The following is a 491,646-nucleotide window of genomic DNA, read 5'->3' as shown; positions in this document are numbered from 1 at the left end:
CCCCATTCAGCCATTCATTGACCATTCACACGTGCAAATGCATTTGATCAGAAACTCAAGATCCTGCCAGAATATTAAAAGAAAATGGCATTTCGCTGCCTTGTAAAGATCAAGTTTGGTGAACTCTGACCTGTGAGTTCATATACAATGTCTGACCAAAAGAAGATTGATAAGCCGTGATGTAACCTTTTCAGTTGGTCGAAATGCTAATAATAATAAAGAACATAATTTCACCATAAACCAATCTCCTAGCAAGATTTCTGACAGAGGAGTTAAAAGAATTATCAGAAGAGTGGTCCTAGAACTTCAGAAAGAATTGACATGTAAGATTGTTTCAAAGAAAACGATAAGTAACGCTCACCATGCAAGACTCCATTGCTGAAGAAAAAACATGCACAACATTTAGACAAGCCTGTGAATTACTGGGAGAATAAAGTCTGGTCAGATGAGACCAAAATTGAACTCTTTGTATGCCATAATACACACCATGTTTGGAGGTCAAACGGCTCTGCACATCACCCCAAAGCACCAAACTAACAGTAGAGTTTGGAGGTGGGAACATCATGGTGTTGGGCTGTTTTTAACATACGGCACTGGCAAACTTTATATATTTGAAGGAAGGATGAATTGACAAATGTACAGAGATAATCTTCATAAAAATCTGCTGCTATCTACCAGAATGATGAAGATGAAACGAGAGAGGACATTTCAGCAAGACAATGATCCCAAACACAAAGCCAAGGAAACTCTCAATTGGTTTCAGATAAAGAGGATAAAGCTGCTAGAATGGCCCAGCCAATCACCTGAAATCCAATAGAAAATCTATGGACAGAACTAAAGAGCAGAGTTCATAGAAGATGCCCATGGAACCTTCAAGATGTGAAGACTGTTTGTATGGAAGATTGGGCCAAAATCACACCTGAGCAATGCATGTGACTCATTTCTCCATACAGAAAGCGCCTTGAAGCTGTCATTACAATGTGTTCGTGTTCAATATTTATTTTATCCGCTGTATATATCGAATTTAATTTTTAGCTTAATTTGGTGATGTTTTTAAATGCTTTAATTGAAGCATAAACAACGTTTTTATACAACATGGTAAAATGTGACAAAACTGATTCTTATGTATTACAACTGCCAAAGTGCATGTCTACTTTGCAGTACCCACAGAAAAGTAGTGGACATTCATTCCTCTTTGAATTTCCTTTATTTCAAAAGATTTAAAATTAAATCCTCTGTTCTCATTAATGATACCAATTCTTTCATTTCGAGATCACTGGTCAGTATTTGAGCTCTCATTTACTTCACTTTCCATTTAAAAGGTATTTATGACTTATCCCAGTAAAATGAAAGACTAGGCGAAGCACAGTGCAAAGAGAACATGCAATCAGCCCAGGCTTAGCTCCCCAAAGCCAGAGATTGTTAAAGAAATAGCATTTATATGCTGTCAAGGTTCTGAACAGTCAATAACAATGGAGGTTGAAACCGCATGAGTTACATAAACAAAATTTTAAGCTGTGTGCACTCAAGGACAACTTTCATAAAACCATTTAGGCAATATCAATATTTCCATTTAAGCAATTTCAGACATGATGAGTACAGGAAGAAAAAGTCCAATGAGGGACTTAGAAAAAGTGTTGCTTAATGATTTTATTATGTTCGTAAAAAACTTTCCGAAACCTGTAGGAATACGGCGGGAGTGTATCGAGCACAGAAATATGTAATACGTCCAACTCGTTTTTTGATAAGTTGACCATGTTAAGCATTAGAAGACAACACGTTTCAAAGTGTGCTTTTCCCATTTCCTGAATAACAGCAAATTTGGACATACAAAGGTTTTGGAACAACATTGACGATAAGACACAGGTGTGGTCTCTGTTGACTTCAGCTAGTCACTAAACATCAAGTAACCACTTAGCAGTACGTTATATTTACGCATTTGCCAGACACTTTTATCCAAAGCAACTTACTGTGCATTGACCGTATACACTGTTAAACCCTACAAATTACGGTAACTCAAACCATTTGAGAATCGATTTCAGTTTTAAGTAAATCGGTTTCCTGAAATGGTTTCGGTAACTGTAACTTGTTGGGTTTTAAGTCATGTAGAAAATCAACACTGCTAATGCAATGTTCTACTACTTGCGCTATAGTATGAGCTGTAACCTGACAACTACCCTAAATTTGTGCAACTTTAACTAAAATTATAACAATGCTAAAGTTGAGTTGTTTGGGGATATTGTGATTCAGGATTTAGGTTTCAAGGAAGCAACATACTGCATTTACAATGTGCCTTCTGTGCTTCACTTCACCTCACATCATGTCTCAATCTCAGCTATACGCATACCTTTTCACAGGATTCCTGCCAGGAGCAATTTGTAATAATTTGGTGACACAACCCATCTTTCTAACAAAGACCCTTGCTTTATTAAGTGGACCGTAATATCTGAGGACCAATTTGTGATCCATTTTAACATATTTTCATATGAATCAGTGGAAAGGGAGTCTGAAATTATTTTCATTTTGTTAATTCTAACAAATGAATGTGTTTGATTTCTTTTTTTAGGGAAGCGATAGCATTGACGGATCGCTGTAAACACACAGCTGATTTACCTTCTCAAGCTGAGATATGGAGAACACCGAGAATAAAGTGAGTGAGCCCAACAAAGCTTAAAATAATAATTAAAATTCAGTATAAACCATCATAATATAAAGAACTGTTAATATTTCAGTGGCGTAAGCACAATATTGAAATTAATGTTATTAACTCAAGGTCTCCACCATCTCGCCACAGAAACAGACGGTAAAGAACCGGTCCAAGTCCACAGATGAAGTACAGCTAGCCAAAAAGGTAATAGTGTTCATTGACTGTAACAGATGGAATATACTCTAAGACCCGTAGCAACCATCACTTCCAAAAATGAAAATTCTGTCATCATTTTTTACTCGTGTCTTTTCAAACCTGTATGACTTTCTTTTTCTGCAGATATTTTGAAGAATGTTGGTAACCGAACAATGGTGGTACCCATTGACTTGATTTTGTGTCCATACTAGAAGTGAATGGGTACCGCCGTTGTTTGGTTACCAACATACTTTGAAACATCTCCTCTTGCGTTCTTGTGTAAATGATGACAGAATAAAAATGAACTATCACCTAGTAACTATCACCTTAAGACAACATATTTAATACATATATCAAATTAATTGAATACCCGTTGAAAGATCTATCATCTATCTATTGTCATTTCAACAAAATACATTTGAGTTAAGCAGAGGAATATTTTTCCCCACGAATACGGGTTCATAATTTGAATTTTGCCCCATTCCTTTTCAGATCCTTTCTATGCCCTTGTCTGACCAAAGCAATCCGTCTTCTCTGTGTGCTTATATTAACATCTCTTGTGCTTCGATAGGACTGAGTTTGAAATGCGATTCACTTCATAAAACATTTCAACAGCTGTCCAGCACCATCTAGTGATGTGGTCAAAAATGTGTCAAGGTGTCTGTGTTCACAAAGCCTCATAATGGAAGTGTCTCGTGTCTGCCCTTCTGCAACAGGCCTTTCACACCCCACAGAAATCTCTTCCAGCGAAACCAGAAAATGAGAAGCTAGAGGTAAACACAAAATAATGAATTATGGGCAGCTTTTAAAGAATGCTTTGAACAAATGCGATCAAAGAATATAGGATATTTCAAAGCCGGCTATTTTCATGTTTTTTTAATGCTGTTTCATGTCTTATTATTATTTAATGATTCGTATATTCTATAGGAGACTGCTGAACTGAATACTTCATCGGCGGAGGTCAAATGATTGTTGGACGGAAACTTGGGGGCTTTGAGATTTAGACAGATCAACAGGGATTATTGGTAAAAACAATAGGATGACTCCGTGTGTCTGTTTATACCATTGTGACTTTTTAACCGTAAAGTTTAACCATATAGTTGGCATGATAAGTCCTTTGGAAGACAACCAACAATAAACACGTGTAGCTTCTTAACTTGTATGATTCTGTTAATGCATTAAAACATAAACAAATGAAGAGCTGGATATCACAATGATTGTGTCTGTATTGCATATGTTAAAATCATTATGTATAATGTAACATGTTTAACATATATTTTCTCTTCCATTCCATTTCTAAGCACCTAATCAGCTTTGTGTTTCTAGCGTTAGTTCTTGGCTACTAAAAGACAGATGCTGAGTGTTCACACCATGAGCTTTAATTGACTTATTTGACACTCGATTCTGGGGCTCAGATCATTACTTCTAAACCTCCATTGTCTTTTCACCACAGTCTTGGAATTGATTGATGCTGAAGGGCAGCTACCTACAGCTTCAGCCCGGCCCCTGAGGTTGGAAAATTTCAGTCGCAGGAAATAATTTGCACAGGGTGACACCTCACACGAGGAAATGAATCAATACTGTCAACCCATTGTTAGTGGGTGGGTATATTTGCCAGCTGGCCAAGTTATGAATTAAGGGAATGTTTCACTCGAAATGCTATTTTTATTGAGTTCACACTGTTGAAGCTGTATGATTATTGTGGATTTCTGACTTAGTGGCAAATAAATTAATAAACAACATCTGGAGGGCATAAATCAGTTACATAAAGATTAAGCATACGCATTAAACCAATAATTACTGTTAGTTTGGTAAAAAAAATCCAAAGCAAATAAATAAAATAAAATGATTTAATGAATAATCATGTTTTGTCTTGTCTAACATAAACATTTTTAGACATAATGAGAAGCAGCTATTAGAAGTAGACCTATATTTGCATTTTTTTGTGTATTTGTTTTGTGGCTAAAACAATAAAATGCAAACACTGTAAAAATGCACGTTTAAAATATCACCAAAAATATTATGTTAACTTACATTTTTTAATCATTTAACTGATTTTTTAAAAATTGGAACATACATTAAAAATTCAAATTTCAACAGGTAATTTATCTAAAATGTATATTATTCAAGTGTATTTAATGTAAAATTTAATATTTAATTAACAAATAATATTTTTAATATACACTTAATATTTTGGGTGAATTCTAATAGCAAGATGTGAGTCATTCAGGTTTACTTTCTTTTTTTACTTACATTTTCACAATTTTAACAGTATATTTCATTGATTTCACAGCTTTAAGTTGGCTTGCCTAAATTATTTAATGTAAAACAAATGGAAATGATCATATAATGTGCATATAATAATGTGGCTAGTCAATATCACAAAAATAAACAGTATTTACTTAAAATTGTTAAAAAGGATTTCTCTAAAATTTACAAATATTATTTGAGCTTATTTAATGAAAACAAATTTATCACACTTTTTCACATAAATATTAATGTCAAGGATATCATCAGGATGACAGGGCTCCTATGAGGTCATCTTATTCCTGGGGGTCTCTCATTACAGCACGTTCGCTATATGACAGGGAATCCAGCACATATATCCATTAGATTGTGTGGTTTGAATGAAGAGAGTTATAATGTTTTGATTATGAGAATGGTCACCTTGGTGCATCAATCTATAAATCTACTGATCAGAATCGATATGAAAGACAAATCCCAAAAGAGATGTCTTTCATCTCAATTGTCTCTTCAACATAGCAATGAGAGCCAGAAGCAATCTTTTGCTTCTTAGATTTATTATCATGAGAAACAGATGACAGACCTTTCATTATTGTATCTAAGTGTTCATATTTGTTGAGACACCAAAGTCTGGGATCAAAAGTCAAATATTTCATATAAACTAAAGCTTTTGTCATCTAACTTTCTAGAACCAAATGATTTGATATTGTGATATTCATTTTATTGGATTATAATCTAGTGTTTCAATCCAATTGCCTCATTTGTATGTACTGTATACTGTATCATTATTTCTCCAAAGGATTTTTTATTTTTGCATTTTGCACACTTCATGTATGTACTTTAAAATAAAAAAAAAGTTTTAAACACTATTAATAAAGCTCTTGGAGAAATCTTACCACTGGGTGTCCCGCTGTCCATTTCCTGACCCTTCGGATTCAAGGCATTAAGATCTTAAACAGTGTATATCAAAGTAATCTGTCACGGCTAAGTATTCTGTGTACTTGAAATCATCTGAGGCTTGTGGGCAATTTGAGTAAATAAACAACAATTTGGTTTAATTTAAAACTGGAACGGAAGAAAGAACGTCTCAGTGCTAATGTTCAGGAAACTTTATAGCTCTTATAAATTACGTGGGTTATCGAGTTCAGCTCGTGATTATCTGGATGAGACCCACACACACAGTCTGTTTGTTATGAGGCTCTAAATTAAATGGCATTAAAATGCATCAGAGTTGTAATAAAGCGAAAACGAGACATTAAATAAAACAATTTCCTCCAATAGCGTTTATATGCAGCAGGCATGCATGATGGGAATTTAAGAACACTATCTGAGTTTCGCTGAAGAGAAAATGGCTCTCGGAGGTACGGAGGTGAGATTAAGGCTTATTTATATTGAAGCTAATTAGAAATTGTATGTTATTCACGAGTCACAGAGCCAAAAGCATCTTTAAAGACCTAATAGATATCAAATCAAAGGGAATCTATTATTGAAATGTATTTGGGTCTCGAAAACAAAGATCTCGCTTCGGTCCTTAAATTGATTGGCGAGTTGTTCTTTTCCCTTTCACCATATAATTTCATTACTTTATAATGTGACTGTATAAAGGAATACATATTGATATCCATAATGATTTTCATCTGAATGCATATGGTTAACATATTGTATGAGAAACAATGCAGACTCAAGTATTAAAGGGATACTTCACCTATAAAATCATATTTCTGTCATCATTTACCACCCCCTGTTGTTCAAAACCTGTATACATTTCTTTGTTCTGTTGTTTTTTGGATGGAGTACCTTTAAGAAAGAAGATAGACATGTTCAACTGGCAACAGCACCAGTGTCTTAATGTTCTACATCGTGCCTTTATAAGGTCTATTGTCCTCCATATTTGTTTTCCCCCTGAAGTGTTTGATAATGAGAGCAGGGGGGGCAGGTCCACAGGTCCCGCTGAATTGGGTTATTTAAGGTTAATTCACAGAGACCAACAGACTCATTCATTCTATATACTGTAAAAATGTTTGTGTTTGTTGGATAAGTGTTTTTATACTGCTGCCGTGTTTTTTTTTGGTTTTGTTTCATAGGCTGTTGGGTTTTGTTATACAGACCTGGCAACCCTGCACGCTAGTTTCTGCAAAGTCATTACTACAACTAGCGACAGATTTGTTGTCACGCGGTCCGATCGAACCGTGAGTGCGTTCAGATGATTCTGAATTATGTAACATAAATATAGCTGTTATACAAATGACTGTTAATTTCTTTCTTGAAGCTTTCATTCTTTTCTTATTTAGACAGTTGTTGAAGCAAAATAATAAAATGTTGTTGTGTACTGTTGTACAATAAATGTACAGAATTTTGAGTATGCATTTGTCATTTCTATATAAATATATTAATAACTATCTGACGTTGTAACTATGGTATGATTACGTAATCTGATGACCACACATTCGTAAACCACACAACATAATCTAGTAACGTTGTGACAACCGGAAAAGTGAAGTCTGGAGACTTTGTGACGTTGTCAGTAACTAACCGTGATGTGAACCTGTCCTGGTTGGTACATGATGTGGGGAGACTGTTCACTATCCTGATCCAAGGTTGTTGCACTTCATCGTCCATTGTGATCAGTTTAGTTTCTTCTGGGTGTAAAGCCAACATAACCTCATATCCAGGACATTCTTCACAAACAGCCAATTGTTGATATTACAGCCATGGTGAGCGTACTCTGCTTTTAATATCCACAAGTTAACATGTCTTTTGCATTTTGACAGCGGCACATCACATGTCAAAAATGTCAGTTCAACAGTCAAAACTCAAAACTCTCAAAATCAAATTTCAAGAGTAGAGAGAATGAAATGGGCTGAGATGAACTGATGAGGCTTTGATCGACTTAAGGTCGACTGGTCTTTTTGTGCAACAATTTTAAATAACATGTTTTTCTTTAATTCTGTCTGCCTTCAGCCTTGAAATGCATCGCATTTTTCTTTAGCAAAAAATGCCTGATTCAGACAATGTGGTGCACGATTTTTCTCAGTTTGCCTCGGCAGGCTGGTTACTTTATCCACATCTACTAGACGTCTGCCTGGACTAATGGCAGTCATTTATTCTATATTAGTACAGCCTGTTATAGATACTGCCACTGAGTCAGATGCCTGTTTGAATGACTGCTGCACATTCAACATTAACAACAATAACACACACCATTCAGACTGTGTAAGGGAACAAGATGTTTTTAAGGTCTGAATAAGCTTTTGAGTCATGCTACTGTATATAATGACTTGAAACCAATTAGATGCTTATTTTTAATTACCTTTCTGGTTTTCTGTGTGATGAAATCAGGGCGTAATTTCCACTGGGGACAAGGGGGGCACTTTTCACTTTTGGAGGACCCCTCCACTTTTCAAAATCCTGTTCGCCCCCCCACTTTCAAATGAGTTTTTTATGATTTTTAACCACACAACGTCATTTCCACTGAGAAGTCTGCCTGTGTCGATATGGGCGTCACCTGCACACTGTAAAAATAGCTCACTGAAAGTTTCAATCATGTGGACGGCTGCAAGTGATTTTCTCCATATGAATTCACTATGACAAACTCAAAGTACATATGTTTAACAACACGACCTGAACAACGACCAGGTAAGCCCAAATTTCTTGCTATCATTTTAATACTTTTGCCTCAAATGCAAAACACCATTATGTGGACGTATTTTATGTTTATTCAGCGGCGTGATGAAAATAGAAATATGATGAGAAATGTCTTCGCAAAGGTGGTGTATGCTGTCGTCGCCCTGTTTCCGTGTGAAGATAAGGAGCAGAGACTGCCAACAGCAAGTTGTGTTGAAGGTAAAACTTCAGACTGTCGTGCTTACCAGGAAAGATTGAGAAATTGCCCCAGAACGGTTGGATTTAGTACATTCTTCAAAATATCTCATATTGTGTTCAATGGAACAAAAAATATACAATCATTTTTTTGTAGTGAACTGAAAAATGCAAACATTCTTCCAAATATCTTTCTTCAAGTTTGCTGTTCTTCAAGAAATGAAACAAACACTGTACTTTTAAAGAGATTACATACTGTTGTCAAAGTTGACAAGGATTTTTTAAAATGTTTCGGTGATATTTGCAAAACCCAGTGACAAACATAAAGGGTGGTTAATAATAATACATTTTGGCAAAATAAATTAATCTCGAAATATCGAGATACAAGGTTTCAGAAGGAGAACAGAGATATGTGAGATGTCTGACTCATTTTCTTAGGAGAAATATCCAGGATGAAAATACTTCCAAGAAGTTTCATTTGCTGTCTGTTCACTCTCATTAGTTTTTAGGAGATATATCTCAAAAAAGTAAGCAAAAGACTTCCGTAAACACGCCTGTTCAGTCCTAGGATGGTGTCCATAGCCCGGGCAGTTCGGTATTGACTTTAGCTATCACTCCTCTAATAGGTTCCTCTCTAGAAGTATTTAACACGATGACCAGGTTGAACCCAAGCATGAGAATGTTTGAAGCAGCTTCCGTTTCTCCTGTATAATATACGTGTGCACCCAGCTGACCCAAGACATTCATTACACCCATGAGCGCCTCTGAGAAATACAATAATATTTGCATTTAGACACGGCAGTTTGAGCGAAGGTTATTCTTTAGCCCTCACAGGGTTAACTGTCGACTTCAACTCATTCGTATTAACTGTGAACTCTATGAGCTTTGTGCTTTGAGAATCAGCAGCCCGCTCTGACTCACCAATAATGTGCGAGGTTCGCCTTAACACGGTTGCTCAAGAGCTCGATTTTTGAGTGAAATGACAGGATGCAGATATGAGATTGTGCCTCATTAGGATCGAGGGAGAATAAAAAATGGAGGAAGTGATAAGCAGTGAGAGGAGATGCTCAGCTGATGTTCTCAGCCCATTCTAATCCATCTGGAAGAGGGATGGTTTTACATGGCTCCTGGATTTATAGTAATTAGCCACACAGTGATTGAAGTCTTTAGTGAGGCATAACCGCTGGATTATGGGTCTGCCTCGTCTTAATTACACCGCCCGGGACATCAGTAATCCCAGTGAGTTTTAGAGCCCCACACAGCAGTATTTGCACAACCTACATTTTTCAAACATTATGGCTTTTTTTAAGGCAAACGCATTCTGTGTGGTCATACATAGTCATTCGATTTGCTCCTACGAGGTGAGCAAGGTGTCTACAATAAGACAAAAGTGAGATTGCCTCATGACAAGTTGTGTGCATTGAACGGTTTAACCCCTGACACTCGTCTCCAGCAATCTTAGCCAGTCCCGGAGATAAGAAAGCTGCTGCATTTCAGGTAGTCTCGCATAGCCAGACCTTTAAAGTGACAGCAGAAGGTCTGGAGGTTTATAATAGCTTTCATAGGCCAAAGACCACACAAGAAGCCATCTGACTGACATGTAAAGCAACTCCTGAAGTGTTGCCGTGTCTGTGAACCTTATGCATCAGACATGAAGACAAAACCTTATGACTCTTTCTTTTGTGGAACACTAAATAAAATATTTCGAGAAATGTCTCATTAGTCTTGTGTCCATACAATGGAAGTCAATGGGGGACAATGTTGTTTGGTTACCAACGTCCTTTAAAATCTTATGTTGTGCTCTACAGAGAGAAAGTCATACAGGTTTGGACTAACAAGGGTGAGTAAATGATGGCAGAATTTTCTATTGGAGGATTGTTATAAGCAAACATGAAACTGATGACACATCTCTCTGCAGTCAAGTGCCTTGTCTGAATTTTAAGTAGCCATTTTGTGTACCTGGATTGCAGTAGATCTGCTTCCACAATTTAGCACTCAGAACCGGTCTGCCAGCTGGGGAATTGCGCTATGTAAAGTGTATTCAGATGTGATTTAGGACGTGTTTGCACCTTTATCTCATTTGCATAATTCCTTTAATAAATCCTAACGGTTTTCAGGTTCAATCCCTACTGATGCTCTTCGCAGTGTCTTAGTGCTCTTACCATCTCATCTTCAATGTTCTCAACATATTTCTTGGGTACCAATTTCCTTCCATCCATCTTTGCATGATGTGATTCCTGGGTGAACAGACAACTACCGGTTTGCCGTTCTGTACTTGATTCTGTGTTTCCTTCTCCTGTCATTGTCATTCATTGTCTTTGCTCTTTCCATGGCCAGCTCGCAGGTTCTGGTGGGTGTCTGTGGACCATTTTTGTTTTCCTCCTTTGTACTGCAGTAGTCAATGCACTTCGAAGCCTCATCTCTCTCCTCTCTCCACAGAAGACCACCTTCCTCCAATGCTTTCACACACGCCAACGAATAAACAACTCAGAGACATCATTGTGCTTCAGGGACCCCGGGGTCATAGCCGTATATCTCCCGAGCATCTCCCACAGTTGACAAGGCGTGTAGCCAGGACAAATAAAGCACTATGGGACATAATAACCCAGATCCAATTTATGAGTATGATTTTAAGACCGAGGGTGTTTGTGGCTCGCTAAATGGCCCGAGCAGCTGAATATACAGTAGACTTTTTATATGGTTCTTAAAATGTCTTCTAGTCAGTACAATGAATTATATTCTCATATGATGTAGAATTAAGCTTTCATACACTTGGCACTTTCTGAAGCTATAGCTACCTGACAACATCCACAGAAATTCATTTATTTCAAGTTATTAGATATGAACACTCAGACCATTTTTACAGATGTTTTATTCTCAGTGAGAGTATATGAACATAGCTGCAGTAATTGCATGTCATAGATTCAGGGACAGTAGAAGATCTTCAGTCAAGCCGAGTCCGGCTAGATAGGCACTTCAGTAGCCCCTGTGGCTTTCACTGACAAGTTCATTTTAAAATGCACTGATTCAGTCCTCAGACACAAGGAAATGCCATAAAAAATGATTTTTGATATTAACACGCTTTTTAGATTGGAACGATCACGATTTGCATGCCATTGAACTGATTCTGCTATATAAAAAGGTAATGTATAAAAAGAAGAGATTTTTGTTCTGTGGCCATGAATAAAATAGGTGTACCTATTTGAAGGTAGGTACATTGTCATGATCCTATCCTCCTTGTCAGGAGTTTTCTGGTTCTGTGGACAGGGTCGTGACACTACCATGTCTTCTGTGCTTGTTGTGTTTTGTGTGGAAGCACATGGCCTTTGTTGTCACTTTGCGCCATGTGCTCTCCTGTCGCACGTCTTGGCCCGCCCCCTTGTTAACCGCAGTCTTCCAATTAGGGCTTCATTCCCTTTGCCTGCCCAGTGTTAATATCCCTTGTAATTTTCCCCTTTTTATGGCCCTTTTGTCTTCTGTCCTATGCTGGATCATTTTTTTCTTGTTCCTTTATCCTAGTCCGCCTTGTCCCTGCCTTGTCCCCAAAGATGTGAGTTGTGTTTACTTTCAGATTATTTCTTGTTTTGCCACCTCGTGGGAAGCGTTTATTTAAGTGTTCATTATCTACCCTTCATTCTTGTTTATTTTCTGTTTGCCCCCTCGTGGGCTTTTTATTTAAATAAAGTAATTTGCAACTGCTGTCTGCATACGGGTTTTCACTCTAAGTTCCTGATATAAACAGTGCGACGGTTTAAAAATGCTTGTGAAATGCAAATTAGGCAAACCTTTAACCTTCAATTGAATTGATACTGTATATATGAATCAATGACCCACATGGCACTTCACGGATAGCTTATTATCAGACCTGAAGGTGCAATTATTTTATGTACATTATTATACAGTCGAACTCTACGGATACAGACCTTTTTCAGGTGACCTTGAGTATGGGACTGCAAGTTGATGTGAAGTTAGAAGACTGCCGACGCAAATAAATTGAGGGAAAAAGGCTTTTGTTATCTATGCTGGCCCGTGGAACAAAAGTTTCAATATGTGTCAGACTGGTGTACCTGGTGTAGTTTTCTCTTAGGCTGATTAAGTGTTTCTGCTACAGTTTTTATTGTTATGCATATCAAAAGTTAAACAAAAAGCTTGAATTATTGCAGAGGATTGTCTTCATCTCTTAAAGAGACAACCTTATGCAATATCTTATGAAAATATATGCACTGTGGAAAATGTGCATCGAAAGATGATGCCATAGAAGAAGAAAAAGGTTCCGCAAAGAAAACAATTTACTCAAAGGATCTTATAAGAACCTTTTGTCTACTTTTTGTAGTCTATCGAAGTCCTTTTTTTGTGAAACAAAAAGTTCTTCAGATGTTATGTCTTGATGGAACCATTTTGTCAAAAATGGTCCTTATATGGTATTGTGAAGCAAAAGATTATTGGTATGTCATCTCTGTCGATTTTCATTAGAATATTTATGGGAATATGTAAAGCCTAATATGTACACATCAAATGTCTGTTGCTGTGTTCTTTTTCTTTGCAAAGCCAGGGCCAAAGATGTTTTTTCACTTTGTGGACAACATTATTTCCTAAACCGAAAATGTGCCTTTTATAGACTTTGAGGAAATATGGTCAAATATGTACCAAAGCTGTAACTGTACCCTTTAGAAATATCCTTATATGTACCATTTAGGTTTATCTGGTACCAATATGTGCGAACGCGATCCCCATCTACTGTCTTTCGGTATCTGTTGTGTTTTCAGATTCAAATCTGCCGCCAAGTTACGTCCGCCTCAATATAGTGAAATATCGTTGTCTTTCATCTGCGTCATAGCATCAGCGTTCGTAAGGCTGCGTCATTGTGTCCTCCAGAGGTATCATCCTCTAAAGCATGAGGTATACAGAGGATTATCAACTTAGAATTAAATGAGACGTCCTTCGTAGGACATTACTGGCAGAAAAGGAAACAGGAAGTACCACGTTGCTATAACAACACGTTGCACTTGCACACCTGTCAAATTAATTAAAATTACTTCTACATGGTTACGTCTTCCCTAAACAATGTAATAAAAATTGCCTTATGGTTTTAAAATGTTTAAAAATCATTAAACACTTGTGAACCTATCTACTACATCTGCGTGCTAAGATTAAAAAACGTGAAACAAATTTGTTAACTGTTAGCATTTAAACACTACATATTTGATTGAAGGTGCAGCTGCTGCCGTTTATTCAAATAACAGACGTTTGCCGATGCAAATAATTGTGGGTTATCTCTAGCAACGAAGGATACACCTCATGTTTCCTCCAATTTCTCGTGAAAGTAGGTTGCATTAGAAGGGTGCATACCGAGTGTCCTACCTGCTTTTATGAAACAAGACGAAACAGGCTTCAAATGAGACCTCTGTAGGACGCAGCCTTCCGAAATGAGACACATTTAAAAAATGACCGCCGGTGTGTGAAATGTTTACGTCAGCATTGACAGTGAAAAGGCTCTTGTGTGTCTTGGTTACATCATTACGCTAGCTTATGTTATGACACTGCAATGGCCGTCCGCTCCGATTGCTGACTTCGAGTGTTTCTGTGTTTGGGAAGTGAGTAGTTTTAGGTTAAGGGTAGGAGTGGGGTTAGGTGCTGACGGTACATTTTTGTGGCACTGCAAAAAGTGTACAGAGGTACCAGGTTGAAACATGCAGAATCCTTGATTTGTGTCTGCCTCGTATGGCACCTCATTCAGCAAAACGCATTTGATGCTGTAGGAAAACAGCGTTCTAAAAAAGATGGTTTAGATGATGCCTTCCAAAATATGCTGTTGTGTCTGACCCCTACTGAGAATCATTTTGTAGAGTGATTTGAGAAAATGGAACGGCTGGCATGATTTAAGACACCCATATAGGAAAACCGTTTATAATGAAATCAGAATTCAGTATTCATGCTGAACAGAAGAATTTTTCCATGGAACACAGGTTATGTCAAGATCAGCATGTTAAGGTTGCAAGCTTAAATAGTTTACAGCTAGTTATTAGAATAGTAAGGGTTTGAGTCTATATAATTTTCTTAAAAGTAATAGTTGTTGTTTAGTGAAGATTAACTTCACCCAAAATAAACATTCTGTCATCATTTCCTCACCTTCCAGTTGTTGGAAATCTGTACAAATGTCGTTGTTCTGATGAACACAGAGAAAGATATTTGGAAGAATGCTTATAACTGAACAGATCTTCTCCCCCATTGACTCCCGTAAAAGGAAAAATTACTTTATCATTTTTGTTGTTATGTTGAACACAAAATAAGACATTTTGAAGAATGTAGGACAGCAAACAGTTCTGGGGCACTTTTGACTACCATTGTAATTTTTTCCTACTATGGTAGTCAAGAACTGTCTGCGCATTCTTCCAAATATATTTCTTCTATGTTCATCAGAACAAAGACATTTATAAAGATTTGAAACAACTCGAAAGTGAGTAAATGATGACTGAATTTTCCTTTAAAGGAAAATGAAAATTCTGTCATCATTGAAGCATCTTCATGTCATTTGGTTCCAGTTTACCACATTTACGGTACATTGAATTTACATTTAGGCATTGAAACTGCTGAACTTTTTAATTCATATAACCGCTTCTTCAGAACACAACAGAGAACAAAGGAAAGTGTTCAACCGGTAAAAGGTTGAATAAATGATTACAGAAGTTTCACTTTATAAGTGAACTATTTCTTTGAAAATGTGGTGGTGCAATTAATCTGAAACATCTTGCAGTTTTTCAGAGCCGTCTTTGGAAAAAGCAGTTCATTTTGAGTGTGACAGGATCAGGCAGGTTGCATACAGTTGCCAATGAGGAGTTAATTTGCTCTGACCTTGCCATGCACACATGGATCTGCACCTCCAGGGCAGGTTCTCCGGGCCAGACGGCGTGGGAGAAAGTGTAGTAAATGCATTAGTGATCAAGCTGCACATCCTTTAATTAATATGAAGCCTTGGCAGTGCTGCAGTGGTTTCTTCTCTCATTCAAGAGTTTAGAGTCAGAAAATCACCGGCTGTCACTTTTATCAGATCTCTGTAATGGCCATTTCAAAACTTTTAACCTTTCCTGCTGAGAGGATACATTTGATAAACGTTCATTTTGTCATTAATAACTATAGGAAGGGGAATGTAATACAGAGTTCCCTTTCTGTCGGTCTCTCGACGTTGTGTCGAAGCCGACAGATGGGGTTCGCCCTTGAGAACCAATCATCTCTGACTATTTTGAAAAGGCCAATGAAATTGGCGAATGAAATTTGCATGCAAGGCTCCGCCCCCGGATATCCGGGTATAAAAGGGGAGCCGGCGTGCTCATTCATTCACCTTTTGTTCTTCGGAGCCTTCGCATCTGATGACATTCTTCGAATTGCCGATTTCTACGACGCGGTGCAGCGGAGATTCCCCTGGGCGTCCTGGCAGTTCCTGAGGTATTTTTCTAAAAGAGCAATTTCCTCAGCGTGGCATTGCCCGCTGATCTCTTGGGTGCAGTACACTCATCGAGGACGGGGACGGACACGGTGGTTGCCGCAAGTGTTCGGGGGTCCGATCACTGTGGCAGCCTCGTGGATTCGTCCTGCCCGCACGGCGCGCGGATGGCTATTCAGACGTTGCGTCACTGCGCGCGGATGGCTAGTCAGACGTTGCGTCACTGCGGGCGGACGGCTATTCAGACGTTGCGTCACGTTGGCTACGTTCTGTCAAGAGCAAGCCACCACCTCGTTTGCTTCCCGTTCTGTGACCGCAGCGGCTACGGCCCTGCCGTCAGCGGCGGCGAGCAGCGAGGGTGATGTGGGGATTATCGTGAGCGTTAATCCGTCAGCCGGTCGGCTCGCGGACCGCTCGCGCCCCGTCTCGCTTGTTTAGCAGGTCCCCAAGGATGGTCCTAAGCCATCTTATTCCTCAGCCACGCGCTCGGACACGAGCCGTGGAGATGAGGTGTCTCTTGCAACATCGGAGCGCGACCTGCTGGCATCAGACTCTGGCGATTCCCTGAAGCTCCCTCCCTCGGGAGGTCGAGCACAGGTGAGAGCAGACGTCAAGATGTCAGCCATGCTCGCTCGGACCGCCGTGAGCGTCGGGTTGCGGTGCAGCCCTGGTGCTCGCGGCTGGGTACTCGCACATTGGGCCCGGCTCAAGTGCCAAGTTTTACCGAGCTGCATAAGGAGTTCAGTAAGACCTGGAGCGTCCCTTTCGGCGCGCTTCCGTCTAGCTGACTCTATCGCCCTCTCTTCCCTCGGGGCGGGGAGGCAGCTAGGGACTATGTCAATGCACCCTGGGTGGAGCATGCAGTCGCGGGTATCCGCAGACGGCGGCCACCTGGGGGGCTTGACCTAGACTCACCGTCCAGGGCATGTAAGGTCTCAACATCTGGTGTTGAGGCTGGCAGTGCCGTGGACCAAGCTGCCTCCACTCTTACGCATGGCCTTCCTGCAGGCCAGGGCGCTAAAGAGAGCCCCACGGGGTAAGACCGACCCAAGTAGTGCCGCCGCCGACTGGCCCTCCGGGGACCGCGGTGGCAGCGCAGGCTGGGTCGGACGATGTCCACATCAGTGGCCCGGAAGGATGCCTCGGACCCAATCTTGCGCAGGGGGGCGATGTCGAGAAAGGCCACTTTCCCGACTCCCCTCTCGCAAGGTCGGCTGATTGGTGGCGCTGTCAAGGACTGCTCCAGCAGCCTTTTGACAGTGTAGAAACAGACCGGCCTGCTGTGACCCGGCCGCCTTTCGGCCGTCGAGGTCTCGCACGTGGTCTGCCCCCAGCAGCCCTGGCCTTCTCCAGCGTCGACTCCGGTTCTGGTGCCCCCGCAGGTGGCCCCCCGGAGGAAGACGTCGAGAGAAGGACCACCTAGAGAGATTGAACCATCGGGCCCGACCCAGCCTGGGTTGCTGGATGGTCGGACTGGGGCGGTCCCTGCCGCGTCCCAAACACCTTCTGGGCCCCTTCGGGGGCCTAGTGCCCGCCTTCTCACAAGGAGAGGTCTCTCTCTGGGTCCCACTTGCAGCCGCTCTCACCCTCTGAAAGATGGTGTTCGGCAACTCGACGTTGCGTCGTGGCGGCACGCAATGACGAGTATAAAGCAGCCCTCAGCACTCTCGCTTCGACGGTGCGTCGAGCTGCGCCATCGCCTGGCAGGTGATTTAGCGGAGCCGTTCCCCCCGGGGAGAACAGCACTGCTAGTCATTGAACCAACCCCCGCGGGTTGATGAAGTAGATCGCAGCCCCCCCTGTGAGGTCTCTGGGTGCTTGGTTAGCATTTCAAACCATCACGGTGGCTGGGAGTGTGGTCCGTCTCGGCATTCGATCCAGCTCGCCAGACCTCCGCCGGACTTCAGGCATCCTCTTACCTCAGCAGAGGCAGGGATGTTCCTGTGCTCCAGGCCGGGGCTGCCACCCCTCTGGCGAAGGCGATCGAACCGTCCCCTCGGCCGAGATGTCCAGTGGCTTCGACAGCCGCACTTCATCATCCCCAAAACCAGGGGTCGCTGCATACCTTGAGCAGCACCTTGCAAGGGTGCCGTTCGGGAGGCGCAGAAGCGCGTCCTGGTGTCTGTCAGACGCCAGGAGTGGTTCATGACAACTGACCGCATACTCTCATGTACAGTTTCCCTCGGCACTGTCGAGGGGCTGGCATGTCAGTAACGGGTCAGCCGGGAAAAAGAGAGCAGCTCTCCCTGGCGCGGAGCTCCCCCTTTTCCTGGTAGAGAACTCAACACTGTCTCCATGACGGCGTGCTCGCTCACGAGCACGCACAGTCAGTGCTGAGCTGCTTGAACTTTCAGGCAGCAGCCAGCGGTCCCCTGAAATCAGTTTCAGAGGCTCCTGGGCATGGTGTCCTCGGGGGTGGCCTGTCCCCCTCGGGTTGACGCACATGGGACCGCGACAGCACTGACTACAGAGATGAGTTCCCTGGAGAGTGTGGCGCACTGGCAGTAGGCGTATCGTCATTACGCCTGCTGCCGTCGCATCCTAACCCCGAGCAGGTCTTGAGGCCGGTCGTGGAACGACAGACGCCTCCCTACGGGGTGCGGGTGCGGTGTGCAATGGGCGCGCAGTGTCGGGTCGCTGGACGGGCCCCCGCCTGCGTTGGCAGATCACTGCCTTCAAGTTGCTAGCTGTCCTGCTTGCACTGATGAGGCTCCGGCCTCTCGTGCAGAGCCAGCATACTGGCCCGGACAGCACGACCGGCGTAGCGTACTAAACCTCAGGGTGGCACTCGCTCGCTGCAGTCATCGCAACTCGCCCAAAACGCCTCCTCCCGTGGAGACAGCAGGTGGCAAAGCCCCTGCAGGTCACATGCCCACCGGGTGTCCTGAACCAGACAGCCAAGCGCTCTCTCGTCAGTTGACACCCTGTGGGAAGTGATGACTCCACCCCTGCGGGCTGGCCTGGGTGTGGTTTGGGCGGGCACAGGGGGACCTGTCGCCTCCCTGAACACCACCCAGTACCGCTGGGCATTCCTTGGACGAGGACCCCCTCGACACGGAGGCCCTAGCGCGCAGCCTCCAGTGGAGACAGCAGGTGGCAAAGCCCCTGCAGGTCACATGACCACCGGGTGTCCTGAACCAGACAGCCAAGCGCTCTCTCGTCAGTTGACGCCTCGTGGGAAGTGACGACTCCACCCCTGGTGGAGACAGCAGGTGGCAAGGCCCCTGCAGGTCACACGCCACCGGGTGTCCTGAACCAGACAGCCAAGCGCTCTCTCGTCAGTTGACACCTCGTGCGAAGTGACGACTCCACCACTGCGGCCGGCTTGGGTGTGGTTTGGGCGGGCACAGGTGGACCTGTTGCCTCCCTGAACACCCCCCAGTGCCGCTGGGCACTCCCTGGTCGAGGCTCCCCCCTCGACACGGAGGCCCTAGCGCGCAGCTGGCCGCGGGACAAGCGGAACTACGCTTCCCCCCAGTGAGCTTCATTGCGCAGGTCCTGTGCAAGGTCTGGGAAGGGAGTATCAAGTGCTGCTAGTTGCGCCTTACGGGCCCAACTACACTTGGTCCTCGGAGCTAATACTCCTGACGACAACTCCCCCTGGCCAAATCCCCTGGCGAAGGGCCTACTCGCAGGGGATGGACACGTTGTGGCGTTCGAGCCGGACCTCTGGGTCTGGCTCCTGGATGGGACGAGGAGTTCCTGGATGACCTACCCCCCTCAGTGGTGGAGACTGTCACTCAGGCAAGGGCCATGCCCACAAGGCTGGATGCCTTTAAGTGGCGCCCCTTCTCGTCCTGGTGCTCTTCTCGAGGAGAAGACCCGCGGAATTGCTCGCTCAGGAACGTGCTGTCCTATTGCAGGAGAGGCTGGGGAGTAATCTCCCCTTCCACATTGGAACGTGGGTACCCGCTGTCGCGGTTATCACGTACCAGTTGCTGGTGAGCCTCTGGGGCGGCATGACCTGATTATTAGGTTCCTCTAGGGCGCGAGGGGCTAAGGCCTCGTCCGCGCCCCGTACCCTCTTGGGACCTTAAGGTGGACCTGTGGGTCCCCTTTTTTCGGGCCCTGCCGAGAGCCCCTTCCTCGTTCTGCGAGGGGGGTTGGCTCTCCTGCTGGGGCTCGAGTCCATCCAGAGGGTGAGGCACCTGCAAGCATTCCGTGTCCACCGATTGCCAAATTTCAGGCCCGGTGACTCTCACGTGATCCTGAGACCCCGGCCGACTTACGTGCCCAAAGTTCCGCCGCCCCCCTTTGGGACTAGGTGGTGAACTTGCAGGCGCTCCCACACCGGGAGAAAGACCCAACCTGTACGTGGGGTGTCCAGTAAGCGCATTGCGCCTCTACTCGAACCACACTGAGGGCTTCAAGGCCCTGAGCAGCTCTTGTCTGTTATGGAGGTCAGCAACGGGAGTGCTGTATCCGAGGAGAGTTGTAGCGCTGGGTCGCACACGCCGTCACTACGGCGTGCCGATCCTAGCCCGTGCCCATTTGAGTGACTGTACACTCCGCTCGGGGTGTGACCTCCTCGTGGGCATCAGCTTAGTGCGCCTCTCTGGCAGACATCTGTAGAGCTGCGGGTTGGGCTACGCTATACCTCGCAGAGGCTTGCAACCTCCGTGGGGAGTCGGCAGCTCGAGTCTTGCCAGCAGGTGAGACCAGCAGTCGTGGGGCGTACGCCTGCGCATAGCGCCATTCCCCTTCTGAGGTGGACCAGTGCGCTATGGGCTGCCTCCCTTCTTTCCCCAAGGGTGAAGAATAGGCAGTCCGTCCATCCATCAATAGCACTCAGGGCGGCGGGCTCGGCGGAGCAGCCCTGCCGCCTATGGCCGGGTATCAAGCTGAGTTATTACATATAGCTCTAACCGGACCTAGTGCCCCACACGTAGTAACCCCCCACTAGGGTGGTTCCGTCTGAGATGTCGTCATGAGATGGTTCCCCGCGTGGCAACCCATGACCTCCCCAGGTGGACATCCACCTTGCGGCATTCCGCACATACCTCCCATGAGTTCTCCCCTATTTGGTGAGACCATGTTGGTGTCTCCACTGTATTCCCCCCTAGGGTGGGAAGTGGTCTCCGTAGCGCACGTCCTCATTGAAGGAACAGCGCTTACCCAGTAGCCCTACGACTGGATGGCCCTCGCCAATGGGGCCGTCTGAGTTGGCAGAGGGCAGGGGCTACTCATCTTTGCCAAAAGCTCTGGGAGCCCCTGCCTGCCCACTGGAAGGTTACAAATTTCGCGATAGCGCTCACGTGTGGCTCGCCCAGGCCGGTCAACGTCGCTTCGCTAGAGATTGTGACGCGGCTAGTGCCGTGGCGTTTTCCATAGGAACCCCATCTGTCGGCTTCGACACAACGTCGAGAGACCGACAGAAAGGGAACGTCTCGGTTACGTATGTAACCTCTGTTCCCTGATGGAGGGAACAAGACGTTGTGTCCTTCTTGCCACGACAATAGCCGTCCGCTGCAGCAGTCACGAGATGCTCTCAGGCTCCTCAGCACAAAAGGTGAATGAATGAGCACGCCGGCTCCCCTTTTATACCCGGATATCCGGGGGCGGAGCCTTGCATGCAAATTTCATTCGCCAATTTCATTGGCCTTTTCAAAATAGTCAGAGATGATTGGTTCTCAAGGGCGAACCCCATCTGTCGGCTTCGACACAACGTCTTGTTCCCTCCATCAGGGAACAGAGGTTACATACGTAACCGAGACGATTTCGTTTTAATACAATTCTGCATATAAAAAAGCTGCATTAATGTGCAATGTGCATTCACAGGTTTGTCTTTATTATAAAAGTTTTGTCACAGTCAACAACTCTCAACTTGAATTATATTCTTCTTTGTCAATCATTTAATGGCCCTGAAGCAAACACTTTCAAATTTTAATAACCAAACCTATTGGCAAAACTGAAGTATGTGGTAAATAAATCATCTTTGTCGCAAAATGTCTTCTAAAAACACTTTTTTCATGGACAAAAATATACAATAGCTCTCCCCAAAATGATTGATATGGCAAACAAGTCAATGATTTGCCAGCAGGCAGTCGATATATTAAGCAGTTAAATAAGTTGCCTGAGATACACTTTACATTGACTTTCTTTCGAAACGAACAGCCACTGGTCTCCCGTTTGGGAAGTCTCCCGCTGGGGATCGAGCGCTGCATTTACTGGTATCGAAAGAGACTCATTCCATCAGGACTTACAGTCAGAGCGATATGTACTTGATATCTGCGGACCTGCTCTTCGTTGATCTTGCTATAAACAACATTCTGTGGTCTGGTCCACTTGCTCTTTTTGCTAAGTTCTAGTGCAGTGATGTTTACCATAGGATTGGAAATGTTTTTTACAGATTTATGTAATAGTCTACTAAAACTATTAAAACAAGGCAATAAACATGATTGAAAAGCGTAAAATAAGTAAAAATGAGGAATTTTGCCTTAATAAACTGAAATTTGCATAAGTTGAGGCACTAAACGTATACTGAAAATGAATAAAAAGAAACTCAAACTGAGATGAATAGATCACATGTGTAGCAATATAGAAAAAAAATAAATGACAAAAAACAAAGCAGATTTGCTAAAAATGAAAAAATGTACAAGAAAAAATAAAAGGCAAAGAAATACAAAAAAGTAAACAAAGCTATAATAACTGTGATTATGATCTTAAGTAATCAATAGCATAAAGGGTCCAGTCAGTGAAATCTTGCAACGAACAGCTCACTCCACCCCTTCCCCTCCCTTTGGAAACACTAAGATGGCTGACAGAACATGGCGAATTACATGCAAAGGGACATGCGGTGTATATAGATAGAAATAGTTCATTCTAAGGTAATAAAAAGTTAATTCTTCAATGTGCAATCTCTTTATACACCTCTGAAGGCCTACCTATGTGTATAACAGTGCATTTTTATCAGTAGACTACCCAAAAAATGACACAATGGACATTTAATATTAATAAGTGAAGTAATTTTGCAATTATACTTGATGGGTATATGGCACACAGAAGTGGTCCTGCCTTTCTGAATTTTGTGGTGTTACTGTAAGGGGTGGCAGACTAGGGGAGAGTACAGAGAGATTTTGTCCATGTGCTATGAGATACATTCCTGCTTCTTAACAATACTGTCTTTATAACAGAATCACCTACACAGCTACAGTAAACGGGCTGCACTCCTAGTCACCTCCCCCTCACTTTTATGTAAAGTGCAGTGCATGTTTCAGCCACCTACACTGAGCACCTTCGCAGCAGGCGCATCGAGATACCCGCGGCACCTTGCATTACACAACGTTATATCTTCGTAGTTTGCAGGTTTATTCCATTTCATTGATGTTCTCAATATTAAATTATATTGCACTATTTAATTTCTGAGCTGGAATAAAAAGAGAATTTCCATCCCATGGCATCTGTTTACTGATTTACAGAAGCGCTTCTATGAAACGCTGATCTCCATTTGCTCTCAGAGCAATACCCAAATTTCACAACCGTGTGCGAAAGTGAAGTCATATCTGTGTCGTTTAGAATGATGGGTTATAATGTGCATCTGTGCAAACTTCATTTCAGGCTGGTTAAGTACAAGACACATAATAACCCTGTTTTCATCCTACACAGGGAACTCTGCCACCGGCGATACTAAACATCTGACCTGCTCGCACATACGCATTTCACCCACACCTGGGGTTATTGAGACACACTTTATTGTAGCTAAAATGTCACATTGTTATGCATGTGTTCATTTGAATTTCATAAGATGCCCCAGTGACTGATATTGTTGAGAATTTTGAAAGGTATTTGCAAATGCCAGCAAGATCATGAACTGCATCTTCAGAACATCTCTGAATGGCAGTTGCAGTTTTGATGTGCTAACTAATTAGCCGGCTATTTATTTACTGTTCTGAATCCCACTCCCTGAGGTTCTCATAGTCAAGCATTGAATATTTATAAGTTTCAAAATGTCAACTCTTAAGGTATTTATTGTAGCTTTACGATTTGCATTTTTTGATAGACGTTATCAACATATTTTGATGGACTTTAAAGGGATTCTGTACCCAAAAATTCTGTAATTGCTTACTCAACCTCAAGTTGTTACAAACCTGTATCAATTTCTTTGTTCTGATGAACACAGAGAAAAATATTTGGAATGTTGCCAACTGAGATTCGGGGCACCATTGACTAAAATGGTTGTAAAGAGTGCCCCAGAAATCTCAGTTGCTAACATTCTTCCAAATATCTTTCCGGTTTGTCTTTTTAAGTGTAACAGTCCGATGGCTGATGATTCATAGAACGCAGACAGCTAAATAAAAAAGACACCTCTATCTGCACAATGGGGCATTATTGCATCGGCTCAGAATTAATTCTAGAAGTTCTTGTCCTCGGGGTGAAATAAGACACACTGCAGACACCGTCATGAAAGATTAAGCAATCACAGCTGCACCCAACCCGCTGAAGGTTTACAACACATGATGTAATAAAGAATAAAGTTTGTTTCTGTCTGCTTGAAGAATAAACAAAGCCACATAAAACTGGAAAAATATATTTGTTGCACGCTGTCAAGCACATTTGTGTGTCTTGTAATCCACCTGCACCTGGTCTATTGAGCTTCTATCTTTCAGTCATTGTAGACTGCAATGAAAAACCCACAGTTTACCAGATGAGCACTTTTTACAGTAAATAGTGTAGTTGTAAACAAAATATGTTTCATGTCTTACCTATTAGTATACAGCATGTGGGTACACGGGTATTTTTCTATTTTTTATATTCGAAGGAATGGCGCAAAAATGAATTTAGACAGGCAGAGCCCTAAAGCTTTATAAAATAGGTACTTGTCACTTTGGGAATTTCATTCGAGAAATTTAAACATCTAGGAATCAATGTATATGGACACAGACAGGCTGTGTGTGTGAACCCCAGGGGACGGCCGAAGAAATGCCTGTTAAAGCATGCAGTTCAAACATCTCATGTAGCATGCAGGGATGATTCACATGAGAGTCACAATTGTGTTGCGTTTTAAGATCCTTCCGAAAAAATCTATGGCAGCATGACAGTATTAAAGTGGCCCTCACTCACACAGTTTCCGCATATCTCATGTTAATCTTGAGTACATGCAGAATAGTATCGTACCCTTCAAACATCCGTAGAGTCTTTGGTTTGATCACATTTATAAAAGACAGATACAGCTGTACGATTATTTCCAAATACATGCGACGTGTGTGGGGGGAGGGGGGCGGAACTAAAGCATGTGCGCACACATTGCCAACAAAACACAGACATCAGTTTCAATCACCGCATGCGGTTCATGTCCGGCATCTTTTAGCGCCGGGACCGCCCCTCCATCTATCAGTTTCAAACGATCTCCACATCCAGCGTTACATCCACCGTTTATATAACATTCATCACCCAAATGCAGCAAACAAACAACACAGTTGAACTTACTAAACTACTTATATTTTACATAAAACATCTCATTTTTGCGCACAGTTTTTAAAGTTTTTTATGTACATTTACTTTCAAAAAGCGTGTGCAAAAACTTGACAAGAAAAACAGTGTGCAAAAATGTAAGTAGAATCCACTAGTTGTTTTTTCAGTGCACCCTCGGAACAGGAAGTGATGAAAAATCTAGTTACGTTTTTCCATCTTCAGAAAGTGCTACAAAACTTTGAGGCAAAGGCTCAAAGGTGATTGATGAAATAAGACGTTTTGTAATAAAATAAAGGACAGCGTTGCGTTGGCAAGAAGTCCTTTAAATTAAATCTTCATAACATTAAATACACTTAAAATCTGTATCAATAAAACACAGATAGGCCTACTGACGAGCTATGGCAACACAAACCGTCAGAACTTGGTTGACATTTAATCAAACTTCTTTATGTGGCTCTATCAATGTAATATTGGCTGATTGACTTGCCTTAAAACAGACAGATGTCTTTAAATGAAAGCCTGACAAATAAGATTGTGAGCCAATTAGCTGAGATACTAATGAGATATTGGGTTTGGCCCATCTATAGTAAGAAATGTCCCTGGTGCATCTATCATATGTGTGTGGTTTTTTCTACGGGTGATTGGGTTGCTTATGAGAAGCTATACTAAACATGAACTTCCCGACCAGCCTCCCACTCATTTCTCACAGGAAGAGCTCCAGAGGTCGGTTTTTCCATGGAGTGCCTTTCTCGAGTGTTAGAGAAATCAGCACACGGTCCATCAAAGGCTTTGTTAATTTACAGTCTGAAATTGAAGCAACGCACATGATGAGCAGAAATTGAAGTTTCAGGTAGTTGCGTTTTTAAAATGTGCTATCGCTTCTCATTACAGCGCTGTGATCTTTTGTACTATTGATGATTGTGACAGTTAAATCACAGTGTATAACAGTAACTGGCAGCTAAATGACTGGTTTAAGAGCATCAGGTGACATACGCTATCCAGAGGAGGCAGGTCGGTTGTTTTAAAGTAAACTTTCGGAAAAGAATCTTTGACTCACGTTTAAAAGTTTTTTGAGGATCTTGTTCAAACAAATGAAAAGCTAATGATTCATACTTAACTGACAAGTTTGAAAAAATCTCAGACATCGTGGAGTTGAAGGTCTACAGGTTGCATTCTGCATGTTAACGCTTCACCTTGATAAACATGTCATGTTCATAAACAGCACATCATGTTCTGAGCAGAGTTTCTCAGCTTGAACTAATGTGTTTCTCTAGCTGATGTGTTACTCCGTGAAGCGTAAAGCGGGCTGAAGGTGCAAATGAGCATCAGCCACGTACATACTTGAAGTCAAAGGTTTACATCGCCCCTTTGCAGAATCTGGAAAATGCTGAACATTTGGGGACATTTGGGGGAATTTCGAAAATGAAGATTAATTCAGTCCTGCCCTGAACAACGAAAGAAATGTTAACATGAAGTTCACACCAAAGAATAATTACAGAATTAAAAAAATAGCCCAGGTCAAAAGTTTACGTCTCCCTGATTATTAATACAATAAGATGTTACCTGGACAGTCAATGACAGTTCATAGTTGTTAAAGTGTTTCTTGTTTGTCCCGAGTCATTACACTGTCCACTGATCTTCAGAAACATTATTCAGGTCCTCAAGATTCTTTACTTTTTAAGCCTTTCTGGATATTTTACTCAAGTCCAGCAGTAACTGTATGATGTTGGGATTCATCTGTTTACATTGAGGAAAATCAAGAGACTCACTCACAACTGTTAAAATAGATAGAAGCATTCAGTGGTACTCATGAAGTCAACAGGATTCATTTAAAGTCAGGTGGGTGTAAACCTGATAAGCATACAGTATATGTATTTTAATAGCTTCTTAAAGACATTAATGAATGAAAAATATATATGTTAACAAAACAATAACGATTTACACCCAAAAACAATTGGACCCCATTGACTTCCATTTTTGTGACATTTCTCAAAATATCTTCTCTCTATTTCTTTTACAAATCGCTTAACAGTTTGTGATATTCATATGCATGCACCTCCACAGACCAGACTTAAGATAGATATAGCTTCAGCTGTTCCTTTTTCATTCTAAGACATAAAGTCCTCCAGGGAGACCAGTCTAAGTCTCTTTAGGCACAAACCCACCTGCTCTTTAACTGTGTAAGATCACTTGCAGCACTGCATGTTCTCATAGACGGCAACATAAAAAACACGCCTGCGTGACATGTACGCAATATTAAGAATCCTGGATTTTCATGGCCTTTCGTGTTTTCCATTTACGAGATCTAATTTTTCATCAAAGAGACCCGAAAATCCTGATGAACTGTCAATTCTTGATTACACTCGACAGGCAGAATAACACTTGAATTGCCCTCCTCCTGACACTGATAATTAGAAAGAGAGAGGAATGACAGACACCGTGTAAATAAAGTACTCATGTTGTGAAGTTTGTTGAGGGCCGCCTTGACTGTCCGCTGCAGCCGTGATGAGCTTTAATGTTCTGGATTTCAGTGCTCAAATCTTCTCTATTTTAATCCCCAGATTTCTCAGTCCTCCTGCTTGAACTAAAGGATGAATGCTTCTGTGTTTTTATGGGTTGTTGTTCTGGTCGTTTTGGAGTAATATGAAGGTTAGACCGAATATAATCTCAGATGATGATGCAGTCTCGATCCCTGCCTGACGTTTCCTCCGAATCTCAGAGATCAGTGATGTATGATATGTCAAATCCGGACACAGACTTTTGAATTTGGTCTGCAAGGAAACGCCCAACACCTTGGCAACTACATATCAATGTGCTAAAAACAGTCAACATCTTAGCAACTGCATAGCAACAGCATGGCAACCAGCTGCTTTTTGCTTGGGCAAGCACCACTCACATTTCTCCTGTATATATATTGGTTTTTAAAGCATACTACACAGCTGTCTGTGTAAATATCCTTTTCGTGTAGATTAACCTTTTGGCTCTTTGCAGTTCTCTGGTGTCTTTAAGATGTCACTCGGGCCAACAGATCTTTAAACGTCATAAGTTGAATTCCCCAGTGCCAAGATCCATCTTAACATTGATGGAATGTGCTGTGCAAGAAGAAGCGTCCACATATTTTAGTGATGCTGGCCTCCAGCAAAAGTTCGGCTCCCAGGGGTCAATAAACATACATTTGGGAGCTGTGATTTCTCTTATCTACTGCCTGGAGTTACACATAGTCACGCTATATTCAGGATGTACTGTAAACTGAAAGGTCAGATCATATGCCAGAGTTTACAGAAACAAACCATGATATTCATTTCTGAAGTTCTTGCGTCTCTGCGTTATTGAAAATAATTGTTTAATCATTTGTTGAAATATTTTTTCAGACAGCATTTAAGAGAAGTTAAAGTCCACTTGCATCATCTTTGAGTTTTTTGAGAGGCCTCTTTTGGAATTGAACCATGGCTATTGATTTGCTTCCAGTCTTTGTTGACTTGAAGGATGTCTTCACAATCCCCCAAGGACTGAATGAATGAATAATATAATAAACACCATAGCAGGTAATTGGAATGTACTGGAAAATTCACTTTGATCATCTTGTTTTCTTGAAATGAAGATCAGGAAAAACATTAAGTGAAATTATTTTCAGTTTTTCTGAATTTTTTATTTATAAGTACGTTCTAAACTAAAAATATTATATTTGTTTCATACTGTACCGACATGTCACCCAAATTCCAAATGGTGTTTTACAGAAAATTGAAACAGGACAAACTGGTCAAATTAACCGATATTGAACACCGAAATGAACAAATCTGTAAACGACAAAATACTCAGGGATGGATTATGACTTCAAAGTCACATGTCTGCATGGGTGTAGCTAGCCCTTTTTTAGGGGTTGCTTCAGCACCCCTCAAAAAGAAGCTCAGCACCCTAAAACTTGGAGTAAGAAATTAGTTTTTATTCTAAAAGGAATCTGGATTTTGGAGTTAGTTTAATCAATGTTGATTTTCAATAGACACATTTTTTGTTTTTGTGTGAAAAGAGGGTGGGTGGTGGCAGTGGGGCTCATTGGGTGCTCAGCACCCCTAAAGCTCTGACCCTAAAATCGCCCCTGCATGTCTGTAAACATCAAATCATTAAGCAAAAGATTCAGAAAATGCAATTGAAATGTGCATTCAATTCATGAATTTGTACATTAAATTATTTAGTCAAATGTACAAGTAATGTAAAAGTTACATAAAAACATAATGCTGCCATGATTTGCTGATCGTTTCATTTTTTTACAGGGTATCCACAGAGGTCTTAAGCTTTGGTACCCATATATTAAACATAGATAAACATTTGTTTTCTTTGTTGTTTGGTTTTCTGTACAATATTTCATTGGTTTCACAGCTTGAAAATGTACTCAAAATTGTTTTTCAGAGATTTTCACAGGTCATTCCTGAGGTTTGTTTCTGTTGAAATTCAACACACACTGGAATAGAATTGACACAACACATTCAGAAATGCTGATCAAAGTCAAAACTGTGATCTCTTTATTTCTACCAGAAAGACCCAGGAAGCCAGAATGCTTGACAATGAACATTTATTGGACAACTGATCAGCGACAAGGTGGGAATATGGTAAAATATATAGTTCTTTGGCGAGTCCTTAGCTCGCATCCAGAGGGCCAAGAAGTCCTGCACTTCCTGCCTAAAGATGGGCGCAGCCAACCCCCCTGGGGTTAAGGGACAGTACCCATCCTGGTGGCGGTCGGGAGGATGGGAGTGAATATTGGCTGCTTCAACTGCGAATGCAAACAAAGGATAAGCGGTGATCTTATATACTAAGTGTTAGAGGATGTTCGGTTAGGCGATGATTGGTTAGGTCTACACGTAGTAAGTTATGTAAGATTGAGTCTTCCCTGCAGAACTTTCGCTGAAGATTACATTTTTATTCAAAATAAACAAAAAATATATGGAAAAAGGCAAAAAGGCAAAGCTTTATCATTCGCAATAAGTCTTCTGTCAATTGAGTAAAATCCTGATGTATGTGAAGGCAACTGCTCTCTGATTTGAAAGTGAGCCGAGACGTGAAACCCAGCAGTTTCCATGGTCACCACCAAAGACATATCCATCAGGAACACAGTCTAATCCATCCTGTCTAAACGCATGGCACGTTTTCTCAGCGCTGAACCACTTGGTTGATTTAAAAGTCTCATAGAGACTTGGATAGAGGGGGGGGGGGCTATGGGGGACTCATTTCGGCCCCTCCTATCCAGCAACATATTCAAATCTCCCACTATGTGCTTAGCAACACCCAAGACCCGCCAATGTCTTTTCACTTTTTGGAACCTGTTATACTTTAATATACTGTACATCATGATATACTTACGAAATAATTCAGTCTTTGGTTACATTTACATGTGCACCAACAATGCAATTATTTCCAGGACATAATCGCAGTAACAAAGTTTCATAAGTCTGATCATTTGCTATAATACCCAGCACAAACGACGATCTCAGATACATTAGGTGTGTGCTACTGGCTATCATTTTAATATATTCGTGTCAAATGCAAAACACTGTTATGTGGACGTAATTATATGATGAATGAATATAGAAATATGATGAATATAGAAATATGATGAAAAATGTTGCCGTAATGTTGGTGTACGCTGTCATCGCATCGAACACAAAAGAAGAAATTTTGAAGAAAGTTGGTAACCAGACAATAGCTGTCATGATTCTGCCCCTAGACCAGAAAACCAAGACAAGATTAGGCAGAATCATGACAATAGCAGTACCCATTTACTTCTATTGTATGGACAAAACATTCTGTATGGACCAACATTCTTCAAGCTTATGAACAAAGTAAATGGGTTAAACATCCCAATGGTGAGATTAATCAAAATCTTTGATGAGAAAAATAGACTCCCGGTGTATAAAGGCGTGTTAAGTATCTGTCAGGATACATGGTAAGAGATAGTTCTAACCTTGATTCAACAACCTTGACATTTGTGGAGAATAGTTATTGTAAAGAGCTCACATGAATTATCTGTAGCTGCTGCCTGTGAGGTGTGTCTTAGCTTGAGATCAGTAGCGGCGTCAACCACTACGCATACTACGCAAATGCATAGGGCCCCGCAAGTTTGGGGGGTGTGTCATGCTGGAGAAAAGGTTAGGCTGCAATAGAATAAAGTGACAGGGGAATATCAACATGTGATTTTTAAGACGTCTTACAATTACTGTGTTTGATATTGTGAATAAAATTTTGTGCGAAAATTATATGATAATGAGACGCTGGCTCCGTATAGCATTAAAAGCAAACTGCATGGAATGTTTCATAGTCAAATGAGTCATGATAGAAAAAAAGATGATTTGAAACCAATGCCTTGAACTCTGATTTCTCTGGAAACAGACAGGTTGCTTCTAGGATCAGTTCAAATACCATCTAGCAAATAATGTCAATCTGTTAACATTATCTGTTTCTAAAGCACATCAATAGCTTGTAGATTTGTGTTTTGCTTGAAATTACATTAATGGGATTAATGAAATCGTTGTAATTGCGACTAATCTAATCGTTGTTATTGCCTAGTTTAAGTCAGTCTTTAGTTAGTTAGATCACAGCGTCTATCTTCTGTTTTTTTTAGGGCGGAAAATATTTCTTAAATATTTTCAGCAATTACATTTTTATAAGTGGAATGTGAATTCCCCATAGTCTAGAAAGCAAGCACTGAAATCTTGAGTGTTCTTTATTCAAATTTATTTCTATAATATGTACTTGATTTGTGTTCATACGATTTAGTTTAAATAATTATTTATAACTCAGATTATATACAATTTTTAACCATCAAAATTTGCCCCACATTTTTTGGGTAGTGATCCTGGCACAGATGCAAAGTCCCGAAGCGTGCATATCACATATGTGATTCCAAAACAAATCATGTTTATTCTTATACCAAACTGTACACAATTTTGTGTGCTGTTATGCAGTTCAAAGTAAAATAAGTTCAGGTTTATATGTATCACTAATTCCATATACTCATTACTGTTGTGCATTTCAAAGAAAACATGTAAGTATGCATGTGTGGGGGGCTCAGGTCTTGACTTTGCTAAGGGCCCCCAAAATGGTTAACACCCCCCTGCTTTAGTTCACATGAAGTTGACTCTTTGTATCAAGTCATTTGTTTGATGTGTTCTCGCCTGATGAGTGTTTCAGTGTATGTCATTGAATCTTTGATTTTATAATCCTCCAGATGCCATAAATCATTAACTGACCAGACTAAGCAATCAATGTCATGATATAGACACATTTACTCTTCCATGATCAATATTGCAGCATTGGTTTACATCGTGCTTTGACTGACAAATCAGTTTGTGTTGAGAAAGATCATGTAGGCATTTATTTCTGATTCCGAGGTTGCTGGAAATGCTTTCGTGATGTTGTATGATCTGCAGATCTATTATCTTGGTTACAACAAAGACTAATTGTTAATATTTAATTAAAAACAACATACTTGGGTTCTGATAGCATCATCTATATTTGCCAACAAGTTATTGACAACAAACCAATCTGCTAAGGCATTATCATTGCCATCTGCTTTCTCCCTGAGATTTAAAAATCATTAACACTCAATACAAGACAGGTCTGCAAAAAGCTCACCAATTCTGTGCTCTTGAAACAAAGCCGCTTCCTTAAAGTGTCAAACAATTCCCCAAAACATAGTGTTCCCTATAAAAAGCTACACTCGATGCTGCGTTTCAAACGCTATGGGAGAACGTCTTTGTTCGACCGGTTGTGAAGCACGTGTGTCAAACACGTCAAAAATTATTTTGGCTTTAAATAACCTCGGCAGGTAATTTGGTTAATTACACCAGCACCTGCAGGTTATAAATACGCGTGGCGCGAACGCGTCTTCAGAAATGTGTGCCTCCGTGTCAGAGGTACCTGGACGAACTGGACAGACATGATTTCTGTTTTGAGTGTTTGGAGGTTGATCATGCCACCCTGGGACTGGAGGGACAGTGCGAATTCTGTGATGTGTTCGACATTCGAGTTCTCCGTGCTCGGCGTTCTTTCTTTAAGAGCGACCGAGCTGTCTCTCCCCCGAGCTGGGGTTCGCGGTTCAATCTAGCCGAGGCACAGGAGACGGAAGCCGTTTCTCTGGTGCACCCGCCGAGCTGCGACGTCCTCGTGTCCGCTTCCGAAGCGTGCCCCGGCACTTCTTCGGATCAGGCGGAGGACGAGGCATCTCTTGTTTCTGCGGGTTTGGAGAGCGCCGCCTCGGGGCGTTCCTCTCGCGACGCAAAAGCGTTAGATGAGCTGCTCGGGGCAGTGACGAATGCAGTCGACCGTCTAAAGCTCGACTGGCCGCAGGAACAAGAGAATCCCAAACACTCAAAATTAGACGACAGATATCTGTCGGGTGGCCAAGGGGAGGAGCCCAAAAGTTGGGCTCTCCCATTTTTTGAGGATCTCCACGCCGAGATTTCTCGGTCATTCCTCCCGTGTTTTCATGCCGTCAACGTCGATTTATTCGACTATTGTCGGCGCGAGACCACGAGGGTACACGATGGTGCCCCGTGTGGAAGAGACACTGGCAAGTTATCTCTCCCCTGGGACATCGTCATCCTTGAAAAAGCCTTCTCTCCCTACCAAGCCTTGCAGGGTTACATCTGCGCTGGTGGGGAAGGCTTTTCAGGCAGCCGGTCAGGCTGGTGCTGCCCTGCACACCATGGCGGTTCTGCAGGCATACAAGGCTGACCTGCTGCATGACGTGAGCACTGACGGGGTGATAGATGAAACGGCGTTCTCAGAACTACGCCGGGCCACAGATTTGTCTCTCCGTGCGACCAAGCAGACGGCCTGTGCCATCGGCCGTTCTATGGCTGCGTTTGGTAACCACGGAGAGACACCTGTGGTTGAACCTCACGGCATCAGGGACCGGGACTGTGCGTTCCTCCTTGATGCCCCGATCTCGCCTTCTGGACTGTTTGGTGATGCGGTTAATACCGTAGTCACCAGGTTCTGGGAGTCGAGACGCCACGAGGAGGCTTTCGTGAGGTATATCCCCGGTTGTGCTCAAGCGTCTGGAGTGTCGGCCACCCACTCCGGACCAGTTCTCCAGTCCCGGCCAGGCACACAGTCTCGGGTGGGTCCGGTCTACCTGAGATGTGAGATCGTCAGGCAGAGTGTGGCGAATCGCGCCCCCCCTCAAAGAGGCAGGGAGCGGCCCACCGTGCCCCTCAAGCCACCTCAGGGAGGCCGGACCTGAGGCAGTCCATCTCCTCTAAAAAGAAGAGATCCTGAGATGAGTGTGCCCGGGACTGTGGGGGTGTGACCCCCCAGGGAGGGGTGCTCAAAATTCCAAGAGAAATTAGAGGCTCCCCTTCGGCACCCTCACAGGGCCGCTTTGCAATCTCTGCCGTCACCGGCGTTTCGGGGATTGGCGGTCTCAAAAATGCGAAATGTTCGATCGTCTCCTGCCATGATTCAGGATGCCGAATGTCTGGCATCCCCCCAACTAGAGGAGGTGTCAACACTGATACCCCTTTCAGAGAAGCTGGCAGCGTGGAAACTACTGCCAGGTATCTCTCCATGGGTAGAAAGAACTATTGCCAAAGGCTACAGAATTCAATTTGCATATCGCCCTCCGCGTTTCAACGGAGTGGTCTCCACTTCCGTCCAACCGGAGCGAGCACACCTTTTGACACAAGAATTACAAGCTCTGCTGTACTAAGGGGGCATAGACCGTAGAATGATAGGCTATTACAGCCGGTATTTTCTAGTTCCCAAGAAGGATGGGGGGTTGCGTCCAATTCTAGATCTTCGCGGAATGAACCGCTACCTAAAGACACACAAGTTCAAAATGTTGACAATCAAGATGATTGTGTCTCAAATTCAGTGTCACGACTGGTTCGTGACGATCGATCTCAAAGACGCATACTTTCACATAGAGATCTTGCCACAACACAGGAAATTCCTGAGGTTCGCTTTCGGGGGTGAAGCTTACCAGTATCGGGTTCTTCCATTCGGCCTAGCCTTGTCACCCCGCACATACACAGAGTACATGGATGCAGCTCTGGCTCTTCTGCGACTCCAGGGCATCCGCATTTTGAATTACATAGATGACTGGCTGATTTTAGCTCAGTCTGGGATGCATCGGTATGTCGTCCTAGTTCATCTCGAGACTCAACGTCAAAAAGAGTGTTCTTTCCCCTACACAGAATACAACGTATCTTGGGGTTATATGGGACTCGATCGCAATGCAGGCACAACTGTCACCTGCACGTATCGAATCCATTCAGAGCACCCTGAGGAGCATCAGGTTAGGCCAGAGAGTGACAAATCATCACTTTCAAAGAGTTCTAGGTCTCATGGCGGCGGCTTCCACAGTAATACATCTGGGCCTCCTGCATATGAGACCGTTTCAGTTGTAGCTCAGAGCCAGGGGGTTTCATCCAAGGGCCAACCTCCAGAGGCATATAAGGGTGACTCGCCAGGGGCTTCGCACCCTTTCTATGTGGTTCAGGCCTCAGTTTCTGACTCTAGGTCCCACTCTCGGTCCGTGTTGTCGTCGCAGGATGTTAACGACAGATGCTTCCCTCACGGGTTGGGGTGCGGTCTTAGATGGCCGTCCAGCCCAAGGGATCTGGAGAGGTCATCTTCTCGATTGGCACATCAATTGCCTCGAAATGATGGCTGTATTTCTGCCCCTGAAATACTCCCTCCGGTAGTTACAAGGCTACCATGTCCTAGTGCGGGTGGACAACACTTCAGTAGTCTCGTACATAAATCACCAGGGTGGGCTGCGGACGCGCCACCTGAACATATTGGCCCAGCAGATCCTGCCCTGGGCAGAGGGAAAATTCCTGACCCTCAGAGCGATTCACATCCCGGGGCATATGAATGTGGGAACAGACTTGCTGTCCAGACAAGCTGTGAAGAACGGAGAATGGAAACTCCACCCCGAGATAGTCAGACAAATCTGGGAAAGATTTTACGAAGCAGAGGTGGACCTCTTTGCTACACAGGAGACAGCACAATGTCCCCTCTACTTCTCTCTGAGTCATCCAGCTCCCCTGGGTCTGGACGCTATGGCCCATGCATGGCCCAGACTGCGTCTTTACGCATATCCTCCGATAGCTCTGCTCCCGGGAGTCCTAGCGAAGGTCCGTCAACAGGAGTATCGCCTCTTATTGATAGCTCCCCGTTGGCCTACCAGAATTTGGTTTTCGGACCTAATATCCCTCCTCGACGACACGCCATGGGCGATCCCAGTCAGGAGAGATCTTTTGTCTCAGGCACAGGGGACAGTGTTTCATCCCCATCCCGAGCTGTGGAACCTCCATTTCTGGCCCCTGAAGGGCACCAGCTGAGAGGTTCAGGGCTTCCGCCCGATGTAATAGAGACTATTTTAAGTGCTAGGGCTCCCTCCACTAGAAGGAGCTACGCCCTTAGATGGAGCGTTTTTGAAAGATGGTGCATGGTACACCATGTCACAAACTGTCCTCAGGGACAAGCCCCGGTACTCTCAGGGTTTATGTGGCCGCTATTTCGGCTTGCCATGCCCTGATTGATGGGGTTTCTGTGGGAAAACACCCTTTAGTCGCCCGCTTTATTTGTGGAGCGAGGCGGCTAATGCCTCCTTCTAGACAGACTATTCCGTCATGGGACTTAGCAATAGTGCTCGAGGGTCTGGTTAGCGCCCCTTTTGAACCTATGGAGTCAGCACCTATCAGGCTTCTGACCTTTAAGATGTTTTTTCTAATGGCAATCACATCTCTTAAGAGAATTGGAGATTTGCAGGCGCTCTTGACCTCTCCGTCCTGCTTAATCTTTGCCCCTGGGATGGTCAAAGCTATTCTGCATCCTCACCCGAGTTATCTCCCTAAAGTTCCGTTCTCCACTGTGCATCCGGTTGTTCACGACGTCGGAGCAGGAACGATTACACCTACTGTGTCCAGTACGTGCTCTTCAGAATTACATCCACTGCACTAGCCAGTGGCGTAAATCAGAGCAGCTTTTTATATGTTATGGGAGCCGCAACAACGGGGCGGCTGCCACCAGGCAAAATATGTCACATTGGGTAAGGGATGCTATTGCTCTGGCCTATGAGGCGCGCGGTCAAACTTCACCTCTGGGTATCAGAGCTCATTCAACAAGAGGGGTTTCATTTTCTATGGCTTTAGCAAGAGGTGTCCCCTTGCAGCAAGTGTGTGATGCGGCGGGCTGGTCCTCTCCGCACACATTTGTCAGATTTTATAGTCTGGATGTCCACGCTACTCCAGGCTGACAAGTCCTGGAGTCTACATCCCAGATTCACGTCTGATGCCTTCTTTTGGCTTGTGCACACATACCACACAACCTTGGGGGGTCCAGACACCAGTGCGGCGACGTTGGTATTCTCGTTCCCATAGCGTTTGAAATGCAGCATCGAGTGTAGCTTTTGATAGGGAACGTCTCGGGTTACTTGGCTGTAACCCTGTTCCCTGAAAAAGCGGGAACGAGATACTGCGCCTCAATGCCGCACTGTAGGCGTGCCGGACGTCCTTTCAGACAAAATTTAAACATGAAGACGAGTTCGCGCCACGCGTATTTATAACCTGCAGTTGCTGGTGTAATTAACCAAATTACCTGCCGAGGTTATTTAAAGTAACCCGAAACGTTGTCCATCTCTTCAAATATACAGAGGATGAAAGAAGAAAGAGTAGGAAACCTGCACTCCTTAACCCACGCAAAATGAACCGAGCAGTTCATTCTAAATGTGTTTAGAGAATATAAATGATCCTCATTTAGAGTAATTTACATTTAGATTCACCTAATTTGTTGAAAATAATCTACATTTGTCTAAATTAGGATTTAAAGCAGTGTTTATGATACATTTTATATCAGAGAGAGCTGGTAGGAAATACGAACAAACTATTTCTGTAATACCACAACTTTATCTCCTAAACAAACACAAGTTCCAATTGAGAGCAAACAGAGACATAAACTAAAGTATGGATCTTCATTTTTTTCAAATTCAGCTCATTTCAGAGGGAAATTCCCCCGCAACGCCATCATGAATGGGCGGAAATCAAATGGATGGAGGGGGACCCCCGGAACTTGATCGTGGAGTGGGGGACCGCCACATTTTTTAGGTGGGCATGACCAAAAAAGAACCACTGGCTGTAGAAGAGCAATAAGCTCAGATTTACTGTTTGTGATTCAGAATTACCTTCTCTCAGACCTCTTGTGTCTCTTAATGAAAGCCTTTCCAAGCTAAACTAAACTCCTCGTAGTGAGCTTCCAATTGCTGCAGATCAGTACATCATACCGCCACTCACATCTATATACTAATGACTCCTATTTGTATTCCATACTCATAGGTTAGTAAACACAGGATTACAGGTCTCAAATCCCTCTACTACTGGAGAGCTCAGTATATAAGATGTTCTTCCTAAGCTGTTCTTTTTTATAAGTGCACACACACACAGACACACAAATACTGTATGCTCCAACACATGCATGCACACATGATAGATTTTCAGAATATAGACTTTGGTTAATCTTAGACTGACTTCTTATGATAAGTGTTCTGCCTCAGTTTCTGTTCTTACCACTCTGCCTTGTTGTAAATATTGAGTGGTTGTTTTAGGGACATTCTACCAGAAGCTTTCATCTACCGTGACAGGGCCTGACACTTTAACTCGTCCTCCTAAAAAAAAACATACAAAACAAGCTTAAAATCAAACTATTCAATGACAGAACTCACCTTTGATCAGTGTCAGCTTCACCTCAGTCAAATGATGTAATTTTGCAAAGTCAACCCCAAGGCATATTGCACACATTTTATGATGAGTTTTATGTAAACGCGATAGGACTGACCAAAACATGGGGACATTTTATTATTTATAGTATTTATGTATATTTTCATGTTTTTAATCAATTGATATGACAACTTAAACTTGCTTTTGATAGTTTACTTTTCTAAATATTCTTTTATAGCATTACATAACAATGAGAGCTGTCGACAAGGACAGGATTTGTGATTTTCAAAAGTGTTTTTAAAAAAGAAAAAATAGCTGAGAACCCAATGAATGACATATTCATTTACAGGACAATTCACAGAAATCAAACATCAGTCAGTTTTACCAATTTTTTGGATGAAAGATTTTTTGGATCACGACTTCTACTCAGGCGGTACTTTTGGTTGCTCTGGATCTGGAGTGCCAGGATTTGGATCTATTGGAGGAATGCGGATGACTCTGGATAAGCAGCGTTCTTGGCAGGCAGGACCCCATTGGATGATTTGCCCCTCTCTCCAGAAGATGTGAGGGTTGTGGTCATGTAACCAGGGATGACCGAGAATGATAGAGTGATGACGTGATTGGATGACATAGAAACTGATGTTCTCGGTGTGTAATGATCCGACAAGCAGTTTGATTTGTTCTGTGGTGCTGTGAATTTTCCCCTCCCCAAGAGGTCGACCATCTAGCGCCTCCACTGTCAAGAAAGGACAAGGTTTTAATTCCAGGTTGCATTGTCCAGCGAATTCTTGAGATATGAAGTTCCCCGCGGCTCCTGAGTCTATCAGAGCAGTGGTGCTGATAACTGTATTGTGAATCATTAGGCGTACAGGTAATGTGAAACTGGATGTGGTTGTGTGGGCTTTAGTGCGGACACTCACCGAGCGGGTTTCAGCAGAAGGATGAGCTGGACAGGTGAATTTCATGTGTCCAGGCTGCCCACAGTACATGCAGAGATGGTTCCGCCTCCGACGTTCTCGTTCCTCTGGGGTTAGGCGAGTGAAGCTGACCTGCATGGGCTCGTGCAGGGTGGGCGTGTCCTGAAGATAATGCGTGGAAGTACGCCCCGAGCGTCGAGAACAGATTAAATTGTCTACCTGGATGGCTAGATCGATGTATCCGTTAAGATCTCTTCCCTCATCACGGCAGGCTAATTCGGATTGGAGCTCCGCGGTGAGTCCCTTTCGAAAGAGGGTTTTCAGGGTATCCTCCACCCAGTTGGTCCGTGCTGCTAGCGTGCGAAACGTGAGTTGTGTTTCCTCCCTGTGACAGCTTGAGTAATTGTTCTCCTGCGTTTCCGCCCTCCGTGGGGTGTTCGAAGACGTGACGGAATTGTTAAATAAACTCCCTAAACGTGGCGAATGACAACCCCTCTGGTCTCCAAACCGCTGTAGCCCAATCTAATGCTCGACCCGAGAGTAATGAGCAGACGAATGCTATGCGACTCGCGTCAGTGGTATAGAGTGATGGTTGTTGATCGACAAAGAGAGTGCACTGCAATAAGAATCCCTTGCATTTCGTTGGGTTACCATCAAACTTCTCAGGAAATGCCAGTCGTGGATTTATTGATGGAGTTGCAGCGAGTGGGACAGGCTGAGGTGCTGCTGGTGTTGCTGGTGGTGGCATGGCGGAGGTGCTGGCAGCATTCCCAATTGCCGTCCGGAGATCGTGTAACCCCTGTACAAGTTTTTCGTTCAGTCACGTCAGATGGCTTAATTGACGGTGATGCAGGTCCAGACGTGAAGCTTGGGAAGAGAGTTCCGTAGACAATTGTACGACTGCTGCTGGATTGGTAGTTGGCGAAGTATTCTGTAATGAAATGTCGGACAGAGCAGGATCCATTTGCAGCTTTATTTGGAACAATCAAACAGGCAAGGTAAATCGGGAACAGACAGAACAACGGAGATAATCCCAGAGCCGAAGTGAGTCACAGGCAGGGGTCGAGACAGGCAGAGAGCAATTGGTGGTCGGTATAACAATCCGGGTCGAGGCAGGTAGCAGAAGAATCAGAAGTCGATGTACACAATCCAAGGTCGATAACAGAATAGCAAACTTAATGAATAAACCGCTCAGAAACTGTACGCCGGGGCAATGCAATACTTCGCGAAGATCTGAAGGTAAGCGGGGTTTACATGGATGGATGTAGATTAGCTGCAGGTGTGTATGCAATCAGTCCCAGGTGAATGGCATGATGGGATGTTGAGTTTGAATCGGTTAATATACTGGTGAGTTTGTCCTACAGTGATGGAGAGGAGGTGGAGAGGAAGCCTGCTCTGTAACATACATAAAGAGCGGGCCAACCTGTACATGCATTGAATTCGCCGCCATGTTTTGTGCAGCAGCCCTAAATGGACAGACAACTCTTCAATGAGTGTTTCCTCTTCCTCTCCCTTGTGGTATGATGGTGAAACGGATTGCAGATGTTCCTTACGGATCCTGCTCTATGGTTCAGAACGCATGTGACCCGCGGATTAACTACATTTATTCATCATTGAGTAAAAGAGTAAATCTCACTCTCTCTCAAGTTTTAGCGCCAACCCGTTCTCGCACTCTCTCCAGTATCTGGACGAGAACAATATTAAAATGGTTCCAGATAAACAATGACGCAAAGCTGCTCCGTCACATAGCTAATATTACAACAACATATATTGGTTCTAACAAACAGAAAACCCAATGATACATACTGATCCGCATCAAATAAACCTCCTTGGTGGTGATTTTTAGACGATCTTTCTCTCCAACGTGTCTCTGCTGGAAACAATATCCATAGACATCTATGAGTTAGATTTATGCCTAAATGAGTATCTCTGCTAAAAGCCTTAGTTCGACGGGGGTCTCTGCTGGAAAGTCTTTGTAATATTAACGCAGGTCCTAGCTCCTGCCTGACTTCATCCTTCTTTTGAAACTTATATTTGTTGTGAGAGATTCAATGCAAATCTATAATACAACGCTAGTGGCCGCTGTAAATCAAAAACTTTGCCTTGAACAGAGTCAGAAACTAAACAATAAAAGTTGCGTCATACGCCCATTTAAACTAGTAAAGCTCTTCTCCTATACCATTACATAACAACTTTCATTAATGTGTCTGGGATGTACCGTTCTCATTCACGTGGGTAACTTTATATAAATATGGAAAAGAGCAGAACAGAACTGTTTTTTGAATTAAAGGACACCGTAAGCTGATCACATTTAGACTCAAAACAACTTCAGAAACTGCAGATATTTACTCGCCGTTCTGGGTCTTTCCTCAGACTGTGGCTCTGCAAATTAGACGTCTCCTACTTTCCAGCAATAGTCTTCAAAAGCATTGTTCTTTGATCTGCATTTGATCTGAAGCATTTCCCCCCCTTAAATAACAGTGAGGGGGTGAGTGGTGAAAATGAATTGAACACACTTGCATTTAACAAGCGTAGTTAAGAGTATGTGTTCTGAGCTCTCGTGTTGAGCGGGACACAAATGAGGGTTTTGGCATGGGCACGTCCTCCCTGTTAGTGCCATCTGAGTTATAGAAAACATTTTCCTTGACAGACCCGGGGCTTGTACCATGAAGCCGGTTTAGGGGATTAGCCAGATAAGTTTAAGATAAGTTTGTACCAAACCTGAGTTTTAGGCACCATGAAGGAAGCTTGGTTTTAATCAGTGTTCATCACCACGGTAACACAGATCGGTTCTCTTCATCATGTGCTTCTCCCTATTTAATGATAATAACTATTATAATATTCAACACACTTTGCACACGGACACATATAAAGTATACGCATACATCATATTATAGTGTAGTTTTAACTTAGTACACCAATAAATATATTTTGTATTTATTTGTGCATTAATTCAATCAGCAGTGTTTCTAAAACACTTATCTCTTGCTGGGACAACATTTTGCCAACCCAAATTGAATCCTGTAACCAGCTACGTTCATGGTACAGGGGCCTGGTTTATTTTTGTTTGTTGTTTATTTTACCTCCAACCGCTTGAAAAGTCATTGACAACTCAACAACTGTTGACAAGACCAGAACATTTTATTTTATTTTAAAAGCTAACTAGGTCTGTTATTACATAATAATTTATTAATGTTGACTGAGAAAAAATATTATTTATTAGACTTTTGATTTGTGTTCCGTAAAAACAAGCCCTTTGCCCTCAGTTGGGGTATTAACAGCATTTACCAGCAGGGGCCAACCTGTCAAACCTTGAGCGCCTGGATCACACACATTATAAATGTTCATTTATGTGTCATTTACTTTCAATTAACAGTAACTGAGGGCAGCGTTTCGTTAATCAAGCTAGGTTTCCATCAATTTTTCTGGACGTGCTTGGTAAATCATTTTATTAGTTTTAAATCAAAGCTGTCCGTCAACCAGAATTATTCTCATATACTATAGTTAACACATGCATGCACTCAGTTCTTAAACAAAGAGAATTATGTAAATGCTGGGTGCTCCAGTTTGTGTGGATGATACTTGTAGCAGAATATTTGTGCATATAAAAACACACAGAACGCTTTCCTCATCTGTCTGCACTCCTCTTCACAACAATACGGGTTTTGGTTATTCAGCATGTCATGTAATATAAGCAGAGAAACCTATATTGAAATCAATGTAGTTTTAGAAGGCAAGGCAAGGCAAGTTTATTTGTATAGCACATTTCATACACAATGGCAATTCAAAGTGCTTTACATAGAAGAAATTAAAAATATCCATTTGATAAAACAGTTAAGAAATAAGAAAAATAAAAGTAACCAGTTAAGAATAAAAAAATAAAATAACATAGTTTAGAATAAAATAAGAAAAATTAACCAGTTAATAAAATAAAATAAAATATAGTTTAGATTAGATAATCAATAAAATAAAGTACAGCACAAACAGTCGGACGGTCAGAGGCACAGTGGCACATTAATCAAATGCAAAGTTAAACAGATGTGTTTTGAGTCTGGATTTGAATGTGACTACTGTGGGAGCACATCTGATCTCTTCTGGAAGCTGGTTCCAGCTGCGGCTCGCACAATAGCTAAATGCAGACTCTCCTTGCTTGGAGAGAACCCTTGGTATTTCTAGCTGATGCGATCCTAATGACCTGAGTGTTCTTTTGGGTCTGTATTCAATGAGCATATCTGCAATGTATTGAGGTCCTAGGCCATTGAACGATTTATATACCAGTAATAAAACTTTAAAATCTATCCTATATGTAACTGGTAGCCAGTGTAAAGACCTGAGGACTGGTGTGATATGATCATATTTTCTGGTTCTGCTCAGAATCCTTGCCGCAGCGTTCTGTATGAGCTGCATCTGTCTTATGGTCTTTTTGGGGAGGCCAGTAAAGAGCCCATTACAATAATCCACCCTGCTGGTGATGAAAGCATGCACTAGTTTCTCTAAGTCTTGACTAGAAACAAAGCATCTAATTCTTGCAATATTTTTCAGATGATAGTATGCTGATTTAGTTATTGCTTTGACATGACTACTGAAGCTAAGGTCTGACTCTAGAGACACACCGAGATTCCTGACTTGATTTTTTGTTGTTTGACCTTTAGAGTGAAGGTACGCGTTCACCTTGAGAACTTCATCTTTATTTCCAAACGCAATGACTTCAGTTTTGTCTTTGTTTAACTGAAGAAAGTTTTGGCACATCCAACTATTTATTTCATCAATGCATTTGAGCAAGGAGTCAATGGGGCTGTAATCGTTAGGCGATAGGGCTAAGTATATCTGTGTGTCGTCTGCATAGCTGTGGTAAGCAATTTGGTTATTTCTCATTATTTGGCTCATTGGGAGCATGTACAGGTTGAATAGGAGAGGCGCAAGAATTGAGCCTTGGGGGACTCCGCATGTCATGGATGTCCACTCAGACTTATGGTCACCTATACTCACATAATAACCTCTTGCTTCTAGGTATGACCTGAACCATTTTAAGACTATCCCAGAAAGCCCCACCCAGTTTTCCAGCCTGTCTATAAGTATGTTGTGATCGACCGTGTCAAATGCAGCACTGAGGTCGAGTAGGACCAGCACGGATAATTTGCCTGAATCAGTACTTAAGCGAATGTCGTTTACTATCTTAATGAGTGCTGTCTCTGTGCTGTGATGTGGGCGGAACCCAGATTGAAAATTGTCAAAGTATCCGTTTGAGCTTAAGAATTTGTTCAGCTGGTTGAAGACAACTTTTTCAATGATCTTACCTATGAAGGGAAGATTTGAGATCGGTCTATAGTTGTTTAATATGGTCTTATCCAGATTGCTCTTTTTCAGGAGGGGTTTGACAACAGCAGTTTTCAGGGAGTTTGGGAAACTTCCAGAGAGAAGTGAGGCATTTACCACATCTAGGAGATCTGCTTCTAAACAGTTTAACACACTTTTGAAAAAAGATGTGGGAAGTGCGTCAAGGGCGCAGGTTGATGTTTTAAGGTGTTGAACGGTTTCTTCCAAATTTTTGCCATCAATTTCTTCAAAATCAGACATTGTAACTACTTTCTCAGGTTGTGGTGTGATCTGCCTGACCCCAGCGCTACTCAAGAATGTGCTGATCACCTTTCTAATATTATTGATTTTATCAGAGAAGAAAGAAGCAAACTCACTGCACTTGCTGTCTGAGAGCATTTCACTGGGAATCTGGCTTGGGGGGTTTGTCAGTCTGTCTACAGTAGCAAAAAGAGTCCGGGTGTTGTTTAAGTTGCTATTTATAATATTTGAGAAGAAAGTCTGCCTAGCTTTGCCTAGTTCCATATTGAAATCATGGATGGTGTCTTTGTAGATGTTATAATGGACTACAAGTTTTGTCTTCCGCCACAAGCGCTCTGCTTTTCTGCATTGTCTTTTCATATTTTGCACCGCTGTTGAGTTTCTCCAAGGTGCTTTTTGTCTACCACTCTTCCTGATTTTCACAGGGGCAATATCATCAATTACACTTTTAACCTTCGAGTTAAAAGAATCAAGGAGAGAATCAACAGATTTCAACAGAATCAACAGAAAAACATTAGAGTTATATATTTCTAGGTTGCATATTTGTATATTACAGTTGCTCTACATTTTACAGTAAATATTTACAAATTGTTAAATAAAACATGGTGAATTCCATGTAAGGGGACCCGCGGTGTATGCAGATAGAAATATCTCATTCTAAGGTTATAAAAACATAACACTTCATTTTGTAAGGTCTTAAAACACCTCTGACGACATAGTTATGTATATTATATTGCATTTCTGTCAATAGATCTTTCTTAATCTCACACACTGCAACTTTAATAGCCTTACCTTAAAAAGATCATTTACTGAAATCTGTTTAAATATTATGTGTAAAATTGTTAAATGCTTACACATAGCACTTCCACATTCTTGCAATGTACCTCTTATTTCCTATAATGTTGTGATGGTGAGTCACTGTGTGTGTGTGTGTGTGTGAATGTCCTCCAGAGAAGAGTTGTGCTAGATTGAAAATCTCATGTCAGAGAGATATATAATCATTCAACTACTGACCCCATCAAATAGCCACACGCGGCTCTGACCTCCCATTGTGCTCAGTGTAAATTTTGAATCTTATTTGTTGCCGGGGATTTCTCGCTGTCATCAGATATTTGGGGATGTTAAGCTTTAGTTAAGAACTAAATCGGCTCTAAGGTATCAGTGAAATTTCCTGAATTCGCTACTGACCAGATTTGTCCTAAAACATTGCTTGGAATTGTTCTTTTATCCTGACATTATTTGATTTATATTGAAGCATTTAGCAGGTGCTTTTATCCCAAACAGCAACAAACTGATTCTCTTTAAAGGTCCAGCTGTTTCTACAGTAGCCCTAAACAGACAAACTGCTCTCTCTGTAAAATAACTTGCTCACTCATCTTCAAATCTATTTGCTTTTACTCAGTTAAGTTCTTTAAAATTGTGTTTAGTTGACATAACAAAAATGTTTGGCCCAACAACTTTTTTCAGGTTACCTGGACTTCGTAAACTTGCTTAGCCTGCACTAAAAATTTACTTAATTCAACTTAAAGTAGCTTATTTTATTGACTAGCAAATTTAGCTAAATAAATAGCAACACACTTTTCAATAAAATGAAAATATTGTCAAGTGATGCCTTTAAAATAAAACAAATGTAATGGACAAAAACCATCAGACATTTTGTTATACAACAGGAAAAATAAGTAAATTTCTTTGTGCCCAATAAGATGACATGGAAAATATATTAACATGAAAATACTGTAACTGTAAATACACATAACACACCTAACACATTTACATTCGTGCATTTGCCAGACGCTTTTATCCAAAATGACTTACAGTGCATTTAGTCTATAGCCTTCTTGTAAGTATCTGTGTTCCCTGGAATCGAACCCGCAAACTCTACCAATTGACACAGCAACACATTTAACCTCTCTTAGAAGACAAGCACAGCACTAACCTTTAGGGTACTTTAACAACACATTTTTTGGAGTACTTTGGGACCGCAGTTATCAGCTCCTATGTTCGTGAACTGCCTCTGGGTGACATTATAAGAGTTTTTCAGCATAAAATAAATCAGCATAGCTTATGATAAGTGGATATATCCCATCAAGTTGACAAATTAGGCTTTAGCTAACGTAATTTATTGTAATTATATGGCGAGATTTTGCACCACTTCCGGCGTAGCTGTATCACTTCTAGCAACAACCCGGCTCCCAACGCTGTGCTGATGCAGCATGCCATAAACGATAGTTGCTCATGGGCAAGACGCGGCAAAAGACGCGCGCAAACAGCCAAACACGTCAGTCTAGCGTGTTTACATTGAAAAGCGACTGTTAGCTCTGTGGAATAGTAAAACGAGTTCTTTGTGAATTGCTGGGTCGGGCACTGTAGTTCACAGCATGCACATACTGTGTGCAGTAATCCAGTACTTCAGTACCTAGTTAGCGCCTCGCTGGTTCCCTTGGCCGAAAGCATATGCATTTTCCCCTTTGGTAACACTTTACATTAAGGTAACAGTTATGAAGCATTTATACACGTGTTTATTAATTAACAAATGCCTTATAAAGCATTTATAACTACATGAATAAAAAGGGTGATTCTAACGAAATACCTGCCAAATAGTAAGCAGGTATAAGAAAAACAACAAAACACCCTACAGTGTCCAGTCTGACAACATCTAGATAATAATGAATCTGCTTTCGAGTCAAATAAATAATGAATAAATACATGTATAAGCATTTATAAGATGTGATTTTAAAATGGCTCACTATTTGGCAGGTATTTAGTTAGAATCCCTCTTTTTATTCATGCATTCCTGCTTCACAATGCATTTGTAAATTACTTATTTATCATTAATGAACACATTCATAAATGTTACCGGACATTTAGAGGTGGCAAATAAGGCAAAACAAATAACATGTTTAATTCACAGATAGTGAAAGTTATAGGCTATTAAATAATGTGTAAAACACTGTACTGTACACAAAGATGCTGGTTTCAATAATATTTGGTTAAGCACAGCACAAGATTTTAATGTAAACATAAAAAGTTATTGAGAAAAGCAGCTGCAAACACACAGCTTAAGTGTTTAATTGTTAAGGAACACTTTACATCTTCTTACTGCAAAACACTTAAAATTTCCATTGTATGAATGCCAGAGGGCACAATAAAACATAAAGGTCTTGATCTATGGAAATATACCTTGTTTAAAACTGTATCTAAACTTGAGTGCTTTTTCAGGTCATCTGTATTACACATTCTTCACTACAGATATTTATTTGTATCTTATGCAAGTTGGCTCTTCTGAATAATGTCACCTTAACATCTTGGGTAGTATATGTTCTTATAGAAGATAACAAAGAGAGCAGAGGTTGTGTTGTTTTCTAAAGCCTTCCAAGGGTCTTTTCAGAACACAAACGTGGATTTATGGGTACTCATCACGAACAGTTCAAGGTTTTATTGAAGATGTGATGTCCTGCAAGACAAATATATTATTCATGTTGTTTATGAGATTTGTAGATGCTGAGAGGCAATACTGCCTTGCACATCCAATATGCATAATGAAAACCTGGAGGAAGTTCTGCTGTTACCATTGTTTTTTTCTGTTTCCAAACAGGGCCTTCAGCAGTCTGTTTAACCTTAACTTGTTTGCTTCTACAGCCAGATTTCACAATAATTTAAAACTATTTTACGAATGAAATTGTCTTCACTCACTAGATTTTTTCTCATTAGATTGCCTTCTATGGCAGGAACCTGACTGAAAAGCATGTAGTGATTATAATTTCTTTGAAAGCATATTTGCAATGCTGACCAAAACGTTTAAATCAGTTTTTGTGTTTGAAGTACGCCTTAAAGAATCAGCTCAATAGTTTTTGGAACAGAGCGTCTCCTTTTTCTGTCTTTGTCTGTCCTATGTCACGTGCTGACTCTCGTTTCCTGTCTTTGAACATGTCTGGCATTCATTTTGGTTTTGATCTTCTACCTTTTCACTTTCGTTATGTCCCACTTGCCTGTCGTGAATTTGTCTGTGCCAGCTGTTGCCCACAAATATAATTTAAATGCTAATGACAGTATAATGACATCCTGAGTCACCCAATGTTGGTTTTTAAATGCCTGTAAGTGTCGTCATACAAAAATGTAATAGACAGTAAAAGACTTGCGGCTGTGGTTGCCAGAAATCATTCGTAAAAAATACATTTAAATGTCCTTTGGTTTTGACAGTAAAAATAGGTAGATATGGTGGGAGAAATGTCATGTGAAAAATATGGAAAAATGTTTATCAGTTTACGGCACACTTAATGGGATAGTTCACCCAAATATAAAAGTTCTGTCATGAATTACAATATGTCAATCTTCTAAATATCCAAGACTTTGACTACAAGATATTAAACACTGATAAGTCTTTAACTTTTTTGAAAAACCCTTAAAATAATCATGTTTTAAATAATACTCTCCTATAATGCAGTCTGGGAGTTGGAAATCCTTCTCGACCAAATGTGTTGAATGATAATGTTTCAATTAAATAAATTGAACAAGGAGCGAAAACTTTTTTTTTTGTTTTAGTCAAAGCTGCAAGTTAATCAAAAATAATCATTATACTTTACTCAAAAAGTAAAAATGTTTTTCGGGAACTTTTCAGGAATGAAACCAGAAGAGAAGAAACATTATTTTGCTGTAGGCTTTAGGAGATTTTAGATGCCTTGGAACATTGCAGATTATTCAACATTTTCATCTAATTCATTTCCCAGTGATGGCTCTAAAGCAAATAGACTTTATAAGCTTCCCCACTTGGAACGCCATATTGACAGGAAGAATATGAGACGCTGGTGCTTAGCTGTGTTATCTGACTTGAAGTTTGGCAAATGTTGTATTCAATAATTGAATCTGTGAGCGGTAATAAACATCACTTAAGTGGTTAAAGGTAATTTCAACACGTGTGTTATTTCCTCCTGTAAAAACCTGATAGGAGACTATTTTATTTCTTGACATCTCAAGGAGCTCTCGAGTCAAATTGTTAACCTCTCTCACAAAACACAGCTGACACCTGTCAGAGGTAAACTCATGCTTGCCTCAAACAGACAATCACATAAATGAATATGTAAGCAGGTAAAGTGTGTTTCTTTGAACCCCTGTGGTTGCATTTCAACCATCAAGAACTATTGATGCCGGTGATTGCCTGTAGAGAAGCCTGAGGTGAACTGCCTATAGCCTTTAAGTGACAGATACCTGATCAGATGGTCTTCTCTACACAGCGGCTCTCATTTGAAATCCATCTGCTGAAATGTCAAGCTGCATTCATTTAATAGAGTTCTGAATGAAAGATTGGATGAGGTCTACTCATTCTGAATCCTGTCAATCACAGCCAGTAATGGAAAATTTGCACTTAAAATAAAATGGAGTTATATAGCACTATAAGTGGTCCTTTGCTGATAATCATAGGGGAACCACTTTTAGTGCTGTTTAGCACCAGATCTTCATGCTTCGGTGGTTCTTGAGAGGTTCTTCGGGATAACGAAGGTCTTATATAGCACCGTTTCCTGCAAGATTCTGTTAAGCCCCTTTATAGTTCTTCAGCGGTTCTATAAAGCACCTCAGTCATCCCAAAGAACCGCTGAAGAACCACTGAAGCACCAAAATAGAGTTCCATTCAGCACTAAAAGTGGTTCCCCTATGATTACGAGCCAAGAACCACATTTAGTACTATATAGAGTGCTTTTGAGTGTGGTTTATTGGTCTTGATCTACCAATCTGGGTAAGATCAGTTGGTTTTGCTGTCTGGCCAGTTAAAATTTCCATCAAACTAGTCCAACCTAACCAGACAGAGAGACCAGCAAGCCAGTTTAGGCAAGCTTTTTTCATTTAGAATAAAATGACTATTTCACTGGCAATTATTGTATTCCGTGAGGAAACTCTATTTACTTTCGGGTTTAAGGTATAAGAAACAACATTCAAATGTCACGAATAGGCAATTGTTTTAATCATTTGTAAATATAATGTCATATATGTTATTAAAAGACTTATTTATATTTAATTTGTCAAAAAACCTGTCAAAATGATTTGCTGCATGCGGGTTACCGTGTATTATTCGTTTTTAGAGGTTGTTATCTGGGAATAACGAACCGGCAAATTTCGCGACTGACCAATCAGAATCAAGCATTCCAACGTCAGTGTAATAAGTTATTTTATTTTATGATATGTTATGTTATGTTATGTTATGTTATGTTATGTTATGTTATGTTATGTTATGTATTCAATGTTCAATGTCATAAATTAGCTTACATTTGATTAATGGTCTTTACTGCATAATCTTAAATATTTCATACTCATTTTCCATAACATTCTTTTTACATTTACATTTACATTTAGTCATTAAGCAGACTGGCCAAAAGCCAGATTTTTAAATCATGTTTGAAATCCCATGTGTTCTTTTTTGCAGGTTTAAATAACTTTGCAATCCTTCAATGTGGTGTTAAAGGAGGTGTTTTGGACCCAGCTGACATGTCCTCAAACAGCACCATTTTCACGGATCATTTCAGTCATGTGATGCACCAAAAAAGCACCTGCCCCGCCTTATTTCTCCTCTACTAACTAACTCAAATAAGAAAAGCTGTTTTGCTTTGAGGTTTCATACATTCCTATTCCTTAACTATTTGTCAGTGTATACAATGCTGCTCCTCATCAGATAGGCGTGTGTTGTATCTGTTGCACGCCCCCGGCCTTCCCTGATCTAACCCCACTGTCTTTCTCTCATGTGATTTTCTTTTCTCTCCTCCTGACAGTCATAAATAAACAAGAAAAGTGGATGTGTTATTAGTCATTTCAACAGTCATATTGATTTTGATGGAAAGTGCTACCTTATTGCATGGGCCTGAGTGCTCGATCGCGTTCCTTGAGATCTACCTGCACGCAGAATCTACACCCAACCCTAACAAGCTAAGCTTATTAAAGAGTTCACTTTGCACTTTGTTAGAATGTTGTTGGAACCCATCTTTCCAAGTGTAGATCTACATAAACCTTTCAAAAGTGACAAAGCATCGGTTTACTTAAACAGCAAATGTGTCCAGCGTAACATCACTGTATGTTGCTGAACACTATTTGGGCTTCTGTGTGTGGTGCATGAATGGCAGGCAGAATTGTCTATTTTGTTTTATTCTCTTTGAAGTGTGTCTCTGTCCATTGGATAGGATACAACACCTGGCTGAGGTTTAACAGAAGTGCATTAAACACAGAACCTACACAAGTAAAACATTAAAAGCACAATGGTAAATTAATTATATAATAAAACTATAATTGATATGCTATGGATTTTTCCTTAGAGACGTTTTTTTCCTAAAATTTTGTTAAAGTTTATTTTATGTCAAATGTGCAGTTTATTTAATCCGTAGATGACAACAGACAATATTTATGCACAGATTCATGAATTTTTCATTATGATTCCTGAATTTTCCAAAACAGCCATTTCTCGAAATGACTGCAATTCACGTGTTCCTGTGAAAACTGAAGACTAACTACATCAATGCCTTGAAGCACTTCATAGAAAAGTTACTTGAGTAACAAACTCTATATAGTGTTCTGGCTCCAGACTCCTTTGACTTGTGTGAGATGTTAACAATGTGAAGAGGCATTACAACAGTTTAGCTAAGATTAAAATGATGTGGAGAGATCATTGAATAGATATGCTGGCATGAACAAATAAATTGCATTTAAATTATGATAATGGAATATAGACAGTTATTCACAGTGTGTGCAACCTACAGTGGGACCTTAAAATGTATTAGCTGAAATTGGGAAGTGTTGTATGCAATATATATTATATGTTTAACAGCTTTCGCTTTCTGGTTTTGGTTCAGGACCAGCAACAAACGACGCTTCTCTCTTTCTAGTGCTATACAAAATTTATAGAATTATTTTTTTATTTAAAATTCAAATAATTTGTGCTCATTCGAAAACACAAACACTGGTCCTGAAAATTAAATGTTATTAAACGTCTCACACGTATGCCCTTATACAATGAAATAAAGTGTCAGTGACGGACTTTATCCAATTTTGCACTAATCAAACATAGTCATCTTCCATTAATAAACTTGTAAATTGGACCGGCACATGTGATCTTGAAATGATTTTTTACATTTGTTCTACCTGTGCACAACACTCCATGTAAACAAATAGCGAGTAAAACACTCATATTTTAATGCTATTTACAGAGACGCACGAGCACTTTTTTTCCGTTTTGGGTGCGCGCACAAAGTCAGACGCAGGTAAACATAACGTTCACATGTACGCACGCCAGCACACATATGTACAGTACATTTACGAGCGTGCATGGCTATGGCACAAAATCTTTTTAAACGCTTTCCTAAAGTCTCTGTTGAAAATCGTATAAATTATAGGGTTCACTGAGCTGTTGCAGTAGCCAATCCAGAAAAACAGATTGAACAGAGAATCCGGCACTGTGCAACTTTCCCGGCATATGGCATGAAGGCTGTACGTGAAGAAAAAGGGGAACCAGCAGAGCACGAACAACCCCATGACCACGGCCAGCACGAAGGTGAAGCGCTTCTCGCGCATCTGTGCCAGTTTCGACTTGGATAAGGACAGCTTGCGCGCACTCGGATCCTGATCGAGGTCAGAGGTGCGGCTACATGCCCATGACAGGCGTCCGTTTTGCCTTGGGCACGGTTGTGCCCCGTCCACTTTCCTGCTTTTGGTGAAGCGAGAGTTCCTCTGTTTGTTGGATATGCTGCTCTCCTCCAGATCGATGTCATCCAGCTCGCCTTTGCGCTCTCGGCTGCCAGAGCTGTCGCTGCTGGGGCTCTCCACCTCCGACTTGCCTTTACGCACGAAGCATGTCTCCGACTGCGATGGCTGTCGCTCCAGTCCGTTCTTAGCCACAAAAACGGTGGCTGCGCGCTGTTTAGCCACCCTGTAGATTTTACAATACACCAAAATCATGATGAGACAAGGCGCAAAAAACGAGACCATGCATGATGAGAGGATGTACCACGTCTCGTTGTTCAGCAAACACTCCATCTCGTCGTGTTTGGTCATGATGAGTGGTGGGAAAGAGATCACAGCCGATATAACCCACACCACCGTAATCATGCTTTTTATTCTCCGTGGGGTCCTCTTCAGGTTGTAACTGACCGCTTTGGTCACCGACCAGTACCTGTCCAAACTTATGGCGCAGAGATGGACAATAGATGACGTGCAGAATAGCACGTCCAGGGCCAGGTAAAAGGCACACCAGGTGCTGCCAAAGTACCAGTATCCCATAACTTCATTGGCTAAAGAGAACGGGATGACCAAAGTGGCCACCAAAATATCAGCAGATGCCAAAGAGACCAAAAAGAGGTTCTGTGGCGCACGGAGCGCACGGCTGGTAAAAACGGCGACCACTACTAATACATTTCCGACGATGGTCACAAGGATGATTACGGTGACCATGAGAATAATCAACACCGCCGCGTATTGCGAATGTGGCGGGGGTTTCGATGCGTTCGTGTCATTAGTATCCGCAGATGAGTTCCGCGAGAAATAAGGGATTGTTGTTAAATCCATTCTGGATGCGTTTGATGTTGGTTCTCCATTTCCAAGTGTATTCTCATCCAAGACGCGTTTCGACTTTAAACTTGCCTGCGATCTAAAGCGCTGCGCAATCCGGCGGAGAGTCCAAACCAAACGTATCATACCAAAGGTGATGTTCTAACTTTTAAAGCTGCCGGATGATTTCGCTGACTGCGCTCTTGATGGCGCAGTAAAGCACCTCAAGCCATATTTTGTTACTGAAAGAGGCGCGCTGGAGAGAGAGGATGTCTGGTGCATACGGGGGTTGAATCTTTGGCGCGCTCCCGTGTGTCGCACTGAACGAGTATGTGGGAGATACTGAGCGATTTGTGCCTTCGTCTCTCCCTCTCTCACTTTGCACGGCGGGGGTGTCAAATTAGCACATTATTTTGATACTTGATTTAATAACAGTGTAACCAATTTTGAAAAATCCACAATCAATCTCATGTTATAACTTTCATTTATAATGAAATTTAATCAAGAAATGCAATTCACAGTAAACAAGATAATATGGTTTACATAAATTATGGAGCATACTTGCTCCCTGTGGTTATTTGGATGCATTGTAACTCGTTCCTTTGGCAACAAATATATTCGTTTTTTTGTAAAAATGTCAATATATTAAGCCAAATAGTTTAACAAGGTAACAATAATCAACAGTATTAAGGATATTTTCTTACCATTTAACAACAGGTAAATAAGTCGATTCAAAGGACCAAATAGTTCATGCCAACGGTTGACTAGGAAACAAATCTCGATACATTTCTTTATAAAATTCATTTTATACATTTTAAAAGACAATTGTTTTCAATTGTGGTAGTCAATGATGGCAAAGAACTGTTTGATTACAGGCATACTTCTACTTAAGTAATTAAGTCCTAAAATTAAAGCTTCAGAGAGCGGTATAGGGAACTTAAAAGAAATGTACACTAAGAAATTCTGCAGAAATTACTGTATTTCTGGCAGCAGTTTGCCAGTAACCTTCTAGATTTACATTTATATCATTTACTGGCAACTGTTCGTTCAAAGGTAAATGATCATTAAACACTAAAAAGTCTTTATCCTTACAGAAAAAAAACTAAACAACAGCCTCATGCAAAGAATTCTGGGAACCAAATTGAGAAAAAAGTAGAAATAGGTAAATGTGGATTTCTGGTTTCTAAAATGCTTTGCATGAGGCTGTTATTTTATCGTTTTGTTTCTGTAAAGATAAAGACTTGTTAATGTTTAATGTTCTTTTCTCTTTGAAAAAAACTGTCGCCAATAAACTTGATAAATATTAATCTACAGTAAGTTACTGGCAACTAGCTGCATAACTACAGCAAAAAATGTTTACAGTGTACTGTAGAGGGAAACCGGGGCTAGTTATCACACTTTTAAATTTCATGATTCTGCCTTGGGTCATGTTTTTGGTAGTCTGTCATGACAGACCCATATGTTTATTGTGGAGAGAGACATGGCATTGTTGGTTTTGGCATGCCGTGCACTCTCTCCCGTCTAGTCCCCGTCCCCGTCCCCACTCCCGTCCTGTCGTTTCTTTACTATTGTTTGTAATGAGTTGATGCCACGCACCTGTTCCCCTTCTGATTTCTTCCCTATTTAATGCCCTCGTGTTTTCTGTCTTGTTAAATTGTATATGCTTGCTCATGGCTGTGCTTCTGGATCCTAAGCAAAGCCATTGTATCCTGCTTTGTGTATTTCCCTGATCTCTGTTGTTTTAACCATTGTGGGTTTTTGCTTTGTGTCTGTGTCATTAAAGTCTTTTGTTTACATCCACACCGTCTGTGCCTGGGTTCTCTCTACTGCTAACCCTGACATTTAAAAGTCTTCACTACAAAAGTGACTCAAACCTGCATATTGCCTAAAAATGATAATTGAACAAGTTTTTCTTTCACATGGTCTAAGTTGTTACAGTAGAACGTGCCAGACTGTTACTGAAAATGTAATGTTTTTCCTATAACATCTTTGAGTCTAAAGGCTTATATTCCCAGTTGACCTGTAAGTCACAATCGGCATTCTTCAGATAATGACTCTTAATGCTGCAGATTCAGTCAACACCGAGGCATAATGTCAAAACGACTCGGAAAGTGCTTGCACACCAGGATGCTAAATGGACAACTTGCATAAAGCCGGTTGTTAAGGTAAAGTATTGCTATGTAAATATATTTTGAGTTCACTAGTTTGGGGTCAGATTTTTTGAGGGAGAGAATGAGAAAAAGCTTTTAAAGTGTTATTTTGGGGAGCTTACAGCATCGTGTCTCATCGTGAAGAAATCTCTTTAAGCGAGTTACCGATATGCCTCTTCAATCTGAGGGAGCACGTGTTCCAGCACATTTGAGCCACTTGTGATTGTCAATGCAAAACATTTCCTGTGCCTTTTATTAATCCATTGCACGCTAATTCAAAGTTTTTTGCAGATCATTTAAAAAATAAAATGTAATTTGTTGTGCGAGAGAAACTATCAGTTTGTATGCTATTGAAAATGATGCATGTACTCTTGGTTGGGTTAGACACTGATGGTCTATATTCTGCATTACTCAAGACTGGCGTTTGTCAGCATCAGAGACTGACTCACTAGGTGTTTGGTTGCCATTCTCTCTTTATATGTGCTCTATAGGGGACATGTTCTGGCTTGGAAGTGCTAATTGATGCGATTACAAATTCAGTTCAGCCCTCTTCATTGAAATTCATAGAATAGGTGAATATTATGAAAATAATGTCAGAGCCACAGAACAAAAACACTGGATGAAGGATGCTGATTAACTTGGTCTTCAGAAATTGAGTGTGTGCGATAAGCTTTTCATTTGTTCACGGGAGTGCCGTACCACGTTTTCACAGATCCCTGTGGTAACTTGCACAGAGCTCTTATTATGGAATACGTCCAGCTCCTCAATGTTTCAGCACTTCATGAACTCTGTGATATTGAACTCCCTCAGTGTCTGTAATGGCTTTGTAGTTTTCTGGCATCGCAGCTGTTCTGCTCTATGACATGTTTCTGTATGGCTGGCGGAAAACATAAGGCAATAATCTGTTTTACAAAACATCCTGGGACCGGTTTCCAAACCAAACTATATTGGTTTGTTCTGCATTTTGCCCTTCAGCTAATGAGCTTCTCTATTACAAGCTTTAAAGGAAGAATGTATCAAATATTTAGGGCTTTCATCGAACCGTAATTAAGCTGTTCATTCGTACGTGTAATGGCCTGAACCTAAAAAGGGCTTTTAAGGTTGATCATCAACAATTTCATACTGTCGCTAAAGGAAACTTGACTTAAAATAATGTTTATAAAAAGAAAAACTTGAAAACGGTACGATTACTGAAGTGTGTGTTTGTCACACTCTTTTTAAGAGGTGAAACAGTGTTTGGATGTTTACGTAATGGCTAAAGGATTTAAATGGATAGTTCACCCAAAAATGCATTTTCAAATGTCTTCACCATCATGTCATTTTAAACCTGTATGACTTTCTTCTACATGCCACAAAAGAAGATATTTTGAAGAAGGTTAGTAACCAAACAACATTGTCCCTCATTGACTTCCACTGTATAGACACAAATCTATACATTTGTGTTCCACAGAAGAATGAGTCATATTAAGGTTTTGAACCACAGGAGGGTGAAAACTGATGACAAACGGAACTGACCCTTTACACCATGTGATGGAAAAGCATGTAATCCCATGGCAGAAGTCCGCCATGCCTCTAAAATGCATTAAATTGGTTAGTATGTGTACACGGGCACTGGTAAGGACCCTGGCTCACTTATTTTCCTGTGACGTGACTGCTTAAGCGTTTTTGTTGCATGTCATTTCATGCTTTATTGCCAGTTGAAATAGCTGGTAAATGTATTTGGTTATTTATGCTGTTTCCGGCAAAAAAATGCTTTCATCAGGAGATTTGATTTAAGTATAACTTATTTGATGCTTCTCCTAAAACAGAAACTAGCTTAGGAGAACTAGAAACGACACAAAAGTACATTATCAATATGGAGACATCTTCAATAATGTACTGACTGGTTATAACAGATCTCCACTAAAACGTCTGCAATGCAGAACACATAAAAATTTGCTCTGCATTGCAAATCAATTGATATGAAAGGGATCTCATTTTTCTTTCTTTTGCATGCAAAGAGTTGCTGTAAATGTGATAATAACATTTCTCTTATTGCTAGAGAAACACTCACTGAAGGTGAGAATGTGGAGGTGTGAGTGTGAGAATTAAACAGGGAGTCACAACAATAGAAAACGCTGTTTACCCTGCATTATTAAACAAGAGGATGTCATAGATCAGAACATGACCTATGGTTCCCCTGTGACTTATTCCCTGGCCACTGTATCTTGCAGGGATACCCCAGGGCCATTTCTGTGTGTGAGTCACATCCATAACCAGTTTCTTTGTTCGCTGTAAAGTTGAACAGACTGAGGTCTTTCATAAATGAACAGGATGCATAGAGAGCTGAATGATGGAGATAATCCCTTATAAATTGTAGTAAGAAACAAGAGGAAAAAAAGGTGAGGCTCTTTGTTGCAAGATGTCTATTCCGACAGATGCGGCGAACATAAAATAATTATTTTGTAAAGGGAAATTAGATGTTCTTAATTTTTTAGAGTTTTCTCCACTGCACTTTAAAAATGTGAACATTTTGTTTAATAAAATCTGTAATATTCTGTATATTACAGAGTTAAAGCCTAATGTATTGTGTGTTGTGTATTGTGTATCTTGTTTTTTTTTTCATTTAATTTTGTGTTAATTCATCTGTGTAGGTTTAAACCACATCTGTGTAGGTTTAATGTTAATAGATCTCTAAGAGATGGAGTAACAGTATTAAATAAAAAATTGAACAATGCAAAAGAAAGTTCAGTTCACAGACCCAAAAATAAGGTTGTTTTTTACGGTGTCCGCTAAGCTAGCAAAGGAAATAACCCCCCAAAAAACCCACAAATATATGCACTCCTTAACTACAAATAAACATGAGAAAACGGGTTTACAAATAGAAACAAGCGGGCACCCACCTCCCCAGGGCTTTCATTTGTAACATATAAGGCATCCTGTTCACAACAGGCTACAACCAGCCCTTACAATGGCCCATTTAAAAGGCTCTACAACACAAACTCTACAACAAAAGACTAATAAGCAACAACCACGCTTAGGAAGACAAGCCCTCTCCATGTGGACTTACAGCAGGTTGTGGCTCTCTGCAAACCAGCTACAGGTGGTGTGGTGTGGTGTGGTGTGGTGTGTTATGTTAAGAACAATTTGTGCATCATTTTATAATAAATATGGTCTTTTCTTCCTGACATGCAACAATACGTTTTTACACATTATTGAATTGATATTAAGAACAAAAGTCACACGTGCCTTTCATCAGCCTGCGCATTAATGAATTATATGTGTGAGAATGGTTCTTCAGGCTCCAATAAACCAATTACAAACGAGAGATGCTTAATCCCATCCCATTCAAACACAGAGGAGCCTCTGTACACAATAAGTATTCATCAGTTTATTCCCTTTATTATCTTTATTGAGGAACATTGTTTGTTGATATTGCATTTCCTATGAGTTTGAACACAGAGCAAAATAACAAAAATATATTGCTGGTTGCATAAAATCAACACAAACATCTGCTTAATGTTGGCACGTGTATTTATACAAGCCTCCGTTAGCCCATATATCACTCTACGCTTTCCAGCTGTCAGCCATGGATTGCATGAATATGAATCAAGGGTGAAATTAAAAATATGCTTGTTGGAGGACTTGGTGGATATTTGCCCGGCAAAGAGAGATGGCAGCTACGTGCCAAAACATCTCAGTACTCATTTCACTAGCGGCGCTGCAAGCACACGATCAAAAAATCCTGCTTTTCTCCAACTCAACCTTTGCTTTGACCTTCTGTGCCTATTCATTATAGATAGAAAACCACCACCTCGCCCCTCTGCCACAACACTGGGATAATGATCAAGCGTTTGATTTATATAACCCGAGGCATTCTGTATCTTAAAAGACCTAATAACGCTGACACTTACACGCTATTGAAAACCTTTCAATGGCTTTTGGCAGGGACGTCTCAATCATAGTCATATTTAAATGAATCGCACAGTTCAAAGCACAAAGTCCTTACGTTGGAGATCTTTCCACAGCACATCTGCACTGTCAGCGGAAGGAGAGAGATTATAGACAAACATAAAATGATGCATAATTCAAGCTCAGATAAATTAAAGAGGCAAAAGCATCTGTCGAATTTCACTGGTGTTCTGCTAAAATGAGGATGCTACTAAAAGAGAAGCTTTAGAATGTAAGTGCTAATGGGATTAGTATTTAGACGGGCATATATGAATGATAGATAGATAAATAAATATTAACAACATTAATTTACTTAATAGAATAGTGAGTTAATTTACAGAACTGATATTAGATGTGATATTGCTTGGAGTTTTGATCATTTGGTAATGTTTTGGTGTTGTTATTTTGTCTAATAAGTTGTGTTTTTGATTTAATGTTTTGGTGCACTTTCCCAACCATTTTTTAATTCCTTGCATCTTCAGTATCTTCAGTCTCCAGTATGCTATTCATTTCTTTGTTATAGCAAATGTTCTCGCCCACTACATTGCAAAATTCCAACACCACAGTTACAGATGAATGAGTCAGAGAATTGGCTTTAAACGTGTTAAATCAAGGTGGGGAAGATCTATTTTATCTGTTTTCCTTAGATTTGTATTCACTTCGTGATATTTAAATTTCTGAATCTGCATTTAGCATTAAAACATTACATTATTAAATAGAGATATCTTCTTAACCCAACCTCTATGTTGTTTTGTAGGTTTTGTAGATGTCAGAACTGATATTATATTTAGCCCTCAGTGTGTCTGTGGCGGGATAATCTCTTAACATTGTTGTCACTAAATTTGAACATCCTGCGTTTACTTATTATTTTAGATACTGTTCACTTTATTTAAACAATTCATTTTGTTTTTACACCATTGTGGGGTTATGTTCTAACACAATTGCATTGTGTCAAACAGGCTAAAAACAGAAATATTTTGGCTAAACTAAATGTTTACATTTTAAATTAACATTTTTCAATCCAAATAAAATGTTATTGCATTGCATATTTGATGCTTGTTCCATTTACTTAAATAACTTGAATATTTCAGTAGAGGTAACATATTTCTGTCGTGTGGAACCACTTTCCATCATTTTTCAGTGATGGTTTATTTAAAAATAGGTTTTATTCATTTTCACTATCAGCGGAGAGTTTAAATTAGATATATGACTTCATGAGCATATGCATTTGGCAGACACTTTAATCCAAAGTGACACACAATGCAGCCAATGTTTGAGTTATTGTAATCCGTCTCATTCCAGTGAGTGAGACTTAAATTCCTCAAGTTTCTTTTGTTACATCTTTAAAAAGGAGTATAAGGATGTAAATTAATAAGTAGACTACTTTAGGAGAATTAGCTACACAATTAAAAATGCATTGTCTTCACCACAACGAGCTCTGAACTGTCTTCCATGCTAAATTGCATTGGACGAAAACAAGCCTCCTGCTTCGGAAACTTTTGTCAGATTTGTGGAATAATTATTTTGTGATGACGATTTACAAATGACGTCATAATATGTTTGGGTTTTGTCATAATTGTAAATATATTGGATAAAGTTAACAAATATGAAACCACACATGATCGTTATTATAAATCTGCTGAAACTCGACAATTGTGCGCCAGCGGTACAAGTTCATTTAATGTCTTTAACAGGTCTTTATTGCCCTCTGGTGTTCATCATTTTGCACTGCAGTTATTAAAAAACAGGTATTTTAGACAGTTCAGATGTTTCTGCATTGTTGTTCGAAAAATTTAAGGACAGACTGTTTTTTCATCAGGCACGTCAGTAATATAGAGTAGGCTAGGCTACAAAATAATGGATTTTGCACGAGTTGTTTAGAAGATGTGATCCATCTATATTAGACCTACTTTTAGCACATCATAATTCAACAATCATATAAAAATCACGTTTATTAGAAACATATTTTATCTTGATGGCGTTTTTAAACGTATTGAGTCCCAGTATTTTAACAATTATACAAAATAAATAAATACATACATTCTAAATAAAATCCTCAGAGGATGTAAATATATAAAAATGAATACTAAAATAGTTGAGCATAATTAAATAAAATAACGGACATATACAATAACTTTTAAGGCGTTTTGAGAAGAATACGACTTCTCTCTAGATTCGTAATAGCATGTGTTTTTTTCTACCTAATAAAAGTTTGTGACAGAACACCTGGAGAAGCGGACGTCTGTGAAATACAATCCTAGTTTTATTATCTTCGTCAACATCCACACAATTGACCTATTTCTGTGACTCCCATTTTTGGCCTGCCTCGCTGGCGTAAACACTGGAGGCGTCGATCTGACGTGCGCACCAATCAAATTGCTCGTTTCATAGACGGCCAATGAGGAACGCGCTTCTTATCGCGCCCTGAAATTCTCACGGCCGCCATGATGCTTGTTTGCCTTCAGTGAGAAAGCGGATCAGAAACAAAGGAAACGCGCATTCGTCTTTGTGAATTGGTATGAGCTTACAGGTAAAACTAACACGTGTTATGGACGTTTGACACATTATTTGATTGCACTTAAAGCAATAAATACTTTTTCTTTCAGATGTATTTGCTACGTAGTTGGTTTAGTTTCTAAACGCACAATCGCTTGTTAGCACACGAGCTAATGTGGTCAGTCTGAACCGAGAGGAATTGATCTGTACGTAAGGTAACGTTAAAGCTTAAATGTATTTTAGCATCGCGAGTATTGTGTGGACGCGATAATGAATCGTGGACAACATGCATCAACTGGTCTTGAACGTTGAGGTCTTTATGGTTGATTATGTAAGTAGCCTGCTGTGTCAGTCTATTTTATATTAGGTTATAATTATAATAGATATATATCGCTTTCGGGCGTTTTGAGCCGTTAATGTTACACGCATTTCCTCGCAAAGTTAATTTCCAAGTGACTTCTGTAGCATCGCGGGGGTTCAGTTCAAGCTAATTCGCTCCATTAGTTAGACCGCAGATCTGCGACGAGCGCATCTTACGATCTAAAGTCGTTTAACTTCGTAATGACTTAATTGGAGGGTCGGGACACCCGGAGGTTGCAGTGAAGTTATCCGGAAGATTGTTGAGAAAGTGATGCATGCACTGAAAGCTAACGAACGCTAGCCCCGTTAGCTTCGTAACGTGGCTCTGGGACGTAAACACGAGGTTTTGTCTGGGTTGAATTGCACCGCGATGATGAAAGTGCAAAAAATGACCCACATGTGGCCTGCTGGTTAATTAATGGTGCAGTTGTGTTATGAAAATAAAAGCACACCGCGCATGGCTGCACCTTTGTTTCTAAGAATTGTAATGTTTGTCTCTTTGGCAAGCGCTTCAGGTCATACTAGTTTAACCAGCCCTTATTTTCTTTTATTGCATTAACTGACTAGTTTGTAGTCTTCGCAGAGATGCATAAAACGTTGCAAGGTGCAAGTGCAGAACGATGTGCACTTTCAATGCCTGTGTTAAGTTTACGAAGCGATTTATTGTGTGTTGCGTACTTTAATGCTCGTGGTTTGAATTGTCGTCTTTTGTAGGGTTTAAGTTCATGCGAGTTTCTCCGTTTGTCATAGAAAAATCCTGTAACTGATCCTTCAGCTTCTTTCTCACTGAGAGATGATCTCTTTTCCTGCCCCGTGCTCTTTTACGAAAAATGCGCGTGCTTGTCCTTTGTGACATCACTATGCCTCCTACCTTTTTGCACATTTACACTAGTTTTATATTTTAGACTACTGGCACAGACCTAACCCAGTCATGCGAAGACGAGCCACACATGGAAAGTGAATGTCATAAAGTAGTTTTGCATTGATATTGTTTTTTTCCCCCCCAGTGTTACAGGGATGCCCAAGGAAAAATATGATCCGCCAGACCCAAGGCGGATGTATACGATAATGTCTAGTGAGGAGTTGGCCAACGGGAAGAAGTCATATTGGGCAGAGCTGGAGATTGTTGGTAATGTTGGGGTTTTGGGGGGATTTTAAAGTCCGTGTTTAATAGTGACATTGGTCTGATTTAGTAAATGATTGTCATGTCATCTATGCTAAACTATAATGTTAGCTTACGTGCACAGAGCTATTTAGACTTTATTATATGCTACTGTTTACATTTGTCTTGGCTAATGTGTTTCTGTTCTCATGTTTACAGGGAGGGTGAGAAGTTTAAGTACAGCATTATGGTCCCTCACCCACCTCACTGCTCTTCATATCAGTGATAATTCGCTCTCGCGTATCCCGCCCGACATTGCCAAACTACACAACTTAGTGTACCTGGACCTCTCGTCCAATAAGATCAGGAGCCTGCCCGCCGAACTAGGCAACATGGTATCTCTCAGGTGAGAAGCTAATGCTTGGTTTAAACTGCAAAGCCTAAATCGGCCTTAAAGATAGCGGTTGATGTAAGGTGGATGGATGAGGTTGTTGCGGTAACTAGCTTGCAGTTATTTTTAGCTCCATACTGTAGTAGAGCAGTTCTCTTTATTGGGTCTTCACCTTTTCATAGTGAGTTTTTGTCCCCAGGCCCGGTTTCCTGAAAACAGTGCTGTTTTAATACGAGGGTGACACATTGGTCTGCTCTGAATCAATGTAATTTGTTATAGGTTGAAATATGTTAGGACCTCTTTGCAAGTGTGATTACTTCTCCTCTGCTTGGTTATAAATCATGTTTTGAGAGGAGCTGTAATGCTACTGTATTAAGTTTCTTTGAAAGTAGCTGGGATTGCATCCAATGTTGAAAGTGCACCAGGCTATAATGGGTTTTGTGCGCTATGGTGGCGCACCAGGTTTGATGTTGGCTCTTTTGTACCGTTAGGCTTATCATGCAACATTTGATCTCCTTAGAAAGCACCTTTAATGCTGTTGCCTTGTTCTCCTGTCTAAAAAAATAATGACGGTGTGTGAATTTGCCTTTCTATTTCACAGGGAACTGCTTTTAAATAACAACCAGTTACGAGTTCTGCCTTTTGAGCTTGGAAAACTCTTTCAGTTACAAACGTTGGGTTTGAAAGGTACCACTTCCCTTTGTTACCCATTAAACTTAATAAGATCTGTTATGTGCAGGCCCAAGTTAAATTTGTTTTTAAGTCTTTTGAGTTTGTGGAAAAAAATGTAAACATGCTTATAAACAAACGAAAATTGTGGAACAACGTAATTTGTAAATGATGCCGTTCATAATGAAAAGCTGGCGCATTTGTTAATGTGTTCCGTAGGAAATCCTCTTGCACAAGAAATCATGAGCCTCTACCAAGAGCCTGATGGGACGCGCCGGCTCCTCAACTACCTGCTGGACAATCTCCCAGGTACCAAACGCGGTGAGTCCGCTCGTGCAGCTGGACCGCTCGTACGCCCGCCCTCGCGCAGCTGCACCGCTCGTGCGCCAAGCACTAGGCTTGTTGCGATAGTTTGTTATCGTTGACTTATTGTCCATCCGCCCATCGATTACATCAATTGTCCATCGACCCCACAATCATTTAAAATTATTATAGTAATGAATCACTTAGTTGAGTTAAAGACCAGATTGTGCATCCAAACTCTGCTGCTGCATTTTCGCCATCAGCAAAGATCAGCAGCAGGAGTTTTTATCTATAATCTGAGGAGAGTGAAGTTCTTTTTTTCGTTTCATATTTTCCCTTTTTAGTTTCATATTTATTTGTTGCAAAATGTGTGCCGTGATTACTCATTTTGCTACTTATCTAACGTAATTGTTTTTTTTATTGTTGTATCTTATAAATGTTTTGATTTGTGTGCTGAGATTATTAGTTTTGTACAGTCTGTTTAATATAAGCAAATGTCATTGTACTTATAGTTTTGTGTTATTATTTAGAAAGATATGGAACCCACCATTAATTCAAGCAGTTACCGTTCCCAAGATGCCGCTATTTTAAAACAAAGGAAAATGCAGCATGCGCACGCAGCCTCTTCGACCACCTCACAGCAAACCCCTCACCCGCGGTATCACCAGTATAACCGGTGTTTTTACACGTCGATTAACCGCTGGGAAAATTTCATCACCTCAAAATCCCTACCAAGCACCCAAAAAATTATATTCTCGTTCGAGCTCTTAAGAGCAGATACATTTCATGCATTCGGTTGAGTCATGGCATTGTTTTGTCTGATTGAACACTTTTCTCAGTGAATTACTGTGGAGATAATTGCAATGTTCTTGCATTTCCTTACCGTTCAGTAATTGCTTGGTTTTTATAGAAATATTCCCTCGCAGAGTGTGTGATTTCCTCCTTCATGCCCATTTCTCTACAGTATCTGCAGAACCGCCACCACCTCGCTCGTGGATAGCACTGCAGGAGCAGGATAGGACACACCCAGCGGGTAAGAAACTTTTTATGAACTCCAGTTTGGCTTATGCAAACCATACACTGTTTTACTACCTTTTGCTATGGATTTCTTGGAAAAGCATTTAGGTTTTTACTATTATAATATTAATGTGAGGAATATCCTCCAAGCATAGCGTAGAGACAAGTCATTTGACATTCCCTTAAGTTTGTTAGTGTTTTAAGAGAATCTCACTGAAATCTTTTCACGCTGCAGCTCTGTTCTCTGTAATGTGTTACAACGTGCTGTGTGATAAGTACGCCACGCGTCAGCTCTACGGCTATTGTCCTTCCTGGGCCCTCAACTGGGACTACAGGAAGAAGTCCATCATGCAGGAGATCCTTAACTGCAGCGCTGACATCATCAGTTTACAGGTCTGTCAGTCACTCTTGTATGAACAACTAACTTGTTTCCCTTTTAGATAAATGTTCATTTATTGCCGAAATTGCATACGTTAATATCTCTGAAAACCAGACCCATTTATTACATTCCATTGCCATATGTCATTCCAAATGCAATATTAAACAAATATATAAGTAACTTAAATAAAATGCTATGCATCAGTCCTGTGCATCATAATAATGGTCCGTGGGGAAGCTCGGTGTTTACTGTAGTTGAATGGATTAAACCCCGGTTCTTTTTTGTATTTGAATGAATTGGTTACTCGAGGAATCATTCCAGCCCAAGACGGGGTGCTTATGAAAATTCCCAGTTTACTCGCCCTTTATTTCCTTTTCTTTTTTTACCCCTTTAGTAACTTTTGTTCCGATGACTCGCATTACTACAAACCATGCGTCTTTTTGGATAAACCTTAGCTTTGAAGATTTCATTCAGTTTGAAAATGTCAGTAGGACTGAAACGATTAGTCGATATTATCAATAATGTAGACAGTAAAACATTTCGCAAAAACTACAAATTATTTCACATGTATTTTAAGGGCCTTCAAAAACGTTGTTTTACCTGTGAGACGCTGTTAAAATACAGAATGTTCAGAGAGTAGAATCGGAACGGGTCTGAATTTGCAAGTCAAAATTGTGATGACATCACATATATATGAATTGGCATGTCACATTCAGCCACAGTTCCACAAAAATCCGATAGTGGAAACACTTATGTTAATTTGATGGTTTGAAGCTTGTAACATCTAGTCAAGATACACAATGGCATTTGAAATTTGATGTGCTGCCTCTTTTAGTGCTTACATCTGCTCGTTTATAAAAAATCTTAATAACCGTAAAATATCAATAATTGTCTCACAATTGTATCATCAAAAAGTGTTTTGTAAAAATGTCCTATGGTGTGACGGCAAATCATTTGAAATGAATAAACGATGAAGATAAATCTCTCAAGCTTATAGAAATATGAGTACTGTGGGCTGAAAAATTATATATTAATACTTCAGAATATATTAACTATTAGTTTTCACACTATAGGACACATGGTACGCTTTGTTTGTCAACTGCCCAAGTACTTAAATGTGGCATTAAACCGAGGTCTTGACTCTCTGTGGTCATTTAAAGTAGGGGTGTAACCCTGGCATCCTGGCCAAATTTGCCTCTATATATCATCATGGCATCCTTATCATCCCCATATGTTCTAATTGGCTTTGTAACTCTGTCTTTACCTATAAGCGGGTGTGTGGTGGGCGTTCTGGTGCAATATTGCTGCTGTCACATCATTTAGGTGGATGCTGCACATTGGTGGTGGTTAACGAAATTCCCCATTTGATGTTAAGCACTGAGTACCCAGAAAAGCGCCATATAAATGTAATGAATGATTAATTATTGAGTTAAGTCATTAAGTAGACATTTTTATCCAAACGACTTACAAATGAGGTAAACAAACGAAGTAATTAGAACGACATAAGACGGAAGATGTTTTCAGATGATTCTTAAAGATGGCTACAGAATCTGCTGATCTTCTAGTAGAGCGGGGAGATCTGTCCACAAATGTGGAACCGATCCAGAGAAGGCACATGGGAGCGTTTTTTCCTTTTTGGGGTGGCACTACAAGACGTGTTTGTTTGCAGAGCGTAGGGATCTGGTGGGTACATGCGTTTGGTTGTGCGAGCTGGGAGTCCAGCCAGTAGGGCATTTCAATAGCCCTGACACATGAGCTTGCGTAGCTTGCTCGTACAGGAAAGGTCTACTTTTCCTAATGTCGTTGAGTTTGAATCTACTGAACCAGGTGGTGCTGACAACATGACCTTTAATTATAACCACCAGTCGCACGATCACTGGCTGATCAGGTCATACAATCATGAAAAAAACACTATCTGTATCTTTTTTGCATACCTGACAAGAGCTGGTTTGTTTTTGACTGCTTTTGGTTAGTCATTTGTTGTGCATGGTGTGACTATTCATAACCAGTTTGTTATATTTATGTCCAACAGGAAGTGGAAACAGAGCAGTACTACAACTACTTCCTGGTAGAGCTGAAAGAACAAGGTTACGAAGGATTCTTCAGCCCAAAGTCTCGAGCCAGAACGATGTCTGAGTGTGACCGCAAGCATGTTGACGGCTGTGCCGTCTTCTACAAAACAGAGAAGTGAGTCCTGCTGGTTGCCTGTGTCACACTGCAAGCCTTCGTGTTCCCCTAAAGCAGATGTCGGGAACCCGTGGCTCCCTGTCGTCTTAAGGCTTTATGTCTGGTCTTAAGATGCATTTTGGCCCACACCTGTTTACATTTGCCGCTGCTGTATTTTGACATCATCGGTCCTGATTTCTTCAAGAAATGTCTGAAAAAGCATACATATTTACCCAGCCAGACATCCTGTCTGTGTAAATGTATTTGCTTTTTCAGATGCTTCATTCAAATACACAAAATAAGTGCATGCAATGTACATATGAGCGCGACCGGAGATGACAGAAAAAACATACAGATGTCAGTGATTTTATTTCTGCTATGACATATGGGAGACAGATGTGTTGTGTGGAATAGTGTGAAAACATACTACTTGGTATGTTTTTTGCCTTTAAACCAAACTTGTAGGTCTTTAGCTGGCATAGTTTAAATCCTGTCTGGCTAACGCGCTTGTCATGTTAACACATGATGTACATATGTGGTCTCTTGTGTCTGTTCATCAAATGCTGCAAAAGATCAAAGTTCACAGAACAAAGCTGAATTCTAACTAAAGCAGCGTGTGCAACACCACAAAACTATCCTTTTGTAGCAGTCTCACTTATTGCCAGGGACAAAATTGTATAAATGGCAAACATCTAAATACAATTCAAATTTTCACCTAGTATAGCAACTGGGTAACTACTACCTAACATGCTGTTATAGTTATTTAAAGTTTACATATATTTTGCAGCTCCAGGCAAAACATTTTTAGTGGGAGAGGGCCCGGAATGGCCCGTTTGGTCACAAAGGTTGCCGACCCGTGACCTAAAGCAATCCAGGCTTTCTTTTAGTATGGGACACAATGAACATGATGCTTAAGTTAAATACTTGTCTGACTTTACTGTTTTTGTTGAACAGGTTCAGTCTTGTACAGAAGCACACAGTGGAGTTCAATCAGCTGGCCATGGCAAATTCAGAGGGCTCAGAGGCCATGTTAAACAGGGTGATGACCAAGGACAACATCGGTGTTGCTGTACTACTAGAGCTGCGGAAAGAGATGATTGAGCAGTGTGGTCCGTTTCCTATTTTCTACATGCCTTAAAAACAGACAAAAACATCATCTTTTGTTTTTCTCTTGTTTCATCTCGCTGTGAGCAATAGCTAAGGGGTCTCTTTCTCATCCTCAGCTGGGAAGCCCCTGCATGGAATTGAGAAACAGCTCCTTCTGGTGGCCAACGCCCATATGCACTGGGACCCAGAGTACTCTGATGTGAAGCTAGTGCAGACCATGATGTTTCTGTCTGAGGTGAAGAACATTGTGGACAAGGCCACCCGCAGTCTAAAGCTCTCTTCTGTTTCCGGAGAAACCAACGCCATCCCTCTTGTCCTCTGTGCTGATCTTAACTCTCTACCTGACTCGGGTATGTATCTGTCAGGAAATTCTGTCATTTTTTTCCTTTTAGCTCTCTTGCTGATGGAGGTTTATTTGTGCGCAGGTGTGGTGGAGTACCTGAGCACGGGTGGTGTCGATAGCACACACAAGGACTTCAGGGATCTGCGATACATCGACAGTTTGACCAACTTCAACTGTAATGGCAAGAACGGCACCTCCAGCAGCAGGATCACACACGGCTTCAAGTTGAAAAGTGCCTATGAGGACGGCCTGATGCCTTACACCAACTACACCTTTGACTTTAGGGTTAGTCGTCATGTTTGTGTTTCTATTTTATAGTTGCGTATAACCTGCCGTGATTGTAATGGTTTATCTTGTTTGCAGGGCATCATCGATTACATCTTCTACTCTCAACCTTTGCTAAACGTGTTGGGAGTGCTGGGTCCCCTTGACCTTCACTGGCTCCATGAGAACAATGTCACTGGCTGCCCCCATCCCCACATTCCTTCCGATCACTTCTCCCTGTTTGCACAAATGGAGCTACTCCTGCCCTTCCTGCCTGTTGTGAACGGCATTCATCTGCCCGGCCGCAGGTAGTTCTCCGAGCCAGCAGGGGAAGCTCCAGCCTGCACCTCCTTATGTTCTCACAGAGGAGTAAGAATGGCAGGGGCTGTTTTTGTATAGATCTGAATCCGGTATGAGGAGATGATGGGGTATGGCAAACTTTTATTCCCATGGATTTTAACTGAAACAGAGATGTCAGTCTTATCTATACCACCACCCACCCACCCACTTTAGTTTTTGGTTTGGTAATGTTTTCTCTGTTTCCGGGCACAAAGTTTCAACTTCTGTACTTTTTTCAGACTGTGTAAAACCCCTAAGCGCCCTGAGCAATCATGTAAGTTTTACCTTAAGACAAAAGTCAAAGCTTTTTTATAACTACAAGGCAATATCTTCGAAACATATGCAGGGAGTCCAGAATCAAGTATCATGCATAATTTGGATCATGTAATTACGAGGCCGGTTTAGAGCGAGCAGCTTGCCGAAACGAAACCAATTTCACCAGCTTAGGTCAGATTCAATCTCCAGGAGCAAGCCTGTACGTAAGGGCTTTTGTGTAAAGAGAGCTGGCCGAACTCTCACATTTTAACTCTGTGGTGCTGTGGCCTCTCCATGCGCGTTTTGCTTGATCTCTAGCTGTAACACAAAGGCCACTGTCACATCTAACAGGCCTTGTATCATTTCTAAAGGATCTGCTCATAGAAAATCATGTGCAAGTGATGCTTTCTTTACATGCCAATGAGCCCCTTTTGTGATCCAGTGTGCAGCTGAGAGAGGGAGAGGGATCCGGGCTTAAGAAAAGCGAAATGATCTGGAACAGGCAGCTGTGTTTTTATCATATTTCAATGATTGTAGCCATCGCCCCGGAATGTGAGGTTTGGCTGGAGGTCATGTTAAGATGAAGGGTGCAGGCACGGGAAGTACATCCTACATACGGATGAATAAATTAACCCCTTGTTGTGGCCAGTTGAAGAGATTTAGTTTTTCCCACTCCCCGTATGTATTATTTTCCGCTTCATGATTGTATACAAGCAACAAAAGTCTTGATCTACTGCATTTGTTTTTTTTTTACACAAGAGTTGAATTTGGATGAAAAATGATTGTACTGTAAATGAAAGCGAAATTTCTATCAGTTCATTCTAATGAACATTCGACAACCAGCGTGTGTAATATAATTTTTCAGGTTTCTGCTGTGTAAAGTTGAACTAGTTTAATTTTCCTTATTTTCTTTTTTCCGCTGAGGCAGATATGTTGTGATGTGGTCCTGTTACCTGCTTTGGTAATCAAAACCGCATAACGTTGTGCCTCACCGATTCGTTTCTCGAAGCGCACTGCCATTTCTATCAGTGAACCTGAACAGCCTCAATCTCTCATTTCCATTTTTCATTTGTTGAAATTCTCGAAACCATGTTTCTTCTGATCCAAGTGTCTCAGACAAGTGTTTGTTTTCCTTCAGCCGCTCTTGTAAGGCTAGTTTGTTTAACCCGGACATTTTGAGAAATCCCATCATCATGCCATAGTCTTGTAGTTCTTTCCAATCCCAACACAGACTTCCTCTTGACTCAGGCAATTCACTTACCATACATTTCGCTTCAGTGTTTCATTTCTGCTTGTCCACGGTTATCTCCTCGTGTTGTGCCATTCTCCCACAAGGCCAAGTGTAAAGCTCCATTTACTACTGTAAAACACTCTCTAACCTGTTGAAGAAAAACACGGTGGTGCGTTTCTCCGTTTGCTCGCCGTAAACGCAAGTGTCTCATTTTAAATTTGTCTACAGCCGCATCCCTTTGACACGTCATTTAATGTGCGTTTGAAAAGCCAATTTGTTTCTGAGTTTTTCCCCTGCCTCTTGTCATGTTTTAAAAATCAAACAGATCGACAAGCACTTATTGTAGATCACTGGTGCAGCTACTCATTGCTTTTTTTTAAACGAAAACACGCTTTTGCCGTGAGGCAGAGGTCAATTTTAATGACTTTTATCAAGCAAGAGTATCTAGGTGAACTGTGGTGGACCATCTTATAGTTCTCCTTTCGATGTCCCTTTTAATTCCTCACATTATCTGAGTCTATGAAATTTAGTTTATTTCTTCTGGTTGTTTTTAAATGAAAGCAACTTGTCTGGTTCTATTGAATTGCTGATGGTGTTGTAGTAAAAAGATTTTTGTAAAGTGTGAATAAATAATGTATCACGTTTCCTTTCTTTGACCTGAATTGTGTTGATGTGTGTATTATGATTGATATCTAATAGTTTTTGTCATTTTCGTTTTGCTTTTTTTGTATTACTCAAAACCAAATTTTTTGTAAAAAAATGTTGGCACTGAATTATAGATTTATATTGTTGCTAACCTTCACGTCAAGATACTTTTAAGAAAAAAATACGTACATGAAATCCGTCACAGAGAAATAAAGAGCTGTCATTTTGTCACCAAACTGAATCTCTTTGACCCGACGCTTTGTGGAATTTCACTTGGTCTGAAAAACCAGTTAGTGGTTGTAAATGTGTTTGGGTTGTGGAACTCCTAGAAACATCTTTCTGCTGTGTTTCCTACTTTCTTGGTGTTTTCTTTCTCTCCAGAAGAAAGGTTTAGGGTAGGATGAGACAAACGAATCACCTCTTCTAGTGTGTTTATTTGCCTTGTGTTCTGTGTTTCAGCATCAGTGCTCTCTTAAAACCCAGTCACTTAATGAATTGTGCATGTTTAGATGTTGTTGCCATGTTGTTTAGAAGTTAGATCATTTGGTTTGACAACGGTTTCAGATGGAGCAAAAATAGCATTGTGTGATGACGTCAGCATATTCAAAACTTGGCAATAATGACTTTTACAGCTTTATTTTTTTCCTCCCCATTTCAGATCAACCAGGCTCAGATGTTTCTGGCTTCTTTAATTTCCCGTTTCATAGTTGACTTTTCTCTGTCAGTAGGGCTAAAAGTACAATGGTCAGGATTGTGGTTGAATCAGCCGAGAGTCAATAAGTATTTAGGTGTGTCACTAAAATGCACTGGACCAACTCTTGTTTACCATTTATTGAATACCAGCATAACACTTGCACAATGTTTTAAAAAGAATGTTGCATATGTAAGGAAAACGTATAAAGATATTTAAAAAATCTAATAATGGCAGCTGTTTTTAATTCAATTTTAAGTGTTGGGGATTAAAGCCTAATGGTAAACAAGGCGTTTTGGATTTCACTGTTCTCTTGGTTCTCTGAGTAGTGATGTGTTTATAACAGGGTCAGCTTGTCTCCTTTACACCTGTATTTTTTCCTACTCATGGTTAAATAAATTCTATATCTGTTTCAACCTTGGAGTTTTGTGTTTATTGTATTTATTCAAGTGCTGTTTTAATTTTTCTCCAGACTGCTGTGAAGTGTTTTAGCCAGTAGATGGGGTGCGTGTTTCACATAGTCTACTGTGAATATTTTCTTTCCTCAATTATTGTAAACCCATCTTTTGTTTTCTGTCTGCTAGCTTGGCCAGAATTCTTCACAGATGTCAAAACGCTCGAGTGTGTGTCATGTACTGTCTAAACATGACCATGTGAGAGTTGTCAAAATTTTTCTAGTTTTTTGATCCCTTGCAGAATATTATGTGCATTAAATCGCCTACAGAATCGTCAGACGGTCTGTATATTTAAACGGGCATTCCCTCGGTTCCATTGTGATTTAATGCAATTACCATGGAGACAAACCCTCCTGCAAGGAAGGTTTGTCATCGCAGGAAACTGTAGCAGTCGGTCTAGGGTAGCAATGCGGCAAACATCTGCAGCATCAAGATGAATAAATCATGTCAGTCATAATTTGTTTAAATTGTCAATAAGAGATCCAAGTGCTTCGAATGATGTATCACTGAGAACCTGAGATGCATAACTATATCCATACACACAATATGGAAAATATCAAGGCGTATCTGATGTTGGCCATGTTAATCTATCGCCGTTGATCGTGTTGATATTAGATGATATTCAGTGACGTTTTTTTATTGAGGCATGTACAAGTCTAGGTACTAGCAAGAAGAGAGGCTGAGGTGAGATCGAAGACGAGTTTGCATTCATTATTTTGCTAGTAAATGCATTTTTTGTCTATGTACCACCATTGCATCAATAAACTTTGTTTTACCAAACCAGACAATATCCAATATAAAGTGATTGGTATTCCTAACACAATTGATACAGTGGAAGGAAAAACGATTTATCCATAAAAATGTCACTTTATGAATCACTATAAAGCATTTGGACTCGCAGTATATTAAAGCACACCGGCCGTAATAGACCGTTAGATCTCAATATAATTTTGCCTCGAAGCCGAAGTTTTTTTGCAGGTTGAGTTTCACCTTGGAATGACTTCATTAGTTTCGAAGTTTCTAGAATCTCAAAGTTTGTATGCTTTGTTATAATGACCCAAAATAACAAGCCCACCTGAGACGGACATTTATTTGAGGCTGGTCGCTTGAAAATGGTTTGACTGTAACTTTAACAGCTTTGCAAATTAATAGATAAACATGTTTATTAGAAGAGTCGGTCCCATACTTTTCTCCAAATATTATGCCTATATTTGGTGCTGTGCATAAGGTCCATGTAGAAACAGTGAAGGTTATGATTTCAGGACCATCTGGCCTTGTCTGACAGAATCAGAGTTTGCAGGATTGTTAGCCCAGAGTTGGTCCTAATGGGAAGCACGTGGGGCTCCCGAGTCCTGACTAAAGATGGAAAAAACTCCTTGCGGCCACAGCAGTTCTCTCAGTTGGATTAAGACATAAACTGTGTTTTTTAATTATGACATCTTTACATAATATAACTTTATTGTTAGATTTACAGTTTTTTCTCAAAAAGACATGTGATGCATTGCCTGGGGTTGGAAAATAAATTAAAACGGTTAAACTCTTGTGTAATATTATAAATAGTTTAAAAGAAGTCTATTGATGCGAGTTGATTATGTTCTGTGTAATATAGATGCTAAGGTTAAACTTTTTGCTTTGGCCTCTGGTGATTTCATAGATAAACAAATGGAGCGTCCTGAGGTTGAGTTTATCTTGCAGTAGTGGATTCAATTAATTTGGAAATTTCATATTTTAAAGGTGCAGTGTGTAGATTTTCGGAGGATCTATTGTCAGAAATGCAATATAATATACACAACTATGTCTTAAGAAGTGTTAAGACCTTACATTATGAAGCGTTATGTTTTATTACCTTAGAATGAGATATTTCTATTGTACATACTGCGGGTCCCCTTACATGGAATTCGCCATTTTGTTTCTACAGTAGCCTTAAACGGACAAACTGCTCTACAGAGCGCATTTCATAAATATGTTATCTCCTCTGGTAAAGATACGAGAATGTGACGACATCTTAGTTCTGTGTCAGCCACCGTAGTGCGCCGAAAGGGAGGGGTGCAGTGGGCCGTCAGTTACAATTCGCAACCTCACCACTAGATGCTGCTAAATTTCATACGCCAAACCTTTAACAACACACTGTAAAAAATATATAAAAAAGGTTAATATTCCAGCAGCTTGAGTGCCAGCATAAAACCTAAAACATGCATTTCTTGCAACGTAAAATTACTTTAACTTAACCGTTTTTTTACAGATTTTCTTTTTTGTAATTCTGTTAAATTACAATTTTACATTGCAGTTTATTTCTGTAATTTAACATTTTTAACGCATTTACTAAATCTGTTCCATTGCTGTACAATTTGTACAACTGTACAAAAGTCATTTCAGATGTTGCTTATTGTACATGTGCTATCATTTTACACATGATTCTTCTGCGGTACATTCAATTGTTTCAAGCAACAAATTCCTATGAGTGGATTCCAGTTTAAAAGGATAATTGACTAAGTCTATTAACTACAGACAAAGACGTGTTCGTGAAAGTCGACGTCTCCGATGCCGATTACGGGGAATAATATTTTCTGTGGCAATGCAAATATCACTGCTGTGAATGCAGAGAGTCACAGATGGGTCTTGACTACAGTCACCTCCGAGCAGATGACTTGATGTAAATGTGTGTGGACAGCTACCAAATGCACCCTCTACACTTCCCTGGGTTGTGTTCCACTTACATCCCCACCTGTTTTTCATCTTTCACTGAAAGCAAAAAAGTTAATTTCTCAGAGAAATCCCTTCACCCTTTACCTTACAAACCCGATTGATTACTTGTCACCCGGCGAGTTGCTTCCTTACTTTTGTCACTTCAAATTCTCACCGTCATCCATCTAAAACTCACAAGGACCGCAGCTATGGCAAAGAGTTATTTAAGCGAATCCACCGAAATTGAGTTGTTGATGAAGCCGTGTTCTGTGTTGAGAGATTTAGAGGACTGCAGGGAGAGGCGTTTGTCTCTGCCACAGTGTCGGCGGGACATCAAGGACACTGATGTTTGTTAGCGGGGGAGCGAGGCTCAGCTGGAGGTGCAGGTAGGATGAGGAGATGCAGGGTGACAGCAGTTCCAGGTAGCTGCTGCTGAATGTGTGGAGAAACGCTGAGCTCAGCGGTCTGAAGTGAAGTTAACAGAACAGGCAGCTTGCAAAAGTGCAGGGTGAGGAGGCGCAAGCAAACACGGCTGAGCAGATGGGAATTTCGTATTGTTTACCAGAATCTGCTTATGGGGAACGTGCTTGGCTTTCAAAAGAGCTCTTTCTATTTCAGCTCAAAACGTGAAATATGGGAAATTCAGTGCGTGTTTTTTTTGCATCTCTATTTTTTTTACTGTAAAACAAAAAAAGAAGCTCTAACTTACTTATAGAAACGTATCCTTGGATCCTACAAATAGTTTGTCCCGAACTTCTACATAAGATGTCTGTGATTCTCAAGCAACTTTGCAAAGTGTCTGACCATCTGGAGAAATAAAGGCAGGGGATTTAACGTTATTGCCCATATAAGGCTTTCAAAGTTTGGCCTTGAAGTGTTCACGCCACAAGAATGAAGTCAAATGGGTCACTCTTTCACCCTTAATTTAGATGCAATGATAAAAACATACATTTTCAATCGAATCTTTATGAGGATTATAAAGGGAAAATACAGTTGCTAGTGCAGAAAAGAAAAATTCAACTTAAATACTTCAGTTCAAAAGCTGCCTCAAAGTTTTAAGTTAAAATCAAATTGACTTTACAGGTCATATTAAACTGATATAGAAAATAGTTTATCTAATTTTACCTCATTTTATAAATGCTAAATTTTTTAAAGGGACAGTTCACCCAAAACTGAAAATTATTTCATCATTTACTCACCGTCTTGTAGAAGCGAATAGAAGTCACAATATTTGTTTTGTGTTCTGCAAAAGAAAGAAAGTCATATAGGTTTGAAATTACAATGAAATTGTCATTTTTGGGAGAACCATGCATTTAAGTCATTTTAATATAATCAAAATTCAAATTGGAATTATTTATTCACTTTAAAGGTCCAGTATGTCATTTTTGGGATGGTCTATTGATAGAAATGCAATATAATATACAAAAGAGGTGTATAAAGAGTTTTCTATTACCTTAGAATGAGCTATTTCTATCTACATACACCGCGGGTCCCCTTCCATGTAACTTGCCATGTTCTGTCAGCCATCGTTGTGTTTCTAAAGGGGTATAGTGTGTGGTTGGTTGCAACCTTTCTGCTAGATTTCACTGACTGGACCTTTAAAATATAAGTCTGCTTTTGAAAAAGATGTTTTAAGTTGAAATAAGTGAATTTTTCACAGAGTGGGGGAAATATAAATGTCGTATTGTGAAAAAAGTTTCTCAATCGACATGCTTCGTTTGTTTGAGCATCTCTTGTAGCTGAAAAAAGCAACACTGGCTTAACCAATGGTGTGAGTCGTGGGGTAGGACTAGAGTTTAAAGTCTTTTCTGCGGTTGGAACAGAAACACAGAAAAATCACTTAACAGATTTAATATTCCAACAAAGTATGGAAATAAGCAATCTCTGAACTTTCTGTGGGTTTGAATGGGCTCTCAGAAAACATTTCTCTGATTTAATGCATCATTTAGGGCAGGGGTTCAACAATCCTCTCCCTTCTCCACTCACAAAACCTCAAAATTAATTTCTGCTTAATATTAACCGGAGAAACATTTAATAACTATAAAAATGGCAAAATACTCAGAAATATCCTGTTATTTATTTGTGTTTTTATGTATTTCAATGCCAACTTTTGCTAATTTTAAAATATTGGTCATCTTGGGGGCCCCTTTGAAGTCAGCTGTCCCCCCTGTTGAAAACCACTGATTTATGCCTTTGGTTTGTATCTTTTATTGGCAATTCTTTTTTAAATAAAATGATGCTTTTTGTCACCAACATCACAGCGCCTATCACCAGATTTACTGATCTGGTCAAATACAGCACCAGCAGTTAAAAACATAGGGTTCCCAAAACAGGAGATTTCAATTCTTGCAATATTTTTTGGAACAATTCCCTGCATTCTATTTCTTTCCTTTCCAACATGTTTATCCCTTTGATCATGGAATTAAAAGCAGAAGCCAGTAACAGAGGCTGCTTCTGGTTAAACAGATTAATTTGTTTTCCGTGAACATTCCGTTCACATATTCAGATGTTATTGAGTAAAGGCTTCTCTTTAACCTTCTCCGTGTCTTTAGACTTTCCTCATCGGTGTGCAAAAGCACATCTAGTGTTTTTGGCAACACCCCCCTGTTTTCTAATCTCCTACCCCGTCTCTCCTCAGCTGTGATTGCCCGTCGAGAAGAAGAGCTTCAGAGGAGGATGTGTTTGCTGCAGGAGACACCTTGTCTATGAAACACTCTCTAATGAGGAGTGTCGGTGTCACTGTGTGGAACCGCCTTGACAGTCTCTCAGGACGATTTCTAGAGACAGATCCTGCCGGTTACTGTCACAATATTTCAGGCTGCCCGCTCGGGTTTCACCTGCAGTTCTGCATTGGTGACTATTTAGTTGATTCTGAGTCAATGAGAGAGAAGAAGATCATCCAGAAGGCCTTGTGGTCCTGTTGGACCACAGTGTGCACTGCTGATCTGGCATATGGCTGCTCAGTGGGTTTATTGCGTGCTACAGCAGGGAGCTGTCCTCATCTTCCTCCGTTAAACAACATAACCTTCACCATAAAGCTATGTAGATACAGTAACGCTTGTAAGAATGATGTATCTACACACTCCTTAAAGGCATTCCTCAAAAAATCCCTCCCCATTCTTCATAGTCAGCTTGGCCCTGATCTCAAATCCTGACGACACAGATGAAACAGATTCAGTTTTATTGGCACGTCCACTTCTGTTTGTCGAAAATGAGGAAATGTATGTCCAAACAGGGTTAAAGGAGCATACACAGAACTTTCATTACAGAGCCGGTGAGCTCCCTTTACTGGTCCTCTGTTATTTTTCTGGTCTTGTAAATATCACATGTAAATCATGCTGCCAAGAGATGAAGCATTTCTTGAGTCTTTAAGCTCTCGAACCATAAAGGATTTTCTTCTCGTGGGTTGAAACACGGTATGAAATCATCATTCCTTCAACGAAATGAAAGCAAACGGGGTTAACCCTCAGGCGGATTGTGATATGTGTGTGGTGATGGCCGTTTTTGGTCTGTTTATTTGATTTGTGTTTCATATACAAACATGCCCTTAAAATATTTGACATACGCGGACACTGGTGCTGAGGTGTAAAATATGTTAATAAAACATGTAACTAAGGTCTGAATGTCCTATTTCAATCACACAAAAATGAAGAAACCACTTTAAAATTACTTTCTGGTTTTCTGAATTAACTATTTATAGATATGTGTTTAAGTAAAATATTCATTTTTGGTTCATTCTGTGAACATTTCTCCCATATTCTAGTTTTTTATTTGCATTTATTTGCAAGAGGGACAAACTGGTAAAAATACGATGTTAGCAGATCTTGAATACTGCAAAGAAAACAAGTTCATGTTTAAACAGCACAATACTAATGTTTTACATTTATTTTCGGATAATGTCACAAATGAATATCATGGAATAAGCCTGATTTTTGTTCTTTCACGTGGCCGCTGGGTGACTTTCCTGAGGTTTGATTCTGTTACAATTCAACAGACACTGACTGGAATTGCCAGAATACGTTTAGAAATGCAGCATTGTAAAAAAATCTGACATTTGTCTGGCAGCTGGGTCGCCGTAAAATCAAATTTTTCCTTTTTTCTTGTAAATTTGCGAACTTTACTGTAATTTTCTTTTTTTTACCGTATTTTTCAAAAAACATATTTTTTTTACATTATATGGAGATTAACCGGAGTCCTATTTTTCCAGATTTACAGGTGAAACTGCTTAAAATGATTATTTAACTGATATTCAGACAGACACACAAATTCTCATCGATTTCATGCAAAGATGCGTTCGTGTACATGCCTTTGATTGTGTGTGCATGTGTTTATGCGATCCCCGTGTCTGTTCAGTGACGTGTGAGTTTACACGGAAGGAGTGTCAGGAGGAGAGGGGAGAGAAGGAGCAGAGCAACAAATGTGAAACACACGTCCTGGCGGGACACGCCGACTCCGCCGTGGTTCGTTTGAGGGCCAACAATTCCGACTCACTTTTACAGCCACTAACCAGTAACAAGTCCCTTCAGAGCTCTTGGTTTTATCTGTGCACTTCCACATTAAAACCAGAGAGCGGGGTAAGCTCTTCCATACACACCTGGCTTTTTGATGTGTCCTCTTCCGTTTGGATTTACAGCTGCGTACCGAACATCCATATGGGTGATTGAATCAGATCCATATGCCGGCTTTGGCTGTTTGCACCGGAGCGGAATAGAAATCCTTTCTGTGTGAAACACACGTTATGACATGTTGTGAAACATGTGGTGCGACTTACGATGTAAAGGAAGTGTCCTTACTTACCAAGGGTAATTGTGTTTGGGTTTTCTGTAGGGGTAAAGTCTAGATGCTATGTGTATCTGTCGGTTTATATATCTAAAGGTTGTGTGTAGCTGCAGTATGCTTGTATTGGTTTTTCCCTTCCGGCTCTATTACATGAAGTTTGCTGAGTCATCTTTTTGTCCACAGTGGGCAGTAAATGGGTAGGAATAGCAAGTCTATTGTTTCCTGACAATATTTAAGGTGTTGTGATGAAACATTCTATTGTTCACTAATTTAGCATTAAAAAAGTGGGCTCTTAACTGTAGGTGGTCTAAATGAATATGTATTCGGTGTAAATATATCTGTGTTAGCTATGCACTACCCCTGGTGTTATAGGAAAGATATTTATTCAACATTATAGAGGTACTGCGATCCTTAAAAATGCGAAAATATTCATTTTTCGCAGATTGCCTCTGAGGGTGTTATTTAGACAAGGATTAATATACATGACCATCTGCTTTCAGAATCACTCTTTTGCAACTTCTTTCACTTCAGCGAACCAAAACTCAAGTAGCCTTTCCTCATCTGACCCCCTCGTGCAAGCACACACCACAAAACTCTGACCTTCCCCATGAATGTAGTTAATCGTTTACAGATTAAAGTGGGCTACAATAAAAAAATATTTTAAAATGTAGTTATGCCTAGTAATACTGTATATACACTTGCTAGTTTACATCAAGAATGCCAGGGAAAGGCGGTATGACGATCGCTCTATGCAGAATGTGATGGCATGACCCATCTGGCTAAGCAATGGAGCAGGAATTTCGAGTTTCGATTAAACCACCGTCTGCCGTAACCGCACCGACAACCTCATTCTTTTTCCTCAGTCGGGGAAGGATGAGAAATGGACAGAGTCCCAGATGTCCTCGTGCCTTACCTAGCAGAAAGTCTCTCCTCTGCCCTGCACTTAAAAACTCCCACGATCTGAGGTCTCTGTGCAATTATGTCATAAAAGGAACCACAGCTGACTTAAACTAACTGAGCCTCTAGCATCACAGCAGAGAGGGTTTCATGGATGATGCTTGTTTGCTTCTGTCACTCTTATATGATCTATAATGCTTCACGTATAGGTAAACAGTTTTCCATGCATAAAGAAATATAGTCACATAATATACAGTAATAAGATAAGAAGTGTACACTGTATGCAAAACTTTAAAGAAATTTATTTTTCAACCATAACATTTTCATGCTTTTTTGTAAATTTGATGTTTTTTACCGTATTTCAACTGTAAAAAAAAAATTTCAATATTTTTGGGCAGCGGGGGCGAGGCACCAGAAAAATGCAGTAAAATAACAGTAGTTAGAAAAAAAGTACATCTTTTTCTATAAATTGACGTTTTAATAGAATTCAATTTTATTTATATAACACTTTTCACAATGTGCATTGTTCCAAAGCAGCTTTACAGGGGAAAATAAGAAAAAACGGAAAACACAGTACATGGTGTTTATGTGATGGGTTGTAGTGTGATAGAAGCTCTGTTAGGTAGGTAGGGGCTAAACCCTTTAAGGCTTTATACGTGATTAAAAGAACTTTAAAGTCAATCGGATACTTAATGGGTAGCCAGTGAAGGGTTGATAAAATTGGGGTTATGTGATGGTATTTTCTGGACCCGGTTAGAACTCTGGCAGCTGCTTTCTGAACTAACTGTAGTTTGTTTATTGATGATGCAGGACAACCACTAAGTAGCGCATTACAGTAGTCAAGTCTTGAGGTCATAAATGCATGAATAAGCTTCTCTGCATCAGCAACACATAGAATATTTCAAAATTTGGCAACATTTCATAGGTGGAAAAAGGCTGTTTTTGTGACATTTGAGATGTAATAACACGTAAGTTTTGTAGAAATTAAGAAAACAGCTGAAACAGTGATTAGTTTTGGTTCTCGGTTGTGGTTGGTTGCGGTGTTCTAAGCTGTTGTAAAACTTTCATTAGAATACGGTCAGTTCTGGTCCTTGATTCTGATTGGTTGATCCGAGTTCTAAGCCGTTATAAAATACCCCCATTTATTATTATCACTTTATTTACAATATTTTATGAATCCTTGCTACGCATATTGAATAACCCTTTTATAAAAGCAATAAGTCCCGTGAAGCTGTGGGTTACAAGTGCATTTTATAACAGCTAAGGGGGTTTTAGGCACTCCGCGTCGTGCCACAGCGCCCTAAGCTGATATTAAATGCACTGTAACCCACTGTTTCTGGGGCTTATTGCTTTAAAAACATACAGCTGACCACATTGCATAAGTATCACCACTGTATGTTGCTACGTCTGTGTTTGCCAACCGCATTGTTGTTTCTGTGGAATTACATTGTTTTATGAGTAAACCTCGCAGATAGTAAGGTGGGACGGATAGAATGCGTATTTGCCGTGCTGTCCCAGGGCGAGGGCTCCGAGCTATGTGATTCTCCCCGAACTCGGAGCACCTGCCCCTTGATCAGTAAGCTTCAAGAAGCATTGGTTTAGAGTGATTTTATAACAGCCTGGATTTTAAAGAGAAGCTGAAGTGCAGGGTGATGTCATAAAAAGGGTTAATTCGTACTGCCGGAAGCGTGAGTGTTTTAAAGTCTTACTTTTAAATGTGAAATTTGTTAGTGTTTTGGACCACACTGCTTTTGCAATATCCTTAGACTAGCATATGCATCTAGACATTTGTATTGTAAAGTTAACATTGACCCAAGCTTTCGAAACCAAAATAACTATTAAAAAAAAAACAGCTTTGTGTAAAAAGTGCATTGAAAATCAAGTCTGTGAACATTTTGTAAAGATTAGTGAATTAATATTTCAGCAAACTACTCCGTTTATTTTAAAGCAAACACGACGTGGTGCACTATTTGGGGTATCTCAGTAATCCAAGAAGGAAAACCACAAGCCACATTTACAACAGTTCTCAATGTGAGCATCAAGTTGTTTGCCTAAAATCTCAACCCCACTGTACATAAAAGCTCTCTGCCTCAAAGAAGCTCGCTGGTTGATGGGTCCTTGCATGTTGCCCGTCAGTGCACAACACACACTGGAATACACAGAAGGCCTAACATTGTACTTTTATAGCCTTCGCCCCACTGAGACTAAAGGTGCTGACAGATAGATGGCGCATGATCCATTTCCTACCGCGCCACAGAGATGCATTAGAAATTCTTTTTCCAAGAACCCAGCATCCAATCTCGCCAGGTGATTTATTTCAATAATCCACTAACTTCATAACAGAGCAGGATGCTTCTTCAACTGCTGTGTGCTCTTCTTTGCAGAATATAATGTATGATATTAAAATGGTGGTGTTTACTTGGCAAAATCGAAAATAGTCTGTAACATCATGGATAGGAATGATGATAAATTACTCTGACATCACTAGCACATGACTCTTTTTCACTCTATTTCTTATTAATCTTATTAATACATTTTCAAAACAGTTATAGGCAGGCATTTTACGGTTTAACATAATTTGAACTCGTATTGTGCTTACAGTGGTTTTATTATAGGCTATTGAAATATATAAAGTTAAATTATACAGCAAAACAACCATGTTTTGATCATTATTTAGCCTTGTACCAAAGTTTTTACTACAAAGATAATGGTTCCTGCAGTGAGATGATATATGGTTGCTATGGTCTTATCCTAGAAATACAAATAAAAGTTAAAATATTGTTCAATGTTACTGTAGTTAAACCATGGTTTATTTTCTTAATGGAAAATAGTATTTCTATATCTTGAAATTTGCCTAAACTTTGAACACAGATTATGCACTGGTCAGTGAAACGCTTGGCACTGTGCGCGTTCTGGTGAGTCTTCAGTTGCGTCTTTGCGTCATTTTGTTGCGGTTCTGTTGCAATGTTTCCGGAAGTGCAGCAGTTTAGTGCATCTGTCTAAAAGCAGTACTTCTTTGAATCAAAGTGGATAATGTGGTAGCTACTGTTCATGGGTCTTTGTGGGTTTTGAGGTAAGACCAAGAACTTTATCACTGCCAAATCAGAATAGGCCTATGCATTTAAAACTTTCCTGCATGGTATAAAGGATCCCAGGCTAAACATAAAGGGTGTGTTTTATAATGTGTTTGAATGTAGTTCAGTATTATAGAGAATCTGCAGGCGTTAATCTGCTCTCTTTTTGGTCATATAAAATGATCACAATTACCATAGTCTACACAGAGAGGCGCGGTTTTACATATGCAGCAAACTAATAAACTCATGCAATATTTTACATATTATTTCAACGTTTTTTGATAATAATATTATGTCTTTATGCAACTCAAGATCTTACAGGATTTTGGGGCAAATACTTTATTCCGGCTCTAAAAAGTGACTTATACCAGATTTCCCCCCTTTCACACCAGTACAGTAACATCACAAAATGTTAACAATTCAGGTGGTGGTGGTGGTGGGGGGGAAATAAAGGGGTGGTGGGGGGGGGGGGGGGGGGTTGAGAATGAGAGCATATCTTCCACCGTGCACTTTGCAGTCAGACTGAAGGGGCGGGAGGGGGCAGCGCTCGCCGAGTCGGTGCTGCTTATCTGAGATCTCAAAGTCTGCCTCGCGTCCGTGCGCGCTCCCCTCTCCGCGGACCTGCCATGGATGTCGCTCCTGGATGTCTATTCTTTATCATTTTCCTTTACTGTCAGCATGCGGAATCTCTTTACATCGCCGACCGTATAGGTACGTGGAGATGCGCTTATTGTCGGTGCTGATCACGGTTAGGCTACTTTACGCCGGAGATAGCGATCCGTGCAGAGACCCGCCGCTGTGAAGCTGCCACTCGCTTGTCTTTGCAACTTACACTCGTGTAGAAAAAAGACGAAAGAGTTTAAAAGATGTCAGGGTCACTAGCTTGTTCCACGAATTTGAGAGAGACTGCGTAACTTTTTTTTACAGCATCTGAACTTAAACGTCTGCAACTTTTGTTACAGCTGAAAGAACGTCATTGCACAATGTTTGTTTAATGCATCTTAAACCCATCATACGTGATTTAATGTTACATTGCGGAAAAATGCACGCGAGCCAATAATTGTCTCTTGCTTGAAATAACTGTCCTAAATGTAGCTCTATTATGTTCTTATGTTTCTGATGGGTGCACAGAATAGCATGCATAATACTTTAATCCAGCTATACAACACTTCATGCAAGCTGCAGTCTGTTTTCTAATAAAGTGAAGGACACTTGCACGAGATGCATAAAACGGAAGAGCAAGCAAAAACTGCTCTCTCATCAGAACGAAAGGAATGCATGACATAATGTTATTTTCATATGTTGTCATATACTTCCCTGTTTTGAATAAACACCGGACACAAAGTTTTATTTAAGTAAACACTCAAATTCTTTTTTGTTTCGGCTGCTTGACTGTGCCTGTAACTATTGCAGAAAGATTCTGACTCTTGGTGAATGCTTTAAAATCTATTGGCTTTCTTTGTGTGTGTTTGTGTGCGCACAAATGAATGTGTGTAACTGTGTTTGTACCCCCGGCAGATTCCCTGCAGCATGTCCTGAGGGAGTATGGGCAAGTGAAGCCAGTGAGCGTGGATGCAGACGGACGCTTCCTCTCCCACGCCGTCTCTGCCAGCCGGCTGAGTGGGCAGTGGTCCCATCGGCGCAGGAGGAGGCAGGCCAACCAGCATGGAGAGACCAATGAGTCTGAGACGATCTCAGAGCAGGACCACCTGAGGCACGAGGAGACGCTCTTTTATAACGTTACTGTATTCGGACAGGAGCTTCACCTTCGCCTCAGGCTAAACTCCAGGCTCGTGGCCCCAGGAGCCAAAGTGGAGTGGCTGGAGGATGATAACCAAACGCACTCTGAACCCTTGTTGCCCAGTGACTGTATATATGTGGGTCATGTAACCAACATGCAGGACACATCGGTGGCTATCAGCAATTGTGATGGCCTGGTAAGTTTTATGATTCATTACGGGGTCACATTTTCTAAAAACTCGGCCCTTCTAGACTTCTCAAGGTGTGCAGTGATGTGTTAAGCATTGCCATATGAGGCAATTATGTGTTCAAAGTCGTCATGAAATATATTTGTAGTAATAGTTTAGGGAGGTGTACAGTATATCGTCATCATCAGTGTTGAGCAGGTTATTTAGCATCTTAAGAATGGCTCTTCTATTGGATTTCTGCCAGAGGATGTTCCTGCAGGGTTCCTGTGTGTGCTTGCCATCTGATTGGCATGGTTAATGCTTTTGAAAAGAGGCTGCCGGTCACAACTTATTGACAGCACCAGAAACTCTGCGAGTGATGTGGTGTACATTTTGTTTCCATACCTCACAACATCACTTTATTGAGGGACCATGCCAAGTATTCTCCAGCATCAAACAGTTCTCCCCGCAAATCGGCCTCGAAGAAGCTATTCGACCTTGGACGTGGTCCATGAATTAGACATCGACATAGATATTATTCATGTTCTTGTATCTTGGATGAAATTGAAGGAATTCTCCTGCTCTTTGGTGGTTTGAATGCGGTAGAGATGAGTTGATGTGTGATTCTTTATTCAAGCGCAGTTGCAGGAGTTTTTAAAATCTAGCACGGTAATGGCTGTCTCCTGCTTGAAAACACAAAATAATCCCAGGTTTAATTTTGACACAGGCTCCGTCGTAAATGGCACAAGTCCACATCAAGATACGAATTTATGAGCTGTGATATTTCCCCAATGCTCCGGTTTGCCAAGCCCGCTCTGGTGTGAACTTCCCAACAATTATACCACCGTTTTAATGCTTTACGTCGCCAAAGCCGAACCTTAGAGTAGATCATTTGTTCTCAATGCTAGGCCTCAGCTGATTGTCGGGGGGGTTCAATATTACAACTATTTTAAAACAAAATGAGCATTGAATTAATATTTGGGCATTTTTTACAATTAATCATTTTTTCCTGTTAAAAACATTTTATTTGTAGAAATCTTGAGTTTTTGTGAATGGGAGGGGGGCCTTTGAATGTTGTTAACTTCAATTTGCGGCCTTGAAGTCATAAAGGTTGAGAACCTCTGGTTTAGGTAAACATGGCCATGGACCTGAGTTAGCTCAGCCCTAATGTTTTTTTCCTGTAAATGTTATGAGGTTGCCGACTTTCACTTTAGCTACAACAGCTACATACAGTTCACGTAAAAAAATTAACATGTGATAAAAAAATATGGACTAAATGGAATTTAAGTAAAATGGATGACTAAAGCTTTGCTTTGTAGCTATGAGAAAACAAGTCAGAGCCTGGTCTGCATTATATTCTGGTCTAACCGAAGGCGAAATAGCTCATAAATTAAATTGAGGTTTAAAGTGAAAATCTGGAAGATCATTTTATCATCTGCCTATCACAACATACGAATGATATTGCCTCCTGTGGCAATTCTTACTGCATCCCATCACAACTCCACATTAATATCCAGCTAATAAGGAATGATGTGAAATACATTGCAGGAATTTGACCTGACCAAATTTGTACCCAAATAAACATAAAAGAAGACAGCATCGCCTTGCTCAACTACAAAGATGTGTGCACAACACATTATTCAGTTTAAACAGTGAAAAAAGTTGGCCAGTTATTTACATTGTTTATGTTTATGCAATCGTCAGATGCTTTTATTCAAAGTGACTTACGGAACATTCAACAAATACATTTCTCTTTGCACTGCTGACGCAATGCCTTAAACCTTAAGTATAGTTCATTTTTTACAATTACGCACAGAATTGGATGCACAGCCTTGCAAAGTATTGCAACAGAAGTGCAGTACCTCCCCTGGCCTGCAGGGATTCCGTAATGAACTGTTAAGCATGTCTTATGGTTTGACAAATGATACAAACACGTGTATCACCGTCTGGACTTCTAACTGCAAAAAAAAAGGATGCTCATGTTTGACCATGCATAAATAGTACAAACCGTAACAAAAGCCGCTGGCCGCGCATACTATTGCGATAACAACATTTGCATCCCACGCACTTTATGCTGACCCTTGCGCATGTGTAAAAAAGTCAAGCATACTTTGGACTTTAACATTTAAACTGTAGAATGTGTACCCTGTATTGTATAAGCAGTTTCGCTAGTAAAAAGTGTAGTTAAGTTAGTAGTCTTAAATGATCTTAACCGCAACGTCGCACATGAACTCTTCAAATGCTATAAAAGAAGTGTAGCGAAGGCAAGGGCGTCGATTTGGGTAGGGAACATTAAATTGTCCCTAATAATAATTTCGACCGAACAATTAATCTATAGTTATATATAACACTGATGTCCGCCTGATGTACTTATTTTATAAAACATTTATTTATCCAGTTATCATTAAATTGAAATTAAAAATCTTTTACAACCGCGTGATTAGTTCTGATGTGTGAGGGTTATGTTTTAGGCAATATAAAATGTATATCATGAACCTTATATAAATATAAAATAAACCAAAGTAAGCCACTTAAACATTTTCTTAATTGTTTTTTTTATGGCATTTGTAATGATAATAAGCTATAGGTATCGAAGCCATAAATGTGTTCACATGGAATGCATTAATGCGTTATTTTGTCAGGTCAGGTGACAGACGCAGGCCTGTCATGTTTTGGAGGTGGCAGGGCCACAAGTGAGGTCAAACAATGACATGGTAGTAGTATGTTAGTTGTGAAATTAGGTACTGTGACAAATGTTAGGTTGACAATTTACAGTATAGTTTCTTAATGTGTGTTTAAAATAAGAGCTTTGAAGAGCATTGACCCTTCGCAAAACCCCATCCCCCTTCGTTCCTGTTACTCCTACAAGCTTTCAGTATCAGCCATTCACTCCCGAGTGAAGAATTTCTGGAAAAATGACAAGCTGATTTAAAAAAGAAAGGTCTGCAATATGCATTCGAGGGATACATTGAGGATTTGAGATAACTAACAATAATTAAACCTATAATTGCATCCACACCAGCAGATGATAACATTACGTTCATTCTAAACTTGCCCAATACAGTAGGCTACTAAAGTTACTCACACAAATGGATGTGTAGCTAACCTAAATGTGGTGTATTAAGTGCTTATATTTGCTCAGAAATTTGTAGTAATGACAATTTTAGAGAGAGAGTTACTTTTAACTGTTATTAATACATTAATGATTCCTACAATATGGTGTCTCTTATCTGTACTGTTATAGTTGTGATGTGAACTCTGCTATTCTCCTCAGAATGATTTTTAAGTTATAACTTAGTTATGTCACGAAATGGTTTTGGACAGAACCCAGATGCAGGCAGACGAAGGTATAACAAAAAAACTTCCCGCAATGGGGAAAACATGAACCAAAAAACACTAACAAAACAAACACCTTCCACGAGGGGAAAAAACAAGGTCTATATAAAAGAGAAATAATAAGTCTACAAACTGGACCAGGAACAACATGTACTCCAAAGACAAGACATCCGTGTTGAGCATGAACATTAGACAATGCACCGACACTGAACAGAGGGAAACTAAGACTATATAAAGGGAGACACTAACGAGGAGTGTTTACATGGGGGGAGTGGTGACAGCTGATGGGAATAAAACCCTAATTAAAGTGAAACACCAAACAGACGATGGGAATGAAACCCTTAAGAAATTACAGGAGATAGGAGGGTGGGGCTGAGAGACATAACAGGAAGACACGTGGCATCAAGTAACAACATAAAGCCACATGTCTCCACACATAACACAACAGAAACCCGAAAGACGTGGCAATGTCATGACTCTGCCCAGGGAGCTTGAAAGCTCGAGACAGGAAGGACAGAGTCCTAACAAGTTATCATAAAGCTGGCATATATCTTTCTGACTATTACAAAAATGTATTTATCAACAAAGCAACCAAGGTTTGTCTGTCGCAAAAAAGGGAATTCAGTCACAGGGGTGGGCACATAATATCAGAGTTATGATTGGTCAGATCGCTTGTCAGTCAAACTGCTTGCGAAGGGTAAATTGCGTCATTTTATTAGGTGGCCTAGGTGGAGAGCATTATATCAAGGTTGGTTATAGAGGTCTATTAAGCACTTTCTATAAAAAGCAGCTAGCCGGTGTATTTCTAAGGAAACAGATCCTGCTGTAGACAGCAACAGACAGTGTTACAATGAGAGTGACAATAATGAAAAACAGCGTAGAAAGCTATTTCAAATTCAACTATATTATGTTATGTTATATTATTATATTGTTAAAATAAGTCAAGTAAATGGCGCTAAACTTTAGTGACCAATTTTATGCCCCCACCAATGTCAAAATCAAACTTACGCCCTTGGGCAAAGGAAAAAAGGGGACATCACATAAGCTTTTAACATTCAGATAAGGACTTGATTTATTTATGTTCACCTTCTATTGCCATAAGGCTTCACATCAACGGATACAGTATGCTAGCCATCCACTGTCTGTACTTGTAACTTTGTGGTGTTCCTCACGCGGAGGGTGTTACATTTCTGCGCCTGGAGAACGTGGAGTTCAGAGCATGTCTGGGCAGCATCGTAAAACCCTTTAGAGTGACCTCACAAGCAGGGCTGCACCGAAACTAAAATTCTTGTCTGAAACCAAACAAAAATGTGTAAAGAAATTGTAAAAAAGCACTAGAACATGGCATTTCGCATTTTGTCTATTTATTTAGCCAATTTATTCACTATTGCATAAACTCCGCCCACAAAAGCTGACTGTTCTCTAAGGTGCATTCGTGGTCGGGATGCAAAGAACACATTTTGTTTAGTAGGTGTGCACCCTACTGTGTGCACCCGACCACTGTATGATGTTAAAGGATGCCGTGAGCGGCGGGGCTACTGTCAGATCGCCTGCTCCAGTCTGAAGTACTCAAGTTACCGGTAAAGACGCTTTCATTCAGAAATTTACTCCGGCGCAGCAATTTCTTTCTTTAACACTTTGAAATGTTTCACACACTGCTGACACATTTTCTGCATTAATAAAGTGATTCGCGTCTCTCTCTCTCTCTCTCTCTCTCTCTCTCTCTTTCTCTGCACTGGTTGCTGCTTGATCATATCACACGTCATGTTCGTAAAAATGATTCGACCATTATACACTTATTCGAATTTTCGGCAACCAAAAATATTCGGCAGAAAAAATCAAAAAAGCATGTTCGGTGTTCGGCCAGTGTGCCGAACATTCGGTGCATCCCTACTCACAAGTACAAGCCTCTGCTCATCCACTCAGCTGACTCCTGCACTGTAGGCGGAGAGGAGGGGAGACAGTAGCCCAGCAGTGAACACATCCAGCACCACAGGAGAGAACGGCCCGGCTTTTAGTTGATGTAGAGTGGATTTCTGGATTATTGCGTTTGACCCGCAAGGTTGTCGCTCTGGAGGTGGAATCTGAAGGGAAAACAGTCACCTTTTTAGATTGCTTATGAAAGAGTAAAAAGGATTTAATGTTGCATTTTGTAGCGCTTTCCATTAAGCTTTTGAAACGCAGTCTAAATCCAAACACCTGCTCATCGCTGTGTAGTTGTGTTATTGTAAGACTACTTTATGCGCAAAGGGCGGCGCATGCAATCCTCGGCCAATGTCGAGTTGTTTATAGGCTATACTTTTAATAACATGTCCAAAGTATGTGACTGTGCAGCCCGTTGATGCAGACTTCATATTCAATTCCATGAATATTTCATGTCTGAACCACCCCCCCCACACACACACCTGCATACACCTATTTCTTATATAATAAAATTATATATATCTTATAAAATATTGAACTGATATAAATTTTATATAAAATTTGAGGGGAGGTCAGAAATCGTATCTGAAGAGGTCATTGTGTCTTACTGTGTGCGTTCATAGGTTACCTCTATTACAATGTTGATACAGTCTTTTGGTAGGAATACAAGGTATATAAAGGTTTACGAAACTTTATCACTTTATAAAAATGTATGTTTTATTATAAAACTTTTTGTTTTTGGAAGGTCATTTACAAAAATACGTTCCTTACATACTTTAATGTCATTACAAAACAGTCAGAGGGTCTGTATGCATGTTGTCTGACTATCCATTATGCATCTGAAACAATCAAGTTTGCCATTATATATATATATATATATATATATATATATTGTATTTAGGACATACATACGTTGTAAAATTTTGATGTTGCAAAGATTCGTTAATGTAGACCGTTTAGTGATAATGTTGATTCTATTCACAAACTTGGCAAAATATTCAACGATCATCTCTTAGAAAGGCTGATACCTTTGTAATTGTATCTTTAATTGCATTATTACGTAATTGCAAAGACCTATTGCAAGTCTGTAATTGGTACCAAACTTAGCTTTTGGCACGAATAGGCTATCAATGATTTCATTATCTCTTTGTATTAGCCCCATTTTACACAGACTCAGCCAAAACCACAAAGAGTACGGCTGCGTGTGAAAGGCTGGATGAATGCTTGTCAGTAGACAGAATGTTGCTCAAACATTGGATTCAGGCGGACTTTTCCAAACAGACTGATCTTGTCACAAACAGTCTTAGCTTCCCTTCCATGGCTCCAGAGTATTGTTTGAAAAACAAAAACACGGATTCACAGTATTAACTGTACTGGGATGTCATCCAACAAATTGGTTATTGATAACTTATTCACATTGACAGAGGAACACACTTTTTAGCAAAATCTGTTGTCATTATATAAAACAACCCTATAGATTTTTCTGTTCCTATGCTGTTGTAGCTCAAATTTGAACAAGGAGAATGGACAGCCTTATTTTCTGTGAGTAGTTTAGGTTTTAGGTTAATGCTCATTGTTGCAGAGGCAGTCGGGATGCTCAGGTGCGAGGCATGAGGTCTAAACCCCTGCTAGGTGTGAAGTGAGTGGGACGAACACCCCAGACATTTGCCTCAGTTCTCCAGCAGGGGCACAAGCTGTAGCTGCATCCAAGCTAGTTTCTAACAGGAAGCCTGACATTTTTAGGATACTCAATTTAAATGGGATTCAATGCACTTTAATATGTGTTGCTGTTGCAAATGGGTATGTCCTATAGATCAGTAGACATATGGCGTTTTTCCATTGCATAGTACAGCGCGGTACAGTTCACTTTTGGGGGGTTTTGCGCAGGGTACAGTAGCTAGTACCTGATACATAGATAGATAGGTGAAACCTCAAGAGATGTAGTTTTATTAAATGTGACCCTGCTTGTGTAAACAAGGCTAAAGTCTAAACATCTAAATGTGAGATCAGGAGCATCAAAGTTTGACATGTCCTTACAGTCAACATTATATTGATGTGTTATATTATACGTTCTATACATGTTTCTTAACTGGTGGGTCGTGACCCAAAAGTGGGTCGCAAGACCGTTCTAAGTGGGAGGCGATGTGTTAACAACATCAGCAACAACACAATTCAATCTAAATGTTTTCCTGATGTGAGACTTTTAATTTGATAGATTTGCGTGAAAAGCAGGCCCTGTACTAGGCATGCTGGACTGCTGGGAATTTTTTTTAAACGTATTTCAGAGCATGTTGGGTGTAACCTGTTCGTTTCAAATTCCAGTCTCCAAAAGAACCCATTTCATAGATTCTGAATTGTGCCCCACCCTGATGACTATAGCACCATTATTAGTCCGGCACACGAGGGAATACAGAAACATCTGGAAATCTGAGAGAGAACGAAAGTCACTTTTATGTTAACAATCCTCCATTTTCACATTAGTCAGATTGGTGCTTCCTGATTCAAGTCACCCACACATGCACAAATACGCTTGTGTTACTCTCTATAGTCAGCCTCTGTTCTGATACAACCCTGCCTCTCTTTTGTATCAGGACACTTTCACCTTTAAGGAAACCCAGTGTACATTACACTGATTCGGGATCAGACCAATAGCCTTTAATCTTGCGAACGCGCTCTTTTGATGTCAGGTTTGTTCAGGGTGGCTTTGGAAGACGCCACAAGAGCTGCGACTATTGCAGAAGCTCTGCACGCAGTGTGTCTCTAGTGAATTGAAAAACTCTCCAAATGAGGGACCAGTAGCAGTTTTTCGGGACCGTCTGTCAGATTTAAGCATCAGGGCCTTGGTGGCACCTTGCTGTGTGTGTGTGTGTGTGTGTGTGTGTGTGTGTGTGTGTCATCATAGCGTGGCGGAGGATGAAAGGGGAGAGCTAGGCAGGTAGGGTGGTTCCAGAAATCTCCTGGCACCTGTCGCCTGGGAATCTTTCGGAGTGCTTTGATGATGTCATTAACATTCCACCAGCGAGGTCTCCAAAATGTAAAGCAATGAAGAAAAAAATTCATACTTTGAACAAAATGCCACGGAGCTCAGCTCGGTGTGTTGAAGTAAGAAAGGTTCAGAGTCACAAATGAAATCACAGTAGAGCATTCGCCAACTGTTCTTTCAATGTCTCATCTTCCAGATGGAAGATGACTCTCGTTTCTGGAACGCCTCTGAGCTTTTATTGTGGACCTCAACTTAAGAGTCTTGTGATGTGGCAGCTGTGAAAGAGAGTGAATAAGAGAGTGGTCTGGGCTGCATCAGAGAGTCTCCTGATACCTTAAACACAACTTTCTCCTTCCTGACCGATAGACACACACACATTCAGAGAGGACTGTGCAGGAAATCATAAGTCAGATAAGAAGCACCCCTAAGGCTGTACTTAACTGAACTCTTGAAGCAAAATTCCTGAAAGTATTGAGTGACATTCATATGTTTGTTGTTGTTGTTGTTGTTCTTGGAGACAAAGAAGCATTTGGACAGCATTCTGAAAAAAATGTCTTTCTTGTTTTTGCTTTTAGTTCTGTTTCTTGCTCTCTCCAGCCTCAGTTGTGCTGATAGTGGGATATAATGCTCTGTTGCAATGATATAGTCCCTAAAAAGCCTGTGAACTTGAGAATTGAAGTTTATTAAAATAGTTGGTGATGGTGGAAAAGTGCTCATATTGTCATTTAGGCCGACCAAGGAACTCTAGGCCAAAGAGGACACTTGAAAAACAAACATGCCATGCTGAATAATTTCCTTATCGTTAATGTGACATCATAATTCAATCACATCTCAATGGACGTGTGAGGATTCAACCATGGAAGTGTTGGAGAGAGGTGTGAGTATCAGTTTCCTTGTGTTTAAGGAGGAGAGAGGAACAAGACAATGAATTCTTGGCACCTGGTGATGTGGCGAAGAGCTTGTAACATGAGATCATGGGTTTCGGATACCAATAAAGACCTAAATCCTCCAGAGTCCCATTGATAGAAAAGGTTTCCAGTGAGAGCTGAAGAGTTTTGTGGAAATATGCATATTTTCATCTTAAATAGGTCATTAGCGCTTTAATATGGGAAGAACTTTTTGTGCTTAATGGGATAGCTCATACAATAAAATGAGAGTTGTTTTTTTAAACCTGTGTGACTTTCTTCAGCAGAACACAAATGAAGATATTTTGAAGAATGTTGTCAACCAAACCACATTGGCCCCCATCGACTTCCATTGTATGGACACAAATCACTGAGATATTTGTCATAATATCATATTTTTTTCACAGACGTAAGACTTATATATATTAGGGTGAGAAAATGACAGAATATTTATTTTTCGGTGAACCATCCCTTGAAGTGACAGAAAATCACAATTCTGAGACTTAAATTATTAAGGTTTGTCCAGACTTCAAGTTTCTACTGTGAATGTGTGAGTTCTGTCTTGATTCAAATAATGTGCATTGCAAAACCACAACCTCATCGTTGCTTTATTACAAACATTCCCTCTAAGCTCTTTTTTTAGAATTGTAGAATTTTATGTTTTTTCTTGATCTGTCATCAAAACCTTCAAAAATGCAAGAGGTTAAGCATTCTTTCACTACTCTGAGAGCTTCCTATTCCCAGTCAGATATTGAGAAAAGAGGACATCTGTATGAAATCCAGGCCAGCCATTGGACGCTCTTTGGCAGAGCAGTAGCTTTGGCTCAGGGAGCTTGTTTCTCTTTGCCCAGCTCAGGAGATAAATGATCAGAAGGAACAGGCACAGCCATGCCTCTCTCTGTTGGATAGCTCTTATAATGACTTTTCCACTCGTCCGAGTGTCAGTTCAGACATGCTCAGGTTTCTTGGAATCAACGCCCGCCTTAAATCAGGACTCAATAATCCTTGAGTAATCTGACCTGAATCGTTGGACAAGCACAATCTGTCACTTCGGTAACACAAACTGGAGTGGCAAAAATTCACATTCAAAGTGTGTGTGTATTTATGATGGCTTAAATAATGTATGATCCTTAGAATAGGCAGCTTGGTGCTATTCATCCACCTGATTGGCTAACTTCTGCACAGTGGTGCACATTGTCGATCATGACGTTTCTAAATACAATACATCAAAGCTTATAATGGTTTGGACGCTTTGCATGTACATTACACTGTATCTCAAAATCTTTTGTTCAGGCAATTGTAATATACAAAGTTATAATAGTGCACAGAGCAAAGGTGTGTCTATAATTTTTGTGTGCTTTACAGTAGACCGTGGGGTCGGTGCACAATAACGATTTATTTCACGGTAACAATCTCCCATTTTATACCTCAATTTTCTAAGATTGACTTAATATTTTTTTATTACAGTTCATTTGAATGCTCACCATAGTTATACGATATCAAGTTAAGTACTTATTTATCTTCTGGCTATATCATATGTTTACTCTAGGAAGATAGACAACAAGTATAACACTGAAGTATGAATATATGCACAAACAATGAGAGTACAGTATTTGGCTGGTGTTATAAACTGGTGTTTATGGGGGCTGTACTGTAGGTCTTCATCGCTCTTTACTCTGTATTAGATGTGCATTTTTAGTGTGTTGCAACTCTTTAAGCTTGTTTACTCTTGTGCTTGTCTTTGCACTGTGAGTCTCTGGTGACTCCACACGCGTCTCCCAAAACGGGGGTTTAGGACGCATAACGTCAAAGCGCTCAAGCTGTGAGCATCATCGTGCATTTCAGCGCAAGTTTGGCCTTGGCTCGCCTAAAGTTGAACTTTATTAAAACTATGAACAGCTTTACAACACAATCTGACTTCTGAACTAGTGAAATCCGCTGCGGCAGAGGAAACTGGAAGCACAGGCCACTGCAGGCTTCTGGACGAGCGGAGTCTGCTGGCAACTGGAAACGGGCTGCTGCGTAAAGGGTTGCTGCTGAGTTGGTTAAGAGCGAAGATGTTCGGTTGACATCAGAGAGATTAGGACCAGCTTAAATTAGATTATTCGGGAGATGAGGGTCTGATGGGCTTCTCTCTTCAATGTGTGAGTGGTCCGACCGGACGTAGCTTTTGAATGCCTCTGATGTCCAGGGGCCGAGAGCTTGGATTTGCGGCAGGGACCTTTTTGGGCGGCTGTGGTTGCTGCGTCAATGCGAGGGATGCCAGATTGGATCAACACAGACGTTTTTTGGAACCAGAAACGAGTGGCTGGAGCATTAGAGTTGTCCACGAAGAGTGGATCAGATGAACTTGTGGTCTTCTGAAATGCAGGTTGGCTTGGAGGGTTTGATAGGGTTGAATTGGTGAATGAAGATTAAATATGTAGATGAAGTGGCCTGTTTTGATCTTTATTTATTGTTTGATGAAGTAGGAGATTGTTTATAGGATCTGAAATAGTTTTGGGTTAAAGCTGGATGAGGGGCTGATTTCCGAACATCTAAGGAAACCAAAGAAGGCCAGGATGAACATTGCATCCAGCAATCGTGCGGTATGGGTGGAGTGATAGCCTCTGCGGAGAATGGAGATGCATTTGCTGAATATCTTTAGGGTTAATGGTTGTCTGGAGTCTGTGGCGGGTGGGTTGGGCTCTTTGGAAGCCCTCGATGAGCATGGACGTTTGCGAGCTGGGTGAGACAAAAATGAGTTTGTGGAAAACTGAATACAACTTAGATAGCCTTTAATTGAACTTGCTTGGAGGTGCCAGCAGCCTAAATTACTGCAAATATCTGCGTCCCGATGCTGCTAGAGACGGGAGGTGGGGAGGTCTCCCACTGGAAGACTGAGACGATCATAGGATATGACTCAAACAGTGCTGGTGATTTTTGTGACTCAAATAGCTGGGGGGCCAGGTAGATGCAACCTGCGGCCTTGGTAAAATCCCCCGAAACCGACAGAGGGAGCAGCGTCTGTGAATAGTTGAATATATGGTGAGAGAAGTCTGTTTGTTATGATATAAAGATAGGCTGTTCCGTTCTTCAAGGAAGGTTATCCATAAACTGGGCTTGCTGCAGCGTGAGTCTGGGCCTGCGCCGCTAGCAAAGGCAACCTTGCGCTGGGGTCTGGAGCTCGGCGGTGGACGGGGCCTAGCGGCGGTTGAATCTATTGATAGGAGAGCTTGCTTGAGCTGATAGATGCTGTGATCAGCCAAGCTGATTGTCTGCTCCTCCCAAACTTTGTTAATTAAACATCATTATGTTATCAGTCGGGAGTGAGAACAAGTTGAGTTTGACTGATCTTGGTCTTAAATACATACAGTCATTCATAAATATGCTCAAAAACCTTAGATGTGCCTTGGCTTTGCTTAAAATGAAAAGTGTAAAAACATTGCTAATGTTCTGTATGAATGAAAACACAAAGCAAAGCAGATTCTCTTTGTGATTCTTAGTGAAGCAAAGCCTCTTTAAATACAAGGTTAATATCCCATTTTCCTACAGCATAACCAGGTCATGTTTGGAGCTTGTCCAGATTCGATCTTGAATGAAACCTAAACCTTTGCCGCCCCTCGTACTCCCAGCCTTGTGTTAAATAACAGTCATCAGGAACTATGGAAAAACTGCTCTCATCCGGAAATTCAAAGAGCCTAAAATGTACACAGCTGGTCTACCATGTGCTGTATTCCACAAATGACAGACAACCTTTTTGGCTGCTACTCATCCAAAGCAAAGAATACCTGCAGAAGGAAGATTGTAATCTGTTACAAATTCCTATGTTAACATTCCTATTTATGTCAATGGCAGACCTTTTCATCCCTTAAAGTATCTGCCCAACAACCCGCAGGAATAAAACAAATTCTTTGCCAATAATATCCCAAAAGAGATCATCCTGCACTGAAAGACTGTGCTAAGGTTTTTTTGCAGTGATGCATGGAAGATGTCATGTGGTGCCCCTTTTGGTTCTCCAAAGAACCATTCACATCAAGGTTCATATGCACTGTAAAAAGATGTATTTTGTTCCACAAGATCGCTGTATTTGTTGAGAATGTGATATCGCCATTAGATTTACTGAAACAAAATGTTTTTGCGACCACAAATACTCTCTCTGTTTGGTTTTCCTCTTCGTGTGTGTCTGACCGTCCAACACATTAGCACTCAGTCTCGACTTGATCTCTGTTCGTTTTCAACTTGAATTGAATCTGTCAGCTTGGAGACAAGCGTAAGCGCTGTGTCTTATATCATAATGACAAAGCAGCGTTTCTTTTCCACCGTGACGCCTCAATTCAAATGGGAGCTTACAAATTGACGCTGATCGTTTTTCTCCCAGGTGTGAATTGTGTGTAAATGAAACCTATCCAGTAAGAGAGTAATTTGATAGGTGCTGGAAGATTGAAATTGAAATTGCTCCATGATGAAGCATCTTGGCCATCGACTCCTGTTACATCCGACATCCCGAAAAGTACGCTAGAGCTGAACCGGCCACCTGGAGCCAAGAAAACTGGAGGCAGTAGAATGAACTGAATTGCAATAATAGCTGTTGAAAAACCAATATCAGCAATCGCACACACAGAGAGCAGTAACGTACTAATGGCAGCAGTGCTAGTAACTTATCTACTAACTTAATATTTCAGGCGCCTGAGGGGAGCCAAGTTGTTTTCACAATAGTGTAGCTTTTCTAGTAACAAGCTGTGTCTGCCAGCGAGGAATGGTGAACACTATGTAGCTGTTTTGAGGTTATATTGTCTACAAGTAGACTGAGGCAGCGAAACATGCTCACACAGGTTGTCTTCTCTAACACGGAGCATTGGTAATTCTGGTTCTTTCTTAGTTGGTTTGTTTCATTTGAATAAACAATAAAAAGATCAACATTTTTAGTAATTATACAGAGGGAGGGAGTTATGGATTTTTAGTAAGGGCTGTAAACGCATCTTGAATAGGGGGCCAATCCAATCCTTTTTGCTAGGCTTGAAAACATTTGACACAGCGGGGTTAGTTGTAACCAAGTTGTAAGGTTTTACTGTTCAACGATAATGAAATGAAAGCTATTTAAATTCTATGAATTAAAATGCTGGCCATTAGGGGGATCTTGTATGTACTGATATATATTGAAGTTGGCTGGTTTACTCACATTCATACACACATTGGGCCTCCTTCATGTGTATATCATTCGTAAAGTTCTTCTGACGTAAAAACATTGCTGGTTATCGCATTATTATATTGATTGATAATCAAAAAAGATACTTGTAACATGTTACTGCCATGGATATTCCTATGCATAGCAACTAGCCTGTTTCCGGAAAAATGCGCAGTGCATTCAAAGCGTTCTCAAGCGTTATCAAGCGTTATAGCACATTCCACGGCAATCCTAGATATGTAATTTGCGCAGCTGTAATTTAAAGGCGGGGATTATGCGAGTTATGATTGAACGTGCATGCACGCCTTATTTACGAATGATTGGAATTATTTAACATAAACAAATTTTACTATCAAAACTGATGAATCCGGAGTAGAGTTTTGGCAAGGTAAATCTTTCGCGCAAATCATTCATATATTTCCTTATATACTGAACAGTATTTAAGAAAGTTTCATGAATGAGATCCATTATGTTTCTGTTTTTTAACTCTCTTGATTTTCAGTACATAGATAGTTCAGTCCAGGTAAATGCCCTGACATAAATCGAAGGGTGCATATGGTTTCGACTGGTTCTGTTGCTGATGTTGTGTGTTTCCTTTTGCAAATACCCCAACAGACCAGAACGATTTTCTATGAACTTTTTATTCATTACTATAAGATCCTAAAATTATTACTGCTTTGCTTTTGTGAGCCAAAAGATAGCCATGGTTTTTCCATGAGGAAAGAAAAGCTTTGATTTTGAAGATGGGTTCCATTTCAGATTACAGGACTTGGATATGCCCCAAAGGACTCCAAATGGAAAGAATTATTCACTTGAAAGCCACACTCGTTCGATTGTCGAGTAAAATCCCATTTGTCTTATTCCTCACAAGATTCATAGCATAAAGAATTTTGCCATGGCATCATTAACTATTGTCAAAAGTTGAATTATTAGTTCTCTTTTTAGTACTTTTCAAGTGTGATTTATTTGAATTTAACTACTGTGCTAAAATAAAATATAAAGATGTTTCTGCAGATCACGTGGAGCTACTTATTTAAAGTGGAATCTTCATTTAGCATTTGAAAGATGATAAACCAGAATGAGAATTATAATTATTTAAGATGTGTAAAAATTTGTTTGGCCCAAAATAAAAAGTTGATGTTTTGTAACATACAAATAAATATTTTACTAAAATACATCTTGGTAATATCGTTTCACATACTCGCACAGTAAGTGGGTATATCGCACGCAATTTAAAACGTTTTTAAGTTACTTAATGTGGACTTTTTGAAATCTAAAATAATATATATTTTTTAAACATTTTAAAAGTAGCTTTCCATAGTACTGTTTAGTTGTGTTTTAATTCAGTGGCTTTCCTTAGCAAATATATCAAACCATTTGCGACTAAATACAAATTCTACACAGTGACAATGTGCATGAAACCCTTAGAAATTCCAGTATGACTTGTGAGAAGTCTGTTATGTCATAATTTTCTTCTTCACCTCTCACTTTTTCCCGAATTGTTGAATGTCTGGTAGACCTATTCAGGACATTAGGAAAGGAAAAGATTCTTAAACCTATCCTGTGACACAGTCGTTGCCTACTGCGTTTGAGATAATACAGACTGTTTTTTGGATGCTTCTTTGGAGAGCACAATGTTATGTGTTTTGCTTAGCTTTATTGTCAGCACATTCACTCTGGCTTGCATTCCTCTGTGTCTACGTGCAACGACAGCCCTTCATGCAGTGGTGTCGGTTTATGCATTGCGTGGGCATTTCCTTCGTAATGAACCCCCGGGGGAAGCGGGCGGCAGTGAGGGAGGCGGATGGGATTGCTCTCTGTGTAATATTTCCTGGGAGACCGAGCTAAACGACCAGCTCAGCGGCCCCGGCCGGGCTCTGCGGTCTGCTGGGCTTTGGTTTTGTGATGACTGTAGCTCCGGCACAACTTTAATGGCCGTACTTGATGTTCACATTTGATATTCCCGCACATCAGGGAAAGGGGGCTAACCTTGCTATCGATCTGCACTCTTGTTCGGGGCTGTCTAATTTGCTATGGACGCACAGGGAAAGGACCAGGAAAAGCCAGTGAGTCATTGGGAGCGTTGGGTGTCCCTTCCGTGCTCTTTAATCGAATCGACCTGTGTGTCTAAGGCCCTGGAAAATCTCTCTCTCTCTTTTCTCTGTTATTATGCACACAGTGCCCCAGGCACAAGGCGCAACCTGTCACTCAAACCAAATGAATCTCACATATGCTGCAAGAACTGAACAAGAGCTGTCAAGTATATCTGTCAGTGCATTTGTTCACCCTGGCAAAGAGATTCTCATTGATCTTGGCAAACGGTTGGAATTTCCCTCTTTGGACTTGCACACCCATGGTTTTGTAAATTGCATAAACAAAAAGATCTCATGTTCACTCTGTAATAAAATCTGTGACTGCACAGAAATATTAGCGTGTGTTTATTATTATTTTTATCATGGCTTCCGGTGACACAGGGTTTCTGGACTTGTGGTGGCCTGGATGCTGAATTGGAGGTAGAAAGAGAACGAATCGATCCGGAGATCAGGTTGCCCCAGGGTTCCTTCCAAAGCTGATGAAAACATGATATAGCAGGCCTACAGAAATAGCCCTTAAAGCCGATTCACTTAATGGACTTGATGTGCAAGCTCTGTCTCTAAAAAGAAATGTACACGTTTCCTCTTTTTACTGACTTTCTGTGTCGTTCTTTTCTTCTCTTTCTCTCCCTCTCAACCCGCCCACCTGCTTTCAGGCGGGGATGATCCGAGCAGGTCAAGAGGAGTTTTTTATCGAGCCGCTGGAGAGAGGAAGAGACATGACAGGAGAAGAGGAAGGAGGGCCCGGACGACATCACATCGTCTACCGCTCCTCTGACATCAAGAGGCCGCCTGTCAATCTACCAGCCGACTTTCACCCCAAAGGTCAGATCCGCTCAACCTTCCTCTTCATGACATCACAATGGAATGCATGCCGATGACTAGGGAAAATGTAGAGAAAGTGCATTTTTACTGCGGATAACAATGTGTTTGCTGAAAATGTGTTTGTTTTTTATTTATTTGAAGAATTTATTTTTCTATTATTTTAATTGTCAGCTGGACATTTTTGGAGGGGCACAAGACAAATCTGGGGGGGCAATGACCCGCCCTGTTTGGAGTACAAACTGAAGCTCAAAAAACTACAGACGTGTGCAAAGTAAAACATGAATATATGAAATATTACCACAAGAGAGGATTGTTGAGCTTTTTGGTTCTTCTATGCATTTTTTTGTATATTAGTATAATGCCCTCATTCCCTGATATTCTGTGGTTTGCCCTGTAAATACCTCACAATTTTTATCAGTTTTGTATAAAATATACAATACACCTCATATTGTGGTATAATCTCACCTGAGGGGCCATAAAAAGTAAATATTGTACACATATGTCACTCCAAGACACTTCTCAGGCATTGTTATATGTTTCCCATTTGGGTTTTCGCTGTTACACATGCAAATATTATACAATATGGGTTTGAAACAACACTGGAATGAGAAACCAAACTATTTTCTTTAAAGGGGTCATATGGCTTCAATACGTGTTTTTCTGTGTCTTTCGTTTTTTATAAGTTGCCAATGCATGTATTAGACTCATAGAATTGCAAAAATGTAATTCTATCTAAAAGCGAACGCTCACCCAGACCTGCCCCGTGTAACCACACCCCCACAAATCTACGTCAGTTCGTGGTATGATTTGACTAAGACCGCCCAAATGTAAACACTATAAAGGTGTTGCTTATAAAAAAATAAGCAAGTTTCTGAGAGAGACGGGACAATGAGGAGATACAAACATCCAAAATACAGCGTTTTTACCTTAAATCATATATACACATTGCATGACATCTAATACAAACGATAATATTTGTTTTAGCAGTGTCATATGACCCCTTTAACTTACAGAATTCCTCAGAATCAGGATATGAGGACATAGTGAGCAAAGTTCTCTAGGGATGAGTCATTGTTCTTGTTGTCCAGTACCTCCACCGACTCTGTCAGCGTCCTGTGTGGGACGTGTGAGAATAGACGCAGCACAGCGACCAGATGAAGTCATAAACATCTGTAAAAAGCATTCACATGTCACTTTGGGTTTTAGCGGTAGAGTTCAGCCGGGGGATACGGGGAGTCTCGACATGCGCCACAGTCCCTTTTCATTTCTCTTTGCTGAGATGGTTGTTTAGTAGGACTGCAGGAATCTCTTGACTGCAGTACCTTTCGACAAAACTCTCCCTTGGTAATTTAAGTCAAATAAAAATAGAGAAATCTGCGATCTTTACGTCCTGTTTCCATTTAAAAAATTCAGATGTGAATTTGGCCTGGCTGAGGAAAGCAATACATCTGTCAGTCATGTTCCTGAGACGTCAGAAAAAAGGAAAATGTAATTCTTCAGATGTTCTTTTTTCCGTGGAAGGGTTACACATGTGGCAGTAGGCATGAGATTGTTTTCAAGTGTGGATTTGCCCAGGCAGGTGCTGAAGCTAACAGAACAGTATTTGATGTAGGCCTATGTGAAGCTCTAGTCTTGATCAAGGCTATTTGTGTCCGTGTGTGCTTTTGTGTGTGTGCACAAGTATTAGACCGCCTGGAAGTGTTGTTCACAGTGAATTCCAGCAGAGGCATGCTGGACTCAGACATTCCGTGTCTACGTGGCAAAGTCTGATGAGAGTTTAAGCTTCTCTTGGCAGCGGCAGAACGCGCAACATTCAGAGTTACTGTAAAAGTGGCGGGGGGAGAAATAAAGAGAGAACGGTGAGCAAGTTTTTCCTTTCGAACACAGCCGGCGAAATTGAGTTTCATAATCAGAGCTGCTGGAAAAACTTCTTGGCTTTGTTTACATAATTCGATCATAGTTTATATGGTTTAGATAACTGTGTTAGAGGAGTAGCTTACTCTTGAAACTTGAAACTCGTTGCGGTACTGTGGATATTGTTGCCTCTTGTATGATAAATTGCTTGTGATGTTCCTCATTTGTAAGTCGCTTTGGATAAAAGCGTCTGTCAGAGGGACTGAATATAAATGTAAATGAGTGTTTTTTGGATTTGCCATGCACATTGAAGGGTGAATAAATAATGACAGAATTTTCTTTTTTGGTGAACCATTCCTTTAAGCTCTCCCTATAAGTGGTTGTATAGGATTTTGGTCCGTGCCAAACATCTAAATGACCTCAGTGGCTCTGGAGGCTCTCATTCTGAAGAACTTTCATTCACAAGTGAAAATTAACTTACTGGATCATCAAATGACATCGTGTTGCTGTAAACCGAGAAGGATGATTTCACAACACTGAATCAACATTACTCTGTGCTTTCTCAGCTAACATTTTCTTCAATGCCCTGATGGATGAACATGTCCTCCGCTGTGGACCATTGCAACCTGAAGACCACTGTCTGTCCGAACAAATGGAGGACATGCTCATTAGTAGGGGTAATGTATAGTCAGGCGGTTGGTCTTGCAAAATATCACCCTTTATCTAGAAGGAATCCATTTTGTGATAATGACCGGCTGACTGTGCATTGTCCAGTTTATTAAGGCCAGTTGTCACGTAACTTAAGTGACTATTTGGGCTCAAACTTAGAACCCAAAGATAGTATTTCTATTTATTTGAATGATGTGAAACATACAAGCAGTAGAATAGTGGTTATTTTTTGGGTCTGACATCAGAAAATGATCAGTCTACGCACAAGTTTTCTGTTTAAATGTTTTTTTTATGCTTCATGGAGGTGACATTCTCAGTCAAAACTTTAAATATAAATTCTCAAATAAATGATTTATTGCCAATATATTGAATCATCTATTTATATATTACAAAATCCCTGATGATATGTTATATGATTTCTGTGAATTAAATTGCACAAACAAGAAGCAATAATAGCCAACAAATGGAGAGTGGATAGCTCTTCGTAGAACATAAAAGAGTTACCATAATTACATTTTTATTAGGAAGATCTACTGTTATGGATGTGACAATTCACTTACCTGATTATGGAAAACTTGTTTTCGAACTGCACACGATATGTCAAACTAAGTAATTCGTCTATGTTTTGTTGGCAATGGTCGTGTACGTGCATAATGTAAAAAACATGAACGAAGTAATGCGATGATGTATAGTGTTCCATCCCACCTGCCTCCCTCCAGCAGAAATAACTGTACATCTGTATCTCTCTTTTATAAATTTGATCAAACTAAATACTCGAAGGTACGATGTATACAATACGACTATATAGGTACTAAAGATAAATATAAGATCGCCCAATACTGCGTGTGTTACCCGATCTTTAAGGAAATCCTATCGTTGTTATTTATAGTCTGGTTATTTAAACCAAATATTGATCGGCATGGTGAAAACCTTTGGAACTTGGAAAAGCATGAAGTTAATTTCAAACGGCTGAATAGTGAGATTGACCAATCAGAATCAAGTATACCACACTGTAAAAACACCAACTAATAAAACTTTGGAAGAGCAAACATATCTCAGTTGAACTAAATTTCTTGGTTGGACTTAGTTGAGACTGTGTTATATTAAGCATGCAAAAATATGTTTAAAAAACATTAAATGAAGATTTATTTTCTAATTAAGTCAACATTCAGAGTTGAACGGACAAATAAACCCAAATCCAGCCAATATATGATAATATAGCATTACTGAAGCAAAAGAGAAGTGGTTCCCACAACAATTTAATATAACTATTTTTTTTAAGGTTTTGTTGTGTTTGGAAGTGAGAATTAGCAAGCATTTCGAGGGAAGGAGCTCAAACAAGTCAAAGGTACATAGTCTTTCACCTTGTTTAATTCATAAAACATTTCATCTGAGCACAAAACTAGTTGAGCAAACATACTTTTTAATGTTTGAGCCAACTAAAAAAAACAACTCAAGTAACACTTTGGAGACAGAAATTGAGTGAACGTAACTGTGGAACTAGTTACTAAATAATAATTAGTTGAAACAAAAATTTGTACAGTGCAAGGAGCCAATAGAAATTAAACAACAAGTCTACAACCCTACATTTAATTGGAGATGACCGTATACACCAAAGTATCCCAAATATACCCTTACGCAGGCAGATCCCTTTCGGAAGGTCATGTGGGGTTGTGTGTGTGGGGTTGTATGTGTGTGTCCATGGCTGTAAAATAAGTTCAGACCGCATGTGTTTTTCATTTAACATTTTTCCCATCCCTGAAACGACAGCATTCCGGTTGTGTTCCATTGACTAATGGCTGTTGGCCTGCTCTTGTGTTGAGGAGGAGCATTCAGCTTCCTCTGCTGGAAATATCTCCATTCGTGCTGGGCCACCTTTGTATGGACTTAGAACTGACACGTTAAGAGAATCCTTTAAGAAAGAGCCCAGCAGCCTTTTGTCTGGAGCGGTCATGAAGACTGATCTCTCTGTGCCTTCGAGCGAGGGCTCAGATGTCCACTTCTGTGAAAGATCTGTGCTGTAGTAGCGGAGAGATCACAGGGTTTGTTTGACTACTTTTATATCTTGTAGAGCGTCTGATAGATGGTTGTGAAAATATTGCTGCCTGACATAGAAAAGACCTCAGATTCATGGTTCTGTCCCCTGTGTTCAGAGGAATCTTTAAAACATTGGCGATGTGTGATTTCATTCAGTGATTTAGATGAGACTGGGGTCTTTGAACTGTAAATTTCACAACATTGACCTCCTTTGACTTCAGTTGTACAGTATAGACACAAAACATTGAGACATTTCTCAAAATATCTTTGTTTCACAGAAGAAAAGAGTCATATATATAGGTTGTAAATGACATGAGGATGAAGGATTACAGAATTTGTATTTTTAGGTGAACTGTCTCTTTAAAGGAATTGTTCACTTTCAACATACAAATTCAAGATCATTTACAACAGGGGTGAGTAAATTATCATGAAAATGTATGTTGAAAGTTAAAATTTCCTTTAAGGTGGGGCTCATACCGGTCACTGATACTATCATAGCTGCAGTGATGGTTTCTAGTTTCCAAAAGCACAAACATCATATGAAGGTACTACAGCGCCAAGCATGTAGCTCAATTTATGGTGTTCGATAAAGGTTATAAACAAAAAGACTCTTGTGGAAAAATAATACCACATTCACAGACATTCCTGTCCGTGTGAGATTAGATTTCTCAGAAATTGCCTGGGTTAGATGGAAAACTTAATTTGCTCTCCTCTTAAATTTCTCTAAGAAACACAGAAGTGTTTGATTCAGGTGGGATTAAAAAATATGTAGTATGATTGTATGACTGTTAGATCTAATGGACGAAATAAACACATGCAGTTTACATATGAACGAGACCGGAGATGACAGAAATACTAACTGAATGGTGAGAAAACATTGTGCTTTATATGGATTTTTTTTGTCTTTAAACCAACCTTTTAGGTCTTTTGCCGGTAAAGTGTAAATCATGTCTGACTAGCGCGTGGAGACTAGGCGGTATTTTGATGATATTTTGATGATATTTTGATGACGTATGATCGTCTACACCACATACACAATCTGGTCAAATGCGTTTTCGACTGCTTCTGGAAGTGGTAGAAAGTTGACAACCTTAAAAGGTTTCACACCCCGTTTACACCCGTATTTAGCGACATGCATATCAGGTGTAGGCTACACAGGCCCCAAGAGTTCAGGGGGCAATAAGATTTCAACTGGGGCCAGTGCCCCTCTGGCCCATCCCAGAGATCCGCCAGTGGTCTGGATATTTTATTAATCAACTTGTGTAAAAGAATGGTCAACTTTTTATTTATATTCATGCATTTCGGCTCATAATTCTTGCAGTGATTGATCCTATTGCTTACCTGGTAGAATATGGCACTAAGTCAAATTGGAGAAAAAGTTTTATTTTCTTCTGCAGAACACAAAAGAAGATATTTTTAAGAATGGTGGTAACCAAACAACAACCACCCCCATTGACTTCAGTTGGATGGACACAAAACAACTGAGACATTCATCAAAATATCAGATTCTGGTATATAAATTATTTTGTGTTGCACAGAAAGAGAAGTCATACACAGGTTTTGAACGATATGCAGGTGGATAAATGAAGACAAATTTGTATGTTTAGGCAAACTCTATTATGTATTTTTTGGGGGTTCATTTTTTGGCATTGACCCAAACATCAACTAATAACTGGTACATCAGCCTTTTTGTGTACATGAGAAGCCAATGTACGTTGGCTTATAGTTGGCCAGTATTGCTTGTCTAAGCAGATGGACGTTCAAATATGCTGCAAAGCAACATGGTTCTTCAGTGGAGTAATAGATTTCTCTTGGCCTAAATAAACTGCAATGAGGACCAGACTTATGCCTCAGGTCACTAATGTTGTAGTGCAAAACTAGAGAATGGTTTCATTCATGTACACTTTAGCATTCAATTGTTTTCCTCATGTAGCACAGCTTTTATACTCCTCGCTGTTTGTCTGTTTGTCAGGGGTTGCCCAGAAACAGATACATCTGCCAGCAATGACGCAACTCCAAGCTATACATTTGAAAATGTAATTTGCCTCAGTCAAAACCAGCTTAAACTAGTATAGACCATCAATCCACAGCAGTGATTTCAAAGGAAAAACTTTTATTTTATCCCCGTAGCACGATTCTCTCTTTTTCCTGAATGCAAATTTCCCGTTAAGCCAGGCATGTCAGAACTGACAACCCGAACGCTCATCGATCCGAGGAAGTATGATAATTGGCAACAGTTACAGACTGCCCGGCCTTCATCAATATTCTGTACATCAGCATCGTTTCTGCAGAGCGCTTTTGAAGGAACATAGACATAGGTCAGGGCAAGGAAGAAACCAAGTATTCATGATTTGGGGGGAGGCCCTACCATAAAAAAAATTTAAAGGGGGGATTCATGTCTTTTGTGCTTATTTCTGGCTTTCTATTTTTAGCCAATCAAATGCGTGTCAAGTGACATGACTCGCTCGCAGTGATAGTGTAGAGTCATGCTGCACTGCACAATACATGCCCATCTGTTTAAGTTGCTTACATCAAAAGCTTTTGCAAACACATTATGGTGGAAAACTTGAATGTGGCATATTAGGCATATTATTCTAGTATCAAGTTCGTATTGTTCAGATGTATTCTTCGGAGAAAAAAACAAACATTTGTTGAGCAAAAACCGTATCCAAGTAACACAATTGCACAGCACAGGGCTGCTATTGCTTAAAAGTAATTTAAAGACATTTCTTAACCTTTGTCCATGACACTGGCCTTTTGTGTTGATGTCCTGGTAATTGCTTTCATACTTGGTGGCATTCCAACAGACGCACATTTACAGGTCACCCTTACATGCTAGATCTTGTTGTCCTGAGTCTAATTAACCTCTATACTGAAACTCCACAGTCTGAGTCACAGGGTACGAGGTTGCCAATTTGTTTAAACTGTAATGGGCTTTTAAGTACGCTGATGATTCAGAAATAGGAAAGCAGATGTCTGTTGCACAATCAAAGCCTACAAGTTTTTCGTATGGTGATTTGTCATGTTAAACAGGCATATAAACATTTTCAGATGGTTGTACCGTATATTTTGATATAAGCGTTCATGCAGTACCGGGTGCTGTGTGTATCTGTTTTGGTTGCATATGTCAGCTGATAACTAAAAGTTGATCAAAATGTGTTATTTAGATGTACACTCTTTTGCCTCTGCAAGAACTATTTTAATAGACTGTGTTAAATAATTACACCCCAAAAAACCTGTCATTTATTCAAAACCTGTATATGGCTCTTTCTTCTATGCAACACGAAAGAAGATAGTTTGAAAAATGTCTCTGTGGTTTTGTAGAAGTCCGTGCGGGCAAGAGCTGTTTGGTTGCCAACATTCATTCATTTTTGGGTGAACTATTCAACCTGGTCTGGAAACACGTAACTGTGCAAAATGTGTTCCCTGATAAGTAACTACTCCGTGAACTAATCCTCATCTACGTTTTAAGAGATTATTTGTGAGCTTTATATGTGCAATGATGTCTGAACGTCCCCACCACAGGAAGTAGTCACTTTTCTCACTTTTCTTAATCACAATGCTTTGAATAATTGCACTTTTCGAATAAACAGCATACGTAGCAACTTCCTGTTACGTATTGTGTTTTATATTGTATAATATACAAACTGTTAGGTGTAGGGGCGGGTCGGGCTATGGCTGGAATACACTCGACATCATACACTTGCAGACTTTTTGAAGCTTCCGATAGAAACACACTAACTGATCAAATCCGCAGACTGGCACAGACTTTCTGCAACAAGTCCAGACTGAAAATCTGGGCAAAATCTGAGCAAAAGTCATTTAGTGTATTTTAGCCTTTACGTGCTGATATTTTCGTGTAAATTTGTGCGTATGAAATAATAAATGTACATAAAATATGACATCTAAATAAATTCTAAATCATTAGACACCGATATAATACAGTATAATGTGGTGTTGTTAACTTTACTGTTGGAAATTGTTACCGGCTTGCAAAATGTACCTGATGGTACGTCTTTTGTGGCACAATTGACTGCACATTAACAATGCGTATTGATCTGAAAATCCCAATCTCTGATCACCCAAAATCTTTACTTGTTTTATGCAAATAGCTGTTCTTTAACTGAACACAGAGCTGTTGGTTCTGTAGAGAGATGGAGCCAGAAGCAGAATGGTTAAGAATGTAATTGGAGGTTTGTTCTCAAGTAGAGACGACTCGGGATCCATCTTAATGACTGTTGTTCTTTCGATGAAGGCACTTAACCTCGGGTTATTCCTCCAGGGGTACCAGCTCTGCAGTTATGTGTACTAAAGTAAGTACACGCTAAATGACAGGTCACTGCTGCTGCTGCTGTAGAGTGAAACAGAGATGGCAATTCGCCTCAGAAAATATTCCAATTTAATTTCCCCAAATGGCATTAAAAATGAAATATAAGGTGTTCTTGTTTTTTCATGAGGCAATTAATTACTCATTTCATTTGTTTGCAAATCAGATGATAATACAAATGAGATAATACAAAACACAAATGTTTACTTTGGTTATTAAATATCAAATAATCTAATCTGTAGTCTATTGCATCTTTATTTAAAGGGATAGTTCACCCAAAATGTACACAGGCTATCGGTGCATCCCTTCACTTTATTGTCCTTAGTAAGGAAATTGGCATTGGACATCAATAGCTAAAACGTTGTGTTTTGACTCCAACCGTATACATACATAAGAAACATACTGTACACATGATAAGACATACTTATACAAATAGATGCTCCATGTTCAGCAGTCCTAAGTTCCTATATCTGTTTAGTTTGTAACGTATCTTCTTTCAGAGGAGTTATTTAAAATCCTATCGGCCTCGTTCGATGTACATAGCTCGTACAGAGCTTGGATACTAGTCATTCAGTCCAATAATCTTTGAAGCAGTTCGATCAATGCAGTATCTTTGATTTGGATTTTACCAAGAGATTTTATTATACTTGACAGACAGATGAAAAAGAAAAATACTCTTCTCTCAACAGGTAGTGGTCTAGCTTTTGTTGAAACTAGTAACTTAGCACCTATTGTACTATTGCTCTTTGTGTGACATCTTGTGAGAAATGACAGGCTCTGATTAAGTCTCTGGTAATATCCTGTTGTTAACAGTTTTAAATTCATTAACATTTTAACAGTTTTGTGTCTTAAAAGATAAACAGTATACATCGAATGCTTAAACAACAACAACAAAACATTTGAGCTATAGAACATTTTGATTTAGTTAAAAATATTTCATACACATATACAATCATTTAAGTATTAACCAATTTTTCATCATAGTACATACTTAATACTGTGTACTATACAATACACATTCAATTCAATTCAGTTTTATATATAAAGAGCTTTTCACAATGATTCTTTGTTGCCAAGCATCTTTACAGGGTGAAAGACAAAAATAAACTAAAGTTAGTGTTAGTATTAGTATTAAAATGACAAGAGTCCATGAGTGTTGACGGAGATCGCCTGGGCTGGAACTGGGATGATCAGTTAAATTCACAGGATCTCGCAAGAGGATGGCACATGAAGTCTACAGGTTTCCACCTGATACACATCATAGACTAACATTACAAAATCTAACAAAAGCACAGAAGGCACACAATAAACAATAATTATTCAAATTCAAACCTAACTAAGTTGTATAAATAAATACAAATTCTAAAAACATGCAATTAATCCTAAAGGCATGTTTTTTCCAGACGCTCATTGAGGAAAATGTCCATATCACCCTCAAATTCACAGCGAAACACGAAAGGCTCTTTGGTCTCATCATTCGTTTATTCCTGTGAAAGCCGCAGCAGGGCCTTTTTCGGGTCTTCCTTATTCTACGTCAGATTATCCAAAAACAATCGATTAACAACACATAGACAACTTTTTACCGTGTGTGCTTTCTCCACCATAACGTTCTCACTACTTTCGCGCACTTACTTCCACTCTCTGAGCTTGTGACCCATTTCCGGCATAAGACTGCTGGCATGGCGCTGCTGCCTTGATGTGGCTGCAGTGACGTTTGGTTCTGTTGTTCTGCAGTAGGTCGCTATTGAAGATATCTGCTTATGATAATAATAATTAAAAACATTAATTTATGAATAGTATGTACTCAGTTACAAAGGATCTTGCGACTCGAGTAGTTCACATTGCATACTTTTTTACTTTTACTTGAGTAACTTTTAAAATAGTCACTTTACTCTTACTTGAGTAACAATTTCTCTAGTTACTTGTACTTTTTCTTGAGTAAAGATGTCGGCTACTCTTTCCCTCTTTTGACCGGCTGAATACTGTTTAAAACAGGCATGACATTTTTATGATACTCTTTCATTTTTTATTTCATTTTGTGTGTTGCCTTCAGGTTCCCCTCTGGGCGGTCTAGCTGGAATGAAGGATTTACACCACAGTGTTATGACGAAAGCAAGTAACGCAAGAGCCCGCAGAGAGACGTATGAAGATGACATCTTTAAAATTGAGGTTCTGTTGGGGGTCGACTGCTCTGTGGTGATGTTTCATGGTCGAGAGCACATCCAGAAGTACCTGCTGACCCTCATGAACATTGTAAGTTTATCTGGCCCCATTGTAACTTCTTTTTTATTACTGAACCATTTGGGTGCTTGATTGAGAACTTTCTTTTTATTCCTGACAACTTCAAAATTCCATCCACGTCCTCGACAAGGTTTCCTACCCGAAAGATTGATATACTCGAGATCCCAGACAAGCCCAGATTCGCGATGAACTTGAACTTTAACCAGTTATCAACTCTTCCAATGTTTTTTTTTGAGTGTTTCGCAATGTTCTGTCCATGCCTGTAATTCTCTCATACACATTCATGTTCTTTTCGCCTGATGGTTGTGTTGCTAAGCAGAAGAGAAGCTCAGATGGAAGACCTTGCTGCATTATTAATTTAGTCATAATGATTTTCTGGCATTTTGGCCTCCGTCAATTAGCTACCTGCCTGCTACGTGCAAGAATCTGCACTAATAAATAACCCACCGGGTCCTGCAGAGGGCCAGAGAGACAGAGAGAGAGAGAGACAGAGAGAGAGAGAGAGAGAGAGAGAGAGAGAGAAAGAGAAAGAAAGAGAGAGAGAGAGAGAGAGAGAGAGAGAGAAAGAGAGAGAAAGAGAGAGAGAGAGAGAGAGAGAGAGAGAGAGAGAGAGAGAGAGAGAGAGAAAGAGAAAGAAAGAGAGAGAGAGAGAGAGAGAGAGAGAGAGAGAGAGAGAGAGAGAGAGAAGAGAGAGAAAGAGAGAAAGCGAGAGACCGGTGCTAATGAGAGACTTACTGCTAAAGTGATTAGTACTGTTTTGTGTGTGTGTGTGTGTGTGTGTGCGTGAACAAGATCATGGATAAACAGAATAAATAAACATGGTAATGAGAGAGTGTGTTGAGCATTGCTGATAATAGTCAATTATGTGGCAAGTTAATGAGCTGTTATTCGCCAGTGGTTGAGAACGTCCTGTGTGTGAAGGACCTGGTACAGATGCAGGCCTCAGCAACAATAACTATGAACTGTTATATAAACCAGAGAAAATATATTTCATATTGCTCTACTGAGGGCTATATGGCTGCGTCCTTCTGAAACCTTGAAACTCCTTATTTCGTGATTTTTATTTATGACATTTTCTTTTGCCATAAATCATAAAAGTGCATGTCAACTTTGACAACACAGCATTTTAAAAAGTGCTATGTTTTTCCATTTCCTGAAAAGCATCAAAGTTGAACACCCAAGGTTTCGGGAAGGTGAAGATATAATGATTTATAATAACGTTTTTCCTAATGAGTCCAAACACGGCCCAAACTTAACTTCCTGTAGACAGCCACAAAGAATCGATAACTGTTGAGTAGTTTTCAGTGAATTCAATACCACTGATATACAATAACATATTCATATAAATTCAATCTAAAACATGAATGTTATAAATGGCTTCAAAGCAACAACATAAACAAAGTGTTTCTGCGCATGCACTGCGCAACGGTACGTTCAGTATACATCGAATAAAGTGCCTGTAGATTTTTTCGGACATCAAGTTAAAGAAACCAAGAACCGTTATTTGGCTAAACTTGCCTCTCCTATATTTTCAATTTAGACTGTGATACCAAGCTCAACCGCTAGATGTCAACTTGCCATACAGTTTCTTTAAATGCGACAAAGTTACAAGACCTTGTTGACCTACATGAATTGTTTATTTAATACAATTAACATACATCCAAATTCATCATATGCTTTATTAAATATAATTAATTTAAAATAATTATGTAAATCAATATTAATATAGATTAAAAGCGGGGTGTCCGATTTGTCTTAGCCGTTGTTGATGTTCAAATCACCAAAACAAACACACCCACCCCCCATTTTTCGCTTTCTTCAGCGCTCGGCTCGACTTATGTCTGTGAACCTTACTGCTGATTGGCTACAAGGTTGTTTTGGTACTCGGCTCGACTTTGTCTAAACAGGCTTAATTCGGAAATCGGACACCTCGCCTTTAAGTTAAATATGATGAGTTATATTATTGGCCACTAGCCAGACTGATAACCAAACACAGACCAGAAGTGAACTTCCGTCCAGCACTGTGCGTCCAATGAAACCTTCTATAGCAAGTTATTATTTAATAGATGGATTTATCCATATCAATTTATAACAGATTACCGTATTTTTACAGTTTTATGTAAACAATCACCCTAAAGCAACCTGAAGTTATCTGCACAAACATACTTACTACAGTATATTGGACTTTTCATTGACATTTATTTTCACTAACACAACATGTTGTTTTAAATATATATATATATATATATATATATATATATATATGTATATATATATTCAAAATTGTATTCATACACACATTGTGGAAAAAAGACAAAGATGAGAATTTCTCTTACAATGTGTGTTCTGTTTAATCACACTCAGATTAATAAACAGCCTCTATTCGAGCTGTCATCCATCTGTCAGGGTATGTGTGTGTATCAGGGCTTCATTAGTCTTTCTTCACACACCCTGGACATCCAGCGAGACTCTCAGTTCCACCTTACAGATTTCTTCCCAAGATGCCCTGGGGGATTGTGTAATTGAGTGGAGAGATGAAGTCATGTGCGGATATGATAAAAACGATGCTTTGGTCTGCAATATCATAGCGGATTTTCTTACTGTACATTCTTGCAATGACTATTTATTTCACTAGAATCAGTTCTTCCCATAACTTCCAACCCATCAGTCATTTTCTGAATTTTAACCCTTTAAATACAAGTTTGTTTACATGATGACCCTGTTGTAAAAGCTATTTTTATTAGTCTTGGATATGTTATTAATCAACAACAACCTGCATGTTTTTTTTAGCAATGTAAGATTACAAACTCAAAAGTTATGCTGAAAATTCAGAACCATATCCATGTCCATTCACGTCCAACAGGCATAAAAATATTATATATCCATATTTTTTCACACTTTCAATGACTTCAAAGTACTTTTACTACAAACATTTCTTATCAAAATATTATTAATATTATTTAACTTAATAAATAAACAACTGACAGTATTAATGGGTCCATTTTTTGTACTCTCAGTTAACGGTTAAACAGTCAATATGAGCATCCCTACTTGCTAGCCTTTTCATGTCAGACTCAGCCAGCCAAGTTCTTATGTTGAACCATACCGTAATAGTGTTACCTACCTACTTTCTAATGTTACACCTTTGTTGCGTAAATGTAGAGTTTTCCCAGCATTCTCTAACCTTAGATACATTTTAAACACGGTGTTGGGAGAGATCCCACATTTCTTTAAACTTTCTTAAAAGGTGTACTTAATAGAAACTTTAGAAATAACGCTACACAAGGAAGCATCGTATTTTAAATAAGTTTTACTGTTTGGCCTTGGGTTTAGGATTCCTAAACAACTTTTCATTGAGTAAATTAACGTTAGGCTCCATTAACAGATTATTAATTCCAGAAGAGAGATCGGTTCCCAACATAACCGTTACATAAATCAAAAGAGGCTTTGGAAAGAAATTACAACAAGGTGAACAAAACTGCCCCTTAATTAACTATTTAGATTTCATGTTTACATTTTAGATTTACATTTAGGCATATGGCAGACGCTTTCATCCAAAGCGACTTTCATTGCATTATCCTATACATTTATACATAGGTATCTGCAATCCCTGGGATCGAACCCACAACTCTGTGCTCTTACCACTGAGCTTCTCAGCTTGTTTTGTAGCGTGTAAAACATTTTCATCTATTCTAATATCTGAAAGTAATAATCGAAACAAGATGACAACATCAAGGGCAATAATCAGCATCAATGATTTTGTTTTCACTTTGCACTCCTATGGAATGAGTTTATGTTTTATATTTATAATATGTGACTTACTGCTCTAATCCACCTCAGTTTAAAGACCCTTCTGGTGCTGTGTAAATTAAACGAGTTATCAGGGTTTACTATGTTTTCAACATTTTCATCATTTTATATTTTAAAATCTGTTTCACTTTCATACATTTGGAATTGTCTAATACATGACCAGAATTGTCACTTGTAACTGTTTCAGCAATTCTAGGATTTATTTATGATAATTCAATGTCAGGTCAGGGTTACATACTTATTTTCTAACATGGTCTCTGGACCCCCTTAAGCAGCCTTGGAAAACCCCTGGCCACACCATATATAAAACTCTAGGTCCGCCACTGCTCAGTAAGCTATAAGGAGTTGGGTTTGTGATTTGCTGAAAACTGTCATGTATTTCTTTCAAACTGAATACATTCACACAAAAACATTCAGTACACACATACAAACCAAACTTTGACATCTATACAAACACATAAACACAGTGATAACTTATAGCTGTGTCTTTTGTTTGGTTTGCCCGCCAAGCTGTATAATAGAGCAGAAACAGAAAAACTGAAAAGCTCCAAAACATTTTTAGAAAATAGTATAAGCAAAATATTACACATTTGAAAATGTTGAATTGTCTTGAAACGTATTCATTTTTTGTCATTTTGAACCCTTTGCCAACATAATCATGTAATGTATGATTTATGCTTGCATTGCAAACAGTTAAAAATGTGTAGTTTCAATGAGGACATTTTGTCCAATGTAACCAGTGTAACAATCGTGTGTATGGAACCTAGTTTTAAAAAAGCTTAAAAATATTAGAAGTCCAACCTAAATAAAAATACATTCATTTTGCTAAATGTATGAAACAACAAAGACAAACAAAGCCAAATTGAAATGGACAAAAATGTATATGTAAAAATAAATTTTTGGCAGACATGATGAAGAGTTGAGGGTTAACCAGGAAACGGGTTTGAAGGTCACTGTAGGGTTTAAGCACTGTGTTCTGTAAAGAGAGTAAACTTTGTGAGTTGTTAAACTCTTTAAGTGTTTTAAAATCGCATTTGGCTCTGTGACAGTTTTTCTATGCCTGTGCTATTGCCCAGATGAATCACACACCCATTCATCACACCAGACCCTTTGAAGAAACCCTACAATTGATTTTTTCAGTTTGTTTATTGTTTGTTTTTCTTATAAATTGTTCCACAGGTGAATGAGATTTATCAGGACAGTTCTCTGGGTGCCCATATCAATGTTGTGCTGGTTAGAATCATGATGCTGTGTTCACAAAAGGTAAGACTGCATTTCTCATGCGTTCAACAGACTTCTGAAACTTTGAAGGATGATTTAACAGCACTTCTAAGTACAAAAATGTCTCCGATATGATATTTGACTTCAGTAGCTGTCCAACAGCAGTCCAAGGCACAGTCTAAACACTACAGCTGAACAAATAGCTTTAAATTAAGATGTCTTTCGGCATCTGGGCACAGTTGTGCAAAAGCAAAGCTTTGCTCTGAAAAACACATTGGCAGCTTTTACAGTGCCAAGAAAAATGTTGTTGTGACACACTTGCAAATGCATGAATGTCGTCACATAAGACGAAATATCAAAACAAGTGGAGGATGTTTTGAAGAAAGAGAGAACATGCATGCTAAAAGAAAGTTAGTCGAAAGGAAAAGCAAAAATAGGTCATTAAAGTAAAACAAAGGAAACATTTGTTTGTCAATGCAACTTAGTTTGATAGTTTTGTGTATTATGTGTATCATGCATTTTAGGTGTGACTTAAAGGGATAACATAAAAAGAAAATTCTGTCATTTATTCCTCCTCATGTCATGTATGAGTTTCTTTTTACTCCAGAACACAAAAGAAGATATTTTAAAGAACGTTGGTAACCGAACAACATCGGCCCCCTTTGACAACACAAAACCATTGAGACATTTCTTAAAATATCATCTTTAGTGTTTCACAGAAAATAGAAAGTCATACAAATATACAAATGACATGAAGATGAATACATTTTTATTTTTGTGTGATCTATCCCTTTAAGTGTCCAAATTTGTATGATTTCTAATTGTTGCAGGCATCTCTTTGATCATGTTGTACAGCAATAACATGTAGTTTCTGTTTTTATGGTCAGTCCATGGGTTTGATTGAGCTGGGTAACGCCTCCCAGAGTCTGGAGAACGTCTGCCGCTGGGCTTTCCTCCAGCAGAAGGAAGACAAAAATGATGCGGAATACCACGATCACGCCATCTTTCTCACCAGACAAGAGTTTGGGCCCACTGGCATGCAGGGTAATAATGGTGCTTCTGAAATATAATAGACTTTCATGACACTACAAATAGGGCTTTTCACATTGGGCTTAACCATTTTCAACTCAAATTTAAACCCCATGTTAACTATGCAGCGCTACACATAATGTTGGAATTGCATACGGTATAAAGTGATTTATGTGCTTTCAATATGAACGAAGCTTAAGTTTACAGTTGTTTTTTGTCTTAGCATGGTCTGGTCCCCAACTGTTTCGTGATTATGCAAATACTTCTAAATTGTATCTTTGTAGGTTATGCTCCTGTGACAGGAATGTGTCACCCTGTAAGAAGCTGCACTTTGAACCACGAAGACGGCTTCTCCTCTGCTTTCGTGGTGGCCCACGAGACAGGACATGTGTGAGAACTCGATCAGAACTTTCACCACAACACTACAAACCGCCGGAGAATCTGCTTTAAATTATGCGTAGCCTATAGCCTGACAACTTTCAGTTTTATAGTAGTTTAAAAAGACGCATTATTTACCCAATTCTTTTTACAATCTATGTTTTGAAATGTACAGTATAAATTATATAAATGATAATTATATATATCTGTTCAGTCTGGGGATGGAACATGATGGCCAGGCGAATGAATGTGGAGATGAGGTGCCCATGGGCAGTATTATGGCTCCTCTGGTTCAAGCAGCCTTTCATCGCTTTCACTGGTCCAGATGCAGTCAACAGGAACTCAGGAGATACCTCAGGTGAGCACCGTCTGTTCCTGTCACAGAGAGATCATACAACTGGTAGATTATCTGGATTCATCATTCACCATTTGGATCAGAGCTATGTTAAAGGTCCAATGTGTAATTTTTTGGAGGATCTATTGACTGAAATGCAACATACATAACTATGTCTTCAGAGGTTTATAAAGACCATACGTAATGAAGCGTTATATTTTTATTATCTTAGAATGAGCAATTCCTATCTAGATACACCGCGGGTCCCCTTACATGGAATTCACCATATTGTTTCTACAGTAGCCCTAAACGGACAAACTGCTCTACAGAGTGCATTTCGTAAATACGTTATCTCCTTCGGCAAAGAAGCAGTAACAATATCTATATTCTGTATCAGCCACGGTGTACTTCAAAAGGGAGGGTTGGAGTGAGATGTTTTTTTGCAATACGCAACCTTACCACTAGATGCTGTTAAATTTCGTACACTGGACCTTTAATTCAATATTTTATCAAAGCTTTTACAGATGTGTGTCGCATGAATAGTGTTCACCCTTTGACGATGAAGTGTAACGGTTTCTGGGATCAGCACCAATGTATTGTAGATGGTTTAAAGAATGAGACCATTACAAGTTTGTTAAAACGGCTGTAAACAACATTGAACTTGTGTTTAAATGAGTAATATTTTTGGACTTTTAATAAAAAAGAAAAACAAAGTGTGTTTTTTCTAACCCTGTGGTACGTGTATGGTTTTCTATAAAGCTGAAAAAAGATATTTCCCAGGACTTGGTTTTATATTTGTTTCGTGCTACACTTTACAGCTAACTACTGTAAATTTATATCATAGCAATAACTTTTTGGTCTTTTGGAAGAATCCAATGTCTAGACCAATCAAGATCTTAACCCTTTCTCAGATACTCCTAATGGTTTGGATGGTTTTCTCACTGCTTTATATGAACATAATCCTGTTAAATATAATTTTGCTCTTCCTCTTGATTTTACAGTACATATGATTGTCTGCGTGATGACCCGTTTGATCACGAGTGGCCGACTCTACCCCAGCTGCCTGGTCTTCACTACTCTATGAATGAACAGTGTCGATTTGACTTTGGCATGGGCTACATGATGTGCACTGCGGTGAGTGTAAGGGAGACTTAATGACTTATCTTGATGACATCATCATAATACATGACCTCTCAATCTCACTAAAGCACATTACCGTCCAAGTAAACACTTGACAGCTGCTACTGTCTCATGTGTTCATGTGGTCCGGCCTGCTTGTAGTTGGCTTTTGCTTTCACAGACTACGTGTATGAATGCGAGCATGCGTGTTTCTTTTAGTACAGCACCTACGACCCATGCAAGCAGCTGTGGTGCAGCCACCCCGAGAACCCTTTCTTCTGCAAGACCAAGAAGGGCCCTCCTATAGATGGGACCAAGTGTGCAACAGGGAAGGTTAGAACTTCAGAACTTGATTTGTTTCTTAAATTTGATGGAACCCCTAAAAAAAGAATTTCTGATGAAATCTACCGTTCTCTCTAGCACTGTTTCAAGGGTCACTGTATTAAGTTGACACCAGACATTCTCAGGCAGGACGGCCACTGGGGTCAGTGGACCAAGTTTGGTTCTTGTTCTCGCACCTGTGGCGGTGGGGTTCGATTCCGCACTCGTGAGTGTAACAACCCGATGTGAGTGTCTTTTTTAATCAGAGCTTTGCAATTCTTCGCTTTCTCCTCGAACCAGCCTGATATCCGCTATTTCGCAGACCAGCCAATGGGGGGCGCACTTGTTACGGAAACAACTACGAGTTCCAGCTGTGCAGCATTGACGAGTGCGAAAAGGACCTGGCTGACTTCAGAGAGGAGCAGTGCATCATGTGGAACCCCCACTTTGAGCATGAGGGCACCAAACACCATTGGCTGCCTTTCGAACATCCTGATCGTGAGTCACAGGGGATTTGTTTATTTGTTATTTTCGATCTTAAAGCTATTTATGTATTGTTTGGTATTTAATAAATGAACAACTGTTAATCAGTAATGGAGGTGTTCCCAATGAAGAATTGTATTTTATGGTGGAGAAACAGAAGTTTATCTGTAGTTGGCATACATGCATGTTGGCGGAGACGAGTAAATGAATATGAATGCCTCCTGATGTCCGCCATATGTCTTGGACCGTTTTATTTTAATTCAGAGGAATGTCCTTTTAAAATATTATCCACAGTCAACTTATTTTCCATGCATTGAGATGGAACTGAAAAATATCTCCTGCTTGTTTACAATATCAATTTATGTGGCATATGCAACATAATTTGCATTCAGGTGTCTGGATGCTGCAATCCTTTCTCCGCTTTGTAATATCTTTTGAGTTGCATGGCACGCCATAAAAACCTTTTCTTGCATAACGTAAATGAAAGGTTAGTTTCTGTCACCAAGACGACAAACAGATGTCTGGAAAAACTGGGTTTTTGGTTTGTGTTACTTTCACTTAAAATTCTGCAATTACATCAATTACAGTGACTTTACCAATAGGACTGTAGATATGGTTGCTGTTTAATTGAAGAGTTCCTCTAAGCTTCTTTCAAACTCTTGCCAAAGGTTTAACCCAGTGGTTCTCAGGAAGATGGGTTTGGGCCAAGCATTGGACAACGGTGGTTGGAAGAAACATATGGAAATGTGATTAAGAACCAATGGCATCTCCAGTTATCCGCTGGGGCCAGATAGCTTTTACATTAGAGGGAATGCAGTTAGCCAGCTAATAACCGTTCCAGCCTCACTTTCTACTGCTGAGAGAAAGAAAACAGCATAAACAACATTTCAGCAGAAATTATTTTATTACATTTTACTTTTTATTATGATTTGATTTGCAAACACGTTTGTACAGGAAGAGTCTAGCAAGGTTGTTAAAGTTTACTAAATAAACTATAAAAACATTTCTGTTAAAAAAGATATCAGCTTTAATATTATTTAACTATTATAAACTTGTAATATTAATAAGCCTTAAAATAGTTATAATTTAAATATTATACAGTTAAGATAAAATAAAAATCATATTTACATGTCGGTTGTGTAAAAACATGTAAATTTTATTATAAATAAATGTTATTTAAAAAAAATCTGCCCCCTCCATCTGCCCAAATATGAATATAAATAAATATAAAAACTAAAGCTGAAAATAAAATATGCAAAAATATAATACAAAAGTGATGCTAATTTATAATACTTAATTTAAACTCTATTTCTTTTTAAAACACTTTTAGAGAGTGTTTTATTTTTTTGGCGCTTCTCTGTTAAAGTTAAAATTCTGTGCTAATCTGTTGCATAGAACTGAATGAAGAATAATATGTTAAGTATTATCTTACAATATTTGCAATTGAAAACTAGTTAAAAAAATCTTTTAATTTAAAATAATTCTGGGTTTTGGACCCCTGAAGCATCTTTACGTTCTGTACATAACAAGCTTTCAATTTTAGATTCTGTTATGCATGCATACCTACCACCACGATCCTGTCAAACCCAACTGGAACACCACACAAGACTTTTCCGCTCTCTCTGTGTTGTGTTTTTTGGACAGCTGAGGAGAGATGCCAGCTGTACTGTCAGTCAAAGGAGACCGGAGACGTGGTGTTCATGAAGAGAATGGTGCACGACGGCACGCGTTGCTCCTACAAAGACCCTTACAGCGTGTGTGTGCGGGGAGAATGTGAGGTAAAGGTCATTCAGACACACACACACAGAGCATCCGTCACTGACGTTCATTCTCCAAAATGTCATAGAATGAATAATATCGGACCTAATCGCACAAACCTTACTTTATTTCTGTTTATTAAGGTTGCCAGCTCAAGTAGAATCCTGTAATGCGTTTGGTTTGTTTTTGTGTTCTGTTTGTGGTGGAATATAAGAAAGGAATGTCCTGCTGCCGTTGCGGCTGAAGCAGATTGATAAAGTACATTCTTAGATGTCTGTGTTTTGCTAATGGGATATAAAGATGGAGTGCATGCCAAGACGCATTGCTTTATAATCCGTGAGGGATCTGAACGTCTGGAGAAGAACTTTTCATTCGTATTGGCGTGTAAAGAACGACGGGATTTGTGATTGTTTTCACAAAGTAGTCTGCTGAAGAGAGCTTTTGCGTGTAAATACACAGCACATATCACAAATGTCTTTCACTTATAACTGGCATTTATTGTCTAAATTACGCTAAGACATGACAGAACGAATTGGCGATTAAAAGATTAAACATGGATTTAAACCATTATATTGGATTTATGTATGAAGGAATGAGGTAACGATGTCTTCTGACTATATCCATTTAATAAAAGAACGCATCCAGAACATTTGCAAATGTACAAATTGTTTTGGTTAATCCAGAATCGAAAGTTAAATCTGACCGAGGATTAAAGTTAAAACATGACATTGAATAAAGTAGTAGATAAACTTTGGCTAAAGTTTGCTTTGTGTTGTCACACCCAAATTCCTTCAAAACACGGTGAAGTTAAAAGTTCACGATAAAGTACATTTCTGTGAATCTCACATGGCTGATCTATGTTTTTTTGTATTCCTGGTTCTGTTAACTCTGCACTCTGCACAGAAAGTGGGCTGTGACAATGTGATCGCGTCTGAGCTAGAGGACGATAGGTGTGGGGTGTGTGGGGGAGACAATTCAACCTGCACGATCGTGAAGGGCAACTTCACCCGCAGCACAAGAAAACCAGGTGAGCCAACTCAATGTCCTTTCAGAGGCAAACGTCTGTTTTTCAGAATTCTGTCATTATTTACTCACCTTCGAAATGTTGTTCTGATGAACATAGAGAAAGATATTTGGAAGAATGGCTATAACCAACAGTTCTTGGCCACCGTTCCGTACCATTGAAGGAAAAATTGCTTTAGCATTTTTTTGTTCTGTTGATGACAGAAGAAGATATTTTGAAGAATGTAGGAACAGTTCTGGTGTACTTTTGTATACCATCGTAATTTTTTCTACTATGGTAGTCAGGGTCCAAGAACTGTTTGGTTACAAGCATATGTTTCTCTGTGTTCAACCCAACTAAGAAATTGATACATGTTGGAAACAACTGGATGGGTGATTTTTGGGTGAACTGTCCCTTTAAAAATTCTAGTTGGACATGATCAGCGAAATGTGGAAAGCTCAGTGGAAACCTCATTTGACTGTGCAATCCTTGAGAAGAAATGTATATTTGAGGCCAGGATAAAGAATCTTAAAGGGAGAGTTCACCCGAAAATGAAAAGTATACCATCTTTACTTTGACCTTACTTTAAATATGTCAACACCTTCATGTCCTTTCTTCTGCAAAACACATTTTGAAGAATGTTGACAACAAAAAACAGTAGATAACATTGATAATCATTGGATTTGACAAAAAAAGTCAAGTGGTACGAACAGTTTTTTGGTTACCAACATTCTTCAAAATATCTTCTTTTGTGTTCTGCAGAGGACAATAAATCATACAGGTTTGATATGACAGGAACAAATGATGACAACATTCCTGATTCAGATTTTGCTTTAACCAGGGCTTTTGTAAATATGTTAACTTTTAATTCATTAAATATGCTCTGAACTCATTGTTTTTTATTATGTCATGTCATTTCATGCAATTTATATAGTGTGTGAAACCTACAGTTTTGATACCTTCATTCATTAGTGTTTAGGTATCTTATAATGTAAATGGCTTATTGGCAGCTTTTGGGATGTGTCTCCTTATAGGTTTTCTGAAGATCCTGGAGATTCCCAGAGGGGCACGCCACATTATTATTCGTGAATTCAAAGGAACCCCACACATTCTAGGTAGGAGCATCAGCAGATGTCTGTTTGATTAATAACTAGACACTGGCACTCATAACTCAAGTGTCTGACCTCCCACTGTATATTATTGATGGAGAGATTTAGACTTCTGGCTCTGAGAATATTACAAGCTCCAGCGCAGCGGCCGCGAAGCACCTTTGCCGGTTGGAAGTAATGCGTTCCAATACTGTGATTTATAGTCAGAATAAACGAATAGAAAGTCAGACGGATAGAGATTGATCTATGTTTTTTCTCACGAGATTCCTCTGTATGAATTACACAACATAGAGATTGTTGATAAAGTTGACTTGTCTTCTGACAGCGGTGAAGAACCAAGCCACGGATCATCTGTTTTTGAACGACGAGGGTGACTTTCCAGAGTCACGTACGGTGATCGAGAAAGGCGTGGCGTGGGAATACACTAACAATGATGATATGGAGACGCTCCAGACGACTGGACCGCTCAAATATGGAGTTCTCATTATGGTGAGAATGAACGTAAAAGAAAGATGTCCGATTCATTCGTCAGTGAAGGTTAAAAACACGGCTTTCCAAAGGCTCCCAAAACATAACACGCTGCTTTAATGTCACACATCTACTGCAGGTTCAGTCTCAAAGTATTTCTAAGGTCACACTTTCATACAAATACATCCTGCCGGAGGACCCGCTTTCATCCATGGAGAACACGCTGCCTCAAGACGACACGCTTTACTTCGAGTGGGCATTGAGGAAATGGTCACACTGTTCCAAGCCGTGTGGTGGAGGTACACAGAAATAATACACAGTCATGAGCTTTGATTCAAACTTCAGTGCAGAGAGACACAACAGCTCGACATTGTTTGTCTGGTTTGTAGGGAAGCAGTATACACGATTTGGCTGCCGGCGGAAGTCGGATGGCAAAATGGTCCACCGCACGCTCTGCTCCAACATACCCAAACCTCGCGCCATCAGCCGAGCCTGCAACCAGAAGGAGTGCTCGGAACCAATGTAAGTTTGTTGGGTTTACAAAGTGTTTATCACTATATGTGCGACTGGTAGAAATCATTTTTGTGTATCTGTATTTGTTGTGTTTTGTACGTCAGCTGGGTCACGGGCGAATGGGAGGAGTGCAGTAAATCGTGCGGTAAAACTGGTACTCAAACACGACCTGTGCGCTGTGTCAGAGCTGAACTGGACGGTTCGTACAAAGCCATCAATGCCAAATACTGTAATGATGATCGGCCCGAGGGACGCCTGCCGTGTAATCGTCATCTGTGCCCTGCGCAGTGGAGAACCGGACCCTGGTCTCAGGTGAGGGTGTGGGTGAGAAACGTCAACGCCCGAGCTGTGGATCTCTCCCCAAATTTGAGTTGTCACTGTCAAATAAAGCACAAAAGGGATTTATGTTGAGGATGACATTAAAGGGATTATGAGGAATCACATTTTTCGTGCTCTCCTGAGATAAAAGAAACAGAACTCAATACTTCAGAACTCAATACTTCCTCCACAGTCCAAGAAGAGCGTTTATTAAAAACTTGTTGCAGAAAAAGACTCATACTCAATTTCCACATCCATCTGTTGTACAGATGAGTGTTTACATGTTAATGATGCGATCAGAAACTTGGAAACTCCGAAACTAAACTTTATGAGAAAGCCTAGCACATAGCATTATTGTTAAACACCAAAAGAAGGATCTATAAAGAAAATCTGTCATACCTTGTAACTAGTTTATTTTCAACAATATCAGTGTTGTGAAAAATGAGTTTCTCACATAGTGCTTTTGTCTTGCTTTCCATTCCAAGAATCTAGAAACTGAGAATCAAAATGAAGATATTATGTCTTTCTTTCAGAAAAATTGTGTTTATGCATAAAATAAGCAATGTGTGATTTTAAGCAGTGCCAGCCACCATAGTGCTTCAAAAGGTAGGGGTGGAGTGAGCCGTTGGCTGCAATTCATAACCTCACCACTAGATGTATTTACATTTTTGGACCTTTAAAACAAAAAGAATATGCTAAGACAAATGTTGTGACACATTTTATATTGTAATCCAGGCTTTGCCTAGAGTCTGTTATTGAGGCTGTTATATAAGGGATAGTGTTACACAAGAGATAAAGGGGTGGATAAATAATTTAGATGCCAAATAATGAAAAATGTAAGAATTTCATATGCTACAATAATGAGTTCTGGACACATATATAGTATATTATGTACACTTTAAAAAATGCTAGTTTGTATTAACCCATGGTTGGGTAAAATATAGACAAACCCAACCGTTGGTTTAAAGTAATAATTTTACTGCATTAAAACAAAACCTTCATATGTTTGTAGACATTTTGGAAACATGCTAAGTTCATATATTGGTTTGTCAATGTTACATACGGCTCCTTTAAATAAATCTAGAAAATGTCCATATTTGACTCAACCATGGGCTGAAACAACCATACGTTTATTTAACAGTTGGGACATACAGTAATTCACCCAACTACAGTCTATTGGAGATTTTCATGATGCCCTTTAAGAACCATTTTTGGCTGCATGGTTCCCTAAAGAACCATAAACGTTGACAAAACTTTTAGGTTGCACAAAAAGATTCTTTGCAGTGAAATGTAATTAGACTATAAAAGTCTTTAGAGTAAATAGTTCTTAGAGAAACCAAAAATGAGGTCAAGTACTTTTGTAGCACCCTTTTATAAGAGTGTAGGGTTGAACTCAGCATTTTAAGAGTGTATATATGAAGATTTTGGTTCCAAAGGAGTTAAATGTGTCTACATTTTTTTAATAAATCATGTTTTTTATTGTGCATTCCAATTAATATCAATCAAACTGCAGTTGGTTTGTTTTGATTTAAGCCATAATACAAAAAGATACAGCCAACTAACACAATAATAACATGATAACGTAATGAAAAACAGGATTTTTGAAACATTTTAAAAATGGAATTAGCTCAAACTCTTCATATGCATGTTTATATGTTTTGTATGCGTGTATAGTGCTCTGTGACTTGTGGTAATGGGACTCAGGAACGGCAGGTTATGTGCAGCACCCCTGACAATGCCATCGGCATCTGTACGGACAACAAACCTGAGAACATCAGAACCTGTCTGCTGACCCCATGTGCAAGTGAGTAACCTCATAGTTATACACATAGTAAAAATAAAGGTGATGTGTGTAATGCACTTTCACAAAAAAATGCCCAAAATAAGGCAGATGAACAAAAAGTAATCCTGTATCTGCAATAAAAAGTGAGAAAGTACTTAACGGTTACACACTTCAGCTTTATCTTCCTTAATCCAAACCAATGATTTTGCTGAACCATCTCAACCGTTTTTCTCTCGACCTTCAGATGACCGAGGGAACTTCCTCATCCAGTGGCTCTCCAGAGCAGACCCTGAGTTCCCCGCACCCAAGATCTCCTCAAGTAAACGGCCGTTCTCCAGTCAGGAGCCTTCTGTGTGCTGCATGGCCACTCTGACCTGGACTCTGCCTCTCTCTCTTACACTCTGGCTCTGTTACACTTTGCCCTGACCTTTTACCCTCTCCGTCTGCTCCTACTTCTCACTTCTCCTTCTGAGGGAATTCTGCGGGCTCTTTCTTTGCTCTGCCCTTGTCTGCTCTCCACGTGGTCTCTGCAGGGCTGAGGGGTAAACACTGCCTCTGAAAAAATGTGTCGAAAGAGGGCAGTAGATGCTCGAGCGGAGGGGGTCTTGTTTTAAAACGCAGTGATGGTTAGGCTGTGTCGGGTAATATGGATATGACTGTTGTTAAGACTTCCAGGGAGAATCATTCAAACAAGGAAACGGAATAGGGTTCTCTGTTTATCGGAGGTGTTTTGCTATCACTAGTGACTGAAATGTTCCAGTCAGTTTGATTTTAATAATATGCATATACACTTGAGCATAAAGACTGTATACCTATAAAAAGATAAAGTTATAATCCCAACTTGTTTTGACTGTTAAATGTAATGTATTTTTGTACATATTTTCTTGAGTAGTGGTTTAAGAGCGGATACAGATCAAAATACAAAAAGCAGCTTTCATTCTTTAAAGGTGCATTCAGTTATTTGTTTATCTGATCACAAAAGCAATTGTAAAAATGCACAATTTGCAGTCAGCCCTTGTTTTATTTTATTAAGAAAGGGTCTAATAACAGGGGTTTCTGAGACGATGTGAGTGGTATTGATTGGTCATGTGATCTCAAAGTGGCCGCCACCATGAGACGACCCTTTCTATGTAATATAATTCAGCTTTTATTAAACTTGTGTGAGTTAAATGGTTTTCAACTGTATTTAAAAATACTATTTATTACTTTAGGTATAAAACTTTCTCGGTGAGAAAAATATTACCAAGTGCACCTTTAATCTTTTAACCCCAAAAAAGGGTTTCTGTAGTGATGCTGAGGAAAACTGGTAGCCTGCATTTTCACATCCCATGAGCTATTTTACAATATATTTTATTTTAGATATTGGTTGCGTGTTGATGTTTGACATTGAAGTGAAAACTTTTTGCCTTAATTTAGGTTGAAGAGATGTGACATTGGTATCACTAAGTCTGCATGGCCACCAAACAGAGGCAGCTATCAGAGAGAAACTTGTGGATGTTTACAGTCAAGTCAGATAGCTGCTTGTCCTCAGATGTTTATATCGTGGTCTCTCACATCTGTATTATGATTGTAAGTGTGTAAAAAGACAAAGCTTTAGCAATGCAGACGATATGTCTAAAAGGACTTTTATAAACTATACAACAAATGCGTCTATGTATATATATATATATATATATATATATATATATAATATATATATATATATAATTATGTTGACATACTTAGTAACCTTAATAACGTATTAAATGACTGTTATCTCTTACACCCGTATCAAAAATATTGTATTTGTATATGTATCTTGACCTTACAGGCCAGATTTCCTTGCCTGATTTGAGAGACTTCTATTATGAAAGCGCTCAGAGTATTTAAAGTCCCTGTGAACTGGAAGTTGCGATCAAATTACTTCCGTATTTTGACGCATGTCAGAGTGAAATTGTATTTCTAATGAGAAAAATTGTGGCCGTGGCTTTGACTTTCTCTGCTATTTCATTGGATGAATAGAAACAGACGTTACATTTTGAACTGGAATTGGCAGCAGACTGATATGGATTTGAGATGGATTATCATTACAGGAAAGAAGTGCGTTTTCAGAATTTTAACTAAAGATTATTAGGGCATACTAAATTTAAAAAGAGAATGACCCACATTTATAAACTATTTACAATAAACGCTGCAATATTTCATGAAAGAACAGGCATCGTAATTTTTAATTTCACTGGGACTTTAATGTTAATATGATATTTTAAAGGATTATAAAGTTTATTCATGTCTGCGTACTGTATGTGTGTGCGTGTGATGTATTGCTGTTTAGTAATGATTCTTCATCCAAGTGAAAGGAATAAACAGGGTCCAGGTTAAACATCAGACACACAAGACAAGGTTTGCAATAAAGAAGCACGGTAGCATTTGCCAAAACTGTTCTGGATTAGATTGGATTCAATTTATTGTCATTACACACATACAAGTACAGTGCAACGAAATTCTGCCAATTCACATCAGAATTTTTCACATTACAAATGAGAAGACTAACTTAGGTTAAACCTGATATTAATGACATTTAAAGCCTCGCGGTGTTGGAAGGCAGCGTTTGCTCCTGTACACTGCTAAATGCTGTCCCCTGCAGATCATACTTGACATTACACTTTCATTCCAGTGTGTAGCATCTCATTTTGCTATCTGAGATTACGTCGTGTTGTTGTCATCAAGGATGTGCCATTATCATTTTTGACAGTTATATTCATCAGAATTGTGTACAATTTAAATGGATTTGACGGTTTCAAGAGATGTTTAACCAAAGTGTTTTCTAAACTGTGAATGGTGTGACATTTCAAAGCAGTTTACATTGTAATGAGAAACGTTTTATGTGTTGTACACGCACTATAGAGTATTTGACAGAAAGTCTCTGTGTAACTAATGTGGTTTCTTGTCAGCTGTGTTTATGGGAATAAAGGGTCAAGTAATATATTGGACATTTAAACTCTCTGTACTTGTGCTGTGTAATTGTATGCAACAGATATAAAATGACTTGTTTCGCTACAGCTCACTAACTTTATTTACATTTTCCTTGTCTTCATTTTTTTCCATTACTAATTATTTTCCTATGGCTATATTATCTTGTCACAAGTCATGATAAATATTTTTACAAAAAGGTTAAGCTATTTCAACTTGTTCTTATAAGCAACTTATTACAAGTCAATATTTAAAGCTCCTGTGTTTGTAGTTTTTTGGAGGATCTATTGACAGAAATGCAATAATATAATATGCATAGCTATGTGTTCAGATGTGTAAAAAGACCTTACATGATGAAGCGTTATGTTTTTATTATCTTAGAATGAGATATTTCTATCTACAAACACCACGGGTCCCCCTACATGGAATTCACCATGTTGTTTCTACAGTAGCCCTAAACGGACAAACTACTGCTAAACTCTCTACCTTGTTCCACCTTTTAAATGATACTTAAAACTAAACAAACTTATATTGTATGTCTCTTAATTTGTTTTACAGGGTTACGTTGCAAAGGTGACAAATCCATGTTTTGTCGGATGGAGGTTCTCAGTAAATATTGCTCCAATCCCGGCTACAGGCAGATGTGCTGCAAGTCCTGCAAAGAAGGCAACTACACTGCTGAATTCAACCTTACCAGACCCTGGACCTTCACCACTGTTGCTCCTCCCATAACTTCCATTCCTGCTCACACCACAACGAAGCCCAAAACCCCTTTAACTATAACACCATCAGTAAGCAGATGGAGACCCAGCACCGACCCTACACCTTGGACCTACGTGACCACTTTGCCCCCCTCCACCCACAAGAGCCCTTTTGCCTCTACGGACAATCGCCTTCCCAGCACGGCCCACTATGAAGAAGATATCAGCTTCCCCTTCAGCGAGGAGGTAACATGGGGTGAAACTTCAACAGGACATATAATGGAGTACATCTCTCCATATACAAAGCCATGGCCAACCACTCCCCAATACACAAGTTTTCAAGATGACCTCGACACGACTCGAATGACTGCGACAAGCCCTCCTACTATAATAAGACTCCATAAATCAAATGACAAGAAGGAGAATAACTCCATTGACGTTTCCTACAGTGTTATCAATCCAAATGAAGTCTCACTCAACCCCTACATACCCAGAAAGCGAATGCCGTTCCGCGAGAAAACACAAAATAAAAGAATCCAAGAGCTCCTCGCGGAGAAGAGGAAAGACTTTCTCCTTCACAGACTGAAAAGAAAACCAGGAGACTGAGAAATAACTTCTTGTGTTTGCTTATCCCTGTTGATCCTGTGGTGTTTTATTAGTACTTTTTTTCGAAGAGATTTCAAAGCCGCTACACTCACTCTTGGCATTTACGTTATTATTCAGGAAATTGCAGCAGATCTCAGTCTTTCGTGCAGTATCTGTCGAGGCGTTTCAACACATGCGATCTGGAAAGAAAAACACGTGTAGTGGATGCTTAAGTGAAAATGAGACCGTCGCAGGGATTTTCCATGTCTGAAAACAGATGGAATGAACACAGGAGAGTATTTGAATTTGTCAGCTTCAGTCTGCAGGAGTGAAGGATATTTTTAATGTACCCGAATGAAAGTTGGTTGCACGTGTCCCTGTTTTATTAATGAAGAGGCCCAAAAATCATGGTTTGTATTTGGACAACCATTTTACCATAATTCTCTCATTTACTGCAATTCTCTACAATACAGATTTTATAAAGCTGCCCACTTACAAGAATCCTGTATAACACTGTTTATTTATGTTGAGCCATATGTTGGAAAACTTTGTTTTCATTCCACTTAGGAGCTGTTCACACAAGACACACTCACTCCTGTGTTTAGAAACATTTGCCCTGACAAACACAGAATGTTACCCTAACATTAGTATTTGCTTTCCATTTGCATACTTTTTGGGGAAAAAAAGTTTAATGTTTTATTTATGCAACCAATAAATAACGTTCCCAGAACGTTGCAAGAATGGTTATTCATAGGCAACCTAAAAAGAATGTTCCTTAGAAATTATTTATAAGTTTGAAATTATGCTAATAAAAACGAACCTTCCCAGAACATTGTGGGAACCAAATATTTTAGCTGCATAGGCATATTGCTTTAGACAGCAGGTGTCTTAAACACAGATATTTGGTTTGCAACCAAAAAAGTACCTTCACAGAACGTTCTAGAAATCAAAAATCCAGTTGGGACAACAGTAGCCCTTCTGAAAGTATGAACCAGACGGGGCATTTGGGACACAACAAATATAAGTAAATATTTGCAAATATGCAAAAATGATGTTTAAAGCCTGTGTTATTCGGAATCAGGATAAAAACGTTTGCAAAGCACGCCTCTGTACGTTTCTGAAGGAAAGGATGTGTCCTGTGTGAACGGCTCTTAAGATCATTATATGTAATTCCACAAAACACATATTCTTTTTCCACAATGTCTATTTCTTGATTAAGTTCATTCATCTAGTTTAAGATTTCCATTCATCTATTCAGTCTATTGATAACTGTTGTAAATATGTACGAGAATTTTATTTTTTGTATTTATTATTGATGTGACGTACCTTTTTCCAAAGGGATTATCTGTCCCGCTTTTTTTGTGCATGCGGCATTAGTGAGAATACTGCACATATTATGAAGCACGTCATCGACCAATACTATGATTTATTCACCACACCGTCTGAGCACTGCAGTGGGCGTCTATTCTTCAATAAATAAGGTTGCAATGAAGAAAAAGTTCTGGTTCATTTCAGAAGTGTCATATTTTATGTGGGTTTAGTTGTCAACATATGACCATGAGATGGCGCTGCCTCCCTGTTGTCTGTTTGTGTCGTCCTCCCTGTCGTCTGTTTGATTCGTCCTCCCTGTCGTCCTCACTGTCGTCTGTTTTGTCGTCCTCACTATTGTCTGTTTGTGCCGTACTCCCTGTCGTCTGTTTGATTCGTCCTCCCTGTCGTCCTCACTGTCGTCTGTTTGTGTCATCCTCACTATTGTCTGTTTGTGTCATACTCCCTGTCGTCTGTTTGATTTGTCCTCCCTGTCGTCCTCATTGTCGTCTGTTTGTGTCATCCTCACTATTGTCTGTTTGTGTCGTCCTCACTGTCGTCTGTTTGTGTCATCCTCACTATTGTCTGTTTGTGTCGTCCTCATTGTCGTCTGTTTGTGTCATCCTCACTATTGTCTGTTTGTGTCGTCCTCACTGTCGTCTGTTTGCGTCGTCCTCACTATTGTCTGTTTGTGTCATACTCCCTGTCGTCTGTTTGATTCGTCCTCCCTGTCGTCCTCATTGTCGTCTGTTTGTGTCGTCCTCACTATTGTCTGTTTGTGTCGTACTCCCTGTCGTCTGTTTGATTCGTCCTCCCTGTCGTCCTCACTGTCGTCTGTTTGTGTCATCCTCACTATTGTCTGTTTGTGTCGTACTCCCTGTCGTCTGTTTGATTCATCCTCCCTGTCGTCCTCACTGTCGTCTGTTTGTGTCGTCCTCCCTGTCGTCCTCACTGTCCGCTGTTTGTGTCGTCCGTTTGATTCATCCTCCCTGTCGTCTGTTTGATTCGTCCTCCCCGTCGTCCTCACTGTCGTCTGTTTGGGTCGTCCTCACTATTGTCTGTTCGTGTCGTCCTCACTATTGTCTGTTTGTGTCGTCCTCCCTGTCGTCTGTTTGATTCGTCCTCCCTGTCGTCCTCACTGTCATCTGTTTGTGTCGTCCTCCCTGTCGTCTGTATATGTCATCCTCATTGTCGTCTGTTTGTGTCCTCCTCCCTGTCGTCTGTATATGTCATCCTCATTGTCGTCTGTTTGTGTCGTCCTCCCTGTCGTCTGTATATGTCATCCTCACTGTCGTCTGTTTGTGTCATCCTCCCTGTCGTCTGTATATTTCGTCCTCACTGTCGTCTGTTTGTGTCCTCCTCCCTGTCGTCTGTATATGTCATCCTCATTGTCGTCTGTTTGTGTCGTCCTCACTATTGTCTGTTTGTGTCGTACTCCCTGTCGTCTGTTTATGTTGTCCTCACTTTTGTCTGTTTGGCGTCCTCACAATCAATACTTGCAAAGGGAAATAACAAGCCCCCGAATGTTAAAGTTAAAAATGCAATAAAACAATAATTCATTATTTGTTAATAACGTTAAGTGAGAAGATATCGCTTTTAAATTATGTCGCCAGATGTTCCTATCATATGGATATAGACTTTATATTATTTCACATGTTCTTGTTAAAGGAAACCAAGCTATTTGAAAGTTGAAAGTACGGCTGTAGAGGAATTCCCTCGTCTGCTCAGTAGACTCTGAGACAGACAGATGACTGTGAAGCGATTTGATTTGTTGATTTGCTCCTTTAAGCCCCATATGTTTATAAGGTTACTGTTAAGCTGGGCACATGCATATATTGTATTTGACAACAGCGATGAAATAGTAATAATTGGATTCCGTATAGACGGCAGATGGCAGCATGGTGACAAGATTTTACTACAAGCAGAGACTCCCTCTATCTTTCAAGGCCTTACAGCTCCTGTTTGTCAAAATGAATCTTGTCATCAGACTAGAACCAAATGAAGGCCTCACAGAAATAGCTTAGCCTACTGTTTTGCGATTGTGCAGTCAACATGACAAAAATGTTGTTTCAATGTAACGTTAGTGTCAGTGTTGCACTGCCTAAATCCTGAAAAACATATTGGCTATTAGCCTATAGATCCTAAAGTACCTCTGCGACCAGCGCGTGTTTGGTGGGCGGGTAGTCTAAATAACTATAAATCAAATATAGTTGAGATGAGCCACAACAAGGATAAGCCTTAAAATAGTTGTATATACCTTTGGGTTAAATATATAGCATTCTACCAAAAGGTTTTAGGGATAAAGCTTTTGTTACCAATCTATTGCTGGTTGTTTTTATATTTGTTGAATTAAAGCTATACAGACACTCCTATGTGACTCACCAATAGTTACAGCTAGAAAGCACACATGGATCCTCCCCAAATAAATACTGATCCATTGACAGTCTAGCAGGAGGCAAAGGTACCAGTACACCGCACTTTGAATATTGCAGTTACATAATATTTATATTATGAATAAGGTAGAATGCTGAAGTATAACAGAATATGCAGTCACGCACTTGAGTGCTATGCCATTTTACAACCATGGCAGTTTATACTGTAATACTGTCTTTAAAGACTACACTACTAATATGTAGTAAGTGTCCTTGTGATGTGAGGAAAAACAAACACATGTTGAGGTCATGTTTATAATGTCAATTTCCTCTCTAAATAACCTTATATGAATAAATGCTGTGGTATCTTGGCAACCACTAAATAAACTGAAATAATTAAAGTGAATGTCTGTACCAGTGCAGTTGTGTTTTAGCATTCCCTTTTAATAAATGGAAATGTTTCCTTAAAGGGGTTTAACCAAATGTCATGTTACTCTCGATTCGAGATTCAAACAAACCTCTAAGGTTGTGTTGTTTTTCCAGTCCCAAGTTTAGCCTCCATGTCGCTGCTGTTTTAGACCAAGGTTGTCTGATTCTGGCATATCAAACTGACCCAGAACCTCATGTACTGTATGCGAAGAACAGGTTTTGTTGAATATTTTTCAGGCTAGATTTACTTTTAGTGTCAGTCTCTAGTTCTAAAGCTATTGAACTTCGACATTGTCCAGAATAAAACAGGTTTGTTGACCCTGAACACGTTGATCTAGGGTACATTGTTACACTATATGAGCTAAATTGTCACAATGTAATACAACATCATCACAAATTTAGCCAGTAAGTAGTTATGAAACAGCAAAAATTGTAACATACAAAAATATGGATGTATTTTTGGCTACCAGAAAATATAGCAGCAAAAATCTGATTAAACTGAAATTTTTGTTGACAAAATTAACAAAATTAAAATGATGCCTAAAAACACATAAAACACTGGGATGCATCTGTGTAATTGAACTATTACACAGTATACGAACTGTAGCAAGTTAATAAAGCTTATATATATGTTTTTAAAACATACATTTGACAACAATAATTTTCTGTCACGCTTTTTGCTACCTTACAGTATAAGCATTTACAACAAAAAATCTGTTCATGTCCTCAAATGAATATTTCAAGTTTATATTCCTCCCCACAGAGAACATACTGAAACTTTAATGGTCACTCACTGCACGTCTTACTCTGGTAAAGTTTTTTCACTAAATAATTCAAAAGAGAAGTGAACAAAACCGAAACCTTTAGGACCTGTTCTAACTGTCTTCAACAACACACGCTTCTACATGCTGAGGTTTTATACGACCCTAAATGTTACTAACAATCCTGAGTTTATTGGGTAAATTACTCTCTGTGTTTTGAGAAGTAACATGCTGTTGCATAATTTTACTGTTTGTGTATACACACTGGCTTTCAGGTGTTGCGAGTAAATCACTTTACCTTCTCTTTAACAATGTGTGCAATACAATCAAAGGATAACATTGGGATATTTTGTACTGTATGTTAACAAGATCAAATTAGAGAATGAACTGGACCTACCTCTAAATGTCTAGAGAATGACTGTTAAAAATGTTGTTTAAAGGAAAAAAATAAATGTCTCACTGAGGCTCGGCGCCGCAGCCGCTCTAATTTTCACATGAATGGAATGAATCATGGTCAGCTGCAGATTAACAGAGAGATTGAATGATTCTGCGGGATCGTTTGAGACTAAATATTGTGTACGTAGGAAATTGACATTTGAACAATATTTACAGCATTCTGCTTATGACTATTTTTATCTGAGAAAATATAACAACACGCGTATTTACAAAACAGTGTATGTGACAGTTTCATGTCTCCTGCATATTGGCTGGACTAATGAGATTTACAGTGTCCAAAACCGAACATTAACCTTTTTTTGACGATAAATAAGGTTGCAGAGGTAGCAATGGTACCCAGAAGCTGGTACAATTATAGATACATATATTTGTTGACGTGTGTATCTCTGTAGATTTTATGGTTCTAAAAGCGATATTTCGTAGGCAACAAAAAATTTCCCATGTTTTTTAATCGATGTTTTTTTTTAAGACAAATATCCATATTTATAGCACTATTAACATTAATGTCTAGTCTTCTGCGCGTGAATGAAAGGCTTGTTTTTCCAGCAAATGATGGTGACGAATGCTCCTGCACATCGAAGATGGTATCCTATTAAAACAAAACTCTGACTGCATAATTCTTCAAGAAGAAAGTCATATTCAGTCATTTTGTTTTGCCTCTGAAATATCCCTTTAAGGCAACCAGCGCAGGTGAAATTCCATCCTTCCATCCATTTTCTACCGCTTATCCGGGGCCGGGTCGCGGGGGCAGCAGTCTAAGCAGAGATGCCCAGACATCCCTCACCCTAGACACTTCCTCCAGCTCTTCCGGGGGGACACCGAGGCGTTCCCAGGCCAGCCGGGAGACATAGTCCCACCAGCGTGTCCTAGGTCTTCCCCGGGGTCTCCTCCCGGTCGGACGGGCCCGGAGCACCTTCCTGGGAAGGCGTCCAGTAGGCATCCGTAACAGATGCCCAAGCCACCTCAGCTGACCCCTCTCGATGTGGAGGAGCAGCGGCTCTACTCCGAGCTCCTCCCGGGTGGCCGAGCTTCTCACCCTATCTCTAAGGGATCGCCCAGCCACCCTGCGGAGGAAGCTCATTTCAGCCGCCTGTATCCGGGATCTTGTCCTTTCGGTCATGACCCAAAGCTCATGACCATAGGTGAGAGTAGGAACGTAGATTGACCGGTAAATTGAGAGCTTCGCCTTGCGGCTCAGCTCTTTCTTCACCACGACGGACCGGTACATCGACCGCATTACTGCAGAAACTGCACCGATCCGTCTGTCAATCTTCCGTTCCATCCTTCCCTCACTCGTGAACAAGACCCCGAGATACTTAAACTCCTCCACTTGAGGAAGGAACTCTCCACCAACCTGGAGTGAGCAAGCCACCCTTTTCCGATATCAAGGTTCCGACTAGAGATAGTCGGGATCACCTCTACGCATGGCTTGGGCTCTGGAACCACACTCCTCGAGAGAGGATGGACACTGAAGGTGAAATTGAAAATTAAAACATTTGTTCATTTAAATCAAATCAAATATCGACCTAAAGCTAAAGTTTACTAAAATATGAAAGGCTTAAATTAAATAATTTGAGGCACTTAAATTATAATCTGTAAATAAATAAAACTAAAACTGAAAAGGTGTAAAGGTTTCAAATGCATTTTGAGGCCACAAAAAAAGACAGATACATAAAATAAAGTATGACACATTTTGAAATGTTTCTTATTTAAGCACGATGTACATGCTGGGGCCGGATGATAAAGGTCATTTTTTCACAGAAACATCACACAGTGGGTTGCTATCCTGTGCATGTTAAATAAGTTACATGTGATAAAGTAAACGTGCAGAGTTAATCATCAACCAGAGTTTACAGTATCACAGTGTCCTGTATATCCTGGAGCAATAGAGAGTACCTGCATCACGTTTATTAACCACACAAAGCATCTTCAAATTTCATTTTATAAACTCTAGCTCATTTAACATGCCAAAAATTGTATAAAAAATATAGAAGCCTACAGGTCAAAGCTTAGTATAGATGGCTTCAAAGCAACAACATAAAAAAGCATTACTGCACATGCCTGCGGATTATTTTTGATGACAAGCTAAATAAATAACAAGTAAATTACATAGCAAGTTAAAAGTATGTCTAGCCAGTAACAGAAGAACCGTTAGTTGGCTAAGCTTAAAATTTAAATGACTCATTCAACAAATTGTTTATTGAATTAAATTATTATACATTAAAATATTAATATTAGTGATGCACCGATATGTACATTTTGGTCAATAAAGATAACCAATCATTCTTTAACATTGGAAGCCGATAACCGATATACAGTATCTAAATATTTGCATAAAATTCCCTGAGACTGAAACAAAAGGCAAAAAGTGGACAACTGCTTTTATTTGAAAACAGCCCTTAAAACCCGTTTGGTAAGGCAAGTTTTATCTGATTTTGATTATTTTTAATTAACATGTGAGGTCATTGTAGGATTTGTTTTGCTCATAAGACACTGTTATGATCAAAATAAACACAGGTGACCATAAAACCATGTAGCATCAGAGACTAATGTTTGCTGTTGTGTAAAAGTGTGTTATGATGGCGAAACAAGCACTAATTATTGCAAAAGGGATATTTAGAAACATCTAAACATTTTCTGTTCAGAACCGTCTTCCATTTCACAAAAAATCTACTTTGTACAGAAATCCTTAACTTTACATTAATCTTGGTAAACCAAAGATTTCAATGTTACTCTTCTGTAGGTTGCTTTGAATTAAGGCATAATATCATTTTTTTAATGTACTGTAAATAATAAACATCAGTCAGTCTCTATTTGAAGCATGAAAATCCAGACAATCAGAGATGTGTTCTTCAATTCAAATCAGTTGAGGGTGTGAATCTAATTCATCTCTGAGAGTTCGTGTCGGCTCAAGATGACAACATGAGATTATATCAGCTCAATGTGACTGTTCATTGAGGGCAATGCAGTTTGCCCTGTCACAGTCTTTATTATAAAGCTCTGAATTTCTGCTGTATATTCTCAGAATTCAGTCTCCATTTCTTCTCTCATTTCATTTGGTTTGGATCGACCTACTTAACACAGCAGATTGAATTCCCTCTGTATTGTGTTACTGTCTATAGTTTTGTGTCTCATTTATGGATTTATCTTTTCTGAACTCTGCAGCACTCTTTTTCTTTTCTGTCCTTAGTGTCTTTCCTCCCTAAATCTGGATTTGGGTCAATTAACACAGACGATGCATTTAAACCATAAGATTAAACATTACACTGATATTAATGGTAATGTTTTCATGGTTCAAAAAAGTATGAAATGCACAACAGAGACCTGTATTCGCAGTATCAAATATTATTTATATTTTCAATCATAAATAATATAATAATAAACTAAAATAATTGAAACAGGATTGTATTGGATTCAGCAGGTCCAGTCTGTAAATGTGCTGGTCTCTTCTTCAAAACAAACCTCCTCCCTCCCTGCCGGCCCCTCCCCTTTTACTCTCTCTCTTTTCTCCCACCCTTTCTTGTCATACAACACATTTTTAGAGTGAACATGACGGTGGCTTAAAGAGAAGAATCTAACTTTCAAGAAGTTTACGTTGAGGATCTCACCCGCTAAACGCATGGAGCAAGAGTTCACCCCATAATTTCCGGATTTGCTGAAAATATACCAACAATACAGGTAAAGAATTAGCATTTCTTGTATATATTCAAGGACAAAGTTTGGAATGACAGAACATGATATAAATACAAAGACAGATTGGTGTGAGAAAGACCTCTAGAGATTACATATAGTGTTTTAAACATAAATGTGTGTATCATATATGGGCAGTCAGTGGTGTTGTTTATTACACGGGCATCAAGTGCAGTGTCCCTTCACAACATCACACAGTAATAACAAACAACAGGTGAGGTCATTGATTGAGGTTTTAAAGGGACAGTTCACCAAAAATGATTGAAAAGGTGTTTCTGTTTGTCACTAAGCGGCATCTATGTCAGGTTGACATTTGCAAGTTCACTCAGCTCATCGTGGGTGAAAATCGTTTGGGTATGAATGTCAAAAAATCTCTCGAAAAACACTGGCGATAAGTGCGTGCGATTATCTTCCCGGCGAGAACAAGGGAAAGTAAATGAAGACAGGATATTTTTTTGGGGTGAATAGTTCCTTTAAGTTCTTGAGTGGACATTTAACATAAACATTTAACAAAACTTCTATGTTTCTTTTTTCCATCCAATGAAAGATAATGTTCCCACAAATGTATTAAATCATTGAATGTATTCACGCCACTTGTATATACGACAAAAGGTGTTTGTGAATCATGCCTTTATCGTATCGCCTGAAAAAACACGTTTTTGCTAAATTGTGTTTTTGGGCGTATTTTCAATGCGCTCTTTCAATTTGAACATTTTGAAGGGTAATGGAAATGCAGCTACTGAGAAAGCAATGGAGAATATTGAGTTACAAGGATTGTTAACAAAACATTTTACCCTCATGTCATTCCAAGCCTGTTTCCCTTTCCTCTGCAGAACACAAATGATGATGTTAGAATGTTGATAACCAAACAATATAAGACCTTATTTTCAATGTATGGACACAAAACCACTAAGACATTTCTCAAATGATCTTCTTTTGTTTACACAGATGAAAAAGTCATATACTGGGTTTGAACCACATATGGGTGAATATATGATGACAGAATTTGTATTTTTTGGTTGAACTATACCTTTAAACAATAAATTATAGAACTTAGTATCAGGATTAAAACTGTACAGTATTTTGACTCTGTACTGAAAAAATTAATGCACTGTATGTTGTTTTAGATAAAAGTGTCTGCCAAATGCATTAATGTAAACATAAACATCCAGTTTAAACTGTCTAAACAAATGTAAACACAGGCATGCCAGTGTCACCCCTAAATCACATCTTTCTAAAAGGTCATTGTATCTGTCTTATAAATACATTTTTCTTTTATCTTCACTTTTCTACTTATACATCTCTCGCTCTCTCTCTCTTTATCTCTCCCTCGTCTTTCCTTCCTACCATCTGTAAAATCCATTTTACAAATGATTCTCTACAGTCACCGAGACGGGCATGAAGGTGCTATTTTTAGCGCTGACCAAGGGAGGGGAGAGGGGAGAGAGTGAGACGCACGAGAGAGAGGGCGAGCAAGCAAACAGGAGTGAGATAGAGGAGGGGAGAAAATCATTATTTTTTGTGTGTAAAAGCAGTTGGAGGCTGTGAGCAGAGGCAGGGAGCGGAGGCAGCATCGGGAAAGAGGACAGGAGGCAGAAGAGAACATCAGAAACACCGGGCGGACGGAGACCCTGCTCAGGTGAGAGAAGAAAATATGATTTATTTGAACCTGGGGTCTTACGTATACGCAAAATCTGATGTGCTTTTGTGAGTTGTTGCTTGAATGAAGCATGTTATTTTCTTGATATTTATTTTAAAAGTGGAACAGATTATTATTTTTTAGGTTCACATCCGCCGATGCCAACCTGCAGCAGTGATACATTAAATATTGATACTGCGGTCACAAAAGGGATTCTCTTGTTTTTTAGAAACTGCGTAGGTGCATCAAGGTGCGATGAAAATGCTTTGCTGGTTTAAGCGGCAACATTTAGTTTGAATGGACGGTTGAGAATGGGTGTGGGGTTGTTTACATTGGTCTGCCACAATAAAGAGGGGTGTACAAATGATTTGGGCATGGGGTGGCAGGGTGTGTGGGGAGGAGCTCGTGTGTGTGTTTGTGTGTGCACTCAGCAATTGCTATGAAATCTGAAAACAGCCTGGGATGTGATGGGAAGAGGCGTTGCCATGGAGACTGGCTCTGCACATATTCCTGTAACCAATTGGTACCATTAGAAGCATTGATTTCTGGCGTTTACAGTATAGAGTATAAATAAGAAATGATGGGGCCGTAATAACTTCTAAAACAAATCTGTTTAATAATGAATGAAACTATGACAAGGGTCATTTGTTTCTTTTGAAGGCCATCACAAGATGTATGAGAAGTATTTGAGTTTATGTGTATGCAGGTGACTCTGACTCTGATATTGATATTTTAGGTTTTATTTAGGAATCAACATGTTTCTCATTGAATTCTTAAAATAGAAACAAATGAGATAATTGTCAATATGCTATCTTCCAAAATCTGAAGATATTTGTATATTTTAGTAGGGAAAATATAATAGAGCCAACTTTATTTTGCAAAATTCATATTTTTTACCACTAATTTTAGGCAGAAGATAGCTAACAGTATAGTTATGAATGTAGATAGCATAGTCCGGTAAAACTGAATATACTTTGTAACATTGTGGATATTTATTAATTTTACAGAGACTCCAAAAGCTCTATTCAATCTCACATCTGTTCACTGAAACTAAAAACATCTCATTTGTGATTTTCTCTTTTGTTTTGACATGCCTGTATAATGACCCACTTTCTCCACTTTTGCAGTCATGCGTCCCAGGTCCAGATTACTGGCTAAACGGGGCCTTCCCACCATCAGGGAGGGCTATGAGGAACTGGTGCAAGACCTAAACCAGACCAACAGTCAGCACACTACCACACAGGACTACTTCCTCTCCATCTGCCATCTGGCCCGGCCCACCTTCCCTCTCCATGAGCCCGACTATGACATCCTCTCCATCGGCCCCATGAACTCCCCAAAGCCCTGCCTACGACTGCACCGCCTGCGTCAGCATCTGCAACCACCACAGGCCCACACCTCAACAAGCGATGACTGTGCAGTTCATCAAGCCCAGAAAGAGAAAGAAATCAGATGTGCTCCATCAGAACCCATTCAGCCTCCGGTTTCTGACGAGGACAACGTATGCAGAAGTGACGGCCCAGGCACCACTGATCCACTCGAGTACCTCTACAGCCACACAGGAGCATTAGCTTCCTCCACCACAAGGGGCAGCATACCCCCATGCCGTCCACGTTGTGACACCTTCCCATGCTTCTCCTCGGCACCTGAAACCCAGCGTAAGAGCAGCTGCCCAGAGCTCTGCCTGGCCGAGGCGGTCACTGTGGCCACGGTGACTGCAGCGACGGTCACTACGGCGACAGTCCTACAGCGGTCACCGCTTAACAGAAAGAAGCTGGAGGATGGTAGCCTGGCCGGACGTAGTGGCGTTCCCAACAAGCTCGACGGCACCCCTGCTGGTTGGAGAGGGAAGAGCAGCCGCTGCATGGACAAACAGACCATAGTGTCCCACTGGATCGCCGAGTGCCGCAGTGCATGGAAGGAGGCCCGCATTCGTGCGTGCATGCTCCCCGCCATTGCCGAGAAGTAATCTACTCCCGCAAATATCCTTTTCTGGTGAAGCTGAACAGGACAAGGAAACATCACGTAGAGAATTATTGTGAAATATTACTTTGCACTTCAGGTTTATATGCATATAAATGTTTATGTATTTCTAAACCCGTGACCCAATAGATGGTGCCGTGTTGATACCACACCATTGAGTTACAATGAATGTCAGTGATAAGACTGAGTCAGTCCAGTGATGTCCAGCTGTGATCAATAAATGCATTGATTGTTGGACGCCTTTGACACAGTTTAGTCAGACTCAAAAAGGAAAGATGATGTGTCATTCCAGTTGCAGTTCTTATAAAGAATGCTCAATCCAATATAATTAAGAGGCTAACTGTCCAATGGTGAAGCAATGCATTGTAATTACAGGTTTACCGCATCCCCTGAACAACATTTATTATATTTGGGAATCTTTTTTAAAGGTTTCGTAAGTTTCTCCTACTCTTCACCACAGACATCTTTAGATCATTTAGTTTAAAGGTTATTAGATGCAGAAATGAACATATTGGCCAAAGAAAGCAACCTATAACCAAGGACTGGTCCCAAATCTTTATTTTGCGCTATAATGATTCACTGCCATGGCAATATTATACAGATAATGTTGAAAAAGCCTTTATATTCATGTTATCTAGTTTCACAAACATAGCATGGTCTGACAGTTTAAAGCACATATAATAACAGCATTAGAAGGGAAGGACAAACATACATACATGGGTTGCGTTTCACAAAAGCATCGTAACCTTAAGTTGATCTTAAAACCATTGTCACTAATGGAGCTACCATCTGCTTAGGCTTACGATGCTTTAAGGAAACGCAGCCATGCTGACATGTCCTGCATAGGAATTACATCAGTTCAAAACAGACAGAAAAAAAACCTAATTTTGATATTAGGATTTGACAACATGGATCTACACTGTTATCACCGTTTGACTGTTTGTCTGTATACACTCAAAAATCCTGTTTCTCTGCATTGGTTTGGTGTTTCAGTATTTTTAGATATTTTACTGTCAAAAGAAGAAGTAGTAAGGATGCATGTGACTTTATAAATTATTTTGTATTCATACATAAAAAATATTTAAATGATTATTACGATGGATGTAATGATCTAAGAGCAAGCACTATATGAGTAATGAAAATCTGTTGTTTGTACATTTTCAACAGCCTTGTACTTTTCCCCACTTTTTTAAATAATTAAAATGTCTGTGTTTTAAGGGTGTTTTTTGGATGTGGTACTTCATTTCTGTGTATCTATTTTATTGTGAAAGTTCTCTATGTTTTACTACATAATTTTACTGTTTACTATTCATAGTAAAATCACAGTAATCACAGATTTGCCATAGTTCACCATAGTTTAACCATGATATTTGTAGTAAGACTTTGTATGTTGTTAACAGTGACACTTTTACTTTAATAAAACCACAGTTAAAGGGGAAGATAGTTTAAAACGGGTCAATGAGACCTGTAAACCTTTTCTAATAACTATTTGGCAATAGCAAAATGTCAGATATAATATAAAGGATTCTTATTAAAAATGGTAAAACAAAAATTGAATGTGCAAATAGATTCATGCAAGGTGGATTTACTGCACCTTGCGTACGCTTATAAGATCGTGTTCATTTGCTAAGCTCACTAATTGTAATAGTTTAAATCGCTTACTTATTTTAAAATGTTGCCCACCTTTAGGACCTCCGCGGTAACAAACCATCTCCAGGCAATCTAGCTGAAATATGAAAGCGTCTTTCACTGCCCCCTGTGGCTATATCAAGTACTGCGGCCGTCGAAAATATCGCGAGAATGAGCGGCAGCTGCAGCCCCGGTTGCGTCCGCTGGCGCTGTATTGTCAAAAGCACCGGGAATGGGACGCAATGGCAGATGCTAAGCTTAGCACTTTTCAAGCTTTTGCGATGTGTAATGTAGCCTTTCCGTTACAAATTCCCTTTATGCCACCGCTGGACTGTTAGCTGCTGTAGAGAAGGCTCGAGAACGCTTCGGCAGGTAAAACGATGGTTTTTGGGCACACGAGAGCACATCTCTCAAACCGGTTTCAGGTCGCCCAAACTGGATCGAACAACTAACGTTAGTCTCCGCACATCATTTATCACATACGCGCTACATTTCGGAAGCTATCCGCTCGAGGGGGTCTTCTCGGTTGTTAACATGGCCGTTATAATGTTTGACGAGAATTTGTAGCGGTAATATTGGACGCTGTAGTGTGTTAGCGGTTTACGTACGTAGCGCACAGCGGTACTCAAATATCGCTATAACCGCTATAACGTGTCGTTATTTCGTGAACCTTGCACAAGACCGGGTGCGGTTGTTTTTGTGCTTTGTGGCATGTTATAACCAGCTTTGTGTATATATATTTCTTTTATTTAGTCAGATAAGTTGCATTGTTAATATTTAGTCACTGCATTGGCGACGTGACGTGTTTTTAATGGTTATCATTAGTGTTCCAAAGTGGATAATAGACCGCGTTTCCAGTCTGATGCTTTATTTTATAATCACGTATTGCATTGCTTGCCTATGATGGCTCTTCTGGTTCCTCTCCAGCAGTCTCTTTTATCAGTCCTTCGCAATGATCTGTGTACATACTTCACTTTGTAAACGTGTGCAAGATCAGCCTGTGCACTAGCAGTGGTGCATCTGCTCCTGGTAAGTGATGTTGATTCGTATCTTATGGAGGCACAAACGCTTTTAGAGAACATTGTTTAGGCGTGATGGGTTTAGGCATTGAAATCTGATCTCTTTGTTCAGACATTAGGCAGTGTCTGATATCTGGATCTGTTGCTATAGTAATGATGCTGCAACCAAGAGACTTTGTTATACAACTAAATGCAGCTGGGGTCACCAAGCAGAACTATAACAAATGCTTTGCTGCTGACAGTGCGAGTAGAAATGTCTGTTTACAGTTGGAGTACTAGATTTGTCGTTTCTTTAAAAGATTAGTTTATTCAGAAATAAAAGTCCCGTCATCATTTGCTCACCCTTATATCATTGAAAACCTTACAAGTGAGGGTGAGTAAATGATGACAGTGATAAATGAGTTGTGTTTTTGGAGTCCATTACAGCACCTTGTGATGAATATACTTGTATATGGTTATGTTGTGTTTACCGCATGGACCAGAAATGTAGGGGATCTAGACACTTGTTCACTAGGAATGATACGTTGTGACTGTTTACTCGACACAGGTCGGTTGAACATTGTACCGGGAGGTTGCATCATTTTCTCTGTATAATGATTAATCTGAGACCGTTGCATGATTTGTTCCCCCCCATAGATTTGATCCTGTCTCCAATCATATTGGGTTTATCCAGCTCTTCACATTTCATATAACAAACACCTTATTCTGTAAAGATGGTGTCCAGACCGGGAGATTTTCCAGGTAATGAGAAAGCGACTATGTTTCTATAACACTTTTCCAACTCACTTTTTAAGTTTTTAAACTTGTGAAGGTATAATAGTAAGTCATAAACACACCTACTGTTGCATAGTTATTCAACATATTTGAAGTCATTTCTGTCATCATTTACTTTCCCTCTTGTCGTGTCAAACCTGTATGAGTTTCTTTCTTCCGCAGAACGCAAAAGAAGATATTTAGAAAAATGTTGTTGACCGAACAGTGATGGAAGCCATTCACTTGCATTGGTTTTGTGTCCCTACTATAGAGGTCAATGGCTGCCACTGCTGTTCGGTTATCAACATTCTTCAAAATATCTTCTTTTGTCTTCTGCAGAAGAAAGAAAGTCATACAGGTTTGAAATGACAGGAGGGTGAGTAAATGATGACAAGTCCAAAAGTCTGTTTGAGGTGGCTTTTAATGCAGATGTTGTTTACACTATGCTGTGTTCTGTTATTTCAGCCCTGGAAGCGGGTTCAGGTGTCAGTGATGGTCTCCTCGGAGGCATGTCCATTCCCATCGGGATGACACGCCGAGCCATCAGCTATGACGACAACCTTGAGCGGCCCATGTCTCCACCTCCAACTGACATTAATATTAGCAACCTCTGGAAGCGACCGGTTATTCCTGAGAGGAAGTTTGCACGGCTAGCTGAGGTGTTTTTTCCTTCGTTTATCTGATTTGCTTTTTTCTTCTGCAGTCTCTAACTGAAATGAGCCCTTTGACTGCCCAGTCTGTCAATGTCTGATTCTGAACCAACAGTGCTTTTGTATAAAGGCATTGCCTGTTTCATAGAGACTTATTAACAACAATAGTTTTTGCTTCAATTAAACTTTCTTAAGAATTCAGATTTCGATACTCTTTTCATGAACAGCCAGACCATACAGGATTATGGGATATCATAAACCGTGAAGGATATGTTTACGCTGACCAGTTAAAGGCATCTTAGTACACAGAATTTGACCAAACAGTTGATGCTGGCTGCTGCTTTGAATGTTTTACCAGTTTCGTGTCATAGTAAATACATTTTAAATAATGGTAAACACATTTGGTTTTTCAATGTTTGATAACGTTTAACTCATTTTTATCTTAGTCAAGTACAGTCCAATGCCACTGCCTTGTGATTTAGTAGGCAAATGCTAAGGTGTCTTCTGTTTATCTGTAGGAGGACGAATTGGATGGAGGAGCAAAGCAAAGTGTAACTTTAGAATCCTCCAAACCTCCAAACCCTGTGGTTAAAGCTAAAGCCTCTTCTGTCATGAACTCCCTCATCATCAGTAAAGAACTTTATGAAATTTATTTGACACTGTTGTTTGGTGTTTCTAAAAAAAATTATAATAATCTTGACCTGTTTGTGTTACAGAACAGACCCAGGAGAGCATGCACAACTTTGAGAAGCAGGCAGGACTGACTGATACAGGCTACACTCCACACAAAGGCCTGACTGCTGAAGATACCCGCTTCCATCGTCTGGCAGAGTCCATGCATGTAGGCAGAGACCATCATTACATCACATTTGAATGGCAATAAACAGATTGTGGACATCCGCAAAATGTTTTTCTCTCTCCCAAACACTCCCAGTATAAAGTTTTTGACATCTACAAACAGTCAAATAAAAGAACACCACATATTACTTTCGATATTTTTTAAACATGTTTTTGCAAATAATCCGTCATGTTACATATTGCCATTTGGACACCAAGTCAACCACTGTGACCCATCCTTACTAGAATTAAAATCTCAAAATAAAGTTGCCCACTTTAGATTTTAGATAATGTCTTTCAGACAGAACCATCAGTGCTGAACTCACTTTAGTCATTTAGGATTTGACACATTCACGTTATGCATCCCAATTGTTGCTGGCTGCATGGCGATACAAAGAAGTTATCAGATTGAAAACTGCATGTGTCAACCAGACTGCAAGCTTTCTCACTGCCTTACTTTCTAAAAGAAGAAATTCATGAAACGTATCTAGTCATTCGTAATGTATATATTCCATAACTTTGCAAATAACCTACGGACGGACACATTTGATTTTAAATATTTACATTATTTCATATTTACATGTACATAACATGTTGTTGAAATTATAGTCATTTAAATGATCTACATTTGTGTACAGTATCAGTAAAGGCAAAAAGTCCATTCATGATTGTTGTTCAAAACATAAATTCTATGTTTTCTGATATTGTAGAAACTAAAAATGCAAAATGTGGAGACCAAGGAAGAGAAACAGCCGTCTTCTGGTCAGTCAACACCTGCAGGGACCCCGCAGTCATCACCTAAACAGAAACGAAGGTGAAAATAAATGATTCAAGAGCAATACATATGTTTATGCAGAAGCTTGACAATGACGTTTGTGTGCCCTGGAGATGGCATCATTGATATCATTTTGATTCTGTTGTGTGTTTTGGACAGAGGCTGGTTCAGCAGTCAGGGCTCCACTACGTCCATCACAGGCTCTGAGATGAGCACCAGCTCCAGTATAGATCTGACAACAGGAGAGGGAGCCGTAGAGCGCTGGGGCGTTTTTGGACCGCGCCCTCAAACCAGAGAGACAGATCCAGCCCCATCAGGTAAACCAAACAGTGTACCTACAGATTAAAAATAATCCAATGACCCACAGTTCTGTTCATATTATTTATTGAAACACTCTCTGTAGGACTGAATCATTAAGAAACATTATTTAAGTTGATAATTCTATTGCATATTCTTCCACCAAATTAAATAAAAAAATCTAAATGTTTATCATTGAGCTTTCTAAAATGCTGTTGTTTTCTGAAATAAATTAAAAGCCAGAAGAGGCTGTGTGTTATGATAATTGTGAATATTTACCTCGGCTAACTGAGCACTGCTTACCCATGACAAAATAATGTCATTAGGAGGCATGAAGCACTTGAGCTCACTATTCCATTTTACGTCATTGTTAGGACTAGCCAGCTTCTCATGTTTATCCAAGACCTTTTATCTATATTTACCGGCCACTGCGGAGATCAGACCAGTTCTGTTGACAGAAACAAGGTCCAGTGCAGTCAAACAATATGAAGCTCTCCAAATGTTGCATTCAGATGTTTTTATCATCTGATGTTGCTTGCGCCCTAGCTTTTCTAAACACACTAAGGCTGAACGTCACTCCTGTGCATTCCACAGGGGGATTCGCTCTGCAGTCTTATAAGGGAGCCCAGAAACCAACCCCGATGGAAGTGATGAAGGCTCAGGCCACGCGCTTGGCCGAAGACACTGGTGGCTTCAAAGCGCCCCCCAGGATGGAGATCCCCACCGTGGAGGGGAAGAGACCAATGACCCGACCTCACAAACTCAAGCACCGTGATATGAACGTGCTTACGCCCTCAGGATTCTGAGAACCACTTCCTGAAAAAACCCTCAGATCGTACACATCGTGAACCTGTAGCTGGTCTACCCTTGTGTTCCCCTGTGCTGTCTTGCTGTTCGGTCGCCTGCAGTACTAATAGCTTTTCCCCATCACGGAGAACGTGCCCCCACGTTCCTCACAACACCACTTTGCTAGTGTCTAATGTAAATGTTAGCTTTAACAGATGTTAAGTGTGAATGATCACTTTTGCTCGTGCCATTGTCTGTGTTGTCATCTTTGTTTTGTGTTTTAATTTGGTACTACTTTTGAATGGACGGTTAACACCTAAATTTAAAGATGTCTGATCAACTCACCTTCATCTGATCGGAATGACATCTGTTACTATTCAGTTTCGGTTTTCGTTTAGGGAAAAAGGCAAACCCTAAACGTTTGTCACTCTTCAGGTATCTTCTTTTATGTTAATGGAAGGACGTCATGGGTTTGGAATAATGTGGGGTGATTTAAGGATATCAGAATTTCTTTTGCTTGTGAAATATCTCTTTAATTTAGAACGTGTGTTTGTGTGTGTCTTGATGTTTTTGGATATACTGTGGTGTGTATATTCATTAGCTTTCATGTGAACACTGACTGATCAAATACACTGAACACTGACTGTCCATTGTGGTTTTATTTGCTGGCTTTTATGGAGGGTGTGTATTTCACATAGCCGCAACTTTATATAATAACCTGAAAATTAGGTTTTTGTTCGCTTGGTTGACATACTGTATGACATAATGGTTTTCTTTTTGTATAACATCAGTACACAACAGGTTCAACTTAATTCTGTAAGTCTTTACTGTTGTGTAATGGTCTGTGACATTTAAAGCATCGTTCTGATGCGGCTGTGACAAAGAAGGTCTAACAAATGATAAGGGTACTAAAATGACAGAAGGCTAAGAAGGTTTTTTGGGGCGAAATTGTATTGAAGTTAGCATCTGCTGGATTTTTGTTACAAGTTAAATGTTTTCTTTGAATTTCTCAAAAGATCGAATGTAGTAGCTTTGATCTTGTTGGAACTGAACATTAATAAATAATAAATTAGTCTTTTCTCTCCCTTTAGTACTTTTTCTTTTTCACTAATTGTATTGTATACTCTAAAATGAATAAATATTTAATATAATAATAACTTGAATTAAAATATTATATTGTAAAGGAACATATCAACTAATGTGTATAGATCTATCTGCCTACAATTTTTAAGAGCTTTTATATATTTATTATTTAAAATGATCTAATATTATTGAAATATTAGAAAGTCAGAACTATGGAAAAAATTGTGTTAATCTGTTCCCAAAAAATCCTATAAATCCCTCTTTTCATTCCTTTGTTGTGTATTATTGTGGGCTCCAGAACACTTCTATTTCCCATCTGTTCATGTGACACTGATCCCTCGCCTTGTAGTATATTAATCTTCCACACAGAGGCAGTGGCTTCCCAACATGTTTATCAGGTATGATGACTCGACCCGCGCTTGACGCATCACAGTTGTAGAATGTTGGTGGGTTTCGTGGGTGCTGTTAGAGGAAACTACCCTTGGCCTAAACATGGTATCATCCTACAGGAGAAACAAAATCAAAACCAAATTCTTTACAGTTTCAAAATCCTGTACATAAACAATAGCACACAACAGTAATGTTAGTCCCTAAATTCGCTCCATCTCCTCACAGCCAATGCTGCCATGGTAAACATGCTTTCCTGGAAATCCATCCCCCGGCCACCCTCCACCCAACAGCGCCCTCTCTATGTCTCACACACACACACCTTCCAGAGAACCTCTGTGACGTTGTACTTTTGCATGCTGTCATTTCCTACGCTTGGCGTTCCCGTCGGGATGTCTGGATTTAATATGTAGCCTGGTGGTCCACCCAGCTCTGAGAGCGTGAGGGGCTCTGTTGCATGTGAATCATTGTGATAGAGTTATGAGATCACAGTCTGGCCGCAACATGCAGACATGGGTTTAGGGCTCATGGATGAGAAGGTTGTGTTGTTTTAAGTTTGTCTGTAGGGAAAGTGCCTTGCTCTCTCAGTCTCAAATCATGATTTAGATCATATATATATATATATTTAAATGGATTAACTTTTTATGCCATTTTACATTATTTTATCTGCATTTTTCCAGATAAGATCAGGAAAGATTCTTTTCTTAGAAGGAAGTAGATGTTTTTTTTTAAGGGGCTTTCCTTAAGCTTGATTTTGTCTTGTTGTTTATTTAACTTGCCAGTCACATATTTTGAATGTTTTGGCTGTATTCTCATTTTCGCATTAATAAAACCATATTTAGTGAACCTGATCGACTTGAGGGAACATGGTAATAATAGTCACGATTGCTAATAAGCACTTGATGCATTGTATAATTAGTAATGACTTGCAGTTTAAAGTGAGAGTAATTTGAATTAATGAGAGGATCTTGTATTTTAAAGTAAATCACTCGAGGTGCATTCCAGTGTCACATGGCGGATGCTTTGAAATGCACCCCTGCCAGATGATGCACCCCCTTCGATTACACGGCTGTACGATTGGTTAATTTAACCCCTCCCCACACCAAATCCTAACCATAATTGGGAGGTGGGGTGCATAATCTGGCAGGGGTGCATTTCTCGGCCTAACACCGGCTCCACTGATCTTGATGAAATCGCGTGCACTGCTTCAGTCATGTAATGATCAAAGCAAGTTTTTGACCAGTGAACTATTAAATCTGTGGTCCTGAGTTCGGTTAATACATTGGGTGTGGAAGATTCATAGCAATTGAAACATTGCTCACTATGAAAGTCATGCAATAACAAGGAAATGTTGATCTAGCTGGTGCAGTATTTTGTTTTTGAATAATGACAAATTTTTGTCTGGTTAAAAGCAGAAAATCGAAGTATACTTGGTAATTCTTTTCACTCATAGACTTAAAACTTCAGTTGGTTGTTTCATTGTATTGCTTGTTCCAAAATACTGTAACAAATTAACAATAGATAGTATCGCAAAGCATCTGAGACAAAATGTTTAAAACATGAAACACGTTTATCATAAAACACAGTTATCTATGGGCTGAAATCTAAAACACTGAATTGTAAAAATATTCTATTGGTGTACTAGAGCAAGAATGCCTTTCTGACATCTAAAATAGTCATTGGCAAAAGCTAAATGTGGTTACGGTCAAATTTATTTTTATTTCAGGTTTATCACAGCAGAAAAACAAACATATTTGTAATTGACAACTTATACAGCTGCCCTTCATTTTTACAGAATTATTTAACAGTTGTTTTATGATCTTGAGTCAATATGTCAGTCAGTTAATCAATTGTTTGCTTATGTTTGTTACTAATAATCTAAAATATGAATTATTATGACTAAATTAAGTTATTCTCAAAACAGAAGAATAAATCTGAAAAATAAACTTTTGTAAGAGCATGAAGGCAAATTTTGAATCATATATTATATTATCATTGTTATATTGTTCATATATTGTTTATGAGCAATAAACTACTGAGCTGGTATGAATGATATCGGGTTTATTGATAAAGGTTATTATAAACAGTTTGAATGTAAATGACTGTTTTATGTCTTACTGAACTGGTGCCAACATACAAGACACTAAATGAAGATATGTGATTACAAAATATTATAACAATAATCTGGGTACTGAAACACAACACATTGCAACACGTAGCATTGCACTTTGACTCTAAAAGTTTTATTGAGGGTGTGACTGTTCATCTTCCATACCACCCTTTCAGTGGTCACCAGCTGCCCACTCATGACAGCGGGCAGCCCTGACAGCATACACGCTAATAAGCTATTTACTGCATTTCGTGGGACATGGTCATCGCTTAAGACAAATTACTAAATTTTTTCCTGTTATTATGTTGTCACGTGTTTTAAAAGTGTTTTTCATGTAACAGACTGAGTTTAAGTTTTTAATGTAACACTTGCAGTCCACTGCCACCCCAACCTATTTTCATTTTTACTTTTATTTGTATTAACCACAGGAATCTGACATACAACTCACAATTATGAAGTGTGGACCTTATGTTTTGATGTGTAAGAGAAATGCTCTGTTATTATTTACATCTGTTTTTCATTTATTATGTAGCAAACTATATAAGACATTTCAAAATGTATATTTATAAAATTATAATATTCTTCAAAATCAGCAATTGATAAAAACGTATGTAGTAAAACAATTTTTGCTGACGTTTATATAGGGAGTTGGTCTTACCTAACTGGTTCCACTTACCCTTCCTGTTCCATTTTTAACATGTCAGTCATTTTCTGCAATCAGGACTGATGCTGGGGGAATGGGTTTGCCCACATTCCAATTCATCCCAAAGGTGTTCAGAGGAATTAAGGTATGGACTTCTGTACAGGCTTCTTACAGCACCACTATAATATTTCTTTATAAAGCGGCTGTGTACCTTTGTACACATAGCTCTCTCCCCAAACTATTGCCTCATTGTAAGAAGCACACATTTATTTGTCACACAAATAAATCTGAATTATTGTGCTTCCTACATTACAAGTTCTCTTCGCTGGAAATAACTGACTTACTCACACCTGTTCATCAAACAGGATTTCTACATATTTTTGGCTATACATACATTTACGGGACATGGGCTAGTTCAACAACAGTTCAACAAATCTGTTAAACAAAGTATTTAAACATTTAGAGACTTATTTCATATTTTTTTTAGCATTGTGATTTAATGATAGAGAGAAAGAGAGAGAGGATGAGAGAGCGAGAGAGAGAGAGAGAGAGAGAGGTCACACGTCCCTGGCACTCTGGTGGGGTAATACATTGGTTCCACAAATCCTCACAATAGCCCCCCAAAGGGCAGACCACACAGGGTCCATGTCTTCTTTAGCTTAACATGACACAGATGCTTACACAAAAGACCTGTTTCACACTGTCTGTAACACTATGTAATGGTACTTTGGCAAAATCAATGTTAAAACAACTCTGTAATTGACTGTCTATGTAAAATATTATGTTATCAAACGTAGAAAGTTATTAATAAATAATTTTTAAAAGATTCATGGTTAATATCAAAGTTTTCAAGTGTAAATTCAAGCAGGAGGAAGCAGGAAAGTTGCCAGTTATAAATCCAGTTATACATGGACTTGGTTAGAAACAGTTAATTATTACACAAAATTATAGTTATTTAATATATTTAAGTAAACATTAGATATTTTGTTTTGTAAATTCAATCATTCTTTACACATCATGTTTTACAGAAGTAAAGTAGTGATGAACATAAGCGATTCAACGAAACGACACGTATAAAAAAGGCTTCTGTTTAAAGAACTTCGTTGAGATAAAACAACTTTTCTGGTTGCCAAATTGTATATTACAGTAGCCTATCTTTAAAAAGATATTTTATAGTATTTCTCCATTTCTCTCATTCTCTTAAACACACTTTTTTTTTATCAATGTTAGGAAAAGAGTATATAGGCTGTATATTGTTTTGTCTTCTAAAACAAATCACTGTTAGCCATCTCAGAAATATCCCCAAAAGTGTATTTATTTATTTTGAAAAAGTCTGAATAAGTGGTACTTTATAATAATAATAATAATAATAATCCTTATTGACAAACATTTAAACTATGGGGGTTGTCCTCATTTGCATAGGTGTGTGTTTGTTCACGCGTGTCGTGTGTTCAGACCAGGAAACGGAACTGCATTCGAGCATGCACACTAGTATATCGTTGTTTCCTTAATCCCTTATTATAGGCTATACATTGGCTAACTCAGTAACGTAGTGTGTCTATAAAGCCGCAAACTGTTAATTCACCATTATGTCCCTCCATTAAAGACATGTAAATAAACAATGCTATTTATGGCACACAATAATCATTCATCCATAACGAAGCTGTTAAACGGGTTCATGGAAACATCAATCATTGGTATCAACCTGGATCACCCACACTTCATGTCAGTCAGTCAGCGCGAGCGGAGGGCGGGACCTTCGTTGCCATAGTAGCCAGAGGTGGAGCAGAGTCTAAGTTATAAGGCGGCTGTTTGTAATTCCTCCTCCAAGTCTTTGGATCATATCGCGCCGCTTCGCTTCACCAGCAGACCCTCAAAACTACATTTTGCTTCAGAGAAGAGACTCGAACGATGTGCGGTACGTTCACACTGTTTGTTATTACTTTATTACTACACGGTGTATGGAATCAACGTAACTGAATATGACTCGCCGTAACAGCGTAGCCTGCGTTCGCTTACGCTTCTGTGATTGTCACCGCTAAACTGTCACGCACTTATATATGAAGTCCGTTTAAAGACGACAAAACTTTCATGTCGTACTTTTCGAGCGTTCATTCGCATCATCATTTGGGATGTGTGACAGCTCAGGTGACAGATCCGGTTTGGAGAGCGACAGCGGGTGTGTCTCAAAAGTGAGCTGCCTACATAGACATCATTTCTGGAGTTGGCGTAAATGTACGCACGTCACCGTAGTGCCTAATTACGTTGTCTACGTAGGTTGCTCGGTAGGTTTCGTCGTAGTTGTCATGCACTAATGATGCGCCGCTCGACGGTTTCAGACACCTCCAACGTACATTCTGGCTTTACCACTTTCACCCGGCGACGTGGCTGATCTCGAATGAGACCTTTAAAAATGTGTACATGTTTTTCGGTTTATACTGTACGTGTTGTATAAAATATAAGTCTTTATTTGTATGCACAGTGTGGCTGTAAAGATTTATATAGGTTTTTAGTTAATTACCCTAAGTACAGTAATTGATCGCCCACTTAATATTGGTTTAAAGGGACTTTGTCTTAAAGGCATAGTGCACCCCAAAATAAGAATGATATTATTTATTCAACATCATGTTTTACAAAATCAGTTTTGGGCTCTTTCTTTGGTGTAACACAAATCTCTATTTTGACATTTTAAGAAATCTGTCAGTGGTTTTGTGTCCATGTAATGGAAGTCCACGTTACCAACATTGTTGAAAAGATCTTTTGTGTTCTTCAGAAGAAAATCAGACAGGTTTAGGATGACATGAAGGTGAATAAATGATGAAAGAATTTTATTTTTGGGGTGATTTTGTGTGATTTATCTCTAATGCCGTATTTTCTTCAAATGTTTTGGATACAATTTCATGACCATTTTACGACATTAACAGTTATAGTTTTTCTTGGGTCTTTTTAAATGTCATAACAATTGTCTTCACGCTACTGTTTTTAAGCAATTTTTGTGAAATGTCCCTACGTTCTTTGTATCATGCAGGAATTTTTGCATACCTGAATTACAGAGTGCCACGGTCAAGGAGGGATATCTTTCAGACCCTCGTAAAGGGACTTCAAAGGCTGGAGTACCGGGGTTATGACTCCGCAGGTAACGTGCCACTCCCACCTCTGTGAGGCTAATGTCAATGTAATCCGCAGGTAACGGATACGACTGGCGACGTGAACAGCGACCTCGTTTCTTGTTTTTTGGCAGCACGAGCAGCTCGTCCGAGTGTCAGTTCTTCTACTGCTTCTAGCAGTCAGTCGACACTTGTGTGAAAGGGATTATTGTGGGATTCATTTTGTTAAATCCTCAGCTCGCCTTTTATGCATTTCTCCGAGATTTTCTAATAGGGATTAAGAGATTAAAATGTGTTTTGCTTAGTTCATTAGTTACAGTGAAGATTCATTATGAATGCCCTGGTATGTCTTTCTGGCAGTGGTTTGGGGAGGGGGTCTTCTCAGTTCAGGCATCATAATCTGTTCGAAAGGTTTAAATCAGACATAAAATACATTTCTGAAGACACGTTTCCCATTAAACTCCTTGGGGATGAGTTGGAATATGGACTGTGACCTCGACATCATCACTCAGCATCGGTAATCTCCCAACTGATGCTCTCAAGCTTGAATAGGAGCAACTCCTGACATACACATGCTGTATAGAGAAACTCCTTCACAGAACAAAGCCGTTTGCAGGAAGCTGTGGTTTTAAAATGAAATGTATAATTAATGGGTGTATACTGTATGTTGATGTGTGTGAAAAAGTCCCAGTGTCTTATTTGCTTGGTGACATTTTTTTGTTTTGGGGCAGGTATTGCAGTAGATGGCACAGGGAAAGATCACGCAGCAAGCATCTGCCTATTTAAGAAAAAAGGGAAGGTGAAAGCCCTTGACGAAGAGATCTACAGTATGTTTTATCTCTTCTCGCTTCTTTTATTTTGTACGAGATGTTTCTATCTAAATTAATCTTCCCTGCATTTTTGCATCTCTAGAGAATGAATCCATTGATCTTGACGCACAACTGGACACACACTTTGGCATTGCACACACCCGCTGGGCCACACACGGGGAGCCCAGTGCTGTCAACAGTCACCCTCACCGATCGGACAAGAACAACGGTAAAAGACAACACAGATTCCGTTAACACACTGAATGCAGCGCTACGACCGTCATCTGGTTTCTCTCTGCCCATAAGGAAATCAGCTGTGGTCAGTTCATGAGTTTTAAAACTCATCCAGAAAACACAGGACTGGGCAGTTAACACAGGCTTTAAAACCATTAGGTTTGGATTGGTATTGAAAAGCTTTCAAACGCGTCAGTGCTGTAAATGATGCCTTACAAGTGAAAGTTCACCTCTGAAAATAAAAACTTAAGCAGGCAGTAAAAACTGAATGAATCTGAGATCAGGTTTTGCTTATAGACACTAAATAAAATCAACAATTCAGGGATTTACAGGAGACCGGTGGGTAGTTTAACTAGGAAAATGCTTTTGTTGTCCATTCCATTGATTTACAAATTATAGTGCCAGTACAGCAATTTGAGTGAAAACATTTTATTTGTTAGTATTTGTTTAACCTGCTGCTTTAAATTTCCACAAGTTTGTGTAAAACTTGATGAGCCGAGTTATCCCAGCATGGTTTGAGAATGTAGTGCAGAGGACGCATGGTCAGTTTTTCTGATTTTGTCCTTAACATGTTCACTGAAATTCGTTTTTTATAACAGAAAATGCAGAATCGTGGATATTGTTCTACATTTACATCCAAACTCTATTTGAAAATGATACAATATGTGATCATTGTTTGTTCTCAGCATGGTCCCGTACTTTTAGACCTTAATCTACAAAGTAAAGCTTAGACACACTTACTGTCCTTTTATTATAGTTTTAGTATAGGTATAGGTATAGTTATAAACTGAAACTTAAATTGAACGCAAATGTTAGCACTGAAGAATTATGATATAATTCTCATAAAACATAATCTCAAATCTCACATTTTGAAAAGTAGTAACTTTTCATTAGATCACAGCTCTTCACAGTCTCGCCATTCGCTCATAAGGCCAATTATATATACTGTGTAAAAGTCATATTTATCTTTATTAAACAAACTTATACTGTTATGTAATAATTAGCTCATTCGAAATATTTGGGTGTGTCTAAATATTTGAGATTTTTTTCAATCAAGACTTAAGTTCTATGACATACCAACACCAAACGAAGATTTTAAAGGTACAACCGTTGCCATGCCCATTTCACAGAAAGCATGACGTTCGGTGCTTGGCTTACAAAAACCACATATAGCCAGTTATGCTAGTTAGTAGTCTTTGTAGAGAAATGCAGCCCAACCAGCTACTTTACAATGTAGGCTACTCTTTTAGATACTCAACAAAATAGTTGACATAGAGAGATGAAACATGTTTGACTTTGATATGTAATGTATGCTTTCAGCTTTAAACCTTTTTGAATAATTTAAATTGCGTTCTAAGTATTGTTGATGTTATAACTCAAGTGGCCATTCATTAGTAAATGTATTCATATTTTCTCTACATTTTGCCTCTAGAGTTTGTTGTCATCCACAATGGGATCATCACAAATTACAAAGAGCTAAAGAAGTTTCTGGTGAGTGATATTTTAAAGCATTTATAATGTATTGAAAGTGTAATTAATACCGTGTACGGAGGGCTTTTGTGTGCACATGAAGACCAAATGTCGCAAGCTTTGTCTAGTGATGTCACAACATACGTGATAATCATTTGTCAGGGGCGTGGACTTAACATAAAGCATTAACATGATTTGTGCTTCAAGGCACAGTTCACTCCAAAATGAAATTCTATCTTTATTTACTCGCCCTCAAATCTGTATACATTTCTTTGTTCTGATTAACACAAAGAAACATATGTGGAGAAATGCTTGTAACCTAACAGTTCTAGGCCACCATTCACTACCATAGTAGGAAAAAAACGCTTTATAGGCCTATATTTCTTTGTTCTGTTGAACACACAAGAAGATATTTTGAATAATGTAGGAAAGCAAACAGTTCTGGGGCACTTTTGACTTCCATTGTCATTTGTCCTACTATGGTAGTTAATGGCGGCCAAGAACTGTTTGGTTTCCCACAGGCTCCCAAATATCTGTCTCTGTGGTCATCAGAACAAAGTCATTTATACATATTAAAACAGAGTCGATACGAAAGGCCCTTGCACAATGAGAAAATAAATACCACCTCAAGTTGTGTCAATCACATTTACACACTGTATACATTTAAGGTGTATGACATTTACGGTGTACGCCTCCGATATTTTTGTCTGTCATAAAATAAATCAGACTGGGTTTGATTTTCTGCGTTTTTCTCAGCCGTAGCAAGTTTTCTGAGAGGCATTAGACAATTCAGAGACGCTGAAAAACGAGCATCATATACGAAAGAACGCATGCGAATATTTTGGGTGAACTGTTCTTTTAACATACACTACTATTTGTAATAAAGTTCGTAGAAGGGAAGGAAGGAGGCGGGAACCGGCGAACATTCAAACAATAAAACTTTAATTAAATAAACAATAAACACGGAAGTAACTGACCGACAGCCACCTCACGGTCGACTGCCGGCCATAAAACAAACACAAACTAAACACAGTTTCGGGCCCGGTCCTCTCTCGTCAACAATCCTGCCGAACATCCTTTTAAGCTCCCAATCTCCTCCGTGATAAGATGCGGGACCGGTGCGCGCACAGCTGCTTCCACTTATCACTCACGCCACCGGCCCCGCGTCACGGCTCTCGTCCCGCCTTCCTCACCACACTATTATTTTCAAAAATATTTTTCCTTCCGAGAGTTTGTGTAAACCGATATTAGTTTGCCTGTGGTGATTTTAGATTTTCTTCGCTTTTTTTTATATTTCCTCAATCCCAACTCGGTTTAATAACTTCAGACATGCGTTCAGGTAAAATTCTGTCATCATTAAAGGTCTTTGCCCAAACAGTCTGAAATTTTCGCATGCGTTCTTTTGTATATTTTCGTACGTTTTTCGGTGAAAGTAAGACGATTATAGATAGTAGCTGTGTGAATAAGAAGAAAAGTAATCGTTCTTATTTCAGTTATGCATGCTGTGTTTCTTGGAAGCAGCATCACACTACAGTAGATGCGTAGAATTCCATTTCACAATGTCTCAACAATTAGACATTGACAATTTCATCATTTTTCTTTTCTTTCCACTATGGAAAACATGTTTTGCTCTGCTTGCGTCTGTAACCATAGCTTTTCCCTCCCAACCCATTGATAGGTTTCCAAAGGATACGATTTTGAGTCGGAAACAGACACGGAGGTCATTCCCAAGTTGATCAAGTATCTCTATGACAACCGCGAGAACGATTCCATGTCCTTCTCCACCCTGGTGGACCGCGTCATTCTGCAGCTGGTAAGCATCAGGAGTGTGTACGTGCGTGTGTTTGGGGTGAGGGGGTGGTCTTAGTCACATGCCTCTTGGAGCCCCTTGCTCATATTGTAAAAGTTAAAGGCCATTTGTTACTCATTTACAGGCCCCTTAAAGACACAGAGAGAAGTTCAGAAGCAGCACTATGATGTTGTTTCGTCTTCATGATATTTGCCAAATAAGTTCTCAGTTCTCGATGATGCGTTAGAGAAAGAATGACGTACAGTGGGCCGAGTCACAAATCGAAATCAATTGTGGAGCAGATCGCATATTGCTTTTAGAGAAAAATGTGGGAAGGTACTTTACTGTAAATACCACAGATGGATACGTGTTATATAAAACTAACACAGCGTTTTAGAAGTTCTGAGTAAGATGCTTAACCTAAAAAATGAATACTAAATAAAATATAAATTTAAAAAATAAACTGTATCAACCTGACTACTAACTGAAGTCAATTTTAGAAGTAAATCCTTTTATTCACCCTCTTGTCATTTCAAACCTGTATGACTTTCTTTCCACTGCAGAACACAAAAGAAGATATTTTGAAAAAGGTTGATGACCAAACAGCTTTGTCCCCCGTTGACTTCCATTGTACCGACACAAAACCCCTCAGACATTTCTCAAAATATGTTCATTTGTGTTCCACAAAATAAAGAAAATTATATTTAGGTTTTCAACAAAGGTATCAAAAAATGTATAGACAGAATTTTTATTTTGTTGGACTATCCATTTAAGATAATAAACGAAGAAAGATTTAGGTTGGCAGCGTCTTATCTGCAAGATCCTCCACACATTTTTTGCGCAGTCAAAGTTTGGGAGTTATAAAATTAAACATTTATCAACACTGAAAGGCTAAACACGCTCTCCCTCATCTCCATGTTATTAATAATAACAAGGTTTTCAAATGAGGACAGGTGGACCTTGTTTTATGAGTCATTATTAGCACCTTTGGACAACTCGCAGTAACCTCTGCTGGGAAACAGAAGTTTACCTTTATCAAACGTGTTGTATAACCAAGGGCTGTGCCCTTACAATAATACTAACAGGAATTTAGTGTTTATCATGAGTTTACAAAACGGCAGATCTTTCTATCAGTATTATGGCTGTATGACTGTAAGGTACACGGGTATGTTTTATGGCTTCTTCTGTATATTGATTATATTACCTAAACTGCTTCGGTCTTAGCAGCGAAAGGCTGGGAGATAAAACGGTGATAATGTAAAAGACGGTTGTAGCTTAGGACGGCTGTAGCAACCTACATGTATAAAGGCACGTCATTGAGTCGCCCTACTTTTGAAGGGATATGAGAGGAAAGTCCAGGAGTGAGGAAAGTCTTGAGGATAATTGAAAACAGACTGAGGCTTGGGCATTATGTGCGTTTAACAACGCAAAGACGTACACGCTTGAAAATAAGGATTGCCAAATGTTTACAAGCATGATTTCATTAGAAACATTTGCCTAAAACGGTGCTATTGGTACATAATACAATTCAATAAAGAAAAGAATAGTGCAAAAATAGTCTTAGTGAAAAATATCATGATTTCTTTTCTTGTCATGTTTTTGATTATCTTTTCACGCCAGAACTGCCAAAAAGTAGAACTTGAGCCATCCACTTTTATTTGTGTTTGATGGTAACAAACGTTGTCTGTGTTTACAGGGCAGTAAGATAAAAATGTCCAGCAAGAGTGTTTGCCTTATGTGTGTGTGCTGATGTGTGTTCTTTCGTCTGGGCAGCGATTCAGGAGAAGCTCAATGAGGAGGCAGGGGCAAATATTAGTTCCCTCAGCACATAGAAAGGGCCCCTATTCCCCTCAGCTTAAGCCTCACTGTGGGGCTCTGTTCCTCTCAGCTCCCTGGTGCCCCCCCACCTCTCTGGGCCTCTGCTCCAGGCCTGATCCTGAGCTGCTCGTGGCTGTGGAGGAGGGCCCACGGAGAAACACGAGACCTTAAAGATGCTGTAAGAGATGTAACTTTTGCCAGACGTTCAGCCGTTTTGTCTTAAACCCCACCCCCTACGAGATGTCATCGTACCGTTGAGAGTTTTAGTCATCGGTGATGGAGCGAGAGAGCCTCATCACATCACATGAGCCTTGATAACATTTTGTTCAACAAACTACCAACTGACAGCTTAAGAATAAAGAATTCACCGAAGTGTCACACTACTTTACTTTCACGTACAGGCTGTGAACTTGCAAAATGATTGACAGGCAGAAAAGCACATCCATGTCTTCTTATGTAATTGCTTAAAAAAGGTTCGGCATCTGTACGAGGTTTCAATTTTGATCTTTAGCTGTTCATAGGAATTGTGTAAGAACTTGTTTTCTCATTTATTCTTTTTTCTTCAGGAAGGGGCTTTCGCTCTGGTTTTCAAAAGCATCCATTTCCCAGGAGAGGCCGTTGCCACAAGGTCAGTAAGAACTACGGTTCCTGTGAAGTGTAAAAATCTCAGGTTTCCTCGTTCCTTTCTACTTTAATGTTCTCACTTACCCTTGCTCCTGCTTTCTTCTGACATAAACTTCCTGGATCGCTGCATTATGTTGTTCCTTGGCAATGAACAGGAGCCCGAAGGTGACCGTCCCCTGTCTGTGTTCAATCACCAGAAGAGATTTATAGCTTTTCTTCCCATTTTCCACACCTTGAGATAAAGTACTAGGTTTTAACCTCAAAACCTGTTCATGACCAAGCAGTAAGAAACAAATAAAGGTGTATGTGAAGGTATATTCAGCCGTTCTCTTGTCCTGAATATTTAACTTTGAGTTGAGTGAAAGCCAAGGCAATGTTAATTATTCCCATCTGCCCCGTCTGTGATTGTGAACGAATGTGATGTTGGCTTTGGTCAATTCTGTCCCGCTGTGGGGAAAACATTTAAAGAGAGGCCATGTTGCAAGACCTTTCAGTGTAAGGCAGAGTAAAATTTGCTTGTGTTGCTTTAGCACCACCTGAGAGATTTTCTTCAGGGTTATTTGTGTAGGGTTCTGTAGCTTTTAAAGGGATAGCTTACCTTAAACACTTTAATTCATCATTTATTCGCCCTCATTGTATTCCAAACCTGCATGAGTTTCTTTCTTCTGAAGAACAAAAAAGAAGATATTTTAAAGAATGATGTCAACCGAAAAACATCGGCTCCCATTGACTTCCAATGCATGGACACAAAACAAAACTTCTCAAAATACCTTCTTTTGTGTTCATCCACAAATGAAAGAGTCATAAATAGGTTTTAAACTACATGAGGGTGATGCATAGACTTTTTATGGGGGTGTACTGTCCCCTTTAAGGCAAGCTATTACTGCTCATACTTAGGGTTAGGGATTGGAACAAACCCATAACCACCATTACACTCCGATGCGTAACTCATTCTGCACTGTTTCAAATATTTATATGCTACAGACATAAATGAAACTTTAAATCATGTGGCTTGTTACGGGCCCAGTGACGGACGAAATGGGTTAAAGAGTCCACTTTAAATTGCAGATGGGATGTGAGTCACATTTAGGGGCTCATTTTGTCTAGTAAAAACCCCCTAGCAACTACCTGGAACACCCTAACAACCACTTAGCAATACCTATTCAACCACTCACAGAACCTAACACCATGACAAATGCTCAGATTTTCACAAAATCTAGTTTTTCTATTAGTTTTGGCCCTTTCAAAAAAGGGTGTTTCTCTCTTGTCCCATGATGATTTTTCAATCATATTTACAATGGATTAACTTGGATATTTGCCACGTTCCTCCTAGTGCGTTTAGTCTTTCCGTAAACTCGCCTTCATTTGATTATCATTTGACTACAAGTGACACTAAAAAACAATTCAATAGCGCTCCGTCATTTCGTCTTTTAGTCAGTCCAAAATCTACCTCATGGGGTGGTGCATGTTTAGCTCGCTGCACACACTGAAATCCAACAGCCCAACCAGTTCAAACAAAGCAAGTGCTGAGAAGCACATCCAGCGTGATCTGCGTTTTGGCACAACAGCATTAGGGACTGTGGGCTGTCCGGGAAAGATAGCTAGTGCATTCAAAGGACAGGTCTGAAATCAAGCAGATGGGAGGGTCGGATCTAAACAAGGATATGGGAATGAAAGAGAAAGATGGGTGTGTCGGGTGCACAGGTGTCTTGTTTACAGTAGGGTTACACCAATGGTAGAGCGAGAGAACCAGATTACAACTGGGACAAAGTCCTGCAGGTATTCTGTTGTTCTCAAAGAAAGTCAGTTTCTGTTAAACACTTTGTTTAATGTGTCCGTTTCTCTGATCTCCAGCTTTGTTTATAAATACAAACACCAAATGTATCTTCTGTCTCTCCCTCTTTGAAACAGGAGGGGCAGCCCGCTGTTAATCGGTGTGCGCAGTCAGTATGAGTTTTCCACAGAGCAGATCCCTGTTCAGTACAACTGCAGTAAGTCCGCTTCACCCTGACCTCTACATTTTCCTAAAGTGATAGTTCACCTAAAACTCTGTTATCATATACTCACCCTATTGTCGTGTCAAACCTGAATGGCTTTCTTTCTTCCGCAGAACACAAAAGAAGATATTTTGAAGAGGGTTGTGAACTTGACCCCATTCAACCCCAATGATTTTGTGTCCATACAATAGGAGTGAATGGGGGCCAGTGTTGTTCAATGACCAACTTTCTTCAAAATATCTTCTTTTGTGTTCTACAGAAGAATGAAAGTCATAAAGGTTTGAAATGACAAGCGGGTGAGTAAACGATGAGAGAATTTTTAGTTCTCGGTGAACTTTAACTTTATCACTTTAAAGAACCTCTATGAATTAGAGGTGAAAGAGAAAGTCCATAGGGCATAATTTTTACATTGTTTACTAGGGCTGCACGATATGAGGAAAAGCTGCGATGTGCGATAACAGTGTTTAACATTGCGATGACGATATGACTTACGATCAATTTTCAAATGTGAATGTTAACTATACTGTTCCCATGTCTTAGTGCTTTAATAGGTTCTTTGCGAACCTAAACATTGAATAGCCTAGTCCCACTGAATAAAGAAATCTAATAGATCATTTTTGACATGCGTTTGTTGAACAAATCACACATAAATGAGACGTGTTTCCTCTTGAAGTTGCCACCACTGTTCGGGATGTTTTACACAGTACCTGTGTTTGTAACGCGTCATCTCTCCTAAATCCAAAATAATTCCATATAGCTGAAGTGCTGTTCTTTTTCACCACAAGGTCTTCGTCAGCCACCACATTTACCTCACTCTTCCCTCCTTCCTCCGCCATCGTATAACGGCTCACGGTCGCAACTACATTGACAGACACCTCACAAATCAATCTGAGCGTAGCTACCACTTCCGGGGGCTTCACCTGATTGGCCAAATAGCATGAACGCGCCAACCATGTCTTCAGGGCTAAACGTGATAGGTCAAACGTTTATTACATGCGCTTAGGTCATGTAATAAACTGTTTTCCCTTATTCATCGTGTCAGGCTGTCTGTTGCGATGTGTTCATTGCACGAGTTCATATCGCGATGACGATGAAAATTCGATGTATCGTTCAGCCCTATTATTTACTGTCATTCAGGCTGCCATAATGGCTGCGCCTGGCGCCAGTGTAACATTGTCATAAAGCTTTATGGTTCAGTAATATAGCTGATAACTTTATTTAGTTATTGTAACAGGTTCTTGACTGTAATAGTCATAATGCTCTAATCTGTTTATGTGAATAAAGCAATGTCAAAGGGGTTATGTCGGGGGTAAATAAGGTTTCTAATGTGACACAATACCCTGTTATCCTTGCTATGAGGTTATCAGTCATGACTGTACTTTATTGATCCACTTCTTTGCACTCCTAAAATAAAATTAGGATTAAAAGTGTTTATTTTTGTATTCAAAGATAACTTTTTAAGCGACAGCTATACACAATAGCAAATAATGGATTAAAGATCCGATGTGTAATTCTTTGGAGGATCTATTGACAGAAATGCAATATAAAATACATTACTATGTCTTCAGAGGTGTATAAAGACCTTACATAATGGAGCGTTATGTTTTTATTATCTTAGAATGAGATATTCCTTTCTACATACACTGTGGGTCTCCTTACATGGAATTCACCATGTTGTTTCTACAGTAGCCCTAAACGGACAAACTGCTCTACAGAGCATGTTTTATAAATACATTAGCTCCTTCAGCAAAGAAACAAACACATGCCAACATCTTTGTCCTGTGTCAGCCACCACAGTGCTTCAAAAGGGGGGTGGAGGAGAGCCATTGGTTGCAATTCCTAATCTCACCACTAGATTCCATGCATTGGACCTTAAGGTGTAATTTTTCATTTATGTTTTCTGTAGGTGATTCTAAGAACGATACAGTGAAGGAGGAAAACTTCCGCAACCGCCAGGGCAGCCTCAATGCCTTACACTCAGTCCACGATGGAATGGCTATGGAGTTTTACTTCGCCTCTGATGCTAGGTAACACACACAAAGGGCTCCCTTGTAAAATAGATTTGATTATCTCAATGGGACATCTCCTGGTAAAAGGATAAAGGATAAATCAAATTAAAAAAACAAACATGTTTGTTTTTAAACATTGCAGGGACTTTTATTCTGTACAAACAGTATTTTCTATCCCCTAAACCAAACATTTTTTGCACTTTCACTTTTTCATATAAGCATAATTTAGTGTTTAACAATAAGTTTACATCATGTAGACTGTTTGCCCTCTATAAGGAGTCTAAAACAAACATGTTTTTACATAATAACCTTGATTTTTATCAGTTTTCATTTGTCTTGTCACGGTGTCAGTCTTTCACATAGCAGTTGGATAACTTTGTCACTGCTGAGGTTTGGCCACAAGAAATGCCTACTTAAATGTCTTAGTTTTTACCACCGATGTGTATCCTGGTAAATCAAGTAGTTCCACTTAATTTCTATTCCATTCCTCTACAGTTAAAACCCCCAAATCATGGTTACTGTACTAAATCCATGGTTTTACCAATAGTAATCAATGCACCATCAAAAGCATGGTTGTGGTTTCTACACTTTTACCACAAAAAATAACTTTTAGTTTTGTTGTAAAGGCACTTAGGTCAGATACCCTTACACACTCCTTGATTTTCATTGCTCGCTCAAACGGATAGTCCCGCCCCACTAATGCTGTTGCATTTACAGTATGTCAAATTTAAACAAACAAAGCAATGTTTTCAAAGTACCGCAGAGCCACACTGTTTACATTTACTTAGAAACTCAACTGACAAACTGGCCTCTCCATTGAGCAGGAAAAGGATACATTATTTAAACAGCAACAAACTTATTTGATCAAATTGAGCACATATGAACTGCTGGCCCCCTGCTGGCCACAAAACCGTATTACATCATTTTCATCTTCAAACAGTCTATTGAGAAGTTAACCAAATCAGTCTTTATACGTAATACTTGTTGAGCTTTGCTTTTGTTTTCTTTTTTTCAGTGCCATTATCGAGCACACCAACAAGGTGATCTACCTAGAGGATGATGATGTAGCTGTGGTGATGGAGGGGAAGTTGTATGTGCACCGGGTTAAGCGCAAATCAGGGGATGATCCAGTCCGTGTCATTCAGACCCTTCAGATGGAGCTCCAGCAGATCATGAAAGGTACCACGTCTCTATTGGCGTTTTTCCACTGCATGGTACGGTCACCTGAGGTTTGGGCTGACTCGGCTCGGTACAGCTCGTTTCACTTCGGCTCAGTCTGCTTTTGTACCGCTTCAAAGCGGGTGGGATTATAAACAACCTGCCACTACAATGAGACTCATTTCAACGCGATGAGAAATACTAACAGTCTTTTTAAATCAACAGGTAACTACAAGGCTTTCATGCAGAAGGAGATCTTTGAGCAGCCTGAATCGGTTGTCAATACCATGAGAGGGAGAATCTGTTTTGACACTAACGCAGGTACAGCACAACCCTCCGCTTACCAAAACATCACATCCTTGCTGTAGTGATGATAGTGAGAATGTGAATTCTAAACATGAGTACTTTTTGCACAGTTGTTCTCGGTGGCCTGTCAGACCATCTGAAGGAGATCAAAAGATGCAGACGATTGATCATGATTGGCTGCGGAACCAGTTACCATGCAGGAGTGGCAGTAAGTTTCCTTACTAAACATGAGATCCTTTTATTGTTTGCTATATGGTTATTGCGGAGCAAGTTTTATCTTCTTTATCTTTTTCTGTAGACACGTCAGATCCTTGAAGAGTTGACTGAACTTCCTGTAATGGTAGAGCTTGCCAGTGACTTCCTGGATCGCATTACTCCTGTGTTCAGGGACGATGTGTGTTTTTTCATCAGTCAGTCAGGTAAAGTGCAAATTACCGTCATTGTCATGTTTCGTTTTCTGGAAGTTGATAATGATGACCTTTGTGCTACATATTACACAACAGTACATAAGGTCGTATCATCTCCTGCTTCATGCCCACAGGCAGTAAAATTAGATCTCTTTAATATCTGGATTGCGCCCCCTAGATGAAATTGAGAGCAAATGGAGCCTTTTGCGTGAGGTCTGCTTCTCAGATGTGCATTCCTCTTTGCTCTAAACTCTTACAGTGTGACATAGATAGTAGTAATAGAACAATTTATATAAATAAATGTATACACGGTCAATAACAAGCAATTGAGCAATAACATTTTCATCTGAGTGCATTTGGCATGTGATGCAGGTTATGATACCATTGACACGACATTGGTGTTGATAAAGCTATCTGATTATGATCAGGTGAAACGGCGGACACTCTGATGGCACTACGGTACTGTAAGCAGCGCGGGGCATTGACTGTTGGCATCACCAACACTGTGGGCAGCTCCATCTGCAGGGAGACAGACTGCGGAGTTCACATTAACGCTGGGCCTGAGGTCGGAGTGGCCAGCACTAAGGTACTTAACAGAGTCAAACACAACTCACATTAGCCTTTTGAAGAATTTGTGCAATGAGTTTTTGCATTGCAATTGTCTTAATGTAGTCCACCAAATACCCTGCTGAAAACAAAACAGAGACCAGTTTTTGCATGCCGTTCAAGACTGTTGTCTGATGGATAGTGTTGGTTTGGTGTTGGTATAACTGGTTAACCAACATAATCTTTTGGATGTCCAATGTTAAACCTTTGGATTAGGCTTAAACTGATACTTCGCCCAAATATGAAGATTCTGTCATCATTTATTCACATAATACATATACCTGGACAGATCTTGCCCCCCATTGACTATCATAGTAGAATACAATGATACAATGGTAGCAGCATTTTGGGGACCACCATCTAAATCACATGCTGGGCACCACATTAGACAAAATGTGTGGAATATTTGCCTTTGTGTTGATTTTGGGGTTTAAATAAAAAAACAGTCAGATGTATTAAACATAGCTGAAAATACTGCACTCTTATGGGTAGATTTGACATCATCAAATGGATTATATCGATGACGAGTATATTATAATAAATAAACAGACACAGAACAAGGAACCTAACAAGGCAGAGATCTTTGCCAAAATACAAATGCTTCACTACCTCATTCATTTTTCAGTTATGTACAGGAGTTAATGTTTGGCGCTATATACTGCATGTATCTAATATCTGTGTTATGGTTGTCCCCAGGCCTACACCAGTCAGTTTGTGTCTCTCATCATGTTTGGCTTGATGATGAGTGAAGACAGGCTTTCACTGCAGCAAAGAAGACTGGAAATCATCGATGGCCTCAAGAAACTGCCAGGTGTGTGTCACATGTGTAGTGACCTATTTATATTTAACTGCGCCTTGATATTAACTTTGACACTGTGTTTTATGTAGAGCTGATCAAGGAAGTTCTGGCTCTTGATGACAAGATAAAGGCCATAGCTGATGAGCTCGACCATCAGAGATCTCTACTGGTCATGGGTCGGGGCTACAATTACGCCACCTGCCTAGAGGGGGCGCTGGTGAGTAGAACATAATATGTGGTTGCTTGTGCAGCTCAAGGCATTCGTATTGAATTACATTTGCAAATTGTTCAAGTAAATTGTGTCGTTGATTGTGCATGACATAACACTCATTTCTTGATCTGTGTGTGTGTAACAAAGAAAATCAAAGAGATCACATACATGCACTCAGAAGGGATTATGGCTGGGGAGTTGAAGCACGGCCCACTGGCGCTGATCGACAAAGACATGCCGGTTATTATGATCATCATGAAAGACAGCTGCTACCAAAAGTGCCACAATGCCTTACAACAAGTTACAGCCAGACATGTAATAATTCTCAGACTCTTATATAATATGATAATAAAAATTATAATAATATGATGGTTAACATCTTGTGTCTATGTCTTAGGGCCGACCAATAATCCTCTGTTGCCAGAACGACCCAGAGATCAGTAAAATGGCATATAAGACCATTGAACTCCCTCATACGGTGGACTGTCTGCAGGGCATCCTCAGTGTCATTCCCCTGCAGCTCATTTCCTTCCATCTGGCTGTTCTCAGAGGATATGATGTACGTTTACGTCAGCTTACAATAAAGAAACACACATTTAAGGAGACCTCCTATTAGCTGACTCAAAAGCTATTTTTTATATGTATCCCTCTGTGGCTTGCCATAAAAATGTATGATTGCGCATGGCCACGGTGATTCAAGTGTGGGAGAACCCAAGGAAAATCCAGGGTTACACAGTCAGGATAATGCCTGTGGTATGTGCTGAGGGATGTTTTGGATTAGATCCGAGGAAATTTAAGAATGCCAAGGCCTTGAAATCTCACTCCATAGACTGAAAGCCATAATATCAAGCATAAGTTTTGTCAGCGAACGTTGACCACTTGGCTAGTAGGATGCTGCTACAAGATAAAATCATAACCTGTTATTACAAAACAATGCTATTTTTTCATTATAATTATTTATGTTTTTATTTAGGTGGACTGCCCAAGGAACCTGGCCAAATCTGTGACTGTGGAGTAGCTCCTCGCAGAAAATGTGAAGTGGTGAATGCAGAAGAGGAGAATACCAATCACCAAAGTGCAATTACAAGTGTGGATGTTTACGTGTGTCTGCATCAGTGTGAATGTGGGATTATGGGTATTTATGAATTATGACCAAAAACCCTACAGAACAAGTTGGGGATGCTCCGCTCCATTGTGGTTCCTAATGCTTTTTACTCCATAGTGCCTAATGCAATTTAAGGGAACCCCTAACTGTGCCTTAAACCCTGGTACATGAGCTCTAAACTGAGCCTGAAGCATCGTAAATAAGTCAAATGTTTACCTCTTACAAACCAGTGTGCAATACTTAAATCTGCACAATGAATCTGTGTATCGAAGAAACGTGCCTTAAATCACAGTGACCAAAGATGTTTTATGGAGTGTGGGTAAAGGAGTGAGAGATGTGTGAATGTTTTATGTATAGTTAAAAAGAGGGCTGATTACAGCCGAATATAACTCGTAAACTTTGAAGGATACATTTATTACAATTGCAAATTAGTTTGTACTACAGATAAATAACACAACTGAAGCAAACAAGTGTTAATTACATTAACTCACATTCAATCACTTCAGAGAAAAACAAATCACCAAATTTCTGGGTTCCACTGGAAGATTTACTGTACTGTTTGAGTTTACATTGACTGTGAAGGACTCATTGTGGTAACGATCATTGTTTTTAAACATGCTTTTTCATTTTTTATGAATGATTTTAGTGATTTTTCACAATTTATATATGATATGCCGAGATGAGATGTCAAACAAACCATAACTTATTTTTTATGGTTTTGCTGGGTTTAAGTCTCTGAATGATATCTTGTTGGTTTAAAACTAAAACCATAATTTTCCATGTAAGCCTTTTATATACAGTACATCCATTTTAAATCAGTTTTATTTTTTTTAAGTGATGGGCGATGGGTTTTTAGCATGCTTAACCTAAGAGCAGCTATGACATACTTCATATTTCTTAATGTTGATCAATACCGAATGAAATAAATAAAGCAATAATGTAGAACCAGCATACGTGTCGGTTTCTTTATCCATTTCGTACAGATTGTTTCTTTTATTTATTTATTTCTTCGTCCCTAAAGCTGGCAGGCGGCATAAAAAACAGAGTGGAATAGATTGTGTTCTGCTAAGGAACGTTTGACAAAGTTTTATTTGATGAGGGGCTTTCCCATCATTCCTTTGGTGTTTCTATAAAGAGCAATTTATAAAAACTATGAATAAATGCTATTGGAAAAAAAGTGTTGTTTTAAAAAAACATTTATGTTTAACTATAAAAATCGTATGAGTTTTCACCCCTTCTGTTTAAAGCAGATTGTACCCGAAGCCACAGGAGGATTAAAACATGCAAGAAGGAGCAATACAGAACAGAAAAAGCTGTTACCAATAATAATGGGCAACTTTAATCTAGTTCCTTATTTAATAATTTTATATGACTTATTATTTGCATTTTCTGTTATTGATGTAACACCAGTGACAATAATCACCAGTGACAAATTCCCACAAAAGGCTCATTTCCAAAATGATGCCTGAGTCACCTCAAAACTAGCGTTTAACTATTTGTATAAATAAATCATTATTTTGGTTTGCATTTTTATGCATTTATTACTGTATAATTGGTTAACTTAATTAAAACAATTAGGGCGGTTACATTACTGACAAAACTAGCTGTCTTTGATCCCCACAATTCCTGTCACCAATGCAAAGAAACGAAATTTCCTAAATATGAAATCAGCATCTTGATTATTCGGATCACACTCAACATTGTTGAAACTACTATAAAAATTCTCTGGTTTTTTTTGCTTAATAAACCCCCAACCTGTAAACGTGAGTCCAACTCAGTACAAGTCCAACCTGTTTTGTGTTAAGCCTATAATGAGGTGCTACACTCTTCCGAGGTAATAACATGGTTTCAACACTGATGTGTTCATCTTTCTGTCAGGTCCAACCCACTGTTTGGCGAATTTCTGTTTCTGAGAGAAGACCGGAGAGATGTCGGGGACCCATGTTGGGATGCCAAATTCTAAGAAAAATCACTTATAGAGATTCAAGGTTATCTTCAAAAAGTCAATTTTTGCAAGAAGGAGCAATACGGAAGAGAAAAGCTCATCCTGGTTGCTCAGAGGGCGCTTCCCTGAGCAGATCCTTTATCCACAAGACTTTCATGTAAGATATATTTCTATGATTGGTTAGAGACTCTTATATAAGCAGAATAATTCCGAAATGTTTATGTTAAAATGGTCAGTATACAGTCCCTCAAAGAAGCTTCATCAATCCTCTTGTATCCTGTTATGAGGATATTTCTACTCTTACAGATGTGTTGACCTTTTGAATTGCATATTCTGTTCCCACTATAAATCCCTAAAACAATAAGCAACAATTAATACCAAAATTTCCAACAACAGTTCATGTTTCTTCTTATATGTTTGAATAAAGCTACATTCTTTTTAAGAAAATTGTGACAAAATCACTGTAGTCAAGGCCGTAGCCAGCTATGAGGTCACGGAGATCTGGGCTTCTGTAATTTTTTCGTATTAAAAAATATAATGAGAAGCTCTGAATGAATAATCAGCAGTTACACGTATATAATTAAGTCTGTTTACAAAGTTGTTTATTGTCCATGGTGTAAAAGATGGATTCATTCCACTTGATTCGGAAGGCTGGCGGCATCATCTGATTGAAAGAGTTGTGTGTGAGTGAGTGCCTGTAGTCTCCGCACTGCATAGGCGTAATGAAACACTTACATATCCGTTTTCACGTAATGACACACTTTAGGAAGTTGATATAGTGGATCGTTGCATATGGGGACATATTTGATTTTATTTTGGCCATATTTGTCATGATTCTGCCGCATCATGTCATGTTTCTCTTGGTTTAGTGGCAGGATCATGGCAGAGTCTCATGTCTTGTGTCGAGAGAGGCGGTTATGGCCCTTATGGCCTTCCATACACTCTCTCTCTGTCCGTGTCTCACCGCCTGCGATCACGACAGAATGAACCAGCCATCACAGGACCCAGCAGACAGAGGGATCGTTGCGGCAGCATTCGAGGCTTCCTTCCAGGGTCGAGACTGCCAGGCTCCCCTCCAGGGTTGAAGCCGCCGGAATCCTGCGTCCACAACAGATCCCCAGCTGGGCATTCCAGGTCGGTGCAGCCGGGCGTTCCAGGTCGGTGCAGCCGGGAGTTCCAGCCCGGTGCATGCATCCGTTCCAGCCCGGTGCATGCGTCCGTGTCCTGCCGGCTATCCAGTCCGTGTCCTGCCGGCTATCCAGTCCGTGTCCCACCGGCTATCCAGTCCATGTCCTGCCTTTGTTTGGACTTCCCCCTTGTTTGGACTCTTGTGTGCCCCTCCCTTGGACTCTTGTGGTTCCCTGTTTTTGTTATATTGCCTTGTTTTTGTCAGTGTCACAGTCACAGTCTGTCTTGTCTTGTTTGTGCTGCTCCTTAAGGAGGGGCTTCTGTCATGATTCTGATGCATCATGTCATGTTTCTCTTGGTTTAGTGGCAGGATCATGACAGAGTCTTATGTCTTGTGTGAAGAGAGGCAGTTATGGCCCCTATGGCCTTCCATACTCTCTTCCGGTCTCATCTCTGTTCCCATCCTCTCGTTACCTCGTTATTGAATCATGCCCTACACCTGTTCCCCTTATTAAATGCCCTTGTGTCTTCTGTCTTGTGCTGGTTCATTGTGGTTGTGTGGTGAGTTCTTGTGTCTTGTAGTCTAGTCTAGTCTAGTCTAGTCTAGTTTAGTTAATGTTTAAAGATTATTTTAGTCCAGTTCTGTCTTGTCATCACATTTCCATGTTTTGTTCTGTTACCCCCTCGTGGGTTTTGTTTTGTCTTTTATATTAAAGTCTTCTGTTAACCCCTTACCCACTGTCTGCACCTGTGTCCTCTGTCCGTGTCTCACCACCCGCGATCACGACAATGTTTTTCATATCAAATCATTTCCCAAAGAAATAATGTTGGACAGAGAAAATGCTGGGTGGCTAGAAGTGCTATAGGGAAGGTGTGTTGGACTTCAACACGACATCAAGTAGGATGCTATAAAATCACACTACTCTGTGTTCTTTCGTATTGCTCTCATGGTGCTTTGATGTATGAACCCAAACAGATCTCTTTAAAACGGTAAATTTCACAGGGCACCATTAAAGCTAGAACCACCACTGACTCCCTTAAAGTTGCAAAGTAAAGTTACAATCTTTATTTATTTTTTAATTCACATGTTTCTTTGGTTTTTCAAATCAACACATTTCTGTGAACTTGTTTCAGTCTGGCAGTCCCTAAGGACACCAGTTTATCTAGTGCCACTGTCAAGGTTATTCTGCCATCTGGCGGTTAACGTAGGTACTTTCTTTACATTGGTTTAGCTGTTTCTTTGAGAGATATGATTTGTTAAATGCTGCAATAATAAGTACTCGTTTGATTAATTAATAGACATAATTAAATTGAATAATGTTGTTTGTTATCATTGTATTTATTACTTTGTTTCTTTATGAATGAATACATAACTTTTTTCTGCATTTCCATAGTCTTAATAGCATTTTAATTTCTGAATTCGTTAACAATTCTTGCCATATTGCCTCTTTTACACAGCTGCAAAGATCATCGGTGCCCCTCTCCCCTCCCTCCTAGACATCTTCCTTACACGATGCTCCAGCAAAACCAACAGCATCGTGAAGGACCCCACCCACCCCTCCCAAAGTCTCTTCCAGCTCCTACCATCAGGATGACGTTAACGGAGTATCAGAGCCCGCTCTGCCAGACTTCTCAACAGCTTTTTCCCCCAAGCTGTAAGAGCCCTGAACTCAAATCATCCTGCCCTTCTTTGATCCCCCATACAACCATCCCCTACCTCCCGTAATAAGGACCACCACATCCCCCCCCCCTCTAATTGCACCAGACACTTTTTACACACTGCTGTGTGTACAAATCTCACAAAAGACTCAGCATCATTTGTATGAAAACATAGTAATTTATTGTCAAACTACCATAGTTTTGTATGCCTGTATTAGTTATTTATGCCTGTATATATGTAGCACCTTGGTCCTGTGAGGCACGACATTTCGTTCCACTGTATGTCCCCACATGTAGCGGAATGACAATAAAGTCGAACTTGAACTTGTATTATATCTTCTGTTTCATGAAAATAGTATATAGAATCATTTGAGCTGCAATCATTGCAAAATCTGCAATACTTTGTTTTAAAAAAGAGCCCTCAAAAGCGACTGGCATTTACATTTTTCCTACTATGGTAGTCAATAATGTCCCAGAAATGTAAGTCGCTAACATTTTTCCAAATATCATTCTTTGTGTTCAGCAGAGCAAAGAAACGTACACATGCAGGTTTGGAGCAACTTGAGGGGGATGACTCATAAGACAATTTCATTTTTAGGTGGAGTATCCATTTAAGAGTGCTGTACAACCCCTGCAGTGTCGACTGTTCTACCTAATATATGACAAATACAAATGTAGAGGCACGTTTTGAGGGTACTGCTGCCTTTGTGACAAAGCAGCAGCCCAACAGCAGCACAACTTTTCAGTAACCACTCGACCACTCTCTGGGTCCTGTCATGCACATCGAACAATGCGTTGTTGGTTTTTCAGCTTTAGTTCGTGATTTAAGAGTATTAGAACATCTAACTTTATTTCAAAAGTACATAACCACTAAAGGAAAACTACGTTATTAAAAATGGTGCTTGCTTCAGTCTCTCTTTCCTCTCCACAGTGAGCTGTTTACAAATCTAATTCAACTGTGATTTAATGATCAGCATTTAAAAGCACCACTGAAAGACGTTTCCGGCAGGCTACAGATCTAACTGTGTTCTATCATTTAGCATTCAACACAGAGGAACCTGTGCTTCACTGCCGAGGTCATTCTTTTTTAAGGTTAACATCTGCCTTACAGATGATGTTCATGGAACCAGTGGAAACAGAACTGCACTTATTAGCAATCGCTTAAGGATTCACAGAATATGTTGCTATTTAACACCAAACCTGTGTCCATGTGAATGCTTAGGGTACTGTGCACGCACTGCCCATTGTAGACCGGCGTCCATTTCGGTTAGGATCCTCGACACCTTTTACGTATACAGTGATTCAGCTTGTCTGGATTTAAGACACAACCGATGCCAATTATTGTGCCATCCTACGCAGAACACTTTGATCCGTCCGCAACTTCTCCGCCCGCATCAAAAAAAAGTTACGAGTGCGCCATTACGTCATCCCCTACCCAGTGCGAGCGCGAGCGCTCCGTCGAAACGTACTGTCCCGTCAACCTCCGCCCCTGCAGTTATGCCACCGTCAGACGTGCGATACTGTGACTTTCACAGTCAAACTTCTTAAAAAAAGAGGACGTTTGTCTCATTATCATCATCTCGCCGTTTAACGTAAATGCGATAAGCACTTCCGCGAGGATCGGTTCGCTGGCGTATGGGAGTGAACCGGGGAGTGCGAGGAGAGCAAGAGGAGGTAAGCACACAGCTAGCACCAATTCGTCCGCCTTAACCAGTGTCAGCGTGCGACTCTCTAACCGTATAACGTGCATGTTATCGTTTTAATGACGAACCGCAGGACGGCGCGTGTTTGTGGGAGGATGGTGTTTGCGAGAGGCAGTTTGCCGAGAGGTTGACGTGGAGTTAGCAGCTCGCGACACATCTGCAGCCAGTTCCGGCCTCGAGCCGGATCAGGCCGAAACGAGAAGGACTCACATATTTGACTAAACACGAGTAACTAAAGCTGACATGTGTTAGCAGGACACCACAAACGAAGCGTGTTTGGGTCGGCTGTCTTTGAACTAGCTAGCCCGCTGCCGATGGAGTGCGTGTCACGCTACTGCACTGTGGGAATTGTTTTATTGGCTCGTTGAAACAACGCTGGACGTTGTCTTGGTTTGATCAGTATATACGACACAGTACCTGGAGTCTGTAAAGAGCAACAGGTGTCTGTGATAAAATGCATCACGTGTTTTGTGGTGTCTTCTGTTTTCCCAGGAAAGCATCAGGGATGTTAATATTAGCTTTGTTTGTGTACATTTTTAGTCATTTAGCTATTATATGTATGTATGCAGAAGGGTTTGAGGAAATAACAAGAACGCAGAGGAATCGGCATCTTTCTTTGTTGCTCTTAAAAGGATAGTTCAGCCAAAAATGAAAATTCTGTCATCATTTATTCACTCTCGCCTCTTTTCGTTTCGTTTCATTGCATTGTTTCTTCTGCAGACAGTGACGATCCAAGTCGTCTGGGGCCCTAAGCAAACTTGTGAGGGGCCCTCAAACTTATTGCGACAAAATGTGGTATAAACATAACTGTACACTATAAGAAGTAAATAATAATAAATTATAAATAATAATAATAATAAATCGATAGACACGCATGAATGAACACTGAACGACCAAAACACATTAAACTGATGGTAGGAACAATTAAGTATAACATTACATTTACAGTTTGATTGACATGTAAATAGTTCTTATCCCAAAGTGACGCATGTAGGCTCTGCCATGCACTGATGTACGAGTATGTACCAATAAATGAATTCATTATTAAAAAGGAAATTTCCGAATGATTCCTCTAAAGTTGAATTCCTCTAGTTATATAATACAGGGTCATGTTTGCAATAGTGTTTTTGATTCGGTAGTCAAGGGGGCCCCCTGGTGGTGCAGGGGACACTACGCAACTTGTGTAGTCTGCGTATAGGAAGGATCGGCTCTGTCTGACTCTGCAGAACACAAAATATATTTTAGGGATGGGCATTTTTTTATTTCATATTTGAGCCTATAAAAACGTATATTCAAATATTAGTCTTTGATTTCACATCAAGCTTATAATTATCATTAGAAATTCATAACGCAATAACATTATATCTTTTATAGGGTTTTTAATGTTGAAAAATACAATGATATAATACAAAATGAAAACAGACATTTGTTAAATATTTAATACTATGTTGGTATGTTTATACCTAATTTAAGTAATTTTAACGAATCATGTGGCTCACCAGTTTTGAAAATGTTTTATATGGTGATGTGAGCCGAGCATAAAATGCGATCTGGCTATTCGGTGTGTAAACTTAAAATATTTAAACATATAAACACATACAAATTATTTTTATATTTTCAGTATATTATAAAATCATCACAGAAGAAGCGTTAAATAAGACGTGACAACTCTAAGGTCTTCTGTAGCGGTAACTTAACCTTGTAGCATTTTTGATATTCAAAGAGTTATTGCAGATCGAATATTCAAACATTCGTGCACATCCCTATAAGAATGTTGGTAATGATGAGTAGTAAAGAAATAAATGTTGACAGAGCTAAATGGGCTCCTACAATTCCCTTTGGAAATCTTACAAGTCACCCAATTTACCAATTTCTTGTAGGCTACTAACCACTGCTGAACACTACTTGTTCTAGCTCAGTTTAAAGTTTGGGCATGCAACCTAGACAATATACCTTAGTAACAAAAGATAAATTCAACATTTTTGTTCACAGTAGCATACACATATTAACCATAACATTGGGTGTTAATATTATTTTATCCAATGTAAAATAAATACGAGCAATGTAAATGATCACTTTCATGTTTATATTTGATAAGAAAGTAAATAGAAAGTTGTTATTTAACTAGGGATATTGATTCACTGATTTGTGTTATGCTTTTACTTTGTAGCTGCATTATTGAAAGTATATGGTACACTGCAGTTTTTCTTTATACAGTAAAAACATTCCTTCTGATCAAGAATTTCAACACAGCATAGTTTCAGTCTGGTTTAAATTGAGCCAAGAGTGTGTTTTTTCCCACATATTTAAGAGACAGGGGCTGTGTTAACATGTCTCCCTAAATCTTTCCCTAATTCCCAATTTCCACATTTATTGTGAAATAACATAGTAGAATGAAGAAATGCTTGCCTGAAACGTCTCTCAGACGGAGATAAAATTCAGCCGAATGGTCCTGTTATCAGCACTGTGTTAAAACAGGCCAGGCCGTTTTGACTGTGATTTAGCACAGCATGGCCTAGCAGCAGGACTGTTATTCAGGCTGGGTACAAGCTGACTCATTTGCTATAGTCAGAGCAGCACGGATCTGGTGTGAGGAAGGATGGAGAAATGGAGAAGTGTTGGAGCATCATCTTTATCCCGTCCGGCAGCATCACAAAGATAAGAAGAATGGCCTCTATGCATCATCCGAGATTCTGCCTGTGAGTCATTTTTGAGAGTCCATTTAAGTCCTATCAGGGACAAGTTGAGTAAGTTCTGTAGGGTCGGTGTGTCTGTAGTGGCTCACATTAAAAGGAAGTGTGTTAGATATAGGCTTACAGTATTACATTGTGAAAACGTTGTTGTTGTCATAGCTGCATTTCTGTGTGATCTGCATGCAGGAACGGTCTTAACTCTGGACTGACCAAAATGTGCAACTTTTACCTGTAGTGCTTTTGAGTGGTCATTGCGTTTTCCCTGATTTATTCACTGAAATTACAACGAATACTGTGGCTTATTGCCCTTTTCATTGCTTATTCTTGTTAGGATTTAATAAATCTTTTTTCATTTGCTGTTAGATTAAGACATTCAAGGAGCCCTAATGTTTTTATTTGATACGAACAGTAATTCAGTCAGTTACTTGTCATTTAACAGAATGAGTTTTGGCCTTCTGGAGCACACAGTAGTGTTAATATATATTTCTATAATCTAATTGACGGTTCGACTTTGTATGGATGTGACTGTGTTAATGTGGTTACCTGTTTTAACCATTTAAAAGATATAAGTAAGTCAAATCTACTTTTGACTGGGTTATTAAGAATTTAAATAGATAATATACAACACCAAGATTTAAACATGTATCATGTGACCACGTTTTATGCCAAACACTGATGCTTCTGGCCTACTGTATTGGATTATTGGGCCCTCTTTAAAGAGATAATGCTGTCCTCATGGAATTAGATCAGTTTAGGGTAAGACACCATCTTGTTTTAGCCTGTTGGACCGAAAGTTGCAGTGCTTTAGCTTTTTTTTTTTTTTTACTGGTGAGTCACCAAAGGATGTTGCTTTGCATCTTTGATGAAAGTTGCAAATCACCGGAGGGATGTTTTTCTTTTGTAAAATAACAGGAAGAGGGTAAACCTGTTTACATGCTTGTATTGACTTTTACGAACACATTTGATATCTCCATTGAAGTATCCTATTAGAAAGTTTATTTAATGTCTGCTGTGATTGGAGTCTGTGCTACTGCTCAGTGTTTGGCCGAAGAGAGATGAAACGCATGAAAGGGATACAGAAGATTAAAAACACACCTTCAATTTGTTAGATGATGAAATGAAAAAATAACAGGTGACAGTGTTTCCCACAGGATTTGGGAGACAATGGGAGGTGGCTGGATGACATCATTGGCAAACAAGCATGTTTATGACATCATCGTGTCATATTTGCATTAAGACTAGACACTTCAGATCTGTTTGCTTTCTCTCCTATTCTCTGAACTGTCATTTACTTCATTTGAACACAGTTAGTTGAATGCCCTAAACATGTTCTGTTTCTGTTGACTGTTCGTGAGGAAAGCGAGACCTGTGCTTGTGTTTATTTATGTATTTATTCATTTAAACCAATTTAGATTTACACCAACAGGATCTGATCCTAACCCATATCATTATCCCTGTGCTCCGTCTCTGACCGTGTGTTATATCTGATTCTCCTTGGATGAGTCATCGGCAGTGTCACCCCCACGCACCGTGCAGTTAACACAGGGGAGGGAGCTCAGCATGTAGTCATCGGTTGAGCATCTCGCGTTGACCTGCACTTTCTTTTTCAGGTCTGATTCATCTAGAGACACTCGGTGGGAGGAGCCATGACTGAGGGGGAGGGGCAGTTCTACAGTGTGCAGGTGGGCGATTCCACCTTTACGGTGCTCAAGAGGTACCAGCAGCTCCGTGCCATCGGATCTGGTGCTCAGGGTATCGTCTGGTGAGTAAAACTATCAGTCACACAACCGTCACAAAGAAGCCAAGCTGTAATGATGTCATCATTAAACATCCCATTAGGCATTGCCTGTCTGCATTTGTCATGGCTGTAGCAGATGTGTGTCTCATTAGAGAGTAAGATCTCTGGTTTACAGCTGTGCTAATGAGTCATGTCTAAACTGTTTACCCTGATGGACACTAAACACTGTTTGCTCTGCTACCTTAATGACAGAAAAAAATACTTAAATAGTACTGAAGATCACATTTTGAAATAAAGAAATGTGCTTTTCTTAAATCTGCAGTCCACTTGAAAATCCGGTACATAAAAACTAGACGATTAGTCGCATTTAGAATAAAAGTTTGTCTGTGTACTGTGCATATTTATTTTGTATTTATAAACATATACATATACACACATACATGCATATATTTAAGAATATATTAAACATTATATATATATAATGTTATATTTATATATACAGTAATTTAATTTATTGGTAAATATAAATAATAACCTCGAAATATTTCCTAAATATGTTTATGTTTTTAGGTTTGTACATACAAAATAAATATGCACCATACACAGACATATATTATGTAAACACAAACTTTTATTCTGCATGCGATTAATAGGGATAAAAACCTAATAAAAACGAAAAAAATGATGATCTATAATTTGAGCTGTTAGGTATGAATGTATTGGAATGTCAGTTTGACATCTTCAATTTATGTAAAGATAAGTGTGCAAAGTAACCTGTAATTTTATGTTTTAAACAGAGATGGTGATAGAGAGGCAAAATTTACATGTGAATGTATTAAAGCCTATTTGTAGGACCAATAATAGTGAATTGTAACATTTTAAAACGTTAATTGCTCTATATGCACAGACAACTAAAAACTATATTTTTAATTGTTAAATGTAAGACATTGCCCTGATTGTTTAAGCATTCCCACCAATCCAAGTAACATTATCTTAAACAGCCTTTTGGGGATTTTGGGAATGTGGGGTATGTGTACTCCAACGACAAACTGGGATGTGTTCTGGATGTTTTTAGCTGTTGGTTTGCATTGTAATTTCTGTTACTTTAAGAAACCGTCAGTAATGTAATTATACAAAACAAAAATTATATTTTCCTTTTAAATGTATCTTTTCTTTTGAATTTTGGCAAGTCTTGTGACATTCACTCAATTGCACTTTGTTTATGCATATTGCATGATAAAATAATTGATTTGAGAAAGATTTGTTTTTGGCAACCAGAGTGAAATGAATCTGATGTTCACAACATTCACTGTGTCCTATATCTTTCAAGTTCGGCTTTGGACAATGCACTTGGCATCCCAGTTGCCGTGAAGAAACTGAGCCGGCCGTTTCAGAACCAGACCCATGCGAAACGAGCCTACAGAGAGCTGGTTCTGCTGAAGTGTGTAAATCACAAGAACGTATGTTCACTTTGCTTTGTGTTTCTCTACCCAGACTTACACTTCAGTTGCTTTTGTGCGTATTTAGTTTCTTAGTAAATGAATCTTGTCTCTCTCTTTCAGATTATCCATTTGCTGAATGTCTTCACCCCTCAAAAGTCACTGGAAGAATTCCAGGATTTGTATGTTTTGAGTGTTTATACATTTTTATTATTAGCTTATATTTGAAGCTTAGTTTTATGGTCACGGGTCGCTGGTGCATTGGCCCTCTGTGTGGTTATTAAAATGCATCGTTCAGCCGATGCTGAGACCACAATACTGTCCTATTCCTTCACGTTATAATTATAACTTGCGGATCGAATTTATGTTATTAAATCATAATTAATTACGGCTCCTGTCAAAATCTTGCTCTGAGTATTGATCTTGAGACATGCAGTTCAGTATAACGTATGCAAGGAAATGCCGTAGATCTTTTGTGGTGAAAATGAGCTCAGCAAATCTGACATATCTGTCATTTTATTTAGGTACTTGGTGATGGAGCTGATGGATGCTAGCCTTTGTCAGGTCATCCATATGGACCTGGACCATGAGAGGATGTCCTATCTGCTCTACCAGATTCTGTGTGGCATTCGACATCTACACTCTGCTGGTATTATTCACAGAGTGAGTTGTTTTCCGGGGCCGTGAAATTATCATAACCATCATGGAGTAAAAGATCATCATCTTAGAGAAAACATTTATTTCACCCATGCATTTAAAAATACTAAGCGGACAGCGTATTTTATCTCTTGAGGAGTTCAAAGAAAAGGTCAATGTAGAATCGTGTGATCCCCCTTTTTTTCAAAGGAGCCAATGAGCAAAGAGCACATCCAGCGTGACGCTTCGCCAACTGTGTTTCTATGAGTCAATTGACATTAGTATAAATGACATTCAGACACTACATTTTTGAGCATCGCAACATCACTGTGTTATGTACTACAAAGTAACCTTCAAAGTCTGTGGTTCTCTTTGAGCAGTGACCGCATGTCTCCTCTCTTTCCCCTCAGGACCTGAAACCCAGTAATATAGTAGTGAAGTCCGATTGCACTTTAAAGATCTTAGACTTTGGTCTGGCCAGAACCGCCTGCACTAACTTCATGATGACCCCCTATGTAGTGACCAGATACTACAGAGCACCAGAGGTCATCCTGGGCATGAAGTACAAAGAGAATGGTAATGTTTTTATTTAATCGTTCATTTTTTGCCCAGTCCTATTTAACATACTGTATATGCATAATAAAATCAATTGTAATGTGTGTGCATATGATGTGTATAGCTAAATTAACTTTCATTCAGTTTACTGCTCTAATATAAATGTATATAAAGACATGAAATATTATATGAAGTGAATTTGTGTTTTGGCAGTGGATATCTGGTCGGTGGGCTGCATCATGGGTGAGATGGTCAAAGGGAGCGTCATATTTCAGGGTACTGATCGTATCCTTCCTGTTCACCTGCAATTCCATTGTGACCATTAGGGCAGTGGTCGTCAACAGGCAAAACTGGCCTGCCAGCAATAATATCTGTCCCGAGCCAGCAGCATATTTAGATTATTTTGCTCGCAGCTGGTTCTGAAATAGATCCATCACAATCAATCCTTTAGTGAATTTGCCTTCAAAATAAAAGTATGAGAACGTTTTTGCAGCAGAGGTTTATTTTGAAATGAATTGAGAGCTTTTAATTTGAAAAGTTCTAAAAGATATTCTGTCGGCCTGTCGATCGCTAGACACACTTCTAAATTAGCCACCACGAAATATGGGATATGAAAAAAACTAACAGTGAAGCATTGAAACGTTATGTTATAATGTGGGGAGTCGGCACCAATACGTGAACGATAACAAAGCTAATTAATTTTTTGAAGGAGCCATGCTTTGCTTGTGGTGCCGTCTAATATTATATTCTTTGCAAACAGCGACAACTTTGTTGCAAATAAGGCACACTGGCTTTGCATTCACAAAACTATTATATGAATTCCATGAATCATTTCTAAATCCTTTCTCTAATACTGTGAGCTCCTGAACTCATCTCAGACATTGACCAGTGGAATAAGGTGATTGAAATACTAGGAACTCCTTCTCTAGAGTTTATGAATCGTTTGATGGAGACTGTCAGGAACTATGTGATGAACAAACCTCAATTTCCCGGAGTCAGTTTTAATGAACTGTTTCCCGACTGGGCGTTTCCTTCAGAGACAGAGCATGACAAGATCAAGAGTAAGACATGTTTCTGACATCCTTAGTTTTCTTTCTTGATGCATGCATGCTCTTAGTAGTGCATAAAATGTTTATTTACAATATATACAAACATATATACAAAATTTTTTCTGCCTTGTCTGCCATCTTGCATTTATTTTTCACTTAGCCTGTGGCAATGCTAAACATACGTGATGCTGTCTTTGATCAAAACGAAGTATTTTTGACATGCTGCATGTTGTTTGGTATTTTGTTTATCCACACACAGCTAGTCAAGCACGGGACCTGCTGTCCAAGATGCTGGTGATCGACCCTGAGAGCCGCATCTCCGTACAGGAGGCCCTCGATCACCCCTACATCCACGTGTGGTACGACCCAGCCGAGGCTGATGCGGTCAGTGCGCCTGTTTCCTGTCACCTTGTCTAGACTCTCCTGTTAAAACCGTTTTACAGGGCATGTTTACAATGCTGGAGAGATGCTGTCTCTAGAGTCTTGCATTTGTAATGATTGATGCTTGTGTTCAGCCTCCTCCACAGATATCAGACAAGCAGTTAGAAGAGAGAGAGCACAGCATTGAGCAATGGAAAGGTACTGAAGAGGCTACTATTTCCCAACCTAACTACTTGTTATCGTTTAAAATGAAATCAATGCATCAAACAAAGCAAAGCAATTCATAATTGATCGTTTTTGAGGAAGGCCCTTACTGTTGGCAATTTAAAAAAAGAAAAGCAAGATTGCTTGAAATGATGTCTTGCATGATTGCAGGTAATATTAAGGGGACAGATGTTTACATTGTAGAGGGCGTTTGAGTGGACAAAAAATGTCTTCTTTTAACTTCACAGTATCTTCAAAATATGTCAGAATATTGATAGATTATGGAGCAGATGACACAACGTTCTCTATCCTTGCAGAGCTGATTTATAAAGAAGTGATGGACTGGGAGGAGATGAACAAGAATGGAGTGTTGAAAGACGAGTGTTTAGGTAAGTTAATCTAAGCAAAAATTCTTCTTTTATTTACCCAGTTTTTATTGTCTAATCCAAGCAAAGCTATCCAATTGCATTGTATGGTGGAAACTATATTTGTAACCACACCAGCGGACGATAACGTTATGTTTATTTTAAGCTCACGCGCTGCAGTGTTTACAGGCCCTAAAATGAATCTATTGTACATGACCTGCTTTCATTTTCATTAACGTCTTTTCTCCAAAACATGAATGACAGCAAAGGCTGAATGCTCTCTCTGAAGGCTGAAGGGGCGCTCGTGTCCGGGAAGTAAAGCACATTTTTAGCTAGCCTGCTCAGATTTAGCATTACATCATTATATCATTTCCCGCCGAAAACGTACCGCTGCAGTCTTTAATTCTGACACAAAACCTGCGTTGTGATCATCAATAGACAAACATTAACGATCTGCCAGGGACTGTTTAACAGTATGTGTTATCGTTCATCAAGTGAAATAAAAAAGCCCTGAAAGTGATCCCAACGATATTGTTCCCTGTATCTACCAACCCTGAGAAATCATAAAATATGTGTATGACAATTTTGCAATATTAAACTGATAAATGTGTTTAATAAATGTTAATCTCATAAGCAAGCATAACAACTTTTGTTAGCAGCTGTTGTTTTGATGCATTCCTTGGTGTGTGTTTGTGTATAGTAGTCGGTACAGTGAACAGCAGCGCCACGGCCTCCCAGTCCTCCTCCATCAATGACATCTCATCGATGTCAACAGAACAGACGCTGGCCTCAGACACGGACAGCTCCTGCATCGACACTCTCACAGGAGGGCTAGAGGAGTGACCCAGCTTCCAGCTCCATCACTTTCACATACATCACAATCCTCTCTCTCGCGTGTGGGCCGTGCTGTGGTCTTGACTGAAGAGAACTGTGGGTGCATGTTCAAGTGGCTTCAAGTTTACACTCCTTATCCTTCACTCCCGCTTTTATAGGGCTGGTGTGCCACTGTAATTCTGTACCACCTCACACAATGAACACAGCCGTTGTTAGCATTTGGATATGTCTGCAATGGCTCAACCTTTAAATGCAGACCACTGATAACTTGCCTCCAGTACTTTTACATTTAACCCCATCTCTACGTTTTTCTTTTAGTTTTTTAATGAATGGTTAATAAGTAAATGTGTTCACATTTCACGTGCCCTCATATGGCATCTTTACTGTCGCAACCTGTTTAAGAAGCGTGCACTAGAGAGATCTATCTTTTAGTCATTAATGTTCTGTCTCTCTCTCTCTCTCTCTCTCTCTCTCTCTCTCTCTCTGAGGTGGCTTTTATTGCCTTTCATTTCATCAGCTAAAAGAAGCAGATATAAATTCACAGACAACTTTATAGCTAGTCAGTCCCTCTAGAGCAACTTCCTGTTACAAGTATTGCTGCATGTTATTAACAAAGAACACTTACCAGAAAGACGGCGTGACTACAGATCCCTGACATATGCTACACACACACCTAAAAACAGAATAGGAGCATCTGCCTCTGTACGGTCACTGCTTATAACAGTACCCGGTGTAGTTATGTGTGTATATGCGTATGGAGATTTGGTGTATGTTCTTATTTTCTTTCTTTGTGCTGTTGAGACGTCATTTGGTAAATATGCTTTCGCGTATGCACTGTAAAGTAAGGAAATATGGAATTTGATTTGAAAAGAAAGGAGAGATTACATTTCAAACTGACAAATCTAAGTGAGCTGGAGATGTGACGTCTTCATCAAAGCTCCTCGTCATTATGACGAAGTAGTTTATCACCGCTGGCAACTTCACAACGCGTCACGTAAGAATGTACGTTTAATTGCATGAGCTAATGCAAACCATTGCCTTTTTAATCTTCTTTAAATTGAAAAGCCCGTAAGAATGTTGTACGAAGCGAATTTATCGTTTTTTATTTCTTCGCTTTTCTCTCTCTTAAATAGTAATGACATGAATTATGGAGGACTTATTTTTACAGTAGTTAACAGTTCTTATTGTATACGTTTTTTCTACCGTTAGTTAATGTGTTTGGAGGCGTTCTGTCTAACAATATATTGTAGCTAACCATGTGCATCCAGGCAGTATAGCAGGCCCATATAGAATCTGTGCAAATCCTGCATACTAGAAGAAAATATTAATTTCTTTGCTTTGTTGAACACAAAAGAAAATATTTTGAAGAATGTAGTAAAGCAAACAGTTCTAGGGCACTTTTAACCACCATTGTAATTTGTCCTGTTATCGTATTTAAAGGCGGCAAAATCAAGCAATCTTTCCAAACATCTTTCTCTGTGTTCATCAGAACCATACAGATTAGGAAGAAAAATTATGACACAATTTTTGGGCGAACTGTACCTTAAATTGCTTTGGATTAAAGCCTCTGCCAAATGCGTAAATGTAAGTCTGGTAAACTTTGATTTAAATCTCTACACTTGGAGACGTTCGTGTTTAAATGCACTTTTCAGAATTGCCCCTTAAAATGGACACAGAAAAACATAATAATTTTTGATTCTATCTGGGCCTGACATGTCTCATAATAACCAACAACTCTACCATCAAAAGCATTGAAGTCTTAACATTGAGAGGTAGTCACGTCACCGTCACAAATAACAATGTCATCAAGCTCTATTTTCAGCAAAATAGTCCAGTTTTCGGTTTGTCCAGTGTCATTTCAAATGTTGTACAGTATATGTTCCATGTCACTGTTACGCCACAAGCCTTGTCCTCATCCTCTGGCTTTAGGTGATAGCAGAGGACGATGTGATTGTGTTTTCGTGTGTGCCTCCAAGCTCTGTTGATGGACTGAATCAGAAAGACTGGTCCTACATGGACAGGACAGGTGGAAATGCATCACCATCACATCCATGCCTTAATCTTCTCACTAACACCGCTGCAGCCTTGCCAGAAAATCAAAACAAATGATTTGAATGCACCTATAATCAAGTTTTGGTTTTCCTCATGGCTGGATTGTTTGCTAACATGGCACTTCTTTAGTTCTCTTTATAGGGATTTCTATTAAAGACTATTAAGATACGTCCCCTTTTTCAATCTCCAGCATTTGGGTTCTCATTTGGTGCTTCTTCACCATACTCTCAGTGATATGTATCATAATAATGCAATAGTCCATTGTGTTTCTATCATTTCCACTCATGTTGTGAATTCACTTTGAACACTAGTGATTGACCTCTGTGACATCGAGACTCGAGACAATGAAGAAAGCTGGCTCCCGCTTTCTCAAGGGCTTACTTTCTCTTCTGTCAGTATCCGTTTCCTTTGGAGGTGAGAGAGTGTGTCTGTGATAAACAATGTGTTTGTCACCGACAATCCTTTACAAGAGGTGAATCAGCAATGACTTGAATAATCACTTTATATGCCTTCATTTACTTCCAACGTTCTCATCTTCCTAAGAAAACAGTTCTCATGACATCATTATAATCCTGTTAAAGGAACAGTTATCTGCTCTGTGCTAGTAATGTCTGTTCAGCTTTCATGTGTTTTGTATTGTTGTGCTACATATGGTACCCTGTTAATGGGTTATAGAGCAACCAAATCACAAAACCATCCCAAACAAATGCAAAATCTGTCTACAGTAGTTGAGATTTTTTCTGTGTTAAAGAAGTAGAAGTTAACGTCTGTGACAACTGGCCAAATAAAATGCTCAAATTAAAGCCTTGCTATATGTTTAATTGATTTCATGGTACGGATACAATCAGTGTCCCCTTTTATTTGCAGGACTGAATAAAATATAATGTACAGTGTACCCCAGCCAAGTCAAAGTCTTAAACCCCTTTACAGTACATTTTCGTTTCAAGCATCCCTGGGGTCTACTTATCAACAGCTCTTCTCATGGTATCCATGCTTACTATGATACTGTACTTGGGTCATTCCATTCTTTCAGTACTTGGTTTAAAAGGATTTTGAACATGCTAGTCCAAAGAGTTTTTCAGGCGTCTGAACTGAACTTTACTTAAAAATAGGCCAATGTTTTCCCTCAGGAATATGTCCTTGTTACTACTGGTTTGAGAACCAGCTTAGGTTGGTTTTGTAGCACAGCGTGATGATTTAAAAACTCTGAGCAATTCGACTTGTTTTTCGGGCCTCGGCATTCAACTCGCCGAATGTTTCAAAGAATTGTTCCATCTCCCGTTGCAGAGTGGTGTTGCGTCTGTCTGCGTCAGCACGGGCGCGCTCTATGTTCCTCATCTTGATCTCAGCCACGCTGACCCAGCGGCGCTGTTGGTCCAGAGTGGAACGCAACCCTGTGACTTCCCCCAGTAGTACCTTGTTCCTCTGCTCCAGCCTAAAGACAGAAATGATAATCAGGTGTAAGGAGACAGAATTAGGAGACATTCTGAATTTGAGTTTAGTTTTGTTCCCTGGACAATTCCCCCTTTTTTGGCATTACATTTTCTTACCTGTTGATTTTTGCTTCACATTCGGCTTTCTGCCTGGCCATCTGTTGCCGAAGCCCTGCGACGACGCATTGCATCGCATGGGAGACTGGAATACCTAGTGGCTCAAGGGGAGCATTCGGCAAGAAGACTTCACTGCTGCCAGTACTTAAAGGGGCATCTGTGGGTGCGGAAGAGGACGCCAGGGAGTTAGGTCGAGGACCTTCCTCACCAAAGTCCATTCTGAAAGAGGTGAAGTGTCCGGGAGAATTGTGGCAAGGACTTGCTGCTCCACCGCTCCCGCTGTCAGCATCCAAAGGCACGATCTCACAAGAGGACCAAGAGCTACTGCTGTCAGCTATACTAGCAGTACCACCTTTTCCATCCACAATAGCACATGACTTTTTGTCTTCTGTATATCCCTTCCCTTGATCCACAACACCCATGTTGTCATAGACAGACAAGGTACTGTCTTGGGCTTCACTGTTACCTCCACTGTCCCCTAGGGCTCTCTCTGGTCCCCAAGTGGCCTCTTCCATATCTGGCAAGCTCCTCGACTGCATGCAACTTTCAATCCCATCCTCCATAACTTTGTTCATGCAGGCAGGTGTTGGAGAGGAGGGTGAAGGTCTTGTTTGAAGAAATTCATGTGCTGGGCTATGTTGACAATTGTAGTTGTCATAAGTCAGGGCAGAGCTGGCACATGAAGACTCTTCTGTGAGCTGGTGCCCCGTCTCTGATAGATGGTGGGTAACATTCTTGTCACAAGGGCTTTGATGAGACCCTCTCCTCCCCGTCTTTAGCAACAATGAGAGAGAGCGTGGACAGGCTAAAGCCTGGTTTGGAAGCAGGGCGGGGTTATCAGTCAGAAGAGGTTGGGTAGGGGGTTCACCATGCACCCATTCCGCAAGAATCTGTGAACTGGGATGGATGGATGGTAAAGTGGCCTCCGGAAGGATGTGGCTCTCTCTTGAGAAGAGCAAGATGTGCTCTCGAATCAGTTCTGACATCAGATGTTGCACAACTGCTGCCCCTAGTGTGAGAGAGATGTTATTGGAGAGTTCAAGATCTGTCAAAATCGCTTTACATGACTTAGAACCCTTTTATACAAAGCTAAATGTTGCTTACCTCCAATGATACTTTCTGGATCCTCAGCTTTAGGTCGGAGAATATTTGGCCCGAAAACAGTTGCTAAATTCTGGATGCTCATCTTGTTAATGTTGGAGTATGATTGGACATCATTTAAAAATCTGGAACGGAGATGTGTAGAATGTTAAAACTCAAAGTCTTTCAAATTATATTAACAGCGCAAAATACTGTTAGGTATAGAAATAAAGGTCTTTGAATGAGAAAGATGAAGTTAAGTCTTACTGGCAGATGTATTTCAGCAGGTTGAAGTTTGCGACTGGAAGCTCATAAAGGAGACTCCTCAACTCTTGTAAACCCTCAAGTCAGACCAGGATGAGATGACAAGAAACAAAAAGTACTTGAATGACCTCCATGTCAGTATACAACAGTATTGATGCATACATTGATTAAAATACACGATGATACCTGTTCTCTGTCTAAGGGAATATTTTTGCCACACACAAGAAACTCCTCATAGCGGGAATATGGCACCAGAGGTTCAGGCAGCTCCCTGAGGTAAAGCTTCAGTAGAGACGCCACTGTGTGGACATCTGTGCTGCTAAGAGAGCCAACACTTACATTTATTTTGTGATATTTATTCGCCCTCATCATGCCATTACAAACCTGTAAAAGATATTTTGACAAATGTTTGATTGTATTGTATGAACACAAGTGGTTTTGTGTCCATACAATAGAAGTCAATGGGTGTTGCCGATGTTCGGTTACCAACTTTCTTCAAAATATCTTATTTTGTGTTCTGCAGAAGAAAGAAACTAATAAAGGTATGCAATGACAAGAGGGGGAGTAAATGAACCTAATATAATTTTTTTTGGTGAACCATCACCTTAAATGTAAATATTTTACCTATCAAAGGATGGTTTCTCTCCAGCATCAAACGCTTCCTGTAGCTCTTTAACCTGTGTGGCCTGACCGGACTGTCTGAAGAGTCCCACCTCTGTCAGCCCGTGCTCACGGATGAAAACTACACACTGATCCACCACCAGAGGAGCCATGTGATCCCCATATCTCCTCTCATACAGGACCGTCTCCTCCAACCTTTGACCAAACACACCTGTGATAGAAACCAGGATAGAAAGCTGTCAGACACAAACCTTGTTTAGATTACTACCTAATTTTGTTAGCTAGGATGTGCTGAAACAGCAAATAGATGTTAACACAACTGATATAGATTGAATGTTGAAATATTGTCATGTAAAAAGTGCAGATTCATAAATAGAAATGCGCCCTGGCTGCTACTGCACTGCACCAAAATGCAAGCAAGTCTGTGTGTGTTCTCTCTCAGGCTAATGTTGTCTTTAAAGGAACAGTCTACCCAAAAATACAGAATTCTGAAATTTCTCATGTTTTTAAACCCCTATGACTGTCTTTCAGCTTCAATCACTCTAGGAATACAATGAAAGGAACTGGTGGCTGAAGTTGTCAGTAACTATACCACACATCTCATTTCGTATCCAAACAAAAAAGGAAGTCGGACCGACATGAGACTTGTTTTCATCTTTGAATAAACTGTTCCTTTAAATACTCACGTCGTTTAAAGCTCAGGACCCTTTTAATCTTCCTGTAAGCAGAGTGAGAGAGATAGCTTCCAGTTCGATGGATAGTCTGCTTGTTTTCAGGCATCTCTGTGTCTTTTATCCTCTGTCTTCTCGTCACACATCTGTTACTCCGTCCTGCTTTTATCTTTTCCAAAACTACGTCTTTCCAGTCTTTGTAATAAACCTGTAACTGGAACTAAGCAAATATCGTCATTGAAGCTAAATCCTCTTCCCTCTTGTTTTTCAAACTCCTGTTTGGTGTAGAACTGGATGTTCCTTTCTCTTCTCTCTTCCTCCTCCCTTTTCTTTCTCTCCTATCTGCAGGTAAGCCGATAAGGCTCGGTGCATCGAAGAGAAGCAGAAGCACTCTCTCTCTCTCCTGCTGATGTGCAACGCTGGCCCTCCAGCTCAGATATGCCAGCTTATCGGATATATCAACATTCCAATTCTTGACAGTCCTCTTCCATAAACAAGAGCTATTGTTCAAGGCAAGCACATGCCCCTATACATTTGACCACGTTACCACATTTTTGCAATGAGTGAACAAATGAAATCAATAAAAAATAAGTGTCAGCAGTGTCAAGATCTCTTTTTGCTATCTCTTTGTATTAAGGCGTCCTTGATGTCAGGGTTATGAAAACCCTTCATCTGAGTCCACGCTGTCATTCATTCAGTGTTTGAGATCTTCACCGGCTTCTTTTAGGCAACTCCCGAGAGAAAATTATGATGCAGATGTTCCATGTGACGCCCCCACTTCAAGCGGGTGTCCCGGTCTTATGCCATAGTTGACAGTCTATTTGTCTGCGTTCTCCCGCAAGGGGAGGTTATGTTTGTCTGGACTTAATTGTCCAAAGTTTCCTCTGACATGAATCAGCACCTCCTTGGTTCACTGTCAAATTAAGTCCTCCTCCCGATCTGTACGTGGCTCCATTTCAGGATTCTTTCCTCTGTCTTTCATTCGCCTTTTGTACACCCTTCCTCTCCTGTATTAATCTTTGTCTTTGCCTGTTCTTTCCCACCTCTCTCTTCACTTCACTGCAGGCTCACTGGAGCATAGCCAATATGGCATCAACACGCACTATTTTCCCCCATCTTTGTGCCCTCTTTAGGAATCATTAACGCAACAAAACACAGATTGACTAAAAATACATGAGCTGGAACCTTCTGCCTCTCTTTATTTTCTTTCTTTACCTCTCTCTCTCTCTCTTGTTCTTACTTTCTTTCTTTCTCTCCGTCCCCTTATACTTCACATGGCCTGCATCCAAAAATGTTCCATTGGATAAAACTGAACACACCCCCCTGAAACTCTTTTTATACATCTGAACCCGGTAACATGGCCCCTGATGAGATTCCCAGTCTAAAACGGTGCCTGAGACACTGGCCCGGCAGTGCATGTGGCTGTAAGCTATCTCGGTTCATCTCTCACCTTTTCAGAGCCTCAGGCTGTGGGGACTTAAGTCTGTGAGGTAATGTAGGGAATTCATTGGGAATGTAAATCTGTGGGGAATAAGCATAGACATGGATTCTATGGTTTAAGTTTAGCTTAGATTTGAATGTGTAGACCTTGCCTGCATCTTATAGGACATCACACATTGTCTTTGTGGAATATGATGTAAAAGTCATTAAAATTTGAGGTATATTATTGATGTACTGTGTATATAGCTGTGGACAAAAGAATTGATGAGAATTATGTTATTGACGTTTTTATCAAATAGGGCTGTTCGACGATAAATCATGATTAATCGCCTCCAGAATAAAAGTTTGTTTACGTTTTTGTGTTTATAATTACAAAATTATTATGCACAGTACAAAGATATACAGTATTTTGTAAACACAAACTTTTATTATGGATGCAATTAATCGTGATTAATCGTTTGACCGGGCCTATTAAACATAATTCTAGTGTATCTTTAATTTTGCTTATATTTTCGGCCAATGAATGTGAATAAAACAAGGATTCATGAAAAGGATCTGTATTTGGGATATTTTGTGTATATTTGTTTGGTTTATACAGCACACTGAGTATTTTTGAATGCTTAAACTCTAACACAGTAGCAGTACTGTTAAAAAATGTCTACCTTCTTTGGAATGACATCACTTTTAGTGGCATGTGCTTTTTATTTTTGAGAGATTTGCGCTAAGGTAGACAATGCGAAGTCTGTGAGACGTCTAGTCATCTGAGTGTGTGTCATCATGCATGGCCCGTGATTTCGAAGTGAGTGGAATGTGTGTGTGTTGTGTACTGAAGACCGATCCAATGTTGTTTTTCAAGGTTTGGCGTATTCAGGCAGTTGGGTCACACCGAATGTAAAATGATCAAGTGTCACGGTAACTTGCACAAGGCTGGATTTTCCAGAGACCACAGGTTGGAGATCCGTTTGATAATGGGGTCATGATGCAGTGAGTGCATGTGCATGTACCTGTGAAAGGTATCCAGATGCCTTTGTTTAGACTTTTCAGCCACTCCTCCCCCTGACCACAGCTGTTTGACAGGAAGAAATATGAACCAGGACTAACAAGCACATCTCTGTTTCCTCCTGATTGAGAAATGGAATGAATTAATATCAAGTAAAATATGCAATTTTTCACAGTCTGATTTCACCGGAATTTGTAACTCTACGAGATGGCTTGTTTGCTGTAAGACAAATTGCTGTGAGAATGGCTCGAATTGAGGGGTGCTGGGGGATCCGGGAGGCATTAGGGACCCCGTATCAGATAGACTTTGGGGTCCTTCAGATGTTTCACAAATTCTTGGGCTTTTAATTTGTGAACATATACAGTAGAGTATGTGTTTGCCAACATTTGCATTGCGATAAAGATCTACAAATGAAAAAATACTAAACAAAAGCAAATATTTTAGTGTAAAACAAATAATTAATTATGCATTTGGCGGACACTTTGAGTCAAAGTCATTTATGTTGTATTCATTTAGGTATACATGTACATGTTTATGTGTAAATGTCTATTTGTTCCTACAATTTGACAGCTTCAAGCATTCGTTTTACACTAAAACACAACGCAAAATTCAAGTGAAACACAAAACAAATCACATAAATTTGGCATGTGTACAGTCATACTAATAATAAGAGTGTACTGTTTACTGTGAGAAATATCTGTGTTGGCCCTTAATGGTCACTGTGTCCTTCAAGTCCATCAGTGAGGACACTGGATGACAGTCCAAGATGAATTAGATGACCACTTCTTATCTCTAAGCACCACAACAGTTCGGCAAGGCAAACTGAGAGCATCGATTTTCATAATTTAATTAAAAGCCGTTTTTTCTCTTATACTTTTCTCTGAAACAATATTAATCACCGCATGGGTCTTGGTCACAATTAAAGCATGCCACAGATTCCACTCACGGCGGAGTGGCGTAATTAATTCCAAAGAGGACACTTTCCGTAACAAGACGAGAGTTGTAAAATCCAGCTAAGTGGTTTATCAATAGCGAGCCCTCGCCCAGGCTGGCCTTTGCAATAATGCTATTAAAAGGAGAGCATTGAAATGCCATGAAAGGTTGTTCGACAGATTCAGAGCGGTGACTGTCACAATGGGCACCAATGCTGATCTTGCACTTAACATAACGCTTAACGGATTTTTCAGCAACATTAATTGTCTTCTCATCTACTCTCTAGCACATCTGACAGTCAATGTTAGGGAAGCATGTATGTATTAATGATACATAATTCATATTGCTTATTAGGCCACCACCACCAAAATGTAAGGTTTGTGCCACAGTATTGGTGATCACCAAAATAATTTGTATGTTTCTGTAAAGGTAAGTCCATAAGTATGCGTAAGCTCTTTGGTCTCAGTAGTATTTTTAATGCTCAAATTTCATCTTTGTCCTTCCCAAATCTTGTATGTCCAAATTCGCTTTCAGGAAATAGAAAGAAAAGTGTATTTTTAAATGATACTTATTAAAGCTTTTATTGGTTAGATATTTGGAAAATCCACTAAAAAACATGAAGAGGGGCTTCTAATGATTTATGAAAAGATTTAAATCAGGAAATATGGAAATACAAGGTTTCAGAAGGTCAGCAGTAATCTGATTTATTGTTCTACGTAGATTTACGAATGTACTGCTTAACAAAAAAAAAAAGAAGAAATTGTACTTTATTATGCCCACTCAGTTACTTACAGTCCTTAACATTTGTTTTATGGTTAAATGTTACGCTTGATTCATTTCTGACTTCTGAGACAAAACACAGAGAATATATTTGGTTGTTTCAGTTAGTTATTTCCTTAATAAATGACTAAAGATTTTGACAGGTGGACAAACTAATTTGTAAGGAACTGTATGTACAATCCTCACACAAACCTGTCATATTAATTTAAAAGCAATGATATAGAAAGTAAAGATATACGTTTTGTACATTTTCCGAACTTTCATTTTTAACTGAGCAATTCTTCCAAATGATTTATGGGATGAGAGTACTTAGGGCATAGATGATATCTTTTCAATTTAAACCAATGCTGTTTGTTTAAAAAAGACTGACTTTAGTCTGAATTCTTCCCTTTTGGAGCCATTAAATTTCACATCTCTGTATGTCTGCTGAACAATCGTCCTACATTATGTCCCTATTCATTTCTAAGTAATTTCTCAGCGTTCATAAATGAATGAAATATCGGTCAATGCAGCAAAGACTGTCCTTCATTTATCTTCTTTCTCACTAAATCATTGTTTAGCTAAAAATCTGTGACTATTCTTTGAGGTTGAGCTACTAGGTTTTAAGAGCTGGTGAAATATAGTGTATTTTCTATTCTATTCTTCATCCTTTAAGTATTATTTATTTAATCACATTATATATAAATAATATTAATTTTTTTATTTACAGTATATATATTTTTATTTCTGCTTTAAGATTATTTTTGACATTGTTTTTTGCATTATATATTTTATCCACATGTACGCTTTGTTTCCAATTTCTGCAATACCACAAAAATAACACTTTTTAAAAAGTTTACAATCTGTATCATTTGCTTCATTGAGAACCCAAAGTAGTGGCACACCAAAACAATTCCCTCGCTCACCTTTCTGTGCAGTGCTGTTGTACTTCCAAGACTTGAAGCAGGTGAGTCCCATCCTGCAGATGGATGTCTCTTCAGATGCCTCAGCCGAGCTCAGGTCCTCTATGGGGATGCATCATGAGCGCTGGGGCAGGAGCTCCAGCAGCCGCTAATCAGTGAAGGCTGGCAACCCTGAGTGCGTCCTGGCGGCGGCATCCCTGAGCACAGGCTCCTCACTACTGCCATGGCCTGAACCAAAGACCCATCTGTCTCACTGCCCATATCTCCCTCCTGATCCATCTCATCAATAAAGCCCCAGCCCAATCCCGTTGGCAGACGCTTTGCCAGGGGAGATGGGAGGGCGGGGCGTAGGCCTTCTGCGGCAGACTATTCTGGACACGCATGCATAGACACACACACACACACCTCATCATCCCTCCGGCAACTATAATTACTTCAGTACAGTATACCATCTTGGGCAGCCAGGACCAATTTCCCTAATGCATCCACCCCACATCCACCCCCATCCCCCCACCACAACCCCCCGCCCGCAGACCGGCCCGGCATATGGTTTGATAGCCATCGATGCAATTGGCCCTCACCGGCACACAATGACTCAAAGAGGTTATAAAGACGTAAGCGTGTGGCCGGCACGTTAAACTTTTGAACCGTCCTCCATTAGGCTAAGAGGAGACGCTCTTTTTCTCTCTCGCTCTATCGTCTGTCATATCCTTTCTCTCTCTATCTCTCTTCCATCTGCCCTCTCTCTCTCTCTCTCTCTCTCTTTCCTTCTCTCTGAAAGCCAGATTTATGATTCCTGGTCTGGCAAGATCTCAGGCATATATTGATCCTGATGAAAGAGCCTCACTTCATTTGGCATGAGGAATGGGCCTTTTCAGTAGACTTTACACATTCCATCAAGTCTAGGAGCCGTAGCTTTACTGATGCGGCCACTGACAGAATATACAATACAGACCTAATAGATTGGTCATTTTCACAAATAAAGATTTCAATGTAAATGATTCCAAAGGAATGGTTTGTTTGGTTGTTAGCGGTTCTTTAAGAAAGAATTTAGTAAATGTGTGTAGATGATATTTGGTCATTTGAAAGGCATTGCTTTGAAAAATTGTGTTAAGACTTTTAGTCTTTTAGCCATATGATGAACCTGCAGCAACCTGTTTGAATCAAATCTGCCGTGTCAGATTTCCTTTGCTGATCTCATCTTGTAGAAAATGACTGTCTGCTGCAAGCTGTTGGAATGTGCAAAAGCATTCTGACACACATCTTTTTCAGATTCAGCCTTTTTCTGATCTGAACCGTGCTGCCTAGTAGCTGGGCAGATTTTAGTCCACTCGTGACCACAATAGAGGCAGTTCCAATTATCACTAAGAGCTTTCCACTCCTCTTGTGTCAATACACGCGATACACATTTTTGTGCTGAGCGAAGCCTCTTCAGAAAATGAAACTTCACACACACACATGCAAGTTACACACTATGACCATTCATTTACATGCGAATAGACAATTCATCGAATGACAGGCCTGTCTTTTTACTGAAATTGAAATAGAGTGGAGTAGGAAAGTTGAATTGTGAGTGACACAGCCCTTATTTTTAATTTACATAGAAGCCTTCGCTTTGCTTCCAATCTCTAAAAAGATCAAAACATAAATCTGCCAATTGTTTCATTTCACACTGCTGAAAGAGACCAAACTGCAACCTAAAAACTGTGATGTATCTGTTTATATCAGGTCATTGTCACTATTCTCATTTGTGTTTTGTATCTCTAAACATTGGCTTCCCTAACATATTCTGTTCATTGCAAGCATTAGTATGCTGTCTGAAGCACAAAATAACACTCATCAGGTTAATTAACTTTATTCAACGCTTTCAGAACGTTTTTGGAGAGTGTCATTCACGAAGCTTACAAATTTGTAAAATAGCAACACTTACAATATACTATGGTTAGTAAACAAGTGGTATGAGAGTCACGTGGGCTTAAGACCTTCCCCCCATTTAACCTACATGACAGAATTCTACTGTCTAATCTATCTGAATGATAATGGTTAAAAAACAGATGAGAAATACCTACACTGTATGTCCAATACAACATTCCATTCTACATGTGAGCTCATAATGAAGGATGATGTCATAATTGATCCTGATGTCATAATAAATTACGATACTGTAATTATGAATGATGATGTCATAATGTGACGCCATAATTTGTGGTGATGTCATGATAGGTGCTATTACTGATGTTATAATAGTTTATGAAGTCCCAACGGCTGATATAGTCATAATCGCAGACGTCTGGCATGCCACTGTAGAAAACTATTCCGGAATGGCATAAATAGAAAATATCACGTAACACCACAATAAAGGGGCTTTTTTTCACCAATTTTACAAAAACGTTATTTAAAACTATTAAAGAGAGTAAAGTTGTATGCTTTGGGGGATTTTATCGCTAAGATGTATTTAGCAATTTTGCTATTTTTACAAACAAGTTAGTTACCCTTCCCTATATTTTGAAATGAAAATTTAGACTTTGTAAATCGTCTTAGAACAAACTCCATAGAGTCAGTCACTAAGGACAGTACATATCCTGATTTTTGAAGAGAATGCGATAAGATAAATGTTTTGAACGTTAACATTGAAATCTATGAATCATTGATAATGATGAATTGTGAATGATGTTCTCTGGGACTCAAATATTCCAGTATACAGAAAATCTATACCATAAATCTAAACATGTTTCATTTTAATATTTAAACAGTTAAAAATCTCAGGTGATCCTCTTAAAAACATTCAACAGGAACTGTGTTTTATTCTGTGCGACAGGAAAACATTTTGTATACATGAAATGTCATTTATTCAAAACGGAAGACCTTTATTTTGTTTTGGTGGCGTTCAGCCGGAAATCCTCACCAACGGAAACTATCCCGGAAGTGAAGCGGAAGTCATTAACGGCTGTGAGTTCGGTTGTAGTTTGAAAAGTACCGTGTCTTATTTCACGACCTGAAGGAACGGGACGGGTGAAAGGTGAGGGTATTTTAAGTTTAAATATGTAACGTAAGACTTTCTTTAACAAGTTTATTCGATAACTCGAGTCGGCGATATTTGACGTTAAGTGTTCGCCTGGAAGCTAACTGACTAGCCGCCCAAGCTAAACTCGTAAATAGAGCGAATATTTAAGACGCTGTGTTTAAATAAACGACATTCTGTCGGTCTGTTGACCCATTAAACTTGACGGATAAAACACCTAACAGCATAAGTTATTTTGACGTTGAGACGACGTGGTTTGTTTATATTTGAGACATAAGGGCGTCGGCTAGCAGGTAAATAAGTGAGATTAGCTCTTTGTTAACAAGCAACCAGTTCTTCAAATGCGCATTTAAATAGCGAGAGTGGATGTTTATTTACCGGTGTGTGACTTTATAAACATCACACATGCAACATTACATTACTTTTGTATTTACCTGGGACATTAGGATCATAACACTTGGATACGTTTAGGTCCAAACCTTAATATAGATTAATGGGCAATTAATACGCAATTTTTTTATCAAACCCAAATACAGTGCATGGTCAGCTATCTAACAAGTCAAAACAACTTTTACTACCCGGCAACACGGTCAGAGTTTGAAATTTAAGAACTCGGTCCGGAGGGTTTGCATCACATCGGTCGGTCGTCTAAGATTTTACAACCCAGCGAGATGCATGGAATGTCCCAGTATACTGTTTCGGTGTCGATCATTTTTTATGACTTGTACGTTTTCTTCTATTCTGGTGGGATCAGATGCGGCGGTCTAAGCGGATGCGCTCGCCGGATGGCTGGATCGCGGAGTACAGCTGGGAGGAGAGAGTGGAGGTACATAAGAGACAACGGCGCAGCTCCCATAGCGGAGAGAGAGAGAAGCAGCCTGGACGCTATCATCACTATAAAACATATGAGAGGTAAATGAAATACAAATTTGACTTCACCAAAAAAAAATTGGAATCTGTTTATGATTTATTTATGTTTCAATGAATCTTGTTTGTTGAGTGTTGGATTAGAGGACAGTGTATCATGTTGTCAAGCATGTTTGCACAATGTTTTGCATGATATACTATCAGGGTGACCTGTAATTGGCCTGTCAGAGGGACATGATCAGTGTCATTCAGAGTTTAAAAAGCCTAATGAGTCAAGATTACCAGTGACGCATGCTCCAAAACACATTTTGTTGCATTTTAAAACATTAAAGTATAAGATTAAAGACCACAGATTATGTGTTGCGGTAGAAAGCGAACAGCCGTTTTTTGAGTTTTCTTTTGACCCTCCAGGCATTTTTTTATGAAAGCTTAGACCTTGTAAATGGTCTTTCTCCAAGCACAACGGGGCATTACTGTTCTGTACTAACAAACTACGTTGGGTGTATCTGAGAATACATCTAATGGTTTTGAATAATAGCTCCTACAGCGTGTTGATGTTTGGTTTGTTGCGGGATAAATTACGAAGGCTTCCAGTTGCTCTTACACAGTTGTCAACTAATGGCATAGCAGCAAAACGTTCTGTGATTGGGAATGCAGCATGTCATCAGCTCAGACATCCTCCTAAGTATAGCCTTGTGGTTTCCTTCGAAAAGACACTTGATGCTTTCAGCACCCAGCAGATCACCATACAGACCTCCTTGTCTCCTGCTGAAAGTGTTAATGATTTGCACCCAAGGGAAAGCCAATTTGAAATGTTATCTGCATTAAACATTGAACATTGTGAGATGTTTTTTTCCTCACAGTCTGATCTGTGTGAGTGGCAGGTGTCACATTAGTGCAAAGAGGCTGGAGTGCAGAGAGCGCAGGGCCCAAGAGGCCAGTCTGGGGCATGATGACTATGGTGGTCGGGTGGACCCAGTCAGAGAGACGGAGAGAGACAAGGACTGGCACCACTACAGCAAGTCATCCGCACGCAGCGGCCGGAGTCGACGTAGCAGCAGAGAGCGTCAGCGATCACGCCACCGCACTCCATCAAATTCGGTAATTAACTTTTTCTTGTTTTTTCCTTATGGCATTCCTACCTCACTTTGAAAGCTTCTTGGTCTAAAATGACTGTAGAAAGAACGACTAATATTTCTGAACCTGCTGTGGGGTGGTCAGGGAATCAGATGTGTTTCTTTCACTTCATTCATTGGTTGCAGAAATATGGATATTTGTTGATGGGTTGAGGCTCATGAACAGAATAACCGTTCTTAAGTGCACTTCATTGTTACACCACCATAAGAAAGTTGCTTCTTGTCTGAAAATGTGTTGCCATGTCTTTCTTCTGTAACACACACTATGGTGGCCCTGTGCCGTTGCTTGGCGATGAATTTGAATTTGCTGCTGCCGTGGCCTGGCGCGGGGTTCTGAATGGTCCGAATCACTCCCTCCCCTTCATCAACCCCCCTCGCTGAATGAATGAATGACGCGTACGATCCTGAAACTGACTGGTGTTTGATGGTGATGATGGTGGTCCCCATGAACCTTCCCCCTCCAGAGAAGTCATCGCAGGAAAAGAACCAAGAGTGTTGAGGATGATGAGGAGGGTCACCTGGTCTATCACAATGGAGACATGCTAAAAGCAAGATGTATAGAACACAAATCTTTCTCTCTATAACTGTCTGTTCTGTGTCTGTTAGTGGGACAATCAAGCTACACTTGGGGGATAAAAGGGAACATTTGGAAAATTTCACTTTTTAATTTTAACAGTCATGTGGGACTTTAATTCAATATTTCAATCAAGAATTTTACGTTCTCGATGTATAATACATAAATAAAATAAACTCTACTTGTCTAACTACAAAGTCCACATAATACTATAAAATCAGATTTTTTTATGTTGTTGCATTGCTGTCGCAAAGCTTCACTAATGTCTGCCCCTTTATTCTGTGTATAGATGAGATTGTAGGTACTCTGGGTGAAGGGGCCTTTGGAAAAGTGGTGGCGTGCCTTGACCACTCAAAGTAAGCCTTCCAAAGACTGCATTGAGTTTTCTCGTTGTGATGTAACAATATGCCAGATTTCATCCTTTAAAGTGTAACTGTTCTTTGATTTCAGAGGTAGCACAAAAGTGGCACTGAAAATTATAAAAAATATTGATCGCTATCGTGAGGCAGCCATGTCAGAAGTCGAAGTGCTTGAGCAGATAAACTCGCTTGACTGCGACAAGAAATTGTGAGCTTTTGTATTCATGATAAAAAATTGTTTTATTAATAAATTTTTACTTTTGGATATAGTATGTTATTAATTTGTCATTTCTTTTCTTAGTGGCTGTGTTCGGATGCTGGACTGGTTTGATCACCACGGCCACATCTGCATAGTTTTTGAACTGCTGGGACTGAGCACTTATGACTTCCTCAAGGAGAATGGATTTATGCCCTTTTCAGTTTTACAGATCAGACCCATGGCACATCAGATCTTTAAAGCTGTGCACTGTGAGTATAAACAGTAAATTGTTAGAAGTCTTTTTGTTTTACGCTGCATCATTTTCGCATACAAGCGGACCCCAAATAAGTTGAATAAAGAATAAAAAATTCTAATTATAAATTACATATAAAATACTGTTTGTTTGTTTGCCATTAGTTCTGCATCAACACAAGCTGACACACACTGACCTTAAGCCGGAAAACATTCTTTTTGTGGACTCCACCTACAACATTGAATATAACTCCAAGTTGGTAAGTAATTGCATGCGTGTCTAAAAAGAGATTACTGTCGATTTATTATGAGGAGAGGATGCTTATTGTAACTACTGTTTTATCACAGAAGCGAGATGAGAGGACCTTAAAGAAGTTGGATGTAAAAGTTGTGGACTTTGGCAATGCTACATATGATCATGAGCATCACACATCTGTGGTGTCAACTCGTCATTACAGAGCTCCAGAGGTTATATTAGGTAAACTACTAGTTATCTTCCATCACTCTGAAAAAGTAATACTATCTGTTTTTTGTAAAGTTTTATTTATTTTCATTACCTAATGATGATCTGTGTTGGCAGAACTTGGTTGGAACCAGGCATGTGACGTGTGGAGTTTGGGCTGTATCCTGATTGAGTTCTATCTGGGATTAACGCTATTTCAGGTACAACATCTTTCTTACCATCATTATCATACCACCGAAAACGCTGTTTCATGTTTGACATGCAGAATACTTACGTAAACTCTATTTTCAGACTCATGACAGTAAGGAGCATCTGGCCATGATGGAGAGGGTTCTAGGCCCCATTCCTTCACAACTTCTCCAGAAAACTAGGTGCAGTTTTGGAAGATATAACATTTTAAATGTAGCATCCTTATGAATCTGACAATTTAAGTGAATTTTCATTGAATGATTGACTGACTTTGGTTCATTTTTAGGAGGCGCCGTTATGTGCATCATGATAAACTGGACTGGGATGAACACAGCTCAGCTGGGAGATATGTGAGGAAACACTGTAAACCTCTAAGGGTAAGGATCTAAGTGAACTACTCTTTGTGATATGCCTGTTAAACACTTAAATGCATATTCACATTAAAACTTGTTTAAAAATATGCTACTAATTATGACTGTTTTCTTTTTGCTTTGTACTATTTTATGCACATTAACAAAATGACAGACTTAATTATTTTTCCTCTGAATTGATGTTTTTTGTTTATACATTCCATCTGTATATTTAGAATTGTTTTCCATTATTGCCATTTGTGTTTGAAAGGCAAACGTCTTCTGGACTTTGTCTGTAGATGTCTTGATGCACTTTTAATTGTATTGTTGTAAATGAGCCATTTCATTCTTTGAGTGATATTACTGAATTCAATCTCTGCTCCTCCTTATTCAGCAATACATGTCTAGTAAAACCCCGGAGCATGAGCTGCTGTTTGACCTGCTTCAGAAGATGATGGAATATGATGCATCCAAACGTATTACACTGGATCAGGCCATTGCACATCCATTCTTCAATCCTATAAGAAAGGAGAGGAGAAAGTGACTTAATAACATCTACTGAACTTTACAGCTCCCAGGGAGACTGCCGCTGACTGTATCAGTCTGCTTTAAGACCACCTGCTTCATTACCTCTGTCCATATTTATTTAATTTGAATATACTGGTCAAATAGATCTGTACTTTTGGTAAAATAAACTTGAATGAACTGGAATAAACACTGTGGCTTTTCTTTTATAATATTGTATTTAGATATGAATTTTGTTATTCTGCCTTGATGATAAGAATGAAGTTAAGTTATTTTCATTAACATTTAGAAATGTATACGTCTCTTCCAAACCCGTCCTGCAGATGGCACCACATGGCCTGTTATTGCATATTCACTTCAAGATCAGTAGTCGGTCCACTAGCGTCATGTAATGCAAATTATTTATTTTTTTAGACAAAACCTATAGTGAGGATATGATAACGTGTAATAAGTGGTTAACTTTTTTAAAGTGGTTGTTTTATAAGCACGTTTTTTCAAAATAAATTGCAACCAATTTCCCGTAATAAACCAAATAAGTAGAAACGCGCAAAATACAATGTATTTTAAAATTATTTTTGCTTTTCCCTAAAGTCATATACGTCGGTTTATAGGTTTATGGCGTAACTTGCTCATTTTGCCGGAAAAGTGTTTGCTTGAACAACTGAACCTGCGCTACAAGACCGAGGCGCGCTCCCGTCAGTTCGTTTCGCGCAGCAGCTAGTGCAGCCCGCGCTCTCTTTCTGTGCGCGTCACATCGTTGCGTCTCCTGTCATCCGCAGTCACGCTGAAGTCATAAACTCAACTTTACTGAAATAAAGCTCTACCTGACTCTCAAAAGAAGTTTCAAGAACAAGGATAATATCTTTGGCAGCCAACCACAATGTCAAAAACGGTTTCAAATGGGGATTCAAACGAAGCGTCAAAGACATCACACAGCGGTAGACATCACAAGTCACAGATATTTCATTGCTTGGCGACTCTCATGTGTTTCATGTTGTCAGCGTTTTCGGTGTCGGTTTGTTTGTTTGCGAACGCGAAAACGTCTCACCTTGAGCGTAAAATGGAGCTTTTGGAGATGGAGCGACTGTCTGTTATTCAACCTGTGCGCGCGACGTTGGATGAGAACGCGACCCTGTGGGATGCGATTGATAAACTTGTGCAAGTGGTAAGTTAAAGTCTCAGATTAAACGTTTTTTATTCGTATATTTATTAACTTAGATACTGCTTATCATTTAAACATCACACCTGGTTTCTGTTTTCGAGCCCTTTTGATTTCCACAATACTGTACTGTCAGTAATGCGCAGTTAAATAAACCAACAAGAAAACAAATGCAACATAAATACAAATATGCTTAGTAGTTAAATAATGGATATATCGTTTTGGAAATGTTTGAAACACGTGGTGGAAAGGCTTTGCATGATTATAGCATATTGAAAGTAAAAGTAACTCGATCAAATGGAATATATAGGCATACATCCCCAAACTCTGTTTGTAATGCACATAATGTGTAATGTTTTCACAGAGACTCAAGGAAGGGGTGTCGAAAAGTCGCACAGCGAGAGAAGCATCGCAAGAGTGCTTGTGTCCTCCAGGTATGTTCTTATGTATAAACCTGTGATGCTTTGCTTTTTAATATAGCCTTATCACTAAATATAATAAAATCTTCACTCATTTTCATCTTAGAATCTGAATGGTACATATATAAGGCAATAACTGACGCAACAGGTGACTTTCAGCATCTATAAACGTTTATAGAAACAGGGTCTTACTTAATCTAAGTTTTCCACCTAAAGTGTGTGTTTATGTATTTCATTTTAATCTTAAAATCTTTGTTTAAATCTGAGAGTTTTTGAAGACTTCTGTAAAGAATCCTCTTTATGAGATCGGTGATGTGTTCTGACATACTGTATCAGCATAACCACGTGCAGAATCACAGTATGTACTTCATGCTGAATTAAACAACTCACATGTGGAAGTTGTAAAAGGAAAATAGTTGCTTTCCGTCCTGAAACGTAAAAATGTATGGCTAGCTATCGGAAACGTATGGAATAGACGGTGGATACTTAACCTTGCATGAATTTCTTCACTTTGTTGCGGTGTTCTCATGTTTTACCCATGGAAATTTGCTGGTTGCCTGAGAGAAAATAACAGGTTTACACCAGCGTGTGCCCTCTTAGGGCAGTGGTATTGTGAATTGAGAAATTGACTATCCTATGAAGATTTCATGGTAACTGGTGCTCACCAAAAGAGGGCCTCCTATGCACCCTCTGAAGCTGTTGCTAAAATGTGGGTTAAATTTGACTTCCGTCACATCCCACGGGACACTAAACTTTAAAATCAACTCACTGTTTAAGTTCTGTTTTCTTTTTTCCTTTCTCTTTTTTTCCCTGGTCCGAATGGAGATGACATCTAAATGTTTCTATTTATTTATCTTTATGATGCAAGTCGTTCTCTTACCAAGTTTAAAATGTTGCCACAAGCAAAGAGCATGTTAAAAATTATCTTATATTTTCAGAGCTTTGTTTCTAATATCACCTGGGGTATTTTTGGCCACAAATGAAATCCAGTGTTTTCATTCCCGATATCAACATATCAAAGAGCACAAATTCCTTCAGCTGTCAACCCAAGAAAGAGTAGGAAAGAAATGGCAAAACAAGTTATTTTGTAAGATCAGCAAACATTACCACAACAGAAACAGAACATCACAGAGATTTGGGAGTGAGCGTTTGTGACTGCTTGTGACCATCAGTAAGACGTTTGTACTCACATTATAAAAAAATCGCATAATTTATTCACCCGCTTAGCCAGTTTAAACCTGTATGATTGACTTTCTTTTGCAGAACGCTTTTTAAAGAATGTTGGTAACCAAACGATGGTGGTACCCATTTACTTCTATTGTATGGACACAAAACCAATGCAAGTTAATGGACATGGCCATTGTTCGGTTACATATATTCTTTGGAAAACAGTTTGTTGTCTTGTGTTCTGCGCGGAAGAAACAAAGACAGAACAAAGAATTAACTGTTCTATTATTTTATAGCCTCTAAATATGGTCTCATGAGTGAGATTATAATTCAGTTTTGGAAGAATTCTAAGAGACTTCAAAATAAGAAACGTTGTGACTTTAGGAGATCACAGATTCACAGTTAAAGTTTTTGGCCTATTTTTAAGTCATTAGAGTGAAACACACATTCCAGGACTACTGAAATTTTGTGTACATCACTGAAGTTGCTCTTCCTGTCTCCAATTAAAGCTCGGGTGCTTTTTGTCAATTGAGCTGTTCTCTTGAGGACCTCTGTCATATCCGTCTCCACACTTCTCTGTTCCTTCCTTTACCTTCAATGGGCTTCCTTTTCGAGACAAACATCAGAAAACGCACTTGACCCACACACACAAAAGAACTGCAATCTGTGGACCGTGAGCTAATGAGCTCACAAAACCAGTTAATTGGCTCAGGCCTCCTCAAACCGAATCCACTCAGATGTTGGCTTCCTCTGAACCTGAGATGGCAACAAACTGGTCTGTCAAACCACAAAATGACAAAAAGACGTTTAAACAATTAGCTGTTCAGACATTTCCACTCAGCTCTTACTTGTGTAGTTCAGCGGGAATGAACTAAAACGACTTAAAGCAAACCACAAGCAAACATAATCACATAAAGACAATTCAATTAGGAAGTGCTGGTGGTCTTTCAATTCCAGTAATGCCTTTTTTTCGGATTCCAAAAGGCAACGATGTGCTATGTCTCGTCTTAATATTATTGACATACGAATAAGTAAAGACCGCGAAATGTTAAACGGATGCTTTTACATTTTCTGGAGTCTGTTGTTGTCTGTGGTAAAGACTAAAAACAGAAGTTTACTATTGAATATCTAAACACCATCGCAAATGTTTTCAAGACATTTTGGTTGCTGAGACTTGGAAGTTGCGATTTAATGATTTATTTGAAACGTTAGTTGTAACCCTTCTACATCTACTCCGTTTAGCGTGAGTTTCAAATCCACTTTTAGTCGAGCCTGAAATCTCTGTGTTGCGTGTAAACTACGAGATCTGTAACAGCTGGAAATAGTTGATGTTCATCTTTTTCCAGCAAATGCGTTTGACCCCATCATTATAACTATTACAGTTTATTTGTCCTATTGTCTCGCGAAGGACGTGCATTATTAGCAAATAAAAATGTCAAAGCGCCCTACTATTGCAACACAGCCATCACCACAACGCACATGTTTGCATTCTATATCAAGACTCCAATGTTAGATACCACAATTCACAGCGGAGTTCAATATTACATCTGCGTTTGCTTCGTTTTTGAGCCTGCAGCTATACTGGTCGGTGTACTGAAAACTGCTGTTCGGCATCGTCGGCATGGACAAATACATTACATTAAAACCAAGAGCTGAGCGTGACTGTGAAGAGCTACGGTAGAAAAGGTCAGAATGTTTCACGCAACCGCATGACCCCGTACCCTGAGCCTAAGGGCGGCTGTACATCTAACCCGCTGTGGATCTGGACACCCAGACTCCTCTCCCAAGTTGGGAAGCTGTTCTGGAAACAGCAGTGATGTGTCTGGATAAATGTACTTTTTAAGAATGTAATCCGCCTCAGTTTTATTAGCTTCCCACCGAGAAGGCTGTAAGCTTTAATACTTCCTCCAGAAGCCGTCTTGGGTCTCGCTGCGTGTGAGACAGAAGGATTTGGCCTCGGTATTGGATTTGGTCTTTTTCACGCGTGACCCGCGTTAAGCGTCCGTCTGTGTGCGTGAGTGTAGTCGTATGCTGTACTGTCACTTTGATTTAACAGAGTCAGCCACGGAAGGGGGTAATGTGAAAATCAAACGCTCTCCGTGCACCCCGGCGCTTATGTGTTTCTCCACACTGTGTTAGAAGGTTTGTTTCCATCGCTGAGAAACAGTGTATCTCATAACCTAGGGGGCTCAGGGTTGCTGTACTGGAAAATTGAATAAATATTCTCCTCAGAACCGGCTGCCCTACTTTAGTGATCGAATCTCCTGCGCGCATATTTTGTTGCTTTCTCAAGGCGTCTACTGTAGCTCAAAAATAAGCAGAAATGTTGTAGATGCTCTTTTGTTTTAGGTGCACACATGCAGCACAAACGTTTCTCATTCCTTTCGATTTATAAGTGTCTTTGCGAAACGGCCAGTCAGAACGTATCTCCATCAGGATCTAACTAAATAAATAAAAAATAAAGGCGATGGTGGTATGGATGCTGTACTCTCGGCTTATTAAAAGCATCTGTCTGTAGTTTGTGGGAGGGCATTTTGGCAAGCTCTCAACATGAAAAAATACTCCCTCCCTGTTCGGCTGAAACATTTCCCAATTTCATTTGAATGAAATGTGAGGCTGTGTACCCGCTGAAAACAGAGAGCAGATATGGAAACAATTATGGTACGTTAGGTTTGATTATCAGAAAAAATAGGTGATTGTCCATCACCTGGGAGAGTGTTTATTTTCGTCGGTTCTCGCTGTCACACCTTTGAGATTTGGAGAACATTTCTTGCTCAATCCTGGATGATTTTGAAGATTTTCGTCTCGTATTACAGTAAAATAACACCGACAAGCTCTGGTGCTCTGTTGTAATGTTTGATAAATGCCATACAAGTACATTGTACATTATTATCTTCAAAAAGCGTAAAAACATTCTTTTAAAAGTATAACGTCAAAAGCAATGAATTACGTATAAAATCTACAAACTCAAAGACGGTGATCTTTTAAACCTCACTGTGCATGTGAAACTGGTGGCTGTCGTGTTGTGCAGTCTTTATTTTCATACCCGTGAAAACCTTTCTTGTGTTGGTTATTATGAGTCTTTTTTGCACGTACGATCTTGGCACAGCAGTTTGTTTTGGTTTGCATGCACTGAAGATTTGTTATGGCTGTTGTTGTTTTAAATTGTTGTTTAATCCGTAAAACAAGTGTTAAAATGCTGTCCAAGCACTTGAGATTGGCTGAGCACAGACATTCTCAGGCCTTTTTCAGTCATGTACACAGGCAGATCGGATTTTCTGAGGCATTCCGTGCTGTACGTCATTAAAAAGGCGACAATTTGGTATTTCTCCCTGCAGTTTTATGACGTAGGCTATTATCAGGAGGAACAATGTGTGGAGGCGGACAATTGACAAAAACGTAGGAAACATGATGGAGGAGGAAAATGCAAGGCAGTAGTCACAATATGCTCCCACCAGTCCTGAGATCTCTCTCACACCCAGATGTTCTCATCAATGGTCGAGGAGGACACAATCAAAGCATATGCACAGGCTGCAATGACGCCTCTTTTCCTCCGCCTCAAAATCTATTTAATGTTTGGCGAACTTGTCATATATTGCAAAGCTTACATCAAGCACATTTCACGTTCGTCCATCATGTCTAGTGAGTAATCTTGGCGCAAGATCCCACGTTCACGCATGCGCACTGTTTCAAATGGTTTGGCATGTGTAAGCACGTAAATCGGATATGTGTCACAATTGAAAGTACGAAACAACGGTCGAAAAAAATCGGATATAGGCAACAAATCAGAATTGAGCTTCAAGACCTGCAGTGTAAACAGGGCCTCAGACTCTGTGTAGTGTAAAAGCCATCTGCTCAGTTTGCCGGATTTTGTCAGTGTTTATTCACCCTCATGTCGTTCAAAGCTTTACGACTTTCTTTCTTCCATGAAAAACTAAATATCTACTAAAAGCCTATTGTTAGCTTCTTTAAATCCAAATGTGACAAACAATCGCACTCCATCATGATGTAAATGTCAGTGACTCGTAGAATCCACCTGGCTTTTCTCTCCCTATTGAATCTTTCTGATATCCCAATTTTCTTTCAATCATTTTGTTGCCAGTTAAGCATCATATGACAGACATCATGGTGTCTCTATGTCTGTTGGTATGTACTAACGGAGCCTGATCTCTGTCCGAGCAACCTTAATGTCAAATCTCTCAAATACCTCCAACGAGCTAAAGAATCTATTTTCTGCTTCTACATTTTTCCGTTTTGAGCTTCATGCCTGCATCTCCCCAGACTGTACTTGTGGGTCGCATGGTCCACGGCAAAACCTTGGATCTGTGGCGCCTCAAGTTTCCTGGGGATTTGAACCAGGCTTCACTTTCAGTAACAGGAGGAGTTCTTGCCATTTTTCTGCAACGCCTTTAATCTGAGGTTTATTTTATAGCTTTTTATCATTTACACCTGTGGATTATCTGGAAACCCATTTTGAGATTAAAAGACAAAAAAACAATGCCTAGCCACATTCATATTGGACTATTAAACATATCTTTGCCGTCCTTCTGAAACATTGTATGTCCAAATTCACAGTTTTCAGGAAATGGAAAAACTATTCTTGCAAAACCTAGAGACATAAAGGGTGACTAATAATAAAAATCACCAAATATGGAGATGCAAGGTTTCAGATGGACAGCAGCAATATATGTTGCTTAGCTTAACATCAAACTATAGTAAGACAGTAACCGTTCCAAATCATTTGCGGATCGGTAGTAACTGAATCTAGATTTTTTTATGCTTCCTAACCCTGGCTCCAGTCCCTTCTTAAATGTATGTCCTATTGAACGCTTCCGCTCAGTAAGCCGCAGAATTTGTTTCAAACTTTGCATTAGGGGTTTTGAAAAACCTCCAAACCAAAAAGTGATCAATGGTTTTTAGTGGCGCCTTAACAAACACCACTAATAATTATGTTGTTAACGTTCCATATTTGCTGCTTTGATTCATAGGTGTTCTGATGGTTTGATTGAACAAACATAGCAAAAACTGGTCTCAGCTGAAGAGAGTTATCTTACCAAAACAGCCGTAGAAAGCTTATTCGTGTGAAGACTATTTTGCAGACTAAGTCAAAGTTGCGTGCATTCGTTGAATTCAGGATGATGGCAATCTCCTAATTACATGTGCTATTGTAACCCGCTCTGATTGGCTGAGAGATAAGATGCTTTCCTCAGTCAACCAGACTCCTGTCAAGATGTCCTGTACTGTACACCTACATATCCAGGGAAATTAATAAAATAAACACATTTATTTTTACTGTTGAGCCAAAGAATCTTCCAGGATAGACAGAATGCTAATGAGAAATTTCCTGGTTATGCAGTTTTTCCTGTATTTTCTATTAAGCATATAAAGCTTGTTTATGTGTGTGTTTTGGCTCTTGGTAGACCGTGTGTGTTTATATATGTGTGTTTGTGTTTTGGAAGTCTGAGTGAATGTGCTGGCCTCCAGCGCATGGTGGGGGTTATGCACCGAAAGTCTGGCAACCCTCTCAAAGTCTCAAATGCCTTACCAATGTCAAATAAATATTATTCTGCTTTGGATTGCATAGCTTTTTATATGCAAATTTGTGACCTCAGAGACCCTAATATAAAACAGCTCACATTCTACGTTTAAAGTTGAGGTCCTAATAATGTTTCAGTAAAATGATTTTGCTGAATATTCTTGTTAAGGATATCTTTTCACTTTAATGAAGGTAGATCATACAGCGCTGTGTATCACTGCATTAAAAAGGACAAAGTTTCATCACAACATTCTCTTTTACCCCAACTCGACCACGACCCATGTGTCTACACAGACATGAGTGACTCACACCACAGACTGTCTCCATCACTCTTATCCTTCACTGAGAAAAACAAACTTCCGACCAGGATGTCCCTCTAGTGTTCAGTGTCAGTGTGTGTGTGTGTGTGTGTGGGTCTGTTACTCTCATCTACTTAGAAATGTAGGTCTTTGTTTTTCTTTGTGCATTTCATTCTGAAGAGGGACAATAAGTCGAGTTACGATAAACAGAGTAATGAGCCAGAATAAACTGCTCTCATTTTTCCACTTTCTCTCACATGGCTTTTGTGGAAGAGTAAAAATGTGGAGTTTGGTTTGAAGAGAAACATCTCGTGCTTGAAAGGTCATTGATGCGTTAGGCCGAATTAGAGGTTTGCCTAAACATTGTGAATCTGGTTTTGTTTTATGGCTGAAATGGGCATTCAAAGTGAGGGATGGAAATCCAAAGATTCAAAGTGATGGGAGTTGCTTTTACTACAAGGTCTTAAAGCATAGCTTGTGTCAGTGAGGCTGTCGACTGTTATCTAGACTGACGACTCCCCTGTCAACTTGGACACAGTCCACACGAAGTCAAGCAAAGGTCAGATATCAACGCGAAACACTGTGCATCAGTGCGGTGTGGTTCCAGTCTTTGCAATTTCAGAATAATAGACTTAATGAAGTCAAAAGTGTCTCAGTTTGATAAAAACACTAAAAATAATGAAAATAGTACATTTAAAATTATTGGGAAAAAAATCGACTTAAGCCGTCATATTATGCAGTAGAAAAACGATCATTGAAAAACATTACTTGCCATTAAAGATATTATACAAACCTTATATAAATATATACTGTATACATTTTAAACATGACTCTTACGTCAATAACAGAAAACAGAAATTGTTATCAGAGTTTTGAGAGTTTTACAAACAGCTCACTTTAAAAAGCACCGATTTCACTTTGCTCACTTCCGCTGTCATTTGCACAACAGGTTTTGCCCTTTCAGATGTCACACAGCGTAATGACAGCTCAGAGAACATGGTATGTGTATGCTGCCCTGTTTTCATTCACCTCACAGGAATTTCTGTTTTGTATGGCTTGGCATCATAGCACACCAGTCACTCAGTAGCACATCTGCTCCTCTCAGCTCACACGCACACACCATGCACGAACCATCACACATCACACACACCAGACGCTCTTGGATAGATACTGTAGTGACTCATCTTCATCTAATCCCACAAACTTGTCTGTTTACGATTGATCCACTGCAGAGGAAATAATTCCAGATAGACTTCTTTGGATTGTTTTGTCTCTCTCATTCAGTAGTTTTGGCTTAGCTTTCTATTTACTCTTATCCCAAACTGGGAGCATTTAATTTAGCCGTCTGCAGATGTGATCATTGTCGTTTCAGTGAATCTTCATTGGGTCCACTTGAGCATCAGTTTCCATCACTTCTGAGGGCTCTAAAAATCATTTAGCTGTATCGGATCTGCATCAATTATAACATGGAAGCCATGTCGATTCATAGCAGTAAACAGTTATAAATTAGATTAGATTTTTGTTCTCTGTGCTTATATCTGATAGTCAATATAGCATTCCAGCTTTGCGAAAATGCCTGTGATTGTAACTCATTGGGAAACACATTTTAAACCTATAGAATAATATTCTGTTATTGATGGCACACGAGAAAGAAAGAAATGTTAATGTTCTCATCAGTTGCCTGAGGATGGAGCAAAGCTGAATTATTGCTCTATTTTTGTTTTTAAAAGCCTGTTAAGAAGACTGACCTGTGTGAGATATTCAGGTGGTTGTAGCACGGCACCTCTGATAAAATATGGGCCGAACTCCAGATCTGTGTTTCCCATTACAACAAGTCCAGATTTAAACGTCCTGGATTGGCATTTTCTCTCCCTTGACTCTATGGAAAGAGTGTGAGACACAGGCATAGCAGAGATGCTGGAGGATCACAAGAGACAGACAGGGCTTCTGGCCCACACGTGTTAATGTCGTTACTTTGCCTGTTAGAGAGAACAGACTGGGAATACAGGTAGTAAAATTAAACCCAGTAGAACAGAATCCTTCCTGTGTGTTTAATGCAGGATCATTCACATCAGGTGCAGATGGACACACTCCATTAGGGGTTCTGGCCACCTTTAAAGATCAGGTCAGGGATGTTAATGCTCAATGATCAGGTGTCAGTGTTTTTCTTTTACAAAAGTTTGTAAAAGATTTTGTTCGTCTTTTTAAGGAAAATTCTCTCATCATTTACTCACTTCAAGTTCCCAAATCTGTATACATTTCTTTTGTATACACAAAGAAAGATATTTGGAAGCATCCTTGTAACCAAACAGTTCGTGGCCACAAAAAATTGCTTTATACATTCATTTGTTCTGTTGAACACAAAGGATGATGTTTTAAAGAATGTAGGAAAGCAGACAGTTGTAATTTTCCCTACTATGGTAGTCAATGTTGGCCAAGAACTGTTCGGCTACAGTATTCTTCCAAATGTCTTTCTCTGTGTTCATCAGAACAAGGAAATGAATACAGACACTGATTTTCATGTCTGTTTTCTGCAGCTCTGCGGTCCATAACAAACACTGCATATTTCTCAAGTTATTGCAACATAAATAAAAAATATCAATGTACTGTAAATCGTTTGCTACACTTTTTTCCTGTGTATGCTGGTTTAGGTTTCACGCTGCCTTGGTTTTAGAGTATCACCAGCTGTAAGACGAGTCTAAAAATGCTCAGTGGTCGGAAGGTGGGGTGTGGATGAATGGAACTGTCACCCTGAGAGTGATGGCTCAAATGAGTGGTCTGGTTACGGCACCCTGCTGAGTTAGGACTGGTGTCAACACCCCCGATGCAAAGAGTGCGTCAGACACTGTGTGATCGATGCGGGAACTGCACAGAAATGCCGAAAACAGTTACAGACAAGACGCTTAAATTAGATGTAAGCACACGGTAGTCAATCTCACACCTCAACTGCACGCTGGTAATAACTACGCGGTATTTCAGTTAATGTGGCAGATCCACTGCTCGCAGTCATGCCTGTTGAGAATTCTTGAGCTGTTGAGAATTCTTGTAAGCAGACTCTCACTTCATAAAGATGTCAGTCAGAGCCAGTGATCGCTTAGATGCTGTGTTGTCCGTATACTGTAGGGTCAGAATTGTAAGTTCGGGTTATACTTTTTTAATACAAATGTATTTGTTAACACTTGGAAATGCATCAGCTACTGTAACATTAACTAACAATGAGCAATGTAGTTTTTCAGCATTTATTAATCTTTGATAACATTAGTTAATGGCAATATAGTCATTCATGTTAGTTCATCCTGCATTAACAAATGTTAAAGGTCCATTGTGTAATTCTTTGGAGGATCTATTGACAGAAATGCAATATAATATACATAACTATGTCTTCAAAGGGCTTACATAATGAAGCGTTATGTTTTTATTACCTTAGAATGAGATATTTCTATCTATATACACTGCACTGGAATTCATCAAGTTGTTTCTACAGTAGCCCTAAACGGACAAACTGCTCTACACAGAGCGTTTCATAAATATGTTATCCCCTTACAGCAAAGAAGTGAGAATGTGATGATGGCACGTATCAGCCAATGTAGTGCTTCGAAAGCAAGGGGTAAAGTGAGCCGAGAGTTGCAATTTGATGCCCCACCACTAAATGCCGCTACATTTCTCACACTGCACCTTTAACAAAGTACTTTTAAGTGTAAAAAACATATTAATTAATGCCTAAATTAACATAAACTAAGATGAATTAATGTTATAGAAGTATTGTTCATTGTTCATTGGCTTTTACTGTTATTGTTTATCAGAAATATAAATGAAATGTTCCTCTTATAATGCATAATCCATATTTGACAAAAGTCTAAGGCCAGTTTTTTTGTATGGACTTGCACATCCCTAACATGAATGTTGTTCCAGAACTAAAAAAGGATGTTGATGTGGGAACATGTACTTGCTTGTGTAAATCACATTGTGCCATGTGGAGGTGAGCATGAGGTCATGTACATGCAGGGTAAATGTCAGAGAGGAGTAAATCTCTGTAACCTCTCAAGACGAGATGGATTTTGGGGAAGAATGTGGCCCTCCACCTGCATGACGAAATGCAGACTGATCAATCAAGCACAGTTTGTCTGGAATGTCAATATGGCTGTTTGCTGCTGTGGACAGCTGCGACAGGGCAGCTCAGGTATAATGACCAATAGATCAACGCTCAGGCCGAGCAAGACAACACCTGCTGTACCAGGACTGCATTGCTGGGGGGCTGAACATTCAAATATCTGTCAGTCCAAGCAAAGCAAATGACCTTAACTGCACAAAAGAAATGATTGGAGAGTTTTAATTGCTTTAATCGTCCACAAATTCCTTCAAAAACGACTGTGCCATTAAGTCATTTTAAGAAGCGATTTGTTTCCCGTTTCCTGATAAATCTAATTTATTTGTTTTAGATAAGAAACACCTGTTTTCCATTAGGCAGGATCGGTAATTTTCTTTGCATGATTTTTGGTAGCATTCACAATGCTGATTTGGTTTATTCAATCCAAGAGTGATAACATGAGTTTACGAAGCGGGCGAGATCTGTTGGCCATCTGGTGCATTTTATTCTTATGCTGGCATTGGAAGATGAAGCTATTAAGAATGTCAGTTTTCATAATGTCTTTGTGCCGAGGTTAATTTGCATCTTGCTCAACGTTCCCTTTCTGGTGGCGTTGAGGCTTTGCGGGTCTTTTGTCTTTAAGCTTTTCAATCTTCGTGGGCCTTTTTGTATTAAGCACAGTGTTTCCTGTGAAATAGCGACACAAGTAATAGTGTTTCACAGCTGAATCGTTTCAGTTCTGATGCTATTGGTCTCATCTGGTGAATAAATGACAAAAGACAGTGAGAACATATTTTTTGTTTTATTTGTTTTCAGTAAAAACATTTTAAAGATTTAGAGATTCGTTACACAGTGAGCTAAAAATAATCAATTGTTTATGAAATTATGTTTCATTGAATATGACTGTAGGAAACTCGAGGACACAGAAAAAACAAGAGACTTCTAGATATATTGTGTCCATACCAGTCCAGTGTTGAATTTCAACAAAATCAAACCTCAGGAGTGACAAAGTCATCCAACAGCAGAAAGACTGAAAGACTAACAAGATGACAGCAAGACACATAAAAGCTTTAAAGGGATAGTTCACCCAAAAATTTAAATGCTGTCATCATTTACTCACCCTCAGGTTGTTTCAAATCTGTATACTTCTGTTTGTTCTGTTAAACGCAAAGAACGATATTTTTAAGAATGTTAGCAATTTTCAGTTCTGTGACATCATCCACTACCATAGTAGGAGAAATTTATATTTTGTGGTTCTGTTGAACACAAAGTGAGATATTTTGAAGAATTTAGGACCACAAACAGTTCTGGGGCACCTTAGACTACCATTAATTTTTTTCTACTATGGCAGTCAATGTCACAGAATTGAAAATTGCTAACATTCCTCCAAATATCTTTCTCTGGGTTGATCAGAACAAAGTTATTTATACGGGTATGAAATGCCATGAGGGTGAGCAAATGATATTGACATATGATGACAGAATTTTCATTTTTGGGTGAACTGTCACTTTAATAGAAAACAGATTTCTATAAAAAAAAAATCTGAACTTTTCCTAAATATGTACTATACATTTACAATAATATAAATATTTCAGTTGTTTTGCTTAAAATGTATATGAGCTTGTTTTCTTGCAGTCCACAGAATGAAACAAAAATGCCTATAAATGGTAAAATTTATAAATTAGGAAAACTTCTTTTGAAATGGGCTCCTGTTTTTTTCTTTACATGTAGCCTATGTATATACAATTTGTGGGTTTTTTGGTCATTTGAATGTTTTTCAGATTTAAAAACAGCAGTGTCATAAGAACCCTTTGTTTATTGTGATTCATTGAATAAAGCTTCATGAAACGCTGCGACAAACAGAGTTGAATCGGGCTGCATTGTCAGGCCGCTTTCTGGGTTAGCAAGACCCCTCGTCCGCCTCAGATCAAGGCACTGAACCCTATAACCCCAGTTTTCCTGTAGCCTGAGGATGAAGTACATCATGACCAATCGGCCCAAACCGTTTAGCAGCACTCACTTGAGGTTATTACCACTGCTGATTGCTCCACAAAGACTATAAAATATCTACATCCATCCAGCTCACCCATGTTTATACACAACGCGTGTCGAGTTTCCATCTTTGGTTGCAAAAGATCTAAATAAGACGGTTGCGATAGGGGATAAACACAGTTATTCTCGACAGCTGCACACGCTCGCCAGCGTTTATTAATTAGAACTCATTCATTTTGATTACAGAAGGGAACGAGTCTGGTGGAGTCGGGTTGGGAACTAGAGTACAAATATGGGAAGCATTTCCTCCGTGTCTAATGGCTCTCTAATAGCTGTGGATTACCATAGGCTTGGAACTGGTCAAACGGCAGTTGTTTTCTAACATAGCCCCCAAAGGGACATTCGCCTGGGCCTTTCGGGCTATGCTCGGGCGGAAGGTTACAGCGTGGTCTGCTGTTTCTGATTGGTCAGCCCTGAGATGGTAGAAGCCTTGTTTGAGCTCAGGAACTACGGTGTGTGACACAAGCGGGGACCTTAACATTGTTCATGTCCTCCACTGTAATAGTTTTTAATGTGTTTACTTCAGCAGACTACAGACATGAGAGAAAAAGGTCCTTTCGGAAAGCCTCAACCGGAGTTAATCCGAGTGCGACGGATACGAAAGCTATAGCATTATACGTCTGTGCCTCATTATGGACGTCCACACCCGCAGCAGCCACAGCCCAAATGTTTGCTTGTAGTTAAGAGAAATCAGGCAGAATAAACACCAACACAGCGGCTTTGTGCCCATCAGAGGAGAGACAGAACAAATAACTCTCCCCATATGTGCCCTTCCCGCACATATCAACCATAAAGGTTCCCTAACCGAGGAGGTTAAATGTTTAACCGAGTAATGAAAGCCAATCTACCCCAAAGATATTGATGATGAATATAAACAACAAAAAAAGAGCACATGTCATTTATCATATGAGCAAGCAGGAAATTGTATTTTTTTATTATGCCACATACTTTTGCTTTGGAGAAAACAGGCGATGCTTCTGAGCATGAGTGTTGAGAATGAGTCTGACCACTGTTTTGATGGCTGGACAGATTTCCAGCATGTGTTTTTAATTGAATATCATACAGGTCAGGAGTGTTTCTCTCTCTCTCCTCGGGGCTAAACAGGTATGATGTGAGTCTATGCATGTGTATAAAATCCACACATGAGATCGTTTTAACAGCTTTGTTGTTTTATTTTTGTAATATAGAGTCGGCAGCCAAATACCGATTATTCCTACATTATAACTGTGTGTAAACAATATTTGTGTTTATTTGCATCTATTTTTGTTTCCCCTCAATACGTTTGAGAGGAAACATCTGTGGCAAAGCTGATACTTGAATGAAACAAAGCCCAGTAAGGTCTAAGAGCAACCACTTAAGTGTTTTCCTCTGGGTTTGTGTCTCACTGCGGCGCATCGCTCATTCACACTTCTAAAGAAAAGCAGAAAGAATTACAGTAGGACAGATATGATGGATGACAAGTGGAAAGACAGAGATGCAGACAGACAGATGCAATGCCCCTCGCTGTGCCTGCCTCGCTGCACTGAATTGTGCGTCTTCAGGTGGTACCCTGAGCATTCATATATCTCTGCATGTGGCAGTGTTAGTCCAGATGGAGGTGGTTAGACCTCTTAAACTTTCGACCTCTCACCCTTCTTTACAGGTTACAGAGAGGAAAGGGTGAGATGAGGTTTTGTGGTTTTAGGAGGAATTTTAAAAATGATGGCACCGTTCGTAATGTGCTTTTCGTTTTTTCATTTTTGAAAAACTTGAGATGCTTGACAGTTTTCATTAGCCCTGCAGTCAGTGCTACGCTTCAGAGGTATAATTTTCACGCAGCACTATTTCAAATTGACATAAATGATGTTTTGAAGCGTTTGTTAGGTATAAACCCTGCTGGAGGCAAGACTTTTATCTGGGTTTGACGTGGCAAATAGAGATGTTTGAGGCGGTGGGGCAGGGGGTCCTGTGGATGCTAATTCCAATTCTTTACCACTGTCTCTTCACTCAAGGACATGTGGCACTGATCAGTTCATAAGCAAACCAAGAACTACTGGTTCACGAGAGCTCTCTAGTTCATACCAAACCAACTTATTTGTGATTTAGTCTGTGAAGTTTCAAGATTCCCAAGACATTTTTTTACGCATAAATCTTTAGTTCAAAAATACAAAAATATAATTACAAATATATTTATAACAAATCATATGAATGATTTACTCACACTATTAAAACAAAAAATAATTGATGCATTTATATATAAATATGATAAAACAATAAATGTAATATCATTAAATACAATTAATACAAATAAAAAATATGACTATGATAAATATTACTTTAATAATATTTTATTTTATAAAAACATTTATGGATTTTCCAGAAACAAAGTCAAGGTATACATTTATGTCATTATGTGTGTTCCTTGGGATTCAAACCCAAAGCTTCGTGTTGCAAACACAATACTGTCATGATTCTGCTGCATCATGTCATGTTTCCCTTAGTGTAGTGGCAGGATCAGGACAGAACCTCATGTTTAATGTGGAGAGAGGCTATTATTGTTCTTATGGCCTTCCATTCTCTCTCTCCGGTCTCGTCTTTGTTCCCATCCTCTGTACCCGCTGTCTGCACCTGGGTCCTCTCTCCGTGTCTCACCACTCGAGAACCATGACAAATACTCAACAATATGAAGTAGAGTAATAAAAAGGTTATTAAACCTCAAAGAAAGATTTTGTGTCCTGCCAACTAAGGGAATGATTGTACGCTCTATAGTCTAAATTCTAGCAATGCAAATGTCTCCAGTTCAGATTTGTAATGAACAATTAAATGAATGATTATTAAGTTCTTCGAACATGTATCAGACCAAGATGAAAATTAGAGCTTATTGACAGGATGATTCATTTTCAGAATAATAGCTTCCCGTTTTGATGCCTCTGTGACCAAGTCTTCCTTAATAGGATGTGAATAATCAGAAAGTACACGCTTGTGTCTGTAACTTCACAGCATGCTTAACACAGCCCATGTAAAATGTTGTCACAGTGAACACTGTTAAATGAATATTTCATGTGCTGTTAGAAAAACAGTTTGGCAGCGATGTTACAACAAGACCTTGATGTTACCGTTATTAATCACACGTCCTGTCACACAGCATCAGTGAGTCATTCAACGCTTTTATTTAGGAGATGGCTTTTTGGCTCCAACCGCTAAACAAGGGCATACCTAAATAAGAACAGCTCTCCAGCTGCGAACGTTCCTCTTGAACCTATGGCACTGTGCACTGTGGGAAAGTATCCGCTTTTGAGAGGTTTTCGACATTATGATGTTTTTCATATCAGTCTCTAGTGAACTCTAGAACTAGCTGTAGCACTTTATGACAGCAGATGATATAATCATCATGGATACCCGGGGTTGGATTATGTTGTGTAAGGGTCTAAATGTGTGTTTATTTTCCTGAGAATGCAAATCTTTGCTCATTATTGTCCTCAGTTTTGGTATTTGGGAATACCGGTGCCCTGACAGCACCAACTTCCTCCATAACTCTTCTCGACAGACTGTAAATTCATGTTTTTTAGTAAATAGTCACGACTTGCTTTTCAAGGATGAACATATGCTTTTGCTGTTAAGTTATTGTAGATATAACCTGTCTCAATCAAATGCCATGAGACACAATGTTACTGTGTCAGGCTGCACTGAAAAAAATCCAGAATTGTACAGAATTTGATCATTTTTATTAAAATGTTTGACCTGAATTCTTTTTTATTTGACTGTATAATTTCTTGCCCCATATGCTAGAAATTTTTTTAGTAGATTTTTTTACAGTGTGGTCAGGACAATTTGACCAGTGTTTTGATATTACAGTCAAGCCAAAGTATATTTTAACCTGCACTTGGTTTGCTTATAGCAGTCTCAGCATATTCAACTAGGAAGGCTATGACAAATTTATGTTTATATATGTTCATAATTGTTTATCATATCAAGTTATAATCATAATTAATTAAAGTACTTTCCAAAAGTTTAACAAAACAAAACCTAAATCTGGCTGCAACATTGAGGAAATCTCGATGGAACGCCTGTATTAACACTGTTTGACACCCCATTACACATAATGATATTTGTTGAAAATCTATGTCCAAACACTTCTCAGGTTATCTTATGCCTCATAAAAGATGATGAATGATACACCAAACACAGCGAAGAAACGTATGAAGTGTGGTTGTAACTACATGGAGGAGATTCAACTCGCATTAGACCGCAGATTGATCTGAGTTTACACACATGTCATTAAAGATCTACCGTGGAGTGTTTGATAGCTCTGAAATCTTTAAGAGCTTCTTAAAGAGGTTTGACCCTAAAGCATGCAAATGTTGGGATAAAACTTAGTTTAGACTACAGTTTTCGCTTGTGCTTTTCTGCAAAAAACGACTTTTTAAGCAGTGCGTTTGGACATTACATTTAAACTAAGTCTTGTGAAATTGAGTACTGTATTTCATCTCTCCACATGCTATGAGTTTCACAATGCAATGGAGGGCAGCGTACTGGGATATAAACAAAGAGAGAAGAAGAGACCAACAGATAAGGAAAGTGCAAGAAAGCATGTCAGAGGTCACAAACCAGGTCCAAACAATGTGTAATCCTCTGGATTTATAGCTCTTTCCTGTTGTATTTGGTGTCAAAGCCTGTTTTTGTGGGCCGCACAAACATGATTAAACATCGACAGTCGTCATTGCTTACACAATAACACATCCTCAATGAACCATTGATAAAACATCACACAAGAAAGCAAGTGACCTAGGGGGCCCGTGTCAGCTGTGCTGACTGATGTGAAAACTTTCATTTATACACTGTCATGTCCATTTTTCATATTTCGTGTTTATCTAATGCTTCGCTTTGGTAGGTTGTGACACGTTTCCTCTCCAGGACTCCCGGGGCCAAGTATGAGTTAATCTCCCAGGGATTCATTGCAATTTCCTCCATGGACCCCGGGCATCGGGCTTGGCTGTTGTCTCTGTCAACATTCACTGCTTCCAGTGGGAAATCAACAAATCCAGAATAAAAAATTACAATCCTTTATTACATTTCCAACACAGGGAGCAAGGCTCTTCATTATGCACGGCCTGTTGAGGATGAGTGAAGTGAGCATTACTCTCTATTTTCCTTTAGATCACATTCCAGTGTGGAAAGATACAAGGGGCCATTACTTAAAGCAGCTCATGTGTTATTACTTTAAAATAATGCAAAATAATTTGAAGAAGAATGAGGCCCAAGCAGCATGGACCTTGGATGAGGACTGGATGTTGACAGTTGTTGGTCCGCGGCCATTTGTCGAGAGGGGAGAACGCTGTTTTGCTAACTTCTGACTTCTTGCTCCCTTTTGTGATTCTGTGGTGTGCACAAATTCCCTGTGGTCTCTGGAACACGGGTCATAGCGTGTGCGTGAATTCTTAACCTGCACACCTATTCCTAGATCATAGGCCTAATGGTTAGAGCGTTGGGCTTGTGATCAGAAGGTTGCTGGTTCTAATGTCAGTGCCAGCAGGTCATGACTGAAGGGCCCTTGAGCAAGGCACCTTACCCCTGATTGCTCTGCAGTAATGTGCCACTGTATAAAACTACTTGTAAGTCGCTTTGGATAAAGCGTCTGCCAAATGAATAAATGTAAATGTAAATGTAAGCATCAAATGTAATTGTGTTCCTGTAGCTCAGATGGAAGAGCACAGATCCAGCAATGCTAAGGTCATGGGTTTGATTCCCAGGCAATACATGCATGGATAAATGGGTTGCTTTGCAAAAAAAGTGACTTCCTAAGACATGATTGTGAATGTAGTTTATGACTAGGGCTGGCAGTTGATAATGGGTTTTATTCCGAATGGTTTATTAAGAAATATGGATCTGGGCAATTTCTCCTTAATAGCCCTTGAATGTCTGCATTCTTTTATCTTTGCAGACAGAACGGTGTTCTAAAATACACTTACAGAACCATACAGAAATCTCCAGGTCGTAGCATGTGACCATTGTAGATGCCCATGTATGCATGCTTGAGACCTGCTGTCACTAGTGTCAGATGTTGCAATACATTTTAAGCAACTTGCGCACTAAAGAGAACAGCCAAGGAAATGACGAGAATGCAAAAAATGCACAAGAGGGGAGGCAGGATGATTCCCATTTTGTTATTCTATTTTGTCAAATTTGATCCTATTTTGTGTACATCTGGCCAACATTGTGGAAAAAGCCCTTCCTCTATTTTGTTTGTTGACATGCAGTCAAGAATATTGTGTTCCTTTACGAAACAAAGTATTTATAGGAATATTATAGAAAATATAATGCATTCATTGGAACCAAGTTTACTCTAGACTAAAAAAGTGTTACATAGCATTAAAAGTGGTTCTTGGCTCGTAATCATATAGGAGAACCACTTTCAGTGCTATATTGAACCATATCTTGGCGCTTCAGTTGTTCTTCACAGGTTCTTCAGTGGTTCTTTGGGATGACTGAATTTTGTCACTTGCTGCCCTCCAGCCGCACCTCGTGCCTCATAAATACCTGGTAATTGCAAAGAACCTGTAAAGGTTTTTCTATGGCATCGTAAAAGTGTAGTTGTTGAGGAACATTAAGTGATGCACGATTCACTGTGTAAGAAGTGCACCAACACAACAAATCTGGGAATCTATGTTTGTATAAATATTTGTCCTGTAGTTTGCACTTATAATTCAATAATCCCCAAGCTTCAACCGCAACACAACACTGTTTGTGGTCTGTTTATTGTTTGTAAAGAGAGTGACTATTTGGTCTCTTTCTTCTACCCAGACTGACATGCAACCCTGAGGCTCATGTTGGGCTTTTCAGAAACCTTGACCATTTTTAAATGCAACATAAAAGGAGCAGCAAAGAATGCATTTATTATTGCCTGGCTAAACTGTTTATAGTCCTCCCCCAAGAGATGAATGTTTCGAGATAAATACATGCTTTTAGTCACAACGCTTATTATTTTGTACATTTTCTACCACTGAATCACCATGTCAGGATTCACCACGGAACAAAACCACCTCAAGATTTTCTCTCTTAACAGTCTAACCACGAGCTTATGAAATAATGATAGACTGTGAAAGAAAAACGGGCCTTGCTATCTGTTATGATAAGCAATCTGGGGAACAGACCATTTGAATGGTGATCTCCAGTGAGAAACCAGACTATTTTTAATCTTGAATTCACGACTTCAGAATGCTGAGTGTTCGTCCTCGTGTGCGGGGCCCGGCAGAGACTGTTTGGCTGGGGAATGTGTGTGAAACTGCAGTTTCTGCTAATGGCAGATCTTGTGATTGCTAAGCATGTTTTACCTCATGTGTGGCCTGCTGGCAGGGTGGTGAAGAAAGCCAGTGGTGAGGTGTCCATGGGGTTCTGGGTTTGGAATGGAGGTAGAACTAGAGAGCAGAGGTCAGACTATAAAGGACCCTGACAAAGAGCAGCACAGCTGATGTTCTGCCAGTATAAATCACCTATGCTTGCTAGAAAGTATCAATGAAAGTGGCAGGTCTGGTTCTCACCTTTGACATGAGCGCTCAGGAGTGGAGTGATGGAGAGGCCAGGCTGGTTTGGAAGATATTAAGGAACTCACTTTGACTGATTGTGAGGTTAAGCTGAATTTCTTGGAGGTTGTGTCAGGACCCATGGGTTCGAATGCTTTCATACTCCGCAGAGGCAAGGGCTGGTATAAGTCACACATGATACATTTGATTTTGGCATGATATTTGTGACTCTGTACAAGGCAGCAAAGCCCAGAGGAACAGTTTATTGCTCAAAGATTGCTCTACCTTTGCTCTGGAGAGCTAAACTATAGTCCTAGTCTATGATGTTTCTTCTTAAATTGCTTTGGAGAAATAGGGTTAGGGCACTTACTCTCACAGTGTTTTCTATTAGGTGAGGACGATCATGTAAGCGCGTCATAACAAAGGCTGTTACTAATAAATATAACAAGAACAGCTCAAAACCAGCGAACAGAAAAAAACACGCAAGCTGACCGTGACCTGCTTTATATTTCTTTATTGACGCATTGACTCGTGCATGTTTTAAAGCCAAACTTTAAACGCCACAAAGTCTTCATATGTGAATTATCAGCGGGACGATCTGACAGTAACTGATGATGTAGCTCGTGTGGACCATTATCTGGCAGGTGCTGATATCACCGAAGCTCATTTTAAGCCTGTTTACATGAACAGACTCACTTTTCATTTCGGTGCATCACTAAAAATTGAAACAAATGGGACGGTTGTTCAAATGGGTATGGAGGTAAAATGAATGTAGATTGTAGAGGGGATTCGAGGAAATTTGTAGAGAAATGTTTGAGTTGACATATTGAGATCTTTAAAAATAATGACTTTTGATTGCAGGCTTGGCAAATCTGAGCTCAGGTTGTGACTTTGTTGAGATCTCTTCTGAAACTCGAATGGATACATCTGTGAAATGGCGGATGATGGAGACTTAAGCAAAAGTTTGCAATCTGCTGTACTTTGAACCAATGTATATTGCATTGTTTTCAATATTGGAAAACTACAGAGAGGAATGTTTAAAGATCGGGTATCATGCTGTGTCATGCATTCTAACTTCTTTACACTGTTAAACGTGCTGGTGCATTTTATTGGGCAATTCTCCCGGAAAAGCACGCCAAGGCGAAAGAAAGAGCCTGCCCACGAGCCAACCAACGAGCGAGACCCGCTTACCATCAAGGTTATCTGCGCTGTGTCAAGATGGGCTGCGCTGCCGTGCAGCTCGTAACTCTTGCGATAGTGAGATTTAGGTATGTCTGTTTGTAATCGGTGGATATAACGCTGGATTAGGAGATCGTTTGAAACTGAGATGCCGTGGTCCCAGTGCTAATAGATGACGGATATGAACCGAACTCAAACTTAACCAGACATCTGTGTTTTGTTGGCAATCGGCGTGTACATGCAAAACGTACAAAACACGAAGGGATTAATGTGATGATGTATTGCTTGCTTGCGCTCTAGAGCCATCCCACTCTCCCCACTAGTCCCACCTCTCAAAGCTTTTGTTTTTTGGAAATAATCGTACAGCTGTATCTCTCTTTTATAAATTTGATCAAACTAAATACTCTTCGAAGACTCAAGATTAATATGAGGTGGCAGAACTACATGTGATACGCAACCTTTAATAATATGCATAAACGGTAGCTATCCTACATCCATCAGATTGTTAAGCCCTATTGTCAGTGATTAGCTATGGCTAGTTAGCAGAGCATCATTGATCTCCCATAGAGCATCACTGTAATTCAATCCCTCAGGTCAGGAGGCGCAGATGTCATGACCCTGTCAGGAATGGATGCTAGGAAAAGATGTTTGCGTCAGCAGAGGTGAGAGAGGCTATCAGAGACGACGACTGACAGACTTATCCAGGACACCTACAAACACAAACAGGAAGCAAGCAGCCTTGTTTATAGTCACAGTATTGCATTTTTACTAGAGGACAATTACAAATGACTGTCCAACGCTTCTTACTTAAGTATTACAGTAAACTCTCTAATGGTTTAAGAATTCCTGATACATTCTTAGAATCTCTTCATTGAAAGGATGAAAAACTTATGGACTATACAAATAATATATTGTTAGAGAATGATAAAAATGTCCAAAAAGAGTCTACAATTATGTAGGCTTGATGCTGAGAGGAAATTGGTTTATTTTAGTTTTATAGAGACCTGCTTTTGACACAATCTGCTCTCAATTAGTCAGCCCAGGGTTTAATAGAAGCTTAGAAAATTCTCCCCTCTCAGCTTGTTAACATCTACCGCAACATCATCCACAAAGACAGGGCAAGTCAGTTTTATTTTGCTCACATTACTATTGCATCTTTTTGTTTGATAGTGTCTTTTCTCCTTTAGTGAATCCTGTGTCATGACTGGTTATGGTTATATGCTAAAGTTGATCTCCAGCTAACACCGATAAGGTCCTTTTGTTGAATTTTCGCTTGGTGTATAGGCTCATATTATTTGTTTTATATTTATTAAGTAAATGTGAGTTAACGTTTGAGACCTGACAGTTTCAAATGCAATCACAAAAACGACACTCTTAGGTTTCCCAGTTGCTCTTTTCCATGTTTATCTTGTTTATCTCGTTCTCTTTTTGTGTCAGATATGGAGTGTTTCTTGTCTCTCCAGGTGTAACGGAGGTGGTTGAGTTTAGATGTTCGGACCCCTGATGTTCAGACGGTGGAATGTCTAACATGTTTCTAAATGTTTCCTTGTGGCAGATTCTCCGCATGATCTCTCTCTTTAAGCAATTTGTCAGGCTAAAGCTTTTATTATTTTACATAATTTATTTAAATATTTAAGTTTAATTTTAATAGTAAAATAAATAAATAAATTACTTTAGGGATAAACTTTTAAATTGTATGTTAGGCCAAACTACAATGGCTATTTATATTACTAGAAAAAAAAGCTTGAACAAAAGTTGTAGTTTGGAGGGGTTCTTTAAGCCTCCTCGGGTATTTTCATGACAATAGACTATTTACAATTATAATGTTTGATGGCTGTTGCTTTTTCAAATGCACGTTATAATCGACTAAAACTCACAATGCTTTTAGAGCGAGCAGCATTTCCTACCGATCACAGAGCCATGCTTCATGGACAAACTGTCTTGAAACTGACAGGAAGAACCCAGATGCAGACAGCAGGTAGCAACAAAGACTTTATTAAATAATAAACCCACAATGCTGGCAAACACTAAATGACACAGGACTCAAAAACAAATACTTCCCACAAGGGGGCAAAACAGAGGAAGTCCAAATGAAAGATAAAAGTACACTTTGTATGACAAGATTGGACCACGGAAATAAGACGTTGGGGAATACTCCACAGGACTTAACACAACGAACCGGCACAGGGCAGTGAACATGAGGGCGTTAAATGGGGAACACTATCGAGGGGAAATTATAAAGGGCAGATGGGGGGAATGAAACACTAAGGGCGAGATACGGGAAATAACGGTGTGGGCCAAGGTACGTGACAGGAGAAAGGCCTCGTGTTTCCACACAGAACACCCCAAGCACAAAATACATGATACTTCCACGACCCGTCCACAGAACTATAAAGCTCCTGATAAGACGGACAGGATCATGACACAAACAGCTAGTCTGTTTATGACACATTGTAGGAAAGCTATTTTCCTGTTTCCAAGCTCCTCATGACACATCCGCTAGAGTAGACATGTTGCAGACAGCTTTGATGACAGTAGAGGCCGGTTTGAGCAACAATATTGCTCCTTTTTGTTTCGCATTACACACACAGCTTGTCCTCTGTTACGTGATCAGACTGCAGCGGGCCGAACGCGGACGCTGTTGACATGCATCGGGATGGTAAGGGCTGCGGGCGGAGTGTTCCTGTGGTTGACCTACTTGTAAAGTCTTGCTGGATTAAAGCTGGAGTAAATGACCTAAGAGCTGTATTTTAGGGATTTATTTGCACAAGCTGGTGCTGGTTACTCGATTGCATTGCAGTTTGCAGTGTTAGATTACCTGAGGTTGGAATGCATGCACCGGGTGATGCGGCACATCTGTGAGGAGGTCCTGCCGAGTCGTAATGTGTTCCCACTGTGAGAGGAGAACAAGATAAACACAATCCTACACTTTCACACAAATGTTTCTTGGAAAATAAACCTTACTAGGTTTGTACAATTTCTGAGGATAATGTGCGTTTTAGCATAATCCAGATTTGTGTTTTATTCGCTCTTAGGGACCATTTAAAAGGAATAGGTTACCCAAAAAGGAAAATTATTTTATCATTTATTCACCCTCATGTCATTTCAACCTGTATGATTTACTTTCTTCTGCAAAACACAAAAGATATTGTCAAGATCATTGGTAACCAAAACAACATTGAACCCCATTGACTTCTATTGAAACACAAGACCACTTAGACATTTCACAAAATATCTTCTTTGGTGTTCCACAGAAGAAAGAGTCATATAGAGGTTTCGAACGACATGTGGTTGAATTTTATCATGGGGAGAAATCTCTCTTTAACTGATTTGTTTCTGTGTCGTATCTTTCTTATCAGTAAGCGATGCCTGTTTCTTCTTTTGACCGCCTGGCAGGATACACAAAAACATTTTTATCATTTCGTTCCCACATGTCTCATTGAAGGACCACAGCCCCGGACCTTCTTCTTGTTCTGTATCAGACTATCTTCAAGCATCAGGTCTTTCCTCAGATGGGTCGGAGTACTGCATGCACTCGAGCGGTTTATCATAATGAGCTGCAGATATGAGTAATTTCACATGGATCTGAGGCTGCCGAGCTGAAAGAAGGGCATTCACAGAGCATCGCTCGCAGGGATACGGTGCAGACTCCGGAGAGCTGTATCACAGAGAATATTCCCACATGACCCGATCAGCATTTCACAGACATTTTGAAAGCAGAGGCGTGGAGGCATGTTGCATTGATTTGGATATTACCATATTAAAGAATATCTCAGATGTAGCTTTCTTTTGTTATTTAGCTGTTGTTTTTGGGGAGTCTGGATCTTGTTATACAACCTTAGGGAAGACCGTCATTGCTAAATATTACTCGCCTCATTTTGACCTGATTTGAATGGCTAACTCGTCTCAATCTGCACACGTCCGCATTCGAGCTGGTCAACCACCTACCTAACCATATTGTGATCATTATGGTCGGCTCAGAAAGCTGTTCCTGGTTAGCCTGACGCTCACACGCCTTACGGAGTTAAATCACAGGGTAAGAGGGCTTCCTCCATGCTAGGTTTCTTCTTATGTATTGCTTGTGATACCTAGGCCCAGTGGACTTGGGTGACGAGTGGCCTGTAAGTCAATGAACGTCTGTTAGCCAGAGAGATGTTTACCAAAAAACCAGTGCGCTCAGAACATCCCTCACTGAGAAGGTCATCCAGGGCTGTTCTTGTGAGAATTGTGGCGGTGAAGTTGGGAACTTAATGGTCAGAGCCGGAAATGTACTGTTTTTAAATGCCATTAATATGGTTTGTTTTAAACAAACAATATATTTTATTATTATATTGTCTACACTTACTGTGCAAGCGTAGTTTAACACCCGTCCAGTGGTCTCTGGAGTGTGTTCGGCTTATTGTGTTACAGCACAATCTGGCTGTTTTGCTAAATTTGATCTATGGCAAGTTTCTCTTTTTAGGGATAATTTTACTCTGCTCACTAATGAGGGCACAACTACTGAACTTTGCCAGATATTTCTTAAAAATAATAAAATGTAGTTAGTTACTTGGCCTCTTACTCCTCACAGGGGGGTTTCTTTGTCAGGTTCATTTGTAATTTATATTACAAGCTATTTGTCTTACGCATTAACAAGGCCTCAATGTTTCTAATTGCTTCCTGGATATATTAGGTTGAAAAGAAAAGTTGTATGGCGAATGTTCTTGTGCTTTGTACTGTCAACAAACATGCTAGCCTTCGGCTCGAACAATAGCTGTTACTGATCAGTGTTTGTACTTGGCGAAACAAAACGTGTTTCGCTTTTGTCCTGGATGTTTTTTGTGTATGTTGTTATGGTCTCAGATCTCATATGAAACCATTATTCAGTGTTGTGATTGTCAGAATATCTGTTGTTAAATTCCAGATGTTGTTCAGCAGTGTTGAATACTAAATCATTATTAAAATATGATTTGCACTATTCCAGTTTCTACTCTTATCTTAGAACTTAAAGGTCCAGCGTATGAAATTTAGTGGCATCGCGAGGTTGCGAATTGCAATGGCTCACTCCACCCCTGCCTTTCGAAGCACTACGATGGCTGACACAGAACTAAGATGTCGTCATTTTTTGCTTCTTTGCTGAAAGAGAAAATGTATTTATAAAACGTGCTATGTAGAGCAGTTTGTCCTTTTAAGGCTACTGTAGAAACAACATGGTGAATTCCATGTAAGAGGACCCGCGGTGTATGTAGATAGAAATATCTCTTTCCAAGGTAAAACATAACGCTTTATTATGTAAAGTCTTTATATACCTCTGAACACATGCAGTAGTTATGTATATTATATTGCATTTCTGTCAATCCTTCAAAACAATTACGCACATCACGTTTCTGGATGAATCTTATCTTGGTTGTGAATGTTACACTTAAAACATCGATGTGAATTTGTCAGAAAAGAGTGTTGTGATCCTTTCAAAGGTTTGTGTATTTGTTCTCTTTGTATGGATCTTTATACAGCTGCCATAACTACAGCAGACGCTCGTATACCAAACAGGTAGACAAATCATTTGACAGTACATGCACACATATGAACACAAACACACAGCTTCCGCACTGCAATTATGCAGTTAAAAATGACCCAACTCGTAAGATTAATAGCACAATCTGTAATAATAGGGTTATGTTCACATTACTGAGTGTGTGCTTTCTGCTTATAAGAAGATGGAGGGAGGCGAGTGTGAATACAGAATGTGTCAATAACGCTCCATCTGGAGTCCAGAATGACTTTCCTTTTATTGGGGCCTCTTCACAGCAGCACTGTTGCAAAAATATGTTGATGCCACAGCTATCTCGAGTCCGAGCAAAGCCTGTTATGTGGTATTTTTTTATTTAAGAGATCGCACTGGACCCACCCAGTCTTATGTCATAAATGCATTGGCCGGTACTCTTTTCATATGTATACCTCATGTTACCCATCTATCTAAACTCCTCAGTTGAAAGGGTCGAGACCAACAACCCGAATACTGCAAAACCCAATCCCTATCTGGGACCATTGAGGAATGAAATCAGTTATGTGCACACAGAAGAAAACATACTTCACAATTACAGTCAGCATTCTCATTCATGTGTGGACACAATGGACGGTGTTGTTCAAAAAGATAAACATGCCTCTAAAACTTCATTATGTGGCCTCCTTCATGTTTCGCTGGACGTCGCAGACCCAAATAAATCAGACGGAGGCGATTGAGCGTGTCTTTTTTTGGTGCTTTCAGTATTCGTTGTTGAATTATAAAGCCTGTCATTTCTTAGCGGGGTATCTGGATAAGACAGGAAGATCAGATGGCTGTCTCGGATTCTGCAGATCCCAGATCTAGTTTGTATATGGTCAGACATATTTTCCAGTGCGCGGGTTGTGCGCACGAGAAAGAGAAAATGGAGATAGAAGTTATTCCAGAGAAAACATTGTTGTGGTGCCGAGCAAATTTCCTGTGTGTATCCACTTGACGGAGAGCATCACGCTATTTATGTCATAATTCTCTCCTCGAGACTTTGCATTTTAATGTGCCTGGCAGCATGTGGGATTTCTTTAACCGTCTATCTATGGTATAACTGTGGTATTACATCTTGGTATTTCACCAAACTGAATCAAAATAAGTAAAAAAGTTTATCAATGGTGTTCAGGGTTACTGATTTATATCTTCACCAGTTAAATTATACAGTGTTCAGCGCTCTAGACTAACATTTAAGAGAGGTGGCACCAACCCTTACTTTGGTAGCACCAGAGTCGTGGGGTGAGGCAAAACAAAAATAAGCACTAAAACTTAAAAACATTAATAAATTAATTACAAATTCATATAAATATCGGAGTAAGAAGACGTGAAGGAGGACTCACAAGATTTATCTTCATAAAATCTGCATTGATACATGTTTGGCTTTTATCCATAACTATATAATTCGATAAACAGTATTTAATGTTATGTCTAACATTATTATGCTTTGCAGTATTGTTGGAGAGCTTAATACAATAGTATAGTGCTTAAAGATAAAACACCCTGTTGCAAATGTTGTTTCCTGCAGTATCGTTACTGTTTTGTAGCTGTGGAAATTCTTGCATTCTGCAGGCGAACATTTTTTTGTTAGGGGGAGGGCACTGATAGATAAGGGAACGGCTGAAGGAGGGGATGCGAAAGGCTGCGCCGCTTGAACAATGTAACGTTTCTGTGCATTAACTTTATAATGTGCCAAAGTATATAATGATCTGTTTGGCAGTCGCACCGTAGCCCTGAGTATTATTTAACAAAATAATACCTTATTATAATAAGTAATATTATATGATGTTGTTATAATTGCTTCCAATGTTTCCTCATCTGTAAGTCGCTTTGGATAAAAGCGTCTGCTAAATGACTAAATGTAACATGTAATATCAAAAAGTGTCGTTATTTATTTAAACATTAATTGCCATAAACATATCTTACGATACTATACCAGCTGAAGTATCACAATACTGTGCAATGTTGATAAACTAAACTTCCTACATACACAGATAAAGTAAATGAAACAATTTGTATTTACTATAGTATATAACTGTATTATACTGAACAGTGCATCTTATTCAAATGTGTTAAAAACGTCTCGGTTACGTCTGTAACCTCGGTTCCCTGATGGAGGGAACGAGACGTTGTGAGAGACTGACTGGGGTTTGATCTTGAGAACCTACCTTCTCCGAGATAATTAATTAATAAAACGCCAATGGGCTTGGCGAATGGCACGCGCACGCCAGTCTCCGCCCCGTGCATACGGGTATAAAGGAAGATGGCGGCGGTCATTCACTCACCCTTTGTACTGAGGAACCTGAGAGGGCACTCCCGTTCACTGCAGTGATTCGGTGCAGCGTTGTGGCATGAAGTCACAACGTCTCGTTCCCTCCATCAGGGAACCGAGGTTACAGACGTAACCGAGACGTTCCCCTTCAGTCGGTCTCTCGACGTTGTGAGAGACTGACTGGGGATCAATCTTAAACGCCACAGCGCTTGCACCGATATCACGACCTCTAGCGGAGCGACCCTGACTGGGCTAGCGAGTCCCAGAGTGCTACCGCGAGACGTAATCTTCCAGTCATATAGTATTGGTCATACCGAGAAGCCTCTACTGACGGCCTCACGGACAGTGGCGTACGCCTCTAGTAGCGAGGAGCTGTCCGGAGCCGAACACTGGGGAAACACTGCTCTCCTCTTAGAAGAGTGTGCTACGGAGGCCACATCCTACCCGGAGGGGAGGTACATGTGGAGACATGACATGGTCTCCCCGGCGGGGAGAACAACATGCGGAACGGTGTTAGCCCGAATAGGGGGACGATCCAGGTGGGATTACCACCGGCGGGGAGGTCACAGATTCACCAATCGGGAAATCCTGAGTGAGGAATTCAACACACGGGACGACCCAAAGGGGAGTCACTACGTATGGGGCACTAGTCCTAATACAGGGGTCTGCCTGAGCAGGGATGACTCTACCTGTAACGGACCTGGTTCTAACAGACGGCTCCGCCCAGTCTGTTACCAAGTGCAATGCTTAGTGATGGATGGAATGCCTATACTTCGCCCGAGAGGGGAAAGTAGGTAGGCTACAATAGCGCACTAGTCTCACCTGATGAGGGGAGAAGGCGCTTTCGCAGGCGTACGCCCAAACCAGGAGCCCACCCTAAACGTTGGCGGCGTTTAAGGGATGTGCTGCAACTGGTTCCACGTGGAGATTGTAAAATCTCGTGAAGGTACTGGGCGTAGCCCAACCCGCAGTTCTACAATGTCTGCCAGAGAGGCGCCCTGTGCCAGTGCCCACGAGTGGAGTGGGCTCTCACTGCCAGCGGGCACGGCGATCCTGGGATTGGTACCCAGTGCGCCACTTCTGTTTGGAGACAGCCCCCCCCGGGTGCCGTCTCCCAGAACAGACAAAGAGCTGCTCAGAGCTTCTGAGGCTCTGTGTGCGGTCCAGACCGAGGCGCAGCGCGCGTACTGGACACAACACATAGAAAGGTTGGGTCTTCCTCTCCGGAGGGGAGCGCCTGCAGGTTCACCACCTGGTCCCGGAAGGGAGTAGTGGGAAGCTTGGGCTCGTTGTCGGGATAGGATCTCAGGACCACGTGAGAATTACCGATCCCGAGTTCCAGGCACCTTTGGGACACAGAGAATGCCTGTAGGTCCCCCACCCTCTTGATGGAGGTGAGCGCCACAAAGAGTGCATCTTTCATCCGACTGAGGAAGATTGGCAATACTTAGGGGCTCACCAGGGCCGTACCAAGGCCCTGTAGGACCCCATTAGGGTCCCAAGAGGGTACGGAGCGCGGCCAGGGTGGACACACCCTTCTCGCGCTCCTGAGGAACCTGGTGACCAGGTTGTGCTGACGGGGATACTTACCTGCGGGTCAGCACTGATCCGATCAGGCAACTCCGCGGGTTCTCCTCCCGGGGAGAACACCAGGACAATTGGCGCCACTTATAAGCGTATGACCGCCTAGAGGCGGGGCTCTAGCCTGTAAGACAGTCTCCCGGACCGCTAACGGGCAAGCCCTCGTCCCGTCCAGGGGCCAGGCATGGAGGTTCCAGAGGCCTGCGTTGGGGTGCCACAACGTGCCCTTCCCCTGCAACGGAAGGTCCTTCGTCAGGGGAATGGGCCAGGGGGGCTGTCGTCAGATCTACCAGATCCGAGAGCCAGGTCTGGTTGGGCCAGTATGGCACCACTCACCAGAACCTGATGCCCCTTTCTCTGACCTTGCACAGGACCTGTGCAAGGAGGCTCACTGGGGGGGAAGGCGTACTTCCGCTTGTCCCGCGGCCAGCTGTGTGCTAGGGCATCCGTGCCGAGGGGACCCTCGGTCTTGGAATACCATAGCGGGTAATGGGTGGAGTCCGGGGAGGCAACAGGTCCACCTGTGCCTGCCGAACCGCTTCCCACATGAGCCGGGCTGCACGGGGATGGAGTCGCCACTCTCCGTGGGGAGTACACTGTCGAGAGAGCGCATCGGCTGTCTGGTTCAGGTTGCCCAGAAGAAACGTGGCCCGCAGGGATTCACCTGCTGACTCCCAAGGAGGAGGCGTCGGGCGAGTTGTGATAACTGCGGTGAGCGTATGCCGCCTTGCGATTGATGTACGCTACGGCAGTCGTGCTGTCCAACCGGACTAGCACGTGTTTGTCCTGCACGAGGGGCTGGAGCCTCCTCAGTGCCAGAAGGATTGCCAACAACTCTAGGCAGTTGATATGCCCACGCAGTCGGGGACCTGTCCACCGCCCCGATACTGCGTGCCCACTTGCACACCGCACCCCACCCTTGCAGGGAGGCGTCTGTCGTTCCCACGACACGCCTCGAAACCTGTCCGAGCGGGACCCCCGCTCGGAGAAAAGGTCAAGTCTGACCAGGGTAAGAGAGTGCGAAGGCACTGAGGCATTACCGTAATCCGCCTGGTGCCGGCGTGCCACGCCGTCCAGGGAACCCGACTCTGTAGCCAGTGCTGAAGCGGCCGCATGTGCATCAACCCGAGAGGGATTACCCCCGTCGAGGACGGCATGTGCCCCAGGAGCCTCTGAAAATTCTTCAGCGGCGTCGAGGGATTCTGACTGATCAACCTCAGACAACGCAGCACTGACTGTGCACGCTCGTTGGTGAGACGTGCTGACATACGGACAGAGTCTAGTTCCATACCGAGGTAAGAGGTGCTCTGCGCGGGGGAGAGCTTGCTCTTCTCCTGGTTGACCCGGAGGCCTAGACGGTCTAGGTGCCGAAGCACAGGGTCCCTGTGCGTGCACAACACATCTCGCGAGTGTGCCAAGACAAGCCAGTCGTCAAGATAGTTTAGCACTCGCACGCCTTGCTCCCTGCCAGGAGCTAAGGCAGCCTCCACTAGCTTGGAAAAAACCCGTGGAGACAGGGCCAGACCGAATGGCAGGACCCTGTACTGATTCGCCCTTCCCTCGAACGCGAACCGTAGGAACGGCCGGTGTCGGGGGAGAATAGAGACGTGAAAGTACGCGTCCTTCAGGTCGATCGCCACGAACCAATCCTGGTGACGTACCGAGCCCAGGATGCGCCTCTGCGTCAGCACTCTGAACGGCAGCTTGTGCAGGTGCTTGTTCAGGTGCCGCAGATCCAAAAATGGGCCGCAGCCCCCCGCCCTTTTTTGGGCACGATGAAGTGTAAAACTCGGACGACATCTCGGTTATAGGGACGGGTTCGACCGCACCCTTCGCCAGAAGGGCGGCGACCTCCTGCCGAAGTACGGAAGCATTCTCTCCTCGCCCCGAGGTGTACAGAATGCCACGAAACTTGGGGGGGCGCCTGGCGAATTGGATCGAGTAACCGAGACGGACCGTCCTCTCTATCCAGTGTGACGGGCTGGTGCGCTACCAAGCGCCCAAGAACCGTGACAACGGGACCAGAGGGACAATCTGCCTCACCGTGCCGGGGGAGGCTGGTTCGGTGGCTGACAGTACGGTCACCTCGCACAGGGGGGACCCCCAGGGAGGTTGACGGCTCTGTATGTTTACCTGCTTCAGGCGGCCCAACGCAATGTCCGGAGGAGATTGCGGTCGGCGGCCCGATCCATCCCATACACCGTCTGGACGAGAGTGTTGTGGAGGAAAACCCAGGGGAGATTTGTCTCTTTGAGAGTATGTGGGCGCCGGACCCTGAAAAGGGCCCAGACTCGATGGAACGCGGCAGGCAGCGTCCTTTTCCGATCCGGCATTGGAAAGGCCGGGATTCGGGCCCAGTAAAATCTCCCCCTGGTTCGTCCCGTCAGGGCCGCTTTAAAGAGCCTCTTGGCGGGCTGCTGACGGGGAACAGATGCCCTCTTCCGCGGGGGTCCACCTCTGGTGGGTCGTCCTCTGGGAGGTTCCTTCACCGGAGGGCCGCCGCGGGAGGGCAGGGCTGCTGGGAACCAGACTGTGCCCGAGACCATGCCGACCTGTTGGCGGGCACGTTGCCGCGTGGCAGGATCTGTTCGATCGCCTCAGTCTGCCAGACCGCGGAGAACTGCCGTCCTCCACGGTATCACCAAGCAGCCCTGCTTGCGAGATGGGCGCATCCAGAACCGACGTTCTGGGCGCCGCTCACCTGCGCAAGACTAAGCCACAGATGCCTCTCTTGGACCACCATTGTGGACATCGACCGACCCAGTGCACGTGCCGTGGCCTTCGTCGCTGGTAGCGCGAGGTCTGTGGCAGTACGTAGCTCTCATACGAGTTGGGTCGAACTTCCCGTCGTCCAAATCCTTCAGGACTTACCTGAAAAACCCGGAGGACCGCCATGGCGTGGAGAGCGGAGGCGGTTCGTCCAGCAGCACTGCAAGTCTTCGACGAGTGTCGAAGAGCTTACGTGCTCTGGACGGGAGTCTAGGTCGAGCCCCCCCCAGTGGCAGCTGTCTGCGGGCACAAGTGGCCCGCGACTGCACGCTCCACGCGGGGAACGTCAACATAGACTCTAGCCGCCCCACCAACCAGGGAAGTCACAGCCACAGAGCCCTCCGGCCTGAAAGGCGCCAAAAGGAGCGCATTCCAGGACTTGGCGAGCTCGTCATGCACCTCCGGGAAAAATGGTAACGGAGCGGGGCGTGGCTTTTGACCACGCCCCCGAAACCGCGCATCTAGCCGCGAGCGTTCCGGCGAGGATGTTGTTACACCCTGCAACCCGATGCACGCGGCTGCCCGGGAAAGCATGGCCGACATCTTAGCCCGAGTCTCCTCCGGAGCTCTCTTCCGCATCCGATGCCAGCAGGCAGCTGTCCGACGCAGCGACACAGATAGCGTCATCATCCGTGTGCGAAGTCTTACCACTATGAGACGGCCGTCTGCCGCTCGTAGGGGACGAACCAGGTGAGCGTGAAGAGGTATAGATGGTCCGCGAGCGTGAAGCTGACGGAGCGACATCTATCGCGTCCCTAAATCACCCCCGCCGCTCGCCAAAGCGGTCAACCTCGCCGAAACGGCAGCTGAACACGCTTGGGAAACAGACGGGGTGGTGGCAGCGCTCGAAAGAACGTAGCCAACCGTGACCGCAACACCCTGATTGCTATGTCCGCACACACGGGACATTGCATCAGTGAAAACCTGCCTCAGCATGCTTGAGCCCCAAGCAAGTGACACAGGAATCATGGCCGTCAGACTCCGGGATGAGTCTGTCGCACCCAAGGATACAGCTACGAAACATGCTCGTAGCCGGAGGGACTTACCTCTTAAGGTCTGTAGCCTTCTGCCGAAACGCCCAGGGGAAGTCCACCGAAAGGAGAAGTCCGCTGCTCCGCGTCATAAATCCAGCAGGTTTTTCTCGAAGTCGAGTATCGCGTGTAGCATCAGCAAACACACAGGTTCCGAAGAACAAAGGATGAGTGAATGACCGCCGCCATCTTCCTTTATACCCGTATGCACGGGGCGGAGACTGGCGTGCGCGTGCCATTCGCCAAGCCCATTGGCGTTTTATTAATTAATTATCTCGGAGAAGGTAGGTTCTCAAGATCAAACCCCAGTCAGTCTCTCACAACGTCGAGAGACCGACTGAAGGGGAACTTCATTTATACAGCAATGTTTATTAAGGGAAATGTTAGGCTTACTTTCAATGTAAAACTAAAATGGTCATTAGGTGGCGGCAAATCAGTGAATCATTCAACCAATTCGTTCAAAACGACGATTTATTCAAGAACGAAGTAAGCGTCTTGCTGAATGACTCACTGAATCATTATCTCGTCCGAGTCTTTCAAAACGCACATTCATGAGAAACACAACAAAAGGCAGATTTAAGTGTTCGGGTGCTTGTTGATTCACGTATACAGCATTACTTATGGTAGGCTACTACGTAGACTAAACTACTACGTAGACTACCGTTTAAAAAATAGAGAGGCATTTCTAGGATTTTAAAGCTTTAGCATCGTGATGCTACCATGCTACCATAATAGCAATTGTTCTGAATTTTCACTTTTTCTGCCAGATCATGTGTTGGGTTCACTCTGGAACACCAGTCCCAGTATTATTTTTAAGTATAGACCTGCAACTCCAGGAAAGATGCCAGCTCTTCATGCCTTGTTTAACCTTCTAACTCACACAGATCAAATTTTCCGCTAATGTTATAATGATGAGCTTCAAATGTGAGCCGTGCTCATTGGGGCCAAAGGAAACAGACTCTGGTACATGACCAAGCACAGGAGGAGAGAGTTAGAGCACTTGTATTCATAGTGCCTGTCTTACTGCTGACTAATAGATGGGTGCTCTTACTTAGGGTTTGCCATGACTCTCTTACGACTGAAGAACTCGAACAAAATGTTCTTTAAAGACCAACTCGAACAGATGAATCAATAAGAGTGTCTTATTAAAAAGCCAGTGGTGTAAATGATGTGCAGAGGCTTCAGGCAATAGATACTTCCAGAGTACAAACTCAAATGAAAATACCTGTTGTTTGGCCAAATAGTTTTGGATGAAGAACATCATTATAGTAGTCCGGAATTGTGAGTTTTAAAGTGGAGATGAATGTGTTTTGGTGCTTCAGAGCTGCTGTACTGCATTTGTACATCTGGAGACTCGCTCTGTGTTAAAAGAGTTGAACAGAAGGTGTTTATAGGCGCATTAACTACGCATAACTCAATAGACTTGAGATGCTAACCCCCCCCAGTGTCAACTGATCTTAATACACCTTGCTGTCTATCAAAAAACAATTAAACTAAATTTATAAAGATAGAAACTACATTTTAAATGATGCCTTTCATGGCAGCACGGAATGGAATAAACAATGAGAAATGAAGTCATTGTGAAATTGAAGTGCCAACTCTAATGCTTATGGGATATTGCAGAGTTAAAAAAATTACTTATCTGTGCAGATCGTTTTTTGTTGCACATCATACCATGTGCCCTCATAATCTCACAATCACGAAATGACCTCTCTTCACTTCCTGTCACGTGAGGGCGGGGCTGTCGGAGACTCGTTTCTGCCCCGGAAAAGATCACGGCGATAAGTTACTTGCAATTGACAACGATCCAATCAGTTCTCGATGGATGAAAATAAAATCTCGCCCTGCGATCTTTGCACATTTTTGAAGCCGTTTCACTCAAAAATTTTACAATACAGAGAAGAAGACACTTGCTACTTTTGTTTCATGCTGACTTTAAGTATAAATACTTATAATATTGCATGTATAATATTGCATATGGAAAGCAAAACATGTCTTGTGTTAACCGCTTTTTTAATGGGAGTTATTTCTAGGCTGGCAAAGGACAACGCATATTTATTTTTATTGCCGCTTTATTAAAAAGTATAGAAAGTAAATTTTAATAACATGAAACAGACTCAAATTCACTTTGTCCACATGAGCACTGCAGTACACTGTACCAACACAGCAGCTTTGATTTCTTTCTGCTTATTTTTATTTAATGGAAGCTGCCCAAAATAATTTATTTTCCTTTATTTCATTTACTTCTGAATGTCATCTTTATTTTAAGATTTATAACACTGTCAGAAATAAACCCTCTTTATAGCGGCATAACACTGTTTCATTTCTAATGGAAAGGGAAGAATTATTAGGCTGTCAGCTGGAATTATTTCCCATTACGACTACTTCAACCAGATTAGTTTTTTTACCTTTTGAGGACTGTCTTACAAAACATAAAACAAATGTACACATCACAGCACATATTTATGCATGCACATTTATTTTCACTGAATGGATCAAATGCACAACAATATACTGTGATATTTTTCTGTGTCTCCACTTCAAACAGTCCACAAAAGAAAGAGGGTTTACATTATATGTAGGCCTATTGTCTAGTGTTTTGGTGTTGTCTCGAACTCTACGGGGATGTGGGTGGCTGGGGGTGCTGTGAAGCAGAAGACCACAAAACTGGATATCCAGTTTTCATTTTCCTCCGTGGGCCAGAAATCTGTCTTCACCGGTTTATTCTCCACCATCTCCACTGTTCCAAACAATGACACCCTCCTGCTGAGATCTCCTCCGGGCACCTTTCATATCTGAGTTAGCCGTGTCTGTTCAGCTGGGTGACACAAATCTCCCAGACTCCGGGGCTGTCCAATGGGAGTGCTGCTTACACCCTCTGAAAACACCAGGTCGCCACATCTGGAGCCATGTGGAACCTCCCAATCTGGAGATCTGCCCTGCTCTGTCTGCTCACGTGTAGATGTGCACAGCGTCTATCTTCTCAAAAGGTCAGAAAGCAGACCTTACGGTCTATAAGAAAAGGAGGCGTGTTTCCATCCTGTGTTTCTCTGCATGAGCTGCAGGAGAGAAGCTTTCAGCTGGTGGCCAGCATAATGAACAGAGGGAATGTTTTCACAACTGGTGTGCGTTTTACCCCATCTGGATCATTTCTCATATACAATAGCATTATTTTCAGAGTAACAAGCCACTTCAGCAAATAATGTCCCCTGCATTTCCTTTCCATGCTAATCCTGTTTTTTTTAAGCCATTAAACTTGGTTTTAGAGAGAATTCAGCCCTTATAGTTACACAGACCGATCTGTTAGGTCATGGGTTCTCAACCGGTGGGGAATTCAAACGATTCGTTCAAACGGCCGATTCATCAAGAATGAGACAGATGTTTGTGAATGGGTCATTGAATCATTGATTCAACAGATTCGTTCAAAACACTGAATCATTCAAAACACGAATGAGTGTTGCTGTGAGATGTGCTATGCTGTGATCTTTGTTTGGATTCATCGGATCTATTTTCTGTGCTTAAATTTCAGTCATTATTTAGTCTAAAATGTAAGTGACTTAATATTATTAACTTTCTGGGGCCCCAACTGCAATGAACCAGCTATGGGGGACCCCTGTGTTAGGTAAAGGCTATGTTATCATGTTTAGTGTCTGTATTGGCAAAAAGCAGCAGAGAAATGTGGGCGATCTACTGGCCAGTCACTAAAAAACAGGAGTCTAGGGTATCAGCATGCAGTTGCCACTAATATCACAGACTAGAATGTATTTTATGTGTAGATGGCTGCCACTTGGTAAATTGCCAACACTATTCTATCATCATTTACTTTACTCATCATTAAAAATATTTTTTCTTACTTACGTCCAGGAGTGGGTCTACATGGTGGCCAGGGGTGGAACCTGACCCCAACAAACTCTAGTTGGCCACCCCATGTGCCCCCGCTGGACCCACCCCCGGTTGAAGACAAAATTAGATCTATAGATGTATACGCTCTCAGTTTATCTTTACTATACGCACGCTTGGTTTCTCTGTCTGGTAGGTGTAGATGTCAGCAAACTTAACTGAAGGTAACCTGTCAGTTCGTCTCTGGATCCATTGAGTGAGCGTGTGCATGTTGGCAAGGTTCCTTGTGTTAAAGTAACCTTTTTTTTTTCTAAATGGCGGCCTTAGACAGTGAGTGATCTAACATGTTAAAAGTCAATCCGTTTTTTTATAGTCATTGTCAAAAAGCAATCTAACAAAACGTGCTACCTAGCATTAGTAATTCGGACAAGGGGATATTTTTGCCTCCACCTAAACTCCACTCACAAAAACGTGTCAATGTTTACTAACATCAAAGGCGTCTATATATCATATCAACAGAGGCTGACTGTTTTGATATTCCTAATCTCATAGATTATTTTATTTTCGTATGGATTTAACAGACAGGGTTATATTTGCACCTGTGTTATTGGTAATATTCAACCCTTAAAGTTTGATTGACACTTTAAAGTTTAATGTAAACTAACCTACAGAGTCATCTGTTCATATTTCTATTTCCTTTTTTTCTCTCACGATAATGAAGTCATAAGTGATGGCAAAGGCCAGAGGTAAATATTATCATTTCACATATAAACTCAATAGATTTGCCTCCCATATGTTTTGAATGAGAACATTTGGCCGAGCTCTTATTCATCATAGGTGTGTTTTTCATGGTACGATGCATGAAGAATGAAACAAAAGTTTGTGCTCTCCTTCACCAAAGAACTGTCATTCGTTATATATTAAAAGCGGTCATTGTGTTCTCCACCATCCAAATCTCATTTCACTTGACAGCTTGTTTTGACTCCAATCACTCCAAAAAAGCTGAATCCTCAGATCAGTTCTTTGGTCTGTACGCAAATGGCTTTGAACCTGAACTTTGTTAATGAATTTATGAAATATGATTTATTGTATGATAATGAAGCCTTTGATGTTTCTTTACTTGATCTATGAATGTAAACTCTCCAGTATAAATATAAGGGAACCTGTACTGAAACGTGACCGCGGCAAACATTCTGATTGGCTCGTTCCCTGATTGTAAACTCAACAGCTGCAGTTTGCATTCATCCAGTGAAATAGCCAAACAGGTCTCGTAGCCTGCACATGCCGTAAAAGCCCAGAGAAATATGCTTTTGATTCACAAGATCTCAAAGCATAACAATGCTGTGTTTTAATAGAGGAATATTTCATATGGTTTTTTGAAGGAGACAGGTTATGATTTCCTTAGAAGTGTAATTATTCCCTCCATTGGACTAAATCTAAATAAACACAATCAATTCAGTATGCATTGCATGTTCAGAGGGATCATTTTATACCTCAATCTTAGCTGATCTTTCCAAAGCCGCCCGTGAATGTAAGCATGCTTGATTGACTCGTATCCAAATACATTAGTTCAGCTGTTGAACACGGGCTTGTTTTTCTTATACCGTAGCTCTCTTAATCTGTGCTGTGTTTGACTTTAAGAATGATGCCCCATCACTGCTTTATGATCTCTAAATTAAGACCATTTACTGTAAGCTCAGAGGCGCTCATACCTTCCCGCTGAACCCTTGCAGGAGTCCTTTGATGTCAAACACTATAGTGTCAAAATCCCATCCAATGCCATAAAGCTTTATTTGAATCAAACCGAGGTCCAAATTGGGTACATGATGTATTCTATAATACGGCATGTTGGCAACCTGAAGTCGATAGACTTTGTGCCAAGAATACAGATGCACTTCAGTTTGTGAAGTCTGTGTGTTACGACATACTCAGGGCATTCGGTTCCATTCTAAGTAGAACCATATACTTGTAAATAATGATAATGAAAGATAGTTGCATTTGTTATGTGGAAAAATACCCCGACTATTAATTCGAGCATAATGTTTTGTCAATGTGTTATACAGAATGAAGGCAGTGTGTTCCAGTCTGTCATAACAATTTGCTAGCAAAGCGTGACTCAATAGATCAGGTTGTGAGGCCGCATGCCGCTTACGTCTCGTGGCCATACGCTCATGATTATGATAAGATTATTGCAGCCGGGCGTCTTCCAACCGCGTCAGTCGTTTGAAAGAATGAGCTGAAAATACAATGTGCTATTATTTAAAGCCAGTCAAGAGAGAGAGCAGACGTAGTTTTTTAGTAGTTGGATGTTCTGCGGTCAGTTTATCTGAGTTTAACCAAGACAGCAAATTGTCAAACTACTGTTTCCGCGATTAGCTGCTACAAAGGAAATGAAGTGTGATAAAGATGAAGTTTTGCTTTTACCATATTTTACTACATCTGATCAGCTTATAATGAATGAAATCAAAATCAAGACCATGGCTGTTTTTACACAGCTTTTCCTCTATAACGACGTGCTTCATGCAAAAGTCCAAGCTCTTGATGGCCAACTGTCCAAATTAACATCTTAGCAAAGACTTGAATTAGTGTATTTGATCTATTATGGCCATTGTGAACTACTTATATTGTGTGGCTTTTAAAGGCCCAGTGTATGAAATTTAGCAGCATCTAGGGGTGAGGTTGCAAACTGCAACCAACAGCTTGCTTCACCCCTCCCTTTCGAAGCACTACGGTGGCTGACACAGGACAAAGATGTCGTCACATTTTTGCTTCTTTGCCGAAGGAGATAACGTATTTGGGAAAAACATTCTGTAGAGCAGTTTGTCCGTTTAGGGCTACTGTAGAAACAACACAGCGAATTACATGCCAAGGGGACCCGCTGTATATGTAGATAGAAATAGCTTAGTTCAACCCAAAATAAAAAGGTTAACAACATTGGCCTTCATTGACTTCCATGGTACGGACACAAAACATATCTCAAAATATATTTTCTCGTGTTCCACAGTAGAAAGTCACATACATGTTTTGGATAAAATAAGGGTAAATTCATGATGGCATTTGATTTGTATTTTGGGTGGCCTTATATATGCAGACACCTTAATGTGATGCATATTAGTAAGGTACATTAGATTAACATTTGGCATACCTGATCTAAAGTCTTCTAATTGATATTTTAACTCACCAATTTTAAGACTGAAAAGATGTTGTTGTAGAATAAAGCTTAAGACTTAATTTTTAGTAAACCCATACTATGCTCAGCAACATATTTTCTGCATGCATTTGCTAAACAGATCTTGAGTAATCGCAAACTGCAAGTCACAAATAGTTTAAAAACATTTGATGATTGGAAAGAAATTGGCACAACTGTTATTTCACTAATGCATCTAAGAAAATTGCTTCAATATTCAAGTATAAAAAACACATCTATAACCAGAAAAGAACAAACGCACCCTGTTTAAGCAATTTAAACCATTGGTCAGTGTTGGCGACAGGCTCCGCAGCGGAGCCTTGATGTCTTAAGATGTCGTCTTCCATCTCAGTCTGGTCTGAATTTGATCCCGGGTGGGTGGGTAACGAGGGGGCAATTAACTGACTTTTACTCCTTCTTTTCACACCCTTTCTGCCAAATGAGCCTGTTCTCTGGTGTTAAAAATTAACGTCTTAACATATAACACCTGTACAATCGATGCCCCTGGAAATGAAAATAAAAGACCCTATTAATTACACCCTCCTAACACAACACTGATGGAGGGCCGGAGCCTTTATCCAGGCACCTGACAGTACTTCACAATCAAAGTGTTCAGGATTTAATTAACACCAAGGCTTTTTGAAAGCTAGTGTAAATGTTATCAAGCGCTTGCGCCTTTTCAAGTACACTCATGTTGGTCTATAGGCGCTCGCAAAGGAAATACGTGCCGGATTTCATTAACTTGCTGCTTTTATAATGACTGGTCGTCGGCCGGTGATGTGAATAACCTAAATGTTAAAAGTATATGTGTTTGAGATCCTTTAAAAATGTTTTGGTGATGAAATTGCCCACTATTCGCATTATCTTAACTGGTTTTGGTAGAAAATCTGCAGAATTATTTGGAATGTTGAAATATTGTGAAATGAATTCAATGAAGCGGAAAATACAACCCACCGAAAGGGAAAGCACAAACAAATGATTCAAAACATTTACGCAAGAGACGAGGCATGTGTGAATGACATGCGTTCCAAATTCTGTGGACATCTCACGAGATTTATGAGAAGATCTGCAGGCGGATTCTGTGTTTTTAGATGGGATGTTTAAAGTGTAGCTTTGTCTGTTTGTTAAGCAGCATGTTAAGTTTTGATGAATGCGGTTATGTTTTAATGTAAACTTGGGATAAGCATTATAATGGTTTGAAACAGATGAACAGGAAGTGAACTTTTCCCTCAAAGTGTTTTTTGGCCAGGATAATTTCAGCAGTTAAAATGCGAAAGTTGGAAAAGTCTGTCCCAGTTTTTCTTTGCGATAAATCTCTCACGAACAACACATGCCCTATGGAGAGGGGGTATGTTTATGCGAGACATTATATGGGTGTTGAGATTACCTCAGATCATACAGGGGAGTGTGCAAAATGTTTTCCATATGATACCCGCATATTGAAAAGCAAACATTATGGCTGTCGATCATTCACGTCCACACCGTTTTCTCACGGACTGTCATTTTTGTGTAACTAACAACAGATTAATGATTCAAAAAAAAATTCCAACGCCGTTAGTTTATCTTCATGCAACTAATAAATGTCAATGAATCTCAAATGCCTCATAAGGAACACGGTGCCCGTTGAGAAACATTTTGGGATGGAAGAGCTTCCTTTTTATATAAACACTTGTGCATTAGGGTAATTGAATTTAAGCGAAGGAACAATCTGTTCAGAATTGTCAGGGGACAGCATGTTTATTGCACCCAGTTGTTTGGCAATGCTGAAAAAATGCCATACTTCACTTACCACTAACATGATCAATTTGATGTAAAACATCCCAGTGGAGAAAGTGAAATCATAAGATCCTCCAAGTGCCCTGCCCATGTGGATGAGACACAGAGCATCTTTAAAACGGCCAAAACTACGTTTGTCGAAGACACAACAGAAAAACAGACATATGACACATAGGTCACATGAATCATAGAGTTGTTAGTCCACAGTTGGGATTTTGGAATGAAATGTGTTTGGGCTTCTAATGCTAATCTGGGTAAAATCATCAAATTTGTAGAAATCATAAAGTCTTATGGTCGCAGTAATGGATAAAAGCAAATTGAGAGTGGAGTGATCCAGACTTTAAAGCACTTTTGTCAATTGGTAATATTGGTAATAATAATAATCTTTGTTTTTTCATTCAAGCCTTTAGCTGTCACTGAATATATTGAGATTGTACCTACTTACCTACCTACCTACCTACCTACCTACCTACCTACCTACCTACCTACCTACCTACCTACCTACCTATCTATCTATCTATCTATCTATCTATCTATCTATCTATCTATCTATCTATCTATCTATCTATCTATCTATCTATCTATCTATCTATCTATCTATCTATCTATCTATCTATCTATCTCTATCTTACTTACTTACTAACTAACTAACTAACTAACTAACTAACTAACTAACTAACTAACTAACTACAGTAACCCTAAGCAGACAAATTGCTCTACAGAGAAGCGAAGCTAAAATGTGAAGACATCTTAGTCCTTGTGTCAGCCAGTGAGCTGTTGGTTGCAATCCCACCACTAGATGTCACTAAATTTCATAACTGTACCTTTAAATCGTTATAAATTGTAAAGGGTTTAGAATACAAAACCTTAAATTGGTCTCTTAAAACGAATAAATATGAATGTAATTTTCATTTTAAATAGATTATAAATTAGTGCATTCGCCGTTACTTCAAATCTTGGCGGGATATGCTGGGTACACCTGCTAAATTCAGTCTCACTGACAGCAGTTTCTGCTTTATGCTCTTTAGTCCATCTGTCCATTTTATGAGAACCTGACTCATGTGATGTCATTCTTGGCTGCCCTTGTGCTGCAAGATATTTTTGGGTTGGACTTCCTTGTGTCTGTCACAGTCGTCTTTCTCACCTCTCTTATCTGAGGGCTGGACACTTCTAGGGAAGCTGCCGCCCGCAACTATCAGCGGAGTCTGTAGAAAAGGATGTGCAGTTTTTCTCACGATGAGGAAGGGGTCTGTGATATCTGCACAGCCAATGAAGGGCAGTTACAGACAATGTCAAAAGTGACCTGTATAATGTGATTATATCGGACCCATTCACTTCAAATCATGACTTACCTCATTTCCTAACATCTGTCATATTGTACTGTATGCAATGTATGAACAGAGCCATCATGACCGCTGTTCGACATATCATACAGCAACCATTCACATTTTTTAGCTTTAATGTTTTATAAGTTCAAAACATTTTCATTATTTTCTTAAAAAAGAAAACAATGTTGGAAAGTCATCCACACACAATGTGAAACAGATCGAGTCAAATCATGGGGGCTGACCTGCCAACCAGACCACTTGCATTATCTCCAAATCCCCAGGACTGCTGAATATTGACGGACAAAAATGCTGAACGCATCTTTAAGGATTATTGCATTTATGTCAGTGATCTACATTTCACTCTCTGTCCACAGGTCCTCCAGGAAAACGAGGAAGAAAAGGCAACCCTGGTGAGTTTCCCAGCATGCTGGCTAGCACAGCTGTCTATATTCTTTCCATACTGTACCAAAGACACACATTTGTTGAAAGCAAGACTTATTTAAAAGAGACCTGTACCTAAACCTTAAAATGAAGGCAAAATACTGTACATGTGTTCTTCTCTAATGCAGAGTCTCTTGTCCATGAGAAACACTACGATCATCCTCTTGTGTGTTCAAGATCTTTCATTCTTCTTGTCAACTTTGATTTGCAGTTATTTGATGAACCATTGAGCAGATAGAAATGTCCATTCGTATTATGTGCTTCCGAAACGTCTTTTTCTCTTGTTGGCATGGTGACATTTCTATCACGTTCATCAGCGGGGGTCAGAGAGAAAAGCTCTCCTTGTCTTTCACTCACTTTCCCAGCATGCTGTTTGTTTTAGTGCTGATCTCTTTTGACCTGAGAAACCCGAGAGGGCTTCTAAGTATTAACACCACACTAGCAGTCAAAAATGACTATAATTATGATACTGCCCATTGTAGAGTTGCCTGTCACTCATTCTGCATAACCTGTAGATGTACTGTGCACATGAATCTCATTTTACTGTGCACTTTGAAGGCAAATTTCATATTTTGTAGCCAGTTTCAACATTGACCCACAGTACACTACACACTGTGGTAGGTGTGCACTGAAAACAAGCCGCCAGACAAAGTCAATGTTGTCGAATTAACTTATAGTCACTCAGATGGTCTTAATGTGCATCTGCAAACGTTATGCATAATGGACCATTTGAATGAATTCTAAGAGGATCATAAATGACGTGGATTAGTAAACAAGATGCAAATAAGGAGGATTTGGTCTGCTGGTGGTCTGGTACGGATGATGGCAGCCACGCTATGTACATTTTCAGTTTTAAGTTTCATTCTAATACATTCTTCATCTCATGTTGATAGTGTGAAGAGCAGATCTTACTTTATGCTGAAGCTACATGACAATGGGAGCATACCTCCTGTATGTACCCTGAACCAGGAGAAAGAATTGTGTCTTCGTACTGTGTTTGATGACTTTGGCTGTCAAAAATGATGGGAACAGCCTGGTCATCTCCTGCATCCGGGGCTCTGGGCGGCCTAAACTGACACAATGGGAATCTCCTCTCTCTCTCTTTCTCCCACTCTTATCATCACGACCATTTGAAGGAGTTATCGCTTGTTTATTTGCTCTTCCAGGGCAGATCTGAATCCGACAAGCCCTGTGTCTCCAGATCCACTTTATGTCACACCCCACTTCTTCTTTGACATCTTTGAGGCATCAGAGCCAATGACTGTCGAATGCATTATGCTCCATGCTCTGATCAAGAAGCTGTGCAGCACAGCAAATAATACCGCAGATGTCTTCTCGTGATTCTTTTGACACTCAATAAAGGTTAAGTGCAACAGCATGACCTCGCCGTGAACCCATGCATTTTTTCCGTTGAGAGGATGATTCGGCTTCGCTGTTATAGACCGCACGATTTTGCAAGGCTGAAATGCTATTAAATCAGAATTGTTTGTGGTAAACTGCAGACCACTGCATTAATACGAACAGCTTATTTCACAAGAATGCTTTTTTGGACACCGGGATCGTTCCCACAGTGCTGGAATGCTTTGGATGTCATTCTAGCCTGAATGAAAATCATTAAGGATCATTGAGGATTTCTTGCTGAAATTCACTTGATCTGCAATAATTATTTCTGAACACTTTATTCAGAAAGACAAATTTAGTTAAAATACACCTCATGCGGGTATTTAATTTGAACTGAAATGAATAGTCTAGAGTTTGTTATTATGGCGAATTTAGAATAGAAACAAGTGAGGCAAATTTAGTCGTGAAGAAAATGCATAAAGCCATGTTATTCGGCAGAATTAAGTTTATTGAAATTTGACCATATTTGAGACATTGTTGAGGGTAAAGAGGACCAGATTATTACATCTTATCAGGGGTCTCTGTTTGCTTTTCATGTCATATAACTGTGAAGTCAAGGTGAAACAATTAAGATATAAAAGATGTTTTCCCTTTTGGTTCTGATGTGAGGTTTTCCACTTTATTTGTCAGTTTCAGGCTTTTGACATATCTGGAGTTACTCAAATGTTGAAAATAAATGATCTCTGTTTAGATCTGTGTCAGGGCCCTTTGATTAATAAATTCAATGAAACAGAACCAGATTGTGCATGTGCAGATACTCAAAGTGCATGTAAACCAAAACCATTCTCATTCAGAGCTTTAAACAGATATACAACACTCACATGGCCATTTATAGTGTCCTGCTCAAAGTATTTCATATTGCAATAAATGATTGTTCCTTACAGTACATAACATGACTCTCACCAACAATTGTTTGTTTTTGTTTGTGTTTCAGGAATTCCAGTAAGTACCTCTGTTAATGATGAAGCTTTAACTCAAAACAAATGTGAGTTGATCTGAAGGTGGTCAGGCATAGCATCGCATGATCTGAGCAGTCATTACATTCACGATATTGACAGCTAAATGAGGTGAGAGAAGAGGGAAGGCACATGTGGAGTATATAAATGCTCCAGGGTAAATCTGAATCCATCACGCCCTGTTTTGAGCAGCCTCAAAATCTAACAGGTGATATAAATCTTTGCGTTATCCCTCGGATAGAACGCAAATACCGTAAACACTAGTGAATGTCCTAGTGTGTATGTGTTTATGTATGTATATTTGTGCCTTTACACTTTGTCACACTAACAACACTACAATACAACAAACTTTATTGCTGTAGTGTGGTTTCATCATGTTCCTCATCGTGAGCAGAAAGCCAAAGGACTAAAGGAAAAAGTGTTTATAAACATGTGCGGCTGCCCTAAACATGTCCCATTAATTTTATGACCAATTTGTCACATAAGCACTGTTTATGTATTGCAAACTATATTCAAGTGGAGACCATGTAAACATGCAATATGGAGTACAGTTGTAATGTCCTGACTCCTATCCTACTAAAACACATTTGGGGGTGTAAACCTATTTTTCAACGTTAATCATATTATTTGTTTTTTACATAAATGCCGATCTAATGTTTTATTTGCAAGGTTTTAAATTGTGACATTGTTTTATGCTGGATTGTAATAATGTTTTTATCCTAACAGGGAAATCCCGGGCGGGATGGCTACCCGGTAAGTGTACCGGGTTTATATAATTTTGTAATTTTTTTAATTCATATTTTTGTTATTATTTATTTTATTTCACACTTATCTAGTGATGTACAAGTGAATGCATGCATTTTTCGGCTCATAGGAAGCGTAATGTGTCATAGTGCGCCACCTGCTGGACATATCACAAAAAAGTACAAGCAGCTGTGTGTGGGAAATATTGAGGTTTTTTGCTTTTCCAAAGCCTACTGTGTTGGACTTTTATGCAGCAGTTCTATAAGCAAAGTCAATATTAACTAGATAATGCTTTGAAAATGAAAATAGTTTAAATGAAGACAAAACAGGATTGACTTTGTGTCGAAAAGCAACACACATATAGACCCCCTGTTTCAAATTATACTCTCAGTGCTGTTTTATTAAATATCTACTTCCGTGAAGGGTTGGTTGTCCATCAAGGACAAGAACGAACTGCTCTGGCATACACCTCACTTTTGACCAAATACTTAATTTCAAATTTGTATTCAAAATATTTATCAAATATTCCAAATGCAGTACTGAGATATTACAAAAGAGACAATTATTGATTTTTCCATCACCCGATAGCTTTACTTTTAAAAGAGGCATCACTTTTATGACGCCTCCCTGACAGGTCAGCGCGCTCCAGATGCGATCAGTTGCATGCGCTGGCAGACTCTGTGCTGCATAAAGATCAACTGGGAAATAAGGATCTGTGTGAAGCCTGTCCAAGCATAACAAGAGAGCAGATCCAAACCGAGCTGTGTGCAGGACTCCGCCACATGTGGCCCTTACTGGATTTCTAGCTGCACTCAGAAACCATCACAACACAAGTCATCCATTTCTTTCCTCCTCTCCCTTACCAGACCGACACGTGCAGCCTGTGCACACTCTCTCGTCACCTGTCCGATTTGAAAGACTATTTGGCGTACAAGTACATCTAGGAAACAGCTATTGAAGAATCTGCTGATCAGCAGAATGTAAACAAATATGGCTGTGTTGAACTTTTTATTTTTATTTTAAGTTATCTGTACAATGTCATTTGACGCAATATTGCATGTACACATTTGTTGTATTTTGATGTCCTCAATATGTCATCAACCAGATTTCATTTAATTTTCCCTAACCAGCGTTTTTTAAAACGGGTGGTCAACCAGCAACAAGTTATTCACATACATAATATAATTATGCCCCCAGGTTCCTTCTATAAATATATGAACAATATGTCAAATGACCCTACTGAAAAAAGCTGGTTGGCTAGTCTCCCAGCCTGGTTTTAGCTTTTTAAGCAGCCCGGTTTTAGTGAGGTTTTGGTCCTTTTTTAGCTGGTCAAGCTGGAACCCATCAGATAAAACCACTTGCTAATCTTAGCTGGTTGAAGATATGAAGTAGCTGGTTTAAGCTGGTCCACACAGCCTGGCAAAGCTGGTCTTCCATCCTGGTCAAGATGGTTATAGCTGGTGGGTTCCAAAACCTCTGTAAACCAGCATGCTTCACCAGTTTAACCAGGCTGGAGAACTGCGAAACCCAGGTTAGGCTGGTTATGGCTGCTTTATTTTTCAATAGTGAAGAGAACAGAGCCTCTCCTTTTAAACAAACACGATGCTCTCTGAATTCTATTTTCAGTTGTGGTTTTTATCTTTTAAATCATGTGGGCAGTTTTCTTTAAAAACAACATTCTTAAAAGTAATTTTTTTAAAGATTTCGTCCAGATCAGTTTACAGAACAATGATGAAAACAGATAAAGCAGTGGTTTGTTTTTGGATCTGTGAATGCTTTCAAAAGATATAACAGCACCCCCTGCTGTATAACAGTGAAAACATTGACAGCTTGAAAAACTCATCAAGCCTTGTAACAAATTGTGAAAAACGTGTGTAAATGACAGATTTGCCTGGTCTGTATCTACAGCACTCATTTTCTTGTAAAATGCACTTTTTCTAGACCTTCAGCTTTAGTACGGCTTAGCTCGGTCGGTCCAGCTCACTTCACTTCGTGTCAGTTTGCTTTTCCATAGCAGTTTAGTACCGCTTCAACGTGGGTGGGGATTATAACCTTATCGTCTTAGTTGCGCCGCCTCTTCTGCCGTAACATCTTTCTGAACGCGACATAAACACACGCACAGCACAGGAGATGTATAGAGCATATCAATGGCGAATGGCAGCAACATCAAATATTGCTAAAATACCAGAGATCATTTGGTTTGCTCGACGGCGTACGAGGGGAAGCTAATGTTGCATTTGCAAGTGTCTCAATCTCTATATTACTGTCACAAGGCATAGAATAAAATGCCATGTATTAAAATGCGTATTCATGTGTTGCAAATCCAATGACCCTGGTAATGATTTTCTCTGCCCAATCAGTGATCTGTGTGTAAACACGTCACATTTCAGTATCTGTAAAGTACGCTTGGAACCTCAACCGAACCGAACCGTGCAGTACTATGCAGTGGAAAAGCGCCATTAGAGACCTCCTAGACCAGGGCTATTCAATTACAAATTCAGTTGGGCCAGATTTTCAAACCGAGAAAGGTTAGTTGGGCCACTCATAGCAGCGGCAAAGCAGCTCGTAATGACACATTTTAAAACCAACACAAACAAATTTATTGAAAAACATGTAAGGTTTATTCATTGTTTCTCTTTTAACTTTGGTCAGTTTGCACAGCAAAAGGTGCATAGAAAACAATAAAAGAGCTAACTGAACAGAATCTGAGGTAGCTCCTACTTTTTCCACTTACAAAAGAAAAGAAACTGACCTAGGCACCTCTTGCCTAGGCCTACCTAGGCTACATATCTGACCTGTCTGATCACAAAGTGCATAAAACAAAATAGTGCACAGTAGGCAATTCGCAATAACATTAAGTTTCCTTTTGAAATAAAATAAACATCTTGCTCATATTTGACCCATGCAGGAACATCTCAAAGTGCATAAAAATAAAAAGTGCACAGTATTCACAACTATAACTAACTACACAAAGTGTAGGCTACTACTGCACATTGAGGGAACATATTTTAAATCACCACCATGTGTGATTATGCATGCCTTTTGTTCCCACATTATATTGATGTAGGTAGGCTACATTTACCCTGCTGACTTAGTGGGAGAAGTGACATTTTTTGTTTTGAACGAGAGCAGTGACTTTAGGCTCGTAAGTTGTCAATGCAATCCGAAGACATTGGTGGAGAGTACGGTCAGTCAGGGCGCAACGAGAGTTGCTTTTTATGGAGTTCATGTGTGAAAAACTTGACTCACATGTGTACGTTGATCCAAACATACTGAGCATGACGATCGCTACTTTCTTAATGTTAGGGAACTGATGTACGTTGACATCAGTCCAAAACATTACAGGCCCGTTAGTGCAAAGCTCCTGTGCCATGGTTACAGATGACTGCATGTCAACAAGTTCGAGTGTGAATTTCCCCTCGTCAATGGAAGGGACCACTTCCTTTGCTCTGGCGGATAAGTCCCCTTCTATTGCAACAGTGAACGGTTCTCTGGCAAAAACGGCCACCTCTGTGGGCAGAACAAGTGCATCCAATCGACCAGCAAAGTTCTTTTTCAGGCTCGCAATGAAATCTGTCATCACATCCGTGATTTGTGCGGGGGATGAGATGCATTTGCGGAGTGTCGGAAAATGCAGCATTCGGCCTGTGCTCAAATCAGTTGCGAAAAGGTCCAGTTTAACTTGGAATGCGCGCATCTGTCCCACAAGGTCGATGACAGTTTTGTGTCTACACTATGGCCACGCCAAGACCCGCCCTACGAAGCAGCTCGATTGGTTGGGGTTAGGCATTTCACATGGACACCTGGCCAATAGTAGTGTGTGAATGCTATTGAAGGGCGGGTCTTGGCGTGGCCATAGTGGGGGGAAAAATATCGCTGACGGGACCCTATTTTCCCTTTTATACTTTCTATTGCGGGACCACGGGCTGGGCCACTCTGAGGTTGCTTCTGGGCCGCATGTGGCCCGCGGGCCGCCAAATGAATAGCCCTGTCCTAGACCATAGATCTCATTCAGCACCTTGAGTGCCGTGGACAGCGACCTTTCTGCCCTGTAGTCTGAATTTACTGTAGTGGGAGTTTAGTTTCACTCAAAATCAATGACTTCTGTAATGTAATATCAGTAAAATTTCATAGCTAGAATTGTAAAGTTTTATTTAATTAACACTGCATATCGGAATTTATAGTCTGTCTGGTATTTGACCTGTGTTTTGACTTGCATAACCTTATGTGTCTTACTTATAGTCAATGTTTTCTTGAACAGCTGCTTTGTAACAATGAAAATTGTTACATAAAAAAATCGCTATATAAACAAAACTGACTTGACTTGACTAAAAGCATAACACTGATTCTGTCGTCTTCTGTCTGTATCTCTCTCAGGGTCCGTTGGGTATGGATGGTAAGCCTGTAAGTACTGTCATGTTTCATTATATGAGTTGCTGTATAGAGAACATCCATTTAGCTATAGGAATCTTTGTTTATACAGTATGTTAACACACTTTACCGTGGACAGAATAAACATTTGCATGGTTTAAAGCACATAAAGAGAACAAACTTGCACTTACACATCACAGGAAATTGATTTGACTCTCTTTACAGGGACCTCCAGGACCAAAAGGCAGTCAGGTAATAACACTTTCATTATGTCTGATTGAAAGTGACTGTATTGTTGTGTAGTGTTGTTCATGTTGCCATGCGCCCGTAAGCGTGTGTGCAATACATTTCTGATGCCAAAAGCCATATCCGAAGCCATAACAGCAACATCTGGTTCAAACCAGTCCCACCTCCTAAAGCACAGGTAAACTCCACCTCATCACTTCATCCATAAGAGCGAGGGTGAGAACAGCAGTGATCCCATCACACCAGACCCGATCTCATTCCGCCAGACCTCTGATCTTCTTCTTCTGGCCATGCACTCATGTGTTTACACAACGGAGGCCGGCCTCGGAGTTCTTTCACGACATGGGAGAAATGAAGTGACCGAAAGAGAAGGAGCCTCTTTAAAAGCCATTAGATCCAAGTCCAAGGGTAAACACCAGAGCCATTAATTGTTCAGAACTGCACGTCCAACAGCTTTCTGCAATTACGTCAAAGTTTAGAGTCACCGGTTTCATCACGCCTGGCAGGGTGTTCTCCTTCTGAAAGTGGAAGTGCACTTAAGAGTGTTTACTTCGGCGACCATTGAAGGGTGAAGAAAGCACAAAGAGTGTTGTGTTTTGGGCCAGGCGCACACGAACAAAGGAAACTTTGCGTTCCAGGAGATGTAACATCACAACCTAATGTAAATGTTCTCCATCTATGTACTGTGTGCGAGGCTGTCAATTATTATTGTTATGTTTAAAGTCAGTAATATCTAATATGGCTTCTCCGTCATGAGTGATTGATCTACTGTTGTCATGGGCTCAACAACTTCATTCCAGCTCACATTTTACAGAATATACTGGCAGTCTGTGAAAAATTTGAAAAAATGAATTGTGACACCAACTCTGCTATTTTCCAATTGTCCGCAGGCACTGAGTAAATTCTCAGTTTGATACGAACTCAACATTAAGTGCTCTTGGAAACCGAGTCTCGTGTTTGACATTCTTTGAATGATACCACTACACCACCGCTGTGCGTCTCTGTGATATTAATATTTATAAAACGGCACAAAACTGAAGTGCTTGATGAACAGCGGAGAACACTACACCAGAAAGCATGATTATGGAGTGATAGTCAGAATGGGTTTTGTTGGTTTTGAGGCCACATGCAAGGTTTGGTGAGCTTTTCTTGTGCGCCAAAATAAAACATTGGAATATCCTTCGTGGCCTCAAACCAACCATCTACTCATGATACAAGAGAAATATGTGGTGGAAACACAACATCTTTGCTGTTTTTGATATATTTACAGTTTGTATATTTGTGAAATATTGTGTTTTATTTAAAATAGTTCTCAAGCATTCCGATTCATTGAACCAACAAAACATCTGCCAGTCATTTTTGAGAGGCGGGAGGTGTGACTTGAGCAAATGAAAAAGCCTTCACGGACAAGAAGCATTTTTAATCCGTCACTTTGAATCTTTCTCTTCTTTTGCCAGGGAATGCCGGGACCCAAAGGAGATAAGGTACATTTATTCTAATGCAGAACACATTCCATCATGATACATTTACAAATGACCCAGCCATTGACGCAAAGCAATGATAGATTTGCTCACCAATCGAAGCTTTCTGAACCCGTGCCAGATATATTTCACAAGTGTTCGATGCCTACATTCAAATCTGCTTAACCCAAACCGCTATGCTCTGTTCTTTCCACAGGGTGACCAGGGAGACATGGGACCAAGGGTGAGTGTCACAAACGTCCTTTTAGACTCTACATCTACAGCATTCAACATTTCGATTCCAACCTCCAATGCATTACTGGTCCCCTGCCTCCATCTATCATGGCTTGAGGTTTTTCCTCATCCAAGAGGAAAAACCATAAACCTTGACAAATCAGGAATCTTTTAGTGAAGATCGTACCACACTTTTATCTGTATCTTTTCAGGCTATCATTTAAATCATTTGGCTTCCAACGCCTCTTTTCCATCATAGCTCATGATCATAAGGCAGAATTAAAAACACGTGCTTGGCTCCTTTCCTCCTTTAAATGATAAGAATATGTGTTGTTAGCACTGGAGTGTTTTTGCTGCTTTTCTACGGTCAGACTATAATAGTGCAGAGTCATTTGGATTGGTGACATGATCAGTCAAGAAAATTAAAACAAAATGAAAAACCACTCGCATGGGTCATGTTCCTGTTCCTGATGTTAGAGCCAAATTAGAGGTTTTTAAACTCCAGTATAGCAAGGAACTATTAGCCCATCTAATCCACTGAAAATCCCACGGGACTATGGCCTCTTGACCTGGAAGTCGATTATAGCCGTGTTTCCTTCCAGATGGCAGGACTTGTAGTGCAGGTCGATAGTTGACCTTGTGCATACTCTTGACTTTTCGCCCCTTGCCCCAGACAGAAAAAGCAGGTTCAGGTCAGACTCACAAAGTTATTGTGCCGTTAGAAGAAGACAACCATAACGTTATGCTAAATTATAGTAATGGTTTTTTTGAAGATTCTTTGAATGTTTTGACGCTTTGATTTTAACGCTGATCAGCTAAAACTTTAAAACCATTGACGGTTGAAGTGAATACGTTTATTATATTGTTACATTGTGAAATGTATTATGCATCAATTGAACAGTCAGTTTTTGAATTTCATGTGTTGGAAGAAAACAGAGTAGGCAAGCAAAACCTCAAGAACAATGGTTTTCAAACTGTACAATGTTTCATGTATAAAGTAAGTAACATTTAACATTTAAACTGTTAGATATAATCGCATAAAATACTACATACAACAGAGTTGAAGGGAACTGTAGTGAGATAAAACTCATGAAAAGTTACCAAAGAAATTCTAAATAGTATGCATGTCAAGAAAAAGGAGATAAGCACTTAGAAATGATTATGAATGAAGTGACATAGACGGCCGTTTCTCAATATGTGTTCTTCACCGGTCTTCTTCAACATGGCCGTCCATCCAAACACATAACTTACAGAGTGTGGTTGTAGCCGCTATGAGGCTTTTCAGGTTTGTTCTACCTCTGAAACTGTTTTAGAGACTTTATTTTACGGTCGAAAAACTACATAGTGTTGCTTTAAAGTGTCTGATGACCTATTAAAAACTTCTGGAGTCACTCATTACAGTATCATGATAGCAATATTCCTAATTTAAGGCATATTAGGAATTTGAAAGCAAACCCCAATTTTATGAAAGCACGTTTTAACCAGCGTTCATTTTCAATAAAAACTTTCAATACTACTCATCTTGTAGCACATTATTGTTATGTTTTACAGCATTGGAGCTATAAAGTATATCAATAGAGCATTTTCTCTATTTTACTACACATCAACACACTAATATGTAGGGGGAAAATCCTTTGCAGACCTATTTAACCACTTAACATGAACTTCAAAAGAATAGCCAGAACGGCTCTAACCTCATGTTGACTTCAACTTTACAAGCTTTCTATAGTTCTGCACATTATTGGATGCCATTCTTTATCACCCCCTATTATGCGTATCCCAACCATCTCCTCCATCACCCTTATTTACATTTTTATGTCATTTGCTGTTTCTTTTTACTTCTATATGACCTCTGACCTCACAGGGACCACCAGCCCATGCATCCTCTGCAGGCCTCCTCAGTAATCAGATTCTCACAGTAAAGGTTTGTCGTTCCCAGATTATCATTCCTGCATCTCTTGTAACTGTCGCCATCATCTCAGTCACTTCATTCCCTTCTCTGCTTATTTATTTTCACTCCCATAAATTGTTTTGTGGGGGATGATAGATGGCACAGGTTTCCCTAGCTCTGAATACACCTATCACTGCCTTTCTTATCTGATAGCAAAGAAGAAATATTACACAGTAAAATGTAAGAATGAGCGATGTTTTCCCCCGCTATGAGCATGGCTTTCAATCGTCTACAGGTGACGATCACACTTTTCACAGGCGCATATCTAAAGGTTGCGCAGGCTCCGTACATGTCGCACTTCTTTTCTCGCTTTGTGTTTTCACATTCTCTCCATCATTTTATCCTTCGCTCTTGTGTGTCCTCAGCCTCTTTTCAATTAGCTCCCATGGCCGTGTGCAATGTTATGCTGCATGTCTGTTTCGAATTTCAAAAAGAGGGATAATTGCTGTGTTTACTGGCATTAAAGATGAAAAACACACCACTTTGAGCAGTGCAAAATGCCTTTTTTCTTTATGGCAGTAAAGTGTTTTGCATTATCTTAATATGATAATAGTGACTATTCTGTGAGTAACCACAGCCTTACTATTACTTTCTGCACCCTGGGACTTCGGCCCTTGAAGCTTTTTACACCAGCAGATTTTTTGTAACTCAAACCTTTCAACATCACTATTCATAGATGCGGTCGAAGTTTAACTCAAAATGTAACATGGATAATATACACTCAGAGAAATGTCCCTATTTAAAAGTCCAATGTGTCATTTTTTGGAGGATGTATTGACAGAAATGCAATGTAATATTTAAAAAGACTTTACATAATGAAGCGTTATGTTTTTATTACATTAGAATGAGCTATTTTTATCTACATACACCGCGGGTCCCCTTAGATGTATTTCGCCATGTTGTTTCTACAGTAGCCCTAAACGGACAAACTACTCTACAGAGCGCGATTCGTAAATATGTTTTCTCCTTCGGCAAAGAATCGAAACGTGATGACATCTTTGTCCTTTGAGAGCCGCCGTAAGGCTTTGAAAGGAAGGGGGAGGGGTGGAGTGACTCCAATTTGTGACCTCACCACGAGATGCTGCTAAATTTCATACACTGGACCTTTATTGTATTACTTCACTGTATACATTTTGCTGACGTTTTACTTTCCTCTCATCCATGGTCTCTTTTTTGTCTCTTTCTTAGGGTGATCAGGGTCAGGCTGGGCCACCAGGTCCCCCCGGACCTCCAGGAACACCTGGCCCCAGAGGTCCTCCAGGAAACACAGGCCGAGATGGGCCCCAGGGCCACCCAGGAGAGCCGGTAAGACACTGGCTTTCTATCTCACATGAGCTCTTTTGCTTTTCCATCTGATGTGTCTGTACTGAGCTCACTCGTCGTACAGCTGCTGGGAGTCACACATGAGTCACATTGTGTGGAGGACCCCTGCTCAGAGGACCAGGTGCTGCTACTCACTGTGACACAATCTATACAGAACTCAACCCTGGGCTCGAGGTTTGAGAAATACATGCAGTATGAATTTTTGGTTTTGCACTTGTCAGACTCACCCAAACCAAAAGTCTGTCATCATTTACACTCCATCAAGTTATTCCAAAGCTGTTTACATTTCTTTGTTCAGATAAACACAAAAGATGATATTCTGTCAGTTTAAGCTTCAAAATACTGGACAGGACAATATGATTAAAAAATTAATAACTAAAAAATAGTTTTTCTCTGTCAGTAGCTGGTCAATGAAAACTATTCTGTCACCACATTAGAAGAACCTTTCTGTTCAAGAAAGGTTTTTACAGTGGAAAATAGGTTCTTTAGATTTAAAGTGATAGTTCAGCCAAAAATGATAATCCTGTCATCATTTACTCAGTTTAAAAATGTCAACTAACCATGTTTTTTTGTGCATTTATTACTATTGGCAAAACTTCAACTGTAGCAAAACCATGGTTTTAAACCACATTTCATTTTTGTAAGGGTGACTTTCTTTCTTCTGCAGAACACAAAAGAAGATATTTTGAAGAATGTTGGTAACCGAACAGCAGCGACACCCTTTCACTTCTATTGCATGGACACAAAACCAATGCACGTGAACTTGAGCAGTCGCTGTTCATTTAAAAACATTCTTTAAAATAACTTCTTTTGTCTTCTGCCAAAGAAAGAAAGTCATATAGGTTTAATTTAACAAGAGGGTGAATAAATGATGACATTTTTTGTGTGATCACTTTAAAAAAAGTAAGAAGGACATTGTCCTTATAGGAACTTTTCAGTGAAGTGTTCTTTGGGACCAAAAATAGATCTTGTATGGAATTGCTGTGAAGAACCTATTTAAGAATGAAAACTACCATGTTTCTTATCCATAAGCCACACAGTAAGATTTTTGTTCATGTCCTTAATAAGTTTAATTTAGGGTTTAAGCGTTTGTTTAAATCCCTAACCGTACTTATAAGCTTTAGTAAGAGATGCTTGTCTTGAAAATAACAGCCACTGCCAATGGTTATATTACTTTGACCTTCCATCAAGATTTCATAAACCACAGTCCTAACATGATGTTCTGAGTAATGCATGAGAATTATATAACAGTCCGAGGTGGTACTTGATTGGAACCACATCTCCCGAGTATGATACTTACAATAAATGCGTAAATAATCAAAGCTTTAGTAATTTTTCCTCAACATATGTTATGCACTTTGACCGTTTACACTCATCCCATCATCCAAACCAAACAAAGAATGGTGCAATGATGAAGGGCAAAACAGACAGAGGTTCTCACCCTGCTCTGTGCCTCATATTGAGAGCAGATGTTCTGGGGTCAGTAAGCTCAAAGGCCATTTCCTGTTGTTGTATCTCAAATTGTGTTTATATTTTCCTAAGTGAAACCACCTCATTAGCTCCCAAAGGCCTGATGCCGTGCCTTTGTCCTTCTCGCGAGTGCCGCATAACAAGCCAAACATAAATAGCTCAGAGGCACTAGACGGTAGTCGGAGCCTGAGGAAAAAATGGCTGTCGCCGGTTTAATACCATCAGTCATGCATGGTGTGAGAAAACCTGTTAGATGCGTTAAGATGCTCGACATTTGGGGTTTGGTATCAACAATAAATGCAAAAATCTTATCTTACAAATTAATAAATTAGCCGTGTGCGTGTTTATATTTGTGTACGAAAATGTCAAATCCACAGTTAGCCAGAACAGATGATCATTGCGTGGTTGTTTACTTTAATGTTGTTATGATGTGTTCCAAGGTTGAGATTGTTCACTAAATAACCTGTTCTGTTTAGATATACCCTGCTTCATATTAGACCTCTGCGGTCAAATGAATTCAGAGCGGCGGTCTGTGTTGGCACACGTTTACATCACTTTTACTTCGTGTTGAAAATAACGGTTTTATTGAGCTAAACACGAATAGTCATACTGTGTTGTACATCATAGACCTGTAGAGGTCTGACATCTAGTGGACAGTCGATAGATTATGTGCGCCTGTTTCTTTAAATACTATAAAATTTTCTTATCATGTTTAATTTTTTATAACAGGGTCCTCCTGGAAAAGATGGGAATGAGGTAGAACTTAATAAATATTTTTATATTGTGTTATGCTTTTAACATAAATATGCAAACTTGGAAGAAAATATAATAAATACTATTTTTATGAGAATGGATTCAATTTTGTTTTGTTTTTGCTACAGGGACCAAGGGGGCCACCTGGTGTGCAGGTAGTAATGCTGATTATTATCATTATCATTATTATGACGTTATCATTATCACTAATAAAATTCAAGAAATATTATCATTATTGTTTCATTTGGTGTGGAAGTCAAAGGAAATCCCAAATTTTTTAAATGTTTCATTTAGGGTTTGAATGGAGCTGATGGCATGCCTGGGCCACAGGGTCCTCCAGGGCCAAAGGTTTGATTATTTCTCACATCTCACAATACATCTTTTGTATTATTTTCTCATCCACACATTTCTTTTTTTACATATGGGGGTTCAGGGCATGCCAGGTCATGAGGGGAAGAGAGGAATTGATGGATCTCCTGGTAAAGTGAGTCTGAACCACTGATAACTTTAACAAATGTTATTTTTCTATTGCTACAAATACAAATTCTAAAATAATGTCATTAAATAATATCATGAAATATTCTATAGAGTGAAAAGGGAGAAGTTGGGGATCCAGGACCCCAGGTGAGGGTTTATCACAGTCTCCCATCGACTAATAACATGAAGTCTGTTCTATTTAAACATCTTACTCACATCTGCTATTTACATTTTCTCAGGGCTTGACTGGAGAGAAAGGGGCTACTGGCTTTATTGAGGATCTAGACATAAGACTTCAAGCTTTGCAGGTAAACGTTTGTACGAGAATATGTGACCCTGGACAACAAAACCAGACTTAAGGGTACACTTTTTGGATTGAGATATTTACATAATCTATAAATAGGCTTTCCATTCATATATGGTTTGTTAGGATAGGACAGTATTTGGCCGAGATATAACTATTTGAAACTTTGCAATCTGAGGGGGCAATATATTGAGAAAATCGCCTTTAAAGCGGCACTACGTACCTGTGACAGTGCACTAGTGAGAGTCTTCACTGTACATCAGTAGCGCATAATAAACACAGATAACATTGCAGATGATATAACATGAAACAAATAAGAACATAAACAGACCCAAATAGCACAGTTTTGTTATCTCTCATGGAAACTCCAAATAACTGACGAACTGCCACTGTAAAGTTGTCCATTAGAGGTGTTCTAGTTGGAAAACTGAAAATCTGGTTCGTTTTAACATTTTCTATTGGCTAACCACTGTAATAAAGTTGTAGAGAGGAGATGAACCTGAAAGCTGAAATTCTAAACTTTACATAGATACCAAACTTGAGTGTGTAATTCGCAAAGAGCAGCCAGCGGCGAGTGAAGTTTGTAGGTGTGTTTCTGGCCATTTTTGTGAGCGCATACAGTGTATTTCTGGCTTTTACTACAAATGTTACCGAGTATATGACTGGTTTTGTGGTCTAGGTTCACATATTTAGTCAAATTCTGTGCCGTGTCACTATAAGAACTATCTTTATCTCCAAGCACCTCTTAAATATTCGGTATTGATCTGTTCTGTTTATCCAATAGGGGCCTCCAGGACCTCCTGGAGCGCAAGGCCCAAAAGTGAGTAATACAGTTTAATGATTGAAAATTAGATGGAAAAGCAGAAATGTTCAACTGTGCCATGTAGCAAATGCCATCGCTGGGATACTACAGTATAACGTCCAAATATATCTCAGACACGTTTCAAAAATATCTTTGCAACAGGGAGACATGGGCTTACATGGAGCACCAGGGCCTGAAGGAAAGCAGGTTGGTTTATACAAAGCAGAGTTAAGTTGTCATTAAACGTAAATAACAGAGACATCCAGAAATGTACTACATGTACTTTATATAGTATAATGTTTCTCACCCAGGGCCAGAAGGGAGAAAGCGGTCATACAGGAGAACCTGGAACAGCAGGAGTAAAAGGGGATAAGGGGGATATTGGGCTGACAGGACTAACAGTGAGTATTAATGGAATATATCATACAATTGTGGGGTTGCAGGATTATAATAAATGTTGATTTGTCATTGTAGGGGCCCGTTGGGCAAAAAGGAAATAAAGGAGACTCCAGACTTGAGGACAATCTGGTGAGTTTACCACACAAAAACTATTTCAGTCATATTCCAATGCAGTAATCATAAGTATGTGCAACATGAGGTTGTGTCTCTATATCTTTTTTGTAGGACCAGATTATCTCTTTGCCTGGCCCACCAGGGCCTCCTGGACCACCTGGGCCTGCGGTAAGAAATAAAGTCTAAACTGGTCATTTTTATTAAAGAAGGTTAAGCAAGCTAAACTTTTTCCCCCATTTACTTTTGAAGGGATATCACGGATTGCCTGGACATAAGGTGAGTCTATGAAACAAGTAAAACACAACTTCTTTAAAACTGAATGAATCATTTCAGGCAGGGACGGATTGAACCACATGCCCATGGCACTAGACCAGCAGGGGGGCTCTGGCAAATCTAATGTGTACATTTTTTATTTAAAAAAATGTATCAATAAAATAGCGCTGAATATTGTGGAATAAAGGGATTATTTTTGCAGTTGTGAAGTATCAACCGCAGCTAATAAATCGAATAAATAATCCTAATGCATTGCCGTGTTGCTGAGAGAGACACCTAAAGGCGAGTTAAAAAACATAAGCTTGCAGAAGTCACGTACAGAAGACAATAGAAGGCTAAATAACAAAATGAGTTTAAAGTTTAACCACAGAAATGTGTCACAGACATCTCAGTTCGCTGTCTTTAATAACTGCAGTCTTGTGAGACCGCTGGATTTGGATTATGTGTTAGCGAGTTTTCTCTGAGGTTATCACGATAGATACCTCTCAACTAAGTTAAAACCAACTTTCTTATTAAGAGAACGATAAATGCTTTGGTGATTGATATTGCTTAACTGTTAAATCCTCGTCTTCTAAAAGGCAGAAATGTAAATGATACTAGGCATAGGCTAATTTTCTACCCACGTTATGTGAATTGGAGAGTGTTGTATACTGCGTAATACGAATAAACCAATTTGTGCTTTTTTTGTGCATTTTACACAGAAGTGGTTATTCTGTTCTGCGGAACTACTTTTATATTGTTTTATTGTTTAAACACGCTCTGGACGGATGTGTTTAACTGTTATGCCGCGTCTCGCGTCTTTCACATAAGCCCCATGGTTTTAAGACTCTGTGTCAAGTAAAAATAATTAATTTGTACACACGCTCATCAATGTCAGTTCCACAGAAGTTGACCAATCAGAAGACCCCGAATGCGGGACAAGTGTCAAAAGCTTTTGTTTACAATAGCAAATTTGCATATGGCATTTCTTTTATCAAAAGAGTGCCAGGAGACCCTCGCGGTCAAACAATTCCTGAGTGCTGTGTAATGAGTCCTGTGTATTTGGGCATACGTATGTGCAACACTGTTCTCATAACATATGTGATGCCAGGGGGGCCTTTGAAACGTCTGTGCCCAGGGCACATCAAAGTCATAATCCGTCCCTGATTTCAGGGTCATGTGAGATCAAATACAAATGTGTAATGTAACACAGGGAGAGCCTGGTGATGCAGTTAAAGGAGAAAAGGGGGATATTGGAGAGAAGGGTCCACCTGGGCTTAGGGTAAGTTTCATACGGTCTGAACACTGCTTCAGAACTATTACACAGCAACCACATTGCGGTGTTTGACACCTGTCTGTTGTGCTTAGGGTCTTCAAGGTTTTCCAGGTTCTAATGGATTGGTAGGCCTGCCTGGTGCAAAAGGTGAAAAGGTCAGTATTTCATACACTTGAGAACAAACAATCTTTTCTCATTCTGAACATAACATTTTAATGTTATTTAACCAACAAAAATGCTTCTTCCTATCTAATGTTTTTAACGTTTGTAGGGAAAACAAGGAGAACCAGGATTAGACGTAAGTCATTATGAGCAATCATGTGCATGCAAAATGAGTCTTGTGCACTTACATGGTGATGTGATTTGTGATGTGTGAATGCTCATGTGAACGTATGAAGTATAAACTAGGCCTAAGAACTCATCTGTGTTCCACTGAACTATGTCGAATTGGGAATATCACTGAGAATGTTTAAAGAGATGTCAGTTTAAAATAAACATGTCTTTCCTTCATCAGGGTTTTCCAGGGCTTCAAGGAGAAAAGGGAAACAGAGGAGATAGAGGAGAAAAGGTGATAGAAATAAAAAACACAACTCAAAATAATATCTTCTTTTATCATATCTAAGCCTCCTTTTCTTTATCTCTCTCTATTTCTGTGCAGGGTGAACGAGGCATAATGGGAAAGAAAGGTCTGAAAGGACAGAAGGGAGAACAGGGACCTCCTGGCCTTGATCAGCCTTGTCCTGTGGTATGTCACGTAATCATTTTTTCCATGTTATCTATTTTTTGAAAAATATATGTCCTTCAACAGGAAAGTAAAGTGTTCTCAGGAAAGTAAAAAAAAGGGCCACAACCTGTGGGTTGTTGCTTAATGATGCTGTATGCATTTGTGGCAGAATGTGCATGTGTATCGAAAGAATTCGCAGCAATGAATTTGACATGAATGGGTTTCACTAACAGGGCACCAATGGGTGTAGAAAACTTGGTGGGGAGGCAAGGGCCCCAGATGCCCCCTGCCATTTGGTACAGTATCTTTATCTAAAATATGTGTGTGTGGTTATGTTTGATGTTTTCATCCTGGTGCGTTGGGTTCCCCTGTACACTGTATAAGTTCTGACTCCGACGGCTTGGCATAGATCTTTGAGGTACACATTTATTATATATTTGCTAGAATGCAGACTGCAACCCATCAATAAAGTGACAGATATGAAATCGTAACAGCCTTAAAAACAATAATTGTTAAAATAGCTGGTTGTTAATCAACAAGTTAACTCTCCTGTTCAAGAACCATAGCCGTCTGGGTTTTGAGCATGATTATTTGAACTTGCTTCCAAAAGTATCCATCTGTGGGCTGCTGTGTTTCCTTCAGTCTCACATCATTGGTGGCAGATCTGATGTGCAATTCCTGCCTTTTTTCCCCATCAGTAAGAGCTTTCAGAAAAATCTTTACATTTATTTATTATTTATATCTCTCTTCACAGGGGCGAGATGGACTGCCGATACCTGGATGCTGGCATAAGGTATTATAAAAATATATGTATTTCAAAGTAAGGATACTGCATTTGCCCTGTGACTGCTTTTTGTGTCTCTAACAGTCTTTCCCTGTTGCTCTCTTGCAGTAATGACTAACCTGGAGCATGGAGTTTGTACATATTGATATATATTTTTATAACACTTGCTTTTCGTCTACCAATTTTTAGTCATCTCCTATTTAATATACTGGGTTGGCATATGGGAGCCTATGCAAAATAATATGTATGTATCGCTGCATTAACAAAAGAGGGGCTCTTCGATGTCTCAATAACAAGTATGTTCAAAAGCAATCCAGAGAGAGCCGTGAGTGCAGGACTTGATATTGAGAAGAGACATGAACTCAATGCTTGCGGATGCACAGAGAATGCTGCTGCTGTCCTTAAGCAGAGAATGGGGATGACCAAAATAACCTTGAACCTTCTAACAGACTGACCTATGTGTCTGCAAATGATGACTTCACTGGCTGTCTTACTTTCCTGGGTACCCATCCACTCTTCATTAAATGTTTGCTTTGAAAGGACGAGGCCTCAGGACAGGGTGGCAGAGCCGAGCACCCATCTCAGCCTTAAAAGACATTGAGTGGGGTATGCGGAGGGAGTATAGTTTGCCAAAGGTCTGCTGGATAGTCCAAATGAAAGGGCTTGCCGGGATGTTGCACTGGATCTGTACTGGCGTACATATGGACAAATCTGTACTCAGGAAACACATGGGACTAGCTCAAAAGGAAACAGCATATTGTCTTTTGTTCCATTTATCAATAGAAAATAAACCAGTGCAAATTGTATAATAAGTGATATTATGTACACAAGAAGTCTTGTCTCGGTGTTCATAAAAACCCTCACATTGTATAAACTAATTTTATTCATGTTTTTTTGTAAGGAGTTGTTTGCATCCCAATTGAGTGTTATATGAGGTTTGTGTAAATGAAATATATAATTTTTACAATACATTATATTTTTGCACTTTTCTTTTAAACGTAGTAAGAATTTGTTGTTTGGATAACATGCATTGAGTATGCATTGTGTTTTATGTGGAATCATTGTTTTTACCCCACACTTTTTGTTTTTAATTTTGTAAAAGATAAACATTTAAGATAAAGGTATTATGGACCCCTAGGCCTGAAACATATTCTGCAGAAGAAAGTGAAGTCAAAAACAAGCTCATTTTCATCAGTTTCATCAATACGAGTATGTTTTGCATTCTCAGCTTTACTGTCCACCTTCACAACAACACGTCAAATTTTACATTACAAATATCTTAATCTCTTAAGAATTGAGGTCTATAATAACCACTGCAGGTGTGTTGTTGCTCAAGCATACTTGTAAAGTATGTTTCTAGGCCTACCTAGCATGAAAAGCAAAAGTCCATTAGAATAGATCTTTCATTCATGTGGAACAATAATAATTCAATCAACCTGTTTCTTTTAGTTTTCTATAGATGTACTTGTACATGTCTTTTTGTAACAGACACGTTAGGTAAATTATGATGGCCTCTCTAGAAAGTTGTTGTAGAGACATATACTGTAGGTATAATGTTCTGTGTGCCTGTGCCAAAATATACTTTAGATTAGTGATGAATTGAATGTGCTGACTTACTGGTTTGAATGAAAGACCATTTCTGCCACATAATAAAAAGATCATGCTCTAGAAAAAGAAAATAATTGTTATGAGACAAAAATTAATTATTAAAATTCGAAATGATGAGATACAAAATTCAATATTATGAGATTAAATCTCATAATTATGAGAAATAAAGTCATAGGCCATATCGTACACCCGGTGCAATGCGGTGCAGCTAGTTTCAACCCGACGCAGTTTTAATTTTCCCGTCATTCACCGTGTTGTTTAAATAGCAAATGCATTTGCGCTCATTTGTGTGGCCATGTGCCTGCTGGTCTAAAAATGAGGTGTTTTGCTATTTAAGGGAACTAAAACAGACCAATAGACCCAGCTGTTAGAATAGAATAGAAAGCTGTTTGTGTAATACACTGATGCTGTGCGTGTACCTTCAAAACACTTCAATGAAACGTCCTTTGAAGTCCTGCATATGTCTCCTGGTCAATCTGCTTGTTTTATTATCCAATTTATGTCCAATATTAATAGGCTAAACAAACGCCAATCGGTCAGGTGTCATTTCCCTCCATAGCAGGAAAACAATTGCAATCTCTAACAAAGATTGACGTTTGCATATGCACTAGCAGACCTCCGTTACACTTTGATCGATCAGCATGTTTTTAAGTGATGATGTGAAGTTGACGCCAATGTTACGGTTCATCGCTAAAGCCAACGCATATGAATAAACGCGTACTTAGAGGGACACGAGATGCTGAAGCTGGCTGATATGGTGCGGGTGGGACATCTTCAGACACACCCTATAACCGGCGAACCAATAACGGGTCAGCCGTTTTACAATCAGAGCGTTTCGGAAGGAGGGACTTTCAGGAAACCTGAAAAAAATCCTATCGTTTTGTGTGAAGACTTGAGATATGTGAAATATAAAGCGTTTTATAAAACAATACAAAATAAACATTCAAAGCTCATAAATAGAAATATTTGGAATATTAAAATTAAGGCAACCTAATGGAATCTGATAATATCTTAAACTTGGCAAAACATGTAGAAAAAAACTGCATCTGCATAATATTGACTTTTCACCTCATCATATCGATCTTTATTTCATATTTATGACTTTTAAGTCATTTTTGACTGAAAAAATGTAATATGCAAAAAATGTAAGCTTTATCGGAATGAGATGACTTTGAAAACTGAACACACCAAAACACAATAAGGATATGATTCGTATATGATAAAGGGTCATAAAAAAATGTTACACATCGCTCCTTCGGGGTCAAAGTGACCGACATATGATATGAATGTGAAATATTACATTTCAGAGAAAATGTTGCACAGCAATCAAGGGCAAAATAGTGACCTTCCTTACGCGCACACCGATACACACACACACACACACACACACACTCGAAAAGGCTGCCAATGCTGAGTCAATTCTGAAAATATGACACACACATGCACGCTCACGCTCGTGCACATACACACACCCACACAGTGCCATCTGATTGTAAAGATTGGATTTAAACGGCCTGCACCATTCTGGTGCAAAACACAAGACAATTTTTTAAAAGGAAATATACGTTCACAACACAATGCAATAAAGCTACAACACAACAGAAGAATGCCACAACACAATGGAATCGAGTCACAACACAACAGAAATGCTCTCGGCCACTAGGGGATGTGGTGCGCGTTTTGCTGGGTGTTGTTTCATTGGTTTTGGCAGCCTGTTTTGTTTGTGTTAAGCATTTAAAAGGAACGTGTGCTCTGCTGTGGGAATTTGTATTTTCACTTGCAAGTCAACCGACTCTGTATCTTTTATTTAAATTCGAAAAGAAAAAGTTTTTTCCTTATAACTTCTGGAAATCCATTAAAACTATGTTCTCCGTGTTTTGAGCTCAGTAAAATGTGATAGGTTAAAGTATGCGTGGATGCCGCTAAAAATGATGAGCAATGAAAGGAAAATATGTAGTTTTTTATTCTTTTACTTGTTTTTTCCTTGATTACACCATCTTTAGCTAAATATTGCAAAACGGAATACGGAAATGGCTGTGTCCACATTTATTTATAATTGAGTTAGGCGACATTTCACAGCAGCCATGACAGAGCGTTATATCGTTTCCGTAGTGTAGTGGTTATCACGTTCGCCTCACACGCGAAAGGTCCCCGGTTCGAAACCGGGCGGAAACAACTCTTTAACTTTTTTTCATAAAAATAGAAATAAAAGGATATTCACATAATGCAAATCCCATTGTTACTTAAACTAAGCAAAATGTGTTAAAAACGTACCAGTGATTATTATTATCTTATTTTGCTATGTATTTCTATTATGTGTGACACTGTAGATTTTAAACATGATTTTATAAATATAGATTGTGTCGACACAACATGGGAAACTCTTAAATTACCCATTAGGTGACACTTCACCCACAAATGGAAGTCTTATCATCATTTACTCAAGTTTTGGAAAATGTGGCATCGTTTCCGTAGTGTAGTGGTTATCACGTTCGCCTAACACGCGAAAGGTCCCCGGTTCGAAACCGGGCGGAAACATTCCTTTTTTTCATTGATATAGAAATAGAAACGGAATATGCACAAAACGCAATCTAATAGAATCTGATAATTTCTTCAACGAAGCAAAACGTGTAAACAAATACTGTAAGAGTGGACCAGTACCATGACCCGGAGGGGACATGCTCTCTTTTAAGGGGGCTTTGTATGAGGGAACGACATCCTTATCTCTTTGCCACGACTTAAATGTGTGCACCTCGAACTATCAGAAATAGATAGGTTTTTTATTTAAATTGTTCAATATAGACTTATTCATTCATGACAAGAACAAAATCTTACTTTCATTATTTCGGTCATTGGCAAATAAAGTCTGCTACGTTTAGTAAAAAAAGGGCAAATAACAAACTTTTACATTTTGCTTTGAACTACACCATTTTAAATAAGTTTTCCATTTGAGTACTCAGAGAGGCACTTTATAAATGTAACAAATAACGAATTATTTGCATCAAGTCATCTTGCAATAGACCATCGCCACAGCAGAATCATGACAACAATGATTCATATAAGTGCAATAAAGCACTGCCGTTTTTACATGTATGACTAATATTTTAAAGAATTAAGGTTGTTATTCCTTTCTTTTTTCTTTACTGGCCGTGTGACTCGAGTCTTTTGTGTGCTCAGAAATGTAGACGCGCTGCAAGCGCACTGAAAGAAGCTTTGGTGGTCTGGTGGTAGCAACGACAGACGGCGAGCGCTTTTCCACGCTTTAATCGATGTTAATGGCCCTATACAAACACTCCTTCCACGCGTTTATTTTTAATTTCTACCAATAAGTGGTTTCGACACAATCGACAAAAGGTGGTGGGGACATATCTCACCTGTCTCACCCTCAAATTACGCCTATCGAAAGTACAATGAACCAACCATAGACTGTCCAAAATAAACGTGTGAACCAACAAGCAAGTGTTATTATTGGAATAACAGTTAAGAGTGCACAACAACTGCCAAGCGACTTGTGATCCGTAACCGTATCCCCTCTTACGCCAGCATCACAACCAATAGCCTATTATTGTATTGCGCAATGGTGCACGGCAGCTTTCAAATGAAAATTGCCAATAAATAAAACATATTTTATCTATTGCACCAAACTGTTTTTTCCCATCTATTCACTAATCGTAAATTGTTATTTCATATTATTATAATTACAATCACTGTATAGGTAACATCGCACAAAATTCAATATAACAGGCAATTTTTTACTATAATAATGTATTCTTTCCAGCCTATATTTAGCCTTAATTAAAATAAATATTATTATAGTCCTATCCATTTCCAGGCGCTAATAGACACACATTCAAGTCGTGTCGAGATAAGGATGTAGTTCCATAAACATACAAAGTAAGAATAAGAATGTCATCGTCGTAATATCTTGTGGCCACAACATAATATCGCATTCCCACGAGGTAATATCTCGTGGCCACAACAAAACTAAGTGAAACGCGCATGTCCCATCCCGGTCACCACAAAGTAGTGTACACGTCCCATGACTTTTATTTTGAAATCACCGACGTGGCTGAAGTACAGAGGTTGAATTTCGAATACAGTGCCGTTAGATGTCGAAGGCTTCACACTACTCCTGCGCGTAATCCAAACATGCCTGGTTTTAACTACGGGGATGATCAGGTAAATTAAGACAATTAAAAAGAACGCTTAACCCATTTCATATGACCTCAATATACTGTATATGCTCTTCACAGAACTTACGGTTCGGTTGCAGTTGCATAAGGCAAAGTAGCTGGACTGTGTGACTTAACAGTTACCCTTACTACATTATGTATAAACTAGTGGAAACTAAAGCTTTTAAGTAAAATGTTACATTTAGCTGGTTCTATGTTTGGAAAGGCTTGTTCATTGGCTCGGTTTATCTGTTCCATCTCGTCAATGTCGTTCCTGTCGTGACCGTAAACATGTTTTGCTTCTGATATATAACATCCATTAGCAAACACGGTGGCATATAACACTGATGATACTTAAAAAATATATTGGCAAATAAACAATTTGAAGGTTATAAAGAGAAACTAAGCCGCGTAGCGACTGCGCAAAAGTGCACAGAGATGATGCGCTAGAACACTACCCTTTGTTTATCTTATAGACGCAGTTTACTGTGCGCGGATTGCTGATCTATAAACGCCTACGTGATCTTTCAGTCGACAGCGTTATGTTTTGCAACTCCTATGAAAACAGGCCCTTATTTGACAACACGAACGAACAAGACGTTTAAGTTAGTTTTGGCGTATTAAAAAGATCCAGGATATGGTCGAAACTATAGCCGCACTGAAATGAGTATCAGAGCTAAAGAGCTTAAGATACATTTCAAACCCGGCCACGTTGAGCTTGTTCAGGTAAGGCTTGGCTAAACATGGAAGACGTCTTTGATGTATGCAAGGATACAAGGTTCACTTCCTTCAATTTAGATATCTTAACAGTTCAGCAGTTCACCTGTCGCACTAGTGCAAAGCTATTGTTGTGTGCTCATTGTAATTAAGCTTTACTAGAAGAAATAGTAAAGCTGCCTGAAAAAAGAGATTCAATTGAGGTATTGAACAACTTGACGGTGATCTGAATTAAGAATGGGTTTAAGGCTAATTCGTAACCGTGTCTGTAGAAGTGTGCTTGACAACCACATTGCATATCGCTAGTAAGATCCATGTATGTTTATATCGCATAAATATAGGGTAAATGTCCATATTCAGTCCACAAATGACCATTGACATCTCTATAGAACTCTTTCCAACAGAAGTAGTTGTAGTAACACCAAGCTGCCTGAAGGAAGCGCTTTAGCGGCTCCTACCGAACACCTGCACGCGTCGACAATTTTGCATTTGTTTGACATCTTTTGCAAATGAATTTGTTGAGCACAATATTTTCAATGAATCAGTAGTTTAACACAACATTGCTGGATCCTTTAACTTGATGTCAGTTGAAACTCTTAAAAAGGGAATATACCATCTTACTTTTTGTGGTTGGCCTGAAGACATTTCAGCCATCCCTTGGATACTGAGGATGTTGAGCAGAGGATGTTTTTTTTCTTAGTTTGTTTTATCAAATTATTGAAGGGGTCCAATAGCTGCTGTTAGACACTGAATCCGAGTTCCTTGTGATCATCCGCCAATAGATGCTGTAGGGGTGTTTCAAGAAGGGGCGTTTCCTCCGAGGAGGCAAGGGAGGCAGTGCCTCCCCTCCCCCTCGAAAATAACCGAATGAGAATATTACTAACAGTTCAGAAATAGAATAGGACAGCGGATAGAATGTATTGAGCTAAATATGAGATCAATCAGCGTGTACAACAGTGTGAAACAGCGCCCCCGCTCGAAAGAATTCCAAAGGGAGACAGCGTTTCTCTTGCCTCCTCTAAGCTCATTGACTTTACATATACCCCCTAAAGCGTGCCGTGAGTTTGAGTGGGGGTAATTGAAAAGAATGGAGAAAAGTCACGTGAGAGGAGGCAATGCCTCCAACGGGCTATGATTGGATTAACTCATCAGCGAGATCCCGCCTTACTGTTCGTCTTCGTCATTCATTTTAAACTGCGGGCGCTAAATTAGATTGAACGTTAATTAAATTATTTTATTAGTTGTATTAATCGGAGTTTAGGATTCGTGTCGGAGATGGCGGAGGCAGAGGAGTTATCGATTGTTGACAGAATTATGTGACTTACATAAAAGTCAAAAACTTTTGCTTGTGATCAGGCTGCTCAGGATAGTAGCAAGGCTAAAGTAAGTCACATCCAGCGCCGCCGCTCCCACCACGCGAATCACTTGCAGGTAAGTCCATGTTTAATCAAAATTAACATACAAACCAACAGAGACGCTTTAGCCTCATCGTTAGAGCGCTCGTCTCCCATTCGGATCGACGTAGGTTCGGAGCCCGTGCAGAGCGGGGCGAGCAATATTAATTTCGGTGCAGCTTGCAATCTGAATTGAGATTTTACTGTTAAACATTGATAGTTTTTTGTTTTGCTATTCTGTTTACTGAAGAAAAGTTTGCACCTTTAAGGGGGGGGGGGGGGGGGCATCATAATGGAATTATGCTTAGGGCACCAAAATGGCTAGCAGCGGCCCTGGTCATATCTATTTGATTTGATCTCTTAAATGCTTTGAGTATTTCTGGGACTGCTAATAATTAAATTGATGGTATTGGTAATGATGTTATTCTTATATAGGAAATCCCAAATGTTCCAGAATAAGATGAAGGTGGTGTTGATGTACCTTTTCCCAAAGCAGGGAAAATAAACTAAAAAAATCAGAAGTACATACTGTAATGAACTTGTAGTAATTAAAAGGAATTTTTCACACATAAACACTGAAATGACACTGGTTTTCTGACAAACGCACTTGTTAATAGTGCAGAGATGAACAAAAATAACATGGATAGAAATCTGCCTCCTCATTTTTTAAGTCCACCGCACACCACTGGTTTCAAGATACTGTGACGGGCAGCTCTGATTGGTCTTAAATTGTGTCAATCACAGATCCCTGGAGGTAACGTTGACTTCACTTGTGTGGTGACGCAAATCTGTTCCCAAATTCAATAGTTTATGATCTGTTTGTGGAGCACAATGAGGATCCGTCTCCGGTTACTTATTAATTGTCAGAAAAACCCACACGTGTAAACCATTGAAATTGGTTAAGAAATGTAAATGTTATACTTCTTTTCTTCTAATAGTCTTTTTGCCAGAAAGACTGCACTTCCTCCGGTCACTTGTATGTGTTTATATATCAGTCTTGCTCTTTCCAATGTGGCGGCTGCCGTTGACACTATTCAGCAGCCAAAGCGGCATCTATGTACTGTATGTCTATTGAGTGTAACTACTGTTCTGTCCTCTAGGATGATGTTTACACGCCATACCGGCGTGTGCTTGTGACTGGTGCGACTGGGCTACTCGGCCGTGCTGTGTACAAAGAGTTCAAGAACAATGACTGGGATGCTTTGGGGTCTGGCTACAACCGAGCCCGACCTCGTTTCCTTAAGTGCAATCTTCTGGATGAAGATGCGGTGCGAGGGGTCATTCAGGAGTTTCAGGTAATGATTGATAATGATACCCAGTTAGGTCACCCACTTTTTAACACACGTCTGGGTATACATTTAACATGCTTGAACTATCATTTGTTTTTTCCATTTTGTGAAGCCTCATGTGATCGTGCACTGTGCTGCTGAGAGGAGGCCAGACGTGGTGGAGCATCACACTGAAGCAGCCATGAACTTGAATGTACATGCATGTGCTACACTGGCCAAAGAAGCAGGTTGGTGAAGCATCGGGACTTTGTTAGATATGGTTAAAATGTCTTTTTTTCAACTAAAGTTCTCTCTAATGCTTTTTCCACAGCTGGCATCTTTCTCATTTACATCAGCACAGATTATGTTTTTGATGGCCGTAATCCTCCTTATGGAGAAAACGATGCCCCCAATCCTTTAAATTTGTATGGGAAGTCCAAGCTAGAGGGAGAGAGAGAGATTCTAAGGCATTGCCCAGGTATTGTTTTTGGAAGAATCTAGACTGTTTTATTCTTATGTAAATTTAGCAAATGGGTTTGTTTTAAAGTGATAGTTTACCCCAAAATACAGATTCCGTCTAAAGTACTAATGTTGTTCAGAACCTGTATATGACGCTTATGTGAATATATTTTGAGAACTGTCTTTTGTGGTTTTGTGTCCATACAATAGAAGTCAATGGGGACAAGTGTTGCTTAGTTACCAAGTTCTTAGTTGCTTAGTTCTTCAAAATAGCTGCTTTTGTGTTCAACCGCTCCTCCTATTCCTGTGGTGTTTCTTATGTTGAGTTTAGTTCATTTACGAAAAAGCTATTCGCGTTTGCTCTCTCCAGGTGCAGCTATACTGCGAGTGCCCATTCTTTACGGAGAGGTGGAGAAGGTGGAAGAGAGCGCAGTAACTGTTTTGTGGGACCGTGTTCAGGAGGGAGCTGAGAGCTGCACTATAGAACACTGTCAACAACGCTTTCCCACCTACACTAATGATGTGGCCCATGTCTGTCGGAACATGGCTGAGAGAGCCCTTCAGGTGAGCCCCTTTAGTTTATACTGCATAATACACCCCTGTACTGTGTGTAAATTCTCCCAGTCAACCCATCTTTTTGGTGGTCTATGTACGTTTTTGAAGTAAAATGCTGCAGAAAGTATTAAATAAATAATGTGTTAATGATACTACCACTCTTACTTTTTTAAATAGTTTGAATCAAATTAGCTAAATATGAAATAAGTAAACACAAAAAGGGTTACAACTCCTCACATTTGAGGGGAGTAACATTAAAAGAAAGGATGGAAAAGGAACTACATTTTCCCCGCATTCAACACACTCGCATTTACAGATACTTATATCCTTCTGTTTAATTCTGCAGTCACAGATTCTATGCAAAACTGCTTCAAAATCAACACATATTTCAATGCTGCATGTTTGTGTTGCCCTCAGGATTCATCGTTGCGTGGAATCTTCCATTACTCTGGAAAAGAGCAGATGACCAAATATGAGATTGCCTGTGCTATAGCGGATGCTTTTAACTTGCCTAGCAGTCATCTAATACCAGTGAGTAAACACACAGTAGATTAAAAAATCTCAGAGCATTTCTACAGTCAGTTCAATTTGTATGATTACACTTGCATGTAACTATATATGGATTACAGTTATACATTATGCAATGTAGCCTGTTTATATAAACAAGCTTTCTGTTAAAAGCCTTTTTTTTAAGTTAGACGAAGGAGAAATTATTTAGGAAACAGACCATATCATAACAACAAATTCCATTCTTCTTATTTTTTTTAATGGTAAAATATTTTTTAGCCCAAATTAATATGCAGAGACGACTATTTATAATGTTTTCCTGGATGTTTTCCTGGAAATGTGGAAAAACATTGCTATCTAAACATTACTTTGTTTTGGGAATTTCAAACGGCTCAGCACAGCCAAACTGGTTTAACCAATGGTGTGAACCAATCACGGGGGGAATGGTATTTTTATAATTCCATATGGTCTCGTTCGCAGTTAATAAATGACACACTTTAACTCTCATTAGTGTAATATTTTCTGTGTGTTGATATTTTTGTAATATGTGTTTTGGTTTGTGTGTGTAGATGACAGAGCAGCCAGCAGGAGCAGGGGCTCAGAGGCCACAAAATGCCCAGTTAGAGTGCTCACGTCTTGAGCTCCTCGGTCTGAGTGTGGAGCCCAGTCCTTTCAAAACTGCGATACGGAACAGTCTCTGGCCCTTCCAACATGACAAACGATGGAGGCAGACTGTCTTTCACTGAGGAAACAACTATACCCCCCTCTCAAGATCAAATAAAGGCCATGTTCTTTATGCTTAGCTTTTTTATCTAGCCATCTTAATTTAAACTCATAAAAAAAGCAAAACCACGCTTTTATTTTGTTCAGCAACTTTGTTTGATGTTACAGTATATGTTTCTTATAGCCAAAAGGTATTTTACCATCATGTGTATTTTTGTGATTATTGCACTGTGGGTATGTCTGTTCTCTCGGGCACATTTGTTTGTTTCCATTTTTTCCTTATTTTATTACTCAAGTAAACACGAGTTTACTTGAAGAGAGCAGTGTGACTGTACGACACAGTAGTGTGATATATATGCTATACAATTTCTGTTTCATATGTATGTGTTTTTTTTTCACAAGTTTGTTTTACTTGAGAACAGAATGCAATATGAATGCACTATAAAGGAAGTATCAGGAAGTTACTGGGCATCTCTTTTTGTTTAATTTATTTTGTATTCTTATAGATGTATAGATACTAAGATGAATAGAGCTACAGCGTTTTTCTACACAGTGTGTTCAGGAAGCACAGTGTCAAAAACTATGACTTAACTAAACAAAGCCAGTAACGTTGTCTCATTATGATCGTATTTACTTTAACCTGTGTGCATATTTTCTGTCAAAAGTAAACATTTAAACTATTACGGTAAAATGTCCTTGTTCTCTTCAAGTTTAACGAATTCATGTAACGTGTCTGAAAGATAACTTGTACATTTCTAAATGAGGGCATGAAAACATTGATGTATGAAGAGTTCGCTTCCAAAATGGGATGACTTTTATGTTATTATTGTCATTATGTCAACATGATTGTATTGTGTTAGTTTGCTGTATTTGTTTAGTTATTATGGCTCGAATCAAAACAAACACTGCAGTATGATTGATATTAATGGGATGCACTATTAACAAACAGGATTTTTAACTCTGTATTAAAACAGAGTTATCTCGTTTTGGAAGCTTCATATGTATATATGTTATAAAACCACATAACACTGCACTAACAGTAACAATGTTTTTTTTAGTAACAACAAATTTCTTTACAAACATTCGTGTATACAGTGAAATGCAACATAAATATAAAAAAAATTGCACAGTAGGGGCTATTGTAAATTTACATGAAAATATTAAAGCATTTACACATTTTTCTGCACATTTTTCTGTTTTCTGCACTAACAGTGTTTCTTTTTTTTATTCAAAGAAATCTTTGAAAGAAGCAATATTATACATATCACACAAAGAGGGAAAAAAAGATTGATAAATAATAAAGAAAAAAAAGAAAATAAATAAATACAGAAAATAACAGCAAGTATTTCTCCTCTTTCCTATGGACACATTCTAAATCCACAAAAAAATTATATGTATATATATATATACAAATATTTAAACAAAAGACCATTCATACAAATAGACGGGATATTAAATTGAAAAAAACGTCTGCATAAATGTTAACAACTTTACATTTCTGCACTAACAGTGTTGTTGGTGTATCCAGTACTAAGGTGACGTATTCTGAACGGGGCGTGGTCGGTGGGCTGCGCTGCATGCGCTGGTGTACTGCGGTCAGCTGATATCAGCGCAATCGGAGTCGGCGCACCGCTGTCTCTGTGACATCATGCGTTCATCGTGACCTAATCGACAAACGTTATTTCGCTCGTGCTTGTATCCCGAAAGGTTGACGACACACTCAAGCTGAGAAACACAAAAATACAAAACATAACTGCAAGGTAACAGAGAGGATCATATCTGGAGGAGTCGTTCAGGAAGAATTCATCCGAAGGTAATAGAAACACTTTCTGTCAAATATAATTTCATCAGTGAACCGAGTCTTCCGTTGGATGCGTTATTTTGCTATTTTTTTAAATGAGGAAATGTATCTTTTTATTATAGTGCCGCTGTCAAACATTTACTTGTATACCCGGTCTCCTCAGGGTCTTATCGCCCCTCCATTTACTCGAGACAGATTCTGTGGCGCACAAATAATTACATGCATTTCTTTATATGGCCGCAATATGATGTTATTCTATAAGTGGACGTAAGGGACTTTATCGCGTTACCACGGTTCTTTTTGTTATAGTGTGAACTTAAAATGTGTGTCGCACATTTATTTGCGTGGGTGAACATGATACTGACCTCTGTACCAGCAGGTGAACAATCACTTTCTTGTGTTGAACCAGTCGCCTGATTCTCATCATCACTTATTCAATTTCTGTAACACTGCTGCATTCATGGCCATTGTTTTCACATTCTTAAGTTTATGCGTCTTGTTTTTAATCTTATGCGTTATCAGGGTGTATTTCTCTCTCAGATGTTGTTATTAGTCATTTTCCAGCTTATGGTCAAAGTGTTGACTATAAAACACGAGTTAAAAGACCTTAAGGACTTTTATTTTGATTTTAATGTAAGTGTCATAAAATGAATGAATTAAATTAATCTTATTCTTATGTATGTAATTCTACATTTTATAATTATATGAATTTTTATTTGTAGATCCTGCTCCACGCTGCACCTCTGTTATTCCTCCAAAATAGGTTTCATATTTTCATTAAACATCCTGCAAAGATAAAACTTAAAGTTACGTAATAACATAGACCATCGCATCGTCTAGATCAGAGCAATGCAAGTATTATATGATTAAACATAAAGGTTTAAAATGGATGCCGCTTCAGTCAATATCTGTTCTGTATGTTGCTGTTTGAGCAACACGTTTCCAGTTTGGTCCATTAAAACCCATGATGTTAATAATTTACCATCACTGAGTGAAGGGACTACTGTTTGATTTCACCACATGATCTTTGTATTTACGCAATAACTGTGTAAGTCTATTGTCAGCTTTGACGCCACTGCTGATAAATAATTTCTGTTCACAAGTCTTTGTATTTATCAATTGCGTAAAAAAACACATGGTGCTTTGAATACATATGTGTATCATGATTAGAATGACTATTAGTTTAATTATTACAAACGATCCAAAAACTGATATTTAACAGTATGTATCAATCATTTTAACAGTATTTTTTTATCTTCAATCTTTTATTCAAGTGTTGGAATATAGATACATACATAAATCTTTAAAAAAAACTAACAAGCATAAAAGGATTTAATAACTGGACAATTTGTAATAATTCTTTGCTAAGTAATTAAATAGCATGACTTTTATTTTGGTATAGCACATGAAAACAAGACAACTGAGTACAGACCTTGATGTCATATTTCTTAAACATGCTGGTTTTGCGTAGGATCTTTGTGTAAGACTCAAATCTGCAGCCCTTCATTGTAACTGTTTCCCAATATTTCAGCCTCATTGCTTGTTCCCAGGAACTTCACTTCCAGTGTGTAGATGAATTACGAACAGCCTCCACCCTACACAGGGCCTGGCCCTACAGCTCCAGGATACCCCCCTCCATCAGCTTCCGGATACCCGCCTCAAGGATACCCTCCTCAAGGATACCCCGCACAGCCATACCAAGGATTTCCAGCTCACACCGAGCAGCCCAACCCTGGTTATCCAAACTACCCTCCTGGACCTCCGGGATCATACCCAGTCGACCCAGGATACCAGGGCTACCCTCAACCACAATATGGAGGACCTGCATATGGTGAACCCCCTAAAAACACCGGTAGGAGACCTTCTGTGAAGATAATATGATCTTTGTACATACTGTATATTGGCAAATCCTCATAAACAAAACATCGATGTGACAGAAATAGCGTGAGTAAAATAAAAAGAGGGACTCAACTTTGGGCCACAAAAGAAAACTGGCACAGTAATACTGAGTGCTCTTAGTTTTTGACATCATGTGCGTGATCATGCTGACTTTGGTTTCATTGTAACAGTCTAACAGTCTTTGTTTTTCTTGTCTTTGTGTTGGTCTTTGAAAGGAACAGTAGTTAAATAAGACTTCGGTATTAACCCTTTTGCACCAATTAAAAAAACTCACACTTAGGTTCAAAATGGACGAAAATTGATTTTAAATATGTGAGGGATAATCCACACCGTAGAGGCCAAGAACCACCCGACGCGAAGGGTTGTTGCCTCTGCGAATGGCATTAAACTCCTTTAAAGCACGGCTAGCTGTGGATCTTCCCGCTTATACCATGGTCATTTGCCAAGTTAAAGCTTTTATTGTTGTTTACAGTGTCATTTAGATCAAACAGGAGAAAATGACTGGTATTTTTTGTAAGGTCATTTCAAATGTCATCAAACTGACTGGAGCTACCCATGCGTTAAAGGCTTTTAATGCACACCTCACAGCCAATCAGAATCCAGTTTTCAAACAAACGATTAATCGTGAATAATCGCATCCAGAATAAAAGTTTGTGTTTACATAAAATATGTCTGTGTACTTTGCATATTCATTTTGTGCTCGGAAACACAAAAACATCCACAAACAACATTTTTTTTTAAAGAAATATTTAGATACATTAATTTATATTTACCAATATGTTTACCAATAATTAAGTTTCATATGTTATATTTTTGTTAAATATATGCACTGTACGTATGTTTTTATAAATACAATATTAATATGCACAGTACACAGACATATATTATGTAAACACAAACCTTTATTCTGGATGCAATTAATCACGATTAATTGTTTTATATTGCAACTGTTTCAGCTACACTTTTCTGTTATAATGCTATAAACAAGAAACTACTGTGGTATTTATGTAAAAATGACCTTTTGCCGTCTGTTGAGATTGAACTGTCCATCTGAACTGTGTTTTGTTTCTGCAGTGTATGTTGTGGAACAGGGAAGGAGAGAGGACTCTGGGGACCAGGCATGTCTAACTGCATGTTGGACAGCACTGTGTTGCTGCTGTCTGTGGGACATGTTGACCTAGAAATGTAAAGAAACCACTGTGAGCCCCGCTTTCATTTCACTCCATCTTTCACTCCATGACAATCATTATTTGTGTATGACTACTGAAAAATAATTGTAAGAAAATTAGTTTTTGTTTTAACATCAAGAGTGGGGAACTTCTTTTTATGCCTTTCATGACAAGCACCATATGCACTGAGTCTTATTTGTAGAGGCATACTGAATGTTTTTATTATTTGTGTATTGAAAATGCGAATTTCACCTCTTTATTAATGAATGCAAATATTGCTTGAGCATGGACCAGATTTGAGAATCAAATATGGCCTTGCAGAGTCTATGAATGTTTAATCTGTCATAATATAAAAAATATGTTTGTTTCTATTCATTAAAATAATGGAAATGAGCCGTGTATTTTTCTTTATTCGTTATTTAACATGTGCTTTGTCATACACACAATCACATTTATCATCTGCCTTCCTGATAAACAATTTCAGTCTCAACACACCCAAGTGTAACATTTTAAATGCAATTTATGGCAACAGACCTGAACCTTTGTCATAGTGTAATGGACTGATTATTGGCTAATTTATAATGCGTTGTTCTGCATTTACCTTGAGAAAGGAAAGGTAATGAAATTCTAAGTAAATGAGGAAATATAGACTGGAAACACAGTTAGGAATTGAAGCGTGAGTGCATTTTAAATCATCACACCGTATTGTCTCTTCTCTGTACTGTATTGAACCTCTCCTCCCCTTGAGGTATTAAATACTGCTCACTTTTGTATAGTCGACTCCATGACAGTTCTTATGGAAACCTGGTTTGTAGTATGAACTTATAAAAATGTAGTGATTCAAAGGGCTATCATGACTGAGCATAATATAGAAATGTAACCCCCTCTGTGAAACCCTGCTTAAGTCATTTTTTGTGATTAATTGTTTTTTTTACATAAAACCATTCTACACAATGTAAAGAAACTCTGTAAAAATATAACCTTGATAACTTTAATATTGACTAAGATCAAAAAGGTCAAAGTTCAAATCAAAGGGAAAATAATGGCTGAAATCCAACTTTGATGCTTGTAATCCTAACTAGATTTTGAGACTTTTTCCTATTTTCACAGACAAATGTATTTGATTTACTTAGTTGAAACTGAAACCTACGGAAATCGAGACCTACAGTGTAAAAGCACAAGGTAATATAATTAAAATCTTGGGAAGTGTAATTAACAAATGAGGTTGTGTCACTTGTTTTGAGTCCTTTCATGAATCTCAAGTGAAAAGTGCAACACTCTTGAGTTTTCCCTTCCCCCTGCACCTGTGTTCATGACAGTTCCCCGTAAATGGTTCCCATGAGGGTAAACTGAACACCAGCACTGCAACAAGCTATTTAAAGAAAGCTGCATTAACCATTTTCCCACTCTCAGCACCAGCAGTTCTGCTCACTGACCGTGCCGTCAAAATCAATCCTTCAGTTACAATGACAGTGAAACAGCTTTACCAACGTTTAGCAATTTATGTCTTAAATTATAGCGTATTGTTATAGGTAATAAAGACAATGTGTGTTCTTAATAATGCATCCGTGTACACTATAACACTATCTTATCTAGATTTAGATTAATCAAAAAACTCATTGCTCACTGGGCAATGAACCTTAAAAGTGTAACGGAAATGAACTCAAGCTGAGAAAAATACAACAGTTGCATGTCTTAATTTTATGTTAGATAAAATAAAATGCTTGAAATGTCTGAAATGTTCTTACCTTAACATCATAAAAATCACTTTTTAACAAACACTATTCTGCAAGTGTTTCCCTTTTAAGAACAAATATATAAAGTTACATCTCAAATGAACCATTCGCCTTTAAATAAAAATTGGTTGAGATTAGGGTAAAAAGTCTTCATATACTCAAACACAATCATTTGTAAGGAAAGATTTCACATTCGAAAGATACAAATGCAAATGTTTTATTTTTTCTAGAACTTCCAAAGAACCTTCTTCCACAGGTTGCTGTTTGATTTTGAGCTCACACGTTTACTGACCGTAGTCAGAAGACATTCTACATCAAAAAAGTCATAAAAAGGAAGTCGACGGCTGCTTTAGTTTCTGTAATAGTTAAATAAAACGACCATGTGATGAATTTTCACTTGATGTAACGATAAAGCCACTTCCTTAAAGAAATGTACTAGTTTGATTAAAATACAGTTGAGTCAATGAGAATATTTTACATGTGTGGTATGTTTCACAGTTTTAAAAGACTTAAAGTAAAAACAATAAAAACCATATATATATATATCTATTACCCTTTCATTTGTTATCACGTGTCAAGTTGAAATAAAATAAAAACAGGCAATCAATAATCTTTCTCTCGTACATATTATACAAAACGGTTGGCTCATGTAAAGTTTATTGATCAGTTTTTTTCCTGTGATTGTCAAATATTGAGAACAGAAGAGATGATGTGAGTTGACACCTTACGCTCCATCTAAGGCTGCCCAGAAGAGCTCAGTCTAGTTACGGTGTCTTGAAATCTTCATACAATACAATGTTGCAAGATCCCCAATGTCTTTTGAGTAAATGTGGAACAAGAGACTGAAAATGTTGAGACACTGAAGTTTCTTCTGAATTGGTTCCTAAACTGTTGCTTCACAAACACAGAAGAGCAGATGATGGCGAGTTATTTTCGGCTATTCTCTTCAGTGGCCTGAGACTGAACTTTTGTGATTTGAAATGTTACATTTGTTTCTAGTTTGGCATGTAAAAACCAAAGCAGTGAGCCGTCACACTATTATCACACAGACGTCTGTTACGGTAAGTCAGAAATGACTAAAAAATATTTACCACTTTCTATAAAGTCAAAACGTCACTACAAAATCACGTCTGCCTTGTGTCACAAGGACAAGTGCTTTTTTTATGTGGGTCATAATGTTTTTGCTGCTGGCTGTAATTTCTCCATTTGCATGGAGCTTTTTGGAAAAGTCTCTGCAGCACTCTTTATGTCGGTTCTCTCCGTAGGAGATGATGTGGCGTCATCAACAGTTTAACTCTGTTACCTCTTACCCATCTCATTCTGTTTGAGGAACTGGATGTTAGTGCTGCTGTCTGCCAGTTCAGGGTACTGCTCCACCGGCAAAACGTAGTAGCCTTCATAACCCGGCACCTTCCCAATGGCTAACAATTGCTGTTTCTCATTTTCGGCCCACACGCGACCTCCTTCCCTGCCGTCGCGTACCTGTCGCTGCTCCCTAGCCCAGGCTCCGGACAGCGCCCTCTGGTGGGCCTGCTCCAATATGCGGCTTCGCTCCTTTTCCAGAACCTCCGCTGACAATCCGTATCGAACACTGTACGTTAGTCTGGAGGAGTGGATTTCTAGTGTGACACTCCGTCGCAAGCGTCCGCTGACGGTCACGTTAATGCCGCTCTCTAGCGTTTTATGGCCGCTGCTGAGTCCGAGGGCCAGTAAATCGCTGTCCGCTAGTCCAAGCTTCACAAAGAAATGCCAGTCACGCCCATCGATGGTGTAGTGAGACCCCTCGAGGTAAATGGCATTGCTGAGGATCTGCGAAATCTTGCGGCTATCTTCGTTAGCTATGCTAGACAGGTCTGTTAACACGTGACCGTCTCTAATGGCAAACATCATGCCTTTGCCGACTATGGGTGTGCTGGTTCCGAACCAGAAACCGGGTTTGTCGCGTTTGACACGACGCTGTTTGTTAAGCAACCTGCCCTCGATGACCATGAAGGCCTGATTGTGTCTTTCAACTGAATGCTGAACTCCGGTGAAAAGCTGTAGAAGTTAAATAACAATAAAAAAATGAGTGACACTTAACCAGGGCCGGACTGGGACATAAATTCAGGCTATATATTTTTTAATCCTATTTTTATGAAATGTAGAATGCTTTGTAATAATCGCACATGCTTAATTAAACTGACAGTGCATTGTTTACGAGCAAAATAAATACAGTTTGGCTTGAGAAAGTTTCAAGAAAACAAAAATTAAAATGTATCATGCGGCCACACCACAAAAGCACGTTTAAATGATGTATAGTACAACTGTATCTTAAACTTAACATTCATTCGATCTTCAGGCATTATAATAAAACAACAAATACATATTGCAATCTTAAATTGTATGTGGGAAGAGAAACAATTGCATCGTGCTGTCAATAAGCTCTCCTGCACTGCGTTATGACTGTTTTCCCTTTTAATGCTATTGACGTTAGAAACGTGAATGTCACTTTGTTGACGGTCCCTAAATGCACAAATATTGAACGTCCAATAACAAAGCCAACTTGATGTCAGTCTTTTATGGCATGCTTTTACTGACAGATGTCAAGAGCGCGTTACTGTAGCGCAAAAGTACGGCAATATTGATCTGTGACCACGGACCTCTCCGCAAGCACACGGATTTCATTTGGTCATGCAAAAAAACTGGACGCATACCATTAGATGCTCTCTGCTAGCACGCGGAAGATGCTTTCCTTGCATATGGATTTATTTTGTTCTTGCACAAAATTGGACGCGTGCCCTTTGATTTTCTGGGCATTTGAGTTTTGAGCGAGAGCAAAAGAAATCTGTGCGTCAGCGACGTACTTTCACGCTACAATAATGTGCTCTCGACATTTGTATATAAAAAGTGCCATAGCTGGCTGGCAGCAGGCCAAATGGTTCGACAGGACACCGGTTCACACGATGGACAGCCAGGGCCTGCACTTAACAGAGGTGAATGATATTCAACCTATTATTTCATGTTCACTAAGTAGGTTCTCAGATCTAATGGTTTAGCAAATATTGACATTTCAGCTAAATTGAAAAAGAAGTGGCGAATCAAACACACCTGAGCATTATCAGAGTCCTGACTGGCGAGAATCTCATAAGGAGGGTCAACAAAATAGAGCGAGTGCCTAGGAAACCCTGGTATGATGTTGCTGAGCTGGAAGCCAAACATAACCAGCCAACTCTTCACATCTACAAAGAGAAACAAGCATGTTAACAAGGCATCAAGGTAAGAAATGGGAGTCAATTTTAAAAGTATTTTGTCAAACCATGAATGCAGAGTAAAACACTTACCTGTCACATAGTTCTTGACATCAATCATATCACTCAGTGGATTATTATTCTTAAACATGTATAAATTAAAAGGAGCCAGCTCTTTTCCTATCTTCGGCCACAACGTATGATCAGGTGCAGTCCATCTTCCTGCCAACACGTCATAGTCTCTCTGGGCAAAGTGTACCAGTTTGGTGAGGGGATCATAAAGACCTCCGTGAAAGCCCAGGATGAGCTGGAAATCTGGGTTGGAATCGTGGTAGATCTCGCCGTACGCTGTGTACTGCAGCTGTTTGACCATCTGTCCGTTACTGCTGAAGATGGCCAGTGGAGTGCCTACATTGTCCGAGGCAATGTAATATTCCTCTCCGCCGGTGACTTCCATAGCAAACAAATGACCCTGCAGGTCGTAGTAAAAAGAGGTGATTTCAGCCTTGGAGTGGTTGTAGACATGGGTCACTCGAGTGGGGTAATTTAAATCGGCATAGAAGTACTGCTGATGCTCGTCATCGCCAGTTCTACGAGAGACGCGGCGGCCCAAGCCGTCATAGCGGTAGCGGACGCTCCAACCCCCTGGTGTTCGACTGTAGGCTCTCTCGAGGAGTCCTTTCGAGTTGTACTCGAATACATCCGAACCTCTCTGTGCCAGCACGCCGTCTTCATCGAGCTGATACTGCATGTCGCCCAGCCGCGTGAGGCGGTCTCGGAGATCGTAGCGTAGCGGCAGTAGACGTGCGCTATTACCAGGATTCAGCAGATGGAGGTTGCCGTTCAGGTCATAGCTGTAGCGCCAAGTCGACCAGTCATCAACTTTGACGCCCACTAGCTGGCCATCGCCGTCGTATTCGTAGCGGTACTGCGTGGTGTTAGCATAAGGACCGATCTTCAGTTCGCGTTTGATAACGCGTCCCATACTGTCATACTGCACCGTCATCCAATACATCAGAGAGCGGAAGATCTCATACTGCACCTCTTTGATGCGTCCGTGTGCGTCAAAATGTTTGCTGAGCGTCATCACCGCAGTGGTGATGATTTGGTTGATATCATAATATATGATGCCAAACTTGCCGAAGTGTTCCACCTTACCAGAGATCTCATCATAGCGGTAAAGGTCAACAGGAAGTGGGGTCTCCCCTATCACCGGCTTTATGCTGGCCACCCTGAAGCTGTTATCGTGATAGGTATAGTCAAATCGAGCGTTGACCATACCTTCTTCCGAGAAACGATACATCTGTTTGTCCACCAGGGGGCCCAGCTTGCGATAGCGGATGGTGCAGGAAAAGCCTCCGCTTTGCAGGTTTACCATCTTGAGGACACCGGTGGTTTCATCGTAGCCGAAGGTCACGGCAGTGGCATCGTACAGTATCTCAGACAGCTTTCCCAGCTTCCCGTACTTGTAGAGCACACGGCGGCCTGTTCCGAGATGGAAGGTGGCGCGTGGACGCCCGTCCTCGCTGAAGTCGTGGATGACCGTGGCATTGCTTTCAGGAGGGTTGTAGGTGTTGCGTATGTAACCGACAGACACGTGGGTGGCCATAGTGTGTCTGGCCATGCTCGGCATAGTGACCGCTGTGAGCCGTCCGGCTGTGTCGTAATCAAAGACGTACTGTTTCTGACTCTGCTGAAGGAGCAACACCACAGACTGTGCAGTAGAAACAGAAAAAAGATTCAAATTTAGTTTAAAGAAAAAATTTGTGAAGGACAAAAACAGCATTGTGGCATTTTACTAGGTGCCTGTAGAGTCACAACACACCTTGTCTAAGTAGCTAAAGCTCCAAACTTTCCCATCAACAAAGGTTCGAGACAAGATCCGTCCAAATGTGTCGAACTCGCTCTTCTCGCTCATGCTGCCCCTCTGCAACCCCACCAGCCGGCCGGTGGGCGAGTAAGAGACATTAACCAGGGCCAGGCTACTGCTGGGAAGCCAGGTGGCCGGTCGGCCCTGGGCGTCATAGATAATGCGCAACGTGAACTTGCGGTGGTCGTCGTAGATCTTCTCTGTTCTGGTGTTGCGGTCATAGTCGATGGATAACAGGTTCCTGCTGTGGGCCTGGGGAATTTTTAAAAGAAGCATTTAAGGATTTTCTTTACTCGACTGCAAAGTAAGGCAGTGTTTGGAACGCAAAGTAAAACTTACGCGCAACTTCCTCCCGAACACTGTGACCTTGCCTTTGGTCAGCTCTTTCCTCATACGCCACTCGATTGAGTTGAGGCCGCTGTCAGTGGGTAGTGTGATGTTGCGTCTGCCAATGGTGGGGCTCACGGATCCAGCAAGGATGTGTGGCTCTGTGTGAAAGCTCATTCCCATTCCATTGGCGTAGGACACTCGTAGGGTGCCATTGTGATACAGCTGATAGCTATTCCTCACTTGGTCTATAAAAGGGCAAGCGATAAGAATAAAGTGAAGGATTATTAAATTGAATGCAGTGGTATAACTAAATAAAATGATATTACATTTTACAATTCTGGACATATCAGTCTATCATCTGCATTCAAATATGATAATAAAATACGCAAATCATAGCTTCCAAACATTATTACACACAAACTATTGATATGTGAAGCGTTAACGAGACATTAAAATGAATGTTTACTTCCTTAAGGGAAATAGTGTCACTTTAAACCAACTTTTTAATATCGTGTAAGAAATATTAAGCCTGATCTGACAATCTATTGTACATCAGGGAGAAGCGTAGTACTGTAGGGCGGATGTGTGTAATACAGTTATGCGGCTTTTGGATATAAAGATCCTTTAGCTTTCGGTAAAAGCAGCACAAATGTCTTCAGTTCCATTTGCGAGCGGTAATTGGATCATATGCTGCCTTCCACAGAAATATACCTGGGAAACACAATCATGCACAATTTGAAAGTCATAAAAACAACCGAGTACATTTCGGTGTGTTACTAACAAGCACAGGGCACCCAGAGGTTGCTTTTAACCTCTTTTGTCTAGAGCAAACAGCACTCCCATAATCTTTACAGGAAGTACCGGGCAAGTTGTGTGAGAATGTATTATCATCACACACGCTATTGAAACAGGAATGTTCAAAGATGAGTTTATGCCGTCTTTAGAAACCCCAAGGGCAGTGTATGGTGAATTGCAAAATGTTGATTTCTCGGCCTGGCTGGACCCCACACATTCAAACAATGTGGTCTCCCTGTGGGTAGTAAAGGGTAACATTACTCTACCTGCCTTCCGCGTGTTTTCTTCCTAATGGATGTGATATACAGGGCAAACCGGGGCAACAGTGTGACTGTGATGTATTCTCTCTGTATGTGTTTTGTTCTTTAGCGTGTGTACCTTGAACCACAGTGTATGAGGCCTCTACGGAGGAAAGATTTGTTATAACGGTGACTTCTTCATCTCGGTTTGAGCTCTCCATGTCAATATTACTAGACTCCTCCATCTCCCGATGCAGGCTGGTTACTACACCAGTGGGATACGAGACGTTGGTTAGACGACCTTCGCTGTCATAGCTGAGAAGATACAAGACAAAACTCACAAATGTGCATTTCATATACAGTCTGTACACAGGGCTAGAAATGAATAGAAAACCAGGAATTATCCTGAGAGCCTATTAGGATTTATTTGATTTAAATGTATTTTCCACATCTCAATTGTTTTGATTTTTTAAACATCAACTTAAACTCTGATTTACTGGAAGCTTAAAGATATTTGTGAGAGCAGTTCTAACACACAGACACTAGATGGTCCCAAGACCAAAGCTATACTGCAAACACGTCCTCCGTTGTGACTTCTACATCAAGATACCAGGCAATGACCGCAAACATTTTAAGTTATCTCTTAAAGCTTTCTTATCCAAAGATACAACTAATGACTTAGCAATTTAATGCTGTGGCTGATAACTATTGTTAAGGGTGTAACTTTGGTTTGAGAAGTGGGAGGGACACAAAATGGGGGAAAAAGTTTTGTTTGATATCATTGATCAACCAAATGTATTTAATTTGGTATTGGTACAGTAAGCTATTTCCTTATAATGGATTTTGGCAAATAAACTCTTTATTTACCTTATCTGTTTAATAAGAGCTCAGTCTTTTAACAGAAGCTAGTGTTTATTACAAGTAAGGTTCGACCTAAATTTGGGCTTAGCTGGTCGTTGTTTAGGTTGTTAAACATAAGTACTTTGAGTTTGCCATAGGCAATTTCTATGGAGAAAATCCCCCGTCCATGTGATTGAAAACAACCTTTCAGTGAGTTATTTTTAGAGCGTGCATGTAACACCCGCATCGACACAGGCAGACTGCGCCGTCCTACTTCCCTGTGGCAATGACGGTGTCCAGCTAAAAATCCAAACAAACTAATTTGAAAGTGGGGGGGACACAAACAGGATTTTGAAAAGTGGAGGGGACATATCCCCCTTGTCCGCAATGGAAATTACGCCCCTGAGTATTGTAACAATAGTCGGCAATTGGACATGAAAAACCAATTCAGTGTCTCTTTGGTGAGCGGGCAGCCCCCTTAACTTTAAAAAGCTTACTTCCATTTTATATAGCAGACGAAAATCTGTTTGAATACTATGTCCGAAACCTAAGTCTGCAAAAAAAAGTAGGCGAGAAATACCCGGATGGTCACTTCAGAAGTAAATCAAACAAGAATTTCGGTAAGTGCCGATAAATACATTTTTTCGTAACTTAATTGTTTTTATCAACGCCAATGTGCAGGTTTAACAGGTTGGCGGATGCAGTATGTCCAACATTCATACTACTCCCAGTCACACTATATAGAACTTAGTGTTTGAACGGTCGGTAGGTACTAATTCAATTTCAATAAAACAATTAAACTCACTGTTCATATACAAATATAATTGCTTGTGTTACAAACAGGGTTATGGACAGGAAAAACGGTTAATTTTATATTCTAAATCTGACTGCAACTAATACTGAATGTCCTGTTTCTCTCGTGTTTTATTAACCGGTGTGTAGAAGCTATTTACTGTTCAATAATTTCAGACACATGTAAATCCTTGTTTCGTGTTAGGATTATCAAATATAATCATAAAGCGCCACAAAATTCAACTAGATTAAAAAGCACATGCAGTCGATCCGAGCACTTGACACGGCAAATAAATGCACATAAAGCAATATGCCTCTCTGATGTTCTTTGAAGTGAAAGAAATCTCTTGTGCTGTTTATCCGTCGTAAAGATTTTCTGCGCACAAGTGAATGATCAGAGGAATCAATACAATTAAATTTCTTGCTGACTATTTTCATTAGTATTATCAATGTTATTGGTTATAACATAATTACGTATCAATGTTATCAATTAGCTGCTGCAGTCCTAAATATAATTCATATCCACAGGGATGTAAGATCTGCAGATTGCCCGGCACCACCGATTTCTGCTATCACGTTGATGTATTCGACAGGCCTTTTTATCCAAAGCAACTTACATTTACATTTACATTTATTCATTTGGCAGACGCTTTTATCCAAAGCGACTTACAAGTAGTTTAATACAGTGGCACATTACTGCAGAGCAATCATGGGTAAGGTGCCTTGCTCAAGGGCCCTTCAGTCATGACCTGCTGGCACTGAGATTAGAACCGGCAACCTTCTGATCACAAGCCCAACACTCTTACCATTAGGCCACAGCTGACCCCTACTTCAGGATAATCGTTGATCGAACCCACAACCACATGATGATCAACTAACTGAGCTACAGGTAACAACTCATACTCACTTGTAAAAGTTGGTCCATCCCGTCTCATCTGACTTAGAAGCCAAAAGTTCCGTGTTAGAGGCGTAACTGAGCTGTGCCACTTCCTGGCTGAGGGCGGACACGGAGCGCAGGCTTCCAGCTGGGTCCATTCCAAGAGTAACCACCTGGTTCTCTGGCAACAGAACAAGCCTGATGGACCCAGAGGCTTCCCTTCTCACCCGAAGCGTGTTGTTAGAAGCGTCGGTAACTGCCGCCAACTCTCCGTCCAGCCCGTAGGTAAAATTATACAAGGCCAAACCTGTGACGAGGCTGATCGTCTGCCTGTGAAGTCCATCAGGACTGAACAGATACAGCTCCTGTTCCAAAGACGAACCCACTTCGTACTGTCCGCTCGCTGTGGCGTTAGGACGGTTGACGCGAATGGCTCGGACACGGATGTTGTTGAGGTCGGCGATATACAGGGTCCCATCTGGTGACACAGCCAATGAAGCAGGACAGTTAAGGCCAGCATCAGCAGTGTAGCCCTCGTCTCCTGAGAAACAGTTACAGTTGACGTCATTCTTGCAGTCACATTCAGAAGCTGCGCCAGCTAGCAGGGAGATCTCGCCGCTGGTGCTAACTTGGCGAATGCGGTTGATGCGCTTCTCGTCGGTTTCAGCGATGTAGAGCACACCTGTGTGGGAAATGGCTATGGCCGTTGCGCTCTCCAAGGCAGAATGGATGGCGAGCTTGCTAAGCGAATAATCAATGCCAGGGACCTGACAGTGCATGGGCCGCCCTGCAATTATGCTAACCTGGTGGTTCTCAGAGATACGCAGGATGACGTTGTTCTCCAGCAGGTACAAAGAGTTGTCCATAGGATTGATGGCCAGGTCTGTAGGCCACTCCAGACGAACCTGAAATATCAAACGTTAGATAAATATTAAGCGCAAAGAGCATAGGACACAACTCGTTGAAGAATAAATAGGGATGTTGAGCAGAGGTGGGTCCTGTTGGAAAATGATTTTGCAATGTTTATTTTGCACTTGTTTGATATCCATTTTGATTGGTCAAGTTTATGTATAAGATAATTCTTACTGAAAGGATTAGAAAAATACACCCAAATAAAAATGTGTTTTTATTACAATATAATAATACATCTGAATTATACAACAGCGTTTTAGTGCCATGCAAACAAATAAAAATAATATTACGAGATTGAAGTCGTAATATTTTAAGAAAAGTCAAAACTTCAAGAAAAAAATTGTAACATTACGAGATTAAAGTTGTAATGTGTTATAACATAAACATTTCAAGAATAAAGTCGGAATATTATGAGATTACAGTCGTAATATTTTGGAAATAACGTAAACATTTTTAGAATAAAATTGAAGCATTACGAGAATATAATATTTTGAGAATGTGTCAAAATTTCAAGAATGAAATCTTAATATTAAGAGAGTCGTAATATTTTGAGAATAACCTCAAGATTTTAAGAATAAAGTTGAAGCATTACGAGAATAAAGTTGTACTATTTTGAGAGTGTCATACACATTTCAAGAATGAAGTCTTAGCATTACGAGAGTTGTAATACTCAGAGAATAACATAAAAATTTCAAGAATAAAGTCGTAACATTACAAAATTAAAGTCATCATTTAAATAATGCACATTTTAGAGATTTTATTCTTTTAGTTTTTGGTTATTTTTAAGTTCTTTTAGAGAAGCTTTTCTCGTGTCTTCACTGAAGGACCACCATTGACATCGCAGATGTGAAGGAGACAATTTCTAACCTGGCTGACGTCCATGCTGGAGTCACAGCTGAGAGGTCTGACTGCAGTCAAGTCATTGGTCTTTATCAAAGTGTCAATGATGCCATTCTGATCCACTTTTCGAATCATAGTGGCATCCACGAAATACATCAGTCCATTCTTATCCAGCGCAACCCCTACATGAGAAAACCAAAAATGAAGAAACTCATTATTTGTGCATGATAAATTACTTCCACAGATGGCCCTTGCAGTTCATTATCGTGTGTCAGGGTTTGCCAGAACATTCATGAGCATTATCAAAAGCTTTTGATGTTAACAGTAAGACGGTTTAATGTAGAATGCTTTTATCTGAAATCTTCAAGATATTCTCATCAGGACAGTTCAGATCAGTTTGAGAACGTTAGAAAACGTTTCGTTTTATCCTGCCACTCGACCTAAAACTTCTCGTCAATGTCACAGATATCACTGCTGACTCTCCCAAAGAAGATTCTGGCTCCCCATGGATCTGCTTTGCTTTCTGCGCAGACGGTTCCAGAAGGAAAGGTGTTTTTTAAAAGCAAAATAATTAGTAGTCAGTGTGTGTAGGAGCAGTGACCTGGAAAAGAGACAGACGACGTGATGCTCGCCTACTGCAGTCAGATTCATGCTGTCACGATGATCATGTAGGAGCGTGTTTTATTCGGAGATAAAGCAGCGTTGGGTCTCTGAGTGCAGTCTGCTAACCTCACGATCTCTGTTTAACTTCCGTGTCATTTATTTTCCTCACATCACTGGTGCCATGCTGGGGTTTAAGAGCGATGTTTCAGGTCTGGAGAATTACAGGTTAGCGCGAGCGGAGGTTATTGTCTACGGGATTAAGTGTTGATGATTTCCAGGTTCAAGGGAAATAAAAATGTGTTTCAGATGTGATCGCGAAGCATCGCAGTGTGGATGTTCTGTTCTGCCAATATGATAGCGCACATTTTATTAACGGTGCAGTGTGTCGTTTCTGTTAGGAAAACCAAATGTTGTCACCGCCTCAGTTAGCTTGTTTTTGGTTTGGTCATTTTACCAAACATTGACAACTCCGATGGTCACATAACAAGTGTGAAAGCTGGTATACATTTCTCTAAAAGCATCACCTCTTGGGCTCATCAGAGTGGCCTCCACTGCCTTGCCGCCATCACCACAGCGAGCCTCATCAAACGGGACGCACTGCTCTCCCGTTCCCACTACCACCTCAGCGTTATCCAGCAGCGGGCGCGCCCCGTTTAGAGCTCGTACGCGGTAGATCTGCCGTGAGTTGGTGTCTGACAGGAACAGAGTACCTGACACTGGATCCACCGCCAAATAGTACTTATGACTTGGACTGTTGCTATGGGAATAGGGCAAATGGAAGAGTGTCGCTTAATAAAATCCTCTGGCAAACAGCACGGTTACCTTAGTGAACATGATGAAATGTAAATAGTTCATTGATGGTAAGGTAACTGGAACTCAAGTTGATGTATATGTACAGTAGGTAAAAAACAGTGACATTCTGCAATGTTAAACAACGTAAATCAATTTGGAAAGATTAAAACATGTAATATAAACCAACAGAAAAAAATAAGAGACCATTCAAAATTTTCATGTATTCTTCATTTCTAGATGTTTTGTGGTCATTTCAGTCCAGTGTCTGTTGAGTTTCAACACAGTCAAACCTTAGGAGTGACAAAAAGTCCTCCAACAGCAATGTGAAAGACTGACAGCATGACAAGACGCATGACAACGGTTTTCTTTGCAGTATTTTAGGTCTGAAAAAATACAGAGTTGACCTGATTCTCCAGTTTTCATTTTCTGCAAATACATGCAGATAAAAACAATATTTTTATTTGACATTTGGGAGAAACATTGTTAGTAGTTCAACAGAATTAACCAAAAATGATAATTTCACCTAAACACATACAATAAGTACATATAAAAATGAAAAAAGATTTTGAAATGGTCTCTTATTTTTTCTGCAGCTGTATATGCATATGACAAATAGTTCTACATTAGGCATTTATTTGTATTACCTGTGTCTCAAATCTTTATTCCTTTAGGAAGCAAAGGACAGAAAAGAAAAGAAAAATGCATTAATAAAACAACTCGTATTAAAAATCAAATAAAAACAAACCCTCACCTTTTCAAATGTACCTGATCTAATTTAAGATCATTTATCAGTGCTGCTGATCTAAAATAAAACCTTATAATAATCTCATATTTTTTCAAAATGTAATAACTCACTGTGTTTAATAAAAAACTGTGTTTAGAAAAAAACCCATATTTTTTTCTACCTACACAACTAAATCTGCGAGGGCGAGGAAAGAACGAACCAATACTATTTAAATCCAGACGGATTAGATCAACTCCCACCTTACATTGTTTCATCTGAATATTCTGTTTAACTCAGAAATACAGAAATTAAATCAGATGCACATTTGATGTGGGCAAGCAGTCAGCTCTACCTGAGCTCCAGTACAGCTGTCGTATTTAGGGACGGATAGACCCTCCTCACAAAGTTAAGGTCGCCCACATACAGGTTTCCTTCTCCGTCACAGGCTAGTGCTATCGGTGCCAGCAGCTTGTTGCCCTCCGCCATCCCACTGCAGCTTGGACAGGAGATGCTACGCCTCCGCCCGTTACCCATAATGCTATTAATGATGGGGGGCTGCTGCTGGGACAGGAAGACGTTCTCCCCACTGCCCTTGTGTAGAATACCTGCGTGAAATAAATCAAACACCGTCACCAACTGCAATTGACTAAACTGGATTTCCTATACGGCATGTTTCTAATGGTCTTTACAGCCACAAATGTACGGCATTAATTTCTAGACTATGACATATTTATTGCATTTCATGATCAACTGCCTGAAACCGGCAGTCATTAAAGACCTCATAATCATCAATAATGACCAGAAAAAAAAATCGTTGGGTTTTCAAACACATGCAATTTTCCTTAATGTACTGATGAAATTATGAGCAATGACAAATGTGTATAAAACTGGGCGAAATTAGGAAGCGTGCATTTTGATTTTACAGTCTGCTGGCGTGCCCTCTGTCCTCATTTAACTTCAGGCTTCAATCACAACAAAGTTTTCTTTAACGTGGACCCTGCTTCCCTATCTCCTAAGGATTGGAAATAAGTCTTCTGAACTTTGCTGTAGTAAAAGCCTGAAGATAAACAGGCGTGAACACATTTCACAGAGCAGGAGTAAATAATGGATGCTTTATTTTCTGAAAAGCTTATGCACCGCGACGCCTCATTCTTTCATTTGTGCAAATTTACTTTATGTGCGTCAGTCGTGTCTTTGAACGTTGCATATTAGGATGCTGAGTGACATGAGGACATTTATAGTTTACTTAAAGAAATGCGCCTCAAGTCCATTGTTTTCTGTAAAACTAAAAACATATTTTGTGGTTGATCACAGCCGTCACGTTCGACTGCTTGCTACCACAAGTATACATTTTTGTTCAAATGTCTGTTTTAGGAACATACCGCTGCGGACGTTCAGCATGTGTTGTTTGTCTAAAGACCACCCGCCCAGGTTTGACGGGTTGAGCTCGTACCCCTGCAGCACAGCCGTTCTCTTTTCCCACAGGACCTGACTGGGACACGTGTCGTACTCGTATCCCACCGACACTGTAAAGAGAAAGTGACAAATAAAGAGATTGAGGGGAAAAAAGGAATGAACGTATATAGAAGGAACGAGTAAATGACGGACAGGGAAGACACTTGGAGGAAAGCAATGCTGAGATATCTTAATTAAATACTCGATCACAGAGCGGGGACATAACAATTCATTAGCTCACAGGAGGAACTTTAAGCCGCCGGGCCGCGGACCGTAATAGAGAATGAGAGAAAGACAGTCTCATTAAACTCTGAGTGTTTTGGAGCTCAAATTAAGAGAAAGCGCTGGAGAAAATACAACAGCCTTGACAAGAAACGCGATAACACGGAGGCCCTCGAAACCTACCTAACTGTCTCTTTTGCTGCTTCGTGTACCACATACCTAAAGCCTCGGTGATGCCGTACACTCTCTGCCTGTAGGCGTCAGTCTTGTCCCAGATGTAGGTGTATGCCAGGTTAGGGGAGGCATGGAACCACTTCTGGAGGAGATGACCCTCCACGGACACCATAAGATGAACTTTGGCCAGGCTGAGAGGCACGATCGCCGGGGTCATGATGACTCTGAGAAGAGAGAGGTAGCCTGAGGTCCTGGAGCTCAGATAGCACAGTTTCAGACTGGTGCCGGGAATCTCCATCTGCTCGTGAAGGACCTGCAGTGAGTGTTAGAAAGAATGTAGGTTAATGTCTAGTCTCTAGTATTAAAGCGCTTGCTATAATACTGATTCCTGCAGCAAATAGTTACGAACCAGTTTTTTACTTTCTTCTGCAGGACAAAAAGAAGATATTTCGAAGAACGTATGGAACCAAACAACATTGTCCCCATTGACTTCCATAGTATAGACACAAAACCACTGAGACATTTCTCAAAATATCTTCTTATGTGTCATGTACAGGTTTTGAATGACATGAAGAGCGCTTTTTCCTTAGCTTTTTGTCATTAGTATGGCATGTAACCTTTATAAGGTCCACAGAAAAGCTACAAAGAAAACCTTTGTGAGCAGACATGAGTAGACATTGGAGCAGGACCTGACTCTCTGGGAGAATGTGTCTCTCTGAAGGGTCGGAGCTGAAGAATGAGGACAGTGGAGAGGGCAGTACGATGGGATCCGGCCTGACGAAACCACTCAGATCACAGTTGGCCATGATTTTCTCCTCTGTCTGGAGCACCACAGTGTCCATGGCATAAAAACGGTTCCAGGGTAGCCACGCCGTGCGCTCCTGACTTCGGAACGGAGCGCGCTCGAAACGCAGAGTCAGAGAGCCTCCGCCATTGGCTACCAGATCAAATCTGAAAAGAACCAACCATCGAAATAAAAGTCAGTATGTGTACTTACAGTATAAAAAAGATTTCTTAAAGTGATAGTTCACCCACAAATGAAACTGTATGATTTACTTTTTTTTCAGGACACAAAAAATATATATTTTGAAGAATTTGTTATTCCGAAAAGAGCCGGCACCCAATAACATCTATCGTATGGACACAAAACCAATGTAAGTCAATGAGTGCCGGTATACAACATTTTTCAAAATATCTTCTTTTCATTTTTCAACACTTCAAGCAATATCACAGTTACATGTAAAGAAATTGGACTGATTACAAGTTGACACCTACGTGCCGTCTTGTCGGGTCATGGTGTAACCATAGTGAGGATACTTCACAAAGGTAACATTGACGCCCACCAGAGGAGTCCCGTCTGACGTCAAAACTTGACCTCGAATCAGTGATGCCAGGCTACACACACACACACACACACAAGGAACATTAGACCACACAATTATGAAAAACAACACCAAAATGTATTACAAATGGATGAATGAGATACCTGGCATTAAAAGGGTTGATTCCTGGAATGATGTGAGTGCTGTCTTTACCCACAAGCATCTTAATTCTGTCATAGAATGAGGGCACTTTTTGGACTTCTGTTTGGCTCTGTTGAATGACCTGGAGCGGGTCACGTGATCCACGGCACAGAGGATTGGCCAAACAGGAGCTCTGTGTGCAGCAGTCCGGATCCATACAGTCCACCAGTCCATCTGTGTGAAAAGAAAATTACAAGGTAAATTTAAGGTAGTCCTTTAAAATGTTTTTTATCACACTGCAGGATACGTTTAGACTGTAGAAACAGTATAGAACAGTTCAACTTCACAAATCTGGTCACCCTAGACTTTTCTCAGCGGTTTCGAAGCACCAGATGGTTTAAGACGACTTCTGAAGTCTCTCAGTTTGCCTGCCATCTTATTCTCAAAGCGTGTACTTCTGATGAACCCTTCTCAGTTCTCAAACTGTTGAGCTGCTTTCATGTCAAGAGAGAGAGAGAGTCAAATAATACGTTAAAGCTCAAATGCTTCCTTATCATTATGGCAATGAACATTGGTGTTATCTCATTGTTGTAATGATGTCATCACATAAAAGTGACGGACAGATCTTTGAATCATATGATACTCTAGTTTATCTCTCTCTTCCCCGATTTCACTTTTTGAGAACTTACATCAAAGTCACAGGGGGCATCGCTCACACCCCTGAGAGCTTCTCTTCCTGTTTCATCTCTCTTCTCTCCTTCGCTACATTTCTCTGTACATATTCACCCTTTCAAGCCGTTTCCCTAAATGGGTCTTTCCTGATCCGGAACAAAAACACAACAAGAAGGGATTTTCGCTTCATGTTGTTTTGACTTGTGCTCTCTGCGGTTTCTATGAAGTAAATTGCAGACAAAACGGAGAGGCAAGAGGAAGAAACAGCGTGAAATCGTGCATGTTTGGAGAAACAGGTTTCTTTGTACTGCACCGGTTTGGGTCTCGAATGGACTCTTGAAGGTCGAATTAAGTGGTGAGGGTGCAACACATGTTGTGTGTGCGCAAAAAACATGGGTGAGAGTAGTCCTTTCAGGCATCTGAAAGTTGTCCAGAATATTTAATATACAAATAAACAGAAAAAGCAGTGAAAAACATTCATTTAACGTTGAAATAACAAACCAAAAAGAAAGATTTTCTTCCTTAATCCCTCCATCTGCCTGTTACATATTAGTTCTGTGAAGATGCTCAGCACGTGGGACTGACTGAACACCAGAGTGGGGTGGATACATCCACCTCTGATATAATCAATCTGTCCTGGGACAGCCTCACATCCCTCAACCCTTCAGACGCATCACCTTTCCATACAGATGACTTTAGCAGCTCAATCCATCTGTTCAGAATGTGCTTCTCATAAATTGCCACGAAAAGGCAATTTGATATATATTCACCGCAGATCTCATTCAGAAAGCTCTTTTCTTCAGGAGTGGGGAGAGAATGAGAAAGCATCCGTTCAGTTAGAATGGATAAGCAATGTAAAATGGCTGCTATTGAAGACGAAAGATTAAAGATACAGATTCATACGTCACGTGTTTCTTTCTCTGTAAAAACAGAGGAACAAAGACTAAAAGCAGCGAAGAACACATTTTTCAGAAACTATGTAGGATCACTGCATATTCACGTACAAAAGTGTGCTACACAGACACGTCACCTACCAGTTCTACTTTAGCAACTGTTATTATATTTTGAGCAGACTTTAGTAGTGTGGGACCACTTATGTTTGGATAGTTTTCAGAAGGATTTGACAGAAATCAACTGGGGCACTTTGTAACCAGAGGGAAAAAATGTGAACTATATGCTATGGATTAAATTATGTATCTGCTCTTATTCCCAAATAAACATGCCAACATGCAAGGACAACCTACATTTAGCTTCCAAAGTAATTTCACGTAATGCCAATTTATTTGATTTAGGCCAAGGGTACATTTTTTGCTGCCTGACATTTGCATCAAATGTTATCACATTAACTGTGTCATTTTGTGTGATTACTTCTTAAAAGGAAAGGGAATGAAAATGCTTAGCACACCCCATTTCAGACCATCTAGGAATACTATAAATTCAATTAGATTTCTTCTAAAATGTGCTGTTCCCAGAAATCACCTATTCAGTCCTACAAGATTTTCTGTAACGTATGTTAAAACCAAGAACAATAACCAAGGGTTGCAAAGCTTCGTAAAATGTCAAATCTAAAGGTCTGAGAAAAAAGAAAGTGGATGTAACATTCCTTGTTTCTGGACAAGGAAATACGGTATACTAGCAGAGAAAAATACCAAACAGTCACAAATGGGTAAAACACGGCCACTTTAAAATATATGGTTTGGACCAGAGCCTTTGAATATGACGACACTCAATCTCGATCTACAGGGACATTGGGCCACAAAAGCACACACGCGCCATTAGGACCATTGTTTACATCTTGTGAAGTGGTCTATAAATCTTGACTTCCTCCTTACCTCCTTCATTGTCTTTGTTGTCGTTGCAGGAGGTCTCCATGGCAACGTTGCATCCCGGGCCTCTCCAGCCAGTGTGACATTCACAGTGCCAGCTGTTCTGCCCCATGATGCATTGCCCATTCCCATTGCACAGCCCTGGACACCCATCTGAGAGAAAAAGATATCCATTGTGTGACTATAGGACTCGACAAGGAGAAATTTAAACTAGCATGTTAGGACACACACGGCACGCGCACAACACAGATCAATGAATATTAACAAAAGATTTCTGACAGCGGAGGAACTGTGCTCATCAACATTGATACAAGAATACTAACACAAAACAAGAGCAACATCCATTAGTATTCTTCCTACAGCTGGATTCTAGAGCTGCAAAGTCGTTCATATTCTTATGGCTGCGGATCACACGCTAAAGACCCTGTCCTCTGCTCTGGATGCCATTATTAAACAATGTCAAATATGTACAAATGTGTTTATTGATATGCAATGTGGAACACGTCAAACTAAACCAAAAAAGGCAGTGAAAAGTCTTTGAGAAGCACTGGAGTAATTTAAAGCAGTTTAAGGGGGCGATCACAAAGAACACACTTTCCGTGTTCCCTGTTGGTTGACTCTTTGAAAAGAGCAGCGTGCTGCCTTTTTTTTATGCTGGTAGGTAACCACCGAAACAGCGCTCCAGCTGCTGTTAACTGTGATATTATCAGAAACTTTAAAGAGCAGAGGCAAGCAGAGGGCTCTTGCTCTGACCTTGCTCTGTTAACCCGCGTCAGCCAACACAAGTTCATCATTGCAGTCTCCAGACGTTTCAAGCAACTGTAAAGTTCCATCACCACATCATAAGGTCCATCTCTACGTTCGTTAGATTGGACAATAGGAAAAGAGCGTTGAATTGTTTTCGTTGTCAGGCGCTCCGCCAAAAACACGAGGTTCAGCAGGCAGCAAAAAGCATGAAAAGCAGCGCGAGACGCTCCCTGCCAACTGAAAACAATTCAAAAGAGGCGCATCTAACGGCAATAAACTGTTTCTATGTGATCGGCCCCTAAGAGTCTCAGTCTGTTTACCGATGGTGCAGTGTTCTCCATTCCAGCCCTGGTCACACTGACACTTTCCGTCCCTGCAGGTTCCGTGTTTCACACACTGTGGGTTACACAGTCTCTGGTCACAGCTTGTGCCTGTCCAGCCCTCCTCACAGTGGCAAACACCTCCAACACACACGCCATGACTTCCACAATCTGATGAACATACCTCTGAAAAGAGAAAGACATCGTGAGAATGTTGCTTTTTCGAATAAAATTTGATCCTTTAAAACTGTTTTGCTTATTTCAAAATTTATTTTCATTAAGTTAATTTGCAAAAACTGTTTTGCAAATGACAAATGTTATTTATAGTGCACTGCAAGCAATATCAATCTAACAGCATGTGAGTAGTTTTGATTAAGTATTAATAAAAAAATACAGGAAATTGACACAATAAAAACGATTTATGATTATTTAAACTTTTAAAATTTGTAATCACTCACTATTAATATTGCATTATAATTTTAATCAATGCCTAAAATGCAAAAGCTTTGGAAATGGCCATGTTTATTTTTACATTACACTAGGTTTATATTTTACGGCAATAAAAATGACTGTACATATCAGGGTTGCCAAATCTTTGGCTTTCCTGTGGAATTGGTCTACTTTTAATCTCTCGCCGTGGGTGGTCTTTTAATCTGCAGATTAAACGTGAAAGGATTCTGTTAATCGGCAGACATTCTTAGTTATTATTCATGAAAACAAGAAATTGTGTGTCATGCATAACTGTGTAAAATATGTATTTTAGGTATACTGTAGGAAGAGCATTTTTTATGTTTTGCTATCTGGGCTGGTATCTCTGAGCTTCTTATTGATAGTTTTGATTGTCCATTGTGCTGGTTTTGCCTGTAAAATGGGCGATGGCTGGAATGGGTAGATGAATGAAAATATTGTATTCGAATAGATCAGAGGAAATGATCTGATGTAAGTAGGCTAAAACCCACCCGTCGAGCAGTCGGGGCCCATCCAGTTGAGGTCACAGTTGCAGAGGCCCGTGTCCGGGCTGTAGGTTCCGTGGCCGTTGCACTGATCTGGGCACTGGGCTCTGGACACGTCACACAGAGTTCCTGACCAACCTGGCTTACAGTGACACTGACCGGAAACGCAGCTGCCGTGTCCAGAACACGTAGGGTCGATGCAATCCACTTGAAAGAGAGAGAACAAGATAAAGATATGAAAAAAATAATTCATTCTTCTTTTCCGACTTCTCATCTTTCACTTCTCTTAAACTCACCTCAGGGAGAAGAGAAACCTCTTTCAGAAACTTGTACGAACATGTGCTCAGAGACTCCATTTCCGCAAAATTTCTTAAAAGTCCGATCAATAAACTGGATTTTATTAGGTTAATAAAGTTTATTATGCATGTACCGGCATGCTTTTATAGAGGCCAGAGCATGGATTTGAAAACTGAGATTCTCAGAAAAGGCTTTGCTGAAAGTGCTGAGTCCTAAAACGTCTGTAAGTGTGTGTTGTGTTTTACAATTTAATAATGCCAAATTATGATTTTCGCAAAATCTTCCCAGGCCACTGTCGACCTTCATTATACATAAAAGATGGCATTCTACTAAAAAACACAACAACAGCGAACAACATGTTTTTTCAGTCAAGTGGGCTTTGTTATTGATGCTGTAGACACGCTCCATACCTTCCTCGCAGGATTCCCCACGGTAACCTGCCTCACAAGCACAGCTGCCCTGGGTGCAGGTCCCGCGACCGCCACAGCTGGGGTCGATGCACTGCCCCTGCGGTACGTCACACTCCAACCCCTTCCAGCCGCTGTAGCACATGCAAAGACCCTTGCTGTACTGTCCATTGCCACTGCACAGCACGGGACACGCCACTGCAGACACCAGAGGATGCAGGTGGGAAAACAGATGAGGGGGAGCAGGAAGGACAGAAGAGGAGGACGTTCGAGAGGAATTAGTGAAAACCAGCTTTATTAAAAGAAGTTCAGGTATGAAATGTGAGATTAGATAAGAGAGAATGAGATATAGAGTGTTATTACAAACAAATCCCAAAGAAAAAAAACAGCGATTGGTGTGCAAGTCAAAGGTTTAGCCACATAAATCTATTTCTGAAATGAAATTGATACCTTATGTTCTTTTATGTAACATAAATGCAAAATTGTTGGGATTCGCTAGAAAGCTGAGGTTCTAAGATTTCAAAAGATATGTGTAGTCCTGGGTCAAGTTTTGTGCTCCGATTTTAAAGATTTGATGCTGCAATATTGGTCCCGTGGGTGGTGGCAGAATTAAAAAACCAACTTGCATTATGCAATGTCTTGTGCTTAGGGTTTTAAAACAGACTATGTCACGTGTAATTAAGCTTAAGAGATTTAGAGACGGCGTCAGCTCCTCGGAGGAGGCGTTCTTCAAACAGTAATAAACTTGCTGTCTCGAGCCTCAGGTGGGCTCACACACACATATGCACATCTCTGTACGAAGCCTCTGCTGAGAGTCCACCATCACTCAATAAGATTCGTCTGGCACAGCAAAGTCAACAAACCCATCAGATAGTTTGGCATAAGCGTGATGGAATTAATCAGGGATGCTGTAGTTCATCTCAGACCGATATGACGGTGTCATAGGACCGGGAGGACAAATGGCCGGAACGTATGTAGAGAAACAGTGATGATGAACTTTGATGATTTCATGACTAATTTTTCGCTTGAGGAAAGAACTTGACGGATGTTTTCACATCAAAAACGAGGAGTACACACAACAATAATGGCTTCAGAATTAAAGAAATGGTTCACTCAAAATATAAATTCTCTCATAATTTTTTATAACTAGCATACTGCACATGCCATCACGGATGTATATGACTTCCTTTCTTCATTTGAATGCAAATAAATATTAATATAATTAATATATAAATTGATTCATATGTATATATACAGCTCTGAAAAAAAATTACATTTTCAAATTATGATCAGTTTTCTGTGTTAAGGTCGAAATGATCATTTTAGGTTGATCCTGTGAAATACTGTCATCATTTCTCTTCATTTCCAAATATATATTAATTTTTTAGCAAAACAATTTGAAATCTCATTGTTTTTTCGTATGTTTCATGATGAAATATGACAACTGGACGGAGCACATATATCACATCTTGGTGGGCTTTAGGGTGAGTAAAATTATAAGAGAGTTTTCATTTTTCAACTCCTTTAAATGATCTCCTACCAAAACTGTGGAATTACAGATTCCATGTCACTTGGTTTTGTTACATATTACTTCCAAGAGTCACAATCTCTCAAAAAAATGTCACACATATAATACATATATATTTATAACATGAAAACAACAAATGTCTTTATAAATGCTCCTGCAGTGTAAAAACAGACTTTACCTTTGGAGCAGTCCGTGCCATGGAACCCAGGGAAGCAATGACACGCTCCTGACATGCACTCTCCGTTTCCATGGCAATTCTGGGAGCACTCTTCTACCGAGTCTAAGACGAGACACGGGGAAAGACAGACACACACATTTACAGCCCTCATTTATTAATGAGAAACAGAGGAACGCAACATTCACAAAGACTTTTTAAACACTGTCATCTGACAGGAGCCAAAACGCAACGCTGTGAACTGTCACCAGTTTTGAGAGATAATCCTTTACGCAGCATGGTGCAGCATGAACTTTTGTTTGAATTTCTGTGACACGTTTCACCGAAGCCTTATGGGAAATATAGCATTATAGTCGTGATAAAAGCTCAAATAAATTATGTATGCTATTCAAATCAACAGTGGGCATCTAATAAATGCTAGCTAGAAAAAACGCCCAAGCATTCTTATGTGATCATTTGATCTCCAGATCTTACATGTTTCTGAGGCTGCCAGAGCACAATGCGTGTATTTCGCCTCAAACTGAATAGTTAAGTTACTGTGAAAAAGTCAATTGCCTCTAAAAGTATTTGAATGCTTAAGCCACACTTGAAAATGTATTAATGATGTTGTGCTGGAAAGCAAAATATCGAACCGAGCTGCATCTGCAAACAGCAAACTTCTGTTTGTGAAATGCTTTGCTTGGATATGTGTGTTGTCAATATTTTAAAACAAATGCCACTTGGTTTGATGTGTTATTAACCAATGCAATGACATTGAAGTATTTTCATGGTACCTCACTGAACATTTGGTCTATTTCTGTATATTCCTTGCAGACCGATGTCACTCACTCAAACTAAGTCTCATTATTTTGCACTGTTTTCAGGATGGGTTATGAAAAATCCAATTTTTAAGCCTTGGTTTCAGTTAAAGCATACAAAACAAACAATAATAAAAACTGTGAGTGACTCAAAATCTCTGTAGTCCCCGGTGGCTTCCTAATTCTGGTCCCCATTGTTGGTAACTGCATAAAAATGGGCAACCAATAAAATAAATAAATTTTTGTGTGTGTTCATTGAAAATACTCAACATGAGAATTCGAAATGTTCATCCTTTTCAGACAATTTTGATCTAAAAAGCAGATGTATCAGATCACTGTTTGCTTGGTTTTATATAAGACGACTCAGTTGCCCTAAAGATCAACCTTCTTCAGCTGCTTCACGTTGAAACAGAACATGATATTAGATCAAGTGTGAAGCAGGTGCACAGTGAGTCTCTCTAAATAAAATGCTTTTTCTAACATGGCAGGTCATCAAGTAAGATTCTATTGAACGCATTTCTTTTAAACATAGTGTGTAAATAAAAACGGCAGGTGTGTACTTAGAGCCACGGTGCTGAACGAGACAGGCTCCTTCTCTTTGCCGTCGTTGTAAAATGCCAAATGCCAGGTGCCGGGGTCCAAATACTGCACAAAAATTGCCTCATTCTGCACGACGGTCTGAATACTGCGGCGCTCGCGAGGAGACTCTATCACGCTCCACTTCTCCTTTCCATCAAGCCTCTCCATGTAGTCGTACTGAAGAAAGTGAGAGAGAGAGAGAGAGAGAGAGAGAGAGAGAGAGAGAATGACGTGTAACAGAGACAGAAAATAAGTGGATAACTCACAAATGTCAAATTAAATTAAAATCTATGAACAATAACAACTTCAGAGTGTGACAAGAAAAGTGTAAGGACACTGCATAAGAATATGCAGTGATAATATGGAAATAATTAACAATAAGAAACGGAACACAAAAGTTTGTCAACACAGATGGTCTCTTCATAGAAATAATGTTTTTTTTAAAAGGGAAAAATCTCTTTCATAAAGCAAAGCTTCTTCATTTGTGAAATATTTACAAAAATGGGTCATTTAGGAATAATGGTGTCACATGAGAACGCTTTAAATATGACTGCCACATTTAGATCTGTTTCACATTGTATATCAAATGTAAAAGACTACATTTTCGGTTCAAGCTAACATTAGAACACTTATAGATACGTCCCCTTTAAAAAAACGCCACAAGACATGAGGGGATTTGCTCACCTGGGCGTGTGAAGGAGGCAGGCCTTTCCGCATGTAGACCCCAAACAGCGCGTCCTTGCCCAGGGAGATGTTGAACTTGAGAAAATGTGGCTGGCGCAGGTGAAGTAAAGACCTCCAGAAGACGCCCGGAGGAACATCCTGACTGATCCGTTGACCCAGCATCAGCTCCCCGCTGTTTATACTGCTGTTCTTCAACACCCACGGCCCTGAGACGGAGCCAGAGGAGAAAAAATAGACACAGGATTTGTGTGATGATAAAATAAGACAAAGACAGATCCTGTGTCTGGTTCCGTTCTTTTGCTCACTTCACTACTCCCTGTATAGCGAATGACATGTGAGTCCACTATATGGAGAAGAAGTGAATGAAAATGAGTGAAAGATTTCAGACACTGATGTAGTATATCCTGCGTCTGACATTACTGTTGTGGACATTCGACATAATGGTTATATTGCACCTCTGTGGCTTCATAGATTGCTTAATAAAATAGTAAAGTTCAATTTCACCGTATTTGTGACGTTTTTGCATTTGTTTTTAATAAAGAGAACAAACAACGATTTGCCACATTTATTTACTTTAACGTTTATTACGTATTTAAAATAAAGCAACACTGTCTATAACATTAAAGCGGCCCTAACTCCAAATCAAGTGTTATATCCACCGTTTATATAACATTCATTACCCAAATAACAACACAGCTGAACCCCTTTAATTTAATTAGTTTATTCTAAAAAACACGAAAACGACTGTCAACAAGAACAAACACAAGTGTGTAAACGTGCATTTGTGGTATTAACGGTCACTCTCCTCCAGCTGATTCCAATCAAGGGGTCGTCACGTGTTGTATCATGGGAAATAGAATGTACACTCAAATCAAAGTGCATTGTGGGTACAAAAAAGAGTGAACGAATGTTGGGAATGAAGTAGTACACTCAGGTCACTACAAAATGGCGGACACCCAAAATAGTGCACTATATAAGAGATAGGGAGCGGTATCAGACACTGCCAGACTTTCATAGCAGGGAGCACAGGAGACAAATCTCAAGTCGGTGTAAAAATATTTACAGTGCGTAAGAAGAAAAATCAACATATATAATTCCACAGAGACGGAGTTCATCACTAATGAGTGCGCAGTCTGGGCTGCCAAAGTCACCCAAACCCTTTCTTCTCCCTTGAGATAACAGAACACAAGCAAACCGATATGTACATACCGTACATACCCCCCTCCCTCAAACACCTGCCAAATCTGTTCCCTAAAGAGAAAACCATTGCCATTTTGACAGCAAGCCTCAATCAGAAAATTACACAACACAACGGCCTTGATGGTTTCAGACGCAACGCACACACAGTCCGTTGTGTGTGAGCGACCAGTGCAACACGTTTTAAATGTCTAGTTGGCATTCTCAATGTTTGATGTGTCCTGATAAGCAGACACAATCTGTTTCCCCGCCTGCTAAAACCTCTGTCTGCATTTAAAAAGGGAAAGGGAGAACCAAATGGATCCAGCCGTCTGTTTGCAGGTGAACACACACATACACACGGTGTCAGGTCTGAGTGACAGGCCGGTTAAAGCAGCCCCGTCTGGTTACCAGTGGGAGCTCGCTCTAACCTCCCTCATTAACACGGAGCGTGGATGGACAGATCTTCTACACACTGAGAGAGAGGGAGTGAGAGACGGTAAAAGTAAGATGGAGAGAGAGAAACGGAGAAACATATTAAGAAGGAGTAGTGATGGTCCCCTGGAGAGTGTGCATGAGAAGAGTTGTACTGTGGAAGTGAACTTCACACTCCTTACACTCGACAAGAGTTCAGCCGACCTGAACTGTTCACATCAGCGCCAATGGAAAAGGGTCTCATGTACTCGAAGGTTCATGTTTAAATATATGAAATTACCTTTGTACACAAAAATATCATTGTGCCAACATAGTCATTTCTTTCATTAGAAGACTGAAATGTTATTTAAAAAAATAATTTATGAAACGGATGACTTGGGCCAAATAATGAAGAAAAATCAACCGGTAAGAACTAATAATATAAATTGCCTTAATACCGCTTAAAAAGCTTTCCATTGATACCTCCAAAAAACTGGTAATACTTATTTTCTTGTAGCATCAATGTTTCATTGTATATTTAGCTCAAGTAAATTTTTAGCTTATATAATTAATTATGATATATTGGTATATTGCAAATAAACAAAAACTGTACACATTTTTAGATCTTTTTTAAATGATTTTCCAATTGTCACTGTCAGAAAATTCTAGAAATTTCTGTAGCACATGGAAGGTGGGATGAAGCGATGATCGGTGACTGCGTGTAGAGTCATAAAAGACAAAAACTATTCAAGAAGAAAGCTATATTCAGTCAGGATGCCTTGGGGGTGAGTAAAACATGGGGAAATTTAGATTACCCAGTGAATTATCCCCTTTATATGTTAAGAAGGAGGGAGAGAGAGTGAGGGAAAGAGAGGGAGAGAGAGTGAGGGAAAGAGAGAGAGAGAGAGAGAGAGCATATGCACTCTAACGCCACGGCTGAATGATGTATCACCATATAGATATTTCGAGCACAGCCCTAGCGGGAGCATTTCCTCCGTCTTTTACATTGCCGTACCGAGAGGTCACGCTGAGACGTTTTGATCTTCTATGGTACTCACGTGACGCGAATTCGTAGGTCAGAGTTCACCAAACTTTGCTGTGCAGCGAAATATCTTCGGACGGGCTTGTGAAATATCTTCGACGGTCGGTCGCATGCGTATGATGGAAGTCAATGGAGCGAAAAAACAAAAGTGTGACAGCAGCTTAAGTCTTTGCACGTGGCGTTGAACCACACACTTTATGATCATTTAGCATCTTCTATTTTACTCGTAAACACTTATTGTAGATAAGAACACGCTTGTCACACCCCAGTTAACCCCAATGGTGTTCCCCTCCTGGTGCAGAAGAAACAGTTCTGCGTGTGAAGAACATCAATACTGGCACTCTCTAAAGGTCAGCGGCAATCATTTTCATCAGAACGTGTTGACACTGATAATGATAAATCATTTGAGGTGAACGGAGAACAGGCCGGGAGATTCTTTGCATGTGAGCCACTGAGAGTTAGCCACTGCTCTGAACAATCCACTAACTGCCATCCGACATGTCTAATCCTAAAACCCACGTTTAGGAGAGCACACAGGAGAGCACACAGGCACAGGGCAAGGCTGTGATTTTACTCTAATGTATTGGAAACGAATGTAAACAAATGACACAAATACAGGTCCCGCATACAGCAGTATTAAGAGATTCAAACGCTTTAGATGAAGAAAAAAGACATATTACATCAGTGGTGTAAATATTATTTAAATGTGTGTAAATCTGACCATCAATACAACTGCAATACTGTACTATTCTCACTACTCTTTACGAACAAAATCGAGCGGAAATTTATTTGATTTATTAGAATTTTATTGGATTATGGATATAAATTATGATTTTTTTAGTTAATGACTTTCCTTACATTTGATGAAAAATGACATAACCAAATAAACTTGAAGAATAGCGACCGGAGACATTTATTAAGGAGACATTTGGATTTCCTGTTGTCAGGGGCTGTCGTGTTCCTGTGTTTTGGCACGCATTTGCATTTTTACCTCTGCCTCCGGAGGGCACCGTTGCCCCGTCACCAATGCCAGGAATACTCATGCTGAGGCCAGTGCTCACTAGATGCCCTTCAGCGGGTTTCAGCCGCCAATTTAAGCCAAGCAGATTAAGAGCTGTGTGAGAGAGAGAGGAAATAGAGAATTAAAAAATAGAACATGTCACTACATTACACCTTCCGACCACTTTATATATACACTGATGACACGTCCCGACAGCCGAGATCCTGCGACACCCATACAAGTATTACTCCTACTGACAGAGGAGACTTTAGCATACAAATACACTCATTATAGCCAATGACACATTGACTACAGTCTGTGCTTTGTTTGGGCTCCGTGCCCAGACAGGTTTAGTTGGGCCGGGTTTAATCCAAACCGCTACAGGAATACTAAACTCGGCGTAGATATGAATATGTCACGTAGAGGAAATGTCAAACGCCACACAATGAGAGTAGCGAAGAAAGTGACAGTTACCTCGATACTGCGACGCAAGGTGGGAACGGACAGGAAAATTGTCTCGGGGAAAAAAATAATAAACTGAAGCCAGTTAAAAGTCGATGACGGATGCCAAAAAATCTCACTGCTTGTCATCGTTTTCTTGTTGGCGCACTAGAGGGGATTTTGGCTAAGTGCCTGCGTTACTCTCCGCATCCCATATGTACCGTGATCACTGCTTCACTGCTTCCAACACTTTGTAGAACCTGATTAGCTTTAGTGGAGATCACTCCATGTGCAATATTCAAATATGTCAAGTTGCATTTAAAAAATATCATAATGATAAAAGAAAGTTAGTTTTGTGATGTGCTTGTGGAAATTACGGTAGAGTGAAAATAAGTGCCATCGCACACACAAAAACACACACGCCCGGGAAAACGCAGACGTCTGCAGAATCACCCGTAACACCTAACCTCCGCTCCACCCCTAGTTCTTCAACCCCTCCTTAAATCTCATCCATGTAAAATCAGCTCCAACTTTCTCTGCCTTCTGCTTTCTCCTCAAAATGTGTATCTGAGAGCGTCTTATCGCTCTCTTGTTGAGGGGTCAAAAGAAAGAGCTGACTCCCACGGGCCACTAGCTGCTCTGATGCGTCAACTTCATTGTCCCTCACTATTTCTCATCAATGGATCTTATCGCTTCATCCACTAATCGAGCCTTATCTCTCACTTATTCGTTGTTCTTTTCAACATTCTCGTCTTCCGTCTCACGCTTTTTTCTTTCTCTTCTCATCAGGGCTCTCGCTGACAGAGACGGCCTAGTTATGACCCGAGACATATTGTTCGGCTGAACAGCGCTATAGAGAATCTGGAGGACCTCAGATCGGATACTGCAATTGTGATGCTATTCTTGGATGGGTTTTGCTTGGGAGGTCAAATCAGCAAGATCAGCAGACTCAATTAGCGAAATGACTGAGGAAGACTATGGCATGGATTCTCTGTGTTGGGTTTGGGTGTATTGTTGGTTGGGGCTGTAGCGGGAAGGGTTGATTTAATCATAAAAAAATCAAGAACTGAAACTTTAAATATCACAGAATTACAATTTAGCATTGCAGTATCATAGTAACTGTGGTCAACGTATTGAGATTAAGGTCTGATTTAAGAACAAAGTGGAGAATGAATTGTTTTTTCTACAGTTGGGTACAGCAGCAGGTTTGAACTGGTTAGCCTCGAAGAAATTTCATGAAATAAATACATTTACATAAAGAACGTCACAGTCTAATGAATTTTTAAACAAGCTAAATTAATGTAATAGTATTTTTACTGCTTTTCTTTGCAGCAAATGTGTTAACAAGCCATACGTGTGTGAGTACAGGATATTCAATTAACACTAACAGTAGAATAAATAAATACATTTATAAAAACATTAAATGCATCTTTAAAATTTCCACTGCACTTAGTGAAAGACACTCGGAAAGGGGCTAAAAATTTGAGGAGAAAGTGGGTGTGGTTTAGGGCCATCCCTGCATGCCCTCAGATGCATGAAAGGGCGCATATTGGTCTCACGTCTAGCCGCATTACCATTAGTTGTTGCTTTGCACTTTTTCTTGCTAATGAAATCAGAGCGAGATCTTCAACCAACTCATTTATAGTCTGCGCAATAAGCATTAATTATTAAGAGGAAACGTGTCCGATGTGAAATTCATGAGATGCCGCATCTAACTTTACGTAATCTCCATGTATAATTCACCTCTCGAAAAATATTACCTACGTAAGACACAAAGATAGAAACAGGGCGAATGAGGGAGAAAAACAAGACGCACAACAAAGGAATTCCCTCGTCTTGCGTGATTAAACGCGTTTTCAGTTTGGAGTTCTGCTCGGTTTTAAAAGCACCCAGAGAAAATAAAGTCTGTGTCTCTACCTGACCTGAACCTCAGTACTGAGTTTGCTTTTGCTGAGCTCTGTCAGCTGAGTTGGTGCTGACAGCAGCATTGTAAAAGTGGCCGTACGCATTTTCCAAACTCGTAAACTATAATGCGCTTTCATCGCAATGCCACAGGTTGAATTTGGAGTTACCGTTGAGGCCTCCAACCGTCTTTCATTACACAAAGGGACTATGATTCTGTACTTTATACCCAGGATGAGCTGAGGCTTTAAAAGGCGTGGAGTTTTGAGCCACTGGTGGTCCACGAGGTGCCCTTAAAGAGTTCTGCTGTAGGCATATAAAGCTGCTATGCTGATGTGATTGCCTTGAGCTAATGCAGGAGAAACGCTGACCTCAGACTGGTATTGACAATAACAGTGATATTAAAAACTTTGATTATCGATAATGTGGTAATTCTACATGTGATAATATCTTAAGTAATTCGGCATCTTGTTTGTGTGACAAAACAAAATGAATACAAAATGAAAGATGAATTTGATTGATAGCATTAATCATAAAAATGATTGAAGTAGATATCATTATACTACCGTTACATCAAATGAATAAGTTCATGATAACTGCAAAGTAAAATTCTGATATGGTGACATCCCTACTGTAAAAAAACTAAAAAAAACTTAGAATCAATTTCTTTGTTAAGTAAAATGTGTTTGTTTTTTACACCCCAACTGTAGTAATTTGCAATCTACCACTGTATTATTCTTTTTTACTGCATTAAAAAATTCTGTAAAATGACATCTTTTTTTACAATGTGAGCACTGGAGTGTGGTGGTTACAGGTGAGTCAGCTGATCTTTTGATGAGCTCATGGTTGCTGACTCACCTCTGACAGCGTGAGAGAAGTTTGAATATCAAATGAATTTTACACTTTCAACATACATTTTCATGACAATTTACTCACCCCGTTGTCATCCAAGATGTATATGTATATTTTTCTTTAGTCGAAAAGAAATTAAGGTTTTCGATGAAAACATTTGAGAATTATTCTCCATATAGTGGACTTCAATGGACTCCAAACGGTTGAAGGTCAAAATGTGGTTTCAGTGCAGCTTCAAAAGGCTTTAAACGGTACCAGACGATGAATAAAGGTCTTATCTAGCGAAATGATCGGCCATTTTCTAAAAAATTAATTATATGTTTTATAAACACGAAAGCTCACCTTGCTCTGTTCTGCGAAGCGCGATCACGACTTCAGAGCATTTGTGTTTATAAAGCATATACATTTTCATTTTTTTTAGAAACCAAAAACCCGGTGATGAGCCCAGCGGCTAAATTATTACAGTTGTCCGCATTGTAGATAAATTCTGACGTTATAAATACTGTTCCTGTAGCGGATAATCTCCCTCTGAGGCTGCTTGTTAGACTGAGCAATTTACACTCTGCAGCCATGCCTAGTTAAAAGACAAAAGTTCTGTCTAAAACATGCACGTTTACTTTCCTGCTTTTATGTGTTTGTGGGTCGGACTGTTTGTACTTGGTATTGTTTTGGTCAATCTTTCTATCAAATGGACAAAATAAGTGGACACAATTTACAAATGAACACGACCGGGCGGATAAACATACAGAAGCGTTTCTTTTGACAGCCGCGAAAAAGACGCTGAACACTGTAAGTGTGTGTTAGAAATCTGAAATGGAGAGAAAACATTCTGCTTGCTTGGTACGTTTTTCTTCAGTAAACCAAACTTTTTAGTCTCCAGCCAAAGTTTAAATCCTGACTTGTTGTTTCCCCTCGTTTACGCATTATGTCCGCAGGGGGTCTTTAAACGCATTCGACCAAAAGAGCGTCTACTTTCCTGTCAGGCTAGAAAAAGGCAAAAGGCTATATATAACTATAAATGTAGTTATGAGCAGCAGGCTGTGTAATATGAGTGATTATTTAACGTTTGTTTTAATCCATTTGACTAATAGCAGTTTCTGCCAACAAACATAACAGTCTGAACAGTTTGAGAAGGTGCTTAAAAGTTTTGAGAAATGTATTATTACTTTGAATTAGACTGCTAACTTGTACCCTGCAATAAACACTTTATCTTTCTACATGTCTTCAATAAATGTTTAATTTAAGCAATATTCTCTATCACTTCTTATTACTTAATAAGATTTTATGAGATGAAGGAGGAAAAAACGGCCTCATTTATCGGCCATCGGCTGGCCTGATTTCTAAAAATCTGCATCGGCCAGAGAAAAATCCATCTCGGTAAACATGTATTCCAGAGTCCGGCACCCTTAGACATTCTGTCCCCAACTGAACATTTCTTACTGCTCTAAGAAGAAACGTCTGGTATTTGCCCACCGTTTAATTATTTATCAGGCCTGTGGTGTTGCATTTATACCCAAGAGGGACATGTATGGATAAAACAGGCTGGTCCCAACAGGCACCATTCCAGCGAAAAGCAAGCAAATGCTCAATCCGAGACTGCTTTTAAGTCCGGCTACAAAGAGTGGGAGGACCAGAAGGCAGCGAGATGGCCGGTGATCCCAGTGAGCAAGAAGCTCACCAGGGAACGGTCTAGAGTGTAGGAGCCTTATTCCCGGATCACTGAAGCTTCGCCTGCTCTTCTCTGTGTTTGTGAATAAAAACACTAACAGCCCTGTGAGCACGTCCCCGTGGAGTTTGCATGTATGTACACGCACGCTGTTGCACCTCAATCAACCTGATGCAACCCATCCTCACTTCACAGCAATCTTCACCTGATGTTACAGAAGCCTTGTTTAACTCCGCCTCTCAGATTGACCAAGAGAGATTGAATGAGTTTGCATCTCGCCTTCAAAAGACATAGGCACGATCTGGATCTCGTTGAAGGTGAAAACTTTGTCGTCATTGCAGCTGATCTCTTTCAAGCGTGTGCAGCTTTGATGTGTGGTTTGATTTGAGATTCGTGAGTTCTGCCGCTATGAATATAAATTCAACGCTACGCTGGACTTGGGCTCCCTGAGGGCCGGCTCTATCTTATTACATCAGCTCAGTCTTGACTGGTAACCAAAAAGCTCTGAAAGTTCCAATCTCTAGATAAAAGTCGTCCCAAAATGCGACGCGCGTGCTTGCGGGAAATCTGGGGAGGATGCTGCTTGAGGCGCGCAAGGTCTGCGAGTTTAAAAACACACAAACCCTCATGAACCTTGAGCGTGGGTGTGTTGAATGGCATGAGGAGATCTAATCTATTCCACTCTGCTTGTCAAATACACGGAGCACAACAATCGCTTCGCACAGGATAACCACACACACGTTCTCAACTCTACAAACACAAGGCTTTGAGTGACAGCGCTTTCTATCCCAGATTTACAGCGACAAGATGGAACACGTGATCTTTGTCCTGCGATCCACGCAGATGTAATCAAACCCTTATTTCGTTCCCTGTCACTCAGCGAGTTTAATATTAAGCAGATGTCAGAGAAAAATGGAATAAAGGGGAACGTAAATCTAAAAGTGAGAGTAAAAATGAAAAGTGTCATTTTAATCAGCTTCAGGCATGTATGCTTGGGTGTGTTGATTTGAGTTCATGCGGACAGCGGAGGGCTGCGAGTTGGAGATTGGCTGGCGAACATATTATCTCAGCGAGACAGAATCTCCAGCATCTCGGAGCGTGTAGGTGTGTGACTGATTGTTGTTTGTTTGCGTACCTATGCGGGCACGGGGAGCGTGTGATGAGACTGGTGGGTCGAGATGGAATGTGTATGAGTGCAAATATAAAATAGGCAGGTGACAGTTAAAGTTCATGCTGGCAGAGAGCAGTAAGTGGACATATGAGTCATTTTGACTGACATACAGTGTGCTACCATAGACCTGACAGAGAGTGCTGACCAGCTTCCATAAATAAGTCACTGTGTGATTGACAGGATGCAGGGAATATGAGTCATTACACTTTTGGCTGACTCACTCACAATTTGTGTATTTTCTTTACACATGTTTTTTTGCTGTGCATGATTCATTAGTCTGGGAATCAGTTGGCGTCTCACACTTTGATTTGCTTTACATTCAAAAAGTCACAATCTGATTCCAAAACAGTTCTTAATTTATAACAGTTTTAGTAACAGGAAGCAAATCTCTGGTGGGTAAGCTTGTTGACAAGCTCGTTGTTAATATTCGACATTAAAGCCCTATTAAGCCCTGACTATTCAGTGAGTGATACATCAAGTCTGGTGTAGACTTACAAGAGTTTATGAGAATGTTAGTTTGCCGTTTTGTTGAAGATGTTGTTCTGGTTGTATGGTATTGTAATAATATTTGTTTGATTGAAATGACTGGAATATATGTCACATGTTTGGCTGCCCCAATACTTTTGCCCAAATTGTGTACGAGGCATGATTTTTAAAGCTTGTGGCCCTAGTCTACCATTGAAATAAATGACACCGCCTCGCTTTGTCGCTGGCAGTCTGAACCGGGCATAAGATGTCGTCACGTTTTCGCTTTTCCCAAAGGAGATAACATATTTAGAAAATGCATTATTTAGAGCAGTAAGGGCTACTGAAGAAAGTTGATGGAACACTTCACTTAGCCCTCAGACATCCATCATTTATCTCCCCTTCTTTCATCTGCTTCTTTCATCATCTTTCACCAATTAGTCTAGATTAGTCACAGTGGCCTTATGGCAGCCACTGAACCCCATGCAGAACCCCCACTCTCGCCATCCCTCTAGCATCAGGACCACAACACCTGTCTCCTAGCAACCTACATTCAGATCTCGGCAAAGGATGCCGGCTCAGAAAAGAAAGAAGAATGACGAGAAATAACAACCACCCGAAAGGGAAAATACATGAAGCTGAGCTTAAGGCTTTAATGAGGGGTGTGGGTGTACTAAAGACAAACCACAGGATTTGTGTGTTTTAAATTTTTTCAAATTTTGGGAGTGACAAATAAATGTGTGCAGAAATCAAATGGGTGACATATTTATGCTGCAAATGTGTTTTGAATCCGGTTTTATATCAACAATATACAATATTTAACACAAAATTCACACATTAGAATATGAGGGGAATAAACTGGCTGGAGGCATACACCGCACACTACTATGTGAACAAGAAGACCCAAGGCTTTTAGTCTTTGTTTGTGAGTGTGTGTTTGTGTGTGTGTGTTGAAGTGCAGGACACTGTGTGAAGTGTGGTGTAAACATTTTAAGTACCTGTGTGATTCAGGCAATGAACAGCTCACTGGGTGGTTAGATCTCAGTGGACCAGACACACATACACGCATTTACAGTCTCAATGTCGGCACAAAAAATCCCTGAGGTTTTGGAATAGTTCATAAAACATTTACAGGCCACTGCGCGCAAGATATACACACGAATGCATTCTCATTCAAAAACACAGTGGAACAACAAATCCCCTTTAAAAATGTGTGTGCATGGTTTATGTGTACGAGAGAATCTCTGAAGCCCCTGTTTACTTTCGCCGTGAACATATTCAACACACGCAACAACTAATTCTGATAAGACACGTGCAGAACAATACAAGATCACACAAAAATCTCATTACAAGCTCCCATTAAAATAAATGAAGCTGTGTAAAGTCAAAACAAAAGCACATGCGATTTTGTCGCTATTATGTTGCCACCATAACATCTAATTGTTGCACTAAATAAAGTAATTGCATACGAGCACTAAAAAGCATGTTGTTTGAAATATTTTTTTCAAAACTGTTATGATTCTTCTCCTAAAGAAGACCGCATGCAACCAGCACCATTTGCTTAAAAAAGAAGTGTCTGCTTTGGCAAAAACTGGCTCTGTATAGTAAACAAACACAAAATATAAAGCCAAACACAGCAGCAAAATAAACAAAGAAAAACAAATGAGACAAACTTGTGGGGAAAATGTGGGAACTATTCGAGCAGAAAACACAGACAGGTTTTTTCTTTACTGCTTTGTAAAGGTGCGACTCTCTCACAGACTGGCACAGACTCAAGGTGTTTGGTGACATTTACCGTCGACTGTGTTGCTGGAAACAATCCGAACCTTATCGGACTCCGCACGCAGACTCTCTCTCACAGTCTGTGCCACCTTTCCTAACCGTGTGAGTGCAAATCTACACAGCAACGAACGCTTCCAAAAGAACGAAAATACACCGAGATATGGGATGCGGTTTTCTAATGAAAGTCTTTCCTCAAATTCGCGTGAGGACACATCAGTCTCGACAACTTTAGCTCCTGTGCTCAGTTCTCCTAAGAACTTAACCCAACTCCCTCGTTCTGTTTCATGAAAAACCGGAACGCTCAACTTGAAACTAAGAAACGCTCCCTGCAGAGAGGTGCCTTGATAAGACCGAAACCTTCTATTCCAAATACATCCATATCACAGCTCATATCAAACGGAAGATGAATCACACGCTGCCGTCTGAAGTAAACGTCCGCGGTCCACACGCTGAGGCTCCTTCCGCCCCTCTGCGTGGGTATTTGCTTTGCCGCAATTGTACCACAACAATAACACACATCAATGGTTTATCAAAGACGCTTTGAAGCGCTTCGTTCTCCATGATAAATGTCATTCTTCTGAGCCAGTCATCTCAGGGTCAATCTTTGAGCTTTGAAAGGCCAGGGTGTGATCGAGGACACAGTGCAGTGCCCAGCAAACTCTACTCTAAATGTGCGTCAATGACATTTAAAGAATGTTTAATTAAATTAATTGATTTATCGCTCCGTGCGTACGGAGTTACAGTTTAGACTGCAATAAATGATTCATCAGGGATCTTTGAATTCGGAGTTCAGGACCTAATTATGTACGACTGAATTTTAAAATGTGAATTAAATCTCACAGTTCACGTCATGATTAATCATTTTAAATTGCTCAGGTTAAATACACTTTCCTTAAAGTAAAGGAATAGTTCACCAATATTAATATTATTATATTTTATTCTTATATAGCAGATGTATTCAATTAAAGAGAGGTCCGGTCTTTATATTATATTATAATTTCCCAATATAGAACGTTGTTCATTACAAAATGTGATCCTGCTTGTGAAAACCCAGCAAAAGTTTTCTTACTGTTTTCTACTCAAAATCATCCCGCAGAATATTCTGTTAAAATATAACAACAATATCTTCAATATTAACTGAATATATGCTATTTTAAAGATTGACATTTTTGTTAAATAAATGTTTTAAATTAATCCTTGATGTATGTTACCTAACAATGAATTACATTATGAGACTTTCAATCAATAATGCTGAAGCTAAATGCAGATTAAAAACGTTATGGTTCATAAAATATTCCAAATCTGGTAGAAAGGTTGGAGACAGCAACAGTAAACAGACTGACGGATACAAATATTTTAATATTACTTTATTTTGTTTACTGTTGTGGGTCCATTCTCCCTTAAAACTAATCTTTGACCATCAGAATTACATATTTAAATAATTTTTCCTGCCCTAAAATAGCTTGAATGTAACTCCTCAGCTTCATTAAGAATAAGCAGATATGTGAATGTGCAAATTAGAGCAAATTAACTCAACCGCACTCGGCAGTTCCAGATGCTGCTAAAAGTGAAAGTGAAACTGAGAGCTGACACAGCAGTGCAGTGATCATTTTAGCCCGAATCTATGTGGCATCTTTGCAAATTTATGCCTCAAACTGCTGATCTACAGGGGTCAAATGATTTGATGTGACTGGTTACATGTTAATGACGCCATTAAGTCTTTGGTAAACTGCAGTTTTATGGAGAAAATACACAGCAATGGTTTGAAATTATAAATTCGCACATGGTTTGTCTTAAAACATTAAAAACACCACATAACCATATAAACAACAGTAAAAACTTGATTTTCTTTAATATAATGGAATAGTTCACCAAAATATGACAATTCTTAAATACACTTTTATATGATTATTATTATATATTATTTTTTATAATATTATTGTGCTTAATTGAAAACAAAATCTGTTAAGATTGTGAATCTGAAATGGCATCAAGGTGGGTAAATTATCAGTGATATTTTAAATTTTGATAAACTATTCCTTTAAAGCAAAGCCCAGAGGTGACCACAGGCAGCCTAGTTATTACATCAAAAATGACATCTTGTGAATATTATTTATGAAAAACACAAATTATTTCTGGATATTTAACTAATAAACAAATAAATGGTCTGTATATGATAGACAAATCATTATTTTTGACCAATGTTTTCTGCAACCTACACCTGCAATACAGCACTTAACATTACTCACACACTCCAGTGGCAGATCCTTCACTAAAGGAACAAGGCAGCAGTATACTGTTTAATTAAGTGACTTCTTGAGGGAAGGAGATTTGAAGAACATACCTATGACATAAGAGAGCAGGATGGCCAGCAGCACAGCGGCTGCGATAGCAGACACGGCGGCGCATTTCCAGCTGCAGTACTTGGAGGGTTTCTTCAGCTTGAAGGAGCTCCTGGAGAAGGTGTTTCTGGGTAAAAGCCTGGGCGGGGGAGAGTAGACGGTACCGCTGGTCAGGGGATAACCTGGTGATGAGCTGCTGAATAGAGGAGTGCTCCCAGACGGGGTCTTAAAGAGAAAGTGCCTACAAGAGAAAAAGACACCAAGTCATCCACCAAACTAATGTTTGCAGCACTTTTGAATTTAAAGGAATATTTGACAAAAAAAAATAAAGAATGTGTTGTTGTTTAGCCACCATCATGCCATTACAAACCTGTTAACTACAATCCGACACAAAATGAGAAATACTAGAAAATACTGGGACTGAGGTTGCCTAATATTTTTTGTGTTAACTATCTTTGCCTTAGCTTTTAAACAGAAGTGATAGTGGCAACAGAAATCCACATTCATTTCCGCCCCCTAAATGTTCTGCAAACAATCAGTATGCCTTTGGCTCTACTTGGCTTCGATAAATCTGATAAAAATCAATGCTTTAATGATCTGAATGACTAAAAAAGTCTGTTCGGGTTTGTTAAATGGCTAACTCTAGCTAGTAGGCTATTTGTTTCGTTCACATTTTCGTATTAACTTAACACCAGTAACTCATGTCGTTCATTTGGTTCTGACCATGCTGCAGTGTTTCTAACTAACAGGAGTTCAATTTGCACAATAATGGCTTTAAATGAGCCTCATTTAACACAAAGAAGGTCATTTAAAAAGCGCTAGACATTAGACTACTGCTTTGTGTTCCACCAGTGACGACTGAATGCATCATAAAGACAACTCTGATCGAGTGGTCAGCAGACAGAATTGATTTTTTTGTTGCCATTAAAACTCTTTGCTTGGAAACACTCAGCAGGATGCTGAATACCAGAGCTCTGAGCATGCTGAGCCACAATAAGCCTCTATACAATCGAATAACTCTAGATGATCAGCATAACATGGAAATAACATACAGTAAGAGAAAAGCAGTTAGTAAAACCTTTGTGCCTTCATCCAGTGTGTGTGCAAGTGTGGAGTGCTCTGTTATTGCTGAGATGCCAGATCTTGTTGCCGTGGTGCACAGTCAAAGGTGGGCTGGAGGGGAGCGACAGAGGGGTTTGTGTATGTATGCGTGTGTGTTTTGGGAAGAAGGCAGATGGGACGGGGATGAAAGCGGACGACAGTTGACCAGGGAAGCTTTGATGAGTGCTAGGTCTGGCTCAGACTGAGGTCCGATGCTAAACCAGCCTTAGATCTTTGTCCATGTGTCTTGTTCAGGACAGGAGGTCCAGCTTGACACCAACAGGCCTCTCTGTCACCCCCTGCTAAGCATCCAAACAGCGCCCTGCTGCCCACAGCCAGAACCACCCTTGAGCACTGGCCAGCACGTCAGCCTTTCCACAGATCTACAGCATCTCCAGCTAGCTTACAGATCTCATAACACGTATATAGCTCATAATCACAGCTTTACTTGAGCGACGACTTCCCTGGGGTTGTTGAATTTGAGAGAGGGGCATGTGGCCCACACAGAGAATAATAATAAAACATAACATAACATACAGTATAACTATATATTATGTCACATATAAAGTTACTGTTTTGAAGTCTATTATACAGACGTAGGCTCTAGCGAAACAACTTCTTCACTTCAAATACAATATTTCTGATATATTGGTTACACAGTGTCTACACTGGACGCGGCGCGAAACGATAAAAGAAAATAGAATGCATCAGAACTCATTATAATTAAAAATGTTGTCCACAAGGGATACGGTGCGACGCAACATGAAAACTCCATAAACAACATGCCGCTGTCGTGTCACGTCACGCTGGTCGTGTCCGATGTAGACGCAGCGTTAAAAAGACTAGGCTAATTGCAAGCAAATCGAGAACGATGAGCCTTAAGATCCTGTGGTCTGCATATTCTTTCAATCTATGTAAAACACCTACTATTTGTCAGCGTTCTCTCCAAGCTTAAGCCAACTAAAGTAGTAGCAGGTTGTCAATGGCACAGTCAGGTTCCTACAGCACACACCTGTGGGCCGCATTCAGAGTGGACAGAACATTCAAGTTTAAACTGCGTTTTTTTGTACGAGCTGGACGAGAGCTGTGAAGTGGATAGAGTGAAACATCTGTCATTCTCTCCTCTGCTGCCTTTCCTCGGTGTGTTTGTGTGTGGCCTTGCACTAACAGTGCAATCTCTAACTGTGCAGTAATGGTCCGTCTCTGTGGTGGACATGCTCCGACTCAAGGTTACTCCAGACTTTTCAGTTCATCTTAAACATGCAGGCAATCTGTATTCAGCTGCAGCTTCATAACACACAGCATAGAATATGAAATGAAACCAACCTCCGTAGCAAAGGCTTCGCGTGTCTTAACAATAGCATACGAGAAGCCTCTCTAAAAATAAATAATGCAGTTAAAAATATATATTTCAAGACAAGAAAATATCCCAGAACGCCTTTGAAGTCGAGCCATTACTTAATCATAAGCTATGACGGACGTGTTAGATAAATCAAGTTAAGAGAAGCGTTAAAGCCAGACATTGGGGGCCATGTGAATAATCGACCCTCCTGGCTAAATTACATTAGACTGCTGCGGAAGGAGAGAAGGGATGTGTGAAAGGGAGAGTAAGAATACACAGAGAAAGATCGAGAACTAAGCGGCCAATAAAAGCATTGGAGTTGTAACATGTTCATACAGTGACCCGCAGTCATTAACCCCTGCGCTACAGCAACAAGGTAAGAAAACAACACACTGTGCAATCTCGGGTGTGACTCAAAGCTACATCATCCCTCAAGAGTCCGATGGACTCTAATTGCAAAATGGCAAGCAGGAGCTAAACGAATTGATATCCAGTGTTATTCTTGTTTAGTGTAACTTTGTGTTCTTCACATTGAGGTTTAAAGGGTATGGGGTGTAAGGTAAATATACAGGGAATGAAACAGACACTCAATTTCGTATCAGTGTGGATCTGTAAATGAGACTGGACTTGACATGAGACATTAGAAAGTGGATTCACGGACAGTGGAGTCTCGCTTTAACTATCGTTTACACACAACCTTGTGTAACTGGTTATGGCTGCTGGTTAAAAGATGACCATTCACATCAGATCAAAAACACTGATCAATAGAATAGTTCACCCAAAATTGAAAATGGTCTAATCATTTACTTTCTCTCATGCCGTACCAGATGATTTTTTTGAACACAAACAAATTTGACATAAAATGCTATTATGTTACTGTCATGATTCTGCCACATCATGTCATGTTTCTCTTGGTCTAGTGGCAGGATCAGGACAGAACCTCATGTTTAATGTGGAGAGAGACGACTATTGTTTATTTGGCTTGCCATATGCTCTCTCCGTCTCTGTTCCTCTCGTTTCCTCGTTATTGATTCATGCCCTACACCTGTTCCCCTTATTTTATGCCCTTGTGTCTTCTGTCTTGTGCTGGTTTATTGTGGTTGTGTGGTGAGTTCATGTGTCTTGTTGAGTCCAGTCCAGTCCAGTCCAGTGTATGTGAAGTGCTTGTAATGAGTTTCTTTTTAGTCTTGTTTAAGTGTAGTTAGTCTTAGTCCTGTCTTGTCATGTTATTGTATCCATCCCGTGTTTTGTTATGTTACTCACTCGTGGGTCTTTTTTTGTCATTGGTTGTTAAATATCTGATAACCCCTTACCCGCTGGTTCTTATTGATCTTATTCATCGGCTGCATGCACCTGGCACAATGTTTGCTTCTGGTATTTGTTGAAACTGTCTGGCTAGCAAGGTTATTTTAGTTTACTAAAATTAAAACTTTGAAAACGTCTATGTTCATTGAAATCAAATGAAATACTGACCTAAAAATGATAGGAAAAACTTTAAAAATTGTTACCTAAAATTATAATAATAAATACTAAAATTAACATAAAAAACTAAAGATCTAATAATAAAAGCTCATTTAAAATTAAATATTAATTAATATTTATACAAAACTATATTAACTCTGCTGGCTAGTGGCTACTAAAATAACTATTTATATTTTATTAAATTAAATGTATATTTATATTAATTTTTATTCATATTTTATTTTATACTATTTGTATTAAACAATTGATAAATAAACAATTTATGAATGGGTCATGTAATTTTGTCGCATTTAAGTTTAGCCAAGTAATGATTCTTCTACTGGTAACCCAAAAATAATACTGGCTAGACAAACTTTAACTCGCTAGCTAATGTAATTTACTTGTTATTTATTTTGCATGTTATCAGAATGAATCCACAATAATGCACTATTCTTTGTGTATGTGTACCAGAAGTTAAGTTTGAGCCACAAAAGCACGCATGCACAATATAGTTTGTTTATGTTGTTGCTTTGAAATCGTCTATAAGGGGGCTCAAAAATGTGCTCCAAAAAGCACAATCTTATTTGTGTGTTTTTACACGATTTTCTTTGAGCATAGTGACGTAATGTTTAGAACTCGGGAGGGGACTCGGGAGTATTGCCTTTTTCTAATAGGTCTCAGCGACAACAACCTAAAAAATGTTATGTGGCCAAAACCTAACTTCCAGCAGACCTCCGCAAAGAATCAATAACTGTTGAGTAGTTTAATTTTAATTTAATACAATTCATATGCAATAACATACTCATATAAATAAAAATGTATATAAATTAGCTCTAAAATAAATTGTAATATTACTAGCCACTAGTCAGACCGATATCCAAATACAGACCGCAAGTTAATTTTAGGTCAGGCGCGTGCGTTTGATGAAATTGTCCCATTTAATACAAATGAGCAAATCTGGCAAAATACTTAGGAATTCTCGGAATTCCAGGTTGTATGCACATAAATCCATCAATACAAAATCCAAATAACTCTAGTGGGTTTATAAACATCTTCTGATGGAAGAAAAGGTTTGTAAGACAAAATATATATTTTTTTACTTTTTTAGAGAAAGAATATGATTCAAGAGCTTGATGATCAGTAAGCATTAAATTCATTTCAAATTTCCCCGTGGACCCAAATGGTTTGAAACCCCGCCTACAACTTTTCCTCATGGCTGGTGTTTTCACATTTTACTGTAAAGAAAAGAATTTGGCGACTGGTGTTAGCAAATAAACCGCAGCGTGCCAATCACACGATGCACACCCTACTGGGACATCTCACCAGCTAACAATCCACACCAAGCACGCAAACAGAGCACGACCGAGAAACACGGCAATAAGCGAAAACGAGACAAAGCCGCAAAAAATCTCACTTTCACAGTAAACACCTTTTCTCCGCTCCTGTGGGAGAAACAGACTGGGCCAGAGCAATTAACTAGCAAACAAGAGATTTACCAGAATGAAAACAAACACAAGCATCTCACAAGGTATATTAGTATTCCGCACAAAAATATAAACAGTCCAAAAAGTGCAAAATGTTTAGCTTAATTGGAATTCAAAATCGGTCACAACGCTTTGGGTTTGGTGTTGAACATCATTTACAAGGTTAAAGTTTTTTGTGGTTTGCATGTAATGACTAAAACCCACTGTCTCCTCATAGATGTGAGCCTATTGTTTACCGACACAAAATCAAAAGATAAATATCTCCGGGAAGCCCAGCCAACCAGAAGTATGCTGCAGTCCATTGAAAGGGGCTATTGAAAATCCCTCACACACACAGACACAAAAGCGGGACATTCATCTACTGTCTCCAAAATTTAAGACGCCAGATTCAACAGTGCCCGTCAAAAACGTCCCACAGAGAGGCTGGTACATTCTGTCCACTGTATTCTTATCAGTCTCCATCTAGTAAAGTGTGTCTAGATAAGAGCTATTTCATCCACTTAAGGAAATAATGTCGCACAACACGTCTCCATTTTGTTCCTTCTGGGAATTGAAGTGTCCACGCTTCGAAAAAACTAACTGGCGCTTCGACTAAGTCTTATAGAAAATTCATTACGAATACACAACCCCACCGCACAGTCTATGCCGCTCAGAGACCTAATGTAAATTACCGCTCCCATGGTATTAATAAATGCTCAGAGATATAAAAGCCTGCTTTGTGCATTATGGAGCATTAAGGCTGGCGGAGGACAAAAACAGTTGCTGATAGCCCAGGATCTGAGCAGGAAAGGAGAGTTTTTTCCTCTGTAATTTCCTACACAAGTTAGAGGCCTGTTAAGGGGATGACAAGTCATGTGCGGAACAAGGGAGAGAAATGACATTGGCGTTTCAAACAAGCCCTGGGGGAGAACGACAGAACGGATAAAGCAAAGAAAAAGACAGCGGGCAGACACACAACCTCTTCGCTGACGCTTAATAGAGCATCTTCTCCCATTTCCGTCCACTAAGATGGAGCATGCCGTCATTAGCTCCAGCTCAGGGGGGCACTGCTGGAGTTTTAGCCCAAGCAAACCTCTAATTGGGCTCTGTCTCTGTGGTAGGGACGTTTTTTTCTGGATAAACACTCGTTTCTTCAGCACGAGGGTGAAAATGTAAGGCTGAGGGGCAGAGGTTCTCAGCGCTTAAGTGTTCTATCCTTTGATACTGTCCTATTAACACACATACTCATGCGAGAGCAAAGGTTTAGTCGCAGATTTTTGGACAGTGACATGACGTTCCAGAGGAAACTATTGTTTCAAGACAATACAGCTCTTGCATATCTAGATGAAGTGTTTCTTTAATCTAATTGTACTATATCTTCAATCTAAAATTTCTAAAACGTTATCTATAATCAAACATTTCTAATTGTTACTTTATCTGTCATTCAATTCACATATAAGAATTCAGATCAAGAGGAATAAAACGCAAGGAGACAGTATGGATCTTGCAAACTTGTTCCATTTCTGTGTTGTTGCATTTACATTCCAAGCTAATTTTTCCAATGACCAATTTTTTCAAAACTCGTATGGATCCTTGCATTCTCCCAGTCTTTTTCATTGCCACAAGTCATACAGAAATGCTGATTTAAGGCAAAACTAGAGTGTTCACTCAATTTTCAAAGGCTGTATATAAAATATATACAATATACAAATTTATTGTAGGCTAAATAGCCTACATAATCACAAATAAAAAATATAATGTTCCTTTAAATACAGGTAGCCACTTTATTATAATAATTTCATATGGCTAGACGTTTTTTTTATTTAGATTAACATTATTGTTCATTGTGTTAGTCACAGAGCAAAAATTATCTCGTCCCGTCCTGCTCACCACACACACCTTTAGATAAGATCAGACAACTCAATTAAATTTACAGGAAAAAAAGATCTATATATAAAATACATACATCACTTTAAGAAATTATACGGTTAAAAAATTACTACCATTGTAACAAATGAATTTTTATATAGATTTCTTCTAGCCAGAGGGATTTTAGGTCTACGCCCAGATGGACGCATTTCGAAGGTAGTTATTTAAGGTAAGGTTTATTTCAAATAGATAGCTTCACTACTTCAAATTATAGGCGCACAGCAGCACACACACATCCAAATAGCCAAAGGACAGAGAGACACATCAAATACTAGGTCAAATCACCCCACCAACCAATTCCCGACTATAAAAAAGAGAAGAAAATATGGCAGAGCTAAGAGCACCTCTAAATTGCCTCTGTAAATACCCGACAGTATTTATGGACAAAACGGAGAGAGAAGTGCTGGCTTTGCACTTTACGACAGACAGGACCGTCTTACAGACAAAGCAATATGAGGTAGAGGGTGTTTGAGGTCATGTCCATATGCCCTGACAGAAGTCATTATAATCTGCCAGCCGAGGGCGGAGCTTTGAAGTATCAGGGGATTGTGGGTAGTCCGTCCAACATCCGGAGGCAGCATGATACGTTTCAAGGATGTGAGTGTGTTCAGGAGTGTGTGTGGAATATTTAACCTTAGGTCCATCAAAAATGGACGTGGTGATGAACTAGGATGCAGCTGCACGTTGGGGTAAAAATCCCATTCGTAACTCCTCCAAACTCCTGCCTGCCGTCCCACCTGGGTCCCCCCAGCCCCAGACTCCCAACCGCTGAGATACTTCATCTCATGTGACAGCTGCGCATTCCTCACTTTCTGTGACTCTCAACCAATCTGTCACCATATGGCCTTGTTCTCCTCTCCCTGCTAGCGCTCTTGAATTCAAAGCAGAACTTCTCGTATCCCGTACACGCTGTTGCAGCCCTGCTTTGCATGCGTGCCACTGCATGACCTATTTTTCAGCCGGTGCTCGCTTCGTCTGAAAGTGAGTGTCATTTTTTTTCTGGGAGAGAGAGTATCTGTGTGGAGTCAAATGACGACTGGTGGTAATGGACATGGTGTGTGTGAATGTGCATTTATATCGGCATGGCCTCCCGATGCCACAAGCTGCCCGTAAATTCTGTGGTGTGTATTTGAGTGCTAACCCGGTATTGGACTCACAGTGTGCTTTTGGGTGGAGTACTGAAGGAACTGGGTTGTGCTGTAGGTTCACCTGGTGAATAAAACATCTGAACGAAGGGGGGATGGGAACGAAGAGAGAACAAGAAACAGACACAAACAGAGTGTGTGTCTCATAAATTGTGCATATGGCATTAGAGAGGAGTGTAGTTGAGTCAAGGGGAGAAACCCTCCAGCCCTGCAAGAGATACACCACACGAACACAACATACAACAATAAAAATACAACCTAAGCAGACACATCTCAGTGTGACAGAATTCAGTGTGTGTGTGTGACGGGGTGTGACTAAGTGTTCTGAGAGGGTCTCTGTAGGCCGGGTCCCTTGGTGGATGCGTGATAGGGGTTGTGTCATTTGAGTTTGAGACCGAGGTCTAATCACGCATGCAAATATAAAAAAAGGCTTATTTATTAAATCCCAAGAATTTACACTCGAATGTGCATTGTGCAAGTTTTACCAAATATATTTTGCAAGCACAATTGTTTCTTGAAACAAAAAGGGAGTCGGGAAGACTTTTTTTGAGTGTTCATTTGCATTTCGTTCTTCCCTTTACGTGCATTTATTTTAATATAATTAAATTTAAAAAAAAATGTTATGTGCTCTTAAAATAAAATAATACAATTATCTATAGCACAATCATAATTTGTTTTATGTTATTTTGATTATGCTATAATTCTAGATTATAAAAAAACATAATGTACAATATATTGTATAATATTGTATAACATTTTTCATTTTTAAAATATATTTTAAATCAGTAGACACACAATATAAACTATTGGATGTTTTGAATCGCTGAATTGTGTCTGAATCGCACCACATAAAATGCACCACATAAAAAAACGCAAACAGCGGGCAATGCTTTAAGCAATGCTAGCAGACAGGCTATTTAAAAACTAACCGTGTTTCCAGTGGGACACTGCTGTTGAGAGCCCAACTGTCCTGGAGCTGGACGGATTCAGGGGTGGAGGGTCCATCTGCGGGGGCGGCAGCGGGTGCGTGGCTTTGGGGGTTCCTGCGGCTGGCCCGGTTGAGGGAATTAGCCAACGACTGGTGGTGGTTGTGTGGTGGGGGCAGAGGAGGTCGGAGCGAGGACTGACTGTGATGACTGGATGCACCTGAAGGTAAAAGAAGATATATACATCACTTGTGACATAGTGTTTGTAAAATCTTTAATTCAATACTTTAATTCAAAGCATCTGTTTAATGTATAGAAATCGTGGAAGCTTTGGATTTGAGTACTGAACGCTAAAATGCAAGACATTTCAAAACAGAGAGAGGGATTGATTATGGATAATAAGATCTAAGTAGACACAAAAGGAAGATGTTGATCAAATCTATTGCTAGGAGGAGGAATAAACCCTGTTTGATTTTTATTAGGCGGAATTCTCCGCACTGGAATGAAAGCAAACAATAAAGTAAAATGAAACATTGTATGTTCTTCTAGCTCCTGACATGTTTGATAAACTTAAACATCAATTGAACATTTCAGAATTTAATACAGTAAAATACATAATTGACATTAGAGTGAAACATAATTGAATTACATGCACTGAAATATAAAGAATATTTTAAAGAGACAGGAGATCAATATAAGCCACATAATAAATAAAAAAATAACTTTCTAGAACAATACTAAATGTACTAATGCATCACTTTGTTGCATTAGCCGTAAGACAAATTTATCATCATTTAGAAAAATTCAATAATAAGAAAAATTATTTGTTTTGATTTAGTGTTTAGGTACGTAAGTGTTCAATTAATTTGCTTACAACAGTTGGAAGTAGATTTTTTTATAATGCAATCCTTTTTATCATTTCAGTCTATTAATAATAACAGAGACATACAATATATCACACAACAATAAAAAAGGAAATATTTGTCCAACCCAACCACACATAAACAAACACTGTATTCAAGTTTAACATATGTACCAACAGTCTTGAATGTTTACAGCTAAAAAAATGAAATTATCCATGCCGCCTGCCTCAAACGCCTAGGTTTATTGCTGCCATATATTCCCCTTTATTGGTTTATTTCAACAGGAAGGTTGGCCTTGCAAAGCTAACGCAGCAAATATGATAATACATGTTTCACACCATCCTCCACACCTCCCGACATCGCCGCATAAGGTCAAACGGAAAGCAAGTTTTTCTAGGGCCTTGTGAAAAGAAGATGAAAGCAAGGGATCCAAAGTGCTTTTGTGTCCCTTAAGAAGAGGTTCAGAGATGAAAGAGGATTTCAGACCAACGGGAGATCGGCTACGGTCTGAGGGCCAGGGCGGTTTAATCTCTCTACATGCAGTGTGAGAGCTCTATAACGGAGCGCAACAAACCTCGGCCGGGCACAAAGCCCCGCTCTTTCAGCTTACAGTGCCAGAGGAACTCTGGAGGAACTCTCCTGCTTTAACAATGGTGCTCAAAACACTGGATTTTCGCCCAGTGACATGCCCATCAAAGCCGGCCCGGCCACTTTCCACATTCTCGAACAAAAAGCGGGAGGAACTTGTGCTTTTAACGTGTTTAATGCTCTGCCATGGCCGAGGCGTCGCTCTTTGTTTTTTTCAAGGCGACCTGGCGTAGTCTGCTGAAAATTGATGCGACAGCCGCAGAAGAAGGAGGCTCTGAATGGGATGGTGTGACAGTGGCCTTCAATGGAGAAAAGCTTTTGTGGGATTGTGTTCACATGCGAGAACAGCGCACCGGGTGCCTCAGTGTGAAGTGCTGAAATCGGAGAGGGACAAAGGGCCGCTCCATTATACAGAACGCGGAGCTCGCGGTGCACAGCCGGGGAAGGGGGCTAAAGTCAGTACAGTAATTCAGAGATTACAGGAGACTACAGTTATTAGTGCTGAGTTACGTGGGCGAGCTTAAATACAAAATCTCTCACTGTAATGTGTGCAAGTCTAGCCCGAACAGAAGGCAGAAATCAGGGGGTTGCTTTAAAAGCCTGTGGAAAAGACATCGATTGTTGTACGGGGTGTGTAGGAATGCCTGTGATTTTGCTGTCCGGGAGTTTCTTTCACAAATACCGCGGGAATTTAATTTTAACACAAAAAAGAGAAGACACGACAATGTCTCAATGATCAGACATTTTTGCTTTTGAATATATTTTAAAAACGCAAAAATATTTTACGTGGTTTGAACAACAAGGTTTGAAAACACCTCTAAAATGAACAAGAGATAAGAAGAAGGCAATTACATAAATACTTTGGCGACTTTGCTCAGATATTAAGGAATGACCATAACAACATTTCTGATGCTGTGTAACAAGATCAGTACTCTGGTTAGTTACGCCGTCTCATAGTGTAGTTACGTGACTTTTTGAAGGAATTTATTTGGCAAATATCATTGTTCGCAAAAAAACACCTCTGCTGCTGAACAAACCTACATGGGGAAAGTCCCAATACAAGGTACATATCTAAGGCATAAACTACAAATGTTAGGACGAGACAAAGGAAAATGCAGAGAAGCTTATTTTTATAAAAAGCATATACACATAAGAGCATTTTTCATGCTTCCCTTAAAAATGACAAAATAAACACAAGAAAAAGAAAAATGTAAAATGTCTCACCCAAGACATTTGGGACGAAAGCAGCTGTAAATACAAATAAAGTTTACATTCGACTAGTTTATAAATTGTGTCTGTTATACAGTCCTGTCAGACATATACTTCATGAACTTTCAATAAAAAGCGTCAAGAAACAAACTCTTGCCTGACACCAGCATTTGTAAGGTCACACAGTCCGCTTTCCCGCTCCTTCGTTCTCGGCTCCTCTCCAAAATTTCAGTTTTACAACATGAGCTTCATAATACTCGATTTATTGGGAAACGAGACAGCTGTGAAGCTATTCTGTCCTCCGCCGCCGACATCCATTTATTTCCCACCATCCTCCATCACTCTCTCTTTTCACAAGGCTGTGTATCTTTTTCTTGGAGCTTTCCGTTCTTCACCATTTAGCAGTGTTTATGAATAATTGAGTTTTGATTCAGCGAGAGAACGGCGGATGCAGACAAAATAGCCGACAAGCAACAGAAGAAAAGCAACACTATGCGGGCTTGACAAAAGGCCTGTTCGCCTGCCTCTAACCCTTTCCGCTCTGCCTTCCGGTCTTTATTTGCATTTACATTTAAAGCACACCAGTTTTCATCCAAAATTGCGAATTAAGCTTATGCTCAAAATTTGAATATCGCATAAAACATTTGTCACTTCCTAATAAACAGCCACTAAATATCAGTAAAAAAATTAAGATTATTAAAATTAAAGCCACTGAATATGATAATTTTTATATATAATAATACTTGTGCAAGCGAAACACAATAAATGCGGTACTTTTGAGGGTGCATGCTGTTTGGGAAATACAGTCGTGACAGTTCTAAGAGGCAATTACATAAATACTTTGGCGACTTTGCTCAGATATTTAGGAATGACCATAACAACATTTCTGATGCTGTGTAACAAGATCAGTACTCTGGTTTGTTACGCCATCTCATAGTGTAGTTACGTGACTTTTTGAAGGAATTTATTTGGCCAATATCATTGTTCGCAAAAAAAACACCTCAATCGAGTCTAACATTTTTTTTTGCAAATTAAGGGTTTTTAATTGGAAATGTAGCATTCCCATCACTTGTTTCTGATGTGAAACTTCAAAATGTGAATAAAACCAGAGTGATGGAAACCCGCTTAATAAAGCTGAAGATTGAGAAATAATCTTCCCGTCTGGCTACACAATTAATGAAATATGGAAATGAGGCAAAAACATGGCATGTAAAACACAGACACATTTTACCATGCTAGTTTTAGTTATGTTAACAGAACAACAACATTTATGTTAAGCAAATGAAGTACACTATGTAACTCTCAGGTCACCACCAATCTACACGGCTAGAACGGAACAATATTTTTTAAGAAGATAAAAGAACCGACATGCACGGGAGAAGTACAGCACTATTGGTGCTGGGGGGTGAATGCGGGCGGAGGAACGGAGCGAGATAGGCGGGACGATAGCTTTCCGTGTTTCCAGCGCATGGCAATGGTGAAATTACTGCAGCCAAGCTTCGCTAGGCTATGGGCCATGCCGTGACAGGGATTAAAATAAATTGCCCAACATGAGCGGTGGGAACGGTGGAAAAACAATAGGAGTAAAAGCATAAATGTCAATTTGGAATGATAAAAGACACAATCTAAATGTGGCAGGAGGAGCCTGGAGACAGAGCGGCTGTAATTGAGCTCCGTGCTACAGAGTCGACTGTTTACAGAGAGAGAGAAAGAGAGAGAGAGAGAGAAAGAAAGAGAGAAAGAGAGAGAGACAGAGAGAGATGAGGTGTCATGATTGGTGGGCAACCATCTTCTGTCTTTCATCTATCCACAGACTAATTCGCCACGCACCAACCAGGTTTTTTTCCCTGCTCGACAGATCTGGCTAGACAGTAGGTGACAGTAGGTGACAACCAACAATATTTCAGAGGCTTCACTGAGTGGGTGTATGTAAACCTTCTCAGTGACATGTTCACAGTGTCATTCAAAGGTATGAGCACAACACATTTGAACAGGGATAGATAAAAATATCGAATGAAGTGATAACAGAACATATCAAAATCGTTGCGTGATTTAAGTGCACACAGACTTCAGAGCACATTTTCCTTAATGATTGTGGGCAGCGTAACCAAAACCCTACATATCATTAATCATTAATATGAAAGTTTGACTGAAAAAAGTTTTATATATTAAATAGCCATGTGGCGAACCTATTTTTGAAAAATAAAACATGAATCTCACTTACATGTATTTTCTGTCTTTATTTGGAGCAGTAATAATACCCATCTTAAGTCTCACCTAATGTTCTTTTGTTTTTTAAAGCATAGTTTTATCATAGTCAGTTAAGTCTCATCCAAAAGGGATCTGCTACATCATTAACTTACATATTCCTCATAAATGGGCACAGAAACATTTTAATATAGTTACTATTGCATGTTCTATGAAGAGCTGTCTCTTCTCCATTTGTTGGGTATTATTGTTTCTGGTTTGTACATTTTTGTTCACAGAAATCCTACAAACTATGTTCTCTCTCAAAAACATACGTCCTTTTTTGTCACATCACGTTATTTCTCTTTTATATATATATATATATATATATATATATATATATATATATATCATTTACACATTGTCACTATCCATAATGCTGGAATTGCCTTGTAATAAATAAAAAGTTTAGTACAGTATCTGTGCTAAAAAGTGCTTTACAATATTTAACTCAAAACAAAAATAAATAAAACAAGACTTGACTGTAAATTCTGACAGGATGAGCCACGTTCAAAAGATAATAATAATTAATTTACACACCATTACATTAATATGACAAGTTGTGACAATGCTTGGCAACCATTAGCAACTAAACTCCACAAACTCACGTTGTGTAAAAAAACGAATCCCCTTGAAAACTAATTCAGGAACTTCTTAACTTTCCAATGAATGATTTAGGAACTCTCTGTTGATCTACCAACGGCAGTTACTATTACTATTTTTGTATTCTGTTTGGGACACTTGATGGAGAAACGAAATATGAAATGCTTCATTAGTAATAAAGTGAGGTATGATGAGTGAAACAGAGAGAGTGAGAGAGAGAGAGAGAGAGAGAGAGAGAGAGAGAGGCTGCCAATATTCTAAACACATTGTTTGGTCAGTCTCAGACAGCTGCCTGTCCTCATTAGAAAGTAATAACATCCTACTCTGATTACATATTTAACCTTAACACATCCTCCACACGTTCACGAGCGCATCACAATTGCATCTCATTATACAGCTCATGTATTTAAGTCCACTAATACATTGTTTATTCAGATGCATGAGTGACACAAATGAAGCCACTTTATTCGTCTCGCAGAACTCTCACGAACGCCGATCAAACATTCCAACACAAACCTCAGATTTCCTTGTTAACATTTCTGGTTTTCCTCACAGTAAAACCACTTCAGAAATAGTGAATAGAACAGCACAGAAACTGCATATGAATAATTTACAATCGGCATTAGCAGGCTAAGGGGAAAGCTCTATCCAGGACTTAAAACTGGGAAAAACAGGATGACTCGACAGGCAGAGGATGACAGAGGAAGGACAGAGAGGAAAGTACGGAAAGGAAACTCTGCGGCGGAGGGAGATGGATGGAACAGCCGAGGGAGAGCGGCGAGGCAAAACAACGGGAGAGTTGACAGGGCGCGCGTTCAGCTCTGGTTCTCGTGAACGCCTCGACCGCGTGGATGACACCTCTGACACCGTCAGGCTTGAGCGCGACCCGTCTCGCTGCAGCATGATTGCACACATGCACGCGTGGAGAACAACATGAGTGCAATGACTCTCCCTTCAGGGGTGGGAGGGACAAGAATGCAGAGAGCATCGTTGCCACTTCAGTCCTGCTCTCTGTGTTCAAAAACGTGTCCGTCATAGCTGTGCTGATACTGTATGGTTCAATGACTTTCTATAGTTTTAAGCTTAGACATTGCCTGGAGTTGTGTTTTATTTTAAAACACTACATAGAAATTTGTGATGAATCACTAACCATATCAGGAATTTGTCTTGATATTGGACTATGAACATTTTTAGAATATTGACTGTAGTTACTATCTGTTCTCTTGTCCATTTTATGAAAATATTTAAATAAATTTAAAAAATAAAAATGTATATATATTTTAAGTTATACTGTTTCTTGTACGGATGGCAAATACAATGTCAGATCTGACCGTGATGTATATTTCCCATGTGCTATCAGGGCCGTCGCTAGTGGGGTGAAACGTTGTGACAACAAAGGGGCCTCACAAAATCCAACAGTTATACTATAAAGTCATCTGTTTTGTAAATTTGAATACATGAAAATGTATGTAATTATAATGCGTCTTATATAAAGACGTAAACACATGAACATCTGCGAGCTGCTCTGAGAGTTCACTTCACACGCATTTCACTGTTTCCTTTGAGAATAGCTACTCGCACTGAAACTCAAAGGTCTTTGAAGTCCAGGTTAATCTGAAGAATTAAAATAGAAAAAAAGCAAGATTTATTTCATGGGGCTTTTGTATAGATACATTTATTGGCTTTATTTAATTATACGTTATGCAGTACCATATGATTTTCATCAAACATTAGATTTTAAAAACATTTAAGTGGTCTTTTTATTTATTAACATGACGGCATTCTTTTCGATTTCTTTATATTAACTTCATATATTTGATAACAGACTGATTGAAAAGACTATTATACAATTCCGTTGGTCATTTTTACATCTAGTTATATATATTATTATGAAATAATGTTTTGTCTTTTAATAGTTTGTAAAAAGTCTTCATGTAGACAATGTTTCATAAGTTAATTTAACATTATAAACATTTCACTTAAAAAAAGAGTTAACAACAACATTACCATCTTCTGTTAGATGTAAATAGACCACGCCGAAGTGATATGATTTATAACTTGATATAAAATGTCACTCTCTCAATTGGAAGGCGGTGGGGGCCCAATATTCTATAGCTACGACCCTGTGTGCAATACAACATCTATGCATGACTATTGTTATATTCAAAGTTTGCCAGTGTTTGACATTCACAGAAGAATAAGATAACTGTCTGGAACCTGTAATGAACCTTCATTGTGAAAGATAAGTGAACCTAAAAGGCAAATATCTGTGAAATAACACATACTTGAAAATAGGCAAAAAAAAATACACTTTCATAGAATCACAAACCATTTAACAAAAATGCAGTGGATTCAATTCGATCTGTTTTCCTTTTCCTTTGTCTTTGCTTTGCTGATTGATAAAAATATGATTGATGTATCAAAGTCATTTTCAATCGGCACATTTTTTTTATTAATTTGTGGAGAGTGGAAAGCCTCACGGTTAATTAACACTTCATTTAAAAGGTGCTTGATGTTGAAACACAAGAACAGGAATCTTCAATCTCTCCGAAAAAATGTATTTGTCTGTGTGTGAACCCTAAATGTCTCCTCAATGATTCGGCAGAGCTTTGATTATGTATGAACAAGAAAAATGAAAAAGAATTCTGAACCTGATCCAAAAATTATACTGATAGAAAATCTTTCTTGGTAGAAATAAAAAATGGCCCAGTTTAATCATATTCATGTGGCAAATAATTGCTACAATCCCACACTCTTTGATTAATAGCCAGTTTTTAACAATGAGGTGAATATAATTATAAAGTATTATTCAAATTTCTTTTTTTACATTTTTGCCTAAATTTCTCTCAGGGGATCAGGACAGTAAACTATCTATTTAATGTAAAAAAAAAAACTATCTATTTATTTGGAACACAAAACTATAGATCAAACACAAACACAAAGCTTGGTGTTTACTGTACATAGACTGTAAAGTGACCGTAAGCTTTTAGACAAATTGTATATATAAATACAACTTATAATAATCACTAATACAGATTGAATGATTGATGCTGTTTATTATTCCCTAAATCAATTCCACTGGATGCATGCACCAAACACAAAAAAACTTTGCTTCTCTGAAATTAATTCAAATACTGCAGATACATTACGAAATTTGCCTCGTTAATCTTAGTCCGTACTAATATGAAATAATAAAATAATTCATTGACTATTAAATTAAATTAGGCTAAATTCAATAACAAACGTGTGGTTTTATATCCACATACTGACTACGGTATAAACAACAATCAATCTCAATTTTGAATGTTAAAACAAATGTTTAATGGTGCGAAGCGAAAGCTTTCACTTTTCATTGAAAGTGAATGCGCTTTAATAGAGTCAAGGTCAACACTTTGTTGTTCTGTTCCAGACAGAAAAGGTCACATCTCAGCCCTTTAAATGAATAAAATAATAACACCTTTATATTTTAAACAGTACCTTCTGTAATATAATCAGGTGACTGCGACTGCCGATTTCCTCATTTTAAAGTCTAGATCCACATTTGAATATAAGCACTGATTTGTTTGAGAGATAATGATGTATTTGCCAATTGAAAACACTAAATTTAAAAATGTCAGAAAATCTGACAGAATCAATCAAATTCTGTCTTTGTAACATTAATACAAAAGGATATTTTATAGCAAAAGAAAGGGTCTCAGAAGGATCAAAGATCTTTTTATAGTTTAAACATACAATCGGATTAAACGGGTCTATATGTGTAAGTAAAGAGAGAAAGAATCAGAGAGAGAGAGAGAGAGTGAGAGAAAGACAGACATAAAGAGAGAGAGAAAGCACAAAGCCGCTGTGTCGGGACGAGGGTGTCAGGCTGGGAGCGGTACAACCGTCTCAGATTCCTTTCCCATAAAAGTCTGCTATCTGCATTTGAAAACAATACCCGCCCATCACACAACCAGACACCTATGCCAAAAGTGATGCTTTTCATAAGTAAGCGTCCGCCAATAAAATAAATGTCAATACACTGCAGTTGTAAAATAGAATATGAACCAGACGATGAAATATTTAAGTGAGAAAAGAGTTTCATTGGTGGATCGTGACCTAAAAAAAGGTCACAGGTCTGTTCTGATAGGGCCGTACACAGCAGGATAAAACTAATGAAATATTAATTGAAAAATAAACAGCTTAGACATAGATTATCCCACAACAAGGAGAAACATGATTTGCAACACGAATGAATCATTGGTTGATTTTTCCCTTCTAATGTAGCATACTTTGCAAAATAATTTTGTGAATTTCTATTTAATTAAAAATGTATTTTAATTTCATAAATACTTCTGTACAATGATTTGTTTCTAGTTTTTTGGCCCTTAAAAACGGCTGAGAAGAGTGCAGTGCACTAAAAATACACAAAGACAGTAAATAAACTACACAAAATGTAAATACGCAGTATACAGCATGCATTTTTTATCAAATGTATAGTTCAGACTTCTAATTCAGAATCTTAAATAATAATTTATGAACGTTACTTTTTTAATTGAAGTTGATCTATAGTATATTGAATTCTGTATTCAGCAAACAAACAGCAATGTCTTTTTTAACAGTGACAACATCCTCTTAAAGAAACCGGACGTAATGGGTCTTGTTCACAAAACTGGAGGATAGTGAAGAAGCAAAACTTTGATGTTTGTATTTCTTCAGTTCATCTGTCAACACTTGAAAGTGAACAGCCGAAATTCTTAGACAACAGGAAACAAAATGTCCACCCTATTTTGTTCTCAATAAATGCGACTGGTCTTACTATACTTGATTTATCATTGTTCTAAAGTAAAATCTGAATCATGTAAAGAGAGTCATTGGTTTCATATCAAATACAGGATAGAAACATTTTGTGTTGTATTTAAACGTTATAATAAATGATTATTTTATTTTAAATAACAATCCATCATACTATGGAGGTTAAATGCTTTGTTTCGCTATTTACCCTTATTTACTTAATCTAATATCCAGGATACAGCGTTGGCACCATTTGAGAAGTGTGGAGATTATTTGGTGAAGGGAGGGGGAACAGAGATGATGATAGGGAGGTGGGTAGAATGGAGATAGCGGCGGTGCAGTGATACGCTCTTACCCATGGTGGGGGGCTGTGCACGGAGCAAGTAGGAGTTGGGAGAGAACTCGTCGTCGGGAGGGGGGTCCAGTATGGCATGGGAAGAGCCGCTGTCCAAAAGGGGCATCTGACACTCCCTGATGGAGGTGGCGGTCTGGTGCAAGGGGACAGAGGGGGGAGGAGGGGCTGGGGGGAGCAGGCTGGATGAAGGCGTGGGAGGGAGGGGGCGACCTGAAGGGCAAGCACACACACGTACACAAACAGACACACAAGTGCGTTATTTCATGGTGTGAAATTGTTTGTGAAAATCCATGAAAATAAAATGAATTACAGCCTTTGCTCTTTCACATTTAATATGAACGTAACAGAAGAGATACTAGCAGACATTAACAGCCTCACTTTCTAAATCACGTCTGTCACCAAACATGCTTGCTTTCTTTCCGTTGTTCTCAATTTCTAAACTTTGACATTATTCCAACTAATACATGACACAAAACAGAGAACAGAAATGGAAACTCAGACACAGAAGGAACACGCACAGAAGGTAGATATGCAGTACATCAAACGCAGAAGCTTGTGAAATGTTAAGCTTTTGCTCTCGCCAGAAACCTTTAACTCTACACGGCATAGGCTGAAAAGAGGACAGCTTTGATGTTCCTTATAAATTAATGAAAGGCTACATATAGAATAGAATATACTCAAGGTCTACATGCAACACTACCCTTCCCCATCCACACAGCTTTCAGTCCATAATGCAAATCTTTCTCAAACACTTGAACGGCAAAGGTGCGCTTACACCGTGCAAACAAACACAGCATTTAAACAACCGAAAACCTCAAAGAAACATCAGATAACTGCATCAAACATCTACTTAAAAAAGCTCAAAGGCGGTTTCGCTTTCATCTACAGAAATAAGACAAGCTCTAACTGATAAACAAGTTTTAGGTCACTCTGATTCAGCATTTTATTTACACATAAGAATAGCGTCTTATAGACCACTTCACAAAATGTGAACCACTGGTTCAAGCAGCACTTCCGATGTCATTTTACATTTATTTTATTTCAAAATCGTACATTTATAATTAAATTTTAAAGATATTTCGTTTACTTTTTGATTCGGTTCTAAATGTTCCATTGGTTGTATTTTTGTTTGTGTGATGTTAATAAACTGAAACAGGACGTTTGTCTGGACCAGTGTTGGATCAGCATTTCTTACGTTTCCAAAGGGGTCTATACAAGCTTACTCTATTGCAACATTAAAGAATATTTAAAAACGTTTATTCTAAAAATCAAGAATCGGGTTACGAATTTGATCGTAACTCCTTAAATCTTTATCGAAACAAACCACATGGTGCCTAAAGATTCCCCCAGAACACGATGGCTGATTCAATCAATGTCTCCTTCAACACCATCCAGCCCGGCTGTGTACAAAATTCACACGCACACACACACTTCAGATCTAATGCAATTGCGATTTCACATCCTTTTCCAGTTGAGTGTTGGAGAAAAGTGAAAAATCCACAGTGGCACTTTACTGTCCACCAAAGATTGAGGGAGGGGAGGGGACGCGGTCAGACTGTGGGAAACAGAGTGACAAATCACACCGTAACAAGTGCAATTTATCACTCGCCACACTCACCCTCTCTTTTATCTGCCATGTAAACAGAGCAGACACCTGTAGCAAGCCAGGAGAGATCAGCACACACAAACAAGAGCTGCGTTCTTGTTGCTTCTCGCTGTCCTATTTGAGTGTCTGTGTGTGTCTCTGTATGTGCGTTGGCAGGGCTTGTAGCTGGAGCGCAGTGTTTAGGTCTGTTTCAGGACTGATCCTCTCAGGCAAACACAGCACAATCCCTCTTTCAATCCCTCTCACTCATTTTTCATTATACCCTTCACAAGAGCCATCTCTTTCTTTTCATCCAACTCCTCCGCTAAACTCTCTCTGTCTTCCTCCCTCTTGGTTGGTGTCCTGCCGCGCCTGCGTTCACAATGGGTTGGTCAGTGACATTAGTGAAGATTTATCATATCGGTGTCCGCCAACACAACAAACAAAGGAAAAAGAGGGTCGTGGGGGGGGAGACAGCGAATGCACGGCTGTGTCGCACACACAACATGGGGGGAATCAAAAGTCATGCATCATCTGACTGGCACGTCGGAACGCCATACAATTTTTTCTTTTTGCAAAGATTACCTCGCCAACCACAGTCAAGGCCTTCAGACAATAACATTTATCAAATACATGATCTTACACTGAAAACTGTCATTTTGCCATGTATATGTGTTTGAACTCTGGAGAGGGCAGCACGATTGTATGTCATACTGTGGCTGTTTAAAATACACTTGCCCAATTGAGCTATTAAAAACTATGTCTCTTTATCTGGAACGACTTTTTGAGTGGTGTTCCATTCGTGGAAAGAAAATGCTGTTTGAAATTCGTCTAAGGTGTATTGAATGTTTTCCGGAACAAAATCAGCAAATAAAAGTCGCTGTAACCGACACCGACCAGTCAACTTTATTTTTCCCGCAATACACATTGACATTTACCAAACTGTGATACTGCAACTACAAGAGCGTCATTCACAAGTTTATGAAGTTCTTTTAATGTGTAAGCTGGTGTGATTATTATTAAACACCACTGACATTCAGTGTACTATTCTGCGTTTCAGTTTACTATTCTGACATTCAGTTTACTTTTATAAAGTGAAAAGTAAATAAATTAAATCACATTGTCTAATCTTCAAGCATAGCCCACAGGGTCTTGAAACCCTTCTTGTCATCATCCTCCTAACTGCGGAATTTGCTGCGTGTGTCAGTCGCATGTCGGTGTTTCTGGTTTCAATTTGCACAATGGTGGACCAATGGTGTCTTTATGTGAAGAGAGGTGCGTTGTGATGTGCATATCAAATTCATATGAGAGAAGCCTCGTTCGCATTCTGCGCTGGAGATGGGAATTGTATTGATGCACTTGAAAAGGTCGCTGGGACCTGTTGTTGCAGCGTCACCAACCAATGAGGTTGATTTTAAATTTAAGAAAGTTAATTGATCAAAAACATATGTTGAAGGCCAATAGCTAACAACCTCTAAAAACATCTGCAAATACACTCTTTTGGCGCTGTTTCATTCACACAGTCACTTCACTATGCACACGTTAATGCCGGATCGTTTAAAACAAATGCCCAAACGCAAACATTTTAAATCTGACATTTTCCGGAACAGGTTCCATCTCAAATTAAGCACTGGTGACATGTCATATCTAACTTAACTTGAAAATGTTGCATGATTATATGGTAGTCAATTTATGCTTTATTTCCTGCGAGGTTTTTGTTTTTCTATGCATTTTTATTTAAAATATAAATCAATATTCTTATAACCAATACTAGAGAATAACAGTATTTTGTACTTCATGTTTCGATGGTTTAATCTAACCTTATATGCATTAAAAGCAATTTCTGTACAAATATCCCACCCCCCCACCACGACATCACTTTTAGCCACTACTGCTGTAGGTAGAAAGGGCAAATGGAAATGCAAGTTTTGCATTGAACATATAAACAGGCCTACTGAGCAGTAAGCAAAACTACAAGCATTAGAAAGTAAGGAAAGCGTAAAAAGTCTCTATGATTGACTGTGTCAGAATTTCAGTACTACCAACCAGGCATGGAGTCACAGTTGAATGGCAACTGGAGGGTCACACCTGACTGGGTTTTGGCTGGACTGAATGATTTTTGGGTAACCTCTTGACAAGTGCAATAGTTCCCATGGTGACTGAGCAACTGTCGTTTGCAGATAAATCCGAGAGAAATGGAGTGGGACGCGGTACGTTCCCTTGATAACGCCTGTAAGTGATAAGTTCAAAGACGTACGCCGTTTCAGCCTCCCGGATGGTTGGGTGGGGTTTTGTGTAGGGGTAATTATGGAGACGTTAACTTGAAGAATATCTGGGGGAAAATGAACTGCATATCCGAATCGCACGGAGTACAGGAAAACATCAAAAGCAGCACAGGTGTATGCGAGGATTTCTCTTTTCTTTTCTTGGTCGGCGGGAAACAGGTGTAGGAGCTACCTTTTTTATCTCACCGTCTGCCTCAACCCATCTGTGTTTTCTGTTCTCTCTGTCTTTCACTCTCTGTTTGCTTACAGTGCGTCTCCCAAAAGCATCTTCATTTTGGAGCTGTGGGATGTGTAGCGGCTCTCGACTGTCCAGTGTCTGTTCTCTGTGCAATAAATGTCGACCTTGAACAACGTCAGAGTAAGTGGTTTAGAAACGTCAGATTCCATTGTGTGGTAACCTTGCTGGTGTCAAAGACTAACGTACGTCTATGATAAGCAAATTATCAATAATTTAACCGCATTCTTATCAAAAACCGGATGTCGTTCAATATTTCAATGGTGAAACATGAATAATTGCCAAATGAAAATAGAGCCAAAGAAAGTGATTTAAAATGCACAAATGCATTTTGAGACAACCCCCTTCAATGTCCACGTTTTCATTTTAGCTTTTTGCTGGAGAATGAGAGAACAGACAGAAAACTACGAGGTTCATACACACACTGCACCTAAGCGGCACACCAGGCCACGTCTCTGACATTTCTATGCTTCCAACATCATGCAATGTGCCCCAACAGGATGTGATCGCTGGCAATAATGTGATATGACACTGCTGTCAGAAATTTGACCCTTTCTCTTTAAAGCCCCTGGGGGCAGTTTGCGGCATAGGAGAGTCTCTCTGTTTTAGGGACAAGTGCAACATTTTGGGGGCACGTGGTAAATAACAAAACGAGTCACTGGCTTACATGTCAACTGCCTTCTCCTACCAGAGACACGTTGAGGGTTCTCGTATTTTTGTTGCAGGTCTGTTCCGATCTGTTTATGTCACAGCCGGCTACTAAATACCAATAGCAGCATAGTTTAATAAAATACAAGTTGAATATTTAATACAAAACTGTCAACCTGTGCAAATTCTGTCTGCCATTTTGTGAATGTTACAGTTTTACCACTAAACACAGACTAGACTTAGTCTCTTGCATGTTTCTGCTCTTACCATCTGTAGATATGATTATCAAGGTCTGTTACTACAAAATCACACAAATAACCATATGAGGAGTGACTATTGAACATGTCAACAACAACATGTTCTGTTGTTTTAGCACTGAACATGCATTGAACAAATAAAGCATTAAAGGAGAAAAAAATTACAGATGAGAGGGAAAGACGCACTTGGATGTTTTTTGGGCTCTGCTTGCCATTGTCTTGTCCTCACGCTCTTTCCTTTTGCAATTTCATTGGCTGTTGTTCATCACTGCCCTCTTGCTTGTCCAAGCACACCTGAAGAATGGTCCACCAGATTGTAAACAAGTCTGAAATGTATTGCAGAGTCTGTGACTGCTCAGAATATGTCTGGCAAGAGCACACACTATATCTGAGGCATTTTCGTTTCGCTGTCTTTTTGTCAGACGAGTCACCGTCTAAAAACATGAAAGGGAGACAAGCTTCTGTCAAAATGAACAGTACGCAATAGGCTTGTGAGTGCATTTCTTAGATTAAATGCTGCGAGCTATTAAGTCGAATGGTAATATCACTACTTATCAGTCGATCTGGAGTGGTTCATCATAAAAGAGAATCTGCTTTTGAACTGCCTAGTCTGCTATCATATAACATAAAGCACCACTTAAGACTTCTCTGCTATCATCAGCTTTTGGTTCCTCTATACGGGCATGAAGAACTCTCCGCCGCAACCCGCCCGACTGCAGAGACGATATGATGTCGCAAACAGAACGAAAGTGTCCTACTTTTTCCACATCTCCTCCATTTTTACTGTCTTCATCTAAAGCTTCCTCCCCTCCCCTCCATAAAAAAAATCCCCTCACCAATACGTCTTTCTATGTCTCGAATCTAAAATACTCCTCAGCATTGCCAGGGATCAAAGAGAGATGAGTTTCGTCCAATGAGAACGTGCCTCTCCACATGACAACACTTAGCTCATCCAATCAGCTGGCAGCACTTTTCCTACTTCGGTCTGTCTTTCTGAATCACTGGCGTAAAAAAACACGATTTTAAAGTCTCTCCTTTCGTCTCAAATATTAACAGGGGCGTTTTGTTTTGATGTCGAGCAGATAATGTTCTGCGAGTCGCATACGGTAAAGCACTTCTAATCCATAAACAGGGATTACTAAATTTAACAGAAGCCTTTGAAGTTGGCGTGCTAGATTCGGTCACAGACACACCATATTGCCCAGAGTTCTCCCTCAGCAGGTCTCAGCGGTAATGAGTTTATGTATCAGTTGCTACGCGGGATGAGATTATCGGTGACCTCACATCTCCATTCATCTTTGTCTCTTCTCTCTACAGATGCAGAGTACTGCAGTGTTAAGAACGAATTGAATAAATCTAACAAACATCAGCTAACCAAGAAACCGGCTTCGCACTCGATCCACACGTCACAACTCTCTGTGCTGTCATAACTGCAGAAATAAGTGCTGTGCAAGTGATGAATTATTGAAATAAGATGTGCCTAATCTAATGGAGATCAGGGTTGTTCAAGCGCTGGAGCTTGGAGGCAGATGTCAGTCAGGGCTGACATATGTGACAGCTGTGTGTGTCAGTGTCCAGAGGCACTGAGAATGACCCAGGGGACCACCTGTCTTTGGTCATTAGCGAAGAGACGGGAAGCGGGTAGGGTGGCCGGACCTGTATTCGGCAGGACGGAGCGGGGCCGTGACTTTTAACACCCGGCTGGGCTTAACCCGGAGTCCGGTGGCAAGAACGCTGCACTGAGGCAAACTCGGCAATGCTTTGCATCATCACACCCCGAGGAGACGAGCAGCCGGCTGTTGTTCAGCACAGCTCCCCCTATAGAGTATCAGAGCGGGGAGTGATGCAACTTCTGTACAGCTAGGGAGCTATCACAAACACATACACACTTACTTTAACATAAAACAGAAAAACAAACACAACATGACATGACAAAGCAAGATGGTCAATTGATGTTGCAATCATGAAAACACACTTCGGAAGCACATGCATTTAGTCCAGGTAAATGTTTGATGATCAACAGCATGGAAACATCCATCGCATAATTAAGTCTGTAAATACAACAAGATATATTCAATTGCTGTTTGGAGAACTCTCCAGAGATTGCATGAGAAACCCTGCCAAAAACAGAGGAATACGCAGTGTGCTTTGAAATCTGAATGAAAAGGGGTTTATTATAAATATTCATATTTTAAGGAATGAGGAATGTTTTCTTTTCTGGATAAAGAAAATCTTGTTATGCAAGACGCTTAATTAAAATGATTGTTGAAATGTTGTACATTAGCATGACGATGATAACTGCTACAAAACCAGTCCTCTTTATTCCCTATATAAAGCTTTATGCATGTGGACCAGAGACGGATGGAGAGAAAGAGAGAGATGGAGAGAGGAAGAAAGCACATTGCTGTAATTAAAATAACGAGCAGACTGATGATTTAACAGAAAATAATTCCATATGACCTAGTTTTTCAAAAATCATTTCCTGACTTCCTCTGGATAAAGCCGTGGACCCTTCAAACCAGTGAAGCAACCGGCAAGTCTAACAACACAACTGGCTTTACGATCACACTTTTAAATGTACATTTCTCAACCGCATAAAAACGCACACAACAAAGTGTGAGGCGAGACCACGGCAGACAGACTAAACTTAGTCTAGACTAAACTCCTGTCTATTAGAGATGATGGAGTGGACCTTTGAGACACAGGCCATTAAGCTGGAGGAGTGTGTGCAGAAAATGGACACCATTTCTCATGCACTTCCTCCTCGACGGCACTAGTGATGATACTCAGAGTAGGGGCAGGAGCGAGGGAGGCAAGGATGAGTGGAAGATGAGAGTTTGGATTAAGGAAAAAAAGGAGCGCGTACCTGTAAGACTGGTGGACACAGCGGTGGGAGAGGGAGTGCTGTCTCTAAGCTTGCCTGTTATATATATATATATATACATTTCATGTTGAAATGTAGAGCAGGGAAGAGAGGAATTGGATGACAAGGAGGCGCAAAGGTAACTGCTCTCCGACTCTTCATAAATCATAAAATATGATCAGCCATTAAAGGCGACCTTATGCTAGCACAATGCACAAGGCAAGTCGGCAGTGTTATAATAGTATATTCCATTATTATTATTATTATTCACATACAAATAAAAAAGAAAATCAAACTAATGGAAAATTATAGCTGGGATCATAGCATAACAGATGCAAACTTTGATTGCAATCAAGATGCCACGAGTCAAAACTTTACATATGGGTGTGTCGCCTGACATAATCAAAACAGAGACGAGTATAAATGATCATACCGTGCTTCCCGACCTCATCAGACAGCTATCATTACATTTACGCACCGGTAATGTGGAAGTAGCAATTATTCATAAAGACCGCAAAAAGATACCTTGATTATTATAAACAATATTTACCATCATCTTTTCATAGAGGTGACGATTCATACATGTACAATTGCACGCGCCGAACTAAAGTAACGAACCTTTATTGCTGTTTTACGCACTAACGCGCAACACTGGCACTGCGTGACTCGTGTGACTGACGTTTTCCGCCCCATTCAAAGTCGTTCTTCCAACATCTGTATTAACATTACGTGATCGTAATGACGCCTAAACAAATACACACGGCTAAAATTCAGTTTATTGAAACTGTCCAAAACACATCAACAGACGCGCCGTGCGCGCGGACTACCGGCGGACGCTCCTCTACTCTCTCGCCTCGGAATAAAGAAATAAATCCCTTCAAAATGTTTGAATGGATAAAAAAGGGCAAAGAGAGTCCTATCCAATGATACTCTTACCTTTCCTTTTCTCCATACTGCGAGCGTCCTCTCTCACACTCTCATTCAGTCATTCCTCCAGCATCTCTGCCGTTAGGATTACAAGTGTTCTTTGCGGGCACGAGCGCTTTCTCCTCACCGGCGCGAATTTTGAATCTCCGCGTCCGTTGTGTTCGTATCTCCGTCTGTTAGTCCGACGACGGGCTGCGTGTCGCGCTGAGGGCTACGGAGAGATGCGCCGCAGCGCGCTGTTCGCCGAGACGCGGGAGAGGGAGCGAGCGAGCGAGCGAGAGCGAAAGGTGAGGTGAGCTCATAACAGTCACTGTGCTGATTTGAATCAGGGCTCCTCCTGCTCCACCCTCATGGCAATAATGTCTTCTCCTAAAATATATAAGTTACGCGCTCGCGTTCTGCGTCCCAACGTCGCGGCTCTGTGACCATCTCAGCCTCAGGAAACCAGAAGTAATTGTATCGGATACGCAGTGTTGTTTTATCGATGTTTTTCCCACCGACACCGTTTCCAAACGTCGATATTCATTAATCAGGTGCTGAAAGCTCATATTTAATACTCCTGCTGCGTTAAAGTGAGAATGAGACCATTTTGAGGACGTGAATGCCTTGCTGCAACTGTTGGTGTTGGCAAGCATCGATAGACGAAATGTAATTCGGGGAGACATGGAAAGAATGATCTCCTGGTTTTTCTCCATTTACGTCTCATAAATCTCATTAATTCTCATAATGCGATGTGCTTACTTTCAGTGGTTCGGGACATTGTTCGGGACTACCTGCGTGTTTTTCCTTAAGAAATACGAACTCATTTAGAAACAGAAGTAAAAGAACCTAACCTCTGTCGTCCCACTATGACGTGTAAATCCGAATAGGATGACAATAGTTATTAGGTGTGTGTTAGGCATTATTAAGGAGCGTAAAACCATTACCCTTGCATCACCTCTAGCACTGCCAGGTGGTGTCACTTGCCTCAAAGCAAAATCTGAAGGCAAACCCTCCCTTTAAGAAACAGTGGCTGCGAATACAAGAAGTGATCTCATTAGAGCTTAATTCAGAGACAAACTGTCGCGCCTAAAACTGACGTTCTTTTGGCGTGGGGATCTATTTGCTGTGTAGCGGTGCCGTGCCTCGACTGTTTCCAAGAACCTTCGCATTGTGCGGTGAGACACTACAAAGCAGCCGGCTCTTCCCACGCGTGGGCATCCGTCCTCATTACCCCAGCACGGGCCCCGCTGCCAGCACTCACAAAGAAGCCAACCGCCCAGAGACAACGCAACTACTGCTGCTCTAGCACACTGACAAACAAGAGAAAGATGGAGGAAGAGAACAATAGAAAGAAAGATTCGTATGTGCACATATTTAAAAGAGCAAGAGGAGGCCAAGCTCAACTCTTTGTACACGCAAACACCCCAAACCCACTTATAAATCTAATGGAAAATGCGTAGGCATTGCAATGGCACGAAGCCCTACTGTTTGGGATAACACAAAGCTGTGGATGGTATGTTTCTATGTATTGTTTTGGAGGCAGGCCCATCCTATCAATCTTTAACACAAGGGAAATGAAGAGCGGTTGATGAATACCGTGCAACACGCCATCTATTGTCCTGTACACAACAACTCTGTTCGATGCTGTTGTTCAGTTTATGACAAAATGAGACTTCCTCTATTTGGCTAACCAGGGAAAAGGTATTGATGATAGACATGCACCCGAAGAAATAGAGCTTGAAAATACTTTGTCTCCTTGGTGGTCTTGTTTCGCTGAGATACTGTGTGCACTGACTTTCAAAGCTCCCGAGTCTCCATTAGGGGGTGAGAAAGTCAGCTTCAGCTCGGTTCAGAGCTACACACAGAAAAACCATCATAAACTTACACAAATATATATACATTTAAAAGCAAACACAAGTGTTGAACTTCAATTCTTAAATTACAGACGCAATAACACGTTATGGACGGTTTCAGCGACACCACATAAAACTCATGTTACATTATGTGGCCCAATCTTAACTTCTGGTAGACCTCCACAAAGAATCAATAACTGTTGTGTAGTTTTAATTTACAATTGGTATAAAACTAAATATTAATATAAATTAAATATAAAATAAATTGACAAACACAGACCGGAAGTTAACTTCGGGCCAGACGCATGCGTCCAATTAAACTGTCTAACCAACCAAACAAATAAACAGTCACAACACAAAAAAGGGTCTTCATAATGTCATGAAAGATCTTTTTTGTCTAAATGGTTCCATACAGAACCTTTAACAGCCTTTCTGTTTCGCAAAAGGTTCTTTGTGGCGACAAAAGGTTCTTCAGATTAAAAAGGGTACTGTATGAATGAGATGGTTCTTTAGACCTTTGACTGTATGGTTCTTTGTGGAACCCAAAATGGTACTCTATGGCATCAATGTGAAAAACTTTTTCTTTCAAGATTAAGACAAGAATTTCCTCATGTGAAAACACACACACACACACACACACAATGTAGAAACAGTCGACATTAGTTTAAAATGACATCCCTGCCGACAGCCGAATGAATAGATGAACAACTGCCCATCACCCTCATCTATTATTGATGGATGCATTGCTTGTCTCAGATAAGCAACAGTTGCAAACCAAAAGTGTATTTCATTTCAACAATACTTTACACATTTTTGCAACAGCCATGAAAAAAATAAATCAAAAAGCAAATGATTCAGGCTAGATGTCTGATCCAAATGCATTACCATGCAACCACCACACTCTCTTTGAGTTTCTTGTTCGTTTTGACTACAAGATGCTTTCAAAGTCAGTCAGACTTCGCCCAGTGAACCGCCGAGCAAGTTCGTCCTCAAGTCGTGCCAGAAAGTCACAGACTTACTAATGCGGCGTGGGCAGAATCTTCCCGAGCTCAAACGCACAGAGTGGAACCAGAACATTAAGCACACTAATGAGCCGCTCAGGTGTATAAAGCTGACCAGAATGCTGAGGAAGATCAGTCATCATTCTGCCCACGCCACCATCATTCTAATAACCTGCTGTCTGTCCGAGGATGCAAACGTGGAACCCGAGGGGAAGAAACCCATCTTTGACCTCTTAAATGAGAACTCTGATAATGGTCATCAAATGGCTCTCCTCAATTCCTGGCATATCCGATGCCACCGGGTAGAGATCAACTAAAATAAGGCGTATCATTATAATATTGCATTAGATATTCACGAATAGGATGGTGCGTCCTTGGGCGGCCCACTGTTAATTCACTGACCGTTTGTTGGGGTCTGTGCCAACAGTTAAATGTTGGACTATGTAAGACAAAAACATATTTAATGCTCTTATACCAATTGAAATGAAACTTTGGGCTCCACATGTTTGTATGTAAAGATAGTAGCATACTGTACATCTGATTATTTTATGGCTATTTTGGCTTTGATGAAAGAATCGTCGCACTAATAAAGGTTGAGCCTGTCTGTTCTTCCCACTACTGCCTGCCATCGCTCCACACACACCCGTAGGGATACTGAGATATCTCTGCGTGCTTCTGATCCTGGCAGTGGGCCTGTTGTAAGGTGGGACCATCCACTTCTCCTTTCCTTCCCTCTTTTCTGTGGTGGCAGCATCCTCTCCTTTCTGCTTCAACTCAAATACATTCACATTCCAGGAGCAGTCACTGTCAAAATGGCATCAACGGTGCACAGAAAGGTCTTTGAAAGCGCCGCAGCCTCTATTACCTCCTATAATCGAAAGAGACGAGAAAGAGGCGAAGAAGAAAAAAAACGAGATGGAAAAGGTGTCACCGGCTAGTTTGTTCAATGTGCCTTTCCCCAAAGGTGCGTCAATCTCAGTTTAAATTCCAATTTGCACTTTATTTAGGCCAACTTCTTTTTCTTTTCTTTTTTGCAGGCTATATTTGTTTGTTTCTCTTTTGTAATTTCTCTTTGCGTCCTCCCCAGTCATGTCAAAATTCCCATGCTGGATACCACTCCACTATCAAAAAATGGCACCAGAAAGCCTAATTTTTTTCCTAAATGTAATCTTTCCACACTGCTGGGCGTCAGATAAACAGATCCAATTTGGCCTCTTGCTGGTCGTCCCATAATGAAGTCAAAATGCAATTATCAGTAATGTTTTAGCAAGGGGCAGATATGGAGGAACGCACACACCCTTGCACACAGGCTCTGTTATTTGGCCTATTCGCCGGTACTAATACACCTAGAACTGATGAAATAAACAAATAGAAGAAAACACAATAGACCGATACCTTGTGTTCCATGGGAGACATTTTCAAGCAACATCATACAGTTTTTCATTCAGAGCAGCAAGATTTGCCGTGTGTAACAGTTCTTTTGTGATGACAGCGAGCAGAAAGCAATTACGCCAGCGTTGTTTGAGTAAACCACACGTCTGCGGCAAATTTGCAAGCTGCCAGGTGCTATAGACTTGTTCAAGTCTTTGTGCCATCCAAGCTAATAAAATGCTTTTGTAATCCTCTACGCACCCATTTTTATTTAGTTTTTCGCCGAATGCAAATAGATCCCTCATTCTTGTTTTTTTAAGCAATTAAACTGCTTTCTGCAAGGTTTCAGAGCAGCAATGAAATCTAAATTGTTTTGAAAGTCTAAATCTAAAGCACTTGAGACAGTGGTTATGAATGCTTATAAATTTTACTGTCTGCAAACAAAAGTGAGCATGGTGAAGCACACCTCGAATTAGAGCATTAAAAGGTCCAGTGAATGAAATTGAGTGGCATCTACTGGTGAGGTTGTGAATTGCAACCAATGGCTCATTCCACCCCTCCCTTTCGAAGCCCCTTTAAGAGATATCCACATATACATATATATATATATATATATATATATATATATATATATATATATATATAAAAGTATGAATATTATTTTCCACATTTCTCACCCTTCTGTCATTTCAACCCTGTATGACTTTTTTTCCGCAGAACACAAAAGAAGATATTTTAAACAATGCTGGTAACCGTAAAACGGCCGTACACCTTGACACATATATTTTAGAAGCGTATGGGTACCATCGTTGTTCGTTTACAAACATTCATCAAAACATCTTTTGTGTTCTGCACAGGAAAGAAAGTCATAGACGTTTAAAATGACAAGCTGGTGAGTAAATGCGGATAGAATTTTCCCATTAGTATGAAGTATCACACAAGCTTCAACTATACAACATTAGAACTACGCTCAGGTAATAACCTACACCCTTTCGCAACCGCATCTTCAAATCTCCCTTCGTTCACAAACCTTTCGTGGACGTGCCCTAAATCATTAAACTCAGCAGAGCGGCATCTACCACAGAAGCGCTGTTACATTTTGAAAGCGATGGCAACCTCTAATTGAAGATGCCGTACGTTCCTACTCCACTCATCCTCGGGGAGAATGCCAAAGAACATCGAGTCAAAGAGCCACCTTTCTATTTCTCCTATGTTGTGTGCCCCTTGGAGCCCTCGCTCTCAGTCCAGATTTCTGCTCATAAAGTGGATGTCCCCGCTCATTAAATTTCACTTGGGCCTGGGTGCAGGCACCAAATTGTGTCTCCCATCTGAAAAGGAGGGGACGTTGAAGGACCAGTGGGAAAAGCTTCCCCTTACACTCTGCCAGGCTGCCCCTGCGGCTCGGTCTCCAGGCTTATTAGCGGTGAGAGAGAGGCAGGGAGAGAGGGGGAACACTGAATTAAGAAATGATGGACGGAGAAACAGGGCAAAAAAGCCCCAGAGATGGAAAACCGTACAGCGGGGGCAAGTGTGTGAGCGGACCACTAAGAATTAAGTACTGTAGGTGTGTGTGTGTGTGTGTGCAGTGCCTTTTGGGCTGTAGAGAAGATTAAAGAACAGACAGTGAGCTTTGTAAAGCTAATGTGAGGGGTCACCAGATAGTGTAAAGGTAAATACACACTGTATACAGTTGTTCTGACCAAGCCAGCCAAATGCTCTTTAGATATAAGTATCTTTCTGTTTGCACTAAAAACTGCAGTAGTCAATATTTACACAATGAAAGATGGATTTTGCTGTCTTGAGCAGCCGGAGCACATATTTCCAAGGCTCTTTTGAGGGCAAGATTATTGGAAAGTTTTTAAGGCCTGTGTTTATTTAAATAGCAAAGTGACATTTTGAATCATTCGGGCTTGAATTGTACCCTAGCACTTAATAAGGAGAAGTTTCGAGAAAAAGTATTGGAGACCAAATAAAGTGTCCTGTACTAGTTTGTCAGGATTGTGTTATCATTTATTTTATGTACAAAATGGGTGTACTTTTTGTCCGGAACCTAACTGATTTAGCTATCCTTTTTGTATACGCACATGTATATAATAAGTCAAAAATAACAGAATTAATAGATCAATAATAAAATAAATATATGTTTTGAATAATAAAAAATATAAATAAAGAGACATTATTGATTCCTTTGCTTATTTTGCCCAAGATGTAAACACTGCCAGAAGCACTCCTATATCTTGCAAATATAATAAAAAACAAAAGACATTTGTTTACCATTTTGATTTGGTTATAAATGTTGGAATATTCTGTTGCTTGTATAGATGGTTTCATCGGACGCTGGCCTGCAGTTAACTTCCAGTCTTTGTTTGTATATCTGTCTGGCTAGTGTCTAATAATATAACTATTTATATTTTAATTAATTTATGTCAATATTCATTTATATTATTATTTTACTGCATAATAATGTTATTAAATATACAATTTGTTGAGTGGGTCCTGTAGTTTTGTCGCATTTAAAGAAACCGTATGGTACATTCATTGACATCTAACGGTTGAGCTTGGTATCGCAGTCTAAATTCAATATATTGGAGAGGCAAGTTTATCCAAGTAACGATTCTTCTTATCAGAAATAATCTACAGGATGTGAAACGTTTGTGTATGTTGTCGCTTTGAGACCGTTTATTTTGTTCAAGCGTTTCAAACTAAAACCAAGAGTTCTCCTTGACTAGCACTGTTTACAGTACGTCTTACGAAGCTGTCTACAAAGCTACCACATCACATCAAATCATATTTAAACTATCGTTATAAATGATAAACAATAGTTATATTATTCATTTATTATTTTGGAATCATATTATTACATTGAAGAGCATCTAAGTACACAACAGACTAAGACTGGTCTAATTCTCAGCAGGACAGAAAGCAGCTGAGGGTAAACCCTGGGTTCTAACTGTCCCTGTGCGACATGAAAAAAGACTGTAGGTCATTAGTCTGATGTAATCTAATGCCTCCCATTGAGACTCTGCACTCAATTACACCATTAATTGGACAGCGAGTCGCCTCACCTTTCCAAGTTAAAAAGAAAAATAACTAACAAACAAACAAAAAAACGCTGATGGCGTTCCTTTGACTTCTCCCTAATTAATTACTGCGCCACCCGGGAAACACAACAACCACCTCGCAGGCCTCCATTCATTTCTCTTGCTTGCGTGATGTCATTTGTCATGTGGTTCATGCAATGTGCCAAATCTGGTTGATATTGAGCATTTCTTCCACACCAGTGGACATCAAAACGAACACACCTGCCCGTCTTTAGGTGAACCCATGCAAGGACCTCGATCACCCGATACCAGGTGTGTTTGATGAGAGTTGCAACCAAACTCTGCTGGAAATTAGATCTACGAGAACAAGATTGAGCATCCAAGATAAATGGAAAACCACAGGCCTGCTTTAGTAATGGATGATAATGCTACATAGTGTCACAGTGATCCTAATTCTGTTGGTACACACCCTGAGAACTATAGGGGCTCGGTGGAGATCTGCGAAACAATCAGGAGTGCTCTGAGATGCACGGTGAAGGGAATCTGATTAGCCTCACTCAAGAGCCCGGTCCTGCTCCACCATTATCCCATTACTGCACCGTGTCCTCTCTCTGCTGCAATTAAGACAAACCTTCAGAGACATGAAAGCTCCATCTCTTTACAGCAAACGCCATCCATCAAACATTTAGCTTTATATCAAGGGAGCGAGCGGGTGATGCTCTTTATCGGCATGTCCGTTTGCTCCAGATCCGGAATGCGACTGTGCGGGATGAAAACGCGGCCGGCATCTCTGCGGAGAGCCCGGCGGTCCCATGCATCCTACAGGCGTTTACGGGGGGTCAAGTGGATGGGTTGATGAGATCGAGTCCGATGTGTCCTTGCCAGCTGTGGAAGATTAATTAAAACCTGCAGACACGCCACTGTCGGAAGTGAGAGTGTGACAGGTGAGAGAGAGAGAGAGAGAGAGAGAGAGAGAGAGAGAGAGAGAGAGAAAGCTTGGCCGTGAGAGGTTCGTTGTCCAAAAGAAGCATATAAATAAGAGAACAACTTAAATGGGCTTTGCACCTGTGAATGAAGGTAGAATGTCTTAATTTATGATTGGTTCATCGTTCTGTATGACTTGACAGCCAGATTGCTTGCATTAAAGCTCAACAAATAATCAATCATTTGAAAGTAGCCAGTTCAATTCAGATTTACAATACCCATTCTTTTCCATAATGTCTGTTTTATGGTATTTAAAGCTGAGATTTGGTTTTAGTGTCTTGATGATCTGTCCCAGATATGTTTTAATACTAAAGCAACTGTAAAGGAGGAGGACCTTTGACTCTTTATTATACATAAAGTTACTGAAACGTGACAGGAAGCCACTGGAGAAACAGAGACGGAATAGAAACAATACCGCCGCGAGCAAGACTCAAACCAGCATTGCCCACATGAACGAGCGCTATAGCTTTAACATTTCACTTGCTGACTCAATGTTCCGACAATGAACTTCATTGTTATGCTTAATACAGCCCCCCCCCCCCCCCCAGAAATGGTATGAGACTTTGTAACACCTACTTAACAGTAAAAACCTTCTTCACCTGTAAATAAGTCTCAGTTATTGTCACACACAGTGCTGTCACACCGAGTGAACCTAGGGAATATGAGGAGCCTTTCTGCACAAACAGAGCCAAATCTGAATCTACCTGTGTTGCAGTCACTGTCACTCTAGTTCTGTGACACTTCTCCTTCCTACTGTGTTTCACCTCAGCATGAATGAGGGTACAGAAGAACAAGAGAGAGTTCGGGGGAGAAAAAGGAAAATGCATTTGAAAAACAAGAGAGAACAAAACGGATACATTCGAATGGAAAAACAGAAAGGAAGTTATGAATGTAATAGTGAATGTTGCCATGTACATGTAAATGAAATTACTGACAATAATGTTTGTTGTCAAAGTGGCGTACAAACAGATTGAAGTAAAAAACATATCATGAAAGAAAATCGTTTTTTAAATCACAATTTTCACAAAAATTTAATAATTGATTTAAAGAATTTTATGAATGAGGCATTTACATAGCGCTTTATTGTGTATTGCTGTACACCCAAAGCACTTTACAATCATATGAGGGGGGTCTATCCTCATCCATCACCAGTGTCCAGCATCCACCTGGATAATGCGACAGCAGCCACAGTACAAAGGCGCTCACCACACACCAGCTATAGGTGGAGAGGAGAGAGAGAGAGATAGAGCCAATTTTATAGGGTGGGGATTATTAGGAGGCCATGATTGACAAGGGCGAGTGGAGGAAATCTGTCCAGGACACCGGGGTTACACCCCTACTCTTTACAAAAAGTGCCTTGGGATCTTTAACGACCACAGGGAGTCAGGACGTCAGTGTAATGTCTCGTCCGAAGGATGAAGCATAAAGACGTAATACAGTACACTCTAAAAATCTATGTTATTTTCAACCCAGCATTGGATCAGAAATGGATAAACACTTTCTATAAAAAACTATATATATATATATATATATATATATATATATGACCCAACAATGGGTTAAACAACCCTGCATTTTGGGAACCAAGCCCAGCATATGTTACTTTACAAACCAATAGTTGGGTATGTCTCTTTTTGAATCCAGCATTTTTAGAGTGTGTGATGGGTGTTTCTTGTAAAAACAATCTTTCAAATGTATCCACTTTGTAACCACTGGTACAAATAATGAATAAATTAATGAATGAATGGATGGATGGATGGATGAATGAATGAATAAATGACAATCTCTACTAAAGTCTTTATAAGTCTGTTAACAGGTTTGCACGTGTTACATTATGTTTATGTTTGATCAGCGTTTAATCTTATAATGTTTGTACATAGTATAGTTCTCCCAAAGATTCTGTCGTCATTCTGTCAACCTATATGACTTTCTTTCTTCTGCAGAACACAAAAGAAGATATTTTAAAGAATGTCGGTAACGGCCATAAATGACAAGAGTCAATGATGATAGAACTTTGATTTTTGGGTGAACTATTTTCTTAAACCTTTACTGTTTGTTTCAAACACATTCATGTCAATTAGCATATCAAAAACTTGGCAACTTAACATATGATCATTTTAAAATTTTTATTGACTAGATACATGTCATTTTACTCTGAGTACAATGCGCAAGTAAAACATATTAGTAAAAACTATTAGTTTGTTAAACTGGCAGAATAGTATATATTGTAAGAAAACAAGAGCTAAAAAGAATGGCTGGAGCACACACAATTGCTTCCTGGTAAAAAGCAAAGCTCCTGAAATAAATACCCACTCTAATGAGAGAGGTGACCTATTGATTGTCTGGAAGGGAGGTGAGGAGGATGCCAGAGAGCTGGAAGAAGATGATAGGTGCTTTTGTGAGACAGATAGAGGAAAGAGAATGTGAAACCATAACAAAAGCCTGATCCCGTCCAAATGAGATCAGTCAGATTTAATCCCCAAAAGAGAGCCTCTGATTTATGATATGACAACATCCGCCTGGAATGCTTCTACCTCATACGCTGTGCCCGCAGTCACCATTTACAGGCAACCCTGACAAAAAAACATACTGCCGGGAGGAAAAAGACAGCTTGTGCACATTACCTGCTTCAGATGGGTAAACGAGAGTTAAAAGAGAGAGGGATTAAAGGGTTGGTTTCGACAAACCTAGTCTGTAACAATGACTAGGTTTGTTTTACATGTATCCGAAAGTAATTGGCGACCCGTCCTTATAGTTCAGATGCTTGAATCACACAGCTTCGGGTCATTGAGAGACCTCTTCTGAGAGCTTAATCCGGTTCTGTAATCATTTCATGTCTTTCTCATGTGATTTCCGACATCTATGTAACATAGAAGTAGGTGTTAAGTAGGTGGACATGCAGTATCTGTAGAACAGACAATTCAAGTTGATAATGAATTGACAAGCACAGCTGTCTGTTGGACACTGACAAGTTCTCAGAAGTGTCTATTTTTGGAGCGAGTCCAGAAATTATGAAAGACACATCAGCATTATGGATGTGACATTTTCCGTCAAAACTTAAGATATCAATTCTTAAAGAATGTATTTCCTACTAATATATTGAACCATCTGTTTATATTTAACTAAACCCCTTATGATAGAGTCCAGACATCAGAAATATATCAGTCTATGCACAAGTTTTATATTTCAAAGGAATTTGTGTATTGTGGATGTGACAAAAAAGGATGCACGTTTTTGAGAGACAACGTTTGTAGGAGTTCTGTAAATTAAAATGTACAAACCAGAAGCAATAATACCCAACAAATGGATATGGCTCTTTATAGAACACGAAATAGTCATTTTATAGTATTTTTCGCATGCCCATTTTTGAGCACTGTTATGGATATGACAATTCACTTACCTGACTATAGAAAACCATGCTTTAAAAACATGTTACGTTTCTTTTTGAAGACTGTCATATTCAAGTTGTTTCAATTCAATTTCATTTCATTTTTATTACCCAGCATGAATTAAGTAAGACTATACCTTCCTGTAGGTCCAGAAAAAGTGATACATAAAAGTGCATTCAAAATTGGCAATTCAATATATTTTTATGTTGGCGGCACAACAACGTTTGCTCAGAGCCCAGATTCATTTTCTGCACATCCATTTCTGCAGCGCATTTTATATGCCGACAACACTGCCGTAGCGTCGAGTCAAATAATTCACTTGCTGAGGTTTAAGTCTGGCGTTTAGCGCACAGATTCCGGACTTGCTCATGTTTCCTGTTCCTGGGCATCCGGGTGGAGAAGAGTGACGTGGTTGAAGCTGAGCGATCTGACAGCACCGTGTGCTCCCTGGTGAATTTAATCGTCTGTGCGCTTGGACTCATCTATTATGAATTTCAACCTTTTCATATAAAAGAAAACTGTAGAGAGTATTCCTATTGCAGAGCATATTGAAAGTAATGTTATTTACAAAAAAATACGTAGAAGTATATTAGTTATTACAGGAAACAAACAAAAATGCATCCAAAAGTTTAGGAAGTACACGTCTACGAAGCATCGTAAGATTTGATGATACATGCAGTTAAACTTCGGGCTTCATTTATCTTTAGCAGCTACATTTGCAATAAGGGGAAAAGCTTCGACATTAGTTCACCTTCATATATCTGTTTAGCATCTTTGATTAAGCTGCGTGTCATTAGCTCACCAGCGCAGCAGTGCACACGGTACAGCTCAATGCTTCCCTTATGAGATTCTGTGAAATACTTGAGTAGCTTGGAGGCTGAGATCAAAGAGAGGGAGATTATTTGATGGTGTTACCACTGAGACAGTGCTGCCCGTTCGAGATTCTGAGGGAATGGGGTGGCTTGTAGAGCAGTGTGAGAATTGGCCCTTAAAGAATTCTGCTATAAAAACTAGTAAGTTGAAGAAGATGGCTGGGGGATGACTAAGCACATGTACAAGAAACACAGATGTCCAAAATGGTCCTCGAATATTTATTTCATATTTATTTAAATTTGTTTTTTTAACATAGTGTTTGCAGTGTAAAATGTATTTGTGACTTGATTTGTTAAGGAAAATTTTATATTAAAGACAATAGACTAAATAGGAAGCTAACATGTTGCCAAACAAACTACACTACTGTCGCTCAACGCCACCACCTCAAAGACTCTTTTTTAAAATTTATTAAAAATGTGTTCCCTAGTTACTTTGTGAATGAATTACTACCCACATTTTGTCCATGTTGCGTTATTTGTGAGATTTGTCTGCGTTATGACATTTAACATCCCTGCCAAAGGATGTAGTCGCTTTTAGCAACTTGTTATAAACCGCTGTTTTAAGACATGATAAAGCTTCAAAAATCACGAGCTGGTTATAGCTGGTGTGTCTTGTTACAGCATAAAATGTTAAAGGAGAGATTTATTTCGTACTTTTACACAAATGTAATATAATCTTAGGGGTCCACTGAATGTGTCTCTGAAGTTTCCGCTCAAAACACGCATCTTTTATTATACCATGCTCTAGAGACCCAGTTTTGCATGTGAGGAGAAACTTGCTGTTTTGGTGTGTGTCTCTTTAAGTGCAAACAAGCTGCTAGTCGCCGCCCCCTTTTCGGCAGAAAATGCAGCCAGGGCTGTAAGTGCTTCCAACAACAAAACAAGAAAGAAGGTTCACATAAAGCGAATGAGAAACGCTGTGTCTTTCAACACCACACATTGTTTTCTATGAGCGAACAGACTCCTAACAAAGCCGTCATGTTTTATATATGTGAAAGTACACATGACAAACCAGTCGCTTTCTTACAAACCATACCCACTACTTTCTATAAGTAAAAGTAGCCTACACAAGAAAGAAGGATCACATAAAGCGAACGAGAATCACTGTGTCTCGTCTTTGAACACCAAACACATTGTTTTCTATAAGCATACCTTTTTCTCCTGGGGCCATTTGCGAAGGCGCCCCAGTCCCCATTGGTCCGGTCACGACCGCTTTCGGGGGTGAGACCCATGATCACGTCCCGTGGTTTCACGGGTGACATAACAGAACGGGAGGGGGCGGGAGATGGGTGTGAAAAACGGGAGATTCTAATGGGAGTGTTGACAGGTATGTCTAAAAGCAGACGTACTTCTAACAAACGTGTCACATTATCTATTTGCGAATAAGTAGACATGACAAACCGGTCACGTATTTACAAACCATGCACACTACTTTTAAGTGTACTCAAGAAAAACGCATCACACCAAAATGAAAGTAACGTTACACAGGACAATCCCGCCGTGCATTGACAAGTCATACACATGGCTTTCTATGAGTGAACGGACAAACAGTTCACAGTGACATTTTATCTACTTTAAAGTTACCACAGGTCCCTGAGGTCTTACTTAAAACATATCTGTACTTGCAATGTATTCATCAGCAGCTTTGCCTCGTTCAGTCTGAAGGATTTCCATTGAAAAAGAAATAAATCCATTGCTCTCTCGTCCACTTTATGGCTGGGAACAGTATTCTGTGCTGGTCTGTGCAGACAACAACAGAACAATTAGCTTTGCTTACTTTTGCTATGGTGATGGAACTAATTCACTTGTGTCGCTTGCGAAAATAAAAATGGTTGCAGCGTCGTGGGTGGACACGTTCAGAAAAAGGGGCTGTAATATTTTAATAAGAACAGCTACCTATGTGAAACCAGTTTAACTGGCCCCGCTCGGCGCAGGCCTACAACCTGGCTAAAGACCACAGGCTCTAGAGTCTGTCGCTAAAGTGTCGGTGTTGGTCGGTTAGTGAGGTTTACCTTGCACAGGACTCTCTTCGCTGGCCTCCGTTACATACGTCAGAAGGGGAGCAAAATCTGAAATGACCGTTATCTCACAGGCTTGCAGAGATAGGCTCACTTAAACAAAGTTGCTGGGTTGTTATTTTTCACATTTTGTGAGTAGGTAGATGCACCAGAGACCCGATTATAGCACTTTAACATGGAAAAAGTCAGATTTCATGAAATGGCCTTATTTCAGGTACCAAAAACCCATTCAAAATCAACATTGACTTTGGGGAGATGGAACCGGAAGTGCTGAAATGGCGACTGGCCTCTCGGTTTTGCATACAAAAATATGTCAACCCTGCAGTACTCTATACTGTATGTTTGTACACAAACATTTGTAAAAGTAAAATTGCATATTGACCCAACAGATGAACTCTACGTGTTTAATACACCACTGGGCTTACAATAATTAATTTAATATGAATCTGTGGCCTCATTTATCAACACAATGAACAGCGTGTGTGTGTAGTGAGTGCGTAACAACAGTTTCACGCAAAAGTGTGGGATCTACCAACTTGTTCTTCTATGTAGAATTGTGTGTAAATATAAGCACACCTGCTGTGAGCATGCTTACTCAGAAAATGTAGTGGTAGAACAATGATACTACTAAAAGTGCCATTGTGTGTTTACGGTGTCTTTTATTTGCAAATACCCAATTGATAAATTCATAGTTCAAGCTAGACATATGTATAATTGGTGTGTGTGAGAAGCTACAAAAGACAGATGGGAAATCATTTGAAATGTAGTATAGTGTCATGGCTGATCTCACTTTGGTGGATGATTTGGCAAACCTTTTTTTGAAAGCACATTGTAAAAGACACAATTAAGGTTGTGTTCACACTTGACTTCTTTTTGAGTTGTGGTGACAAATAGCAGCAAGCAATGTTAGAAAGGTAGATTTTGTTCATTTTAGAGAGACAGGCTTTATAGGCAGCATAACAGAATTCTATTTGAATAAATAATAAACAGAGAGCGTCTTTGCAATAACTAATAACAAACTTAAAAAATAAAATACAAATTTCTTGCTAGAAATGCATCTAAAGCGAAAATAACTTACATTTATACAAATGCTCCAAAACATTTTTTTTAGCTTGAGCCTTCTCGAACAATCACGTTTCTCGCATGTTGTTATGTAAACGACATGTCTCTGTCATTGGTTAGCTGTGAAAACGGGTCTTTTCAGAAAAGAGGAACTTTTTTCTACCTTAAAAAGCACTCTGAGCTGCAGAAAAAGACACGGGTGCTGGCGTTTAAAAATGCGCTCAGGACTTTTTTGAAAACGGTTTAATCCATAGGATCATAATGCAAAACAAGTCAAGTGTGAACATGGCCTTAACAGAACAATATATGGAAAAATACTGAAAGTACTTAACAACATTCTAAATTTCCTTCGTAGGACAAAATATAGAACCTTTCTACGCACTGTTGATAAATGAGGCCCCTGCTCTCTTGTAAAACAGGAAATCCCGGTCAACGGTCAAGACTTCAGGCCAGAAAAAAACACAGCGTTTTAATGAATACACCCAAAATACAGACGAAAAAGGCGAATACATGTTATCCGAGACCTCAAGCATAAAGCACATAACCTCATATACCAATTACTCATTGAGGACCCTAATGCTATGTATAGTGTAGAGTTGTATCCTGTACTATCTTACACCCACTTACCCACCCCGCCACTTGCACCCACACTGAAAGCCATATCATTCCATTCAGTTCATTGACCTCCTCTCTCCAGTTCTTTCCCCTCGTCCACCCCGCTCCCCCATCACAGACAGGCATTGTGAAGACGTGCCCGGCAATTAAAGGCAGCCTGGCGCCGGGGCTAATGAGATTCCAGAGACACACTCCCTCTCCTCAACACCTCGCCAAGGTTATCGGCTAGCTCGCTAGCCCCACACGCTGCTCCCAGCGGACCCCGGCAGAGCGGCTCTCCGCCGAGCTACAGCAAGAGCCAAGATAATGTTAACTCCTGAAATTCATTTGCTCTGCGAGGGAAGGGGCACGCGAGAGACGGAGGGAGAGGGAGAGACGAAGCTGCCTCATTAGTGTTTCAGTCACAGCATCCCTTTCTGCTCACACCAGGCTTACATACAGAAGAGAAAAGCTGCAATGGAAAATCACCTCACCTCTGACAAGTGCTGTTCACCAGGCACACACAGAACAATAATGGTGTCTTACAGAGAGGCCCTCCACCTCTCTTTCTCTCCGTCTCGCTCTCTCTCTGCCTTTCTCTTACTGCATGCTGCTCTCTCTTTTATCTGCTTATTAATAATGGATATAGTTTGAGAAGATGTGGATTTAAAAATTCCAAATAATATATATATATATATATATATGTATATAATGTAACCCGCTACTTTATTAATGCAAAAGCAACATTAGACTTTTTTTGTGGCAATACATTAATTGAATCCTGTAAAAACTGTAATTCTTGTTAGTCGGCTTTCTACATAGAGGCTTTTATAAGCTTTGAATTTGAAGGCTAAATGGAATATTTCTGTTTAAAAAAGAAAACGAAACTGTTTAAGGAAGAATGAGATTCAAGTAATACAAATGGTACTACCAGAGCTAAACTTTACATTTAAAACATACATTTGAACATTTGTTTCAATTAAAAGTGTAAATAAATGAACGATAATCAATAGCTGATGCCAAATCTTGATGTTTAACTCCATTTAATTGTTTTTTAATCTTTCATCATGAGATGCCTTGTTTATGGCCTATTATTTTCTTTTATATAAATATTATTTGTATGAATTACCCTTGAGATGACACAATACAGATACAGTAATTGCCATAAAGATGCAGTTATCCCAAAAATAAAAATGATAAAATTTACTCAACCTCATGTTTTTGCAAACCTGCTGTATGAAGACAAAATTCTATATGTTTAAGGAATTCGAAACCAAACAGCATTGGACTACATTGATGTCATTTTATGGAAACAAAATAATTTCTAGAATAACTTATATTCATATGAGTCATATGAACATTGATGAATACATTATTACAATTTTTGGGTGAACTGTCCCTTTAACCTAACCTACCACTATTCAGATACCATGTCTAAACTCATACAAAAATGTACTCATAAAACTATAAAATTGCCCTTATTTCAGAGAATGACCCTTTAAAAGATCCTCTGTAACACTAAAATCTAGCAGGGAAAGAGAAACATACAAACAAACAGTACTAGATTCCCAAAAAGGAGATAGGGCTATTCTTCACAGTACACAGAGCAGCTGGGGGTGGAAAGCCACAGTCTCACCAGATTTACTGTTGTGAGTCACATCAAAAGCAGAAAATATCCACTATAAATAACTTCAGTGGCTGTTGCTCAAACCCATGTTTTTCAGCTCAGAAGACACTCTTCATGTTGGGCGTAAGGCATGCTGCGGGGACGACTGTGAAGGGTAGTGGCTCAATGCCAGTTTGCGTCAGTCAGCGCAGACGAATCTCAAAGTCAAATGGGGTATATGCATATGGGTCGATGATGTACTTCTTAAAATCTCAGCCAGCTCTGTTACATCCGGCACATGTGGCGTTCATAGGGAACAATGGCGATTTTAACATATGCACATAGGATTATGGTCAACGATGTAAGACAAATTGTCCAAACACTACATCATACCTCAACAAACCAAAAATGAACAGCGCTTCAGGCCATACGTTACAAGCTACATCCATACATTTGAAAAAGCTAGTAAACTAGCTGACAAGTAAACAATGCACAGCAGTGATGCTGCCGGTTCGCTGAAATTATAATGTTTTCTTACTAAGCACATCTTACTATCACTTTGTGAAAAATCCCCTTAGCTCTATCAGAGTGGAAGTGCTTAGCTGGCTGAGATTTTAGTGGAAGTACATCATCCCTCGTGTGCATATACCCCATTGAAAAGAGACCCTGCTGGGAATTTAAGAAAACAAAGATGTAACATTTAGACTTGAGATTTCGGGTCAAATATGATCGCAACAAATCGGTGGCCAGATGTTGGATGGAACTTGGGTTTAACAAGGCCTTGAATAAGTCAAAACACAGTGCTGTAATAACAGCAGCAAATCCAGGTAGCTGACACTGCGATGGTGTTAGATGGATATGCAAGTTCAAAGAGCCAGTCTCACTCACACCGTTTTATATTCTCTCTACATCTCCGTGTGGCCAGCACCGAGTACTGTTCCCTGCAGGGACCTTTACTTTGCCATTATGGTGTGTGTCCCCTGGCAGCTTCATGCATCAGAGAGTCTCAAAGCTGGAATTCCAGTGGGCGTCAAAGGTGATGCTAACTCTCACTACCTGACAGCTAGCATCCCTCAACCACAGACCAGCCCTGGATGACTGCAAGACAGTGATTCCATTGGGATTTAAATGTTCTTGGATTCCCATGACATCCTGAGGTTATCTCACAACGTGCATCATCGCAGCATAAGTTTCATTCGCATGACGCTATTCACAAACCTATATAGCAAGTAGATGTTGTCGGTTTTGTTACTTCAGTGTTCGCTGAACCAAACATAATGTGACATGATTTAAGAGTATAAGGAGTATCCCATCGCTGGTTGTGGTTAGCATGCAAAGTTTAGCATGCAAATGAGGCGGTTCAATGGGGCGACAAACGTGCGCATTAGCATCACCGCACTCAAAACAAACCTTATCCCTCCGCTCACAACATGACACGTTCCACCAGCCAAAACCCCTGCAAGGGACCAGGCTTCCAGAGAGGCAAAACAGCGTTTAAGTTCAATCATCTTTCTTTCGAGCTACAATTGGGAACAAAACGCTGTTCTTACCAATAAACCTGATGGAAAGGTTTATTATTCTATTTAACAAAGGAAAGAATCACCCCCTTTTTCTCACTTGGCAACTGCCGTACAAAGCGCTTGACAAAAGAACATTCTGGCCCACCAAAAGCAGCTCTCACCTTCACTGCGGCTCATTTGAATACTCCCATTATGCTTCATTTCAGCATTTAGCCAGGTGGCAAAATGGGGTAAACCAAACATTTCCAAATGAGAGGCTTACTAATGTGTGCTAAGAGACCTCGCTTATTTTCATATTTCAGAGCAACCTGTGACTCGGTGTCTGTAATTTGCATGAAATCCAATGGTTCACCTAATACAGATGGGGCCTGATTGAATCTTTCCTTTTCATTTAATCAGAAAGAGAACAATTGCGATCTTTTATCCAAGCAGAAGAGGCCTTACCTTTGTCTGGGATGAGATGCCAGCGATTGGTCCAACTTTTATTTTGTTTCATTTATTCATCTACCAATTCATAAATCTTTTATTTACCATTCCATATCACTATCTAGGAGTTCTCCCCCGTGGGACTGCTTTGTAATTGAGATTGCTCCAGAAGACCACATGCCTCTGATCCTGTCACATTCATTTCCTGCTTCTGCCTCACAGGAGAATTCCAATTACACCTGCCGTCTCTTTGGTAGCATTCGGAGAGATGTGCTGCTTGCTGTTGGTGCAAGAAAAGTGTTTGCAGTGGTAGAAAAGCGCAGGCTTTAATCAAGAGGAGGATGCAAAAAGTGATCGCCCAGAGGCGAGATCACTGAACTCATCAGCAACGTGCTTGTCAATAGGGAAGATAGTGGTCAGGATGAAAATCGATGGGGACCGCAGGGCTGACGTGAACGGTGGAATCCTTTTAGGAGTATTCATAAGAAACGGGTGCTGTTGATATGTGACAAACAGGCCTGTCAAACGATGAATCCGTGATTACTTTATTCCAAAATACATTTTTACATATGTGTGCTGTATATATTTATGTTATGTTATATGTTTAAGAAATATGTGTAATATATATTTAAATTTACACATACAGTAGTATACTATATTTAAATATAAATCTACATATATTTATGTTCATATTTTTTATATATAGACGTTTCATCGGACGTACGCACCTGGGCCAAAGTTAACTTCTGGTCTGTGTTTGGTTACAATATAACAATTTATTTTATATTTAATTTATATTCATATTTTATATTAACTGTATTGCATTTAATTAAAACTACTTAAGAGTTCGTGATTCTTTGTTAGCCGATCCTAGTGACAAAACATCAAAGTTGGCACAGTACCATGTATATCCATTCACTCTCAGACTGGTCACACCATCACAATTTTGACCCTACATAACATCCCATCACCTGAAACCAAACCCCATGAAATCACTGTTGACATGTATCATCTATTCAAACCATATGGATCATCTTTGGGTTGCTAACTGGCAGTTAAGTATTTTTTGATGGAGCGGCTCCTCCTTCTGCATAGTTTTCATGAGCGAGTGTGTGTAGGACGTTAATGCATGTGGCAGAGGAAGCAGACTGTAAAACAAACCTTTTTACACTCAAACTGAGAGCTAATTGGGTGTGGCTGAAACAATATGGCTTCCCACGGCTCACCAGATACAAACGGCCCCCCGATTGCCAAGACGGCAAACTTTGCTCTTCCGGGCATCCAATCAGCTAAGAAAACTGTCCAGTGTCAGCCAACGGGATGCTCCGTTGTAAATCTTGCCTTGACAGGCCAACGAAATGAGAGATTTTACTCAAAGCGACATTAACTGTCAAATAGAAATGGGATTTGGATTTTGGCGTTGGAGGCTTGTGTCGCACGTAGTGAGTGAGGGATGCCATTGTGACTGTGGTTTTCCTGTTTGACTAGAGTAATTTTTCAGGCTGAGTGAAGAAAACCTAATGTTAGCGCTGGATTTAATCTAATGACAGCATGAATGATTCGCTCACATCACTAGGAGTTGTTTTCGACAATGAAAAAGGCTTAACGGAGACTGCTCAGAGGCGATATTCTCTTTCTAAAATACGCACCGAACTGGCATTTTGTGTATCATGTGTGAAGATTTATACATATCCCCTAATGTCCTCTACATCTGTGTATCTGCCTTGAGACCTTTTGCTTTGAAAGAATCTCTCATATCACTCCAGAGCAGATGCAAAAGGCATTGAATGCGAGTTTTTTCACACAGCGTAACCATTATGTTTCAGTACATTACATTAACAATTATGTTACGTGGTTTCACCCCAGATCCATCCCTTTAAAACTAAAACATGTAGTCTGTACAGTTTTGCACGAATGAGAAAATCAGGACAGATGTGGAAAGATAAAAACCACTAGATACAATATAGTAGCACCATACTGTAAAAGCCAATAAGACTTAACATCTGCAGTCAGCGACAATCCACAGTCTGGTCCACAGTGTCCAGCTTAGATGTTATCTGTTTCAAGTACAGAAGCAAAGCCTAACTTATCTAAATTTGCCATGGACTCAGCAAGAGAAATCAATATCATGACATCTTTGTGCACAGCAACACACAAACTAAAGCAAAGAAAAACACACATTACAATCTGTTAAATCTTCAACCCATTCCTTTTCTACAAACACGAAATGCCAAGGAGGGATAAAAGGAGACATACTTTATCTGAGTAGCCGTAGGGGTACACAGTATCATCCGTGATATTTAAATACAATGTTATTTTTCAACTAAACGCTCTCTTTTTCAATATATTATTTCTTTGCCCCTTCCACATTTTATGCAAGTGACTTAATGACAAAGAAATTAACACAATATACTTTATAAAAATTGGCTATAAAAGTGTCTATAACTTGGAAACAAATGTCCAAAAAGTTGGTCTAGAAAGGCTTCTGGAGACGTACAATCCATTTCAGTCGGTTCCTTAAATAAAGTTATCTGAAATGCAGAGCTGCTTTCCCAAAAGTATTTTACAGGAACATATTTTATGGACTAATGTTGAACCGTTTCCTTGCTAAAATTCTTAAATTGCCCTTCGGGAAGTCTCAAGTCAAATCGAATAGCATTGTAAAATGATTTTACCTTGAACTTTTCACAGTTTGTAACGATTACTGTAATATAATCTTTTACCTCTCTTAAAGCCAAAAGGCTCAAGACTTTTGGTCAGACATCAGCTGATCAGCAAATATCAAGAGGTCCTTCAAGGCCTCATTCTTAGTCATGCTGTAGCGAGGCAGTTAATGGATTCTGCAATTAGAAGTGTGCATTTTTAATCAGAGCTGGGCCTTTGAGCCAGGTATAAACATGTGACTTACTCTCACACGATATGCTTTATTTAGTCTCAAACATCAAAAACACGGAACGCATGTATACATTACACATTAATTACATGACATATTAAAATATATGCATTTTACTACGCATATTCATTTTGTATGTATAAACACATACATATATACTTGTATTTAAGGAAAATGTCAAATATAAAAATTCATAAATGCCATCCATCCATCCATTTTCTACCGCTTATCCGGGGCCGGGTCGCGGGGGCAGCAGTCTAAGCAGAGATGCCCAGACATCCCTCACCCTAGACACTTCCTCTAGCTCTTCCGGGGGGACACCGAGGCGTTCCCAGGCCAGCCGGGAGACATAGTCCCACCAGCATGTCCTAGGTCTTCCCCGGGGTCTCCTCCCGGTCGGACGGGCCCTGAACACCTTCCGGGGAAGGCGTCCAGTAGGCATCCGTAACAGATGCCCAAGCCACCTCAGCTGACCCCTCTCGATGTGGAGGAGCAGCGGCTCTACTCCGAGCTCCTCCCGGGTGACCGAGCTTCTCAGCCTATCTCTAAGGGATCGCCCAGCCACCCTGCGGAGGAAGCTCATTTCAGCCGCCTGTATCCGGGATCTTGTCCTTTCGGTCATGACTCAAAGCTCATGACCATAGGTGAGAGTAGGAACGTAGATTGACCGGTAAATTGAGAGCTTCGCCTTGCGGCTCAGCTCTTTCTTCACCACGACGGACCGGTACATCGACCGCATTACTGCAGAAGCTGCACCGATCCGTCTGTCAATCTCCCGTTCCATCCTTCCCTCACTCGTGAACAAAGGAAATTCATAAATGTTTACATATAATAACTGTTATTTATTAGTAAATGTAAATGCACATCTAAATATTTATTAAGTACATATACTAGTGATGTGTATGTTTTTGTATTTATAAATACAAAATGCACAGTACACAGACGTATATCATATAATAAACTTTGATTCTAGATGCGATTAATAACGATTAATCCTTTGACAGCCCTAATTTAAAATAAAATATTAGGACAAAACATAACTTTTTGATTTGTATACATTTTATTTTTAGTTCTCTGAATTAAGTTCCTCCAGAAACAAACTTAAACACTTTACACCATTCAAGCTCTAGTTACAAAAGTTATTGGAAAATAATATATACAGTAAATATATTATTTTCACCTGATATCATTATCATATTAATGGTTTTCTTTCATATTTTTAAGACTTGAGGTTTAAAAATCGGGATGATTTTCAGATGACGTAATACAATAGTACCTCCCCTTTATTTTTAGCACACAAAACAAAATTGGCGCGTGAGGATTTCTCGCATGCGATAAAAAATCTTATTTACTGCACTACAGACTTACAAATGGGGATGATGCCTTTTATCGAAACACATACATATTACATACGTACATGTAAGCATACATTAGATATTAAACTAAAGTTTTATGCTGTACACAGACTGTACCAGTAAAATGTATACGGTATAAACGACTTGAGGGTATTAATGTGTATATTGCATTAGACATGTTATACAAGAGCAGCTGCAGTGCTCAAGCCTGCTTAAAACCCATATATACATAGAAACAGACAGGCAGGAGGACATACGGCTTTATCCCCGTGAGGGCAGTTAGGAAAAGCAGGGCAGACAAAGCAGCTCAGGTAATTAAACTCCATTCATGCTGTTAGTGAGGATCAATAACGCCAGTTAAACCACATACTGCGCGCTGTCGGCTTCCCATTACTACACAAGGCCAAAGACGTTAGAATATTAAAAAGACGTCATAACCTCTTTAAATATTCTGAAAAGTCACCCCGCCATTAAAAGCCGGCACGGGCGATCCCACAGCGGATGCCGCTTCTCCTCTGAGGGAACCCCGGGAAAATTAACGTTCATCCACCCTTGCCTGGATGTCAAATGCAGATTATAGCAATTGTGTCATGCGTGCTCCCCCTCGGGCTAAGCGGTTCTAACCTCACTTCACAGGCAGAGGGAGAAGAAAGCGGTGGCCAGGCCCCCTGCATGTGCCTGTTCCTAGACCCGGGCAGGGGGCAACACGGGCAGCATGTTCGTAGCTGCGGGGAGCCCGCAGACAAAGGGGTACGAACCGCATGCCCACTGTTCGTCATCTACGCTGCTCGGCTTCTCTGTCAATCCCGACTAAACTTAAACGTTTTGATATTTACCAAGACAAAGAGGCGTGCTTCACCAACAAAGCATCGCGCTGCTCGTGAACGTATAGAGACTGTTATAAAGAGACATGCCGTAAAGACCGCGGGGAGAGGAGGAGTTCAATCATAATTAAGAGAAACCCCCCACATTTCAGCTAATGAGATCTGGTGCCCCGTTGGCATGGAAACATGACAGCACGTTCACCCCTCAGCCGCCACAAGCCTGGCATCCCTCACTGAAGCGTCTAAGCAACAAGCTTAAATGAGAAAAAGGAGGACGGCATATAAAACATCCTTCACTGAATCCTGCAGATATGAAGACAGATGTGTTTGTGCCGGCGTGTGTATTGACAGCACACCTGTTGGAGGCGTGGGAGCGTGTCACTAATCATTAAGTTAATGACAGGAACAATTATCAAGCGACATCGATGACAGCCTGTGCGCCGTTTGTCAATTACGACCCATTTTGACTGACATCTGTTCAGCCTGCTTCTCTTAACTCCTCTTTTAATGTATGACATCACAGAGAACGGGAATCGAACTATTCAATTACATCAGCAGTTCTGACATTCATGAGCAATGGCTCGCTCCCATCACCTTGCGTAACGCTCTATTTTTGACGCAGACAGAACACAGTGTGACACAAAGAGAAAGGCGTCTGCGGTCCCACAGACCCATGAGTCAACGCTTCTAAGACTCAGACACAGGCAGATTTTTACTGCAAAATGACACTCTTGCGCTGATACTCTGAAGCTTGTGTGACACTCCGGGCTACGTGGGAAGAGAAGAAAATGCATCGGGTTTGATTCTCTACCCTTGACGTTAGTTGTCATCCAATCGTAATGACAAATATGATATGATTCTTTCCTGCCTCTCTCTCTTTCACTTTCTCTTCATTGATCTGTTTGAAATCCAAACCACATGCACATCTCATCAACAAACCGCTTCACTTATGCACTCGCCTTTGCACTTCCTAAACCATACAAACACACGCACACACAAACATGCTAAACCCTGAATCCTTACGTTTGGAGCAGGGGTTTACGGTTGCCAGCCGTACCCCTTTGATCTCAACCATTTACTGAACCTAAATTTTTATTTAATTATTACACATTTCAACAAATGATATATAAGTTTTGTATGAACAATTTACATTATATCTAACACATTTGATTATCACCTTTTTTTCACAAAGGCCTATGGTTTTTTTAATCTTTTGCAGGGTTTCCTAAATGACAGATTATTTTAAGCTTTTATATTACATTTGTATAATACGGGTAACACTTGCAACTTTACCTTTTTTTAATGGAAACAACTTTTCTATACACTGGTAGACGTACAGTATACCAACTCACGGACCCCCTGCAATTCCCCCACAACCACCAGGGGTTTGTAAAACCTGGGTTGGAACCCATGGTAGTGATGACGTATTTTTGAGTGATCATCACACTGGTTTACACAACTTTCCTACGCCCCATGACGCTTTGTGCGACAGTTGAGAGTAATTTACGGTTCAATGTAAACAAACGCATTTCTGCCGCAAGTTATTTGTTGAATTTACACACTGACAGCCAATGTGTTTTATTTGTAGAACTAAGTGTAAAAAATCTTGAAATAGCTTGTGTTAACCACAAATGTTATTTCAGGCATTTAAAAAAAAGCACACTTATAAACCCTTGTTTGTGGTCAGCACGACTACTTCATGGCTGCAGCAGTCTGTGAGCTACATACGTTGGTGCTCAAATATTCAGGAGCACATTCATCTAATCTTGTTAATTTACTTAAATAACATTGAAAGTATACAGTTTATAAACAGAGTACATTATAGGTAACAGAGTTGCACTAATGTCAAAATACTGTCTTAATACAGTATATGCCAATCTGTAACATTGTGACATATGAAGGACGCAGTAACGAAAGTCACATAAACAGCCCTCCTCCAAACAGTGACAAAGCTGTTTTGTTCAAGAAACTGAGCGGTTGTGCGCATCGCATGTGAGTAGGTCAGTGATGGATGAGTGGGCTACTCATCTTTCTCCCAACCCTTTCCTCCCCCAACCAAGTTTACCACTGCTTATTTGTCAATGCCATTGTTGGACCAGCACTCTCACCGTGGGATCAAGCCCCACTTTATCTCTGTCTCGCAAAACAAGATGGTACCACTAAAACTACACGAAACAACTTTGTGCCACCGAAATCATTGATAATGCAGAAAGCCAAATGCAGTTTAAAGAGGGACCTGTTTGTAAAACCTGCGTGTTCCTGCGCTATCCAGCTGCACCGATGACATTTACTTCACATATTGTGAAATTGCACTTCATGCACCAAATAACTGCTCCATCCTCCCTAAACAGTTCTTTTCCTCCACGCTCGTACGATTGTGTCCCGAGGCAAACACGGTACAGAGCCATGTTTCAACAAGTGAGGACACGATCGTATAAAGCAAAAGAACAAGCACAGACATGATCATGGATAATTCTCACCTCTGCTCTCACCTGTGTGATGGAGAGGTGCTAATGAGAAAAGAAAGGCGATTAACGCATACGAATGAGTTTGCAAGGGTTTATAACCCTTCTCCATCATTGAATCAAAACCGTACACCAAAAACATACAAAAAGTGTTTACCTTCTGGCCCTCCATAGTGTTGTGATGACTTTTGTAATTAAGGCACAATCTATAACGAACCTAATTTACATAAAAAAGCGGTTTGCGCTGAACAAAATGACTTCATTTGAATACAGCGCAATGCTATTTTAGTGCATTTAGCACCTGGTTAACTGGACCGCTGGTGCTTTGTGAGAATAAGATGCAGGGTTTTGTACTTAAGCGCAGCATGCAGAAGTACCACAACCGTAGTGAATCTGTCTCGCAGGAAAGTCGTGAAGGTGGAACGAAAGCAAGGACAGAGATTCGAGCGGGCAAAAACGAGGGGGACGGCAGAGATTGATCGTACAGGGCAGAGTGGACCATGTTTCATGTCACAATGCAGCTGTGACCTTCAGCACATAAAGGTCTCAGAGGAATGGCAGCCATGTAACGCTCTTTTACGTCTACATCTGAGTTCCTGCGAGGATGCATTCATACGCGCAAACACGGCTTCGCAGCAATTCATCACAACAAAGTAGCTCTCCATCTCTTATACTGTAATTTTCCTTTGGTCGTAGGGTGTTTAACCCCCTCCACTGTGACCCTGGAGCGGAGGCCGTAATGTGCCAATTTTAACACATAAAGAGCTCGGGGCACCAGGGTATCTCAACCAGGTCCCAAACACCTGCGTCCACAGATCCGCTTTCCCATGTGTTTCATTAGACTTTTTCTGTTCTCAGTGAATTACTATCTATGTTAATAATTCCCAAAGGTTTCTTCTGCCGCACAACATTTATGTACCCAGTCTCAAAGAAAGATGTATGAAAAGAAAGTAAAATTCGGAACAAAAGGTGTTAAACCGCAAAACAGCTGAGGCAAGACAACAGACCCATCAATAACCCTTGAATAATCTATTAGATATTCCATTGTTCAGATTAGCAAGACTGTGTGCCAAAGACCGATCAGATAAATCCATATCAATTAATTCGAGTGTTAATAAAAGCCTGTTGTGAGACTGATGAACTTGGCACTCGCTGCACACCGGAAGAAGCAGGTGAGCACAACCGTGCATACAAACATATTGTAAACACAAACACTGTCCGCTGCTTTGTTTTTTAAAAATGAACCACAACTAAAGTGCTGTTGTGTTAACAAACTGACTTAACGGGATAGTTCATACAAAAATAAGAACTTTGCATCATTTATTTACCTTCTTGTTATTCAAAAAGTGTTTATGACTCTTTCTTCTGTGGAACACAAAAAGAGATATTTTGAGAAATGTCTCTGTGATTTTGTGTCCTACGGTGGAAGTCAAAGGGGTTCAGTGTTGTTTGGTAACCAACATTCTTACAAATATATTTTTCTACAGAAGAAAAACAGTCATTCAGGCTTGAAATGAGATGAGGGTTAGCTATAATTTTTTTAACCTTTAACAACATTTAACACGCACCATGAGTTCAAGCTCAGTTTTTATTTACACTTTAAACTTCTAGATGTGCTTCCGCAATGTAGTCTGTGCCATTCAGAGACGTTTTTCTGAAATAACTATTTCTAGGTATGTGTGGTTGTTTTTTGTTTAAAACTAATATTTCTTCCGAATAAAAAATATTTTCCTTTTGCTTTTATTTGCAGGAAATGAAAACCGAGAAATAGGTCAAAATAACAGACATCTTTTTTTTCAGACCTCAAATACTGCAAAGAAAACAAGTTCATATTCACTTTTAAGCAACAAAACTGTCATATTTGTACATGTATTTAGGAAAACTACCTTACAAACAAATGATCTTGTCTTGTCATACTGTCAGTCTTTCACATTGCTGTTGGTCTCCTGAGGTTTGATTTTGTTGAAATTCAACTGGACTGGACTGACCACAACACGTCTAGAAATGCTGAATAAAGAAAATATTGAAATGGTCAATTATCTTTCTCTGTTACTGTATAGTGTATCTATCAATGCAGTGTTTATTGAGGCTATACAAAACACAGCACCCGATAAGTCTATCCCATTAAGCTGATATTGATGAACAATAGCCGTTACACTTACAGCCCCGTAAATTAACAAACTGTTGGCTTATTAAAACAATAATAGATTTCCCTGTGTTGCTCAATTTCCCTTGCTTCTAATGAGATGCCAGCAAGTGGCCCTTGCCTGCAAGGTTAATGGATTCCATATTATTCAATTGAAAAATCGGGTTCTTCCAGTTCAAGAGCCGTCGCAAAACTAGCGTTAATTAGACAGCCAAGGCTCAAAAAAGCTTAAAAAGAGTGCGGAAAACAGAGCTCGCCTCTCCACATCCACTTCAGGGGCTTTCCTCAGAAATGTAGTAATCCATGTTCTTCCCTCACACTCTTACTGTACACATCCCACAGCATGTTTAAAAGCACAGCTGCTCTTGTTGCCTCGCGAATACACGTGCAGTTTTGTAAGACATGATAGCTGATGCTATAGCAGTGCCCTTTTCTTGCAGGGGGTGTAAATGGACAAGGTCGGGTCTTTGAACACCACAGTGTCTTTCCGAAAGGTGGACGGGGGTGAAGTTGTGGGGCGATTGCCCGCTGAGGTTCGAAATTGATACAGACAGGCATTGGGGTGGTACAGGCTGCCATTGATCACACAATCTGGACAGGAGGCTTTTCAATCACCCCTCCTCTCTCCCCGTCTCCTGCATCTGTGGACTAAGAGGCCTGGGCTGAGGTAAATTGCTTCATGCCCGTCTAATTCTGAGAGGCTCGTAAAAGCAGAGATATGCCTGCGTTCACTCCCCGGCTCCCTGAAGTGCACGGCTACGCTCTTATGTAGCTGAAGAAGAGGTCTTCGGGTGGACCGCATTCGATTTAGGAGCGAGCGTGCTTTTATCGCACACGTGTGCAGACACACACGCACATACACTGACCATAGCATCTGCTAGAGAGCATTTAATTTCAGTTTGGACCTCTGGGCAATTTATCCACCTTGTGTGTCCTCTCCATCATGCTATAGACGAGAGGATAGACATTGGGTTTTGGTTTACGGGAGATTATGATCGATAAGGACGTGACTTTTATTGTGTCTAGTAGTTGGAGTTGTATGGGATGCTTTATGCCATGTCAAATATTGTGAAAAGCTAATTTGCTCTTCTCCTTTGCATTAATCACAATGAAAGTTTAAAAAGGCTCGATTATTAACTATATTGTTTCTTGGGCACTGTTCACGGCATGCATATGAATCATACTAATGCTGATACAACAGAGACGGAACGACAAAAAACAGCTGGGAACTCCATTGCTCGGTTATGGCAATTAGAATTAGGTACAGTCTACTCTAGTCATTCATTTTATAGTTTTCAAAAAGAACATTACAAAAATGTTTCTTGGTCTACTGTACGCTCTGTCATAAAGTGAGAAAGGATGTCTGAACTCTGCTTTTATGTCCAGGGAAAGTGAGCTGCAATTTATTCTGCCAAGACTTGAAATATAGCACACGAGCCATGGATTAATTTAATGATGCTTTTGTACTTTACGGAGCTATGCCGTATAAATCGCCATCAACACCATCACTGTATAAAACAAAGAGCAATTTGAGTTTCAGGAAAAATTGTGGAATGAGGAATGACAATGAGGGAATTGGTCAAACATTTCATTGAACTATTTGGTTTGGATAAAAACACACAAATGCACATATGTCTTTCTAAGTAAAAACACGTCCTTTAAACAAAGATTATCTTAAGAGGTGCCATGTCGGAACAAATTATAGTAAAATCAATGTGCACTAGTTCTTTAGATCATGAAAGTGTGGTATAGCCTCCTTTTTAAAGACAATTTAATAACATACAGTCAGGCCTTCGGATTAAAAACTACGGTTAAGGTATAAACATATAGTGTAGCTGCAAACACAAGACACACACTTGGAAGATTTTTATATTTATGTCTATTTACTGTAAGATTCTTCACAATTACACATAAACACCAAGGGGAATGAAGAGAAAACTGAATGACCATGTTGGTAGAGTGAGCAAATAGAAAAAGAAACACTAATCGTTTATTTTCATGTGTATAACTATAGTTAAACTATGGTTACTAAAGTGTGACCTAAATTTGTGGCTATACGGTTAGGCTTCAACTAAACTGCGTAATTTTCATAAGGGTCGCGTGCTTTTGACAAGCTTCATACATTAAATCGAAACTAATCAAATGTGCAGGTTTAGTCTGTTACAAAACAGTCCCAAATACATTTAGGCTTCATAAAAACATCAGTTGCTTTTTCTGTGCTGTATAGATTTACTCGCGACGGAGAAAACCCGCCGCGTCTCACCAAAGCGCGCACTGTGCCCGCGGCACTTTAGCGCGCCGGTGTCAGCGAGTGAAGCGACTCTTACCTGGATCGTGCCCGAGCGCCTTGGTCCTGTGCATGCCCGGGTGCTGCATCTCTCCCCGGGTTGACGCCTCTGAACTCTGTCAGAAATCCTTTAAACAAGTACTGTTGGAGATCGGATGCTATAGCGCAAATTTACAAACGAAGTCAATCTCGCGACATCGTCTACTTGTAAACACCACTGGCATTCGTTTATGTTACCTCCATTATATGTTTAGTAGGTAAACGTAAAAGAAAGTTACGTGAATAAATCGGCAGAACAGAGATGAGAAATCCCGAAACAATAGAGCGCAGTTGTGAGCGATGGAGTTGGAGAGAGGAGCTCTGTGCCTCCGTTACTCCACACAATGCAGGAGCTTGCGGTTCAGTTTGGAAGGAGGGGTGGGATGTATCAGAGGATGTTTATGAAGGAAATAATAAGAGAGGGTGAGAAATAACTTACCTCACGAGCGTGAACGGATGATTTTTTGTCAATGTATTACATTAACAACTATTCTGTCACAGTTTCAATATTTAGGAATTATTATTTTCATCTTCTTCACCCAGACAGGCACAGACAACATTTAGTGATGTGGGGTTACAATACATTTTTCAGGTGGTCTGTGACGACCAGTGCTCCTGCAAAGCTCCAAGCTGCCACATGGTTGCCCTGTGCCCATGGGTTTAACATGGCCAAGCACAGCCTGCTGGTTGCCATCCTCTCCCATATGGGTCAGCTTCCTGCCCCTGCTGGGCAAAACCTACTACTTAGTATGCTTTTCCTACGCTTCATGCTGACCTGTGAGCAGTTTTGGCCCCCTAAATCCAATTCTGACTAACAGTCACTATAATAAAGCTGGTCTGTCATCAGTGCCAATGAAGAGGACAAACAGGCAGGCATTGGTGGGTGGAGTTCGGGTTGGACGGTACCAGTCCACAGCTTTTAATGCTACACTTCTCATGGTCTATAACTAGACTGCAGGGTCTGTTCATAAATACTTGTGTGGGATTTTTCCAAACTCTAAAGCATAAGAGAGCACTTACTGTATGATGGTGCAGTTATTCAATGCTCCCAAGTGGTAATACTTACAGAGGCAGGTGCATTTCTTTGTTTACATGGCCATGATGGGCTAATAAGAATTCATCAATTAAATAAAAGATTTTACAAAAACACATTGCTCTAAAATACCTCCAAATTGTGCGGTGGACACTGTAGGGGATGTAAACGGCATTGTATGACTGCATACACCATATATAGCATTTAAATGTTTTTTGCATGCAAGGCTTTGATCAGGTGACACAAATAGGTCAGCAATTCATCTCTTCACTAGAATAAATTAAGGAGTGGAAGGAGATATGCACTTTTAAAACTAGCTTTTCAACCAGCATTATAAATGAACCTATGCCAGGTTGTTTATACCCATGGCTGGGTCAAATTTTGGGGGTTAACCCAATCGAGGCCTTTTGATTAAAAAACAAAGGGACGTAAAAGGAAATACACAACCTGAATAATGCAAAACTATTTGTGAATTCTCTTTTCATGTGATAGATACAAGAGCACTATACAGACGGCGAGATGGATTTGACTGGATAATGAATATTTATTAGGAGCAACATTAGAGATGAGTGTTATACATTTTAATGATGATTTCCTGGTCAAGTTTATTATTAAGGTAAGCTATGTAACCAATCACAAATGTACTTTTAACATATACAAAATCATCTCAAAAAGTTCAATTCTTTTATCACCGGAAACTGATATCTCTTGAGATGTAGTAGTTCATTCCCTAGTGCACAATCTGTTCTTACATTTCATGCTGTCATGGGTTTGGGCTAATCACCGCACAGGTCTGCCTTTGGCTGTCAGTCATCTGGCTTGCTACAATAGGCAAATGATCCTAAATGCCGTCGGCTGGGTTATGCCACATTTGGATGAATAGTCCAATCCAATGTCATTCGGATGGGTTTGTGCCAGTTGCTGCGGTTAGGATACCCCCCATCCCTTCCGAAGATGAGAGCCAATCAAGCATCTTATCAGCAGCCATTAATATACACTGAGTGTCTTTTTAGATTTCCTCGAGCACTACGCCCGACTGCATGAGACTCCAATTAAACACAAAATACAATGTAGGCATTGCTCTTGCTCGCCACCACGCAGCCAAAGGCTCTGTAAAACTGCTTACATAGAAGCTCCTCTCGGCTATGTAACACTGAAACGCCCTTAGACATGTACTTGACAGTCTCTGTATATTGTAAATTATTTCCAATATAACAGTAAGAATGCAATGGTGCTATATGCTGCATATGTAGTCCGATTGTTCAATTCATGCCCGAGCCATTTTAGTGAATTTTAAATAGTAATGTTATACCACTATTATATGTAATATTTTATTATGACTTAATGATTTCTGTACCTACAGCTGCGGAAATAAATTAAGACACCATTTCAAATTTATTTATAGGTATTCGTTTAGGTAAAATGATTATTTTTGTTTCATTCTGCGAACTACTTACAATATTTCTCCCAAATTTTAAATAAAAATATTGTTTCTATATGCATTTATTTTTAGAAAATGAAAATGCAAAAGGAGGTCAAAATAACAGAAAACCTGCTCAAGATCATATTCCCTTTTAAGCAATACAACAGTAATACCCGTACATGTATTGTAAATAATTCTTGTCATGCTTTCAGCCTTCAAATTGCTGTTGGATGACTTTATGTCACTCCTGAGGTTTGCTCTGTTGAAATTTATCAGACACTGAATAACCACAATACATCCAGATATGTTGAATAAATGAAAGTATGGAATGGTCTCTTACTTTTATAATACGAACACTTCAATCAAAACACCTCAATATTGATGAAGAATCATTCATAATGCTACTTTAGAATGTACAGAAGCATCACATTTAGGTTTTCAGGGGATGATTATTATTAACCAACTAACTAACAGCGCTTTATAAGCTGATGAACGTGAAATGAACGTGGTTCTCTGCTGAGAGGTGGCCCTGATCAAATATTCTCTTTCGGCAGAGGAAGAACAAAGGCTTTCAACGGCGGCGGGATTACTTATGCCCTTTTCTCTCGCTCCATGTCCAGTTTCTAGCATTCTCTTTTACATGAGAAGCAGCTCCCACGTGCAGATAAAAGCCAGATCAGTTTGATTAGAGTAACCTGTCTATCACCTGCAAACACGGCCCTTTCGCTGAAAGGACAGAAGAGAAAGAAAAAAACGATAAAGCCTCGGGTGTCAAATTAGCTTGGGATTATTTTAACATTCTATAGAAAAATAAGAAGAGTAGAATATTCATTAGGTGACGTAACGTCTGCCTAGTTACTGTGCTAACCCTAAAAATTCAACATAAGTCCTTGAGTTCAAAAGCTGCCCAAATGTGTACGTTAAATCTAACTGACTTTTAGACGGTTTCCAAATGTCAATATAAACAAAAATTGTCTTGTGAACACCATTCTACTGTATAAAGGTATTGTAATATTACCAAGGCTACAGGCCAAAGATACCGCACAGAAGGTTAAGCTTTGCAGGTGTATGTTTGCCTGCCTCACCTTTAACTGGTAAATCTTTGGTTTGACAGACAATCCAAAGTGACTTACAGCACATTAAAGTAGATACAGGAACACTGCATGATCAATCAGCAGACGCTTTGATTCTATGTTTTCCGTTTTGTTTTGGCGAGAAGCAGCTCTGCAAGTATCTCTGTCACAATCGCGTCGTCTCATTGGCGCAACCCCCCAGCCATCTCTCCCCAGAGTGATTAATCTTCTAACACTAATTAGATATTTGCTAATTAGCATCTGACATACGAGGGGAGGAAGAGAAACATTTGCATGAGGATACGGATGGCTGCTGTCGCCAAACGCAGGGCTCAACCTTTCCAAACGCACCATCTATACGCAGGAAGTGCTGATGTCAGAAAGCCCCTACCTGCTGGGTGATCTACCTGCATTTACGAGAATGTCAAAGTCCAGGGGCTCAGGCATCATTTTATTCGTTTTCAAAAGAAGTCACCCCCCACGTTTCAAATGAGCACCGTGTAGATTTTAATGACCATCGTGGTGGAAACCTGGAGCTGAAAGGACATTAATCTGGATATTGCCAATTTAGCTGGAAGCCTGGTGGGGGAAAATCAGCAGGATTTTGGTCCTCTGTCTTCGCCTACACGGTCTCATTCTGTCCATAACGGACTCATTTCATACACGCTCATCAATTAATGACGGCAGCTTATTATCTTTTCATTGTGAGGGTTAAAAGTTCAGTAGCAGGTGGAGGAATGCTACCTGTGAGTCACCGACAAAATGATGAAGCTGAGCCATAATCAGACTTGTAGATTACATAGCGCGGTAAGAGCGGTTGCTTTGACCCGACGTCACGCTGCGTTGGTTGAGAAACCGCTGATTCTTTACAGCACACATGTGGACTATATTACATTTGGCTTGATAAAAGTTATGAGAGTCGTTCGTAGCTTTACCACACAGAAAAGCTCACAAAACCCAAACGCTCATTTATTCATTAGGTGATGAAAATGAGTGTGTTTAGTTTGTGAAGGCCTCTCGCACAATCTGGTGTCTCTGGCTTCTCTTCAGTGCTAAATCATCACAACTGGAGCGCTATAGAGTTGGCACAATTTCTGAAAAGCAGTTATGTCAAAAGCGATTACTTCCCTTTGTCCTTTACAATGCCATGTACGCAGCGAATAATAAACGCACCTTGCAGCACACAAAAAAGGATATCAAACAAACATTTATCCAGGATACTAATATCAGTCTCATCTTTCAGATAAACTGACAGAAAAAGTGACTGATGCGAGCCCATAAAATGAGGCAGATCTCGAGGAGCTATTCGTCACGGAACTTCGGGCCATTTGCGGGCCGCGAGTCGGCTTTCGAGAGGCTCTCGACGAGCCGCTAACGATTTTCATCCCCGCTGAAATGTGTCGGAAGATTTCACGGCGTAATTAAATCCCTAACTACCGGAGGAGGAGAGAGTCGCAGTCACAAGGGGGCGGATAGCTGGATTGGGGACGTGTTTTAGCGGTGAGATTATGAAACGTACGATTTCACAGGGAAACAGGCTCACAGATGTCTCATTAACTTCATGGCATTTGCACCCACTTCTACGTCATTATGGAAATCCAGAAGTACGGAAAATGACAAGCTGTGGTCACAAAAAATCAGTAGGAAAGTTCTGACTGTGATTTGTCGAATTCATTAGCATTCTGGCGCTGGCCCTAATATGCAAAATCATTAAACAAAACTATTTATCTTATGCAAAATTTCGAACAAATCCACTTACAAAATAAGACATTACGCATGCAACAATAATGAATCAATTTACTGGAAATACAAGTGTACAGCACTTTGATATAAACTACACAAAGGAAATCTGCCCCTGGTGTACAATATGCGTAAAAGCACATCAAGAGCATAATCCTCAGTCTTGTTTGATTACACCGAGCGTTTGCTTGTGCTTTATTTGTGCCGTACGCACACGATTTGCATCTGAATTTCCCAACAGGGATCAATGAAGTATGTCCGTCTGTCTGGCTGTCTATCTATCACACATGCTTTTGCAGACTCCAGCTATACCGTAATGTGCCACTGCTGTGTGTTTTGTAAACAGGAAGAGCTCCTGCTGACCAAATAAGATTATTCAGAGGACAAGTTGTTTTTTTGCTTACAGCTCAAACTGTGAACAAAATCAGCCAGCTTCCTCTTGCCTCTCTTCACAATCACTCCGAAATACTTCAAGGTCAAGTGGCTGAAGACACTGTCATTACAGCTCCAGTAAATGTGAGATCAAATTCACAAGTGCCGTTTAAAAAAAACATACAAGATCAAGCGAGGCGCAAGCATGTGTTTGCTTCTCTTCTTATGTTTTACATATATAAATGTTACAATGAATGATTGTTACATTGAATGCATACGCTTAAAAAACACATATTTTGACAAAAATATTTTGTTATTCGCTGACCCTCCATCCAAACCCGTATGACTTTCTAGCTCCCGCAGAACACAAAAGAAGATATTTTGAAGAACGTTGGTAGCCAAACAATACTGACCCCCATAGACTTCCACATGGAGACGAACCCACTGAGACATTTCTCAAAATATCTTCTTTTGTGTTTCATAGATTTACACATTTACAGGTTTGGAATGACATGATGGTAAATAAATGATGAATTTTGATGTTTGGGTCTAATTCAAATTGGGTCAACAACCCGTTTCCTCTGCATTATTTACTGTATGAAGTTGCCAAATGTATGTTTGTTAAACAAACATGATTTTTATATGCAGAACTTTCAGATTTCGATTTGCCAACTCAAATATTTGTTTTGGTTAAATTGTCTTATATTTAGAAAATTGCTAATTCTAAGTTAACAAAACGTATACAGTTATAAATGTAACCCCCCCACAGGCTAAGCACAAGCACCACTGATAATAACAAAGCTCCAAAATATAACAAACTCCAAATCTGCAACATTAATGAACATTAAACGCTGCATTATCTTTACTGAAAAAACACATTAAACAACTCTCCTAATGCATGTCTCATGCAAAGCATGTTCTGTTTTTCAATTCTATTTTAACACGACACAAATCATTCACGTAGTCCCAACTCCAATGAATCAAGTTTGACCAAAACCAAACAGTGACGTGTAAACTGAAAAGAGCAAGATCATTAGTACACTGGTTTTAATGTGACTTTCTAAGGTAAACCAACAGACAAATTATGTTATTTTAAAGGGGTCATATTACACGGCTAAATTGAAAACGATCGTTTCTTTTAGATGTAACGCAATGTGTATACACAATTGATGGTTACAAAAACGCTGTATTTTCCACATACCGTGCACGTTTGTATCTCCTCTTTGCTCCGCCTCTCTGAAACGTGCAGATTTTTTACAAAGCTCATCGTTCTGAAAAGTGAGGTGTGTTATGATTGGCCAGAAATGTAACTCCTCTTACCATATCTGGAACATCAGGTTCCAAAGCAATTGTACTGACAGGTATGCCCACCTTACTTGTCTTTACAATTGGGCGGTCTTAGTCAAGTCATGAAGTCACGAACTGACGTAGATTTGTGGGGGTGTGGTAACACGAGGCGTTTCAGGCAGGTCTGGGTGAGCATTCACTTTTAGATAGAATGCGTCCTTTGTTCTGTCACTTTAATTTTTGCAATTTTACGTATCTAATGCATGCATGGGCAACTTATAACACACCAAAGACATGTATTTGTTCCATATGACCCCTTTAACTAAATTTTTGTTGAGAAAGTTTGCAAAAACCAATCCCCTATCATTATTGTCCGTACCCCTAACACTGTGTCTTAAACTTTGACAGCCAACCCACACTATACCACTGTTCCACAGACATAAACATCTTATTGTACAACTTGTTGAGTGGTGTGCTATTACTTTTCTAAGTGTCCAGAGCTGCACTCGATCACTCAGATATTCTTAAGAAAATGTGAAATCTGATTCAATTCTACACTATAATCTACGTGATCTGGTTTTCTTATTGTTCAGCCTACAGACACCATCTCAAAAAGAGTGATAAATGATATATTATTACCAGTGAAAGACTTTTTACACACTCATTCGACATTTTTATTAAACATTACACACTTATTAGTGTGTGAGGCATATCATCTATCAGCTTTTTACATGGAGTTCTCACCGTGTGTGCGTGTGAGAGAGGGTGGATGAATTCAAACGACACTTGCTGAGAGCTGCTCCTGGTAGTGGACGGTAGCAAACATCTCCGATAAAGTAGAGAAGTAGCCTTGCAGAAAATCAATAATTCATAGGTGACGATCAGTTTTCCTCTCTGCCCGTCGTCAAGGTGAGGCCACGCCAGGCACCGGGCTGAGCGAGCTTTCCGCAGCGGACCGAAAAAACGACAGCGGGCTTGTCAGAGAAATGCCTGCAATCGACGCCTGCCTGTGTAATGATGTGCATACCTGTGTGTGCTTACAAGCTGTGTGTGTGTACTTGTGTGTCCTCTTAGTATAGATGACTGACAGGACAACTCTCTTGCTATGACACTAAGAGCTCCACAGGCTGAAGCCAGAACCTCACTGGGTCTCGCCGAGCATCTCCACTGCAGATACGTTTCTGGAGGACTCCACTCAGTCAAACCAGCAGGCCATTACTGAGACCTCTGCTTCTTTCTCTCAAAGCGTTTCCATTTATTTAGCATCTTTGTGATTGACGGAGAGCGGGCAGGCATGGGCCTGGTTCGGTATCAGATCCTGGGGTTTGATTGCATGTGACAGGCGGCTATGAAGGCCCTCTGAGACTTTGAAGACAACTCCGCATCCACAGCATTCTTCATACACAAGCAGTGGACCACGGCCAGATAGCTGGCAAGGACAACCCACCCACCGCAGGCCACGACCAATCAGGTGTGACGAGCGGTTTTCTGTAACGGTATCCATGGAAACGGCGGCTTTCTCGGCCTATGGCACGCGAGCGACAGAGAGCTCAGGTATAAGATCTCGCAGCAGTCATCAATCACTTCAAAGCAGAGGCTGCTACACCTCCACAGCGCTGTGAACTTTAAACAGAGAACAACAAAGAGACGGGCTTTCAATCAATCATAATGACATGCTTTCCGTGGCCCTGTTCAACCGGCACACCTACTCGCAGCGAGCCACACATCACTCTTCATTTGGCGGTTAACATCCACCCATCTACTACAACAATAACGTATCTCAGATGGCAATCAAAGTCGTTTGAAGAAAGTCAGAAGGAGGTCAAAGAGAGAACAAAAGCCTACACGAACATGCAAATGGAGCGTTACGTAATGTTAAACAGCAATAAATATTTTAATACTTGACTCTGGAAGTTTTTTGACGTGAAGTACCGTTTTTTATTTTTCTCAATTAGAGTGCGAACTGTGAACGCCGGTTTATTAATTAATACATATGTCTCCCGGGACATCTTTTCACTCTGCAGAGATTCTCATATTAAAACAGAGCTCACAGTAACATTTCATTTATACAAAAGTGTTATTCTGAAAGAAAATAAGTAGATCACTTCGATAGTTGTAGCTTCCGGTCTCCATAATAACTAAATAAGCCTTGCGGGACAATGAGGAAAGATTACAGCAAGGAGTAGTTTGGTATGCAGAAGGGCCTACGATAAACAACTAATTAAAATAAATACATATTAATCATTGTAATACAAATACAATTTAAAATCTCCCTGGCTCTTATCTTAGATGTAAGGAAGACTAATAACAATTAATACATATTAATAATTTAAACAAATAACATTTTAATCTCGCTCACCCTTATCGCAGATATAAGGAAGACAATTTATAACAATTAAGTATGTTAATAAATGCACGAAAGAAGCCAATCATAATTTAATATGCAAATGTTATAATGACATCATGGGTGTCAGCGTTGAATGGTGAATATTAAAATCCTGAATTCTTTAAAGGGATAGTTCACCTAAAAACGAAAATTCTGTTATCATTTACTCACCCTCTTGTCATTTCAAACTTGCATGACTTACTTTCTTCTGCAGAACACAAAAGAAGATATTTAGAAAAATGTTGTAAATGAAAACCGTTGGTCATCGTTGACTTGCATTGGTGTTGTGTCCATACAATAGAAGTGAATGTTGGGGACCAACAGTTTTTGGTTGCCAACATTCTTCAAAATATCTTCTTTTGTGCTTTGGATAAGAAAGAAAGTCATACAGGTTTGAAACGACAGGAGGGTGAGTAACTGATGACTGAATTTTCATTTTTGGGTGAACTATCCCTTTAAAAGTTTAAGTTTTAGTTAAAAAAACAGCGTATCCAAGATTGAAAAAAATATCCACAAAACACAAGTTGAATGGCTGAAAATTGCGAAGAAAAATAACAATGAATAAAGTACGAGGACGTAGTCATTCAAACAGTGTCAAAAAAATTGCTGAAATTATCCAATATTTCCTCAGCAATGAAAGCTGCCAAATCCGTTTTTTGTTAAGCCTCGGTAAGATGTTCAAACATAATAATCACAAAATGCGTAGTTCTGTCTAATGTCTCCTGCTTCAATGTGCCAATGCATATTCACAAGACTGAAGAAAAAGAGCACAATCATTTACTGTGGCAAGTCACAGCTGTTGAGTTTTACACCTGAATGCAAAACAGCGCAAGCGATGAAGAAAAAACAACCTTTGCTCAAAGAGCGACTAAAATTAGATCGAGACGGACAAAAAAAAACATCAGTTAGGCAGAAAAGGCTTTCTGGGGCTCGACGAGACTTTGAGGCGGCTGGCAAGGTTTAATTACGCTTGTTGAAGCAGTTGTTTGCAGCGCATCTTTCTGTCTCCTGCTGCCTCTTTACCTGCGATCTCTGTGATTTCTGACAGAATGCGGCTGTGCAGTTTGGCAGATGCATCAAACGGTTTGAGAAGAAAAAAGACACAAGAAAAGGTAAAGAGCAGAGAGACAGAGATAGATGGAAAGAAAGAAAGAAAGATACAGACACACAGACGTCTGATACAGCTGCACTCAACACTGAAGATGTGCCAGGACTATCTTCAATGGTACACATTGGCATCAGGGTGTGTGATGCTTCCCGGGCAAGGCTGTGTTTCTGGAAACTGTAGGACTGTGTTTGTTCATGGAGATCTCAGTGTCTCCTCTTTGAGCTGATTCAACAGCAGATCTGGGCCACTGCGGGGTCATAGCATGCTGTGTTCCATGCAGAGAGAGTGAGGAAGAGTTCACTTGTGGATCGGAGTCCTGCCGATGTCTCGCAGGCAAACAGAGGGTTTGAACAAATTTGTTTGCACTCACAATGTTCAGGAATGTTTTGCTCAATAAAATTAATCATTTTTTAAAGGCCTACACTCTTAAATATAAGGTGCTTTACGATATCATAGAAGAACTATTTTTGGCTGAACATTTCCTTAAAGAACCTGTAACATTGGAACAACCTTTCTGATTAACAAATGGTTCTTAATATGAAATAATACATTATAAAAACACAATAAAATTAAATTAAATCGTTACATTTTTAATTCCCACACCTAATACTGTCTAATGATAAATGTTGTTTTAGAAAAACACCTGACGCGACAACCTGATCACCCGCTTAACACTAGAACAACTTTTTGTTTCACAAATGTTTACATAGACAGGGTTTTCAAACTTTATGATGCCAAGGATCCCAAATTACCCTTTTGTGAGGGACCCCCATTCTAATATACATTGAATCTATACACTTTGTGTAAAGAAACATTTAAACTTTGTTAGGTAAATAGTAAATATAGTATTGTACAGACAACATATTGTTTAAAAATGTAAATAATTGCTTACACTTTCATGTTAATTGCAAAAAAGGAAATATAATAAGAAACTCCCACTAGAAAGATACAAATATAACAGAAATGCAGATAAACACTAAGAGACTGTGAAACAATAATAGTGTTCTGTCGACCTTTAAATCTTTTTCTTTTTTGCAGAAATCTTTGGGGACTCCTAGCAACTTTCTTGAGGCCCCCTGAAGCCAGTTTGAAAACCCCTGATTTAGACAATAATAAGTAAGAAAGACATTTTTCTTATAAAGAGCAAATAAGAATCTTTGGGGTTGCAGAGTTCCTCCAGTTTTTTTAGGGAACAAAAATGTTTCTTTTATGGCATTGCTGTGAAGAACCTTGTGTAGAAACTGAAAGAGCAAGATCGTGTGGATACGCGTCCCAAAAGAAAGAAATTTGCTGCATACACACAGCTTACACACATGCTCACAAAACAAAGCAAAATTCCTCTAGACCTAACGCACATTAAATAAACGTGTACATAGAAATTGACTGCATGCAATGAAATGATGTTGGTACAAAATGTTGTGGAAATCTGTCGGAGTAGCTTTTTTAAAATAAGTAAAAAATTGTGGAATGTGTCATATTTTAGGGTTTGTGTGTGAGAAGACTTTGTGACAGATGTTAGGAAGAGGTAACAGTAAATAGTGTCTAAATGATCCACATATGATCTTATTCATATTACACTCATAATGTGCTTATGGGAGAATAAGGTTGATTATGTAACTACAGCTTTTCTGCATGATGGGTATCCCTGAGTTTATTTTTGTTTCTTGGCCATGTTGCTGGGATGAATTGCTAGAATGATTCAATTCCATCATCAACAAGGGGCAAATGTAAAAATGACACTATATGATTTCTGCTATCTGTTAAGCATGATTTGACAAGTTTCCAACTATATGTGTCTATCCACACTAAAAACAAAACTAATGCAGATAAAAAAACTATTTGATTAATATTTCGTTATTCGTGCATTTACCTAGAGTTACAGGTAATGAACATGGTATTGAGATCTATAGATGATGCAGAGATCAACCATCTTTCCGTGGTCATGCCTGGTTATACAAAATCAAGTTTAACAAACACTCAGATCGCTTTTATCACTTCATGCTTACTGAATCCTGTCTTCTTAAGAGAAAATGTTATTCTCACATATTTCTCTCTTAACCTCATATGTAAAACTGTTCAAACTGTTTATCTACTGTGGCACTCACCTACACACTCTCCGTGCAAACACTTATCTCTTTACCGATGCTCACACGGCCTAAACTGGCCTGTCGGCTCTTATCGGGGCATTGCAATTGGGACGCCGTTTGCGTAAGACAGAAATATGAATGCTGTGAACACCCACGCAGCCCACGGAGTCATCACTCAGGTTGAGAAGGTCACGAGAAATTCTGGCACGTGTGCCGATACGACATGTGCGGATTAGCATGAACACCAAACGCTATTCGTGTTACACGAATTTTGTTCGTCAGGAGCCCAAGTCCATTTCTACATTTCATGAGTTAATCTTTCACAAGCTTCTCCATTTCCATAATAATTGCCAGCAAATTGCGGGAGGCTTTATATCGCCTCACACAATGCCTGTGAACCCGGGGAGATGCTGAGTCGCTCAGGATGGGGTTTGCCAGCGTATATGCTTGTTTGTCTGAATATATATCTTCCCAGAGAAAGCCAGTTAAGCCTCTCTGATGCCCTCACCGTCCCATGAACAGGGCATTGGATGGAATCATTATGCTTCAATTTACTTTTTTATTCAGTGCCTTCAACTTCTCATTAGATTTTGGCTTCTTAAGAACTCATAGGAATTTCATCATCCTTATGGATTCTGGCAGTGTCGACACGTCTGACCACAGGACACTGCCGGGTACAGACTGCTTGGGTCAACCCGTCATCTGTTTAGTGAAGCTGAGTGAATTAAATTAAATATGCCACATGTTGATTTTAAATATCTCAATCAGACAATGCATTTCGATACAGAGGGATCTCAAAAGGAGACCCCCTCTTGGAACAAAACCCACCGCGGCCGGTGTAGACACAGTGGAATACGCAAATATTAAACATCCAATTGTCATTTCACAACTTTTAAATACAATTTAAGAAAAAATGCTTTACTACTATAATATATCTAGCAAACAACAATAATGTTTACATGTAACCATGGCCAGCACAATTGTTCATTCAAATACAGGGATTGTTTCTTGCGTGACCATAGAGAGCAGTTAAAAACATAAAAAACATTTGTTGTTAACTCACTCACTCACTCTCGAACCATCTTGAGAATGAGATCTGAGGCCATCAACTCCTTAGGTGCCATGTCATTAAATGTTCAAAAAGCAGATACAAGAAACATAAAAGTGATCCACACGGCTCCTGTTGGCACTTTTATGTCTTTTGAAGGGAATCAATTGGTCTGTGGAATAATTATTTAATATTAGCGGTTATCTAGCGTTACTGCGTATGTGTTTAAAATTTCTGATGAATATCAATCGCACCCAAGTGGTCTACTCACTTAGAAGGGCACAGTTCTTGAAGTGGGAATTATGAAGGGAGATTGGGTAATTACTTCGCATCACATAGCCGTTTGGATCACACTTGGCAAACTGGGTAATAAAAATGGCATTTTCTCTTTATCCGAGACGACACTTCGCGTTGCGTCTGCAGCAGCAGTGCCTTTCAAGGATGCAAAAATTATGTTTAAAATGCGCTCTTCCTGACGTATCCTCGGACCGATTACTTGACATTATAATGTTGCCTGTTTCTGTTTTGAAGTTTCAAACTTTGGCACCAAAGGACTTCAATAAATCATCAAGCCCCACTCTGCGAATAAACTCTACACGATTCAAAAGAATGCCATATTTTGCAGGTATGGATTAAGAGTTTCTTAGTATTTCCTTAGTATTGAATACCATGAACTTTAGTCAATGTAAAACCTGATGATCCATGCTATCCCAGCATGCTTTGTGAAAGTTCCAAAGAGCATCTTTTGTGCTTCAATGGAATGACCTTTTCCACAAATGGAAACACACTCAATGTCAATGTGAAAATGTTTCGTTTTAATTTTCGATGTGGACTGTTCTTGATCTTGGAATAATTATTGGTGTGACGAGATCTTGTGGCACAAGATCTCGCGAGATCCGATGTGTCAACGTTTGTGCACATCTCTCTCTCTCGTCTGCTGGGCCTCGTGCATATTAAAGGAATTGTTCACTTTCAACATACATTTTCATGATAATTTACTCACCCCTGTTGTCATCCAAGATGTATGTGGTTTTTTTTCATTAGTCGAAAAGAAATTAAGGTTTTTGATTAAAACATTCCAGGATTATTCCAGCCTTACTAACTGCATTAACTCGTATACTGCACCGTAACTTTAATAGCCAATGTCAATAATCTATGCACACCTAAGTCACTTGCACTATTTTAGTCTAAATTATTATCTGTTCATATCCACCTTACATTAATGTTCATAGTATATAGTCATCTTTGTATATTGTTCATAGTATATACCTACTGTCATATTTTCATAGAACATACATACTGCAAAATAATTTCATAGGTCATGCCCACTGTATAATATTTTCTCAATATTGTATTCTGTATTTATTCTAACTGTATATCCTGCACTTGCTAACTGCACTTCTGGTTAGACCTTAACTACATTTTGTTACACTGTACTTGTATATGTGTAATGACAATAAAGTTGAATCTAATCTAATCTAATTATTCTCCATATAGTGGACTTCAATGGACTCCAAACGGTTGATGGTCAAAATTACAGTTTCAGTGCAGCTTCAAAGTGCGCACTTTGCAGAACAGAGCTAGGCGAGCACTTAATTTGCACTTATGTGCAATGTAAACATAAAACATGATGTGTTTATCTCGTTTTAACTGTTTCTCCGAAGGCTATGAGGGTTCAGTCGGTGGAGGAAGGAGGATTGGACCATTAAGAACATAAGCCGAATTACAACTAGATACAAAAGGTAACATGTTCTGTTATCATCTTGTCATGCGTATGTATCAGCTCACCAGACACCAGCAAGAGAAGAAGTCATTCTCTCAGACTGGCTATCATACTGGTCCTTTCTATAAAACCATATCAATTTAGACATCCATCGGATCGATCCGCAGCTCTACAGGTGTGTCTGGCCATTTATCAGCGTCACCCGCCAGACAGAGAACAATGCTGCTCCATTGTGCACAAAGAGCTTGTTTTCTGGGGGAGATCTAACCATTAATTTAATTCCCTGAGCTCAGCACTACAGACAGAGAGAGACACAGCATGAAGTATTACTACGACCAGCCTGCTTCTTTGACATACATTTCATTTGTTTTCGTGAAACAGTTAAGAAGTAAAACAAAGGAGGACTCAATAGTGGAAGTTAAGAATAAAGAGAATGGATTTGATGGAAGATGATAAGAATGACTGACAACTACCACTGTTGTTATGCGACAGGACCGATATATGGAGTTTAAAGGTTTCCAAACCCTCCTATCTTTCAGGTCACACAAACAAAAGAGAATTTAAAAGATAAATGTAGCGTCAAGTGGATATGATTTGACTTGTAAATCTGAGGTTGGGTTCAGATGGGACACCTGTACAATGAGATGTTGAAATATGTTTTTTGTTTTGGTAGATACATGAGGGACACTGTCAACAATTAACAAAAATATAAATATGAATCATATAAAAAGCGTATTATTAACAGTTTGTCATTTTTAATGTGTACAGTATCAGTATCAGATCACAATGTTTTAAAGATATAAATATTGCTTCAAATATTACTTTCTCAGTCACTACTAAAAATAAATCTGTCTCGTAATAGATTTCATGAATTCACTTGAGTAAACTTTGCTTTTGTAAAATTGTGTTCTTGTTTTTTTCATTCAAAAAGAAAATTTAAATTATTTAAAAAAAACTTCTAAATGCACAGATTATTGAGTAAAATCAATTTAATTTGTTCATGTTAAACCACCTTAAACTTACATATATTTTTTTGGTTGGACTACATAAATTATTTTAGTTAATTTCCCTAACTGAGCAATGAATTTAGAGCTCCATCTGTGGAGAGTTATTTTTGAGTTTTATGGTTACCATCATTCGGCAGAGTTGTGCCCGACTTAGGTAGAGATCATGATGTGTGTTTCTTCACTCGAACATTAGAACAGTAATGGTGCTAATGCCAGTACTGAGACAATTGTCAGCTTACTTGTGCATCATATATGTTGTAAACAATATTAAAAGTAAAACTGAAGTTAAAAAGTTTAATAAGTTAACTCCAATGCTCAGATAAGTATTTCTTCTTAATTTTTTGTGTGACATGATTAAATAATTAAGGTAATTTTACATGATTTCCTCATGGAATATTGCGCTAAAAATAAGCTTTAAAGTACTTTAATGTGTCATTTTTTACAGAGTTATTTTTTACGGTGATTATTCGCTTTTTTGTGAATACACCCATAGCACGTCCTCCCTCAATGATATTATGAAGTACTTTTTTATTGTAAAGTTAGGCAATTATTGTTTAATCAAAGTTAAAAGGGGTTACTAAAACATAAAACTATGAGAAAATGCTGTTTACTATTTATATCATCCACCTTCAGACAAAAGTTTAGTTTAATGAGGCACAGATACAGCAATTCAGTCATTTATACATCCACTGTATTTTTAACACACGGAAAATTATTCAAGATATAAACAGGCTAATTTAATTGATTTCAACTTCGTTCCTGGCCACTGTTCCTTTCATCATTCAGCTCCAATGCCTCACAGATTTTTCTATTCATTTCCTATTTAAATCTGAGGTTTGCCCCGCACTTTAGCCATTGTGGGTCTTTCTCTATAAGCCGCATTTCAAGCAAATAAAAAGACAGCAATTCAAGTTCTCAGAATAAACCCAATAAGCTACTCACTACATACATCTCCCCTGACAGCTGATTTGATTTCATCTTTGGCACGCCGAAAGTGGGCTAAAAGAAATGCCTTGACGCGCTTCGCATTTCATTCACGACACGTTTGGGTGTCATAATCCACGCAGTGTTTTCCTCTTCAACTGTGGAAGAGAGGTGGCAAGAGAACAAAAGCCAAAATGGGATATTCAAATATTACATAACCGACTACAGATTTAGACCCAAAAACGAATGCTTGCTCTGGCTTGGAGTCAAATGGCTGAAGTGTAGCCATCCAAACTTCGCTATAATGTGTTCGTTAAAGTTTTACTTGCTCGAATACAGTTTTTTAGAGCTCATGCAACAACTAATTCTCAGCACAGCCATTTGTCATGTCACTGCACGGTGCAGGTGTCATCGTTCTAGACAGCGTCTTTCCTTTAGGTAAATGATGATGTCCGTTGGCAGCCGACAAGGGCGTTTTGTCAGTTAACTTAATATAGATTCGGGGAAATTGCTGCATTCTCTGTGCAAACAGAAGGTGCGCCTGCTTACTTTGACAATAGTGTCATGCTCCTTTTTATTCTTCATTAAATTGTGGGTCATTACATTACGGTTCTTTCTTAAATCTCGACTCCGTGATCCTGTATGTCTCTCATTGAAGGAGGCGAAAATGAGTCTATCGCTTTATAATTGAGTGTTAACCACAGATGCCGTTACAGACAGATACTTCACACGGCCACATTCACACTCAAAATAACCATTCTATTATTAGACCAGTAGAAATGCAATGTTCGACCGAATGTGAGAAAACCGAAGATGAACACAAACATGAGAGTTTGCACTGAATAAAGCTCGACAGTTTGAAATGTCATCTTGATGGTGAAAAAAATCCAAACACAAACAGTTACAGAAGTGAAAGGTAATAAACATCCCATTGAAAATGTATGTCATGCCATATTACTGGATTAGTGAAAACTGAAGTACAAAAAAGAGAACTGAAATAAAACAAGAATTTAAATAAACCTGATGCATTAAATGAGATAATAATGAGCTATATATATATATATATCAATTTACAATTGACTTTGATTAGATAATGTATCAGAAATATCCTGTTCAGATAATATTATTCAAGGATGAGAGTCAAAAACAAGAGGCATTCAAATGCACTGTTTGTTTTCACAATAAAAGTTGCGTTTTATGAGTTAGAATTAAGGTAAAAGATTTCAAATATTTGCAAACCAAAAATGACCTGTAAACTACAGTCCTCACTTGCTGCTCTATTTAAGCATTTTACTATGTGAATTGAACAAGATTTTGATGAGCTTTAACTGAAATTTTCTAATACTTTGTGTACTGACAAACTTTGAAAGAGAACCCCTTACAGACAAGATACCGGAATTTCACACATCTCACGTGTCAGATGTGTGTTTTTGGAACATGTTTGTGTGAATCTTGTGTGAATGTTGCATACAATTTCAATCAAAATGTAAAGAGTTAAATGTTTTACAAATACCAAGTTTTACGCTCTGAAAAAGTAGGATTATTTTAAATCCAGCATCGGGTCAAAAAGGGACAAACCAAACTGTTGGATCGTGAGTAAACATATTGTTGATGTCCTTCCGAAACCCTGAATGTCCAAATTTAGCTGTTTGTCAGGAAATAGAAAAAACACTGTAGTGTTTAAATGATATACAGTGTTGTCAAAGTTGACACATTTGTATTGGTTAGATATTTGCAAACATAAATGGTGACTAATATTAATGATTTATAAGTCACAATAATAAAAATAAAAGTCACAAAATATGGACATGCAGTATGAGGTTTCAGAAGGAAAGCAGCGATGGGTTGTTTTAACCCATTGTTGGGTCTATTATAAACATTTTCCTGGTTCATTTAACCCAACAGCTGTGTTTGTTACTTTACAGTGTGATGTTTTTTTATCTTACACTGTTTTTTAACATGCAGTCAAATGGATGTATCCTACTTGCAAAATTGCAAAACAAAACTGCCATCTGAACAAAAAAAAATTTGTGGCTGGTTTTATAGACAGTCACTCAAGTTATTGAGTGGCACGGAAGAGAAATGGACTGAAGAGACTGGCTGTACGCCAATGAAGCTAATTGGCCTTGGGTTTGTTTAAAGCATTGTGATTAATGAAGTTTCTAATGAGAGGTTTATGATGAAGGCAGCAATCTGTCAAGCGCTGACTGCACTTCTCAACCGCGACAGTAAAAGAACAGTTTAGAGGTGATTTGAGGAAGGGAATTCTCCCGTCACAAAAACACAATTTTTAAACAAAACCTTTTATAAAAAGATGTGAGCTTCCACTCCAACTAATGGCTTAGAAGTCTGAAGATGTATTATATGCAATTTGTGGCTCAGACTTACAGCATTTTAAAAATGCTTATTAACAGATTTGGAGGCTGAACAAACAATATGTTGTGTCACCAGAGATTCCTCCTTAAACAACAATTTCTCTGATATATTGCCCAAGCACACCAAAAATATTTTCTATAAATAGCAAACACAAAATGTTACATAAACACAACAAACACATGAACTTATATAACTTACTGTAATCAGCAAACAGATCTTCATCCTCATCATCAAAGTATGCTTGCAACACAAAATAAAATCAAAGTAAAAAAAGAATAGCAAATAATAAAAACAACAAACAAGCAAACGCACACAAACAAACAAACAAACATGAAAGACTAAAGACCTTGAAAAGGCTCGACACTAACAATCTTTTTTTTCTTATTTTGTGCACAAATCTGTTATCAATGCACACTTTCATCCTTACAAGTTTGGTGTTCATCATTGAGTACATGACTGAATTTTTTTTAAATGTTACACATGTAACACAAGTTTACTTTTATCATTAAGTGCCAGTGCTGGTTTGGATTTATTTCGGTTCATTTCACACAATGTGCTTCTGTGAAGCAAAGGAAGCATGTGCCAAGTGTGCCAGAAATACTTTTTTTGCTAAAAAAATAAAACAAAAGGAATGAGTTGCTCTACACTGCACAAGTGTCTTTTTTAACATACATAAACGCTATAAATACACATAGACTTGTAGTATAAAAATATCTAACTTCGAAAGTAATATTGAATGACAAACATGTTGAAGATTAGCGAACAGGCTGTCAATTCATTAAGTGTTAAGCTGTTTCATCACAGAAGTGCTTTATTCAGCAAACTAAAGCATCTTCTCCATTTACATCAATTTATAAAAAACGGCCTCTTGTCTCCTTGCCAGTGAGCAGCATGTGTTACTCTTTATTCGCCAACCCTAAAGGCTCCACCTAGTGGAGGGGTCATATAGGACCCCCATGTACTAGAGAATAAAAAAGCTTTTTCAGAATATGACTAATTGCAATGTGTTCAATTGAAATTGATACATAATCTGAAAACTGAATAAATAAGCTTTCTATTGATGTATAATTTGTCAGGATAGAACAAATTCGGGGCCAAGAAACAACTGTTTGAAAATCTTGGAGGGTGATAAAATCTAAATGTTGAGAAAATTGCATTTAAAGTTGTCCATCAGAGGCGCTGTGGCAGGCCGTTGCGAAGTAAAAATGTTGTCTTCACATATACCAAACTTTAGTGGGTACATTTTTAAAAGCCAATTTTGCATCATCCACTTTGTATATTTACAGTAGGAAATCGGTAGGGATCTTTCATTTAATATCCTAATGATTTTTGGTATCAAAGAAAAATCTATAATTTTGACCCTTACAATGTATTGTCGGCCACAAATATACCAGTGCTACTTAAGAGGTTTTGTGGTCCAGGGTCACATTTGACCCAGCTGTGGGTTGGAACAACAACAGCAGTTTATATACAGTATGTGTCCCCTGAGATTCGACCCCGACCTCCAGGCTAACACAATGCCCAACCAGTTGATCTACAGGCATTATCATCATGAGCTTCAGCTGCGGGAGTTGAGTCAGTGCAGCAAGCCGGAACTAAGAAACATCAGTCAACACTGCAGATGCTTTAAGGGGACAAAACAGAGAGAAGATTAAAGCACAGTAACGCGCAGCGCACAATGAGTCAGATGCGGATGGCACCTCCGAACGCACTTCCTTTATTAACACTTCTCACACCGCCAGTTCTTCTTGTATAAAGGACAAGGGCAGACCCCATTAAGTGGCAAATTGCCGTCTCACGGCTTAATCAGGCGGCATCAGCATTCTGTAGAGAACATATGAAAAGCCGTTATGGTCAAATCAATTCTCAATTACCTCTTTGCCGCCGCCATCGACACGTTAAATAAACCTTCAGCGCTGTCACAGCTATTTCTCCTTGTGAGGCGAAAGCGGAATGGCTGCGCAGGCGTTATTCGAGCACCATGCGAATGCTAATGGGTTGTAAACCATCAGGAAATAACATTGTGACGTGAAAGTTGGAGGAACAAGCAGCATTTTAGATTCATTAGAGGCCGCCGCACTCGGACGAGAGAAACGGCAGTCTGGACGTTCATCATGCGGTGCCAAACAAATCCGGAAACACGTGCACATGTTGACAAAGCCACAGACCATTTTGCAAGAAGTAAACAACACTACTCCAGAAGCACTTCGTGTTTCTGTTTATTTAACTTACACGTGTCTTAAAGTTGTTGGTTTTAACAGTTTGATTTTATCTGAAAGTTTGTGTAGTGTTACAAACTGAAAAAGGAAGTGCTTTTAGACGAGTGTTGTTTACGTCTTCCAAAATGCTCTAGACAAGAAAACATGTATTTTGCTATAAGCGGTAGGCTTCCTGTGAACATCAGAACACTCAAGTTCCACCCCAGGGGTTTCTTCAACTATGGGCAATTTTTCAACCCCCATGAGCTTCATATTGGACTTCATGGGAACCACGTGCTAACATAACTTTTTTAGTGTCAAAACTGTTGGTTATGAGGGAAATAACAGAACAAATAATGATAAGCCATTACTTGCATTAAAGTGGAAATATAACGTTTGCACATTATATGTTGAAATGGTTTATGATAAATTTCCTTTCTTTAGCATAGTTTTTTAAATGAAATACTGAACATTTTACAGTATTATGGTCTTAAAGGATTGGACTTAACTCTAAAAATAAAGGTGCTTTACAGAAGTACCTTTTCTGTCTAACTGTTCCATAAAGAACCTTTATAATCCAAAGAACCATTCTGTTTCACAAAAGTTGTGTCTGTTCTTTGCCTTTTATGGCATGAAGGAAAACATACGTCACAGACGACAGCCTTCTAGAACCTTTTTCTGAACGTATGGCACTGCTGTGAAGAACCGTTTAAGGACCTTTATTTTCAAGAGTGTATTATGATAAATGTAAGTGTGAAACAATAACATTTATACATTAAGGTCAGCTAAAAATGGTGAATGATTAAGGCAAGGTATAAACATTTTTGCACCCTTCAAATATTTTTTATTTATTTATCAAGTTAAAAAAGTGTGGTGAATGGTAAATCTTTGCTCAATTTACAGGTATACAGTTTACTCGAAACATTACCCCCATGTTATATAACCTAACAAAACATCTATTAAACTCTGCACACATGTGCTTCTTTATAATCATACTTAAAAAATATGAAGTTACAATCAGAACAATGTAAAAGCTTGTACATCTAATGTCACCTGATATGCTTGGTGTTGCTGCAATCCTGTGGTTCATGAATCCTTTATATCCATTTAAATTGTGTACTTATCCAGATCATTATTTAAAATCATAACTCATCTGATCTTTACATTAACAGCACTGTGTATGTAAAGCAGTCGGATTTCAATCTGGGTTCAGGAGATCAGGAGGGGTATTTTGTAATATTAGGACTAAAGTGAACAAAAGAGCTTTTCAATTCATCCCCACATCACAGATACCTACTCACCACTGACCTACCCATAGAAAAAATATTTCATTAGGTTGTCATGGAAACCGAAGCTCACGGATAACTCTCAAAAAGCTCTAGTTGTCAACATACCTGTTGCCCGCACAAGTGATATTTGGAGTGTGTTCGTTCCCTTTAAACTTCTGAAACAAGGCTGGATGTCAACAACACAATTGTGTTATTTCTTCCAAACACAAAAATAAACGATAAAGTGTAGAATAACTATTTTGTACAACTGCAACGTATCATCATTTAATAGTTCATCCAAAAAGAAAACTTATCGCAACGCTTTCTTCTGCAGAACACAAAAGTATTTTGATGAATGTTGGTAACCCCCATTGACTTCTATTGTATGGACACAAAACCACGAGACTTTTCTCAAAATATCTTCATTTGTGTTTTCAATACGACAAATAATTGTGTTCCAGACATAGGTTGCCTAATAAATTCAACGGTAACTTCCGTCTCACATTTTTTGTCTATCTTTCCTGTAGCTCAGTGGTAAGAGCATTGCGTTAACAACACAAGGTTGTGGGTTGGACCCCAGGGGATTGCAGATACCTATTTAAAATGTATAGGATAATGCAATGTTAGTCGCTTTGGATAAAAGCGTCTGCCAAATGCCTAAATGTAAATGTAAATCTCTGGCCGCAGTCTGTTTTCACGGCTGATTTTCCTCCTTACATGTGCAATGACTCCGGAGAGTTGAAGTTTGCATCCTTAGACTATTTAAAAACCCAAGTACAAGCTCTGTGACAGTTCACCGCAAGAACTTAAAAGCGATGCCACGAGCAAACTGTGGCATTTTAATGACTGTTCTCTCTCTAATCATTTAACTGTAATCTGTCAGGGACATGAACTTCATCTTTTTAAATGTAACCGAGGCTCGGAGTACAACCGCAGACAGGCAGAGATGATTGAGGGGCTACAAATCGCTATCACACTGATACAGAGAATGTCAGGGAAAGTCGACTGGGCGTTTCTTGCGTTCAGGGGCATTGACGCAGGCAAGCAGGACTGCTGACCCGTGACTGCCAACGAAAGCAAGTGCTAATGAGTTTAAGTGTTGCCTTAAGGTGCGGCCTTCATCACGTGCTCATCGCAAGCCCGAACACACATGCGCTCGCCGACAAAAGCTTGAAGGCAAACGTCTGTTAGGGGTTAGTCGCCAACAGTGTCTTGATCAAATGCAGCTCTCGCTGTCCCTACTAGCTATAACTCCCATGGTGGAAATCCATTAGTGGTTGGAGTCCCGCTGTGTTTGCATTTACTTCAATGTACATAAACACACACAAATGGAGAAACTGTGTTTTTCTAATGTGATGCATTAAAGTAACCCACGTGGTGTGGTGAGGGGTTTATTTTTGCTGGCAGGACAACAGTATGATAGAGAGAAAATAAAGATCTGTGTTGCCCAAACAAATCTGTCTGAAGCGGTTGTGTGAAAATGTAAATCATTGGTTTGAGAGGGGCAACATCACTGTTTTTTTAGCATGAGCACGCCAGCACCCTGTCACAATGGTAATGGGCCACCAACCCTGAATCCGGTGTTAAGAAACCCTGAATCCGGTGTTAAGAAACCCTGAATCCGGTGTTAAGAAACCCAGAATCCGGTGTTAAGAAACCCTGAATCCGGTGTTAAGAAACCCAGAATCCGGTGTTAAGAAACCCCGAATCCGGTGTTAAGAAACCCAGAATCCGGTGTTAAGAAACCCAGAATCCGGTGTTAAGAAACCCCGAATCCGGTGTTAAGAAACCCCGAATCCGGTGTTAAGAAACCCCGAATCCGGTGTTAAGAAACCCAGAATGCAGTGTTAAGAAACCCCGAATCTAGTGTTAAGAAACCCAGAATCCGGTGTTAAGAGACCCTGAATCCGGTGTTAAGAAACCCAGAATCCGGTGTTAAGAAACCCAGAATCCGGTGTTAAGAAACCCCGAATCCGGTGTTAAGAAACCCTGAATCCAGTGTTAAGAAACCCCGAATCCGGTGTTAAGAAACCCAGAATCCGGTGTTAAGAAACCCCGAATCCGGTGTTAAGAAACCCAGAATCCGGTGTTAAGAAACCCAGAATCCGGTGTTAAGAAACCCAGAATCCGGTGTTAAGAAACCCAGAATCCGGTGTTAAGAAACCCCGAATCCATGTTAAAAAAAGGTTAATTTGGGTGTCAGTTCCTACGGCAAAGAATCTGTGGTATGATGCCAAAACCACGGAATAGAATGTAAGACACTGGAGAATGCTCAAATGTAAATTACAAACACAGCTGGACACAAAGCAGATGCTTTTGTATGGATGAAGAATATTCACAGAAGCAGCCATCTGAGTGGGTGTGGACCGAGAAAAGATTTAATTACGGCAGCGAAACAATTTAGACTGAGTGGGTATCTGTGATTCATTGTAGAAAGGCGATAAAAGTCTGTTGATTAGCACAAATGAATGACTAGGCTTTAACTTTTCAGATGTGTTTACAATAGCTTTGGACATAACCGTTTGGGTTTATTTTGTTCTCATTTCTTATTTCTTCCTTTTTAACTGCACAAATCATTGTCATACTGTCAAAATGCAGTTTCTGTCATACTGTTTTCTGTTTTGACTGTTGTCTGCAGTTTATTTTATGTCTTTAGAGCTCAAGTCTGGCAGTGCAGTCTTAAGAGGGCCATCTACTATCATTCCAACAGAAGAACTCAAAGACCCTTCCTTCAAAGACACTCCAAAGACCCTACGAAAAGAACCCAGAGGCAGAAAACCATTGAAAGGTTCCGCATAAAAATGCTACAAAACAGGGTTTGAATCTGCTTTTCTTTTTGAACAAAGCAAATGTTTTTTTCTCAGAAGGTTAAAAAAAAGGATTTATTTTATTTTTATTTTATCTGAGGTTTGCAATTTTTCCAAGTACGCTGCCAAAACTAGGGGCTGTTTATACTAAATTCATAAAGAATACAATGTGTAAAATTTGCGTAAAATTAAAACAATAAAATTGCACTTTTCAACTTTCAAATTTAACAATGAATGGATTTTTTCAACAACATATATAATAATATACATTACGCCCATCTATACAATTATATTGCTGTCCTTCCAAAACCTCGGATGTCCAAATTAATGGAAAAATGGAAAAAACACTGTTCCTTTGTCAAAGTTGACAAGCCCTTTTTAAATATTTTTATTGGTTAGATATATGCAAAACCCAGTATCAAACATAAAGGGTGACTAATACACACTGAATTATAGCAACAACAAAAAAACATGGAGATACAAGCTTTCAGAAGGACATCAGCGATATATAAATTTTTTTGAATGTTTATTTAATACAGTTGTTTGCCAAATTTGCAATTTTTTTAATTTACATTTTTAACCAAAGCGACTTACATTTTGTTAAACAACACAATATTCTTCTCACTATCTCTGTTCCCTGGTAATAGAACCCACAACCTTTGCATCTCTAATGGAACACTACCAGTTGAGCTAAAAGAACAGTTTAGTTTTTATTTAAATGATGTTATTATTTAATATACTTTATATTCCAATAAAATATTTTCACAATTATGATACAAAAAAATTATTCATTTTGATTTCTAGATTGTTAGATTCAAGCACTAAGTAACTGGAAAGTGCTAATGCTTCGAAGTCTCACCCTACTTTTCAAATCATCATCATCCCGCCCTCCTGCCACCAGCGCATGCACACAGTACTCTCACAATAGAAGCATGTCACTAGAAGAGGAAAAGTAAAAGCTGAACATTGCTGGCAGTGTGTGATGCGACGCACCTGGTGCTTATTGCATCTCACCGCAGGCATCATAAATCCTGCATTGTGTCTCTCGCTTCCATTAGTGCATGTGGTGGCCTTGATGTCCAAGAGCAGAATAGCTGCGGTGCCTTTTAGCGATGACTGCCTGTATCCAAACCTCTAGATCAACTTCTGCATACACTCTTACCTTGACACAGAAACCCACTGCAGCTCGTTTTCCCTGGAGTTTCACGTTTTCTCCCTAAACACAATTTCTCAGGCGTGTCGCTTCTAATCTCAACGCTTTTCAAACCAAATGTTAACAAAAAATGTCTTTACATATTTTAAGATAAGTATTTAATGAGATTAGTCTTTTCAATTATCTTCCCGATGAGACTGATAAAGGAAGCTTAATTACGATTGTTACTTCGCCGGCGCTCTATCCATATGGATGTCTTTGAAGGCGCGTCAGTATATACTGACGCACATACCGTGTGAAAAGAAGAAATTAAAGGTGTGGGAGTTCAATACATGTGATAAATAAATATGACCAGATACTTGTGTGTAAAGGGGTACTTGACATTGGTAAGTCAGACAGAGATGCTTTGTTGCATCAATATTGGAGAGTAATATTGTCTCGGTTTATTGGAGTGAAAATGCCTCTTGAGATTGTGAGCATACTGATTCCTTTACACTCAGTAAATGAGTTTGATCTCTCTGACGCACTCTTTGGATTTCCTAATACTGCCACTTCAGTGTTGGAGATAATCTAAATAGTTCTTATTCAATTATTGACTATATGCTCAATTTCACCAAAACGGACCCGGGTCCTTTGGGAACTGAGAATGTTTCGTTGAAATGTCTCATTACACAAGAATCTCTTGTCGAAACTAATGTTTCACCAAATTACAGATTTGCCGCTTAATTTAGACGCACTACCCTTCTGATAAATCTCCAGTCATCAGAGTCTGTACAATTGTATGATTCATTTCTCATTTCTCTCCCTCCTACCTGATTCGTCATCCGACTTGTGCTCATTCTCAGAATCGGTGAGGGTGAGAACCGAGTGGTCCGGGCTGGACAGGCAGGAGCTGCGGCGAGACTTCAAGGGCTGTCCGCTCCACAACTGAACCGCACGCTCTGGGGTCATGACCGCCTCGGGGTCAGAGTCCGCGTCGGACCCGGTGTTCAGAGCGTATGCATCCTGGAGCAGACTTATATCGGAACAATACACAGCCGATGACGAGGTGGGTTCACACATGCCCAGATCAGCCAATGCAAAGCTCCCTGTAATGAGACAACAAGAAATAATGCAACTTTAGAGAAGAACTTGCTGGCTTTGCTTCATAACATAATGAATGCACAATCTTTCAGAGAAGGTGTTTATTTACAATGAAGTAGTAGTATTAGTATGTAATTTAACATCTTAAGTTCAAGCCATTTTTATTCACAGAGACTGAATGTAATGTAATAATTTAATGGAGGATAAAATAGCATTTTTACAGCTAGAATGAAAATGTAAACGTTTTTGCTTCAGGAAGCAAATATTGGGAAAAAAACATACGGTACACAAACAACACAGGGTCTTAATACAGTATATAAATATCCAAACTTAACACGATTGGAAGGATAGGAATAAGGTGTTAACAACATTATGTTTCTTGAAGGGGTAGTTCACCCAAAAATGTAATTCTGTCATTATTTATTTATTCGCCCTCATGTCATTCAAAACCAGTATATGACTATTTCTTCTGTTTAACCCAAAAGAAAATATTTCAAGAACTTTTTTGGTGGTTTTGTGTTCATACAGTGGAAGTCAGTGGCCAATGTTGTTGTTTGGTTACCAACATTTTCTTCTTCTGTGCTCTGCAGAAGATCATACAGGTTTGAAATGATAAGGCGGCGAGTAAATGTAGAAAATGTAAAATTTTAGCTGAACTATGAAAATAGCAAAAGCTTTGCGAACCTAAAATCATGTGAGTTCGCAACTATTTTATGAGGGGGCTAATTTGTATGAATTTGAACACCGTGTACAAAAACGAACAATTACTGGAACAAAGCGATGCTGAAGCCCCACCCCTCACTCTGCCCCCAAATCTAACATCACTGGCGCAAAAGCAAATCGTACAAAAATATACAAATGAGATCGTACAAATTCATATGAATTAGCCCAAATTTGCCTAGCGTAAAATAGTTGCGTTCTTTGCCGTGAGATTGTGTTGGATTTGGACGCTTTTGCTATACTCTCGTCCAACTTCAAGATGTTTAACCTATTCTTTCAACCTATTTGATAAATGCTGTGTACTTGTTGGCTGCTTTTCCTTCATTACCTGCTCCAAGAACTACATTAAACAGTATTACATTCAATAGAAAGTTGCAAAGAAATTCACACGTAGTCGAATGGTATATATCTGTCTACAAAGCTAATTTCAAGCATTTTGCCATTAGCCTTTAAATCGAAATATTGTACGGTCATGAAAAACATTAATGCACCCGAGTGCGTCCAAACTTCTGACTGCTGGTGGATATTAATTTACCAGCCGTTGTTAGTGCAATATCTTTCCATCACCCTAAATATATGAATTCACTTAATCTAAAAATGAGTTAATTAGAAATGACTGTGCATTAATGAGAGAACAACATTAAAAAGCACAACATTACTCCTAAATGAGGAAGATCCATAAATCTGTGCACTGCATAAAACCGCAGCAATTAATGCATTGAATAAATTACTCACTATTGCAATATAGCCATGCAAAGCAGGAAACCAGCAATATTTAATAATGATTTCATAAGTAGCTAAAACATTACAGTGTGCTAATTTGCCATTTCCCATTCAGCACGCCAGAGAAGCGTTTTGCAAGAACAGCCTATTGAATTTTTTCTTTTCTTACAAATGTAGAGGAAAAAGCACAGGACACGCTGACATAATGTGATTTCACAACACAATAGTTAATCAGGGACTGTGTGGTTAACATACAAGGATATTAATAGGAGTGGGTGGTGCTGGGGGCAGAGTTTCATCCAAAGTACACCTATGTAATGCATACCTGCGACATAGTAACCAACGGCAACCGGGGCCAGCTCCACGTAAGCTGTGTGAAGTAGAAACAGAATTGTCCTGTATAATGTTCATAACGTTACTCTTTATTTTTCTTGATTGCTCTTGTCAACACTCCCACACAAGCAACACAAACGCAAAAGTTGCAGTGCAACAGACCTTCGCTCTTCATCGCAAAAATTCTCTGCCTGTTTTTATGTGCGAAGATGTCATGTGGAGTATTCTGCCCCCTACCATTGTGTGTCTTCTCCAGAGGGAAAAATCTTCCAAGGTGTAAATTTGAGATAGTGTCTAACCGAACAGCCAGAAGGCACTCGGAAAACCAGCAAAATATCCCCTTTTTAAAAAAGCCTCCTTCCCTCCTTGCGCAGGGTCTGTTTAAACACAATTTCCCCACCTTTGCTCAGACACCCTGGACATTAAAGGGAATATACCTTTTCACCCAGTGCTAAAATCAGAGAGAATGCCAAGGTCACCTGTTGAGGGAGGGGTTACCATGGAAACATAGCATTTTAACAAAAATAGTTTTTCAGGTATGGGCGAAACGATTCGGCAATTGCATGAAAATTTCTCTTCGCTTCAATCGTCTCCTTTCAGGCCTCAGACAAGCTTTTGATTGACAAAGAGCCCTGCTGTGACTAAGATGCAAATGTTAACACGGCCGCATGCTTGGCATGCTAAAACTGTGAACTACCATCAAAACATTTCCGAATATGAAAAACATGTTACACGCTGTTCAAAGACCCCACAGATTTGAAATGTTTAAAGACCATAGATGATGCTCTCTTAAAGAGTTTTTCAAGTCCTAGGTCTAGCAACAAATATCAACTGTTCTTGCAGGGTGAACTCATTTATTCTTTAATAATATTCAAATTAGAAAGATTTGGCAAAGCAAGCCCAAGTGAGATCTGGTTCCCAGCTTAAAATACATTTCTGTCATCCTCAAGTTGTTACAAACCCATATGACTGTCTGACTTGTAAGCAACGCAACAGACATTCTGTGTTGGTGACACTTTTCCGTGCATTGAAAAGGAATAAAGCTTTTACGCATAAATATTAAACACAAAATGTATCAGACGTGCAGCTTTGACAGTCATGAGAACTGTATATTTTGTGTTCCACCGCAGTCAGTCCAAGTGGTTGAAGTAACATTAGGTTTACATCATTTTCATCTTTGTGTGAACTATTTCTGTAATGAAAATAAAAGATAAAGCTGAATTCAAGTGAATGGGTCTCATTGTAATTTCTTTATTGCTCTCGTGGCTAAAGCTTTTTCTCATCTCCTGATGGAAGGACAAGGTTTCTCTCTTCTCTCCGATTCACCGGAATAGCTGCGGTGTAAATTATTCTTTCTAAAAAGACTTTCACCAAGAAGCCTATATTACCTTCATAAATGTCATATCACCCCATTTCAATAAATCCACCGACCTTTTCTGAATTCCAAACCAGAAGCAATGCTCCTCAAGCGGTATTGTCTATCTTGCACTTCTTTCTGTTTTGTGAAGCCAAGCAGTCGTGCTTTCCATCTACAGAGATCAATACCATCAGGATAGAGAGGGAGGATGCAGTCAGCATGCCCTGAATAATGTCAGCCCGCTTGACTGAACTGTTGAAGAAAATAACTGCTGTAGAAAAGATTCCTCCGGCCACAGAAAGGTCATTTGGGTGATTTCACCGTGTACCGTTCAGCCGTTTCCTCGTGTGGGACACTTATTCATGAGAGTTCTTTAAATGCCTGTGGTGACATCAGAATATCTCATCCCCTTTATAATTTATCCAGTTGTTTTCTCATGTTTGTGTTTTATTCTCAACTTGTATAACAACGGCTTCAGTGTCTGAGCGTGTGGAATTCAAGGTTGGGTAGTATCTGTTTAATTGCATTAACATGAAAAAAAGGTCAGGCAGGGACTTCTCTGATTGTGTACAGGACCTGAAAATAATATTTAAAGACACAGCTGACCCCCAAATTTAAAGAAATGTCATTATAGTCATTCATGACTTGGTCACTCTTTTCCTTATAATCAAAGTCCATGGTGACCGGAGGGGTAAAGCACCAAAATGACAAGAAAGCAACATAAAAAAAATGCACCACTTGCATTGACCAGGTCTTCAAAAAAGTTAAGATAAACAGAAACCATGCTCCGATTTAAAGGGATAGTTCACCCAAAAATGTCATAATTTGCTCACCCTCTTGTAATTTCAATCCTGTGTGACTTTCTTCTGTAGAAAAAATGAGATATTTTGAAGAATGTTGGTAACCAAAAACCGTTGGTCCCCATTGACTTGTTGTAGGGCTGTCAAAAATAATCGATTTTACGGTTGTGAACGATTACTGCCTTGATGCATGCAAACATATAATTGATTATTAAACATGCATTTAAACATCATTGTGTGCAAGTGGTGTCTGTTTAATTGTAAATAGAAAGTGTTGCTGTTATGACTTATCTTTTATGAAAACATTGCTTTCGAATATAAATTATACCTGTATAAACACATCTTTAAGCAACTTTAAGATCTCCCTCTCTTCTTTCTGGCCCGTTCAGATGAGTATGTGCGTGAAGGAAGCTACGTGTCCTTTAGATAAAACACATTTTTTACAGCATATTTGAACTTGGACCCCTGGTTAAAGTTGTTTAAGATGCAAAATGCTTCTTCTACATGTTAAAGATGCCACACTGCATCTAAAAGCATCTACTCGTGTTATAAAAGAAGTGCGCCACTGAAACGTAGCCTATATTCAGGGGGTTGTGGCAAGAAAGAGACCCAACAGTTACTGCTTGTCTACACTGCTAGCGAGCGGCGCGACAAAATACTATAGAACCTATACGCCTTGTTCTTACTGGTTTAACAGCGCCGCTCGTGAGCGATGTATGAGTGTAACAACTTGTCTACACGTCCAGTGTGGACAAAATGTATTTATAATGGGTTCTAATCCGTTCTATTGTCTTTTGACGTGTCGCATCGTGCTGGGTCCTGTGTACACACGGTGTTAAAGTGTGAGGTAGATTTAAAATTGATGATGCAATGCATCGGATATTGAATCGAATCCTTGACATAATAATCATAATCGAATTGTGAGACCATTGCCGATGCGCTCCCCTAACTTGTACGGACACAAAACCAACGCAAGTCAATGGGGTCCAACGTGGGGTCCAAAAATCCAACATTTTTTGTTATTTTTTTTAAATATCTTCTTCTGCCACACAGGTTAGAAATTACAAAAGAGTGTAAAAATACTGTCCCATGACGTAAATAAAATATTACGCGAATGTTTGCATTATTTCAAAGGCAATGGTGTTAAAGCTGCCACTATTTCGAATTTAAATAGTGTTTACCCTTTTAATCCCACACATATATGCTAATGGTTCCATCGACAGGGGCTTATTTTGGACAAGTTATAAGACACAACCCTTTTTCACAAACGAGCCAATTTTCATTGGCAGGCTAATTTGCAAGGCTTATAAACCCCTGGATACTTGCATTAGAGTCCATTAATGTCTGGAGGGGGTGGGAAATTAGGGTTCACTCCACTGGTTTACCATTTGCCTTGTGCAAATGAGCAGACTTCATAAAACTCGGATAGTCCAGGTGCAGGATCTAATAAGGTGCCACAAGTGCAAAAAGAGCCAAATAGAAAATGCCAAAGCCTTTCATTCTGAAGGAGGGCTGTTTTGTAGAATAAAGACTTTTTGTTCTTTAGCAGAGAACTAAACTTAGTATCGTCCGCAGTAATTGATGGTTACACTAAAAGAGAAATTTATATTTTTTTAGAATAGCCATAAAGCATAAATCTTTTGACCAAAAATGAAATTTAAAAAGATTTATCTAAATATTAAATCTGAGTTATTCGATGGTATTTTTTAATTCTTAATTAAATCTTTAATGCCGTTTTTTCTTGCCTTAATGTCTCACCATGATTCAGAATATGCACTTGGAGGTAAACACTAAATCCCTCTGAAAAGCCAGCAGAGAAGATATGAGATGCGCTCTGCCATAGTTTGTGCCCGGCCTTCTTCCTTGGTAGATAACCATATCAAAGCCACAGTCTGAGAAGAGAGAGATAAATGGAAGAACTTTGAAATAAGAAAAAAAAGATCTTTCTCTTGTGCCTTTAGAGAGGGGAGTGAGTTCTGCAGCGAGCTGCCCTTCATGCCCTTCAAATGTAAAAATGAAGAATTATCAGCATTCAAGGTTAACACCAGTATGACGTTCTACAGTCACATACTGTAGGGCAGTGGTTCTCACATTTTTCGCAAGGCCTCCTTTGTGTGTGCATAGCTTCGCGGCCCCCCAAATAGACTTAAAATATTCAACTTAACATTTTAACTATACCAAAAACATATTCAGTTATTAAATGCTAAAAAATCTGTTATTTTGGTTGGTTCTAATCTTTTTGATGTTTGATTGCACAAAAGTTATGATAAAATCTGTGGCCCCCCTGGAACCATCTTGGAGCCCCCCGGATGAGAACCACTGCTGTAGGGTATTTCTCTCATGAAATCACAAAACGCAAATAAAAACCTCAGAACAGTTAATAAACATACTGTTTAGTACAAATGTAACATTGGCTGGACAAAAATGTCTGTTAGTGGCCATTCAACTGTATTGTGGATCACTTTTATCATTTTGCCATCAGTTTGTTTCTATATTAGTGACTCTCTCACAAAAACATTGATGCACTGACTAATTGCAGACATAAAAATGTGGCATCCTAGATCAATTTCTGACAGTACATTTTCCACTGAAGTGACTATTAAAAGATGTTTGATAGTCTTGATAGGCATTTAAGAAGCAGACGTGGGTGGATCGACCAGGACTGAGTGGAGTATAGTGGAATGAGTATATAGTTTCAATTAAAGTAGCCCTTTGTCATATCAATATTAATACTAAAGAAAATTGTGCTTCGGACTGTGAATTTCACACCTTCGGGACACAGCTGCATCCTAGTTTTCTCAGATTTCGAGAGCATATGGCTGATGCATAATATTTTAAGTTCTTACAGTGAGTCATTATGAATGTCAGCTTCTTTAGTCATAGTAAAAACGTGTTTAAATATTAAAGAGCTTTGATGGTTTTACACCATCTTTTTGTCAAAAACAAATGGAACATTACCCAACAGAAGCACACTGTGACATGCAAACAATACAATTACGTTGTGTTGTTATATCAATTTGTTATGTATGACACCGCCTGCGGGAAAGAAAAAACAGATGAGATTTAATTAACACTTCTGGCAAATTAAATGTTTATGTGATGTTAGGTGTTTTATTATATTTTTATATCTATTTGAATTCTGCTCTGACAAACTAAAACCCATCAGCAAACCTATAGAACAACAAACATTGTGAGTGAATTGTAAGTGGCTTATCAATTCAATTAAAGTTTATTTTAATTCATTATTAAAAATGTGATAATAATATACACTACTGGTCAAAAGATTAGAAGACTTTCTCACTTATTCATATTTCCTGCTCATTTTAGAAAAAATAGTAAACTTATCAAAACAAGCTTTCAAAGGCAACACTTTTGAATACGTTTTAATGGTTAGATATTTAAAAACTCAGTAACAAACAAAAAGGGGTACTAATAATAATGAGTTACCAGTGTTAAAGCTCATTCTTATTCCAGTACAGACTTCAGCCAGAGTGCCGTAGCTCTCTCCCATCAATATAACATCTCATTGCCCATTACGCACCACTAGTAGAGGCCTAATGTCCCTCTTCAACATGGAAATGATCCGTAATTGCAATGGAGACTCACCTGGACCCCCACAATACTTCAACGTTGCAGTAACAGGCAGTGGGTGTATGAAAGAGGTAGAGCAACATTTGAGTATAATCTGCTTTTCATTGTCAGTTAAAGACCAAAAGCGCTGCTACGTTATCCCAACTGCCCTCCATCGGCTTTTACGGCCTCCGGCAGTAATATAGGAGAAAATCCCATCAAGAGCTTGTTAAATTACCTGCTCTTACTCGAAACAAATCGAAACCTGAAAGCGATGCAGTCTCAATGATATTGATCCTGAGCGACAAGTCCATATGATGCAGGTCTAAAATTAGCCGTTGTGTGGGGGAGTAAATTTGTAAAGCAAAGGCTGTAGTATGGGGTTATTTATTGTTAGTTTAATATATAGATTTAGCAAAAGGCTTCGGGCATTGTAGCACTTAAGATCTGTTTACATCTGTAACACATGTGATCTGATCGCAGTGGACTGAAATAAATATCAAGTCCCATTAAAACAGTGGAGAATTGTTTAACCCGTAAGACTTTCAGACCACACAGCATATGTGCACCGATCGTGTTCATTACACAGCGACACACCGTGATGTGTGCGGTCAAGAAATCAGAGACCTTCCTCTCAACGAAATCCGATCGGAGGGGTCATGCGAGATGCATCCGACACGCACATCAATATCAGGTGTAAATGTTAAATTGTGTTGACTGGCCACTTCAAAAGTGAGACGGATGTTAATATCAGGTGTAAATGGATCCGTAGAGATGGAGAGCTCTCTGATGGAGCTGATGTAATGTTGACTGATTTGCCTCCTGATTCGCTAGAATGTGACCCCTCCCCGTCAAGGTTAATTTATCCCTACTGGGAAAACAGGCCTGAAAATCATATTGGAATGAACTGATGTTTGTGCTTGGATAGTTCCTGTTTGCGAACCCCTTTTGATTGTGAACTTGTCTAGTCGAACAACACTGATGATTGGTTAACACAAACTATCGGTGTGGTCTGGATATGACACTTTATTTACGGCCTAAAAAATCTGTGTTTTCAACCCGGGGTGGTGTCAAAAAGGAACAAACCCAACTGCTCGGTTATACATTAACCAACAGGATATCAAGGGAATTAGGAACTATCTTATGACATGACTAATTCGTATGAATTAGAACAATGTCACTCATAAAAAAACGTACTAGCATTATTAGAAAAAAGCAATACTGGAGCCCCTCCCCTTACCCCACCCCTAAACCTAACATTACTGATGCAAAAGCAAATCGTACTAAAACGTACAAATCCATTCCTACGAATGAATGCGAAAAAGCCACCTCATAAAACAGTTATGTATTCCTGCGACATTGTGTAGACATTAACCTTTGCCGTGTCGTTTCAGCCCAAAATGCTGGGCTCACTGTAAAAAAACTATAATTTGACAGAATTTTACTGCTTTATTTCACATAATTTTCACGTATTTTTGAAATGCGGTAAAAATGTTCAATTACATAAATAAATATCAAATTGATGTGTTTATTAATCATACAAGTCCCTTCAAAACACAGCACACAGTATTGCCAAAAGCTCACACATACTCAAGCTCATTCAGACAAATAAAGTTTGGCTTCTTTAACTATATAAATGTGACTTAAAATCACCCATACTGGAATCTCAATGTTCCGCTACATTTGGAGCAACTCAACTTCGTAAGGTCTCAGATGAAGTACCGTAAGCGCATGGTACCAGCTGTTGTGCAGGAACAAAGTGCACTAAAGGGACAGTAAAATAGTCCGGGACTACCCGAGAGCAGAGCGTTCCTTCCCTCAGAACGTCCCATAATGAGTGCTCCCTTACTTCCGGATGTCTCTCACCATATGGCCCTTACTGAGGCACAGTCACCCGCTGAGCCCTGGACCCCACTGCAGCCATGGACCACCAGCTCGGAGCATCCTGCAACTCAAGACTCCTCACCCTACCATATGAGCACGTCCCTACGCATCCGCTATATACGCATCTGAGTATAAACCTTGGATCTTCACAGAAACCACTGCAGAGTTTCACACCATTAATAATTTGTGGTGTAATAAATCTCTGATAACCCCACCCCAATAGCACCTAAAACTAAATTATATATGTATTGGTCGCTTTACAGGTCAGTCAGGCAGCCGTCTCTCTCTCTCTCTCTATCTCTATCTCTCTCTCTCTTTACCCTAAAGATGAGGCAGTAGTGTAGGTCTCAGTTGTCCAGGCTATTTTTACAGCTGGTGAAGAAGAGAGTTGACGACAAGGTTGCTTCTTGCTTTAGGTAGATGAAACTTTGCTATAATGAGATTTGGACTGCTAGTGGGGCACATCTCTTCTCTGACTATTAAAAGAGCCTCTGTTTCACACGGTCTTTGATGTTTGTCTGAGCCAGCATCTATGGAAAACACAGAGGTCTGGAAAAAACCCATATGACAGGCAGCATGCCTCTCCAGGATATTTCAAAATCAAACCTGACAAAAAATGCTTCGGGCTGTATTGAGAATTTGGCTTAGTCTCCATAAAAACTATCACGCTGCTGGAATACAAATCCTAACCGGATGTTCAGCCTGGATCCAATCCGGACTGTTGAATGTTGAGAGAATAAAATCGAAAAAATATTCCAAATATGCATTACTACGTAGGGCTGTTAAATTACTAATCGCATCCAGAATAAAAGTTTGGGTTTACATAATATGTGTCTGTGTACTGTGTATATTATTGTGTATTTATACCCATATACATTTAAGAAAAATATAAAATGTAAATGTTTTTATATATATAATTTGAATTTAAATAAAATATAAATATATAAATGCAAATATTTTTTAATATATGCATGTGTTTATTAATGCAAACTTAATATGCACCGCAAACAAACATATATTATTATATCAACACAAACTTTTATTATGGACGTGATCAATCATGATTAATCGTTTAACAGCCCAACAAAAAAAATTTCAATTGACTAAGTATGACCTGGCATACAAATCACTGCCGTATTTTTCTATTCCTGTCTTAAACCATCTTCAATGGAAATACACCAACGCTACACTTATATTCCCAAAACATATACAAACTTGCATATTTGCGCAAATATACCATTTCAATGAGATTTAATGCGATAAAGAAAAATAGCACAGTTAGACTTGAAGGAGTTTTGTGTTTGCAAGGACTCTTTTTAAAGTCTTTTATGCTCGTAGTTTATTTTAAAGGCTACAATTGAATATGGCCAGTTGGTCGAATACTCTAACATGGCGAGATCAATTGAGAGAATAGCATGACCTTGTAGCACAATACATAGTCCATCAGGTGTTTTTTTTTGTCTTTAGGTAAATCAAACACAGAGCAGGCACATTGCTGTGTGGAGTGATCATTTAGGTGATAATGGTTTGTTTTTTCCTTTATTGCAAATAATTTGGAGGTTGTAATCAAACAAGTTATCAGACTGAGAGGTTACATTAACATGGTTCCTTATACTTGAATAATGTAATGTAGAACATCATCAAGAGCTGCAATGCTGGGACTATTATTCGATAGGACATGTGTACAAATACAGTCTCATGATTTTAAAAATATCTTATATCTTCTATTTTAATTTAGGAGGAAGAGACAATATGAAACATCTGTAAAGTATGTTGATTCTTTGAGCTAGTATTACACTGCATTGTGATTGTATTGTATTAATCAATAGATCAATGATTTAAATAGCTGCAAGTTTACCATCCTCTCTGTTTTATAACACTGGATAAAACTCTGCCATGGTGGCATTTATGTTAAAGCCCCAACTAATGAGAAAATTCTGGACTAAAGATTTCTGTATCAGACGTGCACTTAAGAGTTGCTCTGATATTCGTGTGATACAGCCCAAGTGTTTGCTACATAAAATAAGGGATGAATACTAAGTAGTTAACAAGACGAAAGGAAAACGTGAAATACTGCATTATACTATTTAGACCTTTCCAATATGGCGGATGACTTGTGTATAGCCGCCCATAGAAACTGTTGCAAAAATGTCATGATCCATAACCTTGTCAGTAGTTTCCTAGCTCTGTGGACAGGGTCGTGAGAGTATCATGCCTTTTGTGTTTGTTATGTTTTGTGTGATGACACGTGGCCTTCGTTTTGTGCCATGTGTCCTCCGTCTATTAGCCCCGCCCTCTTGTTCTCCGCTCATGCTTGTCCCATTAGTGTTTCATCCCCATCACCTGGCCCGCGTTATCTTCCTGTTAGTTTCCCCGTTAGTGTTCATTCCCTTCACCTGCCTGTCACCTGCCCGTTATTATCATCCTTGTCAGTGTCACTATATAGTTCCCTTCTGTTTATTGTCCCGTGTTGGCTCATTGTGTCGTTGAATTCCCTTATTCCTGTTACCGTTTGATTTGGCCTTATATTTAGTATCCTGGACCTTCACTGTTTTCCCCCTTGAGGGAAGTTTTCTGTTTAAGTCTTGTTTTAGTTTGTTGTTTGCCTCATCATCGGTCTATTGTTTAATTAAAGTCTGTTATTTTCAACTGCTGCCTGCGTTTGGGATCTTCCCCCCTCAACCCTGACAAATAGGCATCTGTGCAGATATACCTATGTTTCAACCCATCACCTTGATGTTTCTAGTATCTACAGAAAAGGCTTTTTGCTATATTGGCATTTTAAGTATTTATGATAGCAACGAAATTAACTCTCACCTTGTCTGACGTATTGCTCTTTCTCCTGGTGTACCAGCTCTGCGACACATCCTCCATAGCGCAGACGTCCGTCTTGCTGGTAGGCCTTTAGCGTCTTGCTGGAGCTGTAGGATCTCTGTGATACTATATGGCAGTTCTCACCATCCATGGAGGAGGTAGCATAGTGCACATCCTTTCTGCACTGTCCCCGTGTCAAAGAGCGCTGCCGTCTGTCCTTCAGATCCATCACTGCAGGAGCCAATCAGCTCGCAGGATCTAACGGCCAATTATAATCAATTACCTGCAGAGAGCAGCAAGGAGTAAATACGTTGTGTTGTTGGTTCGGATCGCTCTTTATACTTTATAAATAGGCCTGTCACACACTGTTGATATCACGCAATGTAAACGTTGTGGAATTATCCTTGAAAGTCAAAATATCTATTTTGGTTGTTATGGATTGTTGTTGTTCTTTTTTTGGAGTATAGATGCAGGCAAACATCTATCAACCGTTTTCACTTTTCATCATTTTGATGTTCATTGATCCAGTTGGGATTGAAATGACTAACTCAACGACTTGAGTTTCAATCTGTTACACACACAAAGCGCTTAAAGGAAGACTTGAAATGTATCACAAATGTAGTCCTGGTCACTATAAACTGTCGCTATACAGAAAGAAGTGTTAAATTGGTCCATTTTCCATTTCATAGAGAAAATTGCATTCGGGTTTAGAACAGCATGCAAGCGAATACAAACAATTGTAACTTTGTCCTAATTCAAATCTGTTCATACTTGTTAAAAGCAACAATTGAGATGATTCTCTATTAACAAAGAACTAACTGCAAATCCACCTAAAATCAGCGCTAGATCAAGCTGATAACCACCTGTGAAAGCTGTTCTCCAAACAAATCAATAGCGAACATCATATTTAAAAACATACATCACAACAATGTAACAAGGCTCACAAACAGAACGTGCAATGTTCAGCTCGAGACAGACGTATCCCCATAATGCCTTATTATCAGGTAGAGCGAAAGCGTCTCAATAACACCCTCCCACTCTACATCTGTGACACTGTGCTGAGTTAGCCAGGCCTGCGAAGATCCAATCAAACCGAAGAGACTTTGGCAGAAAGCCTGTTGTTTAGGACGTTTACATCATGTGGTCACAAAAAATAACGCTTTAATATTAAATGATAGAAAACCAGCGACAATGAAAGAGAAACAGCACTTTTCTAAATTACTCTCGGGTACTCTGGAACATATTACCTTTCCCTCAAAAATTGTGCAGACAAGCAGTTACAAGGCCAATATTTTTACTTCAATCTATAAAACATAAGCCCAGGGAGATGTTGGCTTTAACGCTTGGAAATTGCAGTTCGGTCTCACTAAAAACAGTTAAAGTGTCTGTTCTCAGAAAAATATTATAGTGGGAACCAAAAGTACGCAAATGAAGCATTGTGGCATGAGTATAGGTCATTTTGACCAATTGTGTGTAAAAACTGTACAACGTTTAGAACGTTAAAGTTTAGAAAAAGAAACCACATCATAATCAGACTCTGGGTTAAAACTTCTAAGGGTCATGCATCGAACCCACAACCTTAAACACCTATTTTCCATTGCTATCAGATCCACGTCACATGGTTGAATAAAATTAAGATTTCTAAATGTGAATACAATAATAATAATAAATCTTAATAACATTACTATAGTAATATTATTATGAATACTAATATAATAACAGTACTTAATAATAATAATAATTATTATTATTATAATACGTGATAAAATGTATATTCATATTTATATTAATAAAACATATATTGTTATAATTATGTTTTATATTACATTTAATTATTATTATTATTATGTAATAAAAAAACGTATGCATATGAATATTAATATGCATTATTATTTTATTACTTAATAATAATAATATAACATATTATAATAGAATAAATCTCATTCATATTCATAATAATATAATAATCATACTTATTATTATTTAAAACTTTGATAAATAAGGTCATGGGTTTGATTCCCAGTGCATTGTACTGTTAAATAGATCAAATGTAATGCAAGTAGCTGTATTTCAATTTAACATTAAATCAACAGTACGAAAACGTATTTACATCTTCAAAAATAAATCAATTTCAGACCAAGGCAGTATGAAGCATCTTTGATACTGTGGTTGGACACGTAGCAGCCACCGTGCAGTCAATACGTTCAATGAAAAACCAGACATGTTTACATACGGAGTGGCACTCTAGTTATGTTTATTGATCGCCGATTGATATTTCCGTCAATAGCTGCGCCATTGGCTGGCGGAACATGCAGATAATATAAATTCATCATTCTGGTGAAAATAAATATGCTCATGGTCGCGCTTGCCATTGATCTCGGCTTTTGATAAAAAGCTTGTTCACATAAAACTGTCTTTTTGTACATTGAGCCCATTTGTACATTGTATAATTGAGAGAATGGTGACAAAATCAAACATTAGCAAAGCGTATACCACACATGCACCATTCAAAGTATAATGACTATGATATACTAACAAAATAGTCTGACTCAAGTATTACTCAACATAGACATAAACAACATACTGTATAGGTGTATACCAATATTATGTACAATCTAAAGCCCACCTATAACATTTTTAAAGGACAGGTGAAGTTTCCAGTAATAACAGCCACCATGCCAACAGCCCTTCAGTATTTTGCAATATGTCAATAATTGATACAACCTTCCTATCTACCCAGGAATCTCACTGGCACACTGAGGTGGATCGTACCAGGCTACTCCATTAAAGTTAATCCACAAAAATCCGACTCGGTCAGAGCGGCGTCTTAATCAGTCTAGAACAAAAGGCCACGGAAAACGACACGCTGAGACCGACTGGTGCTCTCGCCTGGCACAGAGTAACCAACTGTTAACTGTGACTGTTCAATTAGAACTGCTTAGATCCAGGCGGCAGGGACGGGAATGATAATTAGAGCAGAAAATGAGCGGGGAGAGGCTGCTAGACAGGGCAGTGAGATTTATAACGGCATCGGAAGAGGTCGAGTTGAGCTTTATGGGTTAAAATTTGAAGAAAGAGAGAAAGAGTGATGAATACTTAAAGACAGTCCAACCAAAGATGAAACAAAATGCATGATATTAAAGGAGCAATGTGAGAATTTTAATGGCATCTAGCGATGAAGTTGATAATTGCAACCAACGGCTCACTCCACCCCTCCCTTTCCAAGCACTACGGTGGCTGACACAGGACAAATATGTTGTTGTGTTATTGTTTCTCTGCTAAAGGATTTAACGTATTTACGACAAGTGCTCTGTAGAGCAGCTTGTCCGTTTAGGGCTACTGTAGAAACAACATGGTGAATTCCATGAAATGGAACCTGCGGTGTGTGTAGGTAGAAATTTCTCATTCCAAGGTAATAAATACATACAGTAATGCTTCATTATGTAAGGTCTGTATACACCTCTGAAGACATAGTTATGTATTTTATATTGTACTATTGCTCTTGTATGACATATCCCTTATTGCTCCCTGAATTATTTGTAAGTCGCTTTGGATAAAAGCGTCTGCTAAATGACTAAATGTAAATGTAAATATTGCATATCTGTCAATAGATCCTCCAAAAAATTACACACTGGACCTTTAAACAATCTGTTGTTCAACATACTGCAAAGTAAAACAAAAGCTAATACAGTAAGAGCAACACAATTTTTTTATAAACCAATGTTTGTATACTCTACAATATAAAGCTAAAGTAAACCACTTTGATTTTAAGTTCATTGCTGCCTTAATTTAGCTTAAGATAAAGTAGGTTGATGTGCATTCATTGATTATTCAGACCTTAAAAATAAAAGTGCTTGAAAGGTTCTTCACAGCATCGAGTGTGGAAATGAAGCAGCTTGAAAATAATAAATGTTTCCGGTCCAATCTGACACGAGAACATTTTAAAAGTGCTGAAAAGCAATACATGAGTACATGAAGGACAGCAGCTTCAGCTCGGACAAAGTACGGCAGGGTGCAGCTGCCGTTTACTCTGAGTGATCTGATGGAAACGGTCCTTTCAGCAGAAAATGTCAAAACTTGGTAATTGTATTAGAGGCAGAGCTTAGAAGGCTGTTCTGCCCGTGCTGGAATCACACCTCCGTGCTCTCTAAACTTTGCCAGAGAAGAACTGCGTCTATTTTCGACATGGCAAAGTCGATGTCAAAATTTCCTCCCACTCCGCGGGCACCAGAGGCGATGTAGAGTTCTTTTGTGAGGTTCTGAAGTCTTTGAAGGTACAGTACCGTGGTACAGAGCATGCACCCAGAGAGAAGTACACCCTTAAGCGAGCGCAGAACAGTTTTGCTTTATCTGAAGCCCTTAGGCAGCAATGTAGTCAGTCTCCTGGGCTGCCATGCACCAGGAGAGGGACGGTGTGGTTTAAGTTTATTTTTACTAGCATCTCTAGCGGATGGTCTGGTATTTGGAAAAAGGCAAACTTGGAGCTTCAGAAGCCCTGGCCGGTGCAGACTAAACTGGGCCATTTTGACTAACAAAGACAAACAGAAATAGCTTTTGTTTAATGGTCCATTGTGTCTAATGAGATCTTTCTCATCTATACATTCATTTTCTACAGTGCTTTTACTATGTACCTATAGTGTTGTAGGGAGTACTGGAGCTCATCCCAGCATATCTGGCCAAAGGCAGAGAAACACACCTGGACAGTTCGTTTTTCTTATGTGCTTAATATTTATTCCTTTAAAATACATTTGCATATGTGCATTGAAGTGATCAAGGTTTAGCTGTTTAGCATGGGCCAGTTAAGATGTGATGGGGCAAAAAAAGCATCTTTCTCCACTGACTACCCTTCCAAAATTAAATTTGTTCAGTCAACTTTTATTTTGTTTAAAAAAACTGAGCAAAGACATAAAAATCAGTTTTGATATTGGTATATAATGACTTATATGTTAAGCTGCTGGGTACAATTTCACAGGAAATGTCAATCCGACGGCGTTTGACTTCAACCCATGTGAAGATAAGTATGCAAGTAAGCTTCAATTTTATACCTCAAACAAAGATGGTGATACAGAGGCTTAAGGTACGGCTTGAGGCATTTACAGCATATTAAGACCGAGAGAGAAATAGAGAGAAAACGTCAGGGGTATCATGAAGCAAAAGTAAATTATAAAAATCTTTCCATCTTTTAGAAGAATAGTTAACTCATCAAACTATTTCTTTGTAACTGTAAATATTATTTTGTGTCGGAGCTGATAATTATTCAACCCATACAATGTATTTTGGGCTAATAACACGTTAAGATATCACATATATCTTTACGTGTCACATATTTATATATATATTTTAGCATCTTCAAAGAACACAATGATTGATGGCTACTGTATATAAAGCTGCATAAAAACATTGATATTGTATTATACTAGATATTTCCATTGACCAGTTGTTGAGCTATAAACATTCATTTTCATATCAATTTTACTGCAGCTCAGGAGTGATCACATGACATCCACTGCTCAGACTCCAGAAATCTTTTATGCCATTTTTACATTAATGGTCGTTAAATACAATAACTCAAAGAGTAACATTTCACTTAATAGCACCTATTTATCGTCGCACAACAAACACGAAATTACATGAAAGAGGGCTGAATATCTTTGTCTCTCCGTCGCAGACCTCCATTACCTCATCCGGCGTAACGCGACATCATTTACCGATGCACTTCAACAAAAAACAATGACACCTCAGTCCCGTTTCAATATAACTGTCTGAACAGCATGACAAACCCAATTGTAGAGAGGGAATAGACTGGCGCTCCGTAACAGTTACAACTCTACGGCTCACGGGCGCAGAATTAAATAAATCTAGGCAGAGATTGAGAGAGATCGAGGCAGAGAGAGGGTGAGAGCTCTTCGGAGGTGTTTGCTCACTGGTTTGCTCTCACTCGACCACAGCGTGAGTGGCTGTTACACCGAGCGCTGTTAATAAAGACAGAGGCGGCCCGGAGAAGTGGCTCGCACACACACGAACAGACCCGCAGCACTGTCTAAAGGGCTGCTCCACTGACCACTTCAGCCTCCTTCCCCCCAGGCCTGGATAATAGGACTGCTCTCCAAACACATTATATTCCATGGCAGGCGGCTAACACAAGTGCCAGGAGAGGCCTGTACTCTCCACTCCCAAGTGCCATAAAATTAGAATGCAGACACTACACTGCGCTCAACACACACTCGGCGAGCATCTCTCGCTCTTACACAATCTCATTATCGGCCCTGTTCGCTACGCTGAGATGATGTATTCTTCACTCTTCCCTTTCTCTTCTCTTCACCTTTTTCTACAAGCACAGATTTGGGTTTATTTGACCTTTGCAAAAACACAAGCACACCAGGGCTGCGTCCACACTGGACCCCAAACCTATTTGGGTTTCAACTTTGATTCTAACCAATGGCTGTCCATGCTTTTGTTTTGCATGTGGTGAAATCTTGTTTAGATGACATCTCTGAGTATTTATATCGGTTCCCATGGTAATGATGTTTTGTAAGCGTCAGCACGATGCCAAGAGACATTCTCATACGACAACTGAGAGTTGCTGTCAGTGTGGAAAGAAAAGACAGAATCGTGGAAGTTTGGTGACTGGTTGTGTGATGGTTCACAGTGGTGTGCGAGGGAATATAAATGACAGAGGGATTTGGAGCGTCCGTGCTTATACCAAACTGCTGACTCGTTCACTACTCAGTACTCACCACAGAGAATTTCACATTATTCTTTAGGAAAGACTGAGTAACAATCTGTGTATGGAGTCAGCTCCGGTTGATATACAGAAGCACTTTGCATGCCATTACATAAAATGTGTGTTACAGTCCAAAAAACTAAATGTCGAAATACCTTGTGAAACCTTGGATGTCCAAATTTCTCAGTTAAGCACATGGGGCGACACGGGCTCGAATCCCGTTTCGCGGTCCTTTCCTGAACCCACCCCTTTCTCTCTCTCCCACGTCGCTCCCAGTCCTCTGTCTTAAGCTGCACTAATAAAGGCAAACGCCAAAAATAAATCTTAAAAAAAATGTTAAATGTATTTATGGACAAAAAATAAAAATCACGAAATATGGATATACAAGATTTCATAAGGCCCAATATGTATTTTTACTTTATTTACTGTTTTTATTTTTGCGGTTCAGACTAAAAATAAACAAATAACTAATATGTGAACACCGTGCTGTGTTTTGCCTTTTTTGTGTTTTTCAGTTTTTATTATTTTCTCCTGTTGAGCTGCTTTGGAACAATGCACATTGTGAAAAGCACTATATAAATAAAATTGAAATGAATTATTTCTCACCTCGTCATGTCACGTATATTTAATTCAGTTTTATTCATATAGCAATATGTGGTATTATAGTACATGGTGGTATTTTAATACAATATACATTGATGAAACATCTTTCTAACTTTCTAACACAACGGTTTTTTGTTTAGGTAAAGGTAAATTTAGTTAAGATTTACACAAATCTTATATCTGGTAACATGATTTAATGCATTCACTAACGTTAACTATATTTGTCCTTAATTCACTTATCTTTCTATGTTGAAACTTAAAGTCTTATTATTTTTATTCAGTCTTTAAGTTTAGTCTTTGCAATAACACCATATATTCCACATATTCATTTTTCTGTATCTTTCATAATTGCATCCTTCTTTTCTGTCACTTCTATCTGTACCGTATTTAGCTGCTTTTCAACAATGAAAACTTCTTTATAAGCGCTATATAAATAAATCTGAATTTGACAGGAAACTGAATTATTATAATCGAAGTTGTTAATGTTACCTTTACAGTGGTTAATGCGCACTGAACTAACAATAACATAAACTACTGTACACTGTTATGTAAGCTAATGCAAATACACCCTCAATGTTACCTAAATTTCCCACGTATTTTTCCCTTTTGGAAAAGGACCAGATAGTAAAGAAATAAAGCGGCCAGCACACACTCTTAACAGTTAAAACGAAACCATTTTAGATGCCCACCGCGTGCAGAGCTGTAATAAAGACAAAGGGTTGCTACTTAAAAGAATATAAAACAAAAGATAGTTTAATAACAAACACTGGACTGCCACAAAAGATACAAAATTTCTCAAAGATGCTTGTGTAGATAAAACCCAATTGCTGCCTCAGACCATTAGAGAGCCAAACACAAAACAACTGGTTCCCTTCCACTGATTTAAAAGATTTATCTGCAGGAATTGTTTTGGTTAATTATCATTTAGCAAATGCTGTTCATTGAAAGCAAGAGAAAGTGACGTCCAACCACAGCTCTAATAAACTCGAAATTGGTAAGGGATTTCACCTACTGCTGCAATCTCACCCTCTTCAGTCTGAGATCTGTCACAGTTAGAGATTAAGAATGGAAGAGCGGTGACGGACTAAAAGACTTCCTCTGACATTTTTCTCCCTTTCCCTGTCACGTATCGCCGCGGACCATTTTGACAGCACATCAATGTGAAGCTCACCCAGATGAGAACCGGACAACCGTGCAAAGTAAATAATTGTTACGGACCGAATTAGGATTCACATGAATTGCGTGCGTTAGTCCCATATAATCTGTTGTTCATTTATTCATTGTAGGTGCTGTGTGTCATTTTAACATTTTCTATTGACAGAAATGCAATATTATATACATAACTGTGTCTTCAGAGGTGTATAAAGACTTTACAAATTGACCTCGGAATGAGATATTTCTATCTACACACAGCGGGTCCCCTTGCATGCAATTCGCCATGTTGTTTCTACCGTAGCCCTAAATGGACAAACTGCTCTACAGAGCGTGTTTCGTAAGTACGTTATCTCCATCAATTCACAACCTCACTGCTATTTGGCGCAGCATTTCTTAGCTGAACCTTTAATAACCTTTATAACCTTTTTTTAACTGGTGTTTAAGAAAAACCTGTTTAGGTAAGAAAGGGCCTTTTATCATGGGGAACACTACGCCTGTAGTACCCTGAAAGACAAAGAGCATATAGTGAATCAGCAAGTCCCTCTCTGCGTCTCCTCTCCTGACCTCTTATTTCAGTCAGGTCCCTCTCTACCTCTTCAAGGAGTCCTAATTATCTCGAAACAATTAGCGCCAATTTGCTGCCGTGCTTCCACTGCGAGATGAAAAGGAAGCTCTCCTTCCTGTTTTGTGTAAGATTCAATATGGCTGAGAGAGGAAGTGGAGGTCAGGAATTGACAAAAGAGCTAATTACAGAACCGTTCAGCTATTTCGGTTCTTTTCACAAATTCAGGGATGCTAAAGACACAACACAAAAGATTGAAATACCGCAAGAGACATTCACCAATCAAATAAAGGGTCACAAAGCACCGACAATTATGGTTTATGAACTTACATTTAGGCATTTGACAGATGCTTTTATCCTGGAATCGAACCCTTGACCTTGGCGTTGCTGGAGCGATGCTGAGCTACACGAAAGCCAGCCAACTTGAGGTCGGGTTCAACTTTGCATATTTATGCGACCAACAACAGACATCCGTGTGATTGATTCGTCGCCTGTGTCACAGTTCATGCGTGATCTCTTTCAGCAGATGGCTGGAGGAGGCAAGAGCAGCCGCTTAACAGTTTCACTGGCAGCCAGCTACATGCGTTTGTTTTTTCAGAGAATCGCTCTATTGTATTTAAATGGAGCTGTTTCACCATACAGTAAGCACTGAGCACTCCGAAAGACGTCCTGTAGAGAAATCCCAACATGTTATTTGTCCCAGAGACTCGATTTGCTTTTCTTTGTATATATTCCAAGACTGTTGCTGAACAGATGGTGGGGTCAAACATACAGCTCAAGAACTTGGTGTGACTCTATCTTTGAAATGATGATAACAGGTGAGCAGATGCCTGAGCAGAGCGGTCGTAATGAAGCACATAAGCGAACAGGAGGTGCTCGGTTAGCTTGCGCAATTTAGCAAGTAACCAGCTAGTTAAACAGGAGGAATCTCACTCATTCGGGACCGGTGTTCTTGGTGATACGCTCAGCAGTGCATGTCGGGCAAACAGCTCTTTGCTGCGGAGCAGATAAACTAAGCCACGCAATTACATTCAGTTATATTCCCGTGGATTGCTTTTAATGCCCTTAAGACACAAGCAGGCGTGCGTCTGCATTCTGCATCAATACACTTACAAAGCAAGCAGGATAATATTCAATATTCAGCACTCACCCCAGACTGCTTCTTTTTCGGAACTGATAACAGAAATCAGAATGTGGTTTAAATGAAGCTCCTATAAAAATATGTCATGTTGGACAATTGAGTTGAATGATAATAAGTGATTTGGACCTGAAATGGTTAACGACAGACGTGGAAAACAGATGAATCTTGTTGGGTTAGAGAGAGAATACTAAACCAAGTGGCATCGGAGAAAACAGACGATGCTTCTTCACAGTTCAGTGCCTTTTTCTCAATTACTTCTAAACAACTGGTGTCAAGGTGATTTTTATTGGAAGTCAATTGCCCTCAAGTTCACAGAGCTGTCGAAACAGAGCAACCACAGGTGAAGTTTATCACAGGAACTGTGAACCAGTTTCACAAAGTTTGACAAACTAGTGCAAATATTTCGCAATCATACAAATACTTTATCTTAATTTTGTGCAATATTTTATGATTTGAGGGTGGAGTGTCCCTTTAAAGAGGATCTATTGACGGAAATGCAATATCATATACAAAACTATGTCTTTAGAGGTGTAGAAAGACTTTACATAATAATGAGTTATGTTTTTATTATCTTAGAATGAGCTTTTTCTATCCACATTGCCCTTGCATGTAATTCACCATGTTGTTTCTACAGTAGTCCTAAACGGACAACTGCTCTGCAGAGCGAGTTTCGTCAATATGTTATCTCCATTGGCAAATGATCTCTGTCCTGTATCAGCCACCTTAGTGCTTCGAAAGGGAGGAGTGAGCAGTTGGTTGCAATTCACTAACTCACCACTAAATGCTGCTAAAATTTATAAAAATAAATAACCATCCATATTCATTCTTCGGTATGTTTACAACGACCTGCTGGGAAAACTAGGTTGTTGCCGGAAGAGGTGTTGAACTATTTTGGGGAGACTGAAATCCTGAAATCATTACATTAGAATTAGAAATGAGGGTTTACGATGCATTTAGCTATGAGAGAGATTCAGTTTCCTAAGAGAAGGTCACACTAAATCCTTGCCATTTTACCCATTATAAGCTGTTTTTTTTCATATTTTTATAATACTGCAATAAAATGTATTCGAGAAATAATGATGTAGGTCATTATAATGAATCTACATTGTACACTTTAATGTATGCAAATTACAAATTAAAAGATCACTTACATTTTAAATACAGGCATCCAAATGTTTTGGGGTCACATTATACAGGATTTGTCCCATCCATTCTTAACTTTGCCACTAGTCAGTGTAGGTCTAAGTGATCAGCCATGAAAAAACTTGCTGTCCATGTTATGTAAAAGGTTAAAACAGCTAGCTCTAAACCCTACAAAAACATGTAAGGGATGATGTACAGGCAGCCGGTTGTTATCGCAGAAATGAGCCCCAACAGTGTGAAAAGGACCTGACACGAAGCGGAGGGTCTTGTATCACACTGAAGGGGCTTATTTCATGATAACAGACGGCTGCCTGTACATTATCCCACTTTTTACACGGCTACTTGCCACATGAGAAAAAACTGAACATATTTTATCAGCTCATTTTTACAGAATGCAGACCTTCTGGAGTAAGAAACGACGGTTCAAACGTCACGAACAGGCAAATTGGTTTAATCATTTGTAAATATAATGTTATTAAAATACATATTTTGAATTACATTATAATTATAATTAAACTGCCCGTCTCAAAATGATTTGCAGCATCCGGGTGTTATTAGTTTTAAGGGATTGTTATTTGAAAATAACGACCCATGGAATGTCGTGACAGGCCAATCAGAATCAAGCATTCAAATGAGTCGTGTAATAAGTACTAATAGTACACAAACGGATGCAAATACTGATAAATATTGTTTCTGTGACCTTTAAACTATGCATCTCATTGGATAGCAGGAAAGGTGATCAATGACACGACTACAGACAAAGGCACTTAATATGTTTTTTACCTTCTTCCCCTCTCCTCTCAGTTCATTCTAATGGAGTCTCCCGGCATGTGAAGAGCAGAGCTGACAGTAATCACATTTGTCTGTGCTGTAAAAGTGCCGGGAGATAAAAGCGTCTGAGGCTTCCCACACTTTGACCAATTACAAAGCAGGAGAGGGAGAGAGGGCAAGACCTGTCCACTTTATCATTATCACGGTGGTCTCGTTGCAGTGATCCAACGGGCATAGAAATAAAGTGGAGATCGCTTGTGTGTTTAGGCACTTCGCTATTCTGAGAGGCTGGAAGCATCAGGCAGGTGCGTTTGATGTTGAAGTGGAGCGGGACGCAGCAGGTAAAGCACTTCCATTAAATAGCGTCTGTCAGCAACCCCGACAAAAGAAGTCAAGCAGAGTTCTCTAATGAAAACCCACTGAGCAAAAACTTCATTAAAATGTTAATAACCGTTACGCTGAAACATTGTTTTGCCATCGACAACGGCTCCAAATTTGCGTGATTGACTGAAAATGGGGGTTTTAGACAACGACCAATTCTCCACTTGGGAATTTGTCATGCTAATGACTGCCTTTTCAACAATATTTAAAATCTATTCCATGCAGTAATTTGGTTTACATGCAGAGATGTGACAGTAAACAACAACTAAAATAGCTCAAACCACAGAAACAGCTCTTTTATGCAATTCCTGTTTCGAAAAGAAAGCAAATCCCCGCGGCCATGTAACAACATTTAATTGAAAACATCTCAGAAGAGTGGAAGCCTATGAAGAGGTGTCGAATTTAAACTATGACATGATTGTCGCATATGACATTTTGTTATGTCCATGCAATGTGCACTTAAATGTTAAAATACATCCTATAAAAACACATGTCTGGACTTCCAAATAGTATTGACATCATTCTAGAAACGGTAAGAAATGAGATTTTAAGCAGAGAGACCTTTAATATTGACGCAACTCAGACACAAGACATGGATTGATGGAATTGTGATCAATTATTTAGACCGAGTTTGATATGAGAACTGCAGACAATACTGTGCGATGTACCTTAAGAGCAAAACAGTGAGCTGTGGAAGAAGAGAAACCACGATCAGAGTAATGTGAGTGGATTAAGAGCACGCGAGCACAATACATTTCTGCAGTAAGAGCTATTCCGGGCAAGTGCCTAATCTTCTCTTAAATGTCTGTATCTGATACCTGGCGTTCCATTGATCCTAAAACGATCCTTTGCCATTTTCATTCATTTCCATGGAAATGTCTACATATTTCTGTTAATCAAAAATTCATTAGAGTCAAAGAGTAAAAAAAGGTCTCCCGAGAAAACCTCTTTCAATTTCCATCCTTTCAACCGTTCCCTGACTCTCCGCCGAACGCCTTACACTCTTTCCTCATAAATATTTAAGAGTGGAACCGGGACACTGGTATTGTGCCACAGGAGGTACAGAACTGCGGTTCTTTTGCATCGATCAAATAAGTTCGGGCTAAATAATTAAAAGCTTGCACTCCCTGGACAAACGCGCCGGGCGGCTGGCGACCCCCTCCCCTCCAGCGTGCTAACAATGGTCAGGGCCCAATTACATCTGCACATGTGCTTTGTGACCTTTTCATGTTTGTAATGGAGCCTCTAATGGTAAAAATAACCCCGAACAAATCCCCAGACTCAGGCAGCCTAAGGAGACACAGGGCAGATAAGGAGGGCGGAGTTCTGCGGGTCCCGGAAACGAGGGGAGGCCAATTCTGTGCTCCGTTGGTTCCTGCAGTCAGCGATTTGTTTTGGTAAGCACGGAGCGCACTAGTCACTGCAGCCAGCATGCTTTTAGTTTTAATCAGAGAGGAGAAAGACTTGCCTGAGTACACTAATGAAATGGGGAGCAGCTGTGCTCAGGAAAGCGCAGTAACCACACATTTAGTTTGGCAGAATGTCTGCCAAAGGCAACTGTATGTTTTCAGATGGGAGAGGAAACGTGAGAGGGCATTACAAGGACGCCTCGGCCCCTATCAGCCTGTTCTAAAACTTACAGGCCTGTAGAGGAGTGGCCAAAAGCAATGTCCAACTTTTGAAATCTTTGCTGTTTATTCAATTAATTTACCCAAGATGCATTAAGGCTTTTTGTATGCATGTTTCAGTAGTGTGTATGAAGCTTGGCAAAAGATGAACACACAATCAATCGCTAATTTATTTATGCTAATTTGTTTTGTATATTAGACTTAAACCCATATTCCTTTATATATTTATATACAAAATCAGGAAATCTATCAAGTTACATCACTTTAAGATGTCTGCTATCTGGAAAACCTCTGCTGTGTAAATCATCTGCTAAACATAATAGAAATGGCAGTTTTACATACATTATAAATCATAAACATCTTACAGACGTCTTCTAGATGTCTATGTGACATATGACAGCAGACGTCTTAGAGACATATTACAAATGAGCACACAAAAATCTTGCTAATGCAGACATCACATAGACATCGCCCAGATGTATTTGTGCTATCAGGCAACTGTATATGCTGTGAAAAGGTATGGCAAAATACACTGGGGTGGCAAAACTTCTAAATTACAAAAAAGAGGGCAAGATCTGATTCGGAAACCCCTTTAGGTTCTGTCCTTTTTTCATCTAACATGAAGTCTATAGTAAAATCCTTGTTTAAGTTACATGTACATTTTGCCGTGCACCCCTGCACATACACGAAGTAAAATGACAGGTCTCTAAAAACTTAACTTTCTGCCATTCATCCATCATTTTCCATGAAATGAATGGCTCTAATGTCTGTGTGATTTCAATGTTTCATCAGCCTCAATTTACTTGAAAGGAATCTCAGATAATTCGGTGACTTTACGAGGCAGGATTTCACGACTCCATTCACATTCCATTCATTGCAGGAAGTTATTTCACAAAGTCATCAAAGTATCTGCAACCGGCAACACAATCAGCATGTGGTCCAACCTACAGCTCAAGTCATGCTGTTAATAAATATTTCTGCCATGTATTTTACAGATTCCTTCTTCCTACACTCATTCTAAATGTGGCTTTATAAGTGCACCTTTTCTGAGGTTAATGAACGGTATGTGTTTTCCTCACACTTATAAAACCACATTCACACCGACTAGGAATAATGATATTACCAACACTTTATAAATGTTTATAAAATTGTTAGTCCAAGTCCTCTTACAACAAATCAAGACATCAAATCAATCGAAATGTTTGAACACCATCTGGGATGTTGATGGAATTTTGTCGTAGGACATTTGTGAACCGATGACTCTGCTTTTTAACCGAAGCACTGTGTCTGAACCATTAGGTCGGTGGGTTAGCTCCCAACCCAAAGAAAAATGTATTTCTCAAAGACAGCTCATTTAGAACTCATGAGACCTAACTATTGTTCGATTTCTGTATCAAATGTGTCTCAAAAATAATCTACAAATGAAAAGATTCTTTTGCTCCGTGGGAACATTCAGAGAAGCTTGAGACACAAAGCACAAGTCTCCATTTGCTCTTCAGGTACTTCTCACTCTGTGATCTAGGAACTTTTTCTTTCTCAGTAACCAAACTCATTTTATATTGCAGACCCCATCAGCATGTAAAGAATAAGAGAAGGTCAGTGCCTCTCTCTCCAGACACTGTTTTGTCAGGAGACCGCCATGAGCAGATGCAGATATTCACACCGGCCAGATTTCTCAGATTAAACAGGTCAGACTTGTTCTGCAGCAGAGGGAGAAAGTGAATTAGAGCTGCAGGAGGAGTGCTATCAGCCAGGGCTGATATTGATGGAGTCCCTCAGTAAAAGCCACTGGCGAGCGTCCAGCTCTCCTCGTGCTCGGCAACAGATGATGGACTGGCCGTGATCCAGCCCTGGCACTTGACACAAAGCCCGGCCGATACGCGGCCTGGACCGTGGCACTTTTCACTCCAATTAGGTCTTTAATCGAATGAGGACTATAGATTGTTCACAGGGATGTCAGGAATATTGTGCGCTATTAGGAAATAAAAGCAGGTTTGTCGGCGAGTGCAGCCGAAGGGAATATTCATGTGTGGGAAGAATCGCACTATAGAAACTAAAGTAAAATATCTCAGTTATGCCTAAGGGTCCCGATTCATTTTTAAGCTGGGATGCATTCTGATCACACAAGAAGATTAGTGCATATAATACATTTATATATTTTCAAGACCACTGTGGTGAAAAGCAATGCTGTTTTAATGTCTATGTGGGATTTTCAATAAGCTTTTAGGCAAACCTAAAAACATATACTCCTTAAAAGTGCAATTAACCAAAGACTGTGTCAAAACGGCGATTCACATTTTGCGTCATTCGGTGAGGGGGCGCACATTTTTCTAGGCGTCACATTGAGATGGAAATATTTCAACTTTACGGAGTTCCGGCCGTGCACCCGCAAAATGTGTATCGCCCCTAAAAACATCTTCTTTCACAGGTTATTATGCAACCCAGATTTTATCTATGTCAATGGTGCCACAGGAACAACGTGAGGGTACAATAATGACAGAATTTTCTATTTTGGGTGAGCCATTCCTTAAAGTTATAAACTATGAAGGGGCTTTTAAACAGTGATTACAACATGTATGCCTTAAAGAAGATGCATAAATGTGAAAATGTGTGTGCATCTAAGGGAAGGTAACAAATAAAAAAATAGCAAAGTACATATCAAAATTAAGTTAATTCATAAAAATAATAAGTAGGTAAGGAAAGATTATTGAGGAATAGCGCCGAATAGCAATCCAAAAGGCCAAATTGAAAACTGGTTTGGAACCGCAGTGAAAAAAACAAAGGCTAGCACACACTAAAATACTAAACATGTTTAGCTATGTTAGCTTCAACTAGAATTTACGGTTGCATTATAGAAATTAATCTATGTGTATTAAGCAATCAAATGGCTACAGTGTAAGACATGTAGGGACAACACCATAAATATATATACACAATTGAATAAGAGTTTTTTTAATTCAATTCTGTAAGTACAGTCAATACAGTAAATACATTAAGTACTGGGGAAAATGGCCCTAAAATGCCCATGCATCATATAAGCCCACTTTCTTTTCATTTCTGATATACAATAATAAAAGAAAATGCTCAGTTTTTACTGTCATTAAACTTTTTATCACAGTATAATGTGATGGTCACCACTAGATATACGCAGTAGTAGCATTTAGGATGTTTCTTATAGCTTTAATGTCAGTAATGTCCGTAATTATAATGCATAAATATAACTTTGTGATACATGATGGGCTTGTAAAGAACACTTATGAAAAGTATGTTTGCTCAGAGCTTAAAAGCATGTTAATTATTTTAGTTATTCAACCAACAACAATACATTTGTAGTGAGGTTTGTGCAAGTCCCTAATGCTTTCTGAGAGAAAAAGGGAGCGAGAGAGAGAGAGAGAGAGAGAGAGAGAGAGAGAGAGAGAGAGAGAGAGAGAGAGAGAGAGAGAGAGAGAGAGAGAGAGAGAGAGAGAGAGAGAGAGAGAGAGAGAGAGAGAGAGAGAGAGAGAGAGAGAGAGGAGAGAGAGAGAGAGAGAGAGAGAGAGAGAGAGAGAGAGAGAGAGAGATCAAAGACTTTTTAATAAGACAAGAAGTAAGAACAGGTTATGGTAAGATTAAAGAAACTGCCAGATAAAAAGTTCAATCCAATCAGTTACAGTTTGTTATTCTCATAGATGCTGAAAATGTCAAATACTATTGTAAATTACTGTATGTTTATCATGTTTCAAATGTTTTATTATTTATTGAAACAAATTGCATTTCCTAATATGACCTAAAAATGTATATTATGAACAAGTGTAATTGACATCGACAACTAACATTAACAAATAAAATAAATGCCGCAATACACAGTTGGAAGAGTTTATTTGCAAAAACGGATACATGAAATCAAACTCAAATTAAATCCTGTTATATTGTTCATTGTTAGTTCATGTTAGCTAATGCCTTTACTAACATTAACAAACACAACCTCATGGTAAAGTATACCTCAATTTATTCTTAAATGAAGCCCACTCTGGATATTTCACTTTGCTATGTTCAAATAATTTAATTCTGTTTGATATACATCCTAATTTTAACACCCACCCTATCAGAGTCAGCTCTAAAAGCATTAATGGGGTCACCTCCCCCAGACAAAGTTTGCAAGACTGTTGCCTTTTACATGCTAGTACATTTCATCATCTGTCTTCTTATTAGTCTGTGGCATCCCTCTTTTTTCTGCCAAACCATAAGAATGACTCACGGCACAACTACACACAAACAGCCTTCTCATCAAACAGCTCATCAATATACCACATAATCTGTAAAGAAAATCAAAGAAAAGTGCATCCTTGAGCTACGAAATATCTGATGAATCTGACAACAGTTTCCATACATGATTTCAGCAGTCAAATCTCATTTGTAGCCTTTTCCATGTTATTTGTAGGTGTTTTTCGTGTCGGCTTGAAGACATCCCATTACCATAGCAACAGGTGTTTAACCAGTGTGGGGTCTTGCTGCCTGTATTCACTCTTCTGATCCAGTTCAAAAAGCTGAAGCTACTAAAGCTGCTTTGACATGCAGTGATGCATAAAACTGACGGTTACATTTCTTCACAATGCTGTTGTGCAGCGACAATGAGTCAGACCAACTATTTCAAAGAAAAAAAACTTTGTTTCTAAAAAATATTATATTCTAGCTGTTAGTTTGTACATCAGGACGGGGTTGTAATGGACACCTATATATCCATTATAAATGGTTGCCTTTAGGACTGGGTATCAATTCAGATGTTCAGATTCGATTTCAATTCAGTACAATGCATGCATACAGATAAAAATCATAAAGAAATTTCTTAAAAAAAGAACTGTAAACATCAGATAAAAATGGTGATTTAATAAAAATAAATGAAAAGCCACAAATGTGCAGTGTTTCTAGCAGGAATTTATGGAACTGTGGAAGCTAATATAGCCCTTCAATCGACGTCATGGTGCGTTGCATGCTGGGGCGGCACCGCCATCTTTGGAGGTTGTTTACTAGCGATTTAAACATGATACATTATCCTTGATGTGATTTCCTTCTTGTTGTTTACAAGTGAAGTCGGAAAACAAAAAAATCGTATTCCGTTGTCTAGTTTCTGTCCGAAATGTTGCTGTTTTGCAGTTTATAACACAGCACAAGCGCCAAACCATGTTTATCTTCTTAGAACTAACTGAACTCACTAGCAGAAAAAAACGCTACTACCTACAAATATGGCCGCGTCACCCAGCATGGAACACGGCGTGATGTCAGCGCCAGACTCTCTATTAACATATTTTTGACGCAATCGACATTCAGAGTTTTTGAGTTGCAATTTCAGACTCGTTTCGCTTCTACTCTTTGAACATTCTGGGATTTCACTACATGAAAGTTAAGGTTTATTCAAAAATTTGGCATGGTATGTCATTATGCACTTCCTTGTCATTAAAGCAATTCATCATGAACCAATCTACATTGTCAAGAGTAGAGTATGATCATGACAGGTTTACATGTGCACATATAAACATCATGCTTAGGTTGCCACACAGCAAAATTTACAGAGCAATCAGGGATTAATGTTCATCCCTGTCTATAAATCAGCGTCTCTATCAGGCCAGAGACCCTCTCTGCATGCTAATGGTCAGTATGTGTGAGAGCAGCTGTATTTGAAAGCACTGGGCAACCACACTGGAAGAAAACAAGCCCATGGCAGTAATTGTAAATGCTAGGGACCACAAAAAAAGAAAGGACTGATGGAGAGAGTGTATGGCATGAATGCGGTTGTGGGAGGCGAGGACATTTTAAGTGGCAACTGCCATTTGCTGTGACAGACAGAAATCAATCAGACCTCCATCAAGGAGAAATGCATAAAGACATAAAGCAGGTGCTTTCAACCCCCGATAGTTCAGAGCGCTGTGATAGTCTCCACCTGCTAGAGATCAGACTCTTTATGTGTGGGTATAGCTCACTCAAAATGCAGAAATCTGTCATGACTCCCAAACCAGTATTGTTTTGTTAGTGGAACACAAAGGAAAACCCTTTTGACATTTTTGCATGTTAATCTGTACTGTAAATCAGCATGTGACGGTATTAATTTTTCACATCACAATAATTGTTAGGGACTTTTGCTGTATATGGTACTGTCATGATATTATTTTGCATTTAATGGTCATTATTCACGGTCATCAATAGGAACACATTCATTCGCATAGAGTTATAAATTCCTCTCCTCGTGGGTTTAGTCTTGACTTAATAATAGAAAGCATGGTATTTTGTATCAATATTACTTTAACAACATTGTGCGAATCAATCACGGTTAAAGTATTACTGAATACAGGCACAAATCTCCTTGTTAGTATAAAGTAACCATCTCACAATAGCTTTGACTAAAATTTCAACAGTTTTTTACATATTGTCTTGCTCCCCAACCTGATCTCACAGAAATTCATAACTATTTTACGACGTAGCTAATTCGTATAAATTCAAATGATCGTACAAAATCGTACTGTACGATTATTAGAAAAAATCAACTCTAAAGCCCCTCTCCTAACCCCACCTCTAAACCTAACTAAAATAGTTACAAATAACAAGTCATGTGGATGACTGCCATATCTCTCAGCCAGATTCATTTGTCAATATAAAACTTTGAAAATGTAGCAATACACAATATTAGAATACGAAGTTAACACTGTTTTTACAATGAACTATCATGGGTGTGGAAAAATGTCTATTAAAAACAACAGCATGCGGTTTGGAATGATAAGAGGGTGAATACACCCGTCCAAAATTTCATTTTTATGGTAAACTTCTAATTTAATACACACATGTATTCCCAGCTATCAAAGGGCCGCCTCCAGCAGTCTGACAAACATACATCATATCTTCTCATCCACAGTATCTTGAACGTAGGCCAACGTCCTCCGGCTCAGTGCAGGTGGAATCCATCTCAGATTTATCCACTTACAAGCAATTACTGAAATACTTACACTGGCCAACTTCATTCATTTAAATGTCATGATTACATTTGTCTTTGAGGTAAAGTGCGGAGGGAGACTACTAAAATGAGCGAGAGTGAGAAACAGATAAGAACGAAAAGAAAGATCGGCCACCGCGCCATTATGTGGAAGATTGCCCTGGAGACCAGTAAGAACTACTAATCCAACTGAAGTGATCAGATTCTACTCAAGTAATGAAGCAGTCAGCCATTTTAATGCCTTGGAAATTACAGAAGAGAAAATGGCTATTTAAATGCAGTACTTGACCGGCCTGAAAAATTACTTTCTCCCTCCATTACCCAGACTGGCTCTCACATTAAGCAAAAGGTACGGGTTCGGTGTTAATATCAATCACACTTGCTACGTTCACGGTGAACCTCAGCTACAGTCATTGTAGTCGGAACGACTGAAAAAACAGTTTCAAATGACATCCATATGATTTATATTACATTCATCCATACGTCGACGATAAAAAAACACACTATATTATCGTAAATTATTCAACGCCCTCCTACACTCATGTTTTGAACATATAGAAACAAATTTGACTGATCGAAAAATCTAAAGATATCGCAACAATATCATTAGGGCAAATTCTTTTGGCCACACATCTAACCCAATCTCACAGCAATTCGTAATTATTTTACGAGGTGGCTAATTCGTATACCTTTGTACAATCTTATACGCACATTAGTGGCGGACCTTCTAATTCCCATGACATCAGGCTGAATAGTATTGTGGCAGTCCTAGCATGAATGTGTAAATGGTGCAGTGATGCCTCTGACATCTATGTTGTGTCAAAACCATGGCACAATGATGGTCTTTTCAGTTTCTCTTTTTTCGCAACCATGACAGTTAATGTGTATATCATATGACAGTGCACTAAACCCCAAAGTATTCCTATCTCAACCGATATTCCCCATACAGACCACACAGATCTTCACCACTTACAAAACAACAGCGCCGAGAGTCAGATCTAAAGATCGGCTTTGAAATACAAATCGGCTTTATGTGCGATGTGAACGGTGCCGAGGTTCCTTTTCCCCGAAGTGTCTGAGGAAGAATATCTCTTATCAAAATATTAATCTGTGAGGTCCAATCCTAGAGTACAGGAGGGTTTCAATTGGAATGTCTTAATCTGGTTGACCTCTTTATAGTCAATAGATAGCAATACGATGATTTCCAGATTCCAAGCGGAATTGCACGAGCTCGCCCAGCATGCCATAATGCACACAAAGATCTATTGTAGATCCATTTAAGAAAAAGACATCTGTGTTATGAACCTATTATAGTGTGCAACATTAACCTCACGCTGTTAAATGAAAGATCTTTTACACTCGTAAACACTTGCAGAAACACTTGCTGGGCATTAAAAATACCACAGGGTATACGTGAAATGTTTCATGGTGGGGGTAGGCAGCGTGCTAGTTACACCAAAAAAGACATTAAAAGCTCTGTTATAGACTGCTTTTCCAACATCGTTTCCGTCTGCACAACCTCGTGACCCGGAGATGAGATCGGGCGAGCGATCGTCGCGTGACAGCGTGACCTGCAGGGAGACGTAATGAATGTTTTAGATTCATCAGCCTCGTTAACATCTCATATGCGAATTGGTGAAGCATCCATCTTCATGTCTTCATTCGCAGCTTCGAAACCATATTGGGACCATTTAATGACTGGGGTAATCTAAAAACTCAATTTAAACTTAATGCTAGTAATGTAATTGTTAAGCCTGAAGGGCTCATTAGATGTCCACAGCTATATCTCTATTAAAAAAACAAACAGCTCTTTGAATCAGTTCAGTGGGCCGAAGTCTATCAAAGGCCACATACGAAACGCGCTCTGCGGATGCTAAGTGGCTTGACGGTGCAGTACAGGTCTCACTTGCCATACGGAGTTTCGGCTCGGACAGTTCTGCAGTTGGAGGGTTTTATAAAGCGTGATCTGATCGCCCTCTGGCACGCGTCTTTTCGCCCCGTCTGTTTTACAATAATTCACCATTTTAGTGGCAGCGTGATGCCAAGAGATCCAGACTCGGTCCTTTCGCCACCAGCTGGCCCTACGACCTGCAATTTCACATTGTGGAAATGAGAATTCAATTAAAAACGCTATTCTAACAATGTTTTTTGCCCCCATGAAATGTTGAAACTTATTAAAAGCATTTGCTCAAATGTGGAACATCAAGCGAAGTGTGTAAAGCTCAACTTAGAAGTAAATAAATAAATTGGTAACATGAATAAAACACAACGCACCATCAGTGGCTGAAGAAGCGAACCGTGCCTTGCTCTCAGGAAATAAACGTCAAGGCCAATCCAAACAAACACACAATCTTATTTGTTATTTATTGCTTGTTGAACACATGCTATCCTGCCTTTAAATGTCTTGAGTGCAAATGTTTGCATGCGTGTAAAAGTGTACCAGCCTACTTTGTAAACCCATTCACTTTCCATTTGATAGTTTGCCGGATGATAGAACATTTGCTCGCTTAGGAATCCATAAAGCCTCTCTAACGTACCAGAGCACCGCCACAAGCGTGCAGAATAAATACAAATACAAGCAAAACTTATAAATACACACATGCATACATGAGCGACTCCTGGCCAGTGGCTTTGAAGCATGGGAATTGACTCTGGAGATGATGAAGTCAACTAAAGTCAGGAGCACTGCGGTTCTCCCAGACCAGTGATGGCTAAACAACCACATGTTGGTTGCGTCCCAGGCGCTTCAGACTGAAAATGTTCAGAAGCTGTTGTAAGCCTAACTAAGATTTCATTGACACGGAAAAGCAGAAACAAAAGCAAGTCAACCTTCTCCATTGACTTGCTTTTTCTGATTTATAACAAAAACAGAATGGTGTTTAAAAACTGCTGTGTGACAAGGTGTACAGTAAACAAGCAAAAAAAAAACAGAACTACGTTTTTTATAAGATGTCACCCCAAAAAAACGACCGTTTAAGGACCCAAAAATGGAGCGCAACGTACCGTATTGTCATTTTCTTAACAAAAACGCAAACATTAAGTTACTTGATAGCTTTCTGGTTTATCCACAGTCTAACTGCATACTGTCAAAATGGCTTAAAGCTTATCTTACAGAAACAAATATTTAAAACTGACATTTGACTTATTTACTGCACACGTATGGTTAGGCATAGGCCTACTGAGTGTGTCAGGATACCGCAATTTGCCCATTCTTCATGCTGACGCTTCACATCTTAATGCCTGTATCCACTTTTGTCCCCTTAAAGAATCGTTTTTACGGTTCGGTAGCTGATTAAAACGTTAGTTCTGGGTTTTTTAGCTTGTTTACTGTACACTTTATCACACAGCAGCTTTCAGACATTCTTCTGTTTTTTGTTATAAGTCAGAAATGAAAAGAAGGCAGCTTCCGCCATAGAACGTCAATGAAAATGGTTGGATTGTTTTCCCCTGGTATGGGCGTGGCCTAAATGTGCTCTGTCTCTATGCAGCCTGCTGCCATCTTATTTTTTAGTCAATCAACGGAGTCGTAAATGTCATGTGATTAATCAGAAACACAATACAAGGCCCTCTTCTAGCGGGTTATTCACTAACTATGGTAGTCAATAGCTCCCCAGAAACTGTTTGGTTTCCCACATGCTTAAAAAATGTCTTCTGTGCAATAAATAATGATTCAGATTATATGAACAGATTTTAACAACTTCAGAGTGAGTAAATAATAACAACATTTTCATTTGGGGTGAACTATCCCTCTGAGTTCATTCAGAAACGACAGAAAAATGACAATAACATAACGGTGAGTAAATAATGTCAGAATTTGCATTTTGAGGTGAACTATCCATTCGAACCTAAAGAAGTTGGATCACAACAGCTATTCAGACAAATCCCTGGAAGTAACTAAACACCCCCATCAGCCCTGTCAACAGGTAAACCTGGGCTTAATGTGGGGAGCACAACAACTGGGAAGCCACAAATAAGTCCTCCGCCAATGTCCGTGGAGCTTTGTGAGGGATTAAATAAGAGAGCATTATACAAACGACAGGCTCAGTTCTGTTCAGGGATCAGGTTTGCAGGCCATGCAGATGTGTGCTGTAATACACTAGTAGGATTGCCAAAGTAGCGCAGGAAATGCTGGGCCTCAGCACCTCTGGCCAGGTCTTTATGATGGGTCAGAAAATGTCAGCTCTAATGCTGTTATGTCTCTCATGCTGACGTGTAGCACTGTTTTTCGAGCCAATTATACCTTATGTGTCTTCAGGAAGAAAAATACTGAAATGCTTCCTCTGCATGTTGGCTGTTAGCTGTCAACTTGGTTTAATTTCTATTTCTATTTTTTTCTATCGGGAAAGCACCAAGACCTTTGCGCTCATGTGCGTCAACGGGAAACCCATTGTGAATTTGACATCATTTTGGTCAGTGGCGTAGCAAGTCAGTCTGCTTCTCTAATGCATTGTCTTCGGCAGACAAACAGAGATTAAAAACATGGCAACAAGAGAGTGAAATGTGGATTCATAGCAAGCACTCAATGCAAGTAGGAACAGCCTTTAGTTACAGAAACTGTAGAAACAGATGCTATAAATTGCTGGTATATAGAAGTTCTGTTTGACCGTTTTTGAAATGATACTTTCCTAAGTTTACATGTTGTTATAACATTAAAATATGGTAGAACAGCACTTCTATATACCACTGCGGTGTGCCGTAATGTACAGAATTAGCTAAATGTAACTATTTTCTCAGTTTCCCATTTCTCTCTGCTTTAAGTCTCCCCAACCGGACACTTCTGCGGGTTATTCACTAACTATGGTAGTCAATAGCTCCCCAGAAACTGTTTGGTTTCCCACATGCTTAAAAAATGTCTTCTGTGCAATAAATTATATGATTCAGATTATATGAACAGATTTTAACAACTTCAGAGTGAGTAAATAATAACAACATTTTCATTTGGGGTGAACTATCCCTCTGAGTTCATTCAGAAACGACAGAAAAATGACAATAACATAACGGTGAGTAAATAATGTCAGAATTTGCATTTTGAGGTGAACTATCCATTCGAACATAAAGAGGTTGGATCACAACAGCTATTCAGACAAATCTGTCCCAACTGGTGACACAAGAATGCAACAGTACCTCATTATAAACCACACACACGCATGGTGTAGCTACAAAAATAAATGTAAATCAAGGGCACTTCAAGAGTTCATTATCAAGCTACTTCCAAAACAAATCCATTAGCCGCACAAAATCAAGCTGTCAGACTTTATGTATATTTCTAGTGAGATTGTAATACGAGCGAGACTTGATTTGAAATGCAACAGTTTGACTTTAATGAAAAATATTTGAGTAGTGAAGGAAGGCCTTGAATATTAATGCATAATGAACAGAGAAGTGACTGATGGTGATTTATGCCTCTTCCCTTTCTTACGACGGACTATCATTTTCACACCGTAAACTGTGAGGCAACAGATGATGACTGACAACCTGCCACATCAGGGTTTCATGTAAGCACCATTTCCACCCCACCAAAGCATATTTGATTCAGAAATCATTTAGGATTATTTGAACAAATACATCTGGATCACACAAATGACAAGGGTATGATCATACAGAGCGATTCGTAGTCAGCTTTTCCAAGACGGTTTGCTCCTATCGGTAGTTGGACATACAGCGTAATCCAAGACGTGGCCCTCAATGCACATCACTATCCTGACAAATGAATGAGCATTGAGCTTCTAATGGTCTAAACACAAAACGTTTAAGAGAGAACGTAATAAGAATGAAAGCCTGTCATGTGGCTCTTGATTCCTCACTAATGTACTGGCAATTAAGGCTTGAGTAATTCAGTCATTACAATTTTTCAACAACAACTGCCCACAATTAAGCAGTTTGCCTTGTTGACTGACGCGTATCATTTAAAGCTCTTTAAATTGAGTGCTTAATGTTTATTTATATAATGCCAAATAAACCCTTCTATCAGTTGAACAGGCTTTACTCAGACTGTCCACACATTTTTGTATAGAACTCAAATTTTGGCCTTCTAAAAACGCTCTTTAAAGTGTGTACATTTGAATTTCTCTTTGATAGCCTTATGTCAGTAAGTAAATACTCACGATCACATTTCTTCAAAGGAGACCATGTTAACTCACAACTGTTGTTCTGCTGCAAAACACGAGGACATTTTTACATGCTTTTGCAACTTTATAATCTTGTGTTGACCACAGCCACAACTCCCTCTTATTGTCTGTCCATTTAAAATACAATGTGCCATTTCTTGCCAAGACGTTTCAAAGAGAGGTGTAAAGTAAATAAATCTCGAAACGTTTTGCCTCACCATACTGCACATGAGTAAGATGTACGAATTTTCAGACGGTTCAGGGTAGAGAACTTTTTGGAAAATTCTAGAAAATGCTAGTGTGGACGAAGAGCCCTTTCCAACAAAACGTACTTTTCAAAAGTAGCTGGATTAGTTTGGGTCCACGTAGCAAAAAGTAAAGTAGACTGTTGCCGAGTTACGTCATAAATAATAGATATTAACAAAATGCGGCACTTCCATTATATTGAAAGGGGATGAATGCACCGCTCAATGCGCCAGTTCTGAAAAATTTTCATTTAGCAAAGCAAGTTATGGTAAGGTTCATGTTAGGTTTAATTATTGAAAATATAAAAATTTTGAAAAATCTGCCTGTTGTCTTACTATGAGGTAAATAACTGCTGGGAGGCATTGCAAACATGGCCGCCAAATGGCATGACTTCCGTAAAAGGACTTTGGTTACGTATGACGATTTTTATTGTTATTTAAAAAGCAAAAGGTAATAGTGCCAAGTGCTGTCAAAAGATATTTGGCGATATTGTAGTCTAAAGGCTCAGACACAATACAGATGTTCCTGTAGCCCCATCGTTACACGGGGTCTGCTTTCACCTTACATTTAAATGTCTGGTGTTACAAATTCTGACATCATAGTGTTTTCAATACGCATTTCAAAGAAAGCTCATCAATGTAAAACACTTTGCAGTGCAAAGCCTGAGATAAGAAAAGATATGAAACTAGGTACTAAGAACAAAAGTCAATCAAACAGCCATGTACCCCAAAAACTGTGCAAGTGCATTAATACAGAGCACTATGAACTGTCACCTAAATCTCTTTTTCATTAGTGAAATATTACAAAGCCGCAGCCATTTTCAGCTACTATATATATCTTAATAGGATTTCAATGATTCCTTTATGACCAAGAGCAAGGAAAGCAGGAAATCGCTGTTCTTTAAAAGAGTTATTTTCAACATGCAGTCAGCACGAATAATTGATTGTGTGCTTTTATTAACTTAGACAATATTCCATTAGCTCTAAGCCAGAGCTCCATGTCTGTTCCCTGGGATACGTTGATTTAATGGGATCTTTATGAAGTCTTCTGAGAAGGATGAACTAATTGTACAAATGATAAAAGTCTGGCATCATCTTGGAGGTGGCAAAGTGTTCAAGAACAAGAGGAGCACAGGGTTAGAGTAAAAGACAGAAGCCTGGTTAGGACACACCAAGAAATATACTTTTGGAAGAAGGCAACTGCTAAGTGGCATGTAAAAAATATTCATTGGATTTCTACTGTTAGCCTGTATATGTGTTCATTACCTTGTTCTGACAACAAATGGCTTTATCAAATAAATAACTCAGACCTTATTACTGAAGTTGGACTGTGTTGATCTAATCTCAATTACCCTTAAGAAAATAAGCATAAAAGCAGTGCCCTGTTGCCATGGCAAACGCCTTCCAAACAAGCCCCAATCTGGAAGCAGGCGACGTGTCGTGAAATTCTCTATTGTCTGAGCATCACGCCGCATTTGATTCCGTCCTTTGTATGAAGAGTTCTCCGTCTTGCTCCTTGAAACAAGGAAAATGAGAAAACCCATCAGTGCATCGGCTCAACATTTAAGCTCACTGGCCGTTTCACTTAGTTCAAATGTTCATTTACTTCAAAGGGTTCAATAAGAGAGAGAAATCAAATGAAATGCTGCATTAAAAATGAAAACCCGGCTTTACAGTCTGGCATTCAAGGCTATAAGTAAGCCCGACTTAATTCAAAAACCTGTTTCCAGCTCTAATGAGTGCTTAACAAATTAAGCCAAATGGATTTTCTTGATTTACAAGCCAACACAACAGAATCATATCAAATTCTAAAAGGAATGAATGTTTAGGGGAGGCCACGGTTAGTTGTTACATAGGTAATATTTCACAAAGGCTATATATTTTAGCAACCATAACTTTTGTAAATGTCAGATTCCCCTGCAGTTTTCTTCCACTATTATGACAACATGCCCCGCTGTATGTCAACAAAAGGTCAAGGTGGGTTTAATGTTGGCGTTAATAATGCTTTGTAATATTTCACTAATGAAATGCTGTCACCATTTCCTCACCTTCGAGTTGTTCCAAATCTGTGTACGTTTCTTTATTCTGATTAACACGGAGAAAGATATTTGGAAGAAAGCTTATAACCAAACATAACCATATTGCCCTCGTTGTATCCCATAGTAGGAAAATTTACTTTATCTTTTTATTCGTTCTGTTGAACACAAAAGAAGACATTTTTTAGAATGTAGGTCAGCAGACAGTTCTGGGACACTTTTGACTACCATGGTAATGTTTCCTACAATGGTAGTCAATGGGGGGGCAAAATCTGTATAAGGATTCTTCCACATATCTTTCTCTGTGTTCATCAGAACAAAGACATTTAAACAAATTTGGAACAATTCGCAGTTGAGTAAATTATGACATGTTTGAGTAAAGTTTCCCTTTAATGCACTTGCACAGTTTTTTTGAGTACATGGCTGTTTGATTTACTTTTGTCATTTATTTTGTTTTATTGACGTTAAAAATTTTTTATCTATCCTAAAAATGTTCCCACTTGCCCCGTTTTAGCTAATGGTTAAGCATGACGCTTAGAGTTTGAGTTCAATGAATATACATTTATTTACATTTATGCAGATGCATATATTTAAAGCAAATTGGATAACTTGGATTCAAGCTATAAATGTTTTAGTGGTATCCATGTTTCCTGCGAATCAAACCCATGACTGCTGCATTGCTAGTGAGATGCTTACCTGTTGAGCTACAGAAAGAAACTCACTTTAAACAAAACCACCTACCAAATAAATGTTTCTATATACAGTGACCTCAACAAAACGCTGCTGCAATGTGGCGATCGCTGTAGCATTTACAAATTACACAAGAGAGTTACCATGAACAAATAAGTGGATCAGTCAATGAAAGTGTACAGAAATACTAGGCCAGAAGCAGGTAGGCCAGTTATCGCCAGCAAATGGCTGGTCGCAAATGTCTCCCGGCGCATGAGAGACACACAGCGCTGGATACTTTTTCCACTAGTGTCTGTGCTACTGCTGAGGCATTATGGATATTGCACAAACTCCAGGCGATATCTCTTAATCCTCTAATCTGCAGAGCGCGGGGAATAGCTGGCTACATCTGTAAGACCCTGGAATGCCGGGGCAATGCTCTTAACATAAAAATGTCATATTGCATTCCCTCAGCAGAGATATGTTTACACAAGTCGCCCACACTCGTGCATTGTAATTTGATGTAAGCTGTTCTGTTGATAGGACGGCGCTGTAAGACGTGGTCGTAAGAGTTTTTCAAGTTGAAGGTGACCAGGGAATGAAGTACCCGACTCCATCAATTGTTCAGTTTATGAACTGATGCATCTAACGCTGCATCTAAATGAACAGTTGCTATTTGTCAGGACACAAATGTGCAAACACAATGAATGACTCATTGTCCACCTGCTTTGCAATGCAATCAGATATAGCTTGAATCATTTTTAAGCGTTTTTCTTGATTGTAAAGGCTTTTCAAAGAAGCATTATTAAAAGGGATAGTTCACTCACACTTTCATCATTTATTCACCCTCGTGTCATCGAAAACCTGTAAGACTTTCACGAAAAAAGATATTTTTAAGAATTTTGGTTACCAAACAACATCGGACCGCATTGACTTTATTGCACAGTCACAACACCACAGAGACATTTCTCAAAATAGCTTCTAAAGCAAGAGTGTTAGCACCTAACACCCTCCATATCCATTTACACGAAATAGAACAAGGAGCAGCATCAGCACTCTTTAAAGTGTCATACAGGTTTGAAACAACAAATGATGAAGAAGCAACATCATCTTTACTGTATTGTGTGAACTGTCTTTAAACTACAACAGAGAAACCGAGAGATGCAGTAAACAAAGAAATAGCAAAGGCAAGGGTATACTTATATATGGACACCGGGATGTTTTTAAGGTGCAAGAGGACAACAGCGAGTCTCACCTCCCATTAAAAAATAGCACCTTCCCTGGAGAGGCTCTAACGTGATAGATGTGTCAAAGGTGGTGATAAATGAGTGAGTCACTCAGACACTGTAAAGCCATTACTAAACCTTTTACTGAGGCAGCTGACCACCAGAGCTCTATAGAAAGAAATCAAGCCTACGGCTGAATCTCCTGGTAATGCCATGAAGAAATACATCTATAAAGTGCACTTTACCTGAGACCAAACACTCAGCCAACAGCTTTTGCTTTGCACATTGCGACCGTATCCAATGCATGCAAACCGGCGTCTCGTTACTTCTTAACATGCATGCAACATTGGCTTGAACTGTATGAAGACAAAACGGCAAAAGGTCGAAAGCAGGTTACAGGTTGATTTGTGTCAACCCATGCAATAAGTCTGCAAATATACACGACAGAGCGTGCATATAATGCTTAACGTATGGATCAATGTTGTTAAGGCCTTTATAGTGCGTTATTGTGTCAGGTTCATGCACCGCAGCGTCAATGTGTTTGTATGCGACCACCGCTGCAGATGAGAAAATAACACACACGCACACATAACGTTACTGATACACTGACAGTGTGAAGGAATTTAAAACGACACTCGGATAAATGTGACCTATACGACAACTTACCTGTTGAGAAGGACGAGTGTTTTTATCAGCACATCTTCTCTTTCTCTCTCTCGCCGAGAAGTTTAGTCCTCGCTCACGTCGGTGTGTTTTTCGCTCCGTTTCAGATCACACACTTCATGCATTCGGTCTCAAATAAAGCTGAATCCGCACCGAAGCTCGTCCAGGAGCTATAAAACTAAGATAAACGATCAACCGTCCGGCGTGAATGTCCACGGCGTCTCGCAGCGGTTTGATAGTACAGCAAGCACATGTGTAGTGTTGTCATTCGTGGACCTTTAATCGTCGGCGGGGGGGCTTTCGATAGAAGAGACGCTGAATCACACGCGCTCGAGCTCAGTGATGGAAAAACGAGGCTGAAATGTTTTCACTTTACAGTCTCCGACATTTTGATCTGCTTTTTGCTGTTTTAAGCACTTGCATGTTTAAGGTATATCGCATTCAACGCGAGCGCTTTTGTTGCATGGGTTGCTCTCTTTGGATCTCTTTGAAGAGTCTGCGCTGAAATACAATATAAAACATTTAGCCAAATCAATGGTTTTACAACAACAGCTATAATTTAACTATAGTAATTGTGGTCAAATTTTAGCAAACACAAACTGACCATGGTTTTATTAGAGTAAAAGTGAAGTTACCTTGTGCGCTTTTGTTTTGTAATGGACCCCAAGTCTGAAATGAAGGGAAATGAAGTCAAATAAAAGTTAAAAACACATTGTGGTGAGACCATAGTAGATTTGTGGTTGCTATGGGTTTAAATACAAATCCAGCATTGGAAATAATCGTAATTGCTTTACTTAACCTATATTGTAATAAAACTAGTCGAAGTGTGTGTGTGTGTGATTCTCTTTTGCAGCATTCTTTGGCTTTCAGCGTTTGTGAGACAAATCCACAGAAATCACCTCCGGACAGATTATAACAATTCTCTTTCTTTTGGTTATGTTATGTAACTGTCTGTCCTGTGTCTGCATAACGGATGAAAATCAATTGACTGAATCTCCGCTCACGAATGTCAAGCTGGATTTGGGGAAGAGGTAATCACACGTCTATCCACAATATCTTTTAATATGTCACAAACATGTTTTTCTCCAAACACGGCTGGAAAAATAGTCTTTGCCGCTTTTGATAATGGCATGTGAGCAGAGACAAGCTTCCAGTGAAATGCAGCTAATGGAAATGGAGGCCAGAGATCAGAAAGGCAACACAAAACAAATCCACCACTGATCTAAACCGGTTATTAAGTACATCAAATCATACCTTGTTCGGACGAGAGTATTTCTAAATACAGCATAGTGTGTAAATAACCTTTACTCCTTTACATGTTAAATACATTTTTATGGAATTTCTCAGCAACCCAAATATTTGTATGAGATCATCAACAGGTTCACCTTTAAAACACTGTCCATATGTATGTTCAAGGCCTCATCTCAATAGGATACAAAGTCCCCGGGGCTTAAAGCTATACTACAAAATGTAATTTTGACTACTATGTGAGTCAATGGGGGGCTAAATCTGTTTGGTTATAAGCATTCTTCCATTCTACTCCAGCTGATCCAAAGTTGGCACTATCCAAATCTATTTTTAAGAGAAATGTACCTGACAATACGCAGATGGATGTGGTGAGCTCAGGAGGTGGTTGGGACCTGTTGCGAGGTGCTTGGAGCGTTTAGAAACAGCATGGGGTTAGGTGGTGTGGGAAGTAATGCACAGTATGTCATTAATCGCTGTGTTTTTTTGCATCCAGCAGAAATGTTCACGTGGATCTACGACACAAAGCCAAAACACTGTTTCCAAAGCAACACTACGACAAGCAGATGAAAAACTGTGTTTTCCCACGTGATATTGATTGACTGTCATTATAATACAGTAGTCCCGTTCGTTATTTTTGGCTTGTTGAGAAATAGAAATCCAAGAACAGGGTTTTTTGTGGAAATAAACAGAACCAGTGTGTTTTGCTTCTCTAAGGCTTAGAATAAATGAATATTGACAAACAAAAAAGTTGTCTCTCCTATTGCATTGTCAGTTAAGCATATACTGTTCAAAATACTGTAATTTCACAATTTTATTTGACATAATTTTCATGTATACTGTCAAAATACAGAAATAGACAGATATCTAAAGCATGTAATTTAATTTTCCCCAAAATAAATTTACGTCAGAGCCTGTGGCCGCGTGTGCTCCAGACATGTAGCGCAAATGCGATTCGGGTGACTAGAGTTTCGAGTTCCAGCTCGTGGTCTTTATCTGATCCTGCTACCCTCTCTCCTCCTCATCGCTTCCTGTCTGTCTATACTGTCCTAAAAAATGGAAAATCCCCCAAAACATTTCTGCCGTCCCAGTTTCCGGAATATTACAGTTTTTTTACTGGATTTCTACATTGAATGAGATGTGGTGTAACCCAACATTAAATACACCTCATCACTTTCACAGTCGTATTGACAAAAGACATTATTTATTTAGCCTTGCCCTGTGGGTCAACAGCCACATTGAGTAGTTTCACTCATTGCATGTCTAATTGAAAGACGGCACCATCCCATCAGCATCTTTAGAATGCTATTTCTGCCACGACAACACTGCAGCATTATTTTGAGTAAAATATTGTACTGTGGTGAAGAAACATCAAATATGCAATGCAAGGAAGACCAAATGAGCTGTAAAACAAAATGGGTTAATAGGTTGAAGTGTAAGAGCTTCCACCAGTGGATTGATATTTCTCCTTGAGTTACAACTGGGCTGGAAAAGCTGTTTTTGATGTTGGGCTAACCTTTATCTCAGCAAAGCTCCTCAGGTGTTGCCTTTTGTGGCGTATAGAGGCCAAATCTGTTGACTGGACAGATTTCTCCGGGCCAACATTAAAAGTGAAACTGAAAGCATTCATTCTTCTGTAGCGTGCATTTGTAACAGTGAGTAACATTCATTCATGTCAGATATGTGTTAGTCGCAATATTTTTAAAGGCAAAATATCCAAAGCATATTTAAAAAACTTTATATTGTCCTATAGTGTCTATTTCTGATCTTTAAAACACTTATGTCGTCCTTTAAAATTCTTGCTTGTAAATTTAACTTTGTGTACTGTGCTTATAGTTGTCTCTTAAGGCAAAATGTGAAATCCTCCTTCGTTTGGATAAAAGGTTTTGTTAAATGACTGAATGTAAATGTATTAATGCAGGGGTTATGAATTGATAAAAAAGGGCACAGTCATTAAACTAGATCGTGTGATGTTTAACGTTTTATCAAAGGGTTTGTTTGTTTGTTTGTTTGTTTGTTTGAGTACGTGTTTGTTTGTTTGTTTGTTTGTTTGTTTGAAAACGCGGTGTTAGTTCCCCTGTGTCTTAACTATCGCTACTGTAGTTGCAGAACACATTTTTAAGGAGATGTCAACAGAAGATAGAATGCAAACACTTAAAGTGCCATTTCTCCTTAAACATGAACCCTTCTTACATAAGAGACTCCATTAGCAAAATTCAGTTTTCTCTCAGCCAGGAGAAGGGCTTTGAAATGAAGCTTTACAAAAGATCAAAAAGAGAAAGTCAATCAGCGTCGTATTTGCGGTGGCTGATTGTGGCACAGTTGTTATGACAACATGGTTTTAAAAGCACCATAATGATAGATTAGAGAAAACGTGACTCGGCTTTGTAGAAATCTTCTGTGATCGACAAGCAGACACAAGCACATCAAAAGCGGTTCTTTGCAGTCATTAGCATTTCACATTAATCTGAGTTTGTGTAACCATGTTCAGCTTTCCTTAAAACACCACGTGTGTTCATTAGTTGTGTTCATACGCAGTGTGAAATATAGCCGTTATATTAGCAGTTAGGAAGTAGATACGATCATAAATTAAATACTGATAGATGATTATGAGGAAACCCATTGAGGCTGAACAAAGGCTTACCATATTTAGACAAATCTCATCAAATTTAATTTCCTATTGCCACACATAATGCCCCATTATCATTTGTATAATTCAAGTTTGTCTATACTTGAGTGTTAAAATGAGGTCTTCAAATTAAAATATGCATTCAATTGTTTTATGATCTCCAAAATAACTTAAATTAGATTTTTAAAGCTGCATTCTGTAACTTTTTTTTGAATTAAACAAAAATCATTTATCACACAAGTTCATAAAAACGCACCCTTACGCGCAACAGTAAACTTAAAATAAAGACTTCTAAATGTACACTGTCAATCCACAATAGGGACACAGTGTACTAAAATAGTTTGGAGGAATTTTCACTTGTTACATGTGTCACGAACGTGGTGGAGGAAGAACCCAGATGCAAGCAGAACAAGACTTTAATATATAAATAACAAAAGTAACTTTTAATTAAATAAACAAACCATTAAACACAAGCTTGAAGTTACCATTGAAATAAATGAGATCATGCTGCCAGTCGCTGGCGGTGCGAACAGGGAATCAGAAAACAGTTCCTGGTTCCATGATGCTCCTCCTGAAATGCTCAGATTGGTCAAGCTCACCCAGTTTGTTCTGATGGAATGTGTGTTGGAGACGTCCCGTCCATTACCATGTCTTTGTTTCAGGTTTTCGATGTCACAAACCAAGGACGAAACTTGTTGTCTCTACGAACTGTTTGTTGTGGACCTTAAAAAAACATTTCTGTTAGAGAGAATATCTCGCTTTGATGTGAACTTGTGAGCATTGTGACTTTGCAGATGTTGTTTATGCTCAACGACTACATTACACAATAGGATATACGATAGGTGAAAGTTACGAATTGCTGATTAGAACTACACGCTTACAATGTAACTGTAACCAATTTTCACATCTTGTGTTTTTGCACTACAGAAAAAAGGTCTGTTTTTTTCTGGGTGAGGTGTGTTTGGCAAACACAGCTCTGTGTAATATTTCTCTCTCTTTCTTTCGTACTCTCACATGCACTCATCCTATCACAGTCGCATCCCCACTGTCTCTGGCTTCTGCTGGGCTCAGTCTCAGACTTTTGTTTGCCTATCTTATGTTCTGTTTGCTGTAGAACCCGTTGAGAAGGCCTCATTGCCGAGGTCACACTGTACCGTGCGTGTGTCCACAAATGCCTCCACCTCACCTGAGCGGAAAGTGCCGCAGTACGGGCGGTCTAGGGTAAGGCTGCGATGTGCGGCATAAATTGATTTATTCCACGCGTTTTGCACAGAGAACAGATTACTTCTTGAGAATCCTTTGCTGTAAAGGTTACCTAAAGAAATTTGCTTTGGGGGGGTTTGTTCAGTGCTTTGTGACTACAAGAGTGCATCCTGCAACATTAACACTGTTATTTATAGTGACCTTTGTGCAAAGGTGCAGCATGTGACATTTTGAGCACTGTATCGTGACGTTTCCTCCGAGATGGCTGTAATAAGAGAAGCTCATTAATGTTGCACGGGACATTATGGCTTAATTTCTCCGTCTAGAAAGTGATACACTCACAGTGATAGTGAGTATCGGCTGAAAGCTATAGTTGACTGTCAGTGCTGTTAATGCTGACTCTAACGTATTGATTTGGTTTCTCTATCATCCACTTGAGTCGTGTAACAAACAGGGTGCGGTGTCTGGCTAATACAGGTTTATGACTATGGATGTACTAACAGCGAAAAAAAGCCGGAAGCAATAAATGAATTTCAGGAATAGGTCAAAGACAAATAAAAATGTCAGATGATGAAAGGAACATTCAGTGCCGGAGTAAATGTAATGATAAATCATGTTAAGGTCTTCTTTTAAACTCACCATGAAGTCAAACAGGAAAAAAGTGGTTTACACAGTGTTGCAGTGGTTGTTTTAAATGTATCCATGCACACTATTTTTTATTTATTAATTTGTATTCACAAAGAAAATCACAAATTGAATTCCTGAGCCTTGAAAATGACTTGTATTTGTGTAACTCAATGTATTTTGGTTTATACAGTATGTTGTTCTTTTTATAATGAAACCAGTCAATTCAGATACCATAAAACTATAAATTATTCAGAAGGACTGAACATTTTTTGACACTGGAGGCAACACATAAATTTGCTTTTAATGTAAATAATGCCCAGAAAGTAGATTCATGAGGAAACACCACAAGCAAAAGTGTGCGAAGTTCAGAAAGGAAAAACACATTGAAATCCTTCTCGAAGGTATATTTGAATCTAAGGTTTGGCAACTGAAGATTTCTATTTGGCTGATCTTCAGCACGGATGAGTCAGCTATCAATGAACTCCTCAAAAATTCTCATGATCACGGGGCGGCTGTGGGATTCTGGCAAATCTGCGAACCTCCACGTACGTTATGTTCCCTTAGTGGTATCTGTATCTGATAGACTGCTCATAATTTAATTTAGTTTACATTGACAGGGTAGTGCTTGCTTTATGCAATAGGTCTAGTTCTTAGCAAGTGACTCTTTGAAAGTAAATGTTATTTTCAGAATAATGCATCAGTATATGTATGTCATTGCGGTACAGTATATGTGTATTATATAGAAATATTGTTTATGCAAGAAACACTTGGATTAAATTGTACATTTGTAAATAAATCTTTAAAGTCACCATGAAATCAAAATGATTTTCTTATTATTATTATTACTTGATTATTATTAATGATTTATCCGTGCACGCCATTATTTTATTTTTATTCATTTGCACTTGCAATCTTTAATCCAAAAACATGAACCACTCCCCCCCATCTCAACAACCGCTCTTCACCACATCACCAACACATAAGGGGTAGGACTATAGTGACTGTCCAATTGCAAGGAATTTTAGCCCTCCCCTCCACAACACTGTAAACTGGCATTCAAACCTGCGTCCATTTTGTTAGCAACACCCAACTTACAACAAACCAAACGGGAAGGGCAAAATAATTTTATGTAGCCCTACAATTGTTTTCTAATCTCAGAAACTGTTGCACTCGGACAATTTGGAAAAGAAGTCAATTGTGAATTCAATTACAAATAAACCGAAAGTAATAATTGCTAAGATATTTGTTTGTAGATTTATACTTTATTACTCATAGCCAGACTGCAAAATATTATTTCAGATTTTAAGTTGTTAAAGTTGTTATAAATCCTTTCTTTTTTTCTATTAGTTTTTTTCTAATACAAAGATTAGATGATGATAGGAAAGTTCAGTAACTCAGTTCAGTTTGATCATAGTAAGATCTTCTTTTAATGTGACAGTAAAATTCCTGTGTGACCATTAATCACATTCAACTCACATCCGCACTGCTGTGAGGACAGGTGAACATACTGTATCATATGGAGGTTACTGATGCTTAACTCTTTGAGGACATCAGAGTGGACACCTGTAGTTGGCAGCTCAACGGATTCAGTGAAATGAGGAGTTATAACAGTCCGGTTCCAATGTTAATCCCCCTGCTGCAGACATAGAATGCTGCCCTACATTAAGTGTGACTGTGTGTGCGTGCGTGCGTGTGTGTGTGTGTGTGTGTGCGCGCGCGTCTGTGTGTGCGCGCCAGTGTTTGTGTGCGTGTGTGTCCAGAGGGTTACATAAACAGCATTGCCAGATGGCAAGGCTAGAAGAGAGACCTCGAACTGATCTGCTCAAAGGAAATAGAATTTGTGAAAGAAAATGCTAAATAAATTCACTCTGGTCCATTAAGTCCTAATTGTCGAAGGAAACCCGTAATATCCATAAATTCACAACAGTTTTACGTGATTAAAACAGATCAGAATGGATTACGATTTTCAGGCAAACACGTGAGAGATAAAGTCGAGAGAGTGTGTATGTAGATCTGCAAATTCACGAGCAGAACCAGAGGAAATTTTCTTGACCTGAAACAGTTCTAACATCATGACACGCACCCTCAAGGCGACCAAGCACAGGCGATGCAGTTTCGCAGGAATCCCTGTATGGTCTGTTTCTATCCTGACCTACTTCCACATTTGCTGACCAAACTCAATATTATCCACTGCAATACCTACCGGATGCCACAATTCCAGGACCTGCACTTTTTATTTCTTTTTGTGACAGCTCCACCTTCCGAATCGGGGTACGGAGAACCGCAGTCCCATGGGCCCTAGTTTTTGAGGATCGAAAAAAGTGCACAAGACAGTATTTCCACCCAATTCGAACTACTTTTAGTTTTTCAAAGGTTTATTACACCCAAATACTACTTTATTTCTTCCAATTAAACCATATTGCTAACAGCTTAATGTTGAGTAATAATTGTGACTAACTAGCATAATGTAATAACACATTAAGTGAAATAAACCGTGGTATAGCCTTTTCAGTCACTAGATTAACATTTCAAGTACAGAGTGAAGACACAATGAGGACTGAGGGTAAATTTAAGATTGTGTATATTTTATAAAATATCAAAATAACAGTTGAACACACAAAAAAATATGTTTACATGAACCACTTCATTAATGACCAACTTCATTGATGACCTTTTCATTGACTCCTAATAGTGATGAAAGCGTAGAGAGAAAGAGATAGAAAGTGAATGAAATAATGAACATTCAGTTGAACGTGTTCAACTCTCTAATTTTTTATTTCACATTTTAAAGATCTTATTGACCATAAGTGCTGAAGCCTAATGTTACTTCACCAATTTATTTATTAATCTTTTGTCATACTATTGCCTGCACCGAGCTCTGTCCTTGAAATCACTTCATATAGACTACACAGTCCATGACAAAATGTAAAATTATGATGTCAAATGTAACAATCAATATTATAAAAATAATGTCAAAATGAAGAGACATGTTGACTGTGAGCACGTTACTTGCAGGCAGATGCTATTCACTAAACTCGTATGTAAATGTTCTATATTCAATTCACAAGAGTAGAGCTGGGTCGCACATAAACGCATGTAATGACCATCGAGCCCGAGCAATTACATAAACGACGTGAGATGCATTTTAACAGGAGTGATGTCAATAGCTTCATTGATTATAATGTCCTTTCTGTGAGGGACAGGATTCGAGATGAGGAAATATCAATTATCATGAATCTGATATACTGTAAAATCAATCGACGTCTATGAAATGACCACAGTAAGCGGAACAAACCTTTCCTCATCTTAACATCAGAAATAAAATAAAATTAAGGACTGAAATGAAACTTTGCTCATTTCCCTGAGATGAAACTCTTGGTCCTCATTTATTCTGTTGGATATCCTGCTGTTTATTTAATGATCGGATTCCTTTCATTAATTTTTATTTGAAGATGTGCATTTGGTTTGAGCGGAACCTCTGCAATCCGCAATAAAGATTTCAGGCTTCAAAGCTCCTTTTCTATCTTATGGCCATTTTACAGCGTCTCTGTGGCAAAAAAAAAGTGAATTGGGAAGCAATTCAGCACGGATAGTGCGGCGAGCACTCGCCGTAATCTTTGAATCGAAAACAACATATTTCAATGACAAACTCATTGTCCGGTCCCGCCGAAGAGCGAAAAATAAAAATAAAAAAACCGGAGAGAAATATGAATGTGTTTGACATTCTATTCAAGTGCGAGTTTGCCTAATATGACCTTACTAGTTTCTGTATTCATACGCTATAGCCAACAGTAAGCTTCTCAAGGATAGAGGTTTGGAATAGCTTTAGGGCTTTGAATTCTAAAAAAGAAAAAATGTAAAAAATGAAGGTCTAGGACTCTAGGAGAATAGCTAAATCAATCTGTGCTTAAACTGTACGTGGACTCTGGGTTGGTAGACGCTGACAGAATTCATTCTAACAGATGTGATGGCTACGTTATAATCAGATTAAAGCATTGTCATGGTTTAATCTGATGAATGTGGCACGGTTTTGTCTTTATTCAGACTTGCTGCATGCACGGCTTTGACAAACCTTTCAGGACACTTGCTTTCACAAATCAGCAGAGCTTTTACTGCAAGATTTTCTATATGAACCTTAAGGTGAAGGTTGTTTTAAATGAATAGGGTTTTAAATTCTTTGATTCAAGGTAAGGATAATTGTTGTGTGGCTGATACTGGTTGAGAAGCTTAATCATAACAGAATGGTTCAAACGTTATGCTGTTAGATCCAATGCTGAACCATCTTTTAGGTCATTGACAGCTCAACCAAGGGATTATAAATCTGCACAGAAAACACGAATAAATTAAATGTACTTCGTTGATCGTGTTGAACTTGTTTTTCCAACTTTCATATTTAAGTAAGTTCACTTAGCTTGATGTTCATGTAGACTGAACTTAAATTGTTAAGCTGATTTAACTTTGTGATGTATTTAAAGGACCAGTGTGTTATCTTTGAGAGGATCTATTGACAGAAATGCTAAATCATGTATATAACTATGTGTTCAGAGGTGTATAAAGACCTTACATAATGAAGCGTTATGTTTTTATTACCTTAGAATGAGATATTTCTATCTACATACACTGTGGGTCTCCTTACATGGAATTCACCATTTTGTTTCTACAGTAGCCCTAAACGGACAAACTGCTCTACAGAGCGTGTTTTATAAATACTGTATCTCTTTTGGCAAAGAAGTGAAAATGTGAAAACATCTTAGCTCTGTGTAAGCCACCGTAGTGCTTCGAAAGGGAGGGGAGGAGTGAGCCGTTGGTTCGCAAGCTCACCACTAGATGCTGCTAAAATCACCACATTGCCTCTTTTAAATGTAGAGATTTTGTAGGTTAACAAGTCATTTGAAATAAGATTTTCGAGTCCAAAGCTTTGGACATGATTACTTAATTTATTTCAAGTACAAACAACATTTTTTGTCAGTAAGAAAACATTGAACACACATTTCATTTGATAATTCGAACTCATGTATGTCCAACACTGCTGCTTGTCTGCAAGCTGTCCGGTCATCCATGAAGAAGACAAGACACTAGATTGTAGGTATGTGTGTGGTGTGGAGATGTGTTTACGTGCACATGTTTGCCTGTTTAAGAGTGTGGAGGGCTAAGAAAACTGTCTCTACTCGCACAGACTGTGATACAGACAAACACGTACGAGAGTTCTCTGTGTCCACATTTGTAATCTAACAATATCTCTTGCGATGCCGCTTGTGTGAGGGGACTTAAGTAGCTGGATCATTGCTACAGATAATGAGCTCTGATTTCCAAGACTGTGATGCATAAAATCTGAGCACTTCAGTAAATTGTGGACTGTGATGTATGCATTAAGGATAACCGGGTACTCTCATATCCAGATCTATGAATATGCAATCGAGATGACAAATCACATTGCTTACATTGCAAGATTACACGGCCAAAGAAACTATTTGGAATATTAAAGAGAAAGTGTTAGAGGACAGATATTGAACTACTGAACAGAAGTGTATGTGCAATGTAGCTCTTGTTTACAGGCCAACTAAGTAAAATATAATGAAAATTCTTCAGATTTTGTTTATTTTATTTTTTTCAGATTTGGTTAATGTAGCTGCCATTATCAAAACTGAGCCAGAAATAAAGTATATATGTAAAAATGCATATTACATTTACATCAAAACAATTTCAGCCACTTTTAATGCGTAGGGGTTTTGGAAGAAGCAGTAGTTTGTGTATGTTTAGCAAGGGTGCTCGTATAAGTCTTATGCTCTCATGTCAACCTAAACCTTTGTCCTAAAAAAAAAGTATAATCGGAAAAACCTCATTCAAAACAAATTCTAAGAGAACTAAACCGCCTTTCTATTCAGATTTGCTTTTACACCCGACTAGGGTTTATTTATTTATGAATAAAAGCAACAGTACGTTGTTATTTTATAAGCCTGACGGTTGAACGGCTCCTAAAAAATTATCATATCACACTTCACAAAACACATTTGGTTACTTTTTTCTCCCAGACTGCATTTCCCCAAAAGAACTCTGGAAAATACTGCTGACTGGATTACAGACTTGTGACAAAAAAAATATGAAGACCGACTTGAAGCTCTGTGACGGTAGCAACTACCAAAAATTGACCCAACTCTATATTATTGTAACGTTTGCAGACAATAACCAGGTGACTTCTGGAAACGGGCTGTTGTCAGCCACGACCCACACAGTACACACCCCGGCTATACCAGAAAACCCCACTTGCACAAGCAGGCTCTCTTGTAGCCTACCCTCACACAAAAACAAGACGTCTTGCACTCCAACTACATTAATTAACAGCCCCCTTAAGCAAATTACATAAAGTGCACATTAACTATAGTGGCTGTATTAACAACATTTTAAACATGTTACATTCTTTTTAAACTCTTGTAGTTCGTTAATCTTTATAAATGTTTTTTTAGCATTGCAATTCCTGAACTCCAAAAATGTTGAAACTCAAACATGCTAAATTTGCTGTCAGGTAAATCAAATCCTGCCACGACCACCAGAGGGCACACCTCAAACTCTTTTACCTCAAACTCTCATGAGAGTGCCGAAGTTCCTGCTGCGGTATTTCATATTAGCTAACACACAAAAGTTATGTTTCACCGCAAAATACTAATAGCAATCCTACATCCTGAATCTGTGTGAAACGTCCAATCACCAAACTTGGAAACAATTTCTTTAAATCATTTTTAAGAGCATTTTAGAAAAAAGCTTCCCATAAAGTGCAAGCATGTTAGTCTCTTTTAAATCTAAATGCTGATTTAGCCCATTGAGGTCATGTCTGAGGTCAAGGCTCTGACTTTTAAAATGTCTCATTTTTATTCTTCGGGACATTTCTCACATGATCTTTTTCCGTCCGATCTTTTGGATCATTTTTATGACTCCTATGGGGTTTGGACGAGACAGAAGCTGAAACATTCTGCTGCAGAATTTCTCGATATGACTTGGAATTCTTCGGTCCCTGAGGCAGCACAGTCAATTTTTATAAGTAATTATCACTTTTCTGTTTTTTTGTGTGACTCCGTAATGAGAACAGTTGGTCTTAATCGTCTTCTTCACAGAGAGCATTCTGGGAGTGAAACGGTGTGACGGGTTGGAAGGGAACATTTGTGAGAGTTCTCCATGTGTCAGAGTTCATATGCATGCGGCCCATCTGCTCTGAGAGATAACACGACAACAGCTCTGACTCAGGAGTCAAAGCAAAAGATCTCAAACTTCACAGAGTTCTTCTAATAGTGTTTCACTCCCTAAGCCATTTTATTCCTGAAAGGAGCTTTTTGAATCCTGCAAAATCACAGTTCAGTGGCATACGTTGTAGATAAAAACACCAAAAAAGTCAAACTAATCTTTGAGCCAACTTTTGACGATCGACATAAAAATGTATCTTTCAGTTTCGTCTCTTTCCCTTTTTTATATTTTTCTAATGTTTGATATTTTTTAATAACTATGATCATACCTTTATTAATATTATTTTCTTATTAAGAATATATTTTCTGTTTATTTATTTAATAACATCAAGGCATAGTACCTGTAGCCTACTGTTAACTGTTGCTTTGTCACAGATATACAGCCGCGGACCATTTAAAAGACAATTTTTAGGATTCCTGAATTTACTATTTATACAGTAGGTATGTGTTTTGTTAAAATTATAACTTTAGTTTCATTATGTGAACTACTTTCAAATAAAAATTTCTATTTGCATTTATTCGCAGAAAATTTAAACTGGAGAAGCAGGTCAAAATAAAAGATGATCTGTATTTTTTCAGACCTCAAATACTGCAAAGAAAACTAGTTAATATTCACTTTTAAGCAATACAACAGTAATATTTGTGGTAATCTGGATTTGTATCACAGTTTTCATGCGTCTTGTCATGCTGTCAGTCTTTCACATTGCTGTTGGATGACTTTATGTCACTCCTGAGGTTAAGCTCTAAGCAGGTGTCAGCTTTTGATGAATCATTGGGTTACATCATTCCTCTAGTAGTAAATGTAATAGGGATGGAATGGAAAAATTGTTGGACTTTTTGTCTATCAAAGTGAAAAACATTTTAAATGATGTATTTCTGAAATCTCAGTCGAAAGTTGGCTTTTGTTGAGATAAGTGAAGAGAAAAAAGTTAAATAACGCGATGAATCTTCGTAATATTTATGAACACAAAATATCAGATTTCTTTTGTAGCATATGAAGAAAAGCATTATTATAAAAGATCAATTATCCATCATTTACATTTACGAGTCTTTGGCTGACTGTTGTGAGAATTGGAAAAGCTTTTTCTTGCTCCAGATGTCAAGGATGACATTACAAATTTTAATTAAACTCTGCGTGAGGATGAAATCTGTCAATGTCTGCACGTGTTAGTATTTTAAAGTTAACTAGAGCAATCGAGATGAATAATATAAGCCTTCTAAACATCTTCTGTGCTGTATGCATCGCCATAATAAACCATGCGTCATGCTCAATTTTCTATTTACGCCCGAGAAGGGAAAAAGTGAGGGTCGCATTTAAAGCGTGCAATTTCTCTCTCTTTCATTGCAAGGAAAACCTAATCAATTAAATATGACATCAATCAGGTGTCTTTTATCTACTTTAAGCTAAAATTGTTCCTTTTGGCAAAATCCACTCCTGTTGAAAGCATGCCTTTAAGCTGGAGATACATTATTCGAAAGCAAAATACGATAAATAATCGTTTTATCTGTGAAAAGATGAAGAGGCTGATGAAATGTTTCTTATATTTTCCCAAGTGGGTATTGTAAATACTGAGCTGAGGAGAAATACCTATACGGTATGTTTTATATCCTCAAAGATGATTTGCTGATTTTAACCTGAAGCTTTGATGCATTCTCTTGCAAAGAGTTAATAAAGTATAAAGGTGCGTTCCGACCGCCGGCGACTGTGTCGCAAGTCTCCCGCCACGAGGTCACTAGAAAGCGTCCGGAGCTTTGGTTGTCCTAGAAATATTTCTTAACAAACCTGCAGTAACAGGCGAGATACGGCTGACGTGAGCTCCGCTGCTACATTCCTATTGGATGTCGCTCACGAAAGTTGCTAATCCTTGGCATAAAATTGAGCAAATCTCAACTTTCAAGATTTGCTAGACATTTGTCGCCAATTGTCAGCCGCTCGTATCGCTGGATGTCGCTAGGCTACCATTTAAATGAATGACATCTCTGGCGGTCTGAACGGGGCTTAAAATCACCATGAAATGGATGTTGCGATTGACTTCTTTTCCGTTCGTGTTTAGCTACAGAAATAAGAAAAGAAATGTAACATTAAGTGTGAACTTGTCCAACATAAGTCCAATGAATTAGAAAAATGTGAAAAGCTTCCAACTGTAACAGTAAGCGGAAAACATTTCTGCTTTTATTTGATATCTTTTACCCTTAGTTAGGTTTTTCTTACTGACTGTATTCCTTAAAAATGTATTTCCGATCCTCAGCCTGCTCTTACAGTTTAGTTTTGAAAAATTACAATTAGCCTTTCAGGATAGGCAGTTTCCACCTCTTTTAACATTTGGAAAACCATGGCCTTGTCAAACCAAAAGATTTTTATGGATATCACTTAAAAGCAATATATTACATGACATATTGCACATGTAACTGTGGGCCTAATGTTTTGTTCTCTACCTCTGTTGCAGCAGACCTTCATCCTCTTTGTTTAGTGTGTACTGAAGTGTTAAACAAGTCTTTTTCTAAAGATTATGACAACCGTAGCGGTTTCTACAATTAAAGGGGTCTCCATTAATATGACCACATCAGCAACTGTTCAAAATTATGCTGATACATTGCAAAGTCAGTTTTCACAAAACCAAATAAAAGGAACAAATTAGAGGTTCAATATACAGCCTACACAATCAAACATGTGATTAAATACATGTAAAATATATCCCAACAAATCTAACATAGAATATATATTTTAAATATCTTAGTAAAATACACATACAGCATATTGTAGCCTACATATATCAATATAATATTTTAACTTATTTATAACGTGGCTGACAGATGAGAAGGGATGTTACACTAATTTAAACGATATAAGGCACAATACACTCATATTTTATACTTTTCATACAATCAATCGTATGAAGTAAAACAACCTTCTTATTTCTGAAGAAAAGTAATTGTAACAAATGGCCGTGCTTGTAATGAAGAGTCATTTCCAGCCAACCAGAAGTTCTCAATGTGTGATATTTGTATTATATATTTGTTGTTCAAATATCTATTTAGACGGTAAGAACTGTCATGTTAAATAGTATTATTGAAGTGACCTTTGGGTTTGCAATGAAACCCTACAGTTTCATTTCCATCCACTGAGAAGGCCAGGAATATAACCACACACTACAATTAACTGATCTTGTCGCACTATGTGAAGCCTTTCAAACAATTCCCCTCTGAGGACAAATAGTAATTAAGAAACTGCTAAACTGTAGCAAAAGCCTCCAAGGCAATGTGAAACAATCTGGCAGATCTGTTAATTGATGTTTACTTGTGACAGTGGGCACCTTCTCCAGCTGAACAGCAGATGAAGTAGCGTAATACAATTTTATATGAACCAAATTAGCTTACGTAAACCAAACAAATGGTTGGCTTGCCTTTATCACCTACCGTGCACTGGGGTCCTGAAATCTGAGACCACCAGTAAAAGTGCATATTTTTGATAAAATCAAAAATGTAATTTCATACAGTATTACTTAAATGAAAGGTTGAAACAGGAAAACAATATAAACATAAAACCTATTGTTCCTGTCATGCATTTTATGTGTAAAGTTTTTTATTTATTTAAACATTTCATTTATTGGATCTTGAGTCTTTGGTTTTCAGACTTTTGCAAGCATTCAATTGCCTTTCCATGTAGAATGTGAAGACCTCACTTGCACCAGTTTGGTCACTTCAGTCAGGTCAGACTTTAATCATCTATCTTTTATTAGCACCTTCTAATAAAAGTCATACAGCCCATGCAGATCTTCACACGTGAAACTATAGCCAGGACTCCCTCTGCATGGTGGCATCTCCCAATCCAACATCTATTATGTATGACTCATTGAGATGAGGTCAAACAGCTGCTCCCGCAGATTAATGTGCACATAAATATTAATAAAATGTGCTCCTAGGGCTACGCTCGTGTAATCTGCAAAACAATTTGAAATCCTGGGCGGCTCTGTAAGAACAGGGAAATCTCACTGTGAGGCTCATCCTTGTAGAAATGCTTGCAATTCCACAAGGGAAGATTAATCTGATGCATAGATAGCTACACAAAACTGATTTGTATTTACTTGCTTTAAAAGCAATCTAAAGCCCACAACCATTAACCAACCATTGGACAACAGGCTGTTAGGGCGATTTGGTTAATGTAGTTATTTGGAAGTTTGGGGACCTGAGTTATGAAATATATTACATTACATGTATCATATTATAATATAATATAAAATTATTAATCATAAATAGCTAATGTAAAAAGGGAAAAGGAAAATTGATTGAGTGTTAATGATTTAAAAGGCAAAAGTTACAGGAGTTTAGTGAAAAGGTAATGTAATTTTGTATATAAAGCAAAGAATCCGTGAAAGCGATTTAGAATAACATCACATCACCAACCATCACCATCACATCAGCACTCTTGATCTTGTATCTTGATGTGTACAATATTAAAGCGGTTCCAGATAAACAAATGACGCTCAAAATTGCTCCGTCACAAAGCGGATATTACATCATTTCTTGGTTCTGACAAATATAAAACCATTGTTACTCGCCTCCTCGGGAGTGATTTTTAGACGATCTTTCTCACCAACGTCAATCTGCTGGAAAGTATTTCCATAGATATCTATGAGTATCACTACTAAAAGTCTACTTACTGCGGGTCCTAACGCGTCTCTGCTGGAAAGTCTTTAAAATATTAACGCAGGTCCAAGCTCCACCTGACTTTATCCTTCTCCACAGACCTTTTATGTCATAAATAAGAGGTCGCTCTTTCTAACGGCTGCATGATCTCTTCTCTTTTTATGAATTTTTACAATATTCAAGCATGTTAACTGACAATTGAACAATATTCAGTCTGAACAGAAGTTATATTAAAAATCACTAGATACAAAAATATTACAATATTAGGCACAACACTTCTGGAGATCACTTGTATTAGCACTAAAAAATACAAATAACAAATATGTACAATATACATCCCCTCAATGTCACTCTTTCCTTGTCAGGCCTTAGACATCACACATCTGTGAATAAGCTGCACTTTAAAGGCCAAACCCAAAGTTCCCTCATCCCCACTCATTCATTTACACAAACATACTGTAGGGCCTTCCTCAAAATCGCACTTCACCATGATATTTATGCCGCCTAACATTTATCTTGTTAATGACTGCGCTGCAAAAACAAGACATCAGCGTGCGTTCATCAAATCTCCCACTAACCCATCATCGGTGCCCTCGTACCATCTATTTGTCATGCCCGCTGGTATTGGTGCCATTCTTAAAGCGCAACAGTTCTGCCATTATGCTAATGCAGGAATGTTCGATGGCACATGGAGCTAAATTGAGAAGCAAAGAACGGCAGATGGGAGAACAGGGCCACTGCTAATGAAATGCGAAACAGTTCGATGCAAAACTGCGCTTATTAAAATATTTCACTAAAAGCCGGGGCCCGAAACACCAGTGTAATTATCAGGTTCGCTCTCCAGAAGAACGCCGGTAAATTGATGTTACAGCACACACTCAAACCTCATTAAATTGGCTACTGTCCACAATAATGAGTCGCAGGAAAACAGAGTGTTAAATTTCCATTGCATTAGCCATTCATGAACAAATCACTCAACACTATTGCACCTTTGAAGCTTAAGTTAAGTATACACACTGATAAAAATGATTTTTTGGGGTAGTAGACTTTATTTAAAAAACTAAAGTATTTCTACATAAAAAAAGTTAGTTGATGTGTGAACTTTAAAATGTTGAGTAAAACCTACAATGGTGTTTATGTCGTGCATGTATTGATTAAGATAAATAAATACTAAGATATAATGTTTGTTGCATTAACACTGATTACTCAAGTATTTATAAGAACGTAAAAAAACGTTGTAGAGTTCAGCGCACCTGAACAAATCATAATGGTGTCATTTCGAAATATTTTTCGATGTACTTTAACATTTTTGGTCAGACGAGTGAATGGCAAATTATTTTGTTATATTTAGTTCGATATTTTCTAGACAGATATATTACAGAAGAGTATTGGCTAAGGATTCATCAATGCGCATGCGCGTAACTCCCGCCATTTCAGGGGTCGTTTATGAGGGATCGTTTCTGAGGAAGCGGATATCATCCACACAAGCAGGTATGTTTAAAGTTAATTGTCTTCTAAATGTTTTATAGTATATATTTATTATTATTTCTCGTTCATATATGTTTAGGTAATGTTAGGGCCCATGTCACTGTATTTTAGAACTGTTTTGCAGCGTTCAGTAGCCTAATTTACTAGGTTGTCGTGTTTCTAG

The 491,646-nt window shown here is 39.6% G+C and overlaps 13 protein-coding genes across 29 annotated transcripts; 10 read left to right on the top strand and 3 right to left on the bottom strand.

The window, feature by feature from the left end:
• Positions 1–54,258: 54,258 nt before the first annotated feature.
• adra2db (adrenergic, alpha-2D-, receptor b) lies at positions 54,259–55,635 on the bottom strand (the record flags this gene model as incomplete). Its single annotated transcript, XM_079485996.1, has 1 exon — positions 54,259–55,635. The coding sequence occupies one exon, from the start codon at positions 55,633–55,635 to the stop codon at positions 54,259–54,261; it is 1,377 nt and encodes a 458-aa protein (XP_079342122.1).
• An 8,297-nt stretch (positions 55,636–63,932) lies between these two features.
• On the top strand, positions 63,933–75,748 carry cnot6a (CCR4-NOT transcription complex, subunit 6a). Of its 5 annotated transcripts, none has more exons than XM_079486871.1 (12): positions 63,933–64,098; positions 65,432–65,553; positions 65,746–65,932; positions 66,519–66,604; positions 66,806–66,907; positions 67,854–67,922; positions 68,142–68,299; positions 70,318–70,472; positions 71,406–71,560; positions 71,675–71,908; positions 71,984–72,186; positions 72,265–75,748. In XM_079486871.1, exons 2-12 carry the CDS (start codon positions 65,442–65,444, stop codon positions 72,475–72,477), a joined length of 1,674 nt encoding a protein of 557 aa, XP_079342997.1. In that variant the 5' UTR covers positions 63,933–64,098; positions 65,432–65,441; the 3' UTR covers positions 72,478–75,748. The 5 variants fall into 5 exon arrangements, with proteins under 5 accessions (XP_079342997.1, XP_079342995.1, XP_079342996.1 ...); XM_079486869.1 differs by having other exon boundaries at positions 63,969–64,098; positions 66,806–66,895; XM_079486870.1 differs by having other exon boundaries at positions 64,031–64,084; positions 66,806–66,895.
• Positions 75,749–87,774: 12,026 nt separating this feature from the next.
• adamts2a (ADAM metallopeptidase with thrombospondin type 1 motif, 2a) lies at positions 87,775–138,856 on the top strand. Of its 2 annotated transcripts, XM_079486155.1 has the most exons (22): positions 87,775–87,927; positions 88,735–89,153; positions 106,187–106,355; positions 117,296–117,495; positions 122,473–122,556; positions 123,402–123,558; positions 123,828–123,933; positions 124,136–124,279; positions 125,257–125,389; positions 125,594–125,707; positions 125,795–125,940; positions 126,018–126,193; positions 127,823–127,956; positions 128,840–128,963; positions 129,974–130,054; positions 130,374–130,537; positions 130,656–130,815; positions 130,906–131,038; positions 131,134–131,341; positions 133,022–133,151; positions 133,375–133,449; positions 136,638–138,856. In XM_079486155.1, exons 1-22 carry the CDS (start codon positions 87,843–87,845, stop codon positions 137,384–137,386), a joined length of 3,891 nt encoding a protein of 1,296 aa, XP_079342281.1. In that variant the 5' UTR covers positions 87,775–87,842; the 3' UTR covers positions 137,387–138,856. The 2 variants fall into 2 exon arrangements, with proteins under 2 accessions (XP_079342281.1, XP_079342282.1); XM_079486156.1 differs by lacking the exons at positions 87,775–87,927; positions 88,735–89,153; positions 106,187–106,355 and adding an exon at positions 108,132–108,214.
• Positions 138,857–146,216: 7,360 nt separating this feature from the next.
• On the top strand, positions 146,217–151,225 carry LOC306910886 (uncharacterized protein). The gene is made up of 3 exons (XM_079485781.1): positions 146,217–146,369; positions 147,914–148,020; positions 149,148–151,225. Exon 3 carries the CDS (start codon positions 149,150–149,152, stop codon positions 149,987–149,989), a length of 840 nt encoding a protein of 279 aa, XP_079341907.1. The 5' UTR covers positions 146,217–146,369; positions 147,914–148,020; positions 149,148–149,149; the 3' UTR covers positions 149,990–151,225.
• Positions 151,226–151,794: 569 nt separating this feature from the next.
• kiaa1191 (KIAA1191 ortholog) lies at positions 151,795–157,898 on the top strand. Of its 2 annotated transcripts, none has more exons than XM_079486861.1 (8): positions 151,795–152,004; positions 153,288–153,392; positions 153,870–154,063; positions 154,573–154,684; positions 154,771–154,895; positions 155,602–155,705; positions 155,826–155,983; positions 156,558–157,898. In XM_079486861.1, exons 2-8 carry the CDS (start codon positions 153,365–153,367, stop codon positions 156,767–156,769), a joined length of 933 nt encoding a protein of 310 aa, XP_079342987.1. In that variant the 5' UTR covers positions 151,795–152,004; positions 153,288–153,364; the 3' UTR covers positions 156,770–157,898. The 2 variants fall into 2 exon arrangements, with proteins under 2 accessions (XP_079342987.1, XP_079342988.1); XM_079486862.1 differs by lacking the exon at positions 151,795–152,004 and adding an exon at positions 152,070–152,661 and having other exon boundaries at positions 156,558–157,897.
• Positions 157,899–162,688: 4,790 nt separating this feature from the next.
• On the top strand, positions 162,689–180,370 carry gfpt2 (glutamine-fructose-6-phosphate transaminase 2). The gene is made up of 19 exons (XM_079486860.1): positions 162,689–162,890; positions 164,001–164,108; positions 164,811–164,906; positions 164,992–165,117; positions 166,555–166,613; positions 168,271–168,405; positions 170,766–170,827; positions 172,735–172,814; positions 174,727–174,847; positions 175,845–176,008; positions 176,213–176,308; positions 176,404–176,501; positions 176,592–176,712; positions 177,129–177,286; positions 178,003–178,117; positions 178,195–178,322; positions 178,464–178,631; positions 178,714–178,875; positions 179,290–180,370. Exons 1-19 carry the CDS (start codon positions 162,884–162,886, stop codon positions 179,332–179,334), a joined length of 2,049 nt encoding a protein of 682 aa, XP_079342986.1. The 5' UTR covers positions 162,689–162,883; the 3' UTR covers positions 179,335–180,370.
• A 5,107-nt stretch (positions 180,371–185,477) lies between these two features.
• On the top strand, positions 185,478–198,602 carry mapk9 (mitogen-activated protein kinase 9). Of its 4 annotated transcripts, none has more exons than XM_079486809.1 (12): positions 185,478–185,827; positions 190,160–190,311; positions 191,618–191,747; positions 191,850–191,908; positions 192,251–192,389; positions 192,773–192,938; positions 193,131–193,202; positions 193,796–193,978; positions 194,226–194,350; positions 194,482–194,545; positions 194,869–194,940; positions 195,617–198,602. In XM_079486809.1, exons 2-12 carry the CDS (start codon positions 190,196–190,198, stop codon positions 195,757–195,759), a joined length of 1,269 nt encoding a protein of 422 aa, XP_079342935.1. In that variant the 5' UTR covers positions 185,478–185,827; positions 190,160–190,195; the 3' UTR covers positions 195,760–198,602. The 4 variants fall into 4 exon arrangements, with proteins under 4 accessions (XP_079342935.1, XP_079342937.1, XP_079342938.1 ...); XM_079486811.1 differs by having other exon boundaries at positions 185,563–185,827; positions 195,620–198,597; XM_079486812.1 differs by having other exon boundaries at positions 185,591–185,827; positions 194,494–194,545; positions 195,617–197,974.
• Positions 198,599–202,428, bottom strand: LOC306911449 (rho GTPase-activating protein 24). Its single transcript, XM_079486808.1, has 7 exons — positions 202,004–202,428; positions 201,321–201,528; positions 200,883–201,015; positions 200,700–200,773; positions 200,457–200,578; positions 199,353–200,361; positions 198,599–199,237 (listed from the first exon to the last, which is right to left on the bottom strand). Exons 1-7 carry the CDS (start codon positions 202,095–202,097, stop codon positions 199,000–199,002), a joined length of 1,878 nt encoding a protein of 625 aa, XP_079342934.1. The 5' UTR covers positions 202,098–202,428; the 3' UTR covers positions 198,599–198,999.
• Positions 202,429–209,959: 7,531 nt separating this feature from the next.
• clk4b (CDC-like kinase 4b) lies at positions 209,960–215,189 on the top strand. Of its 4 annotated transcripts, none has more exons than XM_079486312.1 (13): positions 209,960–210,062; positions 210,820–210,977; positions 211,817–212,033; positions 212,533–212,623; positions 212,932–212,998; positions 213,093–213,209; positions 213,303–213,469; positions 213,618–213,712; positions 213,801–213,930; positions 214,033–214,115; positions 214,207–214,286; positions 214,391–214,481; positions 214,849–215,163. In XM_079486312.1, exons 2-13 carry the CDS (start codon positions 210,820–210,822, stop codon positions 214,996–214,998), a joined length of 1,446 nt encoding a protein of 481 aa, XP_079342438.1. In that variant the 5' UTR covers positions 209,960–210,062; the 3' UTR covers positions 214,999–215,163. The 4 variants fall into 4 exon arrangements, with proteins under 4 accessions (XP_079342438.1, XP_079342437.1, XP_079342439.1 ...); XM_079486311.1 differs by having other exon boundaries at positions 211,796–212,033; XM_079486313.1 differs by lacking the exon at positions 212,533–212,623 and having other exon boundaries at positions 211,796–212,033.
• A 558-nt stretch (positions 215,190–215,747) lies between these two features.
• On the top strand, positions 215,748–283,835 carry col23a1b (collagen type XXIII alpha 1 chain b). 2 transcript variants are annotated; one of them, XM_079487090.1, is made up of 30 exons: positions 215,748–216,144; positions 216,503–216,572; positions 262,059–262,094; positions 264,461–264,468; positions 265,209–265,235; positions 269,604–269,630; positions 269,823–269,849; positions 271,301–271,327; positions 271,521–271,547; positions 273,402–273,461; positions 274,677–274,793; positions 277,011–277,037; positions 277,163–277,189; positions 277,329–277,382; positions 277,468–277,518; positions 277,623–277,658; positions 277,751–277,819; positions 278,600–278,635; positions 278,780–278,824; positions 278,929–279,018; positions 279,092–279,145; positions 279,242–279,298; positions 279,380–279,406; positions 280,596–280,664; positions 280,751–280,813; positions 280,930–280,956; positions 281,173–281,226; positions 281,317–281,403; positions 282,137–282,175; positions 282,707–282,881. In XM_079487090.1, the coding sequence occupies exons 1-30, from the start codon at positions 215,860–215,862 to the stop codon at positions 282,755–282,757; spliced, it is 1,674 nt and encodes a 557-aa protein (XP_079343216.1). In that variant the 5' UTR covers positions 215,748–215,859; the 3' UTR covers positions 282,758–282,881. The 2 variants fall into 2 exon arrangements, with proteins under 2 accessions (XP_079343216.1, XP_079343215.1); XM_079487089.1 differs by lacking the exons at positions 215,748–216,144; positions 216,503–216,572; positions 262,059–262,094; positions 264,461–264,468 and having other exon boundaries at positions 265,215–265,235; positions 282,275–283,835.
• Positions 283,836–287,851: 4,016 nt separating this feature from the next.
• Positions 287,852–294,861, top strand: mat2b (methionine adenosyltransferase 2 non-catalytic beta subunit methionine). 2 transcript variants are annotated; one of them, XM_079487417.1, is made up of 7 exons: positions 287,852–287,953; positions 291,158–291,352; positions 291,459–291,573; positions 291,657–291,803; positions 292,155–292,348; positions 292,757–292,870; positions 293,416–294,861. In XM_079487417.1, the coding sequence occupies exons 1-7, from the start codon at positions 287,924–287,926 to the stop codon at positions 293,590–293,592; spliced, it is 972 nt and encodes a 323-aa protein (XP_079343543.1). In that variant the 5' UTR covers positions 287,852–287,923; the 3' UTR covers positions 293,593–294,861. The 2 variants fall into 2 exon arrangements, with proteins under 2 accessions (XP_079343543.1, XP_079343542.1); XM_079487416.1 differs by lacking the exon at positions 287,852–287,953 and adding an exon at positions 288,367–288,672.
• Positions 294,862–295,116: 255 nt separating this feature from the next.
• LOC306911774 (cysteine-rich and transmembrane domain-containing protein 1-like) lies at positions 295,117–299,653 on the top strand. 3 transcript variants are annotated; one of them, XM_079487419.1, is made up of 3 exons: positions 295,117–295,382; positions 296,902–297,222; positions 298,344–299,653. In XM_079487419.1, exons 2-3 carry the CDS (start codon positions 296,943–296,945, stop codon positions 298,448–298,450), a joined length of 387 nt encoding a protein of 128 aa, XP_079343545.1. In that variant the 5' UTR covers positions 295,117–295,382; positions 296,902–296,942; the 3' UTR covers positions 298,451–299,653. The 3 variants fall into 3 exon arrangements, with proteins under 3 accessions (XP_079343545.1, XP_079343544.1, XP_079343546.1); XM_079487418.1 differs by having other exon boundaries at positions 295,119–295,382; positions 296,921–297,222; positions 298,344–299,652; XM_079487420.1 differs by having other exon boundaries at positions 295,187–295,382; positions 296,093–297,222; positions 298,344–299,646.
• A 723-nt stretch (positions 299,654–300,376) lies between these two features.
• Positions 300,377–472,693, bottom strand: tenm2b (teneurin transmembrane protein 2b). Its single transcript, XM_079487481.1, has 30 exons — positions 472,413–472,693; positions 440,398–440,677; positions 429,962–430,006; positions 427,923–428,198; positions 348,938–349,154; positions 339,570–339,808; positions 328,938–329,060; positions 325,315–325,520; positions 324,612–324,807; positions 323,258–323,359; positions 321,555–321,749; positions 320,854–321,054; positions 319,895–320,080; positions 318,834–318,980; positions 316,353–316,563; positions 316,142–316,261; positions 315,556–315,817; positions 314,912–315,179; positions 314,398–314,541; positions 313,368–313,620; positions 312,936–312,956; positions 312,024–312,256; positions 310,924–311,078; positions 309,175–310,049; positions 306,775–306,950; positions 305,611–305,846; positions 305,227–305,523; positions 303,495–305,115; positions 303,262–303,392; positions 300,377–302,211 (listed from the first exon to the last, which is right to left on the bottom strand). The coding sequence occupies exons 2-30, from the start codon at positions 440,621–440,623 to the stop codon at positions 301,474–301,476; spliced, it is 8,100 nt and encodes a 2,699-aa protein (XP_079343607.1). The 5' UTR covers positions 440,624–440,677; positions 472,413–472,693; the 3' UTR covers positions 300,377–301,473.
• Between the last annotated feature and the right edge of the window lie 18,953 nt (positions 472,694–491,646).

The sequence above is a fragment of the Barbatula barbatula genome (assembly GCF_947034865.1).
Source record: "Barbatula barbatula genome assembly, chromosome: 22".
Classification (NCBI taxonomy): Eukaryota; Metazoa; Chordata; class Actinopteri; order Cypriniformes; family Nemacheilidae; genus Barbatula; species Barbatula barbatula.
The sequence above is the reverse complement of the archived record's forward strand: the minus strand, read 5'-3'. Positions and strand labels throughout refer to the sequence as shown.

What these genes read in the sequence shown, in the direction of transcription:
- cnot6a (XM_079486871.1), top strand. Translation starts at nt 65,442, where the DNA reads ATGCCCAAGGAAAAATATGATCCGCCAGACCCAAGGCGGATGTATACG. An exon ending in GGATAGGACACACCCAGCGG is followed by an intron (nt 67,923 to 68,141) that starts GTAAGAAACTTT and finishes TTCACGCTGCAG; the next exon opens with CTCTGTTCTCTGTAATGTGT. An exon ending in AGAGATGATTGAGCAGTGTG is followed by an intron (nt 71,561 to 71,674) that starts GTCCGTTTCCTA and finishes TCTCATCCTCAG; the next exon opens with CTGGGAAGCCCCTGCATGGA.
- adamts2a (XM_079486155.1), top strand. Translation starts at nt 87,843, where the DNA reads ATGGATGTCGCTCCTGGATGTCTATTCTTTATCATTTTCCTTTACTGT. An exon ending in AATATGGAGTTCTCATTATG is followed by an intron (nt 130,538 to 130,655) that starts GTGAGAATGAAC and finishes CATCTACTGCAG; the next exon opens with GTTCAGTCTCAAAGTATTTC. An exon ending in CGCACCCAAGATCTCCTCAA is followed by an intron (nt 133,450 to 136,637) that starts GTAAACGGCCGT and finishes TTTGTTTTACAG; the next exon opens with GGTTACGTTGCAAAGGTGAC.
- LOC306910886 (XM_079485781.1), top strand. Translation starts at nt 149,150, where the DNA reads ATGCGTCCCAGGTCCAGATTACTGGCTAAACGGGGCCTTCCCACCATC.
- kiaa1191 (XM_079486861.1), top strand. Translation starts at nt 153,365, where the DNA reads ATGGTGTCCAGACCGGGAGATTTTCCAG. An exon ending in TCACCTAAACAGAAACGAAG is followed by an intron (nt 155,706 to 155,825) that starts GTGAAAATAAAT and finishes TGTTTTGGACAG; the next exon opens with AGGCTGGTTCAGCAGTCAGG. An exon ending in GACAGATCCAGCCCCATCAG is followed by an intron (nt 155,984 to 156,557) that starts GTAAACCAAACA and finishes TGCATTCCACAG; the next exon opens with GGGGATTCGCTCTGCAGTCT.
- gfpt2 (XM_079486860.1), top strand. An exon ending in TACTTCGCCTCTGATGCTAG is followed by an intron (nt 174,848 to 175,844) that starts GTAACACACACA and finishes TCTTTTTTTCAG; the next exon opens with TGCCATTATCGAGCACACCA. An exon ending in TGGCCTCAAGAAACTGCCAG is followed by an intron (nt 178,118 to 178,194) that starts GTGTGTGTCACA and finishes TGTTTTATGTAG; the next exon opens with AGCTGATCAAGGAAGTTCTG.
- mapk9 (XM_079486809.1), top strand. Translation starts at nt 190,196, where the DNA reads ATGACTGAGGGGGAGGGGCAGTTCTACAGTGTGCAGGTGGGCGATTCC. An exon ending in CATATTTCAGGGTACTGATC is followed by an intron (nt 193,203 to 193,795) that starts GTATCCTTCCTG and finishes AACTCATCTCAG; the next exon opens with ACATTGACCAGTGGAATAAG. An exon ending in AGAGCATGACAAGATCAAGA is followed by an intron (nt 193,979 to 194,225) that starts GTAAGACATGTT and finishes ATCCACACACAG; the next exon opens with CTAGTCAAGCACGGGACCTG.
- LOC306911449 (XM_079486808.1), bottom strand. Translation starts at nt 202,097, where the DNA reads ATGCCTGAAAACAAGCAGACTATCCATCGAACTGGAAGCTATCTCTCT. An exon ending in CTGCTGAAATACATCTGCCA is followed by an intron (nt 200,579 to 200,699) that starts GTAAGACTTAAC and finishes TCTCCGTTCCAG; the next exon opens with ATTTTTAAATGATGTCCAAT. An exon ending in TGTGAAGCAAAAATCAACAG is followed by an intron (nt 199,238 to 199,352) that starts GTAAGAAAATGT and finishes TTCTGTCTTTAG; the next exon opens with GCTGGAGCAGAGGAACAAGG.
- clk4b (XM_079486311.1), top strand. Translation starts at nt 210,820, where the DNA reads ATGCGGCGGTCTAAGCGGATGCGCTCGCCGGATGGCTGGATCGCGGAG. An exon ending in CACTATAAAACATATGAGAG is followed by an intron (nt 210,978 to 211,795) that starts GTAAATGAAATA and finishes TTTTCCTCACAG; the next exon opens with TCTGATCTGTGTGAGTGGCA. An exon ending in CAACTTCTCCAGAAAACTAG is followed by an intron (nt 214,287 to 214,390) that starts GTGCAGTTTTGG and finishes GTTCATTTTTAG; the next exon opens with GAGGCGCCGTTATGTGCATC.
- col23a1b (XM_079487090.1), top strand. Translation starts at nt 215,860, where the DNA reads ATGTCAAAAACGGTTTCAAATGGGGATTCAAACGAAGCGTCAAAGACA. An exon ending in AGGGAGACATGGGACCAAGG is followed by an intron (nt 271,548 to 273,401) that starts GTGAGTGTCACA and finishes CTGACCTCACAG; the next exon opens with GGACCACCAGCCCATGCATC. An exon ending in CTGGAAAAGATGGGAATGAG is followed by an intron (nt 277,038 to 277,162) that starts GTAGAACTTAAT and finishes TTTTTGCTACAG; the next exon opens with GGACCAAGGGGGCCACCTGG.
- mat2b (XM_079487416.1), top strand. Translation starts at nt 288,610, where the DNA reads ATGAGTATCAGAGCTAAAGAGCTTAAGATACATTTCAAACCCGGCCAC. An exon ending in GGGTCATTCAGGAGTTTCAG is followed by an intron (nt 291,353 to 291,458) that starts GTAATGATTGAT and finishes CATTTTGTGAAG; the next exon opens with CCTCATGTGATCGTGCACTG. An exon ending in TACACTGGCCAAAGAAGCAG is followed by an intron (nt 291,574 to 291,656) that starts GTTGGTGAAGCA and finishes CTTTTTCCACAG; the next exon opens with CTGGCATCTTTCTCATTTAC.
- LOC306911774 (XM_079487419.1), top strand. Translation starts at nt 296,943, where the DNA reads ATGAATTACGAACAGCCTCCACCCTACACAGGGCCTGGCCCTACAGCT. An exon ending in TGAACCCCCTAAAAACACCG is followed by an intron (nt 297,223 to 298,343) that starts GTAGGAGACCTT and finishes TTGTTTCTGCAG; the next exon opens with TGTATGTTGTGGAACAGGGA.
- tenm2b (XM_079487481.1), bottom strand. Translation starts at nt 440,623, where the DNA reads ATGGATCTGAAGGACAGACGGCAGCGCTCTTTGACACGGGGACAGTGC. An exon ending in GTTCAGCACCGTGGCTCTAA is followed by an intron (nt 323,360 to 324,611) that starts GTACACACCTGC and finishes GTCTCGTCTTAG; the next exon opens with ACTCGGTAGAAGAGTGCTCC. An exon ending in ACAGCTGTACTGGAGCTCAG is followed by an intron (nt 312,957 to 313,367) that starts GTAGAGCTGACT and finishes TGCTTCCTAAAG; the next exon opens with GAATAAAGATTTGAGACACA.